The sequence below is a fragment of the Hesperophylax consimilis genome, chromosome 4 (genome assembly GCF_061612785.1).
Source record: "Hesperophylax consimilis isolate HC1 chromosome 4, BYU_Hcon_1.0, whole genome shotgun sequence".
Taxonomy (NCBI): domain Eukaryota; kingdom Metazoa; phylum Arthropoda; class Insecta; order Trichoptera; family Limnephilidae; genus Hesperophylax; species Hesperophylax consimilis.
In genome coordinates, this window is record NC_142839.1 from 40,175,627 (window position 1) to 40,676,615 (window position 500,989).

The 500,989-nt window shown below is 33.8% G+C and overlaps 6 protein-coding genes across 9 annotated transcripts in view; 3 read left to right on the forward strand and 3 right to left on the reverse strand.

Annotated features, from left to right (window-relative positions):
- Positions 1-11,233, reverse strand: part of wb (wing blister) — a 393,659-nt gene extending 382,426 nt beyond the window's left edge. The window contains exons 1-2 of the mRNA XM_089631097.1: positions 11,196-11,233; positions 10,969-11,137 (exon numbers count right to left, since the gene is read on the reverse strand). Of these exons, the coding sequence (XP_089487223.1) occupies positions 10,969-11,137; positions 11,196-11,233 (207 nt within the window). The remainder of the gene's footprint in view (positions 1-10,968; positions 11,138-11,195) is intronic.
- Positions 11,234-158,166: 146,933 nt separating this feature from the next.
- On the reverse strand, positions 158,167-385,307 carry loaf (low-density lipoprotein receptor domain containing lost and found). Its single transcript, XM_089630968.1, has 7 exons — positions 384,938-385,307; positions 247,398-247,621; positions 208,010-208,154; positions 184,024-184,146; positions 168,002-168,157; positions 164,433-164,700; positions 158,167-162,530 (listed from the first exon to the last, which is right to left on the reverse strand). The coding sequence occupies exons 1-6, from the start codon at positions 385,035-385,037 to the stop codon at positions 164,492-164,494; spliced, it is 957 nt and encodes a 318-aa protein (XP_089487094.1). The 5' UTR covers positions 385,038-385,307; the 3' UTR covers positions 158,167-162,530; positions 164,433-164,491.
- LOC149424722 (uncharacterized) lies at positions 220,207-224,443 on the forward strand. 4 transcript variants are annotated; one of them, XM_089630964.1, is made up of 4 exons: positions 220,207-221,491; positions 221,643-222,063; positions 222,215-222,349; positions 222,500-224,443. In XM_089630964.1, exons 2-4 carry the CDS (start codon positions 221,985-221,987, stop codon positions 224,395-224,397), a joined length of 2,112 nt encoding a protein of 703 aa, XP_089487090.1. In that variant the 5' UTR covers positions 220,207-221,491; positions 221,643-221,984; the 3' UTR covers positions 224,398-224,443. The 4 variants fall into 4 exon arrangements, with proteins under 4 accessions (XP_089487090.1, XP_089487091.1, XP_089487092.1 ...); XM_089630965.1 differs by having other exon boundaries at positions 220,207-221,204; positions 221,357-222,063; XM_089630966.1 differs by having other exon boundaries at positions 220,207-221,036; positions 221,115-222,063.
- On the forward strand, positions 316,648-330,014 carry LOC149424723 (maltase 2-like). The gene is made up of 9 exons (XM_089631013.1): positions 316,648-316,822; positions 320,013-320,192; positions 320,277-320,440; positions 321,057-321,439; positions 323,514-323,712; positions 327,845-328,053; positions 328,634-328,876; positions 329,672-329,812; positions 329,933-330,014. Exons 1-9 carry the CDS (start codon positions 316,648-316,650, stop codon positions 330,012-330,014), a joined length of 1,776 nt encoding a protein of 591 aa, XP_089487139.1.
- A 60,716-nt stretch (positions 385,308-446,023) lies between the features above and the next one.
- LOC149424724 (uncharacterized) lies at positions 446,024-462,732 on the forward strand. Its single transcript, XM_089631479.1, has 11 exons — positions 446,024-446,120; positions 446,568-446,671; positions 446,747-446,818; positions 448,517-448,666; positions 451,669-451,867; positions 457,620-457,790; positions 458,382-458,590; positions 459,477-459,694; positions 460,762-460,951; positions 461,609-461,767; positions 462,630-462,732. The coding sequence occupies exons 1-11, from the start codon at positions 446,024-446,026 to the stop codon at positions 462,702-462,704; spliced, it is 1,644 nt and encodes a 547-aa protein (XP_089487605.1). The 3' UTR covers positions 462,705-462,732.
- A 1,932-nt stretch (positions 462,733-464,664) lies between these two features.
- Positions 464,665-498,701, reverse strand: dbo (Kelch-like protein diablo). The gene is made up of 13 exons (XM_089630969.1): positions 498,533-498,701; positions 498,136-498,206; positions 496,972-497,142; positions 495,478-495,691; positions 495,064-495,198; positions 490,758-490,916; positions 489,498-489,690; positions 486,513-486,714; positions 484,125-484,268; positions 482,104-482,256; positions 481,482-481,671; positions 468,162-468,352; positions 464,665-466,585 (listed from the first exon to the last, which is right to left on the reverse strand). The coding sequence occupies exons 3-13, from the start codon at positions 497,136-497,138 to the stop codon at positions 466,561-466,563; spliced, it is 1,773 nt and encodes a 590-aa protein (XP_089487095.1). The 5' UTR covers positions 497,139-497,142; positions 498,136-498,206; positions 498,533-498,701; the 3' UTR covers positions 464,665-466,560.
- Positions 498,702-500,989: the final 2,288 nt, after the last annotated feature.

A 500,989-nucleotide genomic window follows, 5' to 3' on the forward strand; every position in this document is an offset into this window, starting at 1 on the left:
ACGCATATGTACGCAGATGTAGCGGATCTGTTTAACTGCACAGAAGCTTGGTACAGAAAGGATATACTATAATATCTTGTAAATCATTATTAACTAAGCCTTAGTCTACTCATACTTGTTAATAATATTTAGTATATACTTGAATATCCTTCTAGAGCTTGTATTAATTTTATACTTCTTTCGTCATTTTATGATAAAATTTCACACTTAATTGTTGTTTCCGTTTAAATTATTACTAGTGTTTGATTATGCTTGTTTTCTGTGAAATGTAATTATTGTGTATCGTATATTTATACCGTTGATATCACAAAAATACATATATATATACATATTCGTTGAAAATTTGTTAAATAATCTCGCTTAAAATTATCCATATACCCAAGACTTATTTATACATACAGGGTAAAACTTACTGATTTTAAATATTGCTAATTTATTAAAAATCTGTTCAAATTATTCGTTTTATTGTTAAAACCAGGACTTGATGCCTATAAAGAATGAATTAACAAATTTCATAACAAAATAACAGTATAACCCAAATATGTTATGAGGAATTCGGAACACGTGTTCTTTAAAATAATAATAATTTCGTATTTTATTAATTCTGACAAGGTTACCTGCGTTGAACCAAAACCCCCTAGATCACAAGGCCGGGACACTGAATCAAATCAGCCTGTATGAGAACTTTATATATTTTTAAAATCAACTAAAACATGTTAAAATGTTTTAGTAAATAGGAATAAATGGAAAAAAAGAAATAAAATGATAATATTTGTAAGATCCCATACAAGTTAGGAGGCTAAGTGTCCTGGCCATGTTATCTAGGAGGTTTTGGTTGAACACGTGTTTAGATATATTATTAGGGACTAATATTTTATTAGGAAATGATTGGTTAACATTGGAAATATTTTTAACAGTTTAATCCGTGCTCATTTTTCTCAATGTTCATATAACTAACTCACGTAGAAACCTAGATTGAAGACAAACAATAATTACTTTCAGAATATTAATTTATACACAACGTAACAGTATTTTTGATTTCTTAGAAAGCAGATCGAAAAAAGAAATTTTATTGGGTTCTTTATGTGATGTGGATTAAATACTCGTAGTTTCCTTCTTTTATTACCGTTTTTTCCGGACGCCACGTATAAATGTTAGATACATTTATACGATGTAATAAATTTAAAAAGTTGAATTATCTTCTGAAACATCAGTGGTTTCTTAAACGGTGTTGGGTTCTGACTTCTGATTATAAGATTCCAGATAGAATATAACAGTATTTTAATGGAAAAAACATTGTTTTTAACACCTTGTACCTACTCTGCAGATAGAAAATAGCATATTCCAAACAGTCACATATCAAAATGTCCTGGCTATTTTAGTACAGTATTTAATTTTAATTAACTTTATATACACCCCTATTTAATAATAATAATGATTTCATTATTTGTTTAGTGCCGTTTTTGTGAAAAAATCACCCCAAGGGCACTTAATTTATGCATTTAATTTATTCCCATCACTTCGAATTATAACTAACTGTGTACCCGGCGTTGTGAATGATTTGGATTAATGTTTTGAGGTTGAATTCTATGACAAACAACAACTTTTCTCTACTTTCTGTAAATACGATATGTATATATTATATGCCTATATAAACCTTACCGAAGAAATTCTCTAAATGATAGTAAAAACTCTATCAAAATCCTTTGCGTAGTTTAGAAGAACTAAGGGCAATAACAGACAGACGCGGATGACGACTTTATTTTATACTATTTAGAGATTAATTTTAGCTTACACTCGTTTCATAGCTAGAGTAAGATAGTAGATATTCATCCAAATATTCGACAAGTTTCAAAACCAATTTTCCTTTCGTGAGGATAAACGTATTATTAATTTTTAATTACATTATTTCGCGTATTATAATATTAGACATGAAAGCAATTTCGTGAAATATATTGAATAATTTTGAAATGTTTCGTTTGGCACCGACCATTATAAAAATAATAGTGAGGGGGAGGAGAAGCAATCCTATCGTACAAATAATTTACAGTATCCAATTCATTCATTACACAACAAAAACTGTTTTTTTTTAGTTGCGTAACTTATGAGAGAAGGTTGGAAATATTAAAAAAAAACCTTTCTGTAAAGCTACGTAAAATTTTATCGTGGTCGGAACTTTGAATTCGATTTGAAAAATGTAATATTGAATTCTACCAAGAAAAAGAAAGAACGATCTGATGGCTTATTTTATTGGCGTGGTATTAAATTATGTATGCAAAATACTCAGCAAAATTCATATTTAAAAGTTTCAGTTTGACATTTAAACTATGCGACGAGCAGTATTACAAGTTTAACTGCAGTTGAATTCTCTAATTCATGGAAGAGATGCATGGAAATGAAAAAACTTCCTTGTGTGGGGAAATTTCAATACCAGCTTCGCGAAACCGCAGCACGGTAAGCTCAAATGAAAAACTTCGTTCGTATCGTATTATTTACATTCATATACACACTATTTCAAGGTGGCACCGTCTATTTATTTGTGTTTTAAATTATGATATTAATGTATATTTAGAAAGATTTTTTTATTTTTATGATTTTAGAAGCATAATTGTGTATTTTTTGTGAGTTAATTGTTAATATAAAAAACCTCTTGCCCTACCTATTGTGTTACTATAATAAAATATAAAATAACAAATTAAACATCGTATCTGACAAATTTGTGTTCCGAAAAAAATCGTTGGTTTGTATTTTAAATTTACGCTCATCAAAATGCTTAACAAAAGTATTTTTGTTTTTATTTTATGTATCCTCATATTCGTATAGTAAATAGAGGAAAAATATATATTTTAATTACTTATTATTATTATCATCAAGTCACAAATAATTGCCAAAGTTGCCTCTAAAATTATGTAAAATCGAATTCCACAATACCTTATTATTTATACTTTAAATAAAATATATAAATTAACTTATATCTGTACTACCTTTTGATTAAAAAGATAACTATTCATTTTTTTTTCTTCATATGAAGCGGTTACTTTGTGATGTGACATTATAATTTAAAATTAAACAATAACTTTGTAAACATCACTTATAGGTAAATGGTAAATGGTAAATGGTAAATGGCGTCAGTCTATTACATAAAAACGGAATAGGTCTAAGGTTGGATAACTTAGAGGCGCTAGAGTTAAGGAAAGCCAAAAACGTCAATAGCAAAGTCATCAACAACCAAATAAACTCAGATTGTTCCCTATTGACAAAGAGCACTCGCCTCTCAATATCCCACCTATCCCTACCTCTTCCACTGTAGCTCAGACTGTCCACCTACCGTGATATCAACACATGTTGATTTGTATTTTAGATGTTTAGTATTATACTGCCCTGATGAAGCTACGGTTGTAGCGAAACCCGGTCGGCATTAAGTATTTATCTATAAGTGATGTTTACAAAGTTATTGTTTAATTTTAAAAGATAATTATTCAGTTTAATTGGGTATTTTGAATTTAGTTTTGTATAAAAAAAGGCCGCCCAGCCATTCCTCTTACGAACAAATTTATTTATTTTGATAGATATATATTGTATTTGAGAAAGCATTAAGGTTTTGTGTAACATAATCATTAATTGTATACCGTATTGAGGTCATATACCGCTACGTAATCCCAAGAAGAGATATATTTTTGACCGATCACAACCTAACAACTGATTGGCTATGCATATAGGAACCAGGCGGGTTCCTTCACTTCCGCTAATACTAGATCACAATACATGTTTTCATTGAAAATAATAAAAAAATAATGAAGCTCCATTATTGTTTTTTTTATAGAATATCGCGGAATGATCACCTCCTGTAAATTCACGGAACCACCCTGAAAAACGATGTATTATGAACTTTAATATAACAAGGCATGTATTACTTTCATATGTTGTCCTCAGTTGTATCTAATATCGATAGCGTAGTGGGAAACATTTGAAAAAAACCATCAATCACGCCACATCAACATCAACATCAAACATTCTGTAGTCAAATATAACCCGAGGAAGTGGCAGCTAGAATATCAATATTGTTGAATTGTTTGTATTGCCAACTGAATACCTTTACATACTTACTCAAATGTTATGCTTCTGCTGTAGGCATGATTCTATATATTTTAATCTCATTCAAATATTGACAAATAAATGTAGCAGTCTATCGGGTGTATTTTGGGACAAATAAATTAACTACGGAAGTAGTTTTTAGCAAAATTTTCTTTTTTATAAAAAAAACTGTCATATTTAGTGGTTGAAGTCTAATTTATAACAATTTTAAAGACAACTAAAGTCACTTATTTATATAAGACCATTTAAATCCTGGGCATAGGTCGATTAAACTGTTTTTTTGTTCAAGAAAGAATTTTGAAGCTTGAATTTTTTTGCTCAATTAACAGAAATAAGGTGAATATAAAGCATTCTCAGATACGCCCATTAGATCTATCAATTTATCTCCTCAATGGTAGTTAAAAAATTACATAGACCATTGACGTTTTCAACGTCATTTACAGTGGAAGATTAGCGATTATCTTTTGATGCATAACACAAAATAGTAATGGTTGCTGTACTCAAAATGCGTTTGCTCAAAAGTGCATTTTACGACCGTGGCCTATATCACCATATCGCTTATCATACAATCCCATAAAGCGCGTCATACGAGACAGATAATATATACTATACTTGAAGGCGTGGCCTAATGATACACCGTGAAAATAATGCCACCCCTTCAGAAGTCAGAAAAATTAGGGAGCTGCTGTGGTCACGCGGCTCTCAGCTGTCAAGTTAACAGATCCCGTAAAAAGAAATGATATTCCGTGCTCTCCCACTGTTTACTGTTTTACAGAGACTATGAGAAATTAAATAAATAGGTAAATTTTATTTTATTTTGGAAAACGAAGAGTTTTAAAATTTGATAATGTACATTCAGTGCAATATGTGTAAATAGTAAACCAATAAAAGGTTTTCACTGATGTATCTTAATTTAGTGAATATAAAAGAGTTACATTCGACTATAGATTTATAGGATTATGGGGAGAGAGGAGAGGGATGAATTTAGTCTGAGTTGAGTAACAAGTATTGTGTGAATATTAATTTTTTATTTTAGTTTTGTAAATGTGAGGTTCTGTGTTAAATAAGTCGAAATCACCGTATTGAGTGTTCAACATGTATGAAGCGCTGTTAATGAATGTGTTCTGATATTTTATTTTGTTATTTGATTATTTGAATATTACATTTAATTACAATAATGACGTATTATCCATTTCACTAGATGTGTAACGCCTGTGTTGAGATGGCATTTACAGAGTGGTTGTTAACTAGGTTTTTGTTCACACTATATTATGAAAATTCCAGATAAAATAAAATCAGTATTTTATTTCATATTTAAATTATACAATTCAAGAATGAATGTAGAAGGTGAAGACGAAGCGAGAATAATTTGAAGTAATTAAGTAACACAGTAGGTAATTTTTTAAATATGTTATGAAATACTTCTAGTGATTCGAGTTAGTATTGCATTGAGGAATGTTTAATGTGTGGTTTTGTCTGGTGGGTACTCTTAATTAAATTCTTTGAAGTAGTTCCGGGAATTCTACCACAAAGGTGGCTATTTTTTGTAAAAATAGTACTAATCCGGAATCGGTAGACTTTCTAGTGACGAAATCCTAAAAAAACGCGTCTGACTCCTCATCCTCGTCAGATGTTATAATATAATAACATAACATTTATATAGCGCAGTTTTGTGTTGTTTCACTTCAAGTGCGCTTAACTATAATAAACTTAAAATAAAATTTCCTATTGTGTTCCTTTAAAATTAGTGTTACTATTATATTTTGTTATTAATTATATTATTGAATTATGTTTTGGTATAAAGGAGAAGATGATGTACGGCGAAGACACGTAATAATTTTCTTAACGTCCTGTTGTCTAAATGAAAACTGCTAACTCGCCGTGAGGAGAAAGATAATATAAGTGAATCAACTAAACCACAGAACACATAACTGGCTTAGAGAATATTCTGACATCACAGAAATTTATAATTGAATGGCGCAACTTAAATGGGAATGGGTCGACCAAGTGCTTACTACCCCGGAGACTGGAGACCATGAGAAAAGGGTCTTCGGAAAGACCACATAAGAGATGAGTTCATATGGTGCGGAGAGCTAATATGGCATACCCTAGCCACAAAAAGAAATTACTGGAAGAACGAAGGCCATTTACCAGCAATGGTTACCAGCAAATAACATCAATACCATTGAAGAGATATAACGATAGATTTGTGTTGTGAGCGTGTGCCCGAAGCTTGCAATTTTTTTTTCACTTTTTGTGAATTTGATCAAAGCATACTGAATTTGTATTAGTTTAGGTAGCGCACAAGAGTCAGAACTGTCTGGTGCCAGTGAGCCTGGGGCATCCCCAATCGGGATATGTTGTGAGGGAAGGAGATGATAAGAGGGAGGTGGGAAAGTGTCTGGCTATTCCGATCTGGTCACCAATCACGGCTAAAGCCAGTTGAAGAAACGTTTTTTTTCTGAGTCTGGTCTCACATTACTGGTTAACCTTTCGCGTACCGGTTTCACCTTATTACAAGCATCTTCAGACCAGTCTATCATCGAAAAAACGGCGCTACAATTTTTTTCAAAATATTATTATAGTAAAAAGACAACTGTGAAACCTGTTTACCAATCCTTCTCATACTCCTACAGGAGTTGCATTCTATAGTTCAGAGGCCTCTCATATGTAGATATCAATGTGTAATGTGTCTAATACCTAATGCGGGCCCGTCGGCACTAAACGAAATCCTTTGGCCAGTAATTGGAGGGTTTTAGTCATGGACTTGTTCTTTGTGGGACTTACAATGGCGAGATTCTAATTCTAGAGAGAAACCATTACCGACCATGGGGCATTATACCATTAGACATAAAGCCAGGGGTCCCGAACCCGCAGCTTGTGGGCACCAATTACCACGGCTTGCTTGTTTTGTTGTGTTGTAGTTACTTATTATTATTATTTATTATTTATTTAGTGAATGCATTTTGTTGTTTGTGTGAAGGTGGACTTACAGATTGGTAGCAGTTTTTCCAACAGATCTAGAGTATACAAGTCACGAATGCTATGACGAAATTTAAGATTTTAATTATATCATGTACTCGCCGTAATTTTCTTCATGAAAAGTTAATAAATTGAGAAGTGATGGACGCGGCTAATATTTTGTATGATTTAAGAAAAAAACATCAGGGGACCACCACAGAGTTCCTATAACTGATGACAAGGCAAGGAGGTTTGATTGATTCTCTACTCCAATCAATTCGATTTCTTTATTTGTTTTAAATTTAGACTAGCTTGTTTTTTAGATACGTCTATCACCCGTGTAATAAATATAATTATACCTTATAAAAAAGTGCGTCTGTGGGGGGTTTGTTTTTCATATAAATCTACAATTTTATTCCGATATTCATGTAATTGTGCACACCTGATCTTCAGAGAAAACAACTGTTTTCTCAAATTTTCGGAAAACAACCTCTTTTCATTTTTGCTAACCTTTAATGCAGAATTCTAATACTTCTTGCTGAAAATTTGCACAATTTAGGTTCACAGAAAAAGGAAAATTTCTGTCTAATTTATTAGATATGTGGAAAAACTCTGCTCAAAGTCCGGGCAACACCGGGGACTTCAATTGGTAAAAGTATAAGTATTTATTTTATTTCCACCATCCCTTTGTGCTCTGCCAAATAAATAGCAAGAGATAACGAATTTGCTGCCTAAAAAACAATGAGTATTTGTATCATAGGACAGCACACCTTCAATAGTAATAATAATAAACCGACAGACATTAATCATGAAAAACTTACATCCCCGTAACAAAACCCAAAAATGTACTAACTTCTATGACAATACGTTCTCCTGGTCGTAGATTGGGATGTGAATTTCGTGTCAAGTTCCATGTGATTGTTTATCCCTCCTAACAACTAAGTTGGGTACATTCAAACTCATTTTAATACTTGCTTTTATATATATATATTTTTTTTTTTTTAAAGAAAGACAAACATTCCCAGGTTACGAATAACCCAACAATGTTTGAAAATCTCCTACTACCACCACAGAAAGCCGAAAATGTTGCTTGTGTTGTGATGGAGGACTTAGCCTTATTTTATTATGCAACGTTACTGACGGCGATGTTGATTAAAATTGGCCCATTGAGATGTTACTTTAGCCCTTTGTGTAAGGTCAGTAGTGCTCCCAGCCAATATAGAAATGCTGTGGACCCCTGCGTTAGACCAGGACGTCCATACCATTAGGCGTATCACAGAACAATAAATCCAGTTTGTTCCACTACTGATTGAATTCAAAGACCGATTAAGGGGCAGGATGCACGAGGCTGGATGAATGTCTTGATTACTGACATATTAATTCGTTTGTAACGATTAACCACGAGAAATTACTTAAGTTGAGCTTTAAGGCTACATAGTAAGCGTTTAGAAAAAGAAGAAGGTAATTTGAAAGGGAGGTGATAAAATATAATAAGCCGTAATTGGTAATTGAAGTACTAGTACATATTGAATTTTTTGCGGGTTGGAAATAAGCCGACGTGGCTCAGTGGTCCAGAGTGTCTGACCGGACATCAAAAAGCGCGGGTTCAATTCCCGTCGGCGGCATTTATTTTTACTCGGGAGAATTTGTATTGATATTAGAGGCGACTAATTATTTCTTATGATAATTTATGATTATCCATGGTGATGGTAATATACGATAACATTAATAATATTGAATCCAAATTCAAAGGAAAAACACAAATTTAAGGTTAACGGATAGGTAGCCTACCATGCGAGAAATCCGAGTTTACCCTAATAATATTATAAAAAGATTTATTTATCTAAAAATAATCTAATCTCGTATTTTGTTTTTAAATACACATTCCATTTAGACGCAGATAGCTTGAAAAGAAAAAAATGTAAAACATTCAAATTTTAGTTAATTTTTTCAAATTTTCCGCCTTAGAAACTTTAGAAATCAACAAAAAAATAAAATTTAAAATTAATATAGTGAACAAAATAATAGCATAATATAAATCACCATGGCCAAACGTGGTTCTTTATTTTATCTCCTCCCCATCTCCCCCTCAAACACTCCACCCCCTCTACCGGTTAAAGCAATATCTAATTATTTATGTACATCTCAGTTAGTTTAAAAAAAAATTAGTGAATGATACGAATTTATCGGAATAGGTTGCGAAATATTAAGAAAAAAAAGTAGCGAATGCACGTTAAAAAAGCAAAATAAAACTGATGAAATAACAATAATAATTGTGCCACTTTTTTTATCGACCAAAAACTAATAGTATTAATATCCTTATGCATTCGTTGTAATTAAATTAATACATTCAGTTACATGGGAACATAATCATTCATTTGATGGAGCGGGATAAAATTGATTAGTGTGCGTCCCGCGGACGCCAAAATGCATAAATCACGTGAGAAATATTGACAGTTGTCATAAATGTCCATTAAGGCATTATTTATAGGCTTTCGTGATTGAAATTCAAATAAATTAAATTCTATCTCTACACCATACAACATGTTGATGGTGGAAATTTGTTCATGTTGGTTAAGCTTGTCTTTACAAAACACAGGTAGATACAGAAGCAAACATTGTTTGTAAAACTCAAGGTAGTTATTCGTGTATCTACACCAACTTATGCATATACAGGATGTCCGGGGGTAAAGTGAAAGTGTGTAAAGTAACTTCGGGCGGGTGATTCTATATCATTTTAGAAGTAGAAAACATAACACATTTCGGAATTCCAACGTTTTAAGGTAGTTGTTAAGTAAATTAAGTTGAATTTTTTGTATGGGAAAATAAATATTCTTCTATGGAAGCATATTTTAGTATGGGAAAAAAAAGTTGGAATTTCGAAAAAAAAGTTATTTATCTTTTTTACTTCTACCATCATGTAGAATCACCTCCCGAAGTTAGTGCACTTTACCCCCGAACACCCTGTATAGTTGATTATTTTTCGCTTTACTTGATCGAATTGGAGAACGAATTGAGGCTAAATGGTCTAATAAAATCACACGTCTGCCATACCAAGCGTTACTGGAGCGATAATTATTTTTCTTCGCTGGACTACATTTCCAGCATTAGTATTTATTGAAACATTTTTTTTAAATATCTGTGAAACTGATTTATGACACTCGGTTGTGTATAGGAATTTAATTTTACGCTTAACTTTACAAGCGAACGCCTCCCCTCAGGAAATACCAATAGAATTCTGTACGGCAATCATTCGAATGGCATTTGGCATGGTATTCTGAGCATTTGTCCAAGCCCTTTCAACTCTCAAGACGGGCGCCGCTGTGAAAGCTAAGGGAGACAGTAGTCTATGCGATGGTTATGACAAATATAATGATAAATATGATGATAGTTACGATAATAAGCATACTTATAAGATATTATAACGTTGATACTAAACTAATGATGACAATGATTCTAAAAAAATCTAATATTACCCAAGTAGTACTATAACGATTAACAATTATTATGATGACAATTATGACAGCGATAATACTGATGGTGATAATGATGAAAATTATAGTAATTATACTGATGAAAATTATGTAAATGATGATGTTGGATGCTAGTAAAAATGTAGATGATGATGACGAGAGTGATAATAATTATAATTGTGACATTGGCGACAGAGGGAATAGTAATGATAATTAAGGAAAAAATAACGGTGATTTAGGAAATAAAAATGGTGATTATGTTGGTTATAATTATAAAAGTAGTTTTATAATTTATTGAGACATTTCATAATGCAGAACAAGCACGTGTGAACTCGTCAAATAAGAACACCAATCAAGGCGTTGCGTTGTTTCCTCGACTACTAGTACGACACTAAACACGAGACAAATATCAGCAAGCGGTAAGGAAAAAGACACTCACCTGTCCCAGATCCAGCGTGACGGTGATGTACTGGAAGTCTTCACCCTCGGCTAGTGAGGGACTCTGCCACCAGTGGTTGGTGTTGCCGTCGATTGCGTTCTGCACGGGGTGCCTCTTGGCGGGGTCCGGGCTGTGGGCATCGCACACCGCGCAGTGGGCCGCACGACTTCTAGATGCAAACACAGCTTTTAAATGGAGCTCGAAGACTTTCTTACAATTTGTGGTACCTTCTAGAAAATCGAATGGGGAAACAGCTCTCAGTCATCAAGACATGTAAGTCTCTAGAAGGTAACTATAATTTCAGTTTTGTGAAGCAACTGGCCAATAATGATATAATAATTTATTGTTGTTGGCTACTGCCATCTGAGTAAATGTTTTGTATAATAGGTTCTGCGCAATAAAATTAAAACTTCATCAAATTATTTGTTACGAACATAGAATAAAATACCAACCACAATTGATCAGAGCATTGAAGATCCCTATTATGATGGGGTAATATATTATCTACATAGCGAAGAAATCAAAAATTAAAAGTATTATTAGAAACGTCACCTCGGCTGATCCCTGCAGAACTCTTCGCGGCCGTTCTCCCCGCAGGTGGCGTTGGCCTCGATGCGCGCCTTGGTGGCTAGGTTGAAGATGCTGGGCCAGGAACCACCCAGTCCGGGGCTGGTGGCTGCACCCACCCCTACATTGCTGGGGTGGCTGATGAGGAAGCGACGTGCTGAAAGAGAAGAAAAAGATAGTTATTAGTTATTTGAATTTATTAGCAACAAAATATATGGCATTGAGTTATATGCAAAAACATCAACAATCTTTGATCAGGATTCAGGATTGCTGTAAGTATGATATTTGAAAGCTTTTTTGACTCTTTTGAACTTATTTTCACAACCGTTTATTGGATGTATTGTGTAAAACTTTTACAAGGAGAGAAACCTTTTAGAGTGAGGGTTTCTAGCAAATTGTTAACATCCCGGGGTGATCTAAAATAATTGCAAAAAACTAATTTCCCGGTAATCATAATGAAGTTTTGTATATCCGTAATATTTACAAGTAGTAATTTGTAAAGATAAAAACTGTTACAGATGCCGATGTCACTGAGAGGTCCATCATAAGTTGTTTTCCTGTTGCACACATCAATTATCAGAAAAAATTGTGTACGCAACAAAAATAACAGAATGAGGAAAACGTTACAAGGAATTTAACAATTGCATGCCTCCACAAATTTATTTATTTATAATGCGTCATGTATATCATTGTCCTTACTACAAGGTAGGTAGTTAAGATATCAAAATATCGGAAAAACATGGCTTTTCAATTAGGTATTAACGAGGGAATAACCTTTTTTTATTTGGAAATAAGATCAAATATAACTAATCTGACAACTGTAATATTGATTCAATAGTATTTATTATTCTTTCAATGTTTATAAAATAATTGGACAGATCAAAGAACACGACGAAGCTGTGGCCAAATTATGTGACAAAAAAATCTGTTTAACCAGCATTTAATTGCGCTCGGTTTACCGAAGAATTGTACTTAAATTGTGATCAACGGGTATTAGTGAACACGGTGCGGTGGATTACCAGAGACAAATTCGTTTATAATTATTGGTTGTCGGGAATCAAATGACCGTTTTAGGGATTTGTTCAATTAATCATTAATACAAATCAGGACTTGGGTTGGGACGCGTTTTTACTTCACAATTATTTAAAAACACGTTTAATTTCATGATTCCTCAAAATAACGGTATATTTTGTGATTTGAAAATGAAATCACAGTTTTTGTTTTTTTTTTATTTCCAGCAATTGGGTTTATGAATAAACAAGTTAATGACTTCGCGAAAATGTACATGATTCAAAATTGAATCAAATACTTGTTACGGTCATTTCAATGGTCAGAATAGAGCGAATGAAGCGTTATATGGTGTATAATCCCCTCTGCCTAATCTCGCAAAGAAACTGTAATATTACTAGTGCTCAGGGAATTGAGGTCTCAATATCAAAATTCTACAAATATTTCAAAAACACACAAGAAAAATTTATAATTATTGATTAGGAAATGGGTTTTTCGTGTTAGTACTGCAATAGTACTAACTGCAACACAACCATCAGGAGCCGGTGCGACTATAGCATCCCCAATTGAGGTATGTTGTGAGGCTGAGGGGGTATTTCACTATGTCGGGCTAAATATCTGACTAGCTATCCGTTGGCTGGCTTTAAAGATCAGAATAACTTCGTTATTCAACGGCGACCGTTTCACCATTGTTTCGAGCTTCCGGATAGATAACACTCGAAATCTGGCAACATCGCAAAATGTTTGCAATTACTCCATCTACTGCCACGGCTGTCATGCGTCACAGTCCGCACACCGCAAAGTGTGCATTTTTTTGGTTATGTTATGTTGATTATCAGGTCATTTTAGATAGATTCGTGTCGAATTAATACATTGTTTCTTATTTTGAACACAATCAAATAATTCAGGATGGATCATACAAGCATTCAAATTCATTCAACAAAATTTGACTCACTTCTCCGCTGTCAAACTCGGAATGTTTTGACGCCATCTTTGATTCGAGGAATAACGTGAAGTTCGAGCACTGATTAGTCAAATCGAACTTTAACCCGAGCGTTAGCGTTATTCAGATATAGTGAAAACGAAAAAATGACTAATCCGCGGATTAGTGCTTAGTCAGAACATAATCAGAGATAGTGAAATACCCCCTGAAGCTAATGCGGTATAGATGTATATGGGATAAGGGAAGGTGGAGAATTACCTGGCCATTGATATCAGGTCACCAAACGCCACTAAAGCCATTGCAACAAATCAATTCTGAATGGTTGTCTTTTGCCCGGGTGATTCTGAGACTATCTTCCACGAGTACATTCCGGGAAGGAAAAAGGTATGAGGAGTGGGTAGGAATCTAGGGATCTGTGTCTAAGAGTGACGGACGAATGAATATATCCTTTCCACAAAACCCAAGCAGTATAATGCACCCAAATAATTCATAGCAATAAAGTCATTAGTAAATAATTAAGAACCCATTACCATTTACTGAGGGGAAAACATAGATTGGTTTAACCAACAATAGATCATGTCATCGGTGTAACCAGTAATAAATCAATGTATGCACCTTCAAAATTTACATTTGAAATAGTATAAAAACGTCGTCTCAATGTGGACTAACCACAGTTTGAAAATGGCCTTGTAAGCCGAAACAGCTGTCACAATAATAAAAAACTAAAACACTTGCAGAACTTAATAATAATATTATCAAATTTAATCTAAATTAAATTTATAAAAAAAAAAAAAAAAAAAAAAATATCCTTTCCATTACGACGCAAAGCGATTGTTCAGTTGAGACAGTTGGAGAAGCCAAAGTGTCTCCCCAAACCAGCCTCTCCCAATCTGGCAGGCCACACAGCTGGCTGGTGACCGCAAGTCGATTTGAACCCGCGACATCCGTATTCATAGCCAAGGTTCGTAACCACTCAAACACGAAGGCGTTGTTAGGTGGTTATTATTATTGAAAATGGTTGTAATCATTGATGAAGCCGCAAATTAACGTGGGGATGTATTGCTAGCCGGCTATCATACATGTCACCAAATGAAATTCATTAAAGCGTCCGAAGTACAAACAAACCTTACACGGCAACACGATAAAGTAAATTTAAACACCACACATACTCACTATGGCCAGCAATCCATTATTTACGAGGGGCAACACAGACAACATTAAAAATGATAAAAGTGCATGTACATTTAAAAAAAAAATTTCATCTTTATGCTCAATCAGCAAAACATTGAAAGATGATGTATTTATGTGTAGTGTAACTATAAATGTATTTATTTCTACTTAAATAAGTGAAAATGTAATTTTCTTCTATCTAGAATAAAAACTTAAAATAATAAAAAAAACCCAGACGACTATTATAACCACTGAGCTACTGTGGCAATCTTTCAGACTATATTTCCTGTGCATAAGGAAAATGGCTCATTTTAGTTAGGAACTGCCTCTCCCCATTTCTTTTCATGCCCTATTTATTTACAATACGGTTTATGACAAATTTTTAGTAATCTTTAAAACCCACAAAACAGTGAGTTTACAAGATTTTTGGCACCACATGCTAAAAGTCAAGTGTATTTTTACAAGAAATCAGTTAAAATACTTTAAAAAACAATACATTTTCTATCCACAATGTAAAACATTTGAGACTGTCAGGATCTCACCGTCTTCAATAAGTACAACTTCTGTGTGGCATGAACATAATAAATAACCTACAAGCTGATAAGAAAAACGATAAGCCTACATTTTTGTTTGTTTTTTTTTTCAGTTAAGTTAGGTGCTATTAAGTGTTCTAATTACCCACAGCCATTAGGCAGCTTAAAAAAGCTTTAATATGTCATTTCTCAAATTCTGCCTATCCGGGATGACTGCAAGGAAAGTGTTCGGTGGCGCAGCTGATAAGGTGATGATGTATGGTCCTGAGATAACATCCTGACATCTTATTACTTGGGGTTCGGGTACGCCTTGACGACGGCAGGATGGCCCAAAAAATCATACCGTGGGATAGTAATTAGTAATGCAACGTATCGGGTGGATGGTAAAAAATGACTGAAGTTTATTAAAGATATTTTTAAATGGGCTTTCCACGCAATTAGATCGGTTAATCTTGGCATCAGTTGTTAGTGATGGTCTTAAAAGATTGAATCATTTTAGGGTAGCTACCTATTAAACCACGAATATTAATAGGAATTTTAAGGATTGCTTAGCTTTATCTAAAAAAAAACCGATAAAATTATTATGTCGCAAGTTAGAATACGATTTATTACTTAAAATACTTTTAATAAAGCTCTTTGAAAAGGTGACACACCTCTACTTTATCAAGGTCGATGATTCGAATATATATGTTTTGCAATAACGTTTCTTATAGGCCAGTGGGTATATCATTTGAAATAGGAATTAAACTGATATTTTACCTTACTAACCGTGTTCTGGAAACATCTAGAAGTAGTAAAAATTTCGTAATTAAAAAATAAATAAATTGAGTGACAACTTAAAAGAGCGGCCATGTCTGTAAGTCTAAACACAGGGGAACTATATCGCCACCCGGTTGTGCAGGGTTGTGAGGCGGGTTAAGGTCTAGGCTATAGGGATTTATTAATGCGGTTTTTGAAGGGGGCCGATTTGGACGAAGGACGAAAAGCAGACAACAGTTGCTCGTTCCACATGCAAATCGGCATTCACAAAAACGAGTCGAAGATACGACCTCATGATGCCAATATCAGCTGTGAACGGGTATTCTGCTCGTATTCATCAAGTTTTGCGTTCCTACTTGCCCGGTGCACAGATGAATAGTGCGACTCAATTGAAATACCCGTAGAACAGACTCAGCATGCCCACATCGCGTCTGTGCATTAGAAATTAAAATGAATTGCTTTCACTGTCAGTGAAATATATACTAACTGGATCTGTGGTCCGGCACTTTATATTTAAATTGTCAACTTGATAGCGTTATTTGGTCATAAAAACACGTCAAGGGTGCTTTAAATTTTAGTTCAAATGAGAAGTAAGACTTATCTAAAGAAGTATGTTTTCAAGTATTTTTTTATTACATGATGTGAACAAATTATTATTTCTCTTCCCCTCTCCAAATCACTTTCGCTTTCACAACATTTACCAATTGTGAGGGCAATAATCCCACCAGCTCAAAGCAATACGCATTAGAATTGTTGTTTGGCGTTTACACAAACATTGCTATTTCTAGATGGCTTTACTGTTCTTAGAACACGTGGGTAGGATGACTGTAAATATCAACATTTTCTTCTAAACTCCTAACGCATTCCCAATCTCGTTAAATGTCCAATGTCCACAGGAAGGTTTTAAGCGATCCTTGTTTTCGTTTTTACGATTCCATCAACCGATATCACGTCCTTTATAAAAATATCCTAAATTTGTTACACTACATAACATTTTAATCCCGTAAACTGTTGAAAACAAAATGATCTCAACGAAAGAAAACAACACAGGAAACAACACAAACCTAATAAAAAACAAAATGTATCCTGGTTTAAAACACTAACAACCAAAAAACCTTTAGTCCTTAAAAGTACCTTTGGATGCATAATGGGAAAATACCTCAGAGCGGTCAATTCGTTTGATCTAAGCGATGAAAGGGCTATTTGGAGAATTTTAGGACGAAAATAGCTCGCTAGTCTTTTAAAATTAAACACGTGGATTTTTGAGATTACGGTGAGAATACCAAGTGAGCTTTGATCAGCAAAGCTTTTCAGTAGAATGGGATTCAAGCGAAGATGGCGACCATAAACATGTCATAATTAATCTATTGTGATATATTAAGTTCTATGACTTCTGATGAGGTCTTTTTTTGTAGAGTAATTTAGTGCTCTGTTTTGAAAACTGACAAAATAAATATTACATTGTTACATTCAGCTCGTTATAAGCCAACTAACATTCATTATGTATTCTTGGAATTAAAGTAATTTCTGAAACCTTACTAATTAACAGAGTTAAACTTCAATAAGCTTTAATATTATCAGCGTCGATGGACTGAGAAAAATGAGTAATGCAAATTTATTAAAAATCTCTTCAAATTATTGGTAATCCGGATAAAAACGGGATTGCAGACTTTAACGAATGAATTAACAGGTTTCCTGATAGACCTTTAATAAATTACAAATTAATAAATTATAAAGTCAAGTCGGGTCAGTTGGCATCTTGGTTGGGTCCCACACAGGCGTGGAAAGTTCAATTCCTCGACTGGCTAAGTAATTTGACGAAATGCGAAAATATTTGAATTTTCATGAACACGTGTTCCGACACCGTGATAATATATTCGTAATTTACTAAAAGTTTATCAGGGAACCTGTTAATTCATTAATTAAGGACTGCATCCCATTTTTAACCAGACTACCAATAATTTGAAGAGATGCTTTATAAATTTGCAGTACTCATTTTTATCCGTATACAACAGACACAAAAATTATATTTATTAAACCGACAAAACGTATTTTGAAAATTAAAGATGAAATCAATTCCTGATTGAGGAATCATGGCCATTAAATAAACATGATTTTTTGAATGCCTCGAGTTTTCGTCTGCCTTATACCTTCCCCCATACTGCGCACTTCTGTGCCGGCTACCCTTAGATAAAATAATAATATATTGACATCGTCCATCCCGTCGGCTTGTATTGTGGAGGAGAAAAATGAGCGATAAAGAGCAGACGATCAAAACATAGGTGCCACATATTTCAAAATTCAAGCATTTCCTAGGAGGATCGGGCCAAAGATCTCTGCTTGGGTTCATAGCGAGCGGCAAGGACACTAAAACTTATGGATTATACGGACACAACTTAATATAGGTCGAAGTAAAAAATTCTAAAGTTTTATCGTGTTACATTTGTTGTAATTGGAGATATATTGTATAGAATAATAATGTTTAATTTATTTTCATGCAAACTTTTTTTTTGTTTGGAATGCTTATTTCTTTACCCATTCTTTCTTAAAACCACTTAATGCTAGGGTTTTTTAATAAAAAAGTATTTAAAAAAAAACAGGTATTTTTAAATGTTTTATTCAAAGTTTATACATTTTCAATTAAAATATAAATAAGAACGAAGTAAGCAGCTTAAAAACACGACCGATCTCAACTGCAGACAAATTCAAACTCAGTAAAATACATTGCTAACTTCCACGAGCGTTACTCGTGGAAGTTAGCAATAAATAGAACGCTGCAAGTCGAAACCGGCGAGCGTCACTCGGGCTAGCAGAAATTGGAACGCATTTAGAGCGTGACTCGTTCAAAAGCATGAAGCGAATGTACAGGTAAATAATCTACCGGTAAAAAAAACGCTTTCTATAAAATTGTGAGAACAAGGAGATATATTTAAAAAGTAGGCATCTACCCACTCGGAGAAAAATGAGTATTGCTGATTTAATAAAAATGTCATCAAATTCTTCGTAATCCGAATATAAACGGGATTTCAGGCCGTTTCCTGATGAAATTTTTGTATATTCCTCATATATTGGAACACGTGTTCATACACCTGTATTTGTTTTGAAAATGTATAGTGACGGAATGCGAAATTATTATGATTTTTATAGACACGTGTTCCGGTGTCGTGATACTACATTTCTCTTTTACTAGAAGCTTAACAGGAAACTTAGCAATTCATACGTTAAGGGCGCGAAATCCCCTTTTAATCGGATTATGAATAATTTGAAGAGATTTTTATTAAATTAACAATACTTACTCATTTTCTCCGAGAAATCCATGTTATTTATTTCTATTATTATACAGTTTTCACAAAGCTTGTTTTAATTAAAGATTTCAGATATTTCATGAAACTGATTTTTCAGAATCGTTATTTCCAAATTATCTAATCAATAAATAAATAATTCAAAACTGTTAAACTAATTTCAAACATAATCTGTAAAACTAAACGAATTTAGTTTGTAGGTACTAATTTTGAAGACACCATAAAAAGCATTTTATATATCGCTTTGAGCTGCTAGTTTAAATAATATACCGATACATTCTTCAACTGTTTAAAAAATTGATTTGTTAGACTTTTCTCACATTCCTATGAGCCTCTCATGTGGCGTCAGACTCCCCGCTGACAGGAGCCTTCAGTTATCCGCGGTCCAGCACAAAAGGGGAATATATACCTACCAGGGGCGTGCCGGGACATTTTCTACAGGTAATCTACACTACCTCAAGTCTGTTTATAGCGAGAACTACCTTAACTGCGTTGGAAAAAGTCGACGTAAACATAAAAAAAACTTTTTCTCTCGCAATCTTATTTTTTTTATAATCTTAGCTGATGTACATTTTTATTTATAAATGTACGTAAAAAGGTAGGATCCTACTTACATATTTTTTAATGCATTAAAGTAGCTTAGTCTAATTAACGAAGAAGTGATTGTATTTAGTAATCCTAGACATTTTCTATTCAGGGTAGATAAATACTAAGTTTTACGGTAAATCTCAAAATAATCTATAAAGTGCACGCCCAATTACATCCTCACACTTTCATCATAATACGTATAGTTTTATCTAGAACGTACCTTTTATTTGGAAGCGATAAAAATTGAAGTTAACCAGAACTTGTGTCTCATACGAAAACAATAAAAGTTTCACGAAACATGTATTTTAGGATTTAATCGCTACATATTGAATGTTAATCAAATATTAATTACCATGTTATGCTCTAATAATACTTTGTGGCCGGTTTCATAAAAATAACTAAAAGAGGATTGGTGTAAAAATCATCCCTTAGCATAAGTAACCAATATACAATAAGCGTTCATTTTAAGTATTTTTTTCTCATTATTAATTAGGTACTTAGAACCTGTCTACCATTTAAATCATTTTGAAATCATGTTTTATTTTACTGATATAATTTTACCAAATTTAATTGGACATTCTTTTTAAAATACTGTTATTAAAATCTTATGTTTACGTCCCGCAAAAAAACATTAAACAACATAGATCTGATGTCACTTTCGGAAATAAAACTACATTTAACGAAGAATTAAGTAATGCAATTTATCTATCTATATAAATAAATACATAAATGTTATTTTGTTAAAAGTCTCAGATCTTAGAAAATTCTTAACCGATTGCTTTGAAATATTGACACAACGTTGCTTTCTAATGGGCGTGTGTTTTAAAATATGAATGTCACCTGTGACAGGAAAAAAAGTTTTTTTTAAACCAAGGTTTGTTGTCTATGTGAGGATGTTGTGTCGGCGCTCTTTATTGGCAGCAGACACATGTCGGCGCTATATTGGCGGCAGACACATGCCTGAACGGATGACGAACCTCGTGCTGGCACAGTTGGTCTAAATAACAAATGTAGATCCTAGGAAATAAATTGTACAGCGCCCTTGAGGTGATTTTTCACAAAAACGGCGCTCTACAAATTATCCAATTATTATTATTATTAGCGATGTATGTTAGATGTAAAAGCAAAACGCGTTATGGTGTCTATATCTGCACAGACAGACTAAGCCACAACAACGTTTGGCGGAGTACAGCTAGTTTTTAATAAAATACTTAACACTTGACCTAATACTATAATACTTAATATTACTCGTACAACACTTAACTCAATATATAAGTTTTATTTTCAACAATGTATGTAGATATGGATTACAGGCCTAGGTATTTGTTTACTAAATAATGTAGGTATTTTTTCATGTTCCACGGAGGTAGATTTTCGAAAGAAAGGTCCCTTTTTTAATGTCTTCGGGTAATGCTTTAAACATTTCAGGAATTTCATGCCTCTTTGTTTTAATAAACGTTTGTGCTTCTCTATGCATAGAAGGGTAGTTGTGGTTCACAGGTTTTTTGATGCAGAATTCATCCAGCGATATTTGATAATCTACTCTACCATGAATGGAGAACATTTTACATACTGAACATACTTTACTGAACGTACTTTTTTTATGCTTCGGCATTTACATTGCAAATATTGATTTTAGATTGGTCTATAGTAATGGATCGCTTAATGTTTCGTCACAGATAAAAAATTACATTCACTGCTTTTGGTGATACTGAAATTGTGCTTATGAGCCTAATTTTTAACTGAGCTGTCACTCAGTTTGAGAGGTGAAATGGCCGTTAAAATGTGGCACTTAACGCGAGAAAATAAAAACATATTTTAAATAGAAAGTATTTTTCCTTAAGTTCGAGCTATATAACTATATCTTTCTGTGTAAGTAATTGCATTTCCACTGCATTGGTCCCGTGTTTTCTCTTCTCAGCGGGTTTGTTTGACATTCCTGATACAACAAAGGCAATCTTGTTTGTGGGATGTCCAACGAATGAATAAAGAAATTGAATGAACTTCTACACGAACAAATAAATCATTTTCCTGTTTGTAAAATACAAACCGGCGCACACATTCATAACATAATATAATACGAAAAATGTTTCACAAAAAAGTAAAAGCCCTTTGTCTAAACCTAAACCTATTTTTAAAAGCTTGAAGGGTTTACTTTTTTACATTGTGTGTCTACGACTGAAAGCGAGAGTAAAATATTATTTTCACATCTTTGTATCTTTCATAGTTAAAGTATGATAATTTTTAAGTTTATCCATTGTATCACAGATCATCAATCATAACAAATTATAATAAAATATATATTTGATATTATTGATAGCTAAAAGTGGGCGAAAAGGTAAATTTATAAATTTTTTTTTTAATTAATTTAAGTATTACAATGGAATTTAAGAGAAAAAATTATCCTGCATTATCATTCGGGATATATTTAGTATAATTAGTTAGGTCGTAGTTAGTAGAGCTTGTTGTATGGTTTTTTTTTTCGTAGGTAGATCAAACAATATATATGATAGGCTGATCACCCAAGAGTCCCAATACGCTGGGGCATCACTAGATCGCAATTGTTTCGGCGAGAAAAATGATGGGATGGGCATGATATAGGTTTAAGGTGAACGGTTTTGAAAAAAAGATTTTTTACGATCTTTTTTTGAGATTTTTTCTCAATTGGGGTATGTATTTTCATTTTTTTTATTTATTGTTTTTGTGTTTAGTTCGTAGAACTCCATTTAATTTTTTTATAAATTTAATTTAGATTAAATTTGATAATATTATTATTAAGTTCTGCAAGTGTTTTAGTTTTTTATTATTGTGACAGCTGTTTCGGCTTACAAGGCCATTTTCAAACTGTGGTTAGTCCACATTGAGACGACGTCATATATAAAAACGTCGTCTCAATGTGGACTAACCACAGTTTGAAAATGGCCTTGTAAGCCGAAACAGCTGTCACAATAATAAAAAACTAAAACACTTGCAGAACTTAATAATAATATTATCAAATTTAATCTAAATTAAATTTATAAAAAAAATAAAAAAATGTTTTTTCACTCACCATCGCTATGCACAACTGCTCCGAATCGTCTGGAGCCATCCTCAATTGGGATATGTTGTGAGGCTGAAGGTAGTGTGGAGAGGAAAGAGTTAAAAGTTGAAATATATATTTAGATGGTGGCTATCCAATAAAAGTATCCTCCACCTGGTGACAATTTTATTTTCTTCTTATCCATGAATATCGCAGATAGATTCTTTTCTGCAACTTCAAAGAGAGAAGTATCCTCCAGTGCAATTTCCAAGGCATAAAAATGGCTATCTTCTGATTTCTCATTTTTCCTCAATCTTTTCTTTCATAACTAGTTGCAGGATGCTGTACATTTTAATTTCAGATATTTTCATCTGAACACCGCATAACTACCAACTGCCTGAAGCCAGTGGGACGACGTTGTCTGTAATTTGGGTAAGTTATGGGACGGAAAAAAGAGGAGAAGGAAATGGGGAAGAGGAAAGTTCGCAAGTAGGAAGAAGGTAGCTTACCAGTCGATTTTAAGGAAAATAAATGCTGGTGACGAAGATTTGAACCAGTTTCACAAAGTCCAAGATTTCGAAAAGAACAAGAAGAAATTCAATTTGAATGATTAAAATCAAAATCAAACTGGAGAAGTGGTACCTAGTAGTAATTAGATTACTCGAGTAGTTCCTCCTCTCTTCCCGTGGCCTATTATTCAGGGAGTTCTTAGGAAGTCACATCTCGGTTATGTGTCTACACCTCTTTTGTGTAAGGGGCGTCTCCATTCAGCAGAGGTAATAATTTGCGGCCGAATAAAGGGAACAGATTGAAGAACGTCGAGTCATGGCCTTTGGATGTCAGATAACAATAAGGAAACAACCCCATCCCGCACCCCTAACCCCTTCCATCCATTCCCCCCTCTACTCTCAATGGAAGCTGTTTCACCAGATAGGTGGGTACTGCAACCATTGAGAAAAATTACGCAGGAAAAAATATGGTACCTTCATTCAAATTAATAGTTTCTCTGTTCCTTTCGGTGTCACTAAGTGTTATATTCTTCTTTGTGTGAGAGCAAGAGATTGTCTTCAGATAAAAATAATTGATCCCATTTAAACACGTAGTTTCAATTTCAATACTCATTATAACGATACAAAGAGTGAGATGTCCACAGCGCTATGAGCTACTAATCTATTATGTAGTTGGAATGATTCTGGCCGCTGTTGGTTAGACGTGAAGCGTATATGCTAGAACAGATATTTAACAATATCTCAAAGATACTGGAGAAAGGTGAAAATTTGTGGGGAATTGTAATGGCTAGAAAATCTCCCGCAACCCCCACCCCCATGGATTCGATAAATCAATGTAGAGAATCATACGTCGGAAATCTCGTGGGAAAAAAATCGGGGCGATCGGTAGACTTCGGCCATCTCCGTCAATCGAACTAGCGCCATCTATCGGAATACACCAACGCTAACTAAAATCTTTAGAAGATATCTTAATAAATTATGGAGCCGAAATATAAGTTATCCATTCGTTTATCCAGTCTCGTCATTAATATTTTTTTGCAATAGTTGCATTTTAACACTACCATTTACTCTAATATAAAATGATAAAAATATAAAATATTTTTTTCACTGTAGGGATTTTGTACATCTGAACAATTGATTTTGCACAGGTATCAATTTGACTTCAGTTTAATTTGGTTTTTATAATCATCATCAAATCAACTATCAAAAATAATAATTTCGGTTGTCTGTGTGTCCAGTGTAGCTCTGGTTCAATGAACTATTTTCAAACATGGAATTGTTCGTGTAAAGAATTTGGACAAACGATAAAGTACCTACCTACCTATAATATAATATTTTTAACAAATTTAATGTTATCATTCAATTTAGGAAACACAGCATATTTATAATCAAATTATTATGCGTGAAACATCTGTTAAGCGTAGTAATAATTACACAGCAGAACTTGTTTACACATAAAAAAAAAATTGAAGGATAAAATTATCGAATATATAAAAAATAAATAAAAAAGAAATTCTACAAATTATAATAAACAAAAAATTAATTTAATTGTCATTTACAAAAATTGAAAATTTTTATCAAGCAACTAAAATCAAAACCTTAAAAAAAATTATATTATGTTTAATATATTTTGAATTTATTCAGTTATGTGTTATCACAAAAACCGTAAGCATATAATATTATTTAAGTTATGATTACAAAGCTAATAAGCGTAATCAATTACTAAAGATTATTAGTGATTACTGATTATTACGTTCGATTATATATTCCATATATAATGTTTGGTAATTATAAGATGTTTGCTATTCTATTAAAATATGGCAAGATTTTAGCTATAGATATATAAATAAATTCATCATTTTCAGCTATATATAATAATGACACACCTTTTCAGCTGTGTATGAATAAATACATAATTTTTCAGCTGTATATGAATAAATATATATGTTTTTAGCTGTACATGAATAAGTAAATTAGTTTCAGCTATTTATTAATAAAACCAAATTTTTCAGCGATACTCAAATAAAAAATAAGTTTTTATTGGTCTCTATTAAATGATTGAAGTGCATTTCTGAAGAAATATTTTTTTTTCATTTTATGTTCAAATATTGGGTTCAGAAAATAATGCAATTTCGTAGCATCTTTCGAAGTATTACATAATGCTTTTGACAGCTTTGAGGTCCCATCTAGTACATTTTGTAACAAAGGGCCAATGGTAAAATCGAGCCCCACTTCCACAATGGATGACCGGCCAGAAATGATATTTATTAAAATTTAAGGGTGCCCCTTTCGAGTCCGAGCGTAGGTTTGACATAACGACCTGTTTTTTTTTTGTATGTGAGTTTTTATCGTGTCGTTGTGTGTGTGGCATTTTAATTTGTTTAAGAGAAAGGGTTTCTGCTGTATGATTTGGTTCCAAAGTATGTACTGATAATATGTTGAACAAGCTATTTTTTTATCTCTGTTATCAGACTTTCAAGGGCTTTGAAATTAGTTATAATTTAATGAATACTGTTAATTCTATGAGTTATATTCAATATTTAGAATAAGAAATCCCATAGTTTTTACCATACGAAAATATTTTTCTTGGGAAGAATATTTATTTTTACATAAAAACAATGAAATTTTTACCTGAAAACTACCTTAAATCTTTTTCGAATTTAAAAAATAAATTATTTATATTTTTACTTGTATGATAACCTACGTGATGGTAAAAATCATAACCTCTCGATGCTAGTGCACTTTACCCCCGGACACCTTGTATATCTTTTTTTAACATTCTTAACATTTGTTAAGAATTGTATATAAAATGGTTTTAATGATAGATCTTGAAAGAATAATTAAATAATCAACTATTTTAGAAAATTCACCGTTCCTCTTGTCTCACTACATTGTGCTAGAACACGTGTTCTGCGCTGTGGTATCTTGCACAAGTTGTGACGACTACGTAAGTTTAAAACATTTAAAATATTACAAATAGCATTCCAGGAGGAATGAGCTATCAATAGAGTTACAAGTTTTATTACATTTGTTACATTTTATTATATTTCCCTACTTGCTGCGAGTCGTGTTTTAGCAAGTTGTTCTATGACTTCATTTTTAGTATGATCAATCAACGCACTGAATGAAGTCGTAGAACAATAAATTAAAGTATAATATTGTAGGATTTTCATAAACAGATTCATCTATTACCAAAAAAAATTCAAGTAACAACTAAACTAGCGCAATAGCAAAAAGAATTAAAGTTGTTGCTGTACAATTCAAATGTTGAAGCATTATTTATTTAATTTTTAATTTTTCTCTTTTTCTATTTGTTTCTGTATATTTATTATTATTTTATTTTGTGTTCTTTTACTTCATATTTATTATCTTACAATCTTTATTTTTACTTAGATTTATTTTTAATATGCACCTCTTTCACAATCTTTTAGACTAACTTTAATTATAATCCTACCGTTTTTCTTTTTTTTTTATTATTTTTTTTTTTTTTTTATTTATTAACCAATATACATATAATACATAATTAAACAATATATATAATATATAATATTAGTGGTAACAATACCTCCCTAATTGAGAAATTCTCGTGTTTAGGGAGGGAATTCTTTATATGCTTACTGTTATTTTTAGGTACAAAAATATAATGTAGGTATATACTTATATTACCCACGCACAGGCTGCGCCTTAGTGGGTTCCCTTTCTTATTATTATAAAACTGTAATGTCAAATGTATAAATTGGGAAAAAATTAAGGAAATGAAAAAAAAAATATTTGCAGTGCCTTATCAGTGCGAAGGGCCACGCACAATATAAAAAAAGGGGGACATACCTTGAAATATGAGTTTCCATAACTCGATCATCATAGTACCGTGGCAAATTACAGTTTAATAAAGCACTTTTGGTAGATACTGCAATTAAACTACTCCCATTTGACTGTAATCATACTTAAATTTGACCGCGTTTACTCATAAATTTCGAAAATACGAGGATCGTAAACGAAGGACAAATAACAAATATAACGCTGTGTGAAATAGTGAATTTATCGTGAACCGAAGTGACAATAAATACCCTTTTTTAATATTCAAAAGCGGCCTTAAACTTAAAAACAAAAATGAAAATACTATGGCTAAATACATTAATAATGATTAAATTGTTTCAAAATCCCCTTTTTCGTAGGAAAATCAGCTCAAGGGAGCATTAAACATAACCTATAATATATTTTTTATTTTTGGAATAACTTAAAAGGAGACAATACCTACCCTAAAATAAACCCAGAATCATAACGTTCGTGAAGCATCCGTGCAAAAAAATATGCGATGCGTGGCCCTGTGTATTTCAGACCTGCTGTTTAATTTGCCCTATCAAATATCTATAATAAAGTGGAAATCTTAACGACATAAGTCATAACTCTTATAAAAACAATATTCAGCACGCCGCCGTCCGAATGAATGGACCTACGGCAGACTTTGCCCGAGCAGGCCTAGAACATCGATCTTTCCATGGGGTTTATTTTAATTATTTCTGATGAACATATGACTAAAATCTCAAATGTTTCTTGAGAAATCCCTCAGGAAATTACTAATTCATCGTCTAAAAAAATAAAAATCTGGTGGTTACTGCTAATTTTAAAGTGGAAAAACGTTTTATAAAATTTTTAAACCGTTTTACATAAATTATTTTAAGGGTCAGGTCCTGTTATTCTGAAATGTGCATAATTAAAATAAAAGTAATACGCAATGAGTATCTTCAATTAATTGTATTGTTTCTGGAGAAGCCATGGAAACTGGGGTTAAGTTGAAAAGGCGATATATTGTTTTAAAAGATGTGAAATCATAGTTTGTCTACTCATAAATGCCCGGAGCGGTTTGGTTATAATAATTAATGTAGAAAGCGTAAATTTCTCACGTTTCTATGATAGCGGTTGAACTGATAAAAATAACAATACATTCTTTATATCAAAATTAAGGTAATTTTGATGTAAATCACATAAATTCACGGGGTAATTACCACAACTAGGTAACTCCGAATCAGCGTTGTTGAGTTATACGAGTACACAAAAATCATATCTTTCTTTCCTCGCCTATGTACTTAACAAACGCATAATAATATTTGTTGTGGCATAGGGCGTGGATTGAGTGAAAATGCTGATTTCGGAGTTACGTAATTGTAGTAATTCCCTAAATTTATTGATAGGTAATATAGGTTAGTACTCAAGGATCAGCGTTAAAATTTAATATGAAGAAGCTTAGGCGAAATTTTAAGATTCAAAGAAAATTTAAAATTATATTTCAGATTTCTTATCAAAAAAATTATGAGTCATTAAAAAATGCAAAAATGCTTTCGCATTGCTCCTTTAGGGTTGAATAATTGAAAGAGTTTCGGCAATATGAAAAGTACATTTTTAGTGACTTATTTTTAAACGCTAGTTGATATTCGAATTTATTGAAAAAATCAAACTATTTCAAGTAGGTACCTCTTTATATTTCATAGCACTAAACATATTAAAAGAGGCACTGTTTACTGGAAGTGAACAGTAGCTATTTAATTAGACAAGGAGTGAAAAGTACCTATTTATATTTATAGCATTAAACAGAACGAAGGCCTTCCGAAGGTTTTGTCGTTTACATATTCGGATATTTTGTGTAAATTTTTTACACTTCACATTACCTAAGCTGTTTATGTTCCATATTATCATTGAAGAAGAAGATATTACTAATAAATCTAAACGAACAAGACAGAAAAATTAAAAAAAGGAAACGGTCTCAACTGCGAATCGAATCCGGGATCCCTGTCTTACGGGGAGAACTCTTCTAACCACTCGGCCATTGAGACCTAATTTTTTCACATCACTATTGTCAATCTCATATTTCAAATTCAAAATTAACATTATTATCTTCAACTAATTTTTCCCATATGTTTGGCTGCTACCCTTTTGAATGATTCCAAAGTTCTAATTTATTTATTTATAACCTAGATAGTGTCACGGATAAACATATCTGATCTTTATTTATATATCTATTGATTTTTTCTAAAAGTCTAAATAATTAGGTCCCAATACCGAGTGGATAAAGGCGTTGTTCTGGTAAGACAAAGATCCTGGGTTCGATTCCCAATAGTTAAAACCCTTCCTTTTAGATTTATTGGTATTTTCATCTTCTTCATTTTTTTTTTTTTTTTTTTTTTTTTTTTTTTATTGAATTTTTTTTTTTTATACATACATGGTTACATAAAATATTGAAAAATGTATAAAAAATATTGAAATAAATGTACATAATTAAAAAAAATCCCACGAAGGCGAAGCCTGAGTGTGGGTATTATAAGTATTTTTATCTTATTTCTATGGTTTAAGTGAAGATACAATATTAAATATAAATTTAAGTTATTTTAAAAGAGTTACTGTAGAGATACAATACAAGAAACTAAATCATGTAACATGTAAAAGTTTTAAAATAACACAAAAAATAAGGTAAATACTAGTTTTTGAAGACATCTTAAAAAGTGAATTAGCAGACAAAGCATTACAAACAATAAAATATATCCGCTGTTTTGTATGTATGTGAAATAATAAAAAATAATGTATACATTGATATAAATGTTACAGATAGCTTTGCTAAAACTTATAAGAAAAAAATATCTAGTTCAGTGTTTTTTAGCCAAGATTTGATGTACTTTTTAAAAGATTGAAGGTTTACACACGTGTCCCTTTTAAAGGTTGTACATAAAGAATTATACATTTTTGGAGCAATAAAACTAATATGCCTTTGGGCCAACCTGGTTTTGCAGTGAGGCACAGCATATTCACAAGCGCCATGTCGTTGGCTGGCACGATTTGAATTTTTAATAAAGTTGTTTGGTCGCGTATAAATAAATTTAAGACATTGAGCACTATAAGTCTGCTTAAGGTCCAAAATTTCAGTTTCTTGGAACAATTGTTTAGAGGGATATATTATATTGATGTATTATATTGATTGATTATTATATTGATGTATTGATTGATGTATTATATTGATGGGCATAACCTTAATAAGTTATTCAGATAAAATTAAATATTTATGTTCCAGCTAATATTAAAATAGGTAACATGCCGAAATGCTTCTTTTAATAAATTATGATTTGAGATTTCCACAGTCAAAAGCATTTGAGTGAGTTATTTTTGAGGTATTATGCCCTTTTTAGCTACCTCCTTCTTTAGACAACGTTTCGGACAGCACTACAGTGTCCACCGTCAGGGCAGATGTGTTCACGTGATGTGCCATATCTGCTCTGATGATGGATACTATTATGCCCGAAACGTTGGTTAAAAAAGGAAGTACCGCAACACGGCATAATACCCCAAAAATAAATTACTATAACGTCAATCAAATCCTAACCCTTGAATCCAGAATTAGAACTACCTGCGTTTTACATCAAGACCATATTCTCAAATATATAACGAGTAAGCATGTCAATTAATCAATCTGTAGGTATATTCGTCCTGGTAGTTGCGGGATCTGAATTCAGTCGAATGTCCCTAGCTAGTGATTGATTCGTGCTTCACATCGCGAGCAATCGGCAATCCGCAATCACCAGCCCCGAATACCTCGATACTCCAAATAGCCGGCGAGCCTTGACTGCGGGCTGCGGCTTGCGATCTGGAGGTTCCGGCATGACGGGCTTACCGCGGATTTCATAAGGCGTACGGTTTTAAGGTTTACGTGTGGGAAAAGCAGTGGTAAAGATTGCGCTGGATAGGCTCTATTAAACTTATGAACGAAACTATATCAACTATAATTTGTAACAGCTTGACTTTCAAGCTTGGTGTTCCAAAGGATTTCTATTATGCTCTAACACATTGACATTATATCGAATTTGTCTACTATTCTACGTGTTTAAATAATGGTAGTAATGTGGCAAAGAGTTATATTTAAAAAAATTTTTTTTTTAAAGAAAGACAAACATTCCCAGGTTACGAATAACCCAAAAATGTTTGAAAATCTCCTACTACCACAGAAAGCCGAAATTTTTTCTTGTGTTGTGATGGAGGACTTAGCCAGCCGAGGAATCGAACACGCGACGCTCGGGTGAGACCCAAGCGCTATGCCCACTCAACCACTGACCGGTCAAATGTTAATGGTCAAATGTTATATACTCGAACATTTAAAGTAGGTGAGTCAATCATACTGTTAATAATTTGAAAAACTGTAGATGATATCGAAGTCCTTCGTACGTTTTTATAAAGAAGAAAGATTTAATTTTACTTCAAGTTATATATAATAAAATACGGGAATCAAATATTTGATTGGGGTGTCGTCAAGATTTATAATAACAAAATACTATGTATCTATAACAATCCTTGTATCAGAACAAAGGATTGTGTTTTGAGTCATTTTCGGATAATTTATACAGAAACCTTTTTATTGAAAATCACCCCAAGGGCGCTGGTTGACATTTCATCATTTCTACTTCGGGGTAGTTCTTATTTTTATTTTTTGAATCACAAGTAAAGTAGGTAATTTTTACTTATTAATGTTCCAATCTAGTGCATCATTTATCGATGGCGAAGGCTTTAGTGCGGCAGAGGCTGCGTGGCGGATAATGAAGCCTAATTAGATGGCGGCACCCCAAGATTACAGGGCGGGAGATCGAAAGGGGCACTTCGAACGCCGAGGATTTGTCTCAACTCTCAACCAAGGCTTTCCACCTTAAACGTTTCAATCGTTGGTATAAAAAAATTGGAGCCATAAACAATGACTCTGGTAAACGATATTCATACATTTTTTGGGTTGGCACGTGTAGGAGCTTCCTAAAAATATGACTATGAAATCAGTGAAGTTTCAGTGTGTATACCTTCATTAAAATAAACAAAAAGTTAACATTTTAATGCTACTCGAGACCGATATTTTATTTTACAGTAATAATACAAGAGATGGAGAGCAAAAGATCTTTTAGTTCATATTACTTAAAATCAATCAAATAATTTTAACTAAAATACAATATATTGAAGATAATATAATTATATAGTTCCTCGATGATTCCTAAACGATTTTAATTAGTTTTGCGAAATATTATAGTAAAATTTCAAGTGTTAATTTAAAAGAGTTAAAATGTTGTTCTACTTTCCAGCTTTTTGAAATAATTTTACGGATTGTTTAAACCAAAATACTTAAGACGGGTTGTTTCGGAAAATTTGAACAATTCATCAAATTTCAACGTTCATTTTCAAGTTCTGTGAAAGATTTTATCAAGTTCTGTTTTTATTTAAGTTTTGTCGAGGAACCAGCCTATAATAATAAAATAACATAACTTGAATAGGACTTTCACAGAACCCGTAAATGAACGTTGAAATTTGATGAATTTTTCAAATTCTCCGAAACAACCCGTCCTTAATATCATAATTTGGAAAAATGATTGCCATGACAAATTTATGAATATTCGCTTTTGTTTTATTTAAAGAGAGTCTATAAATAAAGGATGTTCAGATTGACGAAGAGATCACATTGACAAAGTGTGTAGATGTTTCTGAAGTATATAATAATATAATAATATAATACAACTTAACAACCCCGAAAACAAACAAACAAACAACTACAAACAACAATTAACCACAAAATTAATTACTGAAAATAACGACCCTTGATTTTGCTTCGAGGTAGATCTTCGTATAAATGCAATGGTAGCATTATGTTTATCTGTGTAGAGCATTGATGTATATTTAAGAGCCCTTCAATTTTTATTGCGTATAAAACAATAAATTGGTAATCTCCCGTAGTTCCGAAAAGGGTGAAGTAAAGATGGCTAATAAAACGGTGATTAAAGCTCCCTCTGATTTATGACATTTTAAATCGGGTAAATAAAGAACGCATAAAACCACGAAAAGAAATAAATAAAATAAAGTGCAGCACATTAAGTTTAAAAACAAAAAGTTAAACTGGGCTCAGGGTTTGAAGAGTACAAGAAAAATAAACCAAAGTTGCACGATGTGGTAAACTGGCTTGTAACTTCAAAGAAAAAAACAACTTTTAAGTAGGTAGTTCCGATACCAATATTACTAAATGTTGGTTAAATTGTATCAATAGGAAATATCTTGTTGTAAATTTTGAATTCAAAAGTATGAGATATGTAAATTTCTATGACCTGAGATGGGTCACTTTGTTTCAACGATTCTGCATTGATTATCGACATTTTCAACGTAACTTACATAAAGTTCAGCAACTCTCTTTTGACGCTTGTCACAACATTGTTAAAATGCCGGCATAAAGTTTTTAAAATTATATTTACCTCAAATTTGTAATTTTCTTCGTTATATAATGATGTATAACCGTTTTATGTAGAACATGAAATAAATTTTAAAATGTTATGGCATGACTATTTTATAATGATATTTGGTGAACGAATCAACTAATGAAGTTAGCGAAGGAGCGCTTTAATATCAGCTTAAATGATAAAAGGAAACATACAATTAAGGGAAAGTAAGTACAAACAAAATTTGTGTTATATTTCAGATTGATTCGATTATCATCTATTTAGCCAGCTAAGAAGCGAGAACTTCAAACGTTTTATAATAAAAACACATAAATTTGTTTTTGACCACGATAGTTTTATTTTCACTCTACCGGTTTCGGAAGATCCCTTCCTTCGTCAGGAGAATATTTTTTAAATATTCTCCTGACGAAGGAAGGGATCTTCCGAAACCGGTAGAGTGAAAATAAAACTATCGTGGTCAAAAACAAATTTATGTGTTTTTATTATAAATTATGATGAGCCACAAAGTGAATGCTTTTTACAATTACGTTCAAACGTTTTGCCTACGAGTTTTCTCGCGATGCCTAAACCTTGAGTATTTGAGTGTTAAAATGTATGTTATGTTGGAACCTAAAATTTTCAAAGCATTTGACAAGTGAATCTACAGAAAAACCCTTTGGATGGAAGAGGACTATCTTGGCCACCAATTTTTAACTTTTAACTAAGGTAAACTGCATACGGAAGGCGCATGCAAAAGAGTGAAGATACTCTTACTAACCATATAAGCTTCTAAGATTAATTCAAGAGGATAGAAAAATCACACAGAGAAGACAAAGAAGAAAATTAATGTATGGACCAGCATGCCAATAAATAGATCAAAGCGTATCGCAACTGAAATTACGGCATTTAGTTTGTTGGTAACTCAAATAAAACATAAAGATGACAACTAACACGTAACATATTATTTTAATTTGATGTCTGAAGTAATTAGAGATTTCCGAACTAGAAACTGTTTAATATTGTGAAAGCCTCCATAAAGTTAATGCGCAGTAGGTTTAAACTATAATACCATCACAGCTAATAGGCGAGCTATATCCCTACTACCTGTATTCCCGGCCGACAAGTGCGGGATCGTTAAATCCATTGAAACGATGGCTCTTTGTCTTAATTGTTTTCGGTAATTGATAGTTCCAGCTTCCAGGGCAGTTCAAGTGGCCCACTACGGCCGATTTGCGAAGCGGTGTGCCAAATCTCCTTGCTTATTATCGAATTAGTCTGCGAAGTTTAGTGGAGTGTTCGCTGGCAAATGATAGGTAATCATAAGTTCGGATCCCAGCCATTACTCACACTTTCACGCAGTTTTGCCAACGCGAAACCAATAATTTCTTGGAAAACTGTGGTAGTGTGGATGGTCAATACATTTACATTGCACGTTTATTCATAACACTGTATAATGATTTTTCCTTAATTGCAATAAATAAGTAAATATAATTACATTGGTTCATTTTTGGTATACCCTTCCTTCATCTTGAATCAAAGTTTTGGAGAATCTAGCAGTGTCCATCACCGGGGCAGAACTCCGAAGAGTTCAGCATCTGAACTGTGATAGTCTAAATGTACATGCATGGTTCTAGAAGAAAGGTTTAATTCTTCAAAAACAATACATCAATAATCTGTTAGCCGTTAAAATATTATAACTTTTAAAATGTAACTTTATGTAAACAATTAAGGAATGGAGAAAATGAAGCTATCCTTCCCGTAGCAGAAAGTCCTTACAGAATCAATAATTGTTGAATCGCAAATATAACTACATTCAGTCGGAATCGAACCTGCCAACTTTGGCGTTTCATCCCCGTACGTATACAACAACGTACGTATGTACGAGATTCAAGTCAATGCTAAATGTTGTTTATAAAAAAGATTCGCTCTCAGATTTTCTCCAAGGCCTCCAGTGTGAAGTTTACACTAAATTAAAAGTAAAGACCACATTTTTGGAGGCGGGTTTGGGTACCTCTTCCCCGGGAACCATTAATTGGAAAACACCTCTGTCATAAGTCACCCGAAGTGGTTCGCTACGTTTGGTTTGATTTAGCAGGGGTAACCAGGTTCATGCAAACCAGCTCGTGGAGTCCTTTTGACCTGGACAGATATGTTCATATGTCTGTCACTCTTGGACACACTGATCCCTAGATTCCTACGTAATCCTCATACCTCTTACCTTCACAGAACTTATTCTCCTGAGTGGGGCTTATGTAAAAAGTTGATAATTGCCAAAGAAATGGCCTTAGACTCTGATATTCCATATTCTATCACAAAAGTACAAGATATCAAAACATTTTAAACAAGATTTTCACCGACTGACTATAAGACAAGCCTGGAATACTTCAAATTAGATACATCAGATGAACGTTGTAATAAAAATTACAATAAATTAAATTATATTAAATTAAATTACATTAAATTAAATTACATTAAAACAAATTATAATTTAAAATCGATAATTTTTCAATGTTGCTTTCCAAAGCATCAATTTAACCATTTCTCAACCAATAATATTAATAATAATTGAATAGTTTGGATAGTGCCGTTTTTGGTGAAATACATCTCAAGGCCCTGGAATGTGTCGATTATATAAGATATTTATAGACCGGTCAGTGGTTGAGTGGGCATAGCGCTTGGGTCTCACCCGAGCGTCGCGTGTTCGATTCCTCGGCTGTCCTCCATCACAACACAAGCAACATTTTCGGCTTTCTGTGGTGGTAGTAGGAGATTTTTAAACATTGTTGGGTTATTCGTAACCTGGAAATGTTTGTCTTTCTTTTAAAAAAAAAAAAATATATATAACATCCACTTTTGGCAAGAACATTGATATATTTAATTGTATAGTGCCATTTTTTGAAATATCAACTCAAGGTGCCCGAATATGTCGATTATATAACATCCACTTTTGGCAAGAACATTGTGACCTATATTTAATTGGATAGTGCCATTTTTGTGAAATATCACCTCAAGGCACTGGAATGTGGCGATTATATAACATCCACTTTTGGCAAGAATATTGATATATTTAATTGGATTGTGCCATTTCTGTGAAATATCACCTCAAGGTGCCCGAAAGTGTCGATTATATAACATACATTTTTTGGCAAGAACATTGATACCTATATTTAATTGGATAGTGCATTTTTGTGAAATATCACCTCAAGGTGCCCGAATGTGTCGATTATATAATATCCACTTTTGGCAAGAACATTGATATATTTAACGATAGCCCCCAGACATTTCTAAATCTCTCTAAATCTAGTATGTCCGTCTTTCAGAAAACCTTAATCTCTATTTAGTTTTCATTTTCCCTTTTATAAATACTGTTGTTCACCGTTATTGGTATATATATGTTATCTCTTTGAAAGTTTTATGTTAACACTGGTCTTTTGTGTACAATATAAAAAAGTAAGATAGATATACAAATACTACAGTATATATAATCACCATTTCTGCTAATAGTAGAATCGTTTATGAAGGATTAATACCATAAATCATTTAACTTTTGGTACTACTTGTTTGTTTCCCAGTAAGAAATTAAATTAAAGGCAAACGCTTTGATTAAACACCAAACTTATCCATTTATTTACCTTCTGTTGACCACTGACGAGTATCCGTTTGCTTTAATCGTAATAACATTACGTCGCATTACGAAAGACTGGAGTATTTATGGGTATCTTTTGATCTTATAAGAATCCCAACTTCCTGGAACAATCTAATTTTATTATTCACAGTTGTGGAATTGTTGTTAAGCGGTAAGAATGGTGTGAGGTGAAGGAAACAAATTTTATCGTTACGAAAGGAGAAGATAATACTAATAAATCTAAACGAAACGCGAAACAGTACAAGACACAAAATTAAAAAAAAGATAAGTCACTACTAGGAATCGAACCCAGGATCAATTGTCTTACCGGGACGGGCGTCTTAACCAACTTGACCATTGGGACATATTTATTAGACGTCATATTATTCGATCACATATTTCAATTTCAATATCATCTTGCAAACTAATTTTTCCCATATTTTTGGCATCTACCTTTCTTTGTTAAGGCGTCGTTTAATATTTTAAATTGAGCCGCTTTCAATAACAACCCTTACGTAGATGGCGATAAGGTTTAAATTCCCGCTTAACACCACCCGCCTCTTTTGATTTATGCAAGAAGAAAACATGGCCAAAAAGTGCCTTTTATTTTATTTTGTGGATGTTCAGACACAAATATTTTTTTTTTCAGTCGTATTTTAAATAAATTTAATTTTACACAATATACAATAAAATAATAACCGAAAATGAGTTCGTAAGTAGGAGATTTTGAACTTTAAAGCAGTTTTCATAGGCCTTATACATAATTTTTTTCATTCATTAAAAGACTTATCAAAAAATACTCGATTATTTCAAAGGCCAAGATGTATTCTACTCGCAGTATTTAATTAAAGCATCTGAAACATTTCTAGGCGACCAAATTTTCAAACCAAAAACACATGATTTTGCATTACTACGTATGGCATCGCCTTAAGTGGAAACAAAGTTTCCAATGAAATTGGTTTGTAAATTTAATTAATTTTTGTTTTATCTGTCTCTTTTTTAGTTTAGATTTATTAGTATTATCTTATTCTTCAATGATATATTACATTGATGGGCCTAATCTTCAAAATAAGTATTTTTTTAAGTTGTTCCTGTGTATAAATTTGGTTAGTAAATATAATTAGTCAAAATCAAAAATGTTTTATTGAATGCTGGTAAATCTGTTATTGTCACTATAACTGTTGCCTTGCACGTGTGCATTAAGCAGTAAAGTTGCATTTTATACAACATCGATAGTGAATAAATTTTACTAATCATTAAGATAACTGTAGGTACAAGGGATCAATGATTTATGAATGAATGAAAAAGATCATTATAAAAATTACCATAACGGTTGTGTAATTATTACTTTCGTGTTCCACAAACCGGCCCAGCTGCATTTGTGCAAAGCAAAATATTTTTAAATAATTAAGTTCCTCTCGCCTCGGGAATGTGGCGCAGAATGCGAAATGTTGAATGCACCTCCTGTAATTGGTGGTAAGGCCTAAAAATAATTATTTACAGAAATAAGCCCCAAATAACGAGAGCTTACAACTTCGCACATAAAGTTGCATTCCTAATTTGGTCTGAGTTTACAGTATATTTATTTCCTTATAGGTACTTTTTTAGTCTTTATCTACTCATTACTGAGTAGGAAAAGGTCTCACACTGTCCATGCTATATAATTCACCGCTATGGTTCAGAACATTTCTCGCTTATTTTGAGACATTTTTTGTTTTATAAAACATATTTTCTACCAAGGCTATTAGTTTACTTGTGTAGTAATTCTTCTACAATGCCTTCAACAATTTTTACTTACCTTATCAGAATAGTTTGAAACATCGAAATTCCTCTCTCCTCACTAGACGTTTGATCTTACAAGTTTTCAGAAATTCGGATTATCATGGTCAAGATGACTCTGGATCATGGGACTCTAGTACGGTATCACAGAGGTTTTGAAAAATTTCCAAGTTTTGATAAATCTGTGAATAGAATAGGGTATTATGAAAATTTTCAATGAAGCCCAAATTTTCTTGGAACGTTCTTCATATCTCTTCAAATAAGTTGGATATAAAGAGAGGAGAGGGGAAGACTCTCGACCATCAAGCTGGAGGTCGTGGGTTCAAATCCATTAAATAAATTTTTATTTGATTAATTTATGTTATTTCACAAATTATTAATTTAAAATAATATATAGTTATTTGCGGCACATTCCAGATTGGAAGATGCTCACAGTATCGCTCTGGTGTAAGATCACTATTCAGAATTCAAAAATTGCTTGAAATAGCTTTAGCCGTGTTTGGTGATTATATCTAAATAGTCAAGTACTTCCCCACTTTTCTCTTCCCTATTTTATTCTACTCCCCACTACCTTCAGCCTCACAACATACCTCAATTGGGAATACCGTAGTCTCACTGGTATTAGATTCAGATAAAAATTTAAAAAAAAGTTTATTAACTGTACAAGTACCAGGAAATACATTATAAAACGACATTTAACAAAAAAACGGATTTCAAAACAACTATACCGGGTATAAATACTGATATGATTAAATTTACAATCAAGAACAAAATGTTAACTACCTTACAGAGGAAATACCTAGTGGTAGAACAAAATTAAACTTACACTATAAACCGGATGAGCTCTTTTTTCTAGTAAAACGTGTATCCAATTAGATAAATAAATTTATGTTAACACTTTTTCCACTAAGTATCTTTTGAAAATTGAGCCATCATCAAATTAAATTAAAGTACCCGTGGATTCGTTCGTTTTCTTTACTTCGCTTTCAGTACAAATAGCAGAAACAACAACACAAAGAGGCTAGAATATTTTTGCAGAGACTACTCAGTATTATTGCGCCTTTTATAGCCCCATATCTGGAGGTCCGTGCGCATTCGGAACTTGTCTGCAAAGCATTCTGCTTGAAAATTGGATTTAAAATTGCTAGCGTAAATGGATACTAGATTAGGCAAGACTGGATAAACGCATTCTGCTTTGAAAGCAACCGAACAAACATTGAAAATACTTAAAAAAAGAACAAAATAAACAAAAACCCACTCTCATTCAAAACTCACAACAGTAAAACATTTAAATGTCAAAAAAAAATCTGGATGCAAAACATAGGCAGATCAAAAATGGAAAATATACTGACACCAAATACAGACCGAAACAGAAACTATTCAAATGCACTAAAATAATACCATATAATAAATTTATAATTATTTCAGAAAAAACACTACTAAATATATTTATCCATTCATATTATCCATATTTTAATAATATGTGAATGAAATCCTTAGCACGGGAGATCCCAGTGAGGATATCAGTATCTCTATATATTATTATTTTTTAAATCTAAAATTATGAAGAAGTATCTTTTGTTGACACCTGGAAGTTTGTCGATGGGAGTTCAGAAATGGCGTTTTTCATCATAACATGTACGTCGATGGCTAAACAAATTTAAATATCTAACTAGAGCGAATCAAAATGTCAATTTCTCTTTGAAACAAAACATTAAAAAAACGTTATTATTTTGGAATATAATTATGTCGAACTAAAAACAACTATAAAAAATAGATTCGATTACCAATCTATAATTTACACATGTGAAAAATGATAACATTGTTATCTTCTTTGGTATTTTTACAACATGTCCAACCGGGTTGCGATATGGTTTCCATGTTCTTACACCGTACAGGGGCGCTTTAGTAACATAAAAAGTCAACAGAATCGAATGTTGGTTTGGTAAGTTCAGTTACTTTGAAATTCGTGTTTAGCTTTAAATGCAGATGACTGTTGGAAGCATTTTTCTGTACAAAAATGTGTGTGGTTTGTATGTCTACTTATGTATATCGGCATATTATAAAGAAACTTAACACCTTTTATGTTGATTATTTATGCAGGAATTTGTAGTGAATTGTTAATGGTAGAAAGATTATACACTAACGATATAGAATTTCACGGTTTCGGTGTATCAAATATGCAAATATGGATTAATAGGGAAATTCAGGTACACAATATTAAGATGGGTAAAGTAGAGTCTTTTAATAAAAAGAAATTACAATATTATACTAAGTGGGATAGTTCTAACTACAAGACATAAATTGATCTAATGTAAAGCTTAATTTGAATGCACTATGTAATGTTATTAATTTATACTTGTTTTATATAAAGGCTTAACTTAAAACTTTGTTTTGTTTTTACTATAAAAAATATATTTATATATTTTTTAAAGTAATTTTTTTATTTATGATAATAATTTGAGCATTCACAAAGAAAACATTTAAAAAAGTCCATTAAGTTTACTATATAAAACATACTAATTTTTTTATTGTTTTTTCTGTATTGTCCGTTAGACCTGCGTAAAAGCTGGTTCAGTGAACTCAACTTGTCTTTCTTTTAAGTGGCATTTTCTGAATTGGAACTGATAGAGAGAAAAAATAAATTTGGACAAAAGATAAATTAGGTAAATAGCAATAATTTCATATTTTAAATGAAATTTTCAAACTTGAAATTATATCCTGTTATTTTTTACGGGTTTGCGCTGGAACTTTGTAAATGTGAGTAGTTAAGTACTTATATAAGGCTAAATCCCCAATACAACGGTTTCACACTATGGAAAACAAATACTTAGGTGATGTCGATATATTTACTAAACTTTACGAATTTTGTGGATCACGTAAAAGATTTATTTCAACACATTTTTGTAAACCAGTCAAATCGCTATATTTTTAAATTTATGTTCTTGTTTGTTTTGTTTCTTGCATAATATACATAATATGACGGCCGGCATTGTCCAGTGGTAACGCATTGGACTGCCATTCCGAAGGTCGCGGGTTCGAACCCGGCGTGCGCAAATAAATTTTATTTGATTAATTTGTGTTATTTCACAATTAATTAATTAAAATAATATATAGTATATTTGCGGCACGTTCCAGAGTGGAAGATACTACCAGTATCGCCCTGGTGTAAGACCACCATTCAGAATTGAAACGTTGCTCCAAATGGCTTTAGCCGTGTTTAGTGACTAGATCTGAATAGCCAGGTACTTCCCCCACCTTCCTCTTTCCCTTCCCCACTTACCTTCAGCCTCACAACATCCCCCAATTGGGGATGCCATAGTCTCACTGGCTCCAGACGGGAGCAGTTGGGACTCTTGTGAGGTCTTTACTATAAAAAAAAAATATGTATTTTTTAATTTAATTTTATATTTATTATTTCTTTCTCATGTTTCAAAATTGAATGTCATCAAAATTTTACCACCTACATTTTAAAGCCCTCTGGGCGTTAAATAAATGAATAATATAAATAGAATCAACGTGAGAAAAATTTAGACGATGTTATATTTTCATGATTACGCTATTGCAGGGTTTGTTCGAAGCATCAAGCAAACTTTGAATATTGAAAATAGCCCATAATCCTTACACAAAGCATCTGACGTTTCTACCGTATTGCTTGCACTCAGCTGCAGCCTATGCAAACTGTAGACGCCTCCCACAGCATTTGTGTGCATTCATATTGCATGGGAGGCAGTGCAGTTCGCGAAAACATAGTAATTTACTTTGAATATGTGTAAAGAAAACAGTGTGAGGAAATGTATTCTTGGAAAAATCAATTCAAAGGTCCTGAATATAGAGGTAGTAGCAAAATAGACAGTGCAGTTTTGAAGGGCTGGTACATTCCGTGATGCGAAGGTAGGAACCAGGAAGGGGACTCATTGTATCAGAAGGGTCGTGCCGTTTTCAGTCGTTACCATGGTTTGGCTCGGACAAAACCTGGCCTTTGCTGTCCGCACGTTTCTTGAAAATAGCCGTTCTTTCGTCGCCACCAAGTGGGCTTTCCATTTCTGTAGAGCGGTAACCCACGCGCTCACTTGTTATGATCCTTCCTATGGAGCTACCTGAAAGAAAATGTTTTTAAACATCGGTCTCACAACTTTGAAGAACTCAAGGATCGAATTTGAGTGGAAATCGCCGATATACTGTCGAGATGTGCCAAAATGCGGCCGAAAACTTCAGAAAGCTTCTTTATCAATGTAGCACTGCTGGGGACATCATCTTTCTGATGTCATCTTAAGGCGATGCACTACGTCGTGTGATATTTTGAATCGAGCCGCCATCAATAACACTCCTTACGTAGATGGCGTTAAGGCTTAAATTCCCGCTTTACACCATCCAGCTGTTTTGATTTAGGCAAGAAAAAACATGGCCAAAAAGTGCCTTTTATTTTATTTTGTGGATGTTCAGGAATAAATATTTAAATTTTTTCCGATAATTTTATAAATAACTTAATTTGCCACATTATACAATAAAACCATAACCAAAATGGGTTCGTAAGTAGAAAATTTTGTATTTTAAAGCAGTTTTCATAGGCCTTTTTAATTTTTTCTCTGGACTTATAAAAAGACTCATGTAAAAAATACTCGATTATTTCAAAGGCCAAGATGTATTATACTCGCGGTATTTATTTAAAGCATCTGAAACATTTCTAGGCGACTAAATTTTCAAACCAAAAACACATGATTTTGCATTACTACGTAGTGCATCGCCTTGAGGCATAAAACGGCATGGTGTATCGAATACTTATTTTTAATAGCCTTTCAAAACTGCAACAAATGAATACACTCAAAATAACGCCTTATTTGTGTTTTAGTTTTAAGATTATTTTGGATGCTACCTAAAATAACACTTACTGAACGAAATCAAAAGCCTCGACAGAACAAAAATATATAATTTTTTAAGAAAGTTATGTTTTAGGACGGGTTGTTTCGGAGAATTTGAATAATTCATCAAATTTCAACGTTCATTTTCCAGTTCTGTGAAAGATTATTTCAATTTCTGTTTTAAATTCAGTTTTGTCAAGCAACTAGCCTATAATGATATAATAACAGAACTTGAATAAGACTTTCACAGAACCCAGAAATGAACGTTGAAACTTGATGAATTGTTCAAATTCTCCGAAACAACCCGTCCTAAATTAGTCTATCGAGATTCTTGTCAATACAATAATGGATACCCCTGATATATTAATATCGATTCACTTTAATGGTCCTACCGTGAGATCAAGGTTCTCTGATACGTATTAATTTAACAATTATACTACGGTTTCAGGCTACAATTTTGTTACGAATAGATTACACACTCTTGCTAACTCGTATGCTATGTTAGCTGATTTTTTTAATATGCCTCTATTAAATATAAATCTGAACTGATTAAACATTTAAACAGTGAATATTTTTACAGGTTTTTGTTTTGTTTCTTCTTCTGGTTTCTTTTAATAACTTTGTATAAACGTTTATTATTTTTTCTCGTTAACTTATATAATCTTATATTTTTTTAATTTCTTTCCATATTTGTACTATGGCTGTCAATAACTTGCGTGTTTGAAAATGGCACTTGTGCCGTTAATTTTATATGAATAAATAAATACACGTCTGAACTCTGGAGCCAGCTTCTGGTGCAGGACACGGAAGTCAAGCGACGTCATTGTCGTGGTTGCATCCTAGTAGTTCAGCTCTCCGTTCGAAGTTTGACGCAAATGGTGAGACAACCATTCTGTAGTGCGATCCTGTATTTTAATTATACTTTTATGTTCTTATTTTATGTAATCATTGGTTCCATTCAATTGAATAAATTAATTCTCGAACTTCACACCTTTCTTTATTTTTTTATGTAATAATTGTGATATAATGTCACATGTAATATGGCAGATGGCAGAGAGATTGCACCATCCTCAGAGACTTGGATTAAAAAACTTCTAGGTAGGTACTGCAAAAACCATCAACAATATTTAGGATTTACGACCCTGGGCAAATCTAGAAGTTTGCACAAACCTTTTAATTTACGTTTTCTTATGTTACAAAGAAAACTGATCTAATAATATGTTTGTCGATAATTTATATGGATTCAGAAAAAAAATTCTGCTATTGTTAAAAAATATGTTGCACTGATTATATTATGTATTACTTGCGTCTCTTACTTTTCTATAATATTTGTGTTTCAAATATATTTTTAACTATGAATATTTATTTTTATTTTTTTAATATTTTAACCTTTATTTAGGTATATGATAATTAATGTGCCATGGCTGAGTAGATATTGGTAATTGTTGAACCTATTTGTATATTTATTTAGTTTTTATAATTGGATTGTTCTCACGTAAGTGAGATCGTCTGTAAAAACCCAGTATAAATAAATATTAAAAAAAGTAAATTAATACGTTACGAGTACAATTTATCTATTTAGCCAAGTTAAAAATATCAAACCAAAGAGACAAAGATAAAAAGATTCAACAAAGCTGAGTTACAGTTAGAATTTTAAATCAATCCACAGTTTGTTTGGCGAGGGTTCTACCCGAAGCGACGGTTCCTTCTCGGGTTATTATGCCTGCGCGTTTCAAAGCCATTTAAGAGTAATCCAATTAGAGCCCTGCAGCGCGATGATTAAGGCTCCTTTTGCTTCAGATTATTCACACTTCAGATTGCAATTTGGGAGACATTGTTTCGCGGGGCCTGGGGCTGTTGGGTAAATCTGTTTCGCCGAGGACGTAAAATCACAACTCACAAACACCGTCTTCCGCTTATTTATTTTATAATATTCCTTAAAACAGCTGTATGGTCATTTTCTTATAAACACCAATTATTACACATTAGACATTGTCCACATACGAAATTAAATGCACTGCTTTAAGACCCTGCGCAGAAAAATAAAGTTCGCTAAAGTAAACTGACGGTTTGCAGCGCAGACTACTGTGGGACTTTTCTGAATATGGTCTTACATAAATAGAATAACATCTTTATTTTTTAGAATAACTTAATGAGTAAAACCTCAAGTTAATTATTGAAGACAATATTAGCGATTTCTAAACGAAAATCTGAAACAGAAGAATCAGAAAAAGATACGGTCACATCTAGGACTCAAACCTATGACACTTGCCGTGCCGGGGCACCGCTCTTCCAACTGAGCTAATGGGACTCTATCTCCTTCGGTCATATTTAACTGTTTCATACTTCGAATAAGAACTACCAACATTGTCTTCATTTTTCTCACCGCACATTCATATTGGCAACTATCTTTATGTATGATTGCAAGATTCAATCCGAACTAAATGCAATCTAGACAGTGTCTTTAGATAAACATATCTTATTTTTGTTTTAATGTGCGACATCTATTGACTTTTCTGCAAGTCTAGTATGAATATTTATTTTTTAGTTAGTGAGTAAAACCTCAAATTGTTTATTTAACTCTTCAATAATTAAAGAATAATATGACATCAGATTGGTAGGGTCTTTTTTTATATCACCTGGTGATCGAACACCATTCGGAACAGAAACGTTTCTTAAGATGGCTTTAGTCAAGTTTAGTTAACATGATATCCAAAAACTTTACAACCTTCATATTCCCCATCTCCTACCAGCATCACAATATATCCAAATTGAAGATATCACTTTCCCACAGACTATGTGTGGTTATTCATAGTAAAAAAAAGTTTTGTGTTTTTTGTTAATTAGTTGGTAATTGTGTGCCTACATATAGTAAAAAAAATAGTAACCGATCAATATAATGAATCGTAACTCCATAGTATAAAATAGTAACCGATCAATATAATGAATTGTAACGGCATAGTCTGAAATACCAGAAAAAGGGGAGTAATCGATAAAATACCCACCCCTTTCCAGATCTATTTCATCTTAAACATCACACCATTACAATTCTAATTATATTTATAATAATTAGAATAAAATAACTTTGTTTTTACTACCACTTTACTGTATAATTGTAATACACGATATGTTTTATATGACCCTGATGAAGGTTCAGGGTGAATCGAAACCGGTTGGTTTTATATATTGAAAATAAATATATAGTGTTAGCTACATGTGAAAATTCTAATTATATTTGCTCCAAATCTGGGCGTAACCGTGATAAAGTTATTTGGTGCCATTTTATAATTAATATGGAAATAGCTTCCAACCTGGTTACCTGTTGCAATAATTGTTTTACGGCCCTTCGTACTATTCTACCTGACACCGAGGCAAGTTGCAAGGCTTGCTATTTAATCCGAACTGCTGCTAAGAGAGAACTAATTGGTATGCTATATTCAAATAACGTCATCTTCACAAAACTGAAAAGCTAATCAGAAGCACGTTTTCTCGATGGAATAAATGTTTAAGATGCACCACGGAGTGTATCATTTGGAATCTAGATGGCGACAAGGTTGAAATTCCTTGAAATATTCACTGAAAAGTGTTTTTTATATTTTATGTTGCGAATTTAATTTGCCACATTATACAATAAAACCATAATCATAAAGGGAATATACAGTTTTATAGGCCTGAAGCAATATTTTACTGGGTTTATAAAAAGGCTTATCAAAAAAATACTCGATTATTTTAAAGGCATAGTTCTAGTCACAGTATTTAATTAAAATATCTTAAAATTTTCCAAGCGATCAAATAACAAACCAAAAACAATGTTTTTGCGTTACTTCGTAGTGCTTTGCATTAATGTTGGATTCTTTTTTGCATCTTGAAAACGGGCTTGTTTTGAAGTCTAAATAATTCAATATTTATTTTAAACCAGATGACGTCAGAACATTTGTCAACCTCTCCACAATGCTCCGCGTTTGCGCTGTGATCGGGTTCGAATGACGTCAGTGGCGTTTTGATTTTCTTAGGATTTTAATCACCTTTCAAAGTTGGTTTATTAATTATTCCACGAATAAACATAAACAATAAAACTGAAATATCTATTCAGAATCGACTTTATTTTTCTAATCCTTATCCTTTTATAATCTTCACACTTTTCACTACAGTTCCTTATATTTAGACGGTGCGTTAGTCAATATACCCAGTATATTGCGATATAGATAATGATATAGAAATCAAACTTATGTGCGTAAGTATACATATATACAAATAAACATTCCGAGAATTAACTTATAAAAATATTTATTGCACGCAGCATATCATCGGGAGTTATCCCGGCAAGAAATTGAATCCAAAGCCATTAAAATCACAGCGAGCATTCCAAAACTTCCGAATCATTAGTTCCAAAGTTTGCAACTCTTAAAATGTAGCACAAGATTCTTGAGTTTATTTTTGCGAGTTTCGTTCCATAGGGAGACTACGGCCGCTGTAGCAGTCTCATATAAAAATTATGTGCAAAGCAGCACAAGATAAACCTATATAATGTTTTTATTACTAAATTATAGAGACTACACGCTTTATGGCGAGCCGTCAGTTAACGACCACCATCAGAATACAAATGTTGATTGGAATGGCTTTAGCCGCGTTTGTTGGCGATTTAGCCAGATAACTAAGACGTAATTCTTCAATCATTAAATTTTATTATCTACAAGTAATATATAAATATAACTACAAGTCCCAGACGACGTGAAATTTTGCTCAGAGATATTTTATATGTACTATATAGTTCTTATGTTTGAAGTTGACTTTAAAACAAAAACCATTTTGGAAACAAAATAAAATTGGTGTATTTTTCTAAACAGTAAAAATATAATATCAAATATGAAAAACGTATTATCAATGCATTTTGACTCGGAACGTCCATAATTAAAAAAAAAACGATAAATATAAATTATTTTGTTTTGGCAATCAGTAAGAAAAATGTCTCTTCACTATTTATGACATATACAATAGCAAACACCAAAACATTTTTAAAATTTCAACGGTCAACGGAAAAATCCCGCCATTTTGTGGTCATATACTTTGACAATCAAGCAGAAATATGCAAGACAAACTGAATAATTATTTTTCTTTCTAACCGCGAACAAATCACATATCTCCGCATTGCATGAAAATAATGATAAAAAACACTTTTATAATATATGATCGCCCCGGTCAGCTCTGTCCCTAAGTGACTCTAATATTATGATTTTTTGTGGCTAGTAACGTCATTCCGATGCTTGAAGAGTTAACATTTCTCTTCCCGAGAATGCCCTCGTCTATTTCCCTCATAAAGTACTCCAATTGTAGATGCCCTAATCTCATGCACATTTTTACGCAACCTTTAAAAATTATTCGTATAGTAAATCTGTTTTCATAATATTGCACTTTAAATTGGTGTATGTATTAAAATTTAAGTGTATAAAAAAGCAAATTTGACTTCATCGTCACCTTGAAGTAAGTACTATTTTTGATTATCATTTATGAAGACAGAACCTATTTACATCTCATATAATCAACTTGTTTTTATTAGGCTTTATCGAAAATTGCTTCCCTCCAATCGTTGAATCTTTTCTTTGTTTAGACTCCATACTGAATAAAACGATTATTTTCAAACAAAATCACTTAAACGGCCTTAAAATATTAATTAATGGCTTTCATTCAACACTTCAACTTTGGATTGATAGCTTAGGCTTGATAGCACTCTTGAAGAGTGAAAAGCAAACGAAATAAAATCAAACAAAAGTATTAACTTATTTATTTGACAATGTAATAACGCAAATTAAGTACAAATAACACCAAAGAATTAAGAATTCATGATATATTGTAAAAAATTAAAAACTTTTTACCACTTATTTTATTTTTTGACCGTGACAAGTTTCAGCTTATTATAAGGATCTTCAGACTGCTACAATAATAAATATATCATTGCAAAAAAATTCCACAACGAATAAATATTCGTAACCCGGCAATGTTTGTCTTTCTTTTTAAAAAAAAAAAAAAAAAAAATTGTCAGTAATAAAAATAGTCATATAAAGAATTCATGATGTCAAAATAATTAATTACATACGATGTTTTAATTTGGGAGGCGGTTACCGCCGCTCCGGGAACCGTTGAGACCAACATCACCCCAAACATAATCCCTGCTAAGTCACCAAGCTGCGTTTAGTGACTTATCAGGGATGCCCGTGTTTATGGGGTGAGATTTGTATGGGTTCTAGTGGCGGTTACGCTTACCCATCTACTGCGTGGCGGGCCGGATTGGGAAAGACTGGTTGAGGGAGACCTTTTCACGTCTCCAGCAGGATTCTCTCAAAATATCGCCTTGCACTGCAGTTGAATTCATAGTCACTCCTGGACACACTGACCCTCCATATTCCTACCCGCCCTCGCCCCTCATAACTTTTTCCTTTCCAGAACTTGCCTCCTTCTTTTCCTTAAAGAGACTCTCCACACTACATCCCTTAAGATGACATAAGTTATTTTCCTCAGGGCCTCCTGTGTGGAGCTAATGTTAAAAAGAAAGTTTAAATAACAGCTTAAAAGTTGTTAAAAATAATAAGTTCCATTATATAAATACATTGAATACCTAAATCATATTTTAATAATGTGTAATAAATACTAAAAAAAACATATTTCAAGTGTATTTTCGTATTGTAATGCGTGTTAATGTTGAGCAACATTGATAGCTTTATGTAGAACATGTTAAGACTCTTGAGAAATTTCTTCAATAGATTTTTAACAAATTATTTCAATTCTCCGAGTTAACAGGGGGCTGGAGGGATGAATTTCGAGAGAGGTTCAGGGATGGTGTCTTCAAAGAATTTTCTTGGGGACTAAAGGGGTCAGACAGTTTTGAAGTGGGAGAGTTAGGGGGAGGGTAGGGGAGATGTCTAAAGGTAATGAGGTAAGGAAGATTTAGAAGGAATTTCTCAAATCTCAAGAAGTTGGGAAATTTTATTCAAAAGCCGGATCTTGACTTTATATTGGTGATTATGAAATACACTGAGATTCTTTGTGATTGAAAATCACCTAAAACTGAAAATTTTATACAAAATGATTTTCCACAGCATTATGTCTTTTAAAAGATGGGAGTGTTGTGGTCGACGAACTTTGTACCTACTGTGAATAAATTGGTTTAGGTAAATACATATAAAATGTAAGAACTCGTAATATGTTTTTGCCAAAATTAAATAAAATAACATTTTATCTTATATTTCAATCGACTTAGGTACTTGATATTGAGTTTATCCAATGAATACCCGATTTTTGTTTTTGTTTAATTTTTTTTTAAAAGAGTCTTGTTAAGAAAACGAGAAGAGCGTCATCGTTTGTGTTCGTCAGATTAACCCGAAATAACTTATACTATTAACCACTTTCACGGTGGGAAAAAAATGAACCTGCATATTAGTAAGTGCATCTCTGAAGATAATGCTTGAGTTCTCAGAGAAGAAGACCTTTTTGTACTATCCAGATGCATTCAATTACTCGGCTTACTGTTTCGAATAGCCGAAAAGCATCATCTCGTGAACAGGCCCAGAGTAATTACGCGTCATTTGCAAGTATTTAGTGTGTACTAGACTGAAACTGCATTGTTTTGGCTTTAGCCCCAGAGAACGCAAACTTCGGTGCGCGAGCTCACGTTTTGTATATATAACGATGCACCCAAGGTTTAAATCGAATACATACTAAAAATGAACGCTATAGCTCTCTATCACCCTGTTAAAACAATCATGGTAGCATTTCTATTATACTAAAATAAAGTTACCATCTGCGTCTGTCTGTTTGTGCTTGGTTCTACTATAACACTCCACGGATTTTGATGGGGTTATCACAATAATTTACAGATTTTCTTCCAGAAAGTTTAAATATATAAAACGTTAGTGTGGTAAAGCCGCCCTTGAGCATGGTTTAAAATCATACAAGCGCCATGGTAATAGGGCAATGTTCTAACCTTACGCGCCACGTAATACTTACACAGCGGTTTTAGTAAGGCCGTGAGAGTTTTGTGAGTTTTAAAAGCATGAAAAATATAGTTTTTTTCTGACCTCCAATATATTTTATAACCTCCAATTTGTTTTCTGACCTCCAATATGAGCGAGACACGACGAAAAAAAAAGTTTACACAAAATACTATGATATTTTTTTAATACGTTGCATTTTTAAAAATTTAATATAATTAGGAAACGTCGGTTATATAATAATATATGATAATTACATTGTGTAATTAACGTACGATAAATCGATAAATTTTATTATAATATATCGGATTTTATTAATGGATGCATTTAAAGATAGATTTTAAAAATTGGTGTGACTGATGATTAAACCTTCCTCTCCAAGGACTGGAAACAACAACGCCAACACCTAAGCCAAATTCTAATTGGATAGTAACGACAATTATTTCGAACATGAGCTGGTGTAAATGTTTATTTACTAAATTCAATGTCATACGATTTCAGAAAAATGCGCCATCAAAAATAATGATTTAACGCATTGTAAACAACAAAGAGTCTATCTGCCAAATTTCAGTTTGATCGGATGACGGGAATTGGATTTATTTCCACTTTTAAAATTCCAATTCATTCAATATGTGTTTACAAATGCATCATTCTACAATTTTCAGATCATATGATAAATTCAGTCTCTTTGATGTTATATATTTTATATAGAATGGTTGTGGACCCCTGGTTTAATCTGCTCTCCAGAATTCAGATATCTTGAGGGTTTCTTGGTGTCGCGAATAATTAAGGACTTAGGAAGACCTCTAAACCCTACGGTCTTTAATCTCTTTATCTTCCACGGCAGGAGGCTGGAGCCAAATTATCTTTATTCAATCAATCGTCTCGAAGATTTCTTGCTAGTTTGAATAACTTAATTTGTAAAGGAAAACGATTTGAAGGTTAAATTTATCAATGACTTAAACGTAATATTTCAATCTGTTCTTGCGTTGTATCTAAAAAATTCTAATGCCATAATTTACAGGCATCAGGCATGACACATTACTGAAACTGACGAACTATCTAGTCATTTGTGATTTCAAGAAGGAAACGAAGGTCTAAAGGATGCCCACTCAGGCCTCGGGCATATTGGCCGTTATATTTCTTAAAGCTGCCGTCAGAAAGTTGGAGAACTTGTGAAGATGGCATAAAAATAATATAAATTAATAGAATAGATTTGTAATACGTAATTCACAAGTAAATACAAGTATTTTACAATAAGAAGTTAGTGAAAAAAATATGTAATCGCTCCTACGGGACACTCCTAAATAAATGGAACATTAGAATCAGAAAACTAAACTTTACCGATTTTATTATTAGAAGTTGAAAATCATTTTTTTAATATTAAAATATTGAAATCAGACATCGAAAGTTTTAAGAACGACTCACCTTATGTTTTTTCGTCTCCACACTATACATTACTGATAACGAAAAAAACATATTTAACCAGATAGATAGATGTATTATAAACGTTACTGCCACTCCATTTTGTGTCGTTTAAAATATAAATAATTTTATATGTACATGATTTTTATTAATAAAAAAATCACAAAATTTCAAAATCTTTTCTCAAATTGGGGTCAGAACCTTTGGCTTCATAAAGGTTAAAGGTATTCATTTTAAACTTCTGGATTTGAATATAAAGTGTGTGTTTTTTCTCTCTAAGATTTCTATGAGACTATGTGAGCTGTTCTGAAAAGGGAACAAATTTACTATACTGGTAACAGCTGTTTGTTAGAAAAACCGAACAATTTAAACTGAGGAGTTACACAATAAAATTCACTGGTTAACGATAAACGATAAACGATAAACTTACGGATACCTTAAAAATGACAAGAATTATGGAATGCCACTCCATAAACCAATATAACCTCTTTACGCTTGAGTTATTAAAATATCGAGTGTTGGTTGATTGATAATAAAATATTATCAGTAAAAATAATACAGCTTTATCTCCACTAAAAATATACAAGACTAATTTTAGTCGCACAGCGCTTTTATTAACTTTATTACACAAAGGCGTGATGAGGTATCCCTTTTGAAAAGCATCTCAACACAAAAGAATATCGGTGATTCTTCACAAATAATCTTCAAAGAAAACTTCACTAAGTATTGCCTCACACTGAGAGGAAGTTTGTGTGGTATAGAAGAGAACATCACACCTCGAAGAAAGCACCTAACAAAACATACAAACTGAATGAATCGATCAACACTTTTTATGCAGAAGATGAAAAGGGTTTTTTTATAAAGTGTAAGGATTTTGTTGTCTTTGGCGTGTTGTGCTTGCGGGGTGTAGCCAGCTTTCACGGAACAATAAAATACAGGTATAATTCCTTGAACAATAGCCCGAAGCGCCGGGCAAAATTTGTCCCATAAAAGCTTAGAGAAGCTTTAGCGCCAGGAACCTTTACTCCGGCCGATGTTGGTTCCGCCGGGACAATGGAGCGTAAAATTACCAGGAGGTTGTCGCGGGGACTTCTTGCATGATTTGGTCCGAGGATTACTTTCATTTTTGAAGCGTTGCTAATTTCTTGCACAAATCGCACAAAGTGTCTCGAGACGGAGACTGGAAGTTTACTCAGAGTTTCAGGAATCTGTGCATATAAAGTATAAAGCAATGAAAAGCACTGCAGAGTATTAAAACTGATTAAAATTGAAACATTTAAATTAATGAAAATGAATCAAAGGTATTTAGCCATACCCGTATTTTGCGAATGTGTGTACATTTTTACTGAAATGTTTATTGAACAATAATTTAAACCTACTGAAACAATATTTATTTACAAAAAAATATATTATAGTCAATAATCCATACAAAACGAGCTTCAAATATGACATATCATATTATTTTTAAAATTAGGCGCCGTATAAATCAGCATCTACAATCTTATAGAGTTATATCTTTCACATATTTTTGCAATCTGTATAAATTAAATTAATTTTTTTTGTTATGATTTTATTTTTTACGGCCAAAAGCATTATCGTGATTATTATTTATTTATTTTATTTTATGCCGTATTGCACTTCTTCCTTTTTTTATCTAATATTTTGGAAAGCGTTACAGTATCCATCATCAGGGCAGATGGTGATGGACATAATGGCATAAATTATATGTGTTTTCTTTTTAAAATGTAATTAAATTTCAATATCACCGTTGTCCCGTGCATTACTAATTCGACTGTGTTTGAGCACTTCTAGGAATCACAAAACATGTCAACATCGAAAGATAACATTAACTTCTAACATTGAAGTACGTACTTCCTACAACGCTTCAGCTTTAATCAGAGCCGTGATTAGGCATTTAGGCGCCGTGGGCGCATAGTACGTTTTTCTTTTCAAGCTATTTTCATTTAACACGGCTTTTTATATGTATTTTTTAAAGAAGAAAAACCTTTTTTAATACCCGGTTTACAAGGAATATAAATTACATAGATATTCGATTTTTAGGTTTACTTTTCACAGATATACTTTGAGAAAATTTTAACAACGATAAAAAGCCTACGACTTTGACCCTGTCTCATGATACAATGGTTATCAATCGCTTGTAGTTAGTTTTATGTACTCCAAATTAATGAATGACAAATTTTTACATTAATTACATACAATATTATATAAATCAATACAAATAATGGGAACCCACTAAGGCGCAGCCTATGCGTGGGTAATATATATATTTATATAAGTTTTTATATTATTGTACCTAGAAATAAACAAATTACGGGCATATAAAAAAAAAACAAGATTACATTTTTGTCTAAGCGGTTTGTATAAAAAGTGTTTACAGTAGTGAATAGTGATGTTATAAGTGTTTAGTGTAATATATAGTGAATATTTTATGAGAAAGATAAATTGATACAAATTAAATAAAAACAGTTTCAACTGCTGTATCGAAAAGCCATAATTTTAACTCTTTTAAATATTGAGGAAGTTTAGTAATCACTTGAATATTTTTCGGTAAAAGATTGAAAGTACGAGGTCCAATGAAACTGCAGTGTGTTTGCATTTGTTTTCTGTTCGTTTGGGGAGTATAAAATACATTATTATTTCTAATGTTCGATTTTCATTTATTTCGAATTTATTTTTGTTTTTAAAGATGTATTTCATAGTTTGCAAAATAAATAGTTTAGGTTCTTTGTATAACTCATCTGTTGGAAATGTTTTTTCCGATTATACATAACTTTGATGATATAATTTTGAGTTATTTTTAAAGATTTTATAAGTGCATGAAGCGCACTGCCCCCTTCTATTATTCCGTATATGAGTGAAGATTACACCGACGAAAAATAAATAATTTTCAGTTTTTCAACATTGAGCACTTCTTTTAGTCTGTAAAATGTGTATTTAAGATATCTTAATTTCCAGACGGTATTATTAATTTTACCATTTCAAGCAAGGTTTCAATTACGAATGGTGATATTTCACCAGGTCAATACCGAGAGTATCTTCCACTCTGGGACGTGCTGCAAATGTACTATACGTATATTAGAACAAACACATGTTAATTAAATAAAATTTACTTGCGCACGCCGGGATTTGAATCCGCGACCACCGGAATGCTAGAACGGTCTGCCGGCATTTATCTTCCTCCGTCATATTATTCAGGTTTCTTTAAAAAATTTCAAAAATGCAAAACTTTTTTATGCCGGTCGATAATGGTCGCAGTCGGTACCAGTACAAGTCCAAGTTGCCCCAGCCTGAATGCAGCCCTGCAACACAAAACGTTACGTATGCCTGTATGACTCAGGCCAGCGGATTTCCCTGTAACCCTCGCCGTACTGTGACGACACGAGTCCTAGCAGAACTGTCTAGAGTCTAGACAGAAATACATACTCCGCGAGGCCCCACACGCTTTATTTCATATGTCACACCGTCACATTACTGGCTTACTCGCATCGTACTGAAGTATCGGCGAATCCACACATTACCTATTTTCTGCACTGTCATGTTTACTGATCATAAGGATTAAATTTGTCTTGATGGACGGATAATTGATAGACAGGAGGTGAAAAATTAGATTATTTTCGTATCCAAGTAACAATTGGTGATGGGCATGGGCGCAATTTTTGATAATCGATTTTTCCAATTCCCAAACATTATTATGAATATATTAGTCTTCACACTACCTACCCAGTATTTTCCCAATACCTACACAAAATCGAATACAAGACGAATGCCGTAAAGACAGTAACTACTTATACACTACCTAAAAAGTACCTACACAGTACTTGTACTTGCATATTATCTACACAGTACCCATACAATAACCATATCTACGCAGTACCTACACAGTTGCTACACAGTACCTACGTTGTTTGAAATCAGTAAAACTCGCCCACTCGTAAGTTAACACAATAAAAACCACATATTTTGTCCGCCACCCAGCTACGAATTATATTATATTTTACCAACCAACCATAACGCCGTTTCCCCGCAAGGGTAACTCGGTCTTTTTGGGGTGTTGTGCCGTGTTACACTTTCTCGTTCTTTAGCCAACGTTTCACATCTGCCCTAACGATGGACACTGTAACGCTTTCACTATACTTTTGGGTGTTAGGTATAAACGTAATATCTATTAATCGTTGAATGTACCCTTTTATTGAATACAATGTATTAGTAAAGTGAGGAAATCTATTATTAGTTTCTCAGTTAAGCAAATTGCAAATTTATTGTAAAACTAACCTTATTGTAAACTGTTGATTCCCGAAAATAAAATAAGCAAAAATAAATAATAAATAGTTTTCTTGTTGAAAGAATGGAAATATGAATTAGAAAATTAAAATTTTTGGTTTAAAATTTGGAGTTGGTAATTTTTTAAAACAAGTTAATACAATATTTTCAAATAATTCTCTTAAATCTCGAATCCCCAATGCTCAACGAATACGTTGAAATCTAGTAAAACGTATAATATATTATTGCCTCGTTGGAAAATGTTGGGTTTTCTATTCCATAATGCATCTTGAACCATCGCTCCATACTAATTGCTCCCCAGTGACGAGTCACACCTCAGACGACAGTGCTAAATTAGTAGCATCTCTCCTCTGCCTTCCCTCTTCGTACTATACCATCTCCCCTTCCTCTCAATACTCTCCCATTTCCATCTCATCGCTGGAGATTATCTGAACAGCTATCCGGGAGATTACTCATCATTTATCCCGCTGCAGGTTAGACTATTAACGACGAGCGGAAAGTTGTTAGTTTGCGGTTGAAATCAACAAAGAATTATACAAAGTTTAGTCTAGGATTTAAAGCCATAGCTCTTTTCGCTCATACTCTTATATATATGTAAATATTGAAAAGAATGTGTGGGTATGTTGTATAGATATTGATTATTAGGTATGGGAGTTCTCTATGCTATTTGATTTTAAACCATTCTAACCCCGCAGACCTCGAGCAAATTCTGTCAATAGGTTGAAAAATTTTAGCTTCGCACTGAATCCAATTACATTTAATACTTCTGAATGTATCTGAAAACTAAAAAGTGCTTTTTAAAGGTTATAAAATACGCATTCTAATGTTATTATAAGAAATAAACCATTAATTTTTTAAATATTTAAATTTTGAATTAAAAAATGATTTTATTTTTATTTTAAACGGTCACCTTACATATTTTCTAATTATAATTACTTATAACTTTCATGAACTTTTTTCAAAATGGGGTCGGAGATTTTGGTTTTATAGAGGTGTACATTTTAATTTTTCTATGGTTAACATCTAGATTTGAATATAAAGCTTACTGTTTTCCATTTCATACCGTTTAGATCATAGTACCATGACAGTAAAGGAGATATAATGATTTAAATGAGACCTATGTAAGCTGTTACCAAAAGCGAACAAATTAGCCTGTGTATACAATATTCCTTCCTCAAACATGATATTAATCATTTTCGGAGATTACTTTTGCGATTTCATTCCATCGAGGCAGTTTCATATGATTACAGTTTCGGCATAACAAATGAATAGATATTATCTTAAAAAACATATTTTTTTAAACTTAAAAACTTAAAGAGATATGTTATAAATCGGTAGAATTTGGGAATGCTGGGGATTAACGGAAGTATATAACGTGCCATGTTCATCTTTATGGTATAAGAGGGAGGAGACACAGAGGCTGGCAGGTTGTTTCACACCCTAGGAACTGTTGAACTCAAAAACTAGTCTTAAAAACGACCCGTTCTCACGTGAAAAAAGCAACTTTTTACAATTAATATGTTGTTAAAAGTGTATAGTTTGTGATTAGTTGGCATTAATCACAAACTATATGTGATTAATGCTTACTAATTTCAGTTAGACCAAGGATTCGGCGGGGTAAAATGATAAACGAAATACAAATATTCCATCTTCTCAAAGAAGGTCTAATCATACTTATCATTTTCACAGAAAGATCTAATGAAAAGCAAAGTTGATATAATTTTTGTTTTCATGTTTTATGTACATAGTGTTTACTATGCGCACTTAGTACGAAACGTTTCCATCTCTCGTACATCGACTCTCAATTTATACATTATTAATGTACGTATTTTCATTTTTATTTTTTTTTTATTTTATTAAATATCAAAAATAATATACAAAAATCAAAAAGTCCCAATAAACTACTTTAAAGTAGTTTGTCATTGGGTGCTTTTAACTTAAACAGATTATATCAAATGTATACATTCATATCATGAGAGGTGTAATACAATAAAAATAAAAACAAAAAACAATTAAAGCGTATGCAGTTAGAAATAGTTTGTATTAGAGTCTAGTACAAACTATTTCTTTCAGCTAGCCAATTTTTCAACAAAAAATTTCTTTTTATATTTGTACATTTTTTGATTTCTGCAGGTAACATATTTAAACAATTTGGTATCATGTAGTCTAGCGTTATTTTTCCATATTTGTTTACATGCTTTGGTACGATTAGTCCTTCATTTAATGTAAATCGAGTATTGTAAGTGTGTTCCAGTCTATTTATGTACATAGGGCTATTTATGTGCTGAAAAATTATTTTATACCACATAATTGCTCTTACCGAGAGGATTTTCAGATTTAATTAATTAATCTCAACATATCTTGACATTTTGTAATTGTAATAAGTACCTATGCGGAATAATATGGGTAGAAGGTATAATTTTTTATCATATTACGATTCAATACTATCATGATGAAAATGTGGCAGTTATATTATTTTCAGCAAATCTGAAAAAAAGATGTTGAGTTTTATCGTACACAATTTATAGGAGTTGACCATTGACCATCATTTCAATTATAAGGCTGCTTTACTCTAGCTTATTCCGTACTGTGTAGCATTTTCGAAAGCGGATCACAGGTATGGGGTCCTGAGGAGACTATCTCTGCAGGTACCAATTCACAAGAATTTTTTACGATACCCCTGCATAAGAGAATTACATTTCTACCCACGGCTTTTTCCAAAGGCGTTTATCTCGGGAATGCTAGACATCTGCAGCCTTTGTTCTAGGAGGGATATCGCATTGCTGCTGATGGTTTATAAGATTCTTAAGGGTTTCTTATCAAAACCAAACATTCTAGCTGAAGTAGGATTCTACATATCTGATAATTTCAATCGACATCATTAAGACTGACTACTGATTCTTATTAGTGCAGAAATAATTTACTAATGCTTATTAATTAAGTTAATTAACTACCTCTCAGGAAATGTGACAAGTTTAAGAAGGAAATATCATGTAACTTTTTGTGTATATACCTACAAGTAACCATTTTTTCGTACGTATAACCTCATAATAGAAGACGATAAATAATAATAATAATATATGGCTAATTTATATGGCGCCATTATCGTGAGAAATCACCTCAAGGGCGCTGAAACTGAAACTTTATTTCCGTTTTTCGAAGAAGTGATGAGATTATTATATTTGGTTTTATATATTTTCATAGCCTTTTCAGTGTATCGGTTTTTTATGTACTGTTTCCTAAAATAAATAAAAAGATAAAATTTAAAAAACAATATCATTTTTAACAATTTTTTTAAAGTTTTTATTCTAGATAAAGGAAGATTACATTTTCATTTATGCCCTATTTGCAATCCGCTTGGTAAGATAGGGGAATATATCAAACGGACTTTTATACGTTTAGACGTCACATTAAAAAAACAGGTAATTCTGAAATAAATTTTGTAAAATGTGACCTTAACATTGTGACATCAAGTTTGTTTAAACTATAGTTAAACTGTCACATTCTAAACTAGGAACTGTAGCTAATGATAATTACAGATCCAAGTTGATTCTGTTCAGAAATAGAAGAGAGATCGCGTGCTAAACGAGATCAAAGCGATCAGCCTCACCATGTGATCATTCTGTCTTATTTTAGTAATCTAACCAACTAATCTGAATTGGCATCTGACATGTGTTACACGCGAATTTATTATAGTAGATCTGTAGGACATGTTTGATTCTATAATAATTTATCTATCGTATGGGGTTATATGATTAAAAATAAATTACACATCGTGTTTTTGATGGCACCTATAGAGGAAGAGTTTTTAGAATATAAATAAAGGATGAAAGAATGGCTTACCACAGAGGTTTGGCTGTAAGCCCAGAGGTCGAGAGTTCTAAACTAGGTACCGGCAAGCGAAATACAATTAAATCAACTAGTGAAGACCTAAAAAAATCAGCAAAAGAAATACACATTTCAAACACAGAATCAATTCTGGTAAAAATCATTTTCTGGTAAAAAATGAAGGACTCTGTGGACGAGTGATATATTTTATTTGAGTACTTTTACAATTTTCACATTTAAAATAAAAAAAATAGTAGCATTTGCTGCGCCTTCTAGAGGGGAAGATACTCTCAGTATCGCCCTGGTGTAAGATCACCACTAAGAATTGAAACGTTGCTTGAAATGGCTTTGACCGTATTTGGTGACCAGATCTAAATAGCCAGGTACTTCCCCACCTTTCTCTTCTCCATATCCTGCCCCTCACCGCTACCTTCAGGCACACAACATACCCCAATTGGGGATGCCATAGTTTTACTATCTCCAGACGGTTGGGAGTATTTGGGACTTTTGTGCGGTTTCACTTAAAAAAAAAACTTTAGTTAGATTCATCGGTTTACTAAATTGGATTTTATTTTCAAAAACCAATATTCTTTATTGAACAGATAATCAGTTTCATCGGTTGTCTAGGGCCTAGGAGTGAAAGAGTCTCGTGTAAATTAGCAACTGCGGTATTCATCAAGGTTATAAGAAATTCCCCTCAAAAATTTCTGGTTAAAAAAATGTCAACTTATTGAAAATTAGAAAATAGTACGAACATTACACATGTTTTTAAATCTACACACACGAACACAACACTAATACAATTTTTATTTACTAACATAATATCAATTTTAACAGGTTTGCGCTAATTTATTATAAAAGCGTAAATATGCTCTCTATGTTAAAGACAATCTGTATGTTAAAGACAGCTAGAATATTATCCGTCCATGCTACAAACAAATTATTCGGGAGAATCAATCAAACCAATATAGCAGCAAGTGGGCACTGGGCAGGGGCAGTTGGTTCTGACTGAATAAAGCAAATTATCAACCAATAAAGGAGGTAGTCAACATCATTTCATTACCAGCTCCAACAGTTCAGTGCAGGTCAAATTATGGTTTGATTTCATACCGCTAGCCAGTGGTATTTGAAATACTAGATTGGTTATACAATCAAAGTGAATTAAGTAAGACAAGAAAATGGAAGAGAAATTACGAAAATAGACTTCTGAACCTGAACACATATTGATGATTCTAGATTTAAAAAGATGCCATTTCTTTTATAAGGACTAATTCATTTGTAAATTTAATGGTAGACAAATTTTCTTAAATTAACCTACGTATCAATGAGTGCTAAGATGCATGTTTATGTTTATTCTTCGCTTTCATGTATTTTATCTCTGTCTAGTATATACTCTTACTTAATATGTTATATTCTGTCTCCCTCTGTCCTCCTATACATAAGCCCATTCTCTGTCTTAATTTTTAGTTTTTTATTAACATCCTGATGAAGCTTGACTGAAGCGAAACCGGTAGATATAAAAAATTAAGTAATTATTAAACAAAGTATTTTTTTTAAATATAGAATGTCTAATCACAAAGTAATTGCTTCCTACGAAAAAAAAATCTTTTTGTTTGTTTTTGTTTTATTTTCCACGTTCATTTGTTACTTTGTTACCACTTGATAAGCTCTGATTTTTCTGTACTTGTATAATTTTTAAGGTTGTGTCGAAACCTGTAGCAAAGTAAACAAAATTTAAATGACAAATTAATGTACATTGGAAAAAAACCAAAACAAAAATGTCCAGCAATTGTTACATAGTTGATGTCCAAGAAATACAAAAAATCTTTTATTTTAATAACTGCGAAGTTTATAGCCATCAATATAATATGTCATTGAAGAAGAAGATAATACTAATAAAATCTAAAAAATATATGAAACAGAACAAGAATTATAATGACATAATCTGTTTATTTTTCTTTGTCTTGTTCTGTTTCGTATTTCGTTTGGTTTTATTTTATCACAATCTTCAACAATACAATTTCCTTTTAATATGCGACATTTTTGAATATTATAAAAAATCAAGACGTTTTTTATCAGCGTTTTTAGAAATGTGTAATTTTTTTGATTCTGTTGAAATTTCATTTTGGAAAGTTATTTTACACGGTGTAAACCAATAATTTTTCACGCTTAACAATAATACATAATAGTATTATTCTAGCGCAGACCCTTAAAAAATCACAATCTGAATTCTTGACAAATCAGTTCCAATTTTAAAAATATGACAATTTATACACATATTTTAAAAATACTACCCATAATATTATAGGAAGAAACTTTATAGCTTGTCTGAATTCTTCACATAAACAGCTCCAATTTTGAAAAAGACACATACATTCAAAGCAAATTTGAGTTCATTCAAACCAGAGTTATGCAGGACGCACGCCAAACTACCAAAATAAATATTTTTGATAGTTCATAGGGGGCATTTTAAGTGAGTTTTTCTTTGTAGTGGTGGTTGGATAACCTAAGCAATCTTAATGCAACAAATATTAATGATATTACTTGATTATTTAAAAACATAATAACGTACTTAAAATTACGTTATTTATTTTATTTTTTAAAATACTATGACATTTTATTCTTCATATTGGAAAAAGCACACGGAGTCATCTTTTTCGGCATCAAAATACTGGTTTAGTTGGTAACTCAACTGTCAGATACTGAAATATACTTGATATTAGTGTATGAGCTCAACCATATATGGCGTTAGCTTTCCAGTATCGTATAAAACGAGTGAATAATAAACAAGGTGGGAACCTAAAGGTAGGGGTACAGATATTTCCAACCCTCTACTCATCAATTTTCATGGTAGTACTGAAATAGAATTAAGTAAAAACGCAAGCCGTAGTGCGTGTTTGTACGAGGATTGACGTTTTAAGCTTTTCCAAAACCGCTGGGTTTAATCCAAAGATATTAGAAGAACGAGATGTGCTATGAGCAGTTCATACTATGTGGAATTGTTTTGCCGAGTGTCGCCGGTTTTGTTCACCAATACTACTGCACACCTTCGCTTACGCTAAGGTATCCGCACTAATACATAGAACAGATTTTTGTGCGTACACGTCCCGATACCGTTCAAAGTACCCTAATTAGGTAGTACTCCGCCTACGGTCCGGCGGCCAACATAGCATATCTCGTTCTTCTAATATCTTTGGTTTAATCACAGTACGTGCAAAGCCTTAGTCACTAGTTATTGTAAGTCTTAGTTGTAAGCCAGTTATTTTATTTTTATTATGAATATATTTGTTCAGCGCCTTTGAGGTAATTTTTCGCAATAACGGACTTAACGAATGAAAAATCAGCCAAATATATAAAAGACCGTAATATTTGACATCGTCACAGATCGATGATTAACGCCATTTTGAGTTAATCGGTCAATCAACGTTCTTTTCTATTCCTATTTTAGCTTTTGAGTGTTCGTTCAAACATCTGGCCCTAAATCATCCTCATCATTTCCGAGACGACTCGACATGACATTCCGAAATTGAGCATCATTTTTATTTATAACGAATCATTTTTTGAAATAATGTAAGTATGGAATCTTTTAGTAGTAATTCATCCAATTTAAACCACATTAGCATAATACACTCATCTGCGGTAATCTATTTCAATGCCCTTTGTTAAACGATGTAGGCTGTAGAAATGACGTATTGGATGTTGATACAACGAGCAATAACTCATTGTGTGCCCACAAACATTTGGCCTCTTAATTAAACTGTTTAATGAATTTCCAATAAATCAAATAAACGAATAAATACCGTAACATCGAATTGTGTTTAACCAAATGGTTCGATGAAATAATTAAAATACTGTATTTTTCGAATATCCAAAATAACCCTTCGAAGTTATACCGAGTTCAATACTATGTGACTAAAATGCTGTCTTTTAGAATATTTGTAACAGATATTTTTTTTTCCAAATACACGTTTTATATTTATAATATTTTTTCTAAACACAAACATGCTTTACAACAAACTGTTTTTCATTTTTTTTCAATATCAACAAAATTACTAAACATTGCTCTGGAACTACTTTCATTACCGTAAGTAATATTTTGTACTCTTGTTATTATATGCAATTATTGAACTGCTTTGTATAACAAAACTCTCTATGATAACTTATATCGTTCATAATCAGTTTATTATGTTATTTACTATGCACTTATTATTGAACTCCTGAACATCTTACCTGTAATGGTAGGTACACATTTGCACACCGAAAGGCGAACCGAGCCACGAATCACAGGAAAAGAACGAAGCAACTGCAAGTGGCTTTTAGCAACATTTAATTTTAGTAACATTTAATTTTAGCAACTTTTAGCGAGACCGGTCGGTGGCCGAGTTGACATCGCGTTTAGGTCCCACCCAGGCGTAATGTGTTCAATTCCTCGGCTGGCTAAGTCCTCCATCACAACACAAGCAATATTTTCAGCTTACTGTGGTGGTAGTAGAAGATTTTAAAATATTGTCAGGTTATTCGTAACCTAGGAATCCTTGTCTGTCTTTTTTTTTTTAAATTTATTATTATTTATTTGTGGTTGCTTCGTTCCTCTCCTACAAGTTGAGATTCAGTTCGGCAGTTCGGCTCGCGTATGTATTTTTTTTATTTTGTTTATTTGGGAAAACCAACAGATTTTTTACATTCTTAAATAATCAACTTATAAAAAATACAAATAATATCTAATGATAGGTTTTCACTAAAAAATTTAATTATAATAACAAACTAAGGGTCCCGTACCCGTGGGCAAAAAATATTTACAGAAAATAAAAATACTAAATAAAGTAAAAATAACATCGGATATAAGAACACAAGTAAATTACAATATATTAATTTTATCCTCACACAACACCAATAATCATCAATATATGTTTATACCTACAACTAAACTGAACAGATGTTTATGAAATGAATCACTTGTAACTGGACAGGGTTCATATCAACAACATGAAAACTTGCAGTATTTTATTAATCATTATTTAATAATAGCTAAGGTATCTTTTTTAAATGTTCCTAAACTACACGAAAATATGTCAATACAATTAAAATTCTTATTGTATAGGGTACAAGCTATGAATATAAAAGCGTTTTGTCTGAGATTAGTAGAACATATTTGAAGATGAAAAAGTGATTATCTGTAGTTCTAAAGCTTGGGACTCACATTAATCTCAGCCAAAGGGGCGAACAATCAATAAAGAGATATATTATATCTGCGGAGTCTCTTCTTGTTTTTAATGGCTTTAGTCCATAATATTCCATCGAGCTGTTAATCCCGTGGTTACCAATATTTATCTTAAAATTTAAATGATTGACAATTGACATTTTTTTTGGATGGCTTCAATGCGCTTTACATAAATATTATATTGAGGATTCCATATGGGAGAAGCAAACTCAAGATGACTGCGAACATTAGAAAAACACAATATTTTAAGTGTTTGAATATTATTGAATTCTTTTCCAATACGGAATAAGAATCCTAACATTCTAAGGGCTTTCTTCACAATCATATCAACATGCGCCTCGAATGTAAGTTTACTGTCAAGCAGAACACCTAGGTCACGAATTTGTGTAACCTTTTTAAGTACTTGACTGGCTATGTGGTAGTTATGTTCAAATTTTATTTTGTTTCTAGTGAAGGTAATAACATAACATTTTGAGGTGTTCATGTTGAGATGATTGATAATGCAGTAGTCATCAAGTCCATATAGATCTTCTTGTAATTTATAACAGTCAATAATAGAATTAATAGAAAAGAATATTTTCATATCGTCGGCGATGAGTAGAATATTTGCATAATTAAATCATTTTATAATGTCGTTGATGAAAATTATGAACAGCAACGGTCCCAGGTGAGATCCCTGGGGCACACCTGAAGGTATATTTACAATCTCAGATATGAAGCCATTAATAGTTACTCCTTGAGTGCGCCCATTAAGATAGGAGACCAGCAATTGGTACAAATCCCCGTGAATTCCCAGAGCTAGTAGTTTAGATAAAAGATGACTGTGATCAATTTTATCAAATGCTTTAGAGAAGTCTGTATAGATTACGTCAACTTGGATTTGATCATCCATAGATTTTGAAATATTTTCAGTGAAAATTGCAAGATTAGAGACAACTGATCTTTTTTTATGAATCCATGTTGGTTAGCAATTATTACACAGTCATACAAGTGCTCATGAACAATTTTTTCAAATATCTTCTGAATATCGGTAATTTAGATATTGGAAGATAGTTCCGGACTTCATTTTTCGCCCCAGGCTTAAATACTGGTGAAATATGAGCACACTTCCAGCGACCCGGAAAGACACCTTCTTTCAATGAGGATTGAAAGAGCAATAATAGGGGCTTCGAGATTACCTTGCTACACATTTTGATAAAGAATGCCGGAATTTTATCGCTACCTGCACCCAATGAGCAAGAAATAGTACCAATTATTTTTTCTATTTTTTCTTTGGAAACTTTATTTTTTATTTTTTTTATTTTTTTTTTATTTTTTTTTTTATTTAACAATTTTTTTATATAAGATAATGTGTCCTTACTGGGGTACCCCGTTCTAAGGTCACATTGTACATGGTTATATGTTTGAAATAGTATAAGTACATATGTTAAAATACTACATAGAAAATTAAAAAACAATATTTAGAGAAAAAATAAAACATAATACGAGCTTTAGTCTTTGTTGGGTTGCAAAATTATATCTATATTCTTCCTTCCCTTATCCATAATCCATTTCTTAATGTTTCTTTTGAAGTCAGTTATTTTTTTAATGTTTTTTATTTCAAAAGGGAGAAAACTGATACCGAAGATATGTTAACTTGATTGTCTACGTGATAATTGGTAGAATGAACATCGGAAACAGTTTTGTGATTAAAAGTTGAGACGAAGTGCTGTGCGAACAAGTTGCATATTGCGAAGGGATTCACGGCAGTTATGTCACCCAGTTTCATAATATGCGGTAAACCAGAATTATTTCTCTTTTCTTTAATATAAGTCCAGAAATGTTTCGGGTCACGGGATATATTAAGTTCGGCGTTTATTATAAATTGTTTAAGACATTCCCTAGACATTTTCTTTTGCCTCGATCGAAGAATACAAAATTCACGGTAGTCCAAAAGATTTGACCACTTTTTCCACATTTTGAACACTTTATATTTTTCTTTAGTGAGTTTTATCAGGGCTGGACTAAACCAATAAGGACAAGAGTTGTTAATATGAACTTCCTTTGATGGGACGTTCAAACGAATAATTTCATTTAAAATAACATAAAAACGGTCAATGGCATAATTAGTTGATAGGTTTAAAAATTCTGCATCCCGATCAATATTATTGAGGATGTTATTGATCGTTTCAAAATTAGCATTCCAGAAGAGATAGATGTATACGTAGCATTACAATTTACACATGTAAAAGCCTTTAAGACGTCAATAAATAAATTAATTAATATTATAATATGTTCAGATTCTACCTACGTGACAAAATTGTATTTTGAAGAATTGATAAAAAATAATGTCTTCAATATATTAATTGGTAGAAATTCAGTCCCGCTGAGATACGGAATCTGGGTTTGAGTCCCTGTTGCGACAGTTATCTTTATTTCAGTGCCTTTCTTATTTCTTTCACATTTTCATTGCTAATTCAGATGTTGGTATTAATTATTGCTAATTCAGATGTTGGTATTAATTTCTACAATGGCTAAATAAAATTGGTCTTCGTAGTAGGATTTTAGACAAAATAAAAAGTCGACATCTGGCATGTTATTACGCCCATGCTTCGTTTATTTTCTACGCTGAAAAATCTAACGCTAAAAAAATTTATACTTCAAATACAATAATATAAAATTAAAAAATGACTTATTTTTAATTTTTTTCTTATTTCCACGTTATTTGTTTATGACTAAAACGTTTCTTAGTCCGTATCACATATGTTGGAATGGGATATATAATAGGTAGGTAGGTACAGTATGTAATGTATCCACAACGACATGAAGGTATATTTTCAGAATAAATGATAATTTGCATGCATTGTGAATTTCTATAATAAATAAATAATTTGATCGTAAAACGGGTTTTACGCAGGGCCCAAAACTGTAAAAAGTATTCGATGTCAACATTTATCAAGTTAATTAAGAGGTTTGAATGAAATTGATAAATGATTTTGTAGCTTTTACCACATTTGTGTTAATCATTCGAGTCAATAATTACTTTTGCTTGCGGGGAATGAGAAGCTGAGTTTATTTATCTATGGATTAATCATGATTTCCCAATACACAAGGCTATTCAAACTACGTGTAATGTTAGTATTAGTAAAATATACTCATCAGCAGTATTAAAAAAAACGCATACTCTTATTCTGTTTTATAAACTAAGACCAAATAATTTTAAAAAAAGGAGTAAATAGATACAATTTGTACGATTCCAGCGAGATTGCTAGCCAGGCGCCTTAAGGTGGGTAGTTCAGTTGGTTTTTAAGCTTGCTTCCAAGCTAACACTTGTCAGGAAACCTTTCCCGATAACAAATTGATGAATGTAAATATCTATCAAGTCAAGTTTAAAATAAACTTCTTCTCCTACTTCTCCTTAAAAAGACCCTCCACATAGTATCCCCAAAGACGACAGCCCCCTATGGAAATTTTGACTGTTCGTCAGAAGGTACCTTACCATTACAGCAATATAGGGACTAACGCCGAGTTAATTTCCGTCATGGTACGACTTTATAATTCAGGAAATAAATACAATCGGTCTTACTAATCAAATTCTTATATGCCCGTTGTTGTACAAAGTTAATGTGGTAAATCTGGAATAGATTACCCTCAGCTCTTACTATCTCCAGAATTTGGCTGAATTTAAACGGGCTTTAAAAACAAAATTATTTAAAAAATCTTACCATTTATAAATCTTAACTTCTTTTCGATATTTTATAAGAAGCCATTTTCTAAAACCTCCGGTAATTGTTTGGTTTCGGTTGCCCCCTTGTACCTTTTAAAATGTCTGTTAAGAAGATTTTCATTTCTAAGCACAAACTGCCTCCTGTTTTATATTATGTTTTTAGTTATAATATTCTTGTTACTCCTGTCCTGATGTTATTGTTATTCTACGTTTTGTCATCACTTTGTATAAACAGTATACATATTTGTATTGGGTAAGGAACACTGTAGGAATAATTTTCAGAACATGACCAATAATACTAAATTACCGTTTTTAAGTTTGTTATAGTAAAGCGCACTTGAAGTGAAATGACACAACTGCGCTATACAAACGCCATGTTATTATTATTATTATTAAAGCCATTCTTATGTCAGGTTTAAGGTCGTTTTAACCATATAAACGCCGAGGTAATAAGTTAAGTTTTTCACTATTCCGAACTTGCGCGGCGCACAATATCTACATCGCATTTATTAGTAAGGGGATTAATCGATATCATGGGTATTGAACGCCTATCAACTTGATATAATGAAATGCGACAAAATAATAAATATATTAGGACCTGTTAAAAGCATAATGCAAAACCAAGTCAATGTAGTCTTATAAAAGACATGCAGATATACTCGTACATGTAAATGTTTCAAAACTTATTTAAGAGTTTGCATGTGGCTCAGAATGAAATTTCTGAGATTTATATAGGTAATAGGAATTTGCGATTGACAAAAAAATGCTAACGCTAAATAAAAACGCAAAAATAATCACGACCATGAACAAAAACATTATTCTATTCTCTTGTGTAGGTAATGGTCGATTGAAAGCGCAAATGAGAAAATTTACGAGCGTGCGAGGGTAGGAGTGTTGGTGCACCCTGATGCACATTGCACATTGTACTCTCAGCGTTCTCGAACCGTAAATACTCTGCTTTATGTCGAACACTAAAGCAAGGTATTCGTAATGCGAGCACTTTATAAGTCCTTGTTTATTGGGTCTTCCGGCAGCGATTGAATGCGACGGGAAAGGTTTTGTGGAGGAAATTTAAGAAAACATTTATAGAACATCCAAAGCGATAACATTCAGTTCACATTCAGAGTTTTATAATGTAAAGTTATATTACGCATTAATGAGAAAACTTGAATAAAAAACAACCTGCAGACAACAAACATGAAGATGAGAAAAATAACAAACATGAATAAAAGGAAATCAATCGACAAGTAGATTAAGTCTGCAATCATGTAGATGAGGAAATCATAAAATTATGAATTATCAACAAAACAATCTATGGTCCTTCTCAAAATAGGAATCCCTTGTCATGAGGCATGAGCACACAACTATCTGTATATCTTTGCCATATATAGGTATTAAATAAAATTATTATTCAATTTCCAAAAAAAATCTGTTGTTTAGTTATTATTACGCATGAAAGCCGTTTCGCCATCTGTAGGCAACATCAAACCGTGGTGAGGTCACTTATATGCGATATAGTTATATTATTTCCAGGTGTGCCTTTATTGATTTCTGAGTAAAATTATTAATGGTTATTAATAATTATCCTTTAAAGTAAGGTATTTCCAGATAAATAATTTTAATGACTAGTGGGTTTCTTCTTCCTACGTTTAAATATTTTTTTTTTTCCTTTTTTCAAACTTGTATTTTGTGTTATATAATAATTTTACTCGCCTAAGAATGGATTTTTTCAAATAAACTTGATAAAAATCATATATATTTTAAAAGTATCTTTAATAGTCATTAAAAAATGTTTTTTTGATAAATTATTTTTTTTATTAGAGGAATCCCTAAAGATATAAGAATACGAGGGTATTCCTCATCCTTGCTTCATTACTCTGTACAGTTAGAATATAGTTAGTTAACTCAGTTTACAATTATTGTGTTGATTGTGTCACATTGCTGAGGGAAGACACCGCATCACAACACTGTTCCGAAACTTACGTAACTGGTACTAACGAGCACTGTTTCGAACTGCAGTCTGCAGAGTGAAATTATCTTGCTTGATGAAAATCGAACCCCGATAGGAGATGTCGTTTGACGTAGAAGAATATTTTCAAATTAAAGCATCAATTCCGTAGTATTGTTTTATCCATAGATATCCAAATTCATAGACTTGCCCTATCATGAGATTTAGGTAACATTTCGACGAACTGGAGGCAAACCACGTGACCATAATTTTGGCACCAAGCGGGCTCCGGGAATGCTTTGAATAAACTATGACATCAGTCGTACTTTGAACACCGAAGAGCCCACATCAAAATAGTCCGACCATGCGAAGAAAAATAAAGTTCTCTAAATTATTAATCAATAATTACTAATCCATTGTGGTACTTTTCTGTGCAGGGTCTAAATGCTCGTTTTTAAACAAATTGTCTGGCATAAAAACACTAAAATTGAGTACGGTGGGTAAATTATAAGACATTGCCAAACTAAATAGTGTAACAAAATATTACATTTTGTAAACAAGCCCGAACTTTTGTTTACCCGATTTAAAAATGGAATTTTAGTTTTTTCGCAACCATTATTTTTTTATAAAAAAGACTTGTACTTAATTCGTAATCAAATTTTAATTTCGAGGACAAAATGGTGATGTTACAGTGCGAGTTGCTTGTATAGTGTCGGATTCATGTATTGACAAATCAAAGAAATTTGGACGGTAATGCCGCCTCTTGAACTCCACGCAAGTTGGTTTGTTCAGTTTTCCCTGTTTGGATAGTCTATTAATTTGAGTGTTAAAGGTTTTATTTTATTTGTTTATTCTTGGTTAATTTATATAGCGCCGCTTTTATAAGACATAGACAGGCCCTTTTATCCATATTTTTCAAAAATAAAGCAAGAAAAAAGATTTCGAAAAAAATGTGTTGGAACTACGATATATACCTGATGACAAGCTAGTACCTACACATGATCATACTTGCTACAAAGTTTTAACAAGTTCCAGATGTTGCAACGTTTGAAAAGTCATGGCGGAATTCCATAAGAGTAAAATAACTCACATGTTCAGATCTCAGGCGCCTCCTTTCACTGAGAATAAGGTTCGCGCCAACACGGGCTAATGGAGACTCTGCAAAAGGTAATGATGGAAATTGCATGAAGTTAAAAGCTGGGCTTTCTTCACCGCGGGCTCAAAGCTTCTCTAGGAAATATGTGAATTCACTTTAGAAGTTACAAGCTACGAGTAACTTACATAATACAGGCAAATTAAGTATTATGTTGGTGAGCCATTCTTGGATGGAGGTAAGAGTTATCTTGAAAGAGCTTGTAGATTATCTTTGATTGCAACTTGAGACTACATTGAAGAGGTTTTTCACATAATTGACTAAGGATGTTTTATGGGAAGACATGTCTGTGGTCTGTACGGTGTGGGTGGTGACATGGCTCGATGTATCAAAATCACTCATTCAAATGTAAGCCCACACCGAGACTAATGAGAAATTTCTTGAAAACACTTTGATATGTACGATAATAAATATTACCAGGAGTAGTAAACACGCTTCCATGGATATTTGCCTACAGGCAGGCAACTTTATGAATCCTTTTTATGGTAATAGATCTGATAGTTGTCCATAAAGTCAAACATTTCTACATGTACAAACATTTTTACCACCGTGCGAAAATGTCAATTGTAGGTACAAAATTGTCTGATTCGCAGTGGCAGAACTGAAACTAATCATTACCATATTGAAATGTAACATACCGTAATTCTTGTTTGATATATGTACCAAATAGAACAACAAGATGCACCTATTGGGACATCATCCTAAGATTTCAATTTGGTTCGTGGTAGACCTAAAAAATGCATCAGCTGTATTTTTTGCAATTATTTCCAGGATTCCAAATATAAACTTATCCGCATTCGTGCTATAAATTGACAAAGAAAAACTGAACGACCCAGACAATAGAACACGACCGCAAATTTACATTGAAATTTTTATGGTAAAACATTCGTTCTCGTTGCAGCGATAAAGAAGTAAGGGCCAACGCGATGTCTAGAGAAGGACATGCTGAACACAGTGGCTGCTTCCTACCCCTTGGTTCCCAGGAAGATCGCCGAGCTATCCGGCGATTGTTTAGTAATTACCTGGTCTGCAGGTCCTCCAGTGCGAGCCTTACAAGGCAGTAGCCAGTGCCGGTGACCAGTGCCAGCAATCCTTATCTCGGAGCTGACTGCTTCGGGCATAGTAATTATCCGCTACCGACTTCTGCCTTCCTGGGCTGTTTTTTCCTTAATCAGCAGCGAACAACGGCGCCTGTTGGCTTCACCATGACCTTATACGGCGTACAGGGGATAGAGTTCTGTATTCTCGAGTGACATTGATCCGAGAGGTGAGTGACCTCCAACCGTGGCAAACCTTTGGCATCAAACAGGTGTTGCAACTCGCGGGATTTTCACAGACTTGTTTTGTTTGGTTGAATTTAAATTAAGTGAGTGATTACAGTTGTAACAGGCGCCAAGGAAGCGATGGGTGAAAATTGCTAGTCATTATTCAATTAAGATCGTCAGTTTTTTGGGCAACATTGAAAATTGAATAATAAATACGTACGCCATTCAATTTTAATGAACCTCACACCGCTCCTTCTGCATCTTTGATTGGTCGTTTTATTAATTGATTAATTGGCACCTTTGATTAAATTTCGAAAACAGTTCATTTATACTACCCTGCACCTACCTACTATAAAAAATTATCAGCGAAAATGGATTAAAATTATTCAAGTCAGTGGAAAGGTAATAACATAATATGTGCCAATTAAACAGTAACTTACTACGAATAACTGGCAATCGGTAGAATAAATTCCTACTATAAAATACTTAGGTACAAAATATACATTCCCTATCTACTAAACTATCTGATTGTAATCTATAGAAAATAGATGATTAGTGTAAAAGCAGTGTCCATTTTGCCTGTAATTCAATGGAGGGTTCTCAGAGTAACGTGTGTGCAGTCGTCAGAGTGGGAAAGGCATGTCGGGCATCCTTACAAGGTTGACACTTTTCAGCATGAAAATGGGTCTCTGTCTCTATTACAATTTAAAGGGGAAAACCTGAAGAGTTTTATAAATGTAATATAAGTATACTTGCGTAGACGTCAGTAAAAATTAGCTGTTATCTAGTTAGCAGGACTTGTTTGTTGATATGTATTAACTATTTATTCAAGAGCGGCTCAATATAGCACAAAAAGGAGTATTAAAGACTATACTGAAAGTTCCGCTTAGAACTCCGACAGAAGAAATATTCAAAAACTTCAATGTTTACAATGTACAGAAACTATATTCAAAAAATATTTTATTTAAACTGAAAAAAAACATATCCGAATACTCCACTGCCCAACATAAATACACAACCAGGGCAAAAAGTGAAAATATCCTGATTACTCCCAGTTTGAACACATCCTTTGGACAGAGAAATAATAAATTCCATGCTATAAAATTGTTCAATGCTCTACCAAATGAAACCAAAAAAATAAACGAAATGAGTATATTTAAAACAAAAGTCAAAACATGGCTTAGAGATCAAAGTAATAATCAACTTACAAACATTATGAAGACAATGTAAAGACAATTCAAAACTAAATACAAAAATTTAAGAAAAACTACAGGCCGCCTCAGAACAGGAAACCCTAGTGAGGAGGACTGTGAAAAAAAATACAAAAAATATACTTATATTATACCTTAAACCTACATAATGTACAAATTTTGCTATTGATATTAATAAAAAATAAAATAAAAATAAAATAAAGAAAAAATAAAAATAAATAAAAAAAAGTTTGTAAACAATGCTTTCAATAAAATAGAAAAAAGTCCAGAGCTTTGAAAATTGTCTGTGCTTGTCGAATTTACCTGAAATTTAAACAATAGTTGTTCACATTGCAAACACAGAATTAAAACAATTTTCACGTGAAAAACTATTATACTATGGGTATGTACATAATCGCTTGTCTGCATTTTTGTCACTTCGGTTTCTCGGTTTTCCGTTTAAAATTATAAAATAATAGGTAATTTATCGCTAATCTGAATTCTTGACGTATTTACAGTTATGAAAATGATAATTACATTTAAAACAAATCAGAGTTCACAAAACCAGAGTTACAATCACTCACAAACACATACACAACCGAAACTAGTAAGTTTGATAACATCTCTACTTTCTGGCAATAATGTGGAACGTAAGATATGGTAAGATGACAGCAAAAACTACGTACAACGTTCCAAGAATGACTCCAAAAGGGTGATATTCTGAAGGTCGATATTTGGCAAAGACTTCCAAGATTTCGTTTGGAAACTTTATTAAATGATAAAGTTTGTAGGCGTGGAATGTAACAGCTTCCGGTCCAGGGCGGCGGGGGAAGGAAATTCCCCCAACTTCGTCAACGAAAGGACCTGACTTTTATTTACTTTGATAGTGAAATGAATAATTACTTATTTCCTTAGAATTTCACATGAGAGAAGGAATTCTCGGCATCTCCAGAGATCCAACTGCCTCTGATGTTTTCTTGATAGTATTCAAATGTCCCTACCATTTTTAATTTGTTAAGATAATTGATTACTAGCGTGGCTTAAGCTAGAAGTTTTACAGATTGATGGGAGTATATATGTTTTCAAGTAGAAAGAAAAAAAAGAACCGGTATATAATAAGTCTGTTCCCTGTTCATCTTGAGTGAATATACAGGGTGCTAATGGAGGCACTTGACAAACTTTAATCAATGATTCCTGACCTTATTTGGAGTATAAAATTTAATTGAATTTCAGTCTCCGGTGAGTCAGTTTTTTTTATACAAACACAAACATTATTTCATATATTGTCACTGGTCATTAATTATACTATACATAACTCTTCAAATCCTACTGACCTTTTAAAATGTTTTTTATGAAAATAAACTTATTGCTTCAAATCATTTGAAATCCTCTGATTATATTAGGTCAGGTACGTCTCTTAACGTCCTAAAAATTACAATATTTTAACGGAACGAATAATATGTGCTTAGTCAAGATAAAACATTACCCTTAGCGGAAGACTGTTATTATCACAGACATAGGAATTAATAGACGAGAAGCTAATGGCGAGGGGTAAAATCAACTGTTGAAGAACGAAGGGAGTAAGGCTGACTGTGATTCGTCAATAAATCAATCTGACAGTAAATAGGCATCTCGCATTATAATATCACCATTTACTTCTTAAAAGTAAAATCTGCTTTTGAATGAATAGACATTTCTACATGGGAGCGCAAATTACTCGCCACGTTATGAACTAATTTGCGAAGTCCAAATTCGGCAAAGTAAGGCAGCTTCTATTTTCAGAGTCGTAGTTAGTTTCAGAGTATTTAGTTAAGACACTTTTACAAATGTCTCATAATTTACTTACCCCCCCAGTAAACAACGATGAGCACACTTGAGAATCGCTACATTGTTATGTGATAGTATATGTTTCTAAAACTGATCCATATAATACGGTGTGAATAAGCTTAAAATAAAGTAAAATAATGCTTACTTATGGAATGTAATACGACAATTGGGTTTATTCTCTTTTTCACATCTATTTTTACAAGTTTTCATATCACAAGTCAACATTTTGCCGTTTTATTTCGTAAAATGAACCGATGATGCCTCGACCATAGTTCGCACAAGAATGATGACGTCACGTTTTCAAATTTCACTTGAGGCCATATGCGAGCCCAGCCGGCTCAATGGAACCGGTATGGGGAGTGGGGATAATACGCTTTTAATCACTTAGGGCAGGTCTACTAATATTCATATGTCTATGGTTATTATAGTAGGTACTAGTATATTACTTCCATTCACCAACATTTCTTGGCAGAGCGTTCACGCAGTGCAAATGATTTGAATATTATGAAAGTAATGTAATGAATTAACTAATTGACATTGTTTATATCAGTATTATAATATTGCATGCATAAACCAAGACATTTTGTTTATTTTTCATTGCGCCAAAATCACACTTACCAAATTTAAATAATTACTTAGCCCACCATTCAGGATTGAAAAGTTGCTTTAGTGGCTTTGGCCGTGTTTGATGACCAGATCTGAATAGCCAGGTACTTTTCCACATTCCCCTTCCCCGTATCCTGCCCCTCTCCGCTACCTTCAAACCCCAACTGGGGACTTGTGCGGTTGCACATAAAAAAAATTGTTGAAGTTTTTTTTTGTGGATTCTTATTTGCCATGAAGTGGTGAATCATTTAAATTTACTGAATTTAAAGTTACAGTTCTTTATAAAAATAAAACGGGGTCATTGCGCCTCATAATTTTTACCTCATATGGGTGTTTAAAATATTACTTGGCTATTATAGACTTAGATTTTCTCGGTTGGGAACAATTTGTTTAGTAAACACCCTACTAAAATTGCATGTCTTTGATCATCATATTCTTCATTCTCAGCATCACCAGCAGCCAACCACGGCCATATACTTCATACGTTTCTGTTTTTGGTATGTTGGGATCGGGAGGGAAATTCAGCTGCGCCTTATTTTTGGGAATTCCTCCGCATTCGCCTGTGGATTAACCGTTAGAATGCTAAGCGTCGCAAAAGCGCTGCGATCGTTTGTATTAAAAATTGCGGTATTATAACGCATCGAAGAAAAAGATTGAAGATTGAAAGTGAGCCTTCTATCTCCTCTTCATCTTCAGAAACAGAAGAAACACCAAATTTTGCCAAAATTCCTACGAAAAAAGTGTTTTTTAAAGCAACAAATGATCAATTTCAATCTCAAAAAGAAAAAATAAAATTGACATTTTATGCTTATTTTTTTCATATTCATATCAATAAACATTTTTTCTTTATAATGCAAAAAGAATTAATAAAATTGATTGATATTTGTCTTAATTAGAGTGTTTTATTTGACACAATTATTTTTTCCTCTAAACTAATCAATATTTGTAAAGCAATTTAAATTTATTTTTGCAAAAATTGATTAGCACTAAAACGGTTTTAAGGAATGGAGCAAACGGCCGTCTGTCAACTTTAAACAGAGATAAGAACAAAAATTAGAACCAGAAAAAACAGAAAAAGATCTAGTCCCATCTAGGAATTGAACACGGGACCTCAAGCTTGCCGGAAACTTACTATATATGGCTATACCACTGACCTAATTCGACCCTATCCACTTCGGTCATATTTAACTGCATCATACGTTGACTAAGAACTAGCAACACTACCTCCATTTTGTTAACGTATAATTGTCTGCTATCTTTATGTAGGATTGCAAGATTTTTCCAGAACTAAATACAATTTAGATAGTGTCTTGTATAAATATATCTATTTTATTTTAATGTGCGACATCTGTTGACTTTTCTACAAGTCTAAGATGTATTTTTTTAATCAGTTAATGTGTAAATACTAAAATTATAATATTTAATCGTTGAAGACAATATTAGCGACTCTCAAATAAAATTTAAAATAGAGAAATTAGAAAAAGATTCTGAGGTTTTACTCATTAAGTTATTCCAAAAATTAAAAAAAAATCTTACTCATGACACGCCTGCATCAAGTGTATATTCAAATAAAAAAAACCGACGGTTTTGTAAATTAATACTATGAATTTATAATGCAAAATTAATACACAAAATTTCACACCATGAAACTAATTAGGAAAAAAATAAACCCATATCTGATTAACTATAATTAATTAAATTAATAAACGGAATAATTTGACAACGTACCTACTCCATGTAAATACACTAAATAAATAATTGATGTTTCCATCTCCGTATTCACGATAATATGACGATGAAATATATTTCGGAAATACAAATTATGTAGACCCAAGTTCACCAACTCTTACTTATACAAATATCTACCATTATTTGAGCGATAAATATAACTTACACCATTATTTATGACCATAATCACTAGGGTATAATAATTACACTCAATAGGTTAATCGCTTAATGACTTTTGAAAGATTTACGACTTTAATCGTGCCAACTTATCGCTGATAATTCTTTCTGATTTCCAACCAACAAATAGATGAGCTCTGCTTTATTGGTAGAATCCTTAATGAACGGGCGCTTATTTGGGCATAATATCGAAAAGCAATCAACCGTTTATCGCTTAAGAACATGATCGTTAAAGACACGGGTAGTATTATTATTGCACACTTAATCGAGATAACGTGAATATTCATATTAGGTCTGTATGATAGTAACGTTGATAATGACATTGGAAGAGGGGCGAATGCAGAAAATTTTACAAGTGAAGAAGCCGCTTGTAAAAAAGAGGTAAACTTGCCCTGACATGAAATCCAGGAGCTGGAGACAAACCACGTGACAATCATTTTGATTCCAGGAGAGAGTTCCAGCATGTCTTATAAATAAGATCAAAAATCATTGACCGCCGGCCGCGGCGAGCGAACGTTAAAACAACGAGACCTTCCACAGAAAGGTAAAGTTCGCTAAGTAAGGTTATCGGTTTGCAGTGCAATCCACTGTGGGACTTTTCTGCACAGGATCCGGGTGCGCGTTTCTAAAGTAATTACGCTAAATATAAGTGCACATGTTTTTATTGTGCTAAGTAAATTATAACTCATTTGAAAAAGTGTCTAACTAAATACTGTAACAAAATATTTGATTTTAGAAACTTTGATATAGAAAGAAAGGGCCTTAACAAATGACCCTAATATAATATTAATTAATAAAGTAAGGAAAATTATTTATTACCCGCTTCTAAGTATGTCCACAAAACCTAAACAATATAACACACTTAAATAATTTTATAACTGCTACATCATTATTAAACAATTAAGATAACATTAATGTGGGGAAAACATACTTAAAAACACCCCCACAGAATATGAAAGCTATTGTCACAATTATTTTATCAGTGAATCGGTTTAACCGGTAATAAATCATTTTAAATTGGGAGGAGGTAAAATAGAATCATATAAATAAGTCGTCTAAACGTGGTTAAAACCACAATTTGGTCTTGAAAGCCGAAACAGCTGTAACAATAACAAAAACCAAAAAAAATTATATTACATGTAGGTACTATATCGCTTATCTGAATTTGTTCAAACGAACAGTTTCAATTTTGAAAATGACACTAAAATTCAAAATAAAAATATTCGAGTTCTACCTAGAGTTACTTGACCCGAAGTTAAAGGCATAACTGAATTAAGATTTTTTAATAGTTAATTAACAATAATGCACAATATCCACCGCGAATGCAGCTAAGCTAGTACTAACTGTAGTGTATGCAAGTATGAAAAAGTTTACGATGCGAGCTAAGCTTCACTAAGTTAGAACTAGCTTAGCTTCGTTCGCGATGGATATTTCCCTTTAATTTAATTGTAATTAAAGTGATAATTATTTTCTATTAATAAACCCATTGGGTAATATTTCAAATGTGAAAGATTGATCTGAATAATATAATCCAATGAAATTTACCCGCTTAGGCATTTCTGTGATAAACTATGGGGATATATTTTGTAACTACTTCATATAAATTTAATAAAACGTGTATCAATAAGATTATGTGTTTAAGATGCCCTCTTTAAAATAAAATCGGTCGATTTAATCATGTCACATATTTTATGTCGACGTCCCCGATTTGTGATGTCTCTTTGATAAACTGCTTAAGTTGGTTCTTCGCGACGTGCTCCATATGACCAAAACAGCCGATTCCGTTACTCTAATTTATTATGTTTTGTCGGCTTTACATTAATCCTCTTGTATTTAATTTATTAAAGTAACCAAACTTTTAAATGTGCACTTTCCTAATCTGTGTAAAAAAGTGTCGGAGCGGTGTATGATGGCTTAGGTAATGGATAGATTCTATCTATTATCTATGACTTTGATTCGTGGATATGCCTACATCTGGTACTTAAGGATGTACATAATATGTCTATGGAATAGATTAATAGATAAAGTGTAGAGACCAGTGGAAGGTACTATCAGTATCGCCTTAGAGTAAGGCTCTCGGCTAGCAAGCTGGAGGTCGCGGGTTAAAATCCTGGTGAGAGCAAGTAAATTGTGTTGTTTCACAATTCAATGATTTAAAATGATATATTTGCAGAGTGGAAGATACTCTCAGTATCACCCAAGTGCTCTAAACGCGTTTGCTCTTAATAATTATAATAATAACATTTCGGTTAGTGCAGTATTGTGTTATTTCAATTCAAGTGCCCTTTACTATAATACACTATAAAAAATGATTTAATTTAAATTTTATTATTATTATTTTGAATTCGACGCCCGAGGAAGACATGGCACGACCAAGTGAATCAGATACTTGTATCGGGCCACGTCAAGAGTCAGAATAATAGTATGTATGAGACGATGTATGAATGTGATTGAGGCAAGGAGTCTGCCAAGACCGAGTTGTTTGGCAGTCCGTCCTCTCTGCCTACAGAACGAAACGGCGTGATGGTTAGTTAGTTAGTTAGTCTTACAAAACTGAATAGGTATTATGATCGTCTCTCTCATTTTACAAACTTATTTGTATAAACAATGGGTATTATCCCAGATCACCCATTATTATACAGCTCATACATTTATCCTTTTCAGAACTCCCTGTCCTTCCTTTCCCTAAAACGGCCCTCCACACAGCGTCCCCAAAAATGACACTGGCCCTGACGGATTATTTTCCCCTGGGACCTCCAGTATGGAGTTAATGTAATAAAAAATTAAGATTCATGAACAGTTGGATTATTAGATAATTTAGTTTTTTAATTCACCCAAAAACGGGATATACCTAAGTAAGAGCTAGGTGATGTTCCAAAGAAGAGGGCCAGTTACATGAAAAGAGCGATGATACTTGAATTGACCTACAAATCTCTTGCTTTTGCCCACTTTATTTAGAAATAAAATATACGAGTATGTATAGATGGGATGGTAAAGTCTCACTTGCGCTTGCCAGTTGAAATGAGTTGTGACTTCTTCGGGAACTGTTCCAGTTACATGAAAAGAGCGATTATACTCGAATTGACCTGTAAAGCTCTCGCTTTTGCCCACTTTCTTCAGAAATACAATATATTATATACATGGGATGGGATAGTCTCACCTGCGCTTGCCAGTTGGAATGAGGTGTGACTCTTGTTCGGGATTTTATTTTTTTTGTGCATTTATTTGTTACTTCAAAAACTGAAAATGATTTAAAAAAATGTACCTTAGCAAAATGTCTCACATTATACTGTCATATTATACTGTATTCTATTGACTAGGAATTCTTATTTTAAAATAAATGGGAACCATCCCACACGGGCGTAAAACATAGAAAACAATAAGACAATCTTTATTTATTAGACAGAAACAATTTGTCGAATTTCTCAACCAAAAAAGTCATGTCGTACTCCAATTCTTATCTGTATTCAATGAAATTTACTGCCACGCTCCATAACACTGTTTCTCTGAATATAGTCTTTAGGTGTAGACACAAACTGACGTCTATATATCATTACTCTGTGGCTTTATATGATAAAGCTCATTATCCCGCATTGAACTCACTGTAATTGCATTTCACATTTGAGTCGATAGCGATGCTGTTCTGAAGTTTGGTCTGTTTGCTATATGCAATTGTACGCTATTTGCGTCCTTCTGAGCCGAGCAATCTGTTTCCTGGCCGAGGCAATCGATTTGATGAACCAACTCGAGGCAGAGACGTAGCAACGTGTTCTCGGTACCCCTTGGAAGCATGTCAAATGCAGTTATAACTTATAACTAAAGTGTTTGATAGTTATGTATACAAAGTTTCCGATAAGTGAATAACGTGTCATTTTTGGTTTGATTGATGATTAAACCTTCCTATCTAGGAATAAGAGTAGACAACTCTATAATCTCTACCATGTGTGCGTAAGTGCCACCAAAAGTAATCAACATCGACAAAAGTAAGATTCAAATAGATGTATTTAAAAATGCCGGACGACCATAATTATTGACACACTTAATCGCGAAATTACTAACCTCTCTTTTAATGATGAATAATAGAGAGAGTAATAAGGTAACACGTATTATCTTGAAACGCTTCACGAAACGAGGTGGGAACCATTCAATACATGAAAATTCAATCATTGAAAAGATCTGTAAATCAGTTACAAGAATGTTAGGTTTTGTCATACACAATTCAAAGGAACTGACAAACCTTGCAGTCATTAGGCTGCTTTACTTTAGCTTAGTGCGTAGCATTCTCGAGAGTGGATCTCAGGTATGGGGGCCAGAGGACACTGTCTACGTACTAATGGTCGAGAAAATACAAAAAAAAATTTACGATACCTCAATATGAGAGAGTTTGGTTTTTACCCATGGCTGTTTCCAACAGCATTTATCTCGGGAATGCTGAATATCTGTAGCCTTAGTTCCAGACGGGACGTCGCATTATTGTTGATGGCTTACAAGCTTCTGAATGGTTTACTGTCGATTCCAGACATTCTGTCAAAAATAGGACTTTATGTCCCGGATAATTTCACGAGAGGCCGCCAAAACAGGCTTTTAATTCTTCCCAGGTCCAGAACTAACTGACCAATGGTGATGCCCCTGGGAAGACTCACTAGGTTAATTAACTCCCTTCCAGCTAACTTGGATATTTTCCATATGTCCTACAACGACTTTAAGCGCGAAATATTGTATTTGTTTTAACTGTATACTTATGTATAATTTTTTTTCCATATTTTGTTTACCGCTTTTGCAATGTATTGGTTTTTGTACTGTTTTTGCAAATAAATAAATACTTTTTACCCAGAAAACAGAACTTCTAGGCGGTATCTAACGTTCTCTACGAAATAAATTCTTCAAAATTACTGATTCTTCCACTAGGTTTTCTTCGAAGAACTGCTGTTATAAGAATTGAGACATCGAAAATGTGTATTTCGAAGAATTCCCATTCGAAAAATATGTTCTTCAAACAATTGATTTCGGTAAATTAATTTTGAAGAATTCATTGCAGCTACCCAGCCCACCAAAGTGGCGGTACGCCCCTGCCCAGTGTACTCAACAGTTCTCTTAGTTAGTTTAAGCCAACTGATCGGCCATCAAAACTGCTCTCGTCGGATGCTGAACACAACGCCACTGATTCAATTGATTCGAGGAATTCCGTTGTCATTGACTCAGTTAAACGGACTGTGTCTAATTGGATTGACGCAACATTGTTCGATCGATCCATTTCTCTAAGTACACTTGTCCGCAGTTCATTTCAAAAGCTGGCCGGAAATGAACAAATCTTAGTAGGTACTGGAATAATGCCTCGACTATGAGATTTGCCTCTAATAACGGCGGGATTGTACAGCTAGTAATGCCTCAACTATGAGATTTGCCTCTAATAACGGCGGGAATGTGCAGGTAGTAAGTACTCACTTTGCCCATTTTCAAGTGATTGTGAATTACTTAGGCGCGGTTTTTTTTTCTTTTACCGAATATCTTATATATACTGCCTGCACTGGAAAAACTTTCTTAGTAAAAATATTGCTAATTTATTCAAACCATCTTTAAAAACGGGATTGCAGGCTCTTAACGAAAGAAATTATAGGTTTCCTAATAAACTTTTAGTAAAATTCGGACGATATGACGATGTCGGAACACGTGTTCACAGAAATCATAATATTTCTTATATATTATCAAGGTAAATGCAGGTTCATGAACACGTGTTCCAATATGTTAGGAATGTACTTAAAGTTTACTAGGAAACGCCCTGAAATCCCGTTTGTAACTGGATTACCAATAATTTGAAGAGATTGTTAATAAATTAGAAATACTCATTTTTATCCGTGATCTCAGAAGAAAATATGCATTTATTGTAATATACAGTTTCTCGTTTTCTTAAAGTATAAAGATTTTTCATTTGTATTTTCGTGAGTTCGTATTTCTTATTTATTTGTATGTTTATAAAACTTGCCTTCCATTATTGAAACGTTGCTTAATAAACATCAGATAAAACCAGTGGGACCAAAAAGGGTATGTTGGGAGACTGAAAGGATGAACGGAAGGAAATAGGGAACACAAATGTTGGGAAGTACCTGGCTATTCAGATTTGGTCACCAAATGCGGCTAGTGCTATTTCACGGAAATTTTCAGTTCTGAATTATTTTTCAGAGCGATACTGAAATAACTTCAACTTATTACTTCACCATTTTAAAGTCAACTTAAGCTTAAACGTTACGTAGTCAAGTAATTAACATGAATTAATCTTAAAAATAACCTATGTTTCATTTATTTTCCGTAACTGACAATTTCCTCTTCAAATATATGTATACATAATATTATTATTACTTATTACATTATCTTAGACACATTATAACTATCTCCCAGTAGTACAGTACTTATATTTATATCATATTTTACAAATATTTAATATAATTCATGTAATCGCAATAGGCGAATCAAGAGTGGACTGTAAAAATTAATTGTGAACTTTGAAGTTGACACAACTATAGTTGGAGATGGTGAACATGGAGTAAGGAAGGAATCCGACTTTCCCCTTTGATGTTCTTCAAAGATGATGATGGTTGGTTTCAATCACAGAATATATATGATTTATTTCACACACAAGCTTCCATGACATCCAGGTTGGATAAGAAACACACTGAGGGAACCGAATATGTTCCCTGCACAGCCTTCTACCCTGAGTTGATATCAATAACAGCACTGATAGTAAATAGGTGTTAATCAAACATACTCCATCAATAAACTGCCTTGACATTTACTTTTATTGTTGTAAAATGTCACACAAAAACGTGGGTACAGTCGGATAATGACAGGTAATTGTAGATAAAATAGGATGGGATTGAGATTGCGAAGATAATGTTAATGGAAGATTAATAGTTGTGTCAACAATGCATGTACCTATAATATTATTAATTACTGATAAATAACTTCAATAATGTACTCTACACTCCTCTTCCAACCACAAGTTGACGCTTCCACAGAAGAGTTGTATTAAAATCTCATAATATTTAGGAACCTAATCAGTATTTTATGCGTACTTGTCTTATTTCTTTAATAAGATGCGTATAAAATTACTCTTTCCACAACAAGTCTTCACATTATTGTTTTTCATGGATTTCTGCGTATGGCCATAATTTAGGCATACATGCGCTGTCTGCTTATGTATTATTGTCAATCCGAAGAATTTTACTATTTCGTATTTAGTTAGGGGATTTTCTAGTATCAATCTGTACAGTACAATCTGATAAAATTTATAACTTATTTTATAAGATATTCTATTTTTCTTACCAACTTTCTGATTTTTCTGAGAAGGTAAAAGATATCTGAAACTTATTAAAGTGTTTTTTTAAGCAGAAGCATTAAATTTATACTCGCCATTTGATGGTTTGTTAGGTACAGATTGATTTTATGAAATTTATTATATTACCTTCGGAAGTGATTATTATTTTTAATACATCATTTCATTGATTTGAATTGGTTGTTTTAAAATTCTGCATAATTTATTCAGCTTTATGCTCCATTGAAAACACTCGGAATATCTTTTGTAAAGAACGGGTACGTTTACCTACTCCACCACCGAACCGCTTTTAAAATTGTGTGGTTTTCAACAAATTCACAATTCTTGAAAATTGTGTATCCTTGTCTACCTATTTTCCGACGAAGCATACTTTTGTAAGCGAAGATTCAAACCCGAACTAATTGCAAACTTAGATGGAGTTAGGGAAACTAAATGTTTTTAAAAGTTTATAATAAATGCACCGTAGTAAGGGGCAACTTTAATCATGGCGGATATTTGCACAATTATCGCCAACACTCAGAAATAACTCGATTTTTAATGATTTCTTTACAACGACGCTTTGAAAATACGTGTAAAATTAGTTGGTTTCTAGTTATATTTAAACATATTTATGGTTGAATTGTGAAACTATTTTTAAGATATTTTCAGAGAGAATAATCTAAAAAGATTTTATATACTCCTCAACGATTATAATACAGTAGTTTGTAGTAGTTTCGTGTCATTTATATTCTAAAGTATATCAGTGTCTATCTATATTAAACTTTTTTGTTCGGGGATTGGCTTATCGTTGTATCGTTGTGTCGTTGTATCGTTGGCCCGCTGCGAAAGGTTATGTACTGGACACCTACGTCAGTGACATCGAATATAAAATGCCGGTTTCCTCTCGGGGGGTACCTTGGAGAATGATTTGCAATGAAACACAACTTCACGAAAGTCATCGGACAACTGACTGATTGGGACAGTTGTTTGCGTATTTATTGAGTTAAAATTCAACAGTTTCTACACGTGTTAATGTGGAGCAATTATTCTTATATTAAAACAGAAATATTATAATATATATTTTTTAAATATGTTAATAGTTAAAAAATGTGCAATAAATATGCATAAAATTTTCCTTAACAAATAATTTCATGAAAACTAAAAATTGAAAATTGATAAAAATCACTCCATTTTACGGTAATAATAATCATACTATTTTCTTAAGTAGAGTATAATTTTCACAATAATGGGCAAGATGCAGTGAAAGCATAACTCCACGAACTGCGATTAATTAAACAACTCTTCTCGCATTATATTAATAATGTAAGCTCGGAACGATGTTAACACGGTGTAAAGACAGGGGTGATTCAGTGCTAAGACAGAAATATAAATCAGGTGGATTGGCAAGCACCTTACCACCTTACTTACGTGCTGCCACTTTCCTGGAGTAAGAACGATCAATTGGGCTTCGTTCGCAAAATGAGTCTTTTAGCGCGGTGCAATTTAGTCGCCAACCGAGCTGAGCGGGTTTTACTAAGGTGGCTAGTAAAAACTGACACTTGAGGTAACCACAGACAGAGAATGTCGACTAAGAGCTTAGTTTGAAAAGTTTTGTTAAAAAGTAAGAACATAGGTTTCTACACTTCTTTCAATCTCAACAGATTTTCCAGAAAACGTGTTTGGTCAACTTCTGCGTAATATTTATTTACTACGGCAATGTCGACATATACAATACATACTAAGTATTAACAAGTAGCGGTTTTCTCTAGATTGCGATTGTGAAATGAACTTAAAACAAATGAGGAAAATAATTAAATGAATCTCAAATTCCATAGGTGCGTTGTGAAAATAGGCACCTACTGGACCTTCTGTCATATTTCTTAGGTTCATACAAAACATAGTAGTGGCACGAGAGCGATAGACTTGCAAACCTTGGGAATCTAAAAGCCTGAGTGCGGAGCACCAAATTTATATGGAATATATTTTGCAATAATCAATAGATTTTTTCGGTTACTATCGTGTTTTAAGTTGTTATTAAAATAATGTATTAAGTGAAGACGTTGCGTAAAATGTAATGTTCGTATTTAAAACTATTTTGGTAATTTACGACATTATAATGTTCTTTGGCCAGAGACGTTTTCGTTGAGTTGCCAAATCGTATATTTCTGCTCTATTACTTATCTCTGGTGAGGATATGATGAAATTTCTTTATATCTAGGAGCAAAAAATTAAATGGAAAAGACCATCGTAGGATTTTTCCATATATCTGAGGTTTTTTTTTGTTTTTAACCCTTAAATGCATACTGTTGCAAAACTGCAACATACCGTTCAAACCACCTTTAACTCTTTGGTGTATACTTAATGCATGCCGTTCTAGAATTATCAAGTTCACGGTAATATATTTTATCGAGTGGCATCACCTTTTTTTTCTTTCGCGAATGTCAAATGTCACTTTTTCTTTAACAAAGTGAAGATTCTCGAAAATTGGTTGGAGGTTAGAATTACAGTTTTGTTTTGCTGTTATTATTTTGATTTTCTTAGGTAAGTAGATACAAGAATACAATACTTATATGTGATAACTCGTATTTTTCCGGTAAACTTATTAGTTTTGAGAAATTTTTTTAGGTTTTTTATTTTTTTTTCATACGTAAATTATTCATATTAATTTTTATTAAATACATGGTGTTGTAAACATGAACAATTTTTTTTTAATCAAATATCATTAAAAAATTACAAAAAAATTATTTTTTTATATTTCCTTGCCTATGCATGTAAATATCTACAAAATATTTTTTTTTCCAGAAAAATAAATAAATCATGCATTTAAGGGTTAATTACCGATTGAATTCTTAATGAGATAGGCCATGAATTGCCAATGGAACTTGCTGTAAACAGTTGAAATAATATTATATAATCAATAGAAGGAACAAATAATTTGCCCCCCTGTGCTCCTAAACAACATGTACCTACTAAAAATATTATAATTTGAGGTCTTACTCAATAAATTTAAAAAAAAATCCTATCTGTTTTTCTTAATACAAATACATAAATAAAAATATACCCTTTTTCTAAACAACGTGACATCTTTAAGTTTCATACTGAAACTACAGAATTTTGCAGTTATTTCAGTTTAAGCTACACTCCCGGTACGAAATATGATCACGCAGCATAAAGCTCCTAGCTTTACTGTGAACTCCGTCCAAACACTTTACATTCTCGCGAATAAGGCTTTAGTGGTCATTACTTGTTAGCAGTTGGGTAATCACGATGATGAAGGTGAAGATTACCTCAATTGTAGGCTGCGGAGGAAGCACCGTACAGCCAATATACTATACAGCGTGCAGCTTATATACTGCGCACTTGTCGGTGAATTTTATTGCTGGCTGATGGTAGCTGACCCTCGGGATGGTCAAATTGTCCGCGTTTGCAGGGGTATTGAACAACCTGGAGATATGGCCGCGCACAGCCCGGGGCGAGCTAGAAAGGCAGGGCTGGTTAGGGCCGGTAAATAATAACGTTATCGGAGGGACCCAGATCTATAAAGGGGAAAACGGAGTGGGGAATAGAAATATTTTATTAAATTCTTGGGGTTGAAGACGCAATTATGAATTATTTATGTATGAACATAAACCGTATTATTAAAAATATTCCAAAAATAGTCATTTTCCGTGCTGCCCTCATAAATTTATCCCTTCAGCTAGATGTTTTAAATTATAGAATAAAGAGGAACAAACGATATGCGTGCGATGTGGGCATATTTCGTGATCTAATGGGTAAAAACCAAAATGTATTGAGTTATTTTTTTTCAAGTTTCCATTCAAATCTACATGGAAGGCATTTTTAGTGTTCTTCTTTAGTCTATGTTTCAAGTTCTTATATTAAGGCGATGCCATACGTAGTAATGCAAAATCATGTGTTTTTGATTTGAAAATTTGGTCGCCTAGAAATGTTTCAGATGCTTTAATTGAATACTGCAAGTAGAATACATCTTGGCCTTTGAAATAATCGAGTATTTTTTAGATAAGTGTTTTTATAAGCCCAGAAAAAATAGTGTAAAGGCCTATGAAAACTGCTTTAAAGTTCAAAATCTCCTACTTACGAACCCATTTTCGGTTATGATTTTATTGTATAATGTGGTAAATTAAGTTATTTATAAAATGATCGAAAAAAAAAATTTATGCCTGAACATCCACAAAATAAAATAAAAGGCACTTTTTGGCCATGTTTTTTTCCTGGAAAAATCAAAACAGGCGGATGGTGTTAAGCGGGAATTTAAACCTTATCGCCATCTACGGAAGGATTTTTATTGATCAATTTAAAATATTACACGACGTAGTGCATCGCCTTAAGACCAAAATAATACTGCATTAACAACCGATATTATAGATCTATTTCAAGATATTATTAGTGTGCATTAATATTAATAATATTTTGATGATTTCTATGGCGAAATTTTTGTGCAAAGTCACCTCAAGGGCGTGGTATAAATACATGTTTTTTTCTACAATTATCTAACTTATTACTAACTATAGACTAGTCAAACCATTATAAATTTACGTTTCAACAGATTGCATCCACCGGTTTCACGATCACCAATACAGATTGATGAACGTGATGCTATAATGTAGGTACATATGTTAAGCAAAGTTTCATTGCGGAAGTTGAATTTGATGTTTTTATATATTACGGTAATCATTAAATATTCTTTCTACTAATATATTAATTTTATTTTTATTGGTTTATGTCATAATAAATTCGTTATTCTCATCATAATTATGAGTTTTCTAACATAATGCACTTAATTGTGAGTTGTCTGACATAAAACACCTAATTGTCAGCTGTCTAACATAATGCACTTAATTGTGAGTTGTCTAACATAATACACTTAATTATGATTTGTCTAACATAATGCACTTTATTAAAATTGCTCCAAAGTTAGTTAAAATAAATCAGAAATACTGTTTCTTCCCCGTTTGCCGGATTGCACGGAGAAAACTTATTGAAATAAAATATTACAAATTTATTGAAATTATCTTATTTTTAAGTATTTCTGTTAAAAACGGGACTGCAAACCTTTAATAAAAGAATTGACAGATTTCCTGATAAAATATCAGTATAACACCAATGAGTTATGACGATATCGGAAAACGTGTTCATAAAAATTCTAATATTTTCGTATTTCGTCATTATATAAGAACAAGATAAACTCAGCTGCATGAACACGTGTTCCGATATTATGAAAGTACTAATAGTTTTTCAGGAAATGGCATGCTGTCATGTTTTGAAAATGATTTTAATAAATCAGCAATACACATTTTTCTCTGTGCGGAAGTATGGCAATCATTAGGCCAATCTAATTATTTCTTATAAAAGTATTAACTTAAATAATACTCAGTTATTTTCAGATTTTCTTCTAGCATTGGAGGATGAATTAAGAATGAACTACAAGTAATATATTCACACAAGATCGTTCAGCCATGCAAAATCTAATGTGCTCAAACCATCAGCCAAGTATCTACATCGATGTCTCGAACACAATATTTATTATTTCTAAATAAACTATCATTTTCAAATTTGCCCGCTTATTTACATAATGTGAACGGCGCTCAAGTAAATCGATACGAAACTGGATGGCTCAGATCTTGCGATCAAGTTTGTAGGAAGCTTGCTCGTAGACTAATCGCATTAAAAAACTCTTTATAATTTAAACCACTTTTCAAAGTGGGAACCCAACTTTATTATGTATTGGAAAGAAAAAAACTAACTAAGAACAAAACAACATTTTAACTCTGTGGCAAGTTGCTGTGGGTTTCTCGCAAATTAAAGATCGAATGGATCTCTTAAGGGGAATTCTCATAACAGGGGTTTTACTCGACGCTCACATTTTAATTATTTCTGATTAACGTATTACTAAAATATCAAATGTTTCTAGAGCGATCCCTACGGATGTAAGTTATTTATATTTAAGATTAATAAAAACAGAACGATTAAAATATTTTATTTTGGAATGTTTATACAACGTTTTTTAACTTTAAAATTAGCAGTAAGCATTAGATTTTATTTTTCAAGACATTGAATTAGTAACTTTCCGAAAGATTCCTCTAGAAACTTTTGAGATTTTAGTAATAAATTAATCGGATAATTAAAATAATCCCAAAGGAAAAATCGATTTTCTAGGCCTGCTAAGGCAAAGTGAACCATAGGTCGGTCCATTTCGCCGAACCGCGCGCCGAATATTGTTTTTACACAACTCCATAACTAATGTCGTTAATATTTCCACTTTGTTTCAGATATCTGATAGGGCAAATTCAATCGCAGATCTGTCCAATACACCAGAATCACGCGTCGCATATTTTTATGCACAGCTGTTCACTTATTTTAGTGCGTTGTCTCGTCTTAACCCCTTATCTGGCAATTTATCAACTGTTGATCAATTAAATTAATTTTGTCTGTAGTTTAAAAAACTTTGATCAATGACAAATCTGAAAAATTACAATTTTGTCCCACTTTGACACGGAATGACTCGGTTTTCCCTTGTTACAGGTCTGTTCAGATTGGTCCATATGAATTCCAGCGCTTTAGATTACCAGAAGAACTTTTGAAGGACTTTTTATCAATTTGTGGACTGTTATCTTGCAAGTGATTAATTTTACATGTGTGATAAATTTTTTTAGAAATACTGTATTTTTGAAGAGGAGGAAACCAACGTATTTTATCGTCTCCCTAATGTACATTTTTAAACCATTCATATCAAAAATAAAGAGTGCAGGAAGTGTGTATGAATTCAGTACTTTTATAACTTTTAAAATGCGCTACATACATTTTATTTTTTTTATTTTCCATTAAAACAAATACTGTTTTAAACTGTTTCGTCAAAAATTAACATTAATATTTCTAAAAAAAAATGTTTAGTATAAAACATAAAAAATGTTGTCAAAAATGCTTAACACATTCTTACTAAATTTTTTACTCCAATCATAGAAAAATTGAGAGAACTCGATATTTAAAAAACACGTTCGTTTTGTTTGTGAAATTTGAAAACAAAACTATTTTCTTACCTTCGCTTTTATCTCAGTCATATGATAAAATATAAGAAATAATTTTTAAAGTTAAACCAATTGTTAAGGCGATGCACTACGTCGTGTAATATTTTAAATTGAGCCGCTATCAATAACAACCCATACGTAGATGGTGATATGATTTGAATTCCCGCTTTACACCATTCGCCTGTTTTGATTTATGCAAGAAAAAAACATGGCCAAAAAGTGCCTTTTATTTTATTTTGTGGATGTTCAGGCATAAATATTTAATTTTTTTATCGATCATTTTATGAATAACTCAATTTACCACATTATGCAATTAAATCATAACCGAAAATGCGTTCGTAAGTAGGAGATTTTGAACTTTAAAGCAGTTTTCATGGGCCTTTACATTATTTTTTTCTGGGCTTATAAAAAGACTTGTCTAAAAAATACTCGTTTATTTCAAAGGCCAAGATGTATTCTACTCGCAGCATTTAATTAAAGCATCTGAAACAATTCTAGGCGACCAAATTTTCAAACCAAAAACCCATGATTTTGCATTACTACGTATGGCATTGCCAAGATAGCGGCGCGAAATATGAACTATTAATTTTGGCTATTTTTAGGATTTTATCATTGAATTCCAGTATAAATATTTGAGGCAAATTGGAAAGAATTTTCTTTCTGACTTCAAAAAATTAAGTATTTCTCATGATACAAAAAAGATATTGACGCCCGGCCATTTATGACACTAAAACGCTGGAGGGGTTATTTCATGTGGAGTTTATATCATAATTCGTTAAAAAAATCATTTGAATCGAGGAAGTCTAATCGAGTATTGCGAAGATTCATTACAATTTAACGTAAGTACCTAGATACTAGACCTATAAGTAGTGACAACATTTTTGATGCGATTTCAAATGAAAACGGCAGGATTTCATCTGCTTGTGGTGAAACCGTTTTGCACACTTTGTTATAGTATTATTTAACCCTTCGGGTCTAGACCAAAATATATTGTGAACAAATATTCCCGCTTGATATCAATTTGAAATAGATTTTCAAACGTATCCCCAAAATAAATATTGTTTTGGACGCAGATGAAAGACATGCAATAAAAAATGATAATTTTTTTTTATGTGGATGGAGTTTGTGTCAACACCGAGCTTTTTTGGCGGTCCGTCGTCTTTGCCTACCCCTGCGGGAAACGGTGTGATGGTTGCCGTGAAAAACTCAAATCAAATCGGTTATTTAATTAGTCAAAATTTTTAACGCTAGCATTGGTAAAGTTTTGAAAACCGCTAATCGATTGGATTTTACTAATAAACTTTATTTACCACCTTATACGAAACAAATGGTTACATGTTAACTCAACACAGTGACTATTCAACACACTTTTAAAAAGTGATATAAAGTCATTAAAAACGATGATTTTTTTTAACCGAACGTAACCTACTTAACCCAGTTAATAAAGTTTTTGCTTCTTCAATTTCCATGACTTTATATAACTTTTTAAAGATGTGATGAATTATCGTTTTAATTATTTATCCGGTCACTGAAACTAATATAACTATTTAGTAAGTCCTTTGTCATCATTTTATTGATACTAAATTAATTTTAATTAATTAAATAACTATTACCCCGTTTCCCCGATCCGTCCTCGTCGTTCGTCCTCGTCGTAGGCAGACAGGACGGACAACCATATAACTCGGTCTTTGCACACACTCCTTGACTTATTCACATTTACAAATCATCTAATACATTCTTCTCTGTTAAACCGGCCTTTGACTTGGCTCGACTCAAGTATCTTGTTCACTTGATCGTGCCATGTCTTCCTTGGTCATCACTGACTTCTTCTGCCGTTTGTTTATTCCACTGTTTATATTAAATGACCATATTTAAAAAGGAGATTTAAGAAGAGTTTTATGATAAATGTTATTATTTGTTGACAGATATAGCACTACGTGACCGGAGTGGTTAAAATTAATATTTTAAGATATGCATTGGTTTCCAACGGGTTGACGTGATATTGACCGGGTAGTTGGATGTTGTCAGACACAGATCTGTGGTCATGTTAAGCCGATGTATACTATTTATTCTAAGCGATAGAGTGAACGTGACAGTTGGGTCGCTCACCACTCATTTGCATTTTACCATCGCAAAGATATATTTATGTATCTACTATAATTTTAACCAATTAAATAGAAATTCCACGGATTAATTTAATGCGATATCAAGGTCGACGTGACTTAACTATCGAAATTATGAAATATTTACAAAAAATATTATTATTGGTGAAAAAACAGGTTTTTAAAAATTAATATAAATTTTATGTAAATCGCGATGTTATCATATTAAATTAAATAGCGATATTTTTTGGGTTGCCACCGAAAATATAATTTTGCAGTGAAAACGTGTTCATAATGGTTAGTAAAATAGGATCCGATTGGAATATCTTTTTTTATCCCTGATCAGCATATTGGAATCTGGTTTTAAGCAGGATTTTGAAATGATTTTGTACAAAATTTGTATCTATGTAGGCCGTCAGAATAGGGTGTAAATTAAACAATTCTTAATTTCGTTGAACAAACGTTCAGACAACGGAATTTTTCATGTGTGTAAAATATTAGCGACCGATTGTTAACAGGATTTCAAAAAAACCATCAACGTTAATATTCAAGTTCTGTGAAAGTCAGAAGCTCTGTTACTATCCAAGTACCTACTGGGAATTCTAACGTTTAAATTTGTTGAATTGTTCGATTTCTGCGAAACGGTCTGTCAAGAAATTTACAGCTGCAAACAAAACTATGTAGGTATATATTTTTGATTATTTTTGTTTTGCTGAACAATTTCTACATTTTTTACTCCAAATATGCCCAGTAAATGTAAACGTTATTGCTCTCCCAGTTTATTTAATGCGTGTATTTATGTCAAATTCAAAACAATAATATCTGAAAAAAATCTTCACACCAAATAAAGCAAGTCGTTGAAGTTGTGGGCTGATTGTTTTTTTGAAGAGCTTATGGTAATCAGGTGTTCCCTGAGCAGTGAGCCCGAGTAGCGCAGTCGGCAGTAATCCATCACTTGCTGATGACCTGTCATTACCATGGAAATCTAAGCCGCCGACATACCACGTCACAAACAAGGGGAGCTTATTACACTCACTAGAAATAATATTTAAATACCCATTCGTATTTATTGCAAGGGTTTCTGGTTACAGCTGTTGATATTTAAACGAAATTATTTAGGTAATCATGAATGATTATACGTTTCGCAGAATATGCCCGACGCACCCAAAAATATATTTTTTTATTCTTACAAGACGTGTAAGTGGACGAAGTAAAACGTGGTTGTAAGATCAGAAGTCCATAGAGGAATTTTAAATCCAACCTTGATGAATGACAGAAATTGGACGAGGAATTAATATAGATATTGATCAGTTGTCTTTGCAATTCTTAGAACACAGACATCAGTTAGGAATGCTGTTCTAGCGGTATTTCAATGTAAGATGCTCCAAAAACTTGCGATATTGATACTTTCGGCATCGGCTCGACATTTATACATGGTTGACATGTTACACGAGAACGGGTTGTTTCTACGATTCGTTCTTGAGTTCAATAACTCGGCAGTGGAGCGATTTGCTGGTTTTTGATTTCTACCGTCTCCGTTATCTCCTCTAAGAGACCCTCCACACATCATTTCCAAAGATGACATACCTAATTAAATTATTTTTCTCAGGGCCTCCTGTGTGGAGCTAATTTAAAAAAATGTAGTTAAATGAATGTACTTAATGAGAAAGAATTCCCATCGACCTACATGTCGTAAAAACACGAGCAAAATACGCATGAGGAAAATATGAAAAAATGCAACGCGGATGAATACGTAATGAAAAAGATTAAGAATGGTACGCTTAGATAGTTAGAGCACGTACATTTGATCGAACGATGTGAAAACGAAAGAGTGTTAATAGAATGTAAATGAAAAAAAAAAGTTCAATTAATACACGGCACGATCAAATGAATCTCATTCATGAGGCGGGTTATGTCATAAGTCGGAATAATAAGCCCGTTTGCATGTAAATAAAGCGAGAAGTGTGTTCCAGAAGAGAAGCTTTTGGCGTTTCATAATCGGGAGGAAACATCTGATACCGAGTTAGTTATTAATTTATACATGTATTTAGAAGTCAATGCACAATATTCCACATATTTCTTTTTCTTCTCGTAAATATGTAAGCGTGTTTTGTATGCCCAATTTTTGAAGAGATTTACGGCTTTATTCAAAAGAAATGATACATATTTCATGTCGGCTATACAAATTATAAGACATAATAAAATATGCATTTTTATCGCCTCTAAACGGTCAGTTTTTTTCGCCTTCCTGTATAGATTGAAAATGAACTATTATTTATATTTAATCTTCGATCCAAACAATGCTTTTAATGGGAAATAATTTTAAAAAAAATCATAATATGAAGTTAAAATATATAAAAAATTACGTTCTGTTCAAATTCTACGAATTATTTGTGATATAAAAACCCTATGAATCAACACATAGTTTTTTGAAAATTGGTACCCACTCATGCGTACATTAGTGAAAATTAATCAAAACGTTACTCCACAGTGATGATTTTTTCATTTTCTATGTAAGAAATTATGTCCCGTTGCTTTGGCTTAGCCCATCTATGCAGGTAAAGAAACAATTGCTTTTACATCCAACAGATGGCGCTGTTTTTTTTTTAAAGTTTTTACATGTCACAGGTGACATCTACCGGGTTTTCCAATAAGAGGTGTTATTTTGAATAGCCCGCTATTTCGGTAGATGTTACTTTTGAAGCTGTCATTTTTACATTTGACAAGTAGAAACTACGCCATTAATAAAATGGAACGATACACGCTTCAACAACGCAACTCATTGAAATTATTAAAATTCACTTGAGTGAGTCATGTGCAAATCATCTTGAGTGATGAGGCCCATTTCCACCTCGGTGGCTTCGTCAACAAGCAAAATTGTCGCATCTGGGGCTCGGAAAACCCAAGAGTTATTGTTGAAAAGCCTCTCTATCCTCAACGTGTGACTGTTTGGTGCGGTTTACGGTCCGGCGGAGTCATTGGACCTTACTTTTTCGAAAATGAGGCTGGAACAACAGTTACGGTGAATGGATTGCGCTATCGAGAGATGATTAATGATTTTTTATGGCCGGAATTAGAGGGTATTGATCTGGACAACGTTTACTTTCAACAAGACGGCGCTACGTGCCACACAAGCAACGAAACCATTGATATTTTACGATTGAATATCAAAATAAAACCTCTTATTGGAAAACCCTGTATATAATATAGGTATATAAAGCACACGCGTATTTGAATGCAACGTTATGTCAACATTTTCAAAGCAACCGGTGAACAAGAACTTTCGGAGATTTAAGATTTTGAACAAACGAACATTTACGTTCTTATATATTCAAACGAAAAAATTGAAAGGAAGAAATTAAACCATTGTTTTGATTTGCATTGGAAATGTTAAACATATTATGAACTGCAATTCAGTTTCAATTTAAGACATAGAAATTCAGATAAACCAGCGCTAATTTATTTGAACCGTAAATCAAGTGTTGACTGCAAGTAGTGACTGTTGTCAGTATTGCCACCGTTGTAAAGATGTGAGACTTTTTACCACCAAGCATTTAAGTGACAAGTTATGACCGGGAATGTGCAGTATTGTACGGAGTGGATGGAGAAAATGCAATTTAAATGTTCACGCCGCAATAAAAATTGCATAATATTACTGGAATTAAATAGTATTAGACCAAGATACGTAATATTATTCCGCACATTTACTCATACGAAAGTACAACTAAATGACAGCATAAACTCGAACGCGAAATGAAAATAAAATATTAAACTATTTCCACTGATTTGAATTAATAAACTGGTCTTTGCTTCATTCTCTCAAAGATTTTTATATTATGGAAATACGTTTTTTTCTCCTTGTATATGTAAAAACCTTATAAAAGTCCCAACTGTCCAAAGCCAGCAGTACTATAACAACCTCAATTAGAATAATTAGTTGAGCTGAGAGGAAGTGGGAGGAGAAGGGGTGGTTTGGCCAATAAACACGGTTTCAGTCATATTCAAAATTCGATTCTGAACGTCGGTCGTTCGCTAGGAAGTCTCAACCAATCTAGCATTTACCACGCATATGTTTTTTTATGGGAACCGACTGAACTGAACACATTCCTTACTAATCAAGTTAACATATCCTTCATAAATATCTTTCACAGGATGGATAGAGTACCAATTTGTGTTAAATTTCTTCCTTCATATTTCTTACCTACATTACCTGCTTTCTACACGTAGTATGTAGGCCGATACTTGAAGCAAGCAGGTATACCCTCCTACTAACACCTTTTGGCGTCCATCATACACATATGTTAAGTAATCGATTGTTATCACCACCCGACTGTCATTACACTAACGGGCCGGTGCGCGGTGGCGGTGGCTGTTGGTGCTGCCATTACCCCCCCCGGTAATCTGTAATGCTCCAACCTCCCAGGTTTCAGCTCCGGGAACACCGCTGAGGGAATGCCCGCCCATTAACGGAGGCCGGGGGAGTAATTAGCACCTGTTTAGATGGACCATTACGCACACCTTGGCGATGGGAAGCACGTAGTAGCAAGAGGGTGTTAGCAGTAACAGGTAATCGTAGCTACAGCTATTTCAAATGGATTTTTTACTCGTCTTTATTTGGATCGCGTGGAACGTTCTTATTCTTAACGAACTTTTTCTTTCTTAGTAGAACCTTTATCTCGAGTGTAGGTCGTAGTACTCTTTTAAACACATTTTATAGGTGAATATAACATAATTTAGTATCTAGACATAAATAAAAAGTAATTTAATTATTTGAATGATTAGTATGCGTCTTAAAGAAGCCAGGGGTGAAGAAACAAAATAAACGCAACGAAGGAAGATAGGAATGAAGCACTTTTCTAGAAGGATTAATTTTTTTTGCCAGTTTGTGCAGTTGTGACTTATTGAGAGAACATCCCTCCATCAGAGATAGCTCGTTATTCTGGAAGGATTTTCTTGAATGGGCGTGATGTTGAAACTTGAATGCATCAATAAATTAGAAGTTCCATTTAAAACCGTAGAAAATAAGGCAAGAATCCAAATTCAACACGTCTTCAAACGAAAAAATTACTAGGAAACAACATTAGCCAAACTAGAAAGAACATCACAACGGCCTAATAACCCAAAAATTGGGAGTAACCTATTAGTCGGATAATCGCGAATTTTTATGACTAGGTTCATGGGATGAGGTTTTTCGGGTCTTGGTGGTAAATGCGTCTGCCCACTGCTGTAAACTGTGTTAAACAGCTAATGTTATTAACTGAGCCTAATCTCAACATAGGAGTTCCTAGTGAGAGGGGTACTACATATCACCCATGTTATTGAATTAATAAACATAAAAAATAAAGTGTATGGCGGGCTGGATCGGGGGATACCGGTTGACTTATGCCTTGCACCGCGGTGGGAGGAAAGCATCCATACATCCATCACTCCTGGACACACTGACCACCAGAATCCTACACACCCCTCACACATTCTTTCTTTACTTCAAAAGACCCCACACACAGCATTCATAAGGAAGATACAGGCCTTGAGTAAAATATTTTTATGAGAGCCTCCCGTGTGGAGTACTGTAGGATTAGTCAAATGTTAATATGACTCCAGCAATGTTAAAGTAAGACAGAAAGAGTTAAAGGTATGTAAGTAGTTGAACTTGGTGAAACTCTCTCCCGCATCCCAGATCTTAGCTAAAAAAGTCGCCAGGCTCAGTTACATCCGTATTCATTGTATAGCGTTTTCAATAAACCAGTTATTTTGAATCTTAAATAATAATTCGAAGAGAAAAATGAGTATTGCTGATTTATTAAAAATCTCTTCAAATTATGCTTAATGATATACACGTGTTCCGAAATCATGATAATAAATTGCACTTTTACTAAAAGTTTAACAGGAATTCTATCAATTCATTCGTTAAGGGCCGGCAATCCTATTTTTATCCGGATTATGAATAATTGGAAGAGATTCTCAATAAATTAACAATGTATCAATAAGTTTTCTCCGTGCAATAATAATAAATAAAATTTTTGCAATCTTCCTTTTTTGTAACAAATAAATATAATACTATCTTAACTGGGATCTCCCGTGCTGAGGATTTCATTAAAATATTATTAAAATTTAGTAATATGAATAAAAGTAGTAATTATAAATGCATTATGTAGTATTTTTTTATGAAATAATTATAATAGATAAAGAGTTTATAGCAACTTTTGTACTTTGTATTGTTTTTCAATTCTTTTTCTTCAGGATGTTTGTGGGTCCATGTAGATTTCCCACGCCACAAGGAAATATATCCCATGGTATACGGTTTGGGATAAAAACAAGCAGACGAGAGATGGGCAAAGAGACGAGACAGCTCCGCTGATCTCGTTAGGAGATGGTAAATATTTGACTGGATCTTAGGAGCTATTTCATCTGTTTGACTCTTTTATAACGAGAATTTTGTGAGAAATGTCCCGGAAAAAGAAACCATTTTGATCTAAGCTTTTCACTATAATTTCATTTGCGTGTAAATCAAATATAAAATCGGTATAGCGAAAATTTTCAGATAAATGACAATATTATTGTAATTCACTCTATTTGCAAATATTTTGTTACTTTGAGGAGTCAGCTTGGAAATCGTGTCATATTTTCAGATAAATGACAATATTATTGTATGTAATTCACTCTATTTGCAAATATTTTGTTACTTTGAGGAGTCAGCTTGGAAATCGTGTCATATTTTCAGATAAATGACAATATTATTGTATGTAATTCACTCTATTTGCAAATATTTTGTTACTTTGAGGAGTCAGCTTGGAAATCGTGTCATATTTAGCTCCATTTAAATGATAACAAATTATTTCTTATTGAAAACTTTAATATTTCAAAATCCCAATGACAACTCACGTCAAGTGACAGTATTTATTGTTTAGTTAAGGACCATCGTAATAATTGGTACTTTTAGTTTTTGTTCTTCTCAAGAGTTTATTTTATGGTATTGCTAATATTGCTAACACCGAGAAAATACGTAATATTTAATATCGAAATTGCTTACACCGAGTTGATACTTAATTTTATAATATCGACATTGCAAACACCGAGTCAATACTTAATTAATGTCACCATTTCTAACGGCGAGTTAACATTTATTTTTTTGATATCGAAATTGCTAACACTAATATTTAATATTAGGACTTCTGACTGTTTGCGTCTGCACGAACACGTAATATATTCTTTTGGAGTGACGATTCTGTTAGTCTCGCCCTGGTAAAGGACTACCTTCCAGAATCAAAACGATGCTAGACTTAAAAAATATATATTTAGTAACTGAATCTGAATATCCAGGCTCGTGTTAATCATTCTTCATCCTATGTAAGCCCTTCGGCCTCAAAATTTTCCCCAATTAGAGGTGTTGTAGTACCACTGGAACGGTGACTTGAAATTCTTTTGTAATGTACACATAAAACACCTCAATACAAAATAATAATAATAATAATAATACTTGGATGACTTGTATAGCGCCGTTTTTGTGCAAAAACACCTCAAGGGCGCTGTGCTAATAAATGTTGTTGAAATCACGTGAACTGAGCTTTCGAGGTTTACTTGCAAAATCACATTAAATATGTCGAAAATTTAATTAAAAAAACGTCATAAAACATCATCGAGCCTATTTTGTAGAGTGGCATGATTTGATCACCGGTTGATAATAATTCTCAATATTTTCATGCTTGTTAAAAAAATTTTAATAGGTGTTATCAATGTTGAATAAATTTAAATTCCGTAATGATGTAATTTGTTAAGGCCACCTTGAATTTTGAATCGAAGGCACACTAATTTATAAATAATGTCATAGATACATACACAGAACATCAGCGTACACGCCTTCGAACAAACATCTTAAATTTTTAATATGTTTTCTTCGGTATATTTGAAGATCATCTGGCTTGATTAGAATGTTGATTATCGAATTGCTTATGCCGCTTAAATAATCATTACCAAATCATCACTTACGTATCATGTATAAATATGTATGTATCATGTCATACTGTTTAATTAGGTACCCATCTAAATTTATTTATTTATTTAACGCCCAGAGGGCTTTTACATGGTTGGTAGTATAATTTTAATTTGACAAATACTTTGAAACATAAAAAATAAGAATAAAATTACATTTGATAAAAGCTATGCAACAAGTCATACAAACACAAGAAACAAAAACAGAAAATTACAGCTATTTGTAGGTTTGCATGATGTGTTTAGGAGTATTGTTGAAATAAATGTTTTAAATGATCCACAAATCCTGCGGGTGTTTCTTTAAATATATCGATAATATTAGTAAACGATAACTTATCTTTTTCATTATCACCCCACTATAGAAAAGGCCTTTAGAAAAATAATATTTTAATGCGACAGATATAGAGGCTTACATTTACGCCTTTTATGATAGTAACATCTTTATAAAAAAATAGTTTTGTCTAGATTTCTGAGAATGATGTTAATTACGACTTCAGGGGATTCCGAATTCGGCTAACGCCGGGCACGGACAGCTGGTTGTTTATAAATATTCCTAGAATTCGGGTAGGACGTGTCGGCCGTGATGGAACTTCATAATCTTAGAAGTTTAAACAAGTTTATCCTTCGGATTATGATAATTAAGTAAGTGTTTGGGAGCACGGAGAGCGGGTGCGTTTAGCTGAGGCGAACATTTTGGCCGTGCCGTTCGTTGAGTATAGACAATCATTTCATCAACTTCATTCAGGATGAGATCTCTTGTTAGCATAGTACTCATTAAAAAGGTTTTAAGTGTTTCCTTGATAAAAACAAGCCCCCGATAATGCCGATTTAAACATAAAGGTGAAACAGAGTACTTTCTTAGCACTGAATGCTGATATATTATTTTACATAGCTCCTAATCTCTGTGACGACCTCCGGGGTCAAGGGGTAAGTCTTTCGACTAGCAATCTGGAGGTCGCGGTTACAAATTTCGGCATATGTGTTTTTTCACAATTTATTAATTAAAAATAATATATAGTATATTTACAGTACTTTCCTGAGTGCAAAATACTTTCAGTATCTTACTATCCCTAGAGTAAGACCATTCAGATTTGAAACTTTAGTATTTGGTGACCAGATCTGAATAGCCAGGCACTAACCCACCTTCCTCTTACCCAGATCTCTCACCTCCTCGCTACCTTCAGCCTTACAACTCACTGGCTTCAGACGGTTGGGAGCAGTTGGGGCATATACCTAATATTTTTTTAAATGCCTCACTCCATAAATCAATGTTGGTATTATAACTCCATTACGAAGACTAAATATAAATTGGATATTTAAACACTTAGTTACATTATATCAAATTCTAACTAATGGGTGTTCAACATTATTCAATTTACTAATTTAATTCCAGGGAAAAAGTTTAAAAATCCGCCTTTATCGGCAAATGGGTAAAAAAAACCTTTTCGGATAAGAAGAGAGAAGCAGGTAGAAATTAATTAATTGCAAAGTTCCGAATACTTCCCGATAACAAATGATAATCCTCGGTGACCCCCATAAGTCATTATGATCGCAAATTGTTTCAGTTAGCAAGTTCTTGCAAGATATATGGCCACCCTGCTACGTTTCCCGTAAAAGGTTTTCTAGGTAATAAAACACAAAGGAAATTTTATGTAGAGCTGATTTACTATTAGAGCCAAAATAATTTCACTTTTTGCCAACTTTAACAATGTTTTACAAAATAATGAGATAATACTGTAAAAAAATAATAAGTAAAATACCACTTCCAGGTCATTCATATTTTAGCATTTTAATGTTCAATGATCAGACAATTTGTTATTTTATTTACACGGAGAAAATTGATTACTAAATTTTTAGACTTTTAAGATACTGTTAAAAATGTGACTGTGTGATCATTTCTCATTTGTGTCTGCGGGTAGGCACCTAGATAAAAAATCTTGTTTTAATAACACAACGTAAAATAAATACAATGTTTATTAGAATTACACTTATTTCGACGTCACGATAACACATTCGTGTTTTACTGAAAGTTTATTAGAAAACCTATCAATTCTTTCGTTAAGGGCCTGCAATCCCATTTTTAACCGTATTAAGAATAATTTGAAGAGATTTCTAAAAAATAAGCATTTTTAATTCAGTAACTTTTCTCCGTGCAGGTTTTCATAAACAAATTGTTTATGACGACATATTTTTAACTAATGAAAATCATGCAGTAGCTACCCGGCTTCACCCGAGTAACTATTTATAGATATATTTTAAATTTTAAATAACGATAAAATATTTCAATTTTTTTTAATATAAATAAAATGTGAAACATACTTTTGGTAATTCGTGTTTGCTGAACAGCTCATGATGAAAATAACGTTGTGACCTTAAAAGCAAAGCCATTTTTTTTTCTTAGCTCTTACCACTATAATAATCATTATGAATCAGAAGTTATGATTTGATAATATCTACTACTTACAACAAAACTTTATAATATTCAGATCATTTAGTATATTTAACCATCCATGAGAGCACTCCAAATAAGTAATATTGATTTAAAGGGGTTTACAGACGTGAATTATGTAAAACGGACACGGTTATGACGGCCACCCGATACTGGAGCCCCCGCGCTCATATTGCCCGCGTGGGGTTACGGGTCTCGGGGTGTTGAGTGTTGATATAGGAAGGCACGTGAGATGCTGTTTGTATACCTGGACAAATATGCTCACAGCACGGCTCGTAATGTACTGGTCGCTAGAACTGTAATCTCGGGGGAACGGGTTTGACATCGATACGTTCAATATAAGAATATAGGGCTCCAAAGCTTGAGTCAAGTTAGTATCTCAGAAGCTGGGCGTACTGTACAGTAGGTGTATCGATTTTTAACTTTTTTTTGTTTTCAAATTCCAAGTTGAAATAAAGTTGCTACTAGGTACCACAACTTACCACAATTTTTTTCAAAAAATATCAATTTTTTTTTTAATTTAAAAAAATAAATTCATAACTTTTTTGTTTATTCCAAGTTAAAAAACAGTAATATTAGGGCATAAAAATAGGTACGAAACGGTTTTTTTTAATAAAATATGGTATTTTGGTCTCCCGCACAAGCCCTAAAGTTTGTTAATTTTGATGAAATTTTGTAATTTTGTGTACATATATGAACCATGTTTTTTTTAAGTTTAAGCCACCGGAATTAATTGTACTTTTCTTACAGAAGGCATAAAATGAGACAATATATATATACATAATTCTTATATACATACAGTAAAAATATATACCACATATATACTATATATATATATATAATATGTTTTATACCTGAAAAAAGATAGTTGGACGGTGTAAATTGTATGAGAAAGGTGTTGAAAGAAACTATTGTTATTTGCTATTACTGTTGTTTATTACAAAAGTATAAAAGGTTATAACATGTCATAAAATGTAGTATAAAAACTAAGTACAAAATGTTGCTGATTACTTTCCATACGACATGAGTGGCAGTTTTCTTGTTCTACTGCAAATTTACTGACTTGTTTAAGTATTCGTCCTTTCATCTTGGCTTCAAAACCTTAAATCAAAGTTATGTATAGTATTTACATAGGCCTAGTGAAAATTTTATAAATGTTATTACAGTTCCCAAATGAAATTTCAATTTAATATGGAAGACAATTCTATTGCTGAAGAGTTGGCCAAACGAAACCCCGGCAACATCTCGCACGCCAGGTGGCTTACTCTGGCAAATCGAGTCCTTCGTTTGTATGTAGCCACCGATGATCCGACCCCTCAGCTAAGAAAGCTTGCAGAGTTCATAATGAAGGTCTACATACCATCATGGTTCTCAATTAAGTGCAATCCCCAAATCCCGCAAGCTTCCATTCATTTTTTAAAAAGGATTCTTTTCCGCAATTACTTGGAAGATGAGCTAAGAAAAGTCGCCCATGCAACGTTACAGAGAAATGCTTTCATGGCTCACCCAGAGCATGTTTTGATAGCTATGCTGTTCGATGAACGAAAACATATCAGAGCCTTGGCTTATAAGGGAATCCAGAAAGCTCGCGCAACCGAAAGGAAAGGGGTAAGGGTATTTAAACCCCCTCAGATCAATTTTGATGCCGAAGACTATATAGATATGATTGACTGGCGATCCACTTCAGTAACCGAACCCCTTCTTGTTACTGATATGAGCCTAGAAGAGTTGGAGTCAATTGCGGAAACTGGCAAAAGTGGAAGGGTTGAATTTAGAATTCCTTCTCACACTCAAGCGGTGGAACGAATTGTCAAGAAAGTCACAGAAGCTTTAAAGCGAGTATGTGGGCTGATCGAAAGAGATGGTTTTATCCGTGCCAGACTGGAAGACCGTAAAGAGCTACCAACGTTCGAGACCAAGAGCCAGTACAAAACCTCTGCAAAGGATTAGAATTTAAGTAAGTTTTTTCGACTATTTTGTAGTTATAATGTTTCTAAATAACGTCTTTATCATACTGTCTTCTATATTAAATTGAAATTTCATTTGGGAACTGTAATAACATTTATAAAATTTTCACTAGGCCTATGTAAAAACTATACATAATTTTGATTTAAGGTTTTGAAGCCAAGATGAAAGGACGAATACTTAAACAAGTCAGTAAATTTGCAGTAGAACAAGAAAACTGCCACTCATGTCGTATGGAAAGTAATCAGCAACATTTTGTACTTAGTTTTTATACTACATTTTATGACATGTTATAACCTTTTATACTTTTGTAAAAAACAACAGTAATAGCAAATAACATTAGTTTCTTTCAACACCTTTCTCATACAATTTACACCGTCCAACTATCTTTTTTCAGGTATAAAACATATTATATATATATATAGTATATATGTGGTATATATTTTTATTGTATGTATATAAGAATTATGTATATATATATTGTCTCATTTTATGCCTTCTGTAAGAAAAGTACAATTAATTCCGGTGGCTTAAACTTAAAAAAAACATGGTTCATATATGTACACAAAATTACAAAATTTCACCAAAATTAACAAACTTTAGGGATTGTGCGGGAGACCAAAATACCATATTTTATTAAAAAAAACCGTTTCGTACTTATTTTTATGCCCTAATATTACTGTTTTTTAACTTGGAATAAACAAAAAAGTTATGAATTTATTTTTTTAAATTAAAAAAAAATTGATATTTTTTGAAAAAAATTAAAACTTTAGGCCTTGTGCGGGAGACCTAAACATTTTTTTAAAAATCCAAAAAAAATTGTGGTAAGTTGTGGTACCTAGTAGCAACTTTATTTCAACTTGGAATTTGAAAACAAAAAAAAGTTAAAAATCGATACACCCTACTGTACAGTGCCCGCAGCTACTGCAACTAGTTCAAACTCTTACAACTTCTGACCTTGTACATATCGCAATTGTGCCCCACTGTTGAATTTGGTAGTCTGGAACCCCAAAATACCTGAAAAACCCTTGACTCTATGGAGAAACGGGCTCTGCGATTCCCCTATCTTGATAAACGGATTTCATTTTTTAGAGCACAGGCATCAGGTAGGTATGTTGTCGTTGTTCTACCGTTATTAAAATACAATATGCTCCGACGAACTAGCGTCGTTGATCCCTTCGGCACTGGTGCATAGTCAGGAAACGCGCGCCCATCATTTGAACGCAGTTGAAATATGTCGCATGAGAACGAGTCCTTTCTATGGGAAGATTTGCCGGCCTCTTATTCCTCCCTCCTACAACATGAATCCCTTCAAGACCCATATTCACTCCTTTTTCTCTTCAACAAGACCTTCCATATAGAATCACCAAGATGACACATGCCTTGTGAGAAATGGTTTTTCTCTGGGCCAACTGTGTGGAGTTAGTGTAAAAAGAAAAATTATGGTAAACATATTTTATCTATTCGAGTTTTCTCGGGGAAGTGTTTCTTCTCTCCTACAAGAAGGGTATTGAAGAGACCGATTTTCACTCCTTCCTCTCCTAAAAAAACCTAAACAGCATCCCCAAAGATGAATCCTGTGTGGAGCTAGTTTAAAAAAAAATGTTTTTTCTTTCTTGTGGGACGAAGGGATTCTGTATGGATTATATTATTTAGGTATTGGCAGACCGGTGAAGATGTCTAGAAGTGGTGAGATCCCCAAATATTGTGAATAGTTCGTGATATGGTTGTCAGAGTGGAAAATATGGTGGATTCGTCTAGATCTAACAGGGACACGAATACATAGCACTTAACATTTGAGGACGGTCTACTAAGTTATTCATTTACGAAAAGTATAAGAATACCATTAATCGTTCTCCGATGAATATCCGGATATCTATTATTTAAGGGTAAAACCGCTTTGTCATTCTCATACCGAAATATAATTTTATTTGTTGGCGAAATGAAATTGATACCTTATTTTGAAATAATGTATCAGTTTTAATTTTCGAAGATACAGGGGCAGAAAGTGTTGGGTTATTTACACAACATAAATATAACATATCTTCTTACTCTAGAAGTAATTTGATTGCATAATAATTTCTTACAGTGCACGGATGAAAACCACTAATTAGTATTGTTCGAACAAAAACAGGGCTTTTCATCAAAATAATAATAATTTAAAATGGGTCCATATAACAGTGATATTGATTTCCGAAAAATATCGTTACATATTCACAATAATTTAGAGAATATAAGTTAATTTTATTTTTTTGTATTTCTTTGGCATTCACTATGTAACAATTTCTAGACATTTTTTGTTTTTAATGAGTTTTTATTATTCACAATGTACATTAATTTGTTACATATAATTTTTTTTTTTTATATAAAATTAGTGACCGGTTTCGACACGTCCGTGTCATTAACTAGCTATTTTAAAACTTAATTTTATTTGATTAAAAAACACCCAGGAAGCTTCACAATTCGTCAGATAACCTTATGAAATTTAAAAGCAAATAAAATACATTTAATTGTATTTTACTCCGAAACTACATATTCAATGAAAATCTACCTTTAAGTGTTCTTTTAGTTTGGGCCCACGTGGGCATTCGTCAGGGAAGTGATTAACTAATCGTATTAGATACATGAATATTTAGTACAAGGTACAACATATAAACACCTTAACACGGTGTCCGGTAACTCGTATTACAAGCGGAAAACTGGTGAATCTAACGAAAGCTTTTTTTAAATTTGAGCTTTCGTTTTTCAGTCAATTAAGTCCGAAGTTGGAATTTTTTGGTCGAAATTAAAAATAAAATCAGATGCTACGTGGTCGATATCAGCTGTTTAATTGCTTTTAAATGGGTCGAAGCGTAGCTTTTTTTAACCCTTGGTTGCTAAAAACCGCTTAGGATTTTTGCTTTAGCAAGCTTTTTTATGTCTTGTAAATGTCTTTTAAATGAGTCAAAGCGTTGACCCAGCTTAAAATTTTTGCTAACCCTTTGATTGCTAAAAACCGCGTTGGGTTTTAAATTTTTTTTACAGCGGTTTTGGGGTGGAAAACCCAAAACCCGCAATTAAAGCTACCATATTAATGACTCGTTACAATATTAATAAAAATAAATTAAATATTCAAGGCCTGCGTCACACAATTAAATTTTCTATGAGCCATGTATGAAAGTAAGTAAATATTTCAGTGTTGTTGATTATGTGACCTACACAGTACACAAGCTGAGCTTGGGTCAACCCCGAGGTGGCGTAGTATTTATTATTTCTTCACGATAATATCACGCCATATTATGTCCGGCACTTTATAAATACGCGCTTGCCGTGTTCACTCCGCACTCACAATGTGTTGCGCTTGACGTGTTAATTACGCGAGACAAATTATTCTGGAGCAAGCATTGTTATTTATTACCGATTTATTTCTTTTTAAGTTTGCATGTCGCACAAATTTACAACTGTAGGCAGGGAAGAAACAGTAAGGTATGTTATATATTTTTAAGACGATCCTTGAAATGAATTTGTATCCTGTCTAAATCTAAATAGCCTGGTAACCACCAAACTTTCTCTTCGCCTCCTTCTTTTATCTTTCTTTGTACCTACTCACAAATTTCCCGCAAATATGGAATTACCACTAATACATCCATTGACTGCAGACAAACTATTCGAAAAACACATAATCTTTTTGTCGCAATGTCATTTTTTTCTCAAATCGCTTTAATCTACTTTTATTTTTTGGTGCCATCACTTATCAGAGTTTGGCACCAGGACATTATTCGCTCTATTCGGAGTATGTTGCGAGGCATAAGGTAGTGGGGAGGGAAGGAGATGGAGAAGAGAAAGGTGGATAATTACCTGGCTTTTCAGATAAACTCATCTAAAGCCATTTCAAGTAACTTTTCGATTTTGTATTGTGTTTTTTTTTATCTAGGAAGATACTAAAAGTATCTACCACTCTGAAACGTGCTGCAAATACAGTATATATTATTTTAAATGAGAAAAAACTTTTTCCTTCTTCAAATAACCCGTTTCCACAGCCCCTAATGGTGACCGAGTATCTTTTCAAAATGACCGTTCAACACAGGTGTTAAGGTACAAAAAGTGATATAAAGTCATGAAAAGTGATGAAACAAAAACTAGGTTAAATAGGTTACATAGGTAAACAAAAACCAGATTAAATAAGTTACATGGGCAAGGCCTAATTTTTTTCATCACTTTTAATGACTCTATATCACTTTTTAAATGTGTGTTTAATTGTCATTTTGATGAAATATCATTAAACCGCCCCTTCCTTATTTTGCCTCACAACGCTGCCCAACCGATGTACCTAGGTTCCCCAATATTTACATAGTGTATACAGGAGCGTTCTCGTGAGGTGTATTTAAAAATAACACCATTTAATCAAATAAAGCTCACATGCTTTCACTGGGAAATGAACCAGCGACCTTTGAATTCAAGGATCGTAACAACTCGACCATGAAAGTTATCTAAATTGTCCTTTCAAATGAAAAACCCAAAAAATAATTATACGATAATATTTTTCCCTACATTAATACACATGCGACTTTAAACCCTCGAAGTCCTACTAACTATTACTGGTTTCAAAGTCTATTTATTTTCTTAGTAAAATAATTAAAACACTTTGTTTTTACCACGATAATCTTTATTTTTTTATATAAAGTCAACATGTTTCGAGAACGATGTTCTCTTCATCAGGACAATTAGTGTACTAAAAACTAAATTGTCAAGTATATAGAGACAGGTGTGGGTAGAAAAGGAAGTAGTGTGGGGGGGGGGGGGTTGAGGGGAGGGGTGAGAGGTGGAAAGGGGAGGTGCTTAGAAGATCAAAGACAAAAAATTACAATGGAAATATGTTTAAGACAGGGTTATTCACAAAATTAGTTTGATTATTAATAATATTTAAATTTCTTCTAAAAGGTCTAACTGAAAACCACTAACATTAGTGTGTAAAATTTTAAAACCAGTATTTATGTCAAATGAATGGTTGAATTCAATTAGATGGTTAGCAAATTCCGAATAATTATTGCTATTTTAAATATTACATTAATTGTCCTGATGAAGAGATCATCGTTCTCGAAACATGTTGACTTTATATAAAAAATAAAGATAATCGTGGTAAAAACAAAGTGTTTTAATTATTTTATTAATAAAATGGTGCCACAAAGTGAATTTGCAAAATTTGAAGAAGTATTTATTTTCTGTTTATACTTCAGTAAGAACAGAAAAAAAAGTTTTTTCCTCAATAGAAAAAAGCAACACAGTAGGTGTGTCAGAACAGCGGGTGGTGCTTTGCTCGGTGAAAATGTCTTCCTTCACAGGACGAGGAGATAATATGCTTTCACGTGACGTGAAGTCGCGTCTTGTACCACCGCATTAAATTATATCCTGCCGACATTCCGCACACTATTTTACGTAGACAAACATATCTGATAAGTTGAGAAATACGCGACTTTCTCCCTAAAACAAAGTTACATTTTATTTGATGTCACTGTGCTTAATTCGCAGAACTCCATTTAATACATAAATAAAATTTAATTATAATGTTATTGAGTTCTTCGAGTAAGTCTACAGAAACAAAGCGTTATAGATTAGACATAATCCAAATTTTAAAAATGATCCTTACCACCCAAAATTATTTGTCTGGAATTATTTATTTATTTAGAATTAACGGAAAAGGTGCCATTTACAGATATGATAGTTATTGATGGTCATAGTAAAATAGTATAAAAGTAAACAAGACTAAAGAATATGCATTAATACAAAGTAAGTGAAAGAAATTAAAAAGAAACTAAACAAAAACAAAAAAAAACTGTTATGCAGTGACATCTTTAAAATAAAAGGAATTCGTTTTCATAACAGGATAATGCAGAAACTCACGTCATTATAAAACAATTGAGACAAACCTCCCATTTATAACGGTGGCGGGGAGGGGGGGGGGGGTAAACCATAGAGCCACAATTAGTGGCGCTACTGCGTACAAACATCTTGTCGAAACCTGTCCCATTATTAGAACGGTGCGCATAGACCGGATTCGGTAGTTTGGGTTAGAGCGTTGGTAGAGTTGGAGGTAAAAAAACGGATATTTTTTCGATCGATGTTTCATCTAAATATAATACATCAATGGGGAAAACCAACATTTTAACGGTAAGTTCCCCGCACAATTAGGGAAACCAGTTTTTACTGAAAATTTTAAATATTACTAAAAATTAAACATAGTCATAATAATAATATTTGGATAATTTATATAGCGCCGTTTTCGTGAAAAATGACCTCAAGGGGGCTGTAAAAATATATCTATTAAATAATTAATACTGGAAATACTGACCTAAAACTAGTGACTTGCATCTAGTACTAAGGCCTTTAATTTCTATCTCAATGATATACAGGGTGTATCGGCACATAACCGACAAACTTTTACCAGCTATTCCTTAGCACATTTGGAGTAAAAAATGTTATGGGCACTTTGCTGTCCGGTAACATTTTTTTTTAATAAAAAAATTATTATTCATATTTTTACCACATGTCACCAATGTTTTATCCTTTGTCAAAGTTTGAAAACCCATCTGGCAATATTTTGTTCGAGTTTCGTTGAATAATGTACGTACGTACCTACTTTGGCGCGCTTTTACAATCACAACGAAATGGCACGGCACCATTCGTCTCATTTTTAGCTATTATTATTTAGTGTGTACGAAAGAGCGAGGACGCTTTTTGACACACTTGCTAATAACAGCTGTTGAACACGAGAAACCATGCAAATGACAGTGATGGAGTGTGGATTTTTTATTTATTTTTTGTTTTGAATGGAAAAAAAATGTTACCGGACAGCAAAGCGCCCATAACATTTTTTACTCCAAATGTGCTGAGGAATAGCTGGTTAAAGTTTGTCGGGTACTTGCCGATACACCCTGTATATATATATATATATATATATATATATATATATATATATATATATATATATATATATATATATATATATATATATATATATATATAGGTACATATTTACAAATGTAGAAACATACAACTAACATTGACAATTTAATTTTACTAGCGCCAGAAGAAGAAGGAAATTCTATGATATTAGGGTGCTTTTATAATTAATTTTAGAACACGGGGGCAAAATGCGCCCAATTGGTTAAATGGATATATATCTTAGATAAATGAAATGAATAAATGAAATTAACCATCGATCATTACCGCATTAAGATGATTCATCTGCCAACAATTAAATCGATTAACGTATTTTTTCCACTGATATTGTCCACTGTCCATTGGTAGACAAGTCAATAGAATTTTGACTTTATCATAAGTAGTTGAACGGAATCGCTAAACAATTTTTATGAATTTGTTATTATTAGAATTTATAATCATACAAACGAAAATATGGTAGGTGTAAATAAAATCAATTAAATAACTTATTTCAAGTCGTATAACAAATAAAATACGGAACTCTTTTTAAAAACATTAGTAAATTTGATTAGCACAATTAATTCATAGAGTTTCACCTTATTAAACTAGAATATTATTTTTTCACTTGTAGCAAACACTTTGTGGGAATACATAATTATAATAATTAAAATAAAATAACTTTGTTTGAATACCACTTTATTGTATATATTTATAACCAACCGGTTTCAGTTCAACCCGAACCTTCATCATGGTTAATAAAAACATATTGGGTTAGTAAAACATAAAAACAATATGTTTTTATTAACCCTGATGAAGGTTCGGGTTGAACCTCGACCTCTGTTGTAGGAGGGAGGTAACACAAAAAACTGGGAAGTTATTCCACAGTCAAGTTCTGCTTATATTAGAATACATAGGGAATTTCTGATTTATTGGAACCTTAATCGCCATGTCCACAGTTTGGTAAACAGCTAATAAATTCATATTTTTTAAGCTCTAGCCCATGGTAAAGGGGAAATATTTGTGATTTACTGCCAATATATTATTTAAAACGTACTGACTTTGACAGTTTACTATCCCGATAACGAGCCGATACATTTTAAAATAGACTCAATTTGTTACATTGTGGTGTTACGTAAATATTCAAATAAAACGTATTTGTAAGTCGGTTACAATAGACAAATTGGAAAACTTAAGGCTCCGCAGTAAGCGTTCAAAAATGGTTTGAAAGGGAGATATATAAATACGAATATTAGAGCGGCCTCGCTAATATTAAAAAAACCATAGAAATTTATTATATTTATTAAAAAACGACTCGTTTGAAATAGAGCAAACATCTCTCGAACAATGCTTTAGTTGCATTTAAAGATAAACTGTGATTTTTTCGTGTCTATAAAATATTAAATAACAGACCAAAACGCGTTTTAAATAATTTTCGGAGCTTACTTTTCGATTTTTTCTATCGCGTGAATTTCATATAATTAACGTTCTGGCATAACAAATGTACAGAGGTGTCTTCAAAATTATTTCTTTTTATTTTGAAGTTAAAAACTTAAAGAGTTAACGAGAAACCTGTTATAAATCGGTAGAAATTTGGTATGCAGTGGCTTAAGAAGATGGATTAATAAGCAAACAAAAATGTAGTCGTAGTCTATGCAGAATAAACCTTTTTAATGGTGTCGTTATTAAATCATATTATTTCTGACGGCCTCCGTAGTCGAGGGGTAAGTCCCTAGACCAACAAGTTGGATGTCACGTGTTCAAATTCCATCGTGTGTAATACATTTTATTTAACTAATTTGTGTTATTTCACATTTAAAATAATACATAGCATATCTATGACACCTTCCAGAGTGGAAGATACTCTCAGTATCACCACCATTTAGAATTAAAACGTTGCTTAAAATGGCTTTGGTCTTAGTTTGTGATCATATCTGAATAGCCAGGTACTTCCCCACCTTCTTCTTCCCCATCTCCTTCCAACCCACTACTTTCAGCTTCATAACATACCTTAATTGGGGATGCCATATTCTTACATAAAAATATATACTTTAATTTTTTTTTAATTCTTTTTACTGACATTTTTTATAAGATTCAAAAATTAGGTATGTATTCTTACCTTTGAATAAGAAATAAATACTTTCTAAAATCAAATCGCTCCACGAAAGTAGAAAGCACACATGTAAATATTCCCAGCAAGGAACAGATCACAGCAATTCCCAGACGCGCCGGCAGATCGACCCACAAAGCTGGCCCGATAACAGCGGGGTGAAGAGTGTACGCTATAAACCAGCGAGCCATCTTCGGGCAGTCCTTACCCAGCAGTTAACAGTACTTACATCCTTACAGGGCGAATAACCAGGGTATTTAGTGAATAGTACAGGCCTCGAACAAAGCGGCTCTTCTATGATGCCAACGCAACGTGGTCCTGGGGCTTAGTTTTGCTCGAAGGATGACTTCTTTAGATCTCAAAGTTCTACCTTTAATGCTTACATGTAATTCAGGATATTACTTTCTTATATTTGCTCAAAGATGGGTTACTCTAGTATTTCATCTAATATTACCCTTGGGTTAAAGAATGGAACTTTTATTTGTTTCTCTCCCGGGTCGATTCTACTCTCTTCCTGTAACCATTGATGTATTATATTTAGATAAGACATGAAGCAAAAAAATTGGTTACGCTTTCCGACCTCCAACTAACCTCTAACTCTCCCAACGCTCTGACAAAAACTGCTGCAAAAACAGGTCTCCGCACACCGCTTATCGCTTTCTAATAGTGGAACAAGTTTCGGCGCGATATTAGTACGCAGTAGCGCGAACGCCTCTAATTGTAGCTCTATGCCTGTAACTCATAGCATGGAACATCTCTTTACTTAAATGTAAGTTCTAAACATTTATATATATCGTGATTAGAATATAGGCATAGGATAGGATATTTTCTTCATTTAAAGGATGACTTTAAGTGTCAAGTGCGAAAAGGCGATTGTTTCCTATAATGTATGTTCGTTTTTTCGAGGATCTGGAGGGCACTTGAACCACCTACGCTATGTAAAAAAAGTTGTGTTTATTCAAAAAAATAATGTTGCAATAAATTTAAATCAGTTACAATATAATAATAATGCAACATATGGTGTGCCCATAATTAATTAATCCATACGGAGAGAACAATTAATTCAACAATCTCTTTAAATTTTCCATAACGATGTATTTAGTCTACTTCAAACCACCGGACTTCAAAGAGTCAATCGTAAACAATACAGAAGAATATTTTTTGTATGTGTAGGTAGGTTCTTTATCATGTTAAAATATTAAAATAAATAAAAAAAAAAACGTTACAAACGTTTGCATTGGGCGATGTAACCGAAACTTATGTTGTAATCTACTTGAGGAACGAGCGTGGTAACAATCCATGAATGTCTCTGCGGCGAGCACACATCTCCCAGTTTAATCTTAGCTATTCGTCCCCTGACTCCTACAGACATGACACTCCACAGCCGACATATTGAAGCGGAGAGCGGCGATAATCTTTGTTCGATTGGCACGAGCGGAAAAGTAACACGTAAATGATGGTTATCAGGCGATAAGAGCTTACCGGCACGATATCTAGGTACATAATCAACAGATAGGCCCAGTTACAGCTGAACATCAACACTTAAAAAACATTCCATCAACTAACAAACTAAACATCACACAACTCGGTCTAGATACACACTCTTTGCCTCGTTCACATTCATACGTCGCCTCACACATATTCTTTTTGTATTCTGACTGTTGACATGGCCCGACTAAAGTATTTAGTTCATGTCTTGCTTGAGCGTCTCCGACTTCTTATTCCATTCATATTCGCGTCATATATTCTTCTTGCGTTACATTTATTACATTGTTTGTGAATTTCCACATTTCTCATACGATACACACATATGCCTCAGGGATATCAGTCTACAGTATTCAGTTTACTTTTATCCATTCTCTGCCGGACGGAGAGAAATCGGTTTTTGCCCTCACGATAAATTATTAATAAAAAAAATCAATTTCGGAAAGTTTGATCGATATGCCTTGATGATATATCAAGACGATACAAAAAATGTTTCGTTTCATTGTAACGCAAAAATATTCGGATAATTATGAACACGTGTTTCGACATCATGAAAATGATCTTTATAACATACCAAAAGTTGATCAGGAAACCTGTTCATTCATTCGTAAGGCTCGCAATCCCGTTTTTAACCGGAATTACCAACAATTTGAAGAGATTCTAAATAAACTAGCAATAGTCATTTTTCAACGCCTCATTGCCATAGTACATCAGAGGAGTTATTTTCACTCAATGTGGACTGCTGGTTTCGCTGTATCCTAGCTAGCTTCATTGTATCCTAGCTAGCTTCGTTGTATCCTAGCTAGCTCCGTTGTATCCTAGCTAGCTTCGTTGTATCCTAGCTAGCTTCGTTGTATCCTAGCTAGCTTCGTTGTATCCTAGCTAGCTTCGTTGTATCCTAGCTAGCTTCTTTGTATGTAAGCTAACACTCCATAGTGAACTGCTAGCTTTAGTGATGAACAAAAATAACACCATCTCTAATAAATTTTGAAAAGTTACAATTTAGGTGATTTTCTCTACTACCAAACTAGGCTCATGCCCGTATTATGGTAGGCGTATATGATTTATGTAAGAATAACAAAATAATATTTTATGGAACAAATAATAAACCACCAGAGAAAAGGACGTGTTATGGAAAACAAAAATTAAAAAAAAAAACACAAATTAGAAATAAAAATAAAGATTAAATTGATCTATAAAAAGATATTTGAGAGATTAAAATACACGATAAATCATACCAATTATGTAGTATAAATATTTTTTTCTTCTTTAACACAGGTTAATCATGGTACGTACTTATCTAGAAATAAACATGTATTTTACAAATGTATTGGTGTTTTTATAGTAAAATTACAAGTGACAGTCTGTCGTAATCCCCAGGGGAAAAGCGTCTAATTTGTTGACGGTTTTCGGGCGTATCGATTAGAATTATTGTGTAGTACAGGCTACATGTATGTTTCAAGAGATGCCGTTATAAATTATTGTTAGATTGGTTACTTTATGATCAACTGTACCTTTTTATGTATTAACTTTTGGACGCCTGCGGTTGTCAATTATGAAAAAATGTCACCACCCGAGGGGCCGAAGATTTTAAAAACTACCGGCCACGGAAGGCCGAATACTAGTGGCGGTCGGTGACTTTTTGTAGAAGGGATGCTGGACATCAAATGTTTATACTCGTAATTACTACGTACTTGATATCAAATATGCACATCTAGACGCTAGCCCACGAACAAGATACAATTAGGAACCGTCTAAAATTATCTCCATAAATCCATTAAGCTTCATAACTCAATATTTCCAGTATCCAGAATAAGTTTTTTTTCGGCAAATGGCCGAGACAAAACTTTTTTAACATTAATGATTCAATTATACAACCACTCAATTAACTTTTATTATTTAGAACACGTTGGTGAATTACCAAGCTCAAAGCAAACTGTCAAAGCAGCGCGCGCACACAATCCAATGGATTAGTAATATAGTATACGATTCTAAAATAAAATGTCAGACAAACGTGGGGGTATAGTCGGATAATGACAGCTAATTGTAGGTAGAATAGGATAGGAAAAATTGCAAGGACAATGTTAAAGGAAGAAAGGATGTTGCGTCAAACACATATGAGCATTAAAGACGGTTTTTGCAAGTTGGATGCTGCCATTAATATTGTATAAAGTTGACGAAGATATTGACTTGCGGGTCTCAGTGCGCATGCGCAGAAAGAACGTACGTTCTAGCATTCTTGGATACGGTTTACAGATCGCTTCCATACCACAGTGTGTTTTACGCGTTTTACAGTATTTGAGAATGTATTTATTTATTTTTTCATGTTCTCCATGAAACGGTTATACACCAATATATCATGGAGAAGATTACAAATTAAAAGGTTTACAAAGGCAGTTTTACTATTTTGTCACATGCGTTATAAGATAGTTACTGAATTGTCTGTAGGTGACATTGAAAATGTTGATGGCTAATGCAGAATCGTTAAGCAGTTGAGTCGCTCTGTTTATTGGCGCGTTCTGATAGGCAGAAGTCTTCGCTTTCGGAGCATATAAGAGTGCATGGGATCTCCCTCGATTATAATTGTTAGGGACATAAAAGTTAAACTCTTTCAACATAGGCGGATTATGTATTGTACCAGAGATTAACTTAAAAAAGTGTTTGCCTAAAAATATTTTTCTGCGGGCTTCTAATGTATTGAAATCGAGCATTCGTGTTAAGAACAAGGATGGATACAGGAATGGATAGTATGTATATTCCCTCATATACAGGTAACGCGTAAACCTTTTTTGTACTTTTTCTATTTCTAAGATATGGTTTTGTTCAGAAGGGGCCCAAATAATGGAGCTGTATTCCAGGATACTGCGGACAAGCGCTTCATATGTTCTCCGTATTGCAATTCCATTAGTAAATGATCTCGCATTACGAAGAACAAAATGTATGTGTATTTAGACTCGCCAGCCCTCTTTATATCGTGTCCTTCGTTGTGCGTACACAGGAACGGGACAATAATACGCACGATGCCTTTTAATAAAAATATTTTTTTGATTTTTAACAGCTCCGTTTTTGTAAAAAAATGACATTAAGGTCACTGTAGAAATATTAAAATATTTAAATTGCATTATTGCTGTTTACGGCTAGAAGTCCAAATCTTTTTCTCTAAAATGCAAGGGATGCGGAGCATGCACAGCATGTATAGACGGACCGCGACTGCTGAATACCTCGACTATTTTAAACTCGAACGAATACCCCAAAAACATTGATATCAAGTGTCCGATTCAAGAACCAAAAATTCTGTTTTTAAAAAATGTGATAATTTTGTGGTATTATTGAGAGGTTTTCAATGATGAAACGTATGAAATTTACATATACAGAGTGTTTGGGGGTAAAGTTCACTAACTTCGGGAAGTGATTCCACATTATGGTAGAAGTAAAAAAAGATAAATAACTTTTTTATTTTTTTCCCACATTTTGTTTTGTTTTTCCATAAAAGAATATTTATTTATTCTACCTTAAAACGTTTAAATTTCATCAAAAAAAGTAATGCGTCTTTTTTGCTTGTATGTAGAATTACCCCCTGAAGTTAACGCACTTAACCCCCAGACACCCTATATAATTCACCATTTACCATTGGTCTAGTTATCCAATAACTCAATGAAGGGAAAATATTGTATTCGGTGTTTTCCTCACCGAGATTCGAATATTGTGTTGTGTTAATCTATTTATGAAGCTGACTGTAGTGCAAATTTAAACTGCACTATTTTAAACGATCTACAAATCGGCGATAAGTGACATATTATCGATTTCAGAAAATCGAGCGTGGTTTATCCAATACTAGATGACGTATCGTGACTTGTAGCAAAGCACTTGGCGTTCTTTTCTTTTTGTAATTGTAATTGTTACAATTTTGTAAAGTAAATGAGCACCACCCAGGTGGCTCAGAAAAAGAAAACATGTAAAATTACTCATGCAGGTTAAACTGAAAACTTTGGCGTTAACAAAAGCAATTTTCGAATTGAGCAATTTAGTGGCAGCCTCATTTTGAAAATGACGTCCACCTGACCACTCAAGTCAAAATTGGCCATTATATTTTATCCTGGGATCTTAAAATTATATTATTAACCATCTAAAATAAACTGCAGCAATTTAACGATGTATATTTCCATCTAAGTATATTATCAGGGTACAATGATTCTTGAGTGAACTTTAAGACCTCCCCGCCAGACCTCGGTTGATCAAGATCCTTGGGTAAGGTGAAATCAAAAAAGCTTCCTTTACTTTGGTATTAAACTCTACAACAAAATCCCATTCTCGTTCAAAAGCACAACAATATTACAACATTTAAAACCCATATAAGAAGCTGGATACAAAACATAGGGAGATCAGAAATAGACAATATACTGACGCCAAATACAGACTGAAACCGAAACCACTCAACTGTGCCAAAAAAACTTCACGGAATACGTGTTTAATTATTAAAAAATATATATTTATAATTACTTCATATTATTGATATTACTAAATTTCAATAATATGATAATGAAATCATCAACACGGGATATCCCAGTGAGGATATCATATTTGTTAAAAAAATGGAAGATAATAAAACATTTATTTATTTGTATATTTATTTTAAAAAAATGTTAGTTATTTATTTTTTGATTTAAAAAAAAAATGTTCAGCCAGAAAAAATAGGTATGTGTGTTGAGTTTTCGTAATTTGATAATTATTATTGATATTCTTTTGATATGAAACATGAACATTGTTCGTATTTACAACCTCTACTGACCCCTACTTCAATATAGAAGAAAGCCCGAACATCCTCATCTCATTTCCATTCCCTCCCCAATAACTTCAGCCTCAAATCATCCCCAAAATTTAAGATGCCATAGTTCAACTGGTTCCGGGCAGATGCGACCCTCTTGCTAGAACATAAACAAAATGTAGGAACATAAAATGAAGACTTTACGAGTAGCTGTGCATGAAGAAAAGCACGAGAGAGAATAATGAGAAGTTTTACCGAAATTAAATTTAAATGAGAATATGTTTTATCCAACTTCTACGTCGGTGCAAATGATGTGAGACATGTAGCGAGAAGATCGACTCATCAAGTATGTATTATCCTCCCCAGGTGTTTAGGTGTTGGAGGCGACGGGCGCTAAGGCGGTAGGGAAACGCGAGGGCATTTTGCATAAATTATTACTCCTTGTGCTTTCTGCGCCCCGCGGGCCAGAGGTCAACGCTTAGTTTTTATTGTGATCTATAAGGAGTTTAACGCCTATATAAGGGACACTTTGAGGACAAAAAAGGGTACACTTTTATACGATCAGTTATAAATAAATAAAACTTGTTCCTGCATTTTAGAAATGCTTTTACGAGTCGACAGTGTTGTTCATAGTAAGAAAACAGATTGATTGCGATTTCTAATTACGAAGAATCTAAATTTTTACTTCAGCGCATAAATCGTTAGACATCTTTTTTATTTATTTATTTGATTATAATTTAAATGGATCTAAAATATTGTATATGAAAAAAAAAATATTATTATCAAGTAAAATTTTGTAGAACTCCACTTGAATTGAAGTTTTTAAAGTATTTAACGACATTCTTATTTAATTTATAAAACAAAGTTCCGCACTGTAATTATTTATTACTACGCGCGATGGTTGTTTCGTCTTCCTAAGGCAATATCAAGCCTGGGTCAATTATAGTCATTTTAATGGTTTCTAATAATTACACAGCAGAACTTCTTTACAAAGAAGTCTTATTTTATAAATAAATAAAAAAATGTTAACAAATATCAAAAATTTTAAGAAAAAAAATATATCGCTAAATTTTCTGATCTCAATTCACTTGTAGTCCTTTTTTAGTAGTTTTTTTATCGTATTAAGTGGCACTTCTTGAAAAATAACAATCTCGATGTTACGTCGATAAAGTTGAGTAGGCTAATAAGAGTATCCAAGATAAAAATTGCCGGAAAAGCGATGAAATAGTAATACAATACGATATAATAAGAGATATTTTTAACGCTACCTCTTCACTAAAAATTTGGTTGTTTATCAATGAAACTTATATTATCCTTACAAGTGATTTCAAGAAGACTGTATTGTAACACACCTACAATATTTTAGTAAAGGTACATTTTATACCTTTGGACTACCATAAAAACCACTCCAACGATTTTTGGCATACTATGCGAAGTTTGCAAAACGTTTGGAGCGATCGCTTACCATAATGTGCCAATTTTATGGAATCTAAAAATATGAGTTAAAAAATAAAATCTAGGTGGATTCATTGACTTTAATCCACAGTAAGCAGTTTCATATAATTCCATATTAATATTCTGAGCAATGGGATTATTTAAATAATTTGTTAAATCTATAGACATGACACCAATCGCTCGAGTGGTTAAATGGGATAAGATTAGAAATAGATGTTAATTTGTTATGTCAATTTTCACTGTTTAGTTTAGGCTAGACAATTGATGGGCCATTTGCAAAAATCTTCACAACTGAAATTTAAATATATAAAGAACTTATTCCTTGTGAAGCATTCTTGATAAATCGATTTTCAAAATAACAGAATTAATAAAATTTGTTAAAAGTTATTTTTAAGTATTAAATAGGAAGATAATTTTAATATATGAAACAGAACAGAGAACCGAACCCAGAATCTCTGTCTAACCGGTAGAACTTATTTAACCACTCGACCATTAGGACCTAATTATGATTCTTAATTTTTGTTCATCTCGTATTAAAATTCAGAATGAACAATATCATCTTGCAACTATTTTTTTCCTTTATTTTTGGAAACTATCTTTTTGAATGATTAAGATATCGGAAAAACATATCGGATATTTATTTATATGGGATACCTTTTTGACTTTTTCTAAAAGTCTAAACATACATTTATTTTTTAATTGGAACAACTTTTTAAAGCTATACCCGTCAATGTAATATTTCATTGAAGAAGAAGATAATACTAATAAATCTTAACTAAACATGAAAAAGAACAAGACACAGAACAAGAACGGTCGCAATTGGTAATCGAACCCAGGAAGTCTATCTTATTGGAAAACATATTGTACAACTCGCCATTTTAACATTATTTAGGTAATCTGTTTTTAAGTACTCCAATTCGAGAAATCGATTTTCGATTTCCTGTAAGCGACATAATTTTTGTTATTTCTGCAGGCTGTTTACTATAGTAGTATATACACTTTAACAGTTTATTCAATAAATGGCCGCCCTGTTGTTACCCAAAAGAAGCCTTTGAGGCCCAAACCTCGCCTCGGGCTGGAACGGCCTGACCCGCCCTTCCCCCGCCCCCGCCCCCGCCTTTACTTCTTGGCCCATTACCAAAAGCCTGACCACAAGACATAAGACGTTGAGAACAAAGCGGAAACCATAATGTCTTAACCTCTAGTTGCGAAAATTCTCTAAGCCCATCATGGTGTTTTTGTTCCTAATCATTTAAAAAAGCGCGCACATTTCAGTGAATTTCAGAACATTACTTCTTTGGCAAGCTTAGATGAATTAAAAGGGAAGATGGGTTACTGAAACAACGCGCGTAGTTTCACTGAACTGGGTCCAATGGACAAACTTGTAATTTACTGCGTTTAGTATCACACATAAGTCTGTCGATCAGACAAGCTGTCACCGGCTGCCACAAATACGTCGCTCTAGTATACTTTTTTGTAAAATAAAATGCCTTCCTGTACTTTAGAGATGTGCACAAATCATTCTCGAGCAAAAAACAAATCTGATAGAGTTTCTTTCAATTCACATAAACTCAAAAATCACTTATTATTTAAAAAAAATACAGTTATTCTCAAAGCTTTTTGCTTTCCGAATACGTTCAACGTTAAATAAAATAAAGTGAGACAGCGAAAGCAGAAACACGAAAAGATAATATGAAGATCAGTATTGACAGTAAGTACTTCGTATTCTACTACTCTGCCAGCTCGTTTGTTCGTAGAAAATTAGGGGTGAAGCGGCCCACTGATTGGCGAGCTTGTCCACGGCAAGCAGTCTGGGCATAACGTCACGCAATTTATCCGGCGGAAATTCATACAAAAATGCACGAACTTGCCTGTGATGTCTTATTTGCCGCGGACATGCTCGCCCGTCAGTGGGCTGCAACTGGTGTGGCGAGGAACGCATTTAGAAACGATTGGCGTTCATAATAATTAAAGATTATAGTGGCTATCTCTTTCAAATACGTTCCGTTCTATTTAGCATTGAATGATGTTATTTGAAGCCAGTTCATTCATTCACGCATTTTCGTTGTGGCTATTCTTTTCTTGTGCGTTTCGTTATTCGATTTCAATCTAGAAACAGGAATGTGCTATATTTTTTGTTCAATTAGGATGAACATAAAGCGTCTTTGAATTTGTGTCAATGCCGACAAGGCAAGATAAACAAGATTTCTTCTTTTTCATGTGGTGAGGAAGAATTAGAGGGGATAAAAGTAAAATGCTGAGGTTATCCAGCCAGTCGACGGTATCGGAATTCATAGCACAAATGTTTCTCCGGGAAACTGAGAGGAAACACAAGAAATAATTAATTTTTAAATTTATGTAGTCTTTCGCTGATAGTGCTGGTGACAAATCGCATTGTAATTGTATTTTATCTTAAAACAACAAAAGTAATGAGTTTGGATCGCCTCCCGAAGGCAGTGCCGTAAATTTTAAAGTGAGCTGTGTCTTGGGTACCAAGGTAAAACAGAAGAGAATCTAGAAAAAAGGAGTATGAGCAAAAAAAAAAATGTGTGGCCTACAATTTCCTTTTTTTAAATTATTTTTTTAATTGATTTTACGTGACATGAATTTCATTTGTAATTATGGTTTGCTGACAAACAAGCATTTGAATATCACGTTTATTTTAACAATAAACTTAGAATTGATTTTAGCTGGAGATTCATATTTGGGTTTTATGCCTATAGTGCTTCCAACTTCTTTAAACGTTTCGGACAGCGTTATAGTGTCCATCATCAGGTCCATATCAGATGAACACTGTAAAGCTGTTGTAAAACGATGGCAAAAGAAGGAGGAAGCACAACACGGCATAGTAACCAAAAATAATATTTTAGTCCATGAAAATCTAAAATCATTTACTACATATTACGCTGTAACCACTAACATAGTTCCTTCTAACTTATTGAATGCCCTTATTATGAAATATACTTATTATTGAACTCTTTCGTACTTTATTGAAATTTCTATGCTTATGTTTACTAACTTTATACTAATTCTGTATCTAATTATATCTTTTATAATATTTTTATAATGATATATACCACACATTTATTATACTAAACATGTTATAAATAATTAAATTAAGTATTATTAGACTACGATTCGAATTCAAATGTGGTGAATTCATATTGAATGCTGTATTATATTGTATTGAATTCTATGTAAGTACTAAGCGTAGATGTGCAAGTTGTTAGATATATTCGTGTATTATATATAGCACCGCAAACGAAATAAACAACTCTTAACGACGTAGGAAGTCGAGTCAACAAAGCAGGAATAGACACTTAATTTGTCCAATTTGCGGTTCGCAGAAAGTTGGCTATCCAAAGAACTTTGGCGACGTGAAAGCGTCCTTTGATAAAATCGTACAACCAACTTACAAGTTAATACAACAGCATGAAACACCAGCAGACTATGTACTCCGTAGTTATCAAACATTGAATTTAATGAATACCGTCGGTATGCTGGCAAGACGGGCTAAGTGCAAGATAGCCTAAAACACATAAATTAATTCAGCTGTCATGGCTCAATTATTCATTTAATGAGTAGTAATTTAATGCACATCTTGTGTATTGATTGAACGAGTCCATAATGTCTAATTTTATAATCATTGACCAAATTAGGCCCTTCGTACACTGAGATAGTGACCGGAATGCAACCACGAGTCACCTATTGATATGTTTCCGTACACGACGCTACCCGAATTATGCTCAACTTGGTCAATCGTTCACGTGTAACCGTGGAGTTAATACGATGTCAAATGACTTTAGCGATGAAGACAGTATTGTATATCTTGAATAAGCATAAAAACGATCTAAAAGAAGATTTTGGTTTCACCATGCAACGAAATCAATATAAATTGAAGGAAATTGGTCGCCGACAAGAAACTATACGAGAATGATGTCAAATAGACTTGTTTCCAACCTCAATCAAAGCCTTCTCCGCTAACTCCTTTTTTACGTATTTCGGTGGATTATAGTTATATAAACATAAATATTTCCACAAATCCAAAACAAATTTAACATTCAAATCGCCACTTCTGTTAAACAAGTAGTAGATGCGTATGCAACTGTCGTAGCGTGTAACCAGAACTGTCAGTATCGTGCAACTGACGTCAAGCCCGTTGTCGACGCGTTTCGTTGGAATACACTAGCAAAATAACACGGCGAATGCTCACCAGCGACGCGCATATTACACGTACAAGTACAAGTCGAGTACGAATGGCCTTACTCTATTCACGTTTCAAGAAAGCAAAAATATAAAACAACAATCAAAATTAAAAAACCTATAATTTTAATTATTATAATACTCGATTTCGCTAACTTTGTTGTTGCTAAAATTATCACAGCTTTATTTCCTTAGTAGGACCAAATAAAAAATCAAAGACCAAAATCAAGCGGGAGTTTGAACGATGAGCTGGATGCAGTTCAGATGAGCAAGCGTGATAAAAAATAAAACGCATCCTACTCACACTGAAGCTTGCATTATAAAAAGCTCGAACCTGTTCACACGACATACTCATTGGTCAAACCTGAAATCAAACGGATACAATCAGAGGAAGTATTATCCAAATTTAGGTGATTTTTAATATGAAATGGCAGCATTAAAAAAAAATCGGACAATGTACCGCAAACTTTTGAAATACATCGCTGTCATGGATTTCTACAATGTGACAAATATTGATAATTGTCAGTTTGAAGTTTTCCCTCGAAAAGATGATGTAAGTGTGTAAATTGTAAGTACCTACATAAAAAAATTAAATATATTGCATGATCATTTGCTGTCAATTATGTACCTGTTCTTTATGTAATTTATTATTAAGGATTTATATACAGAGTGTCCGGTAAAATTCGAATAAGCTTTCAACGGTGGATTGTGGCTTAAGGACCTTAAGGTCATTCCGAAAATGTGTCGACTTTTTTGAACTTTTAGACATTTTTGAAATTTTATAAAATTGACACCTTGCTCCACTCTCTTTCGTGTCATGGTCGCAAATGAAGGATTTTTTCTTAGTTTTTGTATTTAAATACTAGTTTTACCCCGCCACGCGTTGCTGTTTCTCAGTTTGTCTGTGCAGTTAAAAAAAACAATAGCACGTGCTGCTTTTACGTCCAAAAGATGGCGTTGTTTTTCAAAAAAGCATGTTTATCTAATAGATGGCGTATTTTCCACAAGAAGCCTATTTTTACCAGTCATAGGTGATATCTTTATAATATAAAAACACACACGTATTCGAATGCAACGGTGTGTCTATATAGGATTTTGAACAAATGAACATTCACATTTTTATTTATAAAGAAGATTATGAATAATGAGGCTTTCAGAAATACATAATTATTTTTGCATTTCTTCTGTAGTTTTTTTTAGATTTGTCTTAAACTTTACATACTTTTTAACAACTTCATATCAACTACATGGGATTGAAAAAACATTTGCCTTTTCCTATGATTTACCAAGCAACAAGCGCCTTTTATGAGATTGCAGAAAAAACACAACTCTTTTTATCTACACTACGCTTTACAAGTCAGCCTAGAACGGTAAACAAATATTATTTGGTAAAAGTCATGCGACTAAGCACGCCAGTGCATAAAAGTATTTGTGGTTTATTTGAACTCATTCAGCCATATCTATAAATCAAAACCAATCATTAAATTCAACGAAGGGCAAAAACAGCTGCTGAAATCGTCACTGTGAACATTAAGTAAAAATATCATGTTATAACTGGTACAATCCATGTGAAATATTGTGTCACATGACAAAATCTACATAATATTTTTATAGTCCACTGCTACAAAGTTGATATGTTTTAAGTTTTATTAAGAAACTCGAAAGTTTTAAGACGTTCTTTGTAAATATTATTATAATGGAAGCACGTACAAGAACATTTCACTTTTTAACCTACGCGACACGCACGTCGCTCATTTTGACCGCAACTCAAACTGATGCAACCTGTCAAAACAATTTCAGTTTTAAACGATCAGTTAGGAACGAATGTCTACGACTCCTTTACCGTCAATTATTTCCTTAAAACTTCCTTCCTTTTTGTGGAGGCTGAAAGCTTTCTTAGGTGTGCTTTTGCAACTCAGGCCTACATTAAGTATACACTTGGAGTAGAGTCGGGTTTCCTGGAGGGCGCGTGCGCGCAAGTAGAATATTGTGAAGCCGGGCATAAATAACAAGGCAAAAAGTACGCGACAGCGGACATCCTAAAGTTTATAAATAAGTCACATGTGAGATTTAACACTCGTTCCAAACACCGCGAGAACGAGCATCGCACCGAGGGAGTACCTATTGCCACTAACTCCTCGAAACTCGTACCAACTCATTTTAATTTACCAATTTAAAAGTACTGTTATAAGTATTTTTAAAATATTTAAGATATATCAGTTAGCTGTGATAAATATAGTTGGCACTAGTAGCATTAATTCACAGCTATTACAGAGAACTATAGAGTTAAATAAAATACTATAGATTCTCAAGGTCAAGGGGAGAAAGATTTCTACCGTCATAGAATACGGACATTGGCCTCTTGAATGTCTTTTCAACTTTCATTATAAATTACGTCTAATAAAAGGACAACAGTGTTGTGTGAATTTCTGGAGTTTAATTGAAGAGAAATCCAAGATTCCGGGAGATGCAAAAACTTGGAAATGTGTTGGTACAATCCTAAATAGGATCGATATAATAACAAAAAGTTGGATCGAGGCAACAAAGAAACTTAGTAAATAAAATAGCAACTTTTTTATCGTCTTGTTGGTCATTTCTACAATACTTATCGATAGATTGTTTAACTCTCAAATCCCAATTTGGAGATGCTAATATCGTAGTTACGTTAATAGTAAAACTTTTTTGTGGTATTCCCTCGAAGTAAGAAGTAATTCGAATATAATCGTTTGTAATTCTGATAATAAAAAATTGAAATGAGATAATGTACTCTTCAACAAAAATCTGGTAATCGTACTTGTTGCATCCGAAACCGCTTACAAATTACAGCGTCAGATGAACATGAAAGTGGACTGTAAATAATTTAAATGAAACGAAATTATTTGGTGTTTGCTGGAGTTGGGTGATAGGAAGGTAGGGAAACGGGATGACTAATCACTTACCACTGTATGTCTACACAACACAACCCCAATATAGGGAGTTTCACAGCGATATCTCGAGGTTATTATAGTACTGAGTACTTTAAACGATATTATACGCAGTTCCGAGATAGATCCCTTCTTTCTACCTTTCAACAAGATTATGTACACAAAAACACCAACAACTTACTTCCAAGGTAGTCCAAATCCTTCTTCTGTTTTCAAAACAAATGCACTCGATTGCACTATTTTCTTGCTGTGGTTCCAAATTTCAAATACTTTTCCAGCTAAGATGGTTGGGGAGAGGTAGGAACTGAATAAATGATATCCCGGTAGGAACTAAGCATAGTCTAATTTCAAAACCGTACTAAAACATTTTTTTTTAATTTCCATTAGGATTATACCAGCTTTGACTCAAGTACCACAATAGTATTTTTATTTGTATTCTAATTGACAACTGCTGGTATTCCTAAGGTAGGTAGATCACATTTATAAAATTCCTCTTTCATATAATAATACCATCGAATATTATGAATGTGTTATAAATAATATGTTACGAGCCACAACATAACATTAATATAATTAATCTAATAACCAAACAATAAAAGTATATTATCAACTTGAAAAGCGCGTGTATTAAAAACTTCCCATAATCATAATAATAAAACTGGAAAGCTCTATCCGTAATGAAAAACATTGATCGTGTGTTCATTTATGAATATTTCTATTGTTTGCAAGCACATATTTGGACATGTAAAAAATTGTTTGTTTTTGGTAGGTACTATTTTCAATAAAAAAATATATTTATTAGCTGGTTTATTTGTTAGGTTTTTTGGGGTAGGTAGGTACTACTGGTCATATTCCTAGGGGGTTAAGTCACAGGTTCGCCGATTTGGATAGATACGTTTATAAAGGTTGTATTAGAAACTAGGAACGAAACTGAACTGACCCGGTGCTTCTATAAGGCCCAATTCATCTCTACCTTACGGTACTTCGGGGCACCTATCGCAGACTGTTTTTTCAAGACCTTTTCCCTTGCTTTGTCTTGATCGAAAAACTGGTCGTAAAACGATAACATCCGTGACTAAATGGTTATGACCCTTGATTACGAATCCGGGGTCTCTATTTCAAATCGATTAATTTGTTTAATTTTGAATATATATTTTTTTTTTTTTTTTAATTTTTAATATATATTTTTATTTTATTACAAAAATACATAGCTAGTAGTAAAGTAGCTTCAGTTGAGAGCAGTTGGGACTATGGTGCGGTATTCACATAAAAAAACATATAATATATTTATAGTCAATTTCACTAGGGATTCCTGTAAAATAATGTGTTACATATTTGCGACATGTTCGCGAGTGGTAGATTCCATCAGTTAATTCCATTCCATCAACCATTAATTTAATATTTATTCAATTTATTATTCAAGCAATTTATTCGCCATTTATTCAAGCAAACTTTTGACTAAAGAAATAGCTTTAACAGTGTTTTGTGCCCACATCTGATCAGCCATGTAATTCCCCACCTTCATCTTCCCAATCTCCTTCATATCTACCTTCAGCCTCACAGCATATACCGATCGGGGATGGCATAATCCCACTGGTTCCATTTAAGGGCAGTTGGGACTCTTGTGCGGTACCTACTCACATAAAAATAAAAATTAGAAAACTTTTTTTTTTAAAGAAAGACAAACATTCCCGGGTTACGAATAACCTGACAATATTTGAAAATCTCCTAATACCACCACAGTGAGCGGAAATTATTGCTTGTTTTGTGATGGAGTACTTAGCCAGTCGGGGAATTGAACACGCGACGCCTGGGTGGGACCCAAGCGTGATGTTAACTCAGCTACCGACCGGTCAAAATTTTATGTTATGTTATTAATTATTAACCTTTCTTATTTTTATTTACAAATAAAAGATATTATTTGAATGATACTAACATGATAATGTGATGACGTCTTAGGCAAAATAAAGAAATTCACAATAAAACATTAATGAACAGAATGGTTTGGTAGGTCCATGTGACAAATTTTACCTAGTTCTAAAATTTCCATAATATGTAGGTTTTTGATTAATGCAAGCACAATAAAATGACATTGATGAAGAATTCACAAAAATAGAATTTAAACAATTTTAGAGACTCCACTTCGAAATATCTTTAAATTATTCAAACAACTTCACCAAACGCTTTCAATAACTTCAATAGAATAGTTCTGTACTGACGTGAAGCAGTTACTACATGCATAAAACACGGTTAGTTAATATCAAACTTACTCATAAACATAATTAAATAAATGCAGCTGCTAGAAGTTATTACTTTTCACTTGTATTTCATGAAAGACCGACAGAATCAGTAAAATAATGACAAAAATATTTAAAAAAAAACAAAACGTCACATTTACTGTAAAATACTAAGCCAATGAAACATAATTTGTAGAATGTTTTCTTATATTCTCAATCGAAATTATTTTTGTTTTTAGTCGTATAAACAACATGTATTTGCTTACAGTAAATTACAAACGTAAAAGCAGAAATAAAAATCAAAATTCAATACATGGTTTTCTGAAATAGAGATTAACGATTCGTTCACGCAGGAGTTCTTGGGATTTGGAATTTGAACAGTGCATCAAATTTGAAAGTTAACATTCAAGTTCCGATACTATCCAATTACTGTAAAACAACCAGCTAATGATGAAATAACTTCCATGGAACTTTCACAGAACTTGAATATAACTTTTTCTAATTTGACGAAATTTTCAAATTCATTCTGTGAAAAAACCCGTCCTTAAATGTTCTTATTCTGTTAAATCTAGTTAAAAGTCTATTTGGCAGAGCCAATAACATTGGGAGTTTAAATTTGATAATTTTTCAATTAACCTGCTTATGTGTCTGTCTCGAGGAATAATATGTGTGACTGTGACGCTGTTCAAGGATAACTAATCAAAAAAATTTAACACACTATTAAAAGGTGACATAGTCATTGTGATCAAGTGATGAAACAAAAACTAGGTTAAATAGCTACATATGTAACTTAGTTTTTGTTTCATCACTTTTCATAACTTTATAACACTTTTTATAGTTGTGTTGAATTGTAATTTTGATGAGTAATCCGGTCACCGTGTGACGCGTTTTAAAAATGCGAACAGTCTAGGTAGGCACATTTTAAGAACTTTTAGAACAGGCTTTACAAGACTTCATTTTTCCTTGTCGTAAAATGCAACCAAAGACGACCTTCATCGAAAAGCCCTATATGTTGTAAGTTAGATCTAGGATATAAATAAATAATAACGTTTTTAACATTTTACAACCGTCTTAACAGTTTTTCATTTGTCTTAGATGTGAATTTATATGAGAAATCGAATTTCGCCAAACTTGGGATAGGCTTGTAGGCAGCTAAAAAAACATCATCTAATCTGATATAAATATAATGACGATGATCCCGGACCCCTAAAATAGACTGTCAGATGTAATATCTAGAATTAGAGGAAACATTACGCACATTTATAGAAACAGCGTTTGAACTTTCAAAGCTCTAAAGTACGGATACGCGGCTAACACGTTACTGCTAAATATACACTACCGAAGCCAAACCAAACCTGTTAGTAGTTTCAACACACGTGTGAATTGTAAAAAGCATTACTAATTTTATTCCCTGGATATGATGAGAAAACGCGATTTTACGAGCGTTCATAATAAAATTATTTATCAGAAAGTTCCATGAATTAAGATTTCATGGCGTTGCGCGTAAACATGAGAGAAAGTATGTATTTGTTTTAAATTACGTGATACATTTCTGGTACGGCACATCATAAATTCTGTAAAATAAAAGTGGTAATGTTTTGAAGTTATGAACACTGTATTTTAAAGATGGGACCTATTTATTCGCTCCACTCGAAAAGGGACAAGAAGCTCATAAATGTTACAGTATATTGCAAGTGGTCATCGCTGCTTCGGAGTCATTGGGTACAAGACCATTTATATGATAACCAACTCTGCCATAGGTCACCCCAAATGGTTCGCTACGTCTGGTAATTTAGCAGGGGTGCCCAGGGAGACCTTTTAACCTCTCTAACTGATCTCTCTTGTCCTATCGTCTTGTGCCTCAGCGGGAAGGATATATCATACGTCCGGCACTCCTGAACACATTGATCCCAATAACTTCAAAAAGAAAAGTCTCCCAACATAATTTAAAATACTAATTTCGGTTTTGCCTCTATAATAATAATTAATATATAATTCCGGTTCAATTAACTACAGAACTTTTGCTTTGAATTCAAGTACCTACATGTTTAAGCTTCATTTACTAAATTGGAAATGTTTGTTTGGAGAATCCAGACAACTGATAAAGTACCTACGTATTATAATATAATATTTTTAACAGAAAATTATTTTAATTGACACTTTAAAAATCGTAACTGATTTGTTGGGAATTCAGACTATTCCCAATTATGTATCATATTTAGATGAGGCAGGAAGCGAAAAAAGTTTAATTTTTTTACCTCCATTTGGTCCAATTTTATCACCAACGCTCTTACGCCGTACGACCGGAAACTACCAAATCCGTTCCCATCGCACTACCCGCGTTATAATCGTGGAACACATTTCGACGGTATATTAGTACGCAATAGCGCCTCTATGTCTTTACAAGAGGATACAAAATAAAGTGAAGAATTTCTAAGTTCACAACATTCGCTTTCTCTAGTGTAATTGTATCATATTAATGGCGTATTTCTGGGCGGATCTCGGCAATCCATAGATAATTGGTGAGATCATGAATCATTCCTACTCCTTCCTGCTTCATACAAACTTGTAATTCATCTCACTAAGCTTATGACTGCCCATTTTTATTTTCCCTTTTCTTCCTCCGGGATTCTGAACACAGCATCCTAATAACTGGAGGAAAATCTGCGGCGTATAGAATTGTGGAACATGTTTGTATTTTTCTCATCTCACGAGGATCTAAGCATACGCTAAGCTGCGAGGAAAAATTCTGAAAAATTAAAGCTTGTGACATAAGTAGGTACACCTTTTTCTGTTTGTTTGATTTCGTTTTTTTTAACCACTGGGGTCACTTAGTGCTAAATCTGTCCTCAAATGAAACGTCCTCATAAAACTCGTTCTATCTCTTTTTGTGTTATGGTCAGACAAATATAGAAGTTCCCGTATAATATGAAATAATTCTAAAAAACATAAAACCCCCAAATAGTTCACCCGGTCAAGAATTAACAATTTAAAAAAAAATGTTTTTATGAAAAAAAGTAACGTGACCTTAACCTTTACAGTACATTTGTCAAACTAAATATTGTGTTTTTTTAGTTTCGTGCTGAGTGGTAAATAAAGTAAACAAGAAAACTAACACATTTGGAATCTGGTCGCTAACAATAACACTACTTAGTTAGATGGCGATAAGGTTTAAATTCCCGCCTAACATCAGAAGTTCAGGCACAAACATTTCAATGTTTTACGACCATTTCAATTCATTTGCCACATTATACAATAAAACCATAACCGATAATGGGTTCATTAGTAGGAGATTTTGAACTTTAAAGCAGTTTTCATAGGCCTGATACTTAATTTTTTTGGACTCATAAAAAGACTCAAAAATCAATCAATGCTTAATTTTTTAAAGTTAGCTTAATTTTTCTACTCGCAGTAAAATATCTCGAAGGGATGAAATTTAATAATATGAAATAGTCTTTCATCTGCTTTTAAAAACAGTATTGCATTTTGGGATACGTTCATAAACAGCGAATTTATTTGAAATTGAATGTCAAGCGGGACTACTTGATGACGTCATATTTTTTGTCCAGACCTGAGGGAAAAATGTAAAAACTATAACCTTTTTGTAAACACGTGAAAAGGTGTTAATTTCCATCGGAAATAAATGAAAAAATAAGTACATAACAGTAATCGGCGTAAATGAATAGGTTAAAAAATCACATTGGCTTGAACTCTTCGTTCGAATGCTGGTCAACTGATGAAACTAACTGAACAAATCTGGTCTTTTAGAGCCTCCCAAGAAGAACCAAAGAGCTCTATACCGACGCGACCTAATATCACTTCATCAATTTGATAAGATTAACATTGGTAAACGCATCCGGCAGTGAATAAGATTAATTGAGCAGAGTGTAAGGAGAAACGGTGGTTCAAAGGGTATGTTTTTGCTTGTTATTGATTTTCTTTTCTCTTATTTAATTTACACCAATTCAAACATTAATAAGATTTATAATATAAAGAACCCGTTAGAAGAACTGCTAAAAAGCAGTTTATCGGGACTTTTTTGCCTTATATTTGTAAAGTGTGTCAAATATAATGAAAAACAAAAAAAATTGGAAACATAGAAAATTAGAGCGAAGATGCCGGAAAGTGTACACGATTACATGAGGATTTATTCCACAGTTGATCCCCCGGACAGTTGATCCCCCGGACAGTTGATCCCCCGGACAGTTGATCCCCCGGACAGTTGATCCCCCGGACAGTTGATCCCCCGGACAGTTGATCCCCCGGACAGTTGATTCCCTGGACAGTTGATCCCCCGGACAGTTGATTCCCTGGACAGTTGATCCCCCGGACAGTTGATCCCCCGGACAGTTGATCCCCCGGACAGTTGATTCCCTGGACAGTTGTACCCCGGACAGTTGATTCCCTGGACAGTTGATCCCCCGGACAGTTGATCCCCTGGACAGTTGATCCCCCGGACAGTTGATCCCCCGGACAGTTGATTCCCTGGACAGTTGATCCCCGGACAGTTGATCCCCCCGGACAGTTGATCCCCCGGACAGTTGATCCCCCGGACAGTTGATCCCCCGGACAGTTGATCCCCCGGACAGTTGATCCCCCGGACAGTTGATTCCCTGGACAGTTGATCCCCCGGTTAGTTGATTCCCTGGACAGTTGATCCCTGGGACAGTTGATCCCCCGGTCAGTTGATCCCCCGGACAGTTGATTCCCTGGACAGTTGATCCCCCGGACAGTTGATCCCCCGGACAGTTGATCCCCCGGATAGATTAACTCCCGAGATCTTCGGGACATTTGATTGCCCAAAAGAATTATATCTGCTGTACTTCCTCCCTGGTAACGTATGCAGCTGTAAACGAAAGTTAATATACTAGTATCTGCAGGCGTCTTGCCAAAATACAGCAATGTAGTATCCCCGAAGGAGTATGCCTAGAGGAAATTGCTTTTCCCTAAGCTGACTGGGGAATCAAATATCCGAGTGATTCAGTGTCCCAAGGATCAACTGCTTGAGGGTACAACCGTCAGAGGATTCGATGTGGGGGATCAAGAGTCGGATCACCGTGTGGACAACATAATATTTTAAAGTATTCATACATATCCTAAAATAAAAATGATGCCTTCCAATGTCTAATATAAGTACGAACATAAATGCATATGTGTTATTTGACTCGACATATAAAGAGTGACACATTATGGCTAATATTACATCTAAATTGTTAATGTATGCCTCATGAAATAATAAAACAAGTATTGAAAAGTGTTTTCCATTAATGCTTGCCCCCACTACGTGAAATATTCCCGCTGTCAAATCTTTTGGCACAAGTTAAATAAAACGCATTTAAAAACATATTTAATGCTCCCAACGAATTGGTCGTTATTTCCAGCTTGCATCTCATTATCACTTCCCAGTCGCCGGCGTTCGGAAATATATAACTGCACTTTATTCATAGTTCGCGAAATGCATCCTCAAAATTGCATACTTTCGTTTAAACGAGCGCATGTGCAAGTATTTTGGTACGTCGTTAGGGCCAGTTCAAAGCGGACTCGAGTTATGAATGGATTGGTCAATGGCCCAGTGCACTGATATCTCCTGTCAGTACTCGTATTGAAATCGATGTGAGAATACTCAATACTATTTCTGAAGTTCTTAGATTCATGATGTTCTTTGTTCGATTAACTTCGCTTTCACCATTGGTTTCACTCAGTCAAGTGCACCTAACAATATTGTCTATGATATGCACTTCAAACCAAAGATATTAGACTTCAAACGCAAAAATGTGCATCCAACACAAGTTTAAAACCCGAGACAGACAACAAAGCACATTTTCATAAGCTTCCCATAGATATGCCTGATATGTAGGTATCTAAGGGCCAATTGTTTGACCGACTGTCGATTTCAATTTTTTGGCATTGGAAAGGTTCCCGTTAGATGCCAATTCTCGGTATGTTTCACCAATTTGTGATCACATGACAAGTATTAACTCCTGCGTCTTGTTAATATAAAAAAAATACCTACTCGACACACCAGGCATAAGGACCTTATAGTTTGTGTTCATTGTCACTATTCACAAACAAATTACGTTGAAAAACTCGCCAATTCCTCGCCTACATAGTTTAAAAAAACAGATAAATGGACATTTTTAACAAAAAAATCGATGTTTAAAACAAATATGTAATAAATTTAAATCCAAATAAAATAATATAAACTACCGTAAAAAAACAAATCTCTCGTGTCAAAATATTATTTCTGATATTTTTACCTACTAATTTTAAAACATATGAAAACAATGTTTATCAATAAGCCTTGTGTGAAAAAAGTGTAACCATATGTACCCAATGTAAAAGCCACATGACAAGGGCGCAACAAATAGTAATAAATAAATAAATAGCAATAGAATAGCGCTTTAAAGTTGATTCCAATTTGATGACAATTTTATCACAATTTGAACACAATTTGATCCCAAGTTGATCACAATTTGATCAGAACCTGATAAGACTATTGACGCTGTTCGTCAATTTGATGGTTAACAACGTTTAACGTTGTGGAGTAATACCCAAACCCGAGCGTATATTTATACTTTTGTCACCTTGCCAGAAGAGACAATAGTCAAGGATTGCAGAGCCTTGTTGTGGTTGCTGTAAGGAGCAGGTCAGACCGCAACAAGACCCTCAGAGTGTCACTGGCCCTAGCAAGGTGCGGAATACTTGGACACCAAAGAGACTTATATTCTCTGATATAATTTGTATCCCTTTAAATACTAGTCAAGCAATAGGTTAAGAAAGAGGTATGAAATCAAAATTTTATTTTTTATTGAATTTGCATGGAATTATTTTAGTATGTTACGAGCAGAAAAAAGTCTCGTTAACTGATTAATTTTGAACTAAGAAACTGTTTTAATTTCAGAGCGCAAGGAACACAAAAACAAATTCTTATTATGACATCTCTGTCTTGAAGTCAATGTCAACATTGTGAATACCACCCATTTTAAGAATAACACTACCTTTCCGAGGTGGAAAAAAAAACTTCAGGTTCAAAGTCGGTGTTTCTTTAGTGTTATCTAAGTTTTTTTTAAATTTATTTATATTCTCTATGACTTAGGTAATCCTTGAAATTTTTTAAATATCCCTCTTCCCCCCCCCCCAGATCTACGCAACTTTTTAGTAAATATCCTCGCCGCAAGCTTGCTGTGACGCAATGCGTTCATAAAAGATTAATTTTACTGGAAAGGGCTGTATAATATAAATTATTTGAGCAACGCTCGATTTGTAATTATTATTTTACCGTTTTGCATTACTTAACTGCTTGGTGAAGATGAGCGATGACCGGTTAAGATATAATATTAATATCTGAGTGTTACCGGAAAAGGCAAGAGAAGATACGGTCGCTACACGATTGTATGGGGGACCATAGTAACCCCCTCCGGATCGTAGGTGATTTTTTAACTTCAGGTGCGTAAAGGTTAACATAATCTTATTACACGTATATCTAAAATCACTTATATTCGATGGCTTAGAGTTAAAAGGTTGTATGTATCAAAAAAGTATTGAGAAAACTGAGTTTAATGGTTCGCAAACCTGGAAACTAGAAAATGGTTTTTATTTGCATATTATATTATATTTATTTTATGCAAATACAAAATTTTGGCATAAAGATACATATTGATGTCAACGATATACATTATCTGTACTCTTAAAAACATAAACTGAGGTATTTACAATACATTTTAACATAGTTATATAACTTTGGAATGGTATAATTAGGAGATGCAATATTTGAATCAATAAAAACATACATTATCTTTGGTACGTTTCAGTAGTCATTTCCGACCAAAAATGTTTTAACTGTATATAATGATCTAAATTTTCAACGAAATTACAATTATTATTACTTTTAAGGAGTGCATTATTCTCTGTACTTCAATGCAATAAAATGTTAATATATTACTTTATAATAATACAATAATATACATAATATACAAGTATATGCGAATAACTTTTGTCATGTTTATGAAATCTCTATAAGCAGGAGGTTTTGGTTGCATTTTTTTAAGTGGCTAATATTTCATTTGGTAATGTCATCGTTCTGAAAGGTTGAGGGTATTTGAAAGACAATATCCGATTATCGAAATCTTGTTGTCATTTTTCCCCGTCAATCTGATTCTTATAAAATGCGTGGGCCATAATACTCAGAGGACGTAGACCTCTGTCCTTTAAGCTCATTTATATAATATGAATGTTGTAAAAGGAAAATAAATATATGTAAGGGATACGACCTTGAGGGATTAGTGCCAGTATTAATGTGATAATGATGAATTTTGTCTCAAAATCACACACCGACCCGAATAGACATTCTAAGTTTTTTACAGCGGTAACATGATCTGCAATGTTGTTTTCATTCAATTTGGGTTTAATTTATAAATAGATCTGTAAATGCTTCTGACAACCTTTACGGAAAATCTGGAAAGATTTTTTCGAAAAATTTATAATAAACCGCGGTTACCAAAGTATCGCCATTTTTTTTTCATACTTACCAAATGAATATGATGGAATTAAGGATTGCGGGAGAATTATTATTCTTGTTTATAGGCTATTTTCGATTTGCGAATTTTTATTTATTTACGTAATGCTTAGATGACTTACTAACGGAATTATCTTTAAATTAAGTTTTTTTCTTCTTTGATGATATTAAGAAAATCATAACATTATAATGGTGATCTACAAATTAAACTTGTTGAAAAAAATATATTTACCATAGAAATAATGATAGCAATCAAATACTCAAATAAAAAGAAAAAAAATGATCAGGGGCGGTTTGAGACTTTTCGTGAGTTAGAGTGCTAAGGTTGAAAAATACCAATAATAAATTAATAATATTTTTTTTTCAAAATTTTGTTTTATTGCATAAAGATTTTTTAGTTTGGGGAGACATAACATTATTAGTTTAAAACCAAGTCTCGAACTCTGGACTTTCAGTGTGATATTTTCAGGGATTGTTAAAGACTTTTCAGAAAATAAGTCTTTTGTGTGAAGCAAATATTGCCACACTGGTTTGAATAGAATCTGTGAGAAATTTTCGTAAAGGTTGTAGGTTGTAAGTGCACTCCACTAACAACTGTTCTAAAAGTAATTTTTAATCAACCGTTTTTTGAATTTTTCATGTGTGGACTAATGCGTTTTTCTCCTGATATCAGTTTATTGGGGGAGGAGAGAAGAGTAACTGGAAGAAACAGCCACTCAACTAGAATCTTGGACGCTCTAGGCTGTAGGCGAGATTCTGCAAGTACCTCCAAAAGAGAAAACAATACTTTATAACCAGCCATCGAACATCATTGTTATTGTTTAAATATTTTGTTAAATGAAGTAAGTAAAATATTTGGAAATCATGCTGACTTTTATAATTTAAAATCGTGAATGAAAAATAAATATAGCATGCAGCTTTAAATTTGAAAGAGGAGGATGCAGTGTTTGTAAATATATATGTAGTTTCAATTTTTCCCAACGGATGTCGTTAGTATATGTATGGTTTATGTAGCTTTAAGTTGTCTCCATAGATGTCAGTAGTAGCCCTACATGACACAGACATCTGGACGTTTGGGTAAAATACCCGAATGGTTACGAAGACAGCCGATGTTAGCCGATCTACAGGCGAGCATCTTCAGTCGCACACTGAATATCACATTCCTCCACTTCAGAATAACTTGCATTCTATAAAACTGACGTGAGTCCAGTAAGATATTCATCGTAAACGCTACACAATAATATACATACCCGTAATCACAGAACGAAGTGTTATTGAAAACTCCCGATCATCCAAGTGTATTGCTAAGCAGAGGAAAATAACAGTATACCACATTTAAAAAGCTTTTCAATTCATATTATAAAGTTCACAAGTATTTAAAAAATAAAATTTGATTGTTCCTCGCCCATTCGAAAACTCACGATAACAAAAAGCAAACTTCAAACTGACAGCACGCTTGTAGTGAAAACTCAACACCACAGACTAAAGATCGAAAAGGCATGAAGTTTGTCCCATTTCCCACGGCTGAGTTGGTCAAGTAAGGTTGGCCTGTATTTTTCTAACCCGCCATTTGGACGCAGCGTAATATTTTGACAAATAAAAAGGTAAATATCGTGGCATGTATAAAAATATATAAGAAAATGAACAAGAAAATTTATCCAGCGATGTGGTAATATTTTCGGTTGATGCAATATGTATTGTATATCGCATCACCCACTTGAGCAATTAGTATCATGTGTATACATTTATCATATTATTTAATTAATATCATTAAATATATATATAAATAAATTAAATAATTACACTGAAAAATTCGCTATCATAGATCCAAATCAATATGGCTTTCAAAGAAAAAAAATACTGAAAAACTAATGCAAGATTTTTCCAATTACATAAATAATCAATTAAATTATAAATTACATGTTATTGTGTTATTTATCGATAACTCTAAAGCTTTCGACACAATTAACTCTAAAAAACTGCTAGATAATTTAGAAAAAATTGGAATAAGAGGAAATGTGTTAAATTTATTTAAAGATTATCTTAGAGATAGAAACATATGTACCAAAATAAATAATACTTTTAGTAAAACAAAAAATGTATCTGCAGGCGTTCCGCAAGGTTCCATATTGGGACCTACACTATATATAATTTATGTAACTGATGAAAAAACTTTTCTCCTTTGTTAAAAATTTTGTATTCGCAGATGATACGGCATTGGTTATATCACATAAAGATCTAAAAATTGCAATTGAACTCATGCAAATTGACTTTAATCAACTTTTTAAATGGTCACATGATGCAGTACTAATAATAAATGCTAAATAAACCAAAGTTATGCATACAAGATCACCTTATGCCAGATTTCAATTTAATCCTAATATTATTTATCATAATATTAATTTTAATTGCATCCATAAAAATATCCCGACTAATTGTAAATGTGAAAGCTTAGAATTAGTTATGGAATATGTCTATCTTGGTGTTACAGTGGTTTTTTTTTTCAAATGGAACAAACATATTTTAAAAAAAATGTAAAAGACTCAGATCAATTGCTGGCAGAATGTATACATAATTTTTTTCCAACAATTGACACACTTAAGATAATTTATATGTCAATGACAGAATCTGTTACAAGATATGGATTAACCATATGGGGAAATACTACTATAACCAATCTGAAACAAGTCCAAGTTGTACAAAACGCAATTGTAGAATTACTAGTCGTCCCTAATATTTTCAAACAGAGACATAATACACTTTTGCTCTTTCAGAGTGCCAAAATTTTACATGTTAAGGATATACCATGGCAAAAAATCATAATTCAGCATATATTTATGTATTAATTCAGCATATATGTATATATACCCCGCAGCATAAAGAAAAATTAGAACATAATTACAGTACTAGATTCACGCGCAATGACGGGTTAATAGTTCCGAAATTTAATAATAAATACGGACAGAGAACGTTTGAATACAACATACCGAATATATTTAATTTATTACCTGACACTATAAAGCAATGTAAGTCTATGAATAAGGTTAAATATTTGTTGAAAAATTGGCTATCTAAAAAAAAATATTTACTTTATTATGTATGAAAAATTTTATGAAAATATGTTTATTCTGTAGATATAAGATGTAAATTATAACTTATAAAAATGTATAAGTAACTAAACTTAAAGCACCTGTTGACAAGCCAACTCAATTGGCTTAGCAGGACTTAATATGTTTTAACTATTTATTCAATAAAAAAATAAAATAAATAAATTAAATAAATATTATTCCTTAAGCCACCATAGCATAAATAAAGCATAAATCCACCTGGATTTCACCGTCTATCCCATATTTTAGGTTCTATAAATTTGGCAGATTATAGCAAGCGAGCGCTAAAAATGTTTTTGAAAACTTGGCATAATATGCCAAAAATTGCCCGAGTGGATCATACCGAACATTTAACTCCAAATTAATTAAAGACATCAACTCAAAATTAATTAATTGAATTATAAAGAACTTACGTTTGAATGTGTTTGTGCACAAGTGAATGTATGTATAATAATAATAATAAATGTGCTAGTTCATTTTCGTTAATGGTAAGTCTTAAACGCTCAGATATGTAATACAAGATGGACTGAATGCGACGTTTATCAACTCCTTTTAAATTAAGACTAGATTCTTCAACTCAATATTTCTTTTTGTTGTTTCATCCTTGATCTTTCTTATAAAAAATATATTAACTGTTAAATTAAAATTATTTTTTTATTCGTCGAAGTTTTTCACACGCTAACCTCCTTACACTACGATTTATTCTCCTCACCCACTGAACCTAAGAACCCAAGAACCCAAGAAGCCAAGTAACCCAAGAACTCAAGAAGCCAAGAACCCAAGAAACCAAGTAATCCCAAGAAGCATGATTTATACCGACAGAAAACTGATGGCTTCAGTTTTCATAAAACCTTTCGACTACTAAGACCTAGAAAGTTAAAAGAAATTTATTTTCTGTTCTGTAGTGAGACCAATTTACTTAGGAAGAACAAAAATTAACTTAATTCGGGCACACGGACACGCCCACAACACACTTCTATCGGTTTATCTTATTGTATGGTACATACTGTAAAACATTTCTTAATCTTCTCATTGAACCATTCTTAATGCAGATTTCGTCGACACTAAAGGTTCCAATAAATCAACGCTTCAATGTTATGCCAAATTTCTGAAACTTGTGGAATTTGGAGTGTGTATAAAGTTTGAGAGTTAACTCTAAACAAAGCACTTTGGGTAAAATTAGTTAGCCTTTGACGTTTGATATTTAGGAAGTGACGTCTTGACCCGTCCATCCTTTCAAACAACATAACTTTGGGTCAGTTTATCACGATATTATTATGTTGGTCATCATAATCTAGAGCAACAATAAGTTGTAAACAATAATGAACTATGTTTTCTTAGAAGATGGAAAGTATCAATGAACGTAGGCTCTATAATAAAGATATTATTGATCTTAGTCATTGCAACAACTAGCGTTTTCGTAGCGAAATTGGGAAGTAAAATCTAAAGGGGGTTAACCACAAGCGATATACATCGATTTAAAAAAAAACTAACGTCGCTGATTTATGTAAAACCTTTCAGCTCCTAAGACCCAGATAGGTAAAAAAAAAATTATCTGTTCAAGAAAGATATAGGATGTTGAAAAATTTATCCTACTTCGAAAGAACATCACAATGTTTGCCCAAATGTTAATAATGACCTTCGATCTCAAGCTTTATGAACGCATATTATTTAGAATTCGAATGGAAATTACTTGACTGGCATAAATTATACTTGTAGGGTACGACGTAGAACGGCATTGAAACAAATTGAGTTTGAAATTTTGCAGAAGTTTTTTAATGCAAGCCTCAAAATATATTTTTTTATGCTCTCTGTTGTAAGATTTTTATCAACCATTAATTACATAGTAATAATATTCTTACAATGATACTGTATTTCTTACTATATATTTTGTTATTATATGTTTTGTTATTATTCTATCTCACTGACTCCAGACGGTTGGGAGCATCTTCATACGAAGAAAATAGAGTATTGATAATTTATTAAGAATCTCTTTAAATTATTGGCAATCCGGTCAAAAACAGGAATGCAAGCCGTTACCTGATAAAAAAAATTGTAAATTTCTAATATTTCGGAATACGTGTTCACTGTTCATCCACCTGCATTTGTCTGGATAATATATAATGACAAAATACAAAAAAAAAGTATTTTTATGAACACATCGTGATAAAATATTAATATCAGAAAACCTATTAGTTCATTCATTGAAGGCCTCCCATCATGTTTTAACCGGATTACCAACAATTTAAAGATATTGTTAATAAATGAGCAATACTCATTTTTCTCCGTACAGACTGGTATTATTAGTCGACCACGGAGGCCATCGTTGAATGAGTCTGTATTAATAAATATGTTTACTCCTTAGTTCATAATGTCCTTTCAGGAATAAGTTTTTCTAAATCACTGCGAATATTTTAAACAATGTAACTTTGTTGTAATATATTATCATTTTAAATAAATAAATTCCGATAATGATGAAATTTTGCACACTTCGAAGGCACTCGAGGAAGGTCAATGTCTATATGAGATTTCCATAATGTACCCCTTTTCGTACCACTCAAAGCAGATTTTTGATACTTTATGGTGAAATTTGCACACTTGTCGTCAATAAGCGTAATATTCGAATACGCCTTTGTAAGGAGCCTCTGTAAATGAATAAGAGGAGAAATTAATTCTATCTACATTTGTATTTGAAAAGTTTTATGTAAAACCCGAGCAACGCCGGGGATCTCAGCATGTTTACAAATAAAATGTATCACAAAAGCAACACGGAGAACTTATTTTATTCAATAATGATAAGTTAATTGTTTCAGGTTTTACAGTTACCGGAATATAACGCTAAGTATGCAATTACAAATGTAATTGTTCTATAGATGATACTGGCGCCCCATTCTTTTCCCAGGCCTTCAGAATTTGGCTTGAAACCCATAATGACCAAATGCCTATGTTTTTTCCACAAGGGGGCGGGTGTGAAGTATTTGTCTGCCGGTGCCGCATCATAAAACCCTCGACCAGATACTGTTTACTTGGAATTCGACCAAATTCCTAGATTACCTTGGACAATACGTTCTGAAAAAAGTCGGCCGTCAAGTGTTTTTGTTACAAAAAATCGGTCGGCAAGTGTTTTTCGAGCGGCACTTGACACGTCGCTCGTTACAGTGAAAGGATGCCAAATCTATAATGGTCAAGTTATGCTTTTTTATGATTTATTCTTCTATCTTCTACTGTTTACTGTTCCACATTTTTATTAGTGTCCTCAATCTTATTTTAAACTGAAATTTACTCAGAATACATTCATGGTAGTAATAAAATACTGTAATTATAATTTCATAATTTTTATATCGCCGTTTTCGTGAAAAATCACCCAAAGGGCGTTGTAAAATTTATTATGGTTTTCTAAGCTTTTTCTATATCTGCTATAAATAATAACAGATATAGAAAAAAACATCATTACCCGTCAAGTCACTTCAGATAAACATACTTATATTAAAAAGTTTACGACTTTGCACGCGTAGGACGCTATAGTAAAAACACTGGACATTGATTTTAAATTTGCCATTTTTCCCTTAATTACTATTGATATTACATTCATCAAAAAATTAGTGAACCGTAAAATTGAGGAATGGAGATGTTTTTGTGAAATGACCTTAAAAACTGTTTTTACCGTATTATAAAGTCATTGGAGGGGTTATTTCTTTGGTAAAAAGTGTGAAACAAGTCATTCAAATAACCTTGACATACTAAAAAAATCGTTCAAATGTTCGTCATCACATCTTTTTGAAATTTTGAAGTGAAAAGCATTTTTCGCATCTGATGATTTTCTTGCTTGATGCATAATTCTTGAAAAAAACACAAAACCAGAATTTCATTATAACATACGTGGTTTATGCGCCGTCAACGTCGTCATCATTAACATAATATTATAATATGCACCTTTTTGGATATTAGTGACACAGAATTCCCTGTTGCTGTAAATGAAAGATTTATGCAAAGCAACCAATTATCATTCGGTAAATATGCAAATGTATTTAGAACATCACACTTCTTTATGAAGATCTTTGCTGTTGTAAACTTATACGAATGACACCGAAACGAAATTTGAACTATTTTTTGTTGATTTGGATATTTAATACGCCCGCACACGAGTCCCAACTGCTCCCAACCATCTCGAGAGAGTGATACCATGGCATCCACATTGGGATATGACGGCCGGCATAGTCCAGTGGTAACGCATTGGACTGCCATTCCGAAGGTCACGGGTTCGAACCCGGCGTGCGCAAATAAATTTTATTTGATTAATTTGTGTTATTTCACAATTAATTAATTAAAATAATATATAGTATATTTGCGGCACGTTCCAGAGTGGAAGATACTACCAGTATCGCCCTGGTGTAAGACCACCATTCAGAATTGAAACGTTGCTCCAAATGGCTTTAGCCGTGTTTGGTGACTAGATCTGAATAGCCAGGTACTTCCCCACCTTCCTCTTTCCCTTCCCCACTTACCTTCAGCCTCACAACATCCCCCAATTGGGGATGCCATAGTCTCACTGGCTCCAGACGGGAGCAGTTGGGACTCTTGTGAGGTATTCACTATAAAAATAAAAAAAATTAAAAAAATGTTGTGAAAGTAGTGGGAAGGGGAAGGAGTAGAACACGACAAAAGCCATTTCTAGCACGAACATCGATAAAGGTTTTATCGATAATGTCAATAACTTATCACAACAACATAACTATCAATAACAATAACACGACTGCAATTCGCCAACGAACAAACAACGTTTCACGTCGTTCAAGGAAGCATATTTTGTCGACATGAACTGTAGTTTGTTCGATGGCTATCTGATGTCGGGAATGATGACAAGTTACCGACATTATTAATAAAGCCTTTATCAATGTGTGCGTGTCAGGGCGGTACTGAAAATATCTACCATTATGTTGAGAATGAAAAAATGTGAAATAAAACAGATTTACAAAATAAAATTTGTGTGCACGCCTGGATTAAAACCATCGACCTCCGAATTCATGGCCATGGATCGTTCCCAGTCAGACCAAATAAACCAATTACTTGAGTCGGGTTATGTCAAGAGTCACAACAACAGAGGAGTGTATGAATGAATGAGATGATCCATATATGTGAATAAAGCAATGGTCGTCTGCCAAGACAGAGTTGTTTGGCGGTTACTCATCTCTGCCTACCATACCAGGGAATGGCGTGATGGTTAGATAGTTATGTCATGTTAGTTGCCTATTTGTTGATGGGGTTGTAGCCAGGCACAGTTCTTCCTGTTACGTAATAATTAATCTGCATTTACGAGCGTTACAGACATTGACGTGACATGATGTAAACATCGTTATTAATCATTCCGTAATTACCATTTAGTACTGAGAGCCTTATTTATTAACTCTTCAATGATCTCCCAAGATAAACATAATTGGACATTTTGACAGTTTGTCTCCGAATATTTGTTTGTTTAATAGTATTATTAAAATTTACATATTGATTTGGCACTAAGACCATTCAACAAATAATTCTTCTGACTGTTCAAGGAGTTGACAAGTGTCTCGATGACTACTTGTAAAACAATTTATTCGTCCAAATATAGTCACAGCTTTGGATTTTGTGAAACAATTTATTCGTAAAAATATAGTCAGAACTTTGGATTTTATCATACATTTACAATTAATCATTAGCTCACTACTGGGAACTAGGACAATTTATAAATACCGCGAAGTAGATAATTTAGTTAACGACAAATAGAAGAACTTACCTGTTTTATTAATTTTATGACGATTTGCGGCCCACGTTTCGTTGATAAACACTAAACCAACGATCGTTAAAAAAACAAACACACAACTTAATTTAGACATTTTGAATATAATATATTATTAAAACACTTTATTAATGTCTTATTTCCTAACAATATCTTATAAGAGATTAGCTACATATCGGAAAGCTTACACACTATTATTAAGATCTTTAACAACTTCTAATCAAAAATCGATACGCATTTTTAAATTGTGGCTAATCACTATATGAACAAACAATACACAAATTTCGTATAAATCAACACATTTCAAAACGACACTCAAATGAAATAAACTTTGTCAACAAAGAGCAATCATTTTCCAAATTCAAACGATAATTAATATTTTGATTTTGAATAGTTCATTGAGAAAACTTTAGTGAAGTCACTTTTGTCAACAATATTTTTTTAAGGTTTTTCACTTTTTAAATTGTTTTATTTTTATGTGGATGGGTTGGAAATAAATAGGTACCCCACGGAAATGCAGTTGGGTGAGTACCTATTCGTAAGGGTTATATTATTATCGTTTCGATTTCGTTCTTTCGTTAGCACGTGGGTCGAGGTAGGTAGATCGCGGCGGTACGCATGCGCGTCTCGCGACAAGCCGGTCAACACTGAGTAGGGAGTTTGGAGAGCTTGAAGGCGGGAAGCTCACAACTGTCAAACGGGGGAAAGAGTCGGACTGATGTTGTGTTGCGCTTCTTCTCGGAGGTTGTGGGGCTGCTTTGTTTTGTAATCGGGGGGCGATTTTGTTAATCTGGACTTATCGAATTGATACACATGTTTCAAAGTAACAGTTAGAGGGTCGACCTGTTCTGAAATAAACATTCTACTATTATGAATACTTACTAGTGGTTACTCAGTTTCGCCACAGTTTCTATAGCTACTCCAATGAAATCTAATCCTATCGAAAAAAAACATGTTATGTCGTATCTTTTGACAGATTAATATGGATTGTACAGCCCTACAGCTCACCATGAAAATACTTTCTTATCTGTAAATCACAAATATTGTAACTGCGTTGTCCTAATAGTCGTTATATTTTCAGAAAGAAAAATAAATTAAATTTGCGTTATTCCAGATCTTAAGTTTGATCCAGGCATAAGTATGAAGACTTTCTGAATTATAATTTGAAAGATATAATATGGGTTCAAGTCGATTACTTACGGACCGGTCAGTGATTGAGTTGGCATCGTATTTGGGTCCCGCCCAGGCGTCGTAAGTTCAATTCCTTGGCTGGCTAAGTATTCCATAAGCACAAGTAACATGTTCTGCTTAATGTGCTGGTAGTATGAGATTTTCAAATTTTTGTCAGGTTATTCGTAACCCGGGAATGTTTGACTTTCCTAAAATTTTCCTTAGGGAAATGAAAAACAATAACTACTGTTAATGTTTATTTGGTATGGCATAAGTCAGCTCAATAAACATAATTTTCACGGCGTTGTAATTGCAATTCTGTAAACGTTGTATTTTTCATCAAGTATACTTGTAATGTACCTACTTATTGTACCTGTAGACAGGTTTTTAGGTACCTATGGACGTTTGTAGTTCCTAAAACTCATTTAGAATATAATATCATATTATATAAATATGAGTTTTCATTTGATATGAACCATTCAGCAAACTAAACTACGCTTTATTTATATTATGTTTTTTATTTTGTTTTGTCATTACTTACTTATTATATTTTACACTATTCTTATTTTTCTCTTTAAATATAATATTTGTTTATATCTCATGCAATATGGAAGACAGGGATTATACTATCCTCCCACCATTGCTAAATTAAAAACTTAAAATAAATATATAAGAATTTAAGAAAATATATATGTGAATACATATAAAAATTTCATTTAAACTGCACACAATGTAGGTAAATCTACAATATACTACAAAATAATTTATTTACAACGCTACTAACTATTTAGCTACTAAGTATTTGTTATTCGAAGTAGTTGTTTCATTTTTTCACAAAACAGGATGTTAAAGGACGTACTCGACTTGTTTTAACTAGTGATTCCTGACATTATTTGGAGTAAAACATTATATAAAATTTTGGAATCTTGTGACATTTTTTTTGCTTCTTTTTCAACTCATAAATAATCAGTAGGTGGACAGTTAAGGTCGGGGTCGATAGGTTATTAGGCTAACTGACCAGTGACATTTACAAAAGATTTTTTTGTTTCTTGGTTTTGAAAAGATATATTTTTGAAAAAAATAAACAAAAATTTCATTTTAACATTTTACTTAAAATAATGTTAGGAATCACTGGTTTAAGTAAGTTAAGTACGTTCCTCAACACCCTGTAAATACCAAATATCAGAGCTCAACAATAATAAATAAAAAAATGATTATATTCGATAAATAGATTCATTCGGGGTAGTGAATCGCCCCCAACTGTTAGACGCGTGAGCGAGACAGACAGCAATCAGGTAGTGGGTATAGTAATATAGGTACTGTAGGTATTACAGTAGGTAGTGCAGGCTTCAGGAAGGGTTGCTTTGTTTTGTATTCGATATTCGAAACACGTTCAATGGACTGCGATCGGAGACGAGTTTTCCCACCCCTGGATTCAATTCGATAGAGTATTTTTTCAGACAAAAAGTCATAATATTGAAGAAAATTTACGTAGATTTGTTTTAATATTAACATCACCAAATTATTTCGTGTCACGCAATGAGATTCGTGAACCGATCTTGTTTAATGGACTTTGTTTTGAAACTTTATTACGTAATGCTTATGAATGAATAAAACTGAAATTCAATTCCCTTTTTAAAGTTAAGCTATATAGGGTGTTAACAGATGTACCAGACTTAACCTGTCGTCCCACGGGTCGGTAAGCAATCGATATAGAACCAAATGCTTCTCAATATTGAAAAGATCGACACTGAACTGCGCTGCAGACCGTTACCTTATTATAAAAAATACTTCTATTACTTTAATAAAAAAATCTATTTTGGCATTTTAGTGTCCGGTGACACAGTGACCTGTGACGATACGTGAAATATTTTTTTATAAAATAATGTCAGGAATAACTGGTTAAAGTAGATCAGGTACGTCTCTCAATACCTGTAAGATAAATAATAATACTATTTTGATGATCTGTACTGCACGCTCTACAAACATATAATATATTTCTACAAAGACCTATCAAATGTAACCATATACTAGACAAACTATTATCAACTTATAGCTTTTGATGAAACAGATTGTATCCACCGGTTCGTCGATCACTGATACAAAACTATATGCACAATGTATTTGATCAACGAACGTATGCTGCTAATGGACATGAATTTGGATACAGGACCATATTTACCTGGAAGGTAGTAGAGTAGGTAGTAGAAGGTAATAGAGGACGTCCTTTATTTTAAAGGACGTCCTCTATTTCAGACCCAAAAATTGATCTTGTCCTCTAATTTAAAATCTTCAATAGAGGACAATACTTTGTCGTTTAATTTGGAACAAATAAATAAATCAGCGTGATTTCGCGCGATGTGCTGTGAGGCGGCGGGCGGCGGCGCGGCGCGGGCGGCGGCGCGGTGCGGGCGGCTGAGTCGAAATGCGGAACACGGTCGGGCAAATATTGCTCGGCCTCTATTTCCTCTGCTAGGTGAGGTGACGCGTGACGTTAAAGAGCGTGTTATTTCGTCTGTACGCAAGTAAATAGAATTGAAGATGCCTTTTTTGGAATGGCAGTCCAGCAAATTCTTCGAAAAATGTCTACTTCTCAGACTGAAAAATACACTACTATATTTTTGGAGTGGTATCAAAATGTACTGACATATATAAAATCGCGATTTGATTTCTCAGAAAACAGTAATTTCCATTGTTTGTAGCCGCTGACACTGACAAAAGAAATTAAGTTCCAGGATTTGTGCATCATGGTATCAAAACTACAGAAACCTAATATTAACCTTGATGCATTGTATGAAGAGTTCTGTATATTAAAGCCTCTCCTGACGAAAATTATAGACGATAAGAAAATGTTCTTGAAATTTGGATTCAGATTCTCAAATCTACGGATGAAAACAAGAATCTGCTAAAAATAATACAATACGTATTTTTCATCCCCGTTTCTAATGCCCAAGCCGAAAGGATTTTTCCTTGTGGACGAATACGTGGACCAAAACCGAAATAAGTTAAATGCAAAATGCAAAATGACTAATTAAGGTCGTACTACTTACTTAGCTTCGATTAACATTGTGTATTAACATTGTTTTTTTTTTATTAATAAATGTAACTACTGATACCATTACAGCATTTTATTAAAAAAATATTGATGTCCTTTATTTTCATCATATGTCCTTTATTTAATCGTATCAAATCCTCTAATTCAGAAAACGGGAGCTGGCAACCCTACTGGAAGGTCACTTGAGATAATCACTGTTCATTGTCTATAAGAGAAATTTATATACAGTTCATACGCATATGACATAATTGGAACACGGGTAATTGGAAATGCTATTATGAATTCTGGTATATATTTTATTAGATGTGTATTTATGTTCTTTATTGAGCGTGTTTAGGAAAAGAAAAGCAACTCTTATGCTGGGCGGCATTAAGGTACAAAAATGTGATTAGAATTTAATTTAATTTCATCTTCCCAAATGTAAGTAATCCCTTAGTACGAGACAAATTGACAAGTATATATAAGTATGAAAAGAGGGTATATTCTAGGCAATACAAGAATGCTACTCCCAGGCAGGTATGCATACTAGACATTTTTTACACTGCGTTATGAAATATTTATGTTTTCATCATTACAAACACGTACTAGGATTTTATAAAACAGATTAATATTACCAACCTATAACTCATTCGTAAAGTTCTTGGTTTCAAATAAAATTCTAACAAATTGGAAAAATTAAGTTAGTATCACAATAATAACATATCTTTTAATAACAAGTTTCTCGCTAACTCTTAATATGTTATTTTTTTAACATAATATCTATACATTTGTTATACCGAACGTTAATTATATGAAATTCCCTCAATAGATAAACATCGCAAAGTAAGCTCCGAAAATTATTAAAAAACGTTTTGTTCTATTATTTGTTATGTTATAGGCATGAAAAGTTTCACAGTTTATCTTTAAATGTAACTAAAGTATTTGTCAAGAGATTTTTGATCTATTTCAAACGAGTCGTGTTTGATTCAATATTTTCACCATTTTCGCTTAATTATTATCGTTTTTTTATATTAGCGCGCTCCCTCTAACATTCTTAAATATCTCACTTTCAAGCCATCTTTGAACACTTACTACGGGGCCAAAAGAAGTCAATGTTGAAATACCACCGAACAAAAACACAGTGAATGACGATAAATGATTAAAATACTTACATGTTTTGTTTGAATACAGCGACACCTACCGCTCGGGAGTTGCACCTGACGTCCTTAGATGCTATGTCAGTTGCATACAATAGGCGCAACCTGAAAATAAAGTTAGGAAGATGCTGCTTCATGCAAAACCACGGGAAGGGAAGGAGATGAATTGAAAACAGGCTTTCTATAGCGGCAAGTTACAGCCGCCGTAAAACTTTTATTTATCGTTTATTTGCATTTCATATAACATCAAAACCATTCATCACAAATATGTTAAGCGACACACACATGATGAGAATATAAGTTAGTACGTAATTTAAATTCATTGTAGAAATCAGTTAAAATATTTCTCTAGTTAATCAAAATCAAAAACAAAAGTTTCTAACATATCTGTCAACTATTTAGTATTTTCAATATTTCTATAAATATTTTGTATAATCAATTAATTGCATTTATTAACGAATTAACTATTTTGAATTAGTTTTCTAAAATATTTTTCTTAGTAATTACATTGCTAAAAAAGCTTAAGTTAATTCTACATAATGCTATATTATGCCTGCGAGACTCCAGTTCTTCCAATCTTTCAACAAGACTGAACTTCCTAAACAAACTCTGTTAGTTTTTTAAATCATATTAACAGATAGAAGTTTGAAAGTTTCAGTTGAAATCTACCCGTTTTACAAACTCTTCCATCCATTTAAAATAAAGTTACAAAACTGTTTTCGTACAAACTTTTCAAATTTTTTCAAACATTATAAATAATTCTCTTTAGTTTTGTATTACAATATAACCATGTAATACATATTCTAAATGGAACCTCTTTTATGAAACCTGATTCTAATGTGTTATTTACAATTATTATGATTTTTCAATGATTTGATGCTGGGAACTGTTGGATTTAATTTTTTTGAATTATTATAAATTTTTACTCTGAAAATAATGATTTTTGCTAATTTATTAAGAATCTCTTCAAATTAGTGGTAATTCCCGTTAAAACAGGATTGCATGCAATTAGAATGAATTGAAAGGTTGCCTGAAAACTTTTAGAAAATTACGAATATATTATCCTGATATCGGATAATACACGTTAACGAAAATTCGTTTTTTTGTATTATTTGCAACGCAAAAATAATATAATTTTCATGAACACGTGTTCTGACATCATGATAATATATTCGTAATTTACTAAAATTTTATCAAGAAACCTTTTAATTCATTCGTAAGGCCTACAATCCCGTTTTTAACCGGAATTACCAATAATTTGTAGAGATTCATAATAAACTAGCAATAGTCATTTTTATTCGTGTATTTATAACAATTTCACATGTTTGTTAAAAGATATTTTGAAAGGGGTACTTTACTAAAAACTATTAACAAAATTATTTTCAGTTATATTGCGTTATTGATATGTCAGACAATATTTTTCATGGATATGCATATTTCAAAAAGATTGAAAATACAATACAAAATTATAAGTTATAAAATATAATATGTTACTGAAAATGTGTGTTTTAAAGCCAGATTTATATGTATTGTTGTGTGTTAAAGTTGACCCGAATCTTTTAAAAGCTCGAGATTGTCTTATGAGTCAAAAAGTTCAAAAGGTTTTATTTTGAGACGAGAGTTGGAAAGTATGTTATTACTATACAAGTTAACTGCAACGTGTACATGGTGGCACAATGTGAGCCGAGCTTAAGTTTTCTTTCTAATATAAAGTTCTTGCTCTTTTAAATGTGTTTATTTTTGAAGTTTCTATTTCATTTTCAAGCGATTTGAAAAATATCATGATTAAGACATTGATTGGAGTCAGTTTCTCGATATTATATTTTGTGAAATGATACTGACTCATTTAGTGATGTTTTGGGTTTTCTTATGTTATTCCTTAATAAATTGGTTCTTTAAGTATTTTTTTCGAACTGTTCTTTTCATACAAACCAACATTCCACGTTTTTTAAAATAAATGTAAATTTTAACAAAACACTTGAAGTATTTAAGTATTTACTTATTTAATGCTAAGAGTACAGATTTAGATTATTTCCGAACAGTATAAAATTGAAAAATAATATATAGCTCGTAATTGTAAATTTGATTTTTAATTTACTATTTTAACTTAATATTTCAGTAGGTTTGTTAAAATTTAAAATAAACGATATTGTGAAAGCTACACAATGTGAACTTAAGGCAAAGCGCGTAATGATAAATAAAAGCTATGGTATTGTGTAAAAAAAACTATTTCTTATCAACAACATTATGTTTTAGGGTAGGAATTACAGATATTTAAAAATAGTATCTAAAAGTATTTTTAATTTACTATAGACACTAGAAAGGTATTGTCTCATTACATCTTGTAAATATAATATACAAATGAACGTTTATTACTTCAACACTCAGCAACTTCACAAAGTCCAATGTCTACACTTCAGTTTCTCTTCCTTGAAATGAACTACGCTATCAGGTTTAGGTATGTAGATGACGACAAATGCATGGAATATTTGTAGCTTTACTGAGATATCTACTACGGGAAGTAAATCAAGATTTTAAAGTCATTTTTTTAACAAACAGAAACATTTTTATAGCTTAAATACGATAACACTGAGAAGTTTATATAGTTAAAAGATATATATTTTTGGAACACTGCTGGGTATTATTTAGAACACTTATACAAATAATTAATTTAAACGTAACTATCATAAAAAACAAGACATTTTATTGATTCTCAAAATCTCAATAGACATTGAAATATAAAAAAAAACTTTTTTCTAAAATTTAATGTTTTCGATATGTGCCGAGTTGTTATTTGCTTTTGATACACCGATTACCTTTATTTATTGATATGTTGTCATTATTAATTTATTGAAAGGTTAATATGTAACGGTAAAATAATGATTTTCGTAATGGTTGAAGGTTGAAACTTGAACTCGGTTTTAATAGTGTAATATATCATTACGGAGAAAAATGGGTATTGCGGTTAAAAACGGGATTTCAGCCCGATTCCCAATAAACTTTTAGTAAATTGCTAAACTATCGGAACACGTGTTCATTCACCTGCATTTGCCGTGATAATATACAATGACAAAATGCGGAAATATTATGATTTTTATGAACACGTTTTCTGACATTGTGATAATACGTTTGTATTTGAATATAAGTTTATTAGGAAACTTCATTGGTTACGGACCTGTAATCCCGTTTTTAACCGGACTACGAATATTTGAAAACTTGATTTATAAATTATTAATATTTTATATCAGTATGTTTTCTCCGTATATTATTCTGAAAATGAATTAAAAAAAAACAAATGTCATTCAGAATATTATTTGATATAAACAAATTCTATCTATTGGGGGTTTAGGAGTATTGTGTTACATAGGTGATTTATGAATTGTATATGATCCTATTATTATATCGATTAGATATATTTTTTTTAGGTCGACGACAAATTAATGTAGATATTGCTATGAAGTTTTCATAGTAAACTGATTTTTTTGTTTATTAAATTAAAATAATACTCAATAGAGCTAATATTATAATATCTAAAATAATGCATTTTAACAAAACTTTAAATTATTTTCCATTATTCCATTTGTGGAGTAAGAAATTATTATAACTAAAAACTGAGTTAGAAAGAATATATTATGTTATAATTATTTATCAGGCATTGCTGACTTATCTTATAAAACAAAAAATACAACTTAATAATTAAGCAAGAATACTTTGGTGTTTAGTAATATAAAAAGGTTAGCGTATCCGAACATAAAATAAACTTTTAAAATGCTAAGTCAGATATGTATAACATTTAATTAAAATTTAAAATTCCAGGAATTCTATTACATTAATTATTATGTGTAATATCATGGTCATTTCGTTCATGTCGTATTGTTGACTTACCTTTTAAAACAACAATAATAATATTTCAAACAACTTATTGGATACATTGTATTTGCATCCTCACATCAGCTTAGCATGAAAACATAATGCTCGGTTTTATCAATCAGGAAGACTTTTTATTTGCCTATGTTAAAATTAAAACAAACCGAAAACGTTCAGGGGGACGGTTGCAAGACCCTTTTCATACAAAACTTAATTTTGAATTTGAGGCCAAAATACCTTAACAATTTGGTTGGGTATTTGTCCTCAAATCCGAATTTATGTTTTATATGAAAAAGGCCACGCAGCCGTTGCTCTTGAAAAATTTAATTAAAATCTGTAAAAAATGTATTTGAATCGCGTATTGCAGTAGGAGCGAGGTTTGAGGATGCGAAATATAATAATAATATTTAACCCTTCAACAAACAGCAAAAAATATCTTTCTTTGAGAAAGCTTACAATGATAAAATTGACAAAAAATAAACATTCTGCACATGGCTTGAAAAGCCTCAACGCCGTAGTAATAATAAGGGTGGTGTGCGCGTTGGTCGCTGCTGACGCGGGCGGTGGGGATGCCAGGATTGTTGGGGTTGTGAAGATCGGCAGCGATGGCGATGACTGTGACGATGGCGCGAGAATGCTCGTGATGACTGTGTTGAAGATGTTGCTGGCAAGGGGCAGTGGGCGGGCGCTCACCCCGATTGCTTGCGGAATTCACCCTGCGAGGCATGGCCGGGCCACCTCTGAAAATAAGGCTGGCTTTATATACAATCATCGACAACCAATTGTGCACCAAGGATTCCCAAGAATGAGATATACATTTACCATGACCTTCTCAAAAAGATAAGGTCATCATATTTCCAACCAGACCGCCAATTTTTAGCCGCAATTATGCTCATTCTGTGAAACTTGTCATATTTTTTTAGATACAAATAGTACAAAGATAAAATGAGTGGTAAGCAGTTTACTAGCCGTATGAGGGCCCTGATTTTGAACGAAAACGGAGGAGTTATTTAAGTTATCCAATTATCATTATTATTATTAAGTGAATGTATGTGTATGTAAATTGTATTAAGTAGTGGAGCATTGAGGGTGCGCATTGCTCAAGTTACCAGCAATGTTTTTTTATTAAATTATGGCAAGGAGTCAAAAATATGTCAAAAGTTGATTTGGGGTAAAGATTATTGAATTTGGTGATTTTGCTGTATCTTTTGTTTTGGTAATTAATTAGTAAAATATAATATGGGTGGATGAATGAATACTTATTACTCTTCATAATTTCTCAAAGCTTGTGATTACAATAAGAAGCAAAGCAAATGGAATGAAATCAGCAACGAAGACAAAGTGAAATATCACGTTCAACGCTTCCTCGATGACATTGAGCTGGTACGACATGGATTTACAAATCTGTTACAGCGCTTACAAACATTCATCGACCGAAATGGCGATTATGAAGAAAAATACATAATTGTTCATAAATGTTCGCGCTTTAAACGATATTCAAATCATGAATAAATAAATGAATTTTTGTAGTAAGTCAGTAAGTAAGTCCTCAGCCTCAGCGAGCGGCCTGGCTCTTGCAGAAGAAGCGCACCCGCGCCGCCCCACAGTGGGCTGAAAATCGCCTTTCATAGACATCGAGACTTGAATTTCCAAGGGTATTTTTTTTGGCTAGAAATGGATTCTGCTGATCATTACTATGCTATAAAATGTCGTACGAAGCAATTGCGTGTACAAATGAAGGAGTTATAATTTTTTTAAGAAAAATTTGTATGGCGCTGACATTAAAAATGAGGCTATCTCTGGAATCATAAGGTTGGCCGTTCTATCTTTACACACAGATAATACTACTATTTATTTGTATTTTTTGACATACTTCATATTGTGGCGCAAGGTGCGATTTTTTTTTTTAAATCCTAAAGTTGAAAAAAAATCTTTTTTTTGTTGATGAATCATTTTAATGCTTAAATGCTTTACATATGAGTATGCTTTGTCTAGTTTACAATATTTTATTTACACTGCAAGCCAAAACACTGTGCACAGTGGGCTGAAAATCGCCTTTTATAGACATAGAGACTTGAATTTTCAAGTGTATTTTTTTTGACTAGAAATGAATTCTGCTGATCATTAATATGCTATAAAATTTTGTATGAAGGAATTGCGTGTACAAATGAAGGAGTCATCATTTTTTTAAGAAAAATTTGTATGGAACTGACATTAAAAATGAAGCTATCTCTGGAATCACAAGGTTGACCATTATATCCTTGCACACAAATATTTGTAAATATGTCAAAAAAATACAAATAAATAGTAGTATTATCTGTGTGTAAAGATAGAACGGCCAAACTTATGATTCCAGAGATAGCCTCATTTTTAATGTCAGCGCCATACAAATTTTTCTTAAAAAAATTATAACTCCTTCATTTGTACACGCAATTGCTTCGTACGACATTTTATAGCATAGTAATGATCAGCAGAATCCATTTCTAGCAAAAAAAAATACCCTTGAAAATTCAAGTCTCTATGTCTATGAAAGGCGATTTTCAGCCCACTGTGCGCCCTGCCCTATCCCGCAGTGCACCGTCAGTTTCCTGGCAGCTCCTTCATTGTGTTATATTTATTATATTTGTGTAGTTGATACTTGCCTAATGTTAGACGAACCACTCGTCCTTGTGTGGCGCGGCCGCGGCGGGCTGGCCGGGCCTCAGCGCTCGGCCGGGCCCCTGCGGAAGGGGCGCACCCGCGCCGCCCCGTCCCGCCCCGCAGGGCGCCGCCAGTTTCCCGGCAGCTCCGTCATTGGCTGCTGTTGCAGCAGTTGTTGGTGCAGTTGGTGCTGCATCTCCTGCTGCAGTTGCTGCTGCTGTAATTGCTGCTGCTTTCCCGCAGAACCGTTTGATCCGTACATTTGTTGCACTGAGAAACAACGCACATTATTAGATACTGCTGAGGCCACCTTGGTGGACTCTTCCCTCTTGGAGACTTCGAGGCACCAAGAGGGAGTGGAGAGGGGCGATGAGTTCACCCAGTGGTCTCGTCCCTTGCGGGGCCTCTAAGGAATTCAAACAAAGAGGGACTTCTGAGAGACCTGGGAACTAACTCCAGTAAGAGCCCCCAACTCCAACCGGGCCCTCGAGTAACCGTTGGAGAGGGGGGACATAAAGGAGATTCCTTCAGTGACTAGCAATCAGGAATACCCGGAGAACAGAAGGTCAGGAAGAGGGGAACATAAAAAACCTCACCGGAAGCCAAAACATCCGGGTTATCTCCGGGAAATGCTCGGTAAAAGCCTAGAGAAACTCTCCCCCTGCCATTTATATAAGCCGCTGTAAAAAAAATTATGTTGGCTATTGTGGCGTTGGTCATGGAAGACAAGCCTTCAACAGGGCCAAAAAGTCTGAAAACTGGGATGCTCATAAGCAATACCAGAAAAAATACAAGGAACCAATCGGGAAAGCCAAAACGGGCTTCTGGGAGAAGTATTGTGGACTGTGGGGAGGTGGAAACCATCCCGCAGGCAGTAATAATTCAGAAAATTCTTGCTAAAGACCCAGGGGTAGCTAATGGCCCATTCCGGAATGAAGTAGGAGGCTTCACCAACAATTATGACGAGGAGTTGTAGGAACTGGTCCAGTTGGTATGGAAGGGTTGTTGTGTTTATATCCAAGGAAATTACACATGTACAGGAAATTGAACATTTGTCATTATGAGACATTTAAAAAATTAAGTATAGTAGAAGATTTAAAACCTAACTTTTCTAATCGTTCTAAAAATGTGTAATTTTAATATTTTGGTTCATTCATTGTTCACATTCATCAATTCGTCAACAACGTCACACGAACAAAAACGAACGTGTCGTTTAGGCGGAAAATTAAAAATGGCACATTTTAACTCGCCACTGAAAATACGTTCAAACATTGAAATAAGAAGAGCAGCAAGTTTTGACAAAAAAAACTTTAGAAGAGTCAGAATCTCGGAAATAACTAAAGTAATTGCAAAAACATTATAAAATTTGATTTACATTAAATTAAAATAAAAATGTATTTCTACGATTAAACCCAGCAACAATAAATGAAGTCATTACCCGTCAAACATCGCATTTAGACAGTATTCACGTTAAATAAATATTTTTTCCATAATACACCATTTTTAACGAGGATTTGCTTGACTGATTTTTGCATATCAGAGATCTCGTAAATAGCTTGATTATTATACAATGACAAAAACACATTGTTACGGTACATTCTGAGTTCGTATCCCCATCTGAAACTGTGACTTTTCTTTCCTGGTATCTGCTTCGTCATCTGCTGATCTGAAAATCAACATAACCTCCAATCATCTTATGTGGTGGATAAGTAGATACATAACATATCATATTTTCTGATAGTAATATTATGTTTATGTCTATACTGTATCGGATTGCTGTTAACGAAAGTGGCGCCCACTGTTATTTAAAAAAAAACGTTGAAGGTTTTTAACAGCATTCCAAACTTGGAATTTATAAGTTTCAAAAACTTTTATACAGTTTCCTGACTAATTTTTCCTATTTTGAAATGAAATGAAAAAAAAATGTGAAAAACTTCCAAACTATGTAACTACGTAACGCGGTAGCGTATTTCTACCTGCTAGTTAGAATTAGGGGGTATTTCACGATGTCGGGCTAAATATCTGACTAGCTATCCATTGGCTGGCTTTAAAGATCAGAATAACTTCGTTATTCAACGGCGACCGTTTCACCATTGTTTCCGAGCTTCCGGATAGATAACACTCGAAATAGTCTGGCAACATCGCAAAATGTTTGCTGTTACTCCATCTACTGCCACGGCTGTCATGCGTCACAGTCCGCACACCGCGAAGTGTGCATTTTTTTGGTTATGTTATGTTGATTATCAGGTCATTTTAGATAGATTCGCGTTGAATTAATACATTTTTTCTTATTTTGAACACAATCAAATAATTCAGGATGGATCATACAAGCATTCAAATTCATTCAACAAAATTCGACTCACTTCTCCGCTGTCAAACTCGGAATGTTTTGACGCCATCTTTGATTCGAGGAATAGCGCCTAACGTCTGGTTCGAGCACTGATTAGTCAAATCGAACTTTAACCCGAGCGTTAGCGTTATTCAGATATAGTGAAAACGAAAAAATGACTAATCCGCGGATTAGTGCTTAGTCAGAACATAATCAGAGATAGTGAAATACCCCCTTATTGTCATAAGTTAACACAGGGCGAGTTAACATAAGGGAAGTTAGGGAGGATGATTTCGATAGAGTAATGTACCCGACTTGTTTTGGTCTCACGTTTCGCAATCTTGTTATTTTCTTAATATATTGCGTCCATTAATTACAAAAAGGAGCACAAATTTGTATACTCTGGGGTTAAGCTAGGAATTTTTAAATTATGTTAGATATGGAAAATAATATTATACACACAAAATACGCACTCATGCTCTCATTCGTTTTGGATGAATTATACATATTTTGTTATGTTAAACTATATAAGAAGTGCCTGGTTGTGTTTGTATTATTTTATTATTGGAATCCGAATAGACTAGTCCAAGCGATGACCGTAAAAATCATTAACTAATTTCGTCTATAACAAGTGTGTTGGGCATTAACACCGCATAAGATTAGTAAAAAATTTCTGCCAGATTTCTACTCGGAAAATTTTCTGGAAATGGACAAGATCATTTTTGGGAAGTTGATATCAATTTTACGACAACTAACGAAGAAAGCTGATGGCTTATTGGTTATGAAAAAAAATGTATTTTTGCAAAGGTACAAGTACCTGCACACAAGGACCTTAAAGATTATCTGATAATGCAACATCACCTCATACTTTATCGTATTATAGAATTCAAATTTTTTTTCCCACCTAGCAGTTGATGTCGTATTACGTACATGGATTAGATTTATTTTGGAAAATGTGATATTGAATTGGGTCGGATTAGATTAGGTTAGGTTATGTTAGTCAGGTAGTCACGCTGCAATTGATAGTTGGGTTCTGGTTGGGTTATGTTAAGTTAGGTTGGGTAAGGTTATTCGGGTACTTACGCTGTAGTTGAGAGTGGGCAATCTAGTTGGGTATGGTTATGTTCGTTTAGTTTAGTCAGGTTGACACACTGCAGTTAAGAGTTGGCGTTCTGGTCGGGTTAGGTTAGGTTATGATATGATAGGTTAGGTTAAGCTAGGTAAGGTTAGTCATATGCTCACGCTGCAGTTGAGAGTTGGCGTTTTGGTTGGGTCTCGACCGCCGGCAAATGCAAAGTGCGATTGCTGCGGCAAAGGCGCATAGAACCAGCGCCAGGCTCACCGCTGCCACCACAAACCAAGGCAACTCCAGACCCAGGATGGTGTTTGTGTCTTGGTCTGAAAAAAATACAAATAATTAGAAATATTCAACCGATAGACTTGAAGACGAAGTCACTTAATTTTAATTAAGTTTAATTAGTGGAACTCTGTTGTTAGTATGCTGGAAAAACCATTACTTCTCCAACATTCATAAATTGTGAACACTGATGGCTATACTTTAACGACGGTGACGGCGATGCGTTGTATTTCATCTGACACACGATATATTTCTCTGCAAAAATGCCAAAACGAAGTAATGAGGATAATTTAAAATATTTACAATTGTATCTTGATGAAGAATGTATGTGGCGTTCTAATAGGTATTCAATCTCTACAAAAACATGTGCCAAATTAATGACAATCGGACAATGAACAACAATTAATGACAACTTTACTCAGTTTTCTAAGCAACCGTTTCAGTCTAGTGTTTCTTCTACGCAGGCTGTTAATTTTTCTCCACGGACGGACATGTGGTATTCCTAAGTCACTGCAATGATACTGGCTTAAAATTTCATGTAAACCTTGCCAGGATATACAACATAACGTATTATATATATACAACATCATAAATTTATCATTTTTAAATCAACGATCATAAATTAATACATGAGTACGGACCGCGTAGGAGCATCTCCTATCCTTATCCTATATTTACCTACTAACAAGTCTCAAGACACAATAAATTCATAATTTATAACTAATACTCATAAATATTTTTAAAATGGTCAGTGGAATTGTAGACAGCGTTGATTTTACTTAGCCTAATCATCTCCAATATGTCAACTAGAACTACTAGATCAAAATGTTTTTTTTAATTACAACAATAATATCATTTAGATACTCACTTGTACCTAGATTACATGCTGTTGGTAATAATTTCGAAGAAATTGTAGATGTGTTCAACTGCACGGAATTTAGTTACAAGAAAGCTTTAGTAACATACTTCAATAATATTTTCTGTATACATATTTTAAAATGAATATTTCCATCAATTTTATACTAACTTACATACCGAAACCAGACTTATCTAACTATCAGAATTTTAAGTGATTTATTATTTTTATTCTAAATTATTAATTCTCTAATTGAAAGTCCTGAATTATTAGCAATAATTTATATGAATATACCTGCCAGGCTAACTCGAAGCAAAGACACCATGAAGATTCTTTTTAATGTAATAATAATATCAACACTAACTATCTACTATAATATTGATATGCTTGGTGTTAATAAGTTGGTGGTTTGAAAGGCAACTAACTTCAGACCTATTTGCTTGTTATTGACTTTTCGTTTGTTATTTCTGGTCTTTGTTTAAATCTCGTATCTTTACCTTCCTACGAGTAAATCGCATACTGCTTTTTTTAATTTTATTTTGTTTAAACTGTATGCATGTACGAAAATACTTGGTTTATACATTGTGATTTTTTGTCACTATTTTAAAAATTAAAACCCTCTGTTGGTACTGTATTATGCAGTAAATGCATGAATCGTGTAAAAGCCCATCAGCTCCTTTAAATTAATACATAAATAAATACTAGATATATAACTGTTGAAAGTCATGGGCATTGCCACATTAAACGAAAGAAGAATATGTTCTGATCTATCTTTTCTTTATAAAATTGTTAATACCATGTTTGACTCCCCTGAACTCCTTAGACTGATTGACTTTCATGTGCCTAGTAGAACGGTTCGTCAGAAGGTACCTTACCATTGTAACATTGCAGGAACCAAAGCAGAAATAAATTCAGTAATGAACCGACTGCACACTCACAATGCAGGGAATAAATATCACATGAACACCAACGGTACTGAATGTGTATCAGCCTATAAAAACATTGTTATTAAATCTGTATGTCTATCTTGATAGCTTTGTAATATTTATAAATTTTCAATGTATCCAAATTTATAGGAATGTGCATCCTAAAGTTTACTCTGTTTGTTGCTTTAAGGTAATATTTCTATATTTGGTACATATTTTATTGTTATATCTCTTTTACTCTCTGATTAAATCAAATGTATTTTTAATTGTATCATATATAAAAGCCCTAATTGGGCGTGTACAAATAAATTAATAAAATCTAAGCAATTTAAGCATAAAATTCACATTAAAAAAGAATTCAGCGATAGTTTTTACGATTTATTAATTTTGAGTTAATCCTCTAAAAACAAATTAACTACACTTTAATTACTTTATTAAAAATCTTAAAAATACATGCATACATTCGAGGATCGGTGTAGGATAGGCGACCCACGTTTCGTTTTTAAAAATGTAAATTCTAATCAATTTAAGAGTAATTCGACACTAGGCATAAGAACCGATTTCAAAAGTCATCATTTATTAATAAATTATATAGCAAACTCGCCGATGCCTCGCCTACGTGGTTTATGAAATGAATATACTAATTATATCGACAAATTCGATGTATAAGATATTTTTTCTTATAACTTAAGTTTATTATTATTATTTTTACTAACCATTGTTCATTACTAACCCTTGTGTGAAAATATATAAACATGTATCGAATTTAAAAGCCTCATGGTCTTGAAAAAGAAAATAAATAAAAAATAAGCGAAATTTTTTTTTACTTAATTTTAGTTAACTACATAAGTATAGATGTTTGTATTATATAAGGTTGTTTTTTTTGTTCTTACAAATAAATAAAATTAAATAAACATACCAATATTGAGGATTCCATAATAGTTCTACTAACTCCAGAAAGTTGTTAGTAGTTGAGACTCTTGTGCGGTATTAACATAATCAGAGAGGACAAATATTTAAATTCCCATGTCCCAAAATAAAAAAAAGCTTTTGGTTAGTGAAATAGTTTATTGTGGTAGTTCTATGAATCTTGGATGTGAATACTTATTGTATTTACCAGCATTCCAACCCTGCTTACATGCTGACAGTTATTGAAATCTGGTTAAATGAAAAATAACGTGTTGGAAACAGAAACTTAAAACAAGCACAAGACGTTCAAATAGGATAGAATTTTTTTATTCATGTGACACGATAAACAGTTCTAACTGACCGAAGCCAGGTAGCTAATTATTTATTATAAACATTTTCTTGACGGGTAGTATATCTACTTTTCTTAAGAATAATTCTCACTCTACAGCAGTAAAATTTTGAATATTGTGAGGTGAAAGGATTTATAACAGGAAAAAACCCGTAGAAAGTATTTTTTTACTTTAAAACATGTATTTTTATTTTTCGAAATAGTTGTGCCATCCCTTGGGCCGGCTAATAGCCAAATTTCTAAGTAAAAAATATGTTTTCACTGGGGATTAAACCTTCCTCCCTGGGGAATGGGGTCAACACCGCTAACACATAAGCCAAATCCGAATTGAATAGTACCGACAATTATTTCGGTATAATTATAAGCGGTAAATTTTTATATCTATTGTCATCCACGTTTACCGAAAAAAACAATAAAAGGAAGCGAGTAATTTCCGAGTGCCCGGAGATAACTATCTGATGTGAAATATTGTCCATTTATTAAAAATCTGGTCAATTCATTCGTTTTCTTGTTAAAAATGGGACTGCGGGCCTATAATGAATAAATTAAAAGAGTTCTTAACAAAGTATCAGTCAAAAGCAAATGTTTCGTGAGGACGGCGGAAAACGTGTTCATACAAATACTAGTATTGATATTGAATATTGTAGCATTCCATCATGATATCTATTAGGAAAAAACACGTGTGTTTTTTTTTAAATTTTTTTAAAAAGAAAGACAAACATTCCCAGGTTACGAATAACCCAACAATGTTTGAAAATCTCCTACTACCACCACAGAAAGCCGAAAATGTTGCTTGTGTTGTGATGGAGGACTTAGCTAGCCGAGGAATCGAACACGCGACGCTCGGGTGAGACCCAAGCGCTATGCCCACTCAACCACTGACCGGTCCTGGTCCCGGTGTTCTCGATATATTCTGAATGATTATCAGAATGCTCGCTTGCTGTCACTTTTTTTAACAGGATCATTTTTCTCCGTGTAGTAGCAGATATCTCAAGGTTGCCCCACGTTTATTACGATACTCTTTTAGATGTCATAGCATAAAATAAAAATAAAACCTACACGTAACACACAAAACCAACATAAACACACATCACTCACAAACACACAAGATTATTTTCATTGTATTATTTTTTTAATTTTAAATGTATTATTATGTATTTTTATTTTTAATTTTAAATTTATTATTTTCTTTTCAAATTTACTATCTTCTCTTTAAATGTAATATGTAGATAAGATTTTCATATTATAAAATGAAGGCCTCAGCACGGGCAAGCCACCCAGTGAGGCCTACATTACTGGAAAACATAAATTGTAACAAAATAATGTACCAAATAAAAAAAAAAAAAAAAAAAAAAGATCATCTACTTACGCGCTGTAATAATCTTGGTACTCCAGCGAACAAAAAATAGAAAATGGAGTTTAATTTCTGTCCAAACAATAATATGAATTGTTCCGCACTTCAAACAGAGCCATGGAAGTAGATAATGTAGAGGGGGGTGTAAAATGGCGATCCAGTCATCAAAATTGTAATTAAACGTCAAAGGAGGCTAGGTCCTCGGCGCCTGAGTAAATTTGCTTTCGTAATTATTCGTTCCCCTTATAATTAATAAAGAAAAAAGGATATCTGTAAATACCTGCCTGCTACCAATGCCAAAATGGAGATTAAGAACGATGCAATAAATAAGAATCAGTTTGACAAAAAGTAGATATAAACTTTCAAAATAGCCAGGGAAAAATACACATTTATTACAACTTGAGGAACGTTTACTACGTTCCCCTGTTCTTAAAATCAATTAGAAAAAATTAGCTCTGGTTGGTAAAATCTATGGTCATAGTTCATATAGCTAAAGGAACATTTTTATATATTTTTTATCAACATTGATCATAATACAAATGCCATCAAGTACTAAATAAATTCAATTTACCGCTACAGAATGGAATGTCAACGTCAATATGCTATACTAGCGCCTCTAGCGGCCAGAGTTGTTGGTAATTCCGATATTCAACTGGAGTTGTACATATTGAATAAAACTAAAGCTTGAAATTTTTATTCGACACAATATATGAGACGGGAACAGACTATTTTTGAATAATTTTAAAAAGCACCCCTGGGATATTTAGATTTTTCGCAGCGTATATTTGTGTACTTGCGTGCATGCTTAAATTATACGTACTGTTATTCTGTTTGATTTTAAATTTTGATGTATATAAATATTATTTAGACGTCATGTTTACAGTTTTCCATGATTTTTGATCGTCATGCTGTATCCCTTGCAATTAAGAGTTAGACAATCCTCTTTACAAGCATTGAAAGACAATGTTTACACAGGCTTATCGCTAAAGACGGGCCGTACTGTCCTATCTCCCTGTTGATGTAAATCGTTTTATCTTTGTTTATGTGTTTAGGCATTTAAAAGATAAACCAACTCCAAAGTCTAAGGAGATCATAAAGGTGTATTAAGAGAACGAGGGAAAAACTCGTTTATTTTGGCAAAACTTTGCCGGGAAATGTTTTAATTAAATACGCCCTACCCGTTGATACTGAATATACAAGACAGGTATTTACAACACCGAAAACGACCTGCTAACAGAGAACCCTCATATTTTTTTGCACGGTACTTTTGCAGGTCTAGGTAGTGATGTGCACAAAGGTTTTAATAAGGGAAGGCAGTCGGAAAAACAAATAATAAATTGGTATTAAAAAAACTTACCACAAACATGTTAAATTTTCGCAAAGAATTGCTAAGCTTCTGGCTTTTGCCGATGTTTGTTTAGATTACCTATCTAACTAACCACCATACCGATTCGCAGGGGTAGGCAGAGAGGACGGACCGCCAAACAACTCGGTCTTGGTCTCTCATTCTCACTCATTGCCTCATTCTTCATAGATCTTCTCAAACATACTATTCTATTATTTCTACTCTTGACATGGGTCGACTCAAGTATTTGATTCATTTTATTGTGCCATGTCTTCCTCGGGCGCCCCCGACATCTACCATTCACATTTGCGTAATATATTTTCCTTACACTCCTTTCATCGTTCATTTACTCTACATGCCCAATATATGAGCGTCCCTTTCTTAATCTAACTCATTACCCTTAAATCACAAGGTTTTACCACATCTTATTTCTAAAATATTCTTTTTACTTTCATTATTCCTCTGCTAGTTCCATGCCTCACTGCCAAACAGCAAGGAGATTATTTAAGTCGCATCAAATATCCAATTAATTAATTCATTTTTGCACATTATAAGCCAATTACAATATATATTTAAATATAAAGTTTCATTTATTTTCTACCGCACAATTGCAAGAATGAAACCAATATAACAAGATAATTATTTCCAATAATAATGTGGGTCCAATTGGAGCAGGCCGCTCCGGGCACCGAATTGCCAAAGCGCTAAGGCGCTGATAATATCTACCTAAAATCTAATAGTCATAACACATAGCCCATGAGATTATTATTCATAAAAACGGCGCTACACAAAAATACAAATCATCTGAATATTATTGATTATAGAGGACACCTAACTAGGTGTCTACTGGTTTTGACATGGGGCGACAAAATTTTACACGCGTCAAGCGCCGTTTGACTCAGAGCCGGCCCTGATATTCGTTACTGAATTTATATCAACATGTATCAACAGATAACACTGTTTGCGAAATTGGTGATTTGTACCGAAAGGTAAGACCTCTTTAAGTACGTCCCTGGTCTAGTATATTTTTTTCCTGTGACATAAGCGCAGAAGGAAATAAGGCTATCAAGATGATTGCAGTACGAATGAAACGAGGATTTGAGGCTAAATTGGTGAACCCTAGACTTGAATGGAAATTTGAAAAGACAGGGCGAAGAAAAATTCTTAGACAGAAGAGCTTAGTTAAAGAAGAAGATGAAAATTTAGTGGCACAGTCATCCATTTTTAGCGCTTAATTTTAAACTGTTTCCCTGCACGGAACCAGTGGGACTTCGAACGCCCCTACTGGACAATATTATGAGATGGAAAGAAAAATTACTACTTCGAGTTTGATTTTAATAATTATAAAAATACACGTGCCTTTTTTAATTTGTATTTATGTGAAACTGCACAAGAGTTCCAACTGCTCCTAAACGTCTGGAGCTAGTGAGACTATGTCATCCCCAGTTGGGGTATGTTATGAGACTGAATGTAGCGGGGAGGGGAAGGAGATGGGGAAGAGCATGGTTGGAAAGTACCTGGCTATTCAGGTCTGGTCACCAAACACGGCCAAAACCATTTAAAGCAACATTACAATTCTGAATGGTGGTCTTACACCACGGTGGTACTGATAGTATCTTCCACTCTGGAACGTGCCGAAAATATACTATACATTATTTTTAATATGTAATTTTTGAAATAACAGAAATTAATCAAATAAAATTTGATTAATTTGAGTATGCCCAGTAATAATATATCAAGAAAAAATTATAAAATAAACGGATTTTCATGAACACGTGTTCTGAAATCGTGATAATATATTCTTCATCAGAAGACGTGTTATTTCATTCGGCCTGCAATCCCATTTTCAACAGGAATTACTAATAATTTGATGAGGTTCTTAATAAATTACCAATTATTTTCTCTGTGTATAACTCCTTTAATTACGTCTATTGGGAACTTTAACGTGAATATTGCTCACACAATGAGTGGCTTCCAGCTTATGAATTATTTTTAATAAACAAAATTTCCTGGGATGTAAAAATGAATTACAAGTTTTTATTTGTACTAATCCAGGTTTTGTCAACCATGACTCGTCAGTCCCAGAGCCAAGTAACCTATCGCACTGCCACAAAGGTAGGTTGATATACTGAGTCCAATATATATAATTTTTCAATCTATTTTTTTTTTCAATTTTATCCAAATGGAAGAATAAATTTTTTTGCAACCATTGTTTATTAAAACCTCGTGTAAAAAATTGTAAATATTTCATGTACTTACTATTGCGAACTTCTGAGTCCAATTAATTTAAGAGTACCTATTCGACACACTAGAAAAACCTTTTCAATATCACCATTCACAAAACAAATTATGTAGCGATCTCGCCGATTCCTTACCTACATAGTTTAGCAAATGAATATACCAATGATATCGACGTTTTTATTGTAACAAATTCGATGTTTAAAACATACATACACAATTTTTTATGTCAAGATAATTGTTTTTATAATTCCAGTTAATTATTATTAAAAAAAAAAAAAGTTGTAACCTCTGTTACACACGGAGAAAAATGATTTATTAAGAATCTATTCAAATTATTGGTAACTCGGTTGAAAACGGTATTGCAGGCCGTTTCCTGATAGACTTTTAGTAAATTCTTCATATATCGAAACGCACGTTCATGCACCGGTATATTCTTTGAAAATAAATAATGACAAAAGTGCAAAAATATGATTATTTTTATAAACATAATAATAGATATCTAGTTCACTAAAAGTTTGACAGGAAACCCATCAATTAATTCGTTAAGGGCCTGCAGTCACGTTTATAACCGGAATACAAATAATTTGAAAGGATTATTAATAAATCAGCAATATTTTTTATCAGTAAGTCCCATGGACGGATAAAACGAGTAAATAAATAAATTTAAAAAAATATCAGTTGTATTTCATTTCAATGGCCTACCTTTGAATAGAAAGCACTTCTGGCTGGTTTTATAATTTAATTGTGAAAACAAATAATTCCTTGCCACAGGTATTTAATTACATATTTATAGAGCTAAAACACGTGCACGTTACTACCTTACAGTACCTACCTGCTAATTATACAAATGTTAAGCCCCTTGACAAACAATTCCATTCAAAAGATGTCAAAACAAAACATCAAATCACTTTGTAAACTGTCTATAGAGTTTAAACGATTTTCGTGAATACTGTAAATAATTTGGTGGTTTTAATAATAGCACGGAATTGGATAATATTAACTGCTTGACTTGATTGCAATACCACAATGTCGGCAATGAGTACAAGCCTTTGCCAATTTATTAAGAATCTCTTCAAATTGTCGATAATCTGGATAAAAACGAGATTAACTTTTAGCAAAATCCTATTATATCTAAACACGTGTTAAAGCACATACATTTGTTTTGATAGTACTCGTATTTAATGACGAAACGCGAAAACATTTTTATGAACACGCGTTTCCATGTCGTACAAACCTATCGATTCATTCGTTAAGGATCTGCAATCCTGTTTTTATCTGGATTAAGAATATTTTGAAGGGATTCTTAATAAACTAGCAATATTGGAAAAAATTCGGTTTATGGGAGTCACTCGAATAACCGAAATTGAACTTGATTTAGACTAATTTAGGGCTGGGGAATCCGAATCTGTAAGAATTAGGTGGGGGTCGGCACTATTAACTGAGTTATAGGGTTTTGAAATTTCGTACGCGATACATAGAAACCATGTTTTATTTATCAATTATGACATAAGAAAATCAAATTAATGACTATATACTTTTGAAATTTCAGTAATTAATAAATAAAACATGGTTTCTATATATCGCTTTCGAAATTTCAAAACCCTATAACTCGGTTAATAGTGCCGACCCCCACCTAATTCTTACAGATTCGGATTCCCCAGCCCTAAATTAGTCTAAATCAAGTTGTCATTCGGTTATTCGAGTGACTCCCATAAACCGAATTTTACCCGCAATATTTTATATCCGCATGTTTACTCCGTGTGGATGGCCCACAAATCAAGAGTTTCACAAGTGACCAACACCACAAAACCTACTCATGTTTCTCCGTGTAGTTACATATATTATATTTTACATTTATTTTTGTATTTGCTGTTAGTGTAACTTGTCTATCCGAAAAAAAAAATCGAAGCAGAAGGACCGGAGTTGTAAATTAAAAAAAAAAAAAAAAAAAATTGTCGAAGAAAGCAAACACAAACTTTTTTTTTCTTTTAAAAAAACTTTATTTTACTATAAACGTCGACCGGTTTCGGTTGATCTCAACCTTTTTCAGGACAATAAATGAATAAACTTAAATTAAATTTACATTTCGATTTTGTGTAAACCTTCTTGCGTAATAAACTCCTAATTGCTTAGAAAGTTTCAAAATTGGAACTAATGATTGTGTTAACACAAGTTAGTACCTGCTCAAAATTGGAAAATTATTTAATTACTTATAATTTTATATTTGACTTGTGTATTTCTTTTGTTAAAATTTTTGATAGTTTGTTTTCAAGATTACTTACGGCTTTCATTAGAAACGTAAATATCTGACTTCTCTCTAATTTGCAAAAATATATAATTATGAAGAAAATTCTTATATATGGTTTTTTAGAGGCAAATATTTTATAAATTCTTTCAGCTACACAAATCCTGCAATTATAATATCCCGTTATTTATCACGGGTCTACACTAGTTTGTTAAAAGATAATCTTTACTGAACAATTAATAACGCGTCGTTCACCAACGCTATCTTATCGCAGTACGCCAGCTGATTTTCGTAATAAATAAATAACTTGTTTGTTCAAAATCATGAATTCGTGATTTTTTTTTTAATTTTCTTTAATCCGTGCATTTTTCTTACAGTCATTATGAATGTTTATAACAAAAACCTAGGCACATCACCGTGTTGTTGTGGTTGATTATATATAAACTGCATAATATATCGAGTATCAAATATAGAAGAAACTAAAATAAATATAGAAAGTATACAATATAAAAGAAAATAAGGAGTTGGGAGCTTAAGAGAATATAAGAAGTATGTAAATTAGAAAAATATATAAATTCAATTTACGAAATCCATGTATATATAATAAGAAAAAATAAACAGATGATATTTTAGATGTGCGAGGTTTTATGTTTATGTTTTTGTGAAATACATTAAAATAATTTGATAGAATATATCAAAATATTGAAATATATAGGAATATGAAAAGTAAAGAATATAAAACATTGTAAGGAGTGTAGAATTTAAAAAATATATAAGTATGAAGTTATTAAAATTGAATATATAAAGCATCAAAGTGAGTATGTATTACTAGGTAATCAGATAAGAAAAATATGGTAAACTGTTGATATTTTGTATGTGTGGATTACGGTGACCGGATAAATCATCACAATGATAATTCATCACATCTTTAAAAAGTTATATAAAGTCATGGAAAATGATGAAACAAAAAATGTATAAACTTGGTTAAGTAGGTTAGGTTAGGTTAGGTTAGGCTAAAATTTATTTATTTTTCATCGTTTCTAATAACTTTATATCACTTTTTAAAAGTGTGTTGAGTTATCGTGGAACCGTGGATTACAGTGACATATTTTTTTTTTTTTTTAAAGAAAGACAAACATTCCCGGGTTACGAATAACCCAACAATGTTTGAAAATCTCCTACTACCACCACAGAAAGCCGAAAATGTTGCTTGTGTTGTGATGGAGGACTTAGCCAGCCGAGGAATCGAACACGCGACGCTCGGGTGAGACCCAAGCGCTATGCCCACTCAACCACTGACTGGTCGATATATTATATGTGGATATATTATTTTTCAGCATTTTTTTTATAGATTCTTGGTTGAACTTCGGCTAATAATACTAGAGTGAATTAGAGTATTCACAATATTGTTCTCAACAAATACTGAAGCGACTCTAAAGTACGTGGTGTCAAAAATTTTTTGATAATGAATGTAAAAAAATAGTTAATCTTTTTGCTAAAATAATTTCTATTTTAATACGAAAACTTTTAGTGGTGGTATAGATTCATATTTATGTTCTTTAAAGAAATTTCGCCCCTCTTCAGATATCTATTTTTGGACACCGGTTTTAAAGAAAGTAATTGATCTTGATCTTTTGATGTCATTATTTAGTTCGTTAAATATTTTAGGTGTGGTATATGAGTATTGTCTCTGTGAATTGTACCAGTGTTTGTTTTTATTAGTATTTGACTTACATTCAGAGATTTTTTTACGTGCCTATCGGCTACTGCGCTGAACGGCCACGATCTTCAACCAGAACCGGAATGTAATTTTTTTTTCAAAAAGGCAAATGCAAGATTGTCGAGTTAAAACAGGACTTCGCTCCGCTCAGGCAAAAAAATCCGTGATGTTTTTAGGATTTTTTTAAGCAGTGAAATTCTCATATTTCTCAACCGACAATAGGATTTAATTATTATTTTATTAAAAGAGTTCATCCTACTTTAGACAGCTGAGAAGTTAGGTATTTAAGGTTTTTTTGTATAGTTAATTTAAAAGGAATTGATGTAAATCTTTTTGGCTTCATAAAATATCTCTTGAAACGTTTGAATAATTTTATTTTATTTATTTTACATAATTTATCTATCCCTGGTAGCACTACCCGCAAAGACATTCGAAAAAGATTATGTCAACTTCGTTGATGTTATTTCTGAGAATATTTATCAGAAACGAAAAAACCAAAAAGATTTGAGTTGGCTACTATCTTAACTAGAATTATGATTCTTTTTTTAAAAAAAAAAGGGAAATGGTAAAAAAATATCTCCAAAAATGGGCTTTTTTGATTTAAAAAATTACCTTTAAATTAAATTTTCAAATAATTCTAGTTCCAGCAGTATACATATGGAAAATATGTGGTTAAAATTTCGTAATGATCGGCTTAGTAGTTCCGGAAAAAAACCAGCGAAGCAAGAAAAACATGGTTTCGAGAAAAAAAGCGTTAAAAGTTTTATTACTGAGAAATCTTTTAGATAATCAGCGGTGCCAGCACCATAGAGGATACCTTCTTCTTGTTCAACCAGTTCATTTTCTTCAAGTCTGGCATCTCTTCGGTTCGTTCTGGCTGTTTGTGTGTATAAAACCTAAGTCTTAAGGGCAGAGCAGCTAGGCTAACGTATACCTGCTCGCTCTAATAAAAGCATGCCTGAGAGCGCCTTCAAATAAACCCAAAAAATAATACTTAGAATGTTTCGATCTTTATGAAAGTTATACGCAATATTTTTAAAGTATTCTCTTTTTTAAATCCATAAAAAGTTTTTTTTTGAAGTTGGTAAAGTGGGATAAATCCTTAACTAAAATTACTAAGTAAATTGCATATACATATATTTATTTCAGCGAGGTGATTTCTCATGAAAACGGCGCTATATAGATTAGCCAAATATTTTTAATAATATTTGATTTAACCAAATTAAACACAGAGTAAACGATATTTTCCTCTCTAAAAAACTACAACCCGCGAACATCACACATGCTTCAATATTGTTAGCCTTTTGAAACCCCTGGTGACAGTGAAGCATTCTTCTGTGGGGTCAAGTGGCTAGGGCTATGGGCCATGTTCTTGTTCAGGGGTGCACTAGTATAACGGGGGCGTGTTAAAAAGTATTCAAAGCACCTATTTAATATTTATCAACAGTATCGGTTTCATGTAATTAACTTTTTTGATCACATATTTTTTCGGTAAACGGGCAACTCCGACTAATACAATACAACACACTCTTGAAAAGTTATATAAAGTGATGAAAAATACTTGGTTAAATAGATTTCGTCAAGTTAAAAGTGTGTTGAATTGCAATTCAAAATTCAAAAATGACAATAAATATTATTTTCAAATAAATATTATATTGCAGGTACCTATGTACCTATTTCAACGGTTGTCTCAATTGTTCTTCACACAATGGGTTACAATTTTGAAAATTCTTAGTAACTAACTAACTAACTAACTAACCATCACGCCGTTTCCCCGCAGGGGTAGGCAGAGAGGACGGACCGCCAAACAACTCGGTCTTGGCACACATTCATTGCCTCGTTCATATTCATACATCGTCTCATACATACTCTTCTATTGTTCTGACTCTTGACATGGCCCGACTCAAGTATCTGATTCACTTGGTCGTGCCATGTCTTCCTCGGGCGTCCCTGACTTCTGCTACCATTCACATTTGCATCGTATATTCTCCTTACACTCCTTTCTTTGCTCATTCGCTCTATATGCCCAAACCATCTAAGCGTCCCTTTCTTGATCTTACTCATTACGCTTACATCAGCCTTGCACTCTTTGCGGATATCCACATTCCTCACACGATCATACATGGTTTTACCACACATACGCCTCAGGGATCTCATTTCAACAGCATTCAATCTACTTTCATCCTTTCTTTGCCAGTTCCATGCCTCACTTCCATACATCAGGGTAGGTACCAGCACTCCATTGTGGACTGCTAACTTCGCTTCTTCGGACAATTTTTGTTAGCGCCAACTGCGTTTAGTCCTCCATTAATGGAGTTAAGTACCTGCATTTACTCTTCTTTCAATATCTCTGTCAGCCTTCCCATCTCTCGTAAACATGCTTCCTAAATACACAAATTCATCCACCTGCTCCAAGTATTCCTCATTCACAGCTATATTGCACACTGTTTTCGTACTTTCTCTTTCAAACACCATTACTTTAGACTTACTTACATTCATCATTAACTCATTCTTCACGCATACTTCGTTCATCCTAGACACGAGAGACTGCAGATCATCCATACTATTAGCAATCAGCACCGCATCATCAGAATACAACAGGCAACATACTTTCAGATTACTCAAATTCGCGCCCAATCCCATCTCTTTCAATTCTTGCATACAATTATCCATGTATAGATTGAATAACCACGGTGACATTACGCAGCCTTGTTTAAAACCTTTTGTGACATCAAACCACCCCGTAAAACCACCGTTCACCCTAACACATGCAACGCTTCCCTCATATAGAGACGCAATTGCCTGAGTCAGATTCGCATTCACTCCATACTTGGACAACACCTTCCATAGCTTTTTCCTGTCGACTCGGTCGTATGCTTTTTGTTGATCTACAAAGGCACAGAAAAGTTTCGGGTTTTTTGCCAGAAACTTCTTTGTGAGCATACGCAATGAGAAGATCTGGTCCATGAACCCCCTTCCACTCATAAAGGCACCTTGCACATCCCATATTTTATCCTTTGTTTCCTTTCTTACCCTTTCAATCAAAATTCTACCATACAGCTTGCCAACTGAACTTAGCAGGCTAATAGCCCTACGATTCCCACATTCCATACGTGACCCTTTACCTTTGTATAATGGCATGATCACTGCCCTTCTCCAATCTAAAGGCGTGTAACCTTCCTTTAAACATTGGTTAAAAAGATTGCACAACCATGTGAGAAGGTCGGGCTCTCGGGATATTCTTAGTAAATATGAGTTAATGGAATCAGATTTCACGCAGGAATAACCTACATCACAGACAACCGAAATTAGTTTGTTCCACAACAACTACTAACTTCATGGAAATATCTTCCACTGTTGACGAATTTTGTTTCTCTGTGAAAATATTAACAGGAGAATTTGCCAGAATATGCAATAAGAACAAATTTGAATCAAGAAGAGATAAAAAGAGACAAGAAGACCCAATAAGTGACAAGAAGAGATAAAAAGAGCCAAGAAGAACCAAAAATATACAAGAAGATCCAAGAAGTGCTGAGAAAAAAGAAAACAACGCTCAATGATTTCTTTTATTCATGCACATAATAAATTCCAATATTTGCTTACAAGGTTGCCATGCATACCAGTCGATTAAATTTCAATCTCCTTCCCATCCTCAGAGTACGTGTTCCAAATTCCAACAAATAAGTGCCCCCCTGGTGTACCGGTCGCACCGGGACAGGAACGGTCCTGGCTATGGTGGTTGGTGTTGGGGTGGTACAATCGTATCGATGCGGTGGTAATTATTTTAACAGGTATTCATAAAAAAAATCTCGCATTTATATCTTAAAGTCCGCCGCTGTCAAGTAGTAAGCCGTGTTTCGAGGGCGCGCGAAGACGTAGGCAGTATGCATGTGTTTGCAAGGTTCAGGTGTGAATGGAGGCGGGGGTGGGTGGGGTCGGGATGGAGGGCGTAGGGTACTCACTTTGACACAGTGGACTGGAGGTCTCGTCAGAACCGTCGACGCAGTGGTTGACCCCGTCGCACATGAGGTCGCTGCTGATGCAAAACTCGCGCAGGTTGCAGCGAAAGTCCTTGCAGCCGTGCTCTGAGGACAAACAATATCAATTTTTAAAATATAATGATAAAAATTAATCGACGGGTCAATTAGTTTAGAGAAATTTCAGTCCCAGTTTTCAACGAGATCTAGATACTTTGTATTAAACGCCATCTGCTATTTCTTTGTGTCATCAACATTGTTGGATTGAAAGCGGTATTTTGGAAGATATTGTGAGACAAATGAAGTCTTTGTGTCATCAACAATGTTGGATTGAAAGCGGTATTTTGGAAGATATTCTGAGACAAATGATGTCTTTGTGCCATCAACATTATTGGATACAAAACGGTATTTTGGAAGATATTATTAGATAAATGGAATGAATAATTACGTCCGTTTCGTCATTTTTGAAAGCAATAATTTATTTGAAATTACCAACCGGTTTCTTTTGGCTTAAGATTCATCAGAGTAACAATTTCAACTAAACAAAACATTCATAGAATAAAGGAAGCCAATCTTCTGAAATTTTGTCTTCGTCTTTACCTGTAAATATAAGTGCTTTCTTTATCTATTTTTGTTTAGTTTAAATTGTTATCCTGGTGAAGCTTAAGCCAGCAAAACCCATTGGTAAATTAAATAATTTGGTGGTTCACAACAAAGTGTTTTTATCATTTAAAATTAAGTCAAATCACAAAGTGGTTGCAGAAAATAGAAAAAGACCTATGTCTTAAACAATAAGATAAACTAAAATAAAATTTGCATCGCGTACCAGAGTGGATAACGCACTATCGGAATCTTCAGGTTGAAAGACTACCAGCCTAAATCAAAATGCTGCGTGAGATGGATGAAATTATACATTGTGACTAGATACTAGATCTAGTACAGTGACAGAGTAGGACTAAATTTCTTATTAAGTGTTTTTGTGTTTAATTCGTAGAACTCCATTTAATTTTCAGACTTTAAAATACCCTACAAAATAGAAAATATATTGTCACAAATACTTTCTCAATAAATCAGTTTAACCGGTAATAAATCATTTTAGAGTACCTAATTTGATTTTTAATCAAATAAAATGAAAAAGAATCATATACATAAGTCGTCTCAACGTGGCCTAACCACAGTTTGAAAATGGCCTGGAACGATGAAACAGCTGTCACAATAATAAAAACTAAAATACTTGCAGAACTAATCATTAAATTTGATTTACATAAAATTAAATGAACATAAATTTCTTCCTTCACTTACGCTTCCCAACTCTCTTACAGGGACCAAACTATTTTAAATTTAGATTAGCCATATGCAAACTGGGCCTGACTGGGCCCAATGGCTTCATGTATTTTGGACTGTCAAATGGTATCACACAAAAACGTACAATCATTGCAATTTAAAAAAAATGGGAACAAACCGACAACTGCAAAACGATAAAGGCATTTTTAATTTCCCTACATTTTTGTTTCTAATGTTGGTTGCATGTAACTGTTCGTTTTTATCATTCTGTCAAGCTGTATCAACGCATCGCTGAACTGTGTTCGTTTTTGTCCGGCAAACTGTCATCCGTGTTATCACATGTAGTGGAGAAGTACCCACCATTGTGTAGTAACCAGAGATGTGCAGAATGGGTACCCAAAACCATTTGAAATGCAAAATGGAAATGGGTCAAAACTTTTCCATTTGAAAATGCAAAATGAAAAATGCTTTTTAGAAAAGCATTTCAAATGCAAAATGCAAAATACCTATTTTCAAAATGCATTGAAAATGCAAAATGGTTTCTCAGGTTAAACAATTAAAATAATTATAAAATTTTTAAACAGTTTTGTCATTTAATAATGGACATCAATGTAGAACAAACATATTACATGATGGTAAATCAAAAAATGCCACGACTATGGATTATGAACCACAAAAAATTTGCGCGGGACAAATGTTGCCAACGTAAAAACATAGAAACTGCTATCTAACATTTGATATTACAGCGTCATGGCCCCATGTTCAGTATTTGAATCAGTATTTTTTGTAATGGTATCACTCAATTGCCAGGGCTTCTACCAGGGAGCAACTTGACAAATGTAAATTATCTCTCATAGCGAGGTTGAGGACCGACTGATATTTGGGGCTTATGAAAAAAAGATGAGTGGATATAGTAGGAAGAATGTTGCAAAAAAGCATTTAAAATGGAAAATGAATTTTAAATGCAAAATGCAAAATGGTTTTTAGAAAAGCATTTAAAATGCAAAATGGAAAATACCCATTTTGCATTTTGCATTTCCATTTGAAATGGATTTATTTGAAATAAAGTACATCTCTGGTAGTAACATATTCCCCGGTGGCCCGACCTACCAGATAAAAACGATAGAAACATGGGGTAAATAATGTTTATTTATTTAATATGTTTATTTAAATAATGTTTGTTTTCAACGTAACCTAACCATCTAATTAACCCTTAACGAACGTAATCCTTACACAGTATATTTACCTCCCAAATAAACTTACGAGAAATAGCTTTAGAAGAATGATTGGACTGATTTCACTGTCTTTTAATTCAGATGTCTACTTGTTCACTATGTACATTTAGATACCTACTTGTTTCCTATGTAAATTTAGATATCTTTGTACTTGTTCACTACGCACATATAAATGCTTCCTTGCTCGTTATGTAAGTTTAAATGCTTACTTGTTTCCTTAGTACATTCAGATACCTTCTTGTTCACTATGTACATTTAGATGTTTACTTGTTTCCTATAGATACCTACTTGTTCATTTTACACATTTAGATGCCTAATTGTTTCCTACCTACATTCAGATACATACTTGTTTACTTACATTTAGATGCTTACGTCTTTCCTATGTACATTTAGATGCCTACTTGTTCACTATGCACATTTAGATGCCTACTTGTTCACCATGCACATTTATATGCCTACTTGTTCACTATGCACATTTAGATGCCTACTTGTTCACTATGCACATTTAGATGCCTACTTGTTCACTATGCACATTTAGATGCCTACTTGTTCACTATGCACATTTAGATGCCTACTTGTTCACTATGCACATTTAGATGCCTACTTGTTCACTATGCACATTTAGATGCCTACTTGTTCACCATTCACATTTAGATACCCCCTAGTTTCCTTTGTAAATTTATATACCTGTGTACGTGTTCACTGTGTACATTTAAATTGTTACTTGTTTACTATGTACTTTCAGATGCTTATGTGTTACATTTAAATGCCTACTTGTTCACCATGCACCCAAAGAAATTATTTTTCAAAACAAGACAGGTAATTGATCAATGTACAGGGTTTTTCAATACGAGCTGTTATTTTGATATTCAATCGTAAAAGATCAATGGTTTCGTTGCTTATGTGGCACGTAGCGCCGTCTTGTTGAAAGTAAACGTTGTCCAGATCAATACCATCCAATTCCGGCCATAAAAAAATCATTCATCATCTCTCGATAGCGCAATCCATTCACCGTAACTGTTGCTCCAGCCTCATTGTCAAAAAAATAAGTCGAATGACTCCGCCGGACCACAAACCGCACCTAAAAGTCACACGTTGAGGATAAAGAGCCTTTTCAACAATAACTCTTGGATTTTCCGAACCCCAAATGCAACAATTTTGCTTGTTGACGAAGTCACCGAGGTGGAAATGGGCCTCATCACTCAAGATGATTTGCATTTGATTCATTTAAGTGAATTTTAATAATTTCAATGCATTGTTGAAGCGTGTATCGTTCCATTTTTATTAATGGCGTAGTTTCTACTTATCAAATGTTAAAAAATGACAGCTTTAAAAGTAACATCTACCGAAATAGCGGGCTATTCAAAATAACACCTCTTATTGGAAATTCCTATAGTTAGATCATTCAAATATAAAATGTAGTTTGTAATACACAATTGTAATTATTTACATGTATTGCAAAGGTAAATATCTCTACATAGCATCGCCCTAAGGGTAATTATTATTTTCCTTGGGGTCCAGTGTGAAGTTAATATTAAAAAGTATTCACTTGATATTATGATTATTTTTAGCAGAATTTCCTAGCGGACATAAAATAATTGCATTAATTAATTAAAGTCATTTCGCCTTTATTATGTCACATATTTTATACCCCACACGTTTCACTTTGGGTAAAATGTACCAATTAATTAAATTTTGAAAGCGGAATAAAATTTGACTGAACAGAATAGTTTGGTAACATAAATAAACTTTTAAAATTGATTACACACAGGCGTAGAGCTACAATTAGAGAGACTACTGCATAATAATATCTCGTCGAAACTTGTACCACTATTATAAAGCGATAAGCGGTGTTTTACTTAGAGCGTTGGAGAGTTGGTGGTCAATTGGAGGTCAAAAAACAGAACCTATTTTTTTGCTTCACGTCTAATCTAATATAATACATCAATGCACTCAGGCATTGGGTCTCTTTTATTAATGATATACATATATAGGTGTGTTAATTTATTAGTATATTTTTATTTTTCTCCCATAGCATGTTTTATGAAGACGATGATTTGAATGGTCATTTTCATTTGCATTTAAATAGCCTAGAACCAAAAGGTACTAAGTCAGTGTCAAATTTGTTTCCATTCAAATTCGTTAAGGCCTGCAATCCCATTTTTAACCAGATTACCAATAATTTTAAGAGATTTTCAATAATAATTTATTAAAAAAATATTAGAATATAAAATATATTCTCTTCAAGTTATTAAGTTCTAAAAACAATGTATGTTATTTATGAAGATAATATCTTTACATTTGTTATGTCAAAACATCAATTATTTGAAATTTCCACGATAGAAAAAATCTCAAAGTAAACTCCGAAAAGTATTAAAAACACGTTTTGTTCTGTTATTTAATATGTTATAGGCATGAAAATATTCACAGTGTTTCTTTAAATGCAACTAAAGCATTTGGCGAGCGACTTTTGCTCTGTTTCAAACGAGTCGTGTTTTATTAAATATTTTCACAATTTTCGCGCTCCCTCTAACATTCGAATTTACAAATCTTCCTTTCAAACCATATCTAAAGGCTTACTTTGAAGTCTTAAATAATAGCTAATATTCTTCTGCATTTTTTGTAAACTCCGTATGGGCATATAATAACTTTTCTGGAACATTATTCAGTAACGCCAAGCCTCTACAATATACGCATCATATTTGTAACACCGGTTGCGGATCAACAAAATCTAGGCGCAAAAATCATGGAAAATAAAAATATCATTATAGTCGGAAGCAAACATTATTCGAACTCTAATTATGACTAGCTAGTAATTACTATTCAATGGAATTGGAATTGTTTGAGTAAAACAAGTCTGGTTATGTCTGAGATAGGTATACATTAAAATAATGATATGCAAAGTGACGCTCGATTAATGCCCCCAGGCTTCACAACCACTCGGGAAGGTGACATATTAATTTGCCGAAATAAAGGGGTGGGTTCAAACTTCGCTGGGAACCTATACATAATGTAGGTCTCTCACAAAAACAGGGGAAATGCTCAGGGACTAAACTCAACCGGAACCTGCGGAGGCTCAGGAATCTATTTTGAATTTATCAGCAAAAATACAATTGAAAATAATTTTTAACTTACATAGACTCATTTTAAGTGTTAAACTAATATCCTTTATACTAGTGCACGAACTCACCTATAGATGGCATCATTAGTCTATTAAGTTATCCATATATGGCGTTAGCTGTCGAGTAATTTAGAGAACTTGTAGATAATAAATAAGGCGACTGAATAAAGGTCGGGGACCATATTATTCTAACAGCCTGCCAATTAACATATCTGAACCCATTTTCAATCTAACACATTAAAATTACAAGAGTTTTGTTGAAGCCAGAGTTTTATTTAATAAGAGAGTTTGCGAGAAACCCCAGAGACACGATATAATTGAATTTGTAAACATGCACAAAATTCGCTGTGAAAAATAATAAATAACTACCTACGAAATTTGTAAACGTACTGGTGTAAAAATCCAGACACCGAAAATATAAGTGTATATAAATGTATAAAGAAGTGATTATGCTGTGTTATAAAAGTACTATTTAAATTATGTTATACACGATTCTAAAGTTTCTCGATACTTATTCCAGATGTAGGTATGACTTAGATGCAAGAGCCACGAAAGATACCACAAAAATATCCGAAGATAATCCCAATGGTAAGGTCTCCTATTTTTTTTAAGTACCTTGCGCAAGAAAATTTCCTCGAGTGCTCAGAGAAGACCACAAACGCGCAACAGCAACGACCACATGGTGAAATATGAGGTTTGTTTTGCCAAAAAACTAACTTAAAACAATGGTATTTCGAAAAGTTATTTATTTTTTTTACTTCTAAAATAATGTAGAATCACCCCCCCCCCCACCCAAAAAAAAGTTTAGCTTTAGGCAATTAATGAATTTTAAATAGCGTATATTTTCGTTGTGACCCTGAATATTTCCAGTGATGAAATAAAAAGTGGCGTTTGTTTTAGAAAGCTGAGCGCGGCGTGTTTTTGGGAAAGATTAATGACACTGGCACCCCTGCCCGCGGATGGGTGGGATGGGGAGGGGATGGAGTTTGTGGAGTGGGTGAGGGGGAATGGAGGGGGTATGCACCCCAACTATTGTAGAATAAGGGTTAAGGAAGGGGGCGCCTGTTAGAATCGATCGCACGAATTTAATTACATTAAGCATTGATATAGACTACGTAAGATTGGTATTGGCGGGGCTGTGTGAACTAATTACCTTATCTCCATGATCAGTCGGAATTTTGTTTAAAATGTGTTAATATTTAAATTTGACTACGCTAAGGTGATCTTAAAATATACTTATGTAATTAGCATTAAATTGTCCATCGTCAGGGCAGGTGTGTTGATGATGGACACCGTATTGCTGTCAGAAAAGTTGGCTAAAGAAGGAGGTAGCGCAACATGGCATAGTACCTCAAAAATTAATCACTATAAATCATATATCAGCCAGTCTCTAAATCTCAAATTTGTTAAAAATAATTTTAAATGAAAAATACCATAAGAATCTTGAGGCGTCATAGTCACACTTTAGATATCTTCATGGAAACGTAGGTTACTTCTATCAGCATTTTTAAATAGAGAATTTTGTCCGAATCTGACATGCGACCTGACAACCAGGTTACCGACAATCTTTAAGGAACCGATCTGTCTGATTCTGATTACATTTCCTCGTACGATATTATTATGTTGGAGGAAATGTATCGGCGACCACGGGACATCAGTACCATTTGACATACCGCGATATTTAAATAAATCAACTTGTAATAAAACAAAACTTTTTTTACATAATTGCATTTATATTTCATTTTTGATTTGATTGAGGATTGAACCTCCCTTCCCAAGGACTGCAGTCAACAGCAATAACAATTGAGCCAAATCCCACTTGGTACGACCGACATTTATTTCGTATATTGATATCATGTAATTTCTGGAGACATGTGGATATGGATGCGTGCATAAACGTTCTTGACATTGTCATTGACAACGAGTCTAACTGAAGAGTTTCAGCTCGATCGGATGTCATTTCCACTTTCAGGATTCCTCTTTGACACATTCATTAAAGAAAACAAAAGTGAAAATCAAATGGATGCATTTAAAAATTCTAAATATAAATGATAATTTAAAGTAAATGTGAATTGATTGACTTATAATATACTTCAAATATTAAGTAGCTCAAAACAAATTTAGGTTAATTTCACCGACAGCAAAAGAAATAGTATTCTGAGGTAGTAAAAACATTAAAATCGGCAATTTAGGATTTTTTTTTTGTATTTTTAGCTCAACGCAAATATTTCCAACCAACTTTAACCTGTAAGATTTTATTAATTTATGGTTTTTAGAATGTTCACTATCAAAAAATTGAGGAGAGTGTTAAATCTGGGAAACTAGGCTACATTACTACTAACTGTAAAACTAAAAGTGTTCTTTCAAAGGTTAGCATATTAAATTAACATTTTTTAACGTCCTTATATCGTACGTTGCCAACATGGGGCGCAAATAATAGAGTGGCAGAATTAGAAGAAGAAGAAGAGGGGTTTCCGGTTGCAAAGGCAGGAATGATCGCTTGGCACTTCCGCCTACCCCTCGGGAGGGAAAATACACAACCTAATTATGTTTGAATATAATAATAATTGAAATGAACTCACAAAATGTGAACACAATAACAAAGTGTAATCTTTACCATAGTGCTGCTACTACGGACAAATACAATAAACTAGGTGAAATAAGAATATTATATTCGGATGGCCTGGTTCGTGACCAAACAATAGTGAGAGCTTTTAATCAGACATTTCTACAAAGCAATTCCATGATCCTCGATGATCTACTTACGGTATTCACTACCCCTAGTCGCTACTCGCTACCCCTATTGCCGCAGTATCTTCCATGACCAGTCAGTCAGTCTGAAGGCAAAACTGCTACTCGGTAATACGTATTTCTATCCCGTTTCTACGTTGTTATATCCCTTCGGTATTAATGCGGATATATTAATGCGTCATAACGATGTGAATTTAATAATGTCGGTCAATTCATATATGCCTCAAACAATGACACTAATCACGTTAGTAAAGTAAACAATGCGTATATTGAACATAAATATTAATGATAATATCACTTCGTTTCAACCACATTTCCAAAACAAACATCTTTGCCCTTATTTCTGAATTTCTAATTTTTTTGTCTAAATCTAAATAATATCTACAAAACACTAATTATTTTTTAAACATTCGTAATTTAATTTTTTTTATTGTTATTCAAATTTTTTCTGTATATTTTCTCTTCCTTAAGATTTTATTTACAGTTTTTTTTAAATATTTGTACTAACGAGTACACTGCACAAGCACCGGTATACGTAAGGAAAAAAATATAATATTGCATTAAATTGTGCTTTGAAAAATATTTTCACGAAAAAATGTATTAATAATGCTGCCAAATAAAAAAAATATTATAATTTGTTTAGAAGAATTTTATTAATTTATTACTTTTTCCGCAACTTCTTGTTATTTCCTCTACGTTTGTATTATGTAATTCTAATTTTTCATTTCACATGCATACTTTGTGTCCTTTCGAAACATATTTAATTAAAATGGTGCCAAAAAGTTATTTTTAAATTTGAGAAAAGTATATTTTTTTAATTTATTTACTATGATTTGTATTGACATCATTTTACTTCATAATATTTTCCCCACTGGGGTTTACCGTGCGCGGAATACATTTTACAATTTCCGTTTTTATTAAATTTATATATTAATATAATCTAATACCTATAACACTAATTAGAATGTGTGTTACAATTTTTTGTATTTCTTAAACTGAACAGATAACAATGGATAGATATCCTCATAGTTGTCTTCGTGTTTCAACATTATTATACATGAGGATATTATCGGTTTTGAGACGCCAATGTGCTTGGTGCAGAAAGAAACACAAACACGTGCATTGAATGCTGCGCAAGCTCACTACGGGGTTTGTGAATATTTGAAAAAGAAATATAAAAATAAAAAAAACACACAAATATTATATTCCTTTGAAAATAATAACAAAAAGAACGACATCCATGCAAAATTTCTAGCAGGAAGATATCCTGTTGTTCGCAACAAAGGCAGGGGAAATCAAACGCGGGGGTTGTTTAAGAAAAGAGGGCTTCCAACGTAGGTACCGAGGCCACCAAAATAGCGCGAGATGAAGATGCCTTGGGGCTACTTGTAAAAGCTATGCATCCTGGTCTTGAACGGAAAGGGGGATATATACCAGTTAAGACAATAACTATAAAAAACTCTTTACCAAAGAAATATAAGAGAAGCTTTCCAAAAAGACGCCATTATAATTGACATCATCTAGATACGTAGGTACCAAGAAGAGAATTTTGAGCGGTTGAGCTCCACCAATAAATAAAAAAAACAATAGAGAACTTAATAATATTATTTTTTTTCATTTATAGGTCTTCAAAATGACATAGAAACGAGTAGTCGTAAATACGAGTAAGTATGTAGAAGACTACCTGTGGCGAGGGTGGGAGGGCGGGCTGCGTGGCTTGGTTTTTTTATACAAATCTACAGTTTTATTCCGTGATTGCGTTTAATTGCGTTTTAACTTTTTCTGCTGGATGGCCCTCCAATAAACAGTTTCACAAGTGACCAACGCTACAAATTCTTTTAGACCTCAATCAATCTTATGTCTTTGGATATTTGCTGGATTAAATCAGATAGATGGTCGAGAAAAGCGCTAGAGCACTCCATTGCCAAAGACACCCAGCCGTGGAATTTCATTGCAGTGCTTGTAAACAGCAACGAATCCAAAAGCTCGTAAATTCAGCGATAAAATGTCGCGCCGTGATTGACGCTTTTGTTCCGCTTTCCGCACGCTGCAAATTTCGCTACGGAAAATGCCGTATCAAAGTGGTGTAGAAAGGCATACATTATAAATTTTCGATATCGCACGGACTTCAGATCAATGGAAGAAATAACATTGGAGTAATTATTCATTCATTTGCACACCTAAACTGGACCACCCAGAACCGATACACCTAAACGAGTGTACTATAAGAGGACAAACTTATTAACAAGACTATATCTGTTCTCTTGCTTTTAAGTTATTTTCTTTTGTATACAAGTAGGCACTCCGCAGTAAGTGCCATATTGCACAATAAAGGATTCGCAACATATTACATTTAAGACTGACATTTTAAAAATAACTATTGAGGTTATAATTTTTTTAATTCTTGACTTGATTTTATCAACCGATTAGTCAAGAATTCAGACTGTCTCATGATTTTTCATGGGTAAGAGCAAGCATTAAAAATAATAACGTTCTCTCGTGTTTCATGTTCAACGATCGTAACTTTCATGCAAACGCTGCCATTCTTCGTTAATAGATCCAGTACTGCGAAATGACGCTTGAACTATGAAGTTAGCATTTGTTGAGATTTTTCTTGAGACTCGCAACCCAGTGCCTCAGAAGGAATGCTTACGGAATGTAGATGTAGCATTACGACAACATTATTAAAAATATGCAGTAGCCTGCAGACAATACTTGATTCTATGCAAAGGAGGGCGGTCTGTTTGAATTCCAATCCATTTTTAACAGACTTAATGCCATTTCTAATGCACAGACTGTATAGATATTTTAATGAAGCCTGTTCTAAAGAGCTTGCAGCATCTCGAAACTCGATGTATACGAGCGGCAACGACAGTGAACACCCATTCACAGTTGATGTTGATTTCATAAGAACGGGCCGCTTCTTCGACTCGTTTCAACGTAAGATGGCTAGTAAGTGGAAAAAGCTACTTTTTTTTCCTCGTTAATATAATCCGGGAATCTTCAAAACCCGCAACACATTCATTTATAAATCCCTTCTTTAATCCGCCTCAGAACGCTGCCCAAATGGGTGGCCACATTGTTCCCTTGCGCTTACACTCTACAGACAGGGGTGCGCTTGTGAGATGTTACATTAAAAAAAGCACGATGTAAAACAAAGTTTGAGGTGGAGGATTCAGCATCAAAACGTTTGCTTCAAATGGTATTAGATGTATGTATTTACTGAACAGATTTAAATATCCATATAAGCATCTACATATTAACTTCCTTCTTCCTCTTTCAACCTTACAACTCAACTTGGGGATGCTGTTAAAATATTGATGAACAACAGCAATATTTGTCATTTTTTCAAACGTAGATATTTAGTAGAACCAACACAGAGCAACATAAAGCATGTCATCCATGTAGCAAAATATGAAATAAAGCCTTAAAACCAAGTTTGGGTAATCCGAAAGATGCCGCTTTAAAGGCTGACAGATTCATGTAACAGTTTTTATTGCAAACTCACTGATTTGATGTCGGTGGCATATATGCCGGAATTTACTGACCCAATAAAGGATTTAACAGCGGACGCAGGCTTTGGACTTCCTAAAGAGGATATTTTAAAGGCTTTTTAAACTTGGTTATAAAATGGATTAGTGTTCCGGATTAGTAGTAGATTGAAATTGAAGTATGTGGATATATGGAACATTATAATATACACTTTTTAAGTATTTTTCGTTTCATCTTTTAAATCATATTCTTGTATGCAATACCTAAACACCCACTAAGGGAAAATTTACGTTGACGATTTATACAAAAGGATGCACTGAGAAAACTTACTGATATGAAATACTGTTAGTTTATTAAAATTCTAGTCAAATTATTAGTTTTACTGTTAAAAATGGGACTGCAGGACTATAACGAATGAATTGAAAGATTTTCTAACAAAGTATCAGTAAATAGGAATGTTTTATGAGGACGGTAAAAAAAGTGTTCATACAAATGCTAATATTAATATTTACATACTGATATTGTCGAATTCCGTCTATTAGGAAAATAAATTCTGAATAAGATCAATTCAGGAACAGTTTTACTTAAAGCAAAGAGAGAAAAAAGATGAACGAGAAATAATGTATTTACATATGTCGTCACATAATTTAAAACAAGAGCAACGTCAAAAGACAAACAAAATATATCTAAATATGACACTTCCTTTTACAAAGAAGAACATAGCAACCCCCCACCCGGTAGCAAACATATTTAAATAATAACTGTATTGAGACCATCAAATCTTGGCTTACGGAATTTTGAGAAAAATAGTTGCGTAGTATTTTAAAAAATATCTTCACACAAGTTACTGAAAATACCCTAAGGCATGAAGTTGAACGCAAGTTATAAGTTAGTTGCTGAAAACCCGCTATCAACACCTAGATAGCCCCAGCATGGAATATTCCAATAAAGAGGACTAAGTAAACATTCTACGGCTGTTTTTATATTCATATCTTGTAAAAAAATAAAAATGAATTTTATAAATAATATATTATTTAATAATTAATTTTTTTTTTTTTCAATATATCATATAAAAATCCATAATGTAGAGGAATTCAAGCCAAAACATTATACTTCCACAATTATCATTTTGAGATAAATCTGAGTTGAACAAAATTAAGAGAACCGCAGTCTTCTGGTGGATGAGAGTGGACCAGGGTGTCATACCTAGAATCAATTGATGGATGCTTATGTTCATAGCTGAACCTCCAGAGAGAAGGAGAAGAAAATAAGTTGTCAATTTGAATTTCTTAAAAACACAAAAAATAAATTTCAGAAAGTATTTTAATCAAAAAAATTAGAGTCCTGTTCATACATTTTCACCAAAATAGAAGATAAATAGATTGACTTCAAGCCATCGATATGAAAAATAGATTCTATTGTAGATTAAATCTAAACAGAATATCTAAAAGAAAAAACGTGAATAATTGGAAATTCACTTTGTGGCGTCACTTTAATTTAATTTAAATTAATGAAAACAATTTATGTGCACCACTATTTAATAAAAATAATCTAAAAATATATATTTTTTTAAATAATATTGTACCTACGTTGTATTTTTGTGAAGAATCCATTGGTGTTGAAACATTGATTATTTTGATTAAATGGTGGTGTCCATAAAGGGTTTTATTGTCAATACATTCAAATAATTTATACAGTCGAGACCTACTTAAAATACTTAAGTAGAATATATTATTGAAATTCAAGTAGGTATTTTTTGAAGAGCGGGGATGAATGGTTTCCCGTTAGTTGGTTAAAATGACCTACATAAAATTTCATTATTAAATCTGTGTCTCGAAACAACTCATTATCACATCAAAACCTAAATAGTCCATCGCTATTGACAGGTAAAATATTAAAAATTGATGTTAACCTTTGACCTAGATAGAATTTCCCTCAAATAGAATTGGTTTCCGGGAAGTCTTGCCATTATAACTCCACGTATCGAGCCAGGGAAACATCGACCCTATTACCTATGGCCGATACCTACCCAAAAGGTGCGGTTTGTTTGTTCAAGTTTCAATACTACTTATACTCGTGCGTAAATATTGTAATAAGGTGAATTAATACATTGGTTTGATCAAATATCTCAATTTATAGTATGAGTTCAAGGCGTAGAGTAATCAATCGTTACAAAATTAGACGGGTGTATGCAATGAAGTTACAATACGTATAGATTTATTATCGTCTCACAAAATTAAGATGAAATGTGGCGAGTAAAAAACATTCTTATGTTTACAATAAATTATTAATTCAAACTTTGTTCATGTATGACATTAATAAATATGCGTGTATGGACGAAATAAACCATAGAACCGAGCGCGTTTTCGTATTAAAAAGATGTGTCAAATACCACCTCATTTCTAAACTAGAGTACAGGCCTCGACTCCTGACGGATTGTCAGGTGTCAAGTGATCCATTCAGTGCCGTGCCATAATAGAGCAATGACAGTTTGCAAATGACGGTGACTGTTGTTGATACTTGTCGTTACTGCTAATATGTATGTTATTTTACTGCAAGCATATAAATAAACAGAGTGATTACATTACATTAAACAGCGAAATTTATCAGTCGCAGTGACTTCGTAATTTGGCAGTTGCGTGCCGAGACATTTACTCTAGTCGACCTTGCATTTTGTCTAACAACGCATAAAATCTTCGGGCGGGAAACAACTGTATTAAATGTAATAATCTAAAATCTTCAAAAGATAGTTCTGATTAATAGGTATCGCAGCAAATGTTGATAGTTCTGATTAATAGGTATCGCAGTAAATGTTGATAGTTCTGATTAATAGGTATCGCAGTAAAAGATAGTTCTGATTAATAGGTATCTCAGTAAATGTTGATAGTTCTGATTAATAGGTATCGCAGTAAAAGATAGTTCTGATTAATAGGTATCGCAGTAAATGTTGATAGTTCTGATTAATAGGTATCGCAGTAAAAGATAGTTCTGATTAATAGGCATCGCAGTAAATGTTGATAGTTCTGATTAATAGGTATCGCAGTAAATGTTGATAGTTCTGATTAATAGGTATCGCAGTAAAAGATAGTTCTGATTATTTAGTATCGCAGTAAATGTTGATAGTTCTGATTAATAGGTATCGCAGTAAAATATAGTTCTGATTAATAGGTATCGCAGTAAATGTTGATAGTTCTGATTAATAGGTATCGCAGTAAATGTTGAACACAGTACTCACACAAGATTTATTTCTTTCATACAGCATGTTTCGAAATATTCAAACAAATATCGACTAGTATCCACAATTTTTTTTTTAAATTATTCTTTATTCAGTGTTGTGCCAATACCACCAAACTAGGCACATGCCCGTGTTGTGGTGGTTGATTATATATACAGTATATTAAAATAATACAGAAAAAAATAATTTTAAGATATTTTATTTGTGCGAGTTAGTGTGTATGTGAAATACATTAAAAAAATTTGAAAGAATATATCAAAAGATTGAAATTTAATACAATTTAAAAAGAATTGTAGAATATAAGACATAGTAAAAAGTAAAGAAGTAAAAGAAAATATATAAGAAGTTATTAAAATTATGTACATTTAGCATCAAAGTGAGTGTTTAATACTTGGTAAGCTAATGAAAAAATATGGTAAAACTGTTGATAAGTATGTACGAGTTACAGTGACAAATGTGTATACATTATTGTTCAGCATTTTAAGTCCTCCATTACAACACAAGCAACATTTTCCGCTTACCGTGGTGGTAGTAGGATATTTTTTTTATATATTTCCGGTTATTTGTAACCCGGGAATGTTTGTATTTCTTTTTAAAAAAAAATATAAATCGCAAATGGGAAAAGGTAAAATGAATAATAACAGTGGAAACAAAAACAACAACTAATAAAATATTTTCCTGTTGCAATTATTCGTAGGTAGGTACTGTCAAAAGTAGGCTTAGACTCTTCGGGGAAATCACTGACGTTGGAATGCAGTTTTTTGCAAGCAATTTTTAAAAATTCAATTTTTAAAATCACAAGCTGATCCAATCTGGGGAAAAACCATTCCTGTATGGATGTTGGATTATCCGAAAATATGTAAAGTTTGACTAGCAAATCCACGCTCCTGGGAAAGCTAGTATCGTGATCAGAATGATATTTTATGTTCAATCGAAATTCGCCCGTCGCCCGCTATGACTCGTATTCGCTTGCCCCTAGCCATCAAGCCCGTATATTGGAAATTGCTGAATTAAATATATGAGCATATACAGCCGGCTATTTTTGAAGAACTTTTCATACATGTGTATAATATAGGTAGGTATATAGTATTCAAAAATACAGAAATGAATATTGGTGGCAATAAGGTGCCACCCCTGGATGAGGGGAAACTAAAGCTACAACATTAGGAACTTTGTTTCCGTGCGAGTTGAATAGATATTTTGTGACAAAAAAATCAATAATTATTTTCAAAAATAATTCAATTCAGTTGGTGATAACAAATTGGTAAGCCTTCGTAGACCTGTTTGATGGATAAATTGAATTAAAATTGGGAGAAAAAGTAAAAAATACAGTGTGTGGCAAGCCTACGCACGACGGAAGTGAAAATTTTAGTATTCTTCTCTCTCTTTTTTCATTTCATATTATTATTATTCAGAATGCTGTACATTATAGTTTTAAAAAGCATAAATTTATTTATAGGCGTGTTGTTAACAAATGAACGTTCAACTAGATTCCTAATATTGACATATTTATAAGTAGCATGTGATAAAAAAAATTAAAAGTTATAAAAATATGGGATTCGAACCCGGGTCCTGCATAACGAGTGTCGAACGCTCTGCCTCTAGACCACGAGGAGAGGTATCTCGCGCGACGAGAACCGCGTATAACGTGTACTCCTCAATTGACTTTTAACGTGTACATTTTCGTTTTCAAACACGGCAAATGAATAATATCACATAACGTCTCGTTAACGCTTAATATAGGGTCGAATAAAAGATATATCGGCAGTGTGAAGTCATATCTGTCGTTTTTAAAAATATTTCCGTATATTTGTCCGTATATTAATTAATAATTGGTGTGTTTTTTACTAAAAAAACTTGTCACGCACGTCTGCGAGAATAATTAGTCGCGTTATCGGCCTTGATTAGTAATTTTAATGATTCAAAATAAAAATAATTAATCAAAATACCGAGCGACTCTACCGGCTCGATTTTTAAGCTATATTTCGACAAAAATATCATATAGGTACCGACCGTTAATTCTAGCCAATTACTCGAGTGAACACCTGCCGGTCTAGAGTCTCACTAAATGGATTTAGACATTTCGGGAGACTATCGGTTAAAATTAACAAATTTATGTAATTTTTAAAAAAATTATTTAAAAAAATGTAGATATTTTCTTACATGTATGCCTGACATAGTCGCAGCACGAGAGCATTTTATCACTTTTCCTCGTATTAAAAAAATCACAAAAAGAAAAAAAAAAATAATTAAAGCGGGGATCGAACCTCGGTTCTTCACGACGACAATCGGACGCTCTGCGTCTAGACCGCGAAGCTGAGTTTGGAGAGTGACCTAAACTAGGTATATAATATTAGCTAGGCTCCTATAGCGAAATGATCACGGTTTTTCGTGACGTTCATGAGTCGGTTTTACTCCGGTCCTCGAAAATGCATAACGCGAGTAAAGAAGTTTCACTTCAACTATTCTGATGTTCACATAGGATTGCTTGATGGATCTAAAAAATGGCTAGTCAATTGTCATAAAGAAAATTTGTGTTGTTATCATCTTTTACCATTTGGCATTAAATATTTATGAATTGTGTCTTATTTGTAAAACGAGTGTCTTCATAAAATAATCTATGAAACACGAATATGGAAGTGATTTTAGGTCTCATTTCAAATCCTTTTATTGGCGTTTTATAAAATTGAGACTTTATGGGATTTAATAAAAATCATCATTATTTAAACATATTTCATAAAAATGGCTCTCAATTTCGGGCCATTACTGGAATTCCCCTTCATTGGTCGTATTATTCAGATTACATGTCAAGATGCAATAAAAGTTGGGGAAGGGTTGAGGATTGCGATATAGAATTTACTAGATTGGTCTATTTTGTCTTCTTTATTTTTGGATGTCCCTTTTTAATATGCGGCGGTGGGTATCTATATAATGGGTTAAAATCTTATACGGAACGTTTGAAATTCTGGAATTCTAAAAAAAAATTGTACCCACAACATTTACCTTGTTAGTGCACCATGCACCACAACTACCGGAGTTTTTTCTTCCTCGGAAGTTGTGGACCTCACAGATTAAAATACTCTTGTACCACCTCATAACTTTACTTATTGTTTAGAAATATGTTTTTGCCTTTTAAATTCTTTGAATCATTTATTAACTAACCTATATTTTTATTACTTTTATTGTTATTTTTTGTTTTATTACTAATATTTTTTGTTTAATTTAAACAAATGTTAAAATATTTTTGTTGTCCTCTCCTAAACACAAGCAGCTGCTTTATTAGGAGAGTGATTGAAATATTTGTGTTTATATTGTTATAAAATTGTAAATCTTGTTTATATGTTTCAATAAAAAAAAAAAAAAAATAAAAAAAAATGTGGACATCACAAATGGGACCCAAGGGATTTTGAATAGCGTGAATGTGGACATATGCAAACTGTTTTTAATTTGGGATGCCAGATTTGGAGAGACTGGTGGAGGGAGATCTGTTTATCTTTCCAGCAGAAAATCTCTCCTGCACACTTACTGCGTGGCGAGCCGAATCATGAGAGACTGGTTGAGGGAGAACTTTTAACTTCTCCAGCCGGACTCTTGACCCGTCGCCTTGCACCGCAGGGAGAGGGATGAATTCAATCGTCCGTCACTCCTGGACAGGATTCTGGACAGTCCTTCAAATTCCTATCCACCTCCATACCCTTTTCGTTCCCAGATCTTCCACGCCTTCATTGCTTTTTAAAAACCCTCCAAACAGCATCCCCTAATACTCCTGTGTGGAGCTAATGTAGAAAAAAACAAATTACATCTTAGACGAATTATACCATGGTACATTTGTTTCGTGACGATGTATTGTTTTGACGCTTTTTCCGCTCCAACCAATAAGGAGTGTGGCTTTGAGTTGACTGAGCTGCCCACGCCTGCGCCTTAACGAAACCAGGATCGAATGACAGTTAACGACTTTTACCGTGTACCGGACCGATGTGTGCAATCCTCTCCGGGTGCATGTGAATTCCTCCACCACCGAGCGCTCACCGAAAACCGTAAGTTTACATTGCGAGTATCTTTCTTTTTGGTGTGCAATCTAAGCGTTAATTCACATCGGCACACACCTGCCGAGATTATTCTAATTATAACCTCACCCATGTGTTGATGGTCTACGCGGCTATCGCACAACATTAGTTTCTAGGAGGTTGGTCTATGCTGAACCAAGTCACTCTCGATGCCGTCGACTGACTAGATAAACACAGCATCCAACTTTGATGTCCACCAACTTTTTCTCCCATTCGAAGAAAAAGAAGATTCGTGACTGAAAGTTTCGATATACTCTGTAAGTAAAGCAAAAAGAGTAGTTTCTTGTGACATCAATCGTAAATTGAATAAAATGTTTTCGATAAAATATAAATAAGACACTGCATGAACGTCTACTTCGCTCTTTCAAATGCGGTATTTTTCGGTGCGGAAAAGGCCAATCTTGAGTATTCTTATTCAATGGCTGAGGAAGGAAAAATTCAAACCATTTTAATTTTAACCCTGTTTCGGTCGTTTGTCAAACGAACGACTAACCAAAACCGGCGAAATGAACCCATAATTACGACGGGGCTTTAACTGGCGGTAAATTTGAACTTTTAAAAATTGAACTAATATTCTATAATCTGATATTCAAAAGTAAAATGTCAGGATACATAGATATTTTAAAGACTTGAGTTGATACGTTGATAGCATGGTTTAAAAAATCTATTTTCCTAAATTGAAAATGTTTATGATAGAACTTACAATTTATTTACAATAGTGGCACCTGATGATAAATTGAAAATGTTTATGATAGAACTTAAATGCTGTGACAATAGTGCATCTGACGATTAATTTAAGAGTGTTTTTAGAGGACGATCCTTCGTCGAGTTGAAGGGGTTTACAAATGAACATATTACCACCGCGCAAGACAAACTAACTGCTCTTAGAATTATATGCATGGAGAGTGATAAATTACCATAATTATTCTTCCAGGTTATAAAATAATTAATATAATTATAGAATTAAAAACCAACAAAGACGGTAATTAAATTTGATATTTTTATGCTTTGTTTAAATAAGATATTTTTTTATCTAAAACTGATAAAGATTGGGTTGAATAGGTCCACTTTGGGGAGTTTGGGTAGTGGTGTATTTTTTTAGTTTTCTTTACCCATCTTACTAAAAAAAGTAGGTTCTGAGGAGGGTATATTAGCAAATTATATAAAAACATGAGGTAAAAGGTTTCTATTCCTGTCGTAAGCCATCAGCAAATCTGATAGTATTAATACTCTTGCGTCTGGACGATGTAGGCCCTCTGATTGGTCAAATTTAAATTGTCTGTTTCGGTTAAATTTCGCTAACTTGAAAATTAAGACACGATTTCATTCTAAAATAGGATCGCCTCATAATAATACGAGATTTCTTCAAAAGCATCGTTTCTGCTCATATAATTTTTGGATAATATCGAAGAAAATATGTTTTAGAAAGTTCATAATCCATTGGATTAATTACATTCCAATGAAATTATCCACAGTTACGTGATTATGTTTGACGTTTATAAAAAAATCACGCGTTCCTTCAATGGCCGATACGCGGCTATAGATGGTCGACAGAGCGCACCTCTGGCGGTTTAAAAATGAACCAAATGATGGCGCGAATATTTAAATATGCAGCTCACAATATTTGACTACTTACGATCAACAAGCGTTTACTAAGAAGATTTCTTCTGGAAGCTTATCACTTTGTAATGGCATTTTTCATTATTATTTATATTTTTGTGTTTATTAATTATAACTGATTTTATATTGATGTTTTCTAATTTCTAAAAATTCAAAATTATTTATTTGCAGTGCTTTATATCCTGAGTGAAGTATTTTAAGACCTGAATTTTTTATCGAAAGTGTGATCATTATTCAAAAGATGATTTGCAAACTCAGATTCACTATTTCCATTTAGAGCCCTGCGATATTCTTTAGTTCTGACTTCAAAGTTTCTATTGGTTCTACCTTTGTAAAAGAAATTACAATCATCCCAATTGAGTTTTTAAACTCCTGATTTTTTTGTTTGAATTTTGCTATCTTTATTATTAAGAATATATTTCTTCATTGTTATTAGTGTAAAACGCCAGTTGAATAGTACCAGGATTGTTTTTATATATAATTTTAGAAGTATCGTTATCCACAAAAAGAATTCTACGCCATTGTTTATTTCTATCTTTAGAAAGACCGTTTGAAGAGAATATGTTTATTTTTTTTATTTAGTATTTCAACTATCAATTTATTAGAATAACCGTTATTAAATGCTATTTGTCTTATGAATATATTGTTTTATGGTTATATGCTATTTGTTTTTTTCAGGTCTTAAAATACTTCACTTTAAATAATTTTGAAATTTTAGAAATGAGGAAACATGTTAATATAAAAGCAGATTTAATTAACAAGAATTTTTTTATAAACTCTCTTTTAAATATTTTCCCACTCAACTGGTCTTTCCCGTCTAACGATATTGTAATTCCTAATTATTATAAACCCAGCCTACTCTTTCCCCTCCCCCCTTCTTCCACTTCTTCTTTCCAAATTGCAATCTATATTTAATTTTTGACTTCGGTGTATACACAATAAAATGTAAACATTATATTTATTCATTTATTGGACAATTTGCATAGCGCCGCTATTGTGAGATATCACCTCAGGGGCGCTATATTGTAATATTCTACCTTTATATATAGATTTTTACTCTCCTGATGATGTTGTATATATAATCTAACTTTAAACTTTATTAGATACAGTAACAGTTGTAGGTAAAGAATTACCACCAGTTGGAGTAAAATTAACACCTTTTAATTAAACCGACTGCTAATCTCATCGCACAATTCCCCTCCTTTTATTCATAAACACGGGTACAATTAATCAATATGTAAAAATCTATTATTTAAGTCAACTTTGTTATAACTATCTTTAATTGTGACAAACTAAACGATATTGATTCAACTTATAGACATTGACGGTTGTAACACATATTTAAGCACTGCAAGTCTCCTATGAGCTAATTATATTAGGTACCTAAGATAACAGTTAATATCAGTTGTAGACATGTAGTCAATAATAGTGTTTAATTTGAAATAATCCATCACAAATACGTAAAATTTCATTTATTCAAACAACTGTCATTCTTATTATGCGTAAATTTAGCAGGTTATTATTAATTAACTTTTTCCTGTTCCGTGTTTTAACAATATATATACTCACCCTCTCTCTGTGAATGTCCTAATATCTATCTATTAAATGTAACTGTTGTTAATATCACTTAAAATGGGCGAAGCCCAACGAAGAGCCGCCTGCAGGGCCTAGCAGAAAAAAACCCGCTGAGCGGGTTTTCAACTGCTAGTGATACAATAATATTTTATTATTATTATCATTATTATATAAATAAACAAAATTAAATGTTCGTTTGTTCAAAATCTTAAAACTCCGAAAATTCTTTACCGATTGCTTTGAAATTTTGAATATGCGTGTGCTATATGCCCTTTTTTAAAAAAGCTCCATCTGTTGGACTTAAAAGCAACACGCGCTATTATTTCCCTATCTGAGTTTTAGTATCATGTAAAAAATAGTTCTTCATTATTAAAGACAATATTAGCGATTTCTAAACGAAAATCTGAAACAGAAAAATCAGAAAAGGATACGGTCACATCTAGGACTTGAACCCAGGACCCTTGCCTTGCCGGGGCACCGCTAAACCACTGAGCTAATGGGACCCTATCCCCTTCGGTCACTTTTAACTGTATCATACTTCGAATAAGAACTACCAACAATGTCTTCATTTTTTTGTCTTCAATAATTAAATATTACAATTTGAGGTTTTACTCATTAAAGTTATTCCAAAAAATAAATTGTTTTTCGTAAATTTAAGGTTAACCGCGCTTCTTGAAGATGTCATCGCAGTCGATAATTTTTTTTTTCTCAGATATTATAGGGTCAATGATTAAAGGGATTTTGAAACTTAAAAAGCTCTTTTATCTTCACACTTTTGATCTTTATAATGTGTAATAAACATGGTACGAAGAGAAAGCAAATAGTCGCGTGGATTATTTAGAAGAATTGCAAGATGTTATTAATATGACATTAATTAGGTTCTAAATGAAACAACGTGCTTGGTTAGGCTGACAAAACGGAAGAGAGTTTATTACTACATTATATTATCGTAGACAAGTAAAGTTTTTATAAGTACCTAAAGACATTGTATTTTGAGGATATTATAACAAGATATTGGTGATGACACAAGATATTGGTGATGAGGAATAACTCTCTTTGCGCGTATACTTAGTATTACTTATATTTTCGTATTAAAACTTCCTAGCCAATTTTTTTATTTATCTTAAACACTTTTAAAATAAATAATTATTCGTATCGAAAATGAACATTATTGGAATCTAATCTATTTTCTGCAATAAGGACATGTTCTCTCATTTAAAAATAAAAATAAGACATTTAACAATTTTATAGTCATAGCCACATAAATAAAGAACAATATAAAGTTATTTTGATGTACCTAAAATTGGCTTTATTACAGCCTTGTCCTCAATCCAAATCTATAAGATTGCACTTATCACTCAAGATTATCCTCATCTGCATATATACTCCAATTTCCCGCTATTTTTATAGCTTCCAGACTATCAAAGGTAAATCTATACGAACTCTAATATTCTGAGAAAGAAACCGAGTGAGATACAAAATGGAGAAATGGCACACTGATGAAAGATGAATTCAAAACAATAAAGAATTTTATTGCTGTTTTCCCTGGGAAAAGACAGATAAGAAACAGTGAAAGGGGTGACGTTCTTACTTGGATCCTTGACTGCCGTAATGACTAACTTGAATCCGTTGGACTCCGTGCCCCAGCCATCCGTGACGTACTTCAGCGTCACGAAGTTGGTCCTCGTGAAGATGGCACCCACGGACTGCTTGGTGTTGCGGCAGGACAGGTCAGCCTAAAAAAAGGTTAATCATTTAATAAGGACCTTTATATCCTGTTTATTTCTGGTAACAAGCCAATGGAACCATGTCTACCCATATTTAGGTCTCATTGCTCTAGGCACCTGTAGGCTTCAAACCATGGCTGCCCACTTGTATTTATTTATTAACGTCTCTTTTTAGGGGATTTTACAAATGAATAGTAATCCTAATCACATACAGTTAATACTCACATAGTTAATTATTAAACACAATATTTTGTATTTGTTTAGTGAATTGAAAATTTAACCAACTCTGTATAATTATCGCTAATTCGATAATAATTATTTCCTTCCATCAGTATTCTAGGTAGAGTGGAATATATACAGTAGTTAGTTCCAGAATTACTGCACTTATCTAGAAATCTGGGCTATCAAATGCATAATTTAAACCATATAGAAATAAAAAAAGTCAGTGGAATTCCTTCAGACAATTTAAGCATTTTCAATTAATTTAAAAAGTTCTATTTTAAAACACCTATTTTAAAACAAAGAAAACGTAAGAATTTATTTTGTATTCTTTCAAAAGTTTGTATATAATCTGGGCTTCAGACGGGAAAATTGTACTCAAGACTTCTAGCACAGTTTTTGCCAAATTATTTTATATATGTATGAAACCTAAAAATATGTTATAAATTTGACTTTAAAATACAGTTAACACTTTATATAATTCCATATTAATATTCGGAGGTATGAGATACCAAACGCCCAGAAACAATAAAAAATACTTGGACAATAATTACTAGTACAGTAAGGCCGGTAACGCACTAGACAGACTAGATTTGGAGGAGCCAAAGCTTGTGTACTGACTACTTTAACAAGATTTAGTATATGTATTGCTTCTGGGGGCTTATACCATATAATTATTTCCTTATCGCTCCCTGAACCCCATCTGCGCCTCATTCTCCCTAATGCCGTATTATTAGTCCTGGATATGCGTGTGGGTTCGCTTAGCAAAAAGCCTAACGAATCCTAGTAAGACTCGGGACGGGACCGCAATGAAACCTGCTGTACACCATATTGTATAGCATACTGTATAGCAGTAGCTAGGGGACGCAAAATTACCGGTAAGTTGCGTTACCGAGAAATCGGTATAAACACTATGAGTAAATACAGGTTTATTACTGTTTATAATAGTTTCAAAATATTACGATAATGGCATTTAAGTATACAAAAACGATTTAACAAACAAAAAAACAAAGCCCTTAAAATCACTTGGGTCACGTAGTGTCTACTAGATTATCTGTCACCAAATGACACATTCTTATAAAACTCGGTCTGTCTCATTTCTATAATAATGGTTAGAAATCCTCATAGTTTAAACATAGTTAGGAAGAAAGAATACGAAGTTTTCTCTTTGTATTTAAAAGTTTACCATAAGTAGCGCTTTATAACGTGAAATTCTATCAAATAGAAAACAGCCAAATAGTTGAAAGTTAAAAAATATGAAATTTATTTAAAATTGAATGGCAATAGCGAAGAGAGGGGGATTCCGATCTGGATCCAAACAAGGCTAAAGCCATTTCAAGCAAAACGTATCGAGTCTTAATTGTGGGTTTGTCCTACCATTTTGATACTGAGAGTATCTACGAGCCTTAGTTATCATTTTACGCAATTTGTATAAATGCGCTTTCAGAAACAAAATAAAATTAACTAGAAAAAAGCATATAATAACTAATAAGTATGATCTTTTTGAGTAGATGTAATAAATTAGGCAGATTGCTAAAGCTGAAGAAAAAACCCTCATTCTGAACTAGTTAACTGAATTGTTGAATGATAATTAAATTCTCTAATATAACATTAAAATATATATTTTCACACAGTGAGGCTATGATAGTCAAAAATGTTTTTCTTGTTCTTTTCACGGTAACACGGCGACAAACCTCTAAAAGTCGACGGGTGTGACGTCATGATTCGATTGACTAATTACGGACCGTTTTCTGCAAGCCGTTTTTGAAATCAATAATTATAAATGAAAATATTAAGAATATAAATTTCTAGTACGATAATCATAATCGGAAAAATGAACTTTAAATTTTTAACATATTGCTAACGGTATCCCTAGTTTGTGAATATACCCCATTGGTATATGTTATGAGGCTGAAGTTATTAGGAAAAGGAAGAAGATGAGGGAGAGGAAGATGGTGAAGTACCTGGATATTTAGACTTTTAACTTAAATACCGTTACCTGTAAACCGGTTAAGCGAAACGGTAATGCTTACCCTGATCATGATGGAATGCGGGAGGACTGTATATTTAATTAAAGATTCCACCTGCGCCCAGTGTGAATAATAATATACAGATTTTTCAAAGCTCTGTTACGTATTTTATCTGAACACAATTTCCATTAAAAATAAGGGATAATCCTAAAAGAAAATAATTCAAATTCAACGATAATCTTTTGTGTATTTTTTGGCGAATCTTTGACATGAACTGTTCGTTCAATTCAGATCAATGATAGCTTTTATCACTTTCCGGCTTCACTTATGATTTACATATTTTCAGTTTTGTACATATTTTTTTTCTCGTGTTTCACAATCAATTTGTATTGTCTCCGTGGTCTAAAGGTACCCTACCTTTTCCAATTATCTTTTTAGAAATCCTTTTTAAATTCTAAAAATAATTTTTGTACAAATTTCTCGAAACTCCTTATCTTAAGATAAATGACTGAATGTTTATAAAAATACTGTGAATTTTCATGACTCCAGAGCTCACCGTATTTTTAGTACGTATAATACATTACTTTATATTGATTAACTAGATTAAAGGTAGGTGTTATTAATGAAAATAACATTTAAAGGTATTATGGTTTCGTAGTTTACGTTTTTATCATATTAATTATAAATGAAAATAAAAATAAAACGACTGTAATTTAAAATAATAAATTTTAACATATTAGTAGAATGTTAAAAATGACTCCCTAAAAACTGCATTATTACGGGACTTTAGTATAATTATGCAACATTAAATAAATCACACAGAAACACACTACCAAAACTGAAATGATACAAACACGTTAACTGTGTCGAAGAAAATTGGCACTTCTCTCCAAGCTATTATTATTATCTTTTGTATAAGTTTTTTTTCGTGAAAACTATTACAAAGCACAGTTGATATTGTATAAACACACTTGTAAAATACATTTTTTTTCTTATTAAATGAATATAAAACATGGAAAAATGTTGCGTCTTTGTTTATTTTTTGACAATTTTACAGATATTTCGAAGCTCTTGAGATCAATTATTTAATTATTAAAATTATATGAAACATATACTTGGTGTGTATATTTAGTAATTACCGGGTGACGTGTGTAATGTAAAGGTATGTGCGTATGTGTGAGTGTGTGTGTATATTTATGCGCATCGGGCAGTTTATATCATTGAGATGGTGCTCCTTTTAAATATGGGCAATGAACCCGAAAAATGTCAGTAGTACGATTATTGAAGGTTTAAAGAGGACGGTTAATTGGCGAATAAGGTGCTGTATTTGTTTGTAACTAAGCGTGTTGAATAGTTTTGTAAGTCGTGTACGTCTCAAAGGTGCGTTAAAATTAAACAGGGACAGAAGTTCGATACAGTCGATGTTATACTTTAAATTCTTTGTATGGATGTTAAATTAGTTATTGCTCGCTTTTTTTGCAAAGATTGAAATATAGATTCAAAGTTATTAATGAATTTGGAGGTGAAATATTTTATATATTTGTTTTGAGTTCGTTCTGTGCTACCGATGGGCAGTTTAGGCTGGCCGCATACATACGTTTTCCGTATTCGATTTCCGAATTCGTTTTCCGTATTCGGAATTCCGTGAGACTAGCGCAAACGTTCGTTTTTCTTCATTCGGAATGTATAAACGTCAGTACCAGTGTTGCCAACAAGGGCGATATATCGCCATTTAGGCTACTCAGAGCGAGAATTGGCGCCGAAAAAATCTAAAAGGCGACTGGTCGCCAATTAAGCTACTTCAAAAACCAATTTTAAACATGTCCCGAAATTCTCTAGCCACCCCCCCCCCCATGAAATTTATTTTTCGCCACCCCCCCCCCCCCCACGAAATTTTTATTTTCACGTAAAAACATCAATTTTAAACATGTCCCACCTATCAGCAAATTCGGCTACTTTACGCTACCTTATGTATGAGAAACGGCGATATTAGGTCAAGATCCGTTGGCAACACTGAATTACTGAACAGAAATTTCCGAACGTTTGAGTCGGCACAAACAAACTGTATGCAATAGCTGCGTTCCGCATGACGTCATTAGGTTTTTTCCATTCGGTTTCTCCGAACGCGCCGGCTCGCATTCGGAACGTGCGTAAGGAATTTGTTCCGTTTGGAACTAAAACGAACGTGTGCGGCAGTTAATGTATTTTCTACTGATTCCGTGCATTCGGATGTCCGAATACGGAAAACGAATTCGGAAATCGAATACGGAAAACGTATGTATGCGGCCAGCCTTATATTGCGGATTCCAAATTGGCCAAGTATATTTCAGTGTAGGTGCTTATGACTAATATGAAATAAAGTACGATTGGACGCGGGTTACTGAACACTTTACTTAGATAAATGTAGGACAAAAGCAAATATTTTATGCAACCTATGAACGATCGATTCAATGTGTTTTATCGAGTTTGCTATCAAGATAAATGCAAAGATCTTTACATTCCGTTTTAGAGATGATGGGTTTGTTGATGAGTGAAAAAGAGTGCTGTTGAATATCACAATGTAATATTGAAGTGAAACTTCTTTAGGCGCGTAATGGATTTTCGGGGACGGAGTAAAACCGAGTCAGGATCGACACGAAAATGCGGGTACCCCCACCACCGCTCACCGTTTACTGTCCCTCTCTCACCATATGCGCTTGTTGAGGTGGGGGAGCCGCTCACGAACGTTTTGCTTTGAGTTACGAGCGAGATACGAGTTCGGTTTAGCAGGTCGGCCGGTAGCGCACTTGCGCGGCCACGCCCACCACGGCCAGTGAATCAGTTAGCAGCGTGCTCCCGCTGTGATAAGTTGTGTTCGCGTTTTGTGTTGCGTTTACATTTACATTTATAGTTGTAGTTCATTTAATTAATTCATTTAATTTTTGATGAAATGAAAATAGAGAGAGAGGAATACTAGAAGTTTCACTTCTGTCTTGCGTAGGCTTGACACACCCACTTTTTATAAACAGTTAACTTTGCAATTTTTGAAAAAGCCTTTCTAGGTCACTTTTCAACGCTTCAGTCTGATAGATCTACCAAGAAACAATGTAAGGCATCAAATAGGAGGAGTAGGTCTAATTTTATTATAATATGAATAAGTTCTATAAAATCTTTTCAGCTCCAAAAATACCACCTAGAACTTTGTAACGTCTTAAAACGTATAGTCTTAATAGCCTCCGTATCTCAAATAAAAGTTTGCAAAAATATAATTAGATAACCTTAAAAGCATCCTGTTTTAAAAAGGCTTTGAATGATATGCATAAAAACCTTATTTGTACGAAACGGATTGTAACTTAAAAAGTTGGAAAGTTTAGGCAAAAAGTTTAGCCATTCAGCTCGTTTCAGAGTTGAATTAAAGCATTAGAAGCAGAAAATGTTAAACCAGACAAACTGTTACGTCAACCTTTCATTTTGCTACTAGGTACTATTCACACAAAGGATGTACATTGGTAATGGGTAGGGCTCACTAGGGAATAGCATGTTTTTCTTGAAATAGATCCTCGGTAAGTTGGGTCAGATACAACATGGGTTTTATCTTAAGAAATAATTAATTGAGATGGATTGAAACATCTTATTTTCAATAAAGAAAACAATGTGATGATGATATTTAAGTTAATAAATGCATTCATATTAACATGTAGAGCCACAGTAACGTAGATCTATGAGCCTTGTTAAGGCTGTACAACAACTAATTATTAATGTAATATGTATCAATAAATCTACATACCCATCAGCAACATTGTAAAAAAAAAAATAATTTCCAAAAATTTAATATATATATATATAAAAATCCATAATTTTTTTTAAACTAAAATATAAAACTAAGAACTTTCTAATAAAAAAATCACAATAATTATTATATATACGAAGAAACTAAACATTAATAGTCTGCCCGAAAGAATAAAATAAAAATAATAAGTCAATTTGGGAGGCGGGTATGGGTACCATTTATTGGATAGCCAAATTCCCTGCCATAGGTTAAGTCCCCGAGTGGTTCGCTACGTTTGGTGACTTAGCAGGGGTGTCCTGGTTCATGGGGTGAGGTTTGTCTAGGTCTTGGCGGTGGATGCGTTAGCACACCTACTGCGTGGCAGGCCGAATCATCAGCTGAATCTGGTTGAGTAGGAACTTTTGACTTCTTCAGCAGGACTCTCGACCCATCGCCTTAAACCGCAGTGGGAGGGATGGATTCATACGCCCGTCACTCCTGGACACATTGACCCCTTATCACATACCCACCCTTCATACCTTTATCCTTTCCAGAACTTCCTACCATTCCTTTCCTAAAAAAAAAACACTCTACACAGCATCCCAAAGATGACATAAGTCCTTAGGGAATTTTTTTTCCTCAGGGCCCCCTATGTGGTCATAATGTAAAAAATGCGTTTTTATTCTACATAAAACTATATTGACCATAATTTAATCCAGTGCAGACTTGTCCTTATAAATGTCCTAACGAAAAAAAACACGCGCTTGGTCCAATTGACCTAGCAATTCATTAGGAAAGGCATTACAAATATGTATAATTCCTGCTGTTTATGAAAGGATTTAGGGCAGAAGGCTGGATCTAAGCCAATTCATTACTGTTATGCTTCGAGAATCGGACCCCATACTTCTAACTTAAAGTCAAGTGCTTTGACTATTATTACCCTAAAGAGATTGTCTTAGTTTCAGAAAGACCAAACGCGGTTTTATTACCGCGCCATTCATCTCAATTTACTTCAATACTACTCGTCTGTCTTCATCGCACACTGGCGGTTAATAAACCACTACTTCCATAGATGTTGAAGACAGATTTCGTTTAACAGCTTGTGTATGTTCTCAGAGAGAGGAAAGGACATCTACATGGTTTTGGGTACATCCTTTAACTAAACAAAGCCTTCTCAAAGGACAGTTAAATGATAAACTACTCTATTTCGCTTCGAATTATTCCGCGCAATAAACACTGGCAAGCAGTATACGAAACACGAATTAATGTTTGAAACACCAAAATTCTATCAGTTGACTTATTTATTGACTGAGCTTACTGAAATCTTGTTTTGACTCGACCGCTTTACATTTCGTCGCTCTGTAAGTGTGTTTGTTTCGTGTCCGGTCAATGCTGCAAGATGGAAGCCGTGTTAGTGCCTTTTTATTCTGTCGGAGGCGGGTATGGGTACCGCCGCCCCGGGTACCATTTATTGGATAACCAAATCCCATTATCGTACGTCACTCAAGTGGTTCGCTACGTGCATACCCAAAGATGACATAGGCCCTTTTTTTCTCAAGGCCTCCTTTGTGGAGCTAATGTAAAAAAAGAGCGCGTGAGCGTTGTGACTGTAGCTAGTTGTCAAGACGCAGTAAACAATATTACAAGAAGTCTGCTATTCACAGAACTACTAATACACACTGTAATATTCTCCATCTTTTCGCCATTCTTTTATTTGTTTATTTAACCATTTAACAATATAAAATTTTCTTCTCTCTTGGCTATGACCGATATTTAATTTTTTTTCTCTAAGGCTTTGCATACGTGTTCGCAGGGATGGAAAATTTCTCCCCTACAACACATAAGCCTCCATGAAAATTGGACCCTTAATTTCTTTGATATCTACAGAAAGCTACTTAAAGCTCTCTTGTACTATACATCTTTATAGACATATGTACTTAACTAATCAAAACGTTATTTACGAACTTGAACGCAAATATTTTCGTATTTATATTGTAATTAAATTCCATCAAACGTTGTGTAATTTTTTGATTTATGATAAAGGATTTTAATTACTTTCATTTTGTGGTAACCCTCTTGGTTCTGATCAAGGCGTTGAGTTTCAAAATTGAATTGGTCTTTCTGTTGCAAACCTAGACGTAAATGATTTCTCTGAATCAGCTAGCTTTCCTATTGTAACTATTCTGATTCCCTGCGCCCTAACAAAGTCGTAGTTAAACGCTGATAAAAGATATTATACATGTTTATTTGGACAGGTAATTTAATATAACTCAAATGGTTAATTGTTAGTAAATTTGATTTTGGTAAACTCTTGTGTCTGTTTGGCGCCACTCCTTTTTGATTCTGCTACTATAAGGTACATGTAAAGATTGATTTAGTAGGTTAATGTAATTAGTTAATTGCATATTTGATGAACTCGGAATAGCCCATTTGCTGGCATAATTTGGCTCCTATCCTCCTGCAAGTAAACGAGATGATCGAGAATCAACGAGAAATTCGCACAATCTTTTGACACGGTTCATTGATTGGTACCTCAGTTACCGCGTCCCAAAGAACCTTCCATCGTCATCATGCACTGCCTTCAAGTCTCTTCTCGAGTCCCGAAACCCCCAAATTCCGACCCCTCCTTGGACTACAATTTACTTAGGGCGAACCGGTTTCGTCCTATATACAATCATATACTCACGGTTGGTGTGGACTTACGGGTCGTGAATCCTCCTTCCACGTTTAAGAGAAAATGCGAGAATGGTCCAGAAGACCTAAAATGCAAGCTGTATGCAGGTCCGCATTCTCCAGTAAACAGTACATACGAATAAATATATGTATACATACGTTTTGGGAAAGGTTTATAACTTGCAATACGAGGCTATCTACTTCGCATTCCAAGCTCGGATCTCGCACAAAGAACTCTGCGAAGCTCTAAGTTTGGTTACCGAATAAATACGTAATAATAAGGTGATACTAATAAATACTAGTAAAATAAGATCTTATTGATAGTTTGTTTTGGAGAGCTATCGAACTCCAGGCTTTTTGTTTGGTTTTGACGTTTTTATTTAAGAAAATCGTCATCTCTATTTTGTTTGGTTAATGGTCTTGTTATAGGAGCGACCACTGCCTCCTATTTGATGAACTGTATTTTTCTTTTCCCAGGATTCAACATTAGATTTAGTTCATCCTATCCCGTGATTTTTCAACTGTTTCATGTAATTGATTGCCACATAAGAGGGTACACGACTCTCAACTGTCTCAGGCAACTGATGGGGGTCTGTATGAGCACCCAATCAATAAAATTCAAATGTTTCGTATAATTATTCGATATAAATCTTACTAACCCGTGACTTTTCAATTGTCGATTGTGAATGATAGGCATTTGTAAGCACGCAGCTTCCAGCTGTTTCAGGTAACTAATAAAAATCTATGCGACTATCTAATCAATGATATTTAAATGTTTCATGTAATTATGCGATATAAATCTTGCTAACCCGTGATTTCCAATTGTCGTTTGTGAATGATAGGTATTTGTGAATACGCAAAAATCGCTGCACATTGTACAATGACATCCTGGTAATTATCTAGTTGCGGCCAAGGTCGATCTCAAACCATGTAACTGACCCAATTCTCCAGTGTACGCTATATTTATAAACATATCGAATAATGTAAACACCTTCTTTGACACACTAACCCAGATGTGAGATTGTTTATTTAAGGAATATCTCTACTTCTCCTTGTAATTCAGTTATGTTACCTTTTATTGTGCATAGTTAATTAAAATATTTTTAATTTTTTTTTTTTTTTTTTTTTTTTTTTTATTGAATAAATAGTTAATAGGTACATAATATCAACAAACAAGTCCTGCTAAGCCGATTGAATTGGCTTGTCAACAGGTGCTTAAAGTTAGTTTCAAATAAATTTTTTAAAGTTATAATTTACATCTTATATCTACAGAATTAACAATTTTTTCATACAATTTTTCATACATATTAAAATAAATATTTTTTTTCCGATAGCCAATTTTTCACCATATATTTAACCTTATTCATAGATTTACATTGCTTTATAGTGTCAGGTAATAAATTAAATATCTTCGGTATGTTGTATTCAAACGTTCTCTGTCCGTATTTATTATTAAATTTCGGAACTATTAACCCGTCATTGCGCGTGAATCTAGTACTGTATTTATGTTCTAATTTTTCTTTATGCTGCGGGGTAAATATATACTGAATTATGATTTTTTGCCATAGTATAGCCTTAACAGGTAAAATTTTGGCACTCTGAAACAGCAACGGTGAATTATGTCTCTGTTTAAAAATATTAGGGACGACTAGTAATTTTACAATTGCGTTTTGTACAACTTGGACTTGTTTAAAAAAGAAACAGTTCCTTTTTGAAGTTAAACTATTTATTTCATTTTCCGAATTTAGTAAATTTACCAGAGGTTAAGTGAAGAATAAATATATATATATAAGCACACATATCTCGATTGTCAAAATATGTTAAATAAGAGTACATATATTAATAAATAAATATAAAATATATGATTCTACATAGTCTTGAATATTAATAAATACATATTTTCTTTTTCAATAAAATAGATATGTCTTCAGGTAGGTATTTAAGATCGCTACCATTTCGATATTTTGATTAATAAATAAATATGTGTACATATACACATAGGCACATACATTACTCATATATACTCTTTATATACAATATATTATTTTATAATTTTATAGATAAATACATAATATACATATATTAATGTGTAGTTCTTTGTTTTGTTGTTTTTTTAATAATTTAATTGATATACCATAATCAGCTGTACCTCCTCACTCCTTGGGCCTGAAAATTATTTATAAAAGGAAAACCCACCCCCTTCAAGATTTTTCCGGTTGGGATGTACACAACAAATCTTGTCGAAGAAATCCTACCTAATTAACTGTATTTTTCAACTAATTTCAAAATAAATCTTTTCGACTATTTATTCCTATTTAATATTTTATTTCTTGTTTGATTCATATAAATTAGCTGATATTGAATATTTTGTGATATAGATGTGCCGGAAAATTATAAATTATTTAGGTCGAACTATTTTTGTTATTTTCATTCCTTTTTAATTTTTTTATATAAATTTATAAGAAAATTCATTCCGAATTGCGCAAACTTTTAATTATTTCGATTCTGAATAAATTAAATATCTGTTAAAACTTTCTTCCAAATTGCACTGATTTCCTCAATATTTTAACCTATCCACAATTATTTTTTTTTCGAACTGTTTCTTTTTTGAACAAAGGTTTGAGCGTTTATTATTATTGAATCCTTTTTGTTTTTGTTTTTGTGTTTCTTTTAAACTAAGATGTAAGTATTTACTATTAATTATTTTCAAACAAAATTGAAGCTAAATTATAATCTATTTTAAAATATCAATTCGCGAACACGTTCACTCTAGATTAACGATAAAACTCTCAATTAAATTTGAATGTTTTCACTTTGAATGAAATAATTATTTTTAAATTTTAATAATTCACTAAACACTTTTTGCACTATTCACGTAACACTATTAAGCACTGAGTTTAACCCTATTTATTTTTTATTAACACTGTTTGATTAAATTAAACTGACTTATTAAAATTTCACTGATTTTTGTACTTGTACATTTCACAAAATTCTCTAAGTCCAGGGACTTATTTAAAATTTAACACTTAAAGATTTTTTCACTGTTAATTTTTTTTACCAAGAAACGTAGTACTGCGGCGTATCCTCCTTTTCAAAAACCTCAACTGACTGTCCCAAAACTGGTGCGCACCGTATTTTATACCCCTCTCAGGTTCCAAAAGACGTGTCTGAATCTCCTTTGATAATCAATTCTATCTTTTATCAACTCGTAAATCTGAACACACCTGCCCCTAATTTCAATTGTGCCTACATACGATCTTCTGTTGTCTAGCTCTGGGTGGCGGTTAGTTTTTATCTCACGACTCTAACTCGATAGGGTCCGAATCGGGTAAGCCTGCGTTCTTTGCCCCAGCTTCCTTTGTTCCATGGTTCATACAAAATGTAGTTAAAATATCATGATTTTGTGTTCCTTTTTTTTCTCAATTTTCGATAGGTCCGTCCTCAGTAACATATATCGTCGCCGTAGATGTCAAGAGAGTCAAGCCACAAATTTGGCGAAAATGAGTTAAGTATGCAGAAGTGTTTGAAAACCTTCAAAGTTGCCGTGGTCAAAAGATTTAAGCCATAAAACACTCCGTTATTGAGTATTTTGAAATTTGCCAATAGATCTAACACACATCGATGAAAACAATCAAAGCAGTCAAAAACTACAAGCCGCATAGACTTTTGACTTTCGAATAATTTTACACAAGTTAAAGCAGTCTATGACGACAAGCCACATAGATCTTTTGACTTCCCAATAATTTAATTTTATGCGTGGCTTGACGCCATTGGCAACACAAACTTCTCTCGAAAGCGTGCGCACCTCTACTCACATTCGACAATGATTTATAGTGTTGTCTTCCTCTAACTCAGCAAAATGCCTATCGTGTCGGTTTGTTCACGCTTGCACATACGTCTGCGCCCACGACAGTATCGCGAATCGCGAACTGTCAGTTCAGTGTTCAGTGCGTCGGTCAGTGTTATTTTAATACAACATCAGTTCGGTTCGTTCAGCGATTCTGTGCTTTATTTCGTTTTGTGCCTACAAACGTTTGTACTTTCAACTTTATTTAGTGAAACAGTGATAAGAAATGAATCATTCACGCGGAAAACAAATGGTTGCAGCAGCCAGAGCTGCTTTAAATCCACCGGTTCGACATAACATATTGGAATCTTCACGTGGCAAACAAATGATTGCATCAACTAAAGCTGCTAATCCACAGAACCTAATGAGTTCTTCACGTGCTAAACAAATGGATGCAGCAGTTTTAAATCCACAGGATCAACATAACCTCAAAGGTAAGAATCTAGTTAAAAATGTTGATTCCGATTGTTTGAAAACAATGCGACAATCTGACAGTTTTACTTGTTTTGTAGATTCTGAGGGGAATGCTGTACAAGCTGGACGTGCAGAACACGACCTGAACATGCAAAATCTGGACGTCTCTCGAAGCATGTATGTGGGAGGTTAGTATTTTTATTTGTTATCAATACAATATGCATACTAGTTATTATGTTGGCTGTGTAAAACCTGTGACTATCAGAGAAGCATTTGCTTGTAAAATTCAATGTTTATCTCGGTGTTTCAAAGAAGTAAACTACTTTGTTTTGTTTTACAGGCTCTCCTCTAAATGGTGTGCAAGCTGGATGTGCAGAACACAGCCAGAACGGTGGCATGCAAGTTCCGGATGAAATTGCTGTCCCAGCATTATACGCAGAGCTCCGAAGCTTCGCTTCAAGCACGCATGCGGGAGGTCAGTATTTTTATTTGTTATTAATACTAATGCATACTAGTTATTATGTTGGCTGTGTAAAACCTGTGACTATCAGAGAAGCATTTGCTTGTAAAATTCAATGTTTATCTCGGTGTTTCAAAGAAGTAAACTACTTTGTTTTGTTTTACAGGCTCTCCTCTAAATGGTGTGCAAGCTGGATGTGCAGAACACAGCCAGAACGGTGGCATGCAAGTTCCGGATGAGATTGCTGTCCCAGCATTATACGCAGAGCTCCGAAGCTTCGCTTCAAGCACGCATGCGGGAGGTCAGTATTTTTATTTGTTATTAATACTAATGCATACTAGTTATTATGTTGGCTGTGTAAAACCTGTGACTATCAGAGAAGCATTTGCTTGTAAAATTCAATGTTTATCTCGGTGTTTCAAAGAAGTAAACTACTTTGTTTTGTTTTACAGGCTCTCCTCTAAATGGTGTGCAAGCTGGATGTGCAGAACACAGCCAGAACGGTGGCATGCAAGTTCCGGATGAGATTGCTGTCCCAGCATTATACGCAGAGCTCCGAAGCTTCGCTTCAAGCACGCATGCGGGAGGTCAGTATTTTTATTTGTTATTAATACTAATGCATACTAGTTATTATGTTGGCTGTGTAAAACCTGTGACTATCAGAGAAGCATTTGCTTGTAAAATTCAATGTTTATCTCGGTGTTTCAAAGAAGTAAACTACTTTGTTTTGTTTTACAGGCTCTCCTCTAAATGGTGTGCAAGCTGGATGTGCAGAACACAGCCAGAACGGTGGCATGCAAGTTCCGGATGAGATTGCTGTCCCAGCATTATACGCAGAGCTCCGAAGCTTCGCTCCAAGCACGCATGTGGGAGGTCAGTATTTTTATTTGTTAACAATACTACTGCATACTAGTTGTTATGTTGGCTTGTAAAACCTGTGATTATCAGCGAATCATTTGCTTGTAAAATTCAATAATTATTTCAGTGTTTCAAAGAAATAAACCACTTTGTTCGGTTTTACAGACTTGAACGTGAACCTTTCCGAAAATGAAGACAATAACAGGCAAGAACATTCAAATCAACACCACGTTAATGCCTCAGGAACATCCATTTCTGAAATATTGGAAAGCAACCAACAGACAGATGATTTAAGTAGGAAACGCAAGAGAACCCCAAACCAATGGAAACGGAATTCCCAAAAGATATTGAGAATGGCAGGTAAAGAATACCAAAGCAGATCCGGAAAGACAGTTCAAGCAAGGACAATTAGAGATGTTAGCTGTAAATGCCATTATAATTGCGCATCCAAAATAGGAAAATCTCAACAGGAGCAAATGTTGGCTGACTATCTGAGTCTGGATTCCGACAGAGCGAGATGGGCCTTCATTGGTGGCAATGTAAATTGTATTCCAGTAAAACGACGATACCGTAGTGGAGACACCATCAAACGACAACATACATTCGAATATACGGTAATGTTAAATGGAGAGAGAGTCCAAGTGTGCAAAAAATTTTTTTTGGCCACCTTTGTCATCTCGGGAACAAAAGTTGAAAGTGCAATGAAAAAGTTGACTCCTTCAGGTGTCACTGAAATAGATCAGAGAGGTCGCAAGGAACCGCCAAACAAAAAATCCGAGGAAGTTAGGAATATAATCAGGGACCACATCAAGTCATTGCCCGTAGTTGCCTCGCATTACTGTCGGAGCAGCAGTAAAAGAAAATACTTGCCATCTGGTTTGAGCGAGACAAGAATTTACTTAGACTATGTTGAGTATTGTAAAGAACGTAACGTGGTACCAGAAAAGCTCGGCTTCTACAAACAAATATTTGTGACAGAATTCAATTATGGATTTCACACACCAAAAAAGGATCAGTGTGATTTTTGTACGCAGTACAAAAATAAGTCTGACGAAGAGAAGTCAAGAGACGAAGATCAATTTAATCTTCATTTAACAAGAAAAACAGAAGCAAGGGAACACAAACAAATTGACAAAGCCCAAGCTATGAATGATCCTAGCATCAGTTGCTTCACTATGGATCTGGAAAAAATATTATTGACTCCGAGCTTACAAGTGGGACAGTTATATTATACAAAAAAATTAAAAACGTATAACTTCACGGTGTATGAGCTGGCTTCCAGACAAGCAACGAATTACATGTGGCACGAAGGTGTGGGCACAAAGGGTGCTTCGGAGATCGCTACGTGTCTGTGGAACCTCTTGGTGTCATTAGGCCCCAAAAAAGTAGTGACGCTGTACTCGGACACGGCTTCTGGTCAAAATCGGAACTCAGTAGTATCCGCTATGTTCCTACGTGCAGTGGAACAGCTGCCGATTGACGTCATCAATCAAAAATTTATGGAATCAGGGCACTCAGAGATGGAGTGCGATTCTGTGCACTCCACAATAGAGGCCCGAGGAAGAAAAATAGACGTGTTCACACCAGATGGATGGTACGTTGTTGCCCGTACTGCAAAAACTTCTAAACCATACCACAAGGTTGTGGAAATGGATTATGCTGACTTCCTTAACTATAAAAAATACAGCAATAAAGTTATGACAAACAAAAATATATCAGAAAATGGAGACAAATTAAAGTGGCTCAAAGTAAAGTGGTTTCAATACCGAAAAGGTGAACCCACTACTGTTTTTTATAAGTATCAATTGAGCCGAAATGACTTTGATACCCTTAACATTCAGCGAAGACGGCTTCGAACGTTATCCTGTGCAAGCGTAGAAGTAGAAAGACTGTATTTTTCAAAGCCAAAAATAGGCCAAGACAAATTAAAGGACCTACTCAAATTGTGTGATAAAGGCAGCATTCCGTCCACCTATCATGATTTTTATAAAAATTTGCAGCCTGAGGACGGTCCATCTCGGGAGAATGATGGCTCGGAGAGTGACGGAGAAGATGGAATTTAAAAATTATTATAACATTTTTGTAATAAATATTTTCTTCAGAATCTAACTTTGTATTAATTTTTTTTATGTACCTCAGCCAACTTTATTTCAACAGGTATAAACATAGTAACCATACGATAGATTGCTTGACTATGGACCAAATTTTAAGGGATGATACAGTAGTACATTCACAGACTTAAAATGCAAAAAATGGAATGCTGATACCAATCTTAATGTGTATGGCAATGAGGCATAGAACTGGCAGAGGAAGTATACTATGAGCGTAGAATGATAGATTAGCCTGATTTATTTTGGGTTTTATGCCGTATTGCGCTACCTTCTTCTAATAATGGACACTAACGCTGTTCGACACATTGAAGAAGGTCGTAGCACAACACGGCATAATACCCCAAAAATCAATCGCTAATACTTTTGGTCGTGAAAATCTCAAATCTTGTCTGAATGAATTTTGGACAAATAAGATCTCTGAGGTGTATGTGTGGTAAAACCATGTTTTTATTGTGTGAAAAATGTGGTAATTTGCAAATAATGTAAGCGTGATGAGAAAAATTAAGAAAAGGATGGTTTGAGCGTGTGATCGGAATAACGAAGCATGTAGAGTGGATGAACAATGACATGTAGGAGGACTCCTGAGAAAAACTTGGCGCGATTAAGTGAACCAGATACTATTGTCGGGCCGTGCCATGAGTCAGAATAACTGAAGGGTTATGTATGAATGTGAATGAAGCAAGCAGTGCCAAGCTCTGTTTGGCGGTCCATCCTCTCTGCTCAACCCTTAGAGAAACAGCGCGGTGGTTAGATAGTTAATAGACTTTCCTTTAGAGTTTAGAGTATAGTCCAAAAAAAGTTAGTAATTTGTCCGCAAATTCTCAGTAGTCAACAGGCGTAAGAGGCTTAACTCTTTTGACTACCACACAAATGTACCATCTGTTTATTTCAATATTCAGTGGTCAAGAGATATAACCCAAATAACTTTTATAATACTGTTTTTTACATTTATTCAATCTAACTAATAAAAAGATAACATCACAAAATATCTATGTCTAAAATTACACTCTTCTATCTTTAAAAACAAAAAAGTTATGACAAAAAAATGTGATTTTTTTGTAGCCAAAAATCTTTGAGGGCCGTTTTCTCAGCTTTCTGGTTTTGTGGCTTGACTCTCTTGGCATCTACGGCGACGATATATAGATCTCAATTTTATGCATCTCGTGCGAAAAATGCTTAAATCCATGTCGAAATCTTTACTATGCAGTTTTGAATTTCAATTTGTCTAAATTCTACTTAATTTTATTGTCACCTATGTGAGCTTTTCCATTTTCACCAGTACTTTCTCTCTTTATGTCGCAGACATGAGTTTTCCCTTTTTCTTCTTGAATTTTCTTTATTCAGACGTTTTTCTACACAAATTTCTTCTTTATTCTTATGTTATTTCTCATAACTCTATAACTAATTATATTCCAAGCCGTATTTATTAATTTCACGGATAACTTAGAATTGTATCGCTTTTCTCCACTTGGATCATTCCTTATCCTCGTTCTCTACCCTTTCTTTTATCTTTTCTCCACTTTTTCCGAAGTGTGTTCTCTCCAGGAAAATTTCATACTTTATTTATTATTAATTAATATATAATTTTCCACACTTCTATGGGAGATATACCTAATTTGACTCTGGGATATCCGTCACTTTTATTATCTAACTCGATCTCCGCCCCATTCTCTATCTTTGTCATACAAAATATCACATAAAACATACGCATTGACATCTGTTTACGTTTCCGATTTTGGTACTACACTCGTAAATTTCATTTAATTTCAAACCTATTAATTTTAATATCTTTTGCTTTATATAAACATATCATAAGCCCTACGTTAAACTTAATCGCTTTTCTAATGGATTATCACCTTAACGTAAACAAAAATCATGTTCGAATTTCGATTGTTTATCCTCTAAAATACACATGAGACTGTCAACCTTTTATCTCATGTCACTTCTTCTGCAGTCTTGTGTAACTCTAATATCTATCTACCCTGATAATCATGTAAAATGCCTACGTTTTCTGAATTTAATCTATCGCTATATGTTTAGCTTTATTGCCTTCCTATGGCACTCTATTTTCATGTCCCTAGAACCTTTGTAGCAGCTCAAAATCTCTGTATTTTCCTGCCGTTCAATCGCTGCACTTTTCTAAAATGTCTATTTTTTCGCGAGATTTTCATTCAAAATTGATTTACCAATATGTCCGCTTCATCTTAAATTGATAACGATTAGTTTCCATTGTTTCCAACACTCTCACCTCTCTTTAGTACGATTTTTATCGAACTTGACACCCTATCTCTATCATAAATAATTGCACTACAGTTGAAAATTCTGCCAGCAACTTTCCTTCGTTTTACCGTCCTTCTTTTATACTATCACGTTTATAATTTTTCCATTGCATTTTCGCGTGTGTGTTTTTCAACTTGTAAAAACTTCAAAGCACTCGATTTCTATGGTTCGCTATCTCATAAATGTATCGGTTTTTCTAAACATTCCCAGGACTTGTGCCCTTGAACGTCGATGTTTACTCTATAGTGCGTTTACCTCTAATTTTTGTGGGAACGAAGAAGCCATTACTTATCTTTTTTTATCGCCGGGTCCAAAGTTCATTTCTTTGTCTTCCGTAGACACACACCTTTCCGTTCACTGATTGGTTACTCAAAATTTTATAGCTTTTTGTTCAGATCTATTGGTTGACAAAATTCAATGTTTATTTTTAGGCAGACAAGGGGAATCTTTTCTCGCCCTAGACGATTTTACGACCTCTGTGCTTTCGTCCTAGAACCTCGATATAATTCCAACTATTACAGGTGCCTATTGCAAACAAACTGAATCAATTTTAAATCAACAGATGTCGCTAGAATGACGGTTTTCATAAATAATTAGCATATTTTTAGCAGCTATGGTTTATCTGTTTTTCACTGTGATTTAAGCCTTTCATCACAACACGTCTATGTATGTCTATTTGTGAGAGCTTGTTAAGCGATTATAAAATGGAAAAATACTAAGTTGTGCGTTCGCATCGCGCTAGTTAATGCAAGCTCACATTCAATGTACAACGTTCGAATAGTACACTGATCGCAGTTGTTTTCTGTAATACTTTAGAATGAATATTATTTAAATTGTGATATCTGGCGAAAAATTATGTTGTATCATGTTTAAACCTGTTTTTTTTAATGTAACAGCAATATAAAGCAAAGTAAAAAAGATACAATATTAAGTAAAATAAAAATATAAATATTTACTTTTTGGAATAACTTTATTGAGTAAAACCTCAAATTGTAATATTTAATCATTGAAGACAATATTAGCGATTTCTAAACGAAAATCTGAAACAGAAAAATCAGAAAAGGATACGGTCACATATAGGACCTTCCTAGATGTGACCGTATCCTATTGTTCTGTTTCAGATTTTCGTTTAGAAATCGCTAATATTGTCTTCAATGATTAAAAATATAAAGTTTAGTATTTTTTTCTCAGTCCGCCTCACTAGGTAATCCTGTTCCGAAGCGGACTGTAGGTTGTTGTATGTGTGTTGATCATGATTTCCTCAACTTCTAATTTGTTGGTTCCCACAAAATATAAAATAAATGAAGAAAAAAGTATTCATGTTCGTTGTCTGTAGGTTGCGTTGGGGTTACTTCATAAATTTAATGATTTCCTCATCTTCATGTTTAGTTAGCCATAATTTGATGTCTTTTTTAAACATTTCTATATCAATGGTGTTTTCAATTTCAATAGGAAGGGCATTATATAATTTTATATCATGGATATAGTGGTTTTTCTGGCCGAAAGATGTATTTAATTTTGGAATGTTTAGTAGATTTGAGGATTTCGTCCTTGAAGTGTAGGTGTGTTGTTCAGCAAGGTACTCATATTTTTCTTTAAAATTGAGTAGTGCATTTTTTGAGTACAGTTTTATAATGCTGAACACGTTAAATTTTAAAAAATTAATTTTGATAGAGTTCTCATGGGTACTTTCAGAATTATTTTTATTATTACTGTTTTTGTTTTAACGAGCTGCTTCATGTGTAGGTTTGAGGCAAATCCCCATCCAATAATCCCATATTGTATGCGTGATTGGCAAAGAACATAGTAGACTTTATATAGATCGTTTTTATTTAGCATATTGCGTACGTTTCTAAAGTAGTACATGAGCTTTGTAAGTTTCTTTGTAATGCTATTTATGTGAGTGTTCCATCAAAGATTTTCATCGATTTCAACGCCGAGATATTTTATGTTTCTGGAGTGTGTTATGATGGGGCAGTAACATGATTGCGATCCTCAGCTGGTTGTCCTCTGGCCGTTATAGAAAATGTTAATTATTTCGTTTTGTTGACATTTAGTGTACGTGAGTTTTGTTTAAGCCATTTTTGCAGAAGTACAAGCCCATGTTTAGCTTCTTTGTAATTGGTTACCCAATCAATATCATTAAATAAAATAACGGTGTCGTCGGCAAAACAAATTATTAAATTATTTTAAAGAGACTCCTGTTTTTGTGATCGTACTACAGAGAGTAGGTAACATATTTTTTGGGTACGTTCAGGAGAAAAAGGATGCAATGAATCAATGGTAAGCTTGTAATATCTAGTTGCAAATTTTATCTTTTTCGATTCTCGGCCCCTGCATAAGAGGTCACCAATATTATTTCGACAGTTTTCAAGGATACAAGTATATTTATGATATTATTTTTAGAGTTATAATCCTGGCCGTAAACGGTCATATGGTTAAAAGTTGCTGTGCGGGTCAGACCTCGACAAATCAATGGCCTTTTCATTTCCAATAAATATAAATACGAACACTAAATTCACTAAAAAATCGACTTAAAATAAACTCTAAACAATCGAACTAATTCAAGCAATTTTACAAGGGAACTTTTTTGTTTTTGAAATTCATTTTAAACGCCAATTAGCCCTCACTAGTCTTAACGGAATACTGTGTTGTAGGAGTAGTAGGTACATTAATACCACCGTCTTAACCTTTGAGGTGTTAAACGTAATTACTACCCTATACCTAGGGACGAGGGTGAATCTTCACACACAATGCGGTGGCTTCCCATAATGTGTGTATCTAGTAATCATACTGCTAACTTAAAGCACTTCCGACTTTGGTGGGGAAGAAGCTTGTCGTACCCAACAGGTACGAGTGCTCAAACTATAGTTATAATGTGATGCGATCTGATATTTGTTGATGTTGACATGTTACCAAAAAATGTTAACAATCAGTACCAGTAACTAGTAGTAATAAATACCTCAATGGGAAGACCTGTGCTGAGGTATTCGCATGTTTTAGATAAAGTGTTATTATGCAGTCATAAGTAAAAAAATAGCATCGTCCTTGATATTCTGGTTACAACGGTTACACTCAAGGCGGTAGTATTGGCATATTACGTTAGTAGCAGTTAAAGTACCTAGATCAAAATATATATTTTTTATTTTTTTTATTGTTGATACATTATTTTACAATATTTCATATTCTAATTCAGTAATGTTGGCCTCACTGGGTTGTTTACCCGTGCTGAGGCCCCCATTTTATAATATAAGAATTTATACATTTAAAAAAAAAGAAAAACAAGATTAAAATAAAGATAAATTTAAACTAAAAATAAAGATTAAAAATATAATTATCACACTAAAAGAAAAATATTAAAAGAGAATGTAAATCGGCATTTATAATGATTTGTGTTTGTGCGTGTTGCGTGTTTTTTTTTTTTGTGTTGCGTGTATATGTTTTATTCTTTTATGTTATAGAATTTTGGTAATATTGTCTTTTTGTTCTTTAATCCATTTTTTTTATTTTGTGTTTGAATTTATTTTTATTTTCCTCAATTTTTGTTTCAAGTGGAAGACTGTTGAATGCTTTAATAGCGTGGTATTTATGGTGTCTTTGTCCAAAGGTAGTATTTACCGTCGGAGTTTTTATGTTTTCTTTGTACGCTTGTCTAACCGGTCTATTAGTGATATTTTGTGTTTGTTGGGGTTTGTTTTTTTGGTCGAAAATGTAGTTTAGTAGTGGTTTAACATATAATTGGCGTATATCAAGTACGTCACAGCTTTTAAATATTTGGTCTGTGTCGGTTAGTTTTTGTTTTTTGAGTATTACCTTTAATATCGTTTTCTGTGCGATTTCTATTTGAGTGATAGCTGCGTTTGTTGCTCCTCCCCAAGCAATTATTCCATATTCTATTATTGATTGGCATATTACATGGACAAAATGTAGTAACAATTAAGTGAAAGAAAATGATACTTAATGATGCAGTTAAGACGAAAAGGGAATAAAACTAAATAAAAGTACACTATAATCAATAGAAGTATTTAAAAACATTAACAAATAATTACATAACAATAATTTGTTCTTATACTCTCTATGGGATTTGTGGGATTGCACTCACCTAAACACATCCAGAAATTTAAGTTATAAGATATTATTATTATTACTAGAAATAATCATAGACGACCAACTATGCTGGGAGGCCTATATAAATGACACAGTAAAAAGACTGCCATATATTCTGCTCTCTTATGAACAACTTAGATTTTGAGATTCTAAGAAACGTCTATTTTGCCCTTTTACAATCCGTACCAAAACATGGTATGGTGGTTGTACTGAATCTATTATCAATTCAGTTAGTACAGTAAAATTAGGGTCTTAGATATTCGTCAGTTATTTACTAAAACAAGCTTATGCTATATACAGAAAAATAACCTGCTGATGTCTGCACAACGCCCACTTTTCATCAAACCAGGGATGCGTCGTCCTTATAAAATAAAATATATACTTATAACGTAAAATATAAAATGCATTGAATAAAGTCAAACAATGTTATAAATGAGTTCTATACCCTCTTTTACTATCCGCGTTCAACATTGGTTTTTTGAAAGGGGGCGACCTTTCATAAAAAAATAAACTGTTTAAAAAAAGTTTTCACTCTATCATTTAATTTTTGTATGTTTATATCACTATATTCAAATATGACAATGTGACCGTAAATATGAACATTTCTATTACTTACCATGACCAAGGTTAAAAAATTGATCATTTAAACTAAACCAACTCACAAATTTGATGTCAGATTATCAATGCCCATGTTACATGGAATTTAAAATCTCACTATATTTGTGATGTATCGGGAATAGCACATAATATATATAATAACATCTAATAAAGATCCCCCGGGCTGAGGTGTTACACGTAGAATATTATAATATGTTTATTATGAAGGTAACACCAAATTAAATATATTAGTAATTCAGTACATTACTAAAATACGTCAAAACCCTGTCTATAGTATTTCGTTCGGGTAATTTCAGGTAAAATTTGTAACATACGAGAAACGAGCAGTAATATGTCAACCGTCTGGCAGAAAAATTGAGATACTTCGTCTTGAAGTCTGGCTTTCATATTATTTTGTACTGTTTGTGTCACAGAAGTTGTTCATTTGTTAGACAAACTCAATATGAAGTTCTCCTAGCAGGAGTGTTATTCAAAGATCTCGGGACTGGATCCCCTAGGTAAACGCAAACGGAAATGAAAGGCTAACGAATTAGGTTATTTAATACTAAAACGTTTACACAACGGAATCGTGATGATGAGCAAACGTTTAAGTATTTTATAAAGAGCTTTTTAATGAAATTATGATATAATAATTATTTATTTAATACCTTATTTCACTTATTGATGTAGATTCATATTTCATGTTTCCATATCAGATCGTCGTATCGTAGGTACCACCGTATCGTGTCAAGCCTCGTATCAAGTTATGGACGTCACTCTCGTCATCCCTGCATTTCCAAGATCGCGTATCAAATACCCATCTGTTATTTCACCAATAAAAAATACATGGCAGTTATTGTATATAGATGTATTTCAATGATCGCTTACCAAATACCCGTCAGTTATATCGCCTATATTTCTATGATCGCGCATCAAATAACCGACAGTTATTTAAAAAAAATTTGTTTGTTTTTTTAATGTGAATATCGCACAAGAGTCCCAACTGCTCCCAACCATCTGGAGTCAGTGAGACTATGAGACCCCCAATTGAGGTATGTTGTGAGGCTGAAATTAGTGGGGAAGGGAAGAAGGTCGGGAAGAGAAAGGGGGAGTACCTGGCTATTCAGATCTGGTTACCAAACACGGCTAAAGTCATTTAAAGCAATGTTTCAATACTGAAGGGGGGTCTTTCAACGTGCCGCAATATACCTCATATAATTTAAATTATCTGTGTATTTCCTAGTATTTGGAAAAAAGCATTGGTAACACTCGTTCTTAATAAAGGGGATAAACATAATATTGAAAATTATTTTTTTATTTTATTTTATTTTATATTATAGAAACAAACAGTACATGATTTACAGAGATGAAACAATATACAGGAATAAGATACTTCATGTTGTGTACCTATGATATGTTTCCTTGGAATGTCTGCTAAGTGGTATGTTTATTCCTTAATTACCAGGTGACTTGTGTAGTTTATAGGTGTGTGTGTGACGTGTGTAATGTATGTGTGATTGTTTGTGTGTGTGTGTGTGTGTGTGTGTGTGTGTCTGTATGTATGCGCATTGAATTCTTTAAATTAATGACATGATGCCACGTTTGAATTTGGGCAGTGAATCCGAAAAAATGTCAATGTTAGAGTTAAGACAAATATTATTTAGAGTATGAAGAGCTCGGTTAATTGTCGAATTAGATGCTGCAATTGTTTTATAATTAAGCGTGTGGAATAGCACTGTATGTCGTGTACGTCTCAAAGGTATGTTAAAATTAATAAGGGACAGAAGTTCAGTACAGTCAATCTCATTGTTTAAAATTCTGTGTATAAATATTGAGTCAGCTACTGCTCGTCTTCGCTGCAAAGTTTCAAATGTACACTCAAAATTATTGTTGAATCTGTGGGTAATATATTTTATAAATTTGTTTTGGATTCGTTCTATACTATCTATGTAAAGTTTATATTGCGGATTCCAAATAGGCGATGCATATTCCAGTGTACTTCTGACTAATGCGAAATATAACATTACAATTGTACGCGGATTATTGAATATTTTACTTACACGTAGCACGAAACCAAGCATTTTATATGACCTATTAACGATAGAGTCAATGTGCTTATTAAATATAAGTTTGCTATCAAGGTAAACGCCGAGGTCTTTACATTCCGTTTTAGAGATGACAGGTTCATTTTTGAGTGAATATGAGTACTTAATTACGAGTTTGTTTCTGGTGAATGTCATAGTGTGACATTTAGAAACGTTTATATCTAGACAGTTAACTTTACAATACTTGCAAAGCCTATCTAGGTCACTCTGTAACGCTTCGCAGTCAGAAAGAGAACGAATAACTTTGAATATTTTCATGTCGTCGGCATAAAGTTCATATTTGGAATTTTGAAAACATGATCCAATGTCATTTATATAAATGTTGAACATTAGCGGACCTAGGTGGGACCCTTGAGGGACACCAGATTTTACCTCGATAGATTTTGAGAAGACACCGTTGATTAAGATTACTTGATTACGGTTACTAATGTAAGATTTGATCCATCTAAGTAGGTCACCGTGTATACCAAATAAGACAAGCTTTTTCAAAAGAATTGAGTGTATTACGCGATCGAAAGCCTTAGAGAAGTCTGTGTACATAGTATCAACCTGCTCTTTGTCATCCATCTTGCTATGCAAGAAGTTAATGAAAAGGGCCAGGTTGGATGTCGTAGACCGATCTCTCATGAATCCGTGCTGATTCGGTGTAATTATTGTGGAAATAGCCGAGTATAATTGATCAAAGACAATTTTTTCTAGAACTTTACTTAAAATAGGAAGTTGGGAAATTGGACGGTAGTTTTTAACGTCATGCTTATCACCGGTTTTATAGATCGGTGTGATAACAGCTGATTTCCACTTGAGGGGAAACGTTCCTTCTGTCAATGATTTTTTATAGATGGCGCAAACCGGAAGACAGATATACTTACTACAGTTGCGTATAAAAACTCCGGGTAGCCTATCAATTCCAGGTCCTTTTTTAATATCTATGTTTGAAAGGTATTTCAAGGTGATTTCTTCATTTATTTTAATTGAGGATATTAATGTGTTATTCAGAGTATCTTCCTTATTATTAACATTGAGTGTTGGAAATTCATTTCTAAAGACCGTTGAGAAGTAATCAGCGAACAAGTCTGTAACTTCTTTGCTATCGTGTGCCGTTGTCGAATGATAGGTCATATGTTCTGGTATAGTGGGAGATTTTCTTTGCGTCTTAACATAATTCCATATTTTTTTAACATTATTTTGTATATCTGATTCCAATCGAGCAATGTAGGCGTTATGAGTATGACTAGAAATTTTCTTTTGTCTTTTGCGAAGTATTGAGAAAGATAGGTAATCTAGAGGATTCTTGTACCGTTTCCAGGCACGAAAAAACTTTAATTTTTATTTAGTTATGTTAATTAAAGCCGCCGAATACCATGTTGGGAATTTGGTTGATTTGATTACTTTCTTTGGAACCAGATCATCTATCAGGGCATCAATAATACCATAAAAATAATGTACTGCAGCATCTACGTTCTGTGCATTATTTTTTTTTTTTTTTTTTTTTTTTTTTATATTTACTCCACACAGGAGGCCCTGAAGAAAATAATTTCCCTCAGGGCCTATGTCATCTTTGGGGATGCTGTGTGGAGGGTCTTTTTGTGGAGAGGAAGGAGTGAACATGGGTCTTGAAGAGTCCCATGTTGTAGGAGGGAGGAAACACAGAGGCCGGCAGTTCGTTCCACAGCCGAGCTGTTGAACTTAAGAACGAATCGTAGAAGCGACCCGTTCTCATGTGACAAGTGTCAACTGTGTACAAATGTTGGGCGCGCGTTTGGCGTGTATCCCGACTACGCACCGGTGCCGAAGGGATCAATGACGCTAGTTCCTCAGAGCATCTTCCATTGTAATACCGATAGAACAAGGACAGCATACCTACCTGACGCCTGTGCTCTAAAGATTGCAGTCCGTTTGTTAAGATTGGGGAATCTATCAAACGGACCGCCCGTTTCTGCACAGAGTCAAGGGTTTTTTTCAGGTATTTAGGGGCTCCAGACCAGAGATGGCTGCCAAATTCGACCGTAGGGCGCACTTGCGATTTGTACAGGGTGAGCAGTTGTGTACTATTAAAGTATCTGCGGGCCCTGTACAGTACGCCCAGCTTCTGAGAGGCCAACTTTACTCTGGCTTCGATGGAGCCCCCGTACCTGAGCTGGTCACTTATAGTTACACCAAGCATATCAATGGAAGGCCTGTTCGGAAGATTGCTTCCGTTGAAGGAGACTAGATTATCATTTGGATCCCTTTTAGACGTAATCAGATAGGATTGGGTCTTTGAAACATTAAATTCGACGAGATTATTTTTACCCCAGGAGGAAATACTCTCGAGATAACCGTCCATTCTCTGCTTCAAAGCCCTCCGAGCCGTTGGAGTTTGTGTGCCCTTTGGGGGCTTGTCAAACAAAAAGCTATCATGAACTGTACTGTCATCCGCGTAACAATGAATCGGTGCACATGTCAAAAGGTCATTGATGTGCAACAAAAACAAAGTCGGAGACAGAACCGATCCCTGTGGGACGCCAGCATTTATGGAGTGCGAGGAAGAGGTGAAACCGTCAGCAACCGCCTGAATCGACCTATCCCTTAAAAAGTTAGCAATCCACGTACACAGGGATGCGGGAAGTCCGTAAGAATGCAATTTGTTGACAAGTCCTCGGTGCCAGACCCGGTCAAAGGCCTTGGATATGTCTAGTGCGACCGTTTGGGTCTCACCGTGACGTTCCAGGCACCGCCCCCAAACATGCGTCACATACGCGAGAAGATCACCGCACGAGCGGTTCCGCCGGAATCCGTATTGACGGTCGTTGATAATTTTGTTCTTCTCGAGGTATGTGAGCAGTTTGTCGTTGATCACACGTTCCATCACTTTGGACAGAACTGATGTGATCGCTATGGGGCGGTAGTTGGCCGGGTTGGAGCGGTCACCTTTCTTGGGAATAGGGTGAATGACCGCTTTTTTCCAACCAGAGGGCACAGTGCCACACTTCAGGGACATTTTGAAGAGCTTTGTCAAAACCGGAACTATTTCCGCAGCACACCTCTGCAATACCAGGGCAGGTATTCCATCAGGTCCACTAGCTTTGTTAACATCGAGCCCCCGTATGACGTGGAGTACATCCCGATGCCGGATCCTCAGCTTTTTCATATAGAAGCCGCAGTGAGGAACCGACGGCGGAACAGCACCCCCGTCGTCGAGGGTCGAGTTTTCCGCAAACATTTTCCCTAATAAGTTAGCCTTTTCGGTGGCGGTGTTTGCTAGTGAGCCGTCAGGTCTGGTAAGAGGTGGCAAACTGGGTTTGCAAAAATTTCGACCTATTGAGCCCGCAAGCGACCAGAATGCTCTGCTGCCATGCGGGCAGGCAGCCAGCTTTTTGCTGGTCTGCAGGTCGTGTTCGAATTTTGACCTATTAATGATTCTCTTGCATTCCTTTGCCGATTTGTTGTATGCTAATCTGCTTTCGGGCGTTCGAGATGTGTTGTAGGCTCGGTAAGCCGCGTTTTTTCGTCGAACTGCTTCGGAGCATTGTCGACTGAACCACGGCTTTGAGCCCACACCAGTTTCTTTAGTAGTCGATTGAATGAAGCCATCCATCGCCGATTTGATGACTTCACCAATCTCCTGGGCACATCTTGAAGGGTCCGAAGTCCGAAAACAAACAGCTGACCACGGAAAAGCGTTGAAATGGGCCCGCATACCGAACCAATCTGCTGACCTATAGTGCCACACTTTTCTCCTCAGTCTCTCATTGGTTGGTCTGAAGCTAACAGGGATTGATGTCGTCACTAGGCAGTGGTCAGATGATCCCAGAGGCGCTGTGACGTCAATCTTATAACCGTGTGGCACAGTAGTTAAGAATAGGTCTAACAGATTGGAGCGGTGAGTCTGGACATCAGGAACCCTTGTAGGCTCCTGAACTAATTGCTCTAATTCGTAGCAAATGGCAAAGGATTCCGCCTGTCGGCCAGCCGAGTCCGTTGGGCCTGAGAACTTCAACCATGGTTCGTTATGAACATTGAAGTCCCCCAGAACAACAAACTCGGCCGAAGGGTAGCGGGGCAAGAGATCATCAATAGTATCGCTCAAATGTTTGAAGAGCTCGGAAGTGTCTGATTCGCTTTGGTTCGGTGAGCGGTATAAACATGCGTAGAATCTTGCCGTACTGGCAAGATTGACGCGCACCCACATTACGTCGAATCTGGAATTTTCCAGACTCAATAGTCGTACACAGTTAACACATTAACGACAGAGGACCAATCACTGTTTCTGAGAGCATCATTAACTACCTCGTAGTTAACTTTATTGAACATTTTGACTATCTGGGGTTTTAGGGTGGTAGCAGGGAGAGGAATATTTAGTTCGACTATAATAGATTTATGATGTGCATCTTCGATTACTAGTGGCGAGTCAGCCGCGGAGACAGTGACTGGAGTGTTACAAAGTACGAGATCTAAAATTCGTCCGTGAGTATTATAAATTTCGTTATACTCTGTTAAATTGGAAAACGAAAGGCAGCTAAGGAGGGTAGAGGCACAAAGGTCAACACTACGTGGCTGATACGTAGAGTTCCAGCTCACATTTGGCATATTATAATCGCCTATTACTAGAAAAATGTCATTTGGAAATTCAGTAGTTAAGTCAGATATGGTAGTTGTATGACTATTGATAATAGAGAAACGCTGTGCATTAGACAACTTAGGACTAACTCCTGGTAAGTAAGAGCAACAAATATGAATATTTGAAATGCAATGTTTTGAATGTCTTAGTAATAGTGAGATCCATATATCCTCGGCTTCTGATGTCCATGACTTTTGAGATCGGACTTTAAAGTCTTTTTTTATACCTATAACAACGCCACCCCCTTTAGTTTTACCCGTTCGATTAGTATCTCTGTCATTTCTATATACGTTATACCGGCAATCAAACAGCTCATCATCGGATATGCTGTCAACTAACCACGTCTCGCTAATTAATATTAAGTCGAATTCGTTGATCAGGACGTTTTGATAGAATTCTTTCGTCTTGGATCGGAGGCCACGTGCGTTTTGATAAAAAATTATAATGTTGTTATGCATCATGTAAAAGAGAAACTACTATCCAATTTTGATTCCAAGTAAATAGAATAATATGTAAGAAAATAAATAAATACATATTATTATGTTCACTCAGCAGCCAAAAGTCCACTGGGGTGAGCATGGTTTTCGATTTGCGCAGATGTGAGTGTGTTATGTTGTAGTGTTTTGAGTAAGTTGAGTAGTGTGTATATAGAATTAGAGTTGAGTACAAATGTGGTATAAGTTGAAAGCAAAAATTAAATAAAATCAAATTAAAATTAGGTTTAGAAGAAATCATTGAGTTAAGTTGTTCAATACGGTTTGACCAGAGACGAGGATAGCAGGAGAGGTAACATTCTTTCTTATATAAATTTTTGAGTTTCGTACCCATAAAAAATCATATTTGTTTGTATTTTTAAATTCTTTAGCTGATCTTAGTATGAATTTGTTTTTTCTGGTGAGGTGATCATTTATAAAAATTTTACCTCCTGCAACACCTACGCTCTTACAGTCGACCCCTTTCTTCTTTTTAATGGCCGCAAGTAGTTCGTCCTTCTTCCTTTTGGAGATGAATTTAGCCACCACGTTTCGAGGGCGGGCGTCGCGAGGAGCTGCTGCTATTCCGTCTTGAGAATGTTGGCGAGGTTTGGCTCGACTAATGAATTCAATGTCTTCTTCTTTAATGATTTGTCCAACGTTAGATGCGATTTTTATTAGACTGTCTGCTAGGTTTTCATCCTTATTTTCGGGGAGACCAAAGATTTCAATATTATTGAGGAGCAGCTGCTGTTCTCTTTATAGACCTATCTCTAAACTATGTATCTTAAGTAAAATCATGGAAGAAATCGTATATGACCAACTTTTAACTTATGAAAAAATACTATTATTAGCCCCCACCAACATGGTTTTTTTCCAGGCAGATCTGATGAATCGAATCTAGGACAGTTTACTGATTTTTTTTTCAGCTCTATGGTATTGATTCCATTTACACAGATTTTTCAAAGGTATTTGACAAAGTAAATCACGACATACTATTAAATAAGCTTTTGAAAATCGATGTGTATCGAACGTCATCAGCATCATCGATATAAAATGTACATCAAATATAACAAACACAACAAAATGCCGTCATATTTACCACTGTCAAAAACTATGTAAAACCTTCCATAAAACTAATGTTGATAAACCTGCCCTACATATAGGTAACTCATGTTTAAAAACATGCCCTGATATTGTCTGAATTGAAGTCATTCTGACATTATTTTGGAGAGTTTAATCATCTTTCAGCCGAAATAAGGAAAATTGAACATACTTTGGGCACACAACTCACTTCTTTTAGTTTATCTCTTCAGTGGGCTGAACGCTGGAAGTGGCCGATTTAAATAATTTGGTAGATGGAAGCACGTGGTCTAACAAAATTCTTTCAACGAAAATGGAAGGGTACGAACGTTGTGTAATTATTTCATTTTCCATAATAGGTTACTTTTAACGGTAAATTTTATCACAACAATTGGAAGAGCAGTTGTGTCGCCTTAACGCAAGTAACTATCTTGCTCTCGCAAAGCAAACGCTCATTGGCTGAACGAAAAAGCCCGCTCTCCCGTCAACAGGCAATGAGAGATTTATAAAAAATACTAGAATTTGCAAGCCTTTTCTGTAATAATAGGAGACAATGTTAACTAAACAGTTTTATACAAAGATACTTACATGTTAATTAAATAAGCTCGAATAGAAATAAAATAAGTTACACGTAAGATAATTATGTACTCAGCGAAACTCTGAAAATGTTACAGAGATTTGACCACTTATCTTGTAGAATATTTCTTATTTTAACCAAATAAAAAATATTGCGAAGACGTGGTTTTGGCAAAACGACAGCGGTAGATAAGGTCTCATATTGTAAAATATTCCCTTATTTCTTCATAGCAAAAAAAGGCAAAGCTATTTACGGGAATTTGATATGACAAACAAGAGTCGGAGACGTGGTCGTAATGAATCTTATAAATACGCCGCAAAAACCGGTCCCCGAGCATTCTGCTTCAAGCCTTGGACCGAGCAACATCTACCACTGTCCGCTCTGCCATTACTCGTTTCGCTACCTGGGAACTAACTCGCTGTGTTTGATTTCAACCCGGTTTCCCCCCCCCCCGCTCCACTTCCGCTGTCTGCTGAACCTGCCTGCTAGCCAACCTTGGAGAGGGGATCTGCCATTGCCTACTGAACCAGCCTGCCAGCCAGCGCCCCGCGAAGCCGTTACCGACTGAGCCTGGACGAATGCAAGGAGTTTTACTCGAAATAAAAACCAACCGTCTTTATAAAGGCGTTCTTTTAAAAATGCTAATTACAAATGTCGAATATATCGTCTTTCTTAAGACGCATTCGTTTATGCAAACATATTACAAGAGTCGATATTCTCTGGGTCGAGGGGATCGAACGTTGCCGACTGAGCCAGTCCGCCTGCCAGCCAGCTCCGGAGAGCCTTACCTACTGAGCCTTCCCACCAGCGTGCGGTCCTGCTCACTGGCCCCGATATCGCAGAGCCGTTACTGACTGAGCTTGGACGGATACAAGGAGTTTTACCCGCAATAAAAACCAACCGTCTTTATAAAGGCGTTCTTTTAAAAATGCTAATTACAAATGTCAAATATATCGTCTTTCTCAAGACGTATTCGTTTATGCAAACATATTACAAGAGTCGATATTCCCTGCATTTTTATAGTGTTTTAAATAACTCTGTAACGGTTCAAATGAAATACCTCAAATGCTTTATTTGAATCGTTACAAAGGTAAATGTGTGCTGTTGCTTATATTTTACAGTTTTTCTTGTGCAGGCGAACACGTCCCGTACACGATGTATGTGGAAATATTCTGAGATGGTTATCTTCTTATGTTAAAAATAAGTCAAGCAGTTGCCTTAAAAGGTTACATGTTGTAATTATTATAACTATTACCTCAGGAGTACAATTCAATATGTGCAGGAAACAGTTTCAAATTAGCTTATGCAATGACCATCAATAAATCTCAAGGACAAACTTTTGAACGGGTTGGACTGTTACTTCCTGAACCAGTATTTTCTCATGAACAGTTGTACGTTGCCTGTTCCAGAGTACGAACGCAGTCATCGTTATTTATACAGATTATTGACGGTTCCAGACAAGGGCAAATTCTGACTGATTGGTATACGGACAATATTGTTTATAAAGAGATTTTTTCCTAGTGAAAGTATATAATATTATGTTGTAAATTGTAAAAAATAAAAGTATAATAAATTGTAGGTACTTGCTTACAATAGTTTGGTTTTTCAGGTCAATTTATCCCACATGTAAGGTTTTTCTGCCTAAGAATTTTTTCTTTGAAAAATTTTTAAGAGAGTTTTGTTGTATGAGTATTTACTTTGACAATCTTTTGGTAAGAGCGTAATACTATTTCACCCAAATGAATTTTAGGAATTATCCCAATAAAATAATCCTTAATATATTTAAAAAAAAATTATTTACTTTGACAATCTTTTGGTAAGAGTTTATTATTTCAGCAAAGTTATAACATATATATATATATTTTCAATTTAACTTCGATTTAAAAATGAAATCATTTCGGTGGTATGGGAGAGGAAACATTTTTCTCATTGACGAGATTTATGTTGGGGTGAAGGGTGTTCCTCTCATTGTCCGCGCTCGGGCTACTACATAATGTCTTACTATTTTATATCGACCAATTCATCTAATATCTACTTATTAAATGTAACTGTTGTTAGTAAACTGGGCGAAGCCCAAGCAAGTGCCGCCCGCAGGGCCTAGCAGCAAAAACCCGCGGAGCGGGTTTTTAACTGCTAGTTATAACTATTACCTCAGGAGTCCCTCAAAGATCCCATTTAGGGCCTCTCTTGTTTACATTATATATAAACGACATAAAACGTGTTATTAGTCATTCTTCTTCTTCTCCTATTTTACGCAGATGCCATGAAATTATAAAAACTTATTGACTCCACAAGTGACTGCAACCTGTTACAAGTCTTCTCGTAAGCAAAATTAATCAATATTGCAAAACAATCAACTTTATCTAAATACAGAAAAGTGTAACGTTATTACATTTACACGTAAAAAACAGCCGATTAATTATACTTATAAGTTAAACCCTACAACGAGTAGAATCAATCAGAGATCTTGGAGTACTGCTAGATTCTAAAATGTTATTTAAGGACCATATTGAACATATTTTAGAGAAATCTTATAAGCAATTAGGATTTATTATACGCATTACAAAGCCTTTCACTATAGCACACACACTTATTCTGTTATTACGTAAGTTCACAACTCGAGTTTGCCTCAATCATCTGGAATCCTCGATATCAAACATACATTGATTGTATTGAAATTATCCATTCCAAATTTATTGAACACCTATCGTATCGCTTTAGTGATCATCGGTTTGACCCTACCGCTGTATATAAACGCAGAAAAATTTCTGATACCCTATTCTTATACAAAATCGTGAACAGTCTTGTTGATTCGTCATATCTGCTAGAAAATATTGCATTTCGTTGCCCTGAACACAACACCAGATCGAACGACTTATTTGGAACACCACACTGTAAAGCCAAATATGCGCAAAAATGTTTAATAGGACGTATCTGTAAAACTCACAATGCCTCTAGAGATGTAGACATTTTCAAACTCTCTTCAAAAATCTTCAAACCTAATGCAAATATGAGTGCACTATGAAGTACTTAATTATGCTATTAAAATAACCCTATGAGTCATCGTTTGGGAATAACTAACATAAAGACATTCAGTCAAATTTAAACATTACACTAATTGGGGAAACTTTGCTGGGGTAATAACCATTAATAATTTTTAATTTTTTAATATTTTACTTAGAAATCAATTAAGAAATCAGTAAATGAAATTAAAATACCTAGCTAGAAATAATATAAATGTATCGTCTGTAAGTGGGCTACCCACAGTTTGATAATGCCTTCAGAGGGCGAAACAGCTGTCACGCGTAATAATAATTACACAGCAGAACTTGTTTAAAAATAAACTGTTTTTATAAACCCAATAATAATATTATTGTATATATAAAAAATAAAAAAATAAAATGGAGTTCTACAAATTAAACTTAATAACAATAAATAGACATTTTCAAGTGTAACTTGAGAACATTTGAAACGCAACTTACTACACTGATAATTACATTTTTTATTTTGTTGAATAATCCAGTCATATTAGTTTATTTAATTGTTTTTATTATAATCATGCAAAAACTATATAACTACTAATTGTCTTGAATTGTTTTTATAACATTTTTTAATTCCTTATAATTTTTATTTTTTTATATTTCTTTGTCATTTATAAATATATTGTACAGGTGCAAATATTGAATCAACGACTAGAATTAATGGAACATTATTGATCTAATTTTCTAAATAATTACTGTTAATGCTAAATATACAAATGACTGTTTGTTCGGATTGCTAGTTAAGAGCCTTACTCCTCGAATCGATCTTACTGATCGATCAAAAACCAACGTGAGATGGAACGGGCCATATAACGAATCATATACGAACGGCGTATCATGATACTATGATCTGATACAATAAAATGATTAACTAGATGTACGGTGATCTGATACAAAAAAAAAAGATAAACAAGTAAAATGATTGGTAAGTTTTTAGATTCTCACCCCAAAAACAAACAACAAAAAAGTAAAATGATTAACTAGATCTACGAATCTGATTAACTAGACATCGATCATAAGCCTTAAGTATGGAATAATTCGAATATGCGATGAATAGTCCAATTTCATCTATCCGAATAATTTACAATTTTACAATTTGTTAATGTTTTGAAAATGAAAATGATTTCTGTTGTGTAAAAGATCAGTTACTATTTCAGTCCTGTGACAAAATAATGTATTTCGACACTAAAACACATAAACACTTAATTCCGCGTCTTTTTGTTGCGGCTTTAATAAAAATATAAAGTCGGTAATCGAATGTTTTGCAAAGGTCGCTTTTGTAAAATGAGGAGGCTACAAATACACAAACTAAGTTACACGGCCCAACAAGACGTTTTGCGGTACTCGGTCCTAGTCGCACTGTTTGAAGTAGTCAGGCTAATTAGTATTTAAATTACCACTCCTAGACAAACAACCGACATTCAATTTGTTAACTGAGCGGGTGGTAATCTGGGGGAGCGGGGAAGAGGAGATGTTTCTGCTATCGTGGTACGAGAACACGCCGTCAGATGGAATGCAGGAAAACACTTCTTCTTCTTGACATATAAATTTATTAATTCACAATATATTTGCAGAGGATCTTATTTTCCTCTGCTAAAACTTAAACTGAAAGAAATAAAGGTCTAGTTTCCTCTATTCTTCAGTTTTCCCTAGGTTTACATAAACCTAGTAATTATCTCACGACTGACTGCCTAGGTACGCATGTACCTACCAGTTATTTCAACACTCGCTCCTGCGTAGGTACGTCTGTACCTACCAGTTATAGCAACACTCTAATACTCCCCTTTTTCTGGGAGGTATCTGTATTTAAACTAAATTCTGAAGGACATTTTACCAAAATAAAGATGTTCCACCCGCTCGTTGGCAAACAACATTCTTAACATAAAATAAAATGCACTTAACTATTCTTAATGATACAGACGTGATTTAAACAATACAAATATTTTAAAGGAATTATTTTAAGGGAGATGAAACTTTATTTGAGGCTTTTATTACTATGGGACAGGGGTGGGAAAGGTATTGGAAAATATTTTTAGGCATAATGGTTTAACTAGGGTCATCATAAAATAGAAAGCGAACAGCTCTATTTGAAAGCTGCCGCCACTTGCAGTAAAATGTCACCAATTCTTAAATCATAAATGATACAAACAAGGCAATATGTTTATAAAAATACCAGGCCAAAGAATTGTTTTATTGTAGGGTCGAATCTGCAAATGTGGGAAGCTACATTAACTTTGAAAATACGAACTATGGGAACTGGCCTGAAGGTTAAATTTTATTGAGCAATATGTAAACGTCGCATTCTCGAAGATCCAGGAGAGTTGGTGAAAAAGGGGTGGAATAATACAAACTGCGTCATGATCAGACATCAATTCTAAATTTGAATCCATGTTTAAAATTTAAATACAAACCATTCACTTTTTTCGATATAAATTACACACTAAACACTTATATTGGTATAGCACGTGACTAACATTGTTACCAGCAGCTAACGCTGTATAAATTAATTTCAAGTACCTCCAACAATTGAATTTGGGGGCCACCTCTGGGCTGGAGCCCCGAAATACCTGATAAACCGACTTGATTCTATGCAAATTAGGACATTTAACAATACGTTGTAACAGACTGCTCCATGATAACTCAACACAGTGACAATTCAACACATTTTTTAAAAGTGATATAAAGTAATTAGAAACGATGAAATGTAAAGTTAAATCTAACTAACCTAACCTAACCTAACCTACTTAACCCAGTTAATACAGTTTTTGTTTCATCATTTTCCATGACTTTATATAACTTTTTAAAGATGTGATGAATTATCATTGTGATGATATATCCGGTCACCGTAACAGACATATTGCCATTTCGAATACAAATGCAATTTATCCATCCTGGGTCTGTTCTACAGGTATTTTAATAGAGCCTGACCAAAGGAGTTAGCAACATTGGTCCCCTGTCGACGTTGGCTTCATGTGAACAGGTCTGCTCGCCTTTGAAAGGAACTACCATAATCGGTTTTCCCTCCTTTATATAATCCGGGTCTTTTCAAGACCTACATAAATAATTCCCTTCCTACAACCCCTCCCTTAACCTGCCTCACAACGTTACCGAATATAGTGGCAATATAGTTCCACTGTGCAAACAGGGGCGCTATTTCTAGGTGAAACATATAATAGGTAACTATTGAAGACAATATTAGCCGCTCTCAAACGAAAAATCGAAACAGAAAAATCAGAATTGTCTCATATTCGTATAATTTTTCAGTTTAAAATTTCATTTAAGAGTTGCTGATATTGTTTTCCATTGAAAACAATTTGAGGTTTTGCTCATTATGTTATTCAAAAAATAAAAATCAAAGATATAAAATGAAAATAAGGGAAGTAATTATTTTTAAATATAAGTAGGAACTATAAACTAAAATAAATATTCACGTATATGTATGTGTATAAAAACGGAGAGATTTTTAATACAGACCTCTTCAAAGGGCAATTAGTCGCTTATCCACTGTGAGTTGAACCTTGGCTCGCCCTACTGCCAGTCAAGTAGCCTACCTATCAGGCTACCACGTATAAAGAAGAATAAAAGAAATGCGATGTGAGAGTGTTATGAGCGTGATCCAAAAGTCTGACCAGTCTTTGCCTAAATTTCAAATACTTACTGAAATTCGATTCATCATTACAAGATGTATGTTTCGATCAAATGGAAAGGCGATTTAAAAAGATCTGAGTCAATGGCAATATCTTATATAGATTTTTATTCAAATCTACATGGACGGCATCGATGTGTGTGTTATATATTTAGTTAACAGTAACCTTATCACGCTTTTGACTGGACACCGGTTCTGAACCTATGCTGAAGGAATCAATGATGCTAGTTCTTCGGAACATCTTTCATTGATGTGAGAAACGTTTATGTTTTGAAAACTACAATCTGCCCGTCAAATGAGAGAAATACATCAAACGAATTGCTCGTTTTTTCCGCAATGCTTCGATTTATTCAGGTGCAGCATAATGTTTGAGAAACAGGAAAAGATACAGTCGCATCTAGGAAATTACGCATGCAGTATTATGTCTTCAATGTCAGGCTTACCTTGTGGTTTCCGACAGCATGAGCCCCGTCATAGACCAGCAGATGGTCGTTGCAGTCCAGCTGCAGCATGTCGAAGCGCAGCATGAACCTCTGCAGGATGGAGTGCGTCTGGAAGGTGATGACGCAGTCAAGGTTTCGCTCGTTCTGCGACCACAGCACCGCGCCGTCTATCTTCCTGTACAGCTGCTGCAGGAAGTGGTTCTTGCAGAGCGATTGCATGTAGTCTGCAAAGAAGGAAAACAGTGAAGTTGGTGACTGATCACAATCTTCTGAATGAATGAAAGATATAAAGACTGAACTAAGACTGAACATATGAAAGGCAACAACGAGCTATCCCAACTTCGCAGGACCAATAAATTAGCGAAATTAATACGGCCAAATCAAAAGATCATTAAAAATTTTACAAACTTATATCCCTAAGACGATTCACAACGTTGTGTAATATGTGAAATCGGGCCGCTAACAATATCACACCTTATGTAGATGGCGATAAGGTTTCAATTCCCGTTTAACTTATATTACTATTTATGCTAGAAAGAACATTTCCAAAAAGTATGATTTATTTTATTTTGCGAAGTTCAGGAACAAATATTTTAAAAAAATTTCTACCATTTTCTAAAAAACTTATTTTGCCACGTTCTACAAAAAATTAATGCACAACAAAAAAATGTTCGTAAGTAGGAAATTTTGAATTTTTAGTCGTTTTTCTAGGCCTGATACATTATTTTTTTTCTGGGCTTTAATAAAAAATTTCAATACTTTCAAAGGCAAATATGTGTTTTACTTGCAGTATTTTAAGTAATTTTAAGCGATCAAATTTTTAAGCCAACACAAGAATTTAGATTACTTTGTAGTGCTTCGCCTCAAGGGAAATTCAAAAACATGGTATCTGGAGGACAAGGTGCGATAACAAGCTGTAGCAACCATTTGAATAGCCGTCTTAAATTAGATTTATTTGGATTGCTCCACTGGGCAGGCCCTTTGAAGGTATTTGCAAGAGGCGGTCAGGACTTGGTCAAAGGATTGCGGTTGTAGCGCTATGATGGTGATTTCTGATTTTGGGGCTATGTCAAGCGTATTTATACAAGAACTATTTCTCAATGGAGAAGCAGCCCTTAAAGTAATAGATGAACATAAAAAAATTAGCGTTTTGGATTTCAAAATTCTATTAAATAAAAGTCAAAAATAACAACAAGAATATGCAGAATGGTCAATAAGACAGTGCAAATTGTAGTAGAGTAGGTAGTTTGTATTCTCTTAACTAGTAAAGACGTTCCGCTAACCTTGTATTCGGTCTAATAAGAATATTAGTATCCCTATCGGAGTAATCATTGGAGCTACCTGATCATCCATACACAGTAATCATTGGAGCTACCTGATCAATCACACACAGTAACCATTGGAGCTACCTGATCATCCATACACAGTAATCATTGGAGCTACCTGATCATCCATACACAGTAACCATTGGAGCTACCTGATCATCCATACACAGTAATCATTGGAGCTACCTGATCATCCATACACAGTAATCATTGGAGCTACCTGATTATCCATACACAGTAATCATTGGAGCTACCTGATCATCCACACACAGTAACCATTGGAGCTACCTGATCATCCATACACAGTAATCATTGGAGCTACCTGATCATCCACACACAGTAACCATTGGAGCTACCTGATCATCCATACACAGTAATCATTGGAGCTACCTGATCATCCATACACAGTAATCATTGGAGCTACCTGATCATCCATACACAGTAATCATTGGAGCTACCTGATCATCCATACACAGTAATCATTGGAGCTACCTGATAATCCACACACAGTAACCATTGGAGCTACCTGATCATCCATACACAGTAATCATTGGAGCTACCTGATCATCCATACACAGTAATCATTGGAGCTACCTGATCATCCACACACAGTAACCATTGGAGCTACCTGATCATCCATACACAGTAATCATTGGAGCTACCTGATCATCCATACACAGTAATCATTGGAGCTACCTGATCATCCACACACAGTAATCATTGGAGCTACCTGATCATCCACACACAGTAATCATTGGAGCTACCTGATCATCCACACACAGTAACACACAGAAAATACTTAACAAGGTAGAAGAAGGCAAAAAATTGTAAATTTAATATACTTGTTTTTACAAACAGTTTGTTGTAAATATTATTGTTTGCGATTGATTACAAAAACAATAAGAGGTAACGGTCAAAAGTCATGATTATAAAATGGATCTTTCTTTAATTTTATTTGTTGAACGCCCATGGGACTTTTACAAGCACAATACACGTCGAACACTAATAGGGTTAGCATAGGAGTGGGAAGGTATATTAGTCAGACATTGCAAATACAATACTAGTAACTAAAAATTAAACAAAATCACATATTATCAGATGGATTTAGAACTAACGATTTTTGCTGAAATGCAGAACGGAGAGGTGTTGAATAATATATGTCGAAAAAGTCTATATTATGTTGGTATTGGCAGTTTGGTAAAAAGGCGTTAATAGTGAGATACATGAATTGTTTGTGTTGTGGTTTCGAGCAACAGTGAACTCGAGTACATCTTACAAGAACACGGATTTGTGTTGCACTTGAAGGTAGTATACGAAGTGATTCAGTACTTTAAAAAAGTTTTCATGAAAGAAAGTATCGGTAGTTTTAGATCAGCCTATTAATCAGTTATTTACTATTAATGTTTTGTAGCATATATCATTTACAGATTGTCTAAACGTGTATTGAAGTTTAAAGTTTACCTATAAATATGAACGAAGCTACTAGGCAATTTTTAGTACGAAAAAAAACATAACAAATAATATTTAACTTGTTATTTATGTTCATACGTCCAAAGCATGAAAGCAGGAACTTATTTAGAAATAAAATCACATTCGATGCAATGTTTTTTTCCGTGAAATGCGTGGATATTAAATGGTTGTAGCACCATAAAAACCAGTTCAAACGTAAAGGAAAAATATTGTATCAAAGAAAAATATTCTGTAATGGCTATAATGCTACATTAAGCTCTGGAACTTTATGCCAAGAAAAAAGGTCATACAAACTGGCAATGAATCGCGTTGGCAGAGGTAAAACTTTCGGCGAAACAAACTTACAAATAGCTTCAGCATGCTGCCAGGTTTATTATAGGAGAAAAAAACGTCAAAGTATGACCATCATATTGCGAAAACGTGTTTTAGAAATAATGCTGTAGTTTTTTTGACGAAATGCTTGCTCATATGGCGAAAAATTGTACAAATTGATTTATTTTTAACTAATTTCTATTAAAAATACAGTAATGCACGGAGAAAAATGAATTTAGCTGATTTATTTTAAATTTCCTCAAATTATTGGTAATCCGGATAAAAACGAGACTGCAGGCCGCTCTCAGATAAACTTTTAATAAATTCGTAATAATAAGGGAACATATGTACTTTCGTGCACTCTTCATGCACTTTCGTTTGTCTTAATAATATATAAAGAAGAAATGGTATTGGTAAAAACAACACATTGGTATTTTCCTAAAAAAATATCAGGTTACTTATCAATTCATTCGTTAATAACCGGTTAAAAAAAATTTTGAAGAGATTCTTAATAAATAAGCAGTATAATTATCAAGTAATAAAATTACCCCTTTAATAAAGCCTTCAGTGCTTTGGTGGCTTTTGTTTGAAGGGTGACGTAAGAAATAATATTTTTGGTTACTATTAAGTAAATTGTTTTAAACTCCTTTTAAATATCCAAAAAATGTGAATGTAATGCTGTCTTAACTCTCACTCTCCTCGAAGGTTCGATACGGCTCGATTTGGTAAAGATCACATTCGTAAACCAATTCATCCAGTTCAATCACCCCCACGACGGTAAACAGTTCAATACTCTACCCTTCCTCCACCACCGTCTACCGTCTGTACTAAAACACTACAAATAACTTAAATTCGCCAGAATAGTTGCGTGTTTACCTCATCTATATCTACAACCCCATCAAACAGTCAATAGAACTAATTTCACATAGGTAACCACTTCCTGACATGTACAGTACAATACAGGCTAAATCAGCTAACAAAAACAGATAAATCAATATACTATGTACATATGCCTAATTATTTTAATTTTATCAATAGGTACATATTTACTTTACCTAATAGAATAGTACCTACGTATGAAATAAAATTGACGGTGTTCATAGCGTTAAATGCCCGGCAAATATTATCACAGACAACCTGAAGGAATATTAACGATATGCACGGAGAAAATTGACATTGACAATTGAAAGCTGACTTATTAAAATTATATTAAAAACGGGATCGCAGGCCGTTTCTTAATATAATTTTAGTACATTCATAATATATCGGTACACGTGATAATGCAACTACGTTTGTCCTGATAATATACAATTACGAAATACGAAAATATTAGAATTTTTATGAATATGTGTTCCGTGGTTCCAACATCGTGATAAAATATTTGTGTGTTTACTGTAAGTTTATTGGAAACCTATCAATTCTTTTGTTGAAGGCCTGCAATCTCGTGTTTAACCGGATAAATAATCATTTGAAGACATTATTAATAAATTAGCAATATTTTATATCGGTAAGTTTTCTTAGGGTTGACAGATAGAAAAGTGCGATATCAGTTAAAGCAGATATCTTGTCAATGTTTTATCACAGCTGCAACACAAACGTCAAAATAATACCAATGAACACATTTTCCAGATCTCTGTATACATCAGTGGGTAAATTTTACTATAGGAATCTGAAAGGCATAAGCCAACACGTATTGTTAACTATTCCGCGTACCGATATACTACAGCGGTACAGTAATGTTCCTTTAGTGCACTCTTTCATATAATTTTGAGAAGCTCATAGAACAGACTACGCCAATCCAAAAATACCATCATTACTGCAATGACTACCCGGAAGGAGCCTCCCTGGCCATCTGGAGACAGGTGACGATCAAAAATATCCTCCATTTTAAAATGAATGTATTTTTTTGATATTTTGCATTATACAGGGTCCCGAGGGTAAAGCGCACAAACTTCAGCAGGTGATTCTACATGATAGCACAAGTTAAAAAAATGAATTAATTTTTTTGAAATTTCGGCATTTTGGTAGTTTTCAGATAAAAAAGTTGAGCTGTTTGTATAAAGAAAATAACATTCTTCTATGTAATTTGAGGGCCTCCGAGGTCGAGGGATAAGGCTCTTGACTATCAATCCGAAGGTCGCGGGTTTAAATCCCGGCGTGCGCAAGTAAATTTTATTTGATTAATGTGTTTTATTGTACAATTTATTAATATAAAAATAATATACAGTATGATTGCAGCGCGTTCCTGAGTAGAAGATACTTTCAGTATCGCCCTGATGTATGACCGCCATTCTGTGAGTAAACGTTGCTTGAAATGGCTTTCACCGTGTTTGGTGACTAGATCTGAATAGGTACTCCTCCACCTTCCTCTTTCCACCTGCCTCCCCTAACCGCCACCTCCAACCTCAAAATATACCCCAATTGGGGATGCCATAGTCTCGCTGGCTCCAGACGGTTGGGAGCAGTTGGGACTCTTGTGCGGTTTAGTATTTAATAAAAATGACATGAAGTGGTGTTAAAAATATATTATTGTATTGTAATGTATGACAATTATTGCGTTAAAATACACAACGCATAGGATTCTGGACACCTTGTGGAGTAAGAATTATTATTATTATTATCTAAACAAGTTTTAAGAGCCACCTTTAGTTTGAACAGAGGGTTATAAGGGTGGAATATTTAATTTAGCTCAGAACTTAACATCCCCCAGTTTATCTCTGGTCTGGAAATATATCATAAAAGAGGGTATGTATCGTTATCACAAATCTCTGAAGCGATGCTGTGAGATTTCGGAAAAAAATGCTGAAAAATTCATTGCAGAGATATATTCGTACAAGTGAGTTCAATTAATTTCACAAAATGTTTCAATGCAAAAAAACTCTTATGAGAACCTTCGAACATGAAGGTAGGTAATAAATATTTATGTTAAGTATTCAGTAAACGTACATATGCATATCTCCTGATAATATACAATTACAAAATACGAAAATATTAGAATTTTTATGAATATGTGTTCCGTGGTTCCAACATCGTGATAAAATATTTGTGTTTTACTGTTACTTTATTGGAAACCTATCAATTCTTTTGTTAAAGGCCTGCAGTCTCGTGTTTAACCGGAAAGAAATCGTTTTTTGCCCTACATAAGGCCTACAATTCCGTTTTTAATATGAATTACCTATAATTTGAAGAGATTCTTAATAAATTAGCAATAGTAATTTTTCTACGTAGAAATACACTCTTTAAATTTTTAATGTATTTATACATTTTGAATCTTGACTAGCCCCACAACATGATTTTAAAAACGCGTGTAAATAGCGTTGCGAGCTGAAAATTGGTGTGACCCAGAAATTGTGCACAGAAAGACAGTCATCGTTCGAAAGCTTTTAGTAGTACATACCAACAGATATTTTTTGCAGAATAAGACATTATATAAAAATTTAAAAAATGCCATTAAGAATTCTAAACCACAGCTATAAACAAGTGATTGGATAAACACAAATAATAAAACTCGATATTTTTTACCTATTATTCAGAAAAGGGGGAATCTACGGAAATTTATTAACAAAGTAAGAGAGTTTACTGCTGTATCGTTAATAGGAAAAACCCGGCCAGCAATTTATTGCTTAGTTAATTTAAATTGCTTGATTTATTAACAAGTCAAGTTCTTTGTCAGCACGTGCCAGAATTATGAAGTTAACTGCTTGAATTATAACCGCACCCCGCCGTAAATTTTATTTCAAATAATTTCAAAAGCTTTAAAATTGTGCTACAAGAATTTTAGAGACACTTGACCTCTCGTTTATAGTGTTTATTAAACTGATACATAAAGCAACGACCAAACCTAGGAAGTGATTGCGAAATTTGTCTTAAGAGCTAACAGTTAACAATGAAGTGCTGATACCAACCCTGATGTATGGCGTTGAATCATGGCAAGTAGAAGGTTGAAAAGGGTTGACTGCATACATCGAAATGAGATCCCTGAGGCGTATGTGTTGTAAAAAAAACTTTAAAACTATTACTCATACAATGGTTGATGTTGCCATTCAAAGCATGGTCCTGTAAATGATCCGCCTGTACCGAATATACATAAATATACATCACTTTTAATCGACAATAATCTACATGTTTCAAAGTTTCTTCTTCAGGATTATGAAAGTTAACGAGTTATTTCATTACCCTGACGAAAGAGACATTGGCTTTGAAACATATAAATTATTATACAAAGTATTTCATTTTCATATAATTAAAATGACGCCACAAAGTAATTTTGCAACTATTGAAGAAATAATATGTGTACCTAAATTGTAATGCAGCATCACGCTCATTGGGCAAATGCATTGAACGTATAGATTTGTATTAATGATCGACAAACTGTTGAATGCAATCTGTTAGCCATAAGTCGTTTATAGATTGTCTGGTCTATCGTTACAGATAAGATAGATATATGTTATAAAGTACCGTATGTTATGTAGTATATACCGGTTGAGTTGATATCGCGTTTGGGTCCCTCCCAGGTGTAGTGTGTTTAGTTCCTCGGCTGGCTAAGTCCTCCATCACAACACAAGCAACATTTTCAGATTACTGTGGTGGTAATAGGAGATTTTCAAATATTGTCAGGTAATCCGTAACCCGGGAATGTTTGTCTTTCTTTTTAAATAAAAAATAAATAAATTATACAGCGCCCTTGAGAGATTTTTCAAACGGCGCTATACAAATCATCCAAATATTATTATTATTTGCACAATGAATAACCTGAAGAAATGCATTACGAATGTCAGCATATTGAAGAATTGAAGAAAGGAAAGTTTAGATAATTTGGATATGCTAAGCGGATGAACGGAGAAATGAACGTCCGGATAATATAGTAGGTATATGACACGAAAGTGAATTGTAGAAGAACTCGGGGATGCCAGAGGAAGGCACCGAGGCAAATATTTAATTTGAATCATGTCAAGAGAGAATAGCAGAAGAATATGTATGTATGAGATGATGTATGCATGTGAATGAAACAGGGAGTGTATGCCAAGGTATAGTAGTATGAAGGTTCACCCATGATTAGTTAAATACAATATAGGTTCCTGCTTTCAGAAACATTATAATATTTAGAAATTGAGGTTTTTAATAGGTGGATTTTAAAACGGTACCTTATCTACACTTTTGAATGGAAGGTTGTATAAACCTTTTGAAAATTGTCTATTGAAAAAACATTTAACGATTCTGCTCGCTAGAACCGAATTACTGAAGTGTAAAAATAAAATTTCATTGAGAGACGGAATATCAAAGACCTGTGGATTTGTACAATTGGTGAAATGGGTCTCTATGTAATAATGTAAGTTATAAAGGAAATTCTGTTTACGTATCGAAGTAACGAAAATTGATACTTATCGATTTCCAAGCACCCCTTAGACGTTATTGTTGGCCCAGTTTAGGGAGCTTTATTGAGATCGCAGGAAATACTGATTAAAAAAACATGCAAAATAGAAACCAGTTATTCGAGCAAGCTTAAAATATAATAGGATTCTTTTTTGCAAAGTTCCAGATCAAACAAGTTTTCAATGCTTTTTCAATTCAATTCAATTCAATTAGTTTATTCCTTTAAAAACATTACAAAATTATATTTTATTTCGTTTTTAAGTACATTTGTAAAATGGTATTACATAATAAGTAAGCGGTGTATAAACTATACCAGCATCAATAGGGCTTGCCTTTTAAAGGCAGCTTCACCTTCAGCTAAATATGTCGATATCCGAATTAATTCTGTTCAACAGCAAGACTGCTCTTCCCACCGGCATGACCATTGGCAAGTTAGTCCTGCAGGCCAGGAAATAAAACAGTCTATGCTGTCGGTGACGGAGATAACCATCAGGAACATAGAGACTAATACTCTCCATGATAGTCGGATTTTCAAACCATCCAGAATCAGTTTGAAGAAGTGTGATACAATATGCACATCTCTTCTGACCCGTAGATGGTTCATACCGAGCATGCCCAAGAGAAAGTCAGTAGGATAGAGCCGCGGGTAGTAGCCATACTCCCTCAGGTAGAGGAATCTCAGAAATTCTATGGAAAATCTTTGGAAGAAGGATTCCAAAACTGCCTCTTACAAAAAGACAAAAAGCCCTGCAAGGCTTTCAAATGCAAGTCATTACGTTTTCGAAGGTACAAATAGAATAATGACTACGAACGCGACAATCAAAAGGGCAGCTCGACTGAATTGACCATCGAAATTTTCAACGTAATTTATAGACAGTTTAGGAACTTTACTATATTTTGACGTATGTAGTTACTCAATAGTAAAACTGCCCCCATGACCTTTTATACTGTACGCGTACCTCAAATTAATAATTATCTCCATAATATATTGGTGTATTACAGTTCTATGGAGACCATGAAGAAAGAAATATATAAATAAAGATTGCCGAATGACAAAATACCAAATATCGTAATTAATATTTTTTTAAAGCACTGCTCCCAACGGTCCGAAGCTGGTGGGACTAAGGCATCCACAATTGTAGTATGTTGTGAGGTTGACAGGAGGGGGAAGGGAAAGAGATGGGAAGAGGAATGTTGGGTATTATCTATATAGCTCTGAAGGTCGTGGGTTCAAATCCCGACTTGCGCAAATAAATTTTATTTGATAGATTTGTGTTATTTCAAAATTTATCAATTAAAAATAACATATATTATACTTGCGGTACGTTCCAGAGTGGAAAATACTCTCAGTATCGCTCTGGTGTAAGATCACTATTCAGAACTGAAAAGTTGCTTTGAAATGGCTTTAGCTGTGTTTGGTGATCAGATTTGAATAGTAAGGTACTCCCACACCTTCCTCCTTCCCATATCTATCCCCTCCCCACTTATATCAGCCTCACAACATACCCCAATTGGGATGTCATAGTCTCACTGACTCCAGACGGTTGAGAGCAATTGGGATTCTTGTGATGGAACATTTAAAAAAATGGTTACCAAACACGGTTAAGGCCATTTGAATGAATGATTTCATCCTCAATTGTGTTCTTTCACTCGGGCAGTAATACTAATATCTACGTAAAGAGTAGTCAATAAAAAATCACTTAGTTTGGTGATCAAAAAAAGAAAATTTACATACATATCTAGAACGTACTTTTAAAGTTAATTTTGGTTCAATTCAAATACAACACAGATAATATCTCAGTTTACCTTTTACTGCACTGCCATTCGATTCACAATATTTTATTCCCACAGCACTGTACTCGCACATTGTTATGTAAAACACCATCAAAGAGCAACACAACGTTCACTTAGCATATTATCTAAGGCGATACAAAGCAAGCGAGGAAATACCACAGGATACAATACCGTTGCAAACATACCTTTAATATGGAGCAGCACCCACTCCACGACACGATATATAACGGTATTATAATATTGTAAAGGAGTAGCGATACGTATAAAACGTAACAGTAGCGTAAACATGCGGCTTTATCCTCAAATAACTATTTCACATTCTGCCTGGAGCTTTCACAAACAGATTCTTGGCGGAGTTTTAAATTCGCGCCACAGGCAGATGAAACATTTAAACTAGATTCCTACCATTCCTAGATTTGTGCAAACGAAATTAACTGGAATATTGTGTGGATTTACTTGGGGTAAATACATTGTTTCGTTATTGAACCCAGTGACTAAATAAAAATTCTCTATTCAATGGGTGAGCCCAATCAAACGAATTTCAATTTGGAAAAAAACTCTTCAATTCAGAGTTTTTCTCGCCTAGGGGTGATTGAAATTTATGTCATTAATTTTATCAATTTTTTCATGTCCTCCTCCTTCCTCTCCGGTCATTACTACTTAGTACCGTAAAAAGGGGTGACTTTGTTCAATTTTAAACTTTTACATTTATAACCATTCGTTTCGGAAAATTTAGTGACATGTAGTAAACTAACATGTTTGAACTATCGAAATATGCATTAAAAAAATGTAAGTATTTAGGATTAAAAGTTTATGTTTCGGAAAGAAGGAAATAGTAAAAAAAAATTAAACATGGAGAGCAAAGTTACTTTGCGGACTGGGGTGACGTTTATTTACAACTTTTCAAAGCTATAAACTATACGCCAATCCCGAAAAAAATGTTTAAAAAATACGAATTCTAATATTTAAGTAGCTATGTCTGATATAATTTACAATATGAATGACACGTATCATTAAGGAATTTACATAATGTAAAATACTAAAAAAATTAAAACACATAAAAAATGAAGACAATTTAATCATCAATTTATAATTGAAAATATTTAGAAACCGACTAAATTGACATGTATTTTCAAAGCATTATTATATTCATGTTGCCCGAAAAAAATTATTAAAAAGAGAGTTATTTTGTTAGTGAGTTTAGAGAGAATTATTTGGGTAGCTGCGATGATCAAAGTCACCCCTCAATTCAAAAGTAGCCCCTGATTACAGTATTACACAGAGAATAATGAGAATTGCTATTTTTTTAAGAATCTCTTAAAATTATTCGTAATCCTGTTAAAAACGGGATTTTAGGCCATTAACGAATGAATTGATAGGTTTCTTGATAAACTTTTCATAAAATATCAATGTATTATCACGATGTCGGAACACGTGTTCATAAAAATATATTATATATTATCAAGGCATGTGCAGGTGCATGAACACGTGTTTTTATATTTTAAGAATTTACTAAAAGTAAAACTAAAGGAAACCGGTTTACCAATAATTTAAAGAGATTCTTAATAAATTAGCAATACATAATCATTTTCTCTGCGTATTTATTACATATAAGACGGGTTGTTTCAGAAAATTGGAACAATTCATCAAATTTAATTTTAAAGTTCTGAGAAAGTCGAATTGAAGTTTTGTTATTATATAAACATGGGCCAGTTGCTTAAGAGAATTGAAATAATAATATAGAACTTGAATAGAACTTTCACAGTACTTGAAAACTAACTGTGAAATTTTATGAATTGTTCAAATTCTATGAAACAATTCGTTCTTAGTGTTAAACTAGATTTAGAAATGAATCATATATTTGAGTCAGGTTATGCCAAGAGTAAGCATAACAGAAAAGTATGTAAAGGAGGATGCACGAATGTGTATGAAACAAGAAAGTGTGACTAGGAAAAGTGGTGTGGCGGTCCATGTGCACACCCCTACAGAGAAACGGCGTGATGGTTATTACGTTTATGAACCTCTTCATAGCATTTGCTTGTTGAGAGTAAAATTGTCTTAGTTCTTGAAAATGAGTAGTACGTCACGTAATGCTAAACCCCTCCCCTTTTAGCACACTAAGTCACGTTAATGTGTATTCAAACTTTCCCCTTACTGCGTGACATATTTTATGGTCGACCCTTATGCATAGTATTGGATATTTGCAGCTTCCTTATTATTTAAAACTCTGCGTTATTTCTTATTATTTACGCATCAGTTACCCGTATTATGTTTATCGTTTACAGTATGATGACATTAATCAAAATAATGTATTTCAAATACATACGGTTGTAATAAAGTAGAGGACTTCATTTTGGAGGCGGGTATGGGTACCATCGCCCCGGGAAGCATTTATTGGATTACCGATACCTCTGCCATATGTCACCCCAAGTTTTTCGCTACGTTTGGTTACTTAGCAGGGGAGCCCGGGGGTGAGGTTTGTCTAGGTCTTTGCGGCTGATGCGTTTTCCCACCCGCTGCGTGGCGGGCCGGATGGGGAGAAACTGGTTGAGGAACTCCCAGATTCCCACCCCTCATACATTTTTCCTTCCCAAAACTCACCTTCCTCTCCCTAAAAAGACCCTCTAAATATGACATAAGATACGAAATATATTTTTCCTCAGAGCCTCCTGTGTGGAGCTAATGTAAAAAAAAATACGAGTAACAGGTGAAATATGAGATCAATAGGAAAAGTCCTTGTAGGCCGCCATAATATGTATATTTCAGCCATGTCAGACACCAGATTTGAATAGTCAGGTACTTCTCAACCTTCCCAGAGAAGTTCTTCCGCTTTCACGTCTCCTTCCCATTTACACTTATTGTGAGTCACAGCATACCTAGACTGGTGATGCCAAAGTCGCATTGATTCTACACAGTTCGGATCAGTAATGGGTCATTCAAAAAACTGTAATAAAAAGTGCTTTCATTTTTGTACGATTTAAAACGTGGCAGAACAAGGAACTCAACAATATACGGGTTCAATCAAGTGAGCTTTTTCGTACAGCTCAACAAAATACTAGATATAATTTTTTTAAATTTCTAGAATAGCTTAACAGCTTTCCCGGGGCTTTGGGTTTGGTCAATAGAAGTCGCACTTTAAAATAAAATGGACATATTTTTCGAAGACACTATATTGCATTTAGTTCAGAAAGAATGTTGAAATAATCCGTAAAGATAGCAGCCAATAGAAATATGGGTGAAGAAAATAAAGAAGATGTTGAAAGTTTTAAGTCGAAAGTTGATACAGTTAATATGACCGCTATGGACTCAGTGGTCGAACAAAGCGGCAAGGCTAAGGTTCTGAGTTCTATTTCTAGATGCGACCGAATCTTATTCTCTTTTTATGTTTCAAATTTTCGTTTAATATTGTCTTCAATTATTAAAAAAAATAGTACCACTTCTATCAATAAATTGGCTAAAGCGTGACCAAATATATTTATAAGTAGTGTTGAAGATTACCTACCTAAAAAGTGATTATTAAATCAAACATCAGATTCGCACAAAATATTGTATAAAACGAGTAAAAATGAGTATCTGACAAATTTATAATAATTATTCCATCTTCGCCAGGATTGCAAAAACGGTATAATTACCACCGTTCACCATCGTCCAATCTTTGTACATTATTCAGCACCCTCGCAGCAAATCCAGGGATATAAATAATATCCTGGTGTGAAAGTTTCGGGAAGAAAACGTCGGCGTTGTTTCGTCCTTCCCAGCCGAGACGATTTATGATGAACGGGGCGGCCGATGAATTATTCAGGGAACCTTAAACCCGAAACGTCTGGGGGAGGAGCGGGCGTATGGATGAACAAGAGGAATTATTGAAGGGACGAGCTTTTTACCACCGCGTCTTGTTGTGGAATTATAATATTTAGGGCGAAGAGCTGAAAGTTGTAGTGTCCATTAACATCTTTATATCATTAAGTATTACTTTAAGTATTACATAAATACGCATTACTTTTAAAGCATTTGTTACAAGTCACTAGCATAAGTCGTAGATGTAAGTCGCTAGTCTCAGTAGTTAGTTGCCAACTATGCCCTCTTGAATAATTTTTGGCAGATTATGGCAAGTTTGCAAAACGTCTTGTAAGATCTGTGCCAGCCTAAAAGTTATTTTTATTGGCTTTCAACCGCAGTAAGCATGTTCTGTTTTGGTTCTGGATTAATATTTTTAGGAATCATATTAATTTATCGAATAACTGTATTTAAAACCGAATAAGTGTTAGTTGTAAGTCAGTTGTTATAAATCTTGGTAATGAGTCAATGATAATAAAGCTTAGCTTTAGTTATTAGTTATAAGCCTAAGTGATAAGTTATTGGAAAAAATCAATGATATTGTAGCTCACCCTTGTGGTGATTTTCGCTCGAAAATAACGCTGTATAAATAATCCAAACGTTAATATGATTCTCTTCATTATGTACCTGAGACAATCTTAGAAGGGATGATTAAAAAAAAATAAAACATTGAAACTTTTTGCATATATTTTATTCATAAATTATGGCATTTAGTTTCCTTTCAATCACTCAACACATGATCTCAAGAAGTGTGATCTAGGTTTATCTACCGATTTGAAAGAAAACTGATATTGCCAATTCACGTGATAGAAAACGACTCAAAGATGATAATAAACCAACTCCGTTGCATATACGAAATAAATAACGTAAACTCGATATTTCAGAGCAGTTGGAAATTAATAAAAATTCTAATAATTCCAAAACTTGTTTGATATATGAACTAAAAAAAATATTTGTTTGCCACTCCAAGATATGTTTTAACCGAGTTAATTTATTATAGAACACAAAAATATGAGTTAGTAAAATAACGATGGAAGAAAAAGAAACCTCTAAGTCATTTAAACTATTCATGTGGAAAAACTTTACTTTAACGACCATTAGACGAATATTAGTAACTATTATCAATTTCCCATTTTTTACACAGAATTCAATAATGGCATAGTTCATAAAAATTACGTTTAAATATGCCTTCAGAAGGCGATACAGCTGTCACTCATAATAATAATTACACAGCTAAACTTGTTTTTAAAACATTTTTTTTATAAATTGTATAATAATATCATTGAATATATGAAATAAAAACTTTAAAATAAAAATGATTTAGTGAAATTTTTACTAATACCGGCACACCGGATACGCCTTCACCACACCCAGCTTGGTTAATCTCTTCAGTGGGTACAGACTTGTGTGCCGATAAAAATTAAATCTTATATTACTAGAAAAGATTTCAACCACAACCGGGCAACACCAATTGGCTATTTAATAATACCACCTCCCCAGAGAAAACGTCATATTATCTATTTCTTTTCACGAACGTTGAACAACCAAGCTTCATCGCACGACACCGGAGACCATTTACACGCCATTATCTCTGACCGAGCGGAAACTAATAAAGTTAGCGGCGATATCAAGTATGTCCAATGTCCATGAACACTTTGGAACTTAATCTCCTATAAACTGGACATCGTTTGGAAGAAGTCTCACGTTGCAACTCCTTTACAATTTATTACAACATGCCTCAGCTCTTCAAGAAGCCTTATGCAATACGTCACCAATATAAATAACTAGTGTAGATACGTGAACAATCACGGGACAGAATGAATTATTGACACGTCAGTTCCAATTTTGAAATTGACGGTTAAAATAATTTTCTTTGTATCATATTATACAGGTAGGTACTTTATCGCTTGCCTGATTTCTTAAACAATTAGTTACAATTTTGAAAAAGATTCTTAAATTCTTAACAAATCTTAGTTCATTGAACCAGCGTTACAATCACACACAGACATCTGAATAGAAAAGACAAATACTATGTTTAATAAGACCCCAACGAAGGCATAGTTTTGTTGAAACCGGTTGGCATTTTCGTACAAACAATGTTATGTATCACATAGTTACTAATTCCAATTTTGATTATTTTTCAGCAAAAAAAGCAAGAAAGGTTTTTTTTTATCTGAATAAAATACAAGAATCCTAGCTGCCCGGAGCCAGAAGGACTATGGCATACACTATTAAGGTATGTTATGGAGGCTCAAGGAAATAAGGAAGGGAAGGAGCCAGTGAAGAGGAAAGTGTATGGCCATTCAGATCTGGTCACCAAACACGGCTAAAGTCATTTTATTTCTGGGTGTTCTTTTGCCAAAACGATACCGGGTCCATCTACCGATATTTTTTCTGAGGCGCGAGCTTCGCCATTACTTATCCTGATACCAACATCTTTGTACCATGTCGTGTAAAAACCATATATTTGTACCTAACCCCTTAAGCCTCTGACATATTCTGTGAAATGGTCAGAATATTTCCGCCTTGCAATAAAATACAAATAAACGAAATAATTCTGAACGTATCCGAAAAGTAAAATCTGCTTTTGAAAGGTGATAAAATACGTTTTCAAATTATGTATTTCAACATTTGGAACATAATTTTTTTATTGTTAATAAATAAGTTTTAAAAATGGCTCGCCCTACATTTTACTAAAATTACTGATTACTGAAAAAAATAAAAACACACATTTTATTGCACAAATGTACTATAAATATTATTATCACCTCAGTTTTTTGTCGTTTTAAGAAAAAAATAATTAATTAAAAATTAACAAAGATTCACATTTTTTCTTCTAATTGCGGTCAGAAACTTTAGTTTCATTGAGGTGTGTGCATTTTTCATTTTGATGATTACATTTGATGATGTGTTTTATTTCTAAAATCATTTAGATCATACTTTTCACCATGACAGTGAGGGAGGCACAATGATTTATATGAGACTTAAAGGAGCTGTTCTCAAAAGCAAACAAATTAGCCTAAGAGAATAGAACCAATGAATAGAATGATCGACAAAATCTCTTTCCATAGGTAGGCGTTTTTTTTTTTTAATTTTTCATATTTGCCGTCATAACAGTGAAATCGTAGCAAACAGGTAAATTATTGTTCAGCTTTGTAAGGTCGTTTATTTCCACCTGGGGTAACACTACCCTGGATTCTCATTTCAGAACAATATAAGTTTCAATATTAAACTTTAATAAACTAGTACACAAACAATAGAATCAACACCAAGAATAATTAAGCTAAAGCAATAACCCCTTCGCCTGTATTATATAGAACTGTTCATACAATACACATACATACGTAATACTTCGTATCTAAGTTATTTGATTCCCCAAATTGTAATTTAAATCAGAGATTTCCATAAACACCTTCGGGTTAAGTTTCCACTGCCATCTGTAGTGGTAGCGTGTAGCTTTGATATTAATATTCACCAAACCATCAGTTTCAATTATTGCCTTCACCGCTAACATCTCTGCCATCCTATTCCACAAAAGTCTAACTGATAAGCTACCTTTTGACTAAAAGCATATTATTACCTCATATATATTTATATATGTATGTGAAATCAGTGTAAAGGATAACAGGAAATTGTTGGTCTGCTCTATCAGTAAAAAGTGTGGATTTTCCTTGATTACGACGATAAACAAATCTATGTGAAATTAAATAATAAGTAGTTTTTTCGGAATCCACAAAACCAAACTACAAAAAAAAATAACAATAGGACGATGATAACATAAAAGGCATACATTTTTCAGCCAATTGAGGATGATGGGGTAATGAATTAGGTATTATTTACTTAGGCAGGAACTTAATAATTCATTCGTCCCATCCCGTTCTTATCCGGATAACGAATAATTTAAAGAACATTTTGAATAAATGAGCAATACTCATTGTCTGTCACTCCTGAACACTGACCCACAGATTCTTACTCATCCCTCATATATTTTTCCTTCCAAGAACTTTCACTCTTTCCTTTCCTTAAGAAGACCTTCGTCATTCTAAGAAGACTTTGTTGCCGATATCCTAATCATATTGTTTTGCCTACCAGCTAAATAGAAAAGTAAGATACTCGTGTAAAGGATAAACGACGTACCCAGTGTGAGGTAATCTGAATAATGATTCTGTTGATGACTGTACTTGTATAGTTATGATTTTGAAAGACAGATACAAAAAAACTGTGAACGCTGAAAACTCTCTCGAGTCAAGTGGATAATTTTGTTCGCTAAGGAAGTAAGTTTGCGGAAAATGGTAACGCTGATAAGGACTATGACAGAAGGAACTATATCGATTGCAGGAAAATCAATTAGTAGAGAACTCAATGCAGTAGTCGTTAATACTAAGTTCTCAAAGAAAGAGAGGTTAGCAACACATGATAGAATTCCGATACCAATCATGACGTACGCCAGTGAAGCAAAGCCCTTATTATATAACAAAGCAGAAAGTAAGGAAAGAAGATTGAGTAAAAAGTGAAAATAAATAAAAGACAAGTATAGAGAAAAATATTAAGTAAACAATGCATAGAGGATTTAAATATTTAATGATAGAAAAATCAATCTCAGGATAATATATGTTGTCGTCCAAGTGGATAGAAAATTTACGCGAGAACGCCCGAGTTAGAAGCAGGAACAATAGAAAATAAACCTAGACGAAAATAATTTCTCTGACAGCCTGTGTCATTTTATATTCTGTGTATCCGAGTGTTTTTTTTTTAAAAGGAAGGAGAGGATGTTTTGGGAAGGACATATATATATATATGAGGCGTATGTAAGAATCTGTGGGTTAGTTATGTCCAGGAGTGACGGACGTATGAATCCATCCCTCCAACTGCTCAGCAAAGCGATGTGTCCAGACTGCGGCTGGAGGGATCAAAAGGCCTCCCTCAACCAGAGTCTCTCTAGACCTAGACAAACCTCTCCCCATAAACCCGGGACCCCTGCTAAGTCACCAAATGTAGCGAACCGCTTAGGTTGATCTATGGCAGAGGTGTTGGATATCCAATAAATAGTTCCCGGGGCGGCGGTACCTATACCCGCCCCCCAAATTGAATATCAGAAATCTATCAATGCTCATAGGTAAGTTATGAGTCTTTTTATAAAAACTCGATAGTCGTTAAGAATTTTGATAAACTTTTTAATAAGTATTGCAATTCATTCAAATTTATGATAAATTAGTTTAAAAAAATTTCATTTTGGTATCTTCTTTCAAAGATGGCATCGAGCGCAGACCGAGTAGGGAGGGAGTTTCAGTTTCTAAAATAAGGCAATTAAAATACGCTGCAGATATTTTCAAATCAATTCCGATTTCAATAACCTTACGCCTAGCCTTATTCCAATAGTAAAATAGTGGATATCTATTACGTAATGCACAAATTAGTATACTTTACATTCCCGATGTGTTAATAATGATACGGATTATAGATAAATAAATTTTAATACAAATACTTTAATATCTACATTTTTAATACTGACAATTCACGGTGCAATTCCATTATAATGAAATTATATTGAAACAACTTAAAACTTTTTCTCACTTATTTTGCTTCCTCTTCAGACTGGCACAATTATTCCTCAAACTATTGTTTATATACAAAACAATTGGTGTAGGGTCTTCGTTGCTATATAGTGTTTCACTGATGGCTATATTAAGCTGAAACCGGTCACGATCAAAAAGTAAAATAAGTGGAAGAAAGTTTTAAATTTTGTCAATAATATATTATTGGAATTCTTTATACCTGATACTTGCTGGACACGTGTTCATGTTGATTAATTGTCGGAGATATAATCACGCAGACGGTACCGAAAAACTTTTACGTACTTTATCTTCACCTGACAGGAAATTTGGTACAAAGTCAACAACAAAAAATATAGACGAAGAATGACTGCTCAGTGCTCACGGAGGACTTTTTAAAATCCAATCATTTTGTCAACACTCTTTCGTATACTCTGCCAGATAATCTAAATCTATATGCAGCCTCAATTTCTCGTGCACTTTTCCTGTTTTATTCACGAAATATCTTTCTCCTTTCCTGGAGGTCCTAGACCAGAAAACAACCTTCTTTCCGCAAATCGGAGAGATAGCCGCCTCGGAATCTTTCAGTTCGTTCTTTTGTTGTTGGTTCTGTAGGCTTTTTTTATCGAGAAAGCCTTTGTGAGAACCTTGGCCCCATTGTGGGCGAGGTATTGTTCCTTGTGAGCATCCAGAGGGTGGCCCCCACCCACTCGCCTCGAGGAAAGGCCCGAGGGAGAAACGTGTCATCCCTACCCAGTTCCCTGAGAATTTCAAGCGTTTCCGAAGGTTTGGCAGCCTTGCATTCAGCTCGGTGGTCAAAAATAATTTATGGGAAAATACATTCTGCGGAACAACTTTTTTGTGAAATTTGTTTGGATCGATCCAATGTGCGCCTGGTGAACATAAGCACAGTTTTAATTTTAATGGCGACTTTATTTCTGTCACAAGTTTGTAAATGGATGAAATCGCGTATTTTTTTCCGAAATTGAAGTTACAACTGAGGATTTAAAGATTTGAGAGCCTTTTTAAAAAATGTTTAAATTGAAAGCCTGCTATAATAAGAGGAAAGTTTTTATTTTATTTATATAATGGACTGGAGATGTATTCCTACACCATATCTATGCGTGATTTATCCCTTCAGTACCCGTGCATAGCCGGGAAATACGCCAAACGCGTGTCTAACATTTGTACAGGGTTGACATTTCTCCCGTTGGATTGGTCGTATTTACATTCGTTCGTGCGCTCAGCGGTTGTAAAATGATTTTCAATCTCTCCCAGAACATGAGTCTATTCACGAACTCTTTTTGAATGAAAGATCTTTTACAAAGCATCCCCAAAGATGACCTGATCATTGAGGTTTCCTTTAGGACTTCCTCCGAAAAATGTGTAAAAAAAAATTCGAGGTGCTTAAGGGAGTTTAGTTACAAAAAAAAGATTAATGGTATTTATCTTCATTGGAAAAAAATGTTAATAATATACAATATTTAGAATCAGTACCATAAAGCTAGCAGGCTTTGTAAAGCACCCTGGAAGTCTAACACGGCCGATCTAGCTTTGTTAAGAACCTTGGAAGTCTACCATGGATGATCTAGCTTTGTAAAGCACCTTAGAAGTCTAGCACGGCCGACCTAGCTTTGTAAGCACCCTGGAAGTCTAGCACGGACGATCTAGCTTTGTAAAGCACTCTGCTAGCACGGACAATCTAGGTTAGAAAATTTCTTTCGTTATGCATAAATAAATTAAAATATACTAACCAAGCTCTTAAAATTAAAAAAAAAATCGTAAACACGGTCCCTAGACTTAATTAATTAATTTGAAAAGCGATCAATTGTTTCCGTTCTAGCCTAGAGACATAAGTTGTAAGTTATGACTAACGACTTCATGAACTACGAGTAATTGACTCCCTTATTAATGTTAAAAAGTATATGCAGACTGCCAATATATCTTAAAGTTATTTTTTCAATTCGACGTTGTCAATTTTTATGTTTAATTAACTTTTACGTGGGCGTCTCACGTTTAGGAATCTTAATTCAAAGAAAATACCTCCAATATTGCCTGCATACGTCGATTTCTAATTTATTGCAATATCCATTTCTGTCTAGCTATCAACAGCATGACCGTGCTCGGGTAATCGATATAAATTCATCGGTAGTTACGCCTATCGATTCTGTATTGTAAAGTTATCGGTTTCACTGTGCACTCGTTATAAAACATACTTAACTTATAGTTCTACCGTAGCGATTGGAGGAAATAACGATTTGCGAAAGGTTATAATGCCGGGCTCGTACAAATTCGCCTTTATTTCTGAAACCGGAAACTTAGAGAAGGCGTTATCAAGACATCCGTCCTGCCCGATATCCGGTTCCGGTATGAATTCCATTTCATAGACTTGATCACGATGGAGATAAATGAATACGTCACCAGATTGTTATTTGGAATTTATGTACGAGGACTTATCGAATTGAAACGAGATTTATTGTTTCCTTTGAATTGTAAATTATTGTTTAAAGTTTTAGACCATTAATCTTGCTTAGGGCCATTCGAGCAAATACACCTACCATAATTATTAATTTACTGAATTTGTAACCTACTCCGTTTTCTCGATTAGGTATTTAAATAGACACAACTTAATAAATCATTAATAATATTCACATATTACGGCAGCTTTCTTCAGAGGAAGTTTTAAAAAAAAATCTACAAATAATTTTAAGCAATATTTAAGCAATATTAATACAAATTGAAAATATCTCCCGAATAAAAATAAATGCCGCCAACGGGAACGAGGGTTCATTTCCCGTTGGCGGCATTTATTTTTACTCGGGAGATATTTTCAATTTGTATTAATATTTTGGGCGACTAATTATTTGTTTTCCTTTATGCTATGCATAAAATCTTGTCTTAAAAAACATTAGTTTATCATTATTTTTTTTTTTTTAATCTGCTCAGTCAATTTTTTTGTTAATCTTATTTAAATAAGTTTATGTCACCACTAATAAGTTTACATGGTTTTGTGTATGAATTATACATTTTGTGTTTTTTGTAATCTTTTTTAAGCTGGAAGAATTGAGTTTATTAGAAGATGGAAGATCTGAAAAATTTTGGGGGCGGGTAGGAGTACCGCCGCCCGGAAATCATTTATTGGATAACCAAACACTCAACACCTCATAGATCCACCCCGAGTGGTTGCATTTTGTGACTCAGCAGGGGTGCACGGGTTTGTGAGAATGAGGTTTTTCAAGGTCTGAGCGGCAAATACGTCTGCCCAGCTGCTGTGGGCCGGGTCGAGACTGGTTGAGGGAGATCTTCTGACCTCTCCATGAAGACTCTCTTGACCCATCGCCTTTGCATATACGACCCGAGTTTGTAGATGCAAAGTTATCTTGCTTATTTTAGTAAACCAAAGATCAACGCTTTCCAATTTAATATTATACACTAATGATATCGTTAATGGCTTTATCAAATCATATCAAACTGACTCCATATATACTGACTTCAGTAAAGCATTTGATAAAGTAAACTACAGAATCTTAATACGCAAATTAAAATTGTTGGGAGTGAAAGGGAGCATGTTTGAATGGTTTAAGAGTTATCTGTTGGGAAGGTACTTAGCGGTAAAGGTTGATTCATTCACTTCTTACAAATTTGCGGCATCAAGTGGAGTACCGCAGGGATCTCATCTGGGCCCAATATTATTTTGTTTGTTCATCAATGACATAGTAAATATTTTTAGCAAAGTCAAAGTTCTGTTATTTGCCGATGATTTTAAGATCTACAGAATAATTAAAGATGATAATGATCGCGCTATTTTGCAGTCGAATCTGAATAAACTATTTGCTTGGTTTTCAGAAAATGATTTGCAACTAAATATTAGTAAATGCCAGATTATTAGTTTTTACAAAAGGGAAAAATCCTCTTCATTTTTCTTATTTCATTAATGGCGCTAATCTTCTTCGAGTTTCACAGATTCTAGATCTCGGTATCTTATTCCACGAAAGTTTACAGTTAAACTTACACATCGATGAAACTACTAGCGATGCAATGAGAATGCTCGGTTTTATTTTGAGAATGGGGGCAAAGTTTAAACACGTGTTAACTTTAAAACATTTATATTGCTCATTAGTACGAAGTAAATTAGAATATAATTCAACATTATGGTCACCGTTCTACAAAGTCCATTCTCAAGCCTTAGAAAAGGTACAAAATAAATTTCTTAGGTACATCAATAATAAAATGAATATTTCCATCGAATTTATAAATTATAATAACTTACGTACCGAAACCAGACTTCTCAAACTATCGGATAGAAGAGTTCTAACTGATATATTATTTTTATTCAAAATTAAAAATCTCTCATTGACAGCCCTGAATTATTGGAATTAATTTATATGAACTATAATTTATAATTTATATGAATTTATAATTTTTATTTTACTCGAAGCATAGACACCTTTAAATGTAACAATAACCTCCATAGTAACTACTCTATGTATTCACCAATTCCAAGAATTCATCACCTTGCAAACAAATATTGTAAACTCATCGATATATTTGGTGTTAATAACTTTGTGAGTTTCAAAAGGCAACTAATTTTAGACCTATTTGCTAGTTATTAACTTGTATTATTTATTAGCTTTAAAAAAAGGTCTTGCTTTCATACTTTGATTTACTTTACCATATTATTTTCTAATTACGTTATGAGTAAATTATATATATATTTTTTTTTAAATAAATCAAATTTAATAATTTTATAATAATTATTAAGTTCAAACTGTTTGATAATGGCCTCAAAAGCCGAAAGAGCTGTCACATTAAAAACTGTAAAAATAACAGAAATACTTGCAGAACTTAATAATTATTATAATATTATTAAATTTGATATATTTAAAAAAATTAAATGGAGTTCTACGAATTAAACACCAAAACAATAAATAAATTATATTTAGCTATTTTATCCATGTACATGTTACACTTACATACATATACTGTCAACTTACTATGTAAAAGCCCGATAGGGCGTTAATAAATAAATAATAAATAATAATAAATAATTGTTCACATATAAGCAACACTAATCGAATTTGTAGGCGATTCTGCCTTGAAGAGTTTTGGCCGCTACTGGGGAGCGCCTCCTACATGCTGTATCATAAACCTATAATAATAAAAGCTATTACATGTACCAACCGTGGGTCACTTTAAATTTTATCCCCCAACTATATCCTTTCTTTCTCTTAGCCATACAGACAAAGAAGGTAAACACTATCATGTCTGACGTATGCTTAGTATCATACAAAATTTATTTTGAAGGGGGTTTCGATCATGACCGCGGTGAGATCTGCGACCCAAGATTATCGAAGTATTGGAGGGAGTTGACAAAAAATGTTAATTGAAAGTTTTTTTTTGTGATAAAAAATAGCCAGCCATTGATCTCAATGTAGCCATGTGAGTGGTTTATTTATGTTAGCCATCTTGAATATTAGTTTGCGAAATTATGTTTTTTATTGTTCACGTAATTTGCATGGATTAATTTAAAATTTCAAATTCTGTGGATATCGTATTGAAAGAAATCGCAAAAAATTCATTGAATCATGATATTATAAAATGAAAAGTTATTTTTTTTGTGCTTTTGTGTCATAAAATGAAGGTAAAGGTAGTTTTTTTTTCATTTTTTACTTTTTAACTCGATTGATAAACATTAGACTGAGATTGGAGTTATTGATTTAAAAAAATATTTATAGAAAAAGAGTTTTAAAAAAAATAAAATATTTAATTATTATTATTTATTTATATTTTATTTGGAATCAATAATGGCTTTTAATGTTAAAGATTTCTGACCAGTGGCAACGTGTAGCAGTGTGACCAGTGGCGACGTGTGATAGATAAATATATATTTTGTAATTAGTTGAAAAAAATGCCATCAGAAAGAAAAATGACATCTACATTTGTAATCTAAATATTATTAGGAATTGCAGGTTAAAGTCTTTTCGATCTGTACTGATACTAACCAACTAACTAAACATAACGTGGGCAGAAAGAACGGACAGCCAAACAACTCGGTCTTGGAACACACTCACATTCATACATCTTCTCATACATACTCTTCTGTTATTCCGAATCTTGACATGACCCATCTCAATTATCTGGTTCACTTGATCGTGCCATGTCTGATACACTCTGCATATTCACGTGTGAGTTATTGAATTTAATATATACGACAAAGGTACAACGTAATAATATTTTGCTAATTTATATTGCGCCGATTTAGTGAAAAATCACCTCAAGGGCGCTGTACATATATATTTCTTAAATAGTTAATACTGGAACTACTGACTTAAAATTAGTGACTTACCTATAAGACTTATATCTAGTGACTTACGACTAAGGCCTATAATTACTGTCTTCCAACTAAGGCCTATAATATAAAAATTACAACTAACATTAACATTAACAATCTAATTTTACTAGCGCTAGAAGAAGAAGGAAGTTCTATTATATAAGGGGGTGTTTTTTTAATTAATTTTAGAACACGGGTGCAAAATGCGATCAATTTTGTTAGCTGGATGTATATCTTAAATGAATGAAGTGAATCAATCAAATTAATCGTCGATCTTGAACGCATTTCAATGATTCATCTGCCAACAATTAAACCGACTGACGTGTTATGTTCCCGCTGATATTGTCCATTGTCAGGCAAGTCAATAGCATTTTGACTTTATCGTAATAATTTGTTTACAAAATCTTGAATAGTTTCCCCTGATTAAACACGTCCACCTCAGGTTGAAAAGGTTGAAGTTATGATTCAGACATAACGCTTATGCCGGCTAAGGTTCAGGTTAATACATAATCATTTCTCCGCCCGCAGTCCGCAAACAAAGTGCGCCCGCTCTGATATCGCCGAGTTTCCGCTTCCATTGTAAGTTCCGATAGTATTTCTCAGAATTAGTTTAAACCCCGGTTTAAACTAAACTTATGTCCTAGTCCAAGAATTAGCGGAGGCCAAGGTTTAAACTATTGTCGTACCGAGAATGGGCGTCTCGGAATTGTTCCATTGTGCGCCCAGGGCGAACAGTGCCTGTACTACGAGACGAACTGATTTATTTTACATAGATTATCCTGATGCCACGTTATAGAATTTAACAATATTTCACACTTTCAACTTATAATCTAATGTATTTTTCATGACTCCTATTTTTGTTAATAATCTTTCAAATTATCAAATAGAATTTCTGTAAACAACTTCAAATTTTCTGGGCTTTCGTTAAGTGCAAATTCATCTAAATTTTTTAATTATTTTTATCGTGAATATCACACAAGAGCCCCAACAGCTCCCAACCGTCTGGCGTCAGTGAGACTTTGGCATCACCGATTGGGGTATGTTATGATACTGAAAGTAGTGGGGAGGGGAAGGACGTAGGTTAGATTAAGGTTGGAGAGTACCAGGCTATTCAGATCTGGTCCCCGAACACCAGGACGATACTGAGAGTACATTGTACTCTGGAATGTGCCCCAAAAATACTTAATTTTATTTTTAATGGATAAATTGTGAAATAACACAAATTCATCTAATAAAATTTACCTGCGCGCGCCGTTACAGTTTGAACAGAATCTATACATTAGTATAATATAAAATAGAGAAATAAGAAAAATGATGTATAGCTAGTTTGGGTTGCAAGAAGTGGATGGAGAAGTTAGAGAATTATAAGAAGATGAAAAATTTGAGAAATTATTAGTAAATAGATCACACTAATTAATTAATTAATTAATTATTGATTAAATCTTTTGTTCTACATTATTCCACAAATGTTAGAATTGAATAATAAAGGTAATCAGTATAATTCCACCTCGTACCAACAAATATCGTAATAGATTATGTTATTTTGCGCACACGATTTATTTTAATGTGAAAAGGTTTCCCCAACCTACATAACCAATTTAAATACATACAAGTGTACGAAATACCGAAGAAATAAGTATCTGTAGAAGTTTTCAACTCTTCTTTGATTCTAGAATTTTTCTAGTATCGAAAATAAGGGTGACCGGATAAATCATCAAAATGATAATTCATCACATCTTTAAAAAGATATATAAAGTTATGGAAAGTGATGAAACAAAAACTTTATTAACTGGGTTAAGTAGGTTAGGTTAGGTTAGGTTAGGTTAGGTAAAAAAAATTCATCGTTTTTAATGACTTTATATCACTTTTTAAAAGTGTGTTGAATAGTCACTGCGTCGAGTTAGCATGGTGCCGAAAATAAGATCACATTTATATTTTAAATTATGTACATAATGGTTTGTTATGCCAGAATGACCTTTTATACATCACTCATTTGAAAGATTTGTTATGCAAATTTAATAACGTTTTCCAATTATGTTATACAGGTTCGATAACGTTGTTCAACAATGTAATGCAGATTCAATAACGTCTTTCAATAATGTTGTACAGGTTCGATAACGTTTTTCAATAATGCTATGCAGGATTCGATAACGTTTTTCAATAATGCTATGCAGGTTTGAAAACGTTTTTAAAATAATGTTATGCAGATTCGTTACATTTTAATTAATATTGTTAACAAGCGAACTATGATACAAAACTAATTTTACGTAACTGTAGCAATATTTTTATAGCAAGAGTTTTATTTTAAAATGTGTGTAAAAACGTACATTCAACATTCTGATTAATAAGATTTACTTCCATCTCGTCGGTTAAATTGAAGAGTTCACAATTATGCAACTTTATCATTAATTAAAAATTTAATTTTACAGATTTTTAACCTTTACTTGTGGTTTTGAAATTGCACGTCCCATTTCTCTAGATAAACCGTTGCCTCATTTGAGTTATTACGTGAAATATATCATCAGGTCAACCGGCCTCCCAACCGAGAAAGGACAGAGGTCAACCACTAATCATTCGCCGGGAGTAGAAAAAAAATCTAATTAATTTAAAAATGTTTTAAATTAATTGATAAAGTCAAATTTTCAAAAATGTGTTTTTTTTACATTTATTTAGCTCAGAGGGAACTTTTCGTAAAAAAATCAAAAACGAATTGCATTGGTAAAGCACTAGGTAAATATTTATACATATACCCAGCACGGGTACGTGTGACCAGTGATTTCTGAGCATATTTTGAGTAATATAAATATTTAAAAAAAATCAATTAAAAACAAACATACAAGTAGTGAAAGAATTATATCATATTTAAGTTTCTCAGTATTTTAACATCGAACTCTTTTTAAGCACTTGTCGTAGGATTTCGTGTCTATCCTTTTGCACGAAACTTAAATGGATATCTAAATAATATTTATTTTACATTATAACAACCTCGATTTCAAGATATCTTTCCGCTCCAGCTTTACCTTCAGAGATCACACGTAATCTTTTTATGTACCAATCGTGTTTAGTTCTTGTTATCCAAATAACTTATCAAAAAAACGTTGTTTTTATGGATATGGCCATATTTCTCTCAAATTATTATTAAAGCAAAGGATCTGACCAATTCAAACGGAAAAGAAAAATACGCTCGCTAAATCTTTCCTTATCAAAAGGCAATTTCGTTTTATTATTATTCTTTGTTTCATGTTTCCAGACAAATGGACAATCCCCGCCGCTTCTAGAGCCTTTTTCGTAAACCCGGTTCACATAAATATTTCAATTTGATGGTCAAACGGAGCGGTACATATTCATAGCTCTTGTTTCTCTATCACTGCATTCTGAGCTAGCAGAATTCTCAGCTGCCAAAAACACATGCAACGTGGAAATCTACGCATTTTTTACATTAAAATTGCTATTGCTATATAGCTATTCTCAACTAGCTATGTAGGTACTTATTGCATCAAAACTTACACATATAAACTAGGAAAGGATGTATCCCACTTTAAATATGATATCATATTTCTACTTGATGGTCGAACGGATACACATATGCATATTATACTTATTCTTACTGCTCAATTCACAACTAGGTAATAAGGTACTGACTGTTTTCTTAGCCACCAAAAACTACAAGTGAAAAAAAATTGATCCTTTACAAACGATATCATTAGATGGTCGAACGGAGCAGCTTACACAGATTTTACTTATTCCCGTTGTTCGATTCTCAACCAGGTAAGTAAGTATTTACTGCATTCTTAGCCACCAAAACATCCGCATATTCTAGTTATTCATTTATTACACTAAAAACGATACCATGATTCGATCAATGGCCAAAAGGTTCGGCATAGGTACGTTTCTCTATCACCTAGTTTCTACATTTATATATTAGCAAATCTTGGTCTAGTTACTCCTTGATTTTATGCTGGTCATATTTAAAATGATCCAGCAAAAATAACGCATCAAAATTTATTATTATTCGTACGCGCAAGTTTAGTCAAGCCAAATATATCGTGTTGGTTTGTATAAAGCCACTGTGATTGACAGTTGGGTGTGCGTGATTAACATCATATTTTCATCAAATTCCAGCTCAATTAATTAGGTAAATTACTTCGCGGGTAGCTATAAATTTGACGGTTTTATAAAGCGTAGCTTTTTCGGTATGTACCTAAACACGAAAACATTTCAAAAACTACGTTAGCATCACGTCATTTTTCATCGCTTCAATTTTATTCGTACATCATCAAATAATCATCTTCTGTTGTTCTGATATTCGAATAACTTGACTAAATCAGTGATTCAATTTATTTTGCCGTTCCCGATTTCTTTCGTTTTCAACTTGCACGTCGTATATTGTCCTTACACGCTATTCCACGTCCAAATTACATATTATGTAAGCTTCTTAATAAGGCAGAATTTACATAACGAAACTAGTTATGTAAATTCTGAAATTGTTGTTGAAAAAAATTGTTCCAAAAGATAATTTTCACTCATATCATATAGTTTCATGAGATTAGTTTTACACTTAGCATAGTTTCATGAGATTAGTTTCATGTCTAACATATAGTTTCATAAGATTAGTTTTACACCTAACATATAGTTTCATGATATTAATTTTACGCCTAACATAGTTTCATGAGATTAGTTTCACGCATAACATATAGTTTCAGAAGATTAGTTTTACGCCTTACATAGTTTCATGCCTAGCATATAGTTTCATGAGATTAGTTTCACGCATAACATATAGTTTCAGAAGATTAGTTTTACGTCTAACATATAGTTTCATGAGATTAGTTTTACGGCTAACATATAGTTTCATGATATTAGTTTTACGCTTAACATAGTTTCATGAGATTAGTTTCACACCTAACATATAGTTTCATCAGATTAGTTTTACGCCTAACATATAGTTTCATGATATTAGTTTTACGCCTTACATAGTTTCATGCCTAGCATATAGTTTCATGAGATTAGTTTCACGCATAACATATAGTTTCAGAAGATTAGTTTTACGTCTAACATATAGTTTCATGAGATTAGTTTTACGGCTAACATATAGTTTCATGATATTAGTTTTACGCTTAACATAGTTTCATGAGATTAGTTTCACACCTAACATATAGTTTCATCAGATTAGTTTTACGCCTAACATATAGTTTCATGATATTAGTTTTACGCCGAACATAGTTTCATGCCTAGCATATAGTTTCATGAGATTAGTTTCACGCCTAACATATAGTTTCATAAGATTAGTTTTACGCCTAACATATAGTTTCATGAGATTTGTTTTACGCCTAACATATAGTTTCATGATATTAGTTTTACGCCTAACATAGTTTCATTAGATTAGTTTCACACCTAACATATAGTTTCATCAGATTAGTTTTACGCCTAACATATAGTTTCATGATATTAGTTTTACGCCTAACATAGTTTCATGCCTAGCATATAGTTTCATGAGATTAGTTTCACGCATAACATATAGTTTCAGAAGATTAGTTTTACGTCTAACATATAGTTTCACGAGATTAGTTTTACGCCTAACATATAGTTTCATCGTGCATGCATTAGTTTTATGAAAATTAATTATTTTACACGCGATTTTTGGCAATACTCGTGTCATGCAAGTAATTTCTTCGCGTAAAACGTAGTGTTGAACCTAGTGTCGAGAAAACGCTTCGGCTCATTGAACACATTTTACTATGCAAAACTTGGTGCTATGGTTGCTTTGATACGGAAAATTTCTGGTGTCCGAATACATTTACATTTTCAATTCCTACATGCAGTAGTTTCGTAATGTAAATTTGGCTTGTCTCATCTTAAATCATCAAAATTACTAATGTGTTAACGTATAAATCATAGGCTATAGTTTATGCTGCATTTACTTTTTCCTTCATCTTCCACTTCCAGCACCTCACTGCAATACATTATAATTTGTATCATTTTTTTATGTCCTGCTAGCCCTGTTTTTATTTTAATTTTTACGTATTTTCCATTCGTTGATTTTTCAACATTGGCTCATTCGTCAAAGTCTTAATTTTTCTAAACACCCCAAATATAAATAATATTTTCTTTCGTTATACTAAGAGAGAAAACATAAAAAATAATGATACTTTCAAAGAAAATTAAACGAATCCCGGGAATTCGCACCATTAATGTAATGATTGATCACCTTCGGAATGAGAAAATGTACAGGAACAAAAAGCTGTGGCTGGCGACGTGATATTTATTTCGCAATTTTATGTTCACCTCTCTTTCTATTTATCTTTCGTTCGGGATCTTCCGTTTCCTCCGAGAAGGTTTCTATTTCCCTCGAAGGGTCTTCCCTCCGCATTTATGGCCAAATATATGGCTTAACTTTATGTGTACCGAAAATTACGCTCAACCATGTCGTTGACATCGAGTTTCAGCGCTCTTGCCAAATCTTAACTTTGCTCAATTTGATTGGTGAAAATAGTCAATTAAAAAACATCATTAACGATTAAAAATTTAATACTAATACTACTAGTATGTTTTTGTTTGAAAGGAACATTTCAAGATTATACTTCTGTTTGTAGCACGTGGAGCGAGTTTTTTTACAGAAAACATAATGAAAAATTAATTTAATATTTCTATATACAAGGTTTCCGGGAGTAAAGTTCTTTTATTTTATAAATATTAAAAAATTACAATTTTGCTGACTTTTTCAAGTACCACACTAGACTCATGCCCGTATTATGGCAGTCTCACATGATTTGTGTAATAATAACAATAATAAAATACAACAGAAAAGGAAATTGTTAATGTAAAACAAACCCTGAAAAAATGCACATCATTATAGAAACCATATTTGAAAAAGAAATAAAGATAAAACTAAATAAATTATACAGTTGAAACTTTATTTTTAAACAGTGTTAAAAACTCATGCATTTCCCCTTTCAAATAACCAGTGTTCAACACGGATAGAAAAAAGGTACTAGGTATATAAAATTAATTGACTTTATATCGGTGTTTAAAGCATTGTATATTTTAGGACCGATGAACCAGAAACTTCGGGGGGTGATTCTACATGATTTTAGAAGTCGAAAAGAAAAAATACTTTGTGATTCGTAGTTTTAGGTAAAAATTTTAATTGCCATACAGGCAAAATAAATATTCCTCTATACTTATTTCCTGGTGTTGATTTGTATGTCTGTGCCTTTGTTTTCTTAATCAGTTTTATTCCGAGATTAATGAAATTTGTTTCACGGATTTAGGATTTCAAAAACGGTGTATAAAACCTGGGCAATGTTGGGGACTAAATATTGGACATAAATTGCAACTGATTGATGGCTTCGCTAACCCATAAATCAAAGATATAAACTTATGTATAAGTACATGTGCCATTTACAACTACATTATTGATTAATGAGGGTAATAATTTATTCAATATGACATATACATATTATAATTTATTAGTAACTAGCAGGATATTAAAAAAGGCTTCTTTAACTGAGCGTCGCGAAGTCATTTTTTAACTCGACCATTTGGCATTTCATCTGCCTGTAAATTTGTTCGTACCTTGATAGATACTCCATTTGTATCCAGCCAGAGGTCACAAGATCATGATTTGTACCACGAGCTGTCAAATCGGAATAATCAATTTTATGTCACTTACCGGCCTGAAGAGAGATTGAAAATAGAATTGCGACTATTTTTTGTGGACAACTTGTAAAATTTGAAATAAAATATCAAGGGCCTTACTACTAAACGTGTTTAGCCTACAGAAATGGTTTTTTATCAGTTAAGTAAAATTTAAAACACATTTATCAGTAATGGGGTTTAATAAATAACCAATTGAAAGTTCTTGGTTCTACTAACTGTTTACAGAACTACTAGTTATTTCATTATAATTAGATTTTTCAATGTGTTCGGAGACCTGTAGATATGCAGTGAAATTCAATACTCATAATGGGTATATATCTGCTTTAATCTAGATTTAATCTTTCAAAAATATTTCTAGGCCCTCTATTGCAACGTTTTTCTACAGCTATGTCTTCCCCTAAAGCGTTTATGGGCTAGTTGTCTTAGATCGCCATACTTTAGCTTGTATTTCGGAAATTCCAGTCCATTATACCCACAGGGCGAGGGTAGATTAATATCCGGATAACTGTTGTATTTCACGCAAGTGAAATTGTATTTAAACGGTAAATCTCAGAAACATTAAAAGCAGGTACGGCCAAATTTAATGATTCGAAAAAACATGCTATTCTTTTACGTATTTTCACGCAAAGTCTCAGGGGTGGTGTTTATTTTTCCTTTTATTTTCCGCGTTTTGTTTTTATTATTTATGCCTCTGGGGATGTTGCGTTAGCGTAATACGTAAACACTTTAAACACAAACGAAAATAAATAAAAAAATTACGTCAATTTTGTGTAACACAAATAGGGAAGATTAACCGTAGATTAGCTGTAGTGTACCCAGCATTGCTCGGTTTTATAGATGCTTGGATTGGAATAAAGTTAACATACTTCTCCTTATTACAGACAAAGTGAAGAGCGTTTTTTTACTCCTTCAGTGGTAAAAGCAACGTTTCTGCACTCTGGCGGTAGAACAGCAAACAAAACGCTAATGAAGTTCTCCTTTTTATTTAAATTTTGGCGAAGCAAACATACTCCGAAAAAAATAATTTTTGAATGAGTGTAGCTTTAACAGATTTTCTTTAGTCTTGTTTTAACTCGACTATTTGGCATTTTATCTGTCCGCATATTTGTTTGTTACGTTCCGGTTCCGGTTTAAGATGGTGGCCATTTTAAACTGTCGTGCGCCGCAGTAGCCAAGTAATAAGTAATATAAATAAATCAATTATCTGAATATAAGTAGCTGTTCTGGCGAAAATACTTTTGATTGTATTTTATTTAAATATAAATTATATTAAATTATTAAATTTTAATATAAATTATATTAAATTATTAAATTTTAATATAAATTATATTAAATTATTAAATTTTAATATAAATTATATTAAATTATTACTAAACACATTACCTGGTAAGAAGGTACAATTAAAAAAAAACATCGCAGAAACAAGTAAGTTATTACGAAAATAGAATCGGCTGGCGCACGCAAAAAATTAGCGTCGGCACACGACGGGTTAGTGGTTCAGTGAAGACTTTTTTTCAAATATGAAATCGTCGTATTCATTAATTTAGTAGGTAGTTATTTAAGTACCTACTTACAAATCTTTAGGAAATTTTGATTTTGATTTAAAATAAGAGAAAGTAGATAGAACTGTTCACAGAAAAACTAGTAATTATTTTTTTCATTTTTAAAATTGAAAACATACGTAATTCAATGACAATGCTACGATTTTCTTTTTCAATGCTTATTCCATGTATCTGAGTGATCGCTGTAATGTTTTAGCATTATGCAATGTAGTTTCCTGTCTGGTTGAATAACGTCTGTATGGGAGAGAATTGGGGTTGTGGGACAATGTGGGTACGTCTCCTTTGTCTAGCTAACCTTAAGCAGAACATAAATTACACTAGTCTGCAATATGTTAGTCGGGTCTCTATACAGAACACGGCGCACAGCAGCCAGAATGTCGCGAGGAAGTCGCTACCGAACTAATCATCCGGAGACTTGTCACAGATGATATGTTATTACAGCTCGGTTACGGTGTTATGCTTGACAACACTAATGAATTAAATTCATAGAATAAGAAATACAAGAATAAGAAAGAGACAGACGGGATACTATCATAAATATATTTTTTTTAAATTCCCTCACCTTTGTTAATGAAATTAATGTTCTTTACATTATTTTTGATTCCAAATTTAAATTTCTTTTCACATTAATAAATCATTAGCTTCTTTCTCCGTAATAGTAAAGACCTAAACAATATATCAATATTAAAAATCTTATATACTTCTTTGAAAAATAATTGGTCCTCTCACTTTTAAATCCACTACTAATCCATTGTAAAAAAGTTGAACAAATTTTTAACATATTATACTTTAAACTATATCTAACTATAGAAACTTTAATTTACAAGCATTTGTATTTTTGAAATTATTAATGGAATTATAGATAGCCCTAATTTTCTTTCCTGATTGAACTTCAACTTGACAACTATACATACACGATCGAAAACACTTTTTAATTGCAAACATAATATCAGGATACTCGCTTGTACCTAGATTGCATTCAGCTGGCAATATACATACATAGATGTGTTCAACTGCACGGAATATAGTTACAAAAAGGCTATAATAACGAGTAAATGAGAAGATTCACCCTCCACGAAGACCTAGACAAACCTCACCCCTTGAGCCATATAAAAAATAAAAATTAAATTATATACCTAATAGATAAATATTAGGAAAATTATACGGAAATATCACTTTGTAGATTCGTGGTACGTAAAGTGTGACAAAAGTCGGGTGTTTTCTTCATTTATTTAAGAGGTAAGTGGAGAGTAGCTGGCTCCTCAGTTATTTTAAGCAATTGTTAAATTATGAATTGAGTACTTAATCGCTTGTTGAATTGTAACCACCAAAGTTCCAAATTTTTAGATGATGTTCAAAATAATATTCTCTTCAAAAAATTTTTTTAATTTTTAGAAATAACTTTTCAAAACATATCCGAGTTTATTGGACCAGAGTTACATCAGAGACAGACCCATAACCTAAATTAGTATGTTTGATTTTTCAAATTGTTTTTTTAATTTTTTTTCCTCTTGCTGGTTTTGGATCTAGATCCACTGACTTAACCGCTAGTCCACTGAGGTTGTCGATATCTAGAGAGTAAGAATGCAGAGACGTGGAAATGATGTAAATAACCAGTGCTGTATTATCATGACCTGTTTGTTCCAACCGGAGCACCACACAGGTTCATGAAATTCATAGTCCATTTCGTTCCGGTGGATGAATTCAGGCAACGGTGTAGAAATGATTCTAAAAGCCTCCCGGCCCCGGCTGGTAACATTTCCCACTTCGAACACTGTAGCAGATATACGGACTAGTACCTACTTGGTATAGCGTATGCACTGAAGACATGAGTGTCAGCAGAATATATATAGGGGATGAAAAAGGAGTTGAGGATGTCGCAGAAAACCGGTAACCGAGATGTTGAGAGGTCACTCGGAATGAGCCGAGCAGTAATTGAGGCCACGCATAAATGTAGATGAAGCATTAGTAGGTTTATAAGTAATTTTGTCTGTGATGAGAATAATTATTAATCTTAACTAATGAATGTAGGTTTGAGTAATATTAACAATGTTTGGAGAAATCAACAGAACTATAGAAATCAAGATTTTCGTGTTCTCAAATTGAAATTGACAATTAGTAAAGTACTTCAGTCAATTCGTTATTTTTATCATGGTAAAGAGCCTGTTATTTGTATCATGGCAAATAGAATGTTATTTGTATAGTGGCAAAGAGCCTGTTATTTGTATCATGGCAAAGAGCCTGTTATTTGTATCATGGCAAAGAGCCTGTTATTTGTATCATGGAAAATAGCATGTTATTTGTATAATGGAAAAGAGCCTGTTATTTGTATCATGGCAAAGAGCCTGTTATTTGTATCATGGCAAATAGCATGTTATTTGTATCATGGCAAAGAGCCTGTTATTTGTATCATGGCAAAGAGCCTGTTATTTGTATCATGGCAAATAGAATGTTATTTGTATAATGGCAAAGAGCCTGTTATTTGTATCATGGCAAATAGACTTTTATTTGTATCACGGCAACGAGCCCGTTATTCTCGAGAGTTACTTTTCTAGAAAAAAAATAAGCAAACGAATAAAATTATATGAAAATTAATGGTGTAAACAAATTTGGTTAAATTCTTTTAATTTAAACTGACGTAATTTTGCAATTACTGCAGGAAATAATAATATTTCACCTCCTTATCTTCTTATGTGCATAATGTGTCTAGTTACGTAATAATTATTGATTTACTGCGCTCGGTATGTGTGAAAACAGAGCATTTGTTTTATATATTCTGATCAAACAGATTGATATAGCTAAATTATCGAAACCACATTATTTCACAAATTCCAAAATTTGCAGGTTCATTAGAATACACGAGACATAATATTCGTAATGTACAAAACTTAGATAACTAAGCAAATAACTATATCAAATAACGCAATATTTGCCGAGCTTTCTGACGAGAAAGGTCCTTGCATAATTAATTGAAAAACAGTAGGTACCTAAATAACTATATAGCCGAGAAAAGTTTCGACTAAATAATCTTCCAAAGGAATTACTCCCTACATCTGGTCGACCTTTCCACCCCTCCGCCCGCCCGGCGAGCAATACATCAGTTTATAACCAAATAGATGAGATGGACCATCCCTCCAAGCGGTTTCAGGCGCCTTGTAGTGATACTACAGCCTGGGAAACTACGGGGTCAAGGGGATGGCGGGGGAGGATAGACCCTTAGTGCCTCACACTGAGAAACTATAAACGAAGTAAACATAAGAAGGGTGTAAGACGGAAACTTTCCCTAAATACTAATTAATAGCAATCTTATTTATCTTTATTGAGATGAATTGAATTTAATTCTCACTGAGTAGCCGGATTTATTTGATGTTAACTGTTAATATAACTTCGATAAACTCCTAATTGCGTGGTTAATTAATGACTTTCTGTATTGTAAGAGAATTAAACTTATTTTTGTTTGTCATCGGATTATAATAAAATTTATTTAAAAAAAATGAAAGACTTATGAAAAAGAACTAATTACGTATTGACCTAATAGTTTTTGAGTTAGCTATAATTAGTACAAATCGAAAGTAGAGCAAGGCAGGATGCCTGGAGGCACCATGGAAATGCGATGGGTTTTCAATTCGAATAGGAAAAATATGTATTTTATTAATATGATTTATACAGCGCTGTTTTTGTTTAAAATCAAACTAAGGGCACTGGATAAATTGCACTGAAACCGAGAGAATACCTAATATGGAGAACTATATCCATGCATCCATATTTTTATTGAGTTTGATCTACGTTCTTCTTGGTCTCCAACATTTTTCTAAAATGAAATCGAATTGTGATTACAGAACTCAACCAAAAAGTTAAAAAAAAAATATCAAGCAAAGTTTTAATTCTGAATGGTCGTCTTACACCAAGGCGATACTGAGAGTATCTTCCACTCTGTAACGTTTCGAAAATATACTATATCATATTATTATAAATGAATAATTTTTGAAATAACACAATTGAATCAATTAAAATCGTTAAAAGTTTAGGTAACATTGAGAGATAAACGGAGGATATTGAATCGTTCGAGATCCATAAGTTTTTTTTATTTTAAAACGATTTACTTTTTAGTGAGCATTTCAGATTCAACTATAAATTTGATAGAATGTTAAGTATGTTTGATCAAAAACGTCACAATGACCACTTTCTTAGTTTATTTGCAGAATTTGAATACTAAAAAAAGATGAGATTACATTATGGGCCGAGTGTGCCCATCGCAGGGGAGAGTTCTATTGATAGGGTTGGCAGAAACATAATATGTTCGCCAGGGATCCGGGACGGTGCGTAAAGGAATAGATACGTAAATCGTGTAATTGGAATCCCTCTAGATAAGGAAGGGTTTTCTTATATTGTTTGGATAAAATCAAGGGCTCGTCAATGTGATTCAATCATGTGGAATACGTTTAGAATCGGCTGCGTTATCGAAAAGATACTGTGATCGCTCAATTCGCAGAAGAAATTTATTATAAATTCAACTAACTTTATTCTAAGCTAAAAATTCCAAATATAAAAAAATATTTACTGCACAAAAATACAGAGTACAAAGGGTATAGTTTATAGGTTCCATACTATTTATTTTACAAACTATTTTATAAGCCTACCTACAAACATTCAGTAGCAAATGAGTTATTCAATATGAATAATAATCTTATGCCATGTTAAATACTTGCACTATCGGTAATGTTTACATGTAATTAAACGTTTTTTTATCAATAATTTAGTATACAGCACATTACAAAAGTTTTATATTTTTCAAAATATTGTGTTTTATATGCAACGGTTAATTTATCAGGACGGGTTGTTGAAAAGAATTTGAACGATTCATCAAATTTCGAAGTTAGATTTCAAGTTCTGTGCAAGTTGTATCTAAGTTCTATTTTTTTTCAGTTCTGTGAAGCAACTGGCCCATAATGATAAAAAACAGATCTTGAATAGTACTTTCACAAAACAAATATTAAAATCGAAATGTGATGAAGTGTTCAAATTCTGTTAAAATAATTAAGTAGAAATCTGTATATTAAGCTATTCTCGTCCTTTTCCTTAATAATCTGTATCTTCTATTGCATCTCTTTCTTTCACCTGGTCTTATTATTTTGATCACTTAAATAGTTATTTAATTTAATTGGCTTATTTGGGGCCTAGGACTCATAATGCCCATAATTTAAAAATGACGATTTCAATTTCGTAGAGATCTGTTACATCACTTCTTGAAATTTTCCGCTCGGTGGTATAAGCAAAGTGGTTAAATTCGAAAATAGTTGGTTTTAAGTAGTGGCTGATCGACGTTTCGGTTTTGGCAAGTTTCGGCCAAAAAACGAGCTTCGGCCGTGGTTTCGGTTTTGGCAAGTTTCGGCCAAAAAACGAGCTTCGGCCGCGGTTTCGGTTTTGGTCCAAAATTTTTACGAAACTGTTTTCGAAATTTTTCCGAAGCCTACGATGGTGATGTGTAGGATCATATTCGGTTTTACTCAGGCAGACGCGTAAGTATGCCTCTATTTTAACTTAAATATATTGTTTTATAGACCCATATGTCACCTATACTAAATTTGTTATTATATTTACTAGAACTTGTAATTTTAAATCGTTTTTTATTTTTATTATAACGTTTGTTGTTTATAATTATTTGTTGTATTAATATTGTTTAATATAAAGTCTTTTAAAGACTAGGCTTATTTTTTAGCATAGTTATTTCTAACATCTTTTGTAAGTTTGTAATTTTAAAGTACCTAAAGCGTACATTAAAAATAAAAATGACTATTTTATTTTATTGTGCATTTTATTTCTCACAGACCTCATAAATGTAACAGTAAAAAGGCATAATTTCGCGATACAGAGTGATTTTCTGTTCCGGCTGAAAATCTAGTTTCGACCGGTCACTAGTTTAAAACTCAAATAACGTGACGTATTGGATATTATTAATAAATATTATTTATTTTCCTCTGGAACATACCTAATCTAACTAACTAACCAACAATCATGCCGTTTCTCCGCAGGGGTAGACAGAGATAATGGATTGCAAAATAACTCGCTCTTGGCTCACACTCCTTGCCTCATTCACATTCAAACATCGTTTCATACATACTTTTCTATTATTCTACTCTTGACATGGCCCGACTCAAGTTCTCGATTCACTTGATCATGCCATGTCCTTGTCGGGTGTCCCTGACTTTTTCTACCATTCACATGTGCCTCATATATTCTCCTTACACTCCTTTCTTCATCCACTTGCTCCACATGCCCAAATTTTCTAAGCGTCCTTTTCTTAATCTCACTCTTTCCGCTTAAATCAGCTTTGCATTCCTTGTGGATCTAGACATTTCATACGCGATCATACATGGAACTTATCTAATTAAAATGAGAACAGTTATAAAGTGAATCAGCTTAATATAATATATAAAGGTAATGGTATTAACACTCCCATCGATTAAATTTGCCATTACGCTGAAAACTAATATGGCCGCCGGTTAAAAGCTGTAGAGAGACGAACCACCCCGGCTTTACTGGCGCGGACGGACTCGCTCCAAAACTGAAATATGATATTCGGCAAAGGGGGTGAATCGATATCTGTCTGGGTGAAAGCTTAGGAAGATGAAAAAGATCCCCGGCACGTGACGTGCATAGCCACTCAATTAAAGTCCGCCGCAAAAAAAGTTCCCCATGAAAGCTCGATGGAGGGAAGGGCATTTTTCATTTTCTGCTCTTAGCGATCCGTCACTATTTTATTTGGAAATATATGGGCTGTACGAGGCGCGCGGAAACCAAAAAGCCTTTTCGTTATTTATTTGTTTTGTTTTTTAATATACGACCACTGGGATTTTACCACTAGGAAACTGGAATAATCCAATAAATTAGAGTACCTACTTACGTAAATAAATAAAATAAGTTATAGGTTATCTGTAAAAAAAATCTTTAATCATTGAAGACAATATTAGCGACTCTCAAATGAAAATTCGTAAAATTGAAAAAGTTTCGGTCACACCTGGGAAATGAATCCAGGATCTCAAAATTGCCGGGGCTCTTTGCAAGGCTAGGCTGAGGTCCTGCACGGAGAAAAATTAGTATGGCTTTTTATCGCCATATCAAATATGTGACTGCATTACAATATCGTAATAAACCGTTAGTCATTTAGAATATATATGAATACGTTTTCAACGCAGGCGGCCTTGTCCGAATAAATATAATGAACGAGATGCGAAATTATTATTTCTGTTGACACGTGTTTCGCGTTGCTCAGAACATATTCGTATTTTACTTTAATTTTGTTATGAAATTTGTCAGTTCATTAGTTATAGACATCTAATCCCGTTTTAACAGGAAAACGAATAATTTGACCACATGTTTAAAAAATTAACAATATTTTATATCGGTAATTTTTCTCCGCGTGCGTTAGTTCCTAGATGCGACAAAATCTTCCCACACCGGCATCGTGCTACATAAATCGTCAATTATCACGCAAGCAACATGTATATAATATGTCTATGTACTTCGATTTTATATATCTATATTTTATCTAATAATCTTTAATCTACACAGTATAAAATAAAGTCTTAGTTCTTCTAAACTACGCAACGGATTTTCATAGGGTTTTCACTATCATTTAGAGAATTTCTTCCGAAAGATTTATGTATTTAACACATGCGTATTATATTTGTAGAAAGTAGAGAAAAGTCGGTGTTTTTTAATCAAGCCTTAAAAATATTTTTTTTAGACGCCATCATTGCTAACGCTGGCTAAACCAAATGAAATACATCAAAACAATGTACTCCGGAATTGTATATTTTAAAACGGTCTAGAGAAAAGTCCGTGATAGCATATGTCTATCTCCTAAGGTTAACCCCTATATATATATATATACTTAACTATTGGGAGAACGGTGGCATAAATTAATTATATGCACTGAAAATAGAAAGAATTATCTTTTTTTTTTTATTTTAATGTTACGTAGGTACTCACATCATATCATAACCGAAATTATATTGTTTTTTATTACGATTAATGACCAAATACTAAAAAACATTATTTTTCACTTATAACCTTAATATCCAAAGTAGAAAAGTGCTTATTGCATAGAATACTGTCATTTGAATGTTCTTTATTAAAAGTGTTGTTTACAAATTAACGGTTTGTCAGTAAATTGCAAAAAGTATATTGCAGTAAATTGCACAGACAGGCTTGTAAATCTGTATTCTTTCCAGTGTAAATATCTTCGCCTGTGTACGTAAAAATCGATACAAATTTAATCGAAAAAGGACGAGATTGAAGGTACTCAATCTATTTCGGATCTTTTCAGACCGCTCAATCAAATGTCTAAATTTCCAAGGTTTTCTGTGTTATAAAAATTTACCAGTAGTTTCCATTATTATGGCCTCAGCGACAAAGCGGTTAAATTAAATAAAAATTACTTCAAAACAACAGATTAATAAATTTAAAAAAAATTTAATATATTATTTGAACATTTTACCGTTCCAGAAGGAAAATTACTCCTAGAGTGAGAAATAAATCCATTTATTATCGACGTATTGATATCACTTCTAGGGGACTTTACAAAGAATATAAAATAAGTTCTCGTAACATAAAACTAACGTTCAAATAAATACTTATAAAGGGTCGAGCCTTTCAAAGGGGAAATGTTGACGTTTCACACTGATAAAAATGAGTAATGTTGATTTATTGAAAATCTCTTCAAAATTATTAATCATCCTGTGAAAAAGTGTTCGTAAATTCGTAATAATATCGGAATACGTGTTCATCCACCTGCGCTTACATATATGTTATAACTTTTATGAACACGTATTCGGACGTCGTGAAAAAAACATTGGTACTTACTGAAGTTTATTAGGATACTTGTCAATTCATTCGTTAATCGCCTACAATCCCGTTCTTAACAGGAAAACGAATAATATGATGAGATTTTAAATAAATTAGCAAAATATTTTATCACGAAGTTTTTTCCATGCATGAAATAAATTATTAATTTAATACTAGGTATTTTCTGTCATTGTTATATATAAGTAATATGTACTGCAATATATTTTTCAATTTCAATTCATAAATGTTGATAACCCATAATAAATACAGTACTTACACAGATAAAAAATAATATTAATTTATTAAGAATCTCTACAAAATTGGTAATTTCATGATGTCAAAACACATGACGAACTCAACGAAAATTCTCTGTATGGTCATGTTATAATATCAAGGCAAATTTATAAAATATTTTAAAATTTATGACTTTTCCATATAGATATCCACCTTTAAAATCTCGATTTTAGGGTGACAATAAGACTTTCTGTCCTATCATTTGTTTATGAATACGGCTATCTGAAAAGCGAATAATTTGATCGTTTTTAAAATCAAAACTAGGAACTTTCCAATAATGCTGTTGCCATGCACCTTTTCTCTCACATTTGCTTCAGCCTCACGCATTCCCCAATCGGGTATTATATACCTAACCCCATCGACTCCGGACAGTTGAAATTCTTGCGCGATGTCACATGAAAAAGTTAATGCTTTAAAAATAAATAAACGTAAACCGATTTCACGCCTCGCTTGAGCAACTCCAGTGAGGCTTTCAAAGGAAGAATTTCATCACCCGTGTCGGAGCGCAGAGCATACGCTGCAGGAGGCTGTAAAAAGAAGCCTCCGCTATTTCCGGTTATTTTTCCGAAGTGAATATCACCCATTACTTCCAGTCTGCATCCCCCAAGAAGGGAACAACGAGAAATCTGTGCGGGAATAAAGTATTACATTATTCGAGGCGAACATATCAGCAACAAAACACTCCGCCCATACTGAACACTGAACGCTGGCGACATAGTAACGTTGCGACAAATCTACGTGAAGGCCCCAACATGACTAGCATTTTCCGCAGAGTTTTGCCCATATGAAATTGCATATACGTTTACGTCACAAAATTTCCGGAATATGTTGAAATTCATCGAAGTGACCCATTTACTAAAAACGTAATTCTGTGTTTTAATTTGGTGCATTTTTTGTCGCAGATCAGCGTCCAATCGAGTATAACATTATTTTGTAATATCATATTATTACATTTTTGCGCATTCAGCTATGATAGAAATTAAAAAAATAGTAATGACTTAAGATTCTTATATTATACATGTTCATGTTTTTGTACACCGATTCATCAATCATGATTGATAAAATTATCGTCAAATACTTACACGTTTATATATTTACTGACATATCGAGGATATCACTGTGAAAATCGATATATACCTATATATGTATATATATATCAATTTTTTAATTTTTTAGAGAAAACTTTAACAAAACAATAAAAATAACATTTCTTAGAGAATTCTAATTACTAAATTCAAAATTCATTCAACTATTTCTCACAGATAAAAAATATTTCAGACGATAAAAATTTAAAATAATAAATCTAAATATACATATGCAAAATAAAAAAAACGGGAGAAAGTGCAAAAACATTTGAAAATAAATTAATTCGAAAATGTTGTTAAACATTATTTTTAAATTGAAAACAGCACAACAAAGGTTAAAGGTTATTAAAAAAACATTACGAGACCCTATTATAATTCTAAATGAAAATATTATATATATATATATTATATTAATAAATAAATATATTAAACAAGTATGTAAGAATTTTCAATGAACTTGTTCGGATATAACTTTCATGTTACAAAATAAGTTTTTCCAACACCTCCAAACAGTAGGCATTTAAATAAATTCTAAAAAAAATGTCCTGACAATATATAATTTAGTAATTTAGGACACGACCTCGACCGGGTCAATTTTTAAAAAGTTATTTTATTTTTCTAAATGTTAATATGAATTAAAAAGAAAATTATGAATTAGCAGAAGTAATAATACACAATTATACAAGATTTAAATCAAACGAACACTAAATCAAAGGAACAATTTATTAAAAATGTTTCATTACCGAATTCCGAGAAAGTTCCATAAGACGTGCAAATATCGTAGCCGTTTCAGTTTCAGCCATTTCTTTCACCTTCCGGGCGAGAAGCGGAAATACTGCAAATGGCGTTCTGAATATAAAATAAAAACGTGTTCCAGGAAATTCCCGCCACTGGTACGACAATTGCAAGACATTTTTTTTCCACCAGCTTTCCATAAAATATATTCAGTGGGTGTTGATACCTACTACGTACGCATTATTTGTGATTTTTAGGATAATGATTAGGAAAATCCCTCGCGAAAAATTGAATAGGAAACGATAAACGTATTTATTTTTTTGTGAAACCACACAAGATTCCCAACTGATCCCAACCTTCTTGAGCCTGTGAGACTATGGTATCCCCAATTAGGGTATGTAATGGGGAGGAAAAGGGGGAGTAGATTGGGAGGGAAAGGTGGGGAAGTACCTGCCTATTCAGATCTGGTCATCAAACACGACCAGAGCCATTTCAAGCAACGTTTCTAATCTAAAAAGTGGTTTTACACCAGGGCGATACCGAGAGAATCTTCCATTCTGGTACGTACCGTAAATATACTCTATTTCATTTTAAAAATCTGGTTTAAAAAGGTGATTATTTTATTTTCGTACTAATTACTTTCTTCAGTGCAACTCATTATAATTATAATATTTTTAAGCCACAGATGTATTAATGAATGGACGGGTTGTTTCAAGTTGGTTATTTAAAAAAATATATAATATACAAATAGATAATTGTTCAGTATGGAGTTGTGACGCAAAGTTTATTCGTATGAGCGGGTTCTTTTACTATTGAATAGTGATACGCAAACTATATAATAATAATTTAATCCAAGTGAGTCTTGTTCACCTGGGAGTTTGCTGCATAACCGCACATTTCAGAAGACCGCCACTGGTTTTGAAAGGGAATCAAATCCACAGCTTCTCCACTCAAAGGCTTACCAAATCAATAGGTATATTTTTTAACGTCTTGCGTTCTTGTAAATCTAAAACATATTTTTGAATGCATGAAATTGGCGTATGGTTGCGTGTCTACTGTTGAAACTTTTTTCCGTTACAAATAACAATTTCGCATATTACTCCCGATAATTGTTATTCTTGAATTACAATTATTTAATTATTTCCACAACTCATCTGAGCTCAACCAATTTCAAACTCTAATTCCATTCCTAGAAATCTTACGTTTTCCTTATTTTTTTTAACACAAACAAAATAATAATATTTAGCTAATTTATAAAGCGCCGTTTTCGTGAGAAATCACCTAAAGGGCGCTGTACAAATGTATCTCTTAAATAGTTAACACTAGAACTACTGACTTAAAACCAGTGACTTACATCTGAGACTTATATTTATAGACTTACGACTAAGGCCTATAACTACTATCTTAATGAAATATATATATTTACACATGTAGAAACTTATAACTAAAATTAACATTAACAATCTAATTTTGCAAGCGCCAGAAGAAGGAGGAAGTTCTATTATATCCGGGTGTTTATAAAATTAGTTTTTATTATTGGCTGGAAATATATCTTAAATGGATGAATGAAATTAATCGTCGATCTTTAACGCATTTAAACGATTCATCTGTCAATAATTAAACCGATTGACGTATTATGTTCCCGCTGATGTTGTCCGCTGTCCATTGGTAGGCAAGTCAAATATATAGATTACATTCAAATAACTTGTTAATCATCTAATGATCGTAATAATGGAATAGAAATCAGTTCTCTTGAAGTATTTGCAAAAACTCTCAAATAAGGAGCTCTGTCTTCTTTTTCATGTTAAAAAATTTCAATATCATTTCCAACACGAGGAATTGATGTTCAAAATTTCCATTTGACTGTGAAAACATGAGACAAGACACCATATTGCTTATTCTATATCGATTTATAAAATGTTCAAAGATCGAGCCTTATTGTCAAAACTAGATAATGGACGTGAAACTAAAATACGCGGTGTACGGAAATTCGTAGCACTAGTGGAAAACTGGTGAGTGTATTACACATTTGGAGTCGATTTTTTAATACAATTTATTTGTTTATTTGTACTAGATATAAGATTGGGACAAACCTATTCTAAAATTACTATGATAATATTCTATTACTTACGTACTAATATTTGGAATTAACAACACACGATAAGCTGCAAGACTTTTATAGAGAGTTCATTGAATATTTTAAAACCTTTATAATAAATATTGTTTTGTGTTGCCGATAAATTTGTCTTGGGAAGCCGAAACACATTGCTGATTATCTGAGCTTTCGTTTTCGAGTAAATCGTTAGAGCTAAAAGTAAGGTCGCTAAGGGTTAGTATCAGCTGTTTAATGTATTTTAAAATGCGTTGAACAGTAGACTCGGCTACAATTTTTTTTATCCCTTGGTTTTCCGAAAACAATGCAAAAAGTTTATACAGAAAAATGTTTTTTTTTTGGGTTTAGGCGACGTAGATTCAGCAGTTTCTTGTTTGCACTAAGAGTTTCTGTACATAATAATATTTTTTAATGTCAGTTTTTATACAATTTATAATTTTTTACCAAATTTTGAGGATCTATGATATGACACCTTGATTTAAACGGCTTCGCGAAACATTTTCAGAAAATCCAAACCTAATTAAAAGATCCGCGAATCTTTCTTGTGTTGGATCTGTATCCGGAGAAATAAATGGAGCGTAAAGTTTCACACTGGGGGTTAACGAGGTGCGGGGTGGGAGGCGGAGTGCGCCAGGGTGGCCCAGGGCGGCCGGGCAGGTGGGGGTGACCGGGTAGGGGTAAGACGGTCCGTCTTAGGGTGGCCAGTCGGAACGTCCATTAGAGCTGATTTACCCCAGCCTCCCTCGCTGTTCCTGTGCCTGTTGGGAACTCGTTATCTTGCGATCAATTACCCGACGTGTTTAGCATTTTTATAACGTCGCATAAGTTTCTGTCATACGTTGAATCTGGGAAAATCTGTCAACAGAACAGTTTCTTGGATACTTCATATTGTATTTTTGTTACTTTTTAACAATTTGGTCAGAACCTTTAGGTTAATTCGTAACATAAAAAGTTTCCTGATTTTCAGATTCCAAACTATTTTTGTATTACGGTGGGATATATGATTTAATCTAGAAAAAAGCAACAATTTTAAGGTTTACAATATATAGTTCGAAATAATTGCAACATATTCCAAAAGTCATCAACCGCTATTTGTGGGAAGTTTGTAATTTTTTTAATAATTATTTTTAAATTAAGCGGAACAAAGTTAATTGACGGTAACCTTTATGATACCTAAGCAATACAAATTACCTTGAAAATGTATTTATAAGAAGAAGCTGTAGCACATTTAATAGATTTTGCCCAAACATCGATGTGTTTAACACATAATTTTTTTAGAAGAAAATCATTGTGATCTACAAAATAGCCTGGAAAGGTGGAGAAAGATCCTGGAGGATAATGGACTAAAAATTAGCAGGAAAAAGACGGAATATTTGTATTTACCATTTGAAGACCCAAATGCTGTAACTCCTTCGATGCAATTGGATGGAGTAACATTAGCCAACTGTGACTCATTTAAGTATCTGGGCTCACTCATCCACAGAGACGGAGGATGTGCAGCGGATGTCAACCATAGGATAGGAGTGGGATGGATGAAATTTAGATCCGTAACAGGAATTTTGTGCGACACGAAAATGCCAATAAAACTTAAAGGAAAGACATACCAGACTATTGTTAGACCCGCGATAATGTATGGCTCCGAATGCTGGACTATGTACAACTCCTACTCTAGGCAACTCGAATCAGCAGAAATGCGAATGCTTAGATGGACGGCAGGAGTATCATTAAAAGATAAAATTAAAAGCTCACGCATTCGTGGTAGCCTGGGTGTCACTGACATAAACAGTAAGCTAGAGGAACGACAGTTAAGATGGTATGGGCACATAAGACGGAGACCACCAGACCACACAGTGAAGCAGGCAATGTCTATAGAGCTTCAAATACAGTCATCCAGAGGTAGACCAAAGAACTCCTGGATGACCCAATGCTCCAAAATCCTACAAAGAAACGGCCTAGATGAAAGCGACACTCAGAACCGAAGAAGCTATAACCTGAGAACGAGAAGAGCCGACCTCAACAGCCTACCTAGGCAATGAGTTGGGATAGTGCTAGGAAGAAGAAGATCGATGTGTTTAACACGAACCTTGCTAAATTCACAGCATCCGTAAAAAAGTGATACTGCATCTTATTTAACCATAAAACTTAATATTTCATTGATTTTTTTTTATATTTCAATTGATTAATAAATTTTTGATAATTGATGTACTTTATCAGAATTGTTTCTATTAGGTATGTTGTTATGTATTTTTCTGTTATTGTTTGTTTTGTCGTTATTTTATTGGTCAGTGACATAACTACTCTGATCACTGTCATATATGCATGTATAAAGACTGTTTATAACGCTAATAAATAAAAAAAATAAAAAATACGGTTTGTATAAAGTTACTCGTATTTACAGCTTACGCGTCGAAACATCGTAAAATAATCCTTGTTGTTATTTGTATTATGTCCACTTTCAATAATTATATTAAAATCTATGTAGTCTGCTTTAAAAAAACAGTATTTCATTTCGGGAAACGTTAAAAAACAGTTAATCTATTTGAAAATGAATGGCAAGCGGGAATATTTAAATAAATCATCAATCTGATCTGACAGGTCATTTATTGACTTGACGACAAAATCTCAAAATGCCTGAGAGGTCTTACTTTAAAAAGTTTGAATACTAGATAATATTTTCATTTTGCTGTCATTCATCATTGTATAAATTATTACTAGTTTTACTAACAGGGGTAGGCAGAGAGGACGGACCGACAAATTATTCGGTCGTGGTACACACTCATTGCTTTATTCACATTCATACACACACACTCTCTCCCGAGTATCTTGTTCACTTTATCGTGCCATGTCTTCCACGGGCGTCCGTAACTTTTTTTAGTATTCACATATTATATTTACTCTTTCATTCATATTTACTCTTTTCTTCGTTTATTCACTCTACATACCCAAATCATCTGAGCGTCCTTTTCTTAATCGTCCTCATTACGTTTACATCAGCCTTGGGCTTTTCGCGAATGTCCACATTTATCACACGATCACTCAATATCTAATAACTTTACTTTAATCAGAATGCCGAGCATACAAACTGTTGCGTTATCCTTCACTATTTTACTATTGAAAAGCTGCTAGAATATTGGCCATAATTTGGAAAAGACCGTCCTTTAGTCTTCATAATTTTTAAACATCTTATCAAAATAAATTGATTCTCTCCCTTACCACCCCTCCTCCTCCCACCCCTACTCCAGTACTGCAGGGGTAAGCTCAGCAGGAGGTAATTTCCACCTTGAAAGCCTCCATTTTCCAAGTTTATTGGTTCCATCGCCGTAAAATATTGGTAAAGTGTAAAAATCTCTCCACGCGCCGAAGTTATTAGCGAGGCGTGAGATATTAAACGTTCGATAAACATCATTTTTACTGATCGTCAAACATCTCTTTTACCGGTCGTCAAAAACCATTCTCACGCAGAGATTAATATATTTCCTTGGACCGGAGAAGAATGCCCGATACGGTCGTAGAACTCCCGTTAAACAATATTTATAGAGAGAAAGGGTTTATATAAAGGGGACGATAAAGAGAAATGATTGAACATTATACCAGTTCTGGGACTTTGATGGACAACAGCGGTCGAGCAGTTGAACGTTTATTTTTTATTTATTAAAATCTTATAAGCAATATTATTTAATATTTTACTTCAAATTGAATTATTTGGCTGGTTTAAAATAAGCGACGTATAATAGTGGTAAGCGCAGCTGACCGGAAATCAGAATTTCGCGGGTTCAATTCCTGTCGGAGGCATTTATTTTTTCAATTTTTGTGGTTGTTTCAGGCTAATAAGTATTGCTTATAATAACTTTTTAACTAACCAATTTATTTGTGAAATTATTCACGTATTTATTAAAATATTACACAACTTTGCGCTGCAATATTTTCAAACATGTTATCATGTTTCTAACAAAAAGTAATCATTTACAATGTGTACTACTTTCTATTATTATTTATGTTAGTTCACCCCTAATATAGATTTTATGCGGTTTTTAATATAAGTTTCAAATGTAGATCACTACTGGCTTGTAGTGAGATGAAAGGGTTTTGCTCAAAAATAGTGTATTTAAATAATTTTTCACTTATTTAACCTACTAATATTTTGAGCCTCAGTTACAAAAATTACCTAAAAACTTGCCACAATTTTTTTAGAGATGGTATATGGTATTTTTTATAGATAAATTCTGCCGTTAATTAAAACAAAGTTTATTCTTACAAATAATTTTTGACTTAAGGGTTGACATTAAATACCTACTCGTAATCTCTTCGTGCTAATTGAATTGTTTTAGGAAAAAACACGTTTGGTTTAATATATAAGGATGAATTAATAAATATTTTTGTTCGTATAAATTATTATTTATTCATTTTCCGTAACGCTAAGGACGGGTTGTTTCATAAAATTTTAACAATTCATCAAATTTCAAACTTAATTTACAAGTCTGGGGAGGTTCAATTCAAGTTCTATTATTATATCATTTTTGGCCAGTTCCTTCACAAAACTGAAATAATAACATAATTTGAATCGAACCTTCACAAAACTTGTAAATCAACTTTGAAATTTGATGAATGTTCAAATTCTGTGAAACAACCCGTCCTAACAAACAAGTAACTCGAAAAAGGTGTTTTTTCGTAAAATCATTCAATCAGCACCATCTATGAAAGAGGAGATTATTAATTCTTGTATATATAAGCTTAAGGTTAAACGCGACGCTCGTTACACTTTATGTGTTCATAGATGGCGCTAATTAATTTATTTGATTAAAATACGCTTTTTGCGAAGTATTGCTTTACAGTATGAAAAGAAATGATTTGGTTGCGCCTGTACATACGCAATATGAATATGAATAAATAGTTTTGTTCGTTTAAGCACTCAATTCCTTCGAGAAAGGCATACAAATACATTATTTTATGGATGATTCAATCCAATATTGTATCTGTATGCCTCTCTTGAAATAATTGAGTTTTTTACGGAAAAAACTGTTTATTCAAATTCATATTGCGTATGTACGGGTGCAAACACAATGATTTGTTTTGATATTGTAAAGCCATACCTTGCAAAAGGCGTATTTTAGTCAAATTAATTAATTAACGCCATCTATGAAAACGGAGAATATGACGAGCGTCGCGTTTAACCGTAAGTGCTTTCTTCTATTTTAAAAAATTACAATTAAATTATAAATGCCGAAATTCCGTGGCAATCAAATCAAATGTTTCGACAACACATTCCTACGACTATTCTCTCTGGAAAATTTTGTTCGTTCAACACATTGATCAATTTTATACCATCACCTACAATTCCATTTTTACCTAACCCGATTTTATCTCGGGGATATTTCCATACAAATTATGCAAAGGCAATCATAATAAATGGATTCTATTAAAAGGTTAAATTATGAAAGCACTGTCCTTTGTAATAAAAAGAGTGATAATTTAACGGTTTACTTGGGAAATGGAGTGAGCTGCAAAATTAGTGGAATTAAATTATAATCTTTTAAGTGCTTTTTTAATACAGAACGACTCAATTTTTCTACGTGCTTTAGTAAACCTATTACAGGTGAAACTTTATTGTATTAGAATGAGTATTAGTATTATTAACGAAAATAAGATAAGCGTAAGATTCTCTCAGTATCGCCCTGGTCATCAACAATTCAGAATGAAATTTTGTTTTAATTGGTATTAACCAGATCTGAATAAAGGTCTGAGGATCTGAAAATAGATCCAGGTACTTCCGCCACATTCCTCTTTCCCATCTTATTCCCTTTACCATTACCTTCAGCTCACAACATATCCCAATTGGCGATGTTATAGTCTCACAGGCTCCTGTTGGTAATCTTCTGGGAGTATTCACATAAAAAATAGTGATATTATTCCAGCTACATCATTTGTTATAATTGAAGTTTAATCTAATAAAAATTACTATCCATTGATTGTATCCATGTAATCTAATGACTATGAGTGTGTTTTGTATCTACGAATGTTTTGCCTAACGTCTGTGTATTTTATGTCTTTGTTTTGTAGTCACTTATAATGTAATACCTCTACCTCTATTTTCTTTTTGTAGTTTCTGTTTATATGTGTGTTTTAGTATTCTAATTATTATTGGGAAATTGACCTTCTAAAAAATTGCTTTCGCAGTTTAGCGGGAGTTTGTAAAGATTTTTTTAAATGGGTGATTACAAATTAGTTAAGATTAAGAACAGTTATATATTAAAATATCTAGAATAACTGAAAAATTTGTTTGTGTAGACGTTTATAAGTCTGAGAGACTAGGCTCATTTTCAAAAAGGGATAAAATTACTATTTCGGAGATAATTATTTCAAAATAAGTAGATAATGTTACTAACGCTGTGAAAGTTTTTGGACACCTCGTTGCTATGACGATTATTGATGAACGGGATTCCAGGAGTTGGGGAGGGGCGGGGATGTATTGTGTAATCGAGTGCACCGACCCCTCCCCATAATGAGCGATGAGACTCTGTCAAACAAAAACAATAATTAAGGTCTTCATTTGTATCCTAGCACATTTATCCTAAAAACAAAGCGGCTTTTCTATCTATTCGAGTCCCCACCTTTCATAATATAATAACTATAAAATATCCTTCGTAAGTATTTTATAAACATTATTTTCGATGTTACTAGGAGACTGTGCCGACTGATTATTTTTTTTATTTTTTTTTTTATTATTGTTTATTTTTTTTATTTAACGCCCAGAGGGCTTTTACATGGTTGGTAGTATAATTTTAATTTGACAAATACTTTGAAACATAAAAAATAAGAATAAAATTACATTTGATAAAAGCTATGCAACAAGTCATACAAACACAAGAAACAAAAACAGAAAATTACAGCTATGTGTAGGTTTGCATGATGTGTTTAGGAGTATTGTTGAAATAAATGTTTAAATGATCCACAAAACTTGCCAAGTTGGTATTGAATATGTCAACATCACCCAAGTAATGATTTCCCATGGTGTGAAGTCGTTGTATCGGAGAGTGGACAATGTAGTTACGCTTATGTGTGCTGCTGTAGACTATTGTATTTTGTCGTGTTGTTACTGTGGGTGTATGTATGTTTATAAGTTGCAGGAGTTCACAACAGTCGAATTTAGAGTTAAATATTTTGAATAAGAACGTTGAATCGTTTATTTTAGGTCTATCTTCTAATTTATGTATTTTTAGAGTATTTAATAAGAAATTGTATTTTAAGTCTTCGACAGGGATATTTAATTTAAAATTTATAAATCGTTGATCTTTTTTTGTATTCGCTCAATGTTGTTAATGTGAATTTTGTAAGATGGAGACCAAACTACTGAGTTATATTCAATTAGACTTCTTACTAGAGATACGTATAATAGTTTAATGGCTTGTAAAGAATTAAAGTTTTTAGTTGTTCTTAATACGAAGCCTGGTGTTTTCATACCTTTGCTCACAATTTGATGGATATGATTGGTGAAACTTAGTTGAGTTGAGAAACTGATGAATAGAATGCTAATGCCTTTCTTCCACGAGGAAGCGAAAGTATCCGATACTCTTGTCATCTACTAATATTGCAAATAACTTGTCGCGCCCAGTCTGTAAACGTTGCTACTGAAATCACGAGACCCACATCGCAACATTGTTAAAATCTCGAAACGTCAAAATTATAACGCTCTCATAACCTTCAACTCTTTACAAGTAAACAGTTGCTGTAGCCGTCTTTTTTATTATTTATGTTAAAAAGAAAGGGTAAAAACTATTGATACGAGTAATATATTACATGACATTCTTATTTACTAATTTTATCACCCAGTTAGTAGAGAACTATTCTTAAGTCTAACTGTGAGCTAGATTATTTTCTTACTTTACACTTATAACTAATAAAAATGGATGTTCAAGATAGTTGGTATATCTAGTTACAAAAGTTTTCCAGTAAGTTAGTAAAAAAAAATTAGAATTTCTGAAAATCATAACAATTAGTCATATATCAATCATGTTTATATCCTGTTCTAGACTGTTTTGATCCTAGTATTATACACGAGTAATTCCATGAGAGTCTTAACGACACGAGTGGCGACTTCCTCGCCAGGCTGGTCGCGGGAAGACTGGCGTCGCCGACATGAGTTTACCCAATGTTGGCAGCCTATGTGTATACTTTTGTATCACAGTATATTGATTGTCATTACTTTCAATTTAAAAAAGAAATTTTCCTTTGATTTCGGTAAAATTGAAGACGGGTATATAATTTTCACTTTTTAGGCCTTTATTTTTAAACGCTTCAATTTTTTACCGTCATTAATTATGCCAATCTATTTATTTGAGCATAACCTTAACCTTTCAGGCTAATTTGTTCGCTTTTATAGCAGCCCATATGTTCTTTTAGAAATCGTTGTGTCTCCCTTAGTGTCATGGTGAGAAATATGATCTAAACGGTGTTACGGCCATTGTTCCCAATCCTACGGATCAAATGTTGAGCCGAAATGTTGGCTAAATACTGCTCAAATGCACAACTACGCTGTTTCCAATGGAATGGTCGAGGATAAATCAATTGAAGGAAGCCAAACTACTAGATTAAGCTTGCCTCAGTAAATGACTAGTTTTAAAAAGTATCGACACAGTGAAAAATATTGACGACGCCATTATGCGGTGGCATTAAAGTCAAGCTATCAATTATTTTGTATAAAAAAAAAATAAATATCGGATATTACCGTGTTTAAGAAAAAAAATATGAGAATTGATAATAAATACAATAGTTAATTCTTCAATATTAATTTAACATTGAAAGTATTTACCTTGATGTCATTTTACAGTCTATGGAAGTGGGTGGCTATGAAGATGTTTGGAAAATGGCGAATCGTACGTTAATGAACAAATCACTTGGCTGATCAGAGCCTGAGATTGATACAGATTGATCGTTGGAAACAACGGCCGTTAGAAAGAGAAAAAATCATGTTTTGTTATTTTTAATGATAAACTAATGTTTATAAGACAAGGTTTCATGCATAGCATAAAGAATAACAAAAAATTGTAAGCAATAATTAGTCAAGTGAAATATCAATACAAATTGAAAATATCTCCCGAGTAAAAATAAATGCCGCCAACGGTAATTGAACCCGTACCTTCAGATGTCCGGTTAGGTGCTCTGAACTACTGAGCTATGTCGGCTTATTTCCAACCCGCCAAATAATTCAATATGTACTAGTAGTTCAATAAAAAAATTACTGCTAATTATATTTTTTTCACCTGTAAACAACCAACTTTATTTTTATAGAAAATGCTTTGTCAGTGATAAATTTCCCACTAGATGGCGTCAAACATACTAATTTCGGTTGTCTGTGCGTCCATATGAAATCTGATTAAATGATCTTAATTTTGCTTTGAATTTAGTCATTTTACAAAATTCTAGCTGATAACATTGAACATACCTTTCCATAATATAATATTTTAATAGAAGAATATTGTTTTACATTTACGGTTCATGACTGACCTAGTTTTAAACAATATCATCTCTGATGTAATGTACTTACGTATTTTCATTACGTGTAATGAATTTACTCCGCCGTTCTTACTATAGTTAATGGTGTTATGGTCAGCGTATTTGCGATGCAAGAAGATCTGGGTTTGAATCTTTTAAAGAAATTTTTTATCCCTCGATTTTTCACCGGTCTGCGCTAGTATATTATTATCTTCTGTTAGCTCTTCTTATGTACGTACTTAACATCTAGCTTTTAACTACTTGCAAACCACGGCTACTTCCACTCTCTCTTACTCGCGTCGTCACGTGTTCCGGCTTAACCCTTTACGGCGCCGAATTGCAGATCTGCATCATACCATTCGAACTCCTTCAATTGTTCAAAGAAACAAAAAAATACCATTTGGCGCAGCGTTGCATATCCACAGCAAAGCTATCTTACGAATTAGTTAGTTTTATTTTTACTAAATGACGTACTTTACATTTTGTGGTCATTTGAATATAAAAACTTGTCATAACCGGTTCGTGTAGTTTGCACGCGTGTTCAATTGTTTGTTTTTATTACTGATATTGAAAATTTCGCCGTGAAATTGTGCTGAAGTAACAGTAAGTCCCTCTTTTTCATAAATTTAATGTACTTTCAATGAATTTTACTATATTTACAGGGATACGCTACACTTTTGTTATGATGCAGTAATGCATCATTGCGCTAAACGATCATAATCCATTAGTTTGTTTCTAGAAATAATGTTTTTTTCTTTCAGTCTCATTATGAGTTCGAGGCTTCCACGTTTAGGTGCCAAAGTTCCATCTTTGACGACTCAAGAATCGGAAGACATTCTGGGCCATTGGCAAGATGGTGATGATGGCTTAGACTACTCAGATGACGAAGACATAGCTGATCATCGTACATATTAGAATGAAATGGGCAGAATTTACGCGAAGATTTGGATGAGGAACCAGAAATACCAGATCCAGAAGAACAGGACAACAACATCTTGTCACCAAACTTGGCGGACAATATCAACACTACAGTCGCGCAATATGAGACACCGCCTGGTATTCCAATACCGAGTACCAGTTCAACTACTACTTCAAGAAGTTCACGTGCTCCTAAGACAAATATTTTATGGAAAAATAAAAACTTAGGGTTTAGCAAAGACCAGATGAAGTTTCGGGGATCTTCTATCTTACCCAATGAAATATTAGAGCTGCAGACACCTTCAGGACATTCCACAAGACATCAGGTATTTTCATATTTATTTACTGACGACTTTATCGATCTTATTAGAGAGGAAACAAACCTGTATAGCGTGCAAGAAGATACCAGTAAGTCTATAAATGTTACAAGCCAGGAAATAAGACAGTTCATAGGAATTATATTCTTCATGTCCATAATTCATATGCCTAATGTGCGAATGTACTGGTCAGAGAAATATGGTTGCGCCCACATACGCGAGACCATGACGGTAAAACGGTTCGAGTTTTTGAGACAGTCGCTACATTTCAATGATAACGCCAAAATGATACCATATGGTTAGCCAAATTCTGATCAATTGTATAAAATCAGACCTATGATTGAGAAATTAAACCATAATTTTGTTAGAGTGCCTTTTGAACAACATTTGTCTGTTGATGAACAAATGTGTTCCACCAAAGCGCGAAGTACTCTAAAGCAATATGTGCCAGATAAACCTCACAAATGGGGCTTCAAGCTGTTTGTGATTTGTGGTGTATCTGGATATGGCTACAAGTTAGAAGTCTACAGTGGCCAAGAGAACATATGCGCAGATGGTGAGCCTCAGTTAGGTGCGTCATCTAACGTAGTGGTCCGACTTGCCAGAGACATGCCTGACAACCAAAACTATCGATTGTTTTTTGACAACTAGTAAAGACGAGAGGTTAGTAAAATATAAAAAACGAACCGGCTCAAACGTACCAGTGAGGTAGAATCACTGATTCAGGATAAAAGAAGAAATGACCATGCCAGTACATACCACCAAAAGAGGTCAGATTAGACCAGGTAGGGCACTGGCCTATATGGACTGAAAAGAGGCTGAGATGCAAACTTCCAGGATGTAAAGGAACAGCCCAAACAGAATGTCATAAATGTGGTGTGGCCTTATGTTTTAACAAAAATAATAACTGTTTTCAAATGTTTCATACTTCCTAACTTTTGGTGTGTTTTGACACCATGATGCACTTCTGCATCACAGTGTTTTTTTTCAAAAAAAAATATATGTTTTTACATAGGATTTTTTTAAATTATTTTTCCCATTATATATAGTTGTTGTTTTACCTGGAGGTAATAAAAAAAACATAAAAAAAGTTCTTGAGCCGTAAAGGGTTAACTTGTTGTTCTCGACTCTTCGACGGCTTTTAGAGTCCTTGAGCCCCTTGATTCTTCTCGGATTCTAGGACAGAACGAAAGCCTTACTAGCGTATAGTACTAGTGAACGACCTTAATTTATATTTTACTGAATTGGGTAAGAATTCAATTAATGACATAAGTATATCATTTCAGGTTTCATGACACTTCTGCTAGGTAGGTTAATTTGTTAAGACCATTTTTCACAAAATAAGAGCTTTAATTTCTAGTATTTAATCCCTCTATTTATTATATCTAGTTTCTGAGTGGGATAAATTGCATAAATTTGGGTCGACCACCTGAGCCAGTGGGAATGGAATGACAGTGGGTGAGGTTAAAGGGAGAAAGTGAGGGAAAAGAGATGTGAAAGAGGAAGTTTTGAAAGCACCACTATACAAATTAGATCGCTGAAGACGGCTAAAAATATTTCATGCGAGCGACGTTGCGTTTTTGAATCACCGTGACACTGCTCAGAGGTTCATTGCCTTTCTGGTCCTTTCATCATATCCTTCTAAAATAATTAGCGTGTAGAAATTACAAGATTAAAGTGATTTTTTTAAACTTTATCTTAGGAACTAGCAAAGTTCCGGGAGTTACTATCACGATGTGTCAAAATTCTGCTTTTAGGGTATAGGGGGTGATTTTCGAAAACTCATTAGATATGAGCATATCATCGAATACTGCATGTTCATAAAATCTAATAATAATAATGTAAGATTTAAATGGTGTAGTAATTAACTACCTAACTTATAAAAGCAATGTAAATATTACACAGCGCGTAAAGTCAGAACAGTGAAAAACTAGACTGATCATCATCGTTTGTTTGATTAAAATGGTACTAAACCAGGCTCAAGGCCGGCTTTACCACACCACTATTAACGAGTATATACGAATCAAGAAAGATGGTTAGTGAATGAAATTATAAAAATCCTTCATATTTCATGAATGTACACACTTATTTGTATGTGAATTTTTTCGTTTCTTTTTTTCATTTTAAAGTACAACTCAAATTGTACATCATCTAACGTGAGAAATAAGAGGTAGCAAAATCCTGATGATGTCTATTAGCGCCGAGGCCTTGAGAGAACGTGGCGAGACTTGTAACAGGAATACTTTTATAGAAAAGAAGCCAGAACTACGAGGAAATACTCGTACATCACGCCCCGAACCTATTTTCTACGTGATGGGTGTGTAGAATGTCCCATTCGAAGGGATAAAAGGACAATGGCTAGTTTCTGCCACGTAGATTGTCAATCAATAGTTAATCAAAGCACTTAACATGATGTAATTGGTGTACTTATCTGATTACAACGTATGATTTTTTCAAGGAGAAGAAGAAGTATTTTTGCTTAGGAATACGTCAGATTTCTGATGAAAACGGGAAAACATAATAAGAGACGCAAAATGGTTCGTCTAATAGGTTACTTGAGAGGGTAAAAGTTAATAATGATAAACTGTTGATTGCCTTTGTACGCCTATTTGTCAAGATGTAATTATTTTATGCACGCTAATTGGAAAGTAAGTTCTTTCGTAGAATATTGTCTTTTACAAGTATATTTTTTCTAGTGTTATAATGAATTTTTTCAATAATGTAAATTTTCACTATTGAATCATCTCTGTCTTTTTTATGTATGAATGTACTAACTATACGTAGAATTTTTTTTACCAGTTATGGACAGTAATTTTTCTCTTATTTTGAAAGTCAAGTGTGCAAAATTTCATCAATAAGTACCAAAATTCTGGGGGTAGAAAAAGGCGATGGTGTAGTTTTTCTAAATCTCATGTGAACAGTGACCTTCCTATAGTTTTGTTTTTATAAAAGAATTTAATCAATATCGGAATAAAAGTGAAGATTTGCATAAAAATAATGCCACCACAAATACTCTTAAATCAATAAGATATATGCTTGATATTTGGTGTCCAAACGAAACTATTTTATTGAAATTATAAAATAAGTGTCACGATTATTCAACAAAATAAATTCAATTCGTACGAGAAGAAAAATACAGTCTGGTTTCAGTTTAATGTAATTTTACACTTCTTTCAGCACGCGTTTGAGATTAAAATTTCTCCAAAAGTCTGGAGGAAAGCTTTTTAATAGATATTAAATAAGCAACTGTCCATTTATCGGTGGGTAAGGGATTTGGGTCGGTGTTGGTAGGCAAAATCGGATAAGTCATGTTTGATAACAACAGAATTTAAGAAAGCATGTGACGTCATCAGTAACAAAAACTCTACATTTTATTCCAGCAGGCAATGTATTTTTATGGCGGCGTCGAGAGACGAGACATTGTTTATTATAAAATTCTACCACTTTTAATATTGAAGAACAGTGGTTAAAATATCAGCAACTCTTCACTACAGATATTGAACTCTACCAAAGTGCAAAAATAGATTCGAGAACCCTCCTGATAAAAAAATGCCAGTCTTCCAAAATCTGAATTACTTCAGAAAAAATTGTGTGATGCCATCAAAATAATGAATAAGAAAAACTCTCGTCTATCACAAAGGTCAACTGTATTGTAATAAAAAAAATTATGCAAGTACAGTAGTTTTATTTAGGTGATCTAAGTCTCAAAATGCCTTTAAAAATAATACACCAATAATAATAATAATACATTCTATTTTCGGCGCCTAAATGATATTTGAATTCTGTTAACACGTTGAAATAACAACAATGAAATCCTTTACTACACAAATTCAAAACACAATACCAGAATGAAATTTAACCCGTGACGTCAGCATCAACAGATTCGGTCGTACCAACCAAACAGGATATTTCAATGTAATGGTGTTTTAAGGTCAAATCAAGGCGTTTACTATGATCTCTTCTTTCGTGTAACAGGCCCTCTCATTTGGAATACTTCCCTCAGCTCTTACTAAACTCCAGAATTTGGCTGAATTTAAACGGGCTTTAAAAACAAAATTATTTAAAAAATCTTACCAATCATAAATCTTAACTTCTTTTGAATATTTTATAAAAAACCATATTCTCAAACTCCCGGTAATTGTTTGGTTTCAGTTGCCTCCTTATTGTACCTTTTTAAAATGTCTGCCCAGAAGATTCTCATTTCTGAGCACAAACTGCCTCCTGTTTTTTATTATGTTTTAGTTTTTATGTTCTTTTTTTGTCCTGTCCTGCTGTTATTTTTATTCTTTTTTTGTCATTGATCTGTATTGGGTAAGGCCACGGAGGAATAATTTTAAGAACATGACCACTCATACTAAATCACCGTTTTTAAGTTTGCTATAGTTAAGCGCACTTGAAGTAAAATAACACTAAACTGCGCTATATAATTTTTTTTTTAATTATGATTATTATTTTATTCACTTACAAAAACGATTTACAGATTCTAAATATATAATAAAACTTATATATTCAGAATCTGCGTTTGTTGATCTATATAAACTTTTTTTTAAGCCATAATATTTTTCAATGGAGTTTCTTATTATAATAACTACATAATAAAACGGATTTGTCAGAAACCAGTTGGCATGAATAATAAATTCAATATAATGTCTAATCATAGATGGCTTCATATGAAAATATATTATACGTATATAATAGTTATAAGAAAATGTGCGTTGTCATTATACATATAATGCTTTATTATACTTGTAAACGGAGTTCAAATACTTTACTCCAAAATGATCTTGAGTGAAAGTAGGAAAGAAATAAAAATGTATTTAAAAACATCGTAAAGATCGCGAAAACCGAATAAAATTGTCTTAAAAATGATATAATTCTCAAGAGTTCGATTTCACAAGTAAGTAGGAAGATGTGGGGTATTTCTTTTGCGAATTCGGAGTGGGGATGGCACCCTTGTTTGTGATTAATCGTTCCGAAAGTGTAACTGTCTACTCGTGCTCCTCCCCCTTCCTTTCCCGCACCACCATTTGACCCCTCCCCCCACATACCCTCTTGTAGATACCACACCGCATACCAACCCGCAATATTCGGAAACACAATGAGGAAATTACAGAAATCGGTTAATCGATTTCCAAAAGGCTCTACGTTCCATTCCAGATGGTCATGTTCTATTCATTTTTATGTCTTCGGATTTCAGAATTGCGCTCGGAAATATGTCATATTTTATTGATACTGATTCGGTACAGTTTTGGGTCCATGAGTCCTTCTGATTTGATCTTAATTAATAATCCGGTATGAAATTATTTTGGATCAATAATTTACCAAGCAAAACGGAGATGAATGGCGTATTCATTTTATTTCCATTCCATAGTTATTAGGTCGACAGTAAAAATATACTAAACATAAAAACGATAACGTAAAAAATTAAAAACCATTAATGAAAAATCCAAATATTGAATTTTGTAAAAAAATATTTGGTAAACTTTCGGGATCCGGATTTTGGTCACGCTTAATATGAATTCTATTTTAAATAAAACATTTTGATTCACATTAATAAAAGGACATATTTGAATTCGGGGTGATGCATTTAAAATTACAATTACCTAAAATGAAAATTCCTAATGCTATAGAAGGAGTTAGAAGAGACTTTATTACCATTTAATCTACGCGTATTAGGTAGGCATTAGTTTGAGGAATTCTGGAAATAATAAACCATTCAGAAGAAATTATACATATCGCTTCACAATTTCGAATCGATTTTAAAAAGTCATAAAGCAAACAAAAAATACAAAATTAAGCTACCCGAGAGCACATAATTATGCGCAGTCATTAATGTTGCTTTATTTGAACATTATCATAGTTTAATATTAAGTGTTTCCAAACATTACTTGTCCTACATTAAAAACATTATCAATTAGTTATAAATCAATTCGAAAACATTATTTCATGTTCATAATAAATTTATTCATCGGAAACGACAAAAAAACTCGCCTTGTTCTCGATCCGTTATTAAAGGAATATTGGTTGATGATCTACATTGATATCACACTGGGAGACTTTACTATGGTCAACAAAAATAATCTATAAGCGGTTAGTTTAGTATTCCAAGAATCGAAATGATTATAAGTTTTACAATACGATTAGGGTAATAGAACGCAATAAAAATGGTTTGTTAAGTTGGTCCGTAAAATTGTTTATTTAAATGTGCTCTAACGATGCATAGTAGAATCTACGAGACGATTGAGTTTAATGTACAAACGAAACCCAAAAATAATATTTGAATTTCAACGTTATACTTCTAGTGAACGTAATCGAGTTACAGCAGATAGATATACAGATATGTTTAAAGACAACACCTTTGAGTCACACTTTACGCAAAAATTATCAAGATCGCATTATAATTCCCTACAATGGTACAAAGATTATATAGGCTTAAAAGGTTTCATGTCATCCACGTATAACACGAAGTAACTATTTTGAAAACATACACAAATGTCACTTATAATTCACGTATTGAATAAGAGTGGTCCAAGATGCGACCCCTGGGTAGCTATCGCAGTCGATTGATAAAGGTTTTATCGATAATGTCGGTAACTTATCGTCGTTGCGAGCTAGATTGCAGGTAGCCAATTAACAAACAACACTTCACAACGACTAATCAATCATTCGACGTGTACTGTTGTTTATTTGTTAGCGATCTCTAGTCGTGCTGGATGCAAAACCATTGACAACGATTTGCCGATTACTGGCATATAATGCTATCCATCTGTAGAGATCACCGTGAATTCTTAGATTTATTCTAGGTCTGTACTCATATCTACATCCGCGTTTTCCAAGTATCGAGGTTCAATACCAACTTCACGGTTGTTGCGCTATTGTTTTTTCTCAACAACACCTCTTATTGCCATAACAATTCCAATATATTATTTATTTACATAAATTATGAATGATCATTAACGTTTATTATTATTTAAAAAAAAGAATAACATTAATGATCGTTTACAAACGTATCTTAATAGTATATACTTTTAACTGCAATGAATAAATACTTCACTAACAGGCATTTAAATGTTATTGTTCAACAATTTTTCAGTTAAAATTCCACGTATTTTCTTATTTTCCTGTATTTTGTCCTTTAGAACCCTAACCTCAACCGATCGCAAACCTTTCTCAAACCAAAGTGTTTCCTTTCAATTTTCCCTCCTAATCTAAACTGTTTTTTCCCTTCAATAATCCATTTGTCAAAATAAATGTTTACTTTCAACGTTTAGGAAAATATGTAGCACAGTTTTTTCTTCAAAATAACATCGCATTTCCCATAAAATACCTCAGGGCTTTTGTTGAAAAAATTGCCTTCTTTTAAAAAAATAATACTGTTTTTCCCAGAAAATTACACCATTTACTGATAAAAATAACAAGGATAATTTCAGGTATTTTTTCTTGGCATGGTAAAAGAAATATGTCAAATATTTGTCCTAATTTTCGTATTCCGTTTATTTACGTAAAGCACAAGAAAAAACTGACAATATGATACTAATTCATTTTTAAATGGTTTTGAATCTATAAGTTATATGAAATCGATTCACTATTTTTCGACGATTGTTTAAAATTCAACTCATGGATTTAGAGGATTTGTATTAAATCAATGATCCGATCGTTTACACATTTTCAGTCACCTCCGAGAGGAGGTTCGCAATGCAATAAAATCGTTCAGAAGGTCATATTTATTTTGATTAGATTTATATTGAAAAACCGACATATACATATATCGTTCACTTCTACCAGTTTCTTATGAAAAATAGTTTATGTAAGAAACTTTTATTTGTATTATTATTGTCTACTTAAAGTTTAATTCGTTTCAATATTTCTATTTTTGATACTGACGATTCGTCGTGGGATTCTAATAAATGATTTATTTAAATGTTCATCCACTTTTTTTATTTTTTTTACCGTTACCTGTGTCAGTCCGTCATGGCTATTTTCAGACTAAAATTGGTAACGATCAAAATTTTATAAAAGATTTAATTATTTTAATAAACCATTTCAGTTGTTTGCAACCTTTTTAGATACTCAGTATCTAGTTCACTATTACCACGGATAATCGTTTGCCATGCTCCGTGCCATATTCAAAATTATCCTACTTAGTGTAAAAAATATGATTCAAAACCAAATATAACAAATTTTGCAGTTGCTCCGTCATGATTGTGTAACTTTTTAATGCGATGATGGCAGATACATCCATTAAATTTGTGCTGCAATAATTTGAGTAAACACATTTAGTTTTTAAATTTGTTGCCAAAGTTATAACTTTTTATCGCCGGCTGGGGGATTTACACTCATGCTGAATGATAATAACTAAATCTTGTTTATTATTATTAATGTCAATGTAGGCACCTATTTACCTGATTTTATAAGTTTTGACAATTTGCATTTACTCTGTAAGTATTGTGTATGAAAACATATGCGTTTTGAAATAAATGTGATCCCAAAAATACATAGTATCCACAAACCTTTTAAAATATACATTGAAATTGTATATTCCCATGGTATGTTTTTTCTTTGTCTAATTACAAGTTTTATTAGAACAGCTGTAGAGAAATTTATAAATGATTATTAAAGTCTAGCAAAAATAATCACCGTAGTACCTAAAATTGGGTATCTAGCATGGTTGATCGATAAAGGTTTTGTCGACCATGTCAGTAACTTTTTATCGTTCCCACGCATGACTGCAGATCGCTAATGAACAAAAAACAGTTCACAATAATTAAGTGTTCTTAATTTATTCGACATGAAATATTGTTTGCACGTTAGCGATTTGCAGTCGTGCAAACGATTACAATTTATCGACATTATCGATAAATTCTTTATCGATCATTCGTGCTAGATAACCTGATGGCATTTGCTGAAAATTGCCGAGAATCGAACCTGCAGCATCCTACTCAATGTTAAATGCTTGGACCACGGAATAATTTATGTGAATTCACAATTTTTTCAAAAAAACAGATATTTTTTAAAACACCTTCAAAGATCTATTCATGATATTTTTACCATATATATCTCGTTATAGAAATATAAATTAAACCTTTTTTAATTAAGAATTACGAACACAAAAAACAATTCCTATTTATTTACTAAAGTTTTATTCTTTAACACTATTCGGGGTCTTAGGATGACAGGGGTCTAACTACAAACACTGGTGTTAAGTTAAGGAGGTAAGTTTAGTTTCGGTAATGCGATAATAATATTTTTTAGTGACGTATCTCTCGTACATACAGCCGTTTAAAAGATGCAGTTGAGCATGTCAGTAGGGCATATGAGCATTCCAATATTAATTTGCATTTATCTCAAAGCGAGGTTTTTTTAGATATATGTGATCCCAAACTCCCAAAATTATCTGTCTCAAACTTTAGACAATCCAGCAACGAAGTTGTTCTTATCTATACAGAATTCGGGGTCCCTACCTAGACACAGAGAATTCTCTGGAAATTCAGAGATATGTAGTTTCGGAATACTGTTCTCTTGGGTAAATGCAGTCTGTATTACAGACTCCCAATTTCTATGTTCGATCAAAAAGGTCCAAGAGAAAATAATACGACGAAAATGGTTAATGATAAATCGGAAATTTCCTCTGTAGCATCTGCCCACCATTTTCAATTTCGGTTATTCATTGTACGAACCATCGACACGGATTTAAAGAGCAACCGAAATAACTGCAATTTAACGTCAGCACTTACATTGACATAATATCTAATTTATTTTTATATATTTAGTGAATAAACAGAACTAAAAATATATAAAATGTCAAACCCATTCTCTGAGTCATGATTTAAAAAGAATCTCTTGCATTTATTTATTCAAGCCAAATGTTTATTTATATTTTACAAAATTCTCCACCTTATTATTCCTGCAATTTTAATCTAAACAAACTGATCAAACCGTATCTTCAGGGGTCCTAATTCTTCTCACAAGTTTGGCTAATTTATTAATAATAAATATAATTCATTAAATAATGTTTGCAACTGCTGCAATTTCTCGCCGTTAATAGAACAGAACTATATAATAATACCCTTTTTATTAACATCATAACAAGCGGATAGGGCAGTTATGTAACAGTAATCACGTTGAATTCTAAATAAATAGGCCGAACATCATCTAGTCGATAGTTGTCTTCTTCGGAAAACTATTTCGTCCACACATAGCTCCTATTGCTCTAATTGCCCAGTAAGATATCACCTTCAAAATGATGGTGTTTCATAGCCTGTTGAGTCTGCTTATAGTAACATTTGTAAGCCACTGGGATGAAGCATCGGCTGTTGAGATTGGCAAGAAGGACTGGTGGCAGACGACCGTGTTCTATCAGATCTACCCGAGGTCCTACAAAGATAGTGACAATGATGGCATTGGAGACCTGAATGGTAAGGTGGTATTTTATTAAAAATTTCACATATTTTTGCTTTGATTAGGAAGGCAGCAGAATCTTTCCATTTCATACATGGCCATTGTAAAACCATAGATTAAATAAATTCGAAGACAGGTTATAGTCGTACTTATTGGACAAAAAATATGGCATGTTCTTGTTTTATCCTTCATAGCCAAAATGAAATGAATAAGAAAAGGATGGCAATTCAGAGAATATGTGTGAGCGGATGAAATTGCAGTACAACGGTGCGCGCATCTCTTGATGTTTATCAAACAACAAACAAGGATCGCAATTCAAAGAATGGATCAAATATATGTATAATCGGCAACCCGCCCCCTTCCTTCGTCCTTCCTACACTTATGTGTCACTGCGTTCCCTATCTCGCTTTTTACTGAGTTTTACACTAACGGTTTTTTTTGTAACCAAAAGCAGTGGCGACTCTTGTCTTTTGAATGTGATACAGTGCTAAGTTTGAAAAATTCGACATCATTTATGTTCTTTAGTCCAAAACGACTTTTTTGTTTCAAGATTAACAGGAAATTTCAGTTTGCCCGTACGCCGCACGGATTTCATGAAAATCTTTTTGAAAGATCTTTGAAAGACGTTTTCAGCTTCAAAAACATAATTAATGCCATTTTTTGCAATATTTACAATAGCACACACAGAAGTCTCAAGCCGACACTGGCCAAAAGCCTTGAATAATTATATGTATTTAAATTAAAGTGATTTGTGTGTGTTTAAGAATGGAAAGAAATTAAATCGGATTTGTTTTTTGCTGATGAGCTACGTTCTTATGCAGCTGGTAACAGCTTGTCTGACGAACAAACTTATATGCGATACTAAGTATGTCCACTGAACCTAGTTCGGTGCAACCACGCGCGTCGTCTCAGTAAACTATCTTTTCTTTTAATTTATCTAAGTTTCAGACTCGAATTTGTTTTGTTGGATTCATGCTTGTATAACACAGAAGTTTAAAAATAGCACTATAGAGATATCGACACTATACACGGGCAGTAAGAAAATTATCATATTTCAACGAGGCACTTTTCGTGTAACTTTTAAAACTTTGTTATTTTAATATTTTAGTACTTACCTAGGCGATTCACACCAACAGCGGTTTCATTATACGTTTAAACTCATTACCACTTAACAAGTGTGGAGCATAACAATTTACTATTGTAACATCTATTAAAATTGCGAGCGGGAAATTGCAAACAAGATAATACGTACTTTGGCATTGACTAATATGGGTTTCATGTTAGAATGGGCATAACGAAATCTAGCTGTTTTTCAGGAAATTTTACAACGCAATCACTTCGAAAAATTATTTTAGACCATTTTTTAACTCACCTATATCATAAAATTCTAAATCTGCTGATTAACGAGTACAGCACCTTTGAGGTGATTTTTCACCAAAACGGCGCTATATAAATTAGCCAAATATCATTAATAATTTTAGGCTCATTTATTTTAGTAGCTAAGGCAATATTCCCAACAGAGATAACATGTTCTGAATTAAAAGGAGTATAAAGGGAATTTTTGCGGTTTGGCAGAACTGGCAGTAATATGTGACGTATTTTAAGTGGATTTAAAATATAATCAAATGTGGTGGAGTCAGAGTGGAAGATACTATTAGTATCGCCCTGGTGTAAAACCAGCATTCAGAAATGAAACTTTTCTTTAAATGGCTTTGGCTGTGTTGAGTGTATAGCCAGGTACTTCCCCACCTTCCTCTTTACTATCTCCTTCCGCTCCCCATTACTTTCAGCCTCACAGCATACCCCAATTGGAGATGCCACAGTCTCAGTGGTTCCAGATGCTTGGGAGCAGTCGGGACTTTTGTGCTGTTCTACATAAAAATATATATTTTTATTTGTTCTTCCTAGTCAATAATACTATATTGTGATATGGATTTGACAACTGCATAGAACACTATTTTGAGGTTTTCTAGTCTAAGAATATTTTATAAATATTCAAACACATTTCCGTAATCGTTTGACAAGTTCACAAACACATGTATTACGTTTAAATAAAATAAATAAAAACAAAAATGTATATATAAATATACATGCCAAGATATATAATTTTGGGTTACCGGATAACTCATAAAAATGATAATTCATCACATCTTTAAAAAGTCATGGAAATTGATGAAACAAAAAAATTATTAACTGGGTTAAGTAGGTACGGTTAGGTTAGATTAGGTTTAATTCTTTTTTATCGTTTCTAATGACATCACTTTTTAAGTGTGTTGAATTGTCACTGTGTTGAGTTATCATGGAACCATAATTTTGAATGTTTGACTAAGTACAGGGTTTTTTCATAAGAGGTGTTATTTTGATATTCAATCGTAAAAGATCAATGGTTTCGTTGCTTGTGTGGCACGTAACGCCGTCTTGTTGAAAGTAAACGTTGTCCAAATCAATACCATACAATTTCGGCCATAAAAAATCATTAATCATCTCTCAATAGCGCATTCCATTCATCGTAATGTTGCTCCAGCCTCATTTTCAAAAAAGTAAAGTCCAATGACTCCGCCGGACCATAAACCGCACCAAACAGTCACACATTGAGGATAGAAAGGCTTTTCAACAATAATTCTTGGGTTTTCCGAGCCTCAGATGCGACAATTTTGCTTGTTGACGAAGCTACCGAGGTGGAATTGGGCATCATCACTCGCAGATGATTTGCGTTTGATTCACTCAAGTTAATTTTAATAATTTCAATGCGTTGTTGAAACGTATATCGTTTCATTTTTATTAATGGCGTAGTTTTTACTTGTCAAATGTCAAAAATAACAGCTTCAAAAGTAACATCTACCGAAATAGCGGGCTATTCAAAATAACACCTCTTATTGGAAAACCTGTATCTACATGCACGATTAAATAGGACGATGTTTGATTGCAATTAGTTATGCTACTGGTGAATTGTAATTTTTAATTCTGGTTTTGATTGAAATTTATTGACAGAGAATTAGTTAAATTTTGCTTTTTTCGGTGTGAAGAGAGAAGAGGAGATTTTCATCAAACCAGTTTCTTAATATCAGTATTTGCTAAATTATTAATGGTATTCCTGTCAGTACCTTTAATTATTATAACAGTGTCATCAGCGTAAGCTATTATTTTTTCCGTTTAGCTTTATTATGAAAATGAATTTTATATATTTTTTTAAAATTCACTATTCAGGAATAAGGAACAATTTGCAACATTTCGTGAACGCGGGCATTGGTGCAGTATGGCTTTCTCCCATTTTCAAATCGCCCATGGTTGACTTTGGTTACGACATCAGTGACTACAGGCAAATCGACCCAACTTATGGAAGCATGAAGGACTTCGAAGATCTCGTCACCAGGGCCCATGACTTAGGTAACACTTATAGAATCAGTTTATGATCTCGTCATAAAGAAGATGAAATCATTAAAACTTTTAATTATTTTGATGTTTTTCAAGGTTTGAAGGTGATCTTGGATTTCGTTCCGAATCATTGCAGTAATGAGTCTGAATATTTTAAACTTTCGTTAAACAAGACTGAGGGTTATGAAGATTTCTTTATCTGGGACGACGGACTTCTAGACCCTAATGATAATAAGACAAGGTTACCTCCTAGTAACTGGGTAAGTGAAATGTTTTTCTGTGATCTAATTCAAGTTGACTTCAGATCATAGAAATACAAACCGTAACGTAGCAAAACTATTTTTTTTCAATTACCTATTCTAATCATATATCAAGGCGCGTCAAGAAAAATCACACATCTTGAAAAATATCTCACAAGAGGGCCCCTGTCTGTGTAGTGTAAAGGGAGGGGAACTATGTTGCCACCCGTTTGGGCAGTGTTGTGAGAAGGGTTAAGGTAGGAGCTGTAGGAAGGGAATTAATTAATGTCTTGAAGAAGCCCATATTATATGTAGGAGGTAAAACACATTCCAATAGCTCGTTTTACATGCGAGCCGTCTATAAACGACTCGTTCTTTGAAACCAACATCAACTGTAAACGGGTGATTTGCTCGTTTACGTCGAGTTTCACGCACGTGCACCGGTGCACTGGAGATCAATGCTGCTAGCTCCTTAGCCTCCTATTAAAATCCATGCAGAACAGACTCAGCATGCCCACTTTGCAGATAACAATTAGTCTGCTACAAGGATAAACGAAGGCGGCAATTTTTTTTGACAACTTATTGGTCAGCAAATGTATGATGCGTTCATCTATTTAAGGAAATCTTTTGTCACCAGGTCAGCCAATTCCAAGGAAGTGCCTGGGAATGGAGTGAACAGCGCGGCCAATACTATCTTCATCAGTTTTCCGTCTCCCAGGTGGACTTCAACTTCAGGAACCCGAAAGTCCTCGCCGAATTGAAGAGCATCATGAAATTCTACCTTGACAAAGGCGTGGACGGTTTCAGGATAGACGCCCTTCCTTACCTGGTGGAGGCTTCCAAAGCACAAAACGGCGGAAAGTACCCGGACGATCCACTGAGTGGAGCACCTGGGTTTGGACCAAACGAGCTTGGCTACACTGTCCCTATCTACAGCAAGGATTTAGATGAAACTTATGACATTATTTACGATTGGAGAGCTTTTTTGGACGATTATGCTAAAAAAGATGGAGTCACCAGGTATTTAATCATAAATTATAATTTTCAAACAGTATTTTTTTCTAATCATGAATGATAATATTAACAGCTGAACTCAGGACTTAAGCTTAGATTTGCTTTAGAAAAAGCTTAGAACAAAGTCCCGGCAGGGCTAAGGACCAAGGTCCAATTCATTTGTTCTATGATGAAATATTACAATTAGAAGTTTTACTCAATAAGTTGTACAACTTAAAAAAAAATAGTTTTTTTTTTGTTTCAATTTTTGACAGATCTAAATCTGATTCACTAATGATTTTTTAAGTTTACTAACCGTGTACATTCCGAAGGTAATTCAGATGGTCTAGAATAATTATTTTTCTACATTAAATATTACAAAATAATTGATTTTGAAAAGCAATGAATGATCTTGAGGCAAATCTATATGTATAAATTAATGTTTGTTTGTTTGTTCCGTATAGACTCGAAAACTACTGGAACGATTTTGTTAAAAATCTCAAAGATTCTTTTTATTGTCAAGAATGTTTAGAGAGTGGTTCAAATGGTAGAATAAGTCGGGGATGTCCGAGGAAGACATGAATCAAATAATTATTTGTGGTAAAATGAGACTAGGTGATGAACGAAGAAGGAGGCGTAAGGAGAACGTATGACTTGGAATTGAATGGTTGAAGTGGTCAAGGACCCCTGACGAAGACAAGTGAAACAAATGCTTATTACAATAATATTATTCTCAGCTTGAAAATGCACCCAGTTGTCAGGTATTTTTCTAACACACAAAAATTCACAACCTCAAAACTTTACCCTAAACCATTTATTTATTTATATTATATTTACTCAAGTCCCCGAGCAAAGCCGCGTACACTTTGCTAGTATTTTATAAAACTTTCAGCTTCACAAATCCTATAATTATAATATCCCGTCATTTTTTACTAGTCTGCGCTACTTAATAATAAAAATATTTTTTTATTACTCCAGAATGTAGGAATAGTGCAACCCCACACATCCTAAATAGTTTTTATGAAGAAATTAAAAATTTAATTCTAAACTACATCTTTACAGCTGAGAAAATTTAAGGCGATGCCATACGTAGTAATGCAAAATCATGTGTTTTTGGTTTGATAATTTGGTCGCCTAAAAACGTTTCAGATATTTGGCCTACTCGCCTTTGAAATAATCGAGTATTTTTTAGATAAGTCTTTTTATAAGCCCAGAAAAAAATAATGTAAAGGCCTATGAAAACTGCTTTAAAGTTCAAAATCTCCTACTTACGAACCCATTTTCGGTTATGATTTTATTGTATAATGTGGGAAATTAAGTTATTTATAAAATGATCGAAAAATAAATAAATGTTTATGCCTGAAAATCCACAAAATAAAATAAAAGGTACTTTTTGGCCATGTTCCATAAATCAAAACAGGCGGATGGTATTAAGCGGGAATTTAAACCTTATCGCCATCTACGTAAGGATTGTTATTGATAGTGGCTCAATTTAAAATATTACACGACGTAGTGCATCGCCTTAAGGGTTTTATCAGTTGTGTAGGATTTGAAACACGTTTATTAGTAAGGCTCTGATTCTATGTGTCAGTGCTTTGTAAATGGCAATTAAAAACCATATATTTAATGAATATAAGTATTTATGTTTGATAAATAAAGATTGTAAATATATATTATATTATAATATACAGAAGTAATTACATAAATTTAATAATTCATTAATTAAATATAACTAAAGTGTAATAATATCGCTACAATCTTCTCAACACATTTAGGTCTTCCATCTATTTCTCATTCTTGATAGTTTATCCGAGGTAACCAAAAATAAGTAGATATAAAGTAACGTCTATTTTCTGATACCTTGCTTTAATCTATACGTGGGTAGGTAAGTATGAAAATTTAACTTGTTTTATAATTTAACGCTTTTCAGTTACTACAATGGATCTGTCGAAAATAATAAGCAATTTTAAGCAGAGGAAAATCCAAGAAATTTCTGACTAAAAGCTTCTCTTGATTTTTTTGTAATTTTAATGATGTTGAATTTACAGAAGGTATCACGTTCAATTCAGAAAATGATTGGGAATGAAATCTTTTGTTTCAGAGTAATGATGACAGAAGGATACGCCAATATTACAAGGACGATGAAGTACTACGGCACAGGCAAACGGGAAGGATCTAATTTTCCATTCAACTTTGATTTAATAACCGATGTTAACGGAAAATCTAGTGGCAGGGATATGGTGTATACTCTCCTGAGGTGGCTTACTTATTTGCCAGTGAACAAAACTGCTAACTGGGTGGTAAGTTGTCATAAATATACAATAATATCTAATATATATATATATAGATATAGATGGGGAATTTCCCTCAAGCCACCGTAATTCAAGTGTTAAATATGTTATAATTTAGATGCATTTTATATCTTGTAATTCATTTTATATCTTGTAATTCATTTTATATCTTGTAATTCATTTTATATTTTGTAATTCATTTTATATCTTGTAATTCACGGAGAAAACTTATTGATATGAAATATTGTTCATTTATTAAGAATCTGATCAAATTATTCGTCTTTCTGTTCAAAACGGGACTAGAGGCCTAAAACGAATGATTTGACAAATTTCATAACAAACTGTGAGTAAAGCACGAATATGTTACGAGTCGGAACACGTGTTTTTCAAATATATTTGTTCGGAAAAAGCCACCTGCGTTGAACACGTGTTCAGATATATTGTGAATTGTTAATATTTTATAAGGGAATAGTCATACAGTCAGATTTTAACAATATATTGATAATAAAAGCCGCACAAATTTTTCTCCCGTGTATTATGTTTTCTCTTATGGCAGACAGAGTATTACACTCTGTTCTCTGTTTCTCTTTTCAACTGAATTAAACACACATTAGTCTTATAATTATTTTATTAATATTACAACAAAGTGTTTGCTTCTCTCTGCACGATAAAATAGAAGGTTCGTCGCTAGAACAACGAGCCGGTTCAGTAATAATATTCTGTGCAATAACTGGCACTTCCTATTATGTTGTTTATATTTCTTGACGCTAGAGGCTATCTTCATTTACGTAAATGATAATCTTGTCAAATAATTCACATGAAGGTGTTGGTGTCAATTCTTAAATTAATATTGTTGAAATGTTTTCTAGAATACAGTCAAATGAAAGTCTCTGGCGACGAGAAATTTTATTGTGAAATTGGCATTTATTCCTCAAATTTTAAAAGTTATCTAATTTTATAAATATTTCGAATAACTTTGTAAATACCGCTATTTTATCAAAAAATGGATTGACATGTTTCAAAACCAATGGTTTCATCGTCAAATAAAATTTTAAAAAAAATCAATTTCAAAGACAATTACAACTTTTGAAGGTTATGCCAATTAAATAAAAAGATAATAACAAAGAAACAGAACAAAAAGAAAAGAAAAGAAAAAAAACGGTCTCAACTGGGAAATGAACCCAGGATGTCTATCTTACCGGGACAACATCTTAAACCACTCGACCATTGGGACCTAATTATTATACTTCATTTCTCAAATTCAGAATTAACAATATTATCTAAGAACTAATTTTTCCAATATTTTTGGCAGCTATCTTTTTTGAATGATTACAAAGTTCTAAAGAGCTGGTTTGTAATCTAGAAAGTGTCTCGGATAAATAATTATTAAAATAAATTGTTTAGAATTAAGAGCTTGAAATGTTTTTCTTTCATAAATATATTTTTGTATTAAAATGATCTTTCAGAGCTCTTCACCTAAATTTTCCTCAAATACACCCTTAAAACATTATCTTATAGCGAATTACAAATTAAATATTTTTACGATACAAAATACTTAGCTGGAAACCAAAAGAAAAACAATTTTCTCGTCGATTAATTTCACAACAATGTTTCCGCCTTTCCCGGAAGCTGTTCTCCAAATGAAAACCTCGTGGAGACAGTCGGAGTTTTATGGTGTTACGGTCGATTGATATTGTATAAAAGTTTCTTACGAATTGCGGAATTCTGAAAGTTTTAACGCGTTATTTTGTAATTACGGAGACTACAAGATGGCCCGAACAACACAATATAACAACAGGTTGGATAAATCCAAGGAGAATAAGCCAATGATGCTTTTAATTAGAAATGTTTGTTTTATCTGGGGAATTCTTACGTGGGGGAAATATCTTAATTTATAAATTGGTCACTTGGAAAGAGGGTTTGACAGTACAGTAGTTAATTAATTAACAGCATCATTTTAAAAAGGATTGTTCCTAAATTACAGTTAGTTTTAGTTGACGACCTCCTTTGGTCGAGGGGTTAGACTCTCGAATAGCAATCCGTAAGTCGTGAGCTCAAATCCCGCCAAATGATATTTGATTGGTATGTGTTATTTCAAAATTTATTGAAATTCTGACGCCGACATTCGTCAATGTAAAGTTGTTCAGTTCGCAGTACCTACTCCGCCGCGCAAGTAAAAAGTCGTTTTATGGGTTACTGTTATTATAATATGTAATTTTTTTTACCAATCTTTGATTTTTCTCTTCATATTCATACGTACCTATAGTTAGTAATCCATAATTATTTTTTTCTAATTAAATATATATTTTTTTAAATTTAATAAAGCTCAAAAACACATTAGAGAGAACTCAAATAAACTTAATGGGTATTTGTATAAAAAGCTCAATAAAAATTACCTACCAATAACTGAGCTTATTTGGGACAAAATTTTTAAGCCCAATGTGTTCAAATTAATCGGAATCCACTGTACATCACATGCGTTTGAAGTTTACGGTAACGCGAATTAAAATGGAGAGATCTATGCCACTCAAAGAATTTTATTTTGATTTTTTTATGAATACATGATATTTGACATAGACATTTACAGACAATCTCAATAAATAAAAATCACGTGTCACTTTGTTCGTACACGCTAATCTCCGAAACCGCCCAACCGATAACAATGAGTTTATTTATTTATAAGAAGGTCTGTGGCAGGACAACGTTTTATATTATAAAATGCATTCCAAAAGTTTGAGCTAAATTCAAACTGATTTCTAATCTTAATATCTTAAAATTCAGGCTGTGTATGTTTGTGCTCGCAAAACTCGAGAAGTAATCGACCGATATTGCTGAAAATTTCTAAGTTTGTTGTTAATAGTACCAGAAGTATTTCGAAATGTTTAAATGGTAGAATAAGTCGGGGACACCCGAGGAATACTTAACGCAATGTCTCTGCACCGTAACGAGATTCGAAGTCAAATTAATGTAAATGTAATGTAGTTTTTTCACAATAACATTGTAGTGAATGGTGGAAGAAGTCGGAGGTGCCCAAAAATACATTAGCAAAAACAAAGCATTGCGGAGATCTACTAGTAAATAAATATATATTTACTAATTAAATCACCACACTAAGCGACCGCCAATGAAATTCTCCAACGGAATGCCCTACACTCCCCACATTTCTCATATAACGTCCAAAGTCCTTTCATTCTGCTAGAAAACATTTCACAACTAAATGTCGTACAATAAAATTAGTTATACTGTCTGTTTTGATCTCTTCAACACAAAAACAATTAGATAAAGGTCGACCAACATACAGTTCCTAAGCGTTCAGAATTGAGCCAATTTATGAATCGTACAAAATCTCCACGACTGTGAGAGAGCGAACCACTCTCAAAATAAGAATGGTGGATGGAAAATGTATGTATTTATTAAAGCCTATAAATGATTCCTTTTCTTTTTAGCATTATGTACCAAATACAATAATTTTTTTTTAACTCTGTGGATATTATAAATCTGAATGGATTTTATCTGTAATAGATCCTTGTTTTTTCACATGATTTAGGCTTTCCGAAACGCTGCGAACTATAATTTGTTATAGGGCGAGTGCAATGAAGGTAGGCACTTAAAATAAAACTTTTAAATGACATTTGTTTTGATAGTGTATTTTCTCTATAGTATAATCCCTTTCTACAACCCCTACCTTATCCCACCTCAGAAAGCTGCCCAACTGGGTGGAGATGTAGTCCCCCTATCTTTACACTGTACAGACAGGGGCGCTCTTGTGAGGTGTCACTTACGAGAATTAAACTTAAAAGCAGTACTCGGTCGTACGTTGAAGCTAGCTTGTTGTTTAGTTGATGTAAGTAGGTATAATTTGGCGTGTACACTAAGGACGGGTTGTTTCACAGAAATTCAAATATTACTTTGACATCAAATAGCCATTCAGCGCCATTATGTTTTTTAGACAGTTGAAAGGTTCCCGTTAAATACATATTTTAATTACCTTTCAGCTTTTTAAAAATTGTAATCAGCAGAAGAGAACAAATACGTTCGTTTTCGTACGAAAAAAGATCTCTAGTGGTACGTTGCAGCTTGCTTAGTAATCCTCCAGTGTTGCTCGACTGTAAAGAATATAACTTAGCTTATTTAATTTCAGCTCGGCAACCACGACAACCTCCGTATGGCTTCGCGCTTCGGACCGCAGTACGTGGACGGACTGAACATGCTGGACATGATCCTGCCCGGAGTGGCCATCACCTACCAGGGGGACGAGATCGGGATGCCGGACGGCTATGTCAGCTACAAGGACACAGTGGACGTGTCGGGCTGCACCGCTGGCCCGGATGACTACACCAAGTTTTCTAGGTAATTGTTTTGTTAAAACGCTGAACAAAACCTCAAGGGCGCTGTGTTGAGTGCTGGGAATTAATTATCAGTGCCTCGGCACCTTGTCAAGTCAACGCCCGGGTGGAGTACTCCGGGCTAGATTAATTATTATAGTGAAGATATGTTTCTGATACAACGCATTGGTTTCACTGAACTAGGCTCAGTAGACATACTTAGCCCGTTCATATACAAATACTTTGAATAGCTATTCTTTTCATAAGTGGTGTTACTTTTTTTTATTACTATGAATACAATGTTTATTATCACGGCATCGGTTTATGCAAAAAATTTTACAGTCTCCTAACATTCGGTAGATAAATTTCTTCTTTTGAAAGTCAACGATCCTGAGGCAAATATTTTTTATAGATACCAGTTTCATAAATCCTACAATAAAGATATCCAGTAAAATGTAAAAAAAAAATATTTTTGAAAGTTTGTCTTCTAACTTAATAAAAGTATTGTATTTTTTTGCAATGAAAATAGTTTTCAAAGCTTGCTTTTTTTAAAGCCAGCCAAATATACAAAACCAAAAGGACTAATGGCTTTATAAACATTTCAGGGATCCTGCCCGCACCCCCTTCCAGTGGAACAACTTCACCAACGCCGGTTTCTCCAACGCCACAACAACCTGGCTCCCAGTTGGCCAAAGCTACACCACCTTGAACCTCGCTGCTCAGATGGCCGCCCAGAAGAGCCACTTCAAGGTCTTCCAGAAGATGGTCCAGGCCAGGAAACAGCCCACTCTCCAGGATGGAGATTGGAACATCAAACCACTCTCGGACGCAGTGTTTGTAGTCCTTAGGTAAAGCGTTTTTATTTCTCATTCATTTGACATTCAAATGAATATACCAGGAACACATTTTTTAAAAATAGATTTCACTAAAAAAATCTGTGGCCCCATTCCATTTTCACTTTTTCCTCTTTTTCTTCTGATTGAAATTTTTTATCTTGATTTGATTTTCAATTCATTTTGCTTTTCTGTTTGCACTTAAATATTTATTGACGGAGATTGGAACATCTAACAACTCTCGGACGCTATATTTGAAGTCCTTAGGTAAAGGGTTTATATTTCTCTATCATTTGACATTCAAATGAATATCACAGACAAATTTTCTTAAAAATACTCTTTTACCAAATTTTGTGGCCCATTCCTACTTTTAGTTCATATTTTCTTATCGTAGGAAAATTCTCTTATACTATTTGATTTAGAATTTATTTTTTTTTGTCTCTCACTTCAATAATTAAAGAAATTATTTGAGTTCGAATTTTTACGAGTTCTTTTAGGATTTTTAAACTGACACAATTTCATATATGATATTAATAAATCGATGATAAAAGGGTCACACAGTAAAGAAGTTAAATCGACCAAGTATTATCTATCTATAATATATAAAATATTTAATATTTATATATAATATTATAATATTTAAAAATCACTAATATTGTCTTCAATATTTAAATATTACAATTTGAGGTTTTACTCAATAAAAAATATTCCGAAAAATAATATAATATATAAGTTAACCCATTCATTTCCATCTCCCAATACCCAAGAATTGAAAACGTTCAAAGCCTCGTGTATTTTTTTCCATTACAGAACTCTACAAAACTACGATTCTTACGCACTGGTATTTAACTTTGGAAGTGGAACTGAAACAGCTGACTTAAGCCAATTTACACAACTTGCCAATAACGTGACCGTCTATGCTTCCAGCGTGAACTCAACGAAAGTAGCTGGGTAAGGATTTTTTTTTACATATGCACGAAATTTTGTATCCTATTGCGAGGTCTGTATTCTCTCACACCGTCTTTAGCAAATTTCACAACATAATTTGAATGTTTGTTTTCTATTTTTCAGATCAACCCTCAACACTAACTCTATTCTTCTAAACAGTGGAGAAGCAGTCGTTGTCACCTCTGGTTATGTGAAATATCAATAGTGTTAAATAAATTCAATCACAAAGAGTGTTGTCATCGAATCCTAGGAAAAAAATAAAAATATTATTGTTTGACAAAGTTCTGGAGTTTTAACATAAATTCTAATTTTTTCTGATGCAAATCCATGTTCCTTTACTTTTATCCGTTAGTTTTAAAATACAGCTTTTCAATTATACAAGAATCAAATGTAAGTATTCTCACATTCATAATTTGAGATAGATTTTTTATACATATATGATTACTTTTATAGTATTGAGAAGCCATTAGTATGGTAAATTAAGCTGGTTATAAAAATACAAAGACCCTCCACGGAGCATCCTAAAAGATGACATAGGCACTGAAAATTATTTTCCTTATGGCCTCTTGTGTACGTTTAATGTAAAAAAATACCGCCCTATTATTAAATTACATATAGATTGCAAATTATGTAAAAACTTTTTAAGGCGATGCTCTACGTCGTGTAATATTTTAAATTGAGCCGCTATCAATAACAACCGTTACGTAGATGGCGATAAGGTTTAAACTCCCGCTTAACACCATCCGCCTGTTTTGATTTATGCAAGAAAAAAACATGGCCAAAAATGCCTTTTATGATATTTTGTGGATATTCAGGCATAAATATTTAATTTTTTTTCGACCATTTATAAATAAGTTAATTTGCCACATTATACAATAAAATTATAACCGAAAATGGGTTTGTAAGTAAGAGATTTTTAACTTTAATGCAGTTTTCATAGGCCTTATACATTATTTTTTTCTGGGCTTACAAAAAGATTTATCTAAAAAATACTCGATTATTTCAAAGGCCAAGATGTATTGTACTCGCATTATTTAATTAAATCATCTGAAACATTTCTAGGCGACCAAATTTTCAAACCAAAAACGCATGATTTTGCATTACTGCGTATGGCATCGCTTTAAATATAAAATTAACAGTAAGCACCAGATTTTATTATTTCTCGAGTGAATCAATCTAAAATATCTGAGATTTTTTAGTAATACCACTATCGGAATTGATTAAAATATGCCACGCGGAAAGAATCATTTTCTATGTCTGCTAGAGAAAATTTGATCTTGAGTCCGTCCAATACACCGGGACCCTGTGCCGAATATTTTTATACGTGCCTTCTTTACTTATGTCGTTAAGAATTCGAGTTTATTTTTGAATCTAAATATTTGGACTCTTACCGTCGTGTGTACATAAGCCCTTCATTCAGACCATAAAATGGTTTTCATTCCGGCTGGATGTCTACTAATATTTATTTGTCTTAAAGACTCTTCTTAAAGAAGTTTACGAAGTTAGTTTGTTATGTAAATGCATTTCATTTCATGGTGTATGGATTCAAAGCCACACAGGCATACATAAGGATGAACTGATGGCTGAAGCTATTTATAAATTGAGCGGATACGGAGTCGGGATGAGGGTCGGGCAACCGGGCAATGGCCCCAGGCGCCATTTCTGAAAGGCGCCAAAATCGCCCGGCGAAAGAAAATAGTATATTTGTATATAAATGTGAGTTAAAAAAGCTCGAAGAATATCCTCGCCATTGTGATAATGTAAGCAGAGTAGCTTTGATACTAAAACATGCATTGATCACGTGACGCTTGCACTTACAGAAAACAGAAATATCGGTTTTTTAGGCTTTTAAAGAAGAGAAAACACATCTACGTGATTGGTACAAGTGAGGTTTTAAAGACTTGATCAGGGTTGCAGCATCTAGAGTTAAGATTGCCATGATGATAGCCAACCTTCGATAGGTGAAGGCGTCAAAAGAAAATATGCATTTCCAACGAAATTTAAGTGTTCTTAAAAATTAGTGTAATGTTTTAAATGAATTATACCCCGAACAAAAATACCATTGAGCAAGTTTTTTTTTTATTAAAACCAAACTATCAAAACATTCCTGTCTGAATTATACATTTTTTTTTAAAAAGACAAATATTTCCGGGTTACGAATAACCTGAAAATATTTGAAAAACTCCTACTATCACCATAGTAAGCGGAAAAGTTGCTCGTGTTGTGGTGGAGGACTTTTACCATGTATGCACCATAATGTAAGTACCTAATTATGTGAAATCTGCCACCAGACTAGTCTAAGACATCGCTCCTGAATTCATTGGCCTTTGCGGCAGATGTAGTTTGTTGATCCCCATGGAATTACTGCATGAATTGATTCAAATTATTAGAAGAAACGAGATTTTTATCGTAAGAATCACTTTTAATATTTGAAAAATAATATATTATGCTTTCAATACGTCACCTACAGCACGTACAGTGTTAACACTATGTTCTAACTAGTAAGTCAGAAAACTTGTTACGAAATAAAGACGAACAGTTCCGAACGAACTGAAGTAAAATTTTCGCATATCCTTTTTACAGCGAATCGTGTTTGTATGGGGCGTCTTTATGAATTCATCCCTAATATGAAGGCTTTCACGGCTTGATATTAGAGTTTTCAAATTTGAGACGTCCTACGTGGTTTATCTCGTGAATTTTTCTGATTTTCGGGAGATATTACTCCCTCATGATAATTTATATGTATTATTATGTATTTTGATTATAAATACTTAAGTGTAAATTGGCATTAAATACATTCAACTATTATCTTTGTAAAAATGATCGCAAAAAGAAATATTCATAATTAAAGAATTCCACAGTATTCCATAGTATTATAACTTATAAAACAGGTTGCTTCTTTTACATTTTTATACAATATTACTTGCTTTAATTTAAATGGTATAATAAATGTGTATTAATTTACATAAGGAAAGGAAAGGAAATATGTTTTTGCATGGAAAGAAAAAATGAATTGAATTTTTTAAAATGATAAACTGATGTTTACGAGATAAGATTTTTATGCGTAGCACAAAGGATTACATATTATTCTTAAGCAATAACTATAAGCCTAAAATACTTTTATAAAAAAAAATTAAAAATAAATTTGATTGCCAGTACATATTGAATAATTTGGCAGGTTTTGAAGAGGCAAACGTATTGCAATTGGTAGAGCACCTGACAGGAAATCAGCATTCTCGTCGGCTGTATGTATTTTTTCTCGGAAGATTTTTATAGTTGTTTTAGGATAATAAATTATTGCTTAAAATTAATTGATGGAATTTAACTTCCCGAAGTTTGTTCACTTTACCCCCGGAAACCCTGTATATTGCATTACATGTAAGTCTAACTAAATGATTTCAAATATTATTAATCATTATCCGTTTTCTTGAGTGTTTCTCCTTTTCCAGTGTGGCTTTCAGTTGTCACGTGGATTATTATTTCTGTTTCTCCATTCCAGTTACAATTCAAGATAATCCTTTTGTATTCCAGATTCCAGCTGAGAATATTTCCCTTGACTCAAAAACTCTGGAGATAACGCAAACAAAGTATGCAAATCCCAAATCAATTATAAAATGTACTCTAGCCGGCAAGAGGAAAGGCGAGGAGAGGTGAGGAGAGGGAAAAACGCAATCCCCAGAGAAAGAGGAAGAAACCAAATAAAACTAAAAAGCGCCGATTAAAGAGAAGAGGTATATTTTCATAACTGGAATTTAAGCCCGAATAACTTCTGTCTGCACTCGTAAAGGGGACACGAAAACAATGGCGGCTTTTTCCCATTTAGGAAAATTTGCCCTGAGAATAAAAATATTCAGAGCGTATCCTTCCTGCTCGCGCTAACAAATTTAAACACATTTTCAGGAAATTCAATTTTCATCTTAACTCTCAGACAGAAGTTTTTTGCCGTGCGATCCGTAAAAACATGAACAGAACTCCAAGTAAATTATCCCAGTTTTACGAAAATCTGACTTTTATCATGAAAGCAGACTTCTGAAAATATCAATATTTATTATTTAGAATCATTTTTCTTTAGTATAGTATTATACGTAGCATACTAATTTCGGTTGTAGGTCTCTCTATGATGGAACTCTGGTTCAATGAAGTGTAAAGAACTCAGACAAGCGTTAAAGTATCTACGGATAATACAATATGTTTTATGAGAAAACAATTTCAATTCAACATATATTTGAAATGTGTATTTTTTTATTTAATTTTATTAGATTTAATCTTGACAAGTAAGCTCAGATTTCGTAATTTTTCTAGGATCTGCGCACTCAAACTAATATGCAGTTTTCAATATCCCGTGATTTTTTACGGGTCTGCGTTAGCAATGATATACTATTTTACAGAGAAAAGCCGAGAAATTAGTTATCCCAGTCAACTGAATTCGTCCAAAGAAACGTCATTATCTCATTGATTTTCAAATTTTCTTTAGGCAGGTATATAATATTGAAAAAAATGTTAATAAGAAAGACGAAATAAACACTACGATTTCTCATTTAAAAAAAATATCTTTAGTGAGCCATTAAAACGGCCAACATCTTGAAACGGAAACGGAACGTAGGTACAAAACAAATTTACAAACAGATGAAAAGCAAAACGATCAAGTTAAACATGACTTCACTACGCTCACATGAAGACCTACGTGGTCGAAAGGTAAGGCTCTCGACTAGCAATCTGAAATTGCATGTTCAAATCCCGGCGTGCGAAAGGAAATTTTTCTTATTTCACAAATTACTCATCAAAAATAACATATAGTATATTTGCGGCACGTTCCAGAATGGAAGATACTCCCAGTATCGCCCTGGTGTAAGACCGCCATTCAGAATTTTAAAATTGCTTGTAATGGCTTTGGCCGTGTTTGGTGATCAGATCTGAGTCCATCTCCTTCCCTTCTCCACTATCTTACGCCTCACAACATACCCTAACTGGGGATGCCATAGGAGGCTCACTGGCTCCCGACAGTTGGCAGTAGTTGGGACTCGTGTAATACAGTTTCTTAAACATTTCATTATAATTTTAAGGCATTTTAAAAACAGCAATGAACAAAAGTATTCAACATACAAAGAAAGAATATTATTGATTAAACAATCGTGAATGATGAAATTCCATTGTGTTTTTGCTAGTAAATCATAGCGATGGTAACATAGTTTAATGATAATGCTCCACTAAAGTAGTGATTGCCCTATAATATAAAATGGCCTATAAACAGTGGGTTTTTCATATCCGCTCACGATACTAACAACATACAACCCGACCATAAAACTTACCACGCACATGTGGAAAACATCAAGAATAACATGGAAATACTTGGTTATTCAGTCAAAATAATTGGATGGAACACAGAACTGCCTAATTTTTGTGTGTATTAAACATTTATAGCTTAATATTAAACGATATAAAAAAGGTACTTAAGCCAAGAAGTGTATTTTTCATGTTGGTACTTTTAAAAGCATGAAATCGATGGTGGTAAACTTTAACTTTAAACTACTATAAAGAACCGCTAACAAAAAGTATGTTTTTATTTTACTCTTATTTTAAATCAAAACCAAAATTTCGTCTGCAATCATAAGATTTGTAAGTTAGAACTTAAGGCGATGCCATACGTAGTAATGCAAAATCATGTGTTTTTTTTTGAAAATTTGGTGGCCTAGAAATGTTTCAGATGTTTTAATTAAATACTTCGAGTAGAATACATCTTGGCCTTTGAAATAATCGAGTATTTTTTAGATAAATATTTTTTTAAGCCCAGAAAAAAATAATGTTTAAGGCCTATGAAAACTGCTTTAAAGTTCAAAATCTCCTACTTACGAACACATTTTCGGTTATGATTTTATTGTATAATGTAGCAAATTAAGTTATTTATAAAATGATCGAAACAAATTAAATATTTATGCCTGAACATCCACAAAATAAAATAAAAGGCACTTTTTGGCCATGTTTTTTTCATGCATAAATCAAAACATGCGGATGGTGTTAAGCGAGAATTTAAACCTTGTCGCCATCTACGTAAGAGTTGTTATTGATAGCGGCTCAATTTAAAATATCACACCACGTATTGCATCGCCTTAAATATATATCTATTCCACATTTAAAAAAAGGATTTTTACTTTAATCTAAAGTTTCACCGTGCACCGGCTGCTTCTATTTTCGTAATAAATTTTGTTTTTCTGTAAATTATGTTTTCATAAATTGTAATGTTTTACCAAATAATGTGTTTATTTATTTGTTTTTATAAAAGTAGTGAATAATCTACTTTAAGTTTTTTCCCCAGAGTAGCTACTTCTTTCGAGAGAAATGTTTTTTTGTCGACTATTGCGGACCACGACAGGCTAAAATGACCACCATCTTGAACAGGAATCTAAACGTAACAAAAAAATATACAAACAGATGTATTGCCCAAAAGTTAAGCTAAAACAGGACTTCGCTATCCTCAGTTTCCTATCACCTATGATTATCAATGATTCGTAATGATTTTTCTTTTGTGTTAATTTGGGTCTAGTATCTAGCGTTCTTTAAGTTTATTCAGACTTTTTAAACAATTTTTTTCTACCAACTGAAGAGTATGTTGCTACGGTAAAAACTTATAATAGCTTCCAAAGATTATGACGAAACTATGTAACAGGCTAAAGATAGGTTCGTTGGCCGTTCAAATTTCATGATGCCTGTTGAGCGTTTTACTGAGCGTAGCGAAGTCCTGTTTTAACTCGATCATTTAGTTTTTCATCTGTCTGTACGTTCCCTTTAGTTTCATGATGGAGGCCGTTATAAAGGTTCAGGGTGGAATGTAAGAAAATAAAATATCACATAAAATAAATGGCTTGCATTTAAGTAAGTGCTTACAAAAATTATGATTTAAGGGGAAATTTTGTTTATGATTTATTAAATAAGAGAAATTTAGAAACACACTTTTTGAACGCAAGGTCTACTGTTCACAGATTTATTAGTTTTGTAGTAATGATTAAGTACTCTTTAAAGCTAGAAATTACCTAACATATTTTTTCATAATTCTTGGTCATTTAGATTTAGATCACACAACACATTAAAAATGGGAAAGTATGATATTTATATATTGAGGGTAAGTTGTCATGGACTGTCATACCGTGAAGGGATTCAGATATGTGAGATAAGTTGTCAAGAATGAAAGAACGAAAAGGATAAAGATGATACGAATTTGCACAGAAGAATAAACAAATATATTAGGTCATTATTATAGAGGGCGTAAGGTGAATGTTAAAGGTGTGGAAGGATTTATGGAATAAGAATATTCAATTCGATTCAATGAACATAATATTTGAAAATGAACCTATTTATCAAATTCGTGATAAGCCTACCTACATAACTATAGGGGTAAGTAATTTTATTACGATATGTAATAAAATTATAATGCAAGGAAATAAGCAATCATAAAAGATTAAGAAAAGGTTAATGAGTTATTTTTATGTGAATACCGCACAAGAGTCCCAACTGCTCGGAGTCATGACCCAAATGGTTTGCTACGCTTGGTGACTCAGCGGGGGTACCCAGTGGTGTTGTTCTGACCCAGAGATTTTCACCCACCCTTCAAAACATTTCCCTACCCGGAATCTTATCTCCTTTCTTTCCCTATAAAAAACCTTCCACACAGCATCTCCAACGATGACATAGGTCCGAAGGAAAAATATTTTCCTCGGAGCCCCCTCTGGAGTTACTTTACAAAAAACAATGTGAAGGTTAATATTTTTCAGTGGTATTCAGGGTATTGTACAATTTTGAACGGTTTCAAGGCGTTCAAGGGCTAAATTAAGTCATACATTGGTTTGAGGTCATTAAGGGTGACGATGATCAAACCAATAAACTGAAAATAAAAGCCTTAAAGACTCACCAAAACGATATTGAGAAACCATTCCGTCCATAGGAACTCCATTATTGCCGAGCTCAATTTCCATGTTTTAGCTGGGATTGAAAATTTGTAGACGCGATCAACCATAAATTTAGTTTAATCGACCAGCTCTTAATGACAGGGGAAGTTTCCGCCATCGGGCTATACCCACACACCGCCTACATATACAAGTACATGAACACATACATATGTACAGCTACTCTATTCCCACGCTTCTATATTTCAATCTATACTCTGTGTCAGAGGTCCACAACATTTTACCCAAGCGCAATAACTTTACATGGAGAAAAATTATTGATAATTCCCGCAAAAAAATGGGATTTCAGGCCTTGACGTAAGGCTATTGGCCTTTAAATACGATATCCAAAAGTATTCGGAATTTCATGAACACGTGTTCCGACATCGTAACCGAAAGGTTTGATTCTCGCATTACTGAGTTAAGGTGTCATTAATCATTTAAATTAATCTTATTAAGAAACTGTATAGCCAGCTGCTACAGTGAGGTATCCCAATGGCAAAATACCATAAGACTGGATAAGTCCAGTCTAAGGATAAGCCCCACCTTCCTCTCTCTTCCCCATCTCGTTCTCCTCCACACTACCTTGAACCTCACAATAACCTAATTGGGAACGCCATAGTCTCTCTGGCTCATAATTTGACGGCCTCCGGTGTCGAGGGGTCCCGACTTACAAGAGTAAAGTCGCTTGTTCAAATCCCGGCGTAGGCAAGTAAATTTTATTTGATTAATTTGTGTTATTTCAAAATGTATTAATTCAAAATAATACAGTGTAGTTGCGGCACGTTTCAGAGTGGAATCTTCTCTCAGTATCGCCCTGGTGTAAGAACGCCATTCAGAGTTGAAACGTTGCTAGAAATGTTTGGTGACCAGATTTGAATAGTCAGGTATTTGCCACCATCCTCTTCCGCATCTCCTTCTCTCTACTACCATATGCCATAGTCTCACTGGCTCCAGACGATTTAGGAGTAATTGGGACTCTTGCGCTGTAATCACATTTAAAAAAATGATTGTGACGTATTAAGTTGTTTTTTTCCTGCAATTTACATAGTAGTCCAAATACCACCGGTTGGCTGCCTCTGTTCTAGACTCCGTAAATTATACGCCATTTTGGGATTAAATTATTACAGCACTAGTGGATGGAAGCTTCCAACCTTCTTCCAACGCTGCGAGGTGATTTTTAGTCATGTATTTTAACCACAAAAATAATTGAAATACGGAATTGGTTCTAACTTTAAAATAGTTTAAGACGATAGTGAACTCTAGTGCAGTTAAGAGTTGAGAGTTAGGTGCAAATTTATTGAATGAAGAAACGAAAAAGATATCTAATCGAATCCTTGACGACAAAGATATTATTTGATAAAGGTTCCTAAATCTATTATCTATATATTTCAGCTTCCTGATAAAATATTTACTAGTTGTAGCTACTTCTTAAAACTGAAGTGAGAAAGGCGAAAAGGAAAAAAGTTCAAAAAGTTATAGGGTAGCAACAAATATTATTGATGTAAAATAAGTAAGTACTTAGTTTATGTGCGTATTGAAAGAGAATCAGGATTTTAGTAAATAAAATATAGCGCTTTCAAGGGTCAATGTGTCTAGGAGTGACGGACGTATGAATCTATCCCGCCCACTGCGGTTGAAAATGATGGGTCGAGGGAGTTCGGCAGGAGAGGTCAAAAGGTCTCTCTCAGCTAGTCTCTCCCGATCCGATCCGCCACGCAGTAAGTGGGCAAATACATCCACCGCCAAGACCAAGACAAACCTCACCCCCATGAACCCGGGAACCTCTGCTAAGTTACTAAACGTAGAGAAACATTTGTGGTGACATATGGCAGGGGTGTTGGTCATCCAATAACTGGTTCACGGAACGGCGGTATCCACACGCGCTTCCCAAATTATACTTATTAATCTAAGGAAACATGAAATAAAACAGAACACAGACTACAAATAAAATTCGTTAGATCTACAATGATGTGATCATTCAAAAAGATAGCTGCCATAATATGGGAAAAAATGGTTAAAAATAAAATTGCCAATTCTGAATTTGAAATATGAGATCTACAAAAATGACTTAACAAATATGTCACAATGATCGAGTATATAAAGGCGTTGTCCCGGAAAACAGAAATCGTTGCCCTTTTGTTTTCTGTGTCTTATTCTGTTTCATGTTTCATTTAGATTTATTAGTATTATCTTCTTCTTCAATGATTACCAAAACTCTTTTTTATTTTCGGAAACAGTACAAAATAAATATTTGCAAAAGCGATAAAAATGACCAAAAATATAGTTATCATTATATTATATGATTATATGTACTACATTTACTTATTTTATAAGCCAATGTATGTATGCTCTATATTCGACCGGTCAGTAGCTGAGTTGGTATCGCGTTTGGGCCCCTCCCAGGCGTCGCACGTTCAATTCCTCGGCTGGCTAAGTCCTCCATCACAACACAAGCAATATTTTCCGCTTACTGTGGTGGTATTAGGAGATTATCAAATATTGTCAGGTTATTCGTAACCCGAGAATGTTTGCCTTTTTTTCAAATAAAAATTAAATATATGGAATATGTGGAACCGCACAACCTAACATAACCTAACATAACCTCCCGCATACCAAAATAAATAAATACTTTTTATTGTTTTTATATGTTGTTGAAGGACATGTGGAAAATATCCACATTTCCTTTGAGGCAGTTAATTAACCTAGTAAGTTTTATTAGTCCTTATTTTCTCTTCTTATATTAATTTAGTTTTAAGCAGTGATGGCGGGTCATTGTCTTATTTGAATTCACACTGTCTTATTTGCCTGTAAATTTTGATACGACGATGTTCGACTCTTTTATTCATGAACCATCGTGTGATATTACAAGATGACAATATTTACTCGGAATAGATACGGTTTTCAGAATAAAATCTATAATGTTTCGGCGTAAAAAGAAAACTGGAAGTGAAGCGGACATATATGCAGTTTTTCGAACTTAACTAACGCCACGCTCAATTATATTTCAAACAGTAAGGATGGAGTATTTATTTTTGGATAAATTTAGCGTTTCTCGACTGTACAGTAATGTGCCAGTGCATTGCCTTTTAAACGCAGGCATAAACAGAATAATAACCCTTTATAGAGCACAGCAATCGCTCTTTTTGTTTTCGTTCATTAGCGCACTCGGCTCGGAGTTGCATCAACATCACTAATGCGCGCTTAACAAATAAACGCGCCTCGTTAACAGACCCACGTGTTCAACAAACAGGGACGCATTAGCTGCTCTGTTGCCAAATAATCTACAGAATATTAACAAACAGCCCTCCTGTTAAACAAACATAAGTTAACGTTTCATAAACAAATGAATATAAAGCGCCGTTTATAAAGTCGTTACGAGCTTTCGCGTCGTTACTTTACGGCCGTTAGAATCGTTAGATTAAATAAACAGGGCTACGGATTAGGAGAAAAAGCCTAAAAAACGACGCGCAGGACCTAACAGATATACATTATTGCCTCTTCTGGAGTGCTGTGTTTAATTTCGTACTGAATTTACGCCATTAAAAAATAAAACGAAAAAACATGCATCAGATTAATTTATGGGCTTCGAATCCGTGCTATCGAGGGCAAAGCTATCCTTTAGTAAGTGTAGTACACACTAATTTGCAATAAAACAAATGTATTAGTTTTTGAATCGTGGGGTATATCTCGGCTATTGATGTGAGAATAGTGAGTTAACTCTGTCATTTGAAATGATATTTATGCTGTTCAAACTCACACACATATATATATATATATATCACACATATATATGTGTGATATATATATATGTGTGATATATTTTTATATGTATATATATATATTTATTTTAATGTCGCGAGTTTTATTTTTCATTGGCTGTCTAGGTCTTTCATCTCGACACAAGCATAATTTTCGCATAGCCTATCGGTAGAAGGATATTTTCAAATAGTTCAAGTTATTCATAAACAGAGAATGTTTATTTCTTTAAAAAAATAATTTACCAAGCAAAGTCAATCAAATCACGAGAGTTAGGCCAAGGACATTATTGGCAGTAACTAACTGATTAACTAATCCCCGTAGGGGTAAGAACAGAATTACCAGCCAAACTCTTGGCACACTCCTCGCTTCATTCATATTCTTTCATAGTTTCATATAAACTCTTTTGTTATTATGGTCTGTCGCAAGTTCTTGGTTCACTAGATCGTGCCAAGTCTTCCTCGGGCATCCTCGACTTCTTCTATCATTCACATACTCGTCACATATTCTCATTTCATTCCTTTTTTCATTCATGCTCAACCCATCTAAGCTTCCCTTTCTAAATCTTACTACATTACACTTACATCAGCCTTGCATACATGCGAATATCCACAATTCTAACACGATCAGGGATTTCATTTCTACAGCATGAAGTCTACTTTCATCCTTCCTCTGCCAGTTCCACGCCTAACTGCCATACATCTGTAATGTTAATTGACGATCCTGATGCTCACTAGCTTTTAAATGATGAAGATGATTAAAAAGGAAATGCTTAGAATATCGAGAAGGCTTGGTGCATCACGGCAATTTCAAACAGGCGGGTGTAGAAATGAGAATTAAACACTTAATACATTCTCTACACAAAAATAATAATACCCGTAAATGTTTTATCCATGTCTAAAAATAAATGGTTTTTACGTAGGTGGTAAGTAGGTACTCAACAAATAAAGAGTTTCCTCTATCTACTACTATAAATAATTAATCTATATCCCAATGTATGTGTTCAAAATATTTTGACTATCATGTAAAATAGGTTCGTATGCCCTCATCATAAATATCATCAAAATCGTAACATCGCTCAGTAATCAGCAAACAGCAATAAAATATTATCACCGTAGTGCTCTTCAGAATAGCACACTCCTTTTAGTTGTGACCTTTCTACAATACTACATGAATTTATTTATACAAAAGAAGTTCGGATAGATATCTACAAAACATTAAATTGTACACTCAGCGTAACACATTCACATAAAAACCATAAGATTTTTTTTGACTTATGGAATATCATCGAGCTTTTGGATGTGCCTCTTTTACAAAGTTGCCTTTTTCTATACTGGGGTAGTTTTTCGGAATCTCTTGGTCAGTAGACCCTTTGGCCTTTACCTAAAAGGGTTAGGGAATATTTGGCACATGTGGGGTTTAAATTGATGGGGGTGTACAAATAAATTGCGTGGTATTGTTTACTACCGGCTAAATATATTTTTTGTTATATTCCAAAAAGTTGCGTGTTTCGTTGAAACTGTGCAAAAAATGCAGTTGGTGTGTTATGGTAATGGCGAACATGGCGAATAATGTTATACGAGTATTGTAATTCAAAAGCGTACAATATAATTTTAATAAACAGCATTTTTTGCCATGCTCTGCCATAATGGTTTGGTGTTTAGCAGAGATGCTCGCGTTCATGTGGTGATATTTATCCAAGTCTTGCGTCTGCCCACTAGCTACCTGGCGGGTCAGATCGAGAGAAGGCCTATTGGAGAAGGCCTTTTGACCTCTCCAGCTCTGATGGACTCTCTCGATCCAACACCTTGTTCCGCAGTGAAAGGGCTAGATTCGTACATCTGTCACTTCTGGACACACTGCCCCCAGATTCCTAGCCACTCATACTTTTTTCCTTCTCAGAATTTCATCTCGTTATTTTCCTTAAAAAAACATCCACACAGCATTACCAAATATGACAGAGGCCCTCAGGGAAATTAATTTCTACGGACTCTCCTGAGTGAAAATAATGGAAAAATTAAAATATTGTTTTGGATAATTTGGTTTTCGTAAAGTTTTTGACGTAGGGTAGGTCCATCCCAATTGCAAGTAAAATATCCTATTTAAAAAAATATATATATAATATTTATGATTCAAAACTACCGCGCCGTCGCTCCGCTGAACGGGTGGGTGAAGGGGGTTTAAGTGCAACACCGATTTATCCTTGCAAATACGGATTAATTTATTCAATTTCATAGACCACCTCGTTCAAAATCTTCTATCACTTATTTGACAACATATTATTTGACCCGAGGTGTTAGGAACACTGGATTCTTCCATATCTTCCAGGAATCTTCCCGATTTCACCGCCAATCAACTTGTGTGATTTTTTTCCTCTAAAAATTCTTTTATGGCCTTTTTGTTAAAGATGTCAAAATCGGTCAAATGCGATAAAATCGGCTGAAAATGCATTATTTCATCTTCGAAATGTTTAAGCAATCATTTTAAAGTTCACATGTGTGAATGCATTTGTGAACTTGATGGTAGTGAAAGTTTCGAAAAGTTTTTTTGAACAGGTTTTATACCCCCATCGGCAGTCCCCTCATACCACGCAAATACCCAAAGATACTAGGTGCATAGCGATGTTTATCAATTTCGTTTAAATTTAGGATCGTGATTCAGTGCGAGATTCTCCTTTTTGTGTTTTTTTTGTTTAATTCTTCAGCTTATGTTACAAACAAAATAATTTTTTATGCATTTATTACATCACTTCACAAGCTAGGGCCTTTTTAAAATTGTTAACCTGTAGGTATATAATATGCTAAGTAGAGGCAAAGATAAAGTAAGTATTTTTACATTATCTAACAAGCTGGAACAAAAATTATAACAAAAAAACACGAAGGAAGAGCTAGGTAACCAAGTGTTTCAAATTCAATTGGTTTCAAACTTAGTTAATTTTGTAGCGTGATAAATGAAAGCATCTGAGAAATTTTCAGAAAAATTTTACAGGTAGGTGTATATTGAATGTCTGAAAAGTCAGAGGCGCTTATAAATCATATTTTGCTTACTCAATAAATAAACCTAGTGAAATATATTTATATTACCTACCTACGATCATCCCCTGAGCAAATCGCTCCCGACTCGAGTCGCCTAAGGCTGAGTTTCCGGCGTGCGTCTGCCAGACAGGGACGTACTGCTTCAACCCCTAAAAGTCTGAAGAGCGAGTGAGACACCACCGCTGCCATAACCGTGGAGGGATGGGACAAAACTTTCTCACGAAAACGTTTTTGGCGTGTTTTATCATTTGAGTCTTGTAAGTGTGGGTGGACGGGATATATGAAAACGAGCATGTATTTATAAACCGGCGAGTGTGTGCAATCGTATGTTTGCGTGGGTGTATAGATGTAAGCATTTACATTCACTAAATATGCATGTATGGATTATGGATGTACGATTGTAGAATCACAGCGTACTTGGCCTCACAGTGGTACTGATCGACCGTTAAATATTTAGTAGGGATCGGAAGAAATTCCTAGAACACTCGGAGAACAAAATCCTTCCCGGAACGATTAAAAGACATTTTCCTTCATCTGGAGAAGTGAACAACATTTCATAGATGATTGAAAGACATAATGTTTAGTCTGGGTGAGAAGAAAACATATTTCGTGTGAAATTGCATATTTATCAACCTGGGTGACTGGAAGATGCTTCATTACGTTGAATAATAGAACCCATATCCAAAAATTTGATTAATTTAAAGTCCAAGTATCAAGCGGAAAAGTTGTGCGATTTTCACTGTACTTACGTGAAAGTATGAGTTTATACGTTTACATAATCAAATTACTCAATTGATTGTTCTTTCAGTAGTAGATCGCGGAAGCTTTAAATAGTAAAAAAAATAATGTTTTATCATTAAAAAAATCTATAATATAGTTATAATTCGCCATGTCGAACAACCTTTATGGTAACATGCGTTGGAATTAGTATTTTTTTATTGTGAGGCTATGGCATCCCCAATTAGGGAATGTTGTGAGGTTGACGGTATTGGAGAGGGGAAAGAGTTGAGGAAGAGGAAGATGGTGAAGTACCTGGCTATCCAGACTTTCAGTTTCACATTCTGAATAGTGGTGTTACACCAGGGCGATACTGAGAGAATCTTCCACTGTGGAACGTACCTCAAATATACTGTATATTATTTTAAATTATTAATTTGTGAAATAATTCAAATTAAGCAAATAAAATTTAGGCATACCGGGATTTGAACCCGCGACCTCACCTTACCCCACGACCACGGAGGCCGTCGTCATATATGTAAATTCCACATTAGAATTCTTCATAAATACTTTGCTAAATTGTACGAGTTTACCATTCCATATAGTATATATATGTATATATATTTTTTTAAATTTTAAAGTAGTGTGTTTTCTGTGTCATTTCACAGGTTTTTAACTCGCCATTATCCTTCGTAAATTAACTTATTCATGTAAATCAATACTGGGAACACTGACAGCAAAGTCTGCGGAACGGCTGGACACCTTCGAAAGAAAGGTACTTCGAAGAATCTTAGGAGCGGTGCGAGAGGGAGAGGCATGGAGAATCCGCCACAATAAAGAGCTATATGACATCTACCAAGCTCCCAGACTCTCTACTCATTTACGGCTCCAAAGACTAAGATGGGCCGGACATGTGCACCGAATGCCAAGCACACGTGTACCAAAGAAGGTTCTAACAGGACACCCGGGAGGCAAACGAAAGGCGGGCAGACCTAGGCTGAGATGGGAGGACGATGTCAGGAAAGATGCCAGAGGACTACTCCATGTTGCAGATTGGAAGACGACGGCCGAGGACAGAGGGCGGTGGAGGCTCATGTTAAAGGAGGCCAAGGCTCGAAATGGGCTGTAGCGCCATTGAAGAAGAAGAAGAAGTAAATCAATACTATGTGCTTACTCTACATACCATTGTTACTGCAACAAATAATTAACACATCTGTATTACTTGAATTAATTTCATATAAAAGCCCACTACAACGTAAATAATGAATTTATTTGCTACAATGGGGCTTCCGGAACTCCGAGTTATTCTGGGAAAGTTTGTTACGTCATGTTTGGCCGATCGGGGACTATAGAAAACTGATCGACGTCCGAACTGTTTTTTTTGGCTTCCCTATTTAGGGATTAGCCGTTAATTTTAGGATGCAGATAGTTTAACGAAACTTTTCTCAATGGTGGTTGACAGTAAAAATACAAAAAATGTCATGGACATATAAATATATATTTTTTTTTATGTATCGATTACAGCAGGACTGGATACGAATAGTGCAATACAAATCTGTTGTGTTAAATGCGATAGATAGTTACCTATCTGTTTAAACAAAGGAGCGGAAGATCTGGGAAGGAAAAAGGTATGAGGGAGGAATCTGTCAGTGTGTCTAAGAGTGACGTACATTTGAATTCATCCCTCTCACTGCAGTGCAAGATAAAAAGATCTCCTAAACCAGTCTTTCCAAATCCGGCCCGCCACACAGTAAGTAAGCAAATGCATCCGCTGCCAAGATCTAAAAAACCCCGGCCCCATGAACCCGGAAAGCCCTGCTAAGTCACTAAACGTAACGGACCATTTGGGGTGACCTACAGCAGAGGTGTTGAGTATCCAATGAATGGTTCCCGGGCCAGCGTTACCCATAAAATGAAAACAAATTGAAGGCTCGAGCTTCAGGGTGGTTGCCTCATTTGCATCAAACGCCCTTTTAGTGGAAAACTGAGCCACAATTAAATAATTCATCATTTTATTTATTTATTAATTTAACTTTTATATGATACATATTTTACATAATTCACTGCATAAAACAGTGACAACAGAAGGTTTTTATTTTTAAAACATCAACAAAAAAATAAAAACATTTTTTAGGTTCACAACATATCTACAAGAAAACAACAAATATAAGCAATCGCTCTTTAAATATACGTAAAATAGTTACATAAAAATGACATTCAAGTATCTCTTGAACACATGCAAACTTATTTTGTTATATTATAATTATAATTTAATGGTGACCTTATCGATGCAATGCACAACAGGTCACAAAACTTCTCAGTGCATTTGCATAGTGGTTAAGAATAATGGAGGGAAAACCTTGTATATGTAATGCACCAATGGAGGACAACTAGTCGACTCAAACTCTAAATAGCATGGAACGTGTGCAATTGTTTTATAATGACAATGTTTGTGAAGTATTTTGTATTTTTTGTTATTAATCCATCCTTTTTAAAATTAAAAATTTCTTGAGAACAATACGTGGTGACACTTTGAACCATTCAAAATAACTGATTTGAATTAAATTTAAAAGTCATTTAGATTATTTATATTATATTGATTAGAGTACAGTTCGGCATCGTCAGAAAATATTTCTATTTGGGATAACATTGTATTTTATAATATTACTAATAATTAATCCACCATTACTTTTAGTGATTGTATTTTTAAAACTTTTACTTTTTATACCTTTAAACATATATTTATGCTAACGACACATGATATGACGTTTGTATTTAGATAAAGAAATATATAGCTGTTAGATTGATTTTGTTGGCAATTACAACGTACGTCTTATATTCCCTCACCCCTTTGAGTGATGACAACTAAAAATAAGTATTCGCCACCCCTACAATAATAATTGTGATAATCGACTAACATGACCAACATTTCGACACCTAATGTATTTTTATTAATATACTTTCATGAATACAAACAAATCGTATTTTTAATGAATCCACTTATTGATTAGAATGAGATAATTTAATTAAATTTCCGTAAATGCATTTCTAATACAATATTTCTTCCTCTTATCGTTAGACTATATTGTTCTGTTATATTGAATCGATGTTTACAAGTTAAGAGAGTATCTTCTCATTTATCACAATCGTAAAGTTTTATTTTATTTATACTTCATATAGTATCCTTTTCACAACATTTTAACTATGTCTGAATAGTATCACGATGTACCTTAACTGCTACTAATCTAATATACAATAACACTTTATCTAAAACATGTTCACAAAACATTACTACTTAACCATTGAGGTACAATTCTTGATAAATTTATTACTTTTACCTGTAAACATTATGTACGATTAGAGTAAAAATATAAATATATATATATACGTGGTGTCGACCTCCGTACGGTTCTTAGCTCCACGTTTTGAGCGTTGCACTTAGTAGCGGGTAAAAATCTTTGAAATCGTGTTGTGAGATGGGTTGGCACTGTTTTAAAACTTTTAAATATTGGAAACACGAACTCCCTACCGAATAACCCCGATCGAAACTCAAAACTCGGCCTACAGGGGAGGCCCCATGCTTTACGAGATTCGGAGAATGTTTAGGCTAATGACTTCAAACGACTTTTTGATGAAGTTCGTATTGTGAAGAAAGATCATAAATAAACACAATGCATAATTTTAACTGCTTGAAGTAAAATTTCTTGCTATAAATCTGTTTGAACTGTTAGAATGTGAAGGTTGTTGAAAGTATTATTTTATACTAGTATTATTAAGAACCTGAACTTCTGAAATGGTTTTCCAACAGGTGGGTGCATGGGTTTTATAAAGGTAAACTACATTATGACACAAATCCATGTTTATAATGGAAGAAATTCAAGCAATGTAAAATGAATACTGTACCTATATTTTCTTCTTATTTTATTGTTTACATCTAAAGCCTTTCTAGATTTTCCTTGAGCTTGAAGTTTGAATTGAAAATTTGGTAAAATAAAATAGAAATAAAAATTAAAATAAAATAACAAAATTATTAAATGGCAGTAAAACAGTAATAAAAAATATTGCAAACGATAATGCGAACTGACTGCGTATCACTCCAAAAATTGAATGCTGAAAAATAAGTAAAAACATATGGTGTTTAATTTATTTTACACGATTGTGACTTTAATGGGTAATTACAGTACTTAAATTATATGAAAAAAGCATATTAAGGAATACGTGAGTATAAAGCAAATAAAGTTGAAATAAATTATATGTTGTTATACAAACATATAATACAAAAAAAAATTCTGCGTTTTATAAATTTTAAATTAAATATCCCACTAGAAGACTTACAATATCATTTCTTATTAAACACTCTAAAAATACACACATTGGAAGACAGGCGTAAAATAAACGATTTAACTTTTTTATTCAAGATTCTAAACTCTAAATTCGACTGTTGCGAACTTCTGCAACTCATAAACTTACGAATACCTACAATAACAACACGACAAAATACACTATTCCACTGCAACACACATAAGCGAAATTACATTGCGAACTCCCCAATACAACGGTTTCACACTATGGGAAACCAATACTTAGGTGATGTCGATATATTTAACATTAACTTTGCGAATTTTGTGGATTATGTAAAAGACCTATTTCAATACTATTCCTAAATGGAAGTTATATTTTTGTAAACCAGTCAAATCGCTGTATTTTTTAATTTATGTTCTTGATATTTTTAATTTTGTTTCTCGCATATACTTATTTATTTTATTTTTATTATTTCTTTCTTTTCTTTCTTTTGTTTCAAAACTGTCATTAAATTTGTACCACCCACATGTAAAAGCCCTCTGGGCGTTAAATAAATAAATAAATAAATAAATAAATAAATAAATAAATAAATAAATAAATAAATAAATAAAATAAAATAAATATGTTATCATTTAAATAAAGCTACTAAATAAATATAGTCAAAACAAAATAGAAAAAGAATATATTGAAGTGACAGTCATACAAGTAATAACAGGAACCAACTTGAAAGATGTATTCTCTCGGGGTCAATATTATGTCACAGTGTCACGAGTGGAGCATCAGAAACACCTCTATGCTAGAAGAATAAAAGAATACAACAGAGAAAATCATCTATTTTCTAATGTGAAAAAGTACAACGTAACAGGGTAAAATAAGGAGCGAGGGATGAAAATCTAGCTGAGCAATGTTACGTTTGGTGACTTAGCAGGGGTGCCCGGATTCATGGAATGAAGTTTGTCCGGATCTTGCCAACTGCTTGGAAGGCCGGATCGGGAGAGACTGGTTGAGGGAGACCCTTTGATCTCTCCATCAAGACTCTCTCGGCACATCGCTTTCTACCGCAATGGGAGGGATATGTCCGTCAATCCTGGACACAATGACCTCCGGATTCTTACCCACATAATAATATAAGTACATCCTGAGAAAATCGTATTACGTAAATACCAACCCAACGTAGTTAACGTGTATAATTAAAACAAATTAATTGAATAATATAAATTTTACGCAATAAAAATTGATAAAATAGAAGGCTGTATTAGCAAAGACTCGGTGGATAGGGAAACTCAATATCAAATCCTACAATTTTCCTACCTATCAAATATACCCATCCTAAAATGTCACCAGTATAATTATTGCAAGATGTCAAACCTAACTTTAAGAGCGACAGTACTCATTGCATTTCAGTGTAAAATAATAACTCAGACAGGGATTGATGTGTTATATAAATAGGTCTGTGGAATCCAATATTGTGAATTTAATATTTTAACATTCATATAACGAGTGAAAAATCCTGAAGCTGGCATATTTTGTGGCCCCAATTGTACCCCCAAAATACTCCAATTTTATCTTATGTTCCAGAAGCCCAGATTCAAAACATTGAGGAATACTGTCAATTAAAGTGTCTATAGCGCATGCATAAAAATAATTAGTTCCAAATAACACAATTGCACTTAACGTAGCTTTGGGACTGGTCCTTCGAGTGGGTAGCATGGGGCTTATCCCAAGAGTAGTTTAGTGACACCAATAATGAACTATATTCTTTTCTTTTGTGACATTTTAAAAGTAGATTTTTTTACGCTTTATGATATAGTCGCTAGACGTCTAACCCGCAAATTAAGACCCAGAGTTAAAGCATTTACCGCAAAACCAGGAAGACAAATTTTAAGTAGTTAAATATTTATTTTAGGAAAATATTTGCAGTTAATAAAGAGTCACCGAGTCTAGTTAGTTAGATTCTTTGTAAAGTTATAACGTTAAATAATAATACGCCATTAAACATTTAATTGCGCACAGTCGTAATAACAAGTTCTCGTATTTTAAGAGATTTTCCAAAATGTATATCTGCCATCAAATTCTAGCGGAAGTGCTCGTTAAAACCCACTAAAATGAAGTGATGCGAAGCCGAAAAGCCGAAGAAAATTTTAGATGTTTTCGTAAATAATCAGGTAGTTACCTAATCTGCATACTGCATAACTTCAGTCACTGGTTGCGATAGTAACAGGTAGTAACCTCGCGCCTTTGTGGGCTGCTGGGCGTCCGTAAGAATTGGTGAATTTTTTGGTGAACTTATAACATTCTAGCTCTCATACATAGACATATGAATATTAGTAGACCTGCCCTAAGTGATTAAAAGCGTATTATTCCCCACTCCCCATACCGGTTCCGTTGGAGCCGGCTGTGCTCGCGTATGGCCTCAAGTGAATTTAGAAAACGTGACGTCATCATTCTTGTGCGAACTATGGTCGAAGCATCATCGGTTCATTTTACAAAATAACACGGCAAAATAGTGGCTTGTGGTATGAAAACTTGTAAAAATAGATGTGAAAAAGAGAATAAACCCCATTGTCGTATTACATTCCATATATAAGCATTATTTTACTTTATTTTAAGCATATTCACATCGTATAATATGGATCAGTTGTAGAAACATATACTATCACATCGAGATATGTCTGAACATAAAGCTGTTTAGTTGCTGGGAAGTAAATTATGAACATTTATAAAAGTGTCTTAACTAAATACGTAAACAAAATATTCGACTCTGAAAATAGAAGATATTTATTTTGCCGAATTTGGACTTCGCAAATTTGTTCATAACGTGGCGAGTAATTTGCGCTCCCATGTAAAAATGTCTATTCATTCAAAAGCAGATTTTACTTTTAAGATCTAAATGGTGATATTATAATGCGAGATGCCTATATACTGTCAGATTGATTTATTGACGAATCACAGTCAGCTTTACCCCCTTCGTTCTTCAACAGTTGATTTTATCCCTCATCTTTAACTTCTAGTCTATATATTCATATGTCTGTGCTCTCATACAAATTAGTATGCTCGTAGATGGATTTTTTAAATTAGGTAAATAATAATTGAAAGCTTATCAATAAATAAAGACGAGGTGCGTCAAATATTGTGTTCACATTTAAAAAAACAGAACATTTCAGCCTTGTACCTTTGATCGTGCTCTTTCTGGAGCATCCCTGACTTCTTCTATTATTTTTATTATTATTATTTGGGTACCGCCCCCCCCCCCCCCCTGAGGAACCATTTATTGGATAATTAACACCTCTGCCATAGATCACCCAAAATTTTTGGCTACGTTTTATTATTTACCAGGGTTGCCCGGAATTTTCAGGTGAGGTGTGTTCAGGATGCACCTTTTTTTTTTTTTTTTTTTTTTTTTTTTTTTTTTTTTTTTTTTTTTTTTTTTTTGTTATTTGTTTTTGGGGTATTATGCCGTGTTGCGCTAACTCCTTCTTTAGCCAAACGTTTCGGACAGCATTGCAGTGTCCATCATCAGGGCAGATGTCTTATTATATAATAAGACATCTGCCCTGATGATGGACACTGCAATGCTGTCCGAAACGTTGGCTAAAGAAGGAGTTAGCGCAACACGGCATAATACCCCAAAAACAAATAACAAAAATACTTTTGGCCGTGAAAATCTTAAATCATATAGGATGCACCTGTTCACTTTTGCGTGGTTTGGGGAGACCCTTTGATCTCTCTAACTGGTTTCTCAACCTTGCGCCACAGTGGGAGGGATATTTTCATACATCCATCACTCCTGGACACACTGATCCTTAGATTCCTACCAAAGTCTAGTACTTTTTACCTTCCCAGAACCTTCTCTTTATCCTTTCCTTAAAAAGATCCTCATCACAGCATCCCCAAAGATGAAATAGGCCCTGAAGAAATTATTTTCTGAAGGTTACTTGTGTGGGGTTAGTATAAAAAAACCTACTAACATAATGATACAAACACCTACCTTAATAGAGTTTAAGATTAAGAAATTGCTTATTGGAACACAGGTATTACATAAATGAATTTTGTTAACAAACACCACGCCATTGGGGTCTTTTACCTAAATTTAATTTTCTTTGTCTTAAAGTTCATGCAAAACCCCCAGCGTTAAAGATTAGAAAATTATGCGTTAACGGAGGCAGAGAATATGAAACAAAACAAAAAGGCGAAATTAAAAAGTGGCTGCCCTTCATAAAAGCAAAGGCCGAAATGATATTTATTTCAGTTAGGAAATTACAAAGATAGAGAGATATGGTCCCCCATTCAGTCTGGAGTTATTTACATTTAAATGGGTGTTATTTATCTTCACAACATCTCTTAAATTACAAGAAAGAACCTTCATTTGTTTTGTGAATCTATAAATCTTTTTTGAATATCCGTTCTGCTTTGTATTCGCAGCTGATAGTGTTCAACGTTGGCCTTAAACTCTTTACAAATTTGTGGAATCAGTTACACTGCGCGTTTACATTCCCCGTAGGTACACTTCTAGACGCTCATAAATTACAATTTAAATAAAACCATGGGAAATTGCGTTACAGGTTTTAAGCAGTTGACCAATAACTTGTAATTATAACAGTATTCAATTTTTGATTCAAGTGTATGTATTCAAAACTAATTTAATAACATTTTTTGCTCAAAAGAGAAAATATATATACATGCAGACATGTAATAATATGTTATTGTGATTATTATGTGCTTATATTCTTTATGATTTGAGTATTTGATAATGACTGTACGTAAAAGCCCAGTGGGAGTTTAAACAAATTAATTTGATCGAGCAATCTTGTACATTTTGAAAACATTTTTTTCTATTAAATGAATACAGTTTTCTAATTAATTCATCACTTATTCGTTTATTTTTTTTTTACTAATGTTATTTGGTTATAGATAGTATGATTGAGCAATAGAAAAATTTAACCGTCGGAGAACGTAAAAAGACGTTAATGGTCCTCATGAATGGGAGATAAAATGTCAGTTTATTTTGTAATATGTTTATTTGTGATGGTGCCTGGAAGCGTTCATAAATTATTTCTAAAACAATATGATTTGTTTTAGAAGTAGTATCACCGCCGCATCATACCGACTCCAAGTCACAAATGCCCACCGTATTACAAAAACTGGTATTGTAATGTAAGTAGACGCGATGAAGCAATTCAAACAATAAATCTCTTCCAAAAACAATAATATGCCTCTAATAAAACTGTCACAACATTATTCAGATCGCAGATTCAAAGAATCAAAAATAAAAGCGCGGAGATAAAAGCCGACGAAAACGATCTACTTGATATCCGGCAGGCGTCAACGTCGCGGCGCTCGAGACGCTAGAAGTGAGGGAAATTCTCAAAATTCCAAAGTCCGGGATGAAAAATGTAAATTTCCATTGATACCTATATTCGGGGTAAGTGCGACGGCATTATGATGCACCGCGCCCGACTCCCGTTCCAAAAGTCGAGGCGGACTTCGCGTGAATATTTTATGCGGGGATTTGGTGCTGATAAAAAATTAGGTTGGGGCTTTGCGCGAAACATTGCGAGATGAGGGCTGAGACGACACGTAGAACGAGAGAATGGAAAGATAGGAGGTGTTCTTACTTTTCAGATGCAGACGGTGAGTGACCGTCTAAATTATAAGTTTCTCTACTGAATAATAAATGCTCCGCAGTTTTCTGTTTTGATATTTCGGAAAAGCGAAAGGTTCTTTTAGATTTTTAAGTGAGTATAAAAGCAAAAGTAATGCATTAGTTCTTTAGAAAGCCTGGTAAATGGTACTTCTTTTCTTTTTGTCAAATTTAAAAATTTTAACAGTATACAATTGTTTGGAAATTTATCGTTATTTTCTTGCACAGATAATTTGCTAGCTGTCTGATTCTGACGCTGGGAAAACTTTTGAAATGTTCCGGTTGAAATAATTAATATTTGGAAATCGTTTCCTATGTAGAATTTCTAGTTTATTTTGATCATTAAATTTACTGCATATAAAAGCCAATAAATTCACCTATATTTCAGTTTTTTCTCATATTTTTAGGTTCTATAATTTGGAACATTATGGCAAGCGTTCGCTCAAAACGTTTTTTGCAAAATCGCTCAATTGGATATGGCGCTTTGAAGTAAGCATACCTAAATTGAACTTTAATTTTTCTTCAACTGTTCCAAAAAAAAATTATTAGGAAAATTTAAACACATTTTTTTATATTATTAATGTTTTCATTAATTTTATATAGTATATTTTTAATCACGGAAAACTAATACGATATTTTATAAATATATACTTGATCGGAAACATTAACAGGGAATCGTTAGAAATAAAGTCGACGTCACAGACAAATGAGGAAAAATAACTCTTTCTTATTCAGCAAGCAATCCTTTGGCAGAGAAGGCTGCTATCCTTTTAGCTTCGCCAATTAGCAGAGCTTAAAAGCTAATCACCTCGCATCCGGCTTCATCAATTTCAGCCATTTAAAATGGTGATTATTCGAAATCCCATCAGCAAAAATAGCGGGTAACAAAGACCAGCTTTGGAGCATTAGTTCCCTGGTGATCGCCATTGTCAGGACGAGAAACGGATGTATGGGAAAAGAACAAAAAGAAAATTTGAATACTAAAGTACTTTTTTTAATCAAAAGTTATGAAAGAATTGTCCTCCGTTTCAGTGAGATCTGTTTCTTTGAAGCGGAGCGTAGGACCTTATTATTAATACATCGTAAAAGTAGCTTTGAAGTGACTTTTCAAACGTATTACAACTAATTTAATTATAGTAAAGTGGAAAGACTTATCAAAACAACCTTTAGTTGCTCTGTTTAAATTAGATAAAATATTATTCTAACATAAACATAACTATTAACATAACTAGCTGAAGCTCCAGGCGTTGCCCGGGCTTTGTAAAGACATTTTCTTCGTATTTTGAATAACAAGTGTGCAAACTTTCATCAAGAAATATCAGAATTCTTCTTGGGGGCGAGGATGGTTTTTCGACATATCATGTACCCTTTTCATGTTTTGAAAGTCAAGTTTGTAAAATTTGATCAACCTCGGAATAAAACTGTCGATTTGTTTAAAAAACAAACCGACACTGGAACACTTCTATACAGATAGTAAAATTTACGTAATGTTCATGGCATATTAATTAAATTAAACTAAACGATGTCTTTTCGAAAATCAAGTTGAAATTTTGTAATTATTTATTTATTTATTTTATTGTAATATTACATTTAGTTACAATAGTGACGTATTGCCCATAAGTAAAGTGGATTATTATTATTATTTTTTTTTTTTTTTTTTCTACTTCCGATTTAGTTGTCCGGGTTAAATCTTCCCCAAAGGAAAAACTTAACCCTTCCACTCACTTTTCCACAAATGATCATCTAGTCAATCAACATTATGTAAGAGCATTATATAAGTAAAATAAATACAAAACAATACAAGAACAACAACACGTCAACTCACCAGATATCAAATGGGAAAAAAAATTCACCGTCTCCAGATATTTTCATATCAGAGGGTTCGGCTCGGTAGAACTTCTAACAGGGCCTATAAATCCTACTGATCCCTCAACATAAATATTTAAAAATCTTTTGTTATCCTACATGTATTCAAAATGACCGACTTTTGCATCTTTATATATAATTTTTTTGATAAATCTAATACGCCTAAATTTTTAATTAGAGAGCTAGGTATAATGCCAGTAGCCGAAATAACGAATGGTAATATTTTTATAGTCTGAGAATGCCAAATTCTTTTTATTTCATTTCCTAAATCTGTGTATTTTCTTATTTTTTCGCTAACAGATTTTTGAATATTACAGGAATTTGGTATAGCGACATCAATGATATAAGTTATTTTTTAAATTTTGTCATGTAAAACTATATCGGGTCTATTATGACTAATCGCTCGGTCTGTTAGTATAGTTTTATCATAATATATTTTATAAAATTCTTTTTCTAAAAATGAATTTGGTTCGTATTCATAATATGGTACTACATTACGGCAGTCAATCAAGTTATGTTTAATTACCAAATTTTGGTGAATTATTATTATTATTATTATTATTATTATTTATTCTACACGTATTTCAATGAGATGGCTCAAACAATGATCACATTGATCCCATCGATATCCGTGCTAAGATGAGAGATGGGCGAAACACGTGACTAACATTATTTGTAAATTAGTTCCGCACAGGAGGCCCTGATGAAAACAAAACCCTTCTGGCCTATTTCATATTTGGGGATGCTGGGTGGAGGGTATTTTTAGGGAACGGTAGGAGAGTAAGTTCTAGGAAGGAAAAGGTATGAAGGGTGGGCAGGAATCTGGGGGTCAATGTGTCCAGGAGTGACGGACGTATGAATCCATCCCTTCAAAGATGAGTGGAGTCTGACTGGAGAGGTCAAAAGGTCTCCCTCAACCAGTCTCTCCCGATCTGACCCGTCATGCTGTAGGTAGCCAAAGACCTAGGCAAAAATCACCCCATGAACCCGGGCACCCCTGCTAAGTCACTAAACGTAACGAAACACTTTGGGAGACCTATGGCAAGAGTGTTGATTATACAATAAATGGTTCCCGGGGCATCGGAACCCACACCCGCCTCCCAAACTGTACACGGTTAACGTTTTCCTCATGAAAAGGTAATTTTAAGGGATTGATTTTACGCTTGTGAGCTCGACTAAGAAATTACTTTTCAAGGCTTTTGTGATTCATCCCATGAATAACAGGTTAAGTCTATGTCCTCGCATCCCAAACTCCGTTTAGAATACATTGCTCTCTTTTATCCATTAATTCTATCGATGTTCCTATCTATATCGTCAGTACTCGAAAATTAAGAGTAACTGGATCAATAGATTCTTCAATGCAAAAATACACGAACAATAAATACGCAGTATAAACAATAAAACAGCGGCACGAATTCATTTTTATAACAACGTTAAATCATACATTTATACCGTTTTATACCCCGCGTCCTCGCGTATTTCAATTTCGGTCGCGCAGAACGTAAAGCAAACACGTGCTGATAGCGCCGCCCGCACCGGAAGACAAATTTTTCATTAGGGCCACTAATTCCGCCTCGTATGTGCCGCGGGACGTCAGATGAAATGTTAATGAATGACATTACCATACTGGGATCAGGGGCACCAACAAGGTATTCCGCCAAACAGGGTACTCTACCAACAAGGTACTCACGTAGACAAGGTACACCCACCGACGAGGTATTCCTACCGACAAGGTATTCCCACCGACAAGGTGGTGTGATAAAACATTTAAGGAAAAGTGAACGAGGGTGGGTAGCCACCGCAGAGATCATCGCCGCGGCGCTCAGACGGCCGGCCCCGGGGGGCCTGTTGTAAACAGCTAACTTTTATTTATTTGGAATTTTTTACTGTTAAAGACTTTCTCGGAATTTTAAAAATGTTTCATGTTGCGATGACGTAACCAACAACTCGTAGATATACAGGGCGTCCGGGGTTAAAGTGCACTAACTTCGGGAGGAGATTCTACATCGTGGTAAAAATAAATAAGACAAATAACTTTTTTCGAAATTCAAACTTTTTTTTCCCATACAAACAATTCAACTTTTTTTTTGAATAAAAAGTACTTTAAAACGTTGGAATTTCTAAAAAAGTTACTTTTCTAATTCTAAAATCATGTTCAATCACCTCCCGAAGTTTGTGCACCTTACCCCCAGATACCTGTTTTTTATTCACGGTGCTTTGAGTAAGTATTTAAAGAAAGCGTAACATCATCCTTTTAGACGCTGTAATTAAATAATATCGATTCGATACCATATTTACTGGTTTTGGGCTGTTACTCTTGAAATAAAAGAATACAAAAAATTTGACGTGCACGTATGAGGTTGGTCCGAAAAGTTTCCGACCTAACAATGAAACAACGTTTTTTTTCCTAAGTTTTTTATTTATTTTTCTACATAGTCTCCCTGTAACTCTACACTCTTCTCCCAGCGATGCTCTTATCTCTCTAACCCATCGAAATAGTACTCGGCGTTTATTTCTGCAAAATAATTGTTCACAAAGGTGATTGCCTCCTCATTTGACGAAAATCTCTGTCCTCCGACCGCAGTTTTTAGAAAAGGAAACAAAAAGAAGTCGCTTGGGGCTAGATCTGGTGAGTAAAGCGGATGGTCAAGCAGTTCAAACCGTAATTCGTCGATTTTTGCCATGGCAACCGCTGAGGTGTGAGACGGTGTGTTGTCTTGGTGAAACAGGATTTTCAGGATTCAGGAAACAGGAACACATTTTTGGTCTAACGTAAGCAAACGCGGCACCCAACGCGCGGGGAGCTTTCTCATGTCTAAATCTTGATTTAATATGTGACAGACACGTTTTTCGGACATTTTCATAACCTCTGCTATCTCTCTCTTTTTAATTCGGCGTTCGTCTAACACTATTTGGTGAAGTTTAGCAATGTTATCGTCAGTAGTTGCAGTGTTTGGACGTCCCGAACGTTCATCGTCTCCCAAGCTCCTACGGCCACGTTTAAATTTAGCTACCCAAAATTTCACTGTGGTAAATGATGGTGCCGAGTCTCCATACACTGACCAAAGTCCAAAATTGTCAAAACTTTGGTGAGTAACTGTCAAAAGATGCACAACTATAGACACTAGCTTTTATTGACGAGTACCGCCATCTTTGCGTTGAGGTCGGAAACTTTTCAGACCACCCTTGTATTTCACAATTCAAAAGCCCGACATTTTTTGCTTAAATTTATACATGGAAGGCTTTTTTAGTATTTATTTAAATACTATGATTCGTATTGACATAATTATATTTCATATTTTTTTCCCACTGGGTTTCCCCAGCAATGCATTACAACTTACATTTTCCATATTTTATTTTATTCAATTTACATATAATATAATCGAATTCCTTTTACATTAGTTATCTGAACACTTAAGATTTTACAAAGTAAATATAAATGTTAAAATAACTTATTTTGATCATTGCTTTAAACAAGTTGTCCCACTTCAAACAGCCTCACTATGTTTGGTTGCAATATTCTACAAATTTCGTGCCGGGCTGTATCCTAGATCCTCCTATTGTTTTATGAAAGTTTTGTTTATCCGTGGTCGAGGGGTAAGGATCTCGACTAGCAATCCAAAAGTAGCGGTTTCATATTCTGATGTTTTATTTCAAAATTTAATCATTTAAATAATATGCAGTATATTTGCGGTACTTCCAGATCGGAAATACATTCAGCACAACCTGTTGTAAGACCACCATTCAGAATTGGGTTTAGACGTGTTCGGTGACCAGATCTCCTATCCTCTTCCCATCTCCTTCCCCTCCCAACATAACCTGATTGGGGATGCCATAGTCTCACTGGCTGCAGATGGTTGAAAGCAGCTGGGACTCATTCACATAAAAAATAGATATTTGTAAGTAATATTTGTAGATATTTGTAAAGTTTTATGCCATAGAAAATGAATTTTCTTTGTCAAAGTGTTGTGTTTGTTTTTGCCTGTTTGATGTACCTTTGATTGAAGGATCTAGTGATTTTGTTAGGTATGTTGGTCAATAGATCAGAGAGTATAAGTAAGTAAGGCTTTGACATAGATTTGTTTAAGTGATACTATGAGTAGTAGTATTTTAATTAGGGGAATTAAAGTGGCGTTATTTTCACTTTTCCATCCAATTATTTCATTTTCTAATAATGATTGACATATGGTCATGTAGATTCTAATGAGTTCTCTTTTATCAAGAACATTTCTGATTGTTTTAAAAAAATATATTTTATTTATGTCTGAACTTTTCTAATGACGGACAGTCGCATAGTGGTTTTATTTGTTGATAATTATGGATAACTAAAGTAAAACTTGATATTTCACCTTCATTAATGCTTATAGTTACTTCTAGAACCCGCAAGCATGAAGATCTAGTTTTTTAAATTAAAGATCCCTTCTACTTTTAAAATTTTGCAGAGTACTGTTGACATGGGTTCTTTATTTGACAGTGCGAGAAAACACGTTAATTAATTTAATTCGAAACTCGCTCGGTATTGAACTTGTGACTTTCTGTCATACAACTCTATCAACAATATTTCAAAATGCATCCATTCAATAGCGTATTATAATGAAAATTAGCAGTTCTAGTTTAGGGCAGAGTATTATTTTCAAACGTGGGTAAAGTTTGTTGTTTGGGTTTATAATAGGGAGAATTGAATCTAACAATAGAAGTGGGTAGTATGTTTGTTTTGAGAAGGACTGGGAGATGAAGGTTGGCAACCAGATATCACAGTTAGCGGTGAAGCTTGAACATTTATAATCACGGTTTTAACCACCTTGGTGCGGTTGAAAACAACGGACTTAGGTTACATGAAAAGCCTTTATGTTTTGTTGAAATTAACTCTTCAATAAAACCTAAGCCAGTTTTCACCGGAAATACTGTGGATATTATCTCTATGGTGGCTTACACAAGTAACACAATAATATATCTACCTAGTCAAGGAAAGTAAAACGTCAAATAAAATTTCAGATTTAAGAGGAAAGCTTTACACTGTACATTGAAATGTTGCAATTTTGAATAAAATTCACTGAAAATCTTAACCACGAAGATAGACTTCATATTTATGAGATAACGAAGGGTTATCCCGTTATAATACGCTGTCAAAAACAGAACCATGAGGTGATAAATCAAACTTAATTCGTACATCAAAGGAAATTGACACTATTCCGATTTCCTTTTTCAAATTTGCCTACGAAGAAAACCTCTGACATAAACTTTTCTATTGTTTTAATGCCAAATAATACTATTCTTTTATCTACTGCAAAATCATTGAGCGAAATTGTACTTAAATACCAGAGCAGAAGCAGAATACCTACATAATTACTAGATGGACGCCATGGACGTTTGTACCCCCTGAAGCGTCAGGGTCTTACCCTGTACGGTTTCGGCGACTAGGCTTCTTGCTACCACAACACCATCACAACCACCGTCCTTCATCATCGGATTGTTTATTTACGACAAGATTATTTAAAAAATCTTTTTTCTACTTTGTGAATGTTTTATCATACTTTCTTTTAACTCTCAGCCCTCGCCGACAAGTTCAAAGAATAAAATGCATGAATAATGCTAAACCGTATATTTTTTAAGGAAATAGATTTTTTAATTAACCACTACTTCCGTTCTTCCAAGTTTACTTTACAATATCACGTTTTCGATAGAAATGTTCGTTCGGTGATTTGACATTATAGCTACATTTTTTTATTTACTGGGTTTACCAGGACAGTAACTGAATAGATAACTGTTACTCAACAAAATCTAAATATTATTTAGACAAATGAGAACGCCAGCGGGTGTGTGAGGAAAATAATGGAATGGAACTTCAACGGGCTTAACCGGGAATATATCGTGGGGTTACTGCCATAAGTTGGTAACTAACAAAAACATGTTTTGGAGTAAACTCAATTTTAAAGTTTGATCTTCATTGTGAAGGGATTTGGAAAATAATGTTAATGTTAATTTGATAAAAATCACTAGAGCGTTGTTTCTTAAACAAATGTGCTTATTTTTGTGAGTGCTTTTACACTTTTGTATTAATGCAACAAAATACTGTTTGGAACAATATTCTTACTTCATTCAAGTTTATTTAAATGTTGTCAACTAATATATTTCATTCTGTTTGTTTAATATTGAAACAATCAGTTATTCCAACAATCCGGTGCCTACTTAAATTGTCCTCTCTCTTGTTTTTATTCCATTTTCTAAAAGACTTACCTTCGAAAAAAGCAAGCAAGAAGATTTGAAAAATAGAAGGTCAAAAGCAAGTGCCATGTGTTTATTGGTGTTATTTTCGTCGTTGTTGCATATCGTTGCATATTTGTAGCCCCCTCGTAATAATTATCGGAAAACAGTATAAATTATCATCCCCAAATACATTAAATAAATATTGTATATCATCAAAAATTATCAAAAACCTATCACGTTGTGAAAAAATAAATATTAGTGATACAAAAACCGTTCGTGTTGTAAAACAATACTAGATGTACATCTATAAACTATAGTACCCACAGAACATCCAAGACCTCAGAAAAACATCAGAACTTCCAATTGAAGAAACAACATTCACAACGTAAAGACCTCCTTTCCCACTCCTATTTTTCCTTGTGATAAACACGGTTGTTTAATCCTATTTTTTTGTTAAGAATTACAGTCGATATATAATAATAATCGATACGGTGCGCAACGTTGTTATATACACTATTGATGTTCACGTCTTCTTCGAACGTCCTCAATTTCTCCATTCTTCAACATATATTCTCTATTGACACTTTTATCTCTGTGCATCCGCCCAACATACCGAAAATATCAAAACATTCATGTCTGAATTATACCATTTTTTTTTAAGAAAGACAAACATTTCCGGATTACTAATAACCTGACAATATTTCCCCAAATCAAAACTAACTAAATGCAGAACGTCTCATGGTTGTTATGATAACCTTTAGTTGACGCCAACGTCTTCCTTTTTATTTAACCATCTCGTTATTCGTGAATCGTGGGTTATTACATAATACAGATACCCAATCAATTGTCGGTTTTGCATTCAATGACTTTTGATTTCAAATCATTTCTTTTACACATGTCTATGGTCAAAATGATTTTTAGACCTATCTGAGTTGTATTCCCGTAGATATTTTTATAGTGAAGTTCTAACATCAAGCTTTTAAAGCTTTCATTTATTTTACACGGTTCTAACACCACTTTGAACTTTTTGCAATCGCCATTTAGCTTTTATCCGACAGTTGTTACAAGGCGCAGTGTAGTTCATCACCATGGTTGGATAAGATTCTAACTTCGCCTTGCCGTGTGTAAGGTGTGAAATTTTGCAAAGACTATTTATCATAATCTGTTGAATAATTTCTGATTTCAATCTTGTGCAAAGAAGTATTTTAGTTAAACATATTTTAAAGGAAAATATTTAAATAGGAACCGTTTGTATAATTAAATCCTTCAGTAAAAAATATAAATAAAAAATATTTATACACTTTGAGCCTTACACAATGAATTATCATGCTGCGTATAGACATTAGAAAACGCGTAGAAAAAATCGAGCCGAGCCACGCATTACGGCAAAAGAATGAAACAAACCCATTTCGCGCCATCTGCCGTTGCTTCGTTCCTTTCCCATAAGTTTTGGTGCAGCTTGTCAGTTCGGCTCCCATGTTTATACGCACTTTTATGTCCTAGCTGGTTGCATATGGTGCTACCTGTATATTTAATTATGTTATAAAATGGTAAGTGTACGTCTCATTTAAATATTTTCTTTAAGAAAAAAATCAAAATAAAAAACTTTACACAAGATTTAAAATAAAAATTCTAAATTGGTAAATATAAAAAAAGAAATTGCATTTGCAAACTTACACACCTCATATCTCAGAACAAGGTAAATTTAAGATGAAACTCTATCAAACCAAGGTGACGATTGTGTATTACCAAAGTGGTTCTATAAACTTTTATTTTCATTACGTGAATAAAAAAGGACCACCCTGAAATAACCATCCTAAAACAAGCCTGAAGCTAAAACTATTGCTTAGGCCATAATACTCTGATTCATTTCAATTGTTTTCTAACTGCATGATACCCAAGGCGACCATTCATGGTGGAAATCGATTGAGTGTTCGTGGAGCACATGATTCCGTCACGCGACTCTGCGCGTTGGAAATACGCCGTACAAAACGTAAAAACAAAACCTTTGGTGAATTATTTTACATCCCTTGTGGCTTCTGTACTCCGGGTCATATGGTCTGGTATCGCATTTCATAATCTGCCCGCTTCCGTGGACAAATCAATTTAAATTAATACTCTCGGCACACTGATATAAAATATACAAGGGAGGATATAAAAAAATAAAGTTTTTTTTTACCTCAATATACCTATTTTCAATGTTCGACCTAGTTGACCATCTCTTGGGCCGGTTAGGAGTCAATTTCAAAGTTTTTATTTTTATCAAACCTTCCTCGTATAAATGCGTATATTTATCGGTGATGTGAAGTATACTATTAATTTTAATGTAATGCATCATTTGTTTTTTAATGAAGTTTTCGTTTTTTTTTCAATATTAGAGATAACATATAAAGATTGATAATTATATATTTCGTTAGGGCTACCAGATTTAAAAATAGGTTTTACAATTAATTTCTTATAAACTAATGGGAATATTCCACTATTCAAACTTTTATATTATTATAATTTTCAGGTGTTGGTGAAATAATTATTAAAGCCATTGGCACATTTTATCGATTCCCCTAAAACGTCTGTAGAATTTTTATTTTGTTTTTCTTTATTCATAAAATATATTTGAATACAGTTTTTTACATGCTTTTTGACTACCACACTAGACCCATGTGCGTATTATCTTAGTCGAAATTTGTGTTTGATTATATAAATGCTATACATGATTCATTTGTTAATATATATTATTTTGTGAAATGTAATGTATTTGTAAAATAGGTAATACTTTAACTGAAAATAGGAGAGGGATGAAAATAAATATAAATTAATTAATTATTTTAAAAAGAAATTTTAAACAGAATTTAAATAAAAAAGAATAATAAAGCAAATGAACTTAATTTAATGATGTCAGGCATTCTTTAAAATAAATGCTTCCCTTCATAAATAACCAATTCTGAATATAAATATTATGTAGATGATCACATACAGGAAAGGAGTTGAAGTAGGTGAGTATAATAAAAATAAGGTAGGATACAAATAAAAATAATAGATAATGTTAGGGATAATAGAAATAAAAATAAGAATAATCGCATCAGCGTAATATAAAGTTTTTGTTGAAAGTTAATTTAGAGATAAAATTTTTACTCGAGAAATATAAAAAAAATAAGAACAGTTTTAAGATGTAAGGCATTCTTTATAATATTTCCTTCCCTGAGCAAATAACCAGTTCTGTACACTAATATCATCATAAAGATCATAAAGGCATATGGGCATAAAGATCATCAGTTTTCGATGTCTTAATATCAATACTCAGTAAGTTGAACTTTTTAGGCGCTATATAAGAGAACTGTCGCTGGGCCAAGGCTGTTTTTGTTGGAGGAATTTTACATTTTTGGTATGATGAATAGCGGGTGCAAATATTTTGTTGAGTTTTGCGTGTTAAATCATTTTTCCTCATGTGTATGAGAATTGTCTTAACGTATAATTGTCTAATGTCTAGGATTGCGAATTTTTAAAAAGTGGGTTTGAAGGATGAGATGGGTGACATTTTAATATAATTCTTAGTAGCAGTTTTTGAATTAAGATCATGGGATAAATAATTGAAGCTGCATAGCCTCCCCATCCCACGATACCGTATGTAGCTATTGATTGGAAAAGTGCAAAATAAATGCATCTCATTGTTTGAAGGTTCAGGATTGATCTGAGAGAGAGAAATATATAGCACAATTTGCGTAGTCTTTTTGTTGTGAAATTGACATGATCCTTCCAACGCAGTTGATCATCTATAACAACCCCTAGATATTTAATTTGGTCTGATTTTTTTAGGTTGGTACATGAGCAATTATTGCGGGGAGGCGTAGGGGTAATATGGTTCTGTGAGCATGAGTGAATGATAAGATTAGGACAGTTTTGAGGAGTAGTGACTTTGCGTATGGAGAAAAGTAAGTATTTTGTTTTGTCAATATTAAGAGTCAGAAGGTTGTCGTCTAACCAATGTTTTACTTTATTTAGGCCCTTATATGCTTTTTCCATAGTTGAGTTCCAATTTTCAACTTCAAATATGATTACCGTATCATCAGCAAAAGAAATTATAGTTCCATCAATTGCCAAGTTACATAAAGTGTTTATATATATATTAGAAAGAGAAGTGGGCCTAATACACTGCCTTGAGGCACACCGTACGTGATTGGTAAACTTGTACTTCTATATTCTTTAGAAGAATTTATAAGAGACGATTTCGACCTATTTGTTAAATAGTTCTCAAACCATTTAAGGGGAGTACCTTTTTATTCCTACCTGAAGGAGTTTCTTCAAAAGTATGCGGTGAGAGACAGTATCAAAGGCTTTGGCTAGATCCAAGAAAACAGCAAGGGGCTTTCGGCCTTTATCAAGGTTATCAGAGACTACTTTTTTAAAATTTGCAATTGCATATGCGGCACTACAACCTATTATTTTCAACATATATTTTTGAAAGGGATTTTTTGAAATTTTTTTATTATTTATTAAATTTATTGTTTTCCAAATATGTTTTCAATTTTGGTTAGCCATTTCAATTTTCCTTTTTAATAGTTTTCTATAGTTGTTTTTATTAAAAAGATTAATTTTTTCATATATTTTTTTATAATGATATAATCATTCTTTTTATTTAATAAACACAACCATGGTTGTATTTTTTTTAATTTCGATAAAATTTGTATAGAACAGAATATTATCAAAAATACTTGAGCATGTTTCAGCACATGTAGATTCTAACACGGGAAGCCAGCAGGGCATTTCTCTAGTATAATTTTTTTTGTACACAAGATAAAATTCATTTTGGATAATTGATTAATAAAATTTTATTCATACTGAAAGCATCGCACCTAGGTAGAGATACTTTTAACTAGGCGATTATATCAATCTGAATTTTTTTCAATGTAGCATGTAGTGCAGTATGTACCAATAATAATAAAATATTAATTTATAATTTGTGTATTAATGTTAAGTATACTTGTATTTACAGTGAAATTTAACAATCTGTTGATAATTTTTTTAATTGCAGTTTAACTTGATAATATAGTTTGGAAGAACAGTAAATATTTTTTAAGAATCCGAAGTGCAGTTGAATAACCGATTATTCAAGAAAAAATATTAAGATTCACCATTCGGTCAAATCAAATTGATAACCATCTCTGTTTATGCCCATCACTATTAATTGCGGTTCCATCAGAAATACCGACCATCACATTAACATTCGTTTTGGCGAAAGCTGGAAAAAAACATACCTTCCTGAGTCGAAATAAAGGCGGCATGACTTTTCACTTCTCGTTGTGAAAAACCTGATTTGTTGGCACAGTTTTATTCATCTGTCTACTGTAGGGCGCATCTAGTATACTCTGGTATTTTTCCACGTATCCGTGGTAAGCTCGGCGCATGCGTCATTTCCAAAGATCTAATATCTTTGGTCATTTCACTAAGCTCGAATGAATCCGTACCGGAAAGTTAAGTACCGGCAATTTTTTCACCTCCGCAAAAAGGTATCGCATTCAACTATCGCGTCATAATACACGCCGTAAATACGAGCTGACCTCTTTTATGAGAGTAGCACACTTTATAATAAACATCGTAAATGAGCATTGAGCTAGACACACGTGTTGGAGATATTATAAATAACGATAAAGTTACTTACTAAGTACTACAAATTTAGCTTTAAAACCCTTAAAGACAATGGTCGTGAGTTATTAGGTTTTTGCAACAGTGAAATATAATAAAACCGTTATTAAAGCAGACCCAATGGTCGGTGGTCGGTAGGCCGGAGGGTAACAACAGTGTTCAATACTCACAGTGGAAATTGACTTGCTTCTTTTTTAAATACATCTATTTGATTTTTATTTTGTTTTTGGTAGTGAATTAATTCAAATCTTGGAAGCAAAAATTAACCTACTTACCGACATCCGATTGAGCTGCAATTCGGCAGATAGACCCGTTGCCGATGACGATGCATTCTTCCAACTTTTCGTGGCAATTACATTCACACACTCGTCTTATACGCTTTCTATGAAATTGGATGACATTACAGTACTTATACAGGGTGTATCGGCACTAACCCGACAAACTTTAACCAGATATTTTAGCACATTTGGAGTAAAAAATGTTATGGGCACTTTGCTGTCCGGTAGCATTTTTTTTTCAATTTAAAACAATAAAATTAAAAATTTCCACACCACATCACTGTCATTGGCTTTGCTTTTCGTGTTCAACAGCTGTTATAAGCAAGTATGTCGAAAAGCGTCTTCGCTCTTTTGCACACACTAAATAGTATTTTTAACTATATAATAGTTAAAAATGAGACGAATGGTGCCGTGCCATTTCGTTGTGATTGTAAAAGTGCGCCAATATAGGTACACACGTACATTATTCAACGGAATTCGAATAAAATATTGCCAGACGGGTTTTCGAACTTTGACAAAGAATAAAACAGTGGTTACATGTGGTGAAAATATGAATAATAAATTTTTTATTTAAAAAAACGTTACCGGACCAGCAAAGTGCACATAAGATTTTTTACTCCAAATATGCTAAGGAATAGCTGGTTAAAGTTTGTCGGGTACGTGCCGATACACACTGTATATTTAGAATAATTGGTAGTCCTATACGATCGGTGTTTGGCAAGGTCGTCGGAGTTTTCTACTCTTCAGTTCATGGAGAGGAAGGTTCAATCCTCAGTCAAACAAAAAATGATTGATTTGATTGATTGTGTTAATTTTTTAGAACAGTTCACTTATGCATAGTAAATGGGTCTGTGTTCTATAAAACGTAAGAATTAAAAAAAATAATGATAGCCAAATATAGAGCCATTTTACAAGTGAGCAAGTAAGAGAAACAAATCGATAACATACTGCCGACATTATTTTATCAAATCAAATCATATCAAAATGATATCGGCTGTTTTCCTCTAATATGGTTTCTCTCTCTTTAGTTTATAACAAACAAACTAAGTTAACACCAATTAATTTTTTTTATACCTAATGACGACCAGGTTAAACTACAACCGTAGCTTCTTCAGCGCAGTAGAGTAAAGTAGTAGAGTTTTATTTATTTATTACTCCACATCACAAACAGTGATATTTGGGTGTACTAGAGTGTTGATATTACAAAAAATGTCATTATTGATGTTTTTGTAGCTGAAAACGATATTTTGTTTTTTTTCGAAAATTCGATTTTTGTACGAAAATTTTCAAGAAAATGACACGGTCAAACTGAAATTTCCTTAAAATCACAAAGTATGTTCTTCATATTATAAAATATGTAATGTAAATATCTTGCGATAGTTTATAATAAGACTAAAATGGCGAATTTGAGTGCCTCGGTGTTGGTAGGCAAATCCAAAGACGACATGTTGGATAACAGCAGATTCTAAAATCTGTTTCTCCAGTCCTCTCCAGTTCAGTTATCAAGTCCAGTCCTGCCATTTATTATTTAATAAAATGACTGAAAGCAAAGTAAATTTTCATTTAATGAAAAATTAATAATTCCTATCCATTGTTTTCCCATGAGATGTTTCCTTATGCAATTGGTTGAACAAAATAAAATAAAAGCGGTCAGGAAAATATATAGATTGTACGAAAATTCTTGAAATACAAATACAAGAAATAATTCGAATGAATTCGAGTGTTTTATATAACACAATAAAAATCGTTTGAATAATTCAGAACATTGAATATTTCAGTTGTTTACTGGCGAAAATTGTTCCCTTACATCGATAGAAGGCATCTGAGGAATCCGCTGTACAATAGGGAGATATTTAGGCGAAAGAATGAAATTGGAGATTACGCAGTGGAAAGAAAATATGGAATTCTCGGAAGAGATTCTGGCGGACCCTCCACCCCCACCCTTATACCTACACCTTTATATTATTATGTTATGAACGGGTTGGGTCGGAGCATGTTACTTTCTAAAATTTAGATTGGAGGTGAAATTAAGCTAGGAGAAAAAAATATTTACACCGCTTAGTCTTACCCCAGAACAATACCGAGATTATCATTCACTCTTGAACGTGGCGTAAGGGTACTACATAGTATTTTAAATTAATAAATTGTGTAACATAAATTCATCAAATAACATTAACATGCGCACTACGAGCTAGTTCACCATTGGAAAGAATTTTTTTTATTAGAAAAATATCGATTCGAAAAAATGAGTAGAAAAAGTAAATACAAGGTGTCCAGGGGTTAAGTGCAAGTAATTTTGTAATAATATTTTAAATTCAGAATTTGAAATATAAGATCGACAAAAATGACGTAAAATTATTAGGACCCAATGATGGGAGTGGTTAAAGACGTTGTCCCATTAAGACCGATATACTTGGTTCGATTCTCAGTTGAGACCGTTATCGCTTTATTTTTTCTGTATCTTGTTTGGTTTCGTTTAGATTTATTAGTATTATCTTCTTCAATAACACTGGTCAACACATTTTTCGTCCCTTTAACAAAAGCCAAATCTGACAGGAAATTTCACGCTGATTTCAGATATGTGATTAGTTTTTTTCTATCATGTCAGGTTTTTATGGGTTTTAAGTTTTACTAAAATGTGTATTAATTCATATTTATTCGTGAGTTATCATAGATTTTTTTTATAATATGTAAAAACTAGGCTCGAATGTCATTTGAATCTCACAAACATGAAAGAGAACTATGACAACATGAAGCTGCTGTTAACAAAAATTAAATATGTAAAATACGAATGGAAAATATGTGGTGATATAAAAGTAATAGGGCTCCTACTAGGACTGCAAGCGGGTATACAAAGTATTGTTGTTTTCTGTGCGAGTGGAAGAGCAGAGACAGGAAAGACCAAGGACTGGCCTACTAGAAAGCACCTTAAACCTGGCACGAAGAATGTTCAACATGCTCCCTTAGTAAAATCTAAAGATATCTTACTTCCACCCTTACACATTAAATTGGGTTTGATGAAATTTTTTTATGGCTCTGAGGATGGAAATGGCATGATTTACTTACAGCAAAAGTTTCCTAAGATCAGTGACGCAAAAATCAAAGAAGGAATTTTTGTGGGACCACAAATAAGTGAGATCTTGACTGATCCGAATTTTATAACAGTGTTGAGACCAGTCGAGCTAGCCGCTTGGTCAGCCTTCAAGAATGTTGTCGAGAACTTTCTTAGAAGTTATAAAAGTGAAGACTATATCAGCATTGTGTCTGAAATTCTCATGGCCTATAAAATATGAGATGTACAAGTCACTAAAAATACACTTCCTTCACTCTCATTTCAATTTTTTCCCCGAAAATATGGGAGATGTCAGTGACGAGCACGGCGAACGATTTCACCAGGACATTGCGGCTATGGAAAAGCGATACCAAGGAAAGTGGAGCCCATCTATGCTAGCAGACTATTGCTGAACCCTGCAGAGAGACTCTCAAGATACTCACAAGCGCAAATCAGGAGCAAAAAAAATTAAATTGAATTAGTTTTGAAATTTTGTTAAGTAAGTACCCGTCATACTATGGAAGAATTATGTAAAAAAACAATGTTAAATAATAAAAAAAACCTGACCTATAATTTTTTTTTGTTTCATTTCGTGTTTATGGATTCTAAATACATATTAAAAAATTAGCTATGCTTAAGGGACTGCACTTAAAAAAATAAATGTCGACCAGTGTAATTTATTATTTTAACTTTAAAGTCTACACCAGTTAATAGATCAATTTATACTTTAGGATCCACATAAAACAAGAGATAATATGGTATATAAGTTAGAATTAAATATTGATTTCTCAATTTTGACACAAATTACTAAAATATTTTTTTTTAAATAAAGTTAAATTGTAGGCACGGATAAAAAAAAAATTGTGTGAAAATTAATAAAAATTCTAAAAATGACATTTACCTTTTATAATGCAGTTTTTTAAGGGATGTGCTTGACTTACTAATATTAACCTGTGATTTCTGATATTATTTGGAGTAAAATATGTAATATATACATAAAAAATCAGTAGTTATTTGACATTTAGGGTCGGGGTGAGGGGTTGGATGGTTACTCGGCTGAGTAACCTTGTAAGGATTTTTTTTTTGGTTTTGAATAGAAAAAATTTGAAAAAAAACACAAAGTCACCGGAGACCAAAATTTCGTTTACATTAATTACACCAAATTATGTCTGGAATTACTAGTACGCCCCTTAAAATAGTTTGCTTTCATTACATAAAAATAATTATTTTATTAAGCTAAGTAAACAAGAACATTCTGTATACAGGGTGTGCGGGGTAAAAGTGCAGTAACTTTAGGAGGTGATTCTATATGATGGTAGGAGCAAAAAAGGAAAATAACTTTTTCCGAAATACCAACTTTTTTTTCCACACAAAAAGACATACCTACTAAAAATCCTTGTGTGCTTGACGAGCGCGAGACTGATGACGTTGTTTATTATTTGCCAGTGATGCGTAAATCGAGAGTTCGAAGTTATAATTCCAATTCCAATATTCCACAAGTTAATATTCCAATTCACAGTTTATTATTATTGGTGATTTCAATTTGCCCGAAATAAAATGGTTACCTGACAATTCATTTAAAAAAATGTACTTTCACCTTCTAATTATAAAAGCATGAAAGCACACAGTCTTGTCAACCTTTCATCAATTTGCAACTTGTATCAATTCAATAATGTACTAAATACAAATGAAAATTTATTGGATCTTGTTTTCTCTGATAAAGTTAACATAGATATACATATAGCACCAGGCTTAACCAAATTGGATCAATATCACCCTTCATTTGAAATGGTGGTGAAACAGAATAAAGATCAATATTTAGAAATCAATAGAAGTGACTCAAAATATAACTTCAGGAAGGGAAACTTTCATGAATGTCGACAGGATCTATTATCTGTTAATTGGATAACTCTTTTTAAAAATGAAAATGTGAATAGTATGGTGATCTTGTTCTATGAAAAATTATGGGAAATAATTGACAAACACTTTAAAAAATATATTACTAAAACAAAAAATCAATATCCTGTCTGGTTTAATCAGCATTTGACTGCTCTTCTTAAGAAAAAAAACAGCATTAGACTTAAGGTAAAAAAACATGGTAACGAGTCAGATTATAGAGAATTTTCTTATTTAAGGAAAGTTACAAAAAAAATACAAAGCGAATGTTATAAATCATACATCAACTCTGTCGAAAGTGGTCTGCAAGGTAACATAAAGGTGTTCTGGTCATACTCATAATCATTACGAAAAACCAATTGTATTCCTAAAGTAATGCATCTTGACGATATTTCCGCAAATGACGGTGAACACATAGCAAACATATTTTCTAAATATTTTTCATCTGTTTATACCAATTCGGAATCATCCACTAATGGTTCAATGCCAAACATAACTGAACACAATCAAAGCAATTTGGGTAAAATACATATTGGTGCAGATGAAATAAAATGTTTTTTGAGTAAAATAGATTCCAACAAGGGTCCAGGCCCAGATAATATTCCTCCTTTCTTTGTCAGTTGCTTTGCAGACTCTTTATGTTTACCGCTTTTTATAATTTTTAATACATCCCTAACCACGGGAACTTTTCCTGATCTGTGGAAAAAAGCACATGTGGTACCAGTATTAAAATCGGGAGACCAATCTTTAGTAAAAAATTATCGACCAATCAGTATATTATCCTGTTTTGCTAAGGTTTTTGAATCTTTGATATATAAAAATATTTTTTCGCATTTTAAGCCCCTTCTCTGCACTAGGCAACATGGGTTTGTTCCTCAAAGATCTATTAACTCAAATATTTTGGAATTTTGTAATTATGTATGTAATTTTTTTAATGAAAGATTACAAGTAGATGCAATTTATACTGATTTCCAAAAAGCTTTTGATAAAGTTAATCACTCCATCTTATAAAAAAAACTTGAACAAATAGGAATACATGGAGATCTACTTCGCTGGGTGAAATCATATTTGTATAACAGAACTCAATTAGTTCTTATTAATGGATACAAATCATCCCCTATAATTGTAACTTCCGGTGTACCACAGGGTTCAAATCTTGGCCCCCTGCTTTTTCTTATATTCATAAATGACCTTGGCTCGAAATTAAATTGTGATTATGCTTTTTTCGCCGATGATCTTAAAATTTTTCGTAAAATCAAGTCTGTTTCCGATCATCAACTGCTTCAAAACGACCTCCACACACTCAATAACTGGTGTACTGTCAATAATATGCACTTAAATGTTGAAAAATGTTACATTTTAAACTTCACTAGAAACAGAATTATAAAGGATTTTTCCTATGTTATTACTAATATTATTCTCAAAAAAGTATCTTCAATAAGAGATCTAGGAATCACTCTTGATTCTAAATTCATATTTGATGTACACATTAACGACATTAAGTGCAAATCAATAAAAATGATGGGATTTATTCATAGAATATGTAAACCTTTCCAAGATCCTCAATCAATTCTAACTCTTTACAATGCCTTAATTAGAAGTAAACTTGAATATGGAAGCTCTATTTGGAATCCACATTACTGCAAATATGAAAATATTGTAGAATCCATTAAAAAAAATGCTAAGAATGTTATCCTTCAAATGTGGATTACATGACCATCTAAGATCATATGACGTACGTCGTGATTACTTCAAGATTGATACACTTAAAACTAGAAGGCAATTGACTGATCTCATATGTTTACATAAAATTATTCACGGTCAACTTGATACTACATTATGTCTTAGCAATATTAAAATAAATGTCCCCAATTCGCATTGTTTAAGGCGCCATAATATTTTTCACCTGAATACATTTATAAATAATATCGCCTACTTTAGCCCTCTGACCCAGATGTGTCGACTATATAACAAGATAGAGTGTGCTGAAATAGATATTTTCGTCGATAATTTGTACGGATTCAGAAAAAAAGTTCTGGCGCTATTAAAAAATATTAGCTAATTCATTGTGTCAATTTTCTCTCTATGCATACCTCTCGTATTTCTTATGCCTCTTACCACTTGTAATAATGCATAATGTAATGTGTTACTTGAGCGAGCTTGTATATGATTGTGTATTTTATTTTTATTTTTTGATGTTTTTGTTTTCTAATTGCATGTATCTGTATTTAAATTGTATGTATCCGTATTTAATTTATTGTATCTTTATTTAATTGTAGATTTTTGTAATTGTACAATAACTGAGTTTTTATAAGTGGATTGTTCTCACGTAAGTGTGATCATCTGTAAAACCCAGTATAAATAAATAAATAACAATGCGCTTCAAAATCGTCTGTTTTATGATGTTTTAACAAAGAGAACTGCACTAAAATAATAATACGAATTTACACTTTTACCGATAAAAAATATTAATATTTTTATACTTACTTACACTTCACTAATTTCATCGCTTTTTTACTAATTTAACAGATTTTCAAAATGTCCACCTTCAGCTTGCATGCAAGTATGTAAACGTAAAGTGATATTATTTACAACTCGTACGTTGTTGCGTATTTCATCTGCAGCTTCGTTAATATTGTATGTGAGGTATTTGTTTATAATATGTATTTAAAGTAAACAAATCACAGCTGTTCTGTTACCAGCTGTAAAACGGGGTAGCGGGTGTTAGTTCTAGGATCGGCCGGTCGATTTCAAATGATCCAAAAGCAATAATAATGCAGTACGCACACGCCGGCGCATTTTTTCGTTTGTAGCTGAAAATTACATCTAAAAGTTGAAATTTCAAAAAAAGTTGTGAATCTTTTTTACTTCTACCATCATGTAGAATCACCTCCCGAAGTTACTGCCTTTTCACCCCGGACACTCAGATTATTATATAATTAGGTACCCATCTTTATTTTAAGGTTTTCAGAGATTAAGTTCACTTGGGGTTAAATAAAGGCTTTTCAATGAGATTACTAGTAGTTAACCAGTTAATTAATTTCTTCTTCAATGCTTGTTAAATTATATTAAATTATATATAAATTATTTTGATTATATTTAAATGAATTAAATTGTTTACACCACTTTTTAATATATATGTTTCAAAGCAAATGGCTTCTTCGTCAGGATAATGAAAATGTCAATTTTTATTACATTCAATTGCTGAAAACAGAAGAATTTTTTTTTTGATCTTATATTTTTTTATAAAATTGTTAATTATCAGTTGGAGTCCTGATATATAAATGTTGATTCACATTTATGTTCCTACCATTAGATAAAGTTTCCCCAGTGACAAATATACTATGGTTTCAGGCTACAATTTTGTTAAAGATAGATTACACACCACTGGTAATGTTAGCTGATGTTTTTAATATGCCTCCATAGAAATAAGATCTGTATTAAGTACACATTTGAGCAGTACATGTATTAGTGAGATCACTGTACGCAAGTTTTTTGTTTTTCTTTCTTCTTTATTTCTTTTAATAACTTTGTACCAATGTGTATTCTTTTTCTACTTAACTTATATAATCTAATATTTTTTCCTCTCTTTCCATATTTTACTATGCATCTCAATGACTTGTATGTATGTAAATTGCACTTGTATCAAATAAATTACTCTTTTACATTATTGAAAATGTAGGTTTTCCTGATACGTATTACAATCATAAATAAAATTAACGGGTGCTGTGATCTGCTTTAATAAATACATTAACAAGGTTACAAAAGATGCCGTAACTGTTTGCCAAGAATTACAAACAGAATGAGAATTATAATATTTTCGATTTGCGATTAAACTGACAATATTTACTGACCCTATCCTTATCTCAAAACCCTCACTAAAAGCAGACATTGTTGCTTGTAAAATGATGGACTTAGGTGGCAGAATATCTAATCTGCACTTTCAAGTAAACTTTACAGTGACGCTAAAAGCTCATGTACCTATAACGTCTACCTAATATTGCTCTAGATTCCTTGCCTTGCTCTGCCATATACTGTTCAATCAAACTGTATCACCTTATCGTGTAATATTGACTTTTTAATAAAGCAAATATTATAATGAGGTTCAAGAAAAATATTTTTTCACATTTTTAAGATTTTTTTTTCAAAATTCTTCCATAGCTTTGCCTCTCATGTTTCTGAAACCTCACAAATATAACAAAACGATTGAATCTACTTTATTCTACAGGTGTCTTTTTAAAAAGATCTGAACAAAGGATATCATTTCCCCGATAAAATCATTTGCTGGAAATGAATATCGCTTCTGTTAGTATTTGAGGCGAGCTGTTACAAATCAGCGGGTATCAGTTTCCTTTGTGATTTGAACTAACGACCTTAACGAACTCTTTCCCAGGGCGGGAGGAGCACTTTTGTCTCCGAAGCCAATGACGTGCTGCAAATCGAATCTTAAAGATCGCCGATTCCCACACAGTTCCTTTTATGCCCCATTGTTTGCTCTATCTTCTGGCGCAGTCTGCGCTCCTCAGATATCTACTCACAAAACGCTAAAATGGTACCGGCTAAATTAATTTTATAACAAAGAGATTTTTTATCTTTTGTCAGATCACAAACTCTTTTATTTTGAAAATTCATAATTGGTAATTATTTCAAATTCTTGATTTCATAGTGTAATATTTGATAAATCTTCATACAATATTTAATGTTTTCAACCAACTAATTTCAAGATTTTGTTTCATATCTTATTTCACGTTTACAATACTCATCTTTCATTTAAGTTAGATTTAAAAACCATATTTCTTGGAGGTAGAGAGATAGATAGAGAGAGGGCGAATGGCGAAATTCCGGCGCCATAAAACGGGAACCAGCCAGCTAAGGGAAGGAAAACCCCAACAGAAAACCCTGGTCCTCCAGGTTGCGGGTTGGGCGTAGGGCTAACAACTCCACCCCATAAAAAACATATTGTTACGACACCTCAAGACAAGCTTCGGATGGAGGAAGACTCTTGAGGAGGCCAAGACCCACCAGGGGTTGTAGAGCCAAAAGTGATGATGTTGATTTCTTGGAGGTAAAAGGCATATGTATATCCTACCTAAATCCTTTCAAACTATACTTTTAAGTAGGTGTTACTAATATTATTTGTGATACACCTATTTTGTACACAAATTGTTTAAAAAAAATTTTTTTTTTAGTTTTAATTCAGACAAAATATTGTCCCATATGTAAAATAATAGAATAGTTTCACTAATAATAAATACAAATGAATAACAGATTTTAATAAAATCTATCTTCATAAATGAACTCTGACTCTTAGAATAACGAAGAACAGGAATAAAATTTGTTTGATAAAAGTGATGGTTTATTTCACATTTCTATAATTGACCCGAACGGAATATTTAAAAAATATTATATGTTCCAATTCAACCGAATGTTTGCAGATAATTTTTTTTCTTAATAAAAAGAAAAATATATTTTTTATAAAGGAATGATCTAATATTCCATTGGAATGATCTCAAGAAGCCTGTGTTTACGAATATTATCTGTAAGTTGGCCGTAAGTTTTCAGGCGAGAATACGTGGGTGTGAGCATACGCGTATAATCAATAACCACTATTGAATCTAAAATTCAAATCCAGAAGACGGCATTATGCAAAGCATACGAAAATAATTTCGTTCTTATGAAAATTTGTGGAAAAGCCGCACACTCCTCTCGTGTGCGAATAAAGGAATTTACATCTTATTTAAGATCAAAAATCTTGAAAAATATTCAACACGTGAAAAAGCTCCCTTAGTTTATATGATGGAGAAAATGGTACAAAATATTATAAGCATTTTCTAAAGGATTGAGAATACTTCAAAAATCGCTCCTTTTCCTAAAAGTATTCCTCCTAGTAAAAATAATATGCCTACCTATTCAAACGGTATAAAATATTAGGACCTTAGGCGAACACTCAACTTCCACTTGTGATACTGTTCCTACAGATACGAATATATATATTCGTATAAATCGTATCTGTATATATATATATTCAAAGAGTATTTAGGTTTCTAAAGAGCAACAAATTAACTGAAGGTGAACATACCAAAAATCATTTTTCAATGAAAAAATATTGTCTACCATCAATTTTGAACGTACTCCGAAATGAAAACAAGTAACATATAGTTTTTTTTACAAAATTTGTATCAAATCCACACTAAATAGATTGTTTTTTTCGTATTTTTGGGATAAGGGAACAAGTAATTTCAAAATGTCTAAAATGTTCTCCGTAAAAATTTAAGACAACAGCCTTCCAAGCTTTTAATGGACCTCCATAAATATTATATACACGGCGTAAGCTTTCCGTCGTATTTCATGAGTAAGGAAATATAAAGAAGACGCTAATGTAACAGCGAAAAAATTAAGAAAACCATTTCATTAGCAAAATAAAAACCATTCTAATGAATAGAATATTTAAAATATTATTTATTTTAATTAAGCAGTCTAGCAATTTTTTCTAGCGCGCATTTTCCCCATTTGTTTGCGATGTTTTAACAGTGTAATTAGGGAGAGAGGAGTTTCCAAGGAAGTGGGAAAGATTTCAGGCCATAGGGTAATCAGTTCCTTTGGAGGAAGGAAAGCGTCTTGTCTCGTCTGGGCGGCGCTTGGCGCTTCTTTTGGGACTTTATCTCTTAGCGAGCTTTTATCATTTCTTTTGCCGACAAACAAAAGAATAATGAATCGGCTTTTAAAAGAAATATTCCAGCGGAAAAGCCGGGAAACGCTCCAAATAAACTTACTTCAAAGATACTTAAATAAGAATATTAAACTTTCCAAACAGAGACGTATTGATTCAAATTTGTAAAGACTGTTTCTCGTAAACATCGGATGTGACCTTTTAATTTAAACCGTCATCATAAGGAGAAAAACAAATTGGATGCCTTTTATAATAAAGAGTATATATTAAATTTATTAAATTCGTAGCTTAATGTATAATTTGTGCTTGTACAAAAATATACGCTCTTTTAAGTCATAAAGCGAGTTTGGATAAACATCTGAAAAAAATGTACTTATCTTAGTATCAAATTCAGTTTATTATATAGTCAAAGAACTAATGTTTGGATGCGGAACACAAATAATTACTTAAAAAACCAAAAACTGAAAGTAACGCAAATTGGAAAGGGTGAATAGCAGAGATCATCAAAAGATCAAATCATCAGAAATATAACAAATGGATAGAAAAAGCAACAACAGTGTGAACAGTGTTGTACCCGAGAGGAATCAAGACAAGCAGAGTCGCCGTTCATTGAAAAGCAGAGCTTGGGAAAACTTTCACCCAGCGCTGAACATACAGTGGCTGCTGATCAAACGTGGAATTTATATACATAATATATAAGAAAATGAATAATATTCTCAGAATCCAACATTTTGTTGAAAGATATGTTATAGGTAGAGGTCTCGTGTTGATACATTTTTGTAGCAAAAAAAACATTATACTATAATTTACGCCCGCATTGTTTACACGGTGAAAAAAAACAAATTTACTGCTTAGTTAGTAAACGGAATATAAATCAATAAGTGCAATATTATTTTAATTTATTTTATGTTTCCCGCTGCCAATCAGTGTCAAAATTTAAACTCGGTTTAATGGAATGTTTACATTGGATATAAATGTTTTTCTATTAGACCTTTTGACGATTCTTAATAATAGATTCGTAATAGAGATTGTTAATTAAAGTAACATAGTTTAGGCTAATGCGAACAACAATTTCATTTTTTTTATGAAATTGATTTGGAGGATATTGGCAGATCTCATTTCATTTACTTAAACTCCATGTTACCTACGTTTCATAAACTTTTATGTTTCATGTTACCTGTATTTTTTTAAGAGGAAACTACAACCAAAAATGTGTATATTCTTGGAATACCTTACATTGTAGGTAAAAGGCGTTGAAATCGTTAACAAATTTAATGGAGTCTAGAATCGTTCGATTTCAAGCAAAAAACTGGTTTTTATCTATCTTGCAAATAATTTTATAAGAAAGCAAAAAAGTTGATCAAGTGAAACTGTCACAGATAATCTTAGCTATAATACTGTATTTTTTTTAAAGTTGTTTCCTTTACGCGTTCATACATTTCTATTAAAAAAATATTTTTTAGTAGTTTACATTTATATTTTTTACTGAGTAATTTATTTTTTTATTTGTATTCTACTCATGCGAAACAATAGGAAAAACTTCAATTTATCTAAAGCATATTTTTTTGTATGCATAATGTACACCAATTCGTAATAAATATTAATCAAAATAGTGATTTAGCATTAAGTTTCGCCTTAACCTATGCATTGTTAAATCTTATATTTTATGTAATCTGTATATTCTTATATATTTTGTAAACTCTTTATTATTATTATTGTATTTAGAAAAAAAATGCATTGAATGTAAAAGCCCTATGAGCGTTTAAATGAAATAAATTAATAATTAGACGGCTTCCGTGGACAAGGGATAAGGCTCTCGACTAGCAAGCTGGAGGTCGCGGGTTCAAATCCCGGCATGCGCAAGTAAATTTCATTTGAGTTATTTCACAATTTACTCATTTAAAATAATAAATAGTATATTTTCGGCACGTTCCAGAGTGGAAGATATTTTCAGTGTCACCGTGGAGTAAAATACCACCATTCAGAATTGAAACGTTGCGTTGGTTGAAATGGCTTCAGCCATGTTCGGTGACCAGATCTTCTATCCTCTTCTACAGCTTCTTTCCCTCTCAACTACTTTCAGCCTCATAACACACCCCGATTAACGATGCCATAGTCTTACGGACTCCAGACGGTTGTGAGCAGTTGGGACTCTTGTGCGGTTTCACATAACAATAAAATGTTTCAGTAGGTTCTTGAATGTTAAAATGAGTATGTTTTGCAAGAGCCGATCAGAAATGTATACATTAAACTTTAGCGACCAACAGAGATATCAGTTCATTTCATAATTTAATGTTACTGATATCTTTAGATACACCACTATTTAATCAAAATAATCGACTTGGATCATTATTGTTTGATTTTTAACGCTTTGCTTTCTTTAGCATTTTACAATGTTTGTGTTTTTTTTATCAAAATAATAACCGCCTCTTCAGAAAACGCTAATGAATTCGCTCTATTGAATTCCTGGTATTTTAAATATAAAAAACACATTTTCGAACGTATTGATCGTAAAAAGGGTCACTTTACGAATGTGGCATTCTGTCTTGATTTTAAGTCAATTTAACGTTACCAAATCGTCAATTACGAAGAACTGAGTTCCAAATACAGAGAATCGACTGTTAAATTCAGAGAACTTAGGATATGTTCTTTCACAGAATTTGAACAATTCATTAAATTTAAAGGTTAAAATTCAAGCTCTGTGAAAGCTCTATTCAAAATCAGTCACTAATTCAGTCCTGTGAAGCAACTGACCAATATTTATTTAATAACAAAACATTAATTGATTTTTCACAGAACCTGACAATTATCTTTAAAATTTGATGAATTGTTCAAATTATGTAACAACCAATATTTCGCAGAATTTGAACAGTTCATCAAATTTCAAATTCAATTTCTGTGAAATATCTATTTAAGTTGTGTTATTATTTCAGTCCTGTCAATCAAATGACCCATAATGATATAATAACAGAACATGAATAGAACTTTCACAGAACTTGACAATTATCTTTAAAATTTAATTTAAATATTTAACAAAATTTAAACAATTCATGAAATTTCAAGTTTAAAATTCATGTTCTGTGAAAGATCTATAAAAGTTGTGTTATTATGTTGGTCTTGTCAATCAAGTGGCCCATAATGATATGATAATAGGACATAAATAGAACTTTCACAGAATTTTTTCAAAATTCTGTGAAACAACCCGTCCTAAGTGTCACAAATTGTGTTGTTGATTTTTTACATCTTTAATTTATTTCTCGATATTTAATCAAATATGTTACTTGTATCGTCTGTATATAGTCAAAACAACAATAGATATTGAACGTCAATATGAACGTTCCTTATATTATAACAATGTTAGTGTAAATCATTAATAATTTAACTTTTGTGATATTTAAGTTCATGATAATATTTAATAAAAATTATATCTTCCTCCATACACATCTAAACAAAACAAATCGTGTTTAATCTTATTCAATAGGTACACACTTACATCTACCATAAATACCTACATAAATGTTAATATAATAAAAAATAAAAATAATACCGTTAAACGTCATTTAGTAAGCTAATATTATGATAATTTTCAACCAATTTCATATGTACATAATTTATTTATTTTGACAAAATATTTTTTTAAAAGTGCGTAATTTTGTGTAAATGGAACTGAATGTATAATTTAAGAAATATCTGGTTGTTGAAACTACCTTTCCCCAAATCGAATGGATATACCATTAGTTCTCATTGAAAATAATAAGTTCATTTGTTCGTTCGATCTAATCTCAATTTACGACGAGTTTCTAAATCTTGATCAGATATAAACCTACACGTTATTTATACGAAGGGACTATAAATAAACCCGTACCTGTGCACTATTGTGCACTTCAGGTAAAATATACCGCACGAGTAAATACAAGAAGGGTTTTAATCGTAAGTAGGGTGAATTAATCTGTACAATTTGCATTTTTACTTTGTCAAGTTTTATTATCGTTGTAGCAAAACTTTGTAATACATAAAAATAGTACGGAATGTGTGCTGATATTGGTGTTTTCCTTTTTTACATTATGTAGGTACCCAAATCAGGTAGAGTTTTACAGTGTAAAATGAACTTAGATGGAAGACACTCACAGAATTTGCTCTTCTCGGCTGAGCCCTGGAGACACATGCAGAGGAGCAGCAGCAGAGGGAGCAGCGCCCCCAGGGCGCCCCCGCGTATCCTCCAATCCATCCTAGGCGCACTCGCACAACCCCCGAGCCCTTATCATCCCTTGGCGCACATAACCTCCAAATACACTCCCCGAGCGCGATCAACCGATCGATTCCGGACCTCTCCGCGAACTAACCGAAACAGCGGCGAGCGGATCCACTGGGTTACTCGATGCGTTTAGTTTCGGGACTTGTTTACACACAATGTTGGGATTAATTAAGGGTTTCTTATAAACGTCACAGCTCGGCGGTGGCCATGTTGGACGCGATAGGGAGGAGAGAAGCGACGCGGGGTTGCGGCGCGGAGGTCGGTCGTGGAATGGAGGGTGGCTGTGCGCGACGTGGCTGCGCGCTGCGTCCCCTCCCCTCCTCAACGCGTACCTCTCACTCCCACCGGGGGAAGGAGACGCACCGACGTCCGCCCTCCACTCCCCGCCCGCGCCGCGACGCAGAAGCGCGATGTCCAGCAGACTACAGGCGTCTCTCGGCCATATTCCAGGACAGCATGCTTTAGATCTACGGACACCAGTATACAAAAATGTACTGCACATATTTTGTAATCGAACGCCAAGATAATTGCACACTTTTATCAATAAATTATAAATTTTCTATTTCGAAGATGCAGATTTAATTTCAAACCTCTGTTCATTCTTATGAGCTATATCCATGAGTAATTTAGTACAGTAATCATTGTTGAAAGCTAGTTAGGTATAAAATTTGAAATACTCATTTACACAATTGCGATATTCCACAATATTATGATGTTGACAGTTTCTCCGGAAAGAAGCTTTAAAATAATAAAAACCTCATCTCCAAAATGCTTAAATGCAAATTAATAAATATAATTTTCTGAAATCTCGTGCACCGTTAATACGTTGGTAAAGAAACTATGCTAAAGAGTTGCGTACAATACGCCTAACGAATTTGTATTTCTACGGAAATTGACGCTTTACTCTAATTCATTTGTATCATTTTCTCAAATTTGACTACAAAGGAAAAGCGCCTGTACAGAATGGCAGACCATTCCGCATTTTATGGTTATTAATTACATCTAATTCAGCGTTATGAAACTTAGATATACATTGTATCAAACTTGCTCTTTGTCGTCCATCTTTCTTTACAATAAGTTAATGAAAAGTGCCAGGTCGTATGTCGTTGACCGACCTCTCATGAATTTGTGCTGATTCGATGGAATGATTGTAGGAATAGCCGAGTATAATAGATCAAAGTTTTTTTTTTCTAGAACTTTGCGTAAATTAACATTGAGTGTTGGAAATTCATTTCTAAAGACCGTTGAGAAGTAATAAGCAAAGTCTGTACTTCTACTTCTGCGCTGTCGTGTGCTGTGGTCTTTAGTTATATTAATTAAAACCGCCGAATACCCTGTTGGTTTTTTGGTTGATTTGGTTACTTTTTTAGGAACCAGATCACTTATCAGTGCATCAATAATGTCATAAAAATGATAGACTGCAGCATCCACGTCCTTTGCATTTACGACAGAGGATCAACCACTATTTCTGGGAGCATCATTAACTACTTCATAGATAACTTTATTGAATATTTTGACTATCTGGCTTTTTAGAAAGCTTACAAGGAGAAGAATATTTAGTTCAACTATAATAGATTTATGATGTGCATCTTAGATTAATAGTGTCGAGTCGGCCGAGGAAACGATGACTGTAGTGTAGATGTAGATTTTAATTTATTTTTTTACTTATATTATACTTTATATCTACATAATGTACAAACCTTGCAATTACTACTAATAAAAAAAATCTATATATATATATATTGTAATCGCCTATTACTATAAAAATGTCATTTGGATATTCATTCCACTCAAGACCACACACTGCATAGTGGTCCTTATTTGTTAATTTATTATATCTATTATACAAAAAAAATGTATGTCTATATGGGACTTGTGGGATTGCATTAACCTCCCCACATTCTGTAATAACATTATTATAATTATTATATTAATTATATTTATAACAATTATAATAATGTTATTAATATTTGACAAGTTCTGGTATCTTCACCAAAAAATGTAGACAATTTGTCTCGACGCCATCTAGTGAGAGAGTTAGCACTTACAATGTCTTTCTCATATAAAATAAAGTTGGTTGTTCCAGGTGAAAAAAATGTAACAAGCAGTAATTGTTGAATGAAACACTAGTATATATTGAATTATTTCGCGGATAAGAGATAAGCCGCCATAGCTCAGTGGTCAGAGCTGTCGACCGGAAATCGAAAGGACACGGGTTCAAGTCCTGTTGGCGTCATGTATCTTTTATCAGGAGATTTTTCAATGTGGATGAGTGTTTCAGGCTAATAATTATTGCTTATAAAATAATTGTTACCCTTTGTGCTATGCATAAAAAATCTTGTCTTAAACATTAGTTTACCAAAAAAGTAATAACATTATTATTATTATTATTATTAGAGTCAGATATGGCAGTTATATGACTATTGATGATAGAGAAACGCTGTGCATTAGGTAACTTAGGAATAACTTCTGGTAAGTAAGAGCAACAAATATGAATATTTGAAAGGCGATGTTTCGAACGTCTTGAACATAATAGTGAGATCCGTATATCCTCGAATTCTGATGTCCATGATTTTTGAGATCGAACTTTAGTTTTTTTTATACCTATATCAACGCCACCCCGTTTGGGTTTACCCGTTTGATTAGTTTATCGACATGCTTTCAATTAACCACGTCTCGCTAATTAATATTATGTTGAATTCGTTGATCAGGACGTTTTAATATAATTTTTTGGTCTTGGTTCGGAGGCCACGTGCGTTTTAATAATAAATTATGATGGTGTTATGCATCATGTTAGAGAGAAACCAATAGTATCCAATTTCGATGCAGCTAAAAGTCCGCTGGCATAAAATGACATTTTCAAGATCAATTCAGGTGGAAACAGTTTTTTGCTAAGATTGTCTTTAACCCATGCATACTGTTGCAAAACTGCAACATACCGTTTAAACCACCTTTAACTCTTTGGTGTATACTTAATGCATGCCGTTTTAGAATTATCAAGTTCACGGTAATATATTTTATCGAGTGGCATCACCTTTTTTTTCTTTCGCGAATGTCAAATATCACTTTTTCTTTAACAAAGTGAACATTCTCGAAAATTGGTTGGAGGTTAGAATTACAGTTTTGTTTTGCTGTTATTATTTTGATTTTCTTAGGTAAGTAGATCCAATAATACAATACTTATATGTTATAACTCGTATTTTTCCGGTACACTTATTAGTTTGGAGAATTTTTTTGTTTTTTATTTTTTTTCATACGTAAATTGTTCATATTAATTTTTATTAAATACTTGGTGTTGTAAACCTGCAACATTTTTTTAAAATCAAATATCATTAAAAAATTACAAAAAAAAAAAATTCTTTATATTTACTTGCATATGCATGCAAATATGAACAAAATATATTTTTTTCGAGAAAAAATTATAAATCATGCATTTAAGGGTTAAAATACATTTTCACTGTGTTCAATATTAGAATTTTGTCATGAATGCTTCTAATTTCTTTCGGTAGTCGTTTGGTTTTTGTAATTTTCTAGTTTAATGTGCAATTGTTAAATTTTACGGCATTGCACTCAATTATCGACTAACCAAAAAATCGACCTGTTGCATAATGAAGCAATTAAAGCTTCTACGCATTGACAATATCAGAGCGATGTTTTTAATTATGTCAAAGAGACATGTTGTGATTTTTTCAATAAACAACACGACACTACTCGACACCTACGTGTGTGTTAAAATGGCCGTCGTCGGTTTCATTTGTCATTGTGAAGTGAAAGTAACTAATGCAGGTTATATATACAGATCATTATAATAATACATGGTGCCAGAGGAAGTAGAGATATTAATAAGACGGAGTTTTAAAGAGAAAAATGACAGATTTTACGTTGGGGAAAAATCCAAGCATTTTATTTGATTTGCTTAGAAATATGACGTTTTTGTTAAAATGTGTTGCCACGTAATTGTGTCATCCGCCCAGAGCCATAATAGATATATTTCAGTGAAATATTTCACATCCTGATGAAGCTCGACTGAAGCGAAACCGGTAGATGTAATAGTAAAAAAATCGTTGTTAATAAACAAAGTGTTTTATTTGATTTAATATATAATGTCTAACCACAAAGTGATTGCTTCCTACGAAAAAAAATAAATTATATATATATATGCATGTACCTCACTGAGTACAACAAACGACTTCATCTGTTAACTGGAATATAATAAAGTGTTGGTCGGAAGCTGGGCTAAGTTATGGAATTGTTAATAAACGATTCGGTAACTACTGTGCGTGTGTTTGCTCTAACTCTATAATAAGATCAATGGGTGCTTACCATGCTTATGTATAGGTAAATGCAAATATCTATTCAGACCTAGTCAATTAACATTGCTCAAAGTTTGGGCTATTTATACCCGTCGATTCATCAAATCGACAAATAGCGCTAATTCGATTTTTTTACATTTGAGCGACCCCATTGGCCCTTCAGATTTTGGTTAACCGTTGATGGCTGCAACGTCTATATGCTTACTCATCAACTGACCAAAAAACAGTTCTATGTTTAATCAAATGCTGACAGACAGAGGATTGAACGGGAACATCCAGAGGTGGAAAATATTAAAATGGCTCTGGACGAGTTATGAGTTTAAATGTGATGGGATTTTAAGTATTTGGGTCATAACGGTGTTTTTTCACCAAGGCGACACTGACATTTTTTTTGCAAATTTGGAGTCACTTTTAGAATTCATCTTTCTTTTCGCGCTCAATTTAATAACAACCTTAATAAATCACTTTACTTCTAGGCTTCATTAAATTCTAATACAAGTATTCTCTTTAAATATAATACAAGTATTCTAAAAACTCTTCACTGTTATTTGGTTCACCCTAGTCTTGAATATGCTAGTGTCATTTGGTGTTTTTTTTTTATTTTTATTTTTTTATATTAACTCCACACAGGAGGCCCTGAAGAAAATAATTTCCCTCAGGGCCTATGTCATCTTTGGGGATGCTGTGTGGAGGGTCTTTTTGTGGAGAGGAAGGAGTGAACATGGGTCTTGAAGATTCCCATGTTGTAGGAGGGAGGAAACACAGAGGCCGGCATTTCGTTCCACAGCCGAGCTGTTGAACTTAAGAACGAATCGTAGAAGCGACCCGTTCTCACGTGACAAGTGTCAACCGTGTACAAATGTTGGGCACGCGTTTGGCGTGTATCCCGACTACGCACCGGTGCCAAAGGGATCAATGACGCTAGTTCCTCAGAGCACCTTCCATTGTAATACCGATAGAACAAGGACAGCATACTTACCTGACGCCTGTGCTCTAAAGATTGCAATCCGTTTGTTAAGATTGGGGAATCTATCAAACGGACCGCCCGTTTTTGCACAGAGTCAAGGGTTTTTTTCAGGTATTTAGGGGCTCCGGACCAGAGATGGCTGCCAAATTCGATAGTAGGGCGCACTTGCGATTTGTATAGGGTCAGCAGTTGTGTACTATTAAAGTATCTGCGGGCCCTGTACAGTACGCCCAGCTTCTGAGAGGCCAGCGTTACTCTGGCTTCGATGGAGCCCCCATACCTGAGCTGGTCACTTATAGTTACACCAAGCATATCAATGGAAGGCCTGTTCGGAAGATTGCTTCCGTTGAAGGAGACTAGATTATCATTTAGATCCCTTTTAGACGTAATCAGACAGGATTGGGTCTTTGAAACATTAAATTCGACGAGATTATTTTTACCCCAGGAGGAAATACTCTCGAGATAACCGTCCATTCTCTGCTTCAAAGCCCTCCGAGCCGTTGGAGTTTGTGTGCCCTTTGGGGGCTTGTCAAACAAAAAGCTATCATGAACTGTACTGTCATCCGCGTAACAATGAATCGGTGCACATGTCAAAAGGTCATTGATGTTCAACAAAAACAAAGTCGGAGACAGAACCGATCCCTGTGGGACGCCAGCATTTATAGAGTGTGAGGATGAGGTGAAACCGTCAGCAACTGCCTGAATCGACCTATCCCTTAAAAAGTCAGCAATCCACGTACACAAGGATGCGGGAAGTCCGTAAGAAGGCAATTTGTTGACAAGTCCTCGGTGCCAGACCCGGTCAAAGGCCTTGGATATGTCTAGTGCGACCGTTTGGGTCTCACCGTGACGTTCCAGGCACCGCCCCCAAACATGCGACACATACGCGAGAAGATCACCGCACGAGTGGTTCCGCCGGAATCCATATTGACGGTCGTTGATAATTTTGTTCTTCTCGAGGTATGTGAGCAGTTTGTCGTTGATCACACGTTCCATCACTTTGGACAGAACTGATGTGATCGCTATGGGCGGTAGTTGGCCGGGTTGGAGCGGTCACCTTTCTTGGGAATAGGGTGAATGACCGCTTTTTTCCAACCAGAGGGCACAGTGCCACACTTCAGGGACATTTTAAAGAGCTTTGTCAAAACTGGAACTATTTCCGCAGCACACCTCTGCAATACCAGGGCAGGTATTCCATCAGGTCCACTAGCTTTGTTAACATCGAGCCCCCGTATAACGTGGAGTACATCCCGATGCCGGATCCTCAGCTTTTTCATATAGAAGCCGCAGTGAGGAACCGACGGCGGAACAGCGCCTCCGTCATCGAGGGTCGAGTTTTCCGCAAACATTTTCCTTAATAAGTTAGCCTTTTCAGTGGCGGTGTTTGCTAGTGAGCCGTCAGGCCTGGTAAGAGGTGGCAAACTGGGTTTGCAAAAATTCCGACCTATTGAGCCCGCAAGGGACCAGAATGCTCTGCTGCCATGCGAGCAGGCAGCCAGCTTTTTGCTGATCTGCAGGTCGTGTTCAAATTTTGACCTATTAATGATTCTCTTGCATTCCTTTGCCGATTTGTTGTATGCTGATCTGCTTTCGGGCGTTCGAGATGTGTTGTAGGCTCGGTAAGCCGCGTTTTTTCGTCGAACTGCTTCGGAGCATTGTCGACTGAACCACGGCTTTGAGCCCACACCAGTTTCTTTAGTAGTCGATTGTATGAAGCCATCCATCGCCGATTTGATGACTTCACCAATCTCCTGGGCACATCTTGAAGGGTCCGAAGTCCGAAAACAAACAGCTGACCACGGAAAAGCGTTGAAATGGGCCCGCATACCGAACCAATCTGCTGATATAGTGCCACACTTTTCTCCTCAGCCTCTCATTGGTTGGTCTGAGGCTAACGGGGATTGATGTCGTCACTAGGCAGTGGTCAGATGATCCCAGAGGCGCTGTGACGTCAATCTTATAACCGTGTGGCACAGTAGTTAAGAATAGGTCTAACAGATTGGAACGGTGAGTCTGGACATCAGGAACCCTTGTAGGCTCCTGAACCAGTTGCTCTAATCCGTAGCAAATGGCAAAGGATTCCGCCTGTCGGCCAGCCGAGTCCGTTGGGCCAGAGAACTTCAACCATGGTTCGTTATGAACATTGAAGTCCCCCAGAACAATAAACTCGGCCGAAGGGTAGCGGGGCAAGAGATCATCAATAGTATCTCTTAAATGTTTGAAGAGCTCGGAAGTGTCTGATTCGCTATGGTTCGGGGAGCGGTATAGACATGCGTAGAATCTTGCCGTACTGGCAAGATTGACGCGCACCCACATTACGTCGAATCTGGAGTTTTCCAGACTCAATAGTCGTACACAGTTGACGTCAGCTCGACTATAGAGGCAGACTCCTCCTTTGAATCGGAACTTGCTTGCAAGGGTAAAGCCCGGGCAGTCCAGATAGGAGAAGTCTGGCGGCTCGGCTATCTGAGTTTCGGATAGGAAAAGAAGGTTGGGACGTTGGGACAAAAGATGGTGATGAACTGAATTTAAATTAGTGTGCAGACCGCGAATGTTGGCAAAATTTACCAACAATTTTGGCCCGCACCGGGGACTCCTGCTACTCGCCGCTGTAATGATGTTAAGTTTGTTTTTATGTATATTCATGATTTTAATTTTCTTTTTCTTTTTTAAGGGTATGAAGTGAAAGGAAGGTCTGGAATGGAAAGGTATGAGGGGTGGGTAGGAATATGGGGTTCAGGCTGTCCAGGAGTGATGAGCTTTTGGTTCCAGCCCACTCACTGCGGTGCTAGGCGATAGGCTGGGAGAGACACATTCACACATCCACATTCATCACCCCGAATCCGTACAAAATCTGTCAACAAATGGTTGTTCCCCAATCAACACTCCACTATTTATGGCCTATAATGTAAAAAAATTTGTCACTTCAAATCATAGCATTGATATTTTTGGTTAGATTGAAAGATTTGAACTCTAAAGCCCAGTTGTATTGCCAAAATTCAAATATAACATTGTCATAAAATTTCCATTCAGCTCCATTTTTTACTTTTGAAAGGTGAATGGCTGTTCCTAAACGATTTATTCCAGTATTTAAGAAGTCTCAATTCTTGAACTTTGTACATGTTTGACATTATTGGCATTTTCTTCTTCGTGTACATTTTCGCCTTGCATATTTGTCATCGCATAGATATAATACATCAATGTTTCCTTATTCATTAATACGTGCTCTCATTTTGTTATCATCTCTGTTTTGTAGTGTTTAAAATTAGACATTTGAATAAAATAAATAATTATCCAGTTTATCTGTCCAGTTTGTCTTCGAATTTTCTGCCAATTTTGGTTAAATGTTAAAATTGCATAATTTGCTACAGTTACGTTGTTAGAAATCTAGCATTATATGTTAAACATGGTTAATTTGGATGGAATACGATATAATGAAGACGGGGACGATTTCATGGTACTATATGAAATGAATGGTAGAAAGTGTCGGAGATGCCCGAGGAAGACATGAATCAAATAGTTATTTGTGGCAAAATGAGACGTGGATGATGAACAATAAAAAAGTTGTAATGAAGACATGGCATGATCAAGTAAGAAATATTTATTACAATGTACAATAAGAAAAAAATACTGAACAAGTGGGGAGTTTTAGTTTGTTTATAAATCAAAGCTTTTCAAAACTTCCAACGCCTAAGCGTTAGTTAAGTTTGGTAGGGAGGTATGGTTACCGCCGCCCCGGGAACCATTATAATACTTCACCATTATACTAATACCAGGCCATCATTGGATAATTAACACTTCTGCTATAGGTCATTCTAAGCCGTTCAATACGTTTGGTGTCTTGGTAGGGGTGTCCGGGTTCAAGGGGTGAGCCCACCTATTGTGTGGTGGGCCGGATTTGGAGAAACTGAGATTGAGATAAGTTGAGTTAATGTTGAGGGAGATCTTTTTACCTCTCTCGTAATATCTTCTTGCACCGCAGTGGGAGGGATCAATTTAAACGTCCGTCTCTTCTGGACACATTGAACCCCAGATTCCTACCCATCACTGATACCTTTTTCCTTCCTAGATCATCTTCTCCTTCCCTACCTTTAAAAACCTTCTCACAGCATCCCAAAGATAACATAGGCCCTGAAAGAATTATTTTCCCCAAGGCCTCCTGTGTGGAGCTAATGTAAAAAAGTTAATATTTTTCATATAAAATCCAGTTAGCGTCTGCACAATGTTGCTAACGCAATATGTTTTAAATTACCTCTGAAAAATATATTCTTCTGTGCGCTGCACGTGCCTGTCGCAGCGTCTGGTCATTGTCAGTATTTGGTCAGTATAAATCAGAGGCCAGGGGGCAATGATATTCAGGCGGGATATATTTATGCACTTTAGCATGCAAGGGCATCGATCCCTTGACGTCAAATTATCTATAAATAGATGGACTCGTATTGCATTTCCACACAAACGTATTAACTAATATTTTTTTAAATATGTAGGTAGAAATGATACTGTCACAAACATCTGCCTCGGGACACTCTCCTAACTTCATTTTTTTTCACGCCTTGAAAGCTTTTGCATCTATACATTGTTACATATAAGTTTTTCAGGAGTACAATAATGCGTGTTTAGTACATAACATAATAAACAAAGTATGAGCGATATAAGCAGGTACAATACAAGTTATCATAGAGAGTTCTCTTGCACAAAGGAGTTCAATAATTGTAGATATAATAACAAGAACATAAAATAAGTATTTACGGTACTGTGTAAGTAGAACAGAGCAATGTTTGGTACCTTTGTTGATATTTACAAAAAGAAACATGAACATTTTGTTGTAAAACATGTTTGCATTCAGCAAACCTATATTACACCAGAGTAAGTGTTTCACAGAACATACCTCAATTAATACAGCGATAAAAGGTGCACATAAAGAAGTATGAAAGATATAATGATATATCGAATGTTGTACAATGGCGTGTGGTAAGTACAATATGTATGATAATATAATTTGGTTAACATAATTTAAAAAATAAACTTGAGCAATTTGTTGTAAAGCCATTGGATGTTTTATATTTAGGTAAGACATGAAGCGGAAAAATGTTTTCCGCTTTTTAAGCTCCAACTGACCTCCAACTCTCCCGACGCTCTAAGGAAGCCGGTCTACACGCACCGCTTATCGCGTTTTAATAGTGGAATAAGTTTCGACGAGATATTAGCATGCGGTAGGGCCTCTAATTGATGCTCTATGTGTAAAGCAATCCGAAGGTCGCGGGTTTAAATCAAATTATCGGATTCAAATTATGTTTTATTAATTATGATTTCAAGCTCACTTCGAGGAATGATTTTGCATGATATTACAAGTAGAAAATATAAACTTTTTTCGAAATTCCAACGTTTTAGGGTAGTATTTAGGTAAAAATGAACTTACAACCACGGATGCCGTCAAAGTGTATGACTAGACCGAGTTGTTTGGGGGTAAACAGCGTGATGGTTACTTAGTTAGTCTGGTAGTTAAGTTGAATTGTTTGTGTTGGAAAAAAATATTCTTCTATAAAAAACAAATTATTTTTTTGAGATAAATTATTGGAATTTCGAAAAAGTTATTTATATTTTTTTACTTCTACTATCATATAGAATAACTTCTCAAAGTTATCGCACTTTATCCCATGTATGAAGAAACCATTAGTTTTAAAACATTTAAATCCACGTTGGTTAAACAGTGGTTTTTACAAAATCTTTTATTTTCATATGAATTATTATTAATTTTATTTTATCAAATCGGAGTTGTACGCAAAATATATATGAGAGCAGTTAGGCATGTATTCGCAAAAGACTTGGTGAGTAGAATACCTCAAAATCAAATCCAGAAATTGTCCTACCTAGCTACTACCTACATATCCCAAAATGTCAGCATTACCGGTATAATTCTTGAAAGTTGTTATTTAACATTAAAAATGACATTTTGCTCATTGAAGCTCAGTGAAAAATAATAAATCAGACAGGGCGGATTGATTTATAATATATAAATATTCATGTTACTAGTGAAGCATCCATTATCCGACAGACTTGTGGTCCTTGAGGTGAGTTTCTTGCACTCCAATCTGGATTTATCTTATGTTCCAGAAGCAGAATTAAATCAATTGAGGAATACTGTCCATCAGGTTTAGCGGATGCATACAATTTAATTGTGCCGTATAACATAGCAGTTGCAATAGTTTTCGGAATGGTCCTTCGAGTGTGTGGCATAGGGCTTATCCCAGCAGCACCTTCAAACACCAATTAATATAGAGGAGTCGCATTTTCGCGACACCAGGATTTGCGCGGCGATGAAGGAAAGGACATATTTCTTTATTTTTATTACCCTGGAGCTTTCCATAATAAATTCCAGAAATTTCAGTAGAAAAATCTACATATCTATGTTGACATATATATGCCACTTGGACATACGGATTAATTTGCTAGCAAGCTATCAATTTAAAAGGCTGGTTTCATTATGGGAAGGAGAATTTTAGTTGGGATAAAGTGCTGAATACAAAGTCAAACTGTTTTTTATTTTGAATAATGATCCACCACAAAGTTGCTAGTTTTCAGAAAAAATTGTTAGTTATGAAGTCAATTTCTCATTTTTAATGTGTTTAGAACCTGATAGCGTTTCACTGTCAGCAGCCAGTGGGCCTTTGTCATCTTCAATATTGATTAAAGTTATGAGTTATGAGTGGGATGGGATTGTGAAAGGGAACAATGGCACCTAGTTACTTATTCGTTCTAGAAAAACGAAAATTTAAAAAATGTTTTACCCTCAGGTTTGTTTGTACTTTTTTTACTTTGTATAGACAGGCCGCACAATGCACGTGAACCGTTCCCAATCAGCAAGTAATTTGATGAATACATTAACATTTATGGGATGGCTAAAACATAGTATTGTAGTCACAAATGAGGTCATACACTTTATTTTTCCATTTTGACTGCTTAATTATGAATTGGTTGAGAGCGGCTCACGTGCATTGTGCGGTGCGTCTGTACGAAGATAGTGAGACATGGATTGGCGCAGGTTGGAAAAAACTAAAGTAGAAGAGAGATCCTCGAGAAGTTTGTAGGAATAGTTTTACCCATATGGAGTTCTAAATACGTAGCAAGGTCGATTTTTAATGAACAGTATACAAGGGGGAATATATTATAAATGCATGTGCATCGGATGAACGGAGAAAGTACCAATATGTTAAGTATATGACGCAAAAGTGAGAGGAAGAAAAAGTTGAGAGCTGAAAGAGTTGAATTGGGTAATGTCAGAGGCTAGTATATTGTAAATATATGAATCTGAAAAAAGCAATGAGTGTGTGCCAAAACTGAATTGTATGGTGATCCAACCTAAATGAATTCTTCTGCGAAGAAACTGCTTGGTATTTAGGTGTGTGTTAACATTGCTGTATAAGATCTGTTTTTACTGTCGTGGTACGAGAACACGGATGGAACACAGGAAAACACTTTATCTTCTTAACTTCGATTTATTAGAACACAATACAAATATAAAGGGTCTAGTTTTCCTTCGTCTTGAGCTTAGGTACGTATCGTATCTATACGATCTGCACAATCACTGCTCTCTTAATACTATACATTAAGAAAATTTCTCTAATTCCCTTAGTCTTTAGGTAAGTAACTACCTATCAGCTCTAGCTAAAATACACTGTGCTCCACGATCACTGAACTCACAAAAAGGGATGATTTTCCCTTAGTTTGTAGGCACATACATGCCTCAATTTAGCCACACTACTCAAGATACTAGAATTATCTCATATTTAAATTTAACATACAAAGAATAAATAAACCCGTCACCTTAGAATAGGAGCAAGAATTAATAAGTTTCCTTTATTAACTTACATTGCCATATGAATTGCGTATTTTTGATAATTAACTAACCCTTAAAAATTAAAGGTATTAGTATTGAATTTGGAAGTTGCAATTTTTATTTGGGTTTTTTTTATCGCGGTTCAGTAATAAGTCAATATCAACCGGGCACTAACTTGGTGAAAAAGCATCCAGCAAATGTAAAAGCATTATGCATTTTGAGATTTTTTTAAAATAATGACTAAGGGCTTGTTGGTCAATGCATTTGAACCTTACATTTAAATATAAAATATACAATGTGACATTATTTTATAGCTAAAAATCATAACATAATAGTCAAACATTATATTCATAAAATACCAGTCCAGTTTTTTCCAAATAGTTTTTAGTAATTTTTTAAAGTGGTTATAAATTGTGATCGCGCCAGTGATTGGCGAATTATTTGCTGCATTAGTGTTGTTGGCTTTAATATAAAGAAGCATATTGTACCTGTCACGCCTCATTAGAAAATTTAAACAAACCACTGCGGATACATATGTACCTACAGCATGACACAGTTTTTTTTTCTGAAAACCAGAATGTTGGTTCCATTACAAATAATAATGTTTATTTAAATAGGTTTATGCGTACGGAAAATGAAAATTAAAATATGGATGGATAGATAGATTAAAATAAATTATATATCTTATTTAGCTATAGCCATTTCAAGCAATATTTCTATTCTTACGCATTGTTAACGTTACCGTTACCGCGAGGATTTTCAACCATGGATCAAATGAAAATATGAATCAAGTACAAAATAACACGGGAGAGAAAACAGAGCGCCCGTTCGTGAATTTTCAGTGAAGTAGGATATATGTTATAATAGAAGGCTTTAAAATAAGACATCTTGTATCAGAAGGGGAATGGCTAAGTAACGTTTGATAGCACTTTGAAATAAAGATTGTAAAATTGGGGCAAATAATATGCCGGTTTAGCTAACTTTTAAATGGCATTTTATTTTATCATGTTTACCAAAACCATTTCTCATTAATTAAATTAATTATTAAATAAATTTATTTCATCAAAAAAATTACAAAATATAGGTATAATATATCATTAGTAATTAAAATACATATATTTAAGTTATTAACAATGACATTGTTGAAAAACTAATGTTACAATAATAGAACAGTTTCTAATAGAAGAATAAGTAAATATGTACATAAGAGTGTTATATAGATATGGCATAATATACTATATTTCAAGTTGTGCATAACCTGCCTCACTAGGCGAACCTGTGTTGAGGCAGATTTTTTAGTTAATTATTTTTCGCATTTTGTCTATGGTTTACTTATAAATGTTTAATATAGGTTCCCATACAGCAATACATTATTTTAGGTTACATTTTTATTAGCATATACACAATACAAATACAGCAAGTTTTAGCACCATACATACTACAATAACTGTCAGTGACAATGCGTTTGGATGAGGGCACCAGTATATGCTGAATCATTTGAATAAATCCAAATTTTAATTTTTTTTAAACTCTTTCTGTGTTTGACTCAGTTTAATATTTTCTGGGAGAATGTCGAATATTTTTGTGGCAAAGTATCTAAAGCTACGTTGAAGGTGAAAGAAAGTGCTGGAGCTTGCAATATGTCTTTGTTCGAATTACGCGTAAATCTTAAGTTAATTTTTTTTTCGTAAAGTACGTGTTTGTTTTTAAAGAGATGCATGAGGATATTTTTTACATGGATCTGTCAAACATCAAATACTCTCATTCTGTGGAAAATTAAGTTACTGCTTTCAGTTTAAGTTTTGCAAATTTGCAGTAAATAAGCATTACACTGGATATAATTAATGTTTAAAAAATTTACCATTTCATGAAGTATTTTAATTAATTATTTTTTTACTTAAAGAATGACAAAAAATATATTTTATTGATTTTAATATTGCTGATATTCACCAGGAAATAATTTTATTTTGGCAAATAAATTAGACTGACTATTTTGTACATATTGTACGGAAACTTAAGTTAACACCCCCTGGAAGAATGTTTTCACCGACGGGGCAAAATCATCATAATTATTCGCAGAGTTATGAATTAAATTGCTTTTGAAATTCAAATACAGAAACTAACTTCTGCAGTTATTATAAATTCTGCATATGTTAGGCGAGGTACCTACCCTCCTTTATTCGACTTTAAGAAAAAATTAATATTATTGAATTTTGAAAATTGCTTGAGCGGATTGTGAATCTATCTATGTAAGAGAGGAATATACGCACACTTTCACAGATCTCCTATCCTTTCTTATATTTATCCTTTTTTGGTTAATTTTGTAAAAAAATGTCTTTCAAATATATGTATATACGAGTATATTAGACCGGTCTGTGGCCGAGTTGACATCGCGCTTGGGTCCTACCCAGGCGTAGTGTTTTCAATTCCTCGGCTGGTCCAAGTCCTCTATCACAACACAAGCAACATTTTCAGCTTACTGTGGTGGTAGTAGGAGATTTTCAAATATTGTCAGGTTATTCGTAACCCGGGAATGTTTGTCTTTCTTTAAAAAAAAATATATATAAATATAACTAGCTCCTACATTTTTAAAGATAACAGTTGAATGACATAACAAAGTATGGTATTAAAGGAACTGTACAGCTTTATGCGGACGAAATGAATATTGATGTTTCATATCTCACAAGCTGGTTGAAAATAAACAAACTAACCCTTAACGTAAAAAAAGATACTTTTCGGCAACCAGAAAAATTGCAGCCTCAATAGCGAAATTGGTGACAACTGTCTCGAAAAGAAAACGAACACAAAATATTTGGGCCTGATTCCCAGCTATCGTGGGATCTCCACGTAAATCATCTGAAAGAGAAAAATACCCCCTCCCATAACTGGTTTATTATTTAGGCTTCAAGAATTACTATCCATTTATTTATTAACCTCGGTTTATTATGCCATAGTACAGTACATTCTAGTACATTCACACCTATCCTATATCTGCTGTATCTGGGGCTTTGCCTCAAAGCAACTGATAGCTGACCTGCAGGTGGTCCAAAACATGTCATAGGATATGTAGTCAGTTTCCCAAACATGAAATCACGAGCACCATACTACAAATTACCGAACAATCAATCCACACTAACATCGAGCCACTTTACATTCAAGACATCCACAGCCGCAATACTATTAACCATATTGCCTACACACTCTACAACTCTCTTTCAGATATGTATAAAACAGCCATCATGCAACAGCCAGCATTCCCACATCTGCCCTATTTATGGACACTGCAATGCTGTCCGAAACGTTGGCTAAAGAAGGAGGTAGCGCAACACGGCATAATATCCCAAAAACAAATCACTATGCCAGCATGTTTAAAAAAATCAAAGTAATGCTTTAAAAGAATATTTTTAAGTACGTATAAAAACGAAAATTAGTAATTCTTCTCGTTTTGTGTTTTGTCTTCTTTCTTTTTCGCTTCTTTTCTATCTCCTGAATTTGTAATCGAGCATAGTCTATTTTTACCAATGCATTAGTGTGTAGGTACCTTTTTGTAAATCCCTTCCTTGACTTTGCGCTTATGTGTATATCCCTGTTGGTTTGCTTTTTTTCTTGTTTATTCTACTTAATCTCCCTTTTTAATTTTCGTACTGTTTTGTAAGTGAAACATATAATTTTGATATCAAAATACCTATGTAAAATTGTACATACTAACTCCCACCTATGTATTGTAAGTTCCTCTTACAATTCGTTTTGTAACTCATCGGGATTGTTCTAGCAAGAAATGAAAATAAAAGTAAAATATCTCGCTTACTTCTGCATGTACAATTTTTGCCACCTTTTGATTATGATTGAAACAAAAATTTCTTTCTAGGAATTAATGAAACGTTGCTAAGCCCTGACAAATTAAAAGCGATCTTCCAATTTCCCGGGTAAACTCGCAATAAACTTACATAAACCACCGTTAGATGGTGCTTATCTAGCGCTGGGAAACGAGAATTAAGGATTCCTATCTTTCTTCCAAGGGGAGGTATTTAAAAAAAAAAAAAATTTATATTTCAAATTTAAACACTCTTACCCTGCAGCATTAAAGTTGTTCGTGAGTATCGAATAGTGAGCTTTGGTATCGTTATAAAGATTTTGCGGTTCAAAAATGTCTGGGTAAATGCAACGGTATTTGCAAATTAAAGAAGCCTACTACCTTAAAATAAAAACTAACTTTTATGTTTAGTAATTTTTAAAAAAATAGAAAAAGGTTATTAAATTATGCCGAAATTAATAACAACGTATAAAACACTGTTTTTGCGAAAAATCACAATAACTCGACGATTCATTTTATACCAACGAAGAATAAGTATGGCAAATAGTTGTTAAGAATAGAATCATAATTACTTTATTCAAGAATGTGGAGAGTTAAGCGCGATTCTATACATCCCGTAGAAAGATTAAATTTATGATATATACAAGTAATACAAATATTATAAAGAGGGGAGAACAAGAAGAGAAACAAAAAATAATCAATTTATTGCAAATAATTTCTGTTGTATATAAGTAACATTATAAAATTCAAAAAGGCTAATTTATTTTATTAAAAATATCATAATTCATATTAAAACATATCGAATAATTGCTAAAATTCATTTAAAGAGATATATTTTCTTTTGAGTCATAATTATCTATAATATTGTACTTACTCCAAGACAGAACTAAACTTTGTGTCTATTTATTTAAATTGTATCTTTGTGTCATAAAATTGTTTTATATAATTTTTCCTATAAATCTAATACTTTGTGCAATACTTAATATTTTATGCATACTCTTAAAATCTTAAATGAAGAAATATGTAAAAAATTATTATGATACCCACGAACAGGCTTTTTTTAAATTTCCTTATATTTGTGTATATTTTGAGTTTTTTTTTATTTTGCTTAACTGAATTTTACAACTGTTTCAATAAAACAAAAATTGTAAAATTAATAAATAAATTAAAAATATATCATCCTTATTTTTTGTAAATGAAATGAATTTATGCAGCTGTTCTTAAAATAGTTGGTAGTGTAATGATCGGCATTGTTGTCTTCCAAGCAGTTGGTCTGGGTTTGATTCTCAGCCAGGAAATTCTTAAACTTTATTTTTATTTTGAATTTTAACTTTTTTGTTTTTTGCATCGCGAAAAATTTATTGAAACATCATAGATTAATCCCTTCTTTGTCGCTATTCTTCCATCGTATTGAATATTGTTGAGGTCAGTGTCTTTCTCCAATTTGTTTCGATATTTGAACCTGAACTCTGACGGTATTAAACGATTAGAAAATTAATTTATTTATTAATTTAAATATTTATTTTATTTGTATCCATCTTTAAAAAAATCCCGCAAACGGATTTTATGTTTAGTCACCTCTGATAAAAATTATTTCAGTACACTCATAAAATTTTTAAAATTCCTTTAAAAAAAAAAGATAAAAAGAAAATTGCACTTGGATCAGCAGTGGTCTCGAATACCTCCATTTGCTTCTGCAAACAGTTCGGTCAAACTCTTGGCATTCTCGACCACTGTTGATAGATTGTTAGTGCGAAAAAACACAATATAAACCAATAATTAATCGATACACAACGTCATATCTCTTTATCTTTATCGTGATAAATTCAAATGAAAGATAATGACGCTAATGATTTGAAAATGCAATGTCCTTGTCAAAGGCCGTTCAGCAGATAAATAATCTCCAGAAAAAAACATCACGACGTTCATTTTTCATCTGATTTTTATAATCAGCGTATTATCTTCTATTAGTGTAAAAATATTTAGTTGAAAAATTTGAATGTGATGGTCTTTAATTGCATTTTTAGCAAACCGTGCTTACGGCTAACTTAAATAAATACCGTACGCATCACAACGTAAGCAGGTGAAATTTTAATTCATAAAATATTAGGTTTAGCTTATCTGTGTTTTTATAATCTTATTCAGTCATCAATCAAAACATTAAGATACTCGGTGTCTTATCAACCTTAAAAATTCCAGGAATATGTCTTTAAATTCGTATGGTTAAGTCATAATATTAATGCAGCTGTCAATCAACCGAGAAATAAACAACAGCATTAAAAATAGCAGTAATAAAATAAATATAATTTTTCATTTTTTGGCACACGCCGATGTTATCATAGGCATAATTTAATCCAACAATATCATTTCAGTTGTGATTTAATGTGAGTATGTAAAGTCTTATTATTTTCATAACATATGATGAATTTGTGTCGCCGTTCTTACAGCAATTGGTGGTGTAATGGTCAGCGTAGTTGCTTTCCAAGCAGTTGATTAGGGTTCAATTCTTGATGGTAGCAATTTTTTATATATTATTTTAAAATTTTATTTTTTAGTTCTTGTGATTTTTACGGGTCTGCGCTAGTAATAAAATAATTTCATACCTTGCTTTAGGCCAAGATTCGTTCCGAAAAACCGGGCAAAAAACCGAATATGGGATATCAACTCAATCATTTACACATATCCATTAAATTATCAAAAAATCTTTCGCTTGCTGTCACTGGTCACACAATCGAGTGGCCGCCAAAACCCCTTACTCCAACCTTAACAGTCCAATACCTATTGATTTTTTTAATGTTTTTAGTTGAAAAACAAAAATTTTCACAGTGGGTAAAGGTTTTATATACATTTTTTTACCCTAAATAATGTCAGGAATCACCGGTTAGCAGTTTTGGAAGATATAATATCGATTCTTTCAGTTTGGCACACGCAGAAAGAAAATTTTGTGAAATGGCCTGGCGAGTTTTACAACCCATTTTATTTGAAGTGGCGCAAGGAAAGGAGGAAGCATGTCTCCAACTCTCTTCAATGTATACACTGATGAACTAAGTCAGACTTCTGACACTCATAATCTAATTATACATAATTGTCTGCTAAATTGTAATTGCCACCCCTTGGAAAGTGTAGATTATATCATGTATCTAGGTGTAAAGATTGATAATTTTTTAAGATGGAATGACCATATTGATATGTTAACAAAGAATATCAGAAGACTTACATTTATTTTTAAAGAACTGCGAGAGAAATTAAAAACTGTCTATTTTGCCTTAGTCCAATCTCGACTTTCTTATAACATAGTATACTGGGGATCCTGTCTAAAGTCCAATGTTGAACCACTAAATATTACTCAAAAATTGATCCTTAAAGTAATGTACAAAAAAAAATCTGTTATCCATCCAACCTACTTTATAAGGAATGTAATGTTATGTGCATAAAACAGCTATATATCACTCAAATACTTTGTCGATTTTTTATCAATATTAAATTTGCTGAAAGAACACAACAAATGCGGACAACTAGAATTAGCTCTACATTGAACTTTGTGGCTGTACATACTAAAACTTCTTTTGGTCAAAGAAATTATTTATATCAGGCACCACTTATGTTTAATATTCTTCCAAATCATATTAAGTCTAACAATTCCTTAGTTAAATTTAAAATTTAATGAAGATTTTTGTATTGACATACAAGTCTTAATATTTTTTAATCCTTTTCCTTTCTTAAATAATAAGATTTTATATAAGTCCCATTTACTAAAAACTGAATGTCAGTAATGTCACCCTATCTGTCTTTATTATCTACTCGTACTTTGCTTCTTCTTTTGAATAGTGATTAATGATTAGTTATGGTTCAAATATTGTTACAATATACTGTCAAATTACCCATCTGGTAACACATCTAATACTTATTTTTTCTCTAATTTAGAAATATTTTGTGTTTGTATGTAGAATTACTTTATGTTTGTGATTACTCTTATGTTTGCTTCACTATAATGTAAATTGTTAACCTCGATACAGGCTCAGTCCTAGTGAGGTTGATTTTTATGAGAAAAAAAAGTGTTTTATGTATAGTGAGATGCAATAAATAAATAAATTAATAATTCAATAACGTAAACGTAGGTTGCCGTGTTCAAGGAATATGTTGCAAATAATATTAATTACGCAGATGATATGGTTCTTTTAGCACCGTCACCGACACGCGCACTAAAGAAACTACTTCAAATATGCGAAGATTTTGCAAATAATTATAACCTTGTATAATATATTAACCTAGTTCATAGTTTTATTATTGCTGTTCAGACGCAAAAAATTGTCATTACAAAGATATTTAAATTTAAAGAGTTTTACCGAAATTCACTGTAAAATTTTGGTACCCCGAAGTGGCGAAGTGTAAGAGCTTGCATTGTGCATTATTTAATTCACACTTAACCAACTCATAATAATCCAAAACTAATATTTGAATACGCCAAGTGTCAAACAATTTAGTATTTTTATTGTTAACTTTGTGGGTATCTACCTATACCGAAGCCGCAGTGAGTAGTGTATTGGCCAGTATAGTACCTACTAACATATTGGTTCCGAGTGCGCTGAGATATCTAGGCTGTCCCATTAGCCACATCTGCAAGTAAATAATTACAACTTTTTCTTTCCAAAAACCATTCTTAATATGGATGCTCAGGCATATATTTGTCTCGCAAAGGACGCAGTGAACTTACTGACCAACATGATTATGGATCCCAATAATAAATTCACGAAAGAACATATCGCTAAAATTATTCCTATAACCAATGACATATTAGGAACAATTGGCCAAATGGCTGTTAAAATGGTGAATCTTGAGGGTGAATTAACAGCTCTTAAAACTGCAACCCCTAATGTGTGCACCCCATCAGTTTCACAAACTCAGAGTGTCTGTGATATCCTCGCCGAAATCAAAGAACAAAGTTACAGAGATAAAAATTTGATTATTCATAATATTCCGGAGAATACATCGTTATCTCAGACAGAATCAATAAATAGCGACATAGTGTCAGTGAAAAAAATAATTTCAGATTTAGATATGTCAACATTAAATCTTGACTTGAAAATCTACAGATTGGGTCAAAGGCGTGCCGATAAACCAAGAGGAATTAAAATCGAGTTTCCGGAAGCTAAATAGCCGAAAATACTATTAAGCAAGAAACACGCATTAAAAAATAATATACGTATTTACCAAGATCAGTCATTTATGCAGCGGAAACAATTGAGTGACCTAAGAAAAGAATTGGAAAATAGAAAATCTTCTGGTGAAACGGATATCACGATAAAATACATAAATAATAATCCGTCGATAGTCAAAACGAACCCAAAAAACTAAATTCTAAAATAAAAATATTTTATCAAAACGTACGTGGACTAAGAACAAAATTACAGGACCTGAAATCAACCTTACCTACTCTGGATTACGATTCTTACGCTTTCACTGAGACATGGCTGAACAAAAACATTGATACTACGGAATTGGGTTTCTTTGAACACACAGTGTACAGACAAGATAGAAGCAATAACAATAAAACTAGAGGAGGTGGTGTGTTAATATCCGTAAATAAGAAATTCAACTCAAGAAAACTCAAATGCATCTACACTCATCTGGAACAACTATTCATCATGGTGTCTACCAATAAGGAAAAAATTATTGTTGGCTGCTTATATATACCCCCTTCTTCTGATGCTCAATTATACAAAGACCACTACCTCGAAGCTGAAACAATACGAAGAAAATTTCCAGATGCCACTTTAATATTAACAGGAGACTACAATCTACCTAATGTAACGTGGGACACAGAAAACAATAAAACTTCATGCACGGACAACATCAATCATGGTTCCCATGATATAATCGAGATGTCAAATTTTTTAAGTCTCCGGCAGTTAAACTATGTCTACAATGTTAACGCTCGTCTTCTCGATCTAGTGTTTTCCAATTCTTCTTCTGTAAAAGTATCCGCATCTGCTGAAGATATTCTCCCAATCGACAAGTATCACCCTCCTTTAACGATCGAATGCTACAGTTCAAAAATAGAAAAAAATCCATCTCCATCAACAAAATTAAACTTTTTCAAAGCTGATTTTAAGCAAATCACAAATCTTCTATTGTCTACTGACTGGAACTTTCTTGACTTTGAAGAAAACCTAAATGTAATGGTAGACAAATTTTACTTCATTTTAAATAATGCAATTGAATTGTTTGTACCCGTCACTAAAATCACTGTGCACAACTACCGAAAATGGTTTAGCAACGACCTTATTAAAATAATTAGAGACAAAAAAATTGCTCATAAAGTTTATAAATCGTCACGTGATCCTAAAGATTATGTAAAATTTTGTGAACTAAGAAAGACAACTAAAAATATGTCCAAGTTATGTTACAAAAGGTGTATCGAAAACTGCGAAGAATTGGCAGCAGCTAATCCTCAGAATATTTATAAATTTGCGAACATGCTCAATAATAATGACTCTAGTATTCCGTCAAACATGTATTTAGATAATAAAATGGCCGATACCCCCCAAGAAGTCGTCAATCTGTTTGCTGAATTTTTCAGCAAAGTCTATGATACTGCAAACAACTCTCCATTATTCGATACAACTACAGCTAACAATGACAACAAGATCGATTTTAGCCAATGTATATTCAAAGAAAGCGATATTAGAACTAAATTAAAATCCCTTGATATTAATAAATCGGCCGGTCCCGATAACATTCCTCCAATTTTCTTATCAAAATGCTTATCAGTTTTAACATTACCTCTAACTAAACATTTTAACTTGTCTCTAAAAATTGGTACCTTTCCACAAAAATGGAAAACCAGTTTTCTATTTCCAATCTTTAAGAAAGGAAATAGATCAGATATCTCTAACTATAGACCTATATGTATCCAATCGTCAATCCCTAAACTATTTGAATCTGCTTTGCTTTCTAAACTCTCGCCTGAGATTAACAAAGTTATTTCACATCGTCAACATGGTTTGATGGCAAAAAGATCTACTTTTACAAACTTGATGATCTATCAGGAATACCTATTTAATACAATGCAAAAGCGTCTTCAAACAGACGTAGTGTATACTGACTTTAGTAAGGCATTCGACAAAGTCTCACATAAAATTCTCATACATAAACTTAGTGCCCTTGGAATAACAGGGAATATTTTGAGATGGTTTGAGAGTTATCTGCATAAAAGAAAAATATGTGTTAAACTCAACTCACACTATTCACACCAGTTCGAAGTCTTTACCGGCGTCCCACAGGGGTCTCATTTAGGACCAGTACTATTTTTATTGTTTATCATTGATATAACTACGGTTTTTGATGGAGTCATGATTCTCTTATTTGCAGATGATCTCAAAATTTATAAAACCATTACAAATATTCATGACTGTTACGTACTACAATTTAATCTTGTGAGGCTACAAGAGTGGTGCACCCACAATGAACTATTTCTCAATATTGATAAATGTCAAACGATAACTTTTTCCCGAATCAAAAATCCCATTACGCATCAATATAGCATCAACAACATTTTCCTAAAAAGAGTTGAGAATATTAAGGATCTTGGTATTATTTTTGACAGGCAACTAACATTTGTTCCTCATATAAACGAAATAACCAACAAGGCCATGAAATGTTTGGGTTTTATATTAAGGACAGCGAAAGATTTTAAATTAATAAATTCCTTCAAACTGCTATTCACTGGTTTAGTTAGAAGTAATCTAGAGTATAACTCAACAATCTGGTCTCCATTTTATAAGATTCACCAATTAAAAATTGAAAGAGTGCAACATAAATTTCTGCGATTTATTAATTATAAATTAGGAATTCCAAACGAATATCTTAATTACACTTTCCTCATGAACTTACTAAATTTAACCGATTTATCATTGAGACGCACAGTGTGCGACTTAGTATCTCTTTTCAAAATTTCGAATGGCAGACTGGACGCCATTGATTTGACGAGTCTTATATCGCTCCGTGTACCTACGCGCGACACTCGACAGACCGCTCTATATAATGTTCCCATATCTGCTAACAATTATTTTCAAAACTCACCTATTCAAAGACTTCACATACTCGGTAATAAGTATAGCTCAATTGATGTTTATCATCACCAATCAGTATACAAACTAAAATACAGTATACTAGAATGTTTGTAACAGATTCATAATTTTTTTTCAAACGCATATTTTATTGTTTCATTAACTAAGCTTTGTTTTGTAAAATTCCCAATCGGGCAAAATAAAGATTGATGATTACAAAGATGGTTTACAACAAACTGTAGTGTTTATCTTTATAATAATAATAACAAACTTACTTGTCTTGTGTGTATTACCTACTTACATTATTGTACTCTTGTAACTGCACTATATTTATTTAAACTTATCGAACTCATTGTCCAAATTCCAATAACACCGTAACTATATACTTGAATTGTATCTTCTTAACTACCTACCTATATCTGTTATATTTTTCTCAAGTTTATGTATTAGTTTAACCTATGTTCTGTAAAATATTCAACCGACGTACTTTGTACAATAAACTTTGCTTGCTTATGTTTATAAAATAATAACACCATAACAATAACCCTACACATTGTTATGTAAGTTCATACTCAATTTATTATGCTATGTAATTAAAATATTTTATAATGCTACTGAACAACAAAACCCATAACATGTATATGTAAAAGCCTTCTAGGCGTTAATAAAATAAAAAATAAAATAAATATAATACGGCCAAATCGATATGGTTTTCAAATACAACAATGACCTCATGCACACACCCTCAGTATGGCTAGACGGGAGGAAAATGGATTAGTCGTAGCGTCAAATATCTAGGACATTTTATCACAGACGACCTGAAAGACATCGAGGATATGAAAAGACAAAGAAGATCGATATCCATATGCTCTCAAGGCGTTTTCACTTTTGCAGTACAAACGTCAAGAGGATATTATTCAACGCATTCTGCACTTCGTTATACACGTCAGAACTGTGAGTAGTTTACACTGCATCCCAACGGCATAAGCTAAAAGTCACTTACATTAATGCTTATCGTCAACTATTCCGCCTACCGACATACTGCAGCCTTACGGAAATGTTCCTGGAGGGAACTTTTCACTCTTTTAGAGCACATCTCCGCCACCACATGGGAAGCTTATGGCGCAGACTACGCCAAGCAAATAATACAATCATCACTGTCGTGGTTTTCTGGATGGAGTCCCCCTTGATGGCTCTCTGGAGACGGGAAACAGTCAAAATCCACAATAAAAAAAAATGTTTGTGTTTGACATTTTTCACTTCTTTTCCACATGTTTAATAATTTTTTTCTGTCGTTTTCTGTTTTTTTTTGTGCATTGTTATTTGGTCAATTTGTTTTTCTTACTATTTGTCTGATTTATTTTTTGTTATTTCAAAATATGGAATGTATTGCATTACACTATATGCAGGGGACATAGATTCTGGAATAAACTATTATCATTATTATAACATCGTGTACAGTAGCAAGTTCTTTGTTGGCCGTAAAACATTTATAAAAGAAAAACCATTAAAAACATTTTTTTTTACTCTTTTTAAGTATTAGTAATATTGTTCAAATAATGTGTTTCATTTATTTTTACACCATGCAGTATAGGAGAAACAAAAATAAAATAAATTTTAATATTTTTTTTATGTTTCGGACCAATAAATGAAAATTCACAAATGAAATGTTCAAATTTTCATAAAGAAAAATGCTTTCAATTGAACCCTGAAGAGAAACTCAGCTTTTCAAGATTTCGTTTTTATTTAATTCTAAGACTTTTATATCATTTCATTTTAAAGACAGTGTTTATGCCTCGAGAAACTAGTTTAGCCTTCGAGGCTTCTGCTGTCATTAGAGAACTCTAACATTTCATCAAGGGATCGGTCTTTTTCTAATGGGATCCGATTGCAGTTGGAAATGGGATCTCCAACAGAAAATTGCTTTTCTACATTTTTTTATTTTATTTTCGCCTTCCATATTAAAGATGTATCGAAAAAGCATCTTCAAAGGTTATTTTTTTTCAAAAAACGTTATTTCCCGTGTTGGTCTACTGAATGTTTATCCCATTTAATATAAACAGTAATAAAACCAAATACATGCACATATTAAATAAGCCATTATTTTAAGATTTTTTTAAAATAACTTCGTTTTCTGTATTTTTCTGACATAGAACAAATAAATGCATTCCTCGATATCAGTTGTAGAAAATAAATAGAGAAGACCTACAAGTGATGCGGATTTCAAACGGAATGTACTTGATGCACAAGTACGTATCTATTGCAACCGCATTGCCATTGCATTTGTTTTCATAACACAACTATGCATTTGCACTTTGCTATTCCGGCGAACCATTGTTACACCACTGATTGAATTTATGTGTCATTATGTGCGTGGTTGACTGCTATACAGTTCCATTGTTCGTTGTGTTGAGAGTTTTTTAAGCTTGATATGACATTTTATTAAATGTCTGATTAAAAAAAAAGTACTGTATTCAGTGTACTTAATGTTTTAATAGAATTGAGTGCCGACAAGTAGTGTTAAGAAGTTAGTAATATTGATTGGATAATCCGTTCAATAGAGCATCACCTTTTATCCTGTAATGCACTCTGAACTTGGCAAAGACACCCGCTGACGTCTAAGTCATTTGAACCGTGTCGTTACTTTGGTAAGTCGTCGAATACTAAACCCAAACAAGCGTTAATCAACTAAGTTCCACAAAAACGGAGAACATGGACGACACTGCAGACGAATGCTTCGAGTGGTGGCATTCTAAAACATTTGATAATTTACTACTTAAACAAAAGGTGAATAGTGGAAATGTGAATAATCTGGAAACGGATAGTGGTATAAGTGCTTCAGATTACAGAATTGCAGATGAAGAGATGCCTTCGATAGTTGAAAATCGAACTACAAACGCACATCTGCAAATAAAGCCACCAGAGATAGTGATCAACGAGGACGAGGAGGTGGATCAAATCGAAATCGCAAAAATTGAAAGCTACTATGAAAGAATTCTGACTCCAGAAGGAAATGTTAAATATAAAAATTACCGAGTTCTTGCTCCCGCTCCCCCAGCCCTGCGAATGTATTCACCTTCCGGTGACATTCACACAACTCCTAAAAAGGGTAAGATAGTCCCAAAATTCGATCTCTTCCACGATTCGTTATTTCCAAGAGCAAGACTGTTGGCTATCATCAATAAAGAACAATTATTTGGAAGTGTTGAACTTGAAGCTATTATCAAACCACCTGGAATCAGCCGATATGCAACGGAGTTGATAAGAAACACTACGAAGTCGAGTATGGATGATAGAATGGAATTTTTAAGCGGCGTGTTTTCAAAAAGCCCTTCTTCCATGTCCATTATGTCAGAGGATTCACAATTTATGGACAGGACCACGACTCCTTCACCGTGCTTAGAAAATGTTAACCAAAATCTATTCATGTCACCTACACCTTATTCAAAAAATATCAAATGTAACATGTTTAAATCGCACAGCATCGATGTAGATGAGTCAATTACAGAACCTTATAAGTTGCTCCAAAGAAGAAATTCAAATCATTGTCTAGGAGAAAATATTACACATCACATGAACCTTTCAGACGAGTTGAAGGAAGCCGATAATCAAGCTTTGAAAATCTGCACGAGAAAGATGACCGAGTTTGAATATTTATATTTCCATCGACCGTCTTCTTCGATGCTCAACAAACCAGACAAGAAAACAAACTCCCAGAAACCTCGCGAGTCGAAAAGGGCCCTAATAAGGAATTTCGTACAGAGGAACATGATTGAACGAGCTGCTCACCGTGAGAAACTGGCAAAGGTTGCTCTGGCAATAGAAGAGGACTGTGAATTCGATGGTTTCACTTTTGTGTCGTCGGCTCAGCACTTAGAAGACAGAATTGATGATATGCTGGACGAAGTCAAGGAACTGAGAAGCGAGTTGATCGAAATTCAAGACGATATTCATGTGAGTCATTTTATGTTATTTGAAACTTTGCCGACTCAATATTTATACACAGAATTTTAAACAATGACATCGACTGTACCGAACTTCTGTCCCTTATTAACTTTAACTTACCTTTGAGACGTACACGACATACAGTGCTATTCCACACATATTAATAAAAAACAAATGCAGTATCTAATTCGCCAATTAACCGAGCTCTTTATACTCTAAATAATATTTGTCTTAACTCTAACATTGATTTTTTCGGATTCACTGCCCAAATTCAAACATGGCATCATGTCAATAATTTAAAGTGTTCAATGCGCATACATACAGACACACACTCGCACACAAACACTCACACATACGTTACACACATCACAGACACACCTATAAACTGCCACTTAGCAGGAAACATATCACAGGTACACAACATGAAGTATCTTATTCCTGTATATTGTTTCATTTCTGTAAATCATGTACTGTTTGTTTATATAATATAAAATAATAATAATATCGAATAGTATATCGCTGAAAATTTTTAAATTGTTCTTATTAGTGCCACAAGTGTTTAGAGAGTGCTTTGAATAGAAGAAGAAGTTGGGGACGACCGAGGAATACTTAACGCAATATCTCTACAACGGAATGAGATACGGAGTCGAAAAAAAGTCCATATAATGAAGTTTTTTTAACAGTAACATTATGGTACACCGAAATAAATGGTGGAAGAAGTCGGAGACGCCCGAGATAGATATATCAATAGCGTAGCATTGCGGCGTCCACTTATCTTTAAAAAAATATTTAATGGACAAAATACAAACCAAAAAGTAGTTGAGTCAGAATGGGAAAATAAATATTATGGAGTTTTAATCATCATCCGGCATTCGAAGCGGCATTTTTGACAATGGAAAACGGTTAAAGAAATCTTTGTCAATCAATGTTTGGCTGTCGCCGCCTGTGTAACTCGATATTATCGTCCATTACATTCGCCCATTCCACAATATTAATATTATCATTAATATCTTCATCTTCCATATTACTTTGAAGCTAAAAATAATAAAAAATTGACAATACGCAATACGAAAAAGAATGCGTGAACCAAATGACGATCGAAATTTTGCTGTCATTTTTGACTCTGTTGACTCTTTTTATAACTAACCCTTTTACTGAGCCAGAGGTTAATCCAGCTGTTTGGTTCCTCTAGCTTGATAAGAGAGTTGCATTGGGAATAGAGTAATTGTGCATTTGAGGAATGTTGAGCCAAAATTTCGGTTCAACAGTTGATCAGTAGGATTGGAAACAACGGCCGTTAAGAGTTGTATTTAAAGCTGATTCTTTAAAAGCCAAAATAACCTGCACTTTAACGTGATTATTTAATTATTTTAATGCGATATTACAACCAGGTTAAGGAATATCATGTAAGAGTAATTCCAGTGTAAAACCATCATATAACAACGGAATTCCATCACGGATACGGTTTCAGAAGCGTTATGTTGCTAATGTAAAAAAAATGTTGTTTTTATAAACTAATTGTTATAGACATGGTTTTTATAGATAGCACAAAGGATAACAAATTTTTACAAGCAATAATTGTTAGCCTGAAACACCCATATAAATTGAAAACATCTTCAGAGTAAAAATATTGGTATTGAACCCACAGCCTTCTGACTTAAAGCAGCTCACCAGCAATCAGTAGGCTGCGGGTTCAATTCCCGTTAATTATTAATTATGGGTTTTTAATTAAAAAATTATGGGTTTTTCCAGCTTATAATTATTGCTTGTAATATTTTGTTAAAACTCAAACATTTCAGAGCACATTGATTTGTTGTTCATCGTTTGAAGAAATGATATTTTATTACTCTACCGCAAATGTATAAATTTGATTCCATGATAACTCAACACAGTGACAATTCAACACACTTTTAAAAAGTGATATAAATTCATTAGAAACGATGAAAAAAAAATTAACCTCACCTAATAACCCAGTTAATAAAGTTTTTGTTTCATCACTTTCCATGACTTTATATAACTTTTTAAAGATGTGATGAATTATCATTGTGGTGATTTATCCGGTCACTGTTAAATTAAAACAATTTTAAATGAAATACTAAAATAAAAGAAAAAAAATTATTCAGTAATTATAAAATCCCCGATTGGGGTATGTTGTGAGGATGATTTTAGTGGTGAAAGGAAGGAGATGGGGAAGATGAAGGTGGGGATCTACCTGGCTATTCAGATCTGATAACCAAACACGGCCAAATCCATTTCAAGCAACGTTTCAATTCTGAATGGTGGTCTTACACCAGGGAGATACTGAGAGTATCTTGCACTCTGGAACGTGTCGCAAAAATACTTTGATAATTATTTTAATAAGTAATTTGTCTTATAACACAAATTAATTAAATAAAATTTACTCGATTGATCCCGCGACAACCAGTCTGCTAGTCGAGAACCTTACCCCTCTACCAAGGAGGCCGTCATAGTCATTATCAATACATTTTTGGTCTCAATCCAGACCTTAATTTTATTTTGTCGAGTGTAAGATTGTTGAATGCTTTTATTGGCTTCATGGTCATTTAATTATTTCAGGCCTTAGCTAAGAAATAAACATAAAATTCGAATAACACTTAAAATTAATTTTTTACTTCCAGGATGACGAAAGGAAAGTGCAGTCCCTTATTTTTGAGGCCAGGTCCCTAGCGGTGGAGATGCGCGCCCTTAACTATCTGGAGGACATAATCTCCCTTCTGAACGGTAACGTGGAGGCTGTGGCCGCTCACAAGAAGTGGCCCTTCGCAGCCACGTTGGGAGGAAGGAGTAGGAACCCCGAGGCTAACCTTATTGTGTGATGGAATTAAAAACAAAATTAAAAATAATCATAATTCACAAAATAACTTAATTGCCAGATTTTCCCATTTTTCAAACAGGCTTTCATAGATAATATATTTTCTAAAGTCGCTAAGCTTTCATTTCTTTTTTTTATAGCACGACAGATTAATCAATCATTTACAGAACAAGATTTCTTATTTTAACATTCTTTCATCTGGGAATAATATAGGCACATAAAAAACAGTTTTATGTTTATTTCAATAATAATTAAATATTTTATCTACTGTTTTAGAAAGTTCATTCAATGGTACCATTCCCTTTGTTATGCTGCGACAGAACATCTATTCTGCCGTATGGTATCTTGAACAAGTCGTGGTAACCATTACGGCTGAAGTTTAGAAAGTTCATTCAATGGTACCATTCCTTTTGTCCTGCTGCGACAAAACATCTATTCTGCCGTATGGTATCTTGAACAAGTCGAGGTGACCATTACGGCTGAAGTTTAGAAAGTTCATTCAATGGTACCATTCCTCTTATCATGCTGCGACAGATCTTGAACAAGTCGTGGCGACCATTACGTCTGAAGTTTTCGGGCACGTACGCCATGGCATTCCAAGGAATAGGCTATCGATGTAGTTTTTGTTCGAGTCTTTGTGTTAGAGGTGCCAAGAAGATTAGCATCATATGACATCAAATAGTCGTGTAGGAAAGCGTTAACTATGACATCTAGAACTTGTATTCCTTATAATAATTGGTAACTTTATCTGGCCAGTGATATCATAAAAAGCAAGTCTAATGTTTTTTGGAAACCTTTTGTAATATATTTTAAATATTCCGTAGAAGTACAGTAACATTTTTTGCCAGCAATGTGTATTTGTCATAATACTTTTGAAAAAAAATTAAACTAGATTCTTTGCAATTTTTTACTAAGCACATAATATTATAATAACATAAATTAATATTTATCATTATGGTTTATATGAGAACATTATACATACTTGAACCATTAATTTTTTTCAGATATGTTGTTATTTTAAAAAATATATATTTGTATGCATATTATTTTACTCATGTATGGTTCAAGAATATTTATTTAAATAAAAACTTCTATGTCTTTCTTGAAACAATTTAGTTTTATGCGGACAAAACTATTTATTTTGCATGTGTACAGGCGCAAACAAATAATTCGCCTTAATGTTTTAAAGCCTAACTTGCGAAAATAGCATTTAAAAAATAAACACCATATATGAACGCGTAGATTATAACGTTCGTCACATTTACCATTAAATTGAAATAATATCTCAAACCTTTTTATGTGTTTATTTTCTTTTTCTGTTTCTAACCTTGCTTTTTCTTTATTTACAAACATCTATGAATTTTAACAAATTTTACACCTTTTCTTCATATTTTTCTCAGCGCTTATTTTATTCTTATTTTCTTCTTATTTTTCTCAGCATTTGTGTGAAATTCCCTCATCCAACACGAGAATCTTGTTTCCTTATAGTGAATAACAGCTATATTTTTTATTATTTGTGTGAAATTCCTTCATCAAACACAAGAATCTTGTTTCCTTATAGTGAAGAACAGCTATATGTTTTTATTATTTGTGTGAAATTCCCTCATCAAATACAAGAATCTTGTTTCCTTATAGCGAAGAACAGCTATGTTTTTATTATTTGTGTAAAATTCCCTCATCAAACACAAGAATCTGGTTTCTTTATAGTAAAAAACAACTATATGTTTACTTTATGCTGCACTGCGTTAAACAGAACATTTTATTAAAAAATAAATTAAATCCTTTTTTTAACGAACATTCCCGGGTTGCGAATAATCTGACAATATCTGAAAATCTCCTACTACCACCACAGTAAGCGGAATTTTTTTTGTGTTGGAGTACTTAGCCAGCCGAGGAATTGAACACACTACCCAAACGCGATGCCAACTCAGCCACTGACCTGTCTTCTTTGTTTTTATTTTATTATAAAAAGATATTATTCGCATCTACGTCGATATCGGATATAATCCGTAACCTACCCACGCATGTGTTAACCATTCAGTTACTAAAGGTGCTTTACCATACTTATAAATAAATTTTTGTTTTTTTAACAGTTTGATCCAAGAACAACTATTTCAATAATAAACCCTAAGCTGCGTTCAACTGCAAATCTTCTAGTTCTGGGAAAGAAGTATTTTGGGCAGGCAATTTATTTTATAGTAATCTTTAACTTGTCAAACATCTAACCCCCTTACTAATAAACGTATTTTAAATTTTACACAACTGATAAACAACCATTTACCTTACATCAATGTAAATGTTGGGTAAATGGTTAATATTAATGATTATCAGTTGTGTAAAAATTAAAACACATTTATTAGTTTGGTCCCTACTTTAGGTTTATCTGTAAAAAAATAATAAAGAACAGAAATATAACAGAAACCTGAACTTTGAAAAAAAAATTAAATTTTTGCAGAAATGTGCTTTTATAAAGACTTTTTTGTTCGGCGAAATACTGTTATGAAAATGAAATTGTGTTCTCTAACTTATTAATCATTTTTATATTTCCGACCCATATCTGATTTTACAAACATAATAATATTTACATAATTACACAGTGGAACAGTAATCAAAAGAAAAATTAGCATTTAAAATTATATAGAACCCATTCGGGAGAATAGTATTATGCTAACCTTAATTGTTATTATTACTGAGGTATGTTATTATAACCTTCTTGTAACTATTTTCTGACTTATTATGACTTCTTCTACTACTATACCATTTTACCGGAGGTTGGAAATCATAGAGGCTTAATTAAAATTAAAACTTTAACAATATTAATATTTACATCGTTATCTAAATTTTTTCGTTAATCTGCATGGTTGTATTTGATATGTTTTTGTCTCACTTTTTTAAAATGTTTCTAAGAATTTATTTAAATTTTATCATAATGATATGTAATCGAAAATAATTAGTACAGTCAGTGGAAAGGAATTTTCGCAAAAAAAAGATAAAAAGGAAAATGTTTTTGTACAACAGATGTCTCGAATTCCCGACCACCCTGGTAAGAAAATAGCTGGCAACGCTAGGGATTCGAAACAGTCTGCTGCTACGTCAGTGACCGAAAAAACCAATAAAAGTTACTTATCTTTTGATTTCGTTACGCCAAAGGTGATTATAATAGACCACGTCACGAAAATCGCAATCTATTGCAAAGATAATAGGGATTTAATGCATCATTTGTACATCTGAGACAAACGTACGTAGATGACGTTTTATATTCAGTAATGTCGATTGGCAGGGGTACCTCATCACTGGCTGAGAGATTCAATCGTAGAATTTTGAAATATGGAACGCTGAAATTCAACGAAATTGCTAAAATCTGAAGGAAATTCAATTGTAGAATCTTGAAATTTAAAACGCTGAAATTCGACGAAATTGCGAAAATCTGAAGGAAATTCAATTGTAGAATCTTGAAATTTGAAACGCTGAAATTCGACAAAATTGCGAAAATCTGAAGGAAGTTCAATTGTAGAATCTTGAAATATGAAACGCTGAAATTCGATAAAATTGAGAAAATCTGAAGGAAATTCAATTGTAGAATCATGAAATATGAAACGCTGAAATTCGATGAAATTGAGAAAATCTGAAGGAAATTCAATTGTAGAATCTTGAAATATGAAACGCTGAAATTCGACGAAATTGCAATAATCTAAAAAAATTCTCTACGCGATGTGGATAATGGGACAGGAATAGATTAAATGCATAAATTAAGTTGTTAAGCATCCTTGAGGTGATTTTATCACGAAAAAGGCGCTTTAAAATAATCTAATCATTATTTTTATTATTATAACTGAATGGGAGCTTTCTTAAAAACCTTTTTAAGAAAACCTTTTTTTTTACCTTTTGTCTAAGTAAAAATTATTCTGTCAAACCCTGGATGAGATAGTGACCTATAAAATAATAATTAAATAAATTATGTTTGCTATATATCGTACCAAGTCGGTGACCGGATATCTCATCAAAATGATAATTCAACACACATTTAAAAAGCGATATTAAGTCATCAAAAGTAAAAAAATAAAACTGTATTTAATAGGTTACTTGTGTAATGTTTTAACATTGATTGTTGTGTTGTATTATCATGGAACCGAAATTCAAAATACCGAGCAGTAATACACGGTCACAATCAGAAATAAACACATATTGTGGTATTTTTTTATCAATATTTAAGAAATACAACGAAATAAACATTTCCAAATAATACAGTTAAGTAAAACAATGACAGCCAACAATATATGTCACCTGGTGCTGCCTTTCAAAAGACAATTAGAAATTCAACTTTCGCTATTAACACCTTAAATATTTACGACGTCTGTAAAAATAATTAACTAAAGAAATACGCATTTCAAATGCAGAATTATTAAATAATAATTTGATTTCCTTCTTTATCGCTTGTCTACATCGTTCCAACAATCAATTCTAATGTTGAAGTTCTAGAGTTTATTGAACCCGAGTTACACATAGACAAAGAGACACATGACCGAAATTATTATTTTTAATAAATACTAAAGTTTGTATGCTATAGATAATAGATACTGATTAGTTATTTATGTAGATTGTAAATTATATCTTATAACGATGTTATCAGGGAAAATGTATTTTAATCTGAATTAAAAATTATCTTGAAATTGTAATATTTTGTAAATAGAATAATTGAAGTGAATTGAATTCAATTATAAAATGATTTAAAAACCACTCACCCTGCGTGGACGAGACGGCCTCCGTGGTCGAAGGGTGAGGCTCTCTACTATCAAGCCGATGGTCGCGGGTTCAATTCCCGGCTTGAGAAAGTTAATTTTGTTTTGTTCATTTGTGTTATTACACAATCTATATCTTTAAAATAATATATGCTGTACTTGCGGCACGTTCTAGAGTGGAAGATACTCTCAGCATCGCCCTGATTGACAGAATTGAAACGTTGCTAGAAATAATTTTAGCTTTGTTTTGTGACCATATCTGAATAGCTATGTACTCCCCTACCTGCATCTTTCCCATCTCCTTCTCCATACCAATGCCTTCAGCCTCACAACATACCCCAACTGGGGATGCCATAGTTTCACTGCCTCTAGACAGTTGGGATCAGTTGAGTTTCTTGTGCGGTATTCAAATAAAAAATAAAATAAAAACCTGTTTCACTTTATACCACTCTTGTGCTTGTACGTATAGCTAGTGGTATACAACCTATTGGGGCTCGCTTACCACATTTTGTGTAGCCCTGTTCCAAATATGCAGATATGATTGGAGCGTAATACGCCAATCTTTTTATCAGCTGTGATATCAAAATTCTGAAAAAATGATGTCACAGCCTATGCATCAAATCGTAACGATCATAATAATAATTAATTTTTATCAATTGTTTTAATAATGTAATATCGATATGTATCGCTCTCCGAGGCTACCTTTTTAGTTCCGTGGTAGAGGCGGCATATTTTTTTAGTTGAACTTCGGTTGAGAGTTCGATTCTTGAAACGGTAATTCTTAATTTTTTTTTTGTTTTTTTTTTTAATACATATATTTATTTTCAGGTAAACTGTCTTAGTAAAACCGTGCTTCAAATAGCTTTAGATATGTTTAATGACTTAACTGGAATAGCCAGATGCGTACAACTCCTTCCAGTCATCTCTTCTTTTGCTGAAACTGCCGGCAATTCAAAATAGGGAGATGAAGATGATTTTGAAATGTTCCCCAATGATCTGCCAAATACAGTGTTTTCCAATAAGAGGTGTTATTTTGAATAGCACGCTATTTCGGTAGATATTACTTTTAAAGCTGTCATTTTTTGACATTTGACAAGTAGAAACTACGCTATTAACAACGCATAGAAATTATTAAAATTCATTTGATTGAATCAAATGCAATCATCTTGAGGCCCATTTCCACCTCGGTGGCTTCGTCAACAAGCAAAATTGTCGCATTTGGGGCTCGGAAAACCCAAGAGTAATTGTTTAAAAGCCTCTTTATTTTCAACGCGTGACTGTTTGGTGCGGTTTATGGTCCGGTGGAGTCATTGGACCTTACTTTTTCAAAAATTTGGCTGGAGCAACAGTTTCGGTGAATGGATTGCGCTATCGAGAAATGATAAATAATTTTTATGGCCAAAATCGGATGGTATTGATTTGGACAACGTTTACTTTCAACAAGACGGCGCTACCGGCCACACAAGCAACGAAACCATTGATCTTTAACGATTGAATATCAAAATAACACCTCTTATTGGAAAACCCTGTAATATTATGAACAATGAAAATGTTCACAATTACCCTAATTAGTTGCCGAGATTTTAGGCTTCTCAAAACTAAAGTTACGTGCACATAAAACAACTTATTTTATAAAATGCAAAAACTTTATAATAACCTACCAAAAGCCGTAACGGAAGCCACAAGTCTTGGCACTTTTCGTAGGGTATTTGCTATACTCGAAAGTTTAAACGTTTTTACAGCCAAAGTCAAATATAATCTAAGGAAATGGCTATTAGATAATGAGGATTTATATTGATGCACTACTGAAGACCTTTTTTTCCTAATTGGAATTCACATTCTAGGGAAATGGAAAATCGTTATAAATTTGTATTACCTTATGTATATTAAAACCATAGAAGTACTTATATTGATTATATGCATTTATTCATATTAAATTAATTTGTGCCTGTGTTGTTATATGAGGCTTATACTGCTTCTTACATATTTATATTTATACAATTCTGTAATTTAACCAACTTATCATTTATTGTTAATTTATCATCAACATTATACATACCTACTTACTGTTTACCATTGTACCATGTTATTTCGTTGTCATTATGTACCTGCTGACAAACTACATAAGTAGTTTAGCAGGTTTAAATGTTAATAAATAAAAAAATAAAATAAATATAATAAAATAAAATAAAAAAAATATTTTATTTTTTTAACAAATATAACTGTAATTTTTTAACTATATCTTAGTTTTTATATTAATAAATAAATTTCATACATCTAAATGAATGTTCAAAAATAAAACAAACTTACTTTAATCTTCCGGAGATATAAGATTTACCGATTTACCGAGGTGTTTCAGTTGCACTGCCTCTGAAAGCTTATTAGGACTTTTGTATTTTTTTTTTTTTTTTTTATGTGACACCTCACAAGAGTGTCCCTGCCTGTGCAGTGCACAGACAGGGGAACTATGTCACCACCCGGTTGGGCGGCGTTGTGAGGCGGAGTAAGGTAGGGGCTGTAGGAAGGGATTTGTTAATGCGGGCCTTAAAGAGGCTCGGATTATAGGAGGGAGGAAAAACAGATGCCGGTAGCTCGTTCCACATACGAGCCGACTTACACAAAAACGAGTCGTAAAAACGGCCCGTTCTCATGAAGCCAACGTCAACCGTGAACGGGTGTTCAGTTCGTGTCCGTCGAGTTTCGCGCACGTGCACCAGTGCATCAGGAATCAATGCTGCTAGCTCCTTGGAGCAGGCTCCATTGAAATACCTGTAGAACAGACACAGCATGCCTACATTGCGTCTATGCATCAGAGAAGGCAATCGGTCTGTTAACAACGGATTGTCAATCAGACGGATCGCTCTCCTTTGCACAGACTCAAGCAGGTTTATCAAGTATTTTGGGGCACCAGCCCAAAGGTGGCTCCCAAATTCAATAGTTGGGCGGACTTGAGACTTGTACAGGGTCAGCAGCTGGTCACTGTTGAAGAATCTCCTAGCCCTGTACAAGACGCCCAACTTTTTGGAGGCCTGATTTACTCGGGCTTCTATGGATCCCCGATACTTGAGCTGGTCTGATATAGTAACTCCAAGCATTTCAATGGAGTCTTTATTGGGGAGAGTGCTCCCATCAAATTGCACCAGACAGTCATTGATCTCCCTCTTTGCCGAAATCAGACACGCTTGGGTTTTTGAGACGTTCAAACTGACCAAGTTGGCCTTACCCCAGGCACGAACCATCTCTAGGTGGTGGTCAATTTTTCGCTTCAAAACTTCCCGAGCTGTTCGGACATCATAGGTGGAAGGGGGCCTGTCAAAAAGATAACCCTCGTGAACGGTGCTGTCATCAGCGTAGCAGTGAATTGGTGCACATTCAACGAGATCGTTGATGTGCAATAAAAACAGCGTCGGAGACAGCACAGATCCTTGTGGCACCCCCGCATTGATTTGGTGCGGTGAGGAAGAAGAGCCGTCAACCATGGTTTGAATTGTTCTTCCCCTCAGAAAGTCCGCAATCCAACTATGCAGGGTTGGGTGGATCCCATACGATGGTAATTTCCCGATAAGCGCCCGGTGCCAGACTCTGTCAAAGGCTTTGGAGATATCCAACCCAACGGTTTGGGTTTCACCAAAACGTTCCATGTACCGCCCCCAAATATGCGTTACATATCCGAGTAGATCGCCACACGATCGGTTTTGACGAAATCCATATTGCCGATCGCTTAGGATATTGTTATTCTCGAGATATGTGAGCAATTTGTTGTTAACCACTCTTTCTAATACCTTCGAGAGTATGGAAGTGATGGCTATGGGGCGGTAGTTAGAAGGGTCGGAACGGTCCCCCTTTTTTGGGATTGGGTGGACGATTGCCTTTTTCCAAAGATCTGGCACCTTTCCACCTTTGAGAGAGAGCCTAAATAATTTCGCGAGCACTGGAGTCATTTCTGCAGAACACCTCTTGAGGACCAAGGCAGGTATTCCGTCCGGCCCACTGGCTTTGTCGACTTTCAGCTCGTTCAAGACTCGGAGAACCTCTCTGTTCCGGATCTTCGGTTCCTCCATTTGAAAACCGCAGTGCGGAATGGAAGGGGGAGTCTCTCCGTTATCTTGAAGAGTTGAGTTTTCCGCGAAAATTTTGCCTAATAACTCAGCTTTCTCGCGGGCCGAGTTAGCCAGCCAACCATCAGGCTTGGTCAGAGGTGGGAAAGTGGTTCTGCAGAAATTTCTTCCGATCGAGCTAGCGAGTGACAGAGAGAAAGCACGGCTACCAGTGGGGCAGTCAGCCAGCTTTTTCGCAATTCTCTGGTCGTGATCGCTCTTAGCTCTATTTAGAACTCTCTTACAATCCCTTGCCCGTTTTCGGTATTCCGAAAGGTTATTCATGGAGCTAATCTTCCGGAGTGCATTAAAAGCCGTATTTTTGAGTCTGACAGCTTCAGCACAGCGATGGTCAAACCACGGTTTTGTGCCCGCTCCAGAGGATTTGACGGAGAAGGGAATGTAGCAATCCATTGCTGATGTGATTACTTCTTCTACCTCGCGTGCACAAATTGATGGGTCCTCGGAGCTAAAGCATACAGTACTCCAAGGAAAGGCGCCGAAGAAAGACCGCATGCCGTCCCATTTTGCTGCCCTGTAGTGCCATACCTTCCTCTTTACATGTTTGTCGGGTTGACGGTTCATGGAGGATGGGACAGAGGTGGTGATCAGGCAGTGTTCAGAGGATCCTAAGGGCGCTGTCACCTCCACTCTGTACCCGAGTGGCTCACTAGTGAGAAACAAATCGAGTAGGTTGGCTCGATGTGATGGGATGTCTGGTATTCTGGTCGGAGATTCTACGAGTTGGCTTAGTCCATGGATAAGGGCAAAGGATTCCGCAGATCTACCGGCAGAGTTTGTTGGGCCCGAGAACTTCAGCCATTGTTCATTATGAACATTGAAGTCCCCCAGGATTACAAACTCGGCCGATGGGTAACGGGGCAAGAGAATATCTACAGTGTCACTCAAGTATTTAAACAACTCAACAGTGTCTGATTCGGCAAGGTTTGGTGAGCGATATAGGCACGCATAAATTCTCATCATACCGGTGAGATCCACACGTACCCATAACACTTCGTGTTTTGCGCTCTCGATATTTGCGAGACGAGCGCAGCTGATGTCAGCACGGCTGTAAAGGCAGACACCTCCTTTGGGCCTGAAAAGGCTTTCCAGATGATATCCTGGGCAGTTCAGATAGGAGATATCTGGGGGCTCAGCAATCTGTGTTTCCGTAAGGAAGAGGAGATGGGGATTTTGTGAGAGAAGGTGGTGGTGGATGGGAGTTAGGTTGGTGTGCAGACCGCGAATGTTAGCGAAATTCACCTTCATCCTCGGTCCACACTGAGGACTCCTACTGTTCGCTGTCGCTGAGTTTATATTAATTTGTTGTGAGTTCATAGTTTTTAAGTTTGTTTTATTTGTTTGTGGGATTTAGGATGGGTTGGGAAGGATTAGGTTAAAAAGGTTGGGTGGGGAGTTGGAGAGTGGAGCAACTGGATACACCAAATGTAAGGTATGTTCTTCTGACTGCGGTTCTAGGCAATGGGCAGGAGAGTCCGGCTGTGGAGGTCGCCCAGTGCGCCCCAAACGCTAGATGCTGGGTCCTCACCGGTCACGAACCGGCACAACATCAGCGGCAGGGTTTTTTCGCTGGCTGATGGGGCAGCCCACCCTTGGTCGTGAGCCCAAGGGTCGGGCCCCTGTACTATCCAGCGGCCCGGACAGCGATAACCGGTTTACTGGATCTCCCTCAACCGGCCTCTCCCAGCCCGGCCCGCCCCGCAGTGAGTAGGCCGACCCATTCATCAGTGTGATCCAGAACGCACAACCCTCCATGAACCCGGGCACCCCTGCTAAGTCACCAAACGTAGCGAACCACTTCAGGTGACCTGTGGCAGAGGTGTTGGTAACCCAGAGTATGGTTCCCGGGGCGGCGGTACCGATTGACCACCTCCCAAATTAAAAAGACCTAACAGAGTAAAAAATAAGTAGGCTGGTACAAAATGCAATATTTTTAGTGTGAAACAACAGAGTATATCTTAATATTTACTCATTTACGAAATCAAATAGATAATAAATTTGTGAATTATCAGAATGTACCAAAAAAATGAGTAAATAATATGCATATAATATAAATTGAATATAAATAATATACATATCATATAAATAATAAGCATATAATATAAATTGAATATAAATAATACGCATATCATATAAATAATAAGCATATAATATAAATAATATACATAAACTTTTAATAATATGCATATTTTATAAATAATATGTATATAATATAAATTTTAAACCCTAATAATTGTTTCTCATTTACTAAACAATATTATATATTATGGGTTTGTTTTTAATTACTTTAAATAAAACCGAGTGAAAAAAAAAAACAAAAAGATTTCATGAAAATAAATTACAAGTTCTTCTTGTCTCATTCACATTCATACATCGTCTCATACATACTCTTCTTTTATCCTGACTCTTGACAAGCATCTTATTCACATGGTCGTGCCATGTCTTTATCGGGCGTCCCCGAATTCGGCTACCATTCGCATTTTCGTCATATATTCTCCAATTTCATAATCATATCATAATTTTTGCTGTAAAACAGTATTCTGCTTTACAGTCAAAATGTCAAACCACTAAGCAATTTTACCAATGAAAAAAATAAAGCTAAGCAAGTCCTAAAAAAAAGTCCTTTGAAAAAGTTTAAGAAAAACAAGGTGAGTTGTATGAGGATTCGCCTGAAATTTTCATTTCTCCGTATTTATTATACGACTTCAAACGACATGTGTATATGAAACACGCGTCACCACCGAGCTCCCAGTGGCAGAACCAAAGTTCTTAAATTATTATTATTACCAAAATGTTGATTTAGATCTTTTTTTTAATATCGCGGAACGTCATTACTGTTCTACTCCGCATGATACAGTTGGGCCAGGGTTGCGTGCCTTTCTGTCATTTATTACCGATTAATTTTCCCATGAAAGTTTGTTTGTATTGACAAATTACAGCTCGTCGTGGTATCGGAAACAATGCTCATAGCTCAGTCATAAATTATAACCCCGTGATAGGTTAAACTTCTTGAAACGTTGGTGTACAGCCAGCTAAATGGGCCCTACGTGTGAAAAAAAGATTTTATTAAGGCCAATGAATATTATTAATTATTTCTTTAAACACAGCAAAATTGGCACAAAATTTAATTAAAAATAATAATCTTTTAGTTTTAACCACTTTTATTGCTTAGATTCAACTGACATGTTCCATGGATAGTGGTATAATAGCATAGTAAAAAAAATGTGTGAACAAAAACCTAGTTAAAAACCAATCAATGAAAGGCCATCTCAACAGAGGCCTTTCACACCTAGTGATATGGGCAATACGTAATTACTGTAATTAAATGTAATATTAAAATAATGTTGTTTAAAAAAATATATGGGTTTGCTTAAAATAAAATTACAAATGTAAAAATAAAAATGTGGTGGGATATGTAATGAGGGAGGGGGGGGGGGGGGGAATTTTCAACGGGGACAAATTTAGCAAATAATAATAATAATAATAATGATTTATTGTCTTCTTTTCTTATTAACACATAGATATAATGATATCCTCACTGGGATCTCCCGTGCTGAGGATGTCATTTACATATTATAATTTAATTATAAGAAATTAATATTACAACAAAGTATAATGTAGTATATATATATTTTTTAAGTAATTTTAAAATAAGTAAGGTACTGTTTTTTGGTATAGTTCAGTTGATTCTGTTTTAGTCTGTGTTTGATTTCAGTAAATTTTCTATTTCAGATCTTCCTATGTTAAGTATCCAGCTTTTTATTTCAGATTTAAATGTTAAAGTGTTGAGGTTTTTGAGTGTGAGTGGTATTTTGTTGTAGAGTTTAATACTGTGATATAAGAAGCTTTTTTGCCCAAAAGTTGTATTTGTAATTATTTGTTGGATAAGTTTTTGATCATGAGATCTAGTGTTTCTATTGTACGTGTTTGTTGTTATTTCTTGTGTTTTGTGTTTATGAATGTAAATGAGTATAGTTTTAGAATATAGTTGTTTAATAGACATGATGTTAAGATTGGTGAAGATTTCGTTAGTGCTAGTTCTTACAGGAACTTTCAGTATAATTTTCATTATGGCTTTTTGAGATTTAATAAGTGGATTTAGTATGTTTTTATTTGCACTGCCCCATGAAAAATCATTCAAAAAGGTTTCCCAATAACTGATCATTAAACTCCGATAATATTGGATTGAATCATCGATAACAAAAACCTAGCTAACATCCAATCTATAAAATGTCATCTCAACACAGGCGTTTCACACATAGTGAGATGGGCAATACCTTAATAAATATATGGGTGTGCTTAAAACTAAATTACAAGTGTTAACTAAAATGTAGTTGGATATGAAATGAGGAAGAGAGGGAAATTTTCAACGACAACAACTTTAGCAGAGCATCATTCAAAAAGGTTTCCCAAAAAAATATCTGCAAACTCCGATAAACTTATATTGTTTAATCACCTTACACGCTCCAATATCGTAATTTCAAAGTTTCTCGATTTTTTACATTTAATATCACAATATTAACCATATAGTTTATAGACTTATTAATAAGTATTATTGCTTTTGCAAAATTGGAATCATTGGAGGACACGTTGTTACCCAAAGTGAGAACTCAAAACTGATTAAACTCACGTCGTTTAGCAGGAGAAGCGGAGGAAGTTCACGGATGCACTGTAGTGACCAAGTGACACAGACGCCCGGAAGGTCGGTGTCCTTTGGATCACAGGCACGGCACAACACAGAATGGCAAGGAGTGGAGGAGCCATGTCCAAATTGTAGTTGGGGTCAATATCCTCGTCAATGAGAAAAGGATTCAAGAAGAAGATTAAAAATTGTGATTGTTCTTTGACAAACTAACTAAGCATCACGTCTATTTCTCGGCAGAGGTGGACAAGAGGATGGAAAGGTAAACAAATCTGTTTTGGTACCTACTCTGACTCTCCAATTATCGCCTCTTCATTCAAAGTTTTCTACTATTCCAAGTCTTGACATGACCATTGTACAAAATATGGTATTGTACAAAGTATAGAAGTCTACAAAATAAGGCATTGTACAAAATATGGCGTTGTTAACAATATGGCATTTTACAAAATACGCTCCTGTACAAAATATGGCATTGTACAAAATATGGTATTTCACAAAATATGACACTTATCACAAAATATGGTATTGTACATATTATGGCATTGTACAACATATGGAATTGTACATAATATGGCCATGTTAAAAATTAAACGTTTATATATTAACTGTCTCAATATACAGGGCCGCCGACAGCTAATCTGGGCCCCAAGTCAAGTAGACTATACCGGGCCCCCTCCCCACAACTTACCGGGGGGGGGGTGATATAACAATTAATAAGTTCATGCTTACCTGCTACTGCTAGGAATACTACTTCATTACCTTTTCTTATACCATTATACCATACCAATCATTCGAATTTAGCATAATTATTCAATGGAAATGTTTAAAAAGTTATGGTGAATACTCAAAATAAAATACTTGTGTTTCTTGTTTGTGTGTATTTACATATTCTTCGTTAATCAAGATATCTTGAGGCTAAATTAAATTATTATATTTGAAAGACAGAAAACAGGTAACAAAAATAAATGCTCTGCACACCTTTGTACAGGGTGCGCCAGAGAAACTTACTTATTTGAAAAAATTCCCGACCGTTGAGTTGGGCAGGTAGAGGGGCGGGAGGGGGCGCATCTGGAGGAGGACGTCCCCAAGTTTGTTTCCCATTCTCGTCAGTTGCCATTATGCTGTGGTCTAGAGAGCAGCGGGCATGAATTTGCTGCGACAACATTTCCCCAACCGCCTCATCTCTCTCCGAGACGATCTCCCATGGCCGGCGCGCTCTCCGGATTTGACTCCATGTGATTTTTTTTATGGGGTTATTTGAAATCCCTTGTTTATGTCGATCGACTACGGACCATAAATCACCTGAAGAACAACATTCCTGATGCTATTGCCAATATTCCGATTGATATGCTGAGAAGAGTGGACGAAAACTTCAAAAAACGACTTAACCAGTGTATGCGCGATGAGGGTCGCCATTTAAAAGATGTAATTTTTAAGACAAAATTAAAAAAAACTTGGTACATTGCATTTTCAAATGAAAAAAGAATTACAACAATAACTACAGTGCTTTTGTTTTTATTGAACTTTCAAATAAGTAAGTTTCTCTGGCGCACCCTGTATATCCCACTCATATTAGACGCATTGTCGTATCCTTGTCCCCTGCAGTTCTTAAGTAGAATATCGTGCTCTTTAAGTGTAGACTGTATTAAATCTGCGATTGCTTCTCCTGTCTTCTTACTGCAGTCGACAAACTTGAAAAACCTCTCGTTAATTTTGTGAACGTTTTCTTCTCCTTCAAGGTAACGAGTAACATATCAGAAAATAAACACGGTTTGTTCAATATGTGCCGAGTCAGGAGTTGAGTCAACTATGACAGAGAAGTATTTTGCCCCATTGATTTCCTTTACAATTGTCTGGACAACTTTGTTTGCACAGCTCAAAATAAACTCATTTTGAATTTCCATTGAAAGGTAATGAACTTGGAGTCGTTTTTTTTCTGCCTGCGATTGTTGTACTTTTGTCAAATGATCGTGCAAAATAGAATCGTAGTGAGCGATAAGCTCTAATATTCCTAGAAAGTTTCCATTTCTAGGGTCACCAACCAAATTTGAGTCTCCTCTTAAAGGCAGCCCTCTTTCTCCCAGAAATAAAATTCCATGCAGAATCCTTTTTAAAATAGCCCGCCAGCGGGCAGCTTCTTTTTCAATAGCTTCTGTGAGGTGAGTTTTTACATCTGGTTTGTTCTTAAGTAAGCTATTTTCTAAGTTTCGCCACTGAATGTAGCATGATTTGTGATTTGCACTTTTTTCGTGGGGGTTCAGTTTGTCATGAACCTTCTTCCAAGAGTATTTATCTCCACTATATCCCTCAGGGCATGCCAATACAGATCTCATTGCCAATGGCAACTTACTAAATAAACGGCATGGAAAGCAATACAAAGCATTTTTAATTTCACTCCAAGCCAACCAATCTCTTTTTACTTGTTCCCCATTCTTTAATGTGCAATATAAAGCTGAGGGAGGGAAATAGTTCCCATCAAAGTCAGTAGGAAAACAGATTGGGAGTTTAAAAAATGTGCCATTGAGAATAGCTTCATTCACATCTTGTATTTGAAAATTCAAATTTTCGTTTACGCCAATATCATACAATAGAGGCGAAGGCTTGTCGTTGTCAGGGTTTTGTGAGATATTCAGTTCAAATTCATCTACATAAGATTTATCAATAATTAAATTTTCATGGCAAGAAGATGGGAGAGTTTCGTCTGAAACACAACTGAGTATGTTATCAGGCTCCAGCTGGGCGTTAGAATTTGTAAACGATTGGCTTGTGCTAGAACTAGAACAGGAAGAACTTTTAATAAAAAAACTATCACATGTTTTCTGACCTTTTCTTGACAACGTTTCTCGTTTCTCCATCTCCTTTCTTTTCAAGGCCCCTGACTTGTGCTGATAGCGATAGCTCATTATTAGTGTTATATGAATGAGTCGCTTCGTTCTTCACTTAAAACTTCACAATGACACAACGCCACAACGATCACTTTACTTCAAACAGTTCAAACGAAACACTACTTAACCTGACTAAACCATAAAACCATACCAAACTCAGCGCGCAGCGATTCCGCTATGACTGTCGCCGACGGATTGCCGACGCGACGGTCTGCCGATCGGGTCGGTAGGGTCCGGGGGTGAGTATGAGCGGGGGCGCGGCGGGCGGCTGCATCGCCCCTTCTACAGCGGGCCGGCCGGCATGGCTTGCTTGTAGCTTGAGCTGTGAGTGGCACGCTCTGAGAGCGTGTTCACACACATGCGTGGGATGACGTAATTCAGCATATCGCTCGCCATATATTCCAATTTGGAATGTACGGCGAACGTTATGCCGAAATACGCTATCCCTCGCATATTATAGTTGTGTGCTGTGTGTGAACACGCTCTGACAGTTGGGCCTATGGAGCGTGCGGGCCTGGGCGCCCGGCCCACGTCCGTTCCTAGTGTCATTGGCATTTTTTAGTAAAACATCCGGGCCCCGTCCCGGGCCCCCCTTAGGCCCGGGCCCCAAGTTTCGGACTTGGCTAACGTGCCCTCTCGGCGGCCCTGTCAATATATGACAATGTTCAGGTATTGCATACGTACGTCAATGTAGTTTACTTTACATGAAATCTGTTACTATTTATAATTATTTTCTTACTTATAATTCGATAAATTATATTTTTAAACATCCTTCAGATGATTTTTTATAATTATTTTTTAATATGCGGAAACGTACATTTGATTATTGATTCCCATATGCATTTTTAATCTGCAGGTATATTTGATAATTGGTTCCCATATATATTTTTAATATGCGGGTACATTTGATAATTGGTTCCCATATATATTTTTAATATGCCGGTACATTTGATAATTGGTTCCCATTTTTTTTTAACCAAACCAATCTAGTTACCAACCCAAAGAAAATTCAATGAAAAGGGGTTATGTTTGGATCAAGGGGATTACTTTCATCACTGTATTATTTTTCATTTTAACGCCATCTTTATTCTACCACCCACGTGTGGTTCTGCATATCCTGTGCCCCAAATGTTAACTCTTCTAGTCGAGTGAAATAGTGAGTAATTCATGAGTTTTGGCTCTTTTTTGACGTTTCAATTTAAAATCATTTACTTCAAGGCTATTTAAAAGTTAAAAAATAACTTATAGCGGTTATTGTTTAGCTTGAATACTTGTATTTATTTTTAAAATAGGTAAAAATTTACAAGTTTCATTTTAATACGCTTTTTATCCCAAACCACTGGCATACGAAGTTCTTTCGGAAAAAAAAAAAATATTTCGGAATTTTGTATCTTTGTGGTAGAACTTCACAAAAAAACTGCCAATAATAAATACCACGTACTAATTAATTAACTAACTTACCATCACGCCGTTTCCCGCAGGGGTTGGCAGAGTAGACGGATCCCCGAACAACTCCTTGCCTCATTCACATTCATACATCGTCTCATACATACTCTCTTATTATTCTGACTCGAACAGGACTCGACTCTAGTATCTGGTTCACTTGATCGTGCCATGTCTTCCTCGGGCGTCTCCGACTTTTTCGTTCATTCGCTCTACTTGCCCAAACCATCTGAGCGTCCCTTTCTTGATCTGACCCATTACGCTTACCACTTACCAAAGCACAGTACTAATGCTTAATTTTAAAATTTCTTTCTAAATTAAAAATATCAATAGAATTCGAAAAAAATACGTTAGTTCACTTATTTAGGTAACTAAAAATTAAACAAAAACTATAATGTGCGCCAGTCTGTTTTGAAAGTTTTGATTTGTCACTGTATTGCATTCAAAATCTACCATTTACCTCCTCATAAATATGACAATATTGTATGTTCATGGTATTGTCCATTAGCATAAAGTTAAATGTTTTATTATAAAGCTTAACCCAATTAAACTTTAATAGATAAAATCATAGTTTGTAAACAAACTTTAATTTACATTCCGTGATACCGTGGTACTAAAACTTGCCCTAAAATATTATACTGCAAGCGAATGGTATAAAATTGTGATTTGTTTGTCTATACTAAATTGTCAAAGTATTATTTATTGTTTACCTTGAGAAATAGAAAATAAAGGTTTCGTAAAAATAATTGAGAATAGTTGTGGAGTTTCTTAGGTTATTTTCATTAATTATCATTATGAACATTGGAGGTAACTGAAAGATTGACTGACAGTTTTCAAACTGTCAGTTTTGACAAACTGACAGTTTGAAAATGACTTTGAAAGCCGAAACAGCTGTAACAATAACAAAAAACAAACAAAATACTTGGAGAACTTAATAATTATATTATTAAATTTGATTTTAATTAAATTAAAAAAAAATTGAATGAAGTTCTATGAATTAAACAAAAAAAAACAATAAATATTGGAGGTAAAGACAATGTAAGAGGAAGGGTTGAAATAACCAAAATCAAGTTTTTTGTAACAATTTCAAGAGAATTTTCTAGAATTAAACATAGTCAATCTCCTATCTCTAAGGAAGCGCTATACTGACAGAAACTGTATAATTGGCCATTCAATTTTATCTAAGTATTTCACTCTTATATTTACTATTTTTACTATAGTGGCAAATAATTTAATTTATGAGGTGGATTGGGTACCGCCACCCCGGGAACCATATATTGGATAACCTACATCTCTTTCATAGGTCACCCCAAGTGGTTCGCTACGTTTTATGACCATTCAATTAGCATCCCTAAAGAACACAGGCCCTGAGGGAAACTATTTTCCTCGAGGCCTCGTGTGTGAGGTTAATACAAAAAATACACCCTTACATGGTCTTGAAGGTGGTAAAAATATTAATAAAAGCTATAAAAAATTAAAACAAACACTTTGTATTTAACCACGAATATTTATTATTTTACACATCGACCGGTTTCATTTAAATTTCAATTTCAATTAAAAATAACTATTATTAGATATAATAATAACTATTATGAGTTATTATTATATCCTGATGAAGCTTTGTTGAAGCGAAACCGGTCGATGTGTAAATTAATAAATATTCGTGGTTAAATACAAAGTGTTTGTTTTATTTAAAAAAATATAATGTCTAACCACAAAGTAATTGCTTCTTATAAAAAAAAATTATAAAAAAATTAAATATCTATAAAGTGGACGATACTCTCAGTACCGCCCTTGTGAAAAACCACCCTTCAGAAATAAACATTTGCTTTTTATGTGAAACTGCACAACAGCTACCAACCGTCTGGAGCCAGTGAGACTGTGGCATCCCCAATTGGGGTATGTTATGTTGTGAAGCTGAAGGTAGTGGGAATGGGAAAGAGATGGAGAAATGTTAAATGGATATTAAGATCTGGTTACCAAACACCGCCAAAGCCATTTCAAACAATGTTTCAATTCTGAATGATAGTATTACACCAGGGCGATACTGAGAGTATACTCAGCTCTGGAACGTGCCGCAAATATGCTATATATTATTTTAAATCAGTATATTGTAAAATAACACAAATTAACCAAATCAAATTTTCTTGTGCACGCTGTGATTAGAACCCGCGACTTCCAGCTTGCTAGTCGAGAGCATTACCCCCCGACCACGGAGGTCGTCATAAATGCCTGAATGGCTTTAGCCTTTTTTGGTGACCATATCAAAGGTACTTCCCCACCTTTCTCTTCCACATCTCATTCCCCTCCCCACCACATTCAGCCCTACAACTAACCCATTCGAGGATGCCATAGTTTCACTGGCTCCCGACAATTGGGAGCACTTTGGACACAAATTGGTATTCAAATAAATTATAAAAATACAACTTAAAACGATGCATCTCTTTCAATATTCTGTGTGCCCCATATTTTTTTTACGTACTTATTCAAATGACAGCATTATATTTAGAAATAAAAAAAATACTCAATAATAATTAGGAACAAATAAGAATCGAGTTAAATAATAGTTAGTTCATCAGATCACGAATCCAGTTTCAAAAGAAATATTATCAGATCCGCGTTTTGATCGCTATCCTACCTGAATTAAATAAGTTTGAGAAACTTCCCCGTCTGTTTCTCCCACGGAGCCGCAAAGCAAAATTATTTTTTAATTAGAACCCAAACTTTAGTTAGCATTCGTTAAAATCAGCACTACCATTCCCGGGTGGATTTTTGACATTCAATTATTAAAGTTTGTTAATTTCGAAAGCGGGTCCAGTTGCTTTCTAGATTAATGGTATGTAGGAAAAACTGGAATTTTTTTTTTTTAAGTCAGATGATAATGGAAACCAATCGCATCTGCACGCTAACTCACTATTAGCCGAAGAAAGGAGCAAAATAACCATAATATATCGCTTTATTTTCAAATTAATTTGCTATATGCATTTTTTTTTAATAATGTTTCGTTTTATATAAACGTATTTTTTTAACGAACACGAATTTTAAATATCGGTTAAGACAGCTTTTGGGTGTCGTATTTATGAAAGCAGACTGAGGATACATAGATTTTTATTTCCGGCAAATAAAGTTAATTTGTGCTTGTTTTATTAGTTCATCAATAATGAAGTGGAAAATTAAGCTTTTTAATTACATATATATATATATTTTTTTTTTAAGTTTTGAGATTGAAGAGCCTGAAAGAGTGGGGCGGCCTTAATAATCAGATCCTGTCACTACGAGACTACCTACTCACCTTTCACGCCGAAATTAAAATACAGATATATAAAATATACGTAGATTATTATCAAGAACCCATTTACAAACTGTATTTATTTATGTATAAATTTTTTAAAATATTTTTTGAAAGCTGCAGAAAAGCCTGTAATAATATTAAATCCTTTTCCGGATATTGAACTTGCAACTTCTGGGCCAAAGAGAATACTGTTCTGCCACTCTTCACTTGTCGGTAAAATTTTGAAAAGATATTTTTTTATTTAAGCCCCTTAAAAAGGCTATTAAATAAATATTTACACAGTTGAAACAAAACACTAATAAACAGTATCTATAGCAAATTGTGAGATATGCCTATAAATGTATTTTAAATATTTTATGAGAAAGAATAAATAAAATGGAAGAAAGAAGTATAAAAGTTTAAATCTTTTTTTCATACATAAATATTTAACAATATTACGTTTTAGATCATCATTGGTCATGTATACCTTATCAGAATATAAGAGGAGTTCTTGTGCCTGATAAGGAAGTCGCAATTCTTCCACATGTAATGTTTAATTTAATATAATTTCACACCTCAGCCATCGAACCAACGCTCTTTTGTACACCTAGAGTTAAACCATTTTAGTATTACTGTAGGTCGATAATACCGTAGAACGATGAACTAAATAATAAATATATTTGTCAACAACATCGGGCTACATGTATTACATACTATGAATCCGTCTCAAAAGCATGTTACAATATTGCGACGTTGAAGAAGAATTGTATAAATAATATAGTAGGTACTGTCTTGTAACCGTCCTGCCAGGAACATGGAACGAAATTTCCTAATCATTTCATAATTTCGATAATAATAATACATATATTTTTTAAGAATGACAAAAATTCTCTGGTAACTTGAAAATATTTGAAAATCTCCTACTACCACCACACTAAGCTTAAAATGTTGCTTGTGTTGTGATGGAGGACTTGACCAGCAGAGGAATTGAATACACTACGCCTAAGTGGAACCCAAACACTAGTCACCGAACTGTCAATTACATTAATTTTACACCATTTAAATTGTGATGAAGTTTTTGATTTTGTAGAACAGCCATTGAACCAAATTGAATATTTATTTATTTCAAAAGAACCCTATTATATGCCAAACAATTTAGAAAAAATATAAAGCAAATGGATACGGCATTTTATTCACTTCCCAGTTTTCGTTGATTTTTCCGTTCATAGGCTAATCGTAATTGAGGAATATTTCAATTATTTCTCAACATTTTGTTACTATTTTTTAGCATTGAGTTTCAGTCTAATAAACAATTTATGTGATTAGGTACCCACACTTTTGATTTAACTTAAAAAATTGCAATAATTACGAAATGAGTTTTGAATTGCTTACTCAGTTTATTTATTATTCCTGTATTACTAAAACCGTTCTTTGATTGGGGTGATATTGTGAATATCAGACAAGCAATAGCTAGATTGTTCGTTTTTAGCGCAAGCATGGTCCGTATTAACCACGAAAAAGTTTATATATAGATAATAATAATAATTGGATGACTTGTATAGCGCCGTTTTCGTGCAAAATCACCTCGTTGAATTAGTGAATGTATGTCCACGAAAAGTAAAAAAAATGAAGTCTAAAAAAACGAAATCAGTTTTTGGATACTATAAATACTTATAAACATTAGAAGATTTGTATTTTAATCGCATTCTGTGTGGTGTTCAATCACAACCCACCTTTTAAAAAAATGTTAAAAATAAATAAATTATTCGCAGATAGACGTGTTTAAAATAATCACTAAAAACAATATAAAAAACATTTTCACTTTGATACCGATAATTCGTGGTGGAATCCCATTTTATTTATTTTATATTGAAATATTTTTATATTTTCTTTCCATATGTTTTACCTTTATACTAGTCTGATGGCCGTCATTGGCTGAAACCGGTAATGATCAGAAATAAAAAGGAGAAAAAAGTTTAAATTGTTATATATGTATAGACACCATCAAAACCATCAATTTGGAATAAAGAATAATAAGATGTATGGTATAAACGAATTATAGTTATTAAAAAAAACTTATTTAATTATTTTAAAGCCCTGGGAGCATCCCTTAATTTTTATAGTTCATGAAACTATCAAACTATAACCGCATTTCATGCCGAAGGCAACCGCCAAAGTTTCGCCGAAGCAAAGTAACGAACAGAACGTGCATTAACTAAGTTAATTTGTTAACAATTTTAGTATCGATTACATGAATCGTCTGGAATGAACGGGGGATGCCTGAAATATACTAAAATATAATGGAATTATTATTCGCCTTCAGTAGGCGCCTGAAACCAGAGCCGTGCGGTAGACAGTATTCGGTTGCCTTTGCGGAAGACTATTATATTATACTGTATTATTAGTGTAATGATGTGAGATGTGAGACGGATTCACCGAGTTTGGAAACTTTTCAAAATGAGACTAGCGCGTGAGTTGTTTTTCATTTGTATTAAAAAAGTAACGTGACATAACTTTTTATAGTTTTAAGATTTAAATACGTTATTAGTACGATTGATTTTTGAGCTTTTCAACTAAGATTTTTTTTCATAATCGATACATTTTTTCACTAGGCATTATAATTTTATTTTGTACCAACATACTATGTGGGTCAAATGCTAAACTACCTTCAAGAAAATTATTATTTTTTGGAAAATCTGGTTAATCAGATCTATACACTAAACTTTTTCAAAACCACTGCGAGCAATTTTTCGATTCTGGACTCACAATTCTCAATGGTAAAACTAGGAGTATCTTTTATGCTGAAAAAAATACACGTATTTTTAAATATAGGACACATCAATTAATTTAAATGCTCTGTGTGAATAAAAAACCACTTTTTAACTGTGAAAAAAAGCATTCATCAAAGAGCAAAGTGCGTATTTAATATACAGGAAATCTAATATTTCCACAAATATACTGGAGAACTGTCGAGGAGAACTTTTCTGGGTATTTTTTTCTAATTCTGCAGAAACCAAAGTTTCAATAACAATATAATATGTTGCACCTGTTTTTAAACGCCGACAGGTGTCGAAACAATCGTTCATAACAGGGCAAAAAACATACTAATTTAATTTGAATAATAATATAAAATTATTTAGGAAAATATGTTAGGTGTTGATGTGCGGGTGGAAGCATGACAGGGGATTACTGAAAAGTGGGAGGAGGACATAGAACAGGCGGCAAATGATGTTTTTTTGTATGTTTAATATTTTCACGGTTTATTACTTAGTTCTTAGTTCTGAATTCCGAAACCAGTCCGCAACCAAAAATATAATCTTTTTTTTTTCGTAGGAAGCAATCACTTTGTGGTTAGACATTATATATTAAATCAAATAAAACACTTAGTAGATGTAATAATAAAAAAGTCGTGGTTAATAAACAAAGTGTTTTATTTGATTTAATAAAAATATAATCGTTTAAAAAGTTATATTATTTCATTCAATCATAATTAATAGCCACGAAGTGAAAGCTAAATTCAATATTTTTAATTTATTGATTGTTTTCGACATTTTTCAATGAACTTCATTACTAAATATTTCATTCTTGCATACCACAATGTCTTATTTTTAGCTAAAATAAAATATTTTTTAATTTAAAATATTCGTTGCCTGACACCTATTAGCTTATGAATAGTTGAGATTTGCAATCTTAATTAATAACATTTCAGTATTGAAAGCGTTCCATTATTCAGGAAAAATTTAATTCCTACAAATTTTATAAAAATAAATTTACCGATGGACAGCCCTGGTAGGTGAAATCAAAATATATACAAATAAAAATGTTCGTTTGTTAAAAATCTTAAGTCTCCGAAAGTTGTTCTTTTAAAACATTTTATAAAACAACACGCGTTATTGTTTCTCTATTTTGCCTCAGCAACTCGTCGCGGGATTCAGCTTGTTCACTAATAAATAAATGGTATTCATAATATGAAAACTGCAATATTAGATATGTAACTATTGGGCTATTTAATAATTTCGATTTCGATGTTGTAAATACATGTGACCTTTATAATATGACGTGTATCAAATACGTTTCAATAATATTCAATATCGCCTGTCTCAAAATTGCGTGGGGAAATAGTCCCGCACGTGTTTTGTAAATAATAAAACATCGAACTGTTCCAAAACCTAAAGGGCGTAAGCGAAAGAATACCAGTTTTCCGGATGTAAAAATATTTCAAGAACATTCGTTCACAGAAGAAAAGTTATCATTTAATATTCTCACGATCACTGTTATAATATTTTTAGCGAGCTAACGCCTCTTCGTACAATCCCGGGATTTTGTTTCAGAATCGGGATTACGGGGCTAGCATTTTTCAATCCAGAAATCCCAGTGTTTTAAATGTTTAAGCAATTATAAAATAAATTTTTGTTACAAATATTTTGTATTTTATTTTCAGGTATTATTAATTAATTTCCAATTGTATAAAATCAGCTGCACAAAAAAAATACAAAAATTCATAATGCACTAATAAAAATTCTTCAATATTTTGAGACTCAAAAAGCGACGTCAATAAGATCAAAGTATCCTGAAGTTTCAACATTAAGTGATGATCCTATTTTCCCAGGCAGGTGGTATTGATTTTAAATTATCTTTTCTTATAGAGACATATTTATATCGGTTTCCTCTACAATTTCATGTCTCATTTTGACAAAAAAAATAAAAAGAGATACATTTTCTTCGACGGATTATGACCTGTCAGTAACCGTCTGTCCTCTTCATCTTCATCTTTCGGCTTAAATTTCTCGTAGAGAAAATCTAAAACTGCCATATTAATTGTATGTGCGAAAAAAAGAGAGATAAAAGCTCGTCTGCCAAAATCTCATTGAATACTAAATACTGAATTTTAATCAGGATTAAATAAAACTTTCCTTGCATCTAAAAGCGCCGTACATATAACTTATTCTAACATATTTATCACCTGTATCCTACGAATCTCAATATCATATAATAAAAGACAAACTGCCGACTAAAATAAATTACCCGGTTGAAAGAAGATCGTGAAAACAACAAAAAAACCCTAATCCCGGGATTAAGACAAGCGCAGCACCGCAGGTGCCGACAAATGTCCGGGATTGCCGGGATCCAGGTTTTCAAGATCTATCGCCTTGCCGCGCATATCACTAGATCAGAAGTTGATAGATGCGGCATTTTGAAAGCTATTCGAACAAGAACGATTAAGAAGCACAACACCCCACAAATCAAACAAGAAACATTTGTAAAGAAAGTTTTTAAAAATTGGTGAAAGGTTCGCAAAACTATTTTATTTATAGAATATAAAATACACGTTCGTGAGCATTATTACTTATGCACACTGAAAATAGCTGCGTGTTGTATTCTTTATTAAAGTTTGAATAGTGTTGTGTCAATTACGTGACCTAGGATTCCTAGGAAAGCCACGAACAATACGCTTTTTTAACTCTGTTTCTTTTCTGAATGCCTCAACGAAATTATAATTTGCACGAAGTGAAACTTTTTCCTACTGGTAAACTTTTGACCGGTTTTATTTTATGGCAAAGTTTCGTTTAATTTCACAAATGTAGCAATTGGTTGCAGCTGTGCTTTTTTTATATTACACAACTGCAGTTAGGAATGTAATTTTGTCTGAGACAATGTTAAATGTGCATCTGCATTTTGAGCTTTTATCGTATCGTTAGCATAATACTTTTCAGATTTATTATTTCAATATAGTTGCATAAACGATAGTCGGATTTTACGAAGTTATGAAGTGATGACATAGAAAGTTGTGTTGGAATTATTTTATAACTTATTTCACGTAAGTAGCAAAGTAAACCCTTAAAAAAAGTTAAAGTTCTGCAAATCGTGTCTCAAAATTCATTAAGTATTCCATATCATTCAACATGATATTATATACTGGTAAAATTTTCGTCTAAAGAGTAATGGCAGCGCTGTCTTTTTCCTTCAAAAACGAAAAATTAAAAAAAATTAATGTTATTTAAATCACGAATATGGGCTATTTTATTTTTTGTGTTTAAAATTATAAGATGTAAGACACTTTCTTGATTTTCGAGACAACTTTGGCAAATATTTATGTGGTAGTATTTTTTTTTAATTTTAATTTTTTTATAAATATAAAATAAAAAGGATTAGAAAAACATACATTACACCCACCATACACACAGGCCCTGCTTATTTATGGGGATACATCAAATTCACATACAGGGTGTCCGGAAACTCGTAGTACAAGCGGGAAACTGGTGAATCTACATCACATTTGGAGTCGATTTTGTAGTATATATTTTTTTATTTGAGCTTTCGTTATCGAGTAAATCGAGTTTGAAGTTGATTTTTTTTTTTTTTTTAATCAAATTCTTATAAATTATTACTGAAGATCAAAGTACCCAACTAATTAAAACTATTTGAAAGTAAAACAAATGAAGAAACTCGGATTTGAAGCATTATTTTGAAATCACCCTTCATTTAACCCGGTGTAATCATAAAATATTTCTGCTCTGCAGGGTTAAAACATCTCTTATTCAACCCTAAACACCAGAAAAAACTTTAACCCTAAAATAGCCGAAAAATATTTTTTTTTGGTTTTTTTTTTTTTTTGAAAATGCTCAAATCAAAAAACTTAATGTTTTTTTGGGTTCCCCCATGTGGTGTAGATTCTCCAGTTTCCCGCTTGTACTACGAGTTTCCGGACACCGTGTATAATGTAATTAAAACCTGTACTACATTTATTTGTAATTCGTGTCTCTTTTTTTAAATAATAAAAAAAAATAAAAATAAATTTTGATTGACTTAAATTTACATTGCAAATGAAAATGACAAATAAATTTAAGATGGGAAACAAATTTGCTGTAAGAATTGTTTTTTACGATGTTTAATTTAGGTTGAGTAAGATTATTTTATTCAATACTTACTATTGACAGTGATAAAAATTGCCTCTAAATACTTTTAAAGATTCGGTTTCTTTAATGGCTGATATTTTATAATTATAAACAAAAATTAATTAAATAGCACGTACCCCACATAGTGTCATCTTTGAAGGTGTAGTGTGATTGGTTTCTTTAAGGAAATGAAGGAGTGGAAATTCTGGGAACAAAAAAGTTGTGAGGGGTGGGTAGGAATCTAGTTATCAGTGTGTCCAGGAGTGCCGAATGTATGCATCTATCCGTCCCGCTGCGGCGCAAGGCGTGGAGTCAAGAGTGTTGAAGAGGTAAAAAGGGCTCCCCAAACCAACCTCCTCTGATCTGGCACACCACACAGCTCGTAGGGAGGCGCATCTTGAATACACCTCACCCGATGAACCCGGGCACCCATGCTAAATCACAAAACGTAGCGAGCCACTTGGGTGATCTATAATTCATACGCATAACTGGTTGTATCTTAAATTAAGTCAAATTAAAATAAATTCGTAACTTGCTTTGCATCACCTCCTTTTTTATTTTTTAATACATATCAGTGATCACACTATTGAGTGATTAATTATTGATTACATAATCATAATCAAAGGAAAATATATTATATAATCACTACCATAATCGTCATAGTTAAAGTCGTTAAGTCGTTTCACTACTAAAACAAGTCATCAGTATCTCATTAAATCTGTTTTCATTATAATTTAGTCAGAGATAATTATTTCAATCACGCACGGCTAAAACTAAGGCCAATCATAGTTAAGCTCAGCTTACGCATTCGTGCTGACTTTTCACAACTAGAAAAATATAAGACAGAATTGCAAGTTCGTAAGTAGTCTTCACCAGCGAACATATCGACATATAAAAATAACTAATCATAGTTAAGCTCATCTTACGCATTCTTGCTCACTTTTCACAACTAGACATAAATATAAGACAGAATTGCAATTTCGAAAGTACTCCTTACTAGCGAACATATCAACATGTAAACATATAACAACAAATATCCATGATTACTTAGTAACTAGGCAACACAAATAACAGACCCCACCTCAGAGACAAGGGTAGTAAACAGAACCTAAAGCGACCATGGCGGACTTAAAGAATTGCATAAAAGTTATCAGTTTGGACAAAACGAATTAATATTTTGTTTAATTATGGCTTCAGGTAAGAAAGGGGCTCAGGTTCAACTTCAAGCTGAGATCAACACTAGCGAAGAATGGGAGAAACTGATCGAAAAAGAAGGACTCATTGGTTTGTTACATCAAATATTATCATTATTCTTAAATTACGCGCTAAACGTTTTCCTAATTTGCATTTCTCTATAATAATAGCAAGATAACGACTCTGACTTAATACGGATTAGCAGAAACCTCAGATTCAGAATCTCATTAGCATATTTTAAACGCTGTTATGCTTCAACTGTAATCGGAATGATCCAAATTATTATATAAGATTGGAATGAATATTTTGCGGAAACGAACGTCACGATAGTTTCGCTTGGCAATCTTGATCGTAAAACTGGAGCAATAAAATTGGCTATATTTTTCTCGAACACCAAAAATGCTGAGGTTATGGAAGCATAAAACTTAGCTCGTAAAAAGAGCAAAAAAATGTCTAAATAATACTTAGTAGAAGGTTGCGTTGTAAGCTTAGTTTTAGCATCAACAATTTATTACACTAAGTTATTTGTTTTTTCAGTTGTTGATATTTATTCTGAGTGGTGTGGGCCATGCATAGGAATGGTGGGGAATTTGAAGAAGTTAAAGGTGGAAGTTGGAGGGGACAACCTACACTTGGCCATAGTAAGTTTGTATTTAGTTAAACAGTTTTAAATGTATCGAGTTAATGGTTTAGCTTTTTAATAACTTAGTTTTCAGGCGAAAGCTGATGGAATCGACTGCCTGAAAAGATTTCGCAAAAAGAGTGAACCAACTTGGATGTTCATAGCGGTAAGAAACAATAATAGTAAAATTAAAATTAAACACCAGAAAAAAATCTCTAACCGTGAGCTATGGCGTCATGAAATTAATAGATTCTCAATTATTTTTCGAGTCACCACAAACATTTTCAGTTTGCAGTGTCATTACCATTGTAAACTATGGAGCCTTGTATTATTCATTGCTTTTAAAAATATTTTTATGTTTACTAAACTACCCGAATAACGCATGACGCATACACTTAATGTGTTGTAATATATATAGTTGCATTCGTAGAAAAATCATTAAATTAACCGGCACTATTGCAAGACTTGGGTTCGAACTTTAAAAGCCACTATCCCGTTGAGCTGCTGGGTATTGTGGCCGCAGAAATCTAAAATAGGCTATCATTGGGGTTCCAGTTACCGGCTTACTGTACTAAGCACTATATATATATATATAAAAATGGCAAAAAAAATATTTCGGAAGCAAAATTGATAAATAAATTATTATGAATTACTTCTTCAATAGTTGCAAAACTACTTTGTGGCATCTTTTAATTATATGAAAATGAAACAGTTTGTATAAACTACTTTTAATTAATAATAATGCACATGGCTTCATCAAAAGACAAAAAATAAATACATTAAAAAAAAATCATATAATGAGAGATGATTAATTAATTATAATTATAAAAAATATATATGTATATACAAATTATCATAAAATAGTTAATTATAGCGTTTGTGTATATAGCGAAAAATTCAATAATCTAACGCAATTATGTATAAATCAAAAACTTATATAATTCGACATAAAATAATCAAGGAGTTAAAAAGGTATACTTAAATAAAAAAATAAAGATTGAAATAAAATAAAAATAATATCAATATAGGTATCAGAGCGAAAATAAATTTAAGAGATGGCTATTTTTTCTAATTTCTAAAATTATCTAATTGTATTCGTATGTAAAAAAAAATACGTTTATTTACATCAAAAGAATGACTTGTTTCCAAAATGCGGTTGCTCCTTAACTCTTGTATTAAAATATAGAAGTTTTACCTAAATGATATTTAATTCTGTGTTAAAATTGTCTAAAGATAAGGTGAACGTTACCTAATCTACTAAGCATATTAAGAAAAGCTGATAATTTTTGAGAAAATGGATGGTTCGATGAATAACAAAATCGGTAAATTTTAAAATATTTTTAAATAGCAATTTCTTAAATTTATTTTCGTTTTGATACCTTTGTTGATAATAATTTTGTATTTTGTATTAGTATTTTTGTTATTTATACGTAAGTTTCTCCTTGATTATTTTATATTTCACTATGAAAAGTTGTGATTTATTCATAATTGCGATAGTGTATTACATTTTTGCTATTTACAATGTAATAATTACCTATTTTATGAAAATTTCATTTATTTTACAAAATTTAGTTTTATTTTATTATAATAATCACTAATTAAACATCTATTATTTTAATATTTTTCTATATGTATTTATTTTTTTGTCCATACTTGTCTATTTTTAAATTTGTTAATTTTCATTATCCTGACGAAGAAGTCATTGGCTTAGAAGCATGTAGATTATTATTAATTAAAAGTAGTGTATACAAAGTGTTGCATTTTCATATTATTATAAATTAGTTATCTCAATAGCAACAATTAGTTATTACTCGTAAATGTGTACTCGTGGTGAGATATTACGATTAATTAGTCCGTGTTTCAGGGCGGTAACATAGTTAACCTAATGTTTGGGGCGGATGCACCAAGGTTGACCAGACTAATAATAGAGGAACTAAACAACGAAGCGCAGGCGCAGAAGAATGAGAGAGAAAGGGTTCAGATACCCTTTGATCAGCTCACGCCAGCAGAACAGGTGAGAAAAATTCATTCAGAGTCCCTAGAATAAGAAAGGCGAGTGGTGGTGCTACGTCCTCTTTGCAGCTCGGTGATAATAAGTATTGGGACAAAGTTAGCAGTGTATAAAATCTATAAATCAGTGTATGGTCCCACCCTGACTTGCGGACACCCTCATCGTACTCGGTTGATGAGAGAGTGAGTGCGTTCTGAGGACCAAGCTGAGACTGGCAGGAGTCGCAAAATTGAGAAAGTCGAAAGTCGACGATGGTGTGTTTTACATCGAACATCTTCTACTCTTCACAGGAAAATCATACGTTAGGTGGTTTGGACACACTCAGAAGTCCACTTCTACACAAAATACTGGACACAATTCCGGAGGTAAGACGTTAAATTGGTCGCCTCTGACAACGTGGGAAAAGCAACTCCAGAGGCTGGGCTTGTAATGGACACTTGTCACTGAAGAAAAATAGAACAAGAGGAAGAAGATGATGATTTATGATGATGGTCAATAAACTGTCAGCACATGAGATGAGGAAAATAAATAAAATAAAACACCGCTTCAGAAAAAAAACAGAATCCCAGAACGTACGGAACAATTTCGATATTTTTAGAATTTCTAAAGGAAATAAAATGAGTTGCATAAATATGTTATTGATTTATAACAAAAATGCTTTTAAAATAAAATATGTATATGGATTGTATTACGACGTAGGCAACTAACTAAGTAACTATTTAAAAACTACAATTAAATAAATAAGAACAAGGTGAAAATATTTCAATACATCCTGTATACATGGCTGATCTCAGCCGGAGTGAACTAGACGGAATCCGTGAGTTAGCATGGCGTGATACGAACTAAAGGACAGGAATAAAGACAAACAGAATGTTGGGTTTCAATTGCAGATAAACTAGTCACGCGGTGGTGACTGCCAAGCCAACTTCGTATTTTATAGGGATTTTGAAAATCATACGCGAAAAATGTAGAACGATCAAGTGAGTCAAATTGGTAAGTACCTACTTCAGTCGGGTATTTTTTTAATTTTTTTTTTATTTATACGCCCATTGGACTTTTACATACATAGTTCTTAAGAACAATATTCTGAAGATTGTAAGTTCACAATAGTAACAGTAATAATACATTTAACCATATCCATTTGACATATTATATATAGCAGCAAGTAAATAGTAAATGCATACAACAATTATTTGTAGGTATAAACCTCTTGTACAAAAATAAGAATATGTATTGTTAACAAAATATAGAGCGTTTGACTGGTTATCATGGCCTGTTAAATCAAGGGCGTTCGGTCTGCTATTTTACATACATATTTTAAATAGTTTATATAAAAAATATTGTGAAGATTTTAAGTATAGAATAGTAAAAGCAATAATATAACCTTCATCATTTGATGTATAAAAGCAAGCAAAAATCAAATGGAAACATGATAGTTTGTAGGTATAAGCCTGTTGTAAGAAAATAAGAATACGCCTACTTCTAAGGTATAAAGATGAAGATTGTTTATAAAAATGTAAAGTTTAGTAATACTAGGTAGTAGTTGTATTAACATAATAATTGTTACGGTAACCGGATAAATCGTCACAATGATAATTCATCACATCTTTAAAAAGTTATATAAAGTCATGGGAAGTGATGAAACAAAAACTTTATTGACTGGGTTATGTAGGTTAGGTTAGGTTAGGTTAAAAAATGTTTTTCATCGCTTCTAATGACTTTATATCACTTTTTAAAAGTGTGTTGAATTGTCACTGTATTGAGTTATAATGGAACCATTGTTATTCATGAAATAATCTGTATTATGGTAACGTTGATGCTTTTTACATTATCCAGAACTCTTTATAAAAGACACTTGTAATTTGGTATGAATAATTTCCCACAAGAGAACAGGTCATTTTTATAACGATCGGTTTTTGTGTTCAACAGATCTGCTGTGTAATGATTACTGATCTATTTGTTTCCTTCCTGCTACATTATGGGTACCTAGACACTAGATCCACGTTTACTCCTTCCTTTCCTCAAAGACACTCTCACACAACACAACAGCATTCCTAAAGATGACCCATGCCTCGAGGGAAATGATTTACCTCAGGGCCCTATTGTGTAGAGTTTCTATTTATTTGTGTTTGAATCAATCAAAATTGTTTAATTTTGATTGTTTGCATGCGTAATGTAAAAAGTGCTTGTGTATTCCTGCGACACACGTAAATTATATTAAGTGCGATGAAATTTGAATTTTCAAAATTGGAACTATTAAATCGTATCCGACAGTATGAAGTAGGCACTGACATTAGTTTATTTTAATAATAATTTAAAATTCTATATTTGAAATGTGTATTTCTTTTCTTAGACAAATCTAAATCCAAATAATTATTAAAATTAATAATGAAGTTTTTATAACGGTGTTCGTGGAGTGATAAATTTCACAAATCCTAAAATAATATCCCGTGATTTTTCTTCGGTCTGCGTTAGTGTTTACACAAAAACAATAAACAAAAAATATTATCATATACAATCGGTACTTCAAATCATTATTTTAATAAATAAAAATTCCTTGATATCGATGACTTTACAATGCATCAAAATATTGTTTATTTTTTTCTCATTCGTTATTTGTTCACGTTGACACATTCTACAAATAAGCTATCCTTATATTATTTAGGAACAATACAAAAAAAAACTTCCTAATACCACGCGTACAGGCAGGGCCGGCCCTATGCGGGCGCAATTGGAGCAGTCCGCTCCGGGCGCCGAATTGTTAAGGCGCCAAGGCGCTGATAAAACCTAACACCAAACAGTCCTAACACATCGTTTTGAGATTATTTTTCTCAAAAACACAAATCATCCGAATATTATTATAACAGTGTTTACATACCCAGGCGTCTACTGGTTTTGACAAGGGGCGTCAAAATTTAACTCGCGACGGGCGCCATGCCATTTGGCTAAGAGCCGGCCCTGCGTGCAGAACGTAAACCATTCCTCAAATATGTACCATTTTTCAGGCACGTAAATCCATCTTGGACGCGCGACTTGCGGAAATAGCGGAAATCGAGAAGCTAGCAGCGAAGGCGGCGGGCGCGGAACGGCGGAGGAAGCGATGCGAGCTCATGGCGCCCTTCATAGCCGAGCTGGACGTGCTGCTGTTCTGGCCGCACGCCTTCGACGGACACAAGATGATCTACGAGGCTTGGGACCCGCTGGGTGAGATCACTTACAGATTAGAGACAGACTAGTACTTCTGTTAACAGTGGACCAGAAATGTGTGTTTCTAATGTCCTCTGTAATCATGAGTTTTTTGAATAGGTACTTAAATACCAGGCTGCTTAATAATAAACCATACATTTCATATTTTATTTATTTCTTATACTATTTATACAATTTTACCATGCTTTATTTTAAGGTTATTATCAAAGATATTAGAAGAACTCATATCTTTGGTTATTATTATGGTTTTATTCGAAACGTCGCGTCGGCTAAACAAAGAGATAATAGGCGTAATAAGACGTAATACCCCAAAAATAAATCACGATAATGCTTTTAGCCGTGAAAATTTCAAATTTGTGACACAATTTGTACAAAACAACGTCACTATCTCAATGACAATTATTATTTCAAACTTTCTTCAGGCAGATAGTTACCTAGACACCATAATATTGAGAAAAACGCGAATAAGGGAGTCCAAATGAACACGACATTTTTACATTTGAAAAAAAAATCTTTACTGAACTATTAAAATTGGCCACGATCTTGAAACGGAAACGGAATATACAAACAAATGTATGTACAACTGAAGTGCAGGTATGATTTAAGATTTTCACGGCCAAAAGTATTATAGTGATTTGTTTTTGGGGTATTATGCCGTGTTGCGCAACCTCCTTCTTTAGCCAACGTTTCGGACACTGCATAATACCTCAAAAACAAATCGCTATAACTGAAGTACAAGTTCCAATAAATACATACAGTCAGAGGCGGATTTCCCCTTAGGCCTATGTAGGCCCGGGCCTAGGGCGGCCAGATATTAGGGGCGGCCAATTGTGACAAAAAAGTCACAGATGATAGCAAGAAATGACTTCCTAAGTACCTAAATATTGTACGTACGAAATAGCGATAAGCAAGAGCGTGTTCACACACAGCACACAGCGCGCCCCCACGCCCCGCAGCCGCCCTCGCCACACCTATCATGCTCCGTCGCTCGCCCGCTCGCGTATTTCCAATCCCTACCGTGATTCAGTTGCGCTAGTGTGCTAGTGAACCGCGTTAGGTATTGTTATGCATAATAGCGTGTTCACACACAGAGCTATAATATGCGTGGGATGGCGTATTTCAGCATATCGCTCGCCATACTTTCCAATTTGGAATGTACGGCGAGCGATATGTTATACAACGACAATTATACAGTATAGTCCAGTCAGTGGGGAGTTTTACCTTGCAAAAGGTTAGGTAGCAGCGATTTTGATATATGTTGTTAAGATTGGGACTCTAAGGAAAAAAAAAGTTTTCGACCTTGGGAGGGTCGAGCTCGACCCGCCATCTTGGATTGAAGGTGCCAAAATTTGTTTTTTTAAAAATAATTGTGAAGTGGTCGTTTTTACAACCAAATTGTTGAAGGCAAACTTAAAGACAACTAAATTACCTACATTTTTTGTAGAATTTTTTTTTTGTAAGTCTAATAGGTAACGAGTTACAGTGGCGGAAATGTGAATATTTTTCTAAAAAATGATGAAATTCCCAACTTTGTAATTTTTTCGGGTTATTCATTACATAATTATAATAATTTTGCTAACTCATTTCCACACCACCATGAGGTAGAGAACATGGCCCATTTTTTATTGTGGTAGGTATCCCCAGTAGGTCTACTCCACAGATATACCAGCGATGGTATATTTCGAAATTATGTTACATTACTATGAATTATGTTACTATAAATTATGTTACTTAATAACAGTCTTCGTCATCAATGTCATCATCTAACTCATTGCCTGTGATACTGAGATTCTGGGCTTCCATTGACAAAATCTCTTCTTCTTCGTCCTCGACATCGATGTGAACCTCTGGCGAATTTCGGCATGTTTGACCATTACAGCACCCACATACAATAGAACACTTCAATCCAGCTTTCCTGCAGCTACATGCAACGCCTCATCCTTTTTTACAATTGCATGAAATAAATTTTAATAAAGTCTCGGGTGCTGGTTTCTTTGTCATTCTTACTGGAACAAGCCCGTTGGTGTCACGTTTCCAGCCCCAGTTTTCTGGATTTTTTTGGATTCCATACCAATTTTGGACTTGATGGTACGTTTTAAATGCATGGTACTGTGCAGCGTCGTTCGTTGGTAGCAAAGAGGCAAGATTGAATTTGCTTTTTGTTGTCGACTTCTTCCAAGGTTTCCTTATCCATGTCACCCCGTACAAAGCAACAAGAAAGCGTGTTCCTGCAACTGCTATGTCTTCTGGTGTTGCATCATGTTGTTTGAAGATTCCTATCATGGCATTGAGTCTCGTGTCGTTTTGCACAAGCGAACAAAATTTTGTTTTTCCTTGGTTGAAGAAGGACGATGTTGTATCGCAGCCGCTAAAGGCATGAAGAAACAGAATATTCTCAGCCGCCTCTTTGTATTTCACACTATTCGCGGAATACAGTCTTTCAAAAGTTTTGCCTCTCCCAGGTTTGCGAAGATATATACTACTTTTGGGTGGTGCTAATGCTGTCAGCAGAACTAGGAGATCGACGTCTTCACCAATAATGAAAACAGCGTCATATGATGAACACAAGGAAATCGCAGTATTGACAATCAACTCATCAGCATCTTCTTCAGCCTGCTTAACTGTAAAATCATCCTGTATAAATTGCTTTGTAAGCATCGAAATCAGACGGACTTTGTTATTTTCATTGGCTAAAAATCGTTCTTGTGAAACTTGAATTGGCATTGTTTCATCGAAAAGAACATCTGCAGACATGAGCATCCAGGCAACGTCCTGTAACCAGGAATCAATCAGTGTTGCCAAGTCAGCTGTAGACTAGAATCCCACTATAACAAATCAACGTCATCGAGCACACGGATGATGCTATATAAGTATATTGTAACGTAGAAATACGTTAAAATGATATTGTGTAATATGTTCGTACAAAATTTATCAAGAAAACTGGAGTTTTACAATTTTTTGTAAAAATTTTCTTCTTTCAACCGCTGTAACTCGTTACCTATTAGACTTACAAAAAATAACTTGATCAAAAAATGTAGTTAATTTAGTTGTCTTTAAGTTTACTTTCAACAATTTGGTTGTAAAATCAACCACTTCATAAATATTTTGAAAAAACCAAATTTTGGCACCTTCAATCCAAGATGGCGGATCGAGCTCGACCCCCCCAAGGTCGAAAACTTTGTTTTTTCTTTAGAGTCCCAATCTTAACAACATATGTGAAAATCGCTACTACCTAACCTTTTGCAAGGTGGTGCCCTTTTTTATCCCCCACTGACTGGACTAGTAATTGAACTAGCGAATTTAGCAAGCGTATTTTTTTACATTAATTCCACACAGGAGGCTTTGAGGAAAATATTTTCCCTCACGACCTATGTCATCTTAGGTGATGCTGTGTGGAGGGTCTTTTTAAGGAAGGGAAGGATAGGAAGTTCTGAAAAGGAAAATGTATGAGGGGTGTGTAGGAATCTGGGGATTATTGTGTCCAGGAGTGACATACGTATAAATACATCCCTCCAACTGCGGTGCAAGGCGATGGGTCAAGACAGTCCGGCTGGAAAGGTCAAAAGGCCTCCCTCACCCAGTCTCTCTCGATCCGGCCCACCACGCAGCAGGTGGGCAGACGTATCCGCCGCCAAGACCTGGACAAATCTCACGCCATGAACCATGAATGATAATGGCAGGAAAATTAAAACGGTTTTGACCCTAGGAACTTACTGAAAAGTTTGGATACTCCAGGTCAATATGATGGGTACTGAGAAAGGGGCGGCTACATGGTCTGGGGCCTAGGGCGGCCAAGACTGCAAATCCGCCTCTGCATACAGTTGAAATGCAAAACAATCAACTTAAAACAGGACTTCGCTACGTTCAGTCAAATACTCATGAACGAGGCGTGAATAATAGGTTTTAGGTGCGCCACGCGTACGTACTTAGTCGGAATAGTGAAAAACTTGATCACGGTATGCGTATTGGTATAAACTGGTACGCCCGTTTTAGCTATTACCAACGCTCAACCTGCGCGCAAGAATCTAATAAGTAAGACGGGATATGTTTTTGTACTAGTCTAACTCAAGAAATCTATCTATCGATTGGTATTGAGAAATTATCTGTGGTATAAGAATAAGAGAATATCAAATCATCAGCGATCGAAATGAATCGAACGAAATCACGTACTTAATGAACGAAATTACGTAGATGGCGATAAAGTTGAAATTCCCTGCAAAAGAACCACGCCAGAATACATGTTTATTTTATTTTGAGAACTGGCATAAATATTAAGATGCTTTCCCATCATAACACAAAGTACTTAATTTGCCACATTCTACAATAAAACCATATCCGAGAAAAGGTTCGTAAGCAGTGGCAGCTCATGAGTTTTGAGTGTGATTAGAGTGATATGTCTGAAAAATTCTATATTATTGATGTTGTTTAATCCAAAACGACGTTTTTTTTTCGAAAATCCAATTTTTGTTCATAGATTTTCAGGAAATTTCAGTTTGGAAAATCTTCATACAAAAACCGAATTTTCGAAAAAAAATACGTTTTCTGATACAAAACCATAAATAAATGCGATATTTGTAATATTAGACGCTGATCGTGAGTAGAAGATTTTGTGCTTCCAAGTATTTTTATAAAATGACCTAAACATGCATGATTATATTGATTATAGCAAATACCAAGATGTCTGTGTACTTACTACTCGCAGTATTTAATTAAGGCATATGAATAATATGTCTAAGCAATCAAAATTTCAAACAAAAAACACATCATTTTGCATTACATACTTCGCATTGCACCACATTGAGGTAGGCGACACATTACGCTATGCGCATCATGGCTTAGCCTATTTCAGTATATCGCTCGCCACCATAGACATATGAATATTAGTAGACCTGCCCTAAGTGATTAAAAGCGTATTATCCCCACTCCCCATACCGGTTCCATTGGAGCCGGCTGTGCTCGCGTATGGCCTCAAGTGAAATTTGAAAACGTGACGTCATCATTCTTGTGCGAACTATGGTCTAGGCATCATCGGTTCATTTTACGAAATAACATGGCAAAATGTTGACTTGTGCTATGAAAACTTGTAAAAATAGATGTGAAAAAGAGAATAAACCCAATTGTCGTATTACATTCCATATATAAGCATTATTTTACTTTATTTTAAGCATATTCACATCGTATAATATGGATCAGTTGTTACTATCACATCGAGAAACGTCTGGACGCGAAAAACAAAGCTGGTTGGTTGCTGGGAAGTAAATTATGAACATTTATAAAAGTGTCTTAACTAAATACTTAAACGAAATATTCGACTCTGAAAATAGAACCGAATTTTTTTGCCGAATTTGGACTTCGCAAATTTGTTCATAACGTGGCGAGTAATTTGCGCTCCCATGTAAAAATGTCTATTCATTCAAAAGCAGATTTTACTTTTAAGAAGTAAATGGTGATATTATAATGCGAGATGCCTATTTACTGTCAGATTGATTTATTGACGAATCACAGTCAGCTTCACCCCCTTCGTTCTTCAACAGTTGATTTTACCCCTCGCCATTATCTTCTCGTCTATTAATTCCTATGTCTGTGCTCGCCACACACAACAAATGGTAATGTATACCCGTAGGTCAAACAACGAAAATATAGCCCGCTAATAGCATGGTCTGTCACAGACTTGAAGGATGTCGTTGCCCACTCTACACAGAAGTTGTATTACTTCAACTAATAAATGGAAATTTTAATAATCTTTCAGGTATTTCAGTCGCTGACAAGGAATCTCCGAAATTGAATGAAGAGCAAATTAATGGCCTCTTTTTTGAAAACGAGGAAATTTTGGAAAATGAAGCCGCAATTAAAATTTTATTAGAAAAGGCTTGCCTAGCAATTCTTTTGAAAATAAATCCAGAAAAGGGCGATATATTGGGTGAGTTTGCCACGATTTTTGACCAGCAAATAGTTAGATCAAAAGCAAACAAAACTATATTTCAAAAAGGACCACACTACATGGCCATTAAAGTATATAACAACCTTCCACGTAGCATCAAACAAATAACCAACATACTTAAATTTAAATCATCACTAAAAACATTTCTTTTAAACAAATGTCACTACACCTTAAATGAATACCTTACACAAATTAAATACCTCTGTTTTTTACTTATTATTTACATACATTAACATGTAAATGTTAATGTTAACATGTAATTGTTGGGTTATGTAATATAATTTGTATTTGTTGGGTTAGCTGGAAGAAATAGGATGTAACCTATAAGCTATACCATTTGTACTCTGTATTTTTGTGTGCAATAAATATGTTTTTGAATTTGAATTTGATTATCAATAAATCTGTGAAATGTGTTCCCTTCCATTCCGATGGAGTCTTCTTGCTTGAGTTAATAGAGAAGGTAGTCTGAATCATTTTAGGTGCATGGAGATTCAGACTCTTGAATTTTCATCATGGAAAATATATTTGTTTAAATAATACTATTTTCAATGAATATTTTCTTATGCCTAGAAAAAGTGAAAAAAGTTGTGTACGAAGATGTGACCAAGTGTGAGAAGCCTCCAGCCGGAGGGGAAGACGCGGACAAAGACGAAGAAGTATTCCAGACTGTGGCAGACAAGCTGGAACTGAAGAAAGATGAGGACATAGTCATCCCAGGGATATACTCTCCCACTGACCCCATATCCAAAGCAGCAGCCATCAATATACTGTTCCCTAAAGTATGTGGAATAATACTAGCTCTACCCCGCCAAGCGTTGCTGTGGCTCAGTCTGTCTAAACAGATAGAGAAACAATAGCGCGTGTTGCTTTTACGTCCAACAGATGGCGCTGTTAAAAAAAAAAAAAAAAAAAAAAAAAAAAAAAAACATATTTTACTCACCCATATATATAATATAGGTATATAAAAACACATGTAGGTATTCTAATGTAACTTGTCAAAATTTCAAAGCAATCGGTGAAGAACTTTTGTGATATTTAAGATTTTAAACAAACGAACATTTACATTTTTATTTATATGAATTCAACGTTACCGCAAATCTACGATAACCGATATACCAATGTAACCTTAGATGAATTAATAAAGTGCAGATACGTTATTGAGGCAAAGCGCGTGGTTCCACTGAACTGGTTCCAATAGACCTTTAGCGGGCCATTCATATAGCCAAAAATTTGTAAAATTTTAAAATTTTAAAATTGTTCATACATATTCTTTGAATGGCTATCCTTCTTATAAGCGGCACTACATTTTTTGTTCGATTAAAATGAACAATTGTATCTTGTATTTTTATAATGTCGTTGAATGCAATATAACACAACATTTTCACTAAAGGGCGTTTTTCGGGAGTGTCTGAATTGGATAATCGGCAATAGACACAAGCGACAAAAAACATAGTGTTCTTCTTCTTTCTTGAATTTCAGTCGGCTATTTGTGAAAAAGAGTCAAAAGGATAGGTTAGGATCGAAAAAGGATGGGAAACTGTCTCAATATTAAACATGCTATGTCGACAGAAACTTGAAATTTTTGTGATTAAAAATTAATTATTATATTGTGATATAACTATACCGGTATTATAAAATACGTTTAATATCTGATTTTTTGTCCAGACCATTGCTCAATTTGTGGAGCCTGAACTACCCCCGCTGCCGCCCCACGTTGCGGTGGTATATGACGCCTTTAAAAGAAGGGAGGTGTTGGACGCTTGCACTGCTAACGAGAAAGATGTCCTGAAAGTGGGATTCTTTGCATCGGGCGATCTTCAAAATGTCAAGAATATTGGCATAACTCTTGAAGAATATGAAAACATCCACCAACAAAAAGAATAGTAAGAAAAAATTTCACATAAATTTTTTTGTCTTCTTAATTATTTAAGTTGTTTAATTTCCACGCAGATATTTAGACGACTCGTGAATTGTTTACAAACTAAGCAATTTGATTGTTTCATATCTGGATATTTCTATTTGGCCCTAGAGTAACTAAAGTAATTTTGAGAACAAAAAAAATTAAAAAGAAAAACAAACATTCCCGGGTTATGAATAACCTAGAAATATTCCTATTTCTAACATTATAAGCGGAAAAAGCTGCTTGTGCAATGACGGAGGACTAGCAGAGGATTGAATACTTGATTGGCTACTAAAGTTTTTGCTAAACAGAGATTTTGAACAGGTGTTTCGGAAAAATAATGTTCTATTTAGTAGATGATCAACCGTATTTCCATATTATTAAAAAAATATATATAAACCTTAGGTAGGTAAGTACATACCCGAGTGCTTTGCGACTAAACAAGTTGGTACCTAGATAAAAGTTTTTTTTTTAATAGTTTGCCGGCAACCCGGTCGTTTATTGTATTAAAAAAAAGTTTTTTGACAATGTTGGTAGGTAAGTTACCCGTCTCACTAGACAACGTCTGTTCCGAGACAGGTAATAAATAAATAATATAGAAGAGATAACCTGATTTGAAGGAGAAATATTACATAGAATTTATACAGAACAAATTTGATATAATAAAGTGATCAATAGAATATAATATATCTCATTTGAGGATAGGTAAGTAATACATCAAATCACCTTTAATATAAAAACGTTTAAAGACATATTACATAAAATGTACACAGTCATAATTATCAAGCATGAAAGTACATAAGAATCAGAAGTATATGGGAGATAACTCCTTTGAGGATGGTTGAATAATAGATATATCATATTATATTATCATATTACTTATATTATATTATAACCTCCATATACCTTAATTGATTTTTATACCCCCAACTGTTGCGATGCAATTTTCGCCGCAACTTAAGTCTCTCGTTTGCGGGTGCTATAAGAGTGAATCAACTATAAGTATCACCTACCAAATTTATAACCTTACTTTTCCCTGGTATGTTTTAGTGGAGAAAAGTTGGTTGTAATGCTTTCAAAAACCAATTGTGATACGATGCTAGAATTTGTGGAGCTAGGCCCAACATACATCAGCCCCAATGCTGTTGAAGGTGCTAAAGAATGCAGCATATTCTTCCCGCCAGGATACGGAGAAAAGCCTAAAGAAGTTGTGACCAAAGTCAAAAAGAAGAAGGGAAAGGTGACTTCAACCGATAATTTAAAAAAAATGGCTTACAAAGTAGTACCTACATAATACATATTACACTATCAAAACGAACTTACTATGTAATTGGCAATATATTCTTGTCGTACCAAGCGATCTCCAGCGTCCTTTTGCTAGCTAGAAAATTGCAAATTTGTTGGTTGCATTAATGAATTGCAAAAATACATACATATGTGTTACTCAATCCTTTTTACATTAAGTTCCAAATCTCAACGAACAAATACATTAAAACACGGTTGAGGCGTAACGCCCCATGAAAAGTCATACTAGGCCTAGAGGCTGATAGTGACTGCTAGTACCTGGATTATATTATATTAACTCTTGGTATGCTGATGGCAAATTTTCACCGTGTGCCAGATGATTCTATTTCGTAATAACTTACTCATTTTTTGGCCAAATCCTGTTTTTGTAAATAATTGTAACAGATAATGCATTTGTATATTTATACAAATAGTATACAATCTAACAAGAGTAGTTTACTCAGAACAACTATTTAAATTCAAAGAAACAATTGTTATGATTATGATTACGTTATGATCAGCGGCACACCAGACGTTAATCGGTGCCTTAGTGCAGAAGAAGGGCCCTTTTTTGTAAAATAGTTGGATGACGAAATCTTTTTGCGATTTGCAGAAACGTGTTGATCCTAACAAGGTGACTTCTGCTGAAAAAGTGGACACTGAAATGTCTGAGAAGACTGCAGAGCAGAGTATTGCCACTGAAGTTGAAGAAAACGGAGACAGAATTGAGAGTGATGATGGCATGGAGACTGAGGCTTTGGAAACTGAGGAGGTAATAACAAAATTTCTACACATATTATATATTTAAATAATTTCAGTATTCTAATCTTCTTGATTAGGTTGTCTACAATTTGGCACTGCACCTAGCAATGACAATCATCACGGACAAAGCAAGGCTGTTAAATATCAAAGTTATTCATGTCTTTGTTTGAATTCAACACTGCTTTTTGTATTGAACACATCAGTGGAGTGCAGTTTTTAAAAACAGCAAATTTGATATAAAAACGTACCAGTCGTAGTAAGTTTTCGCTGAGAATAGCTAAGCCGCAGGCTTTAACCGATGTTGGTTGGAATTTCCTAAGCCACTTCAAATATCCAAATAACCACTGCATTTATGCATATTACAAGCCAATTACTTGATATATATAATTTCTATATTTTTTTAACTGCACAAATGCATAAAAGAAAACCAACGTAATAAGATAATTATTTCATTAGTAAAGTTGTGCTAATTAATAGAGGTACCAACAGATGGCACTGATTGTTAAATTTGTGATTTGTATGGAAAGGCACAGCCTTTTTCAATACTAGCATGAAAGAGTCTTCCCTTGAATGAGAATCGCACACATATACATTTTTTGCACGGAATGAAGACAATATTTGAACATGACCTACGTCATTTTGCATACTTAGTTCCTGCCCATGATACCTTAGTAGTGCGGTCATTGCGGGACTGTAAAGTGTGGATCGATTTCTTGCAATATTTGAATTTTTTTTAACTTTACTTCTATTTTATGCTAGTAAAATAGGGTAGGCAGTGCTTACATAACTGTATGGATGGCACACCCTAGCGACCCATAGTTAATTAATTTATTTCTTTAAATGTAACTCTGCTCTTTTGTATTGACCCATAGGTGGAATGTGGAGATGATGAAGCATCACCAGAAGGAGAAGACAAGGCTACATCTCCCATCCAGGATGCAGAATAAATTACTTGAATTTTTTTATTTTTTTTATTTCAACACCACACAAGAGTCCCAACTGCTCCCAACCATCTGGAGCCAGTGAGGCTATGGCATCCCCAATTGGTGTATGTTGTGAGGCTGGAGGTAGTGAGGAAGGTGGCGGAGTACCTGGCTATTCAGATCTGGTTACCAAACATGTAAAGCAATTCGTTTTTTTATAAAGAAAGACAAACATTCCCGGGTTATGAATAACCTGACAATATTTGAAAATCTCCTACTACCACCACAATAAATGCAAAATGTTGCTTGTGTTATGATGGAGGACTTAGCCAACCGAGGAATTGAACACACTACGCCTGGGTGGGACCCAAACGCGATGTCAACTCGGCCACCGACCATTTCAATTAACGTATCGATTCTGAATGGTGGTCTTACACCAGAGCAATACTGAGAGTATCTTCCACTCTGGAACCTGCTGCAAGTATAATGTATATTATTTTAAATGAATAAATTGTGAAATAACACAAATTAATCAAATAAAGTTGACTTGCGCACGCCGGGATTTGAACCCGCAATAATACTCATTAGAATGTACTATTATTATAATCGATTAATTAATAAATCTATATTTGAAATGTGTATTTCTTATGTTTAAATTTTTGACAGATGTTTAATTTTTCAAGTATAATTATAAATTAATTTAACTAATTTATTTATATATATTTGTTAGAAACAAACAGTTTATACAATACAAAGATAGAATATAAATATATGAAGTCAATCTCTAAGACGTGAGTTTTTGAGAGAACATTCTGCCCTGATGATGGACACTGTAACATTGTCCGAAACGTTGGCTAAAGAAGGAGTTAGCGCATACACGGCATAACACCCCAAAAATAACTAACAAAAAAAAAGAGAAGAAGTTGAAAAAGGGGGAGAACATTTCAAAATTCAGAAATTGCGTGCATTTTCGAAAGTGGAAAGACAAAAGAGATGTTATGTACATTTCAACAGAATTTGAAAACAAATTTGCCACTTTTCGAAACAAAAGAGGGCAAGAATCCCAAAAGCCATTATCCATAGTCGAATACAATAGATGTCTGGAATAGATCGACAGGACCAGCTTATGGCTTATTATCCATGTGAACGAAAAACTATAAGATGGTATAAGAAAGTGTTCATTCACACACTTCAGATACTTTTGATGAACTCATACAAGTTGTACAATGAGATGTATATTACTTTCTTTATTTTATTTTATTTGATACTTGTATTTTAGTTATTATTTGTACGAAAGACAAAAAAAAATATTTGTCTATTTTGTTTGCTTTTTTTATCAAAATAAAAAGAAGAGAATAAAAAGAGTGCGACTAAACGGACGAAACCGCCCGCGCCGGCACCTGCTAAGTGATTTTCAACCGTCGTGCCGTCGGCTCCGACCGGAGTCGTAATTTTATTTTACATTTCCACTGAAAAAAAAAACTTTTGCAACGATATATTATTCTTGTAAGTATATTTAAAAACTAAAAAAAAAAAAATAATATAATGTGCATAGGCGGCAGCGAACTTGTTAATAGGAGTATTTCTACAAAAAAACCCTGTACGGTATTACATTCATACTACTTTAGTGGGTGCTCGCACTGCGATTAAACGCAGTGGTTTTGGAATTCTATTTAACGGTGGTACTGAAATAGAATTAAGTTAAAATGCAGCAGTGCGTGTTTGTACGCGGTTTGGTGTTTTCAGCGATTCCCAAACTGGATATGCTTATTAGAAATAATTGACTTGCATAGTCCGCAAACAACATTGATGGCAGATTCGCAGAAACCGATTTTGATAGGAGGTCCACTGGTAAAAATCATCAATCACCATTCTGGATTACTGAATAACTTTGCAAAGCTATTCTCTTCGCCAAGCTCTACCTCTTGAAAAATAAAACGAAATATTTGAAGAAGTATTTATCTATTTATTTCATATAGGTACATAATGTGTTAACAAAATTTTTGTACTAGAAGTGTGAATATATTCTTCGTAAAATCCAATGTCTAGGATAAACATTTTATTCTTATATGTATAATAAGAATTAATTGCCCTTAGATTTAATTATAATATTTACAAAGCACTTTTTATTACGATAATAAAGAAAAACTATATTTATATTTGGACTGAAAATGTTTAGGGGTTAATTTTAAAATGTAACCACTCATTTTTAGTATCATTAACTAAATTATTTTAATATTAGAAAATATCTGGCAGTGAGCTTTAGTGATAATAATTAACACTCTAATATGGATGTATGCCGACGGATTAATTTTAAAAGGAGACATAATGTACAAACGGGGGTGTCGACATACACACCGAGAGCCAAGGCAATTTATGTGACATTCCAAACCGGTAGATAAAGGACTGATTCACACATTAAACAGAGGCTTACCGTTGATAGCTCCGTTGCATTCGCTCTCCCCTAATCATAAATGAAGCATGTATCAGAGAGAGATGTTACGGGGGAGCTCTCAACAACAGGACCACTGGATGAATCCTTAGTCGCCAACTAATTCAATGAAATTGTACCCTTCATCGGGCATATTGAATAGAAGATTAGTATTATGAAGATTAGCAAAAGTTTTCGATGCGCCAGTAATACCCGTCAATAATGACAGATCTTTAAAACAAAATTTCTAGCATAATAAATTCTAGAGCAGAATCAAAATTATCCAGAAACCAATTGTTCAGATGTCTAAGGTTGTATTGTGTATATAACAGTATTGCACGGAGAACCCGAAGCTATTAATAAGTATGTTCACTACAGGAAAAAATGTGCAGGATGATAAAAACAATAAAGACACAATCGAAGATCCTATATAAGTGTTCACATTTTAAAAGGTTCATTTATCGGTATCAGTTCAGTTCATTATCTGAAAAACTGAAGTAAAGAAAATCATCTAGAACCCACATAAATAGTTATTTTTGAATCTCTATGAACACCTCTAATGAGATTATCCTGGTCTTATTATTAGCACGGATAATAAGGATTCTACTTCAGTAATTAAATAAGTAATGCACAAGAGTCCCAACTGCTCCCAACCCTCTAGAGCCAATGATACTATAGCATCCCTTGTGAGGCTGAAGGTGGTGGTGAGGGGAACAACCTGGCTATTTAAATTTGGCCAAACACGGCTACTGCCATTTCAAGCCACTTCAAGTACGTTTCAATTCTGAATGGTGGTCTTTCAGCATTCCACTCTGGAACGTGCCAGAAATATACTTTATTTACATATTATTTCAAATAAATAAATTGTGAAATATATAGCTTTAATTAAATATTGACGATAATATTAGCGTTTTTTAAATGAAAATTTGAAACAGAAAAATCAGAAAAGGTACGGTCACATCTGGGACTTGAATGGGATGCGACCGTATCTTTTCTGATTCAAATTTTCGTTTAAAAATTGCTAACATTATCTTCCATTTTTAAATATTAAGAAATTTTAGGTTTTACTCACTAAGTTATTCCAAAAAACATAATTACTTGCGCCGGCCTGGATTAAAACCACGATCTCTGGAATCGTAGCTGAAATATTGGTTTCATGTAAGTTAAATTAATAAATGGTGTAAGTTTTTGGCTTCGCCGATTGCTTGAATTTACTACTGAAATGAATTGTATGAATTAGTCAGCTGGTGATAGTAGCACCGTGTTGTTTTAGTGTGAATCAGTCATTTTACATTATTAGTTGAACTCTTCATGCGTGAGATTACAGATCTTCAGATCGGAACAGGAAGTTGACGCTCGTTACAGTATTTATTTGACTAAATTATAACTATATATGTAAATGTATAAAGCTTCGAAAGCTGCTTGTCTCAGAGAGATGACGTAAGTAGTTTACACCACAGAGTCTTTGCGAGTCCTGCAAAAAAAAACATATTTATTAAAACAAATATAAATAATAAAGCCAATTTTACAGAAATCGTGGAAACAAAAACCAAATGACATTTTTAGTCTCTAAATACTTTTAAGTGTAAAACATAGGTATACATTTTCATCAAATGGCCAAGATGCAGTGTTGTTTGTTCATTTAATTTTTACAGATAGAGGATGGTTTATTGAAAAAAATCTTTGTGCACATACAAAGGAAATCGACAAAACTCTGGTAACAATAATAAAAAGCCCGCGTGTGTGTGCGTGATTGCCACTAAAAGTTGATAGAATGCATTGTAATCGACAAAAAGTTTCAGCTCAATCGGATGTTGGAAAGTCCGTTGATTTCCGCTTCCAAGATTTACATTCATTCTGTGGAAGGGGAAGGCTGATTAGGAGAGGAAGGTTGGAGTACCTGGTTATTCAGATCTAGTCACTAAACATGATGGTGTGTAATAGATACATAAGGGAAATGTTATAACCGAAGCAGAAGTGGAAGCGGATATTATTTTATTTTATTTTTCGGATGCATAATTGATATCGAGGGTGGAATCGTTAATAATGGAATAATTAAACAAATTTGTACGATGAAATCTGGTGTAATATGCATTTTAATTTCAATGTTCTAAATTTAACAATGGCAAGATATAGGTATTTAACCACTCAGAACATTAGAACGTCAAAAGACGTAAATATGATAATAGCGGTCAAGACATTAGAACGTCTTTTCACGTAAACGCGCGAGATTTTACAAAAATCGATTTATTTCCATCACTAGTATACGGATTGCCATGATTTAAAAAACAGAGTATCGATAATGAATAACGCTACGCGTCTGTATTCAAGAATATCTATGGAACGTAGAGGTGCATTATCAAAGCCGATTGGATCTGTCATCTTGTTCGTTCATAATTTATTGCGTTTCTAAATAATTTATTAAAAACATTTTAGTTTGGACGGTTAATATTTTTAGGTGACTAATAGTTTTTAATTATATTTCTTCAATATATAAAGTGTTATTTCTTAATGATACTCAGAAAAAAGTACATTTTTCACGGCTTTGAAATAATGGTCAGCGATTTTTACATATTTTTGACGTTTTCATAAAATGTATATTTAGAAACGCAAATATTTACGTATAACAACACAATACGATAGTGGATTTCATAATCTTTCCAAAACATTTTTTAGAATGAGGCTACGTTTCCCAAAACGGGAGTTATGAAGCTTTTAGCAAAACTCGTAAATAACACAAACATTTTCACGTTTTGACAGTTCTCAAAGGAACACACAGTAAATAAAAGTCTTTGTCTGAGAGGTTAACCAAAAGAAATTTTGCCGCTTTTTCACACAATAATTGGCGGCATATGAGGAAACAAAATGTACGAAACGGCATACACTTAGGGAGTAACTTAGTTAATATAATTAATAATCCAAAAAACAAAACAAATCACGAAAGGTAGTGGCTCGTTTAGTTACCCCGCCACCCGCTCCCGCTCCCTGCCACGGCACACAAGCCCTGCTAATGTTGGTAAGGAACCAAGGAAGCAGAGGTCATTGCTTACCATATATAATTGTTGTCAGTGTGCGGCGCCCGCATGACGCCCACGCCTCCCCCGAGGCGCCGGTAGTTCATGGCCCCGCAGAGGCGCCACTGGTTGGACTCAGGGTCAAACACCTCGATGGACTTCAAGTAGGCAGTGCCGTCGAAACCTCCCACGGCGTACAGCTGTCCGTTCACCACGGCCAACCCAACCTGACCACAAAAATAACATACATTGTCGTATGGCCCTTAAAACAGGTCCATCAAACATTAAAATCTGCGTCGCAAAACTTTAAAACCAAAAATGCTCAGAAAAATTTTGTGAGTAAAGATTTTTTTAATATGTACAAAAATTAAAGACTTAAAAAAATGTTTGTTCATTCATTAGTTCCTAATTCGGGCACTTGCGAAGTTAAGTGTAACATTTTTTATGCCAGTCGAATTACTACCAGAAGTACTGTATTTTGATTAGATCACCTACCCAAGTCATTAGTAAATAATAGCGCAGACCCAGGAAAAATCAAGAGATGAGATAATATAATTCCAATTAAAAAAACAATACTTTATTGCATGTGTGAATTAATCTTCACACAAGCAGTTCCGATTTTGAAAATGACACTTAAATTCAAAGGGTATTTGAGTTCATTGAATGTGAATAATTCACACAGGAATAACACACATCACATACAACCGTATTTAGTGTGTGTGATGTAACGTATGCAATTTTAGGTAGGTACATTCCAATGTTTAAAAGGAAACGGTAGAGCTGAGATCTCATCTCAAGATTGTGGGAATAATTTCCTGTCAAGTAAGTTAAGTGATCATAAATAAAAGAGTGAGTTCTTAATGGAAAATATATTGAAACATCAAAAGCAACTACAAAGGAGTACAGATGATAAACATGTAATCATAGAAATAAATATAGGCACATACCCGATGGACTCTTGAATTAAACTAAACTAACTTAACGTGAAACGAAAGAACGACAACGAATGGCGAACGAAGACTTGCTCTCGGCAGCGGGGAACGGACCCGGGACGGAGGCCAGGACATCCTTCTCTTAGTGGAAGCAGGAGGACGCATCTCCTTCAATGGACGCCTGCAGGGGCATCAGGCCTGCAGCACGTGGTAGTCGACCAGACTCTTCAACGGAGCCAAGACAGCAATCCGTGTTCTTGGTGGCAGCGGGAGGACAGCAACTCCCTCAATGGACGCCTGCAGGGGCATCAGGCCTGCAGCACGTGGTAGCCGACCAGGCTTGTCTTACATACTTCGGGAACAGCAATCCGTTCCTTCGCGACGCGGGAAAACTCAGCCATCAACTACTAGCCATAGCTAGGACCGATCCATTTACGGTTTCAGTTCCGAAACACGAGTATACAAATATGACCAACGGCCAACACTGGATGAAAAGCGGGATTCCATAATCCCCACTAGAAATAATAATCAACACGAACTATTCGTGAAAGGATAAACACCCCGCGCCTTTTTTTAAAGAAATAATAACTCCTATTCACATGATTAACTCAGATTGAAGCCCCTTTGAAGGAGAGTGACTGGCTCCACCGGTCAGCAGCCTTGGCTGACCGGGGAGGAAGTGACCATAAACAAAACTCTACTTCCTTCCTTCAAAATATTGCCAAAGTTCGAAAAAATACCCATAGACAAAATAAACCCAATTAAGCAATTAAGCAAGAACTTCTCTTGTCACAAATATTTATGTGACAATTCCCCCCTTCCCACAAAATGTTTGCCCTCAAACATGAACAACTAAGACCACTAACAAACTAAACTATGAGTCCAACAGGTGTCTAGAAAAATGAAAACATAAACAATAATTAGTAGTTATAATAACAACTTAGAATTAAGTTTCTTAAAAACTAAATTTCTTAAAAATAAATTTCTTAATAATAAAGAAAAAAAACAAGATCACTTTTCCTTGCACAGGAAATCAAGGCCAATTTGGCTTCACTTTAGGGTGGTTAAACAGCCCTCACTTACACTGAATTTACGCTATAATTAAATAGCAAAATGAGAAACCTATCTAACTAAGTCCATCCGGTTTAACAGTCTTATGACAAAAATCTTATGACAACATTCTTATGACAAAACTTAAAATTAAACAATACTTAAAATTAAACAATCACAGATAATGAAAATATCTTTATAGATATACATTTTTTTTTACAATTCAGAACAATGGAGTTCATAGTAGGCAAAATTAGTACACAAGAAAATACTTTTCTGTGTTATTAGTAGTATAGAAACAGTTTACAAACTGTCTATTAGACGTGACCAGAGTAGGGGTTTGTACTGGATTATTTATCCATCATTTTTTCTTATCGTTCGTTATTGAACCAGGATTTACAATTCCGAAGAAATACCAATAAGTAACAGAGTCTTCAAACAAGAATAATATTCAAATTATTCTTTTTGCGAAAGTCAAATCAGGTCAGGTTTATAAAACTATAAATACCTGCCGATCAAGGTGGACAGAATAGGGTTTACATAACACAATACCTATCTATTTATCAATCAGTTCATGACCAAAGTCAAATGGTACTAAAAAGCAAAACAGAAACTAGTAAGTTAAGCTCATACCTTAGGATATACAAAAATCCATATAACAACCTGCAGCAAACACTCAACAGAGTGACATTGATTGTAAAAGAAAAGAGACCAAGGCAATACCCAAGCTGGCATTCCTTAAAAGAACACTCCAAGTGTAGACAAAACGTCAGCATTTCTTGTACAAACAAAACAAAATTGTGTGATCAACTATGGCTTTCAGTGAGTTGACACTATTCGAGGGGTGATCAATCCAAAATTTAATGAATGACACTAGTAATACTTAATTTATAGTCTAATACTGGTATTAACAGTAAGACTCTAATGTTTATCACATTTAGACTTAAAAACTAAACAGAAACACACTTTCCTGTATTAGAGGCAAAGTGATAATTCCAAAGGAATTAATTACTAGTTAAGCACGCCAAAGCAGTACTTACTTTGTTAGAGACAAAACAACTTTCTTATGAACTAAGACTTATTTAAAGAACTTTTAGGAAAGCTATACCATACTTAAAGTTTATGAAATACAAACTAACAATAAAAGAACTAACAGAACTTTTGTGCATCAGAAAGTAGCTCAAGTCTCTGAAACACAAAATTCCAAGATATACATTCTCAAGTTCCCTGGAGGTTCAATGGGCCGATAAAAGGGCCTCCAGTGGACTAAAAAAGAAGGGCTTAAACTTAAAAATAAAAACATTACAACATAATCCGTTATACAGACGGAACCAAGAAATAAATCAATGTGTGTGCATGTATGTAACTAAGTGTATTATAACCAATATAATCAAATATTTGAAACTACCAAAATCTCGAAACTAGTGTATGTCATCAATAACAAGAAAAAACATAGTAACGAAGAAAAGAAAGACTTAACAAACAAAATTTGGGCGCCAGTGACCACAAGGATCACGTTCCAGTTTACCGAGGGTAAATAAACGGTTTATCGTCGATAAACTAGATTTTAGTGTCCGTACTGAGCACAAGAAATGAAGGTACCAAACTCCAAATCATGAGAACAGAACAGTCACAAAAGAAACAAATGCCATAATGTGAAGGGTTGGTAGGCCTACACACTAAAACATTAGCTTCCTTAAAGGAAAAAAAAACAAAACTAATCTACCCGAACAATATCTTTTACGTGAAAATTGCCTACAATTTTACCTTGCATATCTGCCAAGGTGTATACTAAATCTGAAACTTTATTTTTTATAACATTACGCACGAATCTTGGTGCCAACTTATGAGAAAAGTAATCCGGACCACTGGATTGAACAAAATTCTTCCTCCAAACGACATCACCTATATCATAAACCACGGATTTACGGCGTAAATTATAATGTTGGGCATTCTTTTTAAAGGCCTGTACTAATGCATTTGAAACTTGTTCATAAATAGGAACTAAGTCTTCCAACTTCTTTGCAAAACCGGCTCTAGACTGATCTAAAGGTATGTCCGTGGGACTAGAAGAAACATTAAATTTATGTAAATTACCGTCAATAATTTGTTCCCTGCCGTGCATGAGGAAAAAAGGCGTGAAGCCTGTAGCAAAATTAACAGAATTATTCAAGGCTGACTGTATCTGAGGCAGAAATCTAGACCAATTACGATGGTCAGACTCGGTCAAGATAGACAAAGCAGTCCCGACAGTTTGGTTATATCGCTCGACTACATTGTTTTGCGGGGTGTAATACGCGTTATAAAAAGGCATAGGAACATTATAATCGGACAACAATTGTTTAAACTCTTTTGAAATAAATTGTTTACCATTATCACACACAAAGGTTTGAGGAACACCGTGAACCAGAAAAATGAATTGTTCAACATTTTTTACAATGCTTTTAGCAGTAGCATTTCTTAGCGGAAAAATCCAAGTGTATTTCGAAAAGACGTCAACAACCGATAAAATATACATAAATCCCGCGTAACTACGTGGAAGAGGACCAACAAGATCGATAGACAACATTTGCATCGGTCTGTTGACTATTTTAGGATTCGTAGAAATACCCGCCGGCGCTGATGTATTTATTTTATGTGCTTTGCACGTTTTACACTTATTAACAAATTTTTTGACATCATTGTACAAACCCGGCCAAAAATAACGTAGTTGGACTTTTTTATATGTTCTGAATACACCTGGGTGGCAAGAATTAATAGACTCGTGTTCTTTACTTAAAATTGCGTTACGGTCCTCAAAAGGCACAACCAACTTCCAGGCTGTATCCTCCTGCAAATCGAAACGAGATTTAGAATGTCTAAATAAACAATTATCTTTAATTTGGAAATTATTGAATCGTTGTGGATTATTCATACAATTGGAAAACAAATTATTATACCAACTATCAGAAATTGTAGGCGTAGAATCTAAGGCAGCAACGGTAAAATCATCTTTACGAGAAAGAACATCTGGAACAGTATTCAATTTTCCTTTTCTGTGCACCACATCAAAAGAATACTGAGAAAGACGCGTAGACCAACGAGCTAGTCTACCAGTTGGATTGGACAACGAAACCAACCACTGCAAACTGGAGTGATCCGTTACCACTGTGAAATGAACTCCTTCTACGTAAGGCCTGAAATGATTCACCGAGTCTAACACCGCAAGGAGTTCGCGCTCCGTAACGCCATAGTTTCTCTCGTGAACATTTAAACACCTAGAGAAAAAAGAAACAGGATGTTCTTCACCGTCGAACACCTGGGTAAGCACGCCGCCGATTCCAACGTTGCTCGCGTCGCAATGTATAGTAAAGGGCAAAGAAAAATCTGGGCAGCTAATAACGGGAGCAGAAGTAAGAGCTTTTTTTAATTCTTTAAACGCGTTTTCTGCTTCTGGAGACCATGAAAAATTACTTATTCCCATTCTAGAACCAGTGAGTTTAGTCAACGGGGCCGCAATAGTAGAGAAATCTTTAATAAAACGCCTGTAATAACCGCACAGACCTATAAAAGCTTTAATTTGTTTAGAATTTTTAGGGGTAGGGTACGTTCGAATACATTCTAATTTAACGGGGTCTGTACGAAGACCTTTCGCGTCTACGATATAACCTAGATATTTCAACTCTTCTTTACAAAACTCACATTTTTTGAGGTTAACTGTTAGGCCCGCATCTCTTAAACGTTCATAAATTTTAATCAAAATCTTCAAATGTGATTCAAAATTCTCTGAAATAATAATCAAATCATCGAGATAGCAAAATACGTTCTCGTCGAACTCAGGACCAAAAAGGGCATCCACAAGACGCTGCAATTCGCTGGGAGCATTCTTAAGACCAAATGGCATCCTCACAAATTCAAATAAACCGTGGCCTGGTACAACGAAAGCCGTTTTAGGACAGGATTCCTTATCCAAGGGAATCTGCCAAAACGATTTGGACAAATCTATTGATGAAATAAAACGAGCACCCCTAAGTTTATCTAAAATACGTGAAATATACGGAAGAGGATAGGAATCAGCCAGAGTAACGCTGTTCAAGCGCCTTGAGTCCAAACAAAATCTGACAGAACCATCCTTCTTAGGGACAATCAAAACTGGGTTTGACCAAGCCGAACGAGAACGACGGACAACACCTAAATCCAACATTTCTTTTAATTGAGCTTCTAGTTGCTTCTGACGAGTTTGAGACAAAGGATAGTAACGCTGCTTAATAGGATCCCCTGTTGTCTTTATTTTATGACGTACCAAATGGGTTTTTCCTAAACCTCGTTCTTCGAAAGAAATCGACTTGAACTTAAATATAACCGAATTTAACTTTAGATTGTCTTGAGGGGACAGCAAGGAAGCTGATGTTAATTTACGAACCTCACTGACAACATTCCCAAAATCAACATTGCTGTCAACTTTTGGAAACAACTGAGGGGCCACGTCAAATTGCTTCCAAAAGTCAACTCCCAAAACAATTGAAGAGGACAGAGACGGAATTATAAAAAAATTAATATATTTTTTAATATTATTATAAAATACCAATACTCGCATGGTACCAATTATATCCTGACGTTTGCCATCCGCGGTGGTAACGTAAGAATCTAATTTCTTTAACTTAAATCCTAGACTTATGAAAAAATTATAAACAGAACCCCCGAAACAACTGACAGATGCTCCACTGTCTAAAAGTCCTGAAAAAACCAAATTCTTAATTTTAATATTAACATGTGGTCTAACATCTTGTCCACAATCAGCTAACGGCAAACATGCGTCCATGTTGCGCGTGGAAAACTTAAACTTAGATTTATTACTAGAAACTGCCGACGACCCCTTATCACCCTTGTGCACAGAATGCAAAAGATCGTTGGCTAGTTTTTTGAATTATACTTATTTGCGTCATTATGCTTAAAAGAGTCCCTTTTCCATTTTTGACAAAATTGTTTCGTATGTCCCTGTTCTTTACAATAGAAACAATTAAAAGTTTTCTTACTATTAGAAGAAGAACTTGAAGAAGACGCGCGTGGAGAAAAGGAAGCCTGATTATACTTAACACGTGGAGAAAACGACCCTTGAGCTTGAGGCGGATACGACGGTTGAGAATACGGAACCCGATTCGAATACGACGATTTATGAAAAGAAACTCGCGGAGAAGGATTAAAGTGTGGAGCGGGTTTTTCTACCGAAGGTTTATCAAATTTACTGCACACACTTACTAGGGCTGAAAGACTCTTATCCGAGAAATAAGCAACGGCCAAGGCGTATTTAGGTAGGAGACTGTCACAGACTAAGTCTACCAATTGTTCTTCCGAGAGCGGAACATCCAACCTCAAGTTTGCTAATTGAACATCTTCAACATATTCCACCACAGCTTGATTAAACTTTTGCTTCATAGCGAACAAGGCTTTTAAAGCTTCCGTTTGGTTGGTACAAACGTCAAAACGGGAAATGAGGAGCTTTTTCAAAGTTGACCAAGACAGAGAGTCGTCAAAAATAGTCCTAAACCAAGAAAGAGCTCTTCCCTCTAGGAGGTCAGAGAAAGCGGTAACAACCGAGGACAACTCCACCTTCCGGCTTCTAGATAGTTCTTCAATTCGTAAAATGAAATCTCTGACGTCCGAAGACCCAGAAAATTTTAAACCCCAAGAATGGACAGAAGAAGAAGTTGAAGGAATAGCCGACTGATAATAATTATTAATTATAGTTTTAGTATTTTCTGAAGAAACTGTATTATCATCCCCCACATCTATATTAGAACCACCCCCAACTTTCAGACTTTTATTAAAGGAGCGAGCCTGTTCGCGCATACTGGATAGAGTAGCTTCCGGAACGATGTTACGATCCGATAACAATTTAATCATTTCCTCCTTCGTCACCCCATTAATATCCGAAATCGCCATCTTTGTTAAACTGGAGAAAATGATAATTAGAAATTAAATAATTATTCTTTAATAAGAATAATAACTTAAATGTAATAATGAGATATAAATAATAATTTATTTATAACAGATCAATTACCAAACACCCTATACAAGTCAACTCGAAAAGTAGAAATTGTTTACACTAATACGCGTCAAAACAGTGCCGCCAACGTATTCTCCAAATAAATCAGTGCCGCCAAGCGACGATATACGAGTACTCCAAGTACAATTAAGAATCAAGGACAACTACTTTATTGTAATTTAATCAAAAAAACAATTATCCAAATTGTTATAATAATTGATGTAGATGATGATGATGCTCTTTATTAAAAAATTACACGTCGTTATTTTCGATTAAATACACCGCAAAAAAAAAAAATAACGAAGTCTTGTGCAGACATTGACAGTTATCCATGTTTGTAAACAATGTAGTATTTACTAGTGCCTAATGTCAGATGACACCACAACAACATATTCAATAATGACAGAAGTGCGCTGTCATTGAAAAATAACCATGAAAAGTCTCGTTACCATTTTTGTATATGAAATGGTAATATCATATAAAAGATTCTTTGAAAAAGGTATTTCATTATAAAATAACAATATTGAACATTATTTGCATGTTTATGTTTCATCATGATAGATGACAAATGTCAATGTACACATTTTGACAGATAGTATTTTTAGAATGTAAACAAGTTATTTGTTTTGATAGTAATTGTGATAGTAATAAGGTAGGTAATTTATTTTTGACAAAGTCGTAATTTAAATGTGTACTGGATTCATAAAAACTTGAATATTACTGTGCAAATATATTTAAAAAGTAAGTATTGTACGTAGTACATAGTATTATGTTTGACACTACATTGATATTACTATCAATAATTATGATTTACTTACGAATAACTTGTAACAAAGTATTTCGAAAGTATCAAAAGGATATTTAAATTGTGTTTACGTTGGAATTTGTATTTACCCAGGAACGTAAACAAAACTACATATTATGATAACACAGAATATACCGAACTATATTTTGTAGCAAATAATAATGAAAGGTTTTACTAATCATTATTCAATTCGTATTGCGTATAAACAAAGATGTTTAATCAAGTTATTATTAATCAGTATGACAGGTACGAAACAAGTTTTAACCTTCAAAATTTTGACAACTAATCTTGTTCATAGATCAACAAGAGAATCATAGACAATCGATATTATATTTTAAGAAAAAATAATAATTAATTTACTCAAACACTCGAAAACTTCTAACTTCATCAGTAATAAGTTGTCTATGATCAAACAATGAAAAGTTCTTTGCAATACAATGACATTTCAAAATGCAAACAACATAATTATTATAGGTTATGTATGAGGATACATGAACATAACATTAATATTAAAGGTCAATAGTAGACATTATGATGTGAATGTAAGTATGGAAATGCTAAGTGCACACACATTGATTCAACTCTAATATTATCAACTAGTATTAATGAAAACCCAACTTGACATGACAGAAAAAAGGATACTGCACCGAAAACGAAATATTTTAAACGTTGGGCGCCAAATGTAACGTATGCAATTTTAGGTAGGTACATTCCAATGTTTAAAAGGAAACGGTAGAGCTGAGATCTCATCTCAAGATTGTGGGAATAATTTCCTGTCAAGTAAGTTAAGTGATCATAAATAAAAGAGTGAGTTCTTAATGGAAAATATATTGAAACATCAAAAGCAACTACAAAGGAGTACAGATGATAAACATGTAATCATAGAAATAAATATAGGCACATACCCGATGGACTCTTGAATTAAACTAAACTAACTTAACGTGAAACGAAAGAACGACAACGAATGGCGAACGAAGACTTGCTCTCGGCAGCGGGGAACGGACCCGGGACGGAGGCCAGGACATCCTTCTCTTAGTGGAAGCAGGAGGACGCATCTCCTTCAATGGACGCCTGCAGGGGCATCAGGCCTGCAGCACGTGGTAGTCGACCAGACTCTTCAACGGAGCCAAGACAGCAATCCGTTTTCTTGGTGGCAGCGGGAGGACAGCAACTCCCTCAATGGACGCCTGCAGGGGCATCAGGCCTGCAGCACGTGGTAGCCGACCAGGCTTGTCTTACAGACTTCGGGAACAGCAATCCGTTCCTTCGCGACGCGGGAAAACTCAGCCATCAACTACTAGCCATAGCTAGGACCGATCCATTTACGGTTTCAGTTCCGAAACACGAGTATACAAATATGACCAACGGCCAACACTGGATGAAAAGCGGGATTCCATAATCCCCACTAGAAATAATAATCAACACGAACTATTCGTGAAAGGATAAACACCCCGCGCCTTTTTTTAAAGAAATAATAACTCCTATTCACATGATTAACTCAGATTGAAGCCCCTTTGAAGGAGAGTGACTGGCTCCACCGGTCAGCAGCCTTGGCTGACCGGGGAGGAAGTGACCATAAACAAAACTCTACTTCCTTCCTTCAAAATATTGCCAAAGTTCGAAAAAATACCCATAGACAAAATAAACCCAATTAAGCAATTAAGTAAGAACTTCTCTTGTCACAAATATTTATGTGACAGTGACTGTACAAAAAATTCTTCTTCTTCGATGGCGCTACAGCCCATATCGAGCTTTGGCCTCCTGCAACAGTCGCCTCCAACTCCTCCTGTCCTCAGCGGCTGACTTCCAGTTTGTCACCTGGAGAAGCTGTGCTGCATCCCCTCTTACCTCATCTTCCCACCTCAGTCTGGGTCTTCCCACTTTTCTCTTTCCACCTGGGTGACCAGTCAGAATTCTTTTTGGGACGCGTGTATCCGGCATTCTCTGTACATGCCCAGCCCATCTCAGCCTGAGGAGTCTCATGTGTGCAGAGATGCTAGGGGCCTTATATATATCGTACAATTCTATATTGTGCCGGATACGCCACTGTTCGCCCTCTTTCACGGGTCCACATATTCTTCTCAGCACCTTTCTTTCAAAAGTATCCAGCATTTCAGCCATCTTTACCGTCAGTGTCAGCGCCTCACATCCATATGCCAATACAGTTCTTACAATGGTCTTATATATGGTTATTTTGGTTTTTCTGTGGACACTACGTGACTTAAACACTGGCAGCAAAGAGAAGTATGTTTTGTTGGCTGCTGTGATTCTCCTTCTGATTTCTGCTGGATCCTCATTGTTCTCTGTCAGGCTGGAGCCCAGGTAGGTGAATTGATCGACCACTTCATATGAGTAGTTGTCTTTAAATAGTGCACTACTTCTTCTTCTGTGTGAGGGGTTCCTGCTCTGTACCATCATTTTTGTTTTGTCACCATTAACTCGCAGTCCTACTTCCCGCGCCGCTGTTTCTAAAGGGTCGAAGACCTCCTTAATGGCTGAAATTGATCTTCCGACAATGTTGATGTCATCCGCATATCCGACAACTTGACTGCTCTTGAAACAAATATTGGAGCCAGTGTCTATTAGTGTTTTTCGTATTACATGTTCGAGCACAATGTTGAAGAGAGTGGGAGCCAGACTGTCCCCCTGTTTAAGTCCCTGTGATACTGTAAATTCTTCCGACAATTCTCCGTCTATTTTGACCTGACATCTTGAGTCTGACATTGTGGCTTTTATGAGCCTAACCAATTTAGGTGGAATCTGGAATTGTAGTAGTATGTCATATAGACACTCCCGATCTATGCTATCATATGCTTGCTTGAAATCAATGAATAGTTGGTGTATGTCTATGTCAAATTCCCAGCACTTTGCCAAGATCTGTCTGACGGTGAACAGTTGGTCTGTTGTGGATCTACCTGTGCGGAAGCCTGCCTGATACTCTCCCAGTAGGTTTTCTGCATATTTATCAATTCTTTGTTTCAGTATCATGGTGTAGATTTTATATGCTGTGCATAGGAGTGATATTCCTCTATGATTTTCGCATTTTAATTTGTCACCTTTCTTGTGAATTGGGCATATTATGCTTATTTGCCATTCCTCTGGGATTTTTCCCAGTGTCCATATTTTAGTTATTAAATTGAGTAGCAGATTTCTCAGATGCTCATTTCCATATTTGAACAACTCTGCCGGGAGGTTGTCTTTCCCAGGTGATTTGTTGTTTTTAAGTTTCTTTAGTGCAGCATTTATTTCTTGCATTGTTGGTGGATTCGCTGATTCTTCATTACTTGATTCAGTGGGGATGTTGGCAGGGTGACTTCTCAGGTCGCTATTAGGGTTGAGAAGTTTATAGAAGTAGTTTTTCCACACTGTTTTTATTCGTTCCTTATCTGATATAATTGATCCATCAGCGTCTTTGCATAGTGTTGTATTCGGTTTGAAACCCTTCTTGAAGAAGTTTACTCCCCTATATGCTTCTCTAGGATTATTATTGACAAAGTCCTGTTCCATTTTTAGCAGTATATCATTCAAGAATTTTCTTTTCTTTCCCCGTATCAGCTTATTCGTTTCTTTTCTCGCTTGTTCGTACGCCTGTCTTTTGTTTCTTGTTGACGTTTCCAAGTACTTCTTTCTGAGTACAAAAAATTACCTTACATTATTGTGTTATTACTGTGTGAAGTTTTTTGTGACAAAATGAATTGCAATCTTTGGAACAGAAACGTTACGTGGGAATGTTCTATGTACCAGTATTTTAACCTTTTGAACGCGTTAATTTGCTCCGTTTTATCTATACCCGTACGCGGTACATATTTTCAAATACCTATGCACGCAATTAAATGTCAAATTATAGCATTATGGCATGATTTATTGGACTATATAGACAGAACAGATTATTCTCCACAATATGAAAACAAATCCTCGTGTGTCAACACTCTTAGATGTTTATAAAAACAAAAACATAAAATTTCATACAAAGACGTACCGTATCTTTTGAATGTGGTCCCGCCATTCACTCGGCGTGTGTGTACTTAGGCCACTGCGTTGATAGACACAATTGGGACACCATGATCACTTATCATTTTTAGTTATGAAAAGTTATGAATGACATACTAGTACTAACGCCATCCGTTGACAAAAATGTAAACTAAAGGACTAAAAGGCGCGAAGAGGCGCACTTGATTATCGATCTTTTTTTATGAAATACAATTTTATTTTTGAGAAATTCTTGTAGATGTCAGCATCGTGATAGTTCTACGAATGTCCAAGTGAGCAAGAAATTCATTTATGACGAAAGAGCGCTGGAATATCGGCCGTCAAAGTTTCCGTATCAACTGTTGATACAGCCGCGTGTGAGTATGGACTTTTTGCCGTAACAACAGTTGATACTCCCGAGTGCAAAGAGTTAATAGAAGATACTCGTTATTTCGATAATAATCGTTAGATTAACTAGCGTTATTGATCCCTTCGACATGTCGAGAAAAGCCGAGAAATATTAAACACACAGTCATTTTCTAAGATACTCATAAATAAATAAAAATGTTTCTTACGCCGCTTCTTCTAGAGGTCATGGCAACGATAGGGCTCCATGTGTTGGTGTGCGGGTTGTACCTCTCGGCGCTGGATAGTTCCATGCAGTCATCGCGCCCGCCCACGGCGTAGATCAGGTTGTTGAACACGGCGCAGCCCAGGTGCTTGCGACGGGTGGACATGGGACTCACCACTGACCACTTGTTTTGTCTGAATCGAGAACAAAAATCGAACATAAGTAAAATATGTAAAACTGAAAATATTTACAATTATGTACAAGTTGGCATAAATTACAGTAACATCGTCTGATTTCAAAGAAATGATTGTATGTCCGCGTGTGTGTGCGTGATTGCCACTAAACTTGATAGAATGCATTGTCACTGACAACAAGTATATCTGCCGAGTTTCAGCTCGATCGGATTTCGGAAAGTGGGTAAAGTTTCGCTTCCAAGATTTGCATTCATTCATTCCCAAAAACAAAAGTGAAATTCAAATAGATGTGTTTTGATGAATCTTCTAAAATTGTCATGTACAGAAAGAAGAATCTTTGAATGTCAATTGAAGGTACATAATACACATTATTATTGTAAGGAACATGATAATCATCACAGTGCAAATATGTATCTTATGTGAGGTGCTAACCTAGGATCGTATCTCTCCACAGTGTTGAGTGGGCACTGTCCATCAGAGCCCCCGATGGCGTAAAGGTATCCCCCAAGAACCGCCACGGCTACCCCCAGCCTCCTGGTGGTCATGGCACTTACCTTGCACCACTTGTTCTCTTTGGGATCGTACCTGCAAATTGAGGAGGCAATCATTGATAAACACCCAATAAACAAAATGAAAACAAAAACAAATAAAATTTCAATTAAAAATTTTAAAATTAATAACAAACTTGGTTTATACCACTTTTTAAAATCAAGAATAATTTTGCTATTATTGAAGAATTGAAAATATAATTTTGGTAGTGTTTGCATAGCAACAACTTTTCAGTCAACATCCTAAAATTAAAAAAAAATCATAATTCTTACATATTAATTATTCTTTTATATTTTCAGTATATATTAATGAAATTAACTACGCCGCTGTTCTTAAAATAGTTGATGGTGTAATGGTTTCCTTCCAAGCAGTGGAATGGGGTTCAATTCTCTGCCGTGCAATTATTTATACATAATGCTTTACTAGGATTACAAGCAGGGGCGGTTCTTCCCTTAAGTCAATTGGTGTTTGACCCCCAAAATGATAAGACAAAAATAATAATAAATTATGTGCTTCAAAACAACTGGTCTTATTCATAATTTATTTGAAATGTACCGCGAAATAGCAGGGCTGCGAGCGGCGGCGGCGAGTGACAAGCAGTGACATCTATTGTCTCTAACAGAAGCTTTCATTCGCAAGTCCACACGATTCACTGGGTCAATTTAATGTCCCCGGCTTTGGCATCTTTTGTTCCTTTGCGCGCCATAGAATAAACGAGATGGCACTATGTCTTTCGTCCAAGTAAAAATTAGGTACTGAAAAAAGCTTAGGGATGCTTAGGTCATGGCCACGAGGGAGACAGCACAATGAATATTATATGTTTTAAAGAGATGGTGGCATAAACAATTGTCGGGGTTTCATTTTACACGCTTGTCGTATGTGTTACAATGGTTGTTTTTCAATTGGACAGTTTTTGAAAGGTTTGATATAATTCTTTATGTTGTTATCGATGTATAATGAAGCTGAAGAATGAAACAAAACAAAAAAAGTAAAAGTTCATTGTCAAATAGAATCGTATTGATAATGGAATTGATAAATGACAAACACCACGGAACCAGAATACGCACCCAGTATCTTTGGATACTGCAGAGGGGCTTTTCAAACTCTTATTTTATTTACTTCAAAGTTGTGCACAACTACATTAAAACGTAATATCTTTAAAATAATTTGCGGCAAATACATGGATTGTGTAATTATTTCAAAGTTGCGGACTCATGACGCACCTTCCTACAAATTGATATAGATAATAATATATGGGCATTTTTTACAATATCAAATAAAGATTAGTGAAACTTTTTTTTTCAATTTACCTACCTCGCCTGGATCGCTAGAGCCTCTGAGTACCAGATAAATCAGATGTGTAATGTGAGTAACACCATAGTCAACATGACAGACTCAAAAAGTGTTCAACGTAGCAGCCAATCTCATATAAGATTATTTCACCAATCAAATTACACCTCTTCGAGATATATAACATGTATTACTGAACCCCAGAAAGAGTGCAAGTTAAAACATACATTATTATATCATCGAAGATGACACTGATGTATTATATTTAGATTAGACATGAAGCGAAAAAACAGGTTCTGCTTTCCGACCTCCAACTCTCCCAAAGATCTAGCCAAAACTAACGATTCTGATCTATGCGCACCGCTTATCACGTACTAATAATGACACAAGTTTCAACAGGATGTTAGTACGCAGTAGCACCTCTAATCATTCATCTATGGTAGATGAATGATTTCTGTGTGATGACTAATCTTACGCAATGGAAACTTACACTCATTGTTTGCGCTTTCATGTACAAACTTTTCAATTAAAGAAAGAATTGAAAAAAACTGGTATTGAATATTATTAAAAGCACCTTAAATAACTTTAATATGCATAACATGTAAAATACTGACTTTTCCACATGATTGAGGCACTGCACCCCATCTTGTCCGCCGACAGCGTAAAGAGCTCCGTCCAACACGGCAACACCGACCGAGGTGCGACAGGAGGTGGTGGGGGCCACTTCGCTGCACCATTGATTTGTTTGAGGATCATATCTGAAAATTAAAAATTTTGTTAAAGTTTACTACAGTGGGTATCAAAGATATTAGAAGAACGAGATATGCTATGTTGGCCGCCGGACCGTAGGCGGAGTACTACCTAATTAGGGTACTTTGAATACTATCGGGACGTGTGCGCACAGAAATCTGTTCTATGTATTAGTGCGGATACCTTAGCGTAAGCGAAGGTGTGCAGTAGTATTGGTGAACAAAACCAGCGACAAAACAATTCCACACAGTATGAACTGCTCATAGCACATCTCGTTCTTCTAATATCTTTGGTGGGTATTGTAGAAAAATAATATATACCAAGTGTCAGTCAAGCTGTTGCCAAGTAGGGTACACAAAAGAGGCATTATTATTTGGAATCACAACTCGGATGCATCAGATTATTTTGTCAGGAAAAATATTATTATAGTAAATATAAATGAAAAACTTTGTTTATACTTTTTGATCAATAATAATCTACATGTTTCAAGCCAATGGCTTCTTCGTCAGGATAATGACAAATTAGTACAAATACACAAAAATATTGCTTATAATGAAAGGTGATTAATTAGTTATTATTATAAAAAATATGAATAAATTAAATTATCATAAAATAGTTAATTATTACATGTATGTATATAGAATTATTTGTATATAAAATAACACATTTAGGTATAAATCAAAAACTTTTATAATTTAACAAGAATAAGACAAGGAGTAACTAATATTTAATAACAAAAATAAGATATTGTCAATAAAGGTACCAATCGATTGACAGTAGATAACACTGTTTTTGTGGGAATATCACCTAAACGGTTATGTCATGTGATATTAATATATTTATGTACACAATAAAAAAAAGGGAAAATACATTAGCATAAAAAGCATGTACATACAGTACACGCATAACTACATTCACAGGGAAGATTTACTGAAGTCGATATTCAATGCTAAAAAAAGACCACTGTTTGGTACTATTTTTGCAGGATCACAAAATGTATTGCGGCGTATTAAATAATGAAACAATAATAATTATAAAGAGATGTTGGAATGGGTGGGGAACTTTATTCTGAGATTGAAGTATTCGGCAATATCTATATACGTGCAGGTAAATCATTTTAAAGAGACCTTTGCTTTTGTAGTGGTGTGTACTGGGTGGATAAAAAAAAAATCAATAATAATATGGTTTTGAAAGGAAGCTGAAAAAAGGAGCAACAAAACATAAAAAGAGCATTGTCAAAATTAATTGCGGCTCAAAATTTAAACAGAATTTATAAACATTAGGCACCCAGTATCCTTGGACATTGACGGTGTAAGAGGGGACTGTGGGCAGGTGTTCAAAACACTAGTTACAAAAATTTTTTTTAGAAACTTTCGATACTTATATACATTCCTTTAGAAACAATAGATTATGATTTCTTATTATATTCATAGAAATTGCTTAAGTTAAGTGATAGAAGAAAAATTTTTGATCTTATATTCTTATACAAAATTATAAATTATCAGTTGGACAGCCCTGACATATTGATGTTGATTCAATTTCATGTACCTACCATTAGATCAAGGTCCTCTAGTATGTATTATTGTGACAATTATACCACAATCTCAGGATATAACTCAGTTATAAACAGATTGCACACACTTGGGAACTTTTATGCTAAAATCGCAGATACTTTTAATATTCCCCTTGTAAAATATTAAGCTGCACTAATAACACATTTTAACACCACTTATTTTAATGAGGTCACTACATAACAGGCTATTGTCATTGCTTTTTTCTTTGCTGTTATTTTATTTGTTATGTTTTTACTAAATTTAATTCTTTAATTTTTTTCATAAAAATTTAATACTGCACTATGTATATGTAAAAAAATAAAATAAACACTTTGTATGTAAATGGCACTTGTGCCGTAAATTCTAAATAAATAGATACTGTCGGTGTACACCTGTACACTGATATCCTATTATTTGGAACTTAGCTTACTTCTGGCCAGAACCAGGGTGTTCTTGTACTTTCAGTACCTACCATTAACAAAAGTAGAAAGGAAAATCTTCAATGCGATTTTTAATCATTAATTGGGTGACAACAACGGTAACCAGATAAAATAGAGCAGTTAAAAACAAAACACGATGGAAGAATAGGTTAGGTTTGGATTTTTTCCTAAATTTTTTCTTCAATATTCTGTTTTGTCATGGAACCGACGACAAAACCCACATATTTTTTTTAATAAACTGACAATAAAATATGGTTACCTTTCAATACTGTTGAGGTAGCTCTGTCCATCATGCCCCCCCACGGCGTATAGCAGGTCGTTGAGCACCGCCACACCGACTCCGCAGCGCCGCTTGGACATGGGCGCCACCATCTTCCACTCTGACGTCTGTGGGTCAAAGCGCTCCACCGAGGCGATGGCGTCTCCGGAGCACCAGCCGCCCACCGCGAACAGTACTTCCCCTACGGATCAAAATAGACATTAGAACAATTCAATGTCAAATAAATACAGATTTTTTTTTAAAGTTACATTTAACTAAATCTATCGGCAGTTATACACTTATGCGGAGATCACATAATATGGGATCTATTAAGTTTCACTAAAATGCATACTTTTTGTTAACACATGCCACATGGTGGGATTAGATTACATTGAAAAGGTTCAAATCGTATATACATAAGAGATACAGATGAACATCTTGATAAATATACATTCAAATTTACTCACCAAATTCTTTTATCAAACTTTTTAAAAATGGAGTAAAAGTTAAATATGTTCTTCTCACTAAGTCACGTTTTGGGTACTATGAATAACACTATCAATCAATTTCTAGAATTAAAAAATATGTAGGTCCATTATTACATATTTATTGCAATTAATACACCTTTTCTATGAGATTCGTAAGATAAGTATGTCTTTAAAAGAGGTTAATGATATAATTTGGTTAGTTTATAAGTCGTTGAATCGTTATATTTATTTCCTACTAGGAAATATGAAAAATATGAAATAAACATAAATCCATGCAAAATAGAAGTAGACTTTCCATTACGAAGAAATTTAAGGAAATCATCCATAGACTATTTTTCACACTTCCTGTCAGTGTTAACTCCGCAATTCTGCAATTCCGCAACTCTGCATCGCGGAAGAAAAATGATTTTGCTGACATAAATGTAACATTTAGTAAGGTGTAAACCAAATAACTCATAGTGTGCTTTGTGCTACTTTTGCATAAAGCCACTGAATGATGGGATGTAGAAATTGAAAACTGGAAATCCTAACTTTATTTTATTTTTTTTTTTTTTACATTAACTCCACACAGGAGGCCCTGAAGAAAATAATTTCCCTCAGGGCCTATGTCATCTTTGGGGATGCTGTGTGGGGGGTCTTTTTGCGGAGAGGAAGGAGTGAACATGGGTCTTGAAGAGTCCCATGTTGTAGGAGGGAGGAAACACAGAGGCCGGCAGTTCGTTCCACAGCCGAGCTGTTGAACTTAAGAACGAATCGTAGAAGCGACCCCTTCTCATGTGACAAATGTCAACCGTGTACAAATGTTAAGCGCGCGTTTGGCGTGTATCCCGACTACGCACCGGTGCCGAAGGGATCAATGACGCTAGTTCCTCAGAGCATCTTCCATTGTAATACCGATAGAACAAGGACAGCATACCTACCTGACGCCGTGCTCTAAAGATTGCAGTCCGTTTGTTAAGATTGGGGAATCTATCAAACGGACCGCCCGTTTTTGCACAGAGTCAAGGGTTTTTTTTCAGGTATTTAGGGGCTCCGGACCAGAGATGGCTGCTAAATTCGACAGTAGGGCGCACTTGCGATTTGTACAGGGTCAGCAGTTGTGTACTATTAAAGTATCTGCGGGCCCTATACAGTATGCCCAGCTTCTGAGAGGCCAGCTTTACTCTGGCTTCGATGGAGCCCCCATACCTGAGCTGGTCACTTATAGTTACACTAAGCATATCAATGGAAGGCCTGTTCGGAAGATTGCTTCCGTTGAAGGAGACTAGGTTATCATTTAGATCCCTTTTAGACGTAATCAGACAGGATTGGGTCTTTGAAACATTAAAACATTGTGCCTTCCGATAAGATAAACCAAAATAAAAAACAAGCTATCTGCAATTGATAATGTAGACTGTAGAATGAGAAAGTGGTTTAATTATTCTTAGAAGACTTTTCTTTTGTTGATTTTTTCTTACTTTTAATAAACAAGAGTTTGATATAAGAAGCACCCGCAAGATATACATATTTATATTAGATACCAGGTCTTATTTAGAAGTTTTAATGTGCAACTCAAAATCTTTATTAATCTAATCTCGCAAGTATGCAATATGGATATTGATTATTAAGCACGAACATTGATGCGTCATCAATTAATACAATATTTCCGTTAAAGGTTGCCAAAACTTTGTTTACAAGCAAAACTAAAATGTTGAATCATAACTAGGAAATCGGATGAAATGTAAAGTAAACATCTGTTAAATGTAGCAGCTATTCGGCATGGAATTGTCAATGAAAAGGTGGCTCTTCTCGTCACTATTCAGACGAATAAACTGTCACCCTCATCGACAAAAATCTGAAAAAAATTGCAATGCAGCACCAACTCTCAGCTCCTTGAGTTGTTTTGAAAGCAGACATGGAACCCATCTTGCACACACTGTGAAATGATCCTGTGAAGTATTGCACGGCTTATTTCAGTATTCGGTGAGAGTTGTGATTGAATTTCATCAAGCGGAAGGCGCCGATCGGTGTCCATGACCCATTCGACAACATTCGGAGCATGGGAAGTGGAGGGTCATTCGCTTCGTTGTTCATCATGTATCGTTGTTCTCTCTTCAATGAATTATTGACGCCAACGAGAAACCATTGAATTCGACCTAACATTTTTAACGTACATACAACACAACTCGCGATGAATTAATATCACGAACTTTGCAAACGGCAGTAGAAGCAAGTGAAGTCTCCATGGCTGCTGGCGCGTGACTGTCCCAGCCGTAAAAGTAGACGCATAGGAATTTTACAGCGTAGCCACTACACCCTGACAAAGTTCCCTACGATTCCTGAACTTTTCCCATATACGGCGCGAATTTAAAAAAATTGTGTGACAGAATTTCGAGACAGCCCTCCTAAACATAACATGTTTTTTCAGTCTCTTGAAGAGAGTCGCTAACAAGCCAGTCATTTACAAGCGAGTTTCACTGTAGAAGACACCATGGTGAAAGGTTTATGTATTGGGCACCTCTTCTCGTAGGTTTCCGTGGCCTCGTTCTCGGGCCCTGCATCAGCGGCCGCTCCTGGGGCAGCAACAAGTAGTTCTTAGCTTCGTCCACCAGATCCCGGCACTCCTCATCTGATCGCACCAGTAGGTCAGAGCTCACCGTACCCACCAGGAACTTAGGAGATAGGAGGGGGAGGCGTACGTGTTGGAGGACCTGGAAGCAATTTGAAATGTAATAAATAACCTCCCACTGATATACAATAAATATAAAGAAGAGTGTTCAATGTGGGTTTGATTTTCAAACAAATCTACAGTTTTATATTGAGATGGATGAAATTTTTCACACTTGACTTCAATAAAGGAGGAAAGTCACTGTCGTCACGAGATTTTGAAAAACCACCCCCACCCCCTTTCCTGCCCCTTAAAGCAGAATTTTGATACTTACTGGGGAAATTTTGCACACTTCACATTCAAAATAAGAGGATAATTACTGTCCACTTAAAATTTCGAAAAACTCGGTGTAAAGCCCAGGAAATGCAGGGGAATTTACCATGAGCTACTGGAACTACGGCATTCCCATTCGGGTATTTTAACAATGGTTTTCCAGGGGCAAGTAAAACTATGGCATTCCCATTGGGATAATTTTCCAAATGGTTTTCCATGAACTAATGGGATAATTCCGTAAGACTGAAAGAAGTGGAGGAGGGCAAGAGGAAAGGTAGGAAATATTGGACTATTCAGATCTAGTCACAAGAAATAACTAAAGTGATTTCAAACAACATTTAGATTCTGAATGCTAATCAGGGTGATACTGAAGCACCACTTCTAGAACTGGAAATGTGAAGCCTTAATCGTAAAATTAAATCTGCTCTTCTGATTTTTCAAAAATCGAATTCCTGGCTTTTTGCAACATCTTACCACCAATTATGTATTGACAATTGGTTGAAACAAAAACTTGGCCAAAAAATTGTAATAAAAAACACATCGGTTAAAAGTTGTTCTTGATATTCATGTAACAATTAGCTCCTTACTAACTTAGCTCCGTAAAAATATTAATAAATCGCAGTCAAAAGTAAAGAAACTACAATATAAAAGTGAGTATGTGTGTATGTATGCATGTGTGCATGTATGTGTTTGTCTGTAATTAGTGATAGTATCAACCATGTCAAATGTAATTGTATTTCCGAGAGCTTTGGTATGAATAATTGTTGCAAAACCTAAAAATTTTTTTTTTTTTTAAAGTTGTAAAAAGGGGTAAAATAGAGGTGGGATGATACTTACTTGTGCTAAATGCTGACGTCTTTCTGCTACATTATATTTTACCCAGGACATAACCGAGTTGAAGGTTTGCTCCTCATTTCTAACGTTCAGTTCATCTGACGAGATTATGTCCACTAATTGTCCTACGGGCAGTAACAGGAATTCTTCACTTTCCATAACCTGGAAAAAACAATAGCTTTGAGATGGATGAACATATTAATAAGCTCGTTGTCCCATTGTGTCGGTAAGGGGAAAGAATCCACATAATGATTTGCTCGTAGAGGCCGAGGAAAGAAAAACCCGGTCAAAGAACATTATTTTATTTAATGTTCCCGAAAGTATTTCAGAATCAACAACAACAATTATTAAAATGGACAGCGATAAAGTAGTTTCAGCGATTAGTGATATAAATAATGAATTAATACCGAGTGTGGTTAAGTCGTACAGACTTGGTGTAAAAAAGTCCAACAAAATTAGACCGATTAAGGTCGAATTCAATGACTCTGTCTCGGCTCGTGAGGTTTTGACCAGGAACGCAAAACTGAAAAACGGTATAAAGGCCAGTAACGACCAAACACCATTGCAGAGGACTCAACTTCTAGATTTACGCCAACAACTCGAGACGAGGAAGAACAACGGTGAAACCAATATAACTATCAAATATGTGAACTCTGTACCTAAAATTATTGAATGTGCGCCAAAAAACTGAAACAACAAAAAATAAAATGCTACTACCAAAATTTGAGAGGGATCCGCACTAAACTTCCCATGTTGCTGACTTCGGCGGCAACTATCAGCAGTGATATCTTCATTTTAACCGAAACATGGCTCGACTCAGGAATCAATTCCGCCGAATTAGGCTTCCCTAATTTCAACATCTACCGTATGGATAGGAATTCTAAAACAAGTGCCAAAACGAGAGGAGGTGGTGTAGCCATTGCTATCTCAAAAAATCTCAGTTCTTCAAAAATATCCACAAAAAACACATCCATCGAGCAACTATTTGTCAATGTGAACACTTCTAGAGGTAAAATAATAGTGGGATGTGCATACTCACCTCCGAATTCTGATGTCCAAAGCTACAGCAATCACTGCGACGAGGTTGAATCAATTTGTGCTAAATATCCTAATACTAAACTACTTCTAGTTGGTGATTACAATCTGCCACATTATGATTGGTGTAATATGAATTCTGTCAATTCTTGTTCTAATGTTAATATTCGTGTTATTAGAGATATGGCACTGTTCTTAGGTCTAACACAGTGTAATAATGTTCTTAATATAGGAGGTCGTACGTTGGATTTGGCACTGTCAAATGTGTCTGACATCTGTGTTGTGAGAAGTACCGAAATTCTATTACCTGTCGATGTTTACCATCCACCACTAGAAATATGCATGTCCAATCTTAAACCAATTCCTATCGTAAAAAAGGTAGTAGAAACTCGAAATTTCAAAAAAGCTGACTATGTTAAAATTTCAAATTTCCTTAAACAGACTGACTGGTCATTCTTTGATAGCGACGATGATATTAATGTACACCTTAAAAAATTTTACTTCATCGTTAATTCTGCAATTGAACAATTTGTTCCTTTAACGACTTACAGAGAAACTCTATACCCAAAATGGTTCTCAAAAGACCTGATAGACTTAATTTACCTCAAAAAATTATCTCATAAGAGATTCAAACAAAGTCGCCTGGCCATCGATTATACTGCGTTTCAAAAATTGAGGGCAGAGTGCAATAAGCTCTCCGCAAAATGTTACAAAAATTACATTAGTGATGTCGAAGGCTCTATCATGGACGACTCAAATTTCTTTTGGAAATATGTTAAATCCCAAAAAGAAAATGGTACTTACATACCTAGTAGTGTGTCATTCGATTCTAAATTATCCCAAAATCTTCAGGAAACTGTTAATCTTTTTGCTGATTTTTTTAGCGGCGTTTACATTAATGCAAGTGAAGACAGCAATATTTCGTGCTTTGATTTGGTTGAAACTCTTGATATATCTGACTGTAATGTAACCATAGACGATATTATATCTAAGCTGAAGAGTCTTGATTCCCGAAAATCCGCAGGACCTGATAATGTTCCGCCCAGGTTTTTAGTAAATTGTATGCATACATTGTCATATCCTATTCATAAGTTATTTACAAAGTCACTCTCATCAGGTGTATTCCCGGACCTTTGGAAGTTTAGTCTTTTAACGCCCATTTTCAAAAAAGGTAATAAGAGCGAAGTAACAAATTATAGGCCAATATGTATAATGTCTACTTTACCCAAACTTTTTGAAAGCCTAGTACTAGATAAGTTGATATCCCGAATCAATCGAACCATCTCTCCCCTTCAACATGGATTCATTAAAGGTAGATCTACTCTTACCAATTTGATATTGTACACGAATGATATTGTTAATGCCCTTAATGCATCACATCAAACTGATTCCATATATACTGACTTCAGTAAGGCATTTGATAAAGTAAACCACAAAATATTATTACGTAAACTAAAATTGTTGGGAATAAGAGGGAGCATGTTGGAATGGTTTAAGAGTTATCTATTAGGAAGGTACTTAGCAGTCAAGATAGATTCGTTTACTTCTTATACATTTGCTGCCTCGAGCGGAGTACCACAGGGATCTCACTTGGGCCCAATATTATTTTGTTTGTTTATCAATGATATTGTTAATATTTTTACTAATGTTAAAGTCCTGTTATTTGCCGACGATCTGAAGATATACAGAATAATCAAAGACGATGACGATCGCGCAATTTTGCAGTTGAACCTTAATAAACTATGTGCGTGGTGTTCTGTCAATGATTTGCAACTAAATTTAGGTAAATGCCAGATTATCAGTTTTTACAAAGGCAAAAATCCACTTAATTTTTCCTATTTTATGAATGGTGCTAATCTTCTTCGTGTATCACAGATTCGTGATCTTGGTGTTATATTCCACGAGAGTCTACAGTTTAACGAACACATCGATGAAATAACAAGCGATGCGATGAGAATACTAGGTTTTATTTTGAGAATGGGAGCAAATTTTAAAAGTATGTCAACATTAAAACATCTGTATTGCTCGTTAGTACGAAGCAAATTAGAATACAATTCCACCGTATGGTCTCCGTACTACAAGGTCCATTCTCAATCATTAGAAAAGGTACAAAATAAATTCCTTCGGTACATTAATTTTAAAATGAAAATTCCAATCGAATTTATAAATTACAATAACTTGCTTGCTGAAACTAAACTTCTTAAATTATCTGATAGAAGAGTGTTAATTGATTTGCTATTTTTATTCAAAATTATTAAATCTTTAATTGACAGCCCTAATTTGTTGGAACTTATTTGCATTAATGTTCCTGCTAGGCAAACTCGCAGTAAAGATACTTTTAAATTTAACAAGAACCTCAACACTAATTATTCTATTTTTTCACCAATTCCTAGAATTCACAACCTTGCGAATAAATACTGTGAACTTATAGATATGTTTGGTTTTGACAATTTTGTGAGCTTTAAAAGGCAACTTATTTCGATTCTATCGGCTAATAATTAACTTTTATAGCTTTAATAATTTTATTACATCTTCTCCCATTCGAAACCTTTCAAGTAAATTATATCCATATTTGTTTGTTTTTTATTTGCTCTACTATACACTTATAATTGTATGCATATACCTACTAACTACTTTTTATACATAACACTATGTTCCATCTCAGATCTTATTATTTCTTATTCATGTCGATATTGCTAAATTCTATTAGTTTTTGCTTTTTACAGGTGCAACTCTTATTTTGTTATTTTTTTTAAATCTCTGTTATAATGTTCTTTACCTCACGAGTAAGTTACACTCTAATTTATATTGGTTTATCGATTTGTTAAACTCACAATTAATACTGGGTTTAAACACACCCACTTACTTACTTTTTATGTTGAACTTTCTTTTACTTACTATTTCATGCTTGGGTATATTTTATATTGAATCCATCTTATTAGTGTTTTGCTAATTTGCACAAAATTTTATTATATGTGTTGCTTTCTTACAATTAACTCCATTTATCTTCTTATGTTCAATTATTGTAATCAATGTAAATGTATATTTTCATGTAAAAGCCCATTAGGGCGTAAATAAAATAATAAATAAATAAATAAATAAATAAACGAAGACCTGCAAAGTGTTGCAAACTTAATGTAGATTCCTTAACCTTACCAACCCCAACCCAATGGGATGATGAGCTTATTGTTTTAACAAAAAAACTTTGTATATATATTATTTTCATTATGGCCATGACATGTTACAGAAAGAGAACTGAGTGTGTTTAATTTACCTCCATAAAATTGTGCTGTGTGAATTTATCGGCGATGCGCAGAAGTTCTCTGCAGGAGTGTGTGTCAGCAAATGCTCGGATTCCAAGGCAGTTGGTGGGGTCCAGTTGTCTCTTGAGGAATTCACAGCATATATCCTGAAAGAAATAAAAATATGTGTCGCAATTTACTAATGAAACTCACATATTTTCAACGTTTGACAATTTCAGTAGCATCATTAAAGCACAGCATGAATCAACGCTGGAATCCCTTGCTCTTTCTTGTAAATGACACATGTAACAGAAAGGGGGAACAGTCTTACAGGTTTTAGGGGAAAACCAAGATACAAGAAGTAGAACTAAACTAACAAATCTTTGATACATCTGATGCTTGAGGATTTTTTTTTACCTAGACAGAAAGCATCAATCAATAATAACCTGAATCTCTGCAAGCTGTAATAGACATGCAGCGGGTAAGAGTGTCTGAACGTTCCCTTCCTCCACCATGATGTGCGACGTGTAGCAGAAGTCTATGAGCAGCTCCATAGCGTTCTCGTCAATATCCCGGATTGTAACCTCTGTCTGTCGGGACTCGGCCAGCTCCCCGGTGAACATGGCGCGGAAGTAGGGACTGCATGCTGATAAGATGACCCTGGAAATTGGAAGTTTAAAGGTTAATTTAGTGGTTAAACAAAACAAAAACCATGTTATTATACCTTTTGTAAGTCGAGCCAATTTGTCCTTCCAAATCTTTTATTGTTTCTGTGGAAAGTCAATTACATAAATTATGCACTCAGGTAAGTTTAAATTTTTAGCCTTCTAGACATCAATGCAGGAATTTTGATTTGCATAAAAAATATCCATTCCCACTTACAATTCGCAAGCTGTGCGATTTACAAGGCTTCAATGATTTCATCGATTCATTGCTCTTTATGAGCAGTCCTAAACTTTATAAAATATATTACAGTACTCTCTCAGGAACCCGCCGCTTGATTGTCCGACAACTACAATAGTATGTCATTATTTTTACTGGTTGAAAGCACATAATGAAGCACTATAATTCGCTGGAATTCGTCTGTTATTTAATTCAGAATTCCGCCGCGGGCTTGACTCAAGCGCCAAGCTTTGTACCCTGAAGCAACGGGTTGGGTTATCTTATTCTTGAACATTCAGTTACTATTGCTACCGCGTCATCTAGCTTTATCTCGCTGCACATTTTACCACTCACCAGGGTTCTTATTGTTGTTTGAATAAGTTTAAAAATGGAGTCTTTTCGCAAGCTTTGACGCCTAAACTTTTTATACAAAAAATGAAAATGTTATGAAAGATCGATAGTGGTGTTTGTTTATTTTTATGAAATACCTGTTTTAAATTTTAGCATAATTTGTATATGTGCACTACAACCCGCCGCTTTCACTAAAAAACCCACTTGTCCGGTTTTTGGTTTCGGAGGGAGTACTGTAATATAACATCATCGGACAGTAAAAATGGCTTATTAATATGAATTGTGTATAAAATAACCAAGAGTATGATGACACTGCCCATATTTGAAAAACCTGGCCTACGTAATGCTCACATTACTGAAATCAAAGATTTTAGGAAAACAGAATTAAACAATATCATCAATGACCAATTTTCAAACGTGGCGGTTTTGGAATGACGCAGGCAGGATCGTGGCTTGAAATACCGCATTTCTCCAAAAAATCATTAGTCCCTGATACGAAAGTATCTTTCAAAATCGAGTACATAAAATGAGTATAACAGCTAAATCCGTAACCATTTAAGACAGAACAGTGACAAAACAGAACATGATCAAAGAATAGGTTAGTTTAAGTTTGGTTAGGTTTTTTATTTGTCTTTTTTCTTCACTTTTTTTTAATGTTCTGTTTACTAATGGAACCAACTAAAACAGGACGGAGATAGACTAATTACCGATGTGCGAATATCTTCCTGTTGCCTACATTGAGCACGACGTCGCAGAGTTCACGGTGTCGCCGCAGCACGTTGAGCTCCTGCAGAGTGGCTCGGGGGTGCTTCTCCGAGGAATGTGGCAGGCGCGCCGGCGAGGGGGGGCCCTCGCACACGCCCATCTCGCCCATTGCACTGCAACATTCACAATATTATTAAACTAGCTGTACCCCGCCTGTTTGTGCAGATAGAAAAACACTAGTACATTTTTCTTTTACGTCCAACAGATGGCGCTTTCTTAAAAAAATTATGTGTTTACATGTCTCAGGTGACGTATATAAAATATAGGTATATAAAAATACACGCATATTTTAATGCAAAGTTGTGTCAAAATTTCAAAGCAATCGGTGAAGAACTTTTGGAGAATTAAGATTTTGAACAAACGAACATTTAAATTATTATTTATATAAAAAATATGTACATAATGGCGCAGGCCAATATTATAATTGTAGGATTTGTGAAGCTGAAAGTATTATTTATGAAATATTAGCCTCAGAACCTTTGCCTACATTGTCTTTCAAAAACAATTATTGTCAATTTTTTATTTATTGTTAACGCCCTATCAGGCTGCCACATAAGGATTATAAATTAAATTGAAAACAACAATCTAACATTAACAAAAAAAACTTCTTCTAATTTACACAAATCATGGGTAAATGTAGCTGAAAGGATGAACTCGTAAACAGCACAATGTAAAGTACTAAGGGTATCTCATTTTATCATCGCAAACAGGAAGTATAGAAGACCCATTATAAAATACAGGGAACCCTAGAAACGGATAAACATACGATTTAATATCATAAATTACAAAATTAACTGGCATAAATTCCATAAATACTATTTCTGGCTGACCATTTTATTCTAGAGGGGTGCGATTGCCCCCGTCTAAACACTGGTCAGAAATTGCGCAATCTAGTATCAAAAACTTGTTATTTTTTAAAACAGTGAGAAAACAAAACAAGTGAATCACAATACATAATATATATGTATCCGGATGGAGAGTAAAAAAATGCACAGAAATGCTCTACTCCCAAAGTGGAGAGACCCAGTGTTGATGTTGTGCATAGATGCATGCAATGATAAATACTAATGATGATGGTAGAAAGTAACATAACAATAATTACTTACGTGTTATGGGCTCGGGAGTGTCCCAGCTGCAGACGCAGCGGGGGAGAGGTCCAGCCCCACACAGAGTCAATCTAAACACAATCAAACCATTTAAACAACAAACCACAACCAACTTTCAGCTTTCACAAACAAATGAGCATCAACATGCGAGAGAATATAGGTACCCCGTTTCATTTCAATCACAACATCAAAGAATTACCCAATGAGTCAAAATGCTACGTTTTCTGTTAAGAATGTGGGCTAAAATTATCAAAGATTGCAGCATTACAAAACATAAACGAATTTAGAATACAAAAACAGATATGGTTGGCACGAAACATGACATGTAATATTCATAAGAATAGGCGGAACCTTGTTCGACATTTACGTGTATTTCGATAGCATTATTTAAGCTTACCTTTGATTTTATTTCGACGACACAGTGAAACACATACAAGTCAAGGGTTTTAAATGAAGAATGAGTTTGTTGTTAGACCTTGATGGAAGATGCACTGAAATTTACACTAGAAACTAAAAATATAGCCGTCACAGATCTCAGATGTTTTATGTTTACCATTTTACCCCGTTAGACGACTGTCAGAAAAATCAAGATGGCTATTTATTAAATTGGCAACACTGCTTCCCAGTAGGTACCCTATAAATTCAAACCGAAGCGGTTTTTTATGAATTTTAGATGAGTGGATTTTTAATTAGTTTGTAGTTATTGCAAAGGTTTTATGTTGTGTCTCAGACCCGCACCAATATCTGATCATGGACTTGGTTAGCTCCTTCCGGGAACTTTGCCAGATGTTCGATTTACACTACAAACAGCATTCACATAATATTTGCATAAATATATATAGTCCAATCAAGATGTACATCCGTGCTTGCAAAAGGTCCAGTCATTCTGATTTTTTTATATGTTGTTAGGACCTAAACCAGTATTAAAAAAAAAATTGCAACTTCGAAAGTGCTGTGCGAGCGGCGGTGGACCTAAAAAACCAGGAAATTTTCGGATTTTTTTCAGTTTTTGCTCAATATCTCAGTAAAGGAAGGGTCTGACCGGTGTAGTTAGTTTTAATACTTTTAAAGTAAACTAAATTTTCTAGAATTTGAGATTCAAGCAAGCTATATAAAGCCATTGGTTTTCAAGATACAGTTCTTCAAAAACAGGCAATTTTTTCCAAAAAGTGAAATTTTTTCGAAATGGTCACTTATTTTGTAAAATATTTTCTAAAATACGCATCTCACGTCAAATATTGAATTCATTAAAGTTGTTGTAAATTTAATAAGTTTTTATTTGAGACTAGATTGATATCTGTAGACTACACGGTTCTCTCAAAAATGGCAGATAACCAAAAACAGTCATAAGTGGGTTTTGGGTGAAATGCAAATAAACTGTTCTCGCGTCTTTTTATGGTTTTATTGTGCTGTGAAGTAAATCCATTAATCATCGTGGGTTTATCCTAGGGTTATAATATAATTACGACTATTTCAAATTTCAAGTACCCATTAGTACCTATACCCATGGGTACCCATATGAATGGGCACGCATATTCACGAGCTGTTCGAGCCCACATTTTGGCAAACCTCACACTGGCCAGCATTGTTTTTTATGAGGTTGACATAACTCCCGAGGAGCGAGACGAGACTAAAAAATTGCTGCGAGACACTGAAAGGTCTCTCACTATATCAGCAGAAGAAATTGATACCTGCCAAATACTAAGTGCAAATTTTAAAAGTGCCTTGGAGAAAATTGAAGCGAATGGTCCAACATCACAGTTGTGGGTCCAATACTTTCGTATGACCACTTTGATAAAACTATTCATCCAGGCAGAGCGTGCTGGTGATTGGAACCTTCATTTGTACACTGTCCACAAGATGCTCCCTTTTTTCCACGCAGCTGGACATTTTTTGTATGCTAAGAGCGCGCACCTCTATCTTCAGGATATGATGGCTCTATAAGATCGGATGGATAAAAGTGAATACGACATGTTCACAAAAGGATCCTTCACCATTTGCCGGTCTGAAAAGTTTTGGTCTGGGTTGTGGTTAGACCTAAAAATTGAGCAGAAGCTGATGCGATCCATGAAAACCTACGGTGGGTTGACCCAAGGAAGAGGAATCTCCGAAAGTGTTCTGGCAAGGTGGACAACAGGATTGGTGTTTATGTTGAACATTTGTGAAGAACTGGAAAGTTTTTGCAGCTTATCATGTCATACTGGAGAGCAGCATGTAGACATGAGATCTTCTCGAATCATCCGAGATAATAGTGATGTGGAAAAACTAAAAAACTGGTTTGCTCTCCACCCTCCATTTCCCAAAACTGACAGTTTAATTTCTATCAGTAGTGGTTTACTGGCAGGTCCTGAAATTAATTGCCACACAGCCCAGAGAGTTGGAACGGAAGGAGTAATGAAAATTATGGGGAAAATGTACGACAAGGTAGTAATAAAACGGAAAAATAAAGTTACCACGCTGGCATCGATCACCTCAACCGTTAAACTGCCGGTCAAAAACAGAAGAGTGGCTGTGGATCCGCTCACAATTTTTCAGCGAGTGTGTATTGCAAAGAAATCTGAACAGGATTTACAGGATGACTTCAAGTATGAGTTGGCCCCGTTCCCGATGTCTCTGTTCAATGAACAAGGGATGCGCAAGGGCACAAAATCTACTCCGTACTCTGCCTTCACTCCTCTTTCCAGCCACACGCCGATAGATGCCAGCACTCACGTCATTTTGGATCTTGGCTACCTCTTGCACAAGGTCGTGTGGCAGCGGAAAAGCACGGTTCGAGCACTTTTGGCGCGTTATATCACCTACGTCCGAAACCACTTTGGGAAGAACGTCTCCATCGTTTTTGACGGCTACCCCG

Coding starts and splice junctions, on each gene's coding strand:
- LOC149424722 (XM_089630964.1), top strand. CDS start 221,985: ATGCAAGTTCCGGATGAGATTGCTGTCCCAGCATTATACGCAGAGCTC. Junction 222,064..222,214: donor TTCAAGCACGCATGCGGGAG/GTCAGTATTTTT, acceptor TTTGTTTTACAG/GCTCTCCTCTAAATGGTGTG. Junction 222,350..222,499: donor TCCAAGCACGCATGTGGGAG/GTCAGTATTTTT, acceptor TCGGTTTTACAG/ACTTGAACGTGAACCTTTCC.
- LOC149424723 (XM_089631013.1), top strand. CDS start 316,648: ATGATGGTGTTTCATAGCCTGTTGAGTCTGCTTATAGTAACATTTGTA. Junction 323,713..327,844: donor ACAAAACTGCTAACTGGGTG/GTAAGTTGTCAT, acceptor ATTTAATTTCAG/CTCGGCAACCACGACAACCT. Junction 328,054..328,633: donor GACTACACCAAGTTTTCTAG/GTAATTGTTTTG, acceptor TAAACATTTCAG/GGATCCTGCCCGCACCCCCT.
- loaf (XM_089630968.1), bottom strand. CDS start 385,037: ATGGATTGGAGGATACGCGGGGGCGCCCTGGGGGCGCTGCTCCCTCTG. Junction 247,622..384,937: donor AGCCGAGAAGAGCAAATTCT/GTGAGTGTCTTC, acceptor CCTTCTTTGCAG/ACTACATGCAATCGCTCTGC. Junction 168,158..184,023: donor CTCCAGTCCACTGTGTCAAA/GTGAGTACCCTA, acceptor TATTTTTTTCAG/ACCAAGACACAAACACCATC.
- LOC149424724 (XM_089631479.1), top strand. CDS start 446,024: ATGGCTTCAGGTAAGAAAGGGGCTCAGGTTCAACTTCAAGCTGAGATC. Junction 446,819..448,516: donor CAACTTGGATGTTCATAGCG/GTAAGAAACAAT, acceptor TCCGTGTTTCAG/GGCGGTAACATAGTTAACCT. Junction 461,768..462,629: donor AGGCTTTGGAAACTGAGGAG/GTAATAACAAAA, acceptor ATTGACCCATAG/GTGGAATGTGGAGATGATGA.
- dbo (XM_089630969.1), bottom strand. CDS start 497,138: ATGGGCGAGATGGGCGTGTGCGAGGGCCCCCCCTCGCCGGCGCGCCTG. Junction 495,199..495,477: donor TACAGCTTGCAGAGATTCAG/GTTATTATTGAT, acceptor TATTTCTTTCAG/GATATATGCTGTGAATTCCT. Junction 466,586..468,161: donor ACTGACAACAATTATATATG/GTAAGCAATGAC, acceptor TTTTTTTTGCAG/GACTCGCAAAGACTCTGTGG.